Raw genomic sequence first — 545,903 nt, forward strand, 5'->3', positions numbered from 1 at the left:
GATGAGGATTCTAGGCAGACGCTGCTTTCTAGGGCCTGGTGCATTTTCATAGGTGGGAATGTTGCTTTGAGTCCTTGGCATTTTGCTAGGACAGTTTGCTGTGTAGATTTTGAGTGATTTTTTCTTTTTTTTTGCTGCATGACAGAGTGGCTGGTGGTGCAGGGAGTCTGCTTAGCTGTTGCTGAAGTGACACCAGAATTTGAATACCTTTTCTGTAGGGTGACCCTCCTAATTCTGCTCACATTACCACAAACAGTGCTTAGGGCTGGCAAAATCCTAAATGTGATACTAGGGAGTGGGAAGAATGGATTAGGGATCTCTGAAGAGGCTGTATGCAGCACGTTGCAAATTAAAGGGAGGGTGGGGGGGAGGTTTCCACTTTTGCACAGGGCATCCATTGACCCAAAGCCAAGCCTGAGTCGGAGGACAAGTTCCTTGAAGCTAGAGTGAATGCAAATGCAGGCAAAAATCAAACAATTTGTAAATGATAAGATTTGCAAAATACCAGGTTTTCTAGAGTCCGGAAAGGTAGCAATCTTTCACTTCCTTCCGACCCAGTCAATTGCTGTCAGCTTTTGTATGTTTTTTAAGGACCAAACATGTATTTGATGCTACGGTTAATATGCTTTTCCTTTGCGTGCCAGTGGCGTTGTAGTCTCTGCTTAAAAATAAATTGTGCTAACACATTTTTAAAAATTCGTTTCGCATAAGAGAGAATGTGTTCTGGGACCTGTTTTGCCACTGGCGTTGCTTTCAGAATTACATAAATGAATGTGAATATTATTTGAAAATCAACACAATTTTGCGCGTGTAATTTTGAAAAAAAATACAAATCAAGGTAATAGAAGAAATACAACTATCTGTTAAATAAAAATTCGGGGAAAGAAGGTTTGAAATAAAAGCAGAAAACGATGAGGGGGCAGAAGGGCTTCCTGGAGTTCGGTTCAGGTCTACGAGGTTTCCCTAGGGCTGACTCCGCGTGCATTTAACCCTAGACACTCTCTCTCTCTCATTCTCTCTCTCTGTCTATCTGTCTCTCTCTCTCTCTCTCTTTCTCTCTCTCTCCCTCTCTCTGTCTCTCTCTCATTCTCTCTCTCTCCTGTTTCGTTTTGCTTTTCATGCTCTCTCGTTTTCTGTGATGAATAGTTACTGTCTCGGGCACCTTTGAATATTTCATACAATGTTTAAAGCCAGTAGAAGGATTCAGCTATTTTACTGCTTAAAAAAAATAAAAACCTTCCTTTTCTTTTTACATTGTCTATACTCTCCCCCCCACCCTTTACAAATCCGTAACACTGTAATTTATTTTTTTAAGTGAAACTCCGTCCTCAAGATCTAGTTCCTTAATAAAACATACCCTGGCACAACAGCTGCTGTCTGAATTTATGAAAAGCAGCGACAAAAAAAAAAATGAGCCCTCTGAGCTCAATGGCTAAGAGAAAAGCACTGTGCTTTTTATCTGCCCCCAGCATTTCAATAATATAGTGATAATGGCAGCATCCCTTTCTGCAATTGATATACGGTGCTATTTTAACAAGTTTGGCTTTCTCTGTGTTTTTGCACAAATAATATAAAATCATGGTTGCACGTCCAGGGTGCGCATAAGCTTTCATGTTGTCATCCGCTGTACGTCTAAGTCTTTACATATTGGGGGCTGGGAAGGGGATGGGGGGGGGGGGGTAACAGGTTCTGTCCCGGCCTAATCCACCCTAAACTTTTGTTTTCTTGGCATTTCTAATATACTTCAAAGCAGGAGAATTAACTGTAGGGTAACCTGAACCTGCAACCCCCAGTCCACAATGTGAAAGGCCTGATTTCAAAGTCAGATGTCAGGTTGTGGGGGGGGGGGGGGGGGCAGGAAAATAGTTGAAATACCTTAGAATTGACTGACACATGGGCCCTTTACTAAGTGAATGGCAGATATTGTGCTCAGTCGTCCTTCAGTCGGATACAGGATGAGAAGCTTTTAATGCTCATTTTTCCAGATAAAAAAATCCTTCTTTTGCTTACATTGGGGGAAAGCTGTGCTTAGCAAAGGCTCTTCTTCTCAAGGTGGGGGGGGCTTGTTCTTTGTAGCATTTTAGGATGAGACCTTTTCTGCCATGTGTGTAAGGAATTTTCTCCATGTTGGGGGTGCTGGACTCCTGTGTGTACATCTTATCTATACATCTGTTGTGTTTGCGAGAGATTGAAGATTAAATTGAGGTGGCCTTGCTTAGATGTGGGACTCGACTTCCAAGACAGGACACAGTAGAACTATTGTTCTGGAAGGTAATTAGGAAACTGAATTGATAGCCTGAGAGAGACCTGACCTTCTACAGAAAGTACATCCTGCAGGCCTCCAGAGTTTTCACAGCTTCTGATTTTCTGTAATTATTAGTGAAAGTAGCTGCTTTCCCTATATTCAACATTTATGTATTCTAGGTTTGAATATACATTCGCTGCGAATAAACCCAGATACTAACCCTGGTTCAAGATTTCTGCGTTTCTCAGAAGCTGAACCTTTTCTGACAAGCTGTGAGCTCTGTTAATAAAACAGCTCTTAGGGTGCAGAGCAATTTGTAGACCCTGGTCAGTCACCACTGCTGCATTTTCATTCCACTGCCCTTTGTAGTCCTAGACGAGCAGGGACGGCCTTTTCTTCCTGGATCCTGCTTACAATTTCCTACTGAAAAGGGCCTTTTCTAGGTGACTTTACCTGTGCTCTCCCTTCCCAGTCTCCAGTTTCTCCCTCCCCTCTGCCCCGATGGCTGAGGCCGCCCTGGCTCCGGGGAAGGCGAAATGCAAGGCTTTGCCCTGTTAACCCTTCCTTCCTCTGCTGGACGCTGGGATCCAGCCCCTCCTCCGTCCTCCCCGGAGCAGGGTCTAGGAATAGGACGGAGGAGGAGGAGGAGGAGGCCTAGCCCCGAGGCCGAAGAGCCTAGTCGTCTGAATAAGGGATGAAATTCCCAGCCACATGCACGAAATCTATGTGTTGAACCCGGCAATTCACACGTATTGCAGACCTGGCGTTATTCATATGGAAAGGGATAACTTTTCTGTGTCCAAGTTTTGGATAAAACACGCACCTTGCTAAAAAGGTGCAGTGGCTTCCTGGTCATTTTATTCTTTCTGCCCAGTTGCCCCCCGCTGCAAGATCTTTCGTCTCAATATATAGAAATCTTTAATATGCGTATAAATCTATAGAAATATACATATACATGCATGAGGCAGCATATAATGCGTGTCTGCCATTCACACCTAAAATACTTGTTTTCGGCGTGCAAATTTTCAATTGTGTTGCGGGTTTGCAGTGGAAATCACCGGTCCCGGTTTTTAAAGCATTTTTTTTTGTGTGTGAAAGAAAAATATTGCTTGAAATGTTCAGCCATATAAAATTAAATACTTTAAATATTACGCTCATTTTTGCAATACTGCAGGTAAATAAAAATCTTCATTCCACAATATAAGATGAATTGGGCTTTGGAACCCATGTTCAGCCCTTGCTTAAGTCTTACCACTATTTTTCTCACTATTTACCCAGTTTGAGAACACGGGGAACTTCCCTAGATTTAAAAAGTAACCGAGTGTACAAATGCTGATTTCAGAAGCTCCGTCAAGAGCACGAAACAAACAGATGAGATTTTCAGCAATTTTCCTTACCTGCGCTCTTGGTTTAAGATTTTAAAAGGCATCAAGTCTCTGCAGTCAGTTGTGTGCATTTTCTCCTGCTACAGGGTGAAAAAAACAATCAAATATTTGACAGCGAAAATATTAAAATATTGTTTACAAACAAAGCAGGCTGAAGACACAATGTAAGTATTTGTTTAATCAAGGAGAGCTTGGCGTTTGATGTTCAGGAATGTTGCATTCTTCCAAAGCGGATGCACAGATTGTCCGGGTTATGAGTACCAGGGACCTCACAAAAGGCAGGAAAAAAAGCCCCCCTTGCAAAGTAACTTTGGGCTTTTTGTTTCAGTTTTAGGAAAAGACAAAAGGGTTGGCGATCTGGCTGCGAGACCAAAACGGACTTGGAAATATTGATCATTGGAAAGTTTGCAGGAACAGTTTTTCTTAGCGAAATTTTAATTTCTCAGTAAATAAAGGAAGCAGCTAGCGTGGGATGGGATGGGGCACTTGCCTACTCTCTTCACTGTCTGCAGAAACAATTCACTTTTGCAGAGTAAAGTACACCCTGCCAAGGGTTTAAGGTGGCTGAACTGATGTGAATAAAAGCGGTTTTAGGACTTTTCTCCCCTGTCTTTCTTTCAAACTAGTTGATTTCTATTTTCTTCCATCGCTTTTAATTTTCATGCAGTTAATTTAAATGTTGATGTTTGCTGCTCTAGCCGAGTTCAGGTGTTCACCGAGGGTGCAAAGTCCCCCCTGCGGTTTTAGGGCTATCTTTTGGGTTGAACTGGGATGTTTTGTATCTTTATTGCAAGCCTAGAAGAACAACCAGGCTGCAAATTGTGCGCTTGACAGAAACCTGGATTATGCATTCTTCGTACTTGTGTCTAATCGATCATCCACTGAAAGAACGTATCGTTTTTATACGTATATAATTTTATTTTAAATGCACTTTCCAGGGTTGTTGTTTTTTTTTTTTTTTTTACCATGAACTTCACTGAAACTTTTTGTGTTTCCTAAATTGCATTTTCTAACTCCCTCCAGCCCTTTCTTTATTTTTTGCACCAGGATTAAATGCACCCTGTTGCCTGACTCAGCCACAGCTGTGTGTGCCTGTTTGCATCAACTTTTCCCCCCTTTCTGCCGTCTTCTCTCTGCCCTGCTTCTGCTTTCCTCCCCCCTCCTCCTCCTCCTCCACCTCCTCCCCACTTTTTTTTTTCTTTTTTGCTGAATCTTATTGATCCAGAAGGTGGCTAATTAGCCCTTCCCGTCGTGCCTGTGTAATGAAGCACATGCGCACTGAATTAATCACAGCCATTTTTTGCAGGAAACTAATTAGCAGAATAAAGATCCAAAGACTTTTTTTTTTGTGCGCGTAGCAAATCAGCCGCTCTCTCACTTTCAGCTGGTCGCTGCCGTGGCCGGGGGTCTGGGCTGGCCGGCTCGGCTCTCGGACTGACCCGAGCCGCCTCCATGGGCTCTGTGGCCGCAGTGGCTGCTCTCCGGACTCTCGAGGCCGCCCAGCACTGCGTAAGTAGCAACTTGCCCCGTTCGGCTCTTGTGCTGCTCTGGCTTCTTTCCCTTTTCGCCCCCTCCCCCCCTCCTCTATTTTTTTGGCTGCCATCCGCTTTGTTGAAGTTGCCCGGGTACCTGAGTGCAGGTCCCGGAGGGGTTGGGGGGGTTTAAGTGGACTGGGCAGGTTCCTGTGATTGTGCAGTGCTTGTGCTTGCCTGTGCATCCAGCGCTGTCTTCCTGTGAACGTTTAACTTTAAAGGACCCAGGGTTGTCCGTGCCGGTTCCCATTGACATTTCCTGCTTCAGACGGGGCTGTGGGCTGCTGCATACCAGTGACCAGATGGGGTTTTGGGGAGGGGGGGGGGGGTTGGCTGTGATTTCTGTACGAGTTTGTATCATCGGAGGGCTTTTTGCTCCTGTGAAGGCAAAATTGTGATCCTTTCGTTCCTACTTTTCTCTTCTTTTGGGTTTTTTTGTCTGGCTGCGCACGCATACCCCTGGCTATTTTTTTCCCCTGTTTCACATAATGCTCATTTATTTTTATCCACACAACGTGCTGCAAGTCTTGGGTGCTGTGTGTGTTTATGCTATTTGGGGTGGTGGGGAGAACGGACCTTTGCATCCGTCTTCTAGGCATGGAAAACTGTAATTTTAAAATCCCTCTCCAGCACTGATTGCAGCTCCCCCCTCTTTGTTCTGTGTTTTGCTAGGAAAGGATTAGCACTTTGGGACTTCTTGAGATTTGGTCTTTCTGACTTCCTCCAGGCACTTCTAATGTCTTTCTGGTGAACTGATTTTCAAGTGTCTGTTGAATTACTCTGATTTAACAAATACTGTACAATTTAAGAATCTTGGGGGGGGGGGGGGGGAACCCTTCATGTTTTATTTTGCTTTTTTTTGTGTGACATTTCTTCTTTTAAAGGGGGGTGTGTTTAGTCCTGTGAAACTTTTATTTTAAAAGTATGTCATTTTAATGAGGCTGTTTCAAACAATTGATCAAGATGTTGTACATCATTGGTGGCGCTCTGGACACTTGTCATGTCCTTTTGGATTCATTCTGTGGCAGTCAATCGCTAGCCTTCTCCCTGGATGCTTATGCAAAGGGGACTTAACAGGAAGGGATTTTAAAAAAGGCATTTATGCATTCATTTGGGGGGGGGGGGGGTTCTTTTCCTGGATCCCATGCACCGATTGCTACTCAGTGTTTGATCAATTTGCTTAATGCTTGGAGGAAAAATGGAATTAATAAAAAGGGTTAATGGCAGCTCTTTTCTCACAAAGTCAGACTATGGACTTCATTACCTGTTTGGAGCAATTGATGTTTTAAATCAGGATTTAATATTTTGGAAAGAGAAGGGGTGAGCGAGGCCATTATTTTGTTGGCTGTGGTCTGTGACATTGTTATTAAGAGTTTATATGTTTTCTTTAGAAATGGAGATTGATTTGAATAGCGTAAGAGAGTGGTTGTACTTCTTAACAGTTGTTTCAAACAGGTTTGTGTTTAGCAAATGGGAAAGATTAAGGGCACAAATTGACCCCACTTTTGCTATTTTAAAAAAATTATTTAATGTTAAAAATCCTGCCTTTTTATCTATTAAAGGAAGGCCAGTATATTCTACATGGTTTGCAGCCTCTATTTTTCAGTGCAATTTCTCTGTACAATCTTGAGGTTTGTTTGTTTTTTTGAATCGTCAAAAATAGTGTTAACGGGGGGTTAAAATATCATTTTCTTTATTGCTGGTCTGTTCATCAGGCCTGTGGCTTTGTGGACAAGAATTCTGTCTTTCTCCATTATTAAATCTGGAGCAATTTTCTGGAGGCCTGATGCCCCTGACCTTTGTGAGGTGAGGTTCACTTGGAAGCTGACTGAAGAGGAGGGTATGGTCTCCCACACTAGGCAGATTAGGGCTGTTTGTGTGATTGGCAGGCAGAAGCACTGCACAACTGAGGCATTTTTATTCCTCACTGTTACCCAAATGGACTTTGTAATTTGTATTTGCTTTAAAGCTTAGCTGAAAAACAGAACAGAAAAAGGAGTCCTTTTGAGATCAGGCAAATGAGATTGGTTTCTCCATCTCCTGTTACAAAGCAGCTCAGGGTACGCTGTCCTCTCTACAGGACCAGTTATTCCAGTTGTAGCAACTTAAAAAACCCCCACTGTTTTAGTATATTATACAGATGTGTAGTGCCTGGTGTTTTTTATTTCCAAAAACCTTGCCGTATTGAGTGTCTACGAAGCAGGGCAGCCTACAACCCTCTTCTCTCTTCCTGTAGCTGGGACAAAAGTTGGTGGTTTACAGTTGCACGATATCAAATATTTGATTTGCTAAATGGTGGTTGTACTTAAATTTACAGCTTGAAATTCCGCACACAAGAGCCGGGGAGGGTGCACTCATCCCTTCTTCATTTAGCATTGCTCTCCAAATTAGATTGATAGGGTTAAGGAGCCCCCCCCCCTGTACTGTCTGTTAGAGAAGTTAGCCTATGCCAGTGACAGACACAGGCCCTGAGGTCTGGTCAACTGCTTCTCATGCATATGCAGTCTGGAAAATAAATGTCTGTGTATTTTTCACACAACTTGACAGATCTTTCTCCCAGTGAGTTGCTGACTATTTCCTTCTGTACTGTCAGTGAGATTTGTTTTTGGAGATGAGCTGGGAAGTTGGGGGGGGGGGGGGGCTGTTTTTTTTTTTTTTTTTCATATGTCAGTGACCCACGGCATGGTGCTGCAAGCTTGCTTTCCCCTTCTGTGTTTTTTTTTTTTTAATATCATTATGTTACAGAATCCTAAGCAGCATTAAAAATTCAGCATTACAACCTGATTCGGATGCTTGCTCATTAGGGAGCATTGTCTGTTCCGATATGAAGTGAAGCTCAAAGAAGTCTTTCAAAATATAAACAATAAATATGAAGTATTAGAAGAAAGTATCTTGCTTTTTGCTGTCTCCACCCTGTTCTCTGTTAAATCTGTCATCTGTTGTGTAGCAGAAATGGTAACTTGAAGTTCCAGGCATTTTCTGGAGGCCTTCATTTTCTTCAGGTTTTGGCTGTTTCTCGACTAAATAGGTTTGTTTGTTTTTTTTTCATCTGCGAGTGTCTGTTTCTTTAATACAGTCAAGCTTTCTGGTCATTTTTTCCAGGGGGGGGGGGGGGGGGGAGACATCCTCTGGCTGTATTTAATGTATTTTAATACTCCATCTAGCAAAAACAAACTTCATTCACTTGCAAATCTGAAGCTGGTGTTAGTGACTTTCCAGCTGAGGTGACAAGGGCAGGAAGGAGGCTGTATTTTTTTTTTTCCCCTTCCTTGTCTTCCTCTGGAGGTGAATGTTTACGAGGGAAGGCGCTGCTTTTCTTCGCTGTTTTAGAGTGGTTTTCTAATATTCATCGACTTTCCATTTGCAGAATCTGTCAGCAGATAAAGATAGTAAGGCCCATCTAATCTACTTGCCGCCCCCCTGGTTAATCTTGGTCTGTTATGATGAGGTAGAAGTGAAAGTACAGGGTCCTGCTGCTGGAAAGGAGCTGGGTTTTCCCAAGGAGTCTCCCAGACTAAGTGGCCTTTTGACATTTTTAGCCCAGCTTTTCTGCTGCTTGAAAGGGGCTGAGAAAAGGATCCAGGGCTGGCTGTGGGCTTGATGTGCAAATTCTGAGTAACCTCTATCCCTTTGTAGGCTGCTGGTTCTTTGTTCCTTGATAACTGAGCTAAGGTGCTTTGTCACGCCCAGAAAGGCAGGAGAAAAAGGCTTGGCTTTGCTTTGTGGCCGATGATGACCTCCCACTTCTACTGTCAGCACCCAGGAGAGAGAAGCATCATCGCTTTTGGGGAAAGAATTGTATGTGAGAACATGCATTTTTTTGTTTTGTTTTTGACAAATAAAATGCATACCACTTTACCTAGTGGCTAACACTAATCACTTGGGCTTTTCCTGCTGAAGTTGTTACCCCGGTCTTCCACATACAAGCATTCCGTTGTGTTATGCAGATTGTGTGTCTGTGCAATACATGTAAACCCAAACTTCAATTCCATTAAGCCTAAAATACTGAAGCCTACACTTCTTTTTAGGAGCTGTATAAACCACTTTTAATAAGGTGTAAAAAAAAAGATTTTTATAAGCTTTCTATGCCACTATCTATATTCCTAATGTTAATGTGTTCTGCAACACCACTATCTTTTATATTTCATGACCACGTAACCCAAAATCCTTCTGTAAAACCAAATGTATATCCTCTTCTCATTTCCAGTATCCATGATATATTGTAAGCCACATTGAGCCTGCAAAGAGGTGGGAAAACGTGGGATACAAATGCAATAAATAAATAAATGAAATTCACCCTGTCATATGGTGGTGGCTATTTTAGAATCCTCTTCATTGTGCCTGCAATTGCAAGGTAAACCCGATGCGCGCACACGCACCTTGCAGAAATCTGGCACAAAAATGTCTGCATTTTAAAATTAGACGGTTGCAGTTCTTTGAACTTTTTGAAGCCGTGAACAAACTATTCTGAGGATTCTGAAGAAAAATTCTGCTCACATCGTCCCTAAAACACTCCGTTTTAATTTTATTTATTAATTACATTTGTATCTCACATTTTCCCACCTATTTGCAGGCTGGCTGGGATGGCACTGGAGGAACAACTGTAGTGATGGTTCGTAAATTCATTGTAGAAAACTTCGAGACTTGAAGCAGAGGATAGAATCTGCAAGTATGGTTTAGAGTCACCGTTACAGGCTGAGGAGCTGGGATGCTCATTGAACAGAAATGGGTTCCTCACAATTCGTCTGCTATAACCAATAATGTATATAAGTTACTCGGCTAGAAAAGCCCTCTGAATAATTGTTTAACGTTATCTCTCTTTGTCTCCTGTACACCAAGTTCACTCTTAAAAATGAAGCTTGATATTATAATCCTCCTTGATTGTATATAATCTTATAGCTAGTGAATCAAATTTGAAATCCTAAACTCGCAAACAAACATTCACGAAAGCTGAAAGGCTGACTTTGTGAGCCAGTGACTGGATTTGGGTGCGGAAAGGCCTAATAGCCAGAGCTGCACGGCCCTCAGACTGGGGCAATTTCTGCAATGCACATGCCGGTCAGCTTTTGCAAGACTGTCCGAGGTGAGAGCTGAAGAATATATGTTTTCAGAATTGGGTTTAGCCACAGTTCCGGGGAGATAATTTGTCCATTTTGGTCTGTGTAAAGGGCGTAAGGAGTGTTGCTGATTTTGTACTGTATAAACACAACATGGATGTGTTTGAGGTGCTCAGTTTTGCAAAGGCTTTTTCCCATTCTGTCAAATGAAACTTTTAAGATATAAAATACATTAGGGACAGCGGTAGATTTCTACACATGGTTGATTTTTTTTTTATCTGTCTGAACTGATGTATCCACAGTGTGGAATTTAAAGATTTTTATATTAATAAAGTGTGCATTCAAAATCTCTATTCACTTGAATTCTTCTAAATATAGAGCTGTAATTGAAGCTGCCCCTCCATGTCATTATTTTTTTTTCCCCCTCAACGGCATCTTATCATAGGGGAAAGGTTGTATTGTGTGGGTTTTAATTTTTGGTGTGATCCATATTGACATTGCTGTACAATGAAAGCTGTTTGTGTTAGGTGCATGGCCTAGTGCTGTGGGGGGCTGACTCAGTCCTTAATTTCCAGTATGATATTGGTGGTCTGGGAGGGGGGAAGAGTACAGTAGCTCAAGCCCTCTGCTGTGCCGTTGGGGTGGGGGGAGACAGGTGGTATTGTAGTATGTATATGTTGAATGGCTTTTTCTGCAAAGCTAGAGGGCTTTCAAAGTAGCTTGTTCCAAAATTTTCCCGGTGTTTTTTTTTTTTTTTGCGGGGGCTTCTCTACATGTTGGCCTATATTACCTTGATTTGCAATGAAATTCCTTAACAGACATTAACCAGTCAAACCTTGGGTTGCTCTAAAGCACTGTTCTTCATTGCAAAGCCTGGGAGACAGCGGTGGCCTCCGTCCTTTCTCGATACTCGCACGCTCCCAATCCTTGTCTTGAGATTTTCTGTTGGCACTACATCCATAATTCCTGTTAGAATATAAGAACATAGGAATAGTGATACTAGGTCAGACCAATGGTCCGTCCAGTCCAGTATCTTGCTTCAACAGTGGCAGAAACGCAGTGTAACAAGATTCCATGTTACCAATCCCAGGGTAATTCTTCATGTCTGTCTAGTGGGATGTAGGTCTCTAATGCTCTGCTTTACTAAGCAGCGTTAGCGGCTGTCCATGTGCTAGTCGGCATTAGCGCATGGACAGCTGCTAGCGCTGTTTGAACTATATAGTTATAAGGAATTTCAAGACTGATAGAGCAGCGAAGGAATCTGGGCACAGTGCACATTTGAAGAGTCCTATGGTCCTGGAAGAAAATAGAATAGCTATTACAGAGGCCAAGAAGCCTCTGCAGAAAATATAGGGGGGGGGGGGGGGGAGACTAAAAACAACTGGAATGAGGGCCAATTTGAAGGGGGATGAGGGTAGAAACAGGGTGGCAAAGGCTGGTGGTAATGATGGTTGAAATTGACTGGTAGGGTTAAGTTGAAGAGTGTATAGAGAATATGGGCTGGGGGGTGATGGGCTGGGGGACATGGATAGAGAATGTTTGGAGGAGATATGGACTTGGGGGGGGGGATATGGGGGAATAGTTGCATGTGCCTAAGCAGCTAAGCTGACCATATCAGAAGGGGAAGTCATCAGGCTGGCTGGGATTTTTTTTTGAGGAGGAATCCTTTCCACCATTTGCCTAGTGTGCTGTTCATTTTGCCTGATAACAATCTACCCACCCACCCCCCCCCCCCCCGGAGGGTTTTACTAAGACCATTCACTTTTAATGGTCCATGTTGGCATTGCCCTGCGGCTTAGTAAATAGCCGGGCTAGTGGCCTCCACTTGAAAAATAGTGAAATCACTGCTTTTTTTTTTTACTTCTGTACTGACGTTTAGTAATTTGTCATTTTATCTTTGAAGACTATATGTATGTTCCTTGATATTGGTTAAGATCTTTTTATCAGTTTCTCCCACTTCTTTGTGTATTTCATGCTCACTCAGAAGTGAATGAAAGTGCATGGCATCAGATCCAGATCCTATCTGCACATCTGGTTGGGGAATTCTCTTCTTCTATATCCCCTTCTCTTCCTTAACCTAGATCTATTCATTGCAGTGATGGCTCTGGGCTGGGGAACTTGTGTCGGGATTCCACCTAGAACCGTCCCATCATAAACCCTGAATTGATCACTGTAACCCTTGTTTAAGTCATAACCATGGCTTCTCTAATACCCTTCTCCCCCCCCCCCCCCCCCCCCCGCAACATCCCCTGCTGACCTGGAGAGAAGACCCAACTTGATGACCTGCAAAGTATCTCTAGTTATGGGCACGCCAACCTTGTACCCTTAATCTCAGGTGGCAGAGAACAGCTATCTGCTTACTTGTGATGGGTTATGCTAGCGGTTATACAAGTCTTTGTGATCTCTCAAAGAACTGGAGGGTGTACCTGGGTAGAATACATCACTTCCTGTTGTTGCTGTGCTGGAAAATAGTTGTTGAGACAGTTTAAGTATCCTGGGAGTGCTTAACTACATTACATGTGGTCACAAGTAAATTAGCAATGGAATGTGGAGGAGTGGCCTAGTGGTTAGGGTGGTGGACTCTGGTCCTGAGGAACTGAGTTTGATTCCCACTTCAGGCACAGGCAGCTCCTTGTGACTCTGGGCAAGTCACTTAACCCTCCATTGCCCCATGTACAAATAAGTACCTGTATATGTAAGCCGCATTGAGCCTGCCATGAGTGGGAAAGTGCGGGGTACAAATGTAACTGAAATAAATGTCACACATTTGATTTGGGTTCAACTATCACTGAGTTTGGCAGGGGCCTTGTGCTACACATTTTAAGCGTTTTGGGGCCAGTGGTGGAGTTATGAAATTGCAATTGACTTGGATAAACAGGAATTGTGCCTGCCGTTCTCCTGGCATAAAAGCACATGAGCTGTATGAAACCCTAAACTTTTGAGAGCAATACAGATAACAAGTAGTGAACAAAATCCTGGGCGCTTGTGAAAATTAGTTTGTTCAAGAAACAAATGTAACTTTGGAGAGGTACGGCCTGAATAACAGGCTGCATGAATCTTTTGACAAACATCTAACAGAAATTAAGTTTATCGTGTGATCAGGGAGATCTAGAAGACTCTTTCATACGGGATAGACTTGTTATGGACATCGGGGATAACTACTTGGCAGAAGCTTCTCTAGACAAAAAGGCTAACCCAGAATGATACCCCCACAATATGCCACAGGAAAGTGCTTACCTCTAAACACATGAAGGAGATAAGCTGGGACAGCCACTGGATATTTTCCTTGCTGAAGTTGAGGACGGATTTGAGTTTGTCATCTATTTGCCACTAATGCTGCCAAGCCATGCAGTGTTTGTACCTGTCTGTGAGTGTCGTCGCACTTACCCAGTTCCATCGAGGTGTGGGACTTCGACTCTGCCCGGAAGTGACTTCAGATGCTCTTGCTACATAACCGCAGTCCTCCTTAATGCAGTGCTAGTGTTTGTTGGCAATGTTTTGGATTATTTAGTGGATTTTCTTTGGATTATAGCGTTTTACAGATATCTGTTTAGTGAAAGGTTGATACTTGATATTAGTTTTATGCAAAAATGTCTTCAATATAGTTTTTAAAAATTATTTTTACTTTATTTCACTTTGGGTTTATTGGGAGGGTCTAGGCTTAATGTCGTCATTGCACATTATTTCTAATGCGTTAACTAGACTTAATCATCATAGGACCAATACCGATAATGTTTGGAATATAAATAATTTATTTGACTGTTTTTTTTTTTCTACTTTTACAAATTCCTGAGGTGATAACTGGAAACAGACCTAAGTATAGAAAGAATAAGTTGGTAGAAATGAAAAAAAAGTAAGATTACGAAGCTCACCTTCAAATTTCTGTATCTCCAAGGGAAAGGATTATACACCAATTGGATGTTGGTACCTGAACACAAGGTCAGTATGTAATAAATCTTTTAAGAATTTAATAGGGGATTCACAAGCAGATTCGACCTATTACAGAGACATGGGTCCCTGATTTGAATTCTCCATATGTTCTTGAAATTTGCCCTCCTGGTTATATGGTTTTGCATTGTCCTAGACTTGATAGAAAAGGTGGTGGCATTGCATTAATTTATAAGGATTTTTGTATTCTTAAAATAATAGTTTGGGTGATTTGAGATTAGAATATATGGTATTAATTTAGGTTTTATTACCTTATAGACTACCAGGTAATTGGAAATCTGTTCAATAGATGTATTGTGTATTGTTTTTTAAAAATTGTATTTAAATTGGATGATCTCAATTTACATTCTGAGGATAACAATTCAGATACTATTCAATTTTTAGAATTTTTGGCACAAATAGATCTTCATATTCATATGTCCTCTCTTGTGAGTAGAATCTACTATATGTTAGACTTTATTTCCTTTACCAAACGGGAAAGTGGTCTCTTATTGATCATCAATTTTGGGAGCCCGTAGTCTGGTCAGATTTTTTCGCAAATTTTTATTTAAAATTTTTTTTTTTAATTTTAAAAAGGCCAATGTTAATGGCCTAATATGGATTCAGAATAGTTTTGGAGTAGACTTGAGAATATTGATTATGAAAATCATTCTGATCAGTTATTGCAATCTTGGAATACTACAGTAACAAACTCTTGAGTTGGCTCCCATGAAAAAGGGCGTACTAAGAGTAAGACATAACCCTTGGTTTACTGCTGTGCTGTTGACTTTGAAGAGGAATCGTAGGAGATTAGAAAGATATTGGAGGATGTCAAGAGGAATTGTAGGATATTAGAGATACTGGAGGAAGTCAAAAGATCAAGATGCTTTTGTAAAATGAAGGATGTGAAGGATCCCTCCGCTCCTCTCAGGAAAACTCTGGCCTCCGGCCCAAGTTTTCTATATGATATTCCACTTAGGTACAACTTCCTGTAATCCTCCAGGTGTACCTTCCGACCTGAGGTATGTCAGCAGTACTATTCCCAAGCTGATCCTGCTCCCCCTGATTAGCTCTGCTTAGAGGCTCCCCCTTCATTCCTGGCTTCCCCTCCGTGTCTTGGGTTTCACTTTTTACCTGCCTTTCCCTTGGGCTCCACTGGGGACTGCTGGGATAGGAAGTCTTTGATTCTGTTGTAAGACTTCCTCAAGGGCTGCTGGGAATTGTAGTTTACCCTGCCTCCAGCCCTCTGGGGAAAATCTATGCTTTCTCGTGACATGTGGAACTCTCTGTGCTAAGAATCTGGGTTGGCCCCTTGTCTGGGCCTCATCTTCTTCTCTGCCGGTACCCCCCCCCCCCCCCCCCTCTGTTCCCTTATCCCCTTCTTCACAAGGGATGAAATTAAGCGATATAGACTTGCTGTGCTCGAAGCTAGAATGGGTTATTTTAAACATGAGATTGAGGCCGATAACTTATCCAAGCTCTCTTTCAAATTTTTTATTCCTTGACTTCAACTATTCCAATACTTTTTCTATTTTGCCTATTCTACAACCTAGCGGTTTACTTTTTTTTTTTTTTTTTTTTTTCAAATTAAGATGAATATTCCACCGAGTCTTATTTCTTTTGGATTGTGCAATTTGTGAATGTCTTACAAGAGGGCCTTTATCCTGTCGACTTGGATTCCCATCCCTAAATCATTTAAGAACAGAATCCTCAATCTTCACTTCCCCGACTGCAAAGGTCTAAAATACAAACTAACGCATGCGTCAAACTTTTCCTACTTGAGCACACAGATATGGAACGCACTGCCGCTCAACTTAAAAACGATCTACGAACTGACTAACTTCCGTAAACTACTGAAGACCCATCTCTTTAACAAGGCATACCACAAAGATCAACAAATGTGTGAATATACAGAACTCCTCCACATATATTCAATATTGCCTTATAATATCTGCTTGTTATATTACCATGTTTTCTTACTATAATGCTACCCAAGATCCTTCTGCAACACTAAATGTCTATTTCTACCATTCATGGTATATTGTAAGCCACTCTGAACCTGCAAAGAGGTGGGAAAATGTGCGATACAAATGCAATAAATAAATCTTAAACTGATATTGTAAATTGTGTATGTTTAAAAAGGGGTTGGACGGTTTCCTAAAGGACAAGTCCATAAACCGCTACTAAACGGACTTGGAAAAATCCAAAAATCCAGGAATAACATGTATAGAATGTTTGTACGTTAGGGAAGCTTGCCAGGTGCCCTTGGCCTGGATTGGCCGCTGTCGTGGACAGGATGCTGGGCTCGATGGACCCTTGGTCTTTTCCCAGTGTGGCATTACTTATGTACTTATGTCCTCTACTTGGCTCACTTTTATTACATAGAGCAGTGATTTAACCTATTGTGATGTCATAGTGGCTCATTCCACCAATAAGAGCCAACGTCATTAGTGATGTCACAATGGCTTGATTGTATAGAATGTTTGTACATTTGGGAAGCTTGCCAGGTGCCCTTGGCCTGGATTGGCCGCTGTCGTGGACAGGATGCTGGGCTCGATGGACCCTTGGTCTTTTCCCAGTATGGCATTACTTATGTACTTATGTAAAGTGTGGAATAGAAATTTTGAAAATCTTACTGAACTGGATAATTACAAACCTGTAGTTAGCATGCCTAGGTTTATGAAACTTAGAGCTGCTAGTAAATAAGCAACTCGTTAATTTTCTTGCACAACCTGTCTTGCTTCACTTTACACACCATGCATAGTACTGAGGCCTTGTTATTGGAAATTTTTATTTTTGTTACATTTGTACCCCGCACTTTTTCCCACTCATGGCAGGCTCAATGCGGCAGGCAATGGAGGGTTAAGTGACTTGCCCAGAGTCACAAGGAGCTGCCTGTGCCGGGAATCGAACTCAGTTCCTCAGTTCCCCAGGACCAAAGTCCACCACCCTAACCACTAGGCCACTCCTCCACTCCATGATCTCGGATGTTGGAGTTCTATTGAGTAAAGGTAAACAAGAAATGATTCTTCAGTTTGATGTATCTGTGGCCTTCGCTGTTGACCATTCACTGCTGTTACATAAATTGAGTGAATCGGGAATTTGTGGCAATGTTTTAAATTGGATAGAAGGCTTTTATGGTCTAGATCTTACAAGATTTGTAAGGACCTAGTGTGTAAAATTCTTGGAATTCGGTCTGTGCCATACCATAACAGTCACCATTGTCCACTTTATTTAATATTTACTCGAGCCTTGGGTTTTGCCTTTTCAGGTGTAGATATGTCTTTTTTTTTTTTTTTTTTTTTTCATATGCAGATGATATATTTCTGTTATTCCCTGTTAGAAGAAATGTAACGATTCATTGACCTACTTGGAACAAACTGTTGCAGGAATAGATACTTGGTCCCTCTAACAACCTTCTAAAACTCAATAGATGTCGACAAACATTATCTGGTTTGGAAATAATGGATGTCCTGCTAAGTAATTAAAATTTGGTAATGGGCGAGGTTCTAAGGATTAAAAAGAACTCCAGGATCCCTGAGGTTGGAGTGGCCTAGTGGTTAGAGCACCGGTCTTCCAATCCAGAGGTGGCCGGTTCAAATCTCACTGCTGCTCCTTGTGATCTTGGGCAAGTCACTTAACCCTCCGTTGCCTCAGGTACAAACTTAAATGGTGAGTCCTCCTGGGACAGAGAAATATCCAGAGTACCTGAATGTAACTTACCTTGAGCTACTACTGAAAAAGGTGTGAGTAAATTCTAAATAAATATATGGAATGTTGCTACTATTGAAGATCTACATGGAATGTTGCCACTTTTTGAGATTCTGGAATGTTGCTACTATTTGAAATTGTAGATGGAATGTTGCTAGTGGAGGAGTGGCCTAGTGGTTAGAGCACTGGTCTTGCGATCCCGAGGTGGCCAGTTCAAATCCCACTGCTGCTCCTTGTGATCTTGGCCAAGTCACTTAACCCTCCAATGCCTCAGGTACAAACTTAGATTGTGAGCCCTCCTGGGACAGAGAAATATCCAGAGTACCTGAATGTAACTCACCTTGAGCTACTGCTGAAAAAGGTGTGAGCAAAATCTAAATAAATAAGATAAAGGCTCTGTCGAGGACGATCTTTAGGTTTAGACAGCTGAGAGCTGTGTGAACCTATATTTAAGTTCTTGCAGTTTTGGAGCTCTTTCTCAATCCATTTTACTGCCTTATCTTGATTTAATGTACCTCTATTTATTATTATTATTAGCATTTGTATAGCGCTACCAGACACGCGCAGTGCTGAACACGACACAGAGAGACAGTCCCTGCTCAATAGAGCTTACAATCTAAAAATACAGACGACAATTAAGGGCGAGGGAAGTATTTATAGTGGGATTTTGGTAAAATACTTTGACAAGATTTTTTTTTTATTTCATACAAAGAAATGAATGCAACTCCTTTATTGAGAATTATATCAGTTACCTATATAATCTAGGATTACATTTTTAAAATAGCTTGTCTGGTTTTTAAATATATGGCATTTGATCAGATCGTTTAGTATAGTGTTTACATGTTCCTAAGAAACTTTCCTCATCTCGTAGTCCACATTTTAATTTTAAATTTTCCTTCTGTAAAGATATTTCTAGGAAGAAACCATTTCTGCTTACCAGGGTGCTAAGGTGTCTAATCGGCTGCCCCTTAGTTTACAACAAATAGAATCCTGTTCCTTTCGGAGAGCTCTTGAAACATATATCTGTTTACTGCTAGTTATAATGTTCCTGTTTGACTTATAGTAAATTATATTCTATCATACGACATGTAATGATAGTAATTCTTCCCGATTTAGGGTTTATTTCTTTTGTGATCTGTGCTGAATCTAATTGAAAGGCAGCAGAATATAAGAACATGGAATGAAATAGAATAGTGGCCCGCAAAGGAGGAAGAATGCCTCGTGTATGGCGAGCTCTGCATGAAAAAAAATTTCTAATGCATGCAGAAGCCAGCTTAAATGTTCTCTCTGTCTCTGTCTGTCTCTCTCTCTCTCTCTCTCTGTCTCTGCCTCTCTCTCTCTGTCTCTCTCGTGACATTGATAAAAAGTAGTAAAAACAAAAATATGAAATCATATATACGCTTGGAGGTTGGGCATAAGCTGGTGAGGTTCCAGTTGGATACAGGGACTGTGATAAGTCTTGCCAGAAGTGACGGCCAAAGAAAGAAGCTCTTGCAGCTATTTTAGATCTAGTCCTTGGTGGAATGCAGGGCATAGTACGGGAGGTAAGTGTTGTGTCTGCTGTGGAAACAGTGATCATAACATAATCAAATTTGAGCTGATATTTGGAGTGAAGTCACTAAAGAAATCTACTGTAGCAGCATTTAATTTTTGAAAGGGCAACTACGAAAAACTGAGGAAAATGGTTAAAATTACCTACATTGGCACACAGATGTGGAATGCATTGCCACTTGATCTGAAGTCTATTCTCGACCCAATCAACGTTCGAAAATCATTAAAGACTTACGTAACAATCAATAACACATCACTAGTCACTTGATATTCTGTTTTCTTGTTTACTGAATTGATTATATCTATTGTTACGCTGGCTACGTATGTAATTCACTGTGTATCTACTGACGCTTAACATGATGTAATAATGTTAGCCACATTGAGCCTGCAAATAGGTGGGAAAATGTGGGATACAAATGCAACAAATAAAATGAAGCTAAAATTATCAGCTGCAAAGGTTAGCACTTAACTCTCCCCCCCCACCCCCAAAACACCCAACATCCATTCCTGATTTTAAATATTTTTAGTAGTCAAATATAAGAACAAAAGGGCATAATTTTGAAACATCCAATTAACCTTAACAGAGCTGTAAAGGGCCATTTTTCAGCAGCTAGAAATACTCTCCCCAAACCACCCCATCCCTCTCTCCCTCCCTCCCAGCTATGCATTAAGAATTCAGCTAGGAGCCCTTGGAGTCGATGTCCAAAAGGGATTCCATGTCAGACATGTCAGAAAAGGGTACTCGGGGAAGACAAAGCCATAGCGGAGAGGTAATGAATTCTTTGGTTTCTACAGAACAAGAAGTAGGATCTACAACCAATCAAAAACCGCACAAGCCAGACATTCACATATGAAACTCACTACAAATATTTCTCTAACAAAAGCACACACAAGCTTCACTCATCCCGATAAACCTTAGTCTTCCTCTACTTAACAAACTGCTAGAGAAAAACCGACCTCGGCATATAAATATAGCTCAAAGCAGTGGGAGCCAAGGGTGGGCCCAGGCCCAACCAGTAGCAGGCAGGGGTTCCCAAGCCCCACCAGCCGAAAACTGCCAACAACTGGCCCTCCTGCATACCTTGTAAATAGCAGATCTCAGCGGCCGATACATGCTGTGGGGACAACATGAGCAGTGTGTATTAGTTGCTGCTTGCTGCCGGTGAAAATCTGCTATGTAAAAGGTATGCCGGGGGGGGTGGGGTGGGGTGGTTTTTGAGAGACCATATGGTATGCAGGAGAGAGAGGGACAGATCAAATCAAGGCAGAGTTCTTCTGCCCACCCAAAATTGGGTGTCTGGCTACGCCCTTGGCTCAAAGGAAAATCACTCAAGCACGCTAGGGCCCAGATGCACAAAGGTCCCATTAAGAATCCGTCCGTATGTCCAAATCGGTAACAATGTACCCATTTTAGAAACACAGAGGGATTCAGAAAGAGAATCGTATGCAAATGAGCCGGCCGTTGCTTTGCAACCCAGCTCATTTGCATGCGATATGGAGGAAGCCACTCAGTGAGCTGAACATGCACAGAACAGTCAGTCGCTATGTGTGGCTGCTCTGCGCATGCTACAGACGGCTCTCATACATTCAGACAAGCTGTGTATATGAAAGCAGTAGATATAGCCCCCTATTTATTTATTTTTTTGATGGACAGACCTGTGTTGGGGCTCCCTGCCTCCCCGCTGCTAGGAAAAAGTGGGAAAAGCCTAGAATATGCTGTCTGCTGCTCTCTGCTCTGAGGAATCAGCATCAGGGCTTGGATCCACCCCCAGCTGTTCCTGCTGCTTTCTCCTATTGGCTGGCTGACATACTGGAACGCCCATCTCCCTGAGGATGGATTCTCATTGGCTGGCTGCTGTCCCAATTCCTCCTCCCTGCAGGGCTTCCTTGATGACATCACTCTAGAGCTATGAGCTAATTGAATCCGAACTTCCTGGTGTTTCCTCCAGTAGTGAGTGGGTGGGACACCCAGGCTGACACTGTCCAATTGGTTTAGCCCCTCTGTTGTGTTCTAAGCATGGGGGATGCTGTTTCCCAGCAGAGGCTGTTTGACCCTTGCCTTCCTTCCATTTTTGGTAAGTCACCATTACTTTTATGCTTTACATTTACTGCTCCTCCCCCTCCCATTTCTTGCCAGTAAAACGTCATTTGAAAAAAAGAATCATGGCAGGGCTTTTATACACATCTTTAATACAAGCAAAGAAGCTGCGTGTAAACCGGTGTACTTTTTTTTTTTTTTTTTTTTTTTCCTTGTGCTCCATCTTCCCTGCCTTGTTTCTCACCTTCTCTTGTGACAATGAAGAACTGACAGCTCCAGACCTCCCGTTAAAATTTCCACGGTAAAGGTGGGGACTGCTTTTGTGCATGGGATTGGAAACGGCTGTGCATCGCATTGCATTAACATTTCTAATAGTAATTAGCTCATTATAATAGCTTTGCATTCCGTTTTCGTTAGCTGCTACTATGACAGGAAAATGGCCCGGAGAACCCTTTTGTGCATGACTCATTTTACTACTTGCTCACAAAACCAGCTAGATCTAGTTTAAGAACCACGTTGCTGGCTCGTTAAGTTTAGTTAATCTGGCCCTAGGAAAAAATCACAAGGTACTAATGCTAAAGTATTAGTAACACCAACATTGTACGCATGCAAGGCCAATCTGGTATCTCTCCCTACCCTCTCGGACTGCGGGTGGCTTTCTCCCCCTCCCCTCCCAGTTTACCTTTTTTTTTTTTTTTTTCTTTCCAGTAAATCTTCGCTCTGCAGCATTATTGAAACACTGCCCAGGCCTGCATCTTGTCTTTTCCCTCTGACCTGGCCCACTCCTTCTGATGCAGCTTCCTGTTTTCAGAAGGGGGTGGGACAAGTCAGAAGGAAAGGCCCAATGCAGGCTGAGGCAGCGTTTCAATGCCGCTGGCGGTCTGAGGCAAAGGAGAGATGCGCGGGCATTGAGAGTAACCATGGGGGAGACACGACACAGCACATTTGAGATAATAGAGAGAGACTGGGTGAAGGCATAGGGGGGCATGTGTGAGAGAGGGAGAGAATGGGTAAAGGCCCCCCTCCAAAGCTGCAGTACATGTTCAGTGGCTGGGTGGGGTAGCCAAAGCCCCGCCAGCTGAAGAAATCTGCTGCCTGTCGCCCCCTTCCTCCTTGTAGTGCCTTAAGAGCGAGGAAGTCAGCGGGGTGGTGGCAGTGGATTTCTTCAACCAGCAAAGGTATAATATCTAATTGGGAGGGGGGAGATGAAAAGCATGGTCTCCTCCATGGACTGCCAGCTCGAAGTGCGCAATGAAAAATTTTAATCGCAATGTGGTCTTTAAAAGAAAGTGTTTGACCATCATACATAACCTTAAGTCACACCGGATACAGCTGGGCTCTGGAAATCTTCCATACGTGGAGCTTAGTACACAAAGGAGCAAACACTTTTCGCTGAGTAAGCACTTTCCAATTGTCGTCATCCAAACGCTTCCCAGCACACAGGGCCTGCATGATAACTTGCTTATGTGCCAGATGCAAAACACAAAATATAACCATCAGGTCTAGAGCCCATTCTACAGGCCCACTCAATTTTAAAGGGATCCTCAAAAGATTTCAAGTTCCAAGGACTGTGAGAGTCAACTCTCCAAAATCTTCACAAGATCTGCATCCTTCACGTACTTGGAAAATCTTATTGTAGAAAATCTTTAGCATCGTATCTGTTAGTTTAATGTTCTAATGCATGTTATTAGATGTATCATTAGTATTATGCTAACATTGTATTATATCTCTGGTATTTGAATTCCACTGCTGTTAAATATGTATATTTTTTGATACTGTTTCATGCTAGTTCTATTATTAGGTTTCAGTTTGCCGTCTTCAAGTTCACCTCATTTATAATATTTAGTTTATTCTTGGTTATTTTACTATTGTTATGCAGTTAACAAAATTGTAAGATTATGTTAAACTATATCTGTTGTACACTGCCTTGGGTGAATCTCTTCATAAAGGCGGTTCATAAATCCCAATAAATTAATAGAATCCCACCAGACTTAATTACATCTAGTTCTGTCCTTCATATCATCAAATTTACTACTACTACTACTTAACATTTCTAAAGCGCTACTAGGGTTACGCAGCGCTGTACAGTTTAACATAGAAGGACAGTCCCTGCTCAAGGAGCTTACAATCTAAAAGACAGGTGTACAATCTAAAGACAAGTGTAGAGTTTGTGTTCCAGCTGTTGGACATGGAGTCTAAATTGCTTCATGTCTCAAATAACACTTTGATCCCTGTCCTCCAGTGCTCCATCCCGAAGTTGCTGAGCGTCTAACTCCAATTCCATGCTTTCGAAATGTTCATGCGCCACCTTTGTTCTATCACATAACTTCTTCTATTTTGTATCTACTGCTGGTTTTACCGCTGCCCTTACCTCTATCACAATCTGTAAAGTCCATGCAGATCTTACCGAGGGGGGGTCGGCTGGGTCAATTGAGTCACCATCTTAGCTGCAGCTCGACACCATGGCATAAAAATATCCTCAAAACTGTTCCCCATTGCAATCCAACAGGTACTACTAAAGGTAGGTAAACTTTAAAGGGCAGTTCTTGCAAAAGGGTATTTTGGTGAGGAGACGGAGGAGCCGAGCAAGCAGCCTCTTCTCCTGTTCTAGGCATCATGTGATCTCTGTTCGGAGGATTATTACGGAATCACTCTGGTTTCACAGATGAGGCTGATTTCTTCCCATGTTAACTTCACTTCAAAGTTTACAGTTGCAATCTTAGAGTTCGATCAACAATGGAGCCTTCAAGGCTTTTGCTAGACTGGAATCTGTAGTTAACTTTGAAGGGCATGTTGACGATTGCATTGTTTCTACTGTTTTGCCAGTTTTCAGAGGAGTTACCATTATCTTCAGCTTCTAATGTTATACATTGAAGATATGGAAATAGTGGTAATAAGAACTTTAAAATTTAGTTTTCCTAAACTTGTAAATGTTTTGGGGTGAATACTTTTTTAGCCTTTTAAACTGGAGATTTTGGTGATATTTGCTTATTTAGTCTGGAGCTTAAAAATGTACCTGAAAGACTTGGCTCTAAATTAGGAGATACATATGTTGGTTGGTTCCATGTTCTCGATGAAAACTTCTTTATTTCCAAATTTGTAGAAAATGTCACTTCACTTAGTTTTTAAATAAGAATGTAAGAATAGTTTGGGTCAGACCAAAGATCCATGAAGGCAAGTATTCTGTTTTAAATGGTGGCCAATCCAGATCAAATATCTGGCAGAATCCCAAAAGGTCGCTGGATTATATTCTACTTAGCCCCAGTGATGAGAGGTGACTTTTCCCAGAGACAGTATACCTTAAGTCCAGGAACTTGTCCAGACCTTTCTTTAAACTCTGGCTACCCCAGTTGCTTTTACCACATCCTTTGGAAAAATTCCAGAGCTTAACTGGGTCCATTGATTTGCTTTTCTAAAGGGATGTGACTTTTTTAAAACATAGAATATATCTAGGCAAATGAGGAGACACTCTGGCACTTAACAGGCTTTTATAGGCCACCTTTATTCTTTAACACCATGTGTTTGGCAGTCATGGTAGTTTATAGGGCAAGAAGTCTTATGCAAGTGAACTTGCTTTTTGCTTTTCTCAAAGGCCAACAGAGGCATCTGTTAGGAACTATTTTAATAATGATGGTGCATACATGTTACCAAAACAATGACTGGCACTTCAGAAGAGGTAAGAAAGCATTGAGTGTCCCTATCCTCTGCCCATAAATTTTAAAACAAAGTGGGACGGTACAGAAATGTACAAGAACTGTCAATGGAGCAGTGTTCAAAAGACTTCTGAAGTGATTGGATGTGCCTGTTTTCATAGTAGGAGACAAAGGAGCCAGAAAACAAGAAATTGAAGGAAGAGTGGGGGGAAGGGGATGGAATAGGGTAAAATGGAGGGTGAGCTTGGAAAAGAGTGCTCTTTCATTGCTCTAATCCTGCTGTCCCGCCCCACACTACCAAATTTAAGTGATGTTGTTTTATATCGAGGCATGCACAGAACAGTTTTGTCCTTCCTGCTTTTACCCTTGAATCTCCCCCGTCATTTCCATAGTTTCTGTTCAGGGCTGACTCGAGGGTTATGCCCTGAGCCAACTTTAGCTCTTGCTCCCACATCTTGAGGTCACTCAGGGTATGAACCACATAGATGTCAGGGCTCATATCTTGAGAGTGGCCCTGGTTTCTTTACTTTCTCTTGTTGGTTCTCTCAAGTAGTTTTCTAGCAGACCTTATTTCTATTTTGTTTCTTCATGCTCTTTCCCTTCCCCACCTATGTCTGTCACTGATATTGATCTCTTTCTCCAGTTCCCTCATCTCTGTCTACCTAGACTTAATTCTTCCTTATCCCCTCTATAGTCTTCCTCCTTTCACCTTTCATCTACTTAACCAGCTTTCCATTTCCTATTGTTTCCTATTCCCCGCTTCTGTCTCTGTCAATCCTTCCCTAGTCTTCTGTCCCCCATTTCTACTCTCTGTCCATACTTGTGTGCCTTCCTTTGTCTTTTGACCTGTCTGCTTTCCTGTCACTCGACCTCCTTCCATTTCCAGTCTCTTGTTCTCATGTCTTACCCCCTACTCCATCCAGACTCCAATTTCTACCCTCACCTTCTTCATACTTGTCTCTTATCCTTTCTGTTAGCCAACTACCTCCTAATCCCTTCCAGGTCTTTCATACCGTCTCCCTTCCCCATTTTCTGCACTTAGTCTTACAGTCTTATTAATTCCTTCACCCAATCACATAGTCCCCATTGTCCTTATTAATCCCTGATCAGTTTTCTAGTTCCCTCAATCCATCCACCTAATCCCTATTCCCACTCTTCCATCCTACCCAATACCCGAGTCTTCACTTATTTTCACACCTAACACACAACCAGTCCTACCCAGTCCTAGAGTGTCCGCCTGAGTCCCTTCTGTCTCACATCCCTCTTGTCTAAGATTTGCCATCCAGCATTTTTACCCCTTTCCTAGGCATCCATTGCCCCTGCCTTTTCCACCATAATTTCTGTCCTTCCTTAGTATCTTCTACTTTCCCAAGCAGTACTATTGTGGGTACAGTGGCAGGAACATGTTTTTCTCTCCTGCAGCTGTCTGTTGCTCTGCTTGTTTAAAAGGCAAAATGGGATACTTCTGCTTTTTTTTTTTGCATTTCAAGTCAATAAAGCAGTTGTGGGAACCTGCCACTGTGAGGGAGGAATCATCTGTTGAGGTAGGCTTTGGGTGCCCCACTGGCTTGCCCCTTAAGCTGTCACTGGAGGGTGAAGTCCAAAGTTGCTGAAGCTGCTGATAACCCAGAATTGAATGTTCAGTAACACTTCCTAGGGCTTTGGCCTGTTCCAGGCTGCACTCTCAGTTAGCTGTATATAGTTTCAGGTTAACCTATGTTATGTCCTCACCGTTGCGAGGCCCAATTGACCAATGTTTATTGTTTTGAGTGAGCCTTGATGCTAGGGATATGCCACTTGTGAGATCAAGCAGCCTGCTTGTCCTCGGAGAATACCTGCTACAGGTTAGTATCTTCGCTTTCCAGTACCATCTTCAGTCTACAGATAACTTGGTAACACCAAATTTATTTTGCTGTTCAGCAATAGTAGAAACATGTCTTGAAAGTGTTCTGGCAGAGGGGGAATATCTGGTCTGCAGAAAGCTGGAGATATTTTGTACCAATTGAAGTCAACTTCTCAGTAAGGCAAGTGAAGCCAATTCCTTTGACTGTAGAGAAGGGCCTGATATCCATGGTGCACATCAAGGCTACCGTATCGATCACTTTCACTATTTATTTATTAGGATTTATTTTACTGCCTTTTTGAAGGAATTCACTCAAGGCAGTGTAAAGTCAGAATAATCAAACATAAACAATAGACCATTACATCAGTAATCGCAGGCACGGTAATCATTCCGGGTTCATCCTTCTAAATCGCTTTATGGAAGAAGACATTTGCTCACAGATTCTTGTGTATGCTTTCAATCCACTGGTACTGTCATGTGATTTCTATTTCAAGTCTTGCACACGATGAAACTGCAGCTTTCATCATCCATAAGGATGATAACCAATGTGTTCCACACCACTAGTTCTATCATTTTCAAAAAGGCAGTCGCCTGTTTTTTGTATGAATGAGACTCTTTTTTTCTTACTGTTTTTTTTTTTTTTATCCATGACTAGAAATAAATTCTGATATTTGACATGCCATAACCAGAAGGAATGAATGACTGACTGGAAATAACGTAGAACACACTACCACTGAAGACTATAAATCGCTCAAAATAAACAATTGTTCTTAGTAAGTATGTTAATTATAAACAGATGCTGTTTAATTTGCTTGATATTAAACTTCATAGCCTGTGGACTTTTGCCCTCACTACATGTTGACTCATCTTCTCTTTATCCCAGGGGTGGGCGAACATAGTCCTCTAGGGCCACAACCCGATTGAGTTTTCAAGATTTCCACGTTGAGTATGCATGAGATCTTGGGTATCGTGCATATTCATTGTAGAAATCTTGAAAACCCAACTAGATTATTTCAACTGCCCCTACTGTGAACCTTCAGGGCAGTTTACAGCAATTGAAATCAAAAGGAGAAACTAAAATTAAATGCAAAATTTGGACAGGACAGAATAGAGTAAGGGAGGCAGTTGGTTGCAGATCAATCAGATATGCTTTGTTGAATGTCTTGATTAGTTTTGGGGAAAATCAATATAGGGAAGATCCCCTAAAGACTATGGAGGAAAAGCTGCTTTGAGCAAATGAGTCTTTAGATCAGATTTAAACCTGCCAATGGAGATGGAGAGTAAGGGAATTCCACAACTTGGAGGCAGTCATACAAGTATTTTTACAAATGGTATCATAAGATACATGCTGATAGGAAAGGACTATGAGACAACTTTGTGGGACCATGGTTGCCTACCCTTTTTATCCTGCCTACCCTTTTTATCCTTAGTTTGAATGAATGTATATCTGATTGCTGTTATTTGTGTCTCCAGTGAGTTGTGGTGGTCCTGTGTGTGATCAGTTAGTCTGGGGGTGAAGTTTGCTCATCTAAGAATGTAGCCCCAAATGTCACATGTTAATATTTTTTAGTATCGATTTTTGATTTTGTTAATTGCACTTTTTTACAGTATTAATATCTGATGCAACTACCTACTAGATAAATGCCCCAACCAGTTGATGAAAAACACACCTGACTGGTTCACAGAGTGTTTTACCGAAGAGATCACATACGTGCTTTTGAATGGTCAGTTCCCATTGGACAAGGGAGACATCGTAGTCAGTACCTAAAAACACCACCAGCAAGATCAGCGACCTTACGGACTACAGACCAGTGGCTTCAATTCCACTACTGACCAAACCAATGGAGGGTCTGGTAGCACCACTAATGGAATATCTGAGACAATTCTCAGTCCTTCACAATGTGCTATCAGGTTTCAGACCACTGCATAGTATTGATGGTCATTACAACTCTGAGGACAGAAAATCTTACTATTGCAATTTGATATGTCAAATGCATTCAACCAAGTAGACCACATAGTACTAATGACCCTGCTTGACAACATGGGAATTGAGGTGCCGTAGCGGCATGGTTCAGTGGTTTTCTACTGACCAGATCGTATATTGTAAAAATGGCGAACCAGCTTTCAGACTCCTGGATCACTGGGTGTGGAGTGCCACAAGGGTCCCCATTATCACCCATACTATTCAGTGTCATGATGGCTCTACTTGGCAAAAAACGGAATTAATGGAACTCAATCCATGAGTCACCATTTACATACCTTTCAACAGCAGCATCACAGAAATACCGGATAAGGTTACAGGCCTTAACCTTATGGAAAACTGGGCCACAACCTTCAAACTGTTTGTTAGCTGCCACTTTGTGTCTACTGCTGTTTCCCGTTGAAGATGTCTGCGAGTGTGTGGGTCATTGCGCCAGTTGCCCTGGGAGCAGGAGTGGACGCTCGAGGAGCAACATTGTGCAAGGTCATGTTGGTGTGTCTGGTTGTCTGTTCAGCCAACTGCAAGGATTCAACGTATTACCTGCAGTCCTTTCTATCAACACGTACCTATGGACCATTTTAGACTCTCTTCTTCCCTATTTTCCTCTTTCCCGTTCCTCCTATTCTAACTAATTTTATTGTATTTGAATTTAATTGCATTGTAAGCCACTTTGAGCCTGCACAACTGTGGGGGAAAACGTGGGGGTATAAATGTACAATAAATAAAACTTGAGCTCAATAAAGAAAAAAAAAAAATCCTAGTGCTATCCAGTCCACATAATCCCAATAGCAATTCACAATCAACCAACAAACATACCAAATGAAACCATAACTAACGTTACCGGGAATCATTCTAGATAAACATATATCTCTGGAAAGCCCAAGTATCAGCAGTCGCATCAAAATGCTTCAAAACTCTACGGAAACTGAGAAGGATCGGAGACTACTTTCCCCAGTCAATCATTCCAACTAACAGTACAATTATTGATAGTCACAACTAGACTATTGCAATGCAACATATGTAAGGTGTAAAGAAAACACACTAAAATCTTTGTAAACTGTTCAAAGTACAGCAGCAAGATTGATATTAAACAAAATCGAAATTCAAAAGAGTAACTCCATTACTTTATACTCTAAACTGGCTTCCAATCAAGGCAAGACTGTTTTTCAAAACTAGCACACTAATTTTCAAAATACTATTTGGAATGGCTCCTGAATACATGTCATCTCGTTGATACATTGTTCCCAAACCTGTATTACCTCCATGATACGCTGTACCACTCTTTCTAAGCCGCACTGAACCTGCTATGAAGAGGGGTATAAATGCCACAAATAAATAAAAATAAATAAATACATGATAAATCTGATCGAACTATCCCCAGGAAACACAAGCCCTGAAACCAGAAGTTACTTCTCCATCTGCAGATGGGTAGACAGCAGGGTTTAGTTATCTGGGCTCCAAATGGTGGAACTCAATACCCAAGGCCACAAGAAGCATTACTATCTTCAGTTCAGAAAACAGCTGAAGCAGTGGCGTAGTTATGGGGTGCCATGGGGGTCCCCGACCCCAACCCCCGCCAGCTAAAGCGTTTACCTGTCCCACACTGGTCTCGCACTTGCCTTCTCTCCTGTTTCCAGTCGTGCCGTCCATGCTCTCATTGTAATGAAACTGAGCGCGCCGTGCAAAACAAGTGCGAGACCAGAGTGGGACAGATAAACGCTTCAGCTGGCGGGGATTGGGGACCCCCACCAACAAAGGTACCTTGTAGCGGCGGGGGGGGGGGGTAGCTGGGGGAGGTGGCCTAAAATGTGTCCCCCACTTTAAGCTCTGGATCCCCCTCCTTCAGAGATCTGGCTATGCCCCTGAGCTGAAGACCGGTCTTTTCAAAAAATTCTATAGCTAAATCCATAGGCTGGTACGTTCCACTTTGTAACTCCAAAACACTTCTGCAATCTCGCTCCTGTGACTGCATTATAATGTTGTAACTTTGCCTAACTGTATATTGTAAACCACATTGTTTTTGGATAATAGTGGGACACAAAAATCCATAAATAAAATAAATCAGTCATTGATTCTAATGGAATTGATTAATGTAAGTTACTTTACTGCACTTCTTTGAAGGGGTGAACAAACGTGGATAAAGGTAAGCCAGTCAATATTTTCTATCTGGATTTTCAAAAAGCATTTGACAGAGTATCTCATGAAAGACTCTTGAGGAAATTAGAAAGTCATGGGATAGGAGGTAATTTAAACTTGTTGATGACACTTATTCAAAGTTGTTAAATTGGGATTGTGAAAAATTGCAAGAGGACCTTACGAGACTGGGCATTCAAATGGCAGATGGTGTTTAATGTGAGCAAGTGCAAAGTGATGCATGTGAGAAAGAAGGAACCCAAACTATAGATATGTGATGCAAAGCTCTACATTAGGAGTCACCGACCAGGAAAAGGATCTAGGTATCATCGTTGATACATTGAAATCCTCTGCTCAGTGGAAAACAAACCAGCAGATCAGTATAACATTAAAAAAAAAAAACTTTATTGAAGATACCGTGTATGAAACACATGCCCGACACAGGCCATGTTTCGCCCAACAATAGGGCTGCGTCAGGGGCTATAATGAATGACAAACATATAAAATTAGAAACATATGAAATTATAAAACATAAAATTCCATAAAATATATGTATATCTATAAAATATAAAACATGAATTATACTGTACATGTAAAAAATAGACATGAATTATAAACAGTCCTTTTTAATTCAAAAACATTAAAACATTTCATAAAATGAGACATTATCTCAAAGAAAATTTTGATAATATAAAAGTACATATGCATACAATATGTACAGTGAACATCTAAAATAACATTAGACATCAAATATTTGAAAATATAAGAATTTGTCAACCAACAAAATAAGAACATATATACTACATATACATTACAAATTATATTGTAAAATACCAGCAAAAGAAGGGCACGAACATAAAAATTGGTTAATAATAAAATAACCCATTAAAAAATCCATTAGAAAAAAAACAAAAATTGAGGACACCTACCTAGTCTGTATCTTTCTTAAATAAGATTGGCTGGAAAAGGAACAAATATATAGAGCACCCATAATTATCTCAAATATTTTGGAATAGTAAAACAATAGTTAAAAAAAATCAGAATAATTAAAAAAAAAAATAAAAATAATATAATAAAAAATGCCAAACAAATAAGTGTAAAATGCTTACTATCAAATTATATATCAGAACAAGGATATAAGGAACCTTCTTCATAAAAAAAACCCCCCAGCCTGAGCAGCATAAAATAGAATATCCCTGGATAAGTAAAAAATGAAGAGATGAATAATAAAAAAATCATGAAAATAAAAAAAAATGTAAAATTAAAAAATTAAATAAAAAAAAATGACAAAATAGTGATAATGAAAAAGTAATAAAACAATAATATAAATAAATAAATAATGAAATGAAAGCGAATGTATGAGGAAAATAAGTACCTGAATATATGTAAACCGCTTTGAATGTAGTTGTAAAATACCACAGAGAGGCAGTATATCAAGTCCCATTTCCCTTTCCCTTTCCTTAGTATGGCAGTGTTTATGTTCTTTATGTTCTTATCTTAAAGTGGCCAAAGAGGTAGAACAGTTGACAGCCAAAGCAAGAAGAATGCTTGGGCTGACAGGAAGAGAAATGGCCAGCAGGAAAAAGGCCTCTGTATAAGTCTGACATGAGACTTCATCTGGAGTACTTGCGTGCAGCTCTGGAGACCACACCTTCAAAAGGATAGAAGCATGATAATCCATACTAAAATTGACAGTAGTCTGTTATAAAGGATATAGAGGGAGATTCTGTATATGGCGCCTTAAAAAAAAAAGTGTTGAAATCATTGCCAACTAAGTTTATTCCATAATCAGTGCCTACATTTAAGCACCGATTTATAGAATCTGCTTAGTCAATATTTCAGCGCCTAAATCTGCGTTCATCCATTTACACCAACAAAAATGTGGCATAAACACAACGCATAGATTTAGGCATGTAAATTTTTTGGAACGCCCACGAAGTACCCATTTCCCTGCATATAACCACACCCCTTTTTGCCTGCGTGCGTTAGAAGTTCAGTGCAGATCATTACAGAGTACGCTTAGCGACTTGTGTGGCTAAATTCTAATCGGTGCTCATTATTTTTGTGCTGTGATCAGTTCCGATTAGCTTGTTAAGCCTCTTAAGTTATGTGCGTTGTTATAGAATCTGCGCCAATTTTGGCGTGGATCTCTAAGCATGCTACATAGAATCCGGGAGATAGGGACATACTTAAATCTAAATGTATTAATTGGAAGAAGGATAAGAGGGGTCATATGGTAGACAAATATCTCCATGACTCGTATGACAATACGACAATGGCCTAATCCACTTCTCCCATCCCCCTTCCGCCTCCTCTACCCCTCCTCCAGTGTTCACCTACCCTTGCTCATACCCCTTCTACTCCCTTCATTCTTGCCATTCTCTACCTACTTATTTCTTTTATTATTCTGATATACTTAACTTACATTTTGTTTCTTCATCAGTACTCTGTAATCCCTGTTACTATGTAAGCTGCATTGAACCTGCTCTGAGTGGGAAAGCGCGGGGTACAAATGTAGTAATAAATATGCACAGGAGTTGGCCTCTCAAGTAAGTAAAAGGAAGCTCTGGAAGGAGGGGTCATAGGATGAAGGTGAAAAGTGGTGGAATAGACTAACGAATGTAATATAAGGAAAGGGTGGTTTTCCAAGTGGAGGTGAGATTCCCACACAGGATCTTAGAGGAGAGGGAAGGATTATGGAGTTGAGTAGCTGGCATGGATGGACAGACTGGATAGGCTGTCTTGATTTGTCTTGATATTCTGTTTGTTAAAGTGAATCTCTTTAAGCACAATTTGTGTGGATTGTGAAGTCAAAATAACACAACCAGCCATCTGGTAGGCAGAGTTACTGAATAAAACAGACTATGGTAGGCCCTAAACCAGCTTGAAAGAGGTTCGGTAGGAAGAAATGCTGGAAGTGATTAAAATGCCACTTACAAGTTCAAAGTTGCCAGTCTTGGTAGCTTTGAAACCAGTAGCAACTAGTTCAAACTACTGTAAATTAAAATTTCCTGTTTTTTTTCCCTGATAACTTATCATAGGTGGCTTTATTTTGTGTGAAAAAGTTTTGTATTTGGCACCAAAATAGTTAAGCCTTTAAAGAAGTTTATCAATAGAAATCAAACAAAATAAAACATGGAAAAGAAAATAAGATACCTTTTTTATTGGACATAACTTAATACATTTCTTGATTAGCTTTTGAAGGTTGCCCTTCTTCGTCAGATCGGAAATAAGCAAATGTGCTAGCTGACAGTGTATATAAGTGAAAACATTCAAGCATTACTATGACAGTCTGACAGGGTGGGAGGATGGGGGTGGGTAGGAGGTATGCATGGGGACATCAAAGCATATCATTGATATTCTAACAGGATGGGTGTGGATAGGTGAGGGGTGGGGTGATCAACAGAGAAATACAGCTTTATGGTTTATAATGGGCTAGGAACCCCAGATCCTTAAGTCCTTTCTGTTGGGTGTTAAAATATTCAATCATTCTGACTTCAAAGGTCTTACGTTCTTGTATGGTTTTAAAGTTACCTTTCAGGATTCTCACTGTGAAGTTACTGGTACAGTGTCCTGGTCCTGTAAAATGCTGACCAACAGGCGTGGGAACCCTGCTGGCACCAGTATTGTTCATATGATGTCTATGTAAATTGAATCTTGTCTTAAGCATCTGGCCTGTTTCTCCAATATAGCATCCAATATAGCATAACTTAACAAGGATCTGGCGTTCCTAGCCCATTGTAAACCATAAAGCTGTATGTCTCTGTTGATCACCCCACCCCTCACCTATCCACACCCATCCTGTTAGAATATCAATGATATGCTTTGATGTCCCCATGCATACCTCCTACCCACCCCCATCCTCCCACCCTGTCAGACTGTCATAGTAATGCTTGAATGTTTTCACTTATATACACTGTCAGCTAGTATATTTGCTTATTTCCGATCTGAGGAAGAAGGGCAACCTTCGAAAGCTAATCAAGAAATGTATTAAGTTATGTCCAATAAAAAAGGTATCATCTTATTTTCTTTTCCATGTTTGATTTTGTTTGATTTCTATTGATAACCTTAAGAGTGGACTAACACGGCTACCACACTCCTCGCCTTTAAAGAAGAAAGCATGGCAAAGTGTAGACATGTGAAAGCATATTTTTCTAGGCAGAGCTACAGCTTTTGTGCTGTCTTCAGAGATGGCTTTAATATGTTAGGTTCTTCTGTCAGTCACAAGTCTTTGTAACTTTAAGAAATTTAAAGAGTTGATGTACAAAACATTATCTATGAAGGTGTGTCATATGCAATCCTATCTGTCAGCATCTAATCTGAGATACACTCCCATAATGGACAGTGAGTATTGAGGGCAAAGAAATATGTACATAAGTAATGCCTCACTGGAAAAAGACCAAAGGCCCATCGAGCCCAGCATCCTGTCCACGACAGCGGCCAATCCAGGCCAAGGGCACCTGGCAAGCTTCCCAAAGGTACAAACATTCTATACATGTTATTCCCGGAATTGTGGATTTTTCCCATTTAGTAGTGGTTTATGGACTTGTTCTTTAGGAAACCGTCTAACCCCTTTTTAACTCTACCAAGCTAACCGCCTTCACCACGTTCTCCGGCAATGAATTTCAGAGTTTAATTACGCGTTGGGTGAGAAACATTTTCTCCGATTTGTTTTAAATTTTACTACACTGTAGTTTCATCGCATGCCCCCTAGTCCTAGTATTTTTGGAAAGCGTGAACAGACGCTTCACATCCACCTGTTCCACTCCACTCATTATTTTATATACCTCTATCATGTCTCCCCTCAGCCGTCTCTTCTCCAAGCTGTATAGCCCTAGCCTCCTTAGTCTTTCTTCATAGGGAAGTCGTCCCATCCCCACTATCATTTCAGTCGCCCTTCGCTGCACCTTTTCCAATTCCATTATATCTTTCTTGAGATGCGGCGACCAGAATTGAACACAATACTCAAGGTGCGGTCGCACCATGGAGCGATATAACGGCATTATAACATCCTCACACCTGTTTTCCATACCTTTCCTAATAATACCCCCCACTGATTTTTCTTTTATTGGGATTATTCAGACTCAGATTCACTGAAGGTAGTGTCTCACAGGGGTAGCTTGATATAAACAAAAGTTATGCTTACTGGTCATTTTACTACTGTTACGATGTTAACAACATAAAATCAATAAAGTAAAATAGGCAAATTTAAATCATAGTAACACCAATAACATGATACACTATTATATACACATATTAAAACAGCACAGTAAAACATTCATTTAACAAATACAATATATAATTTGTATTTTACTACATTTGTTTTATGAATCATTATATGTGTGTGTATGTATGTAAGATTTGCAGATAGACAATGTTAATTGTAGGATTCTTTGCCAAATGACCCTGCAGAAATCTCCTCAAAATACTTCATAACCTCAAATCCACTAGTCAATTTTATCTTGCCATCAATATCTAATTTTCTAAAAACCTGGATGTTATAGTTCAAATTTTGTTAGTGGTAATAACATTTATAGAATATACAAACTTTTATTCATATTGCTATAAACATTTACATTTAAAATCCACTCTCAAACTAAAGAGATGACATGAAGGAAATCCTATTAATCAATCCCTGAAACCTAACCACAGTCTTTAACTTCAGATGTTAAAGTCCACAAATACGTTCCTGAATCAGTGAAAATCAAGCTTTTAATGCTTCCAGTGTCAATAAAGTGGTTTAAAGCGTGTCAAAATATCATTTGTTCAGGGATATCCAGAAGCGAACATCCTTGATCAGGGCTGTATGAAAAAAGCCCAAAAGGGAATTCACCCTCTCCTCTTTCACACTCCAAAGAATGATTCCTCTAAATCTTCTTTTATCAGCAATAAAATCCACAGATCAAAATCTGTCCTCTATATAGATCCATATTTCGTCACCTGGCTTCCTCAGGAGGAACAGAGTTCACCCTGAAATATATATGTAAAACACCATCGCCAGCAGCACCAAACATATTAAAACCTACACATCAAAGTATAGATAAACATCTGTGTAACGTAAAAATAGCATTAAAAAAAATCAATATAAACCTATAAATGATAGCTTACCTTAGTTTGAGTGTGGATTTTAAATGTATATGTTTATAGCAATATGAACAAAAGTTTGTGTATTTTACAAATGTATTACTAGTGACAGATTTTTTGAGTTATAGTGTATGGCTCTGGTATTTGTATTTTAACTTACCCCTGTATTTCTAGAATATTTAGCAGCGACACTCTGTGTCAGGACTGAAAGGGGATAATATTCAAAGAATTTAAACAGCAGCTTCTTTAGGGCTAACCAGGCATATTCAGCGTTACTTAACCAGATAGGGCTGCCCAATATACCCAGTTTGTGCTGCTTTGTGGTTATTCAAGGGGCACAGTTAGCACTTAGCTGGTTAAGATAACCTACATCTCTATCATCCTACAAAACACAGTCCTGTTTTTGTGGTTCATTGTAGCTGAATATTGTACTTAACTGGCCTTTATATGGCCAATGCTGGTGTTTGGACATGGCGTGGTGTAATGGAAGTGAATTTTAAAGACCGACCAGTGCACTCGGGGTCTGTATTGTTGATTAGAAGTAATTCTGTTTAAAAATAATTTTAACTTTGTGTGAAAATAAGTTGGAATGCAGAAGATAAGACACAGCTCCAATTAATTTGGTATGTGAAGGGGAGGATGGTGCTTGCTTTCCGGCTCCAGCCTAGCCACCTGGAGTTGGGGAGCATGTAACATAGTAACATAGTAGATGATGGCAGAAAAAGACCTGCATGGTCCATCCAGTCTGCCCAACAAGATAAACTCATATGTGCTACTTTTTGTGTATACCTTACCTTGATTTGTATCTGCCATTTTCAGGGCACAGACCGTAGAAGTCTGCCCAGCACTAGCCCCGCCTCCCACCACCGGCTCTGCCACCCAATCTCGGCTAAGATGCCGAGGATCCATTCCTTCTGAACAGGATTCCTTTATGTTTATCCCACGCATGTTTGAATTCCGTTACCGTTTTCATCTCCACCACCTCCTACGGGAGGGCATTCCAAGTATCCATCACTCTCTCCGTGAAAAAATACTTCCTGACATTTTTCTTAAGGTGTAGAAGCCTTGTCACTAAACATTGCTCCTTTCATAATAATTATCCAGAGATTCTCTCCTACTGTATGTTACAGGACCCTGCCGATAACATCAGAAATTGGTTTACTGCACTATGGCATGTTCATGCAAGAGACTGAACTGCATACAGTTAGAGAGAGCTCTTACCTTGCACATCATCGGAAAGCGAGACAGACTGCTGTGACTCACACTCCTGCACGGAGGCCTCATCCTCCAGCTCTGCAAAAGATGAATTCCTGCATTGCGCCGGGCACGACTCGGAGCTCACCGATTCTGAGGGGGCCACGTTGTTGCCAGCGTTCTCACAGGTATTCACTGCTGACGGCACAGGCTGGGGCTCTATCCCAGAAGAAGGGTCAGCTCCAATGCTGTCCACAATCTCATCTCTGTCAGTCAGAACCTGGGCCGTGCTATTGTTCCACGCCCATTTAACGGACAAAGCGTTCTCAATAAGAAACGTACTGCAGTCGGAATCGGTGGCCATGACATAGTCGTGTCCATCGCCACATCCCCACACGGCTCGAATGATCCCGCAGTACTGGGAGGATAAGACGCTCTGCAAATCTGGCACAGACTGACAGTTCCCTAGAGCATGTGACCACGTTCCCACAATATGGCTTGTTTACCTAAACAGAGACGTATTCTGTAATTTTCCTTAGAAGCATTCTGTAAATTCCCTAGCTCTGAACATGAGCTCAGAGCCTAATAAAAAGGAGGGCTTGTCACAGTAGAGTGGGAGCTCATCTGTGAGTAACATATGTACTGTGCAGAGGATCTGTTCCTGGTCTAAAAAGCTCCTGGCTTTCGCTGTAACGGGTCCCCCCCCAGCTGATAAGAGCCTGGATGATGTAAGGACCAGTGATGATTGTATGTATAGTGTATTATTACTTCTTTTCCTGGTCTAAGAACTCTTGGCATTACTTAGATGTAGAGATCAGTGATGTAATGATTGTTTATACAGCTACTCATTGTGTTTTTATATAGCTAATCATTGTATATACCTTAATCATTGTAGAATTTAGCTCCTCTAATAAAGGTTTCATTTACTCAATACGAATCCAAAAGAATCCACGGTAATTGAGTAGCCTGTGTCAGTGAGACAGGCTGTAAATCCATAGCAGTTCACGTGGCATTGAATATCCATTAATAAAGATGGCAGCAGTTGGTAAAATGCTGAGTGCTGCTGGCTGAAAATTGACCCCGAAGTGCGTGTGGTGGTGGTGGTGGTGGTGGTTCTCTTTTTTTAGTCTGAATATATCTGTGGTTCATTTAGAGGCATATTTTCAAAGCACTTAGCCTTCCAAAGTTCCATAGAAACCAGACCAGTTCAGACGTTTGGTTTTATGCTGTCCTGCCAGCAGGTGGAGACAGAACTAATCAGCTGTGATTCTGTGCAACCCCCTGGCCAGCCACTATTGCTCTCCAGCAGGTTGTAGGCATCCTGTGCTGAATGGTAGGACTTTATTTCCATTTCCTTGGTCAGTCATATTAACAAAAGAAAAGAGAAGGCAGCAGCAGCTTGGGAAATTGGGGGGTGTAACCCCTGGAGGTCCCTTCCTCTCATCTCCCTGACCAACCTATTTTTAAGGTGGTGTTAGGTTTTTCTTGTGCCTCGGACCTTTTCCCTTTGGGAGGGAAACCTGAGTACCTAAACTTTAATTGCTGTTTAACAGACAGTTTGACTAGCAGTTGCCCGTATCAGTGCTGCTTTGGTTTTTATTTACCCACTATTCTTTACAAAGAAAAAAAAGTGCTCCGTAAAGGCTGTTTTAGACTCCATTAATATATTTTTTCCGTGTCAGACTAGCCTCTGTGCAGGGTCGCTGGTGTGTTCACTGAGGCGCTGTTCTGTTTGTGGGGCACCAAGGTTGGTTGCCACAGTGTTTTCCTCGGTGCCAAAGGACTGCCAGATGAGCACTGCTCTGGTTCCTCTGGCTGAGCACAGCGGGCAGTTAATGTGGCTGAAGCAGTGGCAGATGCCATTTTGGAGGGTTGTCATGGTAGTTGCTGCCAGAAATGAGCCTCATCAGTTGTCTTCCTCACTGTTGGCAGTGGTAGCTCCTTCTCTTATGACTAGGTTGCGAGACGCATAAGAACAGGACATAATAGCCATACTGGGTCAGACCAATGGTCCATCTAGCCCAGTATCCTGTTTTCAACAGTGGCCACTCTAGGTCACAAGCACCTGGCAGAAACCTAAATAGTAGGAACGTTCCATGCTAGCAATCCCAGGGCCAGCAGTGGCTTCCCCATGTCTATCTCAATAGCAGACTGTGGACTTTTCCTCCGGGAACTTGTCCAAACCTTTTTTAAAACATGATACGCTAGCTGCTGTTTAACCACATCCCCTGGCACAGGTTCCAGAGCTTAACTATTCGTCGTTGAGTGAAAAAATATTTCCTCCTATTTGTTTTAAAAGCATTGCCATGTAACTTCATTGAGAAAGGGGATAGTCACTGTACTCGGTAACTGATAAAGGTGAGTCAGGATCACTCGTATGGTTTGGGAAGGTAGGTTTCTGTCTTTGAGTTTCCTATCTGCTGGTAGTATCTGAATAATTACTTTGTGTTAATAAATAGTGCCTAATCAGGAATCATTCGTGCAACAGTTCAGTTCTTTATTTGGATTGTAACCAAATACACACTTTTTTTTTGCAAACTAGCTTTATTTTGTCCTAAACAGATTTATTTTCCATCTGTGCCAGCGCTGCAGTAGTCTAGTCATCATCTGAAACCCTACAAGGAACTCTCTTATTTTTACTAACCCACCCCTAGACATTCCTTGGGGCTCATTTTCAAAGCACTTAGACTTAAAAAGTTCCATAGATTACTATGGGACTTTAAGTGCTTATTGCTCCTTAGGGTAATTCCACCCCCACCGTTGTGTTACTACAGAACCGGAAAAAGGAATTGCAATGGAAACACAAGCACAGGGTAAGACAGGAGTAAGGTCGAGGTCCAGCAGAACTGAAGCAGGATCAGGAAGTGTCTGAGACAAGTAGGATCTTACAAGAACACCAAGCACAAGATACTAAGTAAACCAGACCAAATTCTGGCAAGGATGTGAGTGACACGATTATACAGGAGTAGAGACAGAAACAAAGCAGCAGCACCTGCAAGGTAACAACACTCATGGTGTTTAATAGATATTACTAGCCTGCCTAGTGAGACATACTGACGCCTAGTGGTAGGAAGTCAGAAGTTCATTTCCAGCAAAGCTCCCAGGAAGTGAGTGCCCTCTAGGCAGGCAGCAGAAGCTCACAAGGGATACGACAGGGGAAAAACCTAGTTGAGATTGAGAGTTTATGGCATCATCATTTCCCTTCCCCCTCCCCCAAGATCGCAGTTTTGATTAAGCTGGAAGGCCAAGGAGGCAAGAGTAGTACATTTACTGAATGAATTACAAAAGGGTAAATTAGTTTTTACTTGATGATTTTCTTTCCTTCAGTCCCTCCAGTCCAGCTCGGATGCTTGAGATTTTTTAAGTTAAAACAAATTTGCTCCATCAGAAATCTTCTTGATCAAACTGCAGTAGAACTAGAGGATAGGAATTGAGGTTATTGGGGGAGGGGGCAAATTCAGGAAGATAATTTTAATATTTCTAACCCACAATTAGCCCCAAAGGGTTCAATGCAGTTTACAAAATTGGGCATAACATCAAGAAGTACTTTTTTCATGGAAAGGGTGGTAGATAACCTGGAATGCCCTCCCACAGGAGGTGGTGGAGGAGATAAAAACAGTAACAGTGAAAAAAAAAAGTGAGAATAGCATAAATAATCCTTTCAGTTACAGATTGGATTGGAAGTGAAAGCTAAAGATGCCTTAATTCAACAGTGACCTTTATAGGTAGTCATTCAAAGGACAGAGCAGCACCAGGGTCTAGTAATGTTGGTTGCTTAAGATTTGGTCAGGAAGGCCATATTATGGTGACAATTCTTTGGAAAAGTAGAGGATTCTCTCGTACTCGCGCGCTCTCGCAAGCAGTGAGCATCTGGTTCAAGGCCTGATCAACATAGAATGGAGGTGGTGAATGCAAATTTTTATCTCATGCATATTCATTGTGGATATCCTGAAAACCTGAGTGGCTAGGTGTGTCCCAAGGACTGGATGGAGAGCCCCTTCTCTCATGGTTGCTAATCTCCCTCTCTTCCCATAGCCACATAGTGAGCAATGGGGCCCCCAATTTTTGAGGGGGATTTTAGTACATGCCTTGGCTTCACCAACTACTTCATGGCTCCATCCCCTACTGTGCTGTTTGAGCAATGTGGAAGAAAGTGATACATAGTAACATAGTAGATGACGGCAGAAAAAGACTTGCATGGTCCATCCAGTCTGCCCAACAAGAAACTCATATGTACTAATTTTGTGTATACCCTACTTTGATTTGTACCTGTGTTCTTCAGGGCACAGACCGTATAAGTCTGCCCAGCACTATCCCCTCCTCCCACCACCGGCTCTGGCACAGACTGTATATGTCTGCCCAGCACTATCCCCGCCTCCCAACCACCAGTCCCGATTCCCACCACCGGCTCTGGCACAGACCGTATAAGTCTGCCCAGCACTATCCCCTCCTCCCAACCACTGGCTCTGGCACAGACCGTACAAGTCTGCCCAGCACTATCCCCTCCTCCCAACCACTGGCTCTGGCACAGACCGTACAAGTCTGCCCAGCACTATCCCCGCCTCCCAACCACCAGCCCCGCCTCCCGATCTTGACTAAGCTCCTGAGGATCCATTTCTTCGGCACAGGATTCCTTTATGCTTATCCCAAGCATGTTTGAATTCCGTGATGCCGGCACTCCCATTCATGCTCAGTTCAGGCACTTGGAATATAAGATGATCCTTTTTTATTAAAGTAGCCTAATATACTTTTAGATTAGCTTTCAGAGGCCAAAACCACCTGCATCAAGTCAGGACAGTATACTGCTGTTATGGTATCCTCTCCTTACCTGAGGTAGGAAGAGCTAGTCAAAAATATATTAAAATTGGTCCAATATAAAGGTATCACCTTATTTTCCATTTTGTGTATTTGTATTTAGCAACCTTTATTAACCTAAACTAAAAATAACTTCTTTCTTTTTAATTGTGTTGGTCCCAGTCGCTGGTTTCTGCTTTCCTTTGTCTTCTCTTTATTCTCTTACCAGGGCTTCCTTATCATGTTTCTCTTCTCTTTATTTTTCTCCCTATCATCTGTCCAGGTTTAATTTAATTCTTACTATCCAGTCTTTAATATCCCTCTTTTTACTTTATCTACGTACAGCCTTTCATTTTTCCCTCACCCTTTTTCTCCACTGTGCCCCTTCCTCTTATTCTCTAGTATTTCACTAACTGTATCCTTTCATCCCCATCTTTACATCCAGTGTCTACCCTCCTTCTACCCAGCATCTTCTCTCTCTCCTTTTCCATTCAGTGTATCTTCTCTCCCCATTTTTTTTCTCTTCCTACCCTTCCATCCAGCGTCTCCTGCCTTTCTCTCCATGCAGTGTCTTCTGTTACAAGCCATCCGCTCCTGTTTCTCCCAATGAGCAGCAACAGCAGTGATAAAGCAATGAAAGCAGGTACAGGGCCACAGTCTTCAGGCATGTGTTGTCTGCTCTGCTAGTCCCCTGTCCCAGAACAGGAAGTTGACAGAGTGGAGCAGGGGACCGGCCTGAAGACTGTGGCCCCATGGTTGATTTTTTTTTGGTGTTGCCATGGCTGCTTGGGACAAAGCAACAGCGGTGATGACTGCTCAGTGGGAGAATTTCTTCTATGGCGGGACTGTGGGTCACTTGGCAGGTCTGCTATGGACACAGATGGTATTAAGTCTTAAGCAGTGCATCCTTGATAGTTCAAATTGGGGAATCTTCAAACCATGACTATACATCTCAGAGCATACATCTTAGGCATAAGTTAGGCCTCGGGCCCACAAAGGTGACCCAGGAAACACACCTACAGTTCTTTCCTCAGGTTTGGGGGTTCATGCAGTGAAGACCTAGCAGATACCAGCACCAGGGTGCTAATCTCAGAGGCAGAAGATCTCACCCTATCTTACCCTGGACCTGGGGGGAGGTGGGGAGCAGACCCTGTGGGAAACCTGTTGTGGCCATAGTCGTCTCACAACTTCTGGTTTTCTGTACTAACTAGAACGGCCATATCCCCCTCTCAAGTCACTTAATCTGCTCCTTACAATTGCAGTCCTCAGTTGGGGCACAAACCTAGGGCTCATTCCAGAGTCTTCAACCTGGCCATTAAGTGTTAACCATTTCCAAGCCAGGGACTAGAAAATCTGGCCCTGAAATCCAACCCTGTGTCCTCTACTGTTGAGCCACTGGGTCAGCCCAGTCACTTTAAAGAAATGAACACTATTTTATACACCATTTGAAAAAATATTTTGTAATTAACTTCAAAACACTCATAACTACATTGTAACAACAAAATGGCAGTCAATGACAATAGGGCTCCATCTTAACCAGAGTGGGACCAGGCTGCTGGCATCGGCGTTTAAGAAGGAGATAGAGCAGCTTTTAAACTAGAAATGGGGGGAAGGCCGACAGTCGCTCAAAAGAGCATGGTTCGGGATAAGGTATCTTTCAAAGATACCACCATAACAGGGAAGATAGAGTATCCTGATAGTGAGGTTGCAAAAGAGATTGTAGTAGATCGGGTATCTTTAAATAACAATAAAAATCAGACAAAAGATTGCCAATTAATACTGTCAAGTACTAAGCATGATGTACTTAGGAACAACAAACATAGTTTGAAATGTCTATATGCGAATGCCAGGAGCCTAAGAAATAAGATGGGGGAGTTGGAATATATTGCACTAAATGAAAAATTAGATATAATAGGCATCTCTGAGACCTGGTGGAAGGAGGATAACCAGTGGGACACTGTCATACCGGGGTACAAATTATATCGTAGTGATAGGGTGAATCGGATTGGTGGAGGGGTAGCATTGTATATTAACGAGAGCCTTGAATCAAATAGATTGAAAATTCTGCAGGAAACAAAACACTCCTTGGAATCACTGTGGATTGAAATTCCATGTGCAAAGGGGAAAAGGATAGTGATAGGAGTGTACTACCGTCCGCCTGGCCAGGACGAACAGACGGATGCGGAAATGTTAAAGGAAATCAGGGACGCAAACAAACTGGGCAACACAATAATAATGGGGGATTTCAATTACCCGCATATAGACTGGGTTAATGTAACATCTGTACACGCAAGGGACATAGGATTTCTTGATGAAATCAAGGACAGCTTCATGGAACAGCTAGTTCAGGAGCCGACAAGAGAAGGAAAAATACTAGACTTAGTCCTTAGTGGTGCTCATGATCTAGTGCAGGGGGTAACGATACGAGGGCCGCTTGATAACAGTGATCATAATATGATCGGTTTTGATATTGGCATTGAAGGAAGTGAAACTAGGAAATCAAGTACGCTAGCGTTTAACTATAGAAAAGGTGATTACGACAAAATGAGAAAAATGGTGAAAAAAAGACTGAAAGGAGCAGCTCGCAGAGTAAAAAACTTGCATCAGGCGTGGATGCTGTTTAAAAACACCATCCTGGAGGTTCAGGACAAATATATTCCACGTATTAGAAAAAAGGGAAAAAAGACTAAACGTCAGCCGGCGTGGCTAAACAGTAAGATAAAGGAAATCATTAGAGCCAAAAAACAATCCTTCAGAAAGTGGAGAAGAGAACCAACTGAAAGTAACAGGATAGATCATAAGGAATGCCAAGCCAAATGCAAAGCGGAGATAAGGAGGGCAAAAAAGGACTTTGAGAAGAAATTAGCGTTGGAAGCAAAAATACATAGTAAAAATTTTTTTAGATACATTAAAAGCAGGAAACCGGCCAAAGAGTCGGTTGGGCCGCTGGACGAAAATGGTGTTAAAGGGGCGATCAAGGAGGACAAAGCCGTAGCGGAGAAATTAAATGAATTCTTTGCTTCGGTCTTCACCGAGGAGGATTTGGGGGGGACACCGGTGCCGGAAAGAATATTTGAAGCGGGGGAGTCGGAGAAACTAAACAAATTCTCTGTAACCTTGGAGGATGTAATGGGTCAGTTCAGCAAGCTGAAGAGTAGTAAATCACCGGGACCTGATGGTATTCATCCCAGAGTATAATAGAACTAAAAAATGAACTTGCGGAGCTACTGTTAGAAATATGCAATCTGTCCCTAAAATCGAGTGTAGTACCGGAAGACTGGAGGGTAGCCAATGTTACTCCGATTTTTAAGAAGGGTTCCAGAGGAGATCCGGGAAATTATAGACCGGTGAGTCTGACGTCGGTGCCGGGCAAGATGGTGGAGGCTATTATTAAGAATAAAATTGCAGAGCATATACAAAAACATGGACTGATGAGACAAAGTCAGCACGGATTTAGTGAAGGGAAGTCTTGCCTCACCAATCTAATGCATTTTTTTGAGGGGGTAAGCAAACATGTGGACAATGGGGAGCCGGTTGATATTGTATATCTGGATTTTCAGAAGGCGTTTGACAAAGTGCCGCACGAAAGACTCCTGAAGAAATTGCAGAGTCATGGAATCGGAGGTAGGGTATTATTATGGATTAAGAACTGGTTGAAAGATAGGAAGCAGAGAGTAGGATTGCGTGGCCAGTATTCTCAGTGGAGGAGGGTAGTTAGTGGGGTCCCGCAGGGGTCTGTGCTGGGTCTGTTGCTTTTTAATGTATTTATAAATGACCTAGAGATGGGAATAACTAGTGAGGTAATTAAATTCGCCGATGACACAAAATTATTCAGGGTCGTCAAGTCGCAGGAGGAATGTGAACGATTACAGGAGGACCTTGCGAGACTGGGAGAATGGGCGTGCAAGTGGCAGATGAAGTTCAATGTTGACAAGTGCAAAGTGATGCATGAGGGTAAGAGGAACCCGAATTATAGCTACGTCTTGCAAGGTTCCGCGTTAGGAGTTACGGATCAAGAAAGGGATCTGGGTGTCGTCGTCGATGATACGCTGAAACCTTCTGCTCAGTGTGCTGCTGCGGCTAGGAAAGCGAATAGAATGTTGGGTGTTATTAGGAAGGGTATGGAGTCCAGGTGTGCGGATGTTATAATGCCGTTGTATCGCTCCATGGTGCGACCGCACCTGGAGTATTGTGTTCAGTACTGGTCTCCGTATCTCAAAAAAGATATAGTAGAATTGGAAAAGGTACAGCGAAGGGCGACGAAAATGATAGTGGGGATGGGACGACTTTCCTATGAAGAGAGGCTGAGAAGGCTAGAGCTTTTCAGCTTGGAGAAGAGACGGCTGAGGGGAGATATGATAGAAGTGTATAAAATAATGAGTGGAATGGATCGGGTGGATGTGAAGCGACTGTTCACGCTATCCAAAAATACTAGGACTAGAGGGCATGAGTTGAAGCTACAGTGTGGTAAATTTAAAACGAATCGGAGAAAATTTTCTTCACCCAACGTGTAATTAGACTCTGGAATTCGTTGCCGGAGAACGTGGTACGGGCGGTTAGCTTGACGGAGTTTAAAAAGGGGTTAGATAGATTCCTAAAGGACAAGTCCATAGACCGCTATTAAATGGACTTGGAAAAATTCCGCATTTTTAGGTATAACTTGTCTGGAATGTTTTTACGTTTGGGGAGCGTGCCAGGTGCCCTTGACCTGGATTGGCCACTGTCGGTGACAGGATGCTGGGCTAGATGGACCTTTGGTCTTTCCCAGTATGGCACTACTTATGTACTTATGTACTTATCCCCCCCCCCCCCCAAAAAAAAAAAGGGCAGTTGCATACAGGTAGAGAATGACACGGGGATGGGTAGACATGATTAACAGTGGGGACAGGGACAAACTTTGTCCCTGTGTCATTCTCTTAAAGCTTGAGACTAGCCTTAAACAGGCTATTCCCTAGTATCAATATGTAAATAAGTACATCTGACAACTGGTAACTGAATTCAATGATAAACTGCTTGGATTTAAAGGCAGCCCTGTTAAATGACATGTGCGTCTTGTCTGCTGATCAGACTCCTATCATGTGCAACATCCTTCCACCATGTGCCCAGTTGCTTAAGCATCCTTCTGTGCAGCAGGTTCATCCATTGTTGCTGGCATCAAGGAGCATTTCCAACACTTATTTTCATGTTCATCCACTACACAGTGTTGGTTTTCTCCTACACCCATGTCTGAATGACAATCCAATTATCTTCTCAGATGATATAAAACACAGGCAGCCAAATCTTTTGAAAAGACTGTACAAAAACCAGATTGAAATGGAAGGCTCCAGTCCATCAATATCAACAAATCGGGATCCTCCACAATCCACATTTCCAGAAAGCATCACATCTCTCTTCAAAAGAATGAAAATGGATGTTAGCAGTTTTCTGAATGACTTTTATGGACTAATGCCTCCTTTGAAGGTTGTTAATGAATTAGACATTTATGTTCAATGATGCAAATGATTTCATTTTTTTGGAAAAATAAGCAAAAGTGCTGGCCAAAACTTGCATGGGGGATCCTGTGCATTCCTATTACCAGCACATCTTGAGGACATTTTCAATTACGAGAAGGAGTGTGGAAAACAAGAGAACTAAACTGAATCCTGAGATGATAGATGATTGAGGAACCCCACTGCTCACCATCCTTTCATCCGAGCGGATTCCATTTACCACCACCCTCTGCCATCTGTCAGTCAACCAGTTTTCTATCCAGTTCACCACTTTCGGTCCCAAGTTCAGCCCTTTCAGCTTATTCACGAGTCTTCTGTGGGGGACAGTATCAAAGGCTTTGCGGAAATCCAAGTAGATTACATCTAGCACACGGCCTTTATCCATTTCTTTTGTCACCCAGTCAAAGGTCCTGTAACCCGTTGTCTTCTAGAAAGTTATCTATCCTTTCTTTCAGCAGCGACTCCATTATTTTTCCTACCACCGACCTGAGACTTACCAGTCTGTAGTTTGCCACTTCTTCCCTGTCTCCACTTTTGTGAAGAGGGACCACATCTGCTCATCTCCAATCTTGCGGAACCTCTCCCGTCTCTAAAGATCTATTCAATAAATCTTTGAGGTCCCACCAGGACCTCCCTGAGCTCCCTCAGTATCCTGGGATGTATCCCATCTGGCCCCATAGCTTTGTCCACCTTCAGATTCTCAAGCTGTTTATAAACTCTTTCTTCCGTAAACGGCGCAGTATCCACTCCATTCCCAGATATTCCTTTGGAAGCCAACCACGGTCCTTCACCAGGATTTGCCTCTGTGAACACTGAAGAGAAGTAATTATTTAGAACATTCGCTTTATCCTCCTCACTTTGCCATTCTTATTATGTCTCGCAATTCCATTCCTATCTTTTCTCCTTTTCCAATATATCTGAAAAAGGTCTTGTCACCTCTTTACATCTTTAGCCATTTTTTTCTTCTGCTCTCGCTTTCGCTAGCCGTATTTCCCTCTTCACTTCTTTGAGTTTAATCCGATAATCTTTTCTGTGATCCTCTCGTTGCGTTCTTTTGTATTTCTTGAACAAAGCCTCTTTTGCTCTTATTTTTTCAGCTACTTGGTTGGCGAACCATATAGTCTTAATGTTTCTCTTGGTTTTGTTTACTTCCCTGACGTAAAGATCAGTCGCCATATTTATAGCAGCCTTCAGCTTTGACCACTGATGTTCCACTTTTCCTATGTCTTCCCCAGCTCCTTTTTCAGGTATTCCCCCATTTTATCAAAATCAGTACATCTGAAATCCAGTACTTTGAGTTTTGTGTGTCCACACTCCGCCTTCGCCCTTTTATCAAACCATATCGTGTGATGATCACTATTACATAGGTGGGCACCAACCCAGATATTAGAAACACTTCCTCCATTCGTGAACACTAGATCCAGCATTGACCCTTCCCTCGTGGGTTCAGTCACCATTTGTCTGAGCGAGGCACTTTGGCAGGTGTCCACAATCTCCCTACTTCTTTCCGATTCTGCAGTCGGGACGTTCCAGTCCACATCAGACAAGTTGAAATCTCCCTACAGTAGCACCTCCCATTTCTTGCCATTCTTTTGAATATCCTCTATCAGATCCTTGTCTAGCTTCTCCATTTGTGCCGGAGGTCTGTAGATAACCCCCGTGTGGATACAGGTTCCATCTTCTCTTTCCAGGACGATCCATAAAGGTTCTTCCTTTCCCCAGGTGCCCCGTATTTCAGCCACTCTGATATTGTCTCACAGCGCTACTCCTCCACCCCTTTGGCCCTCTCTATCCTTTCTAATAGCCTGGTATAGTCATATCCCATCCATCGGAATCATTGAACCATGTCTCTGTGATAGCAACAATTTCCAAGTTTTCTTCAACATTGGGGGTTGCAAGTCTTGAACCTTTTTACCTAGACTGAGCATTTGTGCATGACTCATTTTACTACTTGCTCACAAAACCAGCTAGATCTAGTTTAAGAACCACGTTGCTGGCTCATTAGGTTTAGTTAATCTGGCCCTAGGAAAAAATCACAAGGTAGTAATGCTAAAGTATTAGTAACACCAACATTGTATGCATGCAAGGCCAATCTGGTATCTCTCCCTACCCTCTCGGACTGCGGGTGGCTTTCTCCCCCTCCCCTCCCAGTTTACCTTTTTTTTTTTTTTTTCTTTCCAGTAAATCTTCGCTCTGCAGCATTATTGAAACACTGCCCAGGCCTGCATCCTGTCTTTTTCCCTCTGACCTGGCCCACTCCTTCTGATGCAGCTTCCTGTTTTCAGAAGGGGGTGGGACAAGTCAAAAGGAAAGGCGTGCAGGTGTAGAGTAGCCCTGTTGGACTTGGCGGGAATTGGCACTGTTAATTCTGTATCCATTCAGGAAGCCTTAAGAGTTGCTCCAGAGGTGTCCAACATTACCTGCTATATTATATTAGATGTCAGTTGGTTCTGTATGAAGACTTGCCGGAGCTGCCCGAGGGATTTTTATTTATTTTATTTTTGTTACATTTGTACCCTGCACTTTCCCACTCATGGCAGGCTCAATGCGGCAGGCAATGGAGGGTTAAGTGACTTGCCCAGAGTCACAAGGACCTGCCTGTGCCTGAAGTGGGAATCGAACTCAGTTCCCCAGGACCAAAGTCCACCACCCTAACCACTAGGCCAGTCCTCATCTTGATATACCCCTCAACGGCAACTAATGAACATTGAGTATCTACTAAATTTAGGGGTGCTTTTACTAAGACGCGCTGAAAAATGGCTAGCAGTAGTGTAGACGGGGGTTTTGGGCGCACGCCGCTCCATTTTTTTAGCACGCCTGTAAAAAAAAAAAAAAAAAGCCCCTCCTTTTTTTTTTTTTTTTAAATGGATGTGCGGCAAAATCAAAATTGCCGCATGTCCATTTTGGGTCTGAGACCTTACCGCCAGCCATTGACCTAGTGGTAATGACCTACGCGTGTCAAATGCCACTTGGACACATGCCTGAAAGTAAAAATATTTTTCAGACGCGCGTATCGGATGTGAGCCAAAAATGAAATTACCGGAAGAGCCATACGGTAGCCGGGTAGTAACTCCATTTTGGCGCCTGCATTCACGCTTAGGTGCCTTAGTTAAAGGGCCCCTTAGTTAATTATTACAGGTTAAGGGGAATGAATTTGGTATTTCACCTTTCTGTTGTATAACCAAAGTGGTTTGCTTATTATATGCAGGTACTTTCTTTGACCCTAGTGGATTCATAATAATAAGTATTGTACCTGGGGAATAGAGGGTTAAGTGACTTGTCCAGGGCCATAAGGAACTGCAGGAAGAAATGAATCCTGTTTCCCTGATTCTCAGGCCACTGCACTGACCACTAGGCAGTTATATCATGTAACATATGTAAGGTATCTCTTGCATTTGTTTCCTTACTCTCCTTTACCCTCCTGTGCTCAATGTAAATGGTAAAAACACCAAGAAATACTTGATTCAGAATAAACGTCCTTTTTCTAAAGGAGCACCACTCAGGGAAAACATCTAGGGTCATTATGGACAGTACATTTAAATCCTCCTGCCTAGTGTACGGTGACAGCCAAAAAAATAAAATAGAATGTTAGGAATTTATTAGGAAAGGAATGAGTAATAAAACAGAATATCTGTGGTACGACGTTCTCTTGATCATCGTGTGCTGCACCTTTTTCCTGAAACCATCTGCTCAGAAAAAGGAACAGGCTCTGGGTTTTTTTATTACATGAAAACCGTGCAGCTTCATTGTCAAGTCATGCAACTCCTCGTATCCTTTTGATCTTAACAGATTACAAATTGCGGTACCATATGAGTCTATTAGACAACATATTAGTACTTTCTGGCAGCTCTGCCGTAAATGTACAGTGAAGGCAGAAAATCAGATGGCATTTTGTCTGTTACCTGTCTCTGCTCCTTTTCTATTGTTTAAATCATGCAGACTAGAAACGTGGTGTATAGTCTGGAGAACTTGTCTGACACAGGCCTTTCAGAATTGCTTGTTTTTATACATTATTTATTAGACACCCTCCCCTTGCTATCTGTCCAGGTTGCATCTCGCTTTAAAACTAAAGCACGATGATAGGGCAGTTGTCATAGAAACAATAAAAGATGGCAGATAAAGACCAGAGTGCTCTATGCCGTCTGACCAACAGAGTTTTTTGGCTGTTACTGCCGTTCTCTGAGGATAAGCAGAATAGCATGTCATCACAGATGGATGACCTCCAACGGAGCCTGCAAGGAGAAGCTTCTTAGACCTTCTCGAGCAATTTTTCTCTTCATGCATTTTCCTGCTTGTTGCTGTTGTAGGGGACCATCCTTGGTCTTTTCTTTGGAGCCTGACAGAAATCTACCGTAATAATTTCTAAAAAAAAATTTCTTGCTGTCATGCGAACCTCCTTAAAGGTCATAATTTTCCTTTTACTTGCCCTGGTTTAGGGTTTTTGCATGTTACCTCAGTCAAGCTTTATTTTTCCATTTGTGTGGAGGCCATGCAGTGATTTGCTGTGACTGTTGTTTTCATAGCTGTAAAAACGAACAAAAAGCCCCACACAACAAAAACCAGAGATTTAAAAAAAAAAAAAAAAAAATGCAGATGGGTAAGGCAAGACTGTATCTGGACCTGGCACACACAATTGGGGCCTGATCCTGAAATCTGTCTCATCTATGTTCCCAGATAACAGGATTTTTGGTTATGAAGAAAATTATAAAAGAATTTTAGGTGCTTTCAAACTGGTATATTGGTATTGGCCTCAAGGGGTCCAGGAGCTGCACAGGATGTAGAGATGCATACTCATCAGGACTGTACATACATAAGTATTACCATACTGGGAAAGGCCAAAGGTCCATCGAGCCCAGCATCCTGTTTCCAACAGTGGCCAATCCAGGTCGCAAATACCTGGCAAGATCCCAAAAAAGTACAAAACATTTTATACTGCTTATCCCAGAAATAGTGGATTTTCCCCAAGTCCATTTAATAATGATCTATGGACTTTTCCTTTAGGAAGCTGTCCAAACCTTTTTTTAAACTCCGCTAAGCTAACCGCCTTTACCACATTCTCTGGCAACGAATTCCAAAGTTTAATTACATGTTGAGTGAAGAAAAAATGCTCTCTGATTCGTTTTAAATTTACTACATTTTAGCTTCATCGCATGCCCCCTACTCCTAGTATTTTTCGAAAGCATAAACAGACGCATCACATCTACCTGTTCAACTCCTCATTTTATACACCTCTATCATATCTCCCCTCAGCCATCTTTTCTCCAAGTTGTTCTTTGCATCCCGCATAGATTCAGTTGCAGTAGTCTGCGTGTCTTAGGACCATTGATTTGTACTAGTTTACGAAAGGTATCTCTCGGGAAGAAAGGTTTTATCCGTTTGAGTTTCCACATTGAGTAGAACATTTTCTGTATTACCGTTTTTACTTGGGTCTCGAGAGTGAGGTTGCGGTTGATAGTTACTCCAAGTATTTTTAGGCTATCTAAGCTAGGGAGTATGTATCCTGGGGTGTTTTAGGTTGCAGGTTTGAAGTTGTTGAGAAGAGAGGATAAGGCAGTGAGTTTTTTTTTTTTTTTTTTTTTCAGTGTTCAGCTTCAGTTGGAATGAGTTTGCCCAGGAGTTCATGATGTTCAGGCTATCATTGATTTAATTGGTGATTTCTGTCAGATCATGTCTGAAGGGAATGCATATTGTGACATCATCTGTGTAGATGAACGGGTTGAGGCCTTGATTGGATAAGGACTTGGCTAGTGGGGCCATCATTAGGTTGAATAGTATTGGTGATAGTGGTGATCCTTGGGGTACTCCAAGGGCTGCTTTCCATGGTGGTGATATGTTTGAATTTGATTTTACTTGGTATGTTCTAGTGGTTAGAAAGCCCTTGATCCAATTGTGTACGTGGCCAAGGAGTCTTAGTAGTATACTATGGTTTACCATGTCGAATGCGCTCGACATATCGAATTGAAGGAGAAGTATACTTTTACCTACGGCTATTTCTTTTTTGAATTTGGCCAGGAGAGTGACTAGGACAGTTTCGGTACTATGTTGGGGGTGTAATCCTTATTGTGAGTCGTGTAGTATTGAGTGCTTGTCCCGGTATTCCTTAAGCTGTTTGGTTACCAAACCCTACAGCAGTTTTACTACTAGAGAGATGGACGCAATTGGACGGCAGTTGGTGAGGTCGTTTCTTTTTCTTAGTGTGTTTCAGTATAGGGGTAAGTAGTATGTTACCATATTCCTCGGGGAAGAGACCTTGTTGTAGCGTGAAATTTAGGTGGAGTGTGAGGTCTTCTATGAATCAGCTTGGAGCAGATTTAAGGTAGATGACTGGGACATGTGTCCAGTTTGCAGTGGATGTTGGCGAATCTGTGAGTCGCTTGTGTAACTGATTCAATGGTGAGTGGATTGAATGTAGACCAGATTCGGTCGGCTAGGTATCCACCCGGGATTAGGTCTAGGTCGTCAAAGAAGTTTTCGATGTCAGTGTTGTGATGGGGGGAGTGCTGCGTAGTTTTATTTTGTCCTTGAAGTAGGCAGCCAGTTTGTCTGTGGGTGGGACGTCTGTGTTGGATGTAGTGATTGGAGTGATGTCTAGTAACTTTATTTACAAGTTTAAATAATTTCTTAAGATCTTTGTTATCCGGTCCAAGTTTAGTCTTGTAGTAGGACCTTTTGGTCTGTCTGATTGCGTATTTGTATTTTCTTTGTATTTGTTTCCATGCATTGAGTGTATTTTCATTTTTTGTTGTTTGTTTTTTTCCACGCTGGTTCGAGTTTTTTCTGGATTGTGTGTTTGTTTGTTTGTTTTTTTAGTTCGTCATTGAACCATGGTACCCGTGCAAGGAGGGTTTATTGAAGGTTAGGGATGTAGTTTGGGGGTCGTGGGGGGATGGGACATATTTTAAGTAATTTGGTATGTGTTTCTTATATTGTCCTGTTCTGTAACTGAAATCTAGAGAGTGATTTCAATCACAATTTTTGTACAGATTGGCTCTCAGGTTATTTGTTAATAAAAATGATTCAAACATAAAATCTACCAAAAAAAAAGCCCCAAAAGAAAACACAACAAAAACAAGCAAAAGATACCTGCTTAGTGTAGTTTTAAACAAATAGAATCTTATTGCAAAATTGATAGAAGCATAAACTGTATGATAAATATAATCGATTCCACCACCGACTAAAGGCTCTGAATTCTTAGTGGCAATATAGCTTACGTCCATTGATGGAACAAGGACTTGGCAGCTTGCACAAAGAAATTTAGACTAGATATGTACCATAATTCTCTGATTTGAGAGCAGCAGGATGATTTGTATATCAAAAACAGAAAATGGTGACTTGCTCAGAAATATTTTAAAATAAAGATACACCAAGAGAAGGTGTCTATAATAGGTAAAACTTGATTCCAAAAAAAACCAAGCACCAATGGGGTGATATGTACAGAAGAATCTACAAGTAGACATGTTGGGGGGAAAAATAAGGATGTAATTGGACTTCTAAATGTGTTCTGTTATGAAAAAAATGCATCTACACAGACTATGTATATTGAAATAGGTTAAAAAAAAAAGTTGGTCTACAATGCAAAAATCTATGGGCCAAACTACAGTTTCATTCCAAAATGATTACTGCACTGAAAAAAATAACAAATCCATCTAATTTTTATGATGTATCACAAAGAGAACCACTAGATTGAATAGTGGTCTATAGAGCTGGAATAATGATGAGATCCCACCAGTTTAGCTGCTCATTTTTACGCTCTTTATATCGTGTGCAGGGGCATTTTCGATATGACATCTAAATCCAATTTTGGATGTTTTAGGAAAATTGTCCAAAAATCCTTAACAAACCTGGGCATTTTGAAACCAGAAAAACATCCAACTTTTTGTTTCGAAAATGGCTGTTTTAGATGTTTTTGCGCTCGGTGTGTCTTTAATCTTTTAGGATCGTTTTCAAGAAGCCTCCAAGGGGAAAACTCCCAAAAACAAGTCTGGGGGGGAGGGGCAGCATTTTTAGTAGACTGGCACCACAAACATCCCAGCAGAGCACCCTAGGGGGCACTGCAGTTGACCTCGTATAAACAGTCCCAGGTACACATTTCACTGTTACCCCCTTATATGTATGGGGAGCCCTATATTATTATTATTATTTGTAGCATTTGTAAGCCACATTTTCCCACCAATTTGCAGGCTCAATGTGGCTTACATTTGCCATAATGGTGGTTGCCATTTCCGGGTAACAGAATTGCAAATGGTATTGTGTTAAGGTGCTTACATACATGGTAGCAAACATGAAACATAACTTTTATAGTAAAGAAGAATAAATTTATGGTAGTGCATGAAGGTTCCTGAGTAGTAAATTGGATAGTAACATACATTAGGTTATCGACTAAAGAGAGACCCTATTCAGCATAAGGTTTAAAGTGGTATTGCTATATCATTAATATCACAGAGGTTAATCAGTTATGTGATAAGAGTTCGGTTTTGTATAGGTCGTGTATAGTTGTGTTATTTAGTATTAAGACGGATGCTTATGGTATGCCTTGAAAAGATCTGTTTTCAATAGCCTTCGGAAGATAGGTCTTGCGTAGTTTTTATGTCCTTCGGTAGTGCGTTCCATAGCTGCGTGCAAAAGTATGAGAAACTGGTCGCGTATGTGGATTTATATTTTAGCCCTTTACAGTTAGGATAGTGGAGATCGAGGAATGTGCGTGATGATCTTTTTGCGTTCCTAGTAGGCAGGTCTATAAGGTCTGACGTACCCAACTGGAGGAGGAGTAGCCTAGCAGTTAGTGCAGTGGGCTTTGATCCTGGCAACCTGGGTTCGATTCCCACTGCAGCTCATTGTGACCTTGGGCAAGTCACCTAACCTTTCATCGCCCCAGGTACCAAAACTTAGATTGTGAGCCCTCTAGGGACAGAGAAAGTACCTATATATGTGTACAGTGCTGTGTACATCTAGTAGTGCTATAGAGATGGTTATTAGAGTACACCACTATAGCCCTTATGTCTGCAGGTGTCACCTATATGTGGGTACAGTACGTTTTTGGTGGGTTTTCATCCATTTTGATACAGAAAGTGAAAGTGCCTTGGTGCTTTGTAGTTTTTACTACATGAGACGTGGGGTAAGGAATAATATATTGTAGAGGAATATATTCGAGTTATTCCCCAAGTTTTCCACGTCATCACTGTGACCCCTGACGCAGGTGCTAGTCACCGAAACACGGCCCGTGTCGGGTCTTTTTGTCAAGGCTCATTCATTAAAGAACTTTGTTCCATTTTTAAAGGCCCGTGGTGCTGTTTTTTTTGTTTCAACTTTTAGCCCTGGACATTTTTGCTTCTATTATGGCAGAAAAATGTCCAAATTTTGGGAATGCCCAAATCCTGCCTCCAACACACTCTCTTCTGATTTGCACACACCGCAGAAAAAAAAAGTCTCAAACCTAAATTTTGAAAAACGTGATTTGGACATTTTTCAGAGAGAAAAAATGCCTCTCTGTCCAGGGCACTACGCCTCTCTCTCTGGGCAGCAGAGCATAGAGCTCTGCTTGCACTTATCTCTCTTTCTTACTACTACTACTACTTAACATTTCTAGAGTGCTACTAGGGTTACGCAGCGCTGTACAATTTAACAAAGAGAGACAGTCCCTGCTCAAAGAGCTTACAATCTAATAGACAAGTGAACGGTCGGTCCGAGAGGGGCAGTCAAATTGGGGCAGTCTAGATTACCTGAAAGGTAAGAGTTAGGTGCCGAACGCAGCATTGAAGAGGTGGGCTTTAAGCAAAGACTTGAAGATGGGCAGGGAGGGGGCTTGGCGTAAGGGCTCAGGAAGGTTGTTCCAAGCATAGGGTGAGGCGAGGCAGAATGAGCGGAGCCTGGAGTTTGGCGGTGGTGGAGAAGGGTACTGAGAGGAGGGATTTATCCTGTGAACGGAGGTTACGGGCGGGAACGTAAGGGGAGATGAGGGTAGAGAGGTAGTGAGGGGCAGCAGACTGAGTGCATTTGTAGGTAAGAAGGAGAAGCTTGAATTGAATGTGGTATCTGATCGGAAGCCAGTGAAGTGACCTGAGGAGAGGGGTGATATGAGTATATCGGTTCTGGCGGAATATGAGACATGCAGCAGAGTTCTGAACAGATTGAAGGGGGGATAGATGGCTAAGTGGGAGGCCGGTGAGGAGTAAGTTGCAGTAGTCAAGGCGAGAGGTAATGAGAGCGTGGACGAGAGTTCGGGTGGTGTGTTCAGAGAGGAAAGGGCGAATTTTGCTTATGTTAAAGAGGAAGAAGCGACAGGTCTTGGCTATCTGCCCACCACCATCTTGAGCCCCAGAGCACAGGGCTCTGGGGGCTGGCAGTTTCTCTCTCTTCCTTTCTCTCTGCACACATATATACCTCTTGCAGCCCAACCCCAAGGCTTCTCTCTTCCTCTGAACAAACACCCTATCCTTTCTTTCTCTCCCTAAACACACACAGATACAGCCCTGTACCATTTACCTGTACTAAGTGCTGTGAGCCTATACATATCTGCAAATATAATATACTTTATATATCCACTCTCGTGTGGATTGTGTATTCTTTGGGAACCTACTGTCTCTACTAACTCACTGCCTCTGTGAACTGGACCCCGGGACCAACCCTAGACGATTGCTGACGTGCCATTTTTAGACTTTTTTTTTTCTCTCTTAAAAATGAGCCCCATAATATCCCAAAATAGTTAATGTGAATGTACAATTTCTAAGTACCGAATCAATAATGTTAAAAGTTCCAAAACCTTAACTGTAGATAAGGTGTGTGCAGCGAAAATTGTAAAACGCCAAATCCTCTGTTCCATATTCTTTATGTATCCTATACTGTTTGTTGTAAGCCACATTGAACTCAAACTTGTTTGGGATAATGTGGGATATAAATGTCACAAATAAATGATCCTATTGGAATCCTCCTTGACAATATTAGAGATCACGTTAGACACAAATCTATCAGTGATGGATCAAATTAATATGCAGGTAAAGATGATTATTTTTAAAATTAAGATTATTGCATTGGTTGCATCAATATTTAATCATTTTAGAAAGATACTGCGGGCATTGGTGATAATGTTGCATTAATCCAACTGTTTTATATATGGGATGTATGGATTTTTTGTGGAAAAGATCGGAAACTTTGCACACTATTGTTGTTTGGTCCGTAATGCTCATAAGTTTGAAAGCGCTTGTCCACTTTAATTAGACTCCATTTGGCTTCCAATAGAGGCCAGATTTATGTTCAAATTTTATTTTGTTTTTTGAATATTTCATGATCTGGTGGTATTAGGCTTAAAAAGATGTTATCTTCCATAATCTTACCAAGCAGCTATAAAAGAGAATTCTCTACCTTTCACTGTGAGACTTGTAACAAATTGTATGAGGTTTTGTAGAAAGTTTAAAATCTTTCTTTTTTTTTTTTTAAGTTGTTCATTGGACAGGTTTGGTTTTTAGAGTGTTTTGGTTTTGTTTTAATGTCTTATTCCTAGTTTATAAGGTATGGCCCTGCATTGAACCAAAACGTTGGTAATTTCTGTATATAAAACTTTAATTGTATTTGTCACGAAAAGCCTAACCACCCACCTGGGGTTATCCCGTGGCCACTTAGAGGGTATTTCCCCCAACACAGCTCAGTTCCACCTGCACCTTATGCTTGTGCTCTACACTAGCACCCTCCTCCCACCAACTGGGTGACAACCACCTCTGGGCAAGTCTACCTCTCTCAAATTATTCCCAGTGATTTCTGGCTCCCAGTGGTCCCACAGTTACGTAAGTACATAAATATTGCCATACTGGGAAAGACCAAAGGTCCATCGAGCCCAGCATCCTGTTCCAACAGTGGCCAATCCGGGTCACAAATACCCGGCAAGATCCCAAAAATGTACAAAACATTTTATACTGCTTATCCCAGAAATAGTGTTGTTTTTTTTCCCCCCAAGTCCATTTTTTTGTTACATTTGTACCCTGTGCTTTCCCACTCATGGCAGGCTCAATGCGGCTTACATGGGGCAATGGAGGGTTAAGTGACATGCCCAGAGTCACAAGGAGCTGCCTGTGCCTGAACGGTCTATGGACTTTTCCTTTAGGAAGCCGTCCAAACCTTTTTTAAAACTCCACTAAGCTAACCGCCTTTACCACATTCTCTGGCAACGAATTCCAGAGTTTAATTACATGTTGAGTGAAGAAACATTTTCTCAGATTCATTTTAAATTTACTACATTGTAGCTTCATCGCATGCCCCTACTCCTAGTATTTTTAGAAAGCGTGAACAGATGCTTCACATCTACCCGTTCAACTACACTCATTATTCCCAGAAAGCACTCATAGACCTAACACACAAACCACCAGGATTTTTTATCAGTCCAGACAGGCAAAGTCAACAAACTAAACAGGTTTATTGTCACAATGGTACAATGAACAACAACAACAAAAAATGTGCAATAAGCAGGTAACCGAAATACCCACACCCAGCAACACAGCATAACCAATGATCATACTGAACAATTTACAATCTTCATTCCCTTCGACCCCATGACGCCTGATCAAACGAATTGCCAAATGCCTTTACGGTACTATGTAAGCCACATTGAGCCTGCAAATAGGTGGGAAAATGTGGGGTACAAATGTAATAAATATGGATCGATTATAACACTAAACATTTGCTTACTTCTTAGAAAGTACATGGGGAAAACAGGGTATATAACTGTTCACAGAGCCTTAGCAAAGAGATCTGTCTCTCTCTTCTCTTGGGCTAAGACTGAAGTAACAACCAGTACACTGGGTAATTTTTCAAACTCCAGTCCAGGCTGATCGGAGCCCAGTCAACAAGATTTAAAAGTATACTCCTGCTTGTGTTAAACGAAAAGAACATTGTTCCTTGTAACAGCTTTACAGAGAACCAGGCCAAGGTATCGGCCTGCCTGTCCGACATTACTGCCTGGATGTCCAACCGCCACCTGAAGCTGAACATGTCCAAGACCGAGCTCCTCATCTTTCCACCTAAGCCCACTTCTCCTCTTCCCCCACTCTCTATCTCAGTTGATGGCACCCTCATCCTCCCCGTCTCATCTGCCCGCAACCTCGGGGTCATCTTCGACTCCTCCCTCTCCTTCTCTGCGCATATCCAGCAGACTGCCAAAACCTGTCGCTTCTTCCTTTTCAACATCAACAAAATTCGCCCTTTCCTCACTGAGCACACCACCCGAACTCTCGTCCACGCTCTCATTACCTCTCGCCTCGACTACTGCAACTTGCTCCTCGCTGGCCTCCCACTCAGCCATCTATCCCCCCTTCAATCCATTCAGAACTCTGCCGCACGTCTTATATTCTGCCAGAACCGATGTACTCGTATCACCCCTCTCCTCAAGTCACTTCACTGGCTTCCGATCAGATACCGCATCCAATTCAAGCTTCTCCTCCTTACTTACAAGTGCACCCGGTCTGCTGCTCCTCACTACCTCTCTACCCTCATCTCCCCCTACCTACGTTCCTGCCCGTAACCTCCGCTCACACGACAAATCCCTCCTCTCAGTACCCTTCTCCACCATTGCCAACTCCAGGCTCCGCTCATTTTGCCTTGCCTCACCCTATGCTTGGAACAATCTTCCTGAATCCCTATGCCAAGCCCCCTCCCTACCCATCTTCAAATCCTTGCTTAAAGCTCACCTCTTCAATGCTGCATTCGGAGCCTAACCTTTCGAACATATAGGTTGCCCCAATCTGTCTGACCTTTCAGATTATCTGTACATTTGTCTTTTAGATTGTAAGTTCTTCGAGCAGGGATTGTCCTTCCATGTTAAATTGTACAGCGCTGCGTAACCCTAGTAGCGCTTTAGAAATGTTTAGTAGTAGTAGTAAAGAAACGCCACCTGCTGGCCAAATAGGAGAAATATACTTCAGGGCATAATTAAAATAGGAAAATATCTAGTACATTTTACGGCTTAAAACACAGTTTCTTTACAGTATTGTACTATTTGCTGAAGAATTAAATAAATGAAACAGAGATGGCAAGACAACATATGAACTGTCACTGCATGGAGTACAACTATTAGGAAAAAGTCTCTGTGGGGGGAAAAAGTGTGAATATGTGCTTAAAAAGTGAAGAACTGCTTAAACAAGTCTAAAAATATCCATATTACTGTTTTTATGAAATGCAAAATGACCGGCAATGCTTCACTTAACGAACCAAAAACAGAGTATATACAATGTTAGTGTGCATAATGGCAGTATCTGGAAGAAAAATGTCTGTGTATATGTGTAAGAGGGATGCTACGGAGAACAACCAGGGAGAAATAAGGGAGGGGTTGGGATGGAGGGGAGGTGCTACTTAAATTACATAGAAATGAATTTTTTTTTTCATGCACTTGCTTTACAGAATACATGTAAAGTTTGCCTGTAGGTGTTTGGTTTCATAAAAGCAGGAAGCCGGCAAAAGAATCGGTTGGGCCGCTGGATGACCGAGGGGTACATAAGTAATGCCACACTGGGAAAAGACCAAGGGTCCATCAAGCCCAGCATCCTGTCCACGACAGCGGCCAATCCAGGCCAAGGGCACCTGGCAAGCTTCCCAAACGTACAAGCATTCTATACATGTTATTCCTGGAATTGTGGATTTTTCCCAAGTCCATTTAGTAGTGGTTTATGGACTTGTCCTTTAGGAAACAGTCTAACCCCTTTTTAAACTCTGCCAAGCTAACCACCTTCACCACGTTCTCCGGCAACGAATTCCAGAGTTTAATTACGCGTTGGGTGAAGAAATTTTTTCTCTTATTTGTTTTAAATTTACTACACTGTAGTTTCATCGCATGCCCCCTAGTCCTAGTATTTTTGGAAAGCGTGAACAGACGCTTCACATCCACCTGTTCCATTCCACTCATTATTTTATATACCTCTATCATGTCTCCCCCTCAGCCGTCTCTTCTCCAAGCTGAAAAGCCCTAGCCTCCTTAGTCTTTCTTCATAGGGAAGCTATGCACCTGGGAGCTTTTTCTGAAGTCCACTGCAGTGCCCCCTAGGGTGCCTGGTTGGTGTCCTGGCATGGCAGGGGGACCAGTGCACTATGAATGCTGGCTCCTCCCAAAACCAAAGGGTTTGGATTTGGTTGTTTCTGAGATGGGCGTCTTCGGGTTCCATTATCTCCGAAAATCGGAGACGACCGTCTCTAAGGTCGACCTAAATGTGGAGATTTGGGCGTCCCTGACCGTATTATCGAAACGAAAGATGGCTGCCCATCCCTTCGTGGGGACATCCTGCGAGGACGCCCTCAGGAAAATTGGGCGCCTCGTTCAATTATGCCCCTCCATGTGACTTCTCTTGAAAGACCAACTTTGGCTTCTTATCTGCCAATGGATTAAGTTTCAGATTTTGAAGAAGGCTCATCATACCTTTTACTCAGAGATGCCAGTATATTTGTCTTCTACTTCTAATAACTTACTACCCAGCTGAAACTCTGCAGTCATTTCAGACGTACTACTGAAATATCCCTTCACTTACTAAACTAAGGCTGGATTCCTAATACAATGCTGCTTTTAGGTACTTGGCACCCATGCCGTGGAACTCTGTTCCTTTCCTTTAGACCTTCATTTAGAGCAGAGGTTTTCAGCCCAGCCAGTCAGGTTTTCAGGATATTCACAATGGATGTGCATGAGAGAACTTTGCTGTTATTACTTCTCTTACTGACCTATAAGTGCATTCACTCTGCCACTCCCCAGTATCTCTCCACACTTGTCTCTCCCTACGCCCCCCCTTGGATACTCCACTCTGTAGATAAATCTCTCTTGTCTGTCCCCTTCTCCTCTACTGCTAATTCCAGCCTCCATTCCTTTTATCTCGCTGCACGATACGCCTGGAATAGACTTCCCAAGCCTGTACGTCTAGCCCCGACTTTGGCCGTTTTCAGGTCCAGGCTAAAAGCCCACCTCTTTGACACTGCTTTTGACTCCTAACCTTTACTCACTTGCCCTGTACCCCACCTCTTTAATTCCCTTACCTCTTAGTTTACCTGTCTGTTTACCTGTCTTATTTAGATTATGAGCTCTTTGAGCAGGGACTGTCTTTTCGTGTATGATGTGCAGCGCTGCGTATGCCTTGTAGCGCTATAGAAGTGATTAGTAGTAGTAGTAGTATTACATGTAAATCTCTGTCATGCATATTCATTGTGGATATCCTGAAAATCTGGCTGGATGTGTCTCGAGGACCTGGTTTAGAGTTCTTATTTAAAATGAGTGGAAAATTGGCTTTTTAAACAATACCAGATTCCTCAATAACTAAGCAGTTGTTATATATTTTTTCTGTCTTAACTGGTTTTGCTTTGAGGTTTGAACACCAAAAACAAGGCACTTGGTCATGGGTAATGAGGATGAACCACAAAAATATCCATGGATGAACTATAATGAATTTATTGAACCAACTTCACCCCCATATTGTTCCTTTGTGATTTTTGCTGACATATTCTTTTAAAAAATCCTACTTTTTTTTTGCCCTTTTCAATCGGAGACTTTTTACTCCAGTCTCTAGCTAAACTGCTATAAGATATAAACTATTGTCTCAAGCAGTCATTCCGGATAATGGTACAAATGATACTATCACAGTTAGACTACTGTAACACAGTGTACGTAGGGCGTAAGGAAAACACACTAAAATTATTACAAACTGTATCATATCTCCCCTCTCCTCCTGGGCTTCATTTTGTTCAATATATACTACTACTTAACATTTCTAAAGCGCTACTAGGGTTACGCAGCGCTGTGCAATTTAACATAGAGGGACTGTCCCTGCTCGAGGAGCTTACAATCTAAGAGACAAGTGAACGGACAGTCCGATAGGGGCGGTCAAATTGGGGCAGTCTGGATTTAGTGAACGGTAAGAGTTAGGTGCCGAATGCAGCATTGAAGAGGTGGGTTTTAAGCAAAGACTTGAAGATGGGTATGGAGGGGGCTTGGCATAGGGGTTGAGGAAGATTGTTCCAAGCATAGGGTGAGGCGAGGCAGAATGAGCGGAGCCTGGAGTTGGCAGTGTTGGAGAAGGGTACAGAGAGGAGGGATTTGTCCTGTGAACGGAGGTTACGGGCGGGAACATAGGGGGAGATGAGGGAGGAGAGGTAGTGAGGGGCAGCAGACTGAATGCATTTGTAGGTAAGAAGGAGAAGCTTGAATTGAATGCGGTGTATGTGTAAGCAATATTATCAAAGAGTTAGAAGTAAGCTTTTTGCGGAATGTCGTAAAGATTGGTAGCAGGGTAGGATGGCATTTATGGATTGTTAATGTTTTAACTTTGATTTTATTTTTTTTTCCTTCTACTATTTTCTTTGTATGGTGGTGGGGAAGAGTTGTGTTGGGTTTTTTTTTTTTCTCATGAAAATGCAGACCTGAATTTTAATTATTTTTGGCACAGTTAAACTGGAAGTCATAGAAACTGAGCTTGTACCAGTAACATCATTAATAAAGAAGGGTCCTCTGGTAGCTGGAATGTTTAATAAAATGGAACACAATTTAGTAGCCAAAGAACAGAACAGATCCCAGATGTCACACAGCAAATATTTATTTAAAAATAACCCGACATGGCCATGTTTTGCTCGAAGGCTACATCGCGGGTAACGCTATAAAACATATAAAAATAAAAAAAAATCAATACATAAAGAAAACAAATATATATCTACTGTAGAATTTGTACCTCAACGTTCTACGGCTGGCTGGCTGGGTTCATAACATCCTGACGCCAGCAAGCCTCCAGCGTTCCCTTCCCTCTCACTGTCCCACCCTCGTGTAAAGACGTAATAAGCACATAAGCACTGCCACTCTGGGAAAAGACCAAAGGTCCATCAAGCCCAGCACTCTGTCTCCGACAGCGGCCAATCCAGGCCCCAAGAACCTGGCAAAAAACCCGAAATTTAATAACGATCAATGGACTTTTCCTTCAGAAATCTGTCCAGACCCCCTTTAAACTCAGCAAGGCCAGCTGCCGTCACTACCTTCTCTTGCAATGAGTTCGAGTCTAACCACGTGCTGAGTAAAGAAAAACTTTCTCCGATTTGTTTTAAACCTACCACATTCTAATTTCATCTTGTGTCCCCTGGTTCTATTATTGTTAGAGGGCGGAACAGTGAGAGGGAAGGGAATGCTGGAGTTGAGCTGACATCAGGATGTTACAAATGGATGGGAGGGCAGGGAACAGGACAATCGCTGGACATAGAGGGGAGAACAGAATTGCAGGACACCGAGGGGAGGGCAGGGCAGAGGAGAATCACTGGGAAGGGCAGAATCGTGAGACATAGATGGGAGGGCAGGGCACAGGATAATCGCTGGATATGGAGGGGAGGACAATTGAGGGCAGAGGAGAATCGATGGACATGGATGGGATGGGAGGAAAGGAGAGAATTGCGGGACACGGATGGGAGGGCAGGGCAAGGAGAATCGCTGTGGAGGGCAGAATTGCGGGACATGGGTGGGAGGGCAGGGCACAGGACAACCACTAAACATGGAGGGGAGGACAGAATCACGGGACATAGAGGGGAGGGCAGAGGAGAATCGATGGACATGGATGGGAGGAGAGGAGAAATCACTGGACAAGGATAGGAGGGGAGGGGAGAATTGCTGAACATGGAGGTAATGAGAGGCGAGGGGAGAATCGCGGGACACAGAAGGGAGGGCAGGGCAGAGGATAAGCGCTGGACATGGAGGGGAGGTCAGAATTGGAGGACATGGAGGGGAGGGAAGAATTGCAGAACATGGAGGGGAGAGGAGAAATCGCTTAGACGAGAGCCTTCCTAGGGCCCGTTTCATTTTTGACGAAACGGGCTTGGTTGCACTAGTATATACATAAAAGTGAAAAAAAACTAAGGGCTTCCTTTTCAAAGCTGCACCAGCAATTCCCATCAGTAAATGAAGAAGGCCGTTCAATTCCTATGGGCTTTCTCTCATTTACTGCACAGGAATTGCTAGTCTGGCTTTGTAAATGAGGCCCCAAAACAATAAAAACATAGTCAAAATATGATATGAGTAGGGCATGTCATAAATAAAGGATACGAGATATATATCCAAGTCTAAGAACATGCAATTGGGATAAAGAACAGGTGAACAGTAACACATAACAAGGCATCAATATTGGTGCACTGTGGATTTCAGTACAGCTAAGATCATTTATACAAGAAAAAAAATGAGTGCAAACCTAAAACACACTTGTGTGGTGCAGACAAAAATACAACTGTGCCATCATGATATCAAAAAGGACACATACCCAATAGGGATTAAGAAACAAACTTGCCCCTATTAGCCATCAAAGTTAAACATTAACATAGTAGATGACAGCAGAAAAAGACCCGCACGGTCCATCCAGTCTGCCCAACAAGACAAACTCATATGTGTATACCTTACTTTGATTTGTACCTGTCTTTTTCAGGGCACAGACCGTATAAGTCTGGCCAGCACTATCCCCCCCCCTCCCAACCACCAGTCCCGCCTCCCACCACCAGATCTGGCAGACTGTATAAGTCTGCCCACCACCATCTTCGCCTCCCCACCACCAACCCCTCTTCCCCCCACCGGCTCCACCACCCAATTTCGGCTAAGCTTCTGAGGATCCATTCCTTCTGCACAGGATTCCATAGATGCCATCCTACCCTGTAAATATTTTGGCATGAATTCTAAATTAACACACACCGTCCAACACACACATACAAATCTGTGGCTAATAGGGACAAGTTTGTTTGTTAATCCCTATTGGGTATGTGTCCTTTTTGACATCATGATGGCATAGCTGTATTTTTTGTCTGCACCATATTCAAGTGTGTTTTTGGTTGGGATATATAAAGTGCTATTTTTGTGCCGGTACGCACCTTTTTTCCCTAGGGCCAGCTCACCTGCCCTGCTTTCTGTTCCTGCCTCCTGCGACGCGTTTAAATATTTTATTTATTTTTTTACCTGAAGTCGCAGCGCCAGCATTAGTGAAAGGAACCAGGCTTGCCTCCTCCTGCCTTCCTTTCGTTCCCTCTGTTTTCTGCCTTCCTCTGATGTAGTTTCCTGTTTCCACGGGGGTGGGACACTGAAGGAACGAAGGGAAGGCAGGAGGAAGCGAGCCTGGTCCTTTCACGAATGCCGGCACTGCAACTTCAGGTAAAAAAAAAAAAAAACACGTCATGGGGCGGCAGGAACAGAAAGCAGGGGTGTTAGGAAGCTAAGGGCGGGCAGGTGGGGCTAGGCTACTGGAACTCGATGGGGGCTTAAAAGGGGGGGGGCAGGTGGAGGCTGGGGCGAGTTACTGGACATGGAGAAGAGGATAAGGGGGCAAAGGAGAATGGACTTGGGGAAAATCCACTGCTTATTTATAGAATAAGCAGCATAAAATGTACTGTTTTGGGATCTTGCCAGGTACTTGTGACCTGGATTGGCCACTGTTGGAAACGGGCTTTTGGGCTTGATCAACCTTCGTTGTGTCCCAGTATGGGGATACTTATGCACTTAAGTATTCATGTCTTACATTGCATGCAAATCTCTCCTGCATATATTCATTGTGAGTATCCTGAAAACCAGACTGGCCAGGTGGACCCTGAGAACTGGGTTGAAAACCACTATTTTGTACCACATTCATTGTCTGTTTAATCGTGAATTAATGATGCGTGTGACTGTTAGGCAAACCAGGTGGACTGTTCAGGTCTTTATCTGCCGTCATCTGCCATGTTACTATGAGGAAAGCTTTTAATACATTACTTTTTGAGCTAAAAAATGTAGTAGGTTTACTCATTATTACTTCTCTATTTTAGATGGGTGTTTACACTTTTTTATTTTTTTTAAAGAAAAACAGCTTTCTTCATGATTTGATTTTGCTTTTTAGGTCTCCCAGGATGGTGACAGATCTCTGGAATGAGTGACTATAATGTTTTTCTATCAACGAGCAGGGTTGTGAGGCCTGCAGCTGGGTAGTGACATGTGATAAGGCCAGGATAGAATAGCTCTCCCACAGCCCAGAACTGTCAATAAATTTGAGCGTATATGCCTTTTCTGCATGCAGCGGTCTCCGTCCTCAGTACCTCTGTGTTGCTTTATCGGCTCTGTTGAATGGACATGAAAACAAAGCTTGTCTACCTGCTTTATTTCTTCGTCGAAATGTTCCAGATCAAGTTGGACTTCTGCCTCTTCCCACCCACTCAGTCCACAAGCAGACTGATTGCAAACATTCAGACGAATGGCACCCATGAGTGTAAAAAAACATCTGAATTGGCTATGCAGTCATTATGAAGCAGTGAAGAGACAATTTCTCACTCAGAAGGATGGGAGAAGTCTGTGCAGAGATTGGTGGACTCTACCCATTCTAGCCTATCCTTTTCAATTCCATGTACCTCCTTGCACTATATCTTCAGTCCAGCTGCAAAGGAGCAGTACCAAGGATCCTATACATGAAACTCAGATATCCAGGCCTAAAGTGTAGCTGTCTTTCTGAAAACTTGCATTGGGCTTAGGTGAAGGCATCCTTGAAGGTTCCTTCTAAAGAACCTTTCCTGCAAGGATCTTCTGTTAAGTGCAGACCTGTGTATCCTTCAGTGTTATCTGCACCAGGGTCATAGTGCTGACAAATCTTGTCCTGTGTCAGTGCAATTCATTCCCACAGCCTCTCAGCATAGTGGTCTAGCACACATCATACACAGATTGCTTCAGCACAAAACTCATGTCATACAGTGCATAGATTCATTGCAGGGGTCCTCTTAATGCCTGATTTGAGAGCCATAGTCCTGTGGAGTGATGGTACAACCTCAGATAACATCAATACCAGTCCTGGTAGCAACAGCTGTTTAATCTTCGTCTTTTTTTACTGTCTCTTCCAGAACTGCTCCATTCATTTCTCTAAAATGTTAATGAATTTGTTGACTACTGTAAGAACCTGCTATCTATCCAGTAATCTCTCAGTTCAACACTCTCTGTCCACAGGCAATACGCCTACACAGAGACTCGCCTGTTCATCTCAAGTCTGATGGTTTATTTCTCTACTTTGCATTTTGAGTTTCAAGGAGGCCATTCATTAACTTCTCACCAGGCCAGGAACTTTAGCAACATGTACCCTACAGGATCTGGATTATGTTTTGGAATCTTTCTCCTTAGGAGTGGCGTCATCTACAAGAATTTCCTATGATCTAATGCTGCCTCCTGTGCAATATCTCCTTATTAAAAGATACCTATTACCCAAGATTAATTCAGTGCAAGGTAAGAAGTTATTTTCTTGCTACAGCTGGAAACGGAAATACGTCCTGATGCTTTAGTACTCTTAAAGTTCATAGAGCCCCCTCCCCCCCCCCCCCCGACCACTGTACCTGTCCTAATCCATGGTTGCCTACAGAAGCAATAGAATAAGGTACTGCCAACACATGCTCTCAATAGTCGAGCTTTTTCATGCTATGGTGGTTGTGTTGGCTTGGGTTTGAAGAAAGTGTTAATTCATAGTTTTCTCAACATACCACCTGATAAAGACCATGGGTATTGGAACATTTGGCAAGAAAGCATTATATAGTACAGTGCTCTCTACTTGTATTGCAATTCATCATCTGCTATTTGGATGTCCAGTCTTCCTGTCTCGTAAGGTCCTTCAATTTTTCACAGTCCTCTTGGATTTAATAACTTTGTGTCAAAAGCAAATTTAATTACTTTACTAGTTATTCCCATCTCTAGATCATTTATAAATATGTTAAAAAGCAGTGGTCCCACTATCTACCCTTCTCCATTGAGAATACTGACCATTTAAACCCTACTCTCTGTTTTCTAGCCTTTAACCAGTTTTTAATCCGCAATAGAACCCTACCTCCTATCCCATGATGCTCAATTTCTACTGGAGTCTTTCATGAGGTACTTATGTATCTTTGAAAATCCAGATACACAATATCAACCGGCTCACCTTTATCCACGTGTTCAAAGAAATGTAGTAGATTGGTGAGACAAGATTTCCCTTGACTAAATTCATGTTAGCTTTGTCTCATTAATCCATGCTTATTTATATGCTCTGTAATTTTGTTCATTATAGTCTCTACCATTTTGCCTGGCACCGACATCTATAATTTCCGGATCACCTCAAGAACCCTTTTTAAAATCGGTGCTACATTGGCCACTCTCCAATCTTCCGGTACCATCCTTGATTTTAAAGATAAATTCCGTATTACTAACAATAGTTTAGTAAGTTCAGTTTTCAATTCTGTCAGTACTCTGGATCCAGGCGATTTGCTACTCTTCAATTTGTGAAATTGCCCCATTGCATCTTCCAGGTTTACAGAGATGTGGTTCAATTTCTGTGACTCGTCAGCACTGAATACCATTTCTGGCATTGGCATCTCTCTTCCACATCTTCCTCAGTGAAGACTGAAGCAAAGAATTAATTTAATTTCTCCACTTTGACCTTGTCTTTCCTGAGTAACCCCTTGGTCATCAACTGTCCAACTGATTCTTTTACTGGCTTCTTGCTTCTAATATACCTAAAAGTTTTTACTATGTGCTTTTGCCTCCAAAACAATCTTCTTTTTAAAGTCTCTCTCTGCCTTCCTGATCAGCACTTTGCATTTGACTTGCCATTCCTTATGTGGTTTATTTTCAGTCGGATCCTTCTTCCATTTTCTGAAGGATGTTCTTTTAGCTCTAATAGCGTCCCTCACCTCACTTTTTAACTATGCCGGCTGTTGTTTGACCTACCATCCTCCTTTTTTAATACATGGAATATATCTGGCTTGGGCTTCCAGGATGGTGGTTTTTTTGAACAGTATCTACGCCTGATGTAAATTTTTTACCTTTGCAGCTCTCTTCAAACGTGGTGGTTGTTTTTTGGGGGGTTTTTTTAACCTCATTTTTCATAGTTTCCTTTTTGAAAGTTAAATACTAATGTTTTGGATTTTGTCTGTATACTTCAGAGCTTAAATCTGATCATGTTATGATCACTGTTATTAAGCAGCCCCCGACATCCTTACCTCCTGCATCAGATCATGCACGCCACTAAAGATTAGGTCTAGAATTGTTCCCCCTCTTGTTGGTTCCTGAACCAGCTGCTTTATATTGTTTGGGAATAAATTTAATATGGGAACGAGGTTAGCTTATGTTTTGACAATGTTAACTTCGCATTGGACCTCCTACTAAAATCTTGGGAAAGGTTTTGATAATATCTTTCATTTGAAACGCAAATTCAAGCTGTAGCTAATAAGGTATTTAAAGTATTGTGGAAATCACATCATGTAGGGTCTGCTTTTAGTCCTGAAGTGATCGACTCTGTAATTTTATTTACAGTGGATGCAAGGATGTAGTAACTAACTTCAAACTCTGTTAAATACCACCGCTCGATTTTTAGTTCTTCTAAAATTTGATTCTCCATTGCTGGTGCAACTGCATGGTTGCGAAAGCAAGCTCGAGTTTTGTGAATAATCTGCTTATATGTCTGATTTAATTAGATTGTTTACTAGGGATATTGCTCTGGGATCTAGATATTTTTTTAATATTACAATTTCCAAATCTTAGGTGGTTTATGGAAATTTTTCTAGTACATTGGCATTTTTGGCAGCTACATACATAAAGACTGAAAGGAGCAGCTCGCAGAGTAAAAACTTGCATCAGGCGTGGATGCTGTTTAAAAACACATCCTGGAGGTTCAGGACAAATATATTCCACGTATTAGAAAAAAGGGAAAAAAAGACTAAACGTCAGCCGGCGTGGCTAAACAGTAAGATAAGGAAATCATTAGAGCCAAAAAACAATCCTTCAGAAAGTGGAGAAGAGAACCAACTGAAAGTAACAGGATAGATCATAAGGAATGCCAAGCCAAATGCAAAGCGGAGATAAGGAGGGCAAAAAAAGGACTTTGAGAAGAAATTAGCGTTGGAAGCAAAAATACATAGTAAAAACCTTTTTTAGATACATTAAAAGCAGGAAAACCGGCAAAGAGTCGGTTGGGCCGCTGGACGAAAATGGTGTTAAAGGGGCGATCAAGGAGGACAAAGCCGTAGCGGAGAAATTAAATGAATCTTTGCTCTCGGTCTTCACCGAGGAGGAATTTGGGGGGGACACCGGTGCCGGAAAGAATATTTGAAGCGGGGGAGTCGGAGAAACTAAACAAATTCTCTGTAACCTTGGAGGATGTATGGGTCAGTTCAGCAAGCTGAAGAGTTAGTAAATCACTGGGACCTGATGGTATTCATCCCAGAGTATTAATAGAACTAAAAAATGAACTTGCGGAGCTACTGTTAGAAATATGCAATCTGTCCCCTAAACTCAAGTGTAATACCGGAAGACTGGAGGGTAGCCAATGTTTACTCCGATTTTTAAGAAAGGTTCCAGAGGAGATCCGGGAAATTATAGACCGGTGAGTCTGACGTCGGTGCCGGGCAAGATGGTGGAGGCTATTATTCAGAATAAAATTGCAGAGCATATACAAAAACATGGACTGATGAGACAAAGTCAGCACGGATTTAGTGAAGGGAAGTCTTGCCTCACCAATCTAATGCATTTTTTTGAGGGGGTAAGCAAACATGTGGACAATGGGGAGCCGGTTGATATTGTAGATCTGGATTTTCAGAAGGCGTTTGACAAAGTGCCGCACGAAAGACTCCTGAAGAAATTGCAGAGTCATGGAATCGGAGGTAGGGTATTATTATGGATTAAGAACTGGTTGAAAGATAGGAAGCAGAGAGTAGGGATTGCGTGGCCAGTATTCTCAGTGGAGGAGGGTAGTTAGTGGGGTCCCGGCAGGGTCCTGTGCTGGGTCCGTTGCTTTTAATGTATTTATAAATGACCTAGAGATGGAATAACTAGTGAGGTAATTAAATTCGCCGAATGACACAAAAGTATTCAGGGCGTCAAGTCGCAGGAGGAATGTGAACGATTAAAGGAGGACCTTGCGAGACTGGGAGAATGGGCGTGCAAGTGGCAGATGAAGTTCAATGTTGACAAGTGCAAAGTGATGCATGTGGGTAAGAGGAACCCGAATTATAGCTACGTCTTGCAAGGTTCCGCGTTAGGAGTTACGGATCAAGAAAGGGATCTGGGTGTCGTCGTCGATGATACGCTGAAACCTTCTGCTCAGTGTGCTGCTGCGGCTAGGAAAGCGAATAGAATGTTGGGTGTTATTAGGAAGGGTATGGAGTCCAGGTGTGCGGATGTTATAATGCCGTTGTATCGCTCCATGGTGCGACCGCACCTGGAGTATTGTGTTCAGTACTGGTCTCCGTATCTCAAAAAAGATATAGTAGAATTGGAAAAGGTACAGCGAAGGGCGACGAAAATGATAGTGGGGATGGGACGACTTTCCTATGAGAGAGGCTGAGAAGGCTAGGGCTTTCAGCTTGGAGAAGAGACGGCTGAGGGGAGATATGATAGAAGTGTATAAAATAATGAGTGGAATGGATCGGGTGGATGTGAAGCGACTGTTCACAAGCTATCCAAAAATACTAGGACTAGAGGGCATGAGTTGAAGCTACAGGGTGGTAAATTTAAAACGAATCGAGAAAATTTTCTTCACCCAACGTGTAATTAGACTCTGGAATTCATTGCCGGAGAACGTGTACGGGCGGTTAGCTTGACGGAGTTTAAAAAGGGGTTAGATAGATTCCTAAGGACAAGTCCATAGACCGCTATTAATGGACTTGGAAAAATTCACGCATTTTAGGTATAACTTGTCTGGAATGTTTTTACGTTTGGGAGCGTGCCAGGTGCCCTTGACCTGGATTGGCCACTGTCGGTGACAGGATGCTGGGCTAGATGCCCTTTGGTCTTTCCCAGTATGGCACTACTTATGTACTTATGTCTTATACTGTCGGCTAACATGATTTGCTAAATCATTCCAACCTAATTATGACTTTTTGAAGGTTGTTGAAAACATTTTTCTTTAGAAAATTTTTAGGAGGTTAGGGTGCATAAATATGGTCTTTTTAAAGAAATTGTGTAATTCCTGGAGATGTTTGTGAACCACCACTGAACTTCAAAGGTATGTGTGGGGGATATGTGTCATGTAATAAAGCGTCCTTGTTTTCGTAAAGGAATTTAACCTCCCTGGCTTGCCCTGATGTTATGTTTACCCAGTCAATATTGGGGGTAGTTGAAATCACACGTTATTATTGTGTTCCCCAGTTTGTTTGCGTCACTAATTTCCAATAACATTTCTGCATCCGTCTGTTCATCCTGGCCAGGCGGACGGTAATACACTCCACTCCTATCGTTATCCTTTTCCCCCTTTACATATGGAATTTCAATCCACAGTGATTCCAAGAAGTGTTTGTTTCCTGCGAATTTGCAATCTATTGATTCAAGGCTCTCCTTGATATACAATGCTACCCCTCCACCCTATCACTGCGATATAATTTGTACTCCGGTATGACAGTGTCCCACTGGTTATCCTCCTTCCACCAGGTCTCAGAGATGCCTAATATATCTAATTTAATTTAGTGCAATATATTCTAATTTTCCCATTTTATTCCTAACGCTTCTGGGATTTTTTGCATATTGACATTTCAAACTGTTGTTCCTATTTACTACTTGCTCAGCAGTTGACAGCGACAATGTACAATCTTGAAATTGTCTACTTTTTATTGTCATGAGTCTGCCCACAAATTGGTTTCCTGACAAAATAGCCCCGACATAAGGGCCTGACAGGGGTAGAAACAAACTGTGAGGAAAGGTTATTGCTCCTGTGTTCGATGAATACTAATTCCTGGCTGACTATGGAAGCATAGGTATCATAGGCGTCACTGCAGAGGGGGACATGGGGGCGTGAATGCCCCAGCCCAATATGACCACCTTCTTACTTATTCGGGCTGGCGGCAGCATGAAAATCAAACTGGGGGAGCTTTTTTTTTTTTGTTACATTTGTACCCCACGCTTTCCCACTCATGGCAGGCTCAATGCGGCAGGCAATGGAGGGTTAAGTGACTTGCCTAGAGTCACAAGGAGCTGCCTGTGCTGGGAATCGAACTGAGTTCCTCAGTTCCCCAGGACCAAAGTCCACCACCCTAACCACTAGGCCTCACTCCTCCCCTCCCTGCTTCCTATCTGCGTGAGCTTGCTGTCTCCCCCGATTTGGTGGTTGTCAGAGAAACTCTTGCATGGGGCCCATAGAGCTCTGTACACCACTGACAGCGCTAACGTTCCCACCCCTTATGATGCAACTTCGTGTTTGGGAAGGAACAGCAACGCTGTCAGCGTACAAAGTTCTATGGAAAAAGAGAGAGTAATGTTGATGGGAGGAAAGAGCAGTGGGGGAGAGATTGAGGGGCAGAGCTTGATAGTGGAGGGAGAGAACTGGCAATACTGAATGGTGGGGGAAGAGGCTGAAGGGTGATGGTAGAGGGAGAGAGAGAGGGGCAGTGCTGGATGGTGGGGGGAGACAGAGGGGTATCATTGGTGGAAAAGAGCGACATCTGAAGGGGGGATTGCTGCATTTGAAGGGATGGGAAGGAGGGAAGGCTGCATTGGAAGGCATGGAAGAGAGGAGAAATGTTAATTCATGGCACTTGTTTTAATCTCCCTCTCATTTTCATTAAGGATTTGCTCCATTTGGGATAGCTTATAATTTTTTTATTTTTGAGAAGAGCTATTTTGTGGGAGGGGCTATTTTGTTAGGGCCAATCTGTCAAGGTCTCGGAAAGAGGAAGACGGGGAGAAATATCTGGAAAAACTAAGAGAAGGCAAAAAGGCAAATGGAAGAAAAAAATAGCTGATATGTTAAAACTGGGGGGGGGGGGAGACATTTTTAGATATATGTGACAGGAGGAAGTGCCATAATAGCATTGTGAGGCTCAAAGCTGAGGGGGAGGAACACGTAGAAGATAAGGATAAACTGAACTGTTTAACAATTATTCTGTTCTGTGTTCATGGATGAAAGGCCAGGGGTAGAACCACAGAAAAGATGCTAATGGGAATGCCACCATTCATGATGTATTGTAAGCCATATTGAGCCTGCAAAGAGGTGGGAAAATGTGGGAAACAAATATAATAAATGGTAGACCAGGACCGATTCTCAGAAGACTGTGTTATCTAAACTAAAATAGACAAAATGATGGGTTACATCTGAGGGTACTCAAGGAACTCTGAGAAGTTCTGGTGGCCCCGCTGTCGATCTCTTCTCTGGAGTGGTCGCAGAGGACTGGACTGATGTGGTCCTCTGCACAAGTGTGGAAGTAAGGAGGAGGCAGGAGAGAGGGTATATGATAGAGATGTTTAAATATCTCAGAGGCATTAATGTACAGGAGATGAGCCTTTTCAAATGAAGAGCATAGGATGAAGTTGAGAGGAGAAATGCTTAGGAAAAATCTAAGATATCCAGTAGATATTTACTTGGTACATAAATGAGCCTTCTTAACAAAAGACAACATTTTTTTACACTTTTTCACTTATCAGCTGATAAGTGAAAAGTGTAAAAAAAAATGTTGTCTTTTGTTAAGAAGGCTCATTTATGTACCAAGTAAATATCTACTGGATATCTAAAATTTATTTTGATGCTATTCTGAGGTTCCAGTTTGAACAATTTTATATACTGCCTGAATATTTAGTGCAAATACTAGGAAAAATCTAAGACATTACTGTTTCACGGAAAGAGTGGTGGAAGCATGGAATGGTCTCCCAGTGGAGGTCATGAAGACAAGGAACTGTCAGAATTTAGGAAAGCGTGGGACAAGCATGTAGGATCTCTTTGGAAAAGGAGGAGTTAGTGGTTACTGAGGATTGGGCAGACTGGATGGGCCATTGGGCCCTTATCTGCCATCATGTTTCTATGTTACGGGCTATTATGTCAGGGTGCCAAATGGTATGTGAATGGTTCAATTGAGAAATGTTTCCCTAACTCTGAGAATGCTACAGAGAACTAGACATCTGTTCCTTTCCTAACATTTTCGACTACTGATTCAATCATTAAGGCAGCTGGACTATAACATTGTCTACAGCAGCTGTTCAAGTGCTGTGATGATAAAATTGCAAACTTTGCAAAGCAACAGAGAGAAATGTAGTAGGGGTTTTTCCTTTTGTTTTATAAACATGACTGGCTTCCAATTTGGAACCTGGGACTTTTGCAGTAGAATTTTAAACTTTTACATATGCAAGCACCGTGTATGTGATTTCAATTACTCCAACCATCGTTGGGTAGTCTGGGTAGGGCATCAAAGAATCTCTATAAATTTCAATTCCGGGACCCAAAGTTCAGTAGTTTATACCCCTATGTGTTTCCATCCCAAATTACTAAGATATGGAAGTTCTTACCACTTAGTCTAAAATGATGTTGGAACTATATGATTTTTCGGCAACAATTGAAAAGCTACCTTATTTCATATGGTTTTGAGAAGTTTTGGGTTTTTTTTTAGAAGATTTTATTCTAGAAGTTTCTATTATGTTGGTATTGTAATTCCTAGTGATAACTAGTCATTTTTTGTTAATCTTCAGTGAACTTCAAGGTATCCTGTAGAATGTTTTACTGTTGTACTGTAAATCTTTCCACACTGAGCCATGACACCGACTGTCCAGTGACTTTATAGTCCCAACAGAGTTCTGTTTGAACCCTCTGCCCCTCCCCCCCAATCATATGTCCCTGAACCACAGTTAAACCATTTTCCTGGCAACTTCCTCCCCAACTACCTATGAACTGTCTAACTTTCGTAAACTTCTGAAGACCCACCTCTTCGAAAAGGCATACCATAAACATCAAGTGTAAATGTGACACATCTACACCTTACCTATAACCAAACTGTTTTTCACTTATCTGCTTGGTGCAAATTGTCTGTTTACATTAACTACGGGTCTTTATGTACACTAATGATATACTTTTCTAATCTATTCTCCAGCAAGCACGATACATTGTAAGCCACATTGAGCCTGCAAAAAGGTGGGAAATGTGGGATACAAAGCAATAAATAATAAATAGAGCAGACCAGTTCAGGGCTCAAAGGGGAAGCAGCCAATAGAGTGGATCATATACTCCTCCCCCATGGCGCATCATCCTAGGAGCATGTGTTCCCCCCTCCCCAGTGAAGTTGCATTTCAGACCAGTAGGGCTAGGCACAAATGTGATTTGCACCACTACTTGAAGTCAGCGTAACCTGTTCTGATCAGTGGCGTAGCCAAGGGTGACCATTGGTGGACCTAGGCCCACTCAGTAGCAGCACACCTATGATGTGGCTGGCAGGGATCCCAATCCCCACCAGCCGAAAACTCCCAACAATTGTCCTTCCTGCATACCTTATGAATAGCAGATCTTCGCCTGCAGTGAGCAGCGACTGATATATATACTGCTCGTACCAGCCCCACAGCCTTCCCTCTGAGATATACCCACCTATGCGGAAACAGGAAGTTGCATCATCAGAAAGATCTCAGACCTGGGGGGGAGGGCGGGAGGGAGATGTCAAACGGGGAGGTGGAAGAGAGGGAAGGAGAGATGTCTGACTCAGGAGGAGAGGCGGAAGGGCAGGAAGGAGAGATGTTAGATTCAGGGAGGGAAGGCAGGAGGGAGAGATTAGGCTTCAAGCATGTGCAGGGGAGAGAGAGAGAGGGAGGAAATGTGTTACAAGACTGGAGCAAGGGATAGGGAGGGGAGATGCTAGGAATGATGGATCCATGTGGGAGAGACCATAGGAGGGTTGTCAAGGAGATAAGTAACAGGAGGACGGTGAATGCAGAGGATATAAATGTGGTAATGGGAAGCAGATGAAAGATAAAAGAGAATAGGAGGATGGGGAATGAGAGAAGGCGATAGAAAGTTGATAAGTAGATGAAAAGTGAAAAGGGTAAGATGGTGAAATTTGAGTGGAAGGAAGCAGAAAAGAAAAAAAAAACAGGAGAGAGCAATATGTCAGAGACAGGTGTAGTAAGGGAATGGAACAAGTCTGGAGAGAGGATAAATTAATGAATGAACAGTGGCCCGCGGAAACAAAATTAGCAGAAGATGGGAAAGCAGAGAAGAGAAACTGGGATCAATGTGATCAATAAAATGCCCAGACACACAAAGGTAGAAAGTGTGTTTTGTTTTATTTTTAATTTATTAATTGGATATGTTAGCTTTGGGAAATTACGTTGCAGATGTCTATTGTGTTCAGTTGAAAAGGAAAGGCATTTGTTTTTGTTTCTCTAGTATATGCCGAGTTTAACTTCTTGGGGTTCCCAGTTCAATTTTTGCTAATGTTTTCTATCTCTAATTTGGGATCCCTTGTTCTTTCATTTGGGGTCTATCTGTGTTTTGCATGTAACGTCAAGAAAGACGGGAGAGGGGGAATATGATAGACATTTTAAAAAATCTCTGTGCCATTAATATTAGGAGGTGTTTATTTCAGTTGCAAAAGACTCTGGAATTGGAGGGCATAGGCTGTAGGCTCAGGAGTAATTCTAATGAAATACTTATTTACAGAAAGGGTAGTTGATACATGGAATGGCCACTTTGTGGAAATGGTGGACAGACTGTATTTGAATTCAAGGAAGCAGTGGGATTTCTTAGGGAGAGGAGGAGACAGTGGATGGGCCATTGGACCTTTGTCTGCCATCATGTTCTGTATTTTTAATCATATATGTAAGAAGCCTGATAGCCCATATCTTGCTGCTGGATTGCTACCTACATCTTTGATGATGGGCTGTTTTTTAGGGAGTACGCTCTCATTACCTCTCGCTGGACTACTGCAACTTTACTCCTCACCGGCCTCCCACTTAGCCATCTATCCCCCCTTCAGTCTGTTCAGAACTCTGCTGCACGTCTCATATTCCGCCAGAACCGATATACTCATATCCCCCTCTCCTCAGGTCACTTCACTGGCTTCCGATCAGATACCGCATTCATTCAGCTTCTCCTTCTTACCTACAAATGCACTCAGTCTGCTGCCCCTCACTATCTTTCTACCCTCATCTCCCCTTACGTTCCCGCCCGTAACCTCCGTTCACAGGATAAATCCCTCCTCTCAGTACCCTTCTCCACCACCGCCAACTCCAGCTCCGCTCATTCTGCCTCGCCTCACCCTAGGCTTGGAACAACCTTCCTGAGCCCTTACGCCAAGCCCCCTCCCTGCCCGTCTTCAGTCTTGCTTAAGCCCACCTCTTCATGCTGCGTTCGGCACCTAACCCTTACCGTTCAGGTGAATCCAGACTGCCCCAATTTGACTGCCCCTATCGGACCGACCGGACACACCTATCGGACACAACCCAAATCTATTAGATTGTAAGCTCTTTGAGCAGGGACTGTCTCTCTTTGTTAAATTGTACAGCGCTGCGTAACCCTAGTAGCGCTCTAGAAATTTTTAGTAGTAGAGTAAGGATATATAATCTTAGTTACTTAAGTTTTTATTAGTTATGTTATGCTATTCTAGACCTCAAAAGACCTAGAAATACTATTTAAGAGCTAATTATTACCTGATATATTCGCATCATCAATTAAAACTTCTAATTGGGTGAAAAGCTTCTAAAACAGATTAAACCTGGGGTGAGTGGGACTGAAACACTGAACTTTAATAACTGCTTTAAATTGTGACTTAAACTGCTTTTATTAGATAAGCAGATAGATAAAAAGTACACTGTAAGTTACCTATTTAACTCCATTTCTAACTTATCCCGAGTTTGAGCTCAGCTTCCCAGATATGGTAATGCCAGCGCAGTTTTCCTTGCTGCAGCTCTCCAGAACTATGGGGACATTGATCTAGATATTTTTGACCCCTTATTCTGGTCTGAAGCGCTGTGTGTTATTTTTACCTTAAAGACGATGGATGAGTTCACTGATGTAGTTATATCCCCTCCCCCTTTCAGTTTGCCTAGTTCAGGCCAGTGTGTCATGTAAGGTCAGGGGCTTTTGTAAAGTGGATAAGATGCAAACGTTCTGCCTGAGGAAATGTGTGTTTACCTATTTGGGTTCCTTCCAAAACATCGAACCATTGTTCATATCTTTACCGCACAGATACAATCTGACTTCAGTCTACATTAAAGAAATGTAGTATTTGAGCATATATTACAGAAGAGTTTTCTGATGTTAACTATTGAAGCAGATTAATTCTTTCATCATATTCGCATTTCCCTTATTATTTTGGTTGGTTAGTTTATCCCCTGTTTGGTATAATTAGCCACCAGAGAATAGAATTGGGTTAGTTTTGCTACTGATTCTTGGATTTGTATAAAATGTGCACTGGTAATTAAAAGTAAATTTGATAGAAACCTAACTCATCAGAAAATATTTCCAGCAACACAACTTAAGACATATGGTCAGAGGGCTATTGTTTTATGCACTAACCTTTCAGCAGAGCTTCAAGGGTAGGAGGGGAATAGCCTGGGCGCTTGTAGGGTGGTGAGAGGGTAAATGTCACACAAAAAAGAATTCTAAACTTTAGTGATGGGAGCAGGGGAGGAGTGATGTGGGGTACGTTAAGCACCAAAAATGTGTCTGGAATGATGGGTTAAGGGGAACAACCAGGGCAGAGAAATGAGGAGAATGGAGGGAAGGGGAAGAAGTCTGATCCAGTGAGGATGAAGAAGGGGTGATGTCTTTTAACACTGAGCTTGAGGGGTTTGAAAGGTGTCTGAAGGTGACTGGCAGCTTTGGTCGCTGTCTCCTATCATATTAGCATGGCTTCCATTTATCTGCCGCAATGACCCTTTCCAGGGGGGGAGGGATGTTTCAAACTATCTTGTGACTTCCAGATTCCTGATAAATTGATAAGAGGAATTGAAAGAGTCAATAAAGATGTGGACACTTTGCCAATAGAAACCTGAGTTATTGATTTGGCAGTAAATTAAAGGCTTACTTAGAAGCTGCCGATTGTTCGTAATCTACTCCCTCCCCTATTATTACTTTGTGGCCATCTGCATGAGAAGCAAATACTGCAAAGGGAACTTGAGTAAGATGGGACAGAAGACAGAGGATTTAGGATATCTCACTTTTATTAGAGATATAAACAAACGTAAGACAGGAAGGCAAGGGAAGAGGAGAGCTTTGGAATGAGGTACCACTGCTTTTTCCTCTTCCTTCCCTATTATATTAAACCATAATTCATTCGTCTACCACTAAACTGCACATCCAGACTGAATTTTGTCCTCCATAGTGACATACTTTAATCTCTCTATGTTGCTTTTCCCACCACATCCATTCCAGCTAGGCAGCATGAGGAAAAGGCCTCTCCTGTGTAGCAGAGTGTGTGACTAGGGGTCCGAATGTTAAAATCTACCCAGCACTGGACACGTGATACTCCGCTGGTGTGAAGACAGCCCATACTTAAGTGCTTTGACATCATTTCATAAGCTCTTTCACCATCTGATTTGAGGCTAATGTTATCCCTGGCAGAAAGCGTGGGTAGTAGAATCTTTGCAAAAGTGAGGGACCAAAGCCACAGATGTGTGTGGGGGGGGGGGGGGGGGCTCCTCTCTTATATATCATAGTATTTATTTTCTTTATCTCCTCTGCTGAAGTTTCATATATTCTCTCTGTTCTTTGAACCTCATCCACATAGTGGAGGAGTTGCCTAGTGGTTAGTGCAGTGGACTTTGATCCTGGGGAACTGGGTTCAATTCCCACTGCAGCTCCTTGTGACTCTGGGCAAGTCACTTAACCCTCCATTGCCCCAGGTACAAACAAGTACCTGTATATACTATGTAAACCACTTTCAATGTAACTGGAAAAACCACAGAAAGACAGTAGAGTAGCAACATTCCATGTAGAACCCCAAAGAATAGGAAGATTCCGGAATCCCAAGGAGTGGAAGAGTAGTCTAGTGGTTGCTACTATTTCAGATTCTACAGGGAATGTTGCAAGTGGAGGAGAAGCCTAGTGGTTAGTGCAGCGGACTCTGATCCTGAGGATCTGAGTTCGATTCCCACTGCAGCTCCTTGTGACTCTGGGCAAGTCACTTAACCCTCCATTGCCCCTGGTACAAAATAAGTACCTGAATATATGTAAACCGCATTGAAAGTAGTTGCAAAAACCTCAGAAAGGCAGTACCAAGTCCCATTTTCCCCTCTTTCCACCAGAGCTTATTGCCAAGCAATTTGGCAACTATGGCCAAGTGAAAAGTGCTCCCCATCCTGTGCACATACATTGCAATTGATGATTAACTGCCCCACCCTCCCCCCCCACCGCATGCACACGCAGTCAGTTAAGCATCTCTCCCTCCCCCCCCTCCTGGTTTACCTTACCCCCCTCCTCCAGTAAGTCTTTGCCCTGCAACGGCAGCTGTATTGAAACACTGCCTCGTTCTGCATCAGGCTTTTCCATGTGACCCGTTCGGCACCCTTCTGATGCAGAAACGATTTGCTGAAAAAAAAAGTTAATGAAGGGAGTGGAGTGGAGGGCATCGAGAGAGACTGTGGGAGGGGAGGCGTGGCACACTTGATGAGAAAAATGGGTGAAAGCTAAGAGGACACATTTGAGACAGAATGGGCTCATGCCCCCTCCAAAGCTGCAGTACCTGTTCAGTGGTGGTTGGGGTAGCTGAAGCCTCGCCAGCTGAGGAAGTCAGCAGGGTACCTCCAGTCACCACTTGTAATCCCAAGTGCACTGAGCATGCCTGGGGAGTGCTGGCATCAGCAGCTAGAGGCACTCCACTGATTTCCTCTCTCCCGATGCAGCACATGGAGGAAGGGGGCTACTTTGGCAGTGGATTTCCTTGACTGGTTGGGCTTCGGCATCAAAATCAGCAATATATATTTAATGTAGGGGGGGGGAGGGAGAGGTATGCCCCCCCCCCAATGGATTGCTGGCTATGACTTGCCTTTAATTGTGCGATTAATCATGATTAAATTAAAAATTTTACTCAAAATGCAACCCTAACAATTTTGAATAGTTTTTGTCATCTGCAAATGTAATCACCTCACTCATCGTCCTGATTTCCAGATCATTTATAAATGTTAAATAACATTGATCCCAGTACACATCCCTGCAGCTCTCCACTATTCACCCCATTGATCAAAATGGCAGCAGGCAAGAGAGTGATCCAGTTACAGGCAAAGTCAGCAACGAGGGACAAGAAGATAAGGAGCAAACTACTGAGCCAAGTAACACCTACCAAAGTAGAAGCCAAAGCATGGAGTCCATTAGATTGTAAGCTCCTTTGAGCAGGGACTGTCCTTTTTTTGTTAAACTGTACAGCGCTGCGTAACCCTAGTAGCGCTCTAGAAATGTTAAGTAGTAGTATTCCAGGAAGAGCTCAGCTGATAAAGTTCTGGCGTCTGACATCAGCAGGAACCAGCAGGGAGAAGGAGCATAGCCATATGACAAGAGCAGGGGAAGGAGGAACCGGAAGACCAATAGGAAGAAGCAAGGGAAGCCAGGCAGAGGGAGAGCGGACACAGGTGCATGGAAGCAAAGCAATCAAGGAGCCTGCAACCATAGTCTCGCTGAGCAAACCCAGAGAAGAACTACACACACATGGCTCAGGGCAGTGCCAGTCAAGTGTGCATGTTGACGGGACGCTGCTTGCGTTGAGTTAGGGGACATGATAGATGAAGGGGAAACAGTACAAGACCAATACCAAGTGCCTATACTATGTACAAATTTAGTTTATTTGCACATGGTACCACCTGTCAAAACACAAATCAAAGCAGTTTGCAGGAAAGAGAAAAGAACTACAATAACTTATAGGATAGTTAAAGGAAGGAAATTGTGTTTTTTGAAAGGGAGATCGGATGCAAAAATCTTTTCAAAATCTCGATTTCTCTAGAGCAATGCAGGTGGGAGTGCCTTCATTCCCTGTTAATCAGCTTTGATGCAGAGGTGTTCGACTGTGTGTACTGGGACTTTATATATGGGACCCTCGACAGCTATGGGTTTTCGGGAAGATTTGTGCTTGCAGTCAAAGCTTTATATTTGTCTCCTGCACAAACGTTTTAGTTAATGGTTTGGAATCGGATATCATTCCTGTCCAACCCGACATGAGACAGGGCTGTCCCCTTTTGCCTCTACTCTTTATATTGACCTTAGACCACCTACTCCTGGGTATTCATGATCTCCAGGTATTCAGGGAGTATGGATTGGTCCACACTGCTTCAAGGTGACCACATTTGTAGATGACATCTTAGTACACCTTACCAATCCCAAGCACTCATTAGGTGCTTTGCTGAGACTTTTGACAAATATGGGAATTATGCTGGGTTCGTTTGAAGCTATACCCTCCTCTATGTAGCTGCGACAGACTCGGATCCAATTTCCCTCTTAAGTGGGCAGACACCTCCTTTAAATATTTAGGGATACACCTGACCATGGATGTGTTGTACTTGTATGCATTAAATTCTCCAAATTTGTGGCAGATACTAAACGATGTTTGGAGGGATCTGCCTGTCTCCGTGATTGGGAGAATGTTTGATACGAATGGTACTATTGCCTTGGTGACTCTTAACTCCTCCAAACAGTTCTGCTTCCTTTATTGAGAATAGATCTGAGAAGACTTAATCAGTTCTTTTCGATTTTTGCTGGGCTGCTAGAAACAAAACTAAAATTTAATTGGTTAGTTGGGAATTGGAGTCTGTGTGGATTGGGTTTACCAAATTTGTGTCTCTATAATCGGATCTGCTTATTACACCATATTCATGATTGGGTCTTCTTAAAGTGCCATTTTACCCCTTTGGAGATGCATGGAAATCCCTTTATTTTATTTTTGTTACATTTGTATCCCACATTTTCCCACATATTTGCAGGCTCAATGTGGGTCCATTGAAAAATTTGCAAGGCTGTGACGTGGTCTTCTGTCCACACATTTCACATTACGCTACTGCCGTGAGCAGATACCCGACGTGACAGTCGGTTTGGGCAGTCAGTGTTGCAGAATCTAGTTGGGTCTAGAATCCAACTCCACCCTCCTAGGCCCATTTTATTCTGTTTCCAGGCTGCACTCTCTCTCATTCAGACTATATATAGTCAGGTTAATCTGTATTACGTCCTCACATTTGCAAGGCCCAATTGACCAGTGTTTTTGTTTTGAGTGAACCTGGATACTAGGATTCCCCGTTTTTGAGAATATTGGAGCCTGCTTGTCCTCTGAGAAAGCGAAGATATTACCTGTAGCAGGTATTCTCTGAACAGCAGAATTCATATTCTCACAATCCTGGCCACCTCCCCTTGGAGTTTGTCTCCTTGGTTATTTTTTGCTTTAGTGTTCAACTGATGAGACCGCGTTCACGTGACAGGCATGAAGGTACTTGCCCATGTACAAGCTCTACTTTTCACTCTGGCAAAATTCCAGACCGTGTGACGTGGATCGGGATCGCCGACTTGTTAGACTATAAAGCCTGCTGTCCTCAGAGAATACCTGCTACAGGTAAATATCTTCGCTGTACCCCGGCTCCCTTTCTTAATCTATTACTGGCAACAGGCTGAACAGTAACCCCAAAAACAATGTCCCTGAAACAAATTCTGAACTGCTAAGCCATTAATAACTGGTGATACTACCAGGGTTCAATGTGTAATCGTCATTGCTGTATCTCGTTCGTTCTTCTGCCTTTCTTGGTTGTGTGCATGCATGCTTTCTTTTATGGTAGACCAGGGCTATAAGAATGAGTTGAGACAGAACAAGCCACTCTGGCAGTGTATTAAACAGAGTTGAGTACAGGAGAGCAGTATATCACAGGAGAAAGATAAGCAAAGTTCTTTGACGGTGGATCAATAGAGGTTAGTGACATCATATCTCAAAGTGAGAGAATCTGTTTTGCAGCAGAGCCATTTATCAGATCTAGGGTTTGAAGGAAGTTAATCCTCTCCTCATCTCTGTACCCTAGCTGCTGCTTGGCGGGGGGGGGGGGGGGGGGGGGGGGGGGGGGGGGGGGGGGGGGAATAGTTAGTTTGGGTAGTTCTGGCAGTTGTGTCTGGGGCAGTGGGTTACACATCTGAAATGACAGCTGGTGATGTAAGTGCTGAAGAGAATAACTCAGGATTTTATTGCTATGTATTAGTCATATATGGCAATATAGGGAAGTCTATAGTGAATTTCTTTGCTGATGTAATGTAGTAAATTCAAAGAGATGTATTGGATTCATAGGCGTAGTTGACTGTTTCATTTGGGGGGGGCAAAGAATGGGCGGAGCATATTAGCATATCATTTGCATATATACATATGCAAATGAATATGCTAATGTGGAGGAAGGAATTGAATTTACAGGCAAAATATCACAGATGCACATTTCAAAAAGCGACACATTTCAATTAATAAATTATGAATAAAATACTTTTATCTACCTTTGTTGCTATCATTTAGTTTTCTATTCGCTTTGGTCCCAGTGTCTTCTGTTTTATTCAGTGCTTCTTTCCAGTAGGCTTCCCTCTGCTCCCCCCCTCGCAGTCCCATCCATCTCTTCTCCTTCCCCTTCTGCTCCCCACCCCTCGCAGTCCCATCCATCTCTTGCTCATTCCCTGCTCCCCACCCCTCGCAGTCACCATCCATCTCTGCTCCTTCCTTCCTTCTGCTCCCCACCCCTCGCAGTCCCATCCATCTCTTGCTCCTTCCCTCGCTCCCCCCCCCCCGCGAGGTCCAAGATGGTGACTCCGTTTACCCCCTCTCCTCCCCCTCCCTCCCTCCGGTGCAGGCAACAGTCTTCAGCTTTTCAGCGTTCCTGGCAGCGGTAGCGATGTACACGCTGCCTTCGGTCTGCCCCGGAAGCCTTCTCTTCAAGTTCCTGTTCCCACCTATGCTGCCAGGAACGCGGAAAAGACTGCTGCCTGCGGCGGAGGGAGGGAGGGAGGAAGAGAGAGGGGTAGACAGACACGCTCCTCTCTGTGTCCGCTACTCCGCTTGGCTTCCCTGCCCTCTCTGTCTGCGTCCCGCCTTCCTCTGACGTCAGAGGAAGGCGGGACGCAGACAGAGAGGGCAGGGCCAAGCGGATGGAGAGGAGTGCATGCATGTGTTTTTTTTTTTTTTTTAACTAATGGCGCGGTGGCGCCTCATCGTCTGGGGGGCATTGCCCCCCCTCGCCCCCCCCAGTCTACGCCTATGATTGGATTTATCTTATACATTTTGTTGCAGTTTTGTATAGTATTTTTTGTAATCCTCTTGAGTAGAGAGGTGTGGTAGCCGTTAGTCCACTTTTAAAGGTAATCAATAGAAATCAAAACGTGGAAAAGAAAATGATACCCTTTTTATTGGACATAACTTAATACATTTCTTGATTAGCTTCGAAGGTTGCCCTTCTTCGTCAGATTGGAAATAAACAAGTGTTGGTGACCAGATTTGTCTTGTAGAGACTGTCCTTCGAAATTTCTCTGCCATTACAAAAATGCCTACTGTATCTGAACGTAACTCACCTTGAAATTCTGAGAACAGTGCGAGCTAAATCCAATTTTAAAAAACCTACATATGCAGACAAAAAATGAGATGGAGAACTCAAAAACATAGACTTGATGAGCATGGAATACTGAAGAAAGAGAAACAGAAATGTGTTCCCCCCCCTCCCCCCGTACTGAACAAAATACAAGAAAAGAATAAGTGCGTTAGCGTTCCATGCATTCATCATTACTAAAAAATCACGGAAACATATGGTGGACATATCTCTTTAATCCTCCCATTCCAACCAATTTCTTAGTCAGCCTCCTAGTCCCATGTCTCTGTTTTGATTCCTAACTCACTTGCCCTGTCCTTTATCCTCACCCTTTTTCCCTTGGCCTTAATTGTTCTTTCTATTTACCTGTCTTATCTAGATTGTAAGCTCTTTGAGCAGGGACTGTCTTTTATGTATGGTGTACAGCGCTGCGGATGCCTTGTAGTGCTATAGAAGATAAGTAGTAGATGACAGTATATAAAGTGAAACATCAAAGCATTTCAGTGACAGTCTAACAGGATGGGGTGGAGCCTCTTGGAACTTTTGGGGAATGGCAGAAATAAATGCTGAAATTAAATTAAAACTTAACATTGCAGTTTGAAACACTGAAACAAGCAGAATTGAATCGGGCACATGTGACATTGCACTGCCTCAAGAAGGAACAGTTTTCCTAGAGCTGAGACACAGTAAGCACTCCTGAGCTTCTGTGGCCCTTACCGTATTCACAGGCCCTTCAGTTCTGTGTTTTCTGCTGGCTAAATGGACACACAACACAAGCCCTTCCAAAAGAGTTTAAGGTTGTCATTTAGTTTTCATGATCTTTTATTTCATATTTTTTGAAATAAAAAATTGTATTATGTATTTTCTTCACTGAGAAACCATGGGCCGTGGCACAGACGGTGCAATATTTTGGTCCTGCCCAACCTCAGAAATGAGGATCACAAATATTTATAAATTATCTGGAAATGGGAATGACAAGTGAGGTGAGCAGAAGAGTAAATTACATTTAAAGTGGACATTGCGATATGATGCACTTGGGACAAATAACCCAAGTTATATCTACTTGATGCTAGAGTCCATATTAGGAATCGTCACAAGGAAAAGTTCTAGGTGTCATTGTGGATAAATGTTGACATTTTCTTTTCAGTGTACATTGGTATTAGCCAAAATTAGTGCATTAAGAAAGGAAATGGAAAGAAAAACAACATATAATGCTTCTGAATCACTCCATGGTGTGACCTCACTTTGAGTATTGTTTGCAATTTTGGGTGCTGCCTCTCAAAATAAATAAACAAATTAAAAAAAAACAGTTAAATCCAAAAGGCAGGCAGAGCTCTGTAGTCTCAATGCATGGATGAGACGATGGTACAGGGATGCGGGATTTAAGATTGTTAGGAACTGGGCAACATTCTTGGAAACGAGGAGACTGTCCCAAAGGATGGGTCCACCTTATCTGGGATGGAGCCAGACTGCTGGTGCTAACTTTTAAAAAGGAGATTGAGCAGCTTTTAAACTAGAATGGGGGGGGGGGGGGGGGGGGGAAGCTGACAGTCGCCCAACGCATGGTTTGGTGTGGAGTATCCTTGAAGGGATACTATTGAAGCAGGACATTTAGGGAATCCCAGTAGAGAGTTTCAGTGCTGAAAGTAAGCCAGGTGTGTTTAATAAGAGAGCAGGATAAAGGATGCACATTAACCCCTTCAACTTCTAAGCAGCTTGTAGATCAAAGGAAAAAACACAATTTGAAGTGCCTGTATACAAATGCTGGAAACCTAAAAAATAAGATGAGAGAGTTAGAATATATAGCACTAAATGATGAGGTAGATATAATAGGAAGCTCAGATACTGGGTAGAATGAGACAATCAATGGGACACTGTATTAACAGGGTACAAATTGTATCGCAATGATAGGATCAAATTGGGTGGGGGGGGGGGGGTTGCGCTATATGTTAAAGAGGGAATTGAGTCAAATAGAATAAACAATCCACATGACACAGATAGCAGCATGGAATCATTATGGATAGAAATTCCATGTGTGAAGGGAAGGAGTATACTTATAGAGCTGTAACACCCTCCACCGGGACAGAACGCACAGACAAAGAAATGTTTACAGAGATTAGGAAAGCTGGCAAATTGAGCAACAGTATAATAATGGGTGATTTCAATTGCCTATTATCACAAAAAATTCTACCCTATGAAACCCAGTATTGGAGATGTAAAGTCACAATTCTACATGAATATAAATGCGGAGAAAAAAGACGTCGGAAACCATGGAATCGTCTCTTTAAAGGAAAACCTTTCAATATCTAGAGGTCTCCTCTTCAATCACTAGTCTTCACAAAAAAAACTCCACTCTTCTTATTCATGAATTATATGTAAATACACCTTTCACAATACCTTATGGTAAAGGCTCATTAAAACGCCATTCCTCCGGTGAAATAAACATTAACTCATTACTTAACTTGGATAGTAGTGCTGCAACCAATCTGCATAATCTTCAACAGCATACGTTAACCAAAAAGCCCAACAGGAGAACCCTGTTTCGCTACTATCGGGCTGTTTCAAGGGCTAAACACTGCATCCATAATTTCTATCCCAAGTTTCTCGCAATCATCACGCTAGTAGTCTCTTCTTGGCGTCTTTCAATTACTTCAATATGACTGGATAAATGTTAAAATAGGGAGATAAAAGTTTTAGTTCTAATAAACGACTGGTTCTTGGAGCAACTGGTACCAGGAACTGACGAGAAGGGAAGCCATTTTGGATCTGGTCCTTGGTGGCGTGCAGGGCATAGTGCAAGAGGTTGCGGTGTTGGGTCCCCTGGGAAACAGTGATCATAACGTGATCAAGTTTGAGCTACTATCTGGGATGAACCCGCAAAGGAAATCTACTGTAGCTGCATTTAATTTTCGAAATAAAATGAGGAAAATGGTATTTTTGAATAATGTCCACGCCTGATTTAGAGGCATATTTTCAAAGCACTTTGGGAGGCTAAGTTCCATAGGTTTCTATGGAACTTTGGGAGGCTAAGTGCTTGAAAATGAGCCTCTTAGTGTCCTAACCTTTGCAGCTGATTGATTAGCTTCTTTTAATCATCTTGGAAGTCCAGTCCAGATGCATTCCATGTATTTCAAAGGTGGAAAGAAGAGAAAATGACAGCCTGCATGGTTAAAAGGTAAAGTGAAAGAGGCTATTACAGCCAAAAGAATGTCCATCAAAGAATGGAAAAAGGACCCACGTGAAGAAAACAAGAAGCAACATAAGCACTGGAAAGCAGATGCAACGCATTAATAAAGAAGGCTAAACAACATGAAGAAATATTGCTGCAAAGACGAAAAACTCATAGTAACACGTTTCAGGTACATCAGAAGCAGAAAGCCTGGTAGGGAAGCCGTGAGACCGTTAGATCACAAAGGTGCAAAAGACTCGGGGACAAGGCCATAGCGGAGAAAGTGAATGAATTCTTTACTTGTCTTTATGGAAGAAGAAAGAGATCTGCCTGTACCAAAAATGGTTTTCATGAGTGATGGTGCTGCAGAGGAACCAAAAAATCTCCGTGAACCTGGAGGATGTATTGAGCCAAATTAACAAATTAAAGAATAGTAAATCTCCTGGACCGGATGGAATACATCCAAGGGTACTCAAAGAACTCGAGTATGAAATTGCTGATCTGCTCTTAGTAATGTAACCTGTCAAAATCATCTTAAGTACCTGAAGATTGGAGAGTGGCCATTGTAACGCCAATTTTTAAAAAGGGTTTCAGGGGTGATCCAGTAAGCCTGACATCAGTGACAGGCAAAATAGTGGAAACTATTATAAAGAATAAAATTATGGATCACATAGACAAACATGGTTTAAATGGACAGAGTTAGCATGGGTTCAGCCGAGGGAAATCTTGCCTTACCAGTTTGTACATGTGGATAATGGTGAGCCCTTTGATGTAGTGTGTCTAGATTTTCAGAAAGCTTTTAATAAAGTTCCTCATGAGAGACTCCTGAGAAAATTAGAGTCATGGGATAAGTTCTGGTATGGATTAGGAATTGGTTATTGGACAGAAAACAGAGGGTAGGTTTAAATGGTCATTTTTCTCAATGGAGGAGTGTGAACAGTGGAGTACTGCAAAGATCAGTATTGGGACCGGTGCTATTTAACATATTTATAAATGATATGGAAATCGGAATGAGAAGTGAGGTGATTAAATTTGCAGATGACACAAAAACTATTCAAGGTTGTTAAAACTTGTGCAGTCTGTGACATTGCAGGAATTCCTTAGGAAATTGGAAGACTGGGCATCCAAATGGCAGATGAAATTTAATGTGGACAAATGCAAGGTGATGCACATTGGAAAGAATATTTTGAATCATAGTTACCTGATGCTACTGTCTACCTGCGGATCAGCAACCAAGAAAAAGATCTAGGTGTCGTCGTAGATAATACGCTGAAATCTTCTGCTCAGTGTGCAGCGGCAGCCAAAAAAGCAAACAGGTGCTAAGAATTATTAGGAAAGGGATGTTGAATAAGACCGAAAATACTATAATGCCTCTGTATTGCTCCATGGTGCAACCTCACCTTGAGTACTACGTTCAGTTCTGGTCACCGTATCTCAAAAAAAGAAATGTGGAATTAGAAAAGGTTCAAAGAGGAATGACCATAATGATAAAGGAGATGGGACTCCTCTGTATGAGGAAAGGCTAAAGAGGTTAGGGCTCTTCAGCTTGGAAAAGAGATGGATGAGGGGAGATATGATTGAGGTCTACAAAATCCTGAGTAGTGTAGAACATGTAGAGTAAATTGATTTTTTTTTCACTCATTTGAAAAGTACAAAGACTAGGGGACATTCAAGTAAGTTACATGGAAATACTTTTAAAATAGGAGGAAATGTTTTTTCACGCAACAAATAGGTAAGCTCTGGGACTCTTTGCTGGAGGATGTAGTAACAGTGGTTAGCATATCTGGGTTTAAAAAAGGTTTGGACAATTTATAGTCTGCTTTTGAGAGAGACATGGGGAAGCAACTACTTGCCCTGGGATTGGTATCATGGAGTGTTGCCACGCTTTGGATTTCTGCCAGGCGCTTTTGACCTTGCTTGGCTACTGTTAGAAACAGGATACTGGACTAGATGGACTATTGGTCTGACCCAGTATAGCTACTCTTACGTTCTTGTTAATGTACTCTTCTATCCTGCTAAATCCCAGTGTTATGGTCCAGAGCGGCTTACAAAAAGAATAGAGGGGAAAAAAAAATTAGCATGAATTTGAATAAATTCCATCAAGAGAGAAAATTATCCAGTTATGTCAGGTTTTTCACAAAAGTTGGGTCTTCAAGGAATGCCAGAATAAGCTAGATGACCGGGATTTTATCTGAGTTGGTAAAGCATTCCAGAGAGATTACTGCTTGATTAAAAAATATCTATATATCAAGAGCCCTTGTAGAGAAGGTATAAAGAGAAGTGATCAAAATGATTAAAGGGATGGACCTCCTCTCATATGAGGAAAGGCTGAAGAGGTTAGGGCTCTTCAGTTTGGAGAAGACAGCTGAGGGGATATGAAGAAGTCTACAAATTCCTGAGTGGAATGAATAAATGCAAACCAATTTTTTTACTCATTCTAAAAATATAAAGACTTGGAGATGCCATGAAGTTGCATAGTAATATTTTTAAAACAAAGGATGGGGATCTCCTGCCCCAAAATACCATATGGAGATTGATTCTGCCCTTATTAGATCAGAGATAATTTGTGGCTATGATCCAACAGGTGGATCAGGTTTCTCATAATCCTGCAGACAACCTTCAATATCTTTGAGTAAAATTAGCTTTGCTAGCTTTCTGCATAAACATATTTCAGAGGAACTTCAGTGTTGGGAGACTTGGGTTGTTGAGCAGGAGATTCAGCATAAATGCATGGGTACACAATGGGTATCACGACAATTGTTTGGCCAGGAGTCAGATTTGGGAGCTAGTTATGGGTAAGATTGAATGTTCATAGTGCCTAGCTACTCTTCAATTTGTCAAATTTCCCCATTACATCTTTCAGTTTTACAGAGATTTGATTCTTTGACTCGCCAGCGCTGAATACCATTTCTGGCATTGGCATCTCTCTCCACATCTTCAGTGAAAACTGAAGCAAAGATTCATTTAGAGGCTCATTTTCAAAGCACATAGATTACAAAGTTAAGTAAAGCAGTCCTTGATTTCAGTAAGGAATTTTACCTCCCCAGTATGCCCTGATGTTACATTTACCCAGTCAGTATTGGGGTAATTGAAATCACCAGTTGTTTGTGTTCTCCAGCTTATTAGGTTTCCTATTTTCTGGTAACATTTTTGCATCTCTGTTCATCCTGGCCAGGTGGATGGTACCCAGCAAGGTTGTCCTCTCAATCTGATCTTACTATGGAGTCTCTGGCCCAGGCCATTCGTGAGTTCCAATACTGGAGAAGGAGGTAGGTGGACGAATGCTAGAGAAGGGAGAAGGAAGTATGAGAAGAGGCAGGCCAAAGGATGATGAGGAAAGGGGGGGAAACATGGAGGATTGTGAAGTGGGTGAGGGACAAAGGAAGGGATAGATCTTTGAAGCAGATAATAAAGGGTGGCAAAAGGGGAAATGGGATCCTGAATAAGGAAATAACACTTAAAGGATTGGAGCTCTCTGAGGAGGTATGTCAAGTTTTCATAAACCTGAGCTGGAGAGGGAATGAGTGACAGAGAAGGAGCTGGAATTGGAAAGGGGTGATAGGCTGGGGAGGCGATGAATACTTTGGCATCAAAGCTTTTTTTTTGGAGATTTTGGGGGGAATTTCGGATAAAGGATGTGTACCTGTAATCTCCCGATGCAGGAGAAGGGGAGGAAATGAAACAAAATGCAGGTGAGAGAAACCTTCCATGTATTATGAAAAGCTAAAGAGCTGATTGTTTAAATTGAAAGAGTAAAGATCGAGCTAAGAACAGGTACAGATATCCATATAAGTTCCAGTATGGCAGGCAGATCAAAGCAGTTTACAAATAATCAATAGTATATAAAAGAATGCGAGCAATTGAACAAAAAACAAAACAAAACCGCTCATTCAAGGCAACAATCAAAATGCAAACTCAGTAACAACAAGCACTGGATCATGCCACCAGACTCAAAATTATTTTCCAAAAGCAGTTCCAAAAAAAGTGTCTTAAGTAAAATCTTAAATTTCCCATATACCTATGGGATCATCCCACAGCTTAGCGGTTAAAAAAAAATAGGAAGCTGAATGATGGGTTGACTCGAATTAGGCCTGATGAAACTGAAGGAGACATAGCCTTCAGGCAGGCTTTGGTGGACCCCTTTCAGTTTCTGATTTCGACCCCAGAAAGCTTGCTACTGGGCCTGGCTGACAGACAGGAGAGAACCAAGAGACAGGAAACAGGAGTGTAGATGAGAAGACTTATATATGTGGGCAGGCTCTCAGAAAAGATGATATGAATTTTTCTTAGTCTTGTAACAGGCAGATTCATAGGCAGCGAATCTAAGCTGAATATTGAGATGTGTAGTGTCTGTATTTCAAATATGCTTACTGTACTTGTGGTATGAGTTTATAGTTTGCCAAGTTGACTTGGCTGTCTAGGAACTAACTTGGGAGCTCTCCAGCTTGTGTCATCATTCTTCAAGTACTGGACAAGTTCATGCAACTGCATGATCAGAAGGTGGAAAAGGCAAAGGCTGGAACAGAGGAAACTAGAGACTTGGTTTATGGGAAGGGAATAGAATTTGAGTTAAGCTCACACGTAAAGGTTATCAATAGAAATCAAACAAAATAAAACATGGAAAAGAAAATATGAGACCTTTTTATTGGACATAACTTAATACCTTGATAAACATACACAAAATACGTTTTTAAAAATTAGACAAGTAATAGTGCTTTAGTTATGCACTGGTTATGTATTCCTTGAGTGAGGGAGAGAGGTCTGTTAAATGGGGGGGAGGGGGAGTGCTTTAGTAGTGATGATGACAATGACATTAGGTTTAAAGCCACCCGTCTAATATTTCAAATTCTGCAAGGCGCTACTCTGAGCTATTGATCAACATCTCATCTGTTTGCATCGTCCACTCAAACAGACTGAAAGAACAATTGATCTTATCCCCACGTTCTACAAAGGAATTCAATTTTGGAAGATTTTTAATTCACTCTTCCTGGTTCCAGGAATCTCATTATGGAACTCACTCCCTCTGGCCATGAGATTAGAGACTAACTACCTCAGCTTCGGGAAGAGGCTAAAAACTTACCTCTTCCCAAAGACTGCTATATAACAATCACGGCTCCTAGTCCCTGATGAACTATAGAAATATTATATGAAACTACTCTCTCATACTCTATAGTGTTAAAGCGTAGGTTAGATAACATGGTATCTAACCAACAAGACTGTGTTCACCCAGTGTCCTACTCACAGTATTGTACCAACCTCTGACCCACTGATGTAAACTGCATTGAACCCTAAACGGGATATTAGCGGTATATAAGACCTGAATTGAATAGATACAACACATGGATCAATGCAGTATAACACCCTCTGCATTCCATTACCCAAACTGCCCCTGCTCTATCACCAAGAAGTCGCTGTCATCTGACTCCTGGTGACTAAGCTCTTTTCTTCTTTTCTGGAAATTAACCCAGATACAATGTTATAAACCTCAGTCTTGCCCCCAGTGAGTATGCCAGCTTTACTATTAAATGCAATCTCAAACATATGCCCAGCTCAATAAGCCACCATGAGTCCCCTCCCGAAATGTCCACACCTATACCAGACCGTGTCAATCACGTGATTTGCCAGTTCCTTCTCCTTGGCAGGAAAATTCCCCACCCTCCAATGTTCAGGCAGACAAATTATTGTGGTCAGTTCCAGTGCCTTACTAAGGGGAAGCCAAATCTCCTCTTGTCACTCCCCAAACTGGTGAAGTCTTGGACATGTCAAACCACATATGAACATGGGCCTCCCCCCCTCCCCCAAATCCTCACCATGATGGAGACCCTCAGCCTAGCATATGAGTATAAAACAAGGGATATCAGTTGGAGTGGAGGAGTGGCCTAACGGTTAGTGCAGCGGGCTTTGATCCTGGTAACCTGGGTTCAATTCCCACTGCAGCGCCTTGTGACCTTGGGCAAGTCACTTAACCCTCCATTGCCCCAAGTACAAAAGATTTTGAGCCATCTGGAAACAGTGAAAGTACTTGCATATAATTGTACAGTGCTATACATATAATTAGTAGTGTGGTGGAGCACATGAACCATCATTTTTTCCTTTAGGAAGCCGTCAAAACCTTTTTTAAGCCCCGCTAAGCTAACCGCCTTTACCACATTCTCTGGCAATGAATTCCAGAGTTTAACTACATGTTGAGTAAAGACAAATTTTCTCTGATTCGTTTTAAATTTACTACTTGTAGCTTTATTGCATGCCCCCTACTACTAGTATTTTTAGAAAGAGTAAACAAACGATTCACTTCTACATGTTCCTCTCCACTCATTATATCTCCCCTCAGCCATCTTTCTCCAAGCTGAAGAGCCCTAGCCACGTTAGCCTTTCCTCATAGGGAAGTCGTCCCATCCCCTTTATCATTTTCGTCGCCCTTCTCTGCACCTTTTTTAATTCCACTATATCTTTTTTGAGATACGGCGACCAGAATTGAACACAATATTTGAGGTGCGGTCGCACCATGGACCGATTTGCTGCAGGTCACACATTGTCCTGCCCTCCCTGTTGAGGACTACCTTCAGTTACTTTGGAGGGTTACTCCCCCCCCCAATCACCAGGATGCAGTATTTCCCTACTTCCGTGGCATAACAGCGGTGCTAGGGTGAAAACTTTATGCTGGAAATAGAGACTATGGGAGACCAGGTGATGTGTTGCACCTAGAATATAAACCACTGTGAAGCTGGAAAGGGGATATTAGCGGTATACAAGAATTGATTGGATTTGACCACATCATATAATCCCCTAACGCCCCCATCTTTTCAGTAGTAGCTCAAGGGGATTGTTTGTGTACAGATTAATAGGAAACTCTGTTCTGTGTTTTTTATGTCTTTTGATACGCTTTCTTTCTGGTCTGTGGTAAAATACTAGTGGTTAAGCTATTTTCTGTGTTAGCTTTTTGGTAGTTTTGATGCTGAATTCACACATAAAGTCTATACTCACTGTTCACTAATGCATCACACATCCAATTCTACAATCCTCTCCCCGTAATCTCACACAATCATACCTCCACTCAGAGAAATATGTATTACCATATGTCTTCATGCCTTAATATTGCCCTTTAAGCCTCCCATTGTCCCCTTCCAATGTTTCAATGTCTGTGTTCCATTGTTATATTTCCTTAACGTTACTTGACTGTCTCGCTAAATCTACACAATGTAATCCATAACCAAGTTGTAACAAATTGGATTTCCATCCATTTATATCATATTGTAAGCCACACTGAACCCGCAAAAAGGTGCGGAAAATGTGGGATTACAAATGCAATAAATAAATAAAAATAAATTTTCGACATACTGCCTCCTCTACCTTGGATTAAAGATGGGTTGATAGCCCCTGTGCTTTCTGCTGGTTTAGATGGAAGCATGACGCTTAATGTCCTTCCTTCCCCCATCCAGTTTTGTACGCAGGACAGATGACTCCTTTTTGTTTTTTTACTAGATTGACTGTTAAGACTCTCTCATGAAACCCACCACTACCACATTTGTTGATATTGATTGCAGACCCCCATCATCAATTTTCCCACCCATCCATGTTTTTGTGGTTTGCTGTTTATAAAGCTTCCCTCAATAGTTGGGTAACTGGTGATTGAAAACAAAAATAAGGATATTGTTCTGCCATTGTATCGCTCCATGGTGCGACCGCACCTCGAGTATTGTGTTCAATTCTGGTCGCCACACCTCAAAAAAGACATAGGTGAATTGGAAAAGGTGCAGAGAAGGGCGACAAAGATGATACAGGGGATGGGACGACTTCCCTATGAGGAAAGGCTGAAGAGGCTGGGGCTCTTCAGCTTGGAGAAAAAGCGGCTGAGGGGAGATATTATAGAGGTCTATAAGATAATGAGTGGAATGGAACGGGTTGATGTGGAGCGTCTGTATACGCTTTCCAAAATGCTAGGACAAGGGGGCATGCGATGAAGCTGCAGTGTGGTAAATTTAAAACGAATCGGAGGAAATTTTTCTTCACTCAACATGTAGTTAAACTCTGGAATTCGCTGCCGGAAAAGGTGGTTATAGCAGTTAACTTAGCGGACTTCAAAAAATGAGTTGGACGGATTCCTGGAGGAAAAAGCCATAGAATGTTCTTGAATGGATGAAGGAATAATACAGTATTTCTAGGATAGGCGGGACAAATTGCTTGTTCTTTTGGCCACTGTTGGTGACAGGGTGCTGGGTTCGATGGACCCTTGGTCTGTCCCAGCATGACGATGCTTTTGTACTTATGATAGATTATATTCAAGCTTCTACAAGGTCGTCTGACCAAGTATATCCTGACAGGTAAACCTGTGGCTGTACAGAAACTGTTTTCTACCAAACAAGGGAGACACCAAATCCTTCATCCAGATTCACATCCTATATAATAAGTTGCGCCTCCGTCTGGATGCCTGGGTTCGTAAACCACTTCCCATTGGTCCACCCTGGGGATGATGTCACAGAGCGGACCAATGGGAAGTGAGAGGGAAGGGAAGCCAGCACCAGCCACCGGAGGTCTGCACAGAATCGCCCCCCCCCCCCCCCCCCCCGAGTTCACAACGACCTGGGAAGGAAAGCCAGGCCCAGTTCCATGCCACCCTACCTCCCTCCCTCCCTCCTTCCACTCCTGTCCCAGTTCCACGCCCCCCTTTCCTCCGAGTTCCCGTGCCCTCCGAGTGGAAGCAGGACATGTGCGGCTGTCCCTACCCTTCGTAAGTGCCGGCTGTTATTTAAAACTTCTTAACCTCGTGGTCCGCCGGCAACAGTGAAGTTGAGCAGGCACGGCAATTCACACTGCCTTCGCTTCTGTTTCAGCTCTGCCTCTGGTCCCGCCCTTCCGCAAACAGGAAATGAGGGCGGGACCAGAGGCCAGAGCTGAAACAGAAGTGAAGGCAGTGTGAAGTGCCGTGCAGTGCCTGCTCGACTTCACTGTTGCCGGTGGACCACGAGGTAAGAAGGGGAGGGCCAGCCGCGCACGTCCTGCTTCCACTCGGAGGGCACAGAGAGAGAGGGAGGTAGGCGCGGTGGTATGGAACTCGAGGGGGAGGGGGATCTTGGAACTCGAAAGGGAGGGAGGGAGGGAGGCAGGTAGGGGGGCATGGAACCTTGCTAGCGCCCGTTTCATTTCTGTTGGAAACGGGCCTCTTTTACTAGTTTAATATAATTGGTGACAAATGAATAAACAAATGGAACACTTGTAATAGAATTAATCTGGATTAGGACTCTGTCAATACAGAAGGAGTGTATGTCTGTAACTTAATCCTCTCCTAGAGAGGAGAATTGTCCCTGACTGATAAATGATGGTACTCACAAAGCAGCATCGGCAAACAACATTGGCAGAAGCTACCAGTCAACAGGTGAAAAATCACTGTGGCTTTCAGTTTGAAAGGGATACTAAGCACCAGGAGTGTTCAGGCACATTGAGGGACATTTTGAACAGCCAGCTGCCATGTCCTTTCACTATTCTCTTTAGAGAGGGCTAACTTGCTCCTCCCAGCATGCCCAGAGGCAGACAGCAACAAAACGCATCAAGTACTAAAAATAGCACCAGAATAGCAAGGCGAATTAACTCCCCAATGATCAACGCTAATAACATGCAAATTTAGGGGTGTTATTAGCATTGATCACTGGGGAAAAGTGCGGGATGATTGTGCCTGGGCATGCGCTCAGCTACAATCCTCCTACACTTGTTTGACAGGTCCGGCCTGTTAAACACAGGAGCTGGCGGTCCGGGGGATCTCCCTGGACCCCCCAAAAGCAAGGCCCTGGTTGTCTAGTGCCCCTCCCAAGCCCCACCTCCAGGACAGCAACACAGGGAAGGCTTCCAAAACCACCCCCCCCCCAAGACACAAAAAGTAATTCCCTTGTGGCCCAGTGGGCTACATTCCTCCACACCAAAACAGGGACCTGGTCTGTTGTACACAAATCAAATGCACAGACATGAAATCTAGGACCTTGTATACAGCAAAGGCTGTCCCATTCAATGGGGCCAGCATAGATTGAGATACTACTACTACTACTACTACTTGACATTTCTAAAGCGCTACTAGGGTTACGCAGCGCTGTACAATTTAACATACAAGGACAGTCCCTGCTCACAGGAGCTTACAATCTAAAGGACAAATGTACAGTCAGTCAAATAGGGGCAGTCTAGATTTCCTGAAAGGTATAAAGGTTAGGTGCCGAAAGCAACATTGAAGAGGTGGGCTTTGAGCAAGGATTTGAAGATGGGTAGGGAGGGGGCTTGGCGTAAGGGCTCAGGAAGTTGATTCCAAGCATAGGGTGAGGCGAGGCAGAATGAGCGGAGCCTGGAGTTGGCGGTGGTGGAGAAGGGTACTGAGAGGAGGGATTTGTCCTGTGGATACCTGATTAATAACTATGAACGAAAGGCAGAACTGTTTCTTTGATCTCAAGGGTACGGTCACCTCCTCCTCAACCAGGATCAGCTTTTCCAAAGGCGAGTGTGTCTATAGCCCAAGTTGGTATAAACTCCTCTACAGGACACGTAAGTGTTTTTGGGTGTGGCCTCTGTGATGCCATTATCCTCTCCTTCCTTGATCCCCTATTAATTCTGAAAGTTTATACCTGGCTCTCCGCTCACCATAGTTTAATATCCCACATTTTCCCACCTATTTGTAGGCTCAATGTGGCTTACATAGTACCGGAGATGCCTTTGCAGGCTCCGGTGTGAACAAATACAGGGTGGTGATGTGGTAAGATCAAGTTCATGTGGCACAGCCACATTAGGGAATCGGAGAATGGAAGAGTTGTGTTATGTGCATTACGTGCTTTAGTTTGGTTGTGTTGCAGAGATTAGGCATTTAAGTTGGATCGGTAGGGTATGCCTTTTTAAACAGGTTGGTTTTTAGTGATTTCCGGAAGTTTAGGTGGTCGTATGTCATTTTCAAGGCTTTTGGTAATGCGTTCCACAGTTGTGTGCTTATGCAGGAAAAACTAGATGCGTAAGTTGTTTTGTATTTAAGGCCTTTGCAGCTTGGGTAGTGCAGATTTAGATAAGATCGTGTTGATTCGGATGTATTTCTAATTGGTAAGTCGATCAAGTCTGTCATGTAACTCGGGGCTTCTCCGTAGATGATTTTGTGAACCAGGGTGCAGATTTTGAAGGCGATGCGTTCTTTGGGAGCCAGTGTAGTGTTTTGCGGAGGGGTTTGCGCTCTCAAATCGCGTTTTACCAAATATAAGCCTAGCTGCTGTGTTTTGAGCAGTCTGAAGGTTCTTTAAGGTTTGTTCTTTACATCCCGCATAAATTCCATTGCAGTAATCTAAGTGGCATAGTACCATTGATTGTATCAGGTTGCGAAATGTTTCACTTGGGAAGAATTGCTTCACGCGTTTGAGTTTCCACATTGAGTGGAACATTTTCTTTGTTGTGGATGCCACTTGGCGCTCTAGTGTTAAGTTACGGTCCATTGTAACGCCGAGGATATTCAAGCTGTCTGAGATAGGAAGGGTGTGATCTGGGGTGTTGATACTTGAGGGGATGTCCACGCTGTGTTGGGATGAGACAATGAGTTTTTTTTCTTTATTGAGAGAATGTGGCTCTTCCTCCCATCCACGTCCCCCCCCCCCTTCTGCCATGAGCTTGGGTAGAGAGGCAGAGAATAGCAGGAAAAAAGCCAGAATGATGATGAGGGTTGTCCCTGGGCCTTACATTGAAGACTACTACTACTACTAAACATTTCTAAAGCGCTACTAGGGTTACGCAGCGCTGTACAATTTAACATAGAGGGACGGTCCCTGCTCAAGGAGCTTATAATCTAAGAGACAAGTGAACGGACACTGACATATTCCCTTTTGACTGGCTCTGCAACTTTCACACCTCCCTCCTACTTCCTGTGAAAGCAGAAGGACAAAGTAGGAATGGACCAATACAAAATTGAATTGGAGACTGTACCTTCTGAATTTCCACTGTCTTTTGGGGGGGGGGGGGGGGGGGTTGTTTTATGTAGACCTATGGTCCTTTTTTTTTTCTTATAATTATCAGTTTTTACTCCGATTCTGATTCATTTTTCATCGGTCCACCTCCTGGTTCCTTCTCCTCTGGCATTTCTTTTGTAGGGGACCTTTTCTTATTTTGTTTTGTTTCTTTTCCTATGAAAGCAGGGACATTGTAGTGCTCTTATTCCACTGTCCCTTCTCCCCTGCCCCCCCCCCCTCCCCACTAAACACGCAGCCACACAGTTTTGTCTGGAAACTGGCACATGGTTTTCTCCTTTTGTTGCTGGGATTCTGATAAATGTGAATTATCCGCAGTGCACGATATTCTGTCCTGGAAAGATGAGCATGCACGGACCTGAAACATAGAGCAGGCTGCCTGCCAGCTTCTGCTGGTGTTGGCAGCATGGATTACTGAGATTGGCAGAGAACTGGAAGCCTGCGGCTATTGCAAGAAGGAGGCAGTTTACTATAGTCATTCAGTGGTTTCCTTTTTCTGTCACAATACAGGCAGGTACAATGCAGCAGCTTCTGTTCTGATTGACATTTTTGCACAGAGAATTTTGAAATGTATTCCTTTTACCGGTGGAATTTCTGAATGTGGCTTCCTGAGTGTGTGAGACAGTGAGCTTTCAATTGCAATGCACATCTGGACGCCAGGCAGGACAAATGCCCAAAAGTAACCAGGAATGAAACTGTGATGGTATTGTGAAAGTAACTTTATTAGATGTTAATATTGGGTAACTAGCAACAGTGACCCCACCAAATATTCCTCACACAACCTGATTGCACACTTCACCAAAAAGCTCAGTGTTACAAAATAAAAATAGAAATTTTACAGTATGACATTTTCACCCTCCTGTGCCAAGTCCTTATATCCCAAATCTCCACGGCTAAAAATACTCCGCTCAACTACTAAATGCCTGGTTTAAAAAAATTATTAGCATTCTTTAAGCTTCGTCTTAAATCCGGGTAATGTTTCTTAGATCAGTCCTACTGACATTGAGTTCCATAGTGTGGGGCCAGGGACTGCAATTAAGAATGAAATTTGAATAGTTGCAGCTGCCTCCCAATTTGCTACCACACGTACACATACCCTTTGCATTCAATTCATTTCCTTTCCCAAACCACCCTACTTGCTTTGGCTCTCCACTGCTCTTTGCACTCACAGCCATACGGTTTATTCCTAGGGGAATTTGCACAGAAGTTCATTTTCAGCAGCACTTTTAGAATGCAGGCAACGTCCTGCTGATATTTGCCTGCATGGTCCGTGTTTCGGCCAAAAGGCCTTCTTCAGGGGTATCACAAAGAGTTCTTACTCCGCTGGGACCTACGGTCTACTCTACACAGTGGCCTAGTGGTTAGGGTGGTGGACTTTGGTCCTGGGGAACTGAAGAACTGAGTTGGATTCCCACTTCAGGCACAGGCAGCTCCTTGTGACTCTGGGCAAGTCACTTAACCCTCCATTGCCCCATGTAAGCCGCATTGAGCCTGCCATGAGTGGGAAAGCGCAGGGTACAAATGTAACAAAATAAAATAGATACTATTGGAGATTCTACATGGAATGTTGCTACTATTGGAGATTCTACATGGAATGTTGCTACTATTGGAGATTCTACGTGGAATGTTGCTATTCCACTAGCAACATTCCACATAGAAGCCTGCGCGGCCACACTGGTGATCTGCAAGGGCCGATGTCTACATGGAATGTTGCTACTATTGGAGATTCTACATGGAATGTTGCTATTCCACTAGCAACATTCCATGTAGAAGGCTGCGCAGGCTTCTGTTTCTGTGAGTCTGACGTCCTGCACGTACGTGCAGGACGTCAGACTCACAGAAGCAGAAGCCTGCGCGGCCACATTGGTGATCTGCAAGGGCCGACTTCTACATGGAATGTTGCTAGTGGAATAGCAACATTCCATGTAGAATCTCAAATAGTAGCAACAGTGGAGGAGTGGCCTAGTGGTTATGGTGGCGGACTTTGGTCCTGAGGAACTGTGTTTGATTCCCACTTCAGGCACAGGCAGCTCCTTGTGACTCTGGGCAAGTCACTTAACCCTCCATTGCCCCATGTAAGCCGCATTGAGCCTGCCATGAGTGGGAAAGCGCAGGGTACAAATGTAACAAAAATAAAATAGATACTATTGGAGATTCTACATGGAATGTTGCTACTATTGGAGATTCTACATGGAATGTTGCTACTATTGGAGATTCTACGTGGAATGTTGCTATTCCACTAGCAACATTCCACATAGAAGCCTGCGCGGCCACACTGGTGATCTGCAAGGGCCGATGTCTACATGGAATGTTGCTACTATTGGAGATTCTACATGGAATGTTGCTATTCCACTAGCAACATTCCATGTAGAAGGCTGCGCAGGCTTCTGTTTCTGTGAGTCTGACGTCCTGCACGTACGTGCAGGACGTCAGACTCACAGAAGCAGAAGCCTGCGCGGCCACATTGGTGATCTGCAAGGGCCGACTTCTACATGGAATGTTGCTAGTGGAATAGCAACATTCCATGTAGAATCTCAAATAGTAGCAACAGTGGAGGAGTGGCCTAGTGGTTATGGTGGCGGACTTTGGTCCTGAGGAACTGTGTTTGATTCCCACTTCAGGCACAGGCAGCTCCTTGTGACTCTGGGCAAGTCACTTAACCCTCCATTGCCCCATGTAAGCCGCATTGAGCCTGCCATGAGTGGGAAAGCGCAGGGTACAAATGTAACAAAAATAAAATAGATACTATTGGAGATTCTACTCTGCGCATATCCAGCAGATAGCCAAGACCTGTCGCTTCTTCCTCTTTAACATCAGCAAAATTCGCCCTTTCCTCTCTGAACACACCACCCGAACTCTCGTCCACGCTCTCATTACCTCTCGCCTGGACTACTGCAACTTACTCCTCACCGGCCTCCCACTTAGCCATCTATCCCCCCTTCAGTCTGTTCAGAACTCTGCTGCACGTCTCATATTCCGCCAGAACCGATATACTCATATCACCCCTCTCCTCAGGTCACTTCACTGGCTTCCGATCAGATACCGCATTCAATTCAAGCTTCTCCTTCTTACCTACAAATGCACTCAGTCTGCTGCCCCTCACTACCTCTCTACCCTCATCTCCCCTTACGTTCCCACCCGTAACCTCCGTTCACAGGATAAATCCCTCCTCTCAGTACCCTTCTCCACCACCGCCAACTCCAGGCTCCGCTCATTCTGCCTCGCCTCACCCTATGCTTGGAACAACCTTCCTGAACCCTTACGCCAAGCCCCCTCCCTGCCCATCTTCAAGTCTTTGCTTAAAGCCCACCTCTTCAATGCTGCGTTCGGCACCTAACCCTTACCGTTCAGTGAATCCAGACTGCCCCAATTTGACTGCCCCTATCGGACCGACCGTTCACTTGTCTATTAGATTGTAAGCTCTTTGAGCAGGGACTGTCTCTCTTTGTTAAATTGTACAGCGCTGCGTAACCCTAGTAGCGCTCTAGAAATGTTAAGTAGTAGTAGTAGTAGATTCTACATGGAATGTTGCTACTATTGGAGATTCTACATGGAATGTTGCTATTCCACTAGCAACATTCCACGTAGAAGCCTGCGCGGCCACACTGGTGATCTGCAAGGGCCGATGTCTACATGGAATGTTGCTACTATTGGAGATTCTACATGGAATGTTGCTACTGTTGGAGATTCTACATGGAATGTTGCTATTCCACTAGCAACATTCCATGTAGAAGCCTGCGCAGGCTTCTGTTTCTGTGAGTCTGATGTGCAGGATGTCAGACTCACAGAAGCAGAAGCCTGCGCGGCCACATTGGTGATCTGCAAGGGCCGACTTCTACATGGAATGTTGCTAGTGGAATAGCAACATTCCATGTAGAATCTCAAATAGTAGCAACAGTGGAGGAGTGGCCTAGTGGTTAGGGTGGTGGACTTTGGTCCTGAGGAACTGAGTTCAATTCCCACTTCAGGCACAGGCAGCTCCTTGTGACTCTGGGCAAGTCACTTAACCCTCCATTGCCCCATGTAAGCCCCATTGAGCCTGCCATGAGTGGGAAAGCGCAGGGTACAAATGTAACAAAAAAAAATATGGTAACCCTACTTCTGCCCCTGTACTGTTGTAGGCAAAGTATAGTGTAGCTTAAACAGCCATCACAAAACCCTTCCCAAGCAGAAGCTTCACCAGTAGACTTTCAGTTCTTAAGCAAATCTTCTTTATTGTAGTACTCAGAAAAACAAAGAAATTCCTACTTTATTTGTTACATTTGTATCCCACATTTTCCCACCTATTTGCAGGCTCAATCTGGCTTACATAGTACCATAAGGCGTTCGCCAATTCCGGTATAAGTCACACAGTGATGTTGTGGTAGAATACAGACATATTAGGGAATCGTATAGAGGAAGAGTTACGTTATGTCCATTACGTGCTTTGGTTTCGTAGTGTTGCAGGGTTCAGGCATTTAAGTTGGGTTGGTAGGGTATGCCTTTTCGAACAAGTAAGTTTAGTGATTTCCGGAAGTTTAGGTGGTTATACGTTGTTTTTCACGGCTTTTGGTAATGCGTTCCACAGTTGTGTGCTCATGTAGGAAAAGCTGGATGCATAAGTTGATTTGTATTGAGTCCTTTGCAGCTTGGGTAGTGGAGATTTAGGTATGTTTGTGTTGATCTTTTTGTGTTTCTGGTTGGTAGGTCTATGAGGTCGGTCATCTATCCTGGGGCCTCGCCGTAGATAATTTTATGAACCAGGGTGCAGATTTTGAAAGCAAATACGTTCTTTGGGAGCCAGTGCAATTTTTCTCTGAGGGGTTTGGCGCTTTTTTTAATCGCGTTTTTCCAAATAGAAGCCTGCCTGCCGTGTTACAGTTCAGTTGCTTGTAAAAGAATTGTGGCCTTTTGCCCGTAGTCTGTAGCTAGCCACCTGAGAGGCACGGAGATGGCCAGAACCTCAGCCCAGCTGACAGGAAAAGCTGTAACACTCAAGGAAAATAAGGGGAGAACTCAGAGAAAATAAACGGGGACTGACTTGAGTAAGTCAGAGGAAAGGTGAAAAATCTTGGTGGAAAGGGATCAACCCCTAGAACAGCTGCTGATCATAAAGGCATGCTAGGAAAAGGCTGGGCGCTCTCACAGCCCCCAGAAGCAGAGAGGGAGGGCTGACCCTAGCTGAGAGCTGACAACCAATAGGGAAATCACAGAAGGAGGCAATCACAGGAACTGCAAACTATAGGAAAGGCAGGTCCTAATACACAGTGCTACCTATTACACAAACAATGCAATTAAATTCATCACAATATACCCTGCCTCCATGAATATGAGGGCAGAACAGCCCCCCTACTAGCTCCAGCTTTTTCTCCAGTCCCCTGTAAGACCCTCTCTTCTCTCCCTCCCTCCCCACTCTCAGCCACTTACCTGTTGCTCTCCAGCCTCCTCTTTTTCTAGTTGTTTCTGAGGCCCAGTAGCTGAGACAGAAACAGCTGCATGTTGGCATTTAGGTACAGACTGGCCAATGAATCAGCCTGCTGTGCCTTAATGCCAGGATGGTGTGGGGTCACTGAGCGTGATGTACTGTTGTTTACTTCCTAGCCATTAAACTTTGTCAACAGTCTTGACTGGAAGTAGAACAAGCTATGCACACAGGACAGGTGCTTGGCCCATGTCTCTCTCACTCCTCATTTGGCTGCATAAGTTGGTAACTGCTGTAGCAGCCTGTTTTCCAGCCAGTGCAGCTGGGAATACGAAAAGCCATGCAGTACAGCCACTGACCACACAGCTTCTGTTGTGAGCTTTCTGCAAAAAATGACCCACACGATGCATTATTTAATGAGCATGCAAATTACTTCTGCATTAAAATCGTACCAGTAATCCACAGCTTATTCAAAAATGTCACCCTACCTATTGGAGCATGATTGACTCAGGCACTGACAAACAGGGTGACATTTAAAAAAACAAAACAAAAAAGCAGTAAACCCCCAGCCTGACCCAGTCTGACCTGACCCCAGCCCTTCATTCTACCTGCTACTTAAAATAGACATGTCCCAGTGTCCAAATCATGCACTACCCCCTCCCTCCTCCTCCAAGGTGGCCTTTTAAAGGCAGGTTTGTTGACAACTCACTTCTGCTTCTGGCCCCGACAGCTTGAAGAATGGCAGCATCCAACCCTGCATGGTACAGAACGGGGTCAGTCTTCCATATTATGGGGGGGGGGGGGGGGGGGGGGGGGATCCAGCGGACTCTGATCCTGGGAAATTGGGTTTAATTCCCACTGCAGCTCCTTGTGACTCTGGGTAAGTCACTTAACCCTCCATTGCCCCAGGTACAAATAAGTACCACTTTGAATGTAGTTGCAAAAACCACAGAAAGGCAGTATATCAAGTCCCATTAACAAGATTACATACACAACCTCAAAGAGTAGCAACATTCCATGTAGAACCCCAAAGAATAGCAAGATTCCGGAATCCCATGGAGTGGAAGAGTAGCTAGTGGTTGCTACTATTTGAGATTCTACATGGAATGTTGCTACTATTTGAGATTCTACATGGAATGTTGCTACTATTTGAGATTCTACAGGGAATGTTGCTAGTGGAGGAGAAGCCTAGTGGTTAGTGCAGGCGCCAGGGAGGGACGGGTTTCAGTGACGAGCAGGCAGATGCCAGGACACCACAGAGGACGAGAGATGTTGATGTGGGGTGCCGCCACTGGGTGGGCCTGAGCCAAGAATGGGTGGGCCTATGCCCACCTGTAGCTACACCACTGACTATCCCTAAACGGGTAGATATATCTGAATAGTAGGTGAACCGCTCTATCATCTGGATATTGATTTGAACTTTCTATCATCACCCTTCATCCTTATCATTTTGGCCTTTTCTAACCGTAACCAGCTAATATTTATTTATTTGTTGCATTTGTACCGCACATTTTCCCACCTATTTGCAGGCTCAATGTGGCTTACATAGTACCGTAAAGGTGTTTGCCAAGTCCGGTAAAGAACAGATACAAGGTTATGTTGTGTTCGAATAGGTAGGTGTATTCCAGGCTCCTTTAGGGTGGAAAGGAGAGAAGTTTATATTGTCCAGTATGATCATTGGTTTAGTTGTGTAGCCAGATGTGGGGATTTATGTTGGATCTGTAGGGTAGGCGATTTTGAAGAGGTTTTTAGTGATTTTCTGAAGTTTAGGTGGCCTTGGATTGTTTTCACAACTTTTGGGAGTGCGTTCCATATTCGTGCGTTTATGTAGGAGAAAATTGATGCATAGGTTGTTTTGTATTTGAGTCCTTTGCAAGTTGGGTAGTGGAGGTTTAGGTATGTACGAGATGATCTGAATCAGTTTCTGGTTGGTAGGTCAATAAGGTCTGTCATGTATCCTGGGACTACACCGTAGATAATTTTGTGGACCAGGGTGGAGATTTTGAAGGTGATCCGTTCTTTGACTGGAAACCAGTGTAGCTTTTCTCGGAGGGGTTTGGCACTTTCGAAACGTGTTTTACCAGTTTGTATCCAGAGAAGACATGACTATTGAGTAGCAGATAGTACAGGGAAAATGGACTAAATCAGCCACATAACATTACCAAATTCACAACCATGTATTTTGAACATGAGACAACCAGAGAAGTAGGGAAAAGGACGTAGGTCAACCAAACAAAGGCAACTCCAGAGGTCGATTGTGGTAAAAAGCATTGGCGCATGGCAACTGGCTTGCTGCGCATCAATCCGGAACCTACCACTGGAGCCCGGCATTAGTTCCCCTGTGAACGCCATTTCCAGCACTACAGTAATTTTTGAGATTTTTGTAGCGCCAAAACTTAACCGTCAGTAATCGAGCAGCGCTGCCGGGTTACTACTGGGTGGGGCCTCCCCACCGAAATGGCCAGCCTTTTACTGGCTGCAATTAAAAAGGGGTCTCAGTGCTGATGCTAGCGCAGGCCCCCTTTTACCGCAGCTTAGTAAAAGAAACCCCAAAGTGGTGAACTGGATTAGAAACTGACTGACTGACAGCGGTTCTCAACCCAATCCTTGAGACACACTTAACCAGTCAGGTTTTTCAGGATATCCACAGTGAATATGCATGAGATAAATTTGCATGCCCTACCCCCATGCAAATCTATCTCATACTTATTCATGTGGATTAATCCTGAAAATCCGACTGGCTGAGTGTGTCCCGAGGTCTTGATTGAGAACACCTGCCCTAGAGGTGTTCCATTTAACCCCACCCTCTGTTTTCTGTCCAATAACCAATTCCTAATCCACACCAGAACCTTGCCTCCTATCCCATGGCTCTTTATTTTCTCAGGAGTATCTCATGAGGAACTTTATCAAAAGCTTTCTGAAAATCTAGATACATTACATCAACCGGCTCACCTTTATCCACATGTTTGTTCACGCCTTCAAAGAAATGAAGGAAGTTGGTGAGGTAAGACTTTCCCTCAGATGAACCCATGCTGACTCTGTCCCATTCCATGTTTGTCTACGTGTTCTATAATTTTATTCTTTATAATAGTTTCCATTTCGTGCTTGAATTCTTTGAGTACCCTTGGATGTATTTCAGCCAGTCCAGGTGATTTACTACTCTTTAATTTGTCAATTTGGCTCAGTACATCTTTATTTATTTATTGCATTTGTATCCCACATTTTCCCACCTCTTTGCAGGCTCAATGTGGCTTACAATACGTCATGAGTATATACATTTAGTAATAACAGAAGGATTTTGGGTAACATGATAATGATAGAACATGATAGTATTTTTCAGCAAACATAATAAGAGATATATAAGAAATATTTGTGATCTGCAAGGGCCGACTTCTACATGGAATGTTGCTAGTGGAATCATGTAGAATCTCAAATAGTAGCAAGAGTGGAGGAGTGGCCTAGTGGTTAGGGTGGTGGACCTTGGTCCTGAGGAACTGAGTTCGATTCCCACTTCAGGCACAGGTAGCTCCTTGTGACTTTGGGCAAGTCACTTAACCCTCCATAGCCCCATGTAAGCCGCATTGAGCCTGCCATGAGTGGGAAAGCGCAGCGTACAAATCTAACAAAAATAAAATAGATACTATTGGAGATTCTACATGGAATGTTGCTATTCCACTAGCAACATTCCATGTAGAAGCCTGCGCGGCCACATTGGTGATCTGCAAGGGCCGACTTCTACATGGAATGTTGCTAGTGGAATCATGTAGAATCTCAAATAGTAGGAGGAGTGGCCTAGTGGTTAGGGTGGTGGACCTTGGTCCTGAGGAACTGAGTTCGATTCCCACTTCAGGCACAGGTAGCTCCTTGTGACTCTGGGCAAGTCACTTAACCCTCCATTGCCCCATGTAAGCCGCATTGAGCCTGCCATGAGTGGGAAAGCGCGGGGTACAAATGTAACTAAAATAAATTTAGTACTAGATTTAGATCTTGGGTAGCGTGATGATGAGATTCTTCCAGGTTCACTGAGATTTCTTTCAATTCCTCCAAATCGTCATGCTTGAAAACCATTTCCGGCACAGGTAGATCTCGTACATCTTCTTCCATAAAGACAGAATTCATTCAGTTTCTCTGCTATGGCCTTGTCCTCAATGAGCGCCCCTTTCGGTCCTTCGTGATCTAACAGTCCACGGATTTCCTCGCGTCTTTTCTGCTTCTGATGTACCTGAAAAGTTATTGCTATGAGGTTTTTAGCCTCTGCGGCAAGTTTCTCTTCATATTCTTTTAGCCTTCTTTATTAATGCTTTGCATCTGACTTGCCAGTGCTTATGTTGCTTCTTGTTTTCTCATTTGGGTCCCTTTTTCCATTCTTTGAAGGATAATCTTTTGGCTGTAGTGGCCTCTGTACTTCATTCACCTTGTAACCATCCTGGCTGATGTTTTCTCTTCTTTCCATCTTTGCAAATGTGTGGAACACACCTGGACTGGACTTCCAAGATGGTCTTTATCTGTTGTCAGTATTTATTTATTTACATTATTTACTGCCCGTATAATCCAGAAAGTTCATGGCGGCTTACAGTATTAAAACAAAGCATAAAATAGACAAAGTACAAAGAAAACAGTAAAAAAAAAAAAACCCACATACAAAAAAAATCGGTCAAAACCATCCCAAACAACATCCCCAATAGAGTCAGGGTAGAGAAAAGCCAAGTCTTCCAATACTGTTAATGTTGTACACTAGAAACATTTCATGTGGTTGCCTTGTTTATAGAAAGCAGCAGGGAGACCTAATGTTAGATTCTCTCTACACCAGTAGACACACATAGAGGGGCATAATCGAACCAAAACGTCTATCTCCATGGGCGTTTATCTCCGAGAACGGGTCCGTGAAGGGGCGGACCGAACCGTATTTTGGGGAAAAATAGACGTCCATGTTTTATTCGACAATTTGTGAGCTGGGCATTTTTGTTTTTCAGCGATAATGGAAAATGAAAGCGCCCAGCTCAAAAATGAATAAATCCAAGGCATTTGTTCGTGGGAGGGGCCAGGAGTCGTAGTGCACAGGTCCCCCTCACATGCCAGAACACCAACTGGGCACCCTAGGGGGCACTTTTACAAAAAAACCAAAAGTTAAAAGAGCTCCAGGTGCATAGCACCCTTCCGTGGGTGTTGAGCCCCCCAAATCCCCCTCAAAACCCACCACCCACAAGTCTACACCATTACTATAGCCCTAAGGGGTGAAGGGGGGTACCTACATGTGGGTACAGTGGGTTTGGGGGGCGGTGTGGAGGGCTCCCATTTACCAGCACAAGTGTAACAGGTGGGGGGGGGGGGGTTGGGCCTGGGTCTACCTGCCTGATGTCCACTGCACCCCCTAATAACTGCTCCAGTGACCTGCATACTGCTGCCAGGGAGGTGGGTATGACATTTGAGGGTGAACATAAAAAGTTGTGAAACGGCATATTTTTGTGGTGGGAGGGGATTTGTGACCACTGGGGGAGTGTCAGGGGAGGTCATCCCCGACTCCCTCCAGTGGTCATTGGTCATTTAGGGCACTTTTTGGGGCCCTGTTCGTGGAAAAACAGGGTCCAGGAAAAGTGCCCTAAATTCTCGCTAAAAACGCATATTTTTTTTCCATTATCGGCGAAAGGCGCCTATCTCTGATTGGCCGATAACCACGCCCCAGTTCCGCCTTCACCGCGCCTTTGACACGCCCCCATCAACTTTGTCCGCATCCGCGACGGAGTGCAGTTGAAAACGTCCAAATTCGGCTTTCGATTATACCGCTTTATTCGTTTTTGTGAGATAAACGTCTATCTCCCGATTTAGGTCGCAATATAGGCGTTTTTCTTTTTTTCAATTATAAGCTGGATAGCTAGTTACCCATAATGATAAGTAACATAGTAGATGACGGCAGAAAAAAGACCTGCACGGTCCATCCAGTCTTGTGTAATGAATATGCATGAGATACATTGGAAGTGATGTCTCCATTATATGCAAATCCTATCCAAGGCATATTTGTTGTGGAAATTCTAAAACCCTGACTGGCTATGTGTGTCCCAAGGATTAGATTGAGAACTCCTGGCGTAGGGTGTATAGCAAAGGTGCTATAGATTTCAGGCTGGACAGAATATATATTAAGCTAGAATTATAAGACTAAGTTTGCAAGATGTCTTGGAATGTGTGGTCCACTTGCACTTTAATCCTCTCCGTAACTTATTTTATTAAAAGGTTCTGCATTCAGTGAGCCTTTTCTAAAATGCTTTGTTTTTTTTTTTTGTTTTTTTTAAAATGCATGGCCCCTAAACATCTGTAGTCCAACCTGATCACTTTATGCAAAGCTTTATCAGAAATTCTTTAGCAACCAAATTCAACCATTTCAGAAAACAAATGAAGGCACTCGTATTTTTCCCCCCTCAGGCTTTTGATAAAAATTATTTTTTCCATTTTATATGGTTTTTATTTGACGTTTCCTCTTGATTAAAAATGTCTAGTTTTGTTTTATCTCTTAATTTCTGTGTAGTTCTTGTTAGATATTGTAATTGGCAAAGAAGAAATTATTTTATATTGGCAGAATGTACATTTCTTTTTGTTTTTATTTGCATTTAAGTCCTTCTGGTGTGTTAAATTTAGCACAAATACTTGATAGGTATATCTGGTATAATAAAAACTATATATTAGAAGAATCTATATAGGTCTGCTGCTTCTATCTATGCCGAAAGATGACCACAGTTCTGTGACATGTGCAGATCAGTGTTTTCCTACCATTTCAAGCTCAACGCACATTGGTATGAAGAGAAATCTCCATGGAGTAGGCAGCAGACACACAGGACTGCTATGGACAAATGTTAGGAAGTATTTAATGTCTCTTGTCTCTTCTGAATTTTAAAACACATGGAGATAGGTAACAAACATTCTTGGACCTGTAACAATGTAGTAGGGCTTCAGAGGGTTTTGAAGTAGGCCCATTAGGCCTCTGCATCATATCAGTTAAACTCAGTGTGTTTTTTTCTCGCAAAAAAGGTGCCGATACTCAAATGCTAGGCCACCCTTCAGGAGTGGAGTGATCACTGAGGGACCCATCCTATAATAGCCAGGCCCCCTTCAACCACTCAGAATCTATGACAAGACAGAATTCCTGTGTAGAGCCTGAGCTCTATCGTTAAAACCTGGGTTCCATTATCCCTGAAAGGGAGAGTCGCAATGTATAATATGTTCATCTTCCCGAGGTGGACGTACATCTTCCAGATGATCCCTGCCATACTGGGATATAAAGAGGAGAGATGGCTCAATAAAACCCTCACTGTATTCTTGTGGCAGGGTAAACGGGCACGCACAGGTTTGAAAAATCTTATGAAGGCCCTGTTCGGGAGGGGGATTAGGACTGCTCGATTTAAAACTTATAACGATAGCATGTGGCCTGCGGCACCTATCAGATTGGTTTCGAGCAAAAGAGTTCTTCTCTTGCACAAGTGTGGAAACCACATTGATAGCCCCAATGGACTTTGCTTATTGGCTCCATGCTCCAGCAAGGGAACTCCTACCGCTGGGACAGTACGGGTACATTTTAAATCCCCTGCGTAAAACATGGAAATGGCTGGGTAGGATGTACAAATGGAATAAAGCAGTAACTCCACTGCTCCCTATTAAAGGTAATTTAGCATTCCCAGAGGGGGGAGGATCCGCTTTGTTTAAAAAATGGGAGATTTGTGGCATTAAATATTTGTTTCAGGTGGTGTCTGAGACGGGGAATATTAAACCCTTTAGAGTCCTGTGTGAAGAATTTGGACTGGGACAGAAAGACCACTTTCAGTATCTACAGCTTAAACACTATGTTAGTTCATTACTTGCAACAGACCTTACACAGCAAATATGGGACTCCATGAATGATCTACTAGGCCTAGAGGCCCAATTAAAAGTACCACTCCGTTATTTCCATCGCCACCTTCGAGACCTACAGGGGACTTCAGATTACACAAGTGTATCACAGCAGTGGCACCAAGAACTGAGATGGAAACCCAACTCTGAGCAAATAAAACTGTGTCTGACAGGTGTAAAGCAGACGACAGAGAACGTGGCATGGCAGGAAATGCAATACAAATTTATTTTACGGCTCTATATTTCACCACATAGAGCCTTTAAAGCGACCATCAGAGCTACAGATGACTGCCCAAAGTGCGGACATGTGGGAGCCTCCTTGGGACATATGTTTTGGTTCTGCACAATGGTATTTCAATTCTGGATAATGCTGGGACACCATGTGTCTCAGATGTGGAAAGTACAATGGCACCCATCACCAGGCCAACTCTTTGAGGTTTACAACATCCGAGGAAAGTCACCCGAGGGACTAAAAGCTTTTTTGAAAAGGGCGACCTTGATGGGCAAACGAACAATCACACAATTATGGTTACAACCAGAGCCACCTGGAGTCCCGCAATGGAGAGGAGCTATGATGCAATGTTGCATGCTGGAAAAGAAAAGAGTGGGAGACTTGGCTTCAAAAAGGGGAGACCAATTTTGTAAAACATGGTCTCCGTTTTGGGACACCCTCACATCAGTTGGGAGAAGCAGGATTTTGAACTGTTAATAGGTCCAGTAGGGGAGGGTAGAGGGAGGGAGGATAAGGGGGGGAGTGGGAATATAAAGGAAAATGCATATGTTCACTGTATGATATTTAACATGAAGAGTTTACTATGTATGGTTATAAGTTGACCACTGTAATGGGGTCCCTTTTCTTCTGTGTCACCAATAAAATTGTTATAATTGAAACAGTGGGAAAGACTAGACACCATGAAGTAAGAAGATTAATGTGATGATGCTAACGGGGGAGGGGGGGGGGAGAAAAAGGGTGTTAGAAAATATTGATGATGCAGTTACAATGTATACATGCAACTGTGACCTGTTCTTATGTTTACGAAGTGTTTGAATATATGGATTATGTTCACAATGTTTATTATCATCAATAAAAACTGTTGATATATAAAAAAAAAAACCCTGGGTTCCATAGGTCAATTTTAGCAGACAGTGGAAAAGGTGCCGGTACTCAGTACACTCAAGTACCCCCTCAAAAAAAGCCCTGGTTTAACTAGTTGGCTGAGACAGGAAAGCCAGAATTCACATACTCCTCCCTCCGATGCACCTTGTGACCTCAGGCAAGTCACTTCACCCTCCGTTGCTTCATGTACAATGAACTTCATGTTGTAAACCCCCTTTGGGTCCGGAAATATCTACTGTATCTGAATAGAACCAGACAAGCCCAGGTTTGTGAAGGCAAGTAATTAAATCCAAAATCCAGACATGCCTGAGTTCGAGCAGGAGCCTCTGGCAGCTCCCTTACCACTCGCTTTAAGTGGATGTAGTTAGACAAATTATGGGGGTAACTTTATAAGCACCTTGATCATGTAGAACAATGTTTTTATGTGCTGAAATGAGTGATTATGGAATTGCCCGGGGCTGTATGTGTATAAAAGCAGACATTCAATACAGACTTTTATGTAATATGTGTGTAGCTGCTCTTGGGTTGGAAAATGTGGAGCAGATGCTTTATGCATATATCATAAAAAAAACGTATGCCAATTGTTACTAGCACAAACTTTCAGTGAAGCAGCTTTTATAAAGGCTCATTGCAATGAAACTGATCAATTTGAAAATGTTAGTGATTCTTAGACACAACCCTTTCATAATCAGATGCCTTTCCCCTTCTCCAAATTGCAGATAGGGTAATGATTGTGGATACAGTGATAGGCTTGGTGCTGCTTCTATCTGTGCATGGGACGTTTCATTAGTTGTGTGTTACAGGAGGATTTCTCTTTCCAGGATGCTAATGGGACTATATTCATATGGATAGTCAAATACTGTAATCCTTGGGGGTATTAACGGTGTTATGAGTTTCAGATATCTATACGGAAGCTTGGTGGATTATCTCAGACTTGTGAATTTTTTTTATTTTTTATTTATTGCTCTTGCATCCCACATTTTCCCAGCTCTTTGCAGGCTCAATGTGGCTTACAAAAAATCCTGTCATGGCATCACCATTACAGGGTACAGAGATACATTTGGAGATATGAAGGTCCTTCCAATGTTCTCGTTTCCAGCAGCGATCTTCCTTATGCAATGTCAAGCGAGCGTCAGGAGCCCCTGCTCATCAGGGAACGGTGCCTCAGTCTTCCCAATGATGGGACGCTGGCCCATTCTGTGGGGGAGCAGATCAGGGGTCAGCTCTCCCTGTTTCTCCCGTGGGTCAAGTTCACTTCAGACCAGTGAGTCCTCGATGTGGTGCAGGAAGGTTACAAACTCAAATTTGACTCTCCTGTCACTGACATTTTTTTGGAGTCCCACTGTGCCATGTGCTCCAAACAGGCAGCCGTTCTAAGCACTTTGCAAGACCTCCTTCAGTTGGGGGCCATCGTTCCCATGCCTCCTCTTGAAGTTTGCAAGGGCCGCTTTTCCATTTATTTTGTAGTTCCCAAAAAGGGAGGAACCTTTCAACCTATTTTTGATCTAAGGAATGTGAAGAAGCTTTTGCGGGTCCGACGCTTTTGTATGGAGATGTCGCAAGTTGTTATTGTGGCAGTTCAACCTGGCGAGTTCTTGACAGCTCTAGACCTGCGGGAAGCTTACTTGTACATCCCAATTTGGCAACTTCATCAGAGGTTCCTCAGGTTTGCAGTCTTTGGGTGGCACTTCCAGTTTCGAGCTCTTCCCTTTGGGCTGGCCACTGCCCTGCACACTTTCTCAAAGGTCATGGTGGCGGTGGCAGCTTCTTTGTGGAAGAAAGGGATTCGGGTACATCCCTATCTCGACGATTTGGTTGATCTGAGCGGCATCAGCACAGGAGAGTCGTGTAGCCACTGACTGAATATTGTGGTCCTCCAGTCCCTGAGCTGAGTCAACAGAGCCACCTTCTGCCGACTCAGACCTTGGAATACCTCAGAGTGTGTTTAGACACGCGGCAAGGGAAGGTGTTTCTGCTGGATGGTTGGCGGCTCAAGTTGATTTCCCAGGTTCAGACCTTGCATCACATGCCCTGTCCCCACGTTTGGGACTATTTTCAGGTCTTGAGTTCCATGACAGTCACCCTGGAAGTGGTACCATGGGCGGGGGCTCACATGCGTCCCCGCCAGCGCTTCCTGTTGAGCAGGTGGTCGCCAACTTCTCTGGATTATCAACGGTGTCTGCCCTGATCAGACAGGGCCAGGAACAGCTTTGCAGGGTGGCTCCTCCTGCAAATTTGCAGAGGGGCATGTTATTGGCCTCTCTGCAGTGGTTGTTGGTCGTGACGGATGCCAGTCTCTTAGAGTGGGTAGCCCATTGTCTAGATTGAGTTGCTCAGGGGTTGGACTTCGCTTGAGGTGGTTTGACCCATAAATCGTTTGGAATTGAGAGCGGTGGTGAATGCCTTGATGAGCTTTCAGGATCTGCTGGAAGGCAAGGCGGTCCGAGTCTTGTCAGACAACACTTTGGCAGTGGCCTACATCAGTTGGCAGGGTAGCACCCGCAGTTTACCTCTAGCGGTAGAGGCATTCCATCTGCTGGATTGGACGGAGACTTGTGTTCTTTGCCTGTCAGAGGCCCACATTGCGGGACAGAGCAATACTTAGGTGGATTTTCTCAGCCAGATTCTTTTGAATGCAGCAGAATGGGAGTTGTCCTCAGAAGTTTCAGCTGATTTGTCGACACCGGTGATAGATCTCATGGCCACACGACAGAATGCCAAGGTCCCCAAATTCTTCAGCCGGAAAAGACAGCCCAGATCCGCAGGCTTGGACACCTTGTTGCAGCCATGGTTGGAGATGGGACTTCTCTGTCTTTCCCCCATGGCCGTGCGGAGATGGGGCTTCTCTGTCTTTCCCCTGTGTGCGCTGATAGGGAGAGTCCTGTACCGAATCGGTCTTCACCAGGGGCCAGTGGTGGTAGTGGTGCAGGATTGAGCCCAGCGACCTTGGTATGCAGATCTGATTCGGTTGCTCAACGGCCGCTGTTGCGACTACCAGTGACTCTGGATCTTCTCCATCAGGGTCCAGTTCTGATGGAAGATCCCTCCCGCTTTGGTCTTACAGCCTAGCTCTTGAGAGGAACAAGTTGAGGAAGAAGGGTTATTCGGAACCGGTTATTGTCACTCTCTTACAGTCTCGGAAGTGGTCTACTTCTTCTGCTTATGCTCAAATGTGGAGAACCTTTTCAGTGTGATCAGTGCGCTGGGTCTTCCTTCTAGGCTTCGATTTCTGTGATCTTGGCCTTTTGTGCAGGATGGACTTCAAAAGGGACTGACCTATAATTCTCTTCAGGTTCAGGTAGCTGCCCTCACGTGTTTTAGGGGACAAGTGGCCGGTTCGTCCCTGGCGGTTCACCCGGATGTGGTTCGTTTTCTGCAGTGGCTCTTCACCTTTGTCTGCCTCTTCAGCAGCCGTGTCCTTCTTGTCGTTTAAATCTGGTGCTCCGTGCTCTACAGGCACCACCATTTGAGCCCTTATGCAAGGCATTAGAAAAAGCTCTTACTCTTAAGACTGTGTTTTTGATAGCCATTGTGTTGGCTCAACAGATTTCAGAACTTCAGGCTTTGTCATGCCCAGATCCTTTTTTGCAGTTTTCTGAAGTGGGGGGTTCTATTCGGATGGTTCCTTCCTTTTTGCCAAAGGTGGTGTCAGCTTCCACCTCAATCAAACTCTCTTTTTGCCTTTGTTTTGGAAAGAGGACTATCCGTGGAAATTAATCTCTCTTGTCTTTTGGATGTGCAGGGGGGTGCTTCTCCGGTATTTGCAAGTCTCTAATGAATTTTGCTGCTCTGAGCACCTCTTTGTGCTTTTTTCTGAGGCATGGAGGGGTGAGGCCGCCTCCAAGGCATATATTGCTCAATGGATTAAGGAGGCATTGAGTCGACGTACATTTTACACAGACTGACCCTGCCCTGAGCGCTAATAGCTCATTCTACTTGGGTGCAGGCAACTTCATGGACAGAAACGTCTGTTCTGCCATTGGATGAAATGTGTCAGGCAGCTACTTGGGCTTCCCGGCATACTTCCAAGCACTACAGATTGGATGTGGCTGCATGGGAATATGCATGTTTTGGGCAGAAGTGTTTGGCGCGGGGGTGTCTGCTTCCCACCAGCTCCAGGATTCATCTGCTGCAGATGCTAAGGAAGGATTATTTTTTTCTTAAGTGATATATCTTTTTTTTTTTTTTTCCCAGTCATATGTATGTAACTGTTTTCAAATGTAATTTTTTATGGGTTACTATTTATTTGCATTGTGCCAAAAAGACCTTTCCTCTGGCGTACCTAAGATATAACATGTATACACAGGAGCTGTGTTTGATGTTCTAGGGCCTGGTGCAATGTTGTAGTGTTGCCTTTTCACACCAGGCTGTTGCTTTTTGAATTGTGGGAGTTGGGTCTGTTTTGGCATGGTAGGTTCCAAGTGTCTTTTTGCAGGGTTTTGTATTACTTTGCAAAGTGTTTCCAGTAGAAAATGAGTGTGTTCCCAAAATGACACAACAATTTTAATATACACTGTGTCTGGGGAAAAAGGCAGCCCCCTAAACATTTGGAATAACCTCAAACCTGTACTGAATTAATTTGAATTTTTAAGTGTACCAAGTGACATCTATTTGCATCACCAGCACCAAATTACATAGGAGTCCCTTGTCCCACTTAAAAAAACTTTTAATTTTTACAAGCTGCTGTCTAAAAGCTCAGTTTTTGACTTGACTGACCGACTTATTCAGTGAGTTATCCCTAATGTCATTGCGCGTTGATAAAGTGTTGTCAAAAGAAGATCGCGTGGAGGAGTGGCCTAGTGGTTAGGGTGGTGGACTTTGGTCCTGGGGAACTGAGGAACTGAGTTGGATTCCCACTTCAGGCACAGGCAGCTCCTTGTGACTCTGGGCAAGTCACTTAACCCTCCATTGCCCCATGTAAGCCGCATTGAGCCTGCCATGAGTGGGAAAGCGCAGGGTACAAATGTAACAAAAATAAAATAGATACTATTGGAGATTCTACATGGAATGTTGCTATTCCACTAGCAACATTCCATGCAACATTCCATGTAGAAGGCTGCGCAGGCTTCTGCTTCTGTGAGTCTGACGTCCTGCACGTATGTGCAGGACGTCAGACTCACAGAAGCAGAAGCCTGCGCGGCCACATTGGTGATCTGCAAGGGCCGACTTCTACATGGAATGTTGCTAGTGGAATAGCAACATTCCATGTAGAATCTCAAATAGTAGCAACAGTGGAGGAGTGGCCTAGTGGTTAGGGTGGTGGACTTTGGTCCTGAGGAACTGAGTTTGATTCCCACTTCAGGCACAGGCAGCTCCTTGTGACTCTGGGCAAGTCACTTAACCCTCCATTGCCCCATGTAGAGCCTGCCATGAGTGGGAAAGCGTGGGGTACAAATGTAACAAAAAAAATTAAAATAACTCAAGAGTTGAAAAAGGATATGGCGCTAAAAGATCAGATTTAGACCGTTCAGGTTGACATTAACTGTGTTAGAAACTCTAACTTTTGGGTAGTGTTGTTTAAAATTTGACATCTCAGTAACATTAAGGTGGCTTTCTGTGAAATCACACAACATTGTTTGAAATAGATGTCACTTCCTGCATGTAAATATTAATTCAATTCAGTTTTGCGATGGTTGTTGCAAAATATCTAGGTTGCTCACTGTTTTCTGGACACACTGTATATTTTTGTATGCTTGAATTAGAAAGGTCTATAGGGGAGTGAAGGAGTGGCCTAGTGGTTAGAGCACTGGTCTTGATGTTCAGAGGTGGTTGGTTCAAATCCCACCGCTGCTCCTTGTGATCTTGGGCAAGTCACTTAACCCTCCATTGCCTCAGGTACAAACTTAAATTGTGAGCCCTGAATGTATCTCACCTTGAGCTACTGCTGAAAAAGGTGTGAGCAAAATCTAAATAAATAAAGATTCTAGAATTCTAAAGAACAACAAGATTCCATGTAGAACCCCCAAAGAGTAACAAGATTCTTTGGGGTGGAGGAGTGGCCTAGTGGTTACAGCACCAGTCTTGCAATCCGGAGGTGGCCAGTTCAAATCCCACTGCTGCTCCTTGTGATCTTGGGCAAGTCACTTAACCCTCCATTGCCTCAGGTACAAACTTAGATTGTGAGCCCTCCTGGGACAGAGAAATATCCAGAGTACCTGAATGTAACTCACCTTGAGCTACTACTGAGAAAAGTCTGAGCAAAATCTAAATAAATAAATAATCCATTCAGAATCTCAAAGAATAGCAACATTCCATGTAGAACCCCAAAGAATATCAAGATTCTGGAATCCTAAAGAGTGACAAGATTCCATGCAACATTCCATGTAGAACCCTAAAGAGTAGCAGTAGTGGAGGAGTGGCCTAGTGGTTACAGCACCAGAGGTGGCCGGTTCAAATCCCACTGCTGCTCCTGTGATCTTGGGCAAGTCACTTAACCCTCCATTGCCTCAGGTACAAACTTAGATTGTGAGCCCTCCTGGGACAGAGAAATATCCAGAGTACCTGAATGTAACTCACCTTGAGCTACCACTGAAAAAGGCACAAGCAAAATCTAAATAAATAAATAAAGATTCCATGTAGAACCCCAAAGAATATCAAGATTCTGGAATCCTAAAGAGTGACAAGATTCCATGCAACATTCCATGTAGAACCCTAAAGAACATCAAGATTCTGGAATCCTAAAGAGTGACAAGATTCCATGCAACATTCCATGTAGAACCCTAAAGAGTAACAGTAGTGGAGTGGCCTAGTGGTTAGAGCACTGGTCTTGCAATCCAGAGGTGGCTGGTTCAAATCCCACTGCTGCTCCTTGTGATCTTGGGCAAGTTACTTAACCCTCCATTGCCTCAGGTACAAACTTAGATTGTGAGCCCTCCTGGGACAGAGAAATATCCAGAGTACCTGAATGTACCTCACCTTGAGCCACTACTGAAAAAGGTGTGAGCAAATCTAAATAAATAAAATATCCTAACTTCATTGTTGGGGAATGTGGAATGTGTTGCACATCAGGGAGTGATGGATTTATACTGACTTTCTATCCAGTACTCTTTAGTTTCCAGACTTCACTCCCATATGGAAGAATTCATTGAATGATGCAATCAAATGATACTTGTTTTATTGGATGACTGGAAATAACTAAATGAGGTTCTAAGGCCTTTCAGACTTCTTGTAGTATATATCTTTTATAGACCATTTAAAAGTGTGTGTGGAGTGGTGATGTGTAGAATTTACTTTGGCTTGCCTCCCCAATACCTGGGGTGCCTCTCCTGCCCCCCCCCCCCCCCCCATGTACGTTTGACGCCACTGTGTATAATCCAACACCTGGAAATAGAAGCTGTTGTGTACAGCGGTGTGTCTGCTGTGGTAAATATGGATGCCAAAATTTATAGATCTAGACACTTAACACACCTTTACATTCATACGCTCAGGTGACACATTGAAACTAGCACAGTAGAGTTAATATAAAGAACTGAAATGACATTAAAAAAACATCTTAGAACCCAAAATACTTCTACAGGGAATTGGGGTAGGAGAATAGTGTAGTTAATTGCACTGTCCAGAGGTGTGAAAGAAGAGAAGCCCCGTCAATTTTTGAGGATTCCTCAGAGAAGTAGAGTGGCCAACTAGCATACAGAGTATGGAAAAGGCAAATGTCAGAACTATGAAGTGGCCTGCGAGTAAGAAGAAAATAGCTAGAAGCCAGACTGAGCCCCCAAATTGGAACGCCTCTGACTGCTGTACCTGCCCAACTTGTTAAATATTTTAAAATCTCCCCATTACTGCCTGGCAAACAGCAAAAATCAATTGATCAGGCATCCAGAACTAAAACCACAGTGCTTAATAACCAGAACATGTCTCCAAAGGAAGGTCCAAATAAAATCTCAAAAGTATTTGTGTAAGTGGCCTACCTGTTTACTCTCAACACTATAATTATGTAACTTTGCTTAAGCTGTCAGTGAGACCATTTAATCATGGATTTCAACTCATAAGTACATACATAAGTGTTGCCATACTGGGATAAACCGAAGGTCCATCAAACCCAGTATCCTGTTTCCAGTAGTGGTCAATCCAGGTTACAAGTACCTGCCAAGATCCCAAAACAGTACAATACATTTTGTGCTGCTCATTCCAGAAATAAGTAGTGGATTTTCACAAGTCAATTTAATAATGGTCTATGGACTTTTCTTTTAGGAAGCTATCCAAGCCTTTTTAAAAAATCCTGCTAAGCTAACTGCTTTTACCACATTCTCTGGCAACAAAATTCCGGAGTTTAATTACACGTTGAGTGAAGAAATATTTTCCATGATGTGTTTTAAATTTACTACTTTGTAGCTTAATTGCGTGCCCCCTAGTCCTAGTATTTTTGGAAGGAGTAAACAAGCGATTCACGTCTACCCGTTCTACCCCACTCATATATATACCTCTATCATATCTCCCCTCAGCCGTCTTTTCTCCAAGCTGAAGAGCCCCAGCCGCTTTAGCCTTTCCTCATAGGGAAGTCATCCCATCCCCTTTATCATTTTTGTCGCCCTTCTGTGTATCTTTTCTAATTCCACTATATCTTTTTTGATATGCAGCAACCAGAATTGAACATAATATTCGCGGTGCGGTCGCACCATGGAGCGATGCAAAGGCATTATAACATCCTCATTTATGTTTTCCATTCCTTCCCTAATAATACCTAACGTTCTATTTGCTTTCTTAGCTGTTGTCGCACACTGAGTAGAAGGTTTCAAAGTATCATCAACAAAACGCCTAGATCCCATTCCTGGTCGGTGACTCCTAATGTGGAACCTTGCATTACGTAGCTTTAATTTGGGTTCACATTAAACGTCACCTGACATTTAATGCCCAGTCGCCCAGTCTTGTAAGATCCTGTTTTATTTACCCCTCTCTAGACCCCCGTTGGACCCTTGCCCACGGAGGTGAAGAGAGGGTTTCAGAAGGCACAAAATAAGTCTGTCAAATAGGACCTCAGCTTTCTGACTCCTAACATCTAAGAGCATCTTTGTGTATCTACTCTCCCACATAATGTGTAAATGGGTAGGAGTTTCCTCAATTATGTGGATATTACAGAGAATAATTTGTCTGTGTAGGTGTATTAAGAGAAATAAGTATGTAGCCAAGAAATGGATACAGACAAGAGAGATAAGTGGCAATATTGATTTTAATTCTTACCCAATGCAACTTCAATCAATCTGGCTCGCTGATCAGTCAAAGTCTCAGGTTAACCGACCGTAGTTCTGCCCTCTGGGTAGAGTTGGGGAATTCTCCAAACTCCTCCCAGATTGGCATTTCTTATATACAGTTTTTCACTCCTTGAACCCACTAGGAGTGGCCTAGTGGTTAGGGTGGTGGACTTTGGTCCTGAGGAACTGAGTTCGATTCCCGGCACAGGTAGCTGCTTGTGACTCTGGGCAAGTCACTTAACCCTCCATTGCCTGCCTCATTGAGCCTGCCATGAGTGGGAAAGCGCGGGGTACAAATATAACACAAAAAAATGGGCATACATAAATTAATATGAGAATCATATCTTTCTAACAGTTAGCTTAACCGCAGATCGGAAGCCCATCTCCCCCCTCTACCTATTTCTCAATAACTGTCACATTCCGAGTTGTAAACAACCCTTCTAAAATGCAGAGACAAGAATTCCATATTTCATGAAAAGGACTCCATCGTGTAAAAAGGGACTCCATTTTCTTGACCTAACTCTTTACTATTCCAGTCATTTATTCCTTCATCTTGGCCCTTACACTGTATTTGGATGTCACACCAGATCCTGATAAGGCTTGCCAGCTGGGCCCTGCTTCAGCAAATACTCAGCTGCAAAGCCATCATTAGATTTTCTGGCCTGGTCAGTGCTTCTTAGCAGCCTAGGCTATAGGGCTCGGCCCACCACTATTCCAGTGGAGGGGTCTCTAGTTGTAACACATATTAACAATCCTCTTGTAATTTTTCACAATCCTCCCATGATTTAACAATTTTGAATAACTTTGTGTCCTCGGCAAATTTAATTACTTCACTAGTTACTCCCATCTCTAGATCATTTATAAATGTTATAACCCTACTCTCTGTTTTCCATCTTTTAACCACTTTTTAATCCACAATAGAACACTACCTCCTATCCCGTTACTTTCCTATTTTCTCAGGAGTTTTTCATAAGGTAGTTTGTCAAATGTCTTTTGAAAATCCAAATACACAATGTTGACCAGCTCACTTTTATCCATGTTGGCTTTGACTCATTAATCCATGCTTATGAATATGCTCTGTAATTTTGTTCTTTATAATAGTCTCTAGCATTTTCCCGACCACTAACGTCTGGCTCACCGGTCTGTAATTTTCCTGGATCACCTCTGGAACCCTTTTTAAAAATCAGTGTTACTTTGGAGACTCTCCAATCTTCCGGAATCATGCTTGATTTGAAGGATAAATTACATATTACTAACAATAGTTCTGCAAGTTAATTTTTCTATTCTATCAATACTCTGGGATGTATACCATCCAGTCCTGGTGATTTGCTACTCTTCTGTTTGTCAAATTTCCCCATGACATCTTCCAGGTTTACAGAGATTTGATTCAGTTTTTCTGACTCATCAGCACTGAATACTATTTCTGGCACCGGTATCTCTTCCACATCTTCCTCATTGAACAATTCAAATAATCTCTCCACTATGGCCTTGTCTTTCCTGAATGCCCCCTTTACCCCTCATCATCTTGCTTCAGGAATGTGTTGGCCTCTGTCTTCATTTTAGTACACAGGAAAATAAAGGGTGGAGAAAAACCGAGGAGGATGCTTTTGGAACTTGTGGTGGTGTGTCTCAGAATCTGAACCATAGAAAATGGTGGCAGATAAAGACCATATGCCCATCCATATTACATACGTAGTTCTACAATCCCTCTATACTTGAGGACTGCATTTTGTTTTTGTTACATTTGTACCCCGCGCTTTTCCCACTCATGGCAGGCTCAATGTGGTTTACACGGGGCAATGGAGGGTTAAGTGACTTGCCTAGAGTCACAAGGAGCTGCCTGTGCCTGAAGTGGGAATCCAACTCAGTTCCCCAGGACCAAAGTCCACCACCCTAACCACTAGGCCACTCCTCCACTCACCTCTCCACAACATCTTCACCAACTCCAGTGGGAGACACTGCCACATATCCATCTTGGGACCTGGCAAAATGTCTTCATCTGATTAACGTTGCTTGTTTTATAGACATCAAGAAAGCTGCAACTGTTGGAGATTGGTATGGTATGGAAAACTCTGAATATAAAAGCACAAAATTTCCCAGCTGCTGTGTTTTTCTGCTAGAAGTGGTTATCAATAGAAATCAAACAAAATAAAACATGGAAAAGAAAATAAGATGATACCTTTTTTTTATTGGACATAACTTAATACGTTTCTTGATTAGCTTTCGAAGGTTGCCCTTCTTCGTCAGATCGGAAATAAGCAAATGTGCTAGCTGACAGTGTATATAAGTGAAAACATTCAAGCATTACTATGACAGTCTGACAGGGTGGGAGGACTGTCATAGTAATGCTTGAATGTGTTCACTTATACACTGTCAGCTAGCACATTTGCTTATTTCCGATCTGACGAAGAAGGGCAACCTTCGAAAGCTAATCAAGAAACGTATTAAGTTATGTCCAATAAAAAAAAGGTATCATCTTATTTTCTTTTGCATGTTTTATTTTGTTTGATTTCTATTGATAACCTTAAGAGTGGACTAACACGGCTACCACACTCCTCTGCTAGAAGTGGAAATGCTCCATGAAGATCACTTTTGTGCATTTGGCATACACCTCTTTTTAGTTTTACGGGTCGTATTTTTTTCACTCAATGAATAGTTAAGCTCTGGAACTTTTTGCTGGAGCATGTGGTAACAGCGGTTAGCATCTCTGGTTTAACCCATTAGTGCCCAACATGCCCATATGGGATTTTATTATGGGAACATTGGGCACTAATGAGTTAAAAAAAAGGTTTGGACAAGTCCTTGGAGGAAAAGTCCATAGTTTGCTATTGAGACAGCAACTGCTTGCCCTGGACTTTGTGGTATGGAGTGTTGCCACAATTTGGGTCTCTGCCAGGTACTTGTGACCTGACTTGGCCACTGTTTGGAAAACAGGATACTGGGCTAGATGGACCATTGGTCTGGCCCAGTATGGCTACTCTTCTTAAGAGGAGATGAGGCATGGGATATGTGCTTAGAATTGGTTCAGTTATATGTCTGGAATAAAGAAGCAGGTATGTTGGCTGGAGGAAAGATGAGGCTCATAGTTTAATGCATACTGGTTTGCCATCAAGTATGTGGCCCTTTGAGACCATGGGAGTTGCCAGAGCAGGTGTGCTATTTGCTTTATTCGATGATGGTTTGTGGAAGGGAGAATATTAGTTCTTTCTCTGTAGTGTACCTAAGAAATCTGAGTCATGCAATAGACATTAAGATGACAAGCAGTTTTCTGGGGTCTGAAAGAGGAGCTTCAGTATTTAGGTGGCGGATGCATTTTACGTATTCCTGAAAGTTTTAGGAAAGAGTACTGTTTTTGCTAGAATGGTTCTATTTGGGATTTTTAAGGGTCCTGAAGATTAGAGCAGGATTAATGAGGCAGGTGCCTTGGCCCTGTGAGTGTTGTAATGGAAATTCCCCTCACTTTCTGCTCTGCTGATTTCTGATCAATGAGAATGAAATTGTGTTACTTTGTCAGAAGCTGTGCGGATTAATGCTCCTTTCAATTGTTAGTTCCGGTAAAATATCATTGCCAGCATGAATGGAGAAAATGAAATAACACATACACACAAAATTAGGAGGAGTCCTGCAATGGACTTAACCCGTTTTCTGCTGTGGGCAAGCAGACTACGGGTCAATGTGTCTGGGGAAACCTAATAAAACTTAATATAGACGATTCCTTGAATAGGCAGTTAACACAAAGCCTTTACATGGCAAGGTTCAAAAGAGGTTTGGATAAGTTCCTGGAGGAAACATCCATAACAAACAAATTATGCCGTCGAGTTGGTGGCAACCCCTCTGGATGATTATCCTGAGCTGCATTTGGTCTTCAGTGAAACAACTAATCGTTTACAGGGTGGTATCCATAGCTTGTATTGTATTGATACATTGAATTTCTCGTCTTCCTCTTTTTTTGTGCTGACCTTCAATCTGCCAAGCATGTTATCTTTTTTTCTTTGTGTGATGTATCCAAATTATTAACCAGGAAAGAAGAATTGTAGGATAGTAACATAGTAGATGACGGCAAAAAAAAAGACCTGCACGGTCCATCCAGTCTGACCAACAAGATAAACTCATATGTGCCACTTTTTGTGTACACCTTACCTTGATTTGTATCTGTCATTTTCAGGGCACAGACCGTATAAGTCTGCCCAGCACTATCCCTGCCTCCCAACCAGCCCCCCTCCCACTACCAGCTCTGCCACCCAATCTCGGCTAAGCTTCTGAGGATCCATTCCCTTGGAACAGGATTTTTTTATGTTTATCCCACGCACGTTTGAATTCTGTTACCCTTTTCCTCTCCACCACCTCCTGTGGGAGAGCATTCCAAGTATCTACCACTCTCTCCGTGAAAAAATACTTCCTGACATTTTTCTTGAATCTGCCCCCCTTCAATCTCATTTCATGTCCTCTAGTTCTACCGCCTTCCCATCTCCGGAAAAGGTTCGTTTGCGGATTAATACCTTTCAAATATTTGAACGTCTGTATCATATCACCCCTGTTTCTCCTTTCCTCCAGGGTATACATGTTCAGGTTAGCAAGTCTCTCCTCATATGTCTTGTAACGCAAATCCCATACCATTCTCGTAGCTTTTCTTTGCACCAATTCAATTCTTTTTACATCTTTAGCAAGATACGGCCTCCAGAACTGAACACAACACTCCAGGTGGGGCCTCACCAATGACTTATACAGGGGCATTAAAACCTCTTTTCTTCTGCTGGTCACTCCCCTCTCTATACAGCCTAGCAACCTTCTCGCTACGGCCACCGCCTTGTCACACTGTTTCGTCGCCTTCAGATCCTCGGATACTATCACCCCAAGATCCCTCTCCCCGTCAGTACCTATCAGACTCTCGTATTGATTTTTTTTTTTTTTTTTTTTTTTTTAAAAGCAAACTTTATTAGCTAGTCTCCATACCCTTTTCCCCAAAGTTTTAAAACTTGAATTTTCTGCCACAGCATTAACAGTCTGTAGAAGGCACAGTAGGGCCTAGTTCAGTCTTAGAAAAAAAAATAAAAATAAGAGTGAGAAGCAGCATTATTAACTAGTGGATTGCCTGGATTGGAGCTCACCAATGTTGGCAGAATCAATCGGATATTCACTATCTTGTGGAAATCAGATGTACATCGTCTTCAGTGTAGAGAGGAAACACAGCTAAAGACTACAAAAGTCTCAAAGATGGAGGGAAATAAATGAAAACAAGGTTTTCTTACATATAGATTAGAAGAAGCCTTTTCAGCAGTTTCACCCTGTAAACAGCAGGAGTTAATACAGGTGTCCTTCATATATTTATTTATTTCCACTTGATATAGTTCCATATGGCCTGTACTAGGCTTCACACGGTTTATAATGCAATAAAAGAAAAGGAGAGAGATGGAGTGTAATGTCCAAGCCCAGAGTGCTTTGGTTCTGGCATCTGAGGTCAGGCTGGTCACCTACAAGCCTATGATGTAACGTGAATGGTGGGGGAGAGGGAAGAAGAGTGTTTTCTACCATTCTGTCCTTTCTTCTTTATAAGCTCTTGCTGCTGCTGCTGCTTCGTAGGTTATTGATGCAGAAATATTATTTCACTCTTCCTTCCTTCTCCTTTTCTTTTACTTCCATCCTTAATGCCAGAAGCTTTGGTTTTCTGCCAGACCTCTTGTGAAAGTCTGCCTAATGAACCCTGTGCTAATTAACCATTTAAACTGACAGTCCTCCGAGACTTAATTCTCAGGCAGTCTGTTGCATAGTCCCAGAATGTGGCTGATCACCTGGCTGTGGCTTCTAGATATAGGATGAGATTGATGAAAAGTGAAGCTAAGGATTCTAGGGGACCGATAAGCAAAGGGTTGTCGTTGATAGAGGCATACTTCTCTGTACAGAGTCGTTTATCATTTATTGAGTTTGCTATTCCGCTTACTTGTGACTAAATCCAAGCGTTCTGAGGCTTGCTGTTTTTGAAAGCGTAAGTGTCTATACATCTGTCTGACCCTGCTTCATGAAGTCTCTATTTTCTTGCTGGATTTTAGACAGAATGAAGACATTGATTTGGGCGCTACCTTCTGATCATAGTTTGACATGTCTTGCTTTTATAATTAAACTGCAAACATGGTTATGTGCAGTCATTGTTCAGACACTGGTACCATTTGCTTCCATCAGAGTGACAGTTTTTCCATTTATTTATTTATTGCATTTGTATCCCACATTTTCCCACCTTTTTGCAGTCTCAATGTGGCTTACATTTTGCCGTAATGGCGATCGCCATTTCCAGAATGAGAAATACAAAAGTGGTATTGCATTAAAGTTCATAAATGATAGAGTAAGTTAGATAATCAGTTCATTTCCGGCGTGACAAATAAGGTGGTAGTGCATTTACGTTCATTAGTGACAGAGTGATTGAAGCAGTCAGGTATAGAGTTCGGTTTTGTCTGGTTCTGGTAGAGTTTCGTTGTCTGGTATTTAGGATGGATCATTGTGGTGTGTCTATGTGAACAGGTTGGTTTTTAGTAATTTTCGGAAGATTGTTAGGTCATGCATTGTTTTTATGGTGTTTGGTAGTGTGTTCCATAGTTGCGTGCTGGATGCATATATTGATTTATATTTAAGACCTTTGCAACTGGGGTAGTGGAGATTCAGGAATGTGCGTGATGATCTTTTTGTGTTCCTGGTTGGTAAGTCTATGAGGTCTGACATATATGCCGGGGCCTCGCCGTGAATGATTTTATGGACCAGGATACAGATTGTGAACGTAATTCGTTCTTTTAGTGGAAGCCAGTGTAGTTTTTCTCTTAGGGGTTTGGCGCTTTCGTATTTCGCTTTTCCAAATTTGAGTCTGGCTGCTGTGCTGATCCTTTCTTTAGGCAAAAATATTATTTATTTCTAAATTTCACACCCATTTTAGACATTTCAGTGTGTACACATTTACCCACAAACAATTTCTGTACTGTATGTAAAGCATGAATACAAGCAGGGCCAATATTTACAGTGCTTGGGATTTATTAACTTCTCGGATTTATAATGAACCATCAGATTTTAAATATATTATAGAAAATGGTAGGTAAATAATACCTGTCCATATCAGTATTAAGCAACTAGTCTCTCCTTCCTCAGAGATCCCTGCTTTCTTAATTCAGTTTATCCCTCTGTTGTTTCAGAGCTTCCTTTCAACTGAAAGACACCTGCCTTCTGTGCATTTATACTATGGAGGTATTTAAGGATTTTAGTGAAAACGTTTATAAAATTAGCCAAGGACTTATGCACAGTACCAAGAAAGCACATAGAAGCAAATTCCAGGGCAGAGTTAGGCTAAAGCACAAACAGTCACAATTTATGTGCATAATTTGCGAGTTAACATACTGGCAGCTCCCAAGTAGGTAAAATTTGTATGGCTTGTATCTACAACAATAACCCAGAAACGAGTCTGTTCACACTATATATGTTCAGCAGGGAAAAAAGGAAAAACGGGGGGAAAAGACCTCAGAAAAGATGACACACAGCAAGACTGCTTTAATTTTTCAAAAAAGGAACGTCGCATAGCTTCTTTTATCATCGGTCTCAAAAACCCCCGGTCCACCTTGTGCGTGGATTTCCCAAAATTTCTATATTTGTTTATTTTTTCAAGTTTGCTAAAGTATGCTTCAACAGGGTTGCAAAGTCTTTAAAAAAAAAAAAAAACACTTAGCTGGCTGCAGCAGAGCTTTGAGCCTTGAGCTAGGCAGACCTATTGAGTCTTTTTGTAGAGATTCACTGGAGCAGTGACTGCTAGCCTAGAGTTGGTGCCCTTATCCCCTGAAGAAGCCCCTGGGTGAAACGGGTCCGTCGGGTGTGGATGCCTGCCCAAGACGCTGCAGCTAGCTAAGTGGCTTCTTCCTTTCTTTTTTTCTTTCTTTCTTTCTTTCTTTTTTAAGACTTTGCAGGCTTGTTGTTGAAGCACACTTTAGCAAACTTCAAAAAATAAACAAATATAGGCATGTTGGGACCAATGATTAAGGAAGCTATGGCGATGTTCCTATTTTGAAAAATTCCAGCAGTCCTGCTGTGTCATCTTTTCTGAGGTCTTTTCCCCCGTTTTTCCTTTTTCCCTATTCCCCTGCTGTATGTATGTATTTATGTTCGTTTATTTGTTTACATTTTCCCACCTATTTGCAGGCTCAATGTGGCTTACATTATTCCGTAATGGCGATCTCCATTTCTGGAATGAGAAATAGTTTGATATTGCATTAAGGTTCGTAGGTGACTGAGGGATAATCAAATGGGGGCGCCCATAAGGATGGCCCCGTAAAGGGGCGGGGCAACCTGTATTATCGAAACAAGATGGGTGTCCCTCTTTCATTTCGATAATACAGCCGGAGACATTCAAATCATAAAATTTAGGTCGACCTTAGAGATGGTCGTCCCCGGTTTTCAGCGACAATGGAAACCGAGGACGCCCATCTCAGAAACGACCAAATCCAAGCATAGGAGCCAACTTTTCAAAATTATTGGGGGTGCTAAGCCCAATGGAAATAACCCTTCCTTGGATACATACAAGAAATTTTCTCAATATTAGGGGTGCTCAAGCACCCACAGAGTCGGCTCTTATGAATCCAAGCCATTTGGTTGTGGGAGGAGCCAGCATTCGTAGTGCACTGGTCCCACTATCTGAATGGAAAAAGCCCTTTCCTTACCGATCCGGAAGGAACGGACATGCATGAAGGAAATTGCATGCAAATGAGCTGCTCGCTGTTAGCTTATTTGCACACGATTTCCCTCCTACGGAGTGAACAGACTCGTTTCTGGGTTATTGTTGTGGTATACAGGCTTGAAGCTAGTCCCCCTTTTTTTTCTGTTACTATGGCTTGTATCTGCCCATAAGTTTTGGTTCTTTACCCCTAGCACTTTATGAGAGACATAGGTTACTATTTCCCTTCTAAATCTAGACAACTTGATGGCTCAGCTGTTTGGGGAGACTAAAGTGGGTCTATAAATTATGTATCAAATGCCAAAGAATGGAGTGGAGGAGTGGCCTAGTGGTTAGGGTGGTGGACTTTGGTCCTGGGGAACTGAGGAACTGAGTTTGATTCCCATTTCAGGCACAGGCAGCTCCTTGTGACTCTGGGCAAGTCACTTAACCCTCCATTGCCCCATGTAAGCCGCATTGAGCCTGCCATGAGTGGGAAAGCGCAGGGTACAAATGTAACAAAAATAAAATAGATACTATTGGAGATTCTACATGGAATGTTGCTACTATTGGAGATTCTACATGGAATGTTGCTAGTGGAATAGCAACATTCCATGTAGAATCTCAAATAGTAGCAACAGTGGAGGAGTGGCCTAGTGGTTAGAGTGGTGGACTTTGGACTGAGGAACTGAGTTCGATTCCCACTTCAGGCACAGGCAGCTCCTTGTGACTCTGGGCAAGTCACTTAACCCTCCATTGCACCATGTAAGCCGCATTGAGCCTGCCATGAGTGGGAAAGCGCAGGGTACAAATGTAACAAAAATAAAATAGATACTATTGGAGATTCTACATGGAATGTTGCTACTATTGGAGATTCTACATGGAATGTTGCTATTCCACTAGCAACATTCCATGTAGAAGGCTGCGCAGGCTTCTGTTTCTGTGAGTCTGACGTCCTGTACGTACGTGCAGGACGTCAGACTCACAGAAGCCTGCGCGGCCACATTGAGTGGCCTAGTGGTTAGAGTGATGGACTTTGGTCCTGGTGAACTCGGTTCGATTCCCACTGCAGGCACAGGCAGCTCCTAGTGACTCTGGGCAAGTCACTTAACCCTCCATTGTCCCAGGTACAAATAAGTACCTGTATATAATATGTAAGCCGCATTGAGCCTGCCATGAGTGGGAAAGCGCGGGGTACAAATGTAACATAAAATAAAAAATTTAAGTGGCAACAATAAAAAGTGTAAATGTCAATTGAAGTAAAGCAGATTAAAAAAAAATTCATAGATGATGCCTACGCCTCCATAGAGGCCTGCAGCCCAGTTGCGATCCTAGGTCGGCTTTCACCCAGGGCGGATCGCCGCTGCGCATCCCCCTCCCCGGGGCATCAAGCCCCCCCAGGTGCATTCTTGGCTGCTGGAGGGTACAGAGAGCAGCCGCGTGCCTGTCTGCTCCACGGGCTCCCTGCTCCTTCTGCCCCGGAACAGGAAGTAACCCGTTCTGAAGCAGAGGGAGCAGGGAGTCAGCAGAGCCGACAGGCGCGCGGCTGCTCTGTTCACCCGTGGTGGACCACAGCCCCGCCGTTCCTACGTCACAGCTGTATCCAGTCTGCCTCTCTTCTCTTTTACGTGTTCCACTTGCCCTCAGCCAACATACATCCCTCAACAGGCAGTGTCTCATAATTTAAACCCTAAAACCCTGTCTGATGTTATGACAAACTAAAATTATATTAAAGTTTTGATGTCACTTCAGTAAGTCCAATACACAGTCCTTCTACTGCAAAACACTATTGAGCAAAAAGACATTCCGAAACTTACCACTGACTCCCAGGACACAGAGCTACAACCTCATATGTGAAAAAGGTAGCACTGTCCATATTATACTGGGCCCTACAAAACCAGTACACTTCACTGGATTGGAAACCAGTTGACCAACAGACAGAGGGTGGTGGTGGTACTAATAATTTCCATAGCGCTACTAGACACATGCAGAACTGTGGAGGAGTGGCCTAGTGGTTAGGGTGATGAACTTTGGTCCTGAGGAACTGAGTTCGATTCCCACTTCAGGCACAGGCAGCTCCTTGTGACTCTGGGCAAGTCACTTAACCCTCCATTGCCCCATGTAAGCCGCATTGAGCCTGCCATGAGTGGGAAAGCGCGGGGTACAAATGTAACAAAAAAAAAAAACCTGTACGCATTATATGCAGGTACTTTCTCTGTACCTCTATATCTGGGGCAATGGAGGTTAAGTGACTTGCTCAAGGTCACAAGGAGCTACAGTGGGAATTGAACCCAGGTTTCTAGGAGCAAAGTCCGCTAAAGTAACCATTAGGCTACTTCTCCTCCTCCTTCCTTCCTCTCCTGTGTGCTCGTAGCATGGGCCTACACTGAAAGAGAAGGATCTCTTTTGTATTTGAAGTAGCAGATCACCAGAAGAAGTCATTCTCGGAGGTCACTGACTGGTCCTGACAGCAATCAGGACTCTAGCTCTGCTACTCCATCAGGAATCTTATCATTTTTTGCCATTCCCTCTCTGCAGGACATAGGTAGATACATTCGGTCCCTGAGACCAACTACAATGCCCCATGACCCTCTCACTTCCTACCAGCATTTCTCCTCTATATCCATTCTGTGGTCTCCCTTTTCTCTCTACAGGAGCAGTCCCAGATGCCTGGTGATCTGCAGTCGTGTGTCCTAAACTCAAAGATCCAGCCCATTCACTCAGTGATCCCACAAACTACTGCCCCGTAGCTAAACTCACCAGAACTATAGTTGACCAGCAAATCACAACATTCATTTCCGGTACTCAGATTTTACATTCCCACCAAACCTTCACCAAAATCACAATACAGAAACCTCCTTGCTAGGCCTGATGACAATTCTTTCCCACCATGACCAGCTTAACTCAGTCCTCCTTATTTAGTTGGAAACTTACTCCAACATTCAGTTTGGTCGACCATTCCATTCTCCTTTCTCGGCCTATGCCTGGTTTGCTTCATACCTCACTCATCGCTCCTACGTAGTAAAATCTTCCTCATCTGACTGCCCATTTTTCTTTAGATTCCGGTGTACCGCAAGGATCAGTTCTATCACCTCAACTGTTTAATATTTTTCCTTGCTCCCTTTTTGTGCCTTGCACATTCCCTCGGCTTCATTACGTTCGTTTACACGGATGATACTGAGCTGCTTTATGGCCTTGACCCCCTTAGTTCTGAAGACATCTCTGTTCTTAACACCAGACTTACTCAGCTTACCAATTGGCTCCATAGGAATAAGTTGGAGCTAAATCCTAAAAAAATCGAACCTTCTCCACTTCAGCAGAAGTAGAGACGTTCCTCTCATGTCACCCATTCTTCTGTGCGATATTCCTATTACACTGGCTTCCACTGTGCACATTCTTGCAGTTAATCTGGATATCAACCTGTCATGTCATCCGTCGTTCATTCTATAAATTGAAGCTGATCCACTGCATCCGTACCCTACTTCTGCCATCAGCGCTTAATATCCTCATTCACTCCCTAGTCATTTCACAATTGGACTATTCTAATTTGCTTTACAAATCCCTTACGCTTGCAGCGTATCCAGAATACGGCTATAAAGGTTATACATGGGGCCTGGGAAGATGATCATGTAACTCCCCTTCTGAAATCTCACTGGCTACCGCTCCCTCAATGTATTGCCTCCAAAATTTTAGTTTTGGTGTTCAAAGTTAAGACCACTGGAGAGCCTGCCTTCCAAGCACATGTGCTGTCCCCTTATATCTCTGCACGCTGTCTTTAGACACAACAACCGCCTGATCATTCCCTCACATGAAGATATTGTTCATGCTAAAATAAGGTGCTGCAATTTTTCACTACAAGGCCTTGGAACCATCTCCCAGAACATCTACCTACTCCGTCATCCCTGGACAGATTTAAAACTGATTTGAAGACCTACCTCTTTCAGAAAGCATTCCTATAGTGACTGCTGCCGGTTTTGACCGCTCTTATCCTGTCGAGGGTTACCATATTTTGTCTCCCAAAAAGGAGGATACATGCTCCGCCCCCTTTCACGCCCCCACCTCCCCGTGATCCCTCCTCCCCTTACCTTACTACTGCCCTGGTGGTCTAGTGACCTCTTCGGGGCAGGAAAGAGCCCCCTCTTTCCTGCCCGGAGCGCTGCCCTGCATGCATCCTTCCTGTTGGTGATCTCGGTTCCGATTCAAAATGGCAGATTCAAAATGGCCGCCGAGAGTTGAAGTCTCACAAGGTCACTTCAACTCTCGGTGGCCATTTTGAATCGGCACCGAGATCACCAACAGGGAAGGATACATGCAGGGCAGTGCTCTGGGCAGGAAAGAGGGGGCTCTTTCCTGCCCCGAAGAGGTCACTAGACCACCAGGGCAGTAGTAAGGGGAGGGGGGAGGGGAGTGACGGGGTGTGTGACGGGGGAGGGGAAAATGTGATGGGGGGGCAAAATATGGTAACCCTGAGTCTGACAGCCTATACCTTTTTTTTTTTTTTTTTTTTTTTTTAAATATCTTCCAGTACTGGTAGAAGACTAAAGTGTGGAAAAATGTCCAAATCAGTCTATGGCAGAGATTCCCAGATGCTTGCGACCCCCAAATGCAGTTGCAAAATCCACATTTGGGGTCATGACCTCGGCAGGAATGCTTGGCAACCCTGTAGCTGTGCTCTCCCATTTGATGAATTATATTTTGATTAAGATATACTGTGTTTCCCTGAAAATAAGACACTGTCTAATATTAATTTTTGCCCCCCAAAATGTGCTAGGTCTTATTTTCAGGGGAGGCCTTATATCTACTAATTCAGGAAAACCTCTACTAGGTCTTATTTTTGGGGGATGTCTTACTTTCGGGGAAACAGGGTACCTACAACAATAAACTTAGCATAAACTTCTAAACTTCAACATGTCTCTCCTGCAACAGTTCTGACACACACGGTAAGGAGGGGGCACGTGATTATGTCAAAATGTTGGATTTAGAAGTCAGGGGATGTCTGAGTCAGGGGGTGGAGAGAGTTGAAATGTCAGAAGCTTGTGTGGTTAAGAGGGAACAAGTTGGAGGGGTGGAGAATATTTGGATGGCAGGCACTACTTTGGTACTTTTTTGGAAAAACGATTAGTTTATGTTTGCAGGTGTGGGATGCTTATGGAAGGAGAAGGTGGGAATAGTAGTTATTTGTGTTAATTCCACCAGATGAAATCCCACCAATTAAGGGGGTCTTTTACTAAAGATCATTCCTACGGGTCCTGCTGCAGATAACATGTGCTAATCTTTAGTTAAGACCCCTTTAATTGGCAAACCTTCTTATTTTCTGGCCTAGTTTGGCCTGAGGAGCAAAATGACTTTTCTGTCCAACAGGTCCCCAGTGCAGTGTCAGCACAGTTTGTGTTGTGTTATCAATCATGGATTCCTGGAACTTACCAACCATTTCTGACATTTTACAGTCAGGCTGTTAACCCTCCTGCCCTGCAGGGTTCACCCTCATTCAGACATTTTCTGGAACGCCAGTGGCTCTGTTTAGATACATTCTAGAACATGATTTTTAATTTTATGTAAGATTTTTCAAACTTAAATTTTGCTTTGCTCAGTTAACTGTTGGCTGGGTAGGTGTGTGCTGATTGCTGATTCTGCTGTGCTTATTGAATGTATTCAAGATATAAAAATTTAGTAATGCAGCTTAAAATCTGTACTGTTTAGCAGTTGGGTTCTGAATCTTATACTCAACAGCCTTTCAACCTGATTTACTGGTTAATGTCTGTTTAATTGGTGGTTTTTTGTAGCTGCCTTTCTTTTCGCACAGGCATTACGTCTGAGAGATATTGGCAGGGCTTGAGAATTGACCATTAACATCACTTTTTGCATAGTGTATGTAACGGGCTGCCAAAATGTGCCTTCCTATACAGCCACAGGAAGAAAATTCTAGGCCTTAGCTCCAGAATGTTGCCAATCAAATCTGTACAGGGGGTGGTGTGTTCCAGGAAAATAGCCCAGTTGAACTGAAGTCGGCTTTTGAAGAGAAGTATAAATCCTAGAGTCTTGTCTTCCTCCCTTAGAAGGTGTCCAGCAAAAGTAGTAGGCCCCACTCTGAGCTTTGGCTTCCTGCTCTAGGGAAGGAAAAGCACACACCTGTCCTCTGGTGATACTGAAATGAGAAGAGTGTCAGGTACAGGCCTAACCTAATCAGAGTGGCCAAGTGTCATCCACAGCTGTCCCCTGAGGCACAGTGTGCCAGAGAGAAAAGAGATTTGGGGGGGGGGGGGTGGATCTGAACTTGGTCCTCAGAAGAGAGAAACACAGTGAAACTGCTGCTAGCCTGCAGTCCTTATTAGGGAAAGGATTGGATGCTGGTGAGTGCTGAGACCCTGAAAGGACATAAGCGACACCCGAGACTCAGGTCTACTTACCTGAAGTATGAGAAAGTGAGCAGAGAGAACGGAGAGATATGCAGTTGGAGTACAGAAAACCTGTTTGCCAACTAAAGGAAGATGTGAGGCTTAACATGTGCCCAGGAGCTAAGGTTTAACTGGGAAGAATGGATGAAGTAAGGCTGTTAACCAACTTGAAAGAGACAAACAGACTAGTAAGGGGTGTAGCAACCATCCAGTCTGTCGAGAGGTGTGAAAACAGAGAGACCAAGAGTTATAAATCCTTTGAAACTTTTTGGCATTTTTTTGCAACTATTTACCTTTGTTCTTAAGGACTATCTGCCTAATTGTTTTCCTATACCTTGTTTTGTATGTACATAGTAACATAGTAGATGACGGCAGAAAAAGACCTGCACGGTCCATCCAGTCTGCCCAACAAGATAAACTCATATGTGCTACTTTTTGTGTATACCTTACCTTGATTAGTATCTGCCATTTTCACGGTACAGACCGTATAAGTCTACCCAGCACTAGCCCCGCCTCCCAACCACCGACTCTGCCACCCAATCTCCGCTAAGCTTCTGAGGATCCATTCCTTCTGAACAGGATTCCTTTATGTTTATCCCACGTGTGTTTGAATTCCGTTACCGTTTTCATCTCCACCACCTCCCGCGGGAGGGCATTCCAAGCATCCACCACTCTCTCCGTGAAAAAATACTTCCTGACATTTTTCTTGAGTCTGCCCCCCTTCAATCTCATTTCATGTCCTCTAGTTCTACCACCTTCCCATCTACGGGAAAGGTTCATTTGTATTTTTGAAAGTCCAATAAATGGGAATTTTATTTGGAACTGTCTCCCTGCTACTTGTTTCCTGACTTTCCTGTGGTATCTAGCATTGGGAGAGGATTTTGGGGTCTCATCTGAGAGGTCGTTTCATGTCTATAATACATGGAGACTACAGGAAGTGTTTTTCTTCTGGAAGTGAAGTGTTGTGATAAAGGTGAAATAAAGAGAGAAATATTTGTATTACGGGAATTCATTCAGCCTTCTGGTGCTTCAGTGTGGGCTGAAGTTGAATTTATGTTTCATAAGGCAGGGGAGTCACCCTACAACCTCTTTCTTATGCTCTTTATTTGAGGGGGGTTTTCGTAGTGATTGCTGATGCCTCCTTCAAAGCTTGAGCTGGATTCCTAGACCTACTTCTATTCTGCCTTTGTTTTCCCTCCAGTGACAATCAAGTTGAACTTAGAGGACAGATATTTTCATCCAAACAAGATGCAATAACATTTTACAGTGTTCTAGCTAATACTACTACTACTACTAATAGCATTTGTATAGCGCTACCAGACGCACACAGCGCTGGACACTTGAAACTTGCAACCACGTTTGCATTGGCTGTTCTGGCAGCTGCTTCTGAAATTCTTATGCCGACCAGGTTTTGTTCATGTGTGTACCAAGGGATTTGGATGTATGGAAGACTGAATGTATGTAACATGTTTCTTCATAGAAGCCTGGTGTTGCTACTTAAGTTGTAGTATGCAGGACACCAGCTCGGCGCTTAGATCTTTGATATGTAATGCTATACTGAAGCTCTGTAAGGACTTTTTGCAGTTTGTTTTTATTCATTTTTAGTATTTTAATGTATGTTTTTTATTGTTCACTACCTGTATTTGGAGATACTGCAGGATATAAGACACTAAAAGCAATATACGTAATATTTTAATACATATATTTCTATGGGGTGGAGGGGGTGAAAGTGAGATGAGCTGAGGTTTTCCTTGTGAAAAGTCATAGAACAGCATCAGGTGAGCTCTGAAGGCAGCACATTATTGCTTTCTTGGTTGCAAAATTTCCCAAGTACACAAAATGAAATTAAGTGTTGAGATGGTATGAGATAATTAAGTGTTGAGACTCATTTGTGTTTTTGTTCCTTTCAGGTCCATGCTGTACTGGGTAGAATGAAAGCTCCATGCAGACCTCATCATGGAAGGCTGTGACTCCCCTGTCATCTCTGGGAAGGACAATGGGTGTAGCATCTCTCAGCACCATCAGTGGACTGAACTTAACAGCACCCTTCTCTCTGACCAATCTAGTACGATGGAACGGTCCACTGCAAAAAATCATGGGCATATTGAGAGCTTGAAGGGCTCATTCAGTGAAGGCATACCAGATAGTGGCAGCTCAGCCAACTTCATCCATGAGCTCTCGGGCAAAGAAGTCTGCTGTAATGAATGCTCAGTCTCCTTCAAAAGTTTACAGAGTTACATGGAGCATCGTTGCTCAGGCATCGGGAAAGGTCCAAGGGAGGAGAGTGGGAGTGACATGAGCGATGAGGGGAATGAAGAGAGTGATATAGAAAACCTCACTGGAGAAATTGTTTACCAGCCAGACGGCTCAGCCTACATTGTTGATAGTGTCAACCAACTGATCCAAAGTGGAGGAGTCTGCCACAGCAGCACTAGTGAGACGCTTCCTTTGTTCAAGAGTTCTTCACCCAGTGGTGGGAGTAAAGCAGGAGAATCCTCTATTTCCCCTTTCTATCCACAGATAATCAATACTTTCCACATAGCCTCATCCTTCGGGAAATGGTTTGATGACTCCAACCAATCATTCCCGAATACCTCAGCTCTGACAGGCATCAGTCCTGTACTGCACAGTTTTCGCGTGTTTGATGTGCGACACACAAATAGTAAGGATTACCTGAACAATGATGGCTCTGCTAAAAGCTCCTGTGTATCCAAAGATGTTCCTAACAATGTAGACCTGTCCAAATTTGATGGCTTTGTACTCTATGGGAAAAGAAAACCTATTCTGATGTGTTTTTTGTGCAAGCTTTCCTTTGGATATGTCCGGTCGTTTGTGACACATGCAGTACATGACCACCGAATGACCCTCAGTGAGGCTGAGCGGAAAATTCTTAGCAATAAGAACATATCCGCTATTATACAAGGGATAGGTAAAGACAAAGAACCCCTTGTAAGTTTTCTGGAACCAAAAAGCAAATCAGTTCAGCACCCTTTAGTTTCTACTGGTAACCTCATTGGCCCTGGACACAGTTTTTTTGGGAAATTCAGTGGTATTCGAATGGAAGGGGATGAGGCTCTCCAGGCTAGTCTGTCTATTCTCAAAGATTCTGAAGGTATTGCAGGTAGATCAGAGCAACCACAGGCTGGAATTTTGTCACCTGATGCCCTCTTGAATCTTGGTGGGTTAACCAGCTCTGCTCTGAAGACCCCAATTACCTCAGTTCCCTTGGGCTCACTTGTTTATAGTCCCACCAGACCCTCAGAGGAAAATAACTTAGATAAAGCGCAAGACCAGAGCAGCCTGTTGGAAAAAGCAGAACTGGCCGATGAGGATTTGGAAGAAGATGGTGATGAGGGTTGTAGAGGACTGTTTCCAAGCGAGTTTGAGGATGAATTGGAGGATAGGCCCGAAGATATATGTGAGACTTTGGCAGGTAGCAGCAGTAAAAAGGACCTGAATCTCTCAAACCAAAGCATTTCTAACTCTTTGATGCCTAACGTGCCCCAGCCTTTGTTGAGGAGCACGCCATCTTCTAGTTCTAATTCTGCTTCTTCCTTTGTGTTTGATGGTGCAAACAGGAAGAATCATTTAAGCTTTAGCAGTGATGGTGTTGGGACCTTCATGGTAGAAGATGGGAGGAGTTTGGACTTCGAGGATGAAAGTGCCAATAAAGAGAATGCCACAACACCAGAACCAAATGAAAGTTCCGAGGGTGATGATGGGAGTTTCATTTCTCATCACCAGCATGGTAGCACCCCCTGTGAGTTTGGGCTTGGAGAGTGTTTGTCGAGTAGTGGTGTGGAATGCCCAAAGTGTGACACAGTCCTGGGCTCTTCACGCTCATTAGGAGGCCACATGACCATGATGCATTCTCGCAATTCCTGTAAGACACTCAAGTGTCCAAATTGCAATTGGCATTACAAATACCAACAGACACTTGAGGCACATATGAAGGAAAAACACCCTGAACCTGGAGGCTCTTGTGTTTACTGTAAATCTGCTCAACCTCATCCTCGGTTGGCCCGGGGTGAGAGTTACACTTGTGGTTACAAGCCTTTCCGCTGTGAGGTTTGTAACTACTCCACTACTACCAAAGGAAATCTCAGTATTCATATGCAGTCAGATAAGCATCTCAACAACATGCAAAACCTGCAGAATGGAGGGGGAGAGCAAGTCTTCAGTCACACTGCTGGGGCTGCAGTTGCGGCAGCTGCGGCTGCAGCCGCAGCATCAAACAGCAACACCTGTGGGACCCCTGGGACCCCTTCTCCCACAAAGCCAAAAACCAAACCTACCTGGCGGTGTGAAGTATGCGACTATGAAACCAATGTAGCAAGGAACTTGCGCATTCACATGACCAGTGAAAAGCACATGCACAATATGATGTTACTTCAGCAGAACATGACCCAAATACAACAGAACCGGCATTTGGGTCTTAGCAATTTTCCCTCAGCAGCTGAGGCTGAGCTTTACCAGTACTACCTGGCCCAAAACATGAACATTTCCAATCTAAAGGTGGACAGCTCTGCCTCAGATTCACAGTACGTGATGGGTGGATTCCAACTTGACCCTGTTAATCCAGTGGTAACAATGGCTTCAACACTAGGTAAGAGTCACTTGGGTTGTTTGTTAAATTTCGGGTTGTGTATTGACTTCTCCTTGGCAGTTTGTTTTAACTGTGTCAGAACTAATCATTTTCTTAGTCTTTACATAGAAAGAGAATGATACAGGAGCAGATGCACTGAATTAGGAATCGGTTGAATGTTAAATGGGGTCTTTCTTTGAGAGAGACAACAGTTGGCTAAGTGGGGAACAAATCAAAATCATAGATTGAAATGGAAAACAGGGCAAAGATTTGTTGCATCAGTCTTGAGTAATCAAGACTCACTTTTTTTTTTTTTTTCCAACACTCTTCTCTCCTGGTTCTTTTTCATTTCTGTTGTAGTTTCCTTTATTGTTGTGAACCAACCAGAAGGTTTACCGTTGGTGCAGTATATCAAATTTAAGTAAACTTGAAACTTCAACTTGATGTTAGTATGTAATTTTGATTTGTTTGCATTTTAAGAAGGTCCTTCAATAAGGCTCTTAAGTGTAAATCGGATTTTTGTTATAGGAGTTTGGGTAGATGACACAGCACATAATTTTAAGGGCCATCTAGTCTGCCCACTTTTATTCATGGTGCAGTGCCATAGAACCATGTTAATCTTTGCTTCTTGTGTTTCCCCCTCGCTTCACAACTAGAGATCCTCTGTTCTTATCTCATCTCATGCTTTCTTGAATTCTGTTTTTGTTTAGTATCGCCTACAGTAGGAAAGCCTGCCCTTACCCTTTGGAGTCTCATACTGTGACCTCCTGATCTAAAGCATTATTTCTGTGAAAAAGTTTGTCTTTGTTTGTCTTTGTCTCTCATATTTCCCCTTCCTCTCCTCTCCTCCAGGGTAGATATGTTTGGGTTCTTTAGTCACACCTCATAGGATAGACCTTGCATCATTTTAGTAGTCATTCTCTGAATCATTTCCATTATGTCTTTATTCTTTTGGAGGTTTGCCCTCCAGAATTGGGCACATTGTAGATAACCTCTCACTGGGAGACATGTACACAAGCAACATCACACCTTTTTTCTTTGTTATGCTTCTCCTGCTACACCTTAGCATACCTCCTAGTTCTGGGCACTACCTTACACTGTTTAGCTACTTTGAGGTCAATTAGCCTCAAGCCTGTCTCCAGCTTACGATACATCAGTATTCTATTTAGCCAAATCATGTACTGATTCCATATCATTTGGCTCCTCAAATACATGAGTCTGAAATTTCTTTGGACTTGGTCATAACGGTCAAGCACTCAGCTACTCCTCAACCTTCTTAGATCACTTCTCATTCTTATTCCCTTCAGGTGTGTTCACTCTGTTGTGGATCTACTACTACTACTTAACATTTCTAGAGCGCTACTAGGGTTACGCAGCGCTGTACAAAATAAACAAAGAAGGACGGTCCCTGCTCAAAGGAGCTTACAATCTAAAGAACGAAATGTCAAGTTGGGCAGTCTAGATTTTCTGGGCAGAGGTGAAGAGGTTAGGTGCCGAAGGCGACATTGAAGAGGTGGGCTTTAAGCAGAGATTTGAAGATGGGTAGGGAGGGGGCCTGGCGTATGGATCTTAGTCTCCTCTGTAAAAAGGCAGACATTTATGCTAAGCTCTCTCTAATGTTCTCATAGATATGAAACTGAATTGGTTCCAGGACAGATTCTGAGGCACTCTAATCACTTGCCATTCCTCAAAGTAAATTTTATCATTCAGTTTCCAATCTATACTACCAACTTACTCTCATCCCCAGGCAATTCAGTTTATTTATTTATTGCGTTTGTATCCCACATTATCCCACCTCTTTGCAGGCTCAATGTGGCTTACAATACATCATGGGTACTGGAAATAGGAGTGAATATACATTAGGTTTACAGAAGATTTGTGTTACATGGTGGTGAATTATATTATGGTGTTAAAGCAAAAGACATTATAAGACAGTGTTTATGCAGGACAGTATCAAAAACTTTAGTAAAATTAAAGGACCTACTTCTGATCTAATTCCATGATCAAGCAATCCAGTGAATCAGAAGTTTAACACAATCACGTTTTGCTAAACTCGTATTGTCTTGAATCCTGCTAGATTCAAAGAAATTTTTCTTTCCTTCACTATTGTCTCTATTAATTTATCCTCCACTGAAGCAACACTAACTGGCCCTTAATTTCTAACTCCTGTCCTTGACCAGCCTTTTGAAGGTTGGTAATGGCCCATCCCAATCTTGTAGGACCACTCCTGGATCCAAAGATTGACTTGAAGAGAGCATCTGTGGAACCTGCAGAACAGTGGCGTAGCTAGACATGATATTTTGGGTGGGCCCAGAGCTAATATGGGTGGGCACCATGGAGTTGATATTGAGCCACTGGCAGGCTGCGCAGTTAAAGCCTGCTGCCAGTGCTGAACCTGGAAATTCAATGCTGTACCGTATCCAGCGATCGGCATTGAATTTCTGGTTTCATTTATGGCCACTGGAACTTAAACCGGTTAACAGATATTCAGCGTTAACTGGTTAAGTTCCTAGTGGTTAAAGATAAACTGCTATTTATGCAGTACTATTTAACTGCTTAACTCAGCATTGACCATCAACACTAACTGGCTAGATCAGACTATTTTAAGCGGTCAGTGGCCATTGATAACCAGTTAAATAGCGCTGAAAAACTTCCTGGGCCGATTTTGCTAGAAGTGCTGCTGGCAATAGAGCAGCAGCAGGCCACTCCGAGGGAACCTGGCCGCAAAGGTAAGCTTGTAGGAGGTCCTCCCCTGAAGCCTGACTCTAGGACAGCCCGAAAAACAAAGTCCTGATTGGTGCACAGGCTGAGACAGGGTGGGCCTGAGCTGAGATTAGGTGGGCCTAGGCCCACCCAGGCCCACCCGTAGCTACGCCCCTGCTGCAGAACATCTGAACATCCTTAATATTCTAACTACATACCATTAAACTTGCTAATTCCATATAAGCCTGTTTGATATCTAGATATCACTATCACTACCATATGTATTACTTTCAGCTATCTGGAGTTCTTCTCCTTTCCTTTTTTGAACCCTAGACAAAAGTGCATTTGTTAGCGAATGTACTTTCTTTTTCTCTCTGTTTCTCTCTCTCTTTCTCTTTTTTTCTCTTTCTTTTTCTCTTTCTTTTTATTATTAATCTTTACTAAAGGAACACTTAACACAACATGAACAAGTATACATAAAACATACATTATAACATCTCACCTGCTAACAAATACATACCCTTAGGCACTTCCAGAACTTCCATTACTGCATGTGCTCTATACTTGTTGCAATGCATTCCTCCTCAACCTGACCCCCTTCCCCTCTCTCTCCTGCTCCTGAAGCAGCCCCTCTTCCTTAGCTTCATCCATAACTGTTTCTTTAACCCACATACACCCAAACCATCCCTGCTTCTCCAATGTCAGGGACCCACACCCATCTCACTTAGCAACCTATTCCAGCCCCTATTGACACCTTCCCTCACTCATTAGACTATCGCGCATCCCTCTCCAAACCTCTGTCCTTTCTCTTTAGCTAACTACAGAAGGACAATACAGGAAAGAGTAGCCTAATGGTTAGAGCAGCTATCTGAGAACCAGCCTAGGGAATTGGAGATTGCTGGTTCAAATCCCACTGCAGCTTTGTAGTATGGAATGTTGCTACTATTTGGGTTTCTGTCAGGTGCTTGTGACCTGGATTGGCCACTGTTGGAACAAGATTCTGGGCTAGATGGACTATTGGTCTGACCCAGTATGGCTACTCTTATGTTCTTAGGATGGAGCTTAAAGAACAAGAAAAATAAATATGCTGATTTTCAAAGGTCTTGCCCCCCTATAATGGTTCCACCTTAGCTTTAAAAAAAATTGCCAGAACGTTGGAAACTTTAATTTGAATATGTAGAGGTAGCTTAATCATCTCAGTTGATGAAAATCACAAATTTATTAACAAAAATGCAGAAACACAAATTTGTTTGATGTATCAGTTATGCAAGATACTCAAACATTTTGCCACAGACAAGTCTAAAATGCAGCAATGCTGTGGAAAAGCAACAAAATTCCCTGCCAACGTTAGTTTCTTGCTATCTGGAGTAAAAGTCTTGTGGTAGCCATGTTAGTCCACTATTAATAGTAATAAATAGAAATAAAATAAAGCAAAGAAAAGATAATGCTTTTTTTATTGGACTAATTCAATACATGTTTTGATTAGCTTTCAAAGACAATATTTTCTTCAGATCAGAAGTGAGCAAGTGATGACATCAGTGAAATAAAATATTTTATCTCTTTTAATTATTTTAATGCACTCCGCCGAGATTTGATATCAACTGCAGAGATACCAAATCTACAAGGATCATTTAAACTTGTACATTTTTGTCCTATTTCTGGAATTGCTATCTCAAAGTTTCGGCCTGCTTATCCGACATTGCTGCATGGATGTCCAACCGCCACCTGAAACTGAATATGGCCAAGACCGAACTTCTTGTCTTCCCACCCAAACCCACTTCCCCTCTACCTCCACTCTCTATTTCGGTTGATAACACCCTCATCGTTCCCGTCTCATCTGCCCGCAACCTCGGTGTCATCTTCGACTCCTCCCTCTCCTTCTCTGCGCATATCCAACAGATAGCCAAGACCTGTCGCTTCTTCCTCTATAACATTAGCAAAATCCGCCCTTTCCTCTCTGAGCACACCACCCGAACTCTCATCCACGCTCTTGTTACCTCTCACCTTGACTACTGCAACCTACTCCTCACTGGTCTCCCACTTAGCCACCTATCCCCCCTTCAATCCGTTCAGATCTCTGCTGCACGTCTGATCTTCCGCCTGAACCGATACACTGATATCACCCCTCTCCTCAAGTCACTTCATTGGCTTCCGATCAGGTACCGCATTCAATTCAAGCTTCTGCTACTAACCTACAAATGTACTCGATCTGCAGCCCCTCCTTACCTCTCAACCCTCATCTCCCCTTACATTCCTACCCGTAACCTCCGCTCTCAAGACAAATCCCTCCTTTCAGTACCCTTCTCCACCACCGCCAACTCCAGGCTCCGCCCTTTCTGTCTCGCCTCACCCAACGCGTGAAACAGACTCCCCGAGGCCATACGCCAGGCCCCCTCCCTGCCCATCTTCAAATCTCTGCTTAAAGCCCACCTCTTCAACGTCGCCTTCGGCACCTAACCTCTACACCTCTACCCAGGAAATCTAGACTGCCTAACTTGACATTTCGTTCTTTAGATTGTAAGCTCCTTTGAGCAGGGACCACCCTTCTTTGTTTATTTTGTACAGCGCTGCGTAACCCTAGTAGCGCTCTAGAAATGTTAAGTAGTAGTGGTATAAGTCAATGAGAGTCTTGTGGGGAAAGGTACGAGTGGGGGGAGGGGGGAGAGATGAATGGGTGATTGAAACCTGACAACTGCTTTCTTCAAAGTCTTGGGGACAATAGACTTAGCCAAAATCCAATTAATAACCAAAACCATAGAATATGCAATATCTGATCTAAAAGCTTTAAATATCACAGTAGAACACGAATCCAGCACACAAGAAGAATTAAGTGCCTGAATTATCCTGATTACTTGCGGAAATTCCACAGATTGGAACTTGGTCCAGAGTTCAACTCCCTCTATGTTAGAGCTAGAATCTGTCGCATTAGATGGAATCATTGCTCATATTCTGGACTGGAAAAAGTCAGCTAAAACCTGATTTGAAGGAAAACAGTCCTCATTGACAAGCGGAACTACTAATGACAAGGAAAAAAAGCTGTTTCATTTGAGAAGGTGCCTGCTCAACCCGACTGTCGAAAAAAGAACACTTAGCCAAGACAGAACTGCAGTTAAACAATACAATTACTACTGTGCATATTGATAATCTTTTCTAAGAATTAATGTTCAAGTGTACAGCACTGCGTACGTCTAGTAGTGCTTTAGAAATAAGTAGTAGTAGTAATTTGTATTTGTTGTAGTGGTCCTGAAAAGGGTCATTTGAACAGTTTGGGCTTGTAATACTTATTTGCCCAGCCTTTGTTCATTTATCTGTCAGTGTCTCCTGAGGAGTTCCTGGATGATAACATGGTTCCAGGCAGCCATAAGGGACGGCAAGTTCCCTTTTCTTCACCGGTTGTCTCTTAGCTATTTCCAGTGACATCTTGCCATACATTTTCAACTGGATTGAGATCTGGAGACTGTGCTGGCCATTCAGTTGTCTTCACCTGGCTCGTTTTTGTCATCTGCCACTGGTTTTGCTTGATGGCATGAAGCGTTGTCATTCTGGAAGAACTAATCTCTGGGAAGCAACTGCTAAGCTGATGTTAACATGCATTTGGTGAAGATTTCCATTTTTTGCATGCATTGACATCTTATCAACAATGTGAAATCTGCCAACTTTGCTGGCTGTCGTGAATCCCCAGATCATTACTTTTGTTGAATATTTAGTTGAGAGGTTCAGGCACTCTGGTATATATTCTTCTCCCTTGAACTTTTTCACAATTGTTTTACCATGATGTCCAAAGATATTGTGATTGGCCCCTTGTGGCCAAGGGCCCTCTCTGCCTGATGTACTCTGGATTCCAGCAGCTGATATCTTTGGAGGCTTATGTAGTATTGACTGAAACCAATTATTGACATGTGGCCCTTAAGGTTCCACCTGGGGTACCGATTATGTGATGGTACCTCTGTGACCCACAGCTTAAACTCTGTTATAGCACCTAGTATGCTCAGTGTCAGTTTGGGGTCCTATTTAAATTTAGGGTGACTTCGCTCAACACCCTCTTTCTGGTCGCTTCTTAGGGAAAGATCCTCCTTTTCCATCCGGTAATCAATGCCTCTGTGTTTCTTTCATCATTCAGGCTTATTTGGGTGGAAAACATTCTGATTTGGAGGGTTCCAGGGCATATGCAAATTAGCACATTTTCATTCTCAGCCTTATGCAAATCCCTTACAAACAGCCTTGGCTAAACACAAATGTAGAATCTTCCATCATCTCTTTTCAAGGTCTCTCACTCCTGGTCACTGGTTGGACTGAGCCCCTCTTCATAGAGCATGGGGGTCTCAGTCTAACAGCCTCCTCCCCTCGGACAGGACTTTTTCTCACAGTCACCTTACGGTCCTGTCCTCCATCCCACGGCTATTAGTTTAAATCTTAGCTCTAAGGATACAGTGTTGTCTCTACACCATGATCCATTCTGTATTCAAAATAGGCAGAATCATTATATTAAGGTAAGTACCTTATCTGTTCTTTAGGGATCCTTTCCTTCGGGGACCAGGCACTGGGGTTTCCAGCCCGACTTGATCCTCTCTCTCTCTCTGGCGTCCTACCTTCTCTTTGGGGTCAGATCCCCGGGGTTTCAGCCCACCTTGGTCCGGCTCCTGGGAGTCTGCTCACGAGTCGCCCAGCATCCTTCCTTCCTTACTTCCTGGAGGTCCCCTTCTCTTCTCTTTAGCTCCTCCTGGAAGGTGTTCTTTATAGGGGTTCTAATAACCCACCACACCCCTTCTGGGCCCTCCTCCTCAGGGCCATGCTGACACGGTAAGTGAGGTAAGCATGGCAGGGGGGCGCCGTCCTCTGGGGGGCGCCGCCGCACCATGCTTACCTCGCCCTCCCGCTCCCATGTCAATGACGTCAGAAGAAGGCAGAACACTGAGCGAAGGGAAGGCTGGCTGGAGACGTCAGGAGCGCCGCCTCCTTCACTGACGCTGCGCTGCCGGACCGAGGTAAATTTAAAAGAAAAAAAAAGGAAAGGGATTTTGGGGGGGGGGGGAGAAGAGGGCGCCGGTAGGCAGTTGGGACATGGGAGTGGGAGGGCAGGGGGGAGAGAGGAGCATGGATAGGAGGGGAGAGAGGGGAATTGCTGGATAGAGATGAATGGGAGGGGGCAGGGGACAGATGGGCATGGATGGATATGGATTGCAGGGCTCAGGGAGAGAGGGTAATTGCTGGATAGGGATGAATGGAGGGGGCAGGGGACAGATGGGCATGGATGGATATGGATTGCAGGGCTCAGGGAGAGAGGGGAATTACTGGATAGGGATGAATGGAGGGGGCAGGGGATATAGAGCAAGAAATGAAGAAGAAAGGAGGAAAGGAAAGAAATAAATGGAAAGGAAGCCCTGGAAACGGAGTTAAGAGGACAGATAGCAGCAGAATCAGATACTGGGCTATCATGATCAGAAAAAGAAAGTCACCAGACAACAAAGGTAGAAAAAAAATCATTTTATTTTCATTTTAGTGTTTGGAATATGTCCATTTTGAGAATTTACATCTGCTATCTTATTTTGCAATGTATAGCAATTTGTTTCTAAGAATATTGCTGACAATTCCTGTCAGTGTGGCAAGTGGTGAGCGATCATTTTCACAGGGTGAGGGGGGGGGGGGGGCGCGCCAACTGATAGTCTGCAGGGGGGCGCCAGAGACCTTAGGCACGGCCCTGCTCCTCCTAGCTCTGGAAGGGTCCAGAACCTTCTCCTGGGTGTTTTTTCTTAAAGGGGAATCCTCTGTTAGGGCCCTCCCCTTCTTAGGAATGGGTAACACTTGCCCCCCATCCCACCCAACTATGTCTGGGCTGTCTTTGAAGCAGCCCACCCTCCCACCCCTAGACTTCTACAAAAATCACACCAGCCCTTCCACTATTAGAACGCCCTTTAGTGGCTGCTTCTAGACTAGCAGGTCACGTTTACCTTTGAGCACCCTCTAGTGGCCTCCTTCAGGTCATTACCCTGGCATCCCCGTTAGAGCTCCCTCTAGTGAGCCTTTCTGGTAATTATGCCAACCTTTTTACCATGAGGTGCTCCCCTGGTGTCCTCTTCAGGGTGGGGCATATTAAAAGGAATATTGGCCCTCTCCAGCCCCTAAGTTTCTGGCTTTTGCTGGAGCTCCCTCCAGTGACCAGATCGTGGAAGGGCATATCCTATACTTACCACAATATATAAAGTTCTTTTGTCACTAAACACTTCTATAACTTCATGCTCCAACTGGAGTATTTCTTTGCCCATGCAGTATTCCTCTTTCTGTGATCAGCAGTGGTTTTGTCCTCGCTCTGCAACCCCTCAATCCAAATTCCAAGCATCATTTTCTTTAAGTTGAAGTGCAAACATCAATTGAGCATTTCTCTTTCTCTGAGCAGTTGAGGAGTGGGCTTCCTGTTGCTCAAGGATATCCTGAGCAGCGCACAATTCTTTTTGTCGACGACTTAGGCCACCCACCTCGATACCTGTCCTTTGTGCTGTCAATCTCCTTATGCTTTTGTTTGATTCCTAAAGCTGTACTTTGATTACATCCAACCTTTGCAGCGGTCTCCCACCTGGAGTACCCCTCCTCATGTAATACTACCACTTAAACCCAGTCTTCCTGAGACAAATGCAGCCTGCACTTTGAATTTGTTTTCATCTTAAAGCACTTTCCAGACTGGCCAACAAGCATTAAATGTTTTGGTAATTCCTGCCAAAATTTATACTGTTTGAGCTGGGCTTCTAGCTGCAGTGTGATGGGCTAAACGTTCTGCATTTCTGTTGGAAGATAATCCTATTTGATAGGTCTGTTTTAATACATATTTGGCTCAAAATTCATGCATTCTACAATTCATCTGGTATAATGAAGTACCATAAAATTTCATAAAACCACTCAAAATGTATGTCATAATAATTTCTGAATGAAATGATGTATGTTATGTTACATATATGTTTTTGTGATACTTTGACGGTGAGACAACTAAACATGTAAATGTGAAGTTTTGTTTAGGTGATGCAAAACGTTTTCACAGCACTGCATCACTGTTACAAGAATATGGACAGGATGTAATTCGCATACAGCATTAGCTATTGTTCCCTATTTGAGCTGGTCAAATGCTGTCATTCTGCTTTATGTGCCCGGCCAAAGGTTCTGTGGCCAGAAGAAACAATATTGGGGATAAGGGCATCCTTGCTGGGTACCTCAGTGTAATGCAAATTCCCCCAACCTACCATGTGGGAGCCAGGCCCCCAAATACACTGCTTTAACCCATTCCAGAAAATGCCTTCCCCAATCATTCCCATTACCAAATTTAGAAAATCCCATTCAGCTCTGTTGTGCCTAAAGCCATAAGTTTGGGACCTTCTCCTGTTTGTCCACTGTATGAGGTTCACCATGCACCAAACATTGTGTGTCTTTTATGAATTCCATTTGGTCCAGGTGGACCGTTTCTGGGGAGAACTTTTCCAACCTTCCTGCAAACCCTGTTTACTCCCATTACTCATGGAGGCATATTTTCAAAGCACACAGACTTACAAAGTTACATAGGTTACTGTGGAGGGGCATTTTTGATATGACGTCTAAGTCTGATTTTAAACGTTTTGCACAAAAGGTCCAACATCCGAATAGGAAAGAAGGTAATTTTCAAAAAGGAAAAACTATCTTTAAAAAAAAAAAAATTAAATACTGTTTTGAACAAGGTTTTGTGATTTGGACATTTTGTTTTTTTTTGGTTCATTTTTGAAAAAACAAAAAGACAAGTAGGTGCAAAACATAGAGATTCATGCCATTGGGATGTAGCAGGAGCCAGCATTTTTAGTGGACTGGTGCCCTAGACATCCCAGGAGATCAATGGGGCACCCTAGAGGACACTTCTGTGCACTCCCAGGTACACATCTCACCTTTGCTCCCTTATCTTGTCCCCCTGAGCCCTCCAAAATCCACTGTTCCATTACAATAGCCCTTATGAATGAAGAGGGCGCCTATATGTGGGTACAGGAGGGTTTTGGTGACTTTGGAAGGGGTCACAGTTTCCACCACAAGTGTGACAGGTAGAGGGAGATAGGGACCTGGGTCCCCCACTGTGTACTGCACCAGATAATTAGCAGCAAAAGCTAAGTATCTATGGAGAAAATTAAATTCTAAATATAGTAAAGAATTGCTTGAGGAAAAATATTAGGATTAATGATGAATAAGCATCGTTACACTACTCAAGGGACCTGCATGCTGCTCTAATAGACCTGACTTTAACATCTACAGCTGCCATAGAGACCGGTAAGACATTTTTATTGACATTTTTGTGGGCTGGGAGGGGGTCACTCTGATTCCCTCCCGTGGTCATCTGGTCACCTTTTCTGAAAACAGATCTAGACCAAACATCTTTGTTTTAGTCCTGGATATTTTTGTTTTGTTCCACTATGGCTGTAAAACATCCAAGTGCTAAGCACACCCTAATCATACCTTCGAACACTCTCCCTTGTGATTTGAATGCACTTCTGATGGACGTCATAGAAAAACATCTAAATAGGTTTTGAAATTACTGATTTGGACGTTTTTGTGAGAAAAGCACATCCAAATGCTGCTTTATGCCACTTTTTGGATATTTTTCTCTTTCGAAAATGAGCCCCTATATAACTTTGTTAATGTTATTTGAAAATGAGCACCATAGTAACCTATGGATCTTTGTAAGTCTGATTTGGAAATGAGTCCCAGAGATTGTCTCCCATCAACCAGTTATGTTCCCTTGCCTTGAAAAAGGGCTATGGTCAAACCCATTATTTATTTTTATTTTATTTTTTGTTACATTTGTACCCCGCGCTTTCCCACTCATGGCAGGCTCAATGCGGCTTAATGCGGCTTACATGGGGCAATGGAGGGTTAAGTGACTTGCCCAGAGTCACAAGGAGCTGCCTGTGCCTGAAGTGGGAATCCAACTCAGTTCCTCAGGACCAAAGTCCACCACCCTAACCACTAGGCCACTCCTCCACTGTTACTACTATTTGAGATTCTACATGGAATGTTGCTATTCCACTAGCAACATTCCATGCAGAAGTCGGCCCTTGCAGATCATCAATGTGGCCGCGCAGGCTTCTACATTAAATGTTGCTAGTGGAATAGCAACATTCCATGTAGACTCTCCAATAGTAGCAACATTCCATCTAGAACCTCCAATACTAGCAAGATTCCATGTAGAATCTCCACTAGTAGCAAGATTCCATGTAGAATCTCCAATAGTATCTATTTTATTTTTGTTACATTTGTACCCTGCGCTTTCCCACTCATGGCAGGCTCAATGTGGCTTACATGGGGCAATGGAGGGTTAAGTGACTTGCCCAGAGTCACAAGGAGCTGCCTGTGCCTGAAGTGGGAATCGAACTCAGTTCCTCAGTTCCCCAGGACCAAAGTCCACCACCCTAACCACTAGGCCACTCCTCCACTCCAAATTTAAAAAGCTTCTCTTGATCCTGCTCTTCCAGAATGCTATCGCCCAATTTCCTATCAACATTGTTTATAAATAACTGAAAAAATTGTCTCTGATCAGCTTCTCGATAGTATTGAACGACTCTCCGTGCTCCATCCCCGTCGGACTGGCTTTTGTTCTAATCACAGTACTAAAGCCACCATCACATCTCCTGTTAATAATCTCCATTCTTCCTTGGATGCAGTGAACATTATTCTTCTGGTCTCTCCAGATCTTTCTTCTGGTCTTTCCAGATCTTTCTTCTGCATTTGATCTGGTAGACCACTCACTTCTCCTTGCCTGTCTTCAGTGTATTATCTTGTCTGGATCGGTTTTAAATTGGTTTTCCTCATATCATAAGTGTTGCCATACTGGGACAGACTGAAAGCCCATTGAGCTCAGCATCCTGTTTCCAACAGTGGCCAATCCAGGTTACGAGTACCTGGCAAGATCCCAAAACAATACAATGCACTTTATGCTGCTTATCTTAGAAATAAGCAGTGGATTCTCTCCTAGTTTATTTATTTATTTTTGTTACATTTGTACCCCGCGCTTTCCCACTCATGGCAGGCTCAATGCGGCAGGCAATGGAGGGTTAAGTGACTTGCCCAGAATCACAAGGAGCTGCCTGTGCCGGGAATCGAACTCAGTTCCTCAGTTTCCCAGGACCAAAGTCCACCACCCTAACCACTAGGCCACTCCTCCACTGTTGCTACTATTTGACATTCTACATGGAATGTTGCTATTCCACTAGCAACATTCCATGTAGAAGTCGGCCCTTGCAGATCACCAATGTGGCCGCGCAGGCTTCTGCTTCTGTGAGTCTGACGTCCTGCACGTACGTGCAGGACGTCAGACTCACAGAAACAGAAGCCTGCGCAGCCTTCTACATGGAATGTTGCTAGTGGAATAGCAAGATTCCATGTAGAATCTCCAATACTAGCAAGATTCCATGTAGAATCTCCAGTAGTAGCAAGATTCCATGTAGAATCTCCAATAGTAGCAACATTCCATGTAGAATCTCCAATAGTATCTATTTTATTTTTGTTACATTTGTACCCTGCGCTTTCCCACTCATGGCAGGCTCAATGCGGCTTACATGGGGCAATGGAGGGTTAAGTGACTTGCCCAGAGTCACAAGGAGCTGCCTGTGCCGGGAATCGAACTCAGTTCCTCAGTTCCCCAGGACCAAAGTCCACCACCCTAACCACTAGGCCACTCCTCCACATCTTAATAATGGCTTATGTTCTTTCCTTTTAGGAAGCTATCCAAACCTTTTCTAAACCTCACTAAGCTAACTGCTTTTACTACATTCTCTGCCAACGAATTCCAGAGTTTAATTACACGTTATCTAACTGTCCATAACTTTTCAGTATCTACTGTGACCTCCACATCTGCTGAAATCCCTTTAAAGTGTGATGTTCCACAGCACTCTTCTTTCCCCATTTCTTTTTAACATTTTTATGAGTCCCCTGCCTTACTCTTATAATACTTACATATGAGGTTTTTTTTCCTATGTGCTGATGACATTTTATTGATTTTTTTTTCCAGTATTTCCTGTTTCTCTTGATTTAACTCCCCTTCAGTCCTGCCTCTTTTCTTTCCAGCTGGCTTGCTAATCATAAACTAGTCTTAAATCCAGCAAAAATGACTCCCTGCTGGGTCACTGGTCTCCATCCTATACCTACCATGACACCAATACTTTTCAACATGCCAATTGTTCCCACTTATTCATGCTATTACCTTGGAGTAATCTACTTAAGTGGGCACTATTTTAAGTTGCAGGAATAAATGTCCAATAATGCACAATATTCCCAGCAAAAACATACTTAATAGAACATTTCAAATATCACTACGTATATTATCTACTATAATAAAACTCACCCTCAACGTTCTGAAGACAACGTTCTGAAGTCACTCAGTCACTCACTGAAGGGTTCATGGATTCATGGTGGTGAAGCCACAACACTGACCATGTCTCTCTGCCCCGCCCTCGCATGACGGACCAATCAGAAAAAACACCCTCAACATTCTGAAACACAAAGGACCATCACAACACCGTTCCCAGGCAACACTAGGCAACATAAGACGGACCAATCAGAGGAAACTACGTGACAATAAGGGAGGAGCATTCCCCAGCCGAAAGGCTCAATATCTGTGCAGCACGGAGAGCACAGAACCACCGCTGGAACGAGAGAAGAATATTCCTGCTATGGGTATGTGCAAAAATAGACCGGGGGGGGGGGGGAGGAGATATGTTTAAATGCCTAATGCCAGTACTGAAGAGTGCCAGAGGGCCCATAGCACAGACTATATTTGGGATCGCTTGACATGGAGTCAGAGGAGCCGGAAAACAACATGCCCGTCACCATCTGGGACGTGGGCGAACAGGACAAGCTGCGGCCCAGCTGGAAGGATTACCCGCGACCCAGCCAGCAGCAAACAGCGACCAAGGAAGGGGGAGGAGTACTCCTTCCCTGCCTAGGAATCGCTGGAGACTGGCTGCCAAACTAACGAAACAACCGCACACCGACGTACCACCTCCATCATCAACAACCTGCACACACACCGCACCCTCACACACACACACACACACAAAAAATAACTCTGTGACACATAAACACACACACAAAAAAAAACCACATGCTAGCGCCCGTTTCATTGGTTTCGGAAATGGGCCTTTTTTACTAGTTGACAATGTTTCTTAATATAAAGTAGGTGTTTTTTTGGACAGTTAGAAAATATAGCAATTAGGATTTTAGATAGTGCTGGGGAGGAGCCGGCTGTCTTGGTACATGTGGGTACCAATGACATAGGAAAATGTGGGAGAGAGGTTCTGGAAGCCAAATTCAAGCTCTTAGGTAAAAAGCTCAAATCCAGATCCTCTAGGGTAGCCTTTTCTGAAATGCTACCTGTTGCACGCGCAGGGCCGAAGAGACAGGCAGAGCTCCAGAATCTCAATGCGTGGATGAGACGATGGTGCAGGGAGGAGGGTTTTAGAATTGTTAGGAACTCGGCAACATTCTGGGGAAGGGGGAGCCTATTCCGAAAGGATGGGCTCCACCTTAACCATGGTGGGACCAGGCTGCTGGCATCGGGATTTAAAAAGGAGATAGAGCAGCTTTTAAACTAGAAACGGGAGGAAGGCCGACAGTCGCTCAAAAACACATGGTTCGGGATAAGGTATTTTTCAAAGATATCTCCAAAACAGGGAAGATAGGGTATCCTGATAGTGAGGTTGCAAAAGAGACCATAGTAGATCAGGTGTCCTTAAATAAAAATCAGACAAAAGATTGCAAATTAGTACTGTCAAGTACTAAGCATGATATAAATAGGAACAACAAACATAGTTTGAAATGTCTATATGCGAATGCCAGGAGCCTAAGAAATAAGATGGGAGAGTTAGAATATATTGCACTAGATGAAAAATTAGATATAATAGGCATCTCTGAGACCTGGTGGAAGGAGGATAACCAGTGAGACACTGTCATACCGGGGTACAAATTGTATCGTAGTGATAGGGTGGGTTGAATTGGTGGAGGGGTAGCATTGTATATTAAGGAGAGCCTTGAATCAAATAGATGGGACGCAAACGAACTGGGCAACACAATAATAATGGATGATTTCAATTACCCCGATTATTGACTGGGTAAATGTAACATCGGGGCATGCTAAGGAGGTAAAATTCATTGACAAAATCAAGGACTTCTTTATAGAGCAGCTGGTACAGGAGCCCACGAGAGAAGGAAAAATTCTAGACCTAGTCCTTAGTGGAGTGCATGATCTGGTGCGGGAGGTAATGGTGCTGGGGCTGCTTGATAACGGATCATAATATGATCGGATTTGATATTAGCTTTTGAAGTAAGTAGTCATAGGAAATCAAATACGTTAGCGTTTAACTTTAAAAAAGGAGACTATGATAAAATGAGAAGAACGGTGAAAAGAAAACTTAGAGGAGCGGCTGTGAGGGTCAAAAATTTACATCAGGCGTGGATGCTGTTCAAAAACACCATCCTGGAAGCCCAGGCCATATATATTCCACGTATTAAAAAAGGAGGATGGAAGACCAAACAGCCGGCGTGGTTAAAAAGTGAGGTGAAGAAAGCTATTAGAGCTATTAGAGTGGAGGAGTGGTTAGGGTGGTGGACTTTGGTCCTGGGGAACTAAGGAACTGAGTTCGATTCCCGGCACAGGCAGCTCCTTGTGACTCTGGGCAAGTCACTTAACCCTCCATTGCCTGCCGCATAGAGCCTGCCATGAGTGGGAAAGCGCGGGGTACAAATGTAACAAAAAATAAAAGAAAATCCTTCAGAAAATGGAAGAAGGAACCGACTGAAAATAATAAGAAACAGCATAAGGAATGTCAGGTCAAATGCAAAGCGCTGATAAGGAAGGCTAAGAGGGACTTAGAAAAAAAGATTGCGTTGGAGGCAAAAACATATAGTAAAAATTTTTTTTAGGTATATTAAAAGCAGGAAGTCAGCAAAAGAATCGATTGGACCGCTAGATGACCGAGAAGTAAAAGGGGTTATCAGGGAAGACAAAGCCGTAGCGGAGAGATTAAATAAATTCTTTGCTTCGGTCTTCACCGAGGAAGATTTGGGTGGAATACCGGTGCCAGAAATGGTATTTGAAACTGACGAGTCGGAGAAACTTAATGAATTCTCTGTAAACCTGGAGGATGTAATGGGGCAGTTCTACAAACTGAAGAGTACCAAATCTCCTGGACCGGATGGTATTCATCCCCGAGTACTGATAGAACTGAAAAATGAACTTGTGGAGCTATTAGTAATATGTAATTTATCCTTAAAATCGAGCGTGGTACGGGAAGATTGGAGGATGGCCAATGTAACGCCGATTTTTTTAAAAGGTTGCAGAGGAGATCCGGGAAATTATAGACCAGTGAGTCTGACGTCAGTGTCGGGCAAAATGGTAGAGACTATTATTAAGAACAAAATTACAGAGCATATTCAAAAGCATGGATTAATGAGACAGTCAACATGGATTTAGTGAAAGGAAATCTTGCCTCACCAATCTACTACATTTCTTTGAAGGGGTGACCAAAAATGTGGATAAAGGTGAGCCGGTTGATATTGTGTATCTGGATTTTCAGAAGGCGTTTGACAAAGTACCTCATGAAAGACTCCAGAGGAAATTGGAGAGTCATGGGATTGGAGGCAGTGTCCTACAGTGGATAAAAAACTAGTTAAAAGATAGAAAACAGAGAGTAGGGTTAAATGGTCAGTATTCTCAATAGAGAAGGGTAGTTAGTGGGGTTCACCAGGGGTCTGTGCTGGGACAGCTGCTTTTTAACATATTTATAAATGACCTAGAGATGGGAGTAACTAGTTGTTAAATTGCAAGAGGATTGTGAATTACAAGAGGACCTTACGAGATTGGGAGTCTGGGTGTCTAAATGGCAGATGACGTTTAATGTGAGTAAGTGCAAAGTGATGCATGTGGGAAAGAGGATTAAATTGCGTGAGGATTGTGAAAAATTACAAGAGGACCTTATGAGTCTGAGAGACTGGCAGGCTTACTTTCAAAAGAGAAGAGCGCCCATCTTTCGACACAAATTGGGAGATAGGCGTCCTTCTCTCAGGGTCTCCCAAATCGGCATAATCGAAAGCCGATTTTGGACGTCCCCAACTGCTTCCCGTCGCGGGGACGACCAAAGTTCACGGGAGTGTGTCAGAGGCGTAGCGAAGGCGGGACTGGGACGTGCCTAACAGATGGGCGTCCTCGAGCGATAATGGAAAAAAGTAGGGCATCCCTGACGACCACTTGGGTGCAGAGGCGTATCTGGTCTCCGGCGGTAGGGGGGGCCAGAGCCAGAGGGAGGGGGCACATTTTAGCCCCCCCCCCGCCGCCACCAACCACTGGACCCCCCCCCCCACCGCCACCAACGACTCTCTCCACCCCCCTCCCGTCGCCAGCCCTCCCCCGCTGCCATTTCTTACTTTTGCGCCGAGGTCCGCTTCCTCCTGTGCCTTTAAAAATATTTCTTCAGCTGGCGGGGGACCCCAACCCCCGCCAGCCAACCCGAGGTGATGTCTTTCAAGTTCTTCGCCGTGGCCAACGTGCTGGAGTTGAGCGGCTGAATCACATCAGACTCCGAACTGGATTCAGCCCCTGTAGCCCCACGCAGATACGCCCCTGCTTGGGTGACTTGGTCCATTTTTTTCTTACGACCAAGCCTCAAAAAGGTGCTCGAACTGACCAGATGACCACCGGAGGGAATCGGGGATGACCTCTCCCTACTCCCCCAGTCGTCACTAACCCCCTCCCACCCTGAAAAAAAGAACTTTAAAAACTTTTTTTGCCAGCATCAAATATCATATTCGGGTCCATCGCAGCAGGATGCAGGTCCCGGGGGGAGGGGGGAGATGTGTGTGTGTGTCAGCGGAGGCATAGCGAATGCGTGGATGTCCTTCTTTCAAACATTTTGGACGTCCTGAACTGCCCCCTCCCCCCACAGGGATGGCCAAATTTCAAGGGAGTGGAGTAGAGTGGAGGGGTGACCTAGTGGTTAGAGCATTGGTCGTGCAATCCAGAGGTGGCCGGTTCAAATCCCACTGCTGCTACTTGTGATCCAAATAAATAAAGGGGGTGTCGGAGGCATAGCAAAGGCATGGACGTTCTTCTCTCAGAAACATCCACATTTTGGACGTCCTCAAACTGCCGTCGCAGGGGCGGAGGCATGGCGAAGGACGTCCACCCATACTATTAAAAAAAAATCCCTTACGAGAACTTTGTTTTCACCTGGACTTGTGTTTTTTTTAAGGTTGTAGACGGCTATTATACACGCAGCTTGACTGCTCTGCACTGGCTTCCCCTCCTTAAGAAGGAAATCGTGTGCAAATGAGCTAACAGCGAGCAGCTCATTTGCATGCGATTTCCTTCATGCATGCCCGTTCCTTTCTGAATCGCTAAGGGATCGGTAAGGGAAGGGCTTTTTCTGTTCAGTTAGTGCATCAGTTAGTCTACTGCAGTGCTCCCTAGGGTGCCCGGTTGGTGTCCTGGCATGTCAGGGGGACCAGTGCACTATGAGAGCTGGCTCCTCCCACGACCAAATGAGTTGGATTTGATCATTTTTGAAATGGCGTCCCGGTTTCCATTATCACTGAAAACCGGGGACGACCATCTCTAAGGTCGACCAGCTCAACATTTATGTCGACCATCTCTAAAGTCGACCTAAATGTTGAGATTTAGGCATCCCCGACCGTATTATCGAAATGAAAGATGGCCGTCCATCTTGTTTTGATAATACGGGTTTCCCCACCCCTTTACAGAGTCATCCTGCAAGGATGGCCCCAGGAAAACTTGGGCACCCCATTCCATTATGCCCCTCCACGTGTCTAAATGGTAGATGATGTTTAATGTGAACAAGTGCAGTGATGCATGTGGGGAAAAAGGAACCCAAATTATAGCTACTTCATGCAAGGTTCCACATTAGGAGTCAGACCAAGAAAGGGATCTAGGTGTCTTTGTTGATGATACATTTGAAACCTGCTGCTGCGGCTAAGAAAGCAAATAGAATGTTAGGTATTATTAGGAAAGGAATGGAAAACAAAAATGAGGACCACACCTCGAATATTGTGTTCAATTCTGGTTGCCGCATCTCAAAAAAGATATAGTGGAATTGGAAAAGGTGCAGAGAAGGGTGACGAAAATGATAAAGGGGATGGGACGACTTCCCTATGAGGAAAGGCTAAAGCGGCTAGGGCTCGTCAGCTTTGAGAAAAGTGGCTGAGGGGAGATATGATAGAGGTCTGTAAAATAATGAGTGGAGTTGAACGGGTAGACGGGAAGCGTCTGTTTACGCTTTCCAAAAATACTAGGACTAGGGGGCATGCGATGAAGCTACAAACGAATCTGAGAGAAATTTTCTTCACTCAACGTGTAATTAAACTCTGGAATTTGTTGCTAGAGAATATGGTAAAGGCGGTTAGCATAGCAGAGTTTAAAAAAGGTTTGGCTGGCTTCCTAAAGGAAAAGCCCATAGACTATTATTAAATTGGACTTGGGGAAAAGCCACTATTTCTGGGATAAGCAGTATAAAATGTTTTGTACTTTTTTGGGATCTTGCCAGGTATTTGTGACCTGGATTGGGCACTGTTGGAAACAGGATGCTGGGCTTGATGGACCTTTGGTCTGTCCTAGTATGGCAATACTTAACGTACTTATGACTAGCGTCGGATGCCTTCCTCCTACATTGGGAGTCAGGTCTTCTGTATGCATATCCTTCCATACCTCTCATAGAGAATACTTTGCTGAAACTCAAGCAGGACTGCAGGAACATGATTCTGATAGCTCTTTATTGGCCCCGACAGATCTGGTTCCCTTTTTTTTTTCTGGAGTTGTCCGCAGAAGCCTTGCAAGGTCATTGCTTGAACTCTCGGCAGCCATTTTGAATCGGCGCAGGGAGAAAGATAGTCTGCAGACGCACTCGGCAGGAAAGAGGGGCTCTTTCCTGTCCTGAAGAGGTCATTAGACCACCAGGGCACCACACTAAAGTAAAGGAGGGAGGGGATAGTGAATGGAGTTCTTGTGGGTGGAAGGAGGCTGGAAAATTGGGGAAAGGATCTACATGGGGGGGGGGGGGAGAGGAAATCTGTCTTTCTTTGGGGGGGGTCAAAATGACAGGGGACAGGGTGGGGTGTGATGGGGATGGGGCAGGGTGCAGTGGGGGGGCGTGTCCGCCTTTTTTTTTTTTTGTTTTTTTAGGGCAAATATGGTAACCCTAACCAGTTCACCACTTTGAGTCCTAACTTCAGCCTGTCAAGTTTATTCAAGAGCATCCTATGAGGAACTGTGTCAAAGACTTTGCTGAAATCTAAGTAGAATACATCTAGCGCACGTCCTCGAGCCAATTCTCTGTGGTCACCTAGTCAAAGAATTCAATCAGATTCATTTGGCATGATTTACCTTTGATAAAACCATGTTGTTTCAGATCTTGTAACCTATTAGATTCCAGGAAATTCATTATCCTTTCCTTCAGAGTCGCTTCCATTACTTTTCCAATAATCAAAATGAGGCTTACCGGCCTGAGGTTTCCAGCTTCTTCTCTGTTACCAGTTTTGGGAAGATGGACCACATCTGTTCTTCTTCAATCCCAAGGAACCTCCCTGATCTCCAAGGATTTAGTAACCAAATCTTTAAGAGGACCCGCCAGAACCTCTCTGAACTCCCTCAGTATCCTGGGATGGATCCCATCTGGTCCCATGGCTTTGTCCACCTTTAGATTTTCAAGTTGTTCATAAATATTTTCTTCCGTAAATGGTGCTATATCCACTCCATTCTCATATGTACTTTTGCCAGTCAATCATGGTCCTTCTCCAGGATTTTCTTCCATGAAAGCAGAAGTATTTGTTTAGCACATTTGCTTTTTCCTCATTCTCCTCATAGTGGTTCACAGCATCTTTGTCTCACAATTCTACATTGTCTTCCTCCTTTCACTAATATACCTGAAAAAATTCTTATCACCACTCCTTACATTTCTAGCCATTTATACTACTGCTTGCACTTTTGCCAGACATCTCTCTCTCTTGGCTTCTTTCAGTTTCATATAGTATTCCTCTCTGTGTTCCTCTTCTTGAGTTTTTGTGTATTCCATGAATGCCAGCAATTATTTGCTCAACCACTTCCTTGGAGAACCATATCGGTTTCCTTTTTCTCTTGCTTTTATTTACTCTCCTTACATAAAGGTTAGTAGCCATATTTATAGCTCCTTTCAGCTTGGACTACTTCCTTTCCACTTCTTGTATGTCCTCCCATCCCATCAGCTTTTTCTTCAGGTATTCCCGTATTTTGCTAAAGTCAGCATGTTTGAAATCCAAGACTTGAGTGGCCTGCCCTCCACTTTACCTTTTATATCAAACCAAACTGTTTGATCACTGCTGCCCACTAGGACATTAAACAAACTTTTCCCATTTGTGAGCACCAGATCCAGTGTCGCTCCTTCCCTCATGAGTTCTATCATTTGAGCTGAGCACTTTGTAAGGCATCCACGATCTCTCTACTTCTTTCCAATCCTGGCAGGTTGAAATCTCCCAACAACGGCATTTCTCTTTTCTTTCCCAGCTTTTGGATATCTGTAACCAGATCTTTATCTAGTTCCTCCGATTGTGTCAGAGGTCTGCGATATCATTTCTTACATACAGATCATCTCTTCCTTCCTAAATAGATTGTAGTGTGGTATATTTGCATCCCATTCATGGGAATCCTTTAACCATGTCTCCGTGATTGCAACAATGTCCAAGTCTGCCTCTAACATCAGGGCTTGCAGATCTCATGAACTTTGTTGCTTAGACTGCGAGTATTTGTGGTCATCACTTTCCAGCTACATTTCAATGGTGGTCTCATCTTCTGTTTAGTTCTTTTCTTTAGTCTCACTTCCTGCTGTGTTGGTAAGAAGTGATTTGCTAAGATAGTTGTCTTCTTTACTACTGACACACCTTAGCTGTCTTTCACTGAGAGTTGACCACTGGAAGTGACTTGCCTCCATATGCTACTCCAGCCTTCTAGTTCAATGAAATAAATATTTGCTTACCTTTAACCAATAGTCAGTTTAAAATGTAAAATGAATACAGAATGTGCCAAATTTAAAAGGTTTAAAGTTAAATGCTAGAGGAAGCTTCAGAAACATGATAGGTGTGAGCTGAAACTATAGATCCCACCCACTGGTGGAAAGGTACATATGGTCAAATTGATTTGATTTATGCTCCTGAAAAATCGTGGCTTTCTAGTACCTTGGAGCTGTGAATCCTCATACAATCCCAGATCAGTGATGGAAAGCAGGAACAAAGGAAACAGATTGAGAAGAAACTTTTTATTTATTTATTACATTTGTACCCCGCACTTTCCCACTCATAGCAGGTTCAATGCGGCTTACATAGTAGTAAGATTAAAACGTATAATTGAGAGAATACAGTCTAAGCTTAACAGAGTAAAGGAGATGTACAGATAGGTAACATTATAAGGGAGAAGGGTATAAGAGGTAGGAGGAGGACCTAGTTTTAGGCTAGATTGAAATAATCAGGTGATAGGGTTGGGTAAACATAGGGAAAATTGGAGGAGGTGTGGTCTAAGACGTTAACATTGCCACATGGTCAGGTGAAGAATAGGTGGGTGCATAAAGTTAGGTCGTGGCGTCCTGACTCTCAATTATACTATAGATTTTTTGTTTTCCTTTAACACTTCTATCCCGTTCTCTCAGGCTTTTATTTGGGTATAGTATCAAAGTTTTTGAGTAATTGTTTCCTGCTTCCCAACCACTTTGTGGGAGAAATGATAGATAAATGTCTTTAATTCTCTAAATGTTTTCTGAGATTTTATTTTAGTGCCTGTTTAACGTTTTCTACTTGTGGCTTACTCTTTCCAATGTACATATCCAAAGACAACTCTTTCAGCAAAGCTTTGACATTCTCTCTCCTTTGTGCCCCCCTTTTGTGCAGTTGGTGGTGAGATTCCCCTGGACATGCGGCTGGGGGGTGGGCAGCTAGTTTCAGAGGAGCTGACGAACCTGGGAGAGAGTTTCACCCAGACCAATGACCCTTCTCTGAAGCTCTTCCAATGTGCTGTGTGCAACAAATTCACCACGGATAACCTGGACTTACTGGGACTGCACATGAGCGTGGAACGCAGCCTACCCGAGGAAGAATGGAAGGCTCTGGCAGGGGATTCGTATCAGTGTAAACTCTGCCGCTATAACACACAGCTGAAAGCCAACTTCCAACTCCACTGCAAGACCGACAAACATGTGCAAAAGTACCAGATGGTGGCACACATCAAGGAAGGTGGCAAGGCCAATGAATGGCGTCTGAAATGTGTTGCCATTGGAAATCCTATTCACCTGAAGTGTAATGCCTGTGATTACTACACTAATAGTCTGGAGAAACTGCGACTGCATACAGTAAACTCGAGGCATGAGGCTAGCCTAAAACTCTACAAGGTAAGAACCTGTTTTCCTTGGCGTTTGTACATGGCTGTGTTGATGGGAGTAGAGATGTTTTATAGTGTCCTGTGGTCTGCACTGAGGTCTTGTAGCTGCTGATCTGCTTTCAGGTTGTGATTTTTCAGTGTTTTGATGTTCAAGTGTATGTCTAGTAGCGCTATAGAAATAAGTAGTAGCAGTCATTTTTAACCTCACTTCTGCATAGGCTCTTTCCATGGTGGTAATTTTGTATTGAAGTCTTGGATTGACAATTGCTTTATTTTAGTAGAATCTTCATCTGTAGTCAAAGGTAAAATACTGTCTTGTAACTCAGTTATAGGGTCATTTTTAAACATGTAGGTTCAGGCAGCAGTTCAGATTGTCATATGTTCATAGATCTAGGTTTGGTGAAGTTGACTCCCTTAAATAAGGGTGGTGTATCATATGAGGACAACTAAACTACATGTATTTTTCTCTTTCTGTCTGACCTTGGCAGTCACCCCAGAGTTTCAGTAGCTATCTTTTCAGGTGGCATGGAGGAGGAGAAAGGCATGGTTGTGAGAGGTTAAGCTGCCGCACCTGATTTTCTAGCGTGGAGGTATTTGCTATTTTGGCTCTGTGATGAGAGAGTGTAGGTAGTGCGCAAAAAGCCTTTGTCAAAGGGTTATTAAAGAAAAATAAAATGTGCTCACTGACTTTGACATAAAGTGTCTGACATATGCACATGTGAAAAATCACACATCAAATCTTTCCTCTTTTCCCCCACAACCCCATCCCTTCCTGTTCAGTCTTTCCCTGCTGTCCACTTTAAGTCAAATTTGGTCTTATCCTTTCTCTCTCACTTCAGTCAGAATCCTGTAAATCTTTGTTCATACTAACGCCATTATGGAATGGAAAATAAGGTACAAATTAGTATAAATCAGAAGTTCTCAACTCAATCATTGGGACACAACCAAACCAGTCTGGTTTTCAAGATATCCACGATGACCAGTGGCATAGGAAGGGGGGGGGGGGCGGGAGGGGCGATCCGCCCCGGGTGCACGCGCTTGGCGGGGGGGGGGCCGGCCCCGCTGGTTCCCTGCTCTCTCTGCCCCGGAACAGATTACTTCCTGTTCTGGGGCAGAGAGAGCAGGGAACCAGCGGGGCCGACGCAGCTCCGAGTGACGTGCACTCGGGGCGGATCGGCCCTCCCGCAGGTAAGAATGCGGTCCGGGGCGGGTTGCGGTCCGGGGGGGTGCGCTGCAGAGGGGGGGGGTCGCGCCGTGCTGCACCCGGGGGGGGGGTGCGCAGCAGCGACCCGCCTCGGGTGCCATTAGCCCTCGCTACGGCACTGACGATGACTATGCATGAAATACATTTGCATACACTGCCTCCATCGCATGCAAATCTATCTTGTATCCTGAAAGCCTGACCGGCTGGGTATGACCTGAGGACTGGGTTGAGAACCCCAGCTATAAACTGAATCAGTTTAATTTCTATTTATTTCACACTCTTACCCTGTCATTCTCCATTTTATTAATGTAATCTAATTCAACACTCAGACCCTCAATCCCCCACCATGGGTCCAAAGTAGTTTACAATAAGATTAAAACAATACATGTTGAACAAAAACGTTAGGCAAGTCCGAAAAGTCATGTAAGAAGATAGTGATTTTTGTTTTTGTTTTTTAATATCCGTAGAGGCAGCTCATTCCAGGTCTGGACTGTTTTATATGAGAAGGACAGTTCCAACATTCCATCTTTCGAGTCTGTTTGTAATAAGAAAAAGAACAAAATGTAACGGTCTCTTGACCTGGAAGAACCCCTACTAGAAGAATGCCATTAAACAAGTTAAATCTTCAGGGGGTCAAAGCATTTGAAGAAATACTTCTTTGTAGAAGTTGTTAATTTGAGCTTTGAAGGTTAAGAATGTATCTAGAATGAATCCCAGTACTTTGGATGTAATCTAAAATGAATCCTAATATTTTAGAAGTACTATCAGTTGAAAGATTAAGGTAATTGTCATTATTTAAACAAACAGTAGAAGGAACAGATGAAAGATGATTCCTTACAATAAGAGTTTCCTTGGCGTCAGCAGCAGATGAATCCAACTAGCAGGGGAAGATAAAGATCACTGACTTTCATCCCAGTGATATAGGATGGATAGCTCCTCCCAAAGCCAGTATATATCTATCTCCAGCAGGTGGCTGGATGGATATCCTCTAGCTCCTGGATTACTCTGTTAGAGTGCTCCTGGCCTGGGTCTCCTGGGTAGTTGAGCATGGGTGTGCTCAGGCTATTCAGTGCCAGCTGTAGGGGGCATACCTGTTCACCCCAGGTCCTTCCCTCACCCCAGGTTTCTCTGTGGTCCTCCTCTCCCTTGAGCCTGTTCCACTCGTTCAATTGATTTCCCTCCAGAGAAATACCGAGAAAAAGAGAAGAAAGAACAACTAATTAATTAAGAGGGCCTTTTACTAAGGTACACTAGTGTTTTTAGCTCACACTAAATGCTGAGTCACCCATAGGAATATAATGGGTGTCTCAGCGTTTAGTGCCAGCTGATTTTGTTAATGCGAACTAGAAACGCTAGCGTACCTCAGTAAAAGACTCTCTAAATAATGCAAGGGGCTCGTTTCCCCTGTTCATTGCATTGTGATAACCTGTGGAACAAGAAAGCTCTTTGGATGGAAAAAAAATGATGCTACAGGGCTGTTCTGGAACAGACCTCAGGAGACGTTGAGAACTGCAGGTGCTGCTTTTGGCTGCATGGAGGTTACCTGTTTGGTGGGTGATTATTGCTTGGCGTTCAGGTGATAGCGTTTTAGGGAGATGGCATTGGGGAAAGTGGTGAGCAGCGTCTGGTCTCTGCATGGGGGGGGGGGGTGAACTGATGCTACTGCAGAAGAATCTGTGGTGCTGGCCGACAATATGGCGCCTACGTGTACCCGCTTTCCTTCTCCCTGTGATGCAACGGCATCTTCAGCCATTTTGAGAATCAAAGTGGCCTTCTTTCCTCTTACTTTCTCAATTTCTTTTGTATAAGCAAAAAGCTTGTTAATTTTGAAGATTTATTTAACCAGGCTTTTGTTAAAGCAATTCTAGAATCTCTAGCTACTCTTCAAAATATCTAGCTAGTAGCGGAGGAGTAGCCTAGTGGTTAGTGCAGTGGACTTTGATCCTGGGGAACTGAGTTCGATTCCCACAGCAGCTCCTTCTGACTCTGGGCAAGTCACTTAACCCTCCATTGCCCCTGGTACAAATAAGTACCTGAATATATGTAAACCGCTTTGAATATAGTTGCAAAAACCTCAGAAAGGCAGTATATCAAGTCCCATTAACAAGATTCCATTCACAATCTCAAAGAGTAGCAACATTTCATATAGAACCCCAAAGAATAGCAAGATTCCGGAATCCCAAGGAGTGGAAGAGTAGCCTAGTGGTTGCTACTATTTGAGATTCTACATGGAATGTTGCTATTCCACTAGCAACATTCCATGTAGAACCCCAAAGAATACAAGATTCCGGAATCCCAAGGAGTGGAAGAGTAGCCTAGTGGTTGCTACCATTTGAGATTCTACATGGAATGTTGCTAGTGGAGGAGTAGCCTAGAGGTTAGTGCAGTGGACTTTGATCCTGGGGAACTGAGTTCAATTCCCACTGCAGCTCCTTCTGACTCTGGGTAAGTCACTTAACCCTCCATTGCCCCAGGTACAAAATAAGCACCTGTATATACCATGTAAACCACTTTGAATGTAGTTGCAAAAAAAAGCCACAGAAAGGCAGTATATCAAGTCCCAGTTCCCTTTCCCTTCAGATACTGCTCCTGAATTTTTTTCCTGCTTATTTCAAATTTTCTTTCAGGTAAACTCAAGCTTCTTTTTCCTTTAGAATCCTCAATGAGAATCCTAATAAGTCAAGATCCTTTCACGTCACTTAAAAACTGTCAGAATAAATTTAACCCAAAACTGACAGCCATTTCTCTAAATTATCATAGATCGTTATATTTAGAATACATTGTAGTAACTACCTACTGTAAATATTTCATTAACTCTTAAATTGGTTTATCCAAATTAGTCACTTGAATCCCTAGTCACAAAAATCCGTTGTTACCCAAAAACATTTCACTTTCCCACCTTCTACTCAATTTACATTCACTCAATTTTAATTCTTTTCAAAATGTTTTTCAATCATTTATTTCCTCTCTACTCCCTGACAGACCCGGCAGCACCACCTCCTCTACAACTGTTCCTCTCCCAACTGCTGTTTCTCAACAAGTTCCTTTCTAGAGCACTGCAGCCAATCAGCTGCCAGCTTGCATTTGCTTCTAAACACATTCATTTTCCGTATCACTAAATAAAATTAAAATCATTATTTAAAAGTTTTATTTTTGATTCAAACTTAAAGAATTCAGGTGTACCGACTCTCAGCTTTGTTTTTATCCAAAATGGCAACATTTTAAGCATTTAATTTTATTTTTGACTCTGACCAATTTCCATAAAATAACATGCTTAAACTTTCTGCAGTGCTGCACTAACATAGCCTGCCTTGGACCCTCACAGCATATTCACTAGCCCTTTAAATATATACATACAGCAAATTCCACAAACTCCCCCACGAGGTTTGGTGCACATAACACAATAAGATGCCAGGCAAACCTAGGAAGTTAACATTAATTGTGTTACATCATGAGATTTCAAATAAGATGTTTTTATTGGTATTTATAATTTTTCAAATAGATCCAAGACAATATCTTGTACAGAAACAAAGAAATAATAAGAGGAAACAAGATTTAGTTATCCTAAAAGAAAAATCACTAAATATATAGCCCACAACACTGTGGGGGAGAAGAGACAATTGAAAATGAGCACAACAGAACAGAAAGACAACTTAGTACTCCAACTATTACTTTTACCTTAATAGACTTAAACTGTAACTATTTGGAGAACTAAATATTACTCACCTACCACTGATGAGAGCAGTTAACTCTGAAAGATCAAGAAATATATATTTGACCGACTGATAATTATGCATTTACAAGGATATTTAAGAAAAAAAAGAGTGCTCCCATTTGGAGAACTCCAGATTTCAACAAAGGAACGTTTTTCTTCCTCCTCTGAGTCTCTTTACACAGGTTAGGAAAAATCCTGATTGTGAACCCAGGAAAGGAATATCACCATATGCCTGGAATAGACTTCCTGAGCCGGTACGTCAAGCTCCATCTCTGGCCGTCTTCAAATCTAGACTAAAAGCCCACCTTTTTGATGCTGCTTTTAACTCCTAACCCTTATTCACTTGTTCAGAACCCTTATTTTATCATCCTCACTTTAATATTCCCTTATCTCTTGTTTGTCCTGTTTGTCTGTCCTAATTAGATTGTAAGCTCTGTCGAGCAGGGACTGTCTCTTCATGTTCAAGTGTACAGTGCTGTGTACGTCTAGTAGCGCTATAGAAATGATAAGTAGTAGTAGTCTTTGGGATTCCAGAATCTTGCTGCTCTTTGGGATTCCGGAATCTTGCTACTCTTTGTCCTTATCCCTTATTTGTCCTGTTTGTCTGTCCTAATTAGATTGTAAGCTCTGTCGAGCAGGGACTGTCTCTTCATGTTCAAGTGTACAGTGCTGCATACGTCTAGTAGCGCTTTAGAAATAAGTAGTAGTAGTAGTATTTTCCTGGGTTCACTGAAACAGCCAGTCACGATCAGAAATCAGTGTCAAAGATAATACCAAGGTAGCCAAAGATACTGCTTCCATTCCGGACATCTCCAGTATTTCAGAAATTTTTAAGACTTCCTCTTCTGGAGCTTGCTGTCCTTGAGTTGCAAGCGTCTCTTTTATTGTAGAGGACAAATAATAAATGCGAGATGTTGGGGGCACCTCAGGAACCTGTAAAATCTTTCATATAACTTTTAAACATATCTTTAGGCAAAATTAAAGGTATCTTTGTAAAATGTATTATCTGAAGATTACAGGATAGTTTTCTAAACTCTCGATTTTCCTCTTCGTGATGATATTTTCATTGATAATAGAAACATTAACTGGTTGAAGCATTTGAATTAGAGCTGTATTTTCAATACTCGTTCAGCTTGTTTCAACTGTGATTGCAAAAGAGTCGTCAACAAGGAGGATTTCATTTAAATATTAGTATTTACAGTTGCAATTTGTGCCGAGAGGGCCTTACCCGTTTCTGCCTCTGTCATCCTAATAGTCTGCAAAGAAAACACAGGAGGCCTCTGGAGTGAAATCTCAGCAAGTTCTGTGACCTTTGGCCTGCTTCCAACAGCGGTAGAGGCCACATCAGTATCCAACGCTGCAGCTCCACCCGATGCCGTTGCTAATGAAGGTTGACCTGGAGAAACGAAAAATCCTACTGCGTTGTTGAGTCCATCCTTCCACAGATTGGAAGCAACAACATCTTGGGTTCAGTTCCGAACTCTAGAGCCAGCGACTCATCCAAGAGTGGTTGTGGCGGGGTGTTCGTAGGTCAGGAGTCAGATGTCTACCTGAAGTCCGGCGACGCATCACCTGGTTGTGACATCGGTTCGGCCAGAAGTTTTGAATAAAATAAAATCATTGCAAACTGTCCAAAATATGGCCTTGAGCAAGGCTGATATTTTAAAAATCGAAATAGAGAAAGCAACTCCAGTACTTGTAATGTTACACTGGCTGCTACTACTACTACTCTTCAAAATAAGTACCCTGATCTTCAAAATATTATTTGCAATGTCCCCTGAATATATACTAGACCTAATTGAAATGCAAGCCTAGGAACTAGAGGCTACCTGGTCCTCCACTTACCTAACCGCAGAAACATAATATACAAAACTATCTACACAGCCAGATTTACTTTCCTGGGCTCCAAATAGTAGAACTCAATACCCAAAGCCATAAGTATTGCATACTGGGACAGACTGGAGGTCCATCAAGCCCAGCATCCTGTTTCCAACAGTGGTCAATCCATGTCACAAGTACCTGGTAAGATCACAAAAAAGTACAATACATTTTATGCTGCTTATCCTATAAATAAGCAGTGCATTTTTTCCAAAGTCCGTTTTAATAATGGTCTATGGACTTTCCTTTAGGAAGCCAAACCTTTTTTTTAAATCCCGCTAAGCTAACTGCATTTACTACATTCTTTGGCAACAAATTCCAGAGCTTAATTACACGTTGAGTGAAGAAAATTTCTCTGATTTATTTTAAATGTACTACTTTGTAGTTTCATTGCATGCCCCCTAGTCCTAGTATTTTTGGAAAGAATAAACAAGCGATTCACATCTACCAATTCCACGCCACTCATTATGTTATGTATCTCTATCAGCCGCCTTTTCTCCAAGCTAAAGAGCCCTAGCCACTTTAGCCTTTCCTCGTAGGGAAGTTGTCCCATCCCCTTTATCATTTTCGTCGCCCTTCTCTGCACCTTTTCTAATTCCACTATATCTTTTTTGAGATGCGGTGACCAGAGTTGAAAATAATATTTGAGGTGCGGTTGCACCATGGAGCGATACAAAGGCATTATAACGTCCTCATATTTGTTTTCTATTCCTTTCCTAACATTCTATTTGCTTTCTTAGCCGCCACAGCACACTGAGCAGAGGGTTTCATGGGCCCTTTTGTAAAAGGGCCCCTTAATGTTTCATCAGCGGCCTAGATCCCTTTCCTGGTCTGTGGAACCTTGCATGATGTAGCTATAATTCGGGTTCCTCTTTTCCACATGCATCACTTTGCACTTGCTCACATTAAACTTAATCTGCCATTTGGATGCCCAGTCTTTGCTCTTAAGGTCCTCTTGTAATTTCTCACAATCCTCTTGCAATTTAACGTCTTTGAATAACTTTGTGTCATCAGCAAATTTAATTACCTCACTAGTTATTCCCATCTCTAGATCACCTATAAATATGTTAAAAAGCAGCGGTCCCAGCACAGAGCCCTGGGGAACTAAGCAGGGCTGTCCATTCTTCCCCCTATTCTAAGCTAGCCCTGGAGCCCTTAGCATTGTCCATCAGGGTGAATCCTTCTATACATGGAGTCCATCTAAGAAATGCAGACTTTAAGCTTTATGTTAAAAAGCAGCGGTCCTAGCACTATCTACCCTTCTCCATTGAAAATACTGACCATTTAACCCTACTCTCTGTTTTCTATCTTTTAACCAGTTTTTAATCCACTGTAGGACACTACCTCCTATCCCATGACTCTCCAATTTCTTCTGGAGTCTTTCATGAGGTACTTTGTCAAACACTTTTTGAAAATCCAGATACACAACATGAACTGGCTCCCCTTTATCCACATGTTTGTTCACCCCTTCAAAGAAATGTAGTAGATTGGTGAGGCAACATTTCCCTTCACTAAATCCATGTTGACTTTCTCATTAATCCATGCTTTTGAATATGAGCTGTAATTTTGTTCTTTATAATAGTCGCTACCGTTTTGCCCGGCACCGACGCCAGGTTCACTGGTCTATAATTACCTCCAGTCCAGAAAAGACCTGAAAACCTACCTTTTCAAAACATTCTATAACTAAATAGATAAACTACAGGTGCTGTACAATAGTTTCTAACAGATAAATACTACTGTAATTTCATCTAACTTTAAAATTGTGAGCTACTTTGAACCGAAAATAGTGGGGAAACAAGAATGCATAAATAAATAAATAAATAGATCTTACTACATATGAAAGTTTATTTTAGGCTTCCGCTGGCTGGAAGTTAAAACCCAAGGTAAGATAAGTCTTAGAACGTTGTCCTTTAGGAACATTATTTTTTTTATTGAGAAATATAATAAGCTCAGCCAACTATGGAAGAGCCATTTCATATAAAATCTTAGTCTGGAAGCCTGGAACGCAAACCTTGTACTGAATGCGTGCCTCCGTTGGCAGCCAGTGGAGGCATGGGTTAGATCTCCTATTTAGGGGCAGAAAAATATAAGTCAAGTTGCCATATTCTGGATAGTTTGGAGCTTTTTGAAAGGGATACTTTTGGCATCAGAATCAAGAATTTATTTTGACACCTTACGGAATTCTCCAATTCCCCTATATTTAGTTCCCATTATTTCTCCTTCTATAATTTGCTTTGAAACAGTAAATCTCGCTATAACCCACCGGTACGCAAACCACTTCTAATGCAATATATAACCCGGGGTACTGTTGTCCAGAAAAAAACAGGTGGAGGACATATGTCAAAAAGATTGAAAAAGTTTTTCAGTTGTATATGATACTGTCCGTGGTATCGAGAGAAAACTAATTCGGATCAGAAGCACCTTATAACCGGCAACATTTGGCCTTCATATGCCTGGTGATCTGAACATTTCTACTGCACATTGGAACAGTTGATTGCAAGAGAAGCACCAAACTTGCCATGCCACTAACTCTAGTCTTTTGTTGTCAGCTGGAATCGAAATACAGAGTGTATGGAAGGGAGAAAAGAGATGGTGCCTATATGAGCACTGGGCTAAGGCATTAATAGATACTTAACAGAATCAGAGCCCAGGCTTAGAGCCCCCCATCTGATTTTGGTGGTTAAAGCAATAACCATGATCGCCCATCCCTGTAAAAAAAAAAAAAAAAAGCACTTAATTTGATATGCTTTTATAGAAAATTATGTTTATTACGCCAGATACACAAATCTCCAGCAAACTGGCATACATTTCTTTACTATTTATATATTTTATTTTTATAGGTTACATTTGTATCCCACATTTTCCCACCTATTTGCAGGCTCAATTGTACCGTAAAGGCGTTTGCCAATTCCGGTATGAACAAATACAGTAATGTTATGGTACAATAAGGTTCGTGTGTACAGACACATTAGGGAATCGTAGAGAGGAAGAGTTGTTATATGTCCATTATATGACCTTCATAAGGAGAGTATTGCGGCTCCCTATAGATGAAATACTTCAAGACCTGTACATATCCATTTGGTCAACTCCTAATTCAGTCAGACCAACTAAACAAAATTCAGATAATAAATATTGAGTGTAGGAATTGTGGCAAGCAACAATTGTCTCATGTTTCTTTGATAGTCAAATCTGCAATGAGGAAGAACAAAACATCTAAAGACCGTATGCCTTATTCTCCAAACAAGGACCTTAAATCTATAGACTTAATGGGTACAAGAATGCACCAAAATTCCATGCTTGCTGCTCACATTGCCGTGCATAATTATCATGTACAATATTTACATATCAAACAGTAAAGAAGACGGTATGAAAGTGACTTAGGAGTCCTTTTACTTAAGCCATGTGTCTACGTGCGCCCAATGGAGTTACCGCCTGACTACTGCGTGGCTCTTGGGGTAATTTCATTTTTGGCACACATCTGAAAAATATTTTTTATTTTCGGGCGTGCATAACGGACGCCCTCCAAGTGGCATTTGGCGTGCATAGGTCATTACCGCTCAGTTACTGCGGGAGTCTTTACCACTAGGTGAATGGCTGGTGGACGTGCAGCAAGTTTCATTTTCGGCAAAAATTTTTAAAAGGCCTTTTTTACAGGCGTGCTAAAAAATAGATTGGTGTGCATTACCGCAAGCCATTTTTCAGAGCACCTTGGTAAAAGGACCCCTTAACTTTTTAACTATGAATCCCTTCCCAATCAAATAGAAACACTCCTGGTTCAAAACAGTGATGTTTTTCTCCGTTTTCCTGTAAAATGTTTAGATAAGTTAAATAATGTGAGACACATTTTCTATGATCCTGCCCAACATAAACAGTTTCTGGATAATAAATTTCCATTGCAGATAGGTGATAGACCTTCAGGATAGGGTATAGAATGTGATTACTTGCTAATTAGAACATAAATTTGTTAACATTGGGTGTAGTATTAGATGTGTTTTTCTAGGCCATATTTTTGGTGCTTATGTCTCTGCAGTTACTGTAGGATTCTGGTACTGAGGACTAAGAGCATTTCTATTTTATTTGTATTGAATTATTTCCTTTGATTAATATTGTCTACTATTTGCATCCTGTTATGTTCAGGTATTATTTGCTTATAAAGTTTTATTTATTTGTACAATTAAAAAAAACCACTCCTTTTCAGAAGACCAGTAAAGATCCTGTCTCAGATTTGAAAAGAATTAGCAGTTCTTTAATATTAGAGTACACCTTCATCGAGAAGGTATTCAAGTGTGGGTCCCAGATCTTCAAAAAACGTTTTTTGGAATATAAACTTGCTGTATCCTCTCTCTCCATGCTTCATGCATTTGGATGCGCCATTACCATAGAATTGGGGGAGAGTCCTTTTTCCACTTTCAACAAAATGCAACACTTAGCTATTAGTCAGGCTTTACAGATAAGGAGGCCACATGAACACCCTCAGCGATATCATCTGTTATATCCAATAAACTTTGTTGAGGCATAACTGTAAAGGTTCCGCCATACATATGAGATAAGATGCCATTTAAAAGATTATTGAAGACCCACCTTTTTGTGCAAAGCCTTTTTCTAAATAAAAAAAGCATGGTTTTTGTAATGGACTTTTGCAGAGGCTGTTTACAATATGGAGAGAAGTGGAAAGTGGTTCAGCAGTATTTTAATGTTTCTACGGAATTGTCTTTGTGGATTTCTGCATAAAGCTTAAAGTCTGAGGATTCACCCTGATGGACAATGCTAAGGGCTCCAGGGCTAGCTTAGAATAGGGGGAAGAATGGACAGCCCTGCTTAGTTCCCCAGGGGTCTGTGCTGGGACCACTGCTGTTTTAACATATTTATAGGTGATCTAGAGATGGGAGTGTAACTAGTGAGGTAATTAAATTTGCTGATGACACAAAGTTATTCAAAGTTGTTAAATCGCAAGAGGATTGTGAAAAATTACAAGAGGACCTTGGAGACTGGCCATCCAAATGGCAGATGACGTTCAATGTGAGCAAGTGCAAAGTGATGCATGTGGAAAAGAGGAACCCGAATTATAGCTACATAATGCAAGGTTCCATATTAGGAGTCACAGATCAGGAAAGGGATCTAGGCGTCATCGTTGATGATAACGTTGAAACCCTCTGCTCAGTGTGCGACAGCAGCTAAGAAAGCAAATAGAATGTTAGGTATTATTAGAAAAGGAATGGAAAACAGAAGTGAGGACATTTTAATGCCTTTGTATCGCTCCATGGTGCAACCACACCTCGAATATCGTGTTCAATTCTGGTCACTGCATCTCAAAAAAAGATATAGTGGAATTAGAAAAGGTAGAGAGAAGGGCAATGAAAATGATAAAGGGGATGGGACGACTTCCCTATGAGGAAAGGCTAAAGTAGCTAGGGCTTTTCAGCTTGGAGAAAAGGCGGCTGAGGGGAGATATGATAGAGGTCTATAAAATAATGAGTAGAGTTGAATGGGTAGATGTGAAGCGTCTGTTCACGCTTTCCAAAAATACTAGGACTAGAGGGCATGCGATGAAACTACAAAGTAGTAAATTTAAAGCAAATGTGAGAAAATATTTCTTCACGCAATGTGTAATTAAACTCTGGAATTTGTTGCCAGAGAATGTAGTAAAAACAGTTAGCTTAGTGGGGTTTTAACAAGGTTTGGATGGCTTCCTGAAGGAAAAGTCCATAGACCATTATTAAAATGGACTTGGGGAAAATCCACTGCTTATTTCTAGGATAAGGGGGGGGGGGGGCATTTTGGTCTCTATGCACTAGAAGACGTAACTTTTTTTTTTTTTTTTTTTTTTTTAACCTGGAGGCAAGGATTTCAGAATAAATTTCGTTATCAGTGTTTATTAATGAGATGGGCCCATAGTTTTCTACTTTGCTGTGATCTTTAGGAGGCAAAGGCGTAGCTACTATATTGGATTCCATGAAGATCCTTTTGTAAGAGGAGTCATTATCATTAAGGTATATAGTTGCAGTAGCTTGGAAATTAGTAAATCAGAAAAGGCTAAATAAAATTCGACATTAAAACCATTGGTACTGGGAGCTTTGCCATTTGAAAGAGCTTGAATAATATTCCAGATTTCTTTTTCAGTGATGTCTTTATCTACATTTGTGAGGAAGTACTTCTGGGTGAGAGATATCTTTGGTGAATTGTTGGAATAAGGATGATAAATTAATCTCAGGACTGTACAATTTTGTATAAGACTGTTGGAATTGCTTACTAATGTCAGTGTTTGAAGTATGCTAGGAAGTGACTAGGTTATTCTCTGCATAGTATCTAGATTTTTGAGAATGGATTAAGGAAATGGCTTCTTTCGATAACATTGAGCTGAATTAATTTTTTTGTTGTTGAAACTCGGTGTATGTAGCAGGAGTTTGGTTAGTAAGATACTGACCTTCTAAAAAAAACTTGATCTTAGATTGAAGGTCAGTTAATTCTTTTTTACGTTCTTTGTTTTTTCCAGTAGTATAATTTATAATATGTCCTCTAACCATAGCCTTAAGATCCCACCAGCTACTGATCTTAACATCTAATATGAGGTTATTATAAGATTAATCAGTAACTGTTTGTTTTATACATTAATTAAAATAATCTTGTACTAAATGGGTTTGAAATCTCCAGGTTGATTTTGGAGGTCTAGAAGGGACAAGGGGAGAGGTGTAGAGATGTGGCAGAGTGATCAGATATAGAGGAACTATGGATGGTGGCATTTAAAAATTGTGGTAAAATACTACTACTACTACTTAACATTTCTAGAGCGCTACTAGGGTTACGCAGCGCTGTACAAATTAACAAAGAAGGACGGTCCCTGCTCGAAGGAGCTTACAATCTAAATGACGAAATGTCAAGTTGGGGTAGTCTAGATTTCCTGAGTAGAGGTGTAGTGGTTAGGTGCCGAAGGCGACATTGAAGAGGTGGGCTTTGAGCAATGATTTGAAGATGGGCAGGGAGGGGGCCTGGCGTATGGGCTCAGGGAGTTTGTTCCAAGCATGGGGTGAGGTGAGGCAGAAAGGGCGGAGCCTGGAGTTGGCGGTGGTGGAGAAGGGTACTAAAAGGAGGGATTTGTCTTGAGAGCGGAGGTTACGGATAGGAACGTAAGGGGAGATGAGGGTAGAGAGGTAAGGAGGGGCTGCAGATTGAGTGCATTTGTAGGTTAGTAGGAGAAGCTTGAACTGTATGTGGTACCTGATTGGAAGCCAGTGAAGTGACTTGAGGAGAGGGGTGATATGAGTATATCGGTCGAGGCGGAAGATAAGACGTGCAGCAGAGTTCTGAACGGACTGAAGGGGGGATAGATGGCTAAGTGGGAGGCCGGTGAGGAGTAGGTTGCAGTAGTCAAGGCGAGAGGTAATGAGAGAGTGGATGAGAGTTTGGGTGGTGTGCTCAGAGAGGAAGGGGCAAATTTTGCTAATGTTATAGAGGAAGAAGCGACAGGTCTTGGCTATCTGCTGGATATGCGCAGAGGAAGATATTAAGAAAAAATCAATATGGGAATAGCTGGAATGAGGGGGAGGAAAAAAAGTATAATCTCTAACCGTGGGATGCCAGATACACCATGGATCAACATAGCCAAGCGTCTTTTTTATTTTTTTTTTTTTAAATGATCCAAGGTATCCAGTGATTTGGAGTAGTGTAAAGGGTTTTCTGATTATCTAAAATGTCCTGAATTTGGTTAAAATCACCTCCAATAATAATGTTTGAGGAACCAAATTGAACAAGCATGTTTGCGAGGGTCCTGAAAGAAGGAAGGGACATCTAAGATAGGACCGTAAACATTTAACAAAGTATAAATAGTATTAGAAGAACTTAAGTTCCAATAATATCTCTGAGGCTTGTTTAAGAATGGTAACCGGATGATTTCTGTAGGTGAGAAGTTAAACCCCATTATGTTTGTGGGAAGCAGCAGAATATTCAATAAAATTAAAAAAAAAATTATCAAGTCTTTTGATATCATTTTCATGAAGTTGTCTCTTGTAGGTGAACTAAATCAACATTCAAACTTTTGAGATATAAGGAGAGGTTTTTTTTAATGCTTAATAGGGTTATTTAACCCTCAAACTTTAAGGTTAAAAGAAACAAGAAGGGTAGAAGTGAAATGTTCCAAGATGGGTCGGACAAAAATAAAGTCCAAGTGTTATTTACGCCATTGAAGAATAAAGAGTTTTGACACTTGGACTTTATGTTTTCGTCTGACTCATCTTGGAACATTTCACTTCCACCCTTCTTCTTTCTCTTGTCATTGTGGAAGTTTTGTGTGCCCCTGTTTTTTGCATTAGAAGTAAAAACCTGCAGTAAAAGTAATTACGCACAGAGAGGAACTGAGAAGGCATACAATTAAATAACAAATATTTGTAAATGTAGTAAAGAAAAAACATGTGAGCATAAGCTGTGTTGCTAAGTGAAGCAAATAGAGGGAATTTTTTTTTTTTTAAACTTTAAAAGAAGTTCAGCAAGGACATAGTTCAGTAATTTGATGTGTCCAGAAAAGATTGTAGGGTTCAGGATCTGCAAAGGACTGGGTAGTGTTGTTGAGGGTGACCCACATCCTCACGAGATAAAAGAAGCCAAATTGTGCTTCTGCACGTTTCAGATGGTCTCTCAATGAGAGAAGCTTTTTACGTTTTTGCATGGTTGTTGTAAGATCTGGGAAAATCACCTTCATTCCATTGTGCAGAAGTGGTAACTTTTGATTGTTTTGGCAGGTTGATGGGATATGATGAGCTTGCTCAATTTCAAAGGGTTGGTCGAGTGAAAGGTTGAGAAGCTTTGAGAGTAAGGTTTCCATAAAAACAATCACATCTTTACCTTCCGAACCTTCTAGAATGCACAGGTTGTTTCTATGGGACCTGTTAAGTTCCTCGGTTTCTTTTTCGAGCAGATCTAGTTCTTGGGATCTTGCAATGCAAGGATGTAATGGCAGCCTCATTAGTGCTACACATGGTCTCTACGATGACTAAGTGGGATCTGGACTCTGTAAGACGAGCTTTCAGTTCCGGTATCGCTTGTTTCATTTCGGCAAGACAAATATGGTTATCATGCATCATTTCCTTCAGCAAGAGAATCTTGCCCATTATTGTATGCAGGGTTGACAGTAGATTTCACCGGTGAAGGAGCCTGCTTTGGTCACTTCGAAGCAGGTAGCAGTACACTGCTAGGGTCCAGTTTTGTTTTTTTCCCTGACATGGCATATTCCGTATAGGCATTGAGAATAAAATAGGTCAAACTTTGTAGTTAGAAGCTTGCTAGCACAGGATTATCTGAGATAGGAATCAGGAGCATAGGATTCAGGTGTTCACATTACACAGCGCTCACATGTGCCTCCCCCATGACCATATACTTTTTAATAACTGATGTACAGTTTCTCTTTAGCAACTCACACTGGCCTCAAGGAGCCCAGTGCAGGCAACCTTTTATATACATGGAGGGGCATTTTCGAAAGTAACGTCTAAATCAGAATTTGGACGTTTTACAAAGACATTCAAAACAGGAAAGGTCATTTTCGAAAAAGTTGGACGTCTGTCTTTTGTTTTCGAAAGTACTATGGACATCCTGTGATTTGGACATGCTTTTTTTTTTTCGTCCATTTTCGAACAAAAGATGTCCAAATGCAAGATGTCCAAAACAGAGAAGGAGTGGCTTAATGGTTAGTGCAGCGGGCTTTGATCCTGTCAACATGGGTTCAATTCCCATTGCTGCTCCTTGTGACTTTGGGCAAGTCAAATGCACAAGGTGCATTTTTGGATATGACATCTAAGTTTGAATTTGGATGTTTTTTGAAAAACGTCCAAAATCAGAACAGGAAAGGTCATTTTCTACCAAAAATGTCCCCTTTTCTTTTTGACAATGCCGTTTGGAAAAATGTTTTGTGATTTGGATGTTTTATTTTTTGGTCCATTTTCAAACTAATGCATCCAAATGCAAAACGTACAAAATCCACAATAAAGTGAAACATTCACATGTTCTAAGTGTGGTAAAAGCTTTGGTTGTAATGTAAATCTCAAAGTGCATCAGAAAGTCCACACGGGAGAGAAACCATTTGCATGTATAGAATCTGGTAAAAGCTTTGGTCACAATGCACCAGAGAATACACACAGGAGTGAAACCATTTACATGTCCTGAGTGTGGTAAAAGCTTTGGTTGGAAAGAAGCCTCACATAGCATCAGAGAATCTACATAGGGATGAAACCATTTACATGCACGGAGGAGGTAAAAGCTTCAGTTGCATTGGGACAGGTAATTAGGGAATGTACACTCTTGCTAAGTTTTAGTCTTAGATGTCTTTGTTTTGTTCCATTATTGCTGAAAGATGTCCATCTCTTAGGGACGCCCAAGTCCCGCCTTGAACATGCCCCTGGCACACCCCCTTGATATTTGGACGTCCTTGTGACAGACTTCAGAGAGAGACTTCCAAAAAAGAGGTTTCGCTAATAACTGATTTGGACGTTTCTGTGAGATAAACGTCCAAATGCTGACTTATGTCACTTTTTGGATGTCTATCTCTTTTGAAAATGAGCCTGTTAGTATTTTATTTCAAGGTAATCTCCATCTCTGTATCCTTTTCACACTATTTGCTTGTTCTTATGTATTAGATGTGTCACCTTTTAATGTGCATGTGTCCACTCTCTGTACAAAGAATTTTATTTTAATTTGTTTTTATTATAAATTGCTTAGCTCTAATTATAGCTATGATTGTTTTTGTTATATATGTGTTCTGATTGATTTGTAACCATCATTATTTATAGGTTCGTATGCTCCTATTACACAGACTAAATGTGCCCTGATGCAGGTAGTTTTGCTGCCGAAACATGTTGGGCGATGAATGAAACACCCTTATGGTTCGACAGTATATATTGCCCCTTACCACCAAAGATTGCTTTATGTAATAAATTTTATATTTGTTTTCAACTAGTTGGTTCCTTTTGCTGTTTCTTTTCTGACATTTGGACCTTTCCTGCAGCTTCTTTGTGCTGCTTGGTTTTTCTGAAAACTTTTGCATTTCCCATATTTACAGTTTTCTTATTTTGAATCTGTAAAAAGATAACTGCATTAAAATTTGTAAAAAGATATTTAACTTTGTGTATCCATGGAACTTTACTATTCTACCCTATTGAAGAAGTAGTTCATGTGGCAGTAAAAGTACTGGAAAAACAACTAGGCCACCCAACCAGAACAGATTCCAGTGGAACTGATGAAGTTTGGTGATAGTGGGAAGGTAAAAGAACGAATAGGACTATTTTTTTTTTTTTGTTACATTTGTACCCCGCGCTTTCCCACTCATGGCAGGCTCAATGCGGCAGGCAATGGAGGGTTAAGTGACTTGCCCAGAGTCACAAGGAGCTGCCTGAGCCAGGAATCGAACTCAGTTCCCCAGGACCAAAGTCCACCACCCTAACCACTAGGCCACTCCTCCACTCGAACTTGTTATGCAGAACACATCCCAGAAGAATGGAAGTGAGGGGTGACTTCCAAGTTACCAAAGAGTGCTATCATGGAGCGTGACAACTGGAGAGGCATTACACATCTGTTTAAATGGTTGTGGAATTCAAGAGTGCATGGGATAAACACTTGAGCTACTACTGAAAAAGGTGTGAGCAAATCTAAATAAATATAGAAAAGGATGGAATCCAATTAATGCAAAACTTAAATGACCTCATAACTGGCGTGAGCTTTGATGGCAGCTTCAGAGATTGAGAAGTAAGACCAATGCTGGGTAGGCTTCTACTGCATAAGGTCCCGTAAATGGCAAAAAAACAGATCAGGGCTGGAGTGGGCTTGGGAAGGAGGGACTGGTGCTGGGCAGACTTTGTCTGTGCCCCAAAGTTGGCAGGGAGAGACAGATTAAGTATACCAGTATTTAATTATGAAGACGTGGAGCATGTGTAGCGTGCCAGATTCAACTCTGGTCACCTCATTGGGCAAACTGGATGGACGGTACAGGTCTTCATCTGCCGCCATTTTCTGTTTTACTAAGTTGATCTTTGGCAGTCTTCTGTACTTTGCTGTTTAATCAGTTAAACATCTGTTGTCATCCTTCCCCTCAATGTGCGCAACTGGCAAAAAAAAAAAAAAAAGCAAAGAGAATATTAGGAATTAAGAAAAGAGAGACCTGGGAACCGGGTTTCATTCCCTCTGTGGTAGTAGTATTTGAAATTTCATAAATAAAAATTTTTTCTAAAAATTGAATATTATCAATGGGGTGGGGGCGGGGCTAGGATGGGGCCCCACCAAATTGGTCTGCATAGGGCCCCGCACTTGCTAAGACCGGCCCTGCACAGAGAATCAATCTGGGACACTGCAAGAATATTTGGAATTCCCCCAACAGTACATCAACATACTTAAGAACATGTATCCAAACTCTGTTTGCTGGGTAAAGACAGACACCAGCCTAGTGTGTGATAAAAACATAAGAATACGTGTACTGGGTCAGACCAATGATTCATCAAGCCCAGTACCTTGCTTCCAATTCAGGTCACAAATACCTGGCAGAATCCCAAAATAGTAGGAAGTTTCCATGCTACCGATCCCAGGGCAAGCAATGGCTTCCCCCATGTCTATTTCAATAGCAGATTATGGACTTTTCCTCCAGTAACTTGTCCAAATATTTTTTAAACCTAGGTATGCTAACTGCTGTAGCCTCATCCTCTGGCAATGAGTTCAGAGCTTAACTTTGGTTGAGTGAAGAAATTTTTCCTCCTTTTCATTTAAAAAGTATTACCATGTAACTTCAATGAGTGTCCCCTAGTTTATGTACTTTTTGAAAAAGTAAAAAAATTGATTCACTTTTACCCATTGTACACCACTCAGGATTTTGTAGACCTCAATCATATCTCCCCTCAGCCACCTGTTTTCCAAGCTGAAGAGTGGAGTGGAGGAGTAGCCTAGTGGCTAGTGCAGTGAACTTTGGTCCTGAGGAACTGGGCCCGATTCCCACTGTAGCTCCTTGTGACTCTGGGCAAGTCACTTAACCCTCCATTGCCCCAGGTACAAAATAAGTACCTGAATATATGTAAACCGCTTTGAATGTAGTTGCAAAAACCTCAGAGAAGCGGTATATCAAGTCCCAGTTCCCTTTCCCTTATGACATCACAGTATCAGAAGTGAGCCAAGTATCGGGCAATCAAGCCATTGTGACATCACTGATGAGGTTGGCTCTTATTGGTGGAATGAATGGAGGCGTGGCCTATTGGTTAGTGCAGTGGACTTTGATCCTGGGGAACTGAGTTCGATTCCCACTGCAGCTCCTTGTGACTCTGGGCAAGTCACTTAACCCTCCATTGCCCCTGGTACAAAATAAGTACCTGAATATATGTAAACCGCTTTGAATGTAGTTGCAAAAACTTCAGAAAGGCGGTATATGAAGTCCCATTTCTCTTTCCCTAACCTCTTTTAGCCTTTGCTTATATGAAAGGAGTTCCATTCCCTTTATCATTTTGGTCCCTGTTCTTTGAACCTTTTCTAATTCTGCTATATCTGATATGGTGACCAGAATTGAACACAGTTCAACATTAGAGAAATGTTTCCACTGTAATATGTAGTTCTCACTCAACTTATTCATAAGTGAAACACTTTGGATTCCTCACAGTGAGAAACCGTTATTCATTGTATATATACATTTCTAATTTGTTGGACGTGCTCATTTCAAAATCTGGGACCTTATTTCATTGTTCCAGCAACACCAGTGTTTTTTCTATCATTGGCCAGAAAAACCTCCTAAAAATCAATCTTTTAATTCTCTTTTTAAAATATATTTATTCACATGTGGAAAGAAAAGAAGCGCAACTTCATATAAAAAATCCCGATGGGGACCCGTTTCACCCTCGCTTGATCAGGGGATGATGTCTCTCTGTGCTTCTATTTCTGAAAAATAAATGTTGCACATTTCCAATCTCACGGTGAAGAAATCTCAGTCCAAAGTCTTGGTGCAAACTACAGCTCGCTCATTATGCTTTTCTCTTCAACTCAAACACCACTTCCTCAGTTCAAGCGTGGCCCCTCTAAATAAATGGAGTGCCAGAGCATGCTCAGTATAGTATGGAATAATTAAAGGAACACTGTCCATTCAATCATATTATTAGATCCTTAAAGGCTCAACGGCTTGTAGCCAGAATATCCATCACTGTTCTCTTTGCGTCAGTTGTTTGTCACTCTCCCGCTCTAAATTTAGGGGGAAGTCTGGTTATGACAACACAGGATAATTCTTCAAAACTGTGACACAATGTGCTACCAATGGGGCTCCCTGCTTGCTTTGTTACATATTCAATCTGTGCTCATTCATTCATTATATGAAAAAGTCGCACTGTCTTTCTCACGTATATCTTCTCACATAGACATTTAAGAACAGAGATGGCATAATTAGATATTCAATCTGTTTGATGCCACAAAGCATGTGTTTTCTCATCCATAGGGTTAATATACTGAGTACATTGAAACATGATTTACAGTGGCCACCTTTGTGAATACCTTGCTTGTCTTCTGTCTGTAACATTGCTGGACTCAATATTTCTTTCAAATTAAATCCTCTAGAATATGCAATATACAATGACCGGTCTTCAAATACAGGATTCGTCTATATGAAGTTAAGTACTTCTTTTCTTCCCGCATGTGAATAAATGTTACGTTATAGATGGAGGAATTTATTCATTTTATTTTATTGCATTTGTATCCCACATTTTCCCACCTATTTCCAGGCTCAATGTGGCTTACAGAGATTTGTTATGAAATAGTCATTCCAGGATATCAGATACAATTGGTAGTGTACAAAAATTGAGTAAAGGAAGAGAAGAAGGAAGGTGTTAGGCAGGATAGTATAGAAGGTGGACTTTCGTAGCTGGGTGGATTAGTGAGGTAGTTTTGTCAGGCTATGGGTTCTCTTTGTAGGCCTTGTTGAAGAGATGCATCTTCAAAGATTTGCGAAAGTTAGTTATTTCGTCAATAGTTTTCAGGGCTGCAGGCAGTGCATTCCACAACTGCATGCTCATGTAAGAGAAGTTGGTGGCGTGTGTCAGCTTGTATTTTTGTCCTTTACAGCTGAGGAAGTGCAGATTGAGAAATTTGCAGGATGATCTTCTGGGAGACAGGTCCACAAGGTTTACCATGTAGATTGGGGCGTCTGCGTGAATGATTTTGTGTACAATCGTGCAGCTCTTGAACGCAATGCGTTCCTTGAGTGGGAGCCAGTGAAGTTTCTCTCTTAGAGGTTTTGCACTTTCATATTTAGTTTTTCCAAATATGAGTCTAGCGGCGGTGTTCTGGGCTGTTTGGAGTTTTTTGATAGTCTGTTCTTTGCAGCCAGCGTACAGTGCGTTGCAGTAGTCCAGATGACTTATTACCATTGACTGTACCAGGGTACGGAAGATGTATCTCGGGAAGAAAGGTTTTACTCTTTTGAGTTTCAACATAGAGTGGAACATCTTGTTCGTCGTATTCTTCACGTGGGCATCGAGTGTTAGGTTTCGATCAATGGTAAGTAACTCCAAGAATTTTCAGATTTTGTGAGACGGGAAGAGAACAGTATGGTGTGGAATCTTGATGGTATAAATTTTATTACATACAGTGATTGAATTTATTGGATATTTTGTTAGGAGGTTTTCTGGCCAATGATAGAAAAAACGCTGGTGTTGCTGGGACGTGGAATAATTTCCCAGATTTTGAAATGAGCAAGTCCAGCTGAAACTGAGGCCTTTTCCACCAACAAATTAGAGATGTGTATATACATTGGGTTCCTCATTGTGAAGAATACAAAGTGTTCCACTATTGAATAAGTTGACCAGAATCAAAAACAGTACTCAAGGAGAGGTTGCACCACGGAGCGATAGAGGTATTATAATGGCCTTATTTTCCATGTCTTTCCTAATAATTCCTGTTTGCATTTTTGGACGCCATCACCGTACACTGGGCAGAAGATTTATTGTCTACAATGATAGCTAGATGAAATGAGTTCAAGAGTGTGTGGGATAAACACAGAGGAACACTATGTAGAAAAAGGAAGGAAATCAATTAAAATAAAATTTAAATGACCTGATAACTGTAGTGAGCTTTGTGGTTAGAAGTAAGACCAATGCCGGGCAGACTTCTACAGTCTGGGTCCTGTAAATGCAAGAAAAGATCAGGATCAAGGCTGAAGTGGGCTTCAGCAACCCCAGTAGACGGGAAGGAGGACCAGTGCAGAACAGACTTCCACAATCTGTGCCCCATAATTGGCAGAGGGAGATGGATATACAGTATACCAGTATTTAATCGTGAAGAAGTGTAACCAGAGTGCCAAAATCAACTCTGGCCTTCTTGATGGCCTTCAGACTGGATGAACTGTGCAGGTCTGCCAACATTTACTATGTTAGATGTTTTTCTTGGGTGCCGATTGCTAAGGTGGACCTGAGCATCAAATAACTATGATTTTGATTATTCTTCCCAAAGCATCACTTTATATTTGTCCACATTAAATTTCCTGTGCCAGCTGGATACCCAGCCTTCCAACTTCCTAAGGACTTCCTAAAACTTGTCACAGTCTGCATGTGTTTTAATAACTTTGAATTCTTTTGTGTCATCTGCAAATTTAATCACCTTGCTTGTTCTAATTTCCAGATCATTTATAAATATGTTAAATAGTATTGATCCCTGCGACAGCCAGAATTCTCCTTCCTCTGTTTTTCTGTCCATTAACCAGTTCCTAATCCATAACAGAACATTATTATTGCATCTTATCCCATGGCTTTTTAATTTTCTCGGAAGTCTCTCATGGGGAACTTTATCAAAAGCTTTCTGAAAATCTAGATTCACCTTTATCCACATGTTTGTTCACGCCGTCAAAGAAATGAAGCAAATTAGTGAGGCAAGGCTTCCCTTAGCTGAATCCATGCTAAGTCTGTCCCATGAAACCATGTTTGTCTATGTGCTTAGTAATTTTACTCTTATGGTTGCCACTATTTTGCCCGACACTGAAGTCGGGCTAACTGGTCTGTAATTTCACAGATCACCCCGGAACTATTTTTAAAAATTGGCATTGCATTGGCCAATCTTCAAGGCAATTTTAACAACCGGTTACAGATCAGTTATAGCCAAGCAGCAATTTCATGTTTGAGTTTTCAGTACCTTGGGGTGCATACCATCCAGGCTAGGTGATTTACTACTGTTTAATTTGTCGATTTGGCTCAATATGTCTTCCAGGTTCACTGAGATTTTTTTCAGTTCCTGCACGTCGTTACTCTTGAAAAACATTTCTGGTATAGGTAGATCACTTACAACTTCAGATAAGCCTGTGTACTCACCATTTCTGTTTCTTCTGACTTTAGATTGTCATGCAGAACATACTGAACAGTCCAAATGTTGGCATTCAGTGGAACAGTCGGAACTGCCTTATGGATTTGGTCTTTGCTGGTAATAGAACACTGCTGGGAGAAATGAAGAGCCTACAGGAACTCACCACCAGCTTCGAGAAGTCTGCTGGGGGAGACTGGACTGAGAATTAGCAATGAAAAGAGCAAGCTTGTGTAAGTTGGGGCCAAAACTGTACACAAATAATATTCCTTAGCATCCACACCAGCCCAGTCCAGAACTAGTGGTTACATCTGTCAACCAGTAGATAGAGACAGAGAAAGTTCTGTATGATTTGCTTCTAAGGATACCATGCAGCCTTAGAATGCTCAATATTTCTCTGTCTCCAGTGGATGATCACAAACAGACTATGAGCTTCTGATCTGTTTACTGTAAGAAATCCAATACCAGTTGGCAACTGAGTTTCATTGAGCACAGCGGATATCTTTCCTAATAGGTTTGAGCTCCTTATGGATTTGAAGAAGTTTGTCTGGAGCAGGAGTGTAACTTGTAGTCCTCTGATTTCCCCCCCCCCCCCCCCCACAACCCTGTCCCCATCCCCTTCTCTTTTCATGAAGGAAAAAGACTGGTGTGTCAGGAGAAGAAGCTTTGGTGATTGATTGGACCTCTGAATCCCCTTCTTCTAGTTCCCTTAATCCTCAGGCAGGGGTTTTAATGGAGGTGCAGCTGAAGTCTGGACAAGATATCATTTCTTCAATGCTCAAACCAAGCACACACAGAGGAGCCCACTTGGATGCTGTTTCTGGAGTTTACGCAGAGTCCACAGAGTCCTCTTCCCTTCCTTCTCTGGTACCTCCTTCCTTCTTTGGCTGCAGAAAGATGCTTTTTTATTACTCCTTTATTCAGCTTTGCAGTATTAGGTGAGTGCATGGAATTCTCGAATTCCATGATGATAGTTAACTGTATATTAGCTTAGAGTGCGTTGCATATGGAGTTAACATACCGTGTCTTTTAGTAATATGGAGTAACTTAGCCATGGTGGTATTCTGCTCTCTGGACACTGAAAATCAGGGTGTCTTGAATGCTTTAAGAGCAGTTAAATTGGGGGCGGGGGAGGAGGCAAATAGGTCCTCGTGGACAATCTGATAGTCATGGGTTCAGTACTAGCTTGAGCATGATAGTGATTAATGCTATGGGGAGGGGGGAAAATGTCTACCATGGGCAGACTGTGCCTTGGAGACTGTGGCATCAGAAGAGCAGGTGTCTTTCACTCACCGCTGAAATCTTATATCTTGGCAGCATTCATTCTGCTCTCCTTGTATCAGCAGCTGCCAAGAAGTACCATATCTGTTTCCCAGGGGAGCTACTAGTTAGTATTTGGTGCCATCGCCTTCAGTTTCAGTCAGCCAGAAAACTTCCTTCCCCTTGGGCTGGAAGCAAGTCTCTGTCTCTCTTCTGGTATGGTTAGTATGTGTTGGAGCTATTCCACAGTGCTGGTAAAATCTGGATTCATCAGGGTTCCTTGTTCTCCACCTTACTAGGATTATAAAGGTGGTAAATCAGCTCATTGGGTGGGGGGGGGGGGGGGGGGGCTCAAAGCTTTGTGAACCCAGTCAATTTGCACATCAATCCTTCTACTAAGATTGCTTTAAACATGTGCTGAACAGCTCCCACCTGACTGTTTTAAAAAAGGGTCCATCTGTGTATTTCTCTCTAGGAGAATTTGTCACCATGTGCTTGTGGACCAAGTCAATGAGTTGACATAAGGGTGACATCCACATGCCCTAGGTAATTGATGGAGTATTTCTCTGTTCATGCCCTAGAAGTGTGTTCCATTCATGGACTTTAAGTGCAGGCTGTTAAATTTTGCAGACAGGAGAGACCTTGGTGGTGCTAAGCACTCACTGTCCTGGAATCACCCATAGCCCATATTTATTCAGTTATTGTAATTCAAGTGCTTTCACGGTAGTATTAACAGACCCACAGCTTGAGTAGTTTATGCAGGAACAGCATTTTGCTTCTTAAGTTTACTTGGCTTGCACCATTGTCAGCCTTATTTCCACTGGTCACCAGTACCATGCAGTTTTTGAGGTAAATTGTCCTAAGGGAGTTCTGCCTGCAATCCCCCCCCCCCCCCCCCCCCCCCCACCACCACACACACTCACCTTGTATTAATTTCAATTGGTCCTTTTTTGGGCAATGCTAGGGTGTGGTTTGCCATTTTCCAGACTTAATTTACAGGTTGGGTAATAATTTTGGTTGCCTATTTATTCTTCTCGGAGGGTTCCTTTCTGGTCAGGTTTCCACTCTGTTTTCAATAAGTACCGCACTGTTGGCCCGGTAGGGCCTGGTGCTGTGGCCATTGGAACTTTCAGTCCTAAGGCTTCATTTTGCCTTTTCTACTGACTAGGCTCAGGAACACTCTGTATGGAGTCAGATTTTGGAGAGCAATCAAGTTCAGATGTACTGTAATGATCCTTTCCTGTGAATAGTCCTAAGTTTTACTTTTTACTTTTAACAAAGGAAAAGGGAGGAAAGAAAATGTTCTCCCAATTCAGTTTTTCTTGATGCATCTGGCTGAGCATAGAGCTAGCTAGGTTACTAGACATGACAGCGTTCTGTTTTCCCTTCTTCCAGAGTGCCTGCGAGTAGAAGTTGTTGCGCTGAAACTAAATCTTCTCAGTAGATTGGGGAATATTCCATTTAGTGTAGCCTGAGTGCAGACAGACAGCTGCAGGTTGCAATCTTGGTTTTGTTACATCCTCCATTTTGCCTGATCACCACAAGATTGTGGAAACACTTCACTGCAGTTGTAGTGCAGAGTAGTGGGCATCGCGATCTTGCATAGAGTACTCCTTTTTCATCAATTGCAAGAGGAATTGTCTGTTAGGAAGTCTGAAGAGCTTTAAAGGTCAAATTTATTCCCTAAGCCACACCTGTTGCAGGCAAGTTTATTTCTTCATGTTCACTTTTCCTAAGATGGAGAATTTTGATGCCATGGAATTCACTTCCATCATGAATTGTCAGAGAACCTTTCTCTGCCATGGAAGCCATGGATTCCATGAATGGGGGTTCTGGATTATTTCAGAAGGGCTTAATAAGACATCTTATAAGCAGAGCCAAAGTTAGTGTAGTTCAGATAAAATCACCTGGACCACACAACCCTGCCACAGCCCTCTCAAACATGTGACCAAGTAGGAAGTACACATTGTCTTGGTCTAGCAACTGCTGTGCCTTGCCTTCACTTCTTCGATAGATGTGCTGGAAAGAGGTCAACATAGAGGCATTCTTGGCACCACTTGACATGATGTGAGGCTATTCCAGCTACACAAGTTGGCATACTTAAGGACTAATGAATTCGAGAATGTCTTAAGTACCTGAACTTAAACTTGGTGTCATCAAGCCTTGAAGCTGTAGTTCTTGGTAGCGACCATTCAGTTTGCGCAGTCAGTTTCACTAAACTCGGAAAGCCTGAATTAAGGAGGCCAAGCAAGACTAAGAATTCTTGTTTAGGGGGCTACAACAAAGAGCCAATGTTGGGAGAACGAGTATCTATTCATTTTCCCAGGGTGTACAGATTCCCTCTACAAGAGAAACTCTATCGTCAGTACTTACTCAAAAAGCTATCAGTTTAGTCACATGCAGGATAAGATGTATGTTATCTAGCAATGGACTTGCCTGGGCTTAAGAATCTACAGTTTGCATTGGCTATTTGCAATATTATTCCATGTATTTGTTCTTTGACCCTCTGCATACCCTGAGACTCATACTGGCTCTTCGGGTAATTCGTCTCTTTCACCACCCACATTGAGCACTGGTTCTGGACTGGAATAGTATGGACAGTAAGGAAGAAGTTTGTTTCCTTTAGTCCTACCAGACCAATCCAGAAACACACCCTACTTAAATATTAATGAACATGACTCCATTTTGAATTGTTCTCCTATTTTTGTATAATTTCTTAGTTTAAAGTACAGTACTTCTATTTTACAGTTCCGCAAACAACTGACGAGGTTGTCCTCTTTCTCCATATTTGTTTAATATTGCTCTGGAACCATTATTAATAGCTATTAAGGAGAACCCAAATAGTCTTGGTTTGTCAGACAAATCAAGTTCTAGTGTATCTCCTTTAATGTAGAAGGTTTCTGCTTATGCTGATGATATTTTATTATATATTCAAAACCCAACCATGTCTCTACCTCATTTGTTTATCTCTTCTCTACTCTTTCTGGCTATAAAATCAATCAGTCTAAGACTGAAGTTTTGCCATTAAATGTTCATGCTCACTCTGATATGGTTAAACCTTTCGGACTCATTTGGTCTCCCACTAAATTAAAATATCTTGGTATATCCCTCTTTGCAAGAGTGGAAGACACTATTCTCCATAATGGTAATCATATTATCCATTTTGTTGGTTCTTTATTATCTACCTGGCACCCGTTGCACTTATCCTGATGGGGTAGATTGGAAACTGTCAAAATGATGATTTCTCCAAAAATTAACTTTATACTTAGCATGATTCCAGTGTTATTCTCAGCTATCTTTTACAAAAAATTGGAAAGATTACCACCATCTTTTCTTTGGAACTCAAAACCTCCAAAAATTTCACTTATAAAATTAAAGGCCCCTAGAGACGAACATATGGGAGTTTTTTTTCCCCCCCTGATTTCTTTCTTTTATACTTCATAAGGACTGAAGTGGTTGATTCCAGATTTGCCTGATTATATTTCCCAGTGGTTCACTTTAGAAACCTTGTTTCATCCAATACCTCTTCCATTAATTATCACTACTAAATTGTCAACTCTTAACATGGCAAAGTTAATGCTTATCAATACACATTGATTTTGATTGTACATTAGATTCTCCGCACTTTCTCTTTTTATACTTCTCTATGGTACAACCCTAAACTTCTTATTAATGTAACTTTTTTGTTTTGAAAAATTGGGCTGATAGGAACATATGCAGGCTTATTTTCGAAAGAGAAGGGCGCCCATCTTCTGACACAAATCGGGAGATGGACATCCTTCTCTCAGGGTCACCCAAACCGGCATAATTGAAAGCCGATTTTGGGCGCCCTCAACTGCTTTCCGTCGTGGGGTTGACCAAAGTTCACGGGGGCATGTCGGCAGCGTAGCGAAGGCGGGAATGGGGTGTGCTTAAGAGATGGGTGTCCTCGGCCGATAATAGAAAAAAGAAGGGCGTCCGTGACGAGCACTTGGCCAACTTTACTTGGTCTTTTTTTTTTCTTACGACCAAGCCACAAAAATGTGCCTGAACTGACCAGATAACCACCGGAGGGCATCGGGGATGACCTCCCCTTACTCCCCCAGTGGTCACCAACCCCTTTCCACCCTAAAAAGAAACTTTAAAATTTTTTTTGCCAGCCTCTATGCCAGCTTCAAATGTCATACCCAGCTCCATGACAGCAGTATGCAGGTTCCTAGAGCAGTTTTAGTGGATGCAGTGCACTTCAGGCAGGCGGACCCAGGCCCATCCCCCACTACCTGTGGTGGTAAATGTGAGCCCTTCAAAACCCACTGTACCCACATATAGGTGCTCCCCTTCACCCCGTAGGGCTATGGTAGTGGTGTACAGTTGTGGGGAGTGGGTTTGGGGGGGGTTGGGGGGCTCAGCACACAAGGTAAGGGAAGTATGCACCTTGGAGCAATTTCTGAAGTCCACCTGAGTGCTCCATATGGTGCCCGGTTGGTGTCCTGGCATGTGAGGGGGACCAGTGCACTTGTTTCTGAGATGGGCGTCCTCGGTTTCCATTATCGCTGAAAACCGGGGATGACCATCCCTTAGGAAAACTTGGGCGCCCCGTTCGATTATGCCCCTCATGGATATATGTGACAAATCTTCTGGGAAATTAACCTTTGATAAGGTACAAGAGATATTTGCTGTCCCTCCTGCATGTTACTATCAATGGCTTCAATTACACCATTGTATTGTCTCTACTAAGTTTCTCTCTCATATTACCAATACTTCTCCTTCTTGTCCAGAATTGGCATCTATGCTATATGATAAAAAGGTCATATGGCTTCCTCGATATATAAGATGCTTTTGAAACCTTTTCAACTAGTAAATAAATCTATTGTTCAATTTTGGGAATCTGAAACAGGATTTGCAATAAATGATACTTCATTTTACTCATTTGCTCAAGCTGTGCTTAGACCTCTTTCTTCAGCTAGCATACTACAATCAATGTTTTTCTTATATCACAAGTCTAATTGGACCCCAAGGAAACTCCATACTGCTGGACTATTGCCTTCTAATCTTTGTTGGTATTGTAAACTTCAACCTGGTACGTTACTTCATATGATTTATGAATGTACTTTGATACAACCATTCTGGCTTATCGGTTTGGAACATCATTTCTGCAGTTTTTCATTTTGATATGCCACTCTCGAACCATCTAATTGTTTTCAAATCAGCTGCTGTTACAATAACTATACCGGTCCATCAAAAAAGATTGCTAGATATTTTAATCACGATTGTGCAAAAACTGATTTTAAACAACTGGAAAGATGTCTCATTACTTAATCCTCACTTTTGGTGGCATTCTGTGTTTTATTACTATACATTGGAATCTACTGCAGCTACATTGGTTGTTCTAGAAGAAAGTTGCAAATCTGGTCCTCTTCAGACCAGTATCTTCAATCTTTTATTTAAATATAAACTATTTCATATTGATGTTTGGGTGAGCAGATATTGTATTTCGTTATTTCAATTGTAATTTCTTAGTAATTATTTTTCTCCGTCGTTTTCTTTCTTTTTTCTCTATATTCTTTTTCTTTTCTCTTCTCATCTATGGATTCTCTGAAAGGCTGATCATTTTTTTTCAATTGTATTCTTCCCTGGTTTGCTTATTTGTAGTCTTTTGATTACATGAGAATATGTTTTTCTCGTATTTTGTTATTTCCCTGTTGCTATGAAATACTAATAAAATTTCTGGAACGGAACAATCGATTTTTTTTTGACATTGCCTGACCCAGTTGGCCTAATAATCGTTTCACCAACTACTACAGCTGTCCCAACCCTTCCCTCCTGGACAGTAGCCCTGGTGGGCTGGTCCTGTCTACAGGATTACTTCCAACTGCACCAGGGTGATGCTCGCCTTTTAGAGGACCTCCCTTCTCCAAGGCAGCACATGGGCTGCCAGACTGGAGGTGGGACTTCTCTACAATGTCCCTGTAGGCCTATGCGCCTCTCTTTCTCTCTCAGCTCAAGAGAACAGACTCATTCTCAGAGAGCTGGGGGCTCTTTGCATCGAGCACACACATATGACCTCTCACCGACTGAGAGATAACCTTGCATGTGACACTCAATGCATAAGACTGGATAGTACCCCTCTCACTGCTGGACTGCTGTCTGCATGTTTGTATCATTGAGTTGTTTAATTAAAACTTAAGGTACTAGGGATATCAGATGAATATAAAGAGCCTTAAGATTATATGGTGTAATTTGTAATTTATTTAGTGCTGGCTTCTTAGAAACTAATTAAATGTAATTAAAACTCTCCTCTTGTTGTCCTAATTAAATGAAGAGTTGGGCTAGGGGTGTCAGGATTCTGGTACCTGCAGAGCTACAGCACACCACCTGTATGAGAGAGCAGTTACAAAGTAGTATATCTAGATTTTCAGAAAGCTTTTGACAGTCCCTCATGAGGCTGTTGTGAAAAATTAAAAAGCCATGGGATTGGGAGCTACTTAAGATAGAAACAAAGGGTAAATGGCCATTTCTATCAATGGAGGAAGGTGAATAGTGGAGTGAGGCTGGTGCTTTTTAAGAAATTAGAATGACGGGTAGGGTGATTAAATTTGCAGATGATACAAAACTATTCAAAGCGGTGCTAGATTCTTGATATACCACCTTTCTGTAGTATAACAAATGTGATGGACATACATGTACTGTTAAATTGCATGTGAGCTGTGAGATGTTAAGAAATTGGAAGGCTGGGCATCCAAATGATAGATGAAATTTAGTGTGGACCATTGCAAGGTGATGCACATTGGGAAGAATATTTCAAATCAAAGCTACTTGATCCTAAATTCTACATTGGGCACCACCCAATAAAAGAGATCCAGGTGTCATCGTGGACAGTATGTTGAAATCTTTTGCTCACTGCGCAGCAGTGGCCAAAAAAGCAAGCAGAATGCTAGGAATTATTAGGAAAGGGATAGAAAATAACCCAAAGACTATTATACTGCCTCTGTATTTCTCCATGATGCGACCACACCTTGAGCTGGTTTCCATATCCTAACAAAATATAATGGAATTAAAGATTCAAAGAAAAGGAATCAAAATGAAGTGGATGGAACCCCTTTCATAGAGGAAAGGCTTTAAAAGGCTTGGAGAAGAGATAGCTAAGGGGGGGGGGGGGGGGGGGGGAAATCTATGACAAGAGGTCTACAAAATCCTGAGTAGAGTAGAGGGGTGGATGTGAATCAATTGTTTGTTCTTTCAAAAAGTACACAGCCCTTCCCTTGCACACCAGCAACTCAGTTTTGCCTCTCCTTTTGAAGGCTGATGGGGCAAATTTTGCCCCTAAAGGATATGCTCTGGTATTTGAGTTTTGGTTGAATATTATTATTTGCCTCATTTAATGACTGTCTTTGCTCCTATCTGACACATGCTTTAGTTATGTTAATCCAGGTAGAAGGTAATTGTGAGGCTACTAAAGCATGATCTTTAAAGACTGTCTTAGGCTGATTCTGAAATGTATGCATTACTACTACTAAACATTTCTAGAGCGCTACTAGGGTTACGCAGCGCTGTACAGTTTAACAACATAGGACAGTCCCTGCTCAAAAGAACTTACAATCTAATGGGCGAAGTGTCAAGTTGAGGCAGTCAAGATTTCCTGATTAGAGGTATGGTGGTTAGATGCCGAAGGCGACATTGAAGAGGTGGGCTTTGAGCAAGGATTTGAAGATGGGCAGGGAGGGGGCCTGGCGTATGGGCTCAGGGAGTTTATTCCAAGCATGGGGTGAGGCGAGGCAGAAAGGGCGGAGTCTGGAGTTGGCGGTGGTGGAGAAGGGTACTGAAAGGAGGGATTTGTCTTGAGAGCGGAGGTTACATGTAGGAACGTAAGGGAGATGAGGGTAGAGAGGTAGGGAGGGGCTGCAGATCGAGTGCATTTGTGGGTTAATAGGAGAAGCTTGAACTGTATGCGGTACCTATATCCCAAAAGATCCCATATGATAAAGGTACCTGCTTATTATATTCCTCTCCATCTCTGCAACCCTCTGCTTCAGATTCCTGATGGAACTAAATTGGTTTGCCATGAGCAGAACATTTTTCTATGTAGGTCCAACTCTGTGACCTGCTCTACCACCAGACCTGGAAGTAATGTGTCTTATTTTGTAAACTGTATAAAGCCTGGCTCTTTGAGAAGGTGTTTAGTTGTATATAAATGCTCATTTTTATGTTGTGTTGTGTATGCTTGTATTTAAATATTTTGATTTCTGTAAACTGTCTCAGTGTCTAGGAATGGCACAATATAAATTTGATAGATAATATATACAAGGGCAGATCATCTTTTGCACTCAAGAGATTCACTCCAAAAACAAAAAAGCTGACGACATAAGTTAGGATAGCAAAAGTTAACAAGAACGCCCCCCCCCCCCCCCCCCCCCCCCAAGCACTCAGTTTCAAAAACAATCCAAAAACCACTTCTCCTTTCTGGAGTCCTCTACTTGCCTGTCTCTACCCTGTATAGACAAAGCAATTCCTGTGAAACTTTTTTTTTTTATATGTGAGTATGGTGTACAGCGCTGCGTATGCCTTGTAGCGCTATCGAAATGATAAATAGTAGTAGTAGAAAAGCCTATCCCAGGTAGTTTGTTTTCCCTTAGCTTTTTTTTCTCCCAGAAATAGAATGACAGGAAAGATTAGCTTTTTTTTTTTTTTTTTTTTAATGTGAAAGTAAATTTTTACCGGTTTCAATGGGTAACTCATTTCATTGCTTTAACACTGTTTTTAGGACTAGCTTAGGTTTGTTTTAATATTGGGCTTATTTCTGTACAATGGGCTTAATAAATACTCTAATAAGCTGATTTTTAGCTCCCATGTTTAAAAAAAAAAATCTATTTTACTCCCAAAGTCATTACACATGGCCAGATGAGCCATTTAAGGATATTGTGTCCTGTGGAAAGGAGTTGAGACTTTTTCTTTGCTTCTCAAAGCTGTTAGTAAATTGCTTATCTTTAGCATAATTGATGCAACCTCATTTCCCACAGCTGATGAAGATTATAGCAGCTTAGTTTAACAGTCTCATTTTCTGCTCCCAGGGCGCAGTTGTTGTAATGTGTTTCACTTAATGAGGGAGAAGAAAGAAGGAAGTGTTGCTATGGGTTTGCTCAGGAAGCAAGTGCTGACTAGCTGATAGTTGGAGATCTGAAATAGCTGCAAGTTGATTTGAAGATGGTGATCACACAAAATGCAGGATTAGTGCTTAGTCTCGAAATATTCGTCCCTGATCCAGCCAATACTTCAGTTAAGCAGCCAGTGTGGTGACTGAACCCTCTATGTCACAGGCCTGATCTAAATGGATAACTTATTTTCCTCTTTAAATTTGTATTGAAATTTAAATAATATCAACTCACAACACCATAAGTCCCGTCAAATGCCTTCCATATAACACCATACAAAATTTGTGTCCCCAGAATAACACTTCACAAAACAATTGGTTCAGGAGCTGAAAATGTTGCTGGTAAACGGATTATTTATAGGGCCACCATCTGGCCCTCAATTCCTAACTAATAGAGAGAGATCTGTCCATTTAACAATTTAACCCCCCCCCCCCACCCCCACCCTCTTTTTATAAACCTGTGCGGCAATGCCAACACAGCCCATTCATTTTGAATGGGCTGTGTTGGGATTACCGCACAGCTTCATAAAATGGAGGGGGAGGGGAAAATTAATTACCTGATACTGTCTGTATTATTTTTAACAGCAAAGGGCCCTGTTTATGAAAGTGAACTAGCATTTTTAGTGCTTGCTAAAAATTAGTGCACGCTAACGCTAGAGACACCCAGCAATATATGGGCTTCTCTAGTGTTAGTGCACGCTAAAAACACTGGCATGCCTACAGCACGGTTTGGTAAACAGGGCCCAAAGACAACAGGAACAGCACAGAAAAAAAAAACCAAAAACAAAGCAACAAGGTGTTAGCAAAATATACATATAAAAAAAGTTAAAAGTGGTCATGATAATAAAAACCTGATATGACCATGCTTCACCCTGGGGTTATATCAGGAGAAGTCTGAAAACAAAACAAAAGACAAATATAAATTACATTTCATCAAGAATCGATATATCAATATTGTATATTATATGTTACCTGAGTTCTAAGCAAGGAGTTGTGTAAAAAAGCAAGTTAGAAGATTTCAATTTCCGTTCAAAAGAACTAAGAGATCTAATTAATGTATAATTTATAACCATATTTATGTAAAAAAAAAAAATCTTTTTATCCCCTTTGTATTTTACAACCTTTAATTGAAAATTCTGAATGGAAAAAAAATTGTTAGTAAAAATGTATTTATTTATTGCATTTGTATCCCACATTATCCCACCTCTTTGCAGGCTCAATGTGGCTTACAATACATCATGGGTACTGGAAATAGAAGTGAATATACATTAGGTTTACAGAAGGTTTGTGTTACATGGTGGTGAATTATATAATGGTGTTAAAGCCATTAATGAGAAATGAATATGATAAAACAATTTGGTAATTTAACAAATATTTAAAAATGTAAATAAATTAGTAAGGTGAAGACCAAATCAGTTTTATTACATAAATATATTTATACATTTGTGCATTAATTAGATCTCATCAGTTCTTTTGAACAGAAACTGAAATAAAATAGACATTAACAAACAGTAAAGCGGTGACGTCGTACTTGCTTCAGGATAGGGCGAAAAAGAGGTTGTGTTCACATTTCCTGCAACTTAGGTAAAATAATGTACCTTTTGTTTATTTTCAGCTCAGATTTTTCCGTACTTCTGTTTAGTCTGTGTTGCTAACCCACAGACTCTTTCAGGCCTGTGGTTCAACCTAGTGAAATTTTCCTTAAATAGCATCCACCAGGAAACATTAAGAATTTTCCCTGGACCAGTAGACCAAGAAACCTCAGGGATTCCAGTCGAGTGTGTTATCAATAGAAATCAAACAAAATAAAACATGGAAAAGAAAATAAGATGATACCTTTTTTATTGGACATAACTTAATACATTTCTTGATTAGCTTTCGAAGGTTGCCCTTCTTCGTCAGATCGGAAATAAGCAAATGTGCTAGCTGACAGTGTATATAAGTGAAAAACATTCAAGCATTGCTATGACAGTCTGACAGGGTGGGAGGATGGGGGTGGGTAGGAAGTATGCATGGGGACATCAAAGTATATCTTTGGTATTCTAACAGGGTGGGTGTGGACAGGTGAGGGGAGGGTGATCAACAGAGACATACAGCTTTATGGTTTATAATGGGCTAGGAACCCCAGGTCCTTGTTAAGTCCTTTCTGTTGGGTGTTAAAATATTCAATCATTCTGACTTCAAAGGTCTTACGTTCTTGTATGGTTTTAAAGTTACCTTTGAGGATTCTCACTGTGAAGTCACTGGTGCAGTGTCCTGGTCTTGTAAAATGTTGCCCAACAGGCGTGGGAACCCTGCTGGCACCAGCATTGTTTATATGATGTCTATGTAAATTGAATCTTGTCTTAAGCATCTGGCCTGTTTCTCCAATATAGCATCCTTCATTACATTTTTTACACTGAATGATATATACCACATTGGAAGATGAGCAAGTGAAAGATCCCTTTATGTTGAATGTCTTTCCTTTGTGGATGACTTTGGGGTCCTGTGAAATATTTTGGCATAGTTTGCAACTGGATAAATTACAGGGAAGTGTGCCCTTCTGTTCCTTTTCAGTCTGTGAAGGAAGTTTACTTCTGATTAGCTTGTGTTTTAAATTGGGTGGCTGTCGGAAGGCCAGTACTGGTGGGGATGGGAATATCTCTTTCAGTAATTCATCCTCCTGGAGTATAGGTTGTAGATCTCTTATGATTTTCCTCAGTTTTTCCAGCTCTGGATTGTATGTCACTACAAGCGGGATTCTGTCTGTGGATTTTTTCTTTTTGTACTGTAGCAGATTCTCCCTGGGTGTTTTGAGGGAGGAGGCAATATTCTTGGAGATTATTTTGGGGTTGTAGCCCTTCTGTTTGAAGGATTCAGTCAGGGTTTTAAGGTGTCTGTCTCTGTCCCCTGGGTCAGAGCAGATACGGTGGTATCTTGTGGCTTGGCTGTAAATGATGGATCTTTTTGTATGTGAAGGATGGAAGCTGGAGTTGTGGAGATAGCTACATCTGTCTGTGGGTTTCTTGTATACAGATGTTTGTATACAGCCATCACTGATTGAGACTGTGGTGTCCAAAAAATTGACTTTTTCTGGAGAGTAGTCAATTTTGAATCTGATTGTAGGATGGTATGTATTGAATGCAGAATAAAACCAGTCGAGTGTGGAAATGGAAACCTTCATCCCTAGTAACCAAAGAGAAGGCAAGGTGCAAGAGGTCAAAAGTATCCAAATAATCACTTCATTGCCATTCCTAAGATACTTACAGTGCCCCATCATCCTTTAGAATCATAGGCCTGGTGAATGGTAGATGAACTACTAAAAGTCCCTAGAAATCCAGATGTCATATCTGAAGAGCATTGGACATCTTATGAATAACTTAAACCTGTTTAGATCAAACTGGAGAATTGCCATTGTCTGTACTATGCCCAACAGGTGTCAATATCCAAAATTAACCAAGACCAAGGACACGGGGAGGAGGGGTTGAAGGCCTGACTCAGGATAGAATCAAACTGCATTTATCATTTCTATAGCACTACTAGACGTACACAAAACACATAGAGCGTTCCTGCTCAACAATCTATTCAAGACAAACAGGACAAATAAGGAATTAAAGAGTTATTGTGGGAATAATTAAACAGACATGGGTACAGAACAGATTAATATGGTTTAAGAGTTAAAAGCAGCCTCAAAAAGGTGAATAAGGTTACCGACAGAGCTTGACGTACTAACTCAGGAAGTCTGTTCCAGGCATACAGAGCAACTTTTGGACATCCGCAACCAGATCTTTATATAGTTGTTCCGTTTGTGTCAGAGGTCTGTAGACAACACCCTTGTGGATAGAGGTTCCGTCTAAATCGCTTCTTTTCCCCAGACCCCCCTGCATTTCAGTCCCTTAAATATTGTTTCTGAAATACAGAGCTACTCCCCCACCTTTTCTACCATCTCTATCCTTCCTAAATAGATTATAGCCCAGTATGTTTGCGTCCCATTCATGGAAGTCATCGAACCATGTCTCCATGATAGCGACTACATCTAAATATGCCTCTATCATCAGGCTTGCATATTATGAACTTTGTTGCTTAGACTGCGAGCATTTGTGGTCATCGCTTTCCAGCTACATTTCAGTGTTGGTCTCATCTTCTGTATAATTTTTTGTTTAGTCTCACCTACTGTAGTATTGTTAAGAAGTGAATTGCTAAGATTGTCGAAGATTGTCGGAGCTTGTCTATTGCTGGGACACAGTTACCTGAATTGATCTGCTCCCAACTGCCACCCCCAGCTTCTAGTTTGTGCTTAGACACACATTGTCCAAATCTGTCACCAAGGATTCTTTCTCCTGCCATGGTGAGATGCAGCCCATCATTGCAATATAGTCTCTTGTTTTTCCATGTATTGCCCCATCCTCCAATGTACTTAAATCCTTCTTGGTAACACCAGGCTTTGAGTCACTTATTGAAGTTCTCAGTATTTTGTAGCTCCCTTTCCATAAATATGTAGAACTTTAGAAAAAGCTACAGTCTGTACCAAAGGTTTTAACTCTTCTCCACCCCACTCCTGAAAAGCTCTCTGTGCTAAGCAGGGTATTATTGACTGCATCATTTGTGCCCAGGTGGATAACAACATCAGTGTTAGTCTCTTCTGTCATTATAGTTGGTATTTTGCCTGGTATTTCTGCTTGCTGAGGATCCAGGAAGGCATTTTACTTTGCTAGGCCCCTTGAGCTGTGTTCCAGAGTTAATGTGTCTGATAACAGAATCCCCGAACAGTTTTCAAAGTGTCTTTTCTCTTGAGCTATCTTCATTGGTATAAGACCTACAGTGATTCAGCCAAGTACTACAATGAAAATGTTCTCTGGGAGGGGCAAGCACTGAGAAATGTGCAACAAGTGCAGGCATCACTAGAAATTTAACTTTTTCTCCTTTAAACCAAATAATCCCAATAAATATTGGTTTCTTTAATCCCAATGTGCAGGATCCCAATAAGTATTGCTGTTTTTTTAATGTAATCTCTAATTACAAAATTAGACCAGTTGAAGATTAAAGCTACTCTTTATCTAGGCCTGGCAATGGAAAATAAAACCTTGCAGAGCCAAAATTTGGAAGCTTCAGCAAGAGTTAACAAAGTGATAGACCAGAGACAGTTTGAAATGCCTTTCCCTCTATCAGAGTTAGGGTGCCAGGCAGAGGAAGAGATGGCGTTCTTGCACAGATAAAAACATAAGAGTAGCCATACTAGGTCAGACCAAGGGTCCATTTAGCCCAGTATCCTGCTTCCAACATTGGCCAATTCAAGTCACAAATACCTGACAGAATCCCAAATAGTAGCAAAATTCATGCTACTGATCCCACTGACAAGCACGTATGGCCTTTTCCCACCAGGAATTTGTCCAAACCTTTTTAAAACCCAGGTACGCTAACCACTGATACCATGAGTTACAGATCTTAACTACTTGTTGAGTGAACAAATATTTCCTTCCAAGTAACTTGTGTCCCCTAGACTTTGAGTATTTTGTAAATCTCTATCATATTCTCCCTCAGCTGTCTTTTTTCCAAGCTGAAAAGTTCTAACCTCTTAAGCCTTTCCTCATATGTGAGGCGGTCCATCCCCTTAATCATTTTGGTCGCCCTCAAGGTATGGTTGCACCATGAAGTGACACAGAGGCATTATGATATTCTTTGCCTTATTTTCTATCCCTTAATTCCTAGCATTCCTTTTGCTCTTTTGACCACAGTCACACACTGGGCAGAAGATTTTAGCATATTGTCCACAATGACGCCTAGATCTTTTTCTTGGGTGCTGACTCCTAGGGTGGACCATAGCATCAAATAACTATGATTTGGATTATTCTTCCCAATGTGCCTCACTTTACATTTGTCCATATTAAATCTCATCTACCATTTGGATGCCCATCCTTCCAACATACTAAGGACTTCCTACAATTTTTCACAATCTGCATGTGTTTGAACAACTTGAATAGCTTTGTGTCATCTGCAAATTGAATCGCCTTTCTCGTTCCCTTTTCCAGATTATTAATAAATATGTTAAATAGCACCAGTCCCAGTGCAGATCCATGGAGTACTCCACTATTCACCCTTCTCCACTGAGAGAATTGGCCATTTAACCCTAGTTTTCTATTCATCAACCTATTCCTAATTTGCAACAGAACATTGCCTCCTATCCCATGGGGTTGTGATTTTCTCAGGAGTCTCTCATGAGGAACTTTGTCCAAAGCTTTTGAAAATCTAGATAAACTATATCAACTGTCTCACCTTCATCCACATGTTTATTCACACCTTCAAAGAAACGAACCAAATTGGTGAGTTAAGACTTCTCTTGGCTGAATCCATGTTGACTCTGTCCCATTAAACCATGTTTGTCTATGTTCAGTGATTTTATTCTTCATAATAGTTTCCACTATTTTGCCCGACACTGATGTCAGGCTTACTGGTCTGTAATTTCTCAGATCACCCTAGATCCCTTTTTAAAAATATGCGTTATATTGGTCACCCTCCAATATTCAGGTACTATGGATGATTTTAACAGGTGTAAAGATCACTAATAGCAGATTTGCAATTTCATATTTGAGTTCTTTGATTACCCTGGGGTGCATACCATCTGATCTGGGTGATTTGCTTCTCTTTAATTTGTCAATTTAACTTAGTACATCTTCCAGGTTCACCAAATTTCTTTCAGCTTCTCCATTATCATCCTTGAAAACCACATCTGGTACAGGTAGATCTCTTACATCATAAGAATAGCCATGCGGGGTTAGACCAGTGGTCCATCTAGTCCAGTATCCTGTTTCCAGCAGTGGCCAATCCAGTGCACAGGTACCTGACAGAAACCCAGTTAGTAGCAACAATCCATGCTACTAATCCTGAGCAAGCAGTGGCTTCCCCCATAGCAATCTGAATAACAGACTATGGACTTGTCCAAACTTTTTTTTAAACCCACATATGCTAACCACCGCTACCACATCCTTCAACAACAAGTTCCAGAACTTAACAATTCTTTGAGTAAAAAAATATTTCCTTCTATTTGTTTTAAACGTATTTCCATATAATTTCATCGAATGTCTCCTGGTCTTTGTCTTTCTTGAAAGAGTTAAAAATTGATTTACTTTTACCTGTTCTACACCTCTCAGGATTTTATAGACCTCAATCATATTCCCCTCAGCTGTCTGTTTTCCAAGCTGAATGAACCCTAAACTCTTTAGTTTTTCCTCATACAGGAGGCGTTCCATCCCCTTTATCATTTTGGTTGCTCTTCTTTGAACCTTTTCTAATTCCATTATATCTTGAGATATGGCGACCAGAATTGAATGCAATACTGAAGGTGAGGTCACACCATGGAATGATACAGAGGCATTATAATATTCTTGGTCTTATTTTGCATCCCTCTCCTAATAATTCTTAGCATCCTGTTCACGGTTTTTGGCTGCCACCACATACTGGGCAGCAGATTTCAGCATATTGTCTACAGTGACACCTAGATCTTCTTTTTCTTAAGTGCTGATTCTTAAAGTGGACTCTAGCATCAGGTAACTGATTTGGATTATTCTCAATGTGCATCACTTTGCATTTGTCCACATTTATTTATTTTTTTGTTACATTTGTACCCTGCGCTTTCCCACTCATGGCAGGCTCAGTGCGGCTTACATGGGGCAATGGAGGGTTAAGTGACTTGCCCAGAGTCACAAGGAGCTGCCTGTGCCTGAAGTGGGAATTAAACTCAGTTCCTCAGTTCCCCAGGACCGAAGTCCACCACCCTAACCACTAGGCCACTCCTCCACTGTTGCTACTATTTGAGATTCTACATAGCAACATTCCATGTAGAAGTCGGCCCTTGCAGATCACCAATGTGGCCGCGCAGGCTTCTGCTTCTGTGAGTCTGACATCCTGCACATACGTGCAGGACGTCAGACTCACAGAAACAGAAGCCTGCGCAGCCTTCTACATGGAATGTTGCTAGTGGAATAGCAACATTCCATGTAGAATCTCCAATAGTAGCAACATTCCATGTAGAATCTCCAACAGTAGCAACATTCTATGTAGAATCTCCAATAGTATCTATTTTATTTTTGTTACATTTGTACCCTGCGCTTTCCCACTCATGGCAGGCTCAGTGCGGCTTACATGGGGCAATGGAGGGTTAAGTGACTTGCCCAGAGTCACAAGGAGCTGCCTGTGCCTGAAGTGGGAATTGAACTCAGTTCCTCAGTTCCCCAGGACCGAAGTCCACCACCCTAACCACTAGGCCACTCCTCCACTGTTGCTACTATTTGAGATTCTACATAGCAACATTCCATGTAGAAGTCGGCCCTTGCAGATCACCAATGTGGCCGCGCAGGCTTCTGCTTCTGTGAGTCTGACATCCTGCACATACGTGCAGGACGTCAGACTCACAGAAACAGAAGCCTGCGCAGCCTTCTACATGGAATGTTGCTAGTGGAATAGCAACATTCCATGTAGAATCTCCAATAGTAGCAACATTCCATGTAGAATCTCCAACAGTAGCAACATTCTATGTAGAATCTCCAATAGTATCTATTTTATTTTTGTTACATTTGTACCCTGCGCTTTCCCACTCATGGCAGGCTCAATGCGGCTTACATGGGGCAATGGAGGGTTAAGTGACTTGCCCAGAGTCACAAGGAGCTGCCTGTGCCTGAGGTGGGAATCGAACTCAGTTCCTCAGGACCAAAGTCCACCACCCTAACCACTAGGCCACTCCTCCACTTTTCATCTTCAGTAAAGACCGAAGCGAAGAATTCATTCAGCCTCTCTGCTATAACCCTGTCCTCCCTGAGTGCCCCTTTTACTCCTTGATGATCTAATGGCCCCACAGATGCGCTCACATGCTTTATACTTCTGATGTAGCTGAAAACGTTACTATGAGTTTTTGCCTCCAAAGCAAGTTTCTCTTCGTAATTTCTGATGACCTTCTTTATCAGTACTTTGCATCTAACTTGCCAGTGCTTATGTTACTTCTTGTTTTCTTCATTGGGATCTTATATCCCTATTCTCTTGGCTCTAACCCATAACCAAGTTATAACAAATGTATTTTCGTTATTCTTATCTTATTGTAAGCCACACTGAGCCCGCAAAGAGGTGGGAAAATGTGGGATACAAATGCAAACAATAAATAAATAAATAAACCCAGCGCTCAATCTGAATGCTTAGATTTTAAAGTTCCAAGTATGTGGTTAGATCAACTTCTATAAATCATGAAAGAGCCTCGCCAGCGACACATTTCACACAAGGAATGTAATCTTGTGACTCGCCATAGTCATCATTGACTCCAACCTATCATGACTTTTAAAATCCACTTTCATTGTCCAATGCTTATCAAAATTGCATAAGTTTTTTATGAATTTTACAAGTTTCTGATCTGTTTCGTATTCATTAAGACTGGACCCGTGCCAAGATGGGCCATGTTTCACCAAGCTGCTTCTGGGCAATAATATATTAAGAATCCACTCCCATATATTCAAATCCTCATAATATTCATTATAACTCACATACCTTAATATGACACCACTTCATTTTGGCATCTGCATTACTTATTCAACACAACGGCTCCATGACATCACTCCGTTATAGATCTCTCCATTGGCTGTAACCCCCCATCACCTGACACTCGTCCACCAATCCTGGATTCTGGATCAGGAACCTTTCAGTAGGTTGGGTGCAGAAAATGTTTGTTACATTAAAGTAGGAATTTTTACAGAGTAGGAATATGCATTTGAAATGACATGGAAAATGTCATGAATGTTTTCTGTCAGGTTTTTTCCTCCTAAATGAGTTATTTTTCCTGTCATTAATAGTGCACACATGCACGCCAAAAGACTGTGGGAGTGCACCCTAGTCTTAATGATAAGGACTTGGTGGCAGCAGTAGCCTCCCCCTAAGTCTTATAAGCCTCCTTGTCTGCCAAATTTGTCTTGGGTTTCATCTCCCACCTTTTACCCATGCCAAAAGGGAGATCCCTCCTGTCCAGCCTGATGCAGTAATCCTGATTACAGAGTTACCCTTCTATACGCCCACATTTCCAAATGCACATTTCCAAAAAACTAACACAGAAAACCAGATTGCCCTCAAAAGAATGAGCAGGAAAATCTGTGGATAATCTGGTGGAAACAGAAGGAATTGCAGCTACGGCATCAAAATATAAGTTATATCCTAGTACCAGGCCAGAAACAATCTGACCAGTGACAACATGGACCAGAACCAGAACCTGGGAATTACTGCCTTCCCTGTATCCCATAATTTCACTGTTATTTTTGTAAGGTGTGCAAAATTTTTAATTTCATCTTTTGTGTTCATATACAGGAATTTTCATCATGGTTGTGGGCTTTTTTTTTTTTTGGTAACTCCCTGCCTTAAGATGGCCTAGGCAAATGCCTAGTCTATGTCTGGGATAGTTGGACAAGAGGGGTGCACACTATTATTTATTGGTCGGGAGGCCAAGCAAGCTCTGCATCAGACTTCACAAAATCATTCGAAATCAATTTATGAAGGATCTCTTCCATTTTATGGGGAAGGGTGTGGAATTTGTTGCCTTTAAATATGAAAAATCTGCCCTCTTACTCATCTCTTAGGACACCTTTGAAAACTCATTTTAAACAGTAATCAGAGTCTGTTTTTAATTATATTATGATAATGCTATATGTTGTTCTACTGTACTGTACACTCTTTTCCTTATTGTTAACCGCTCTGAATCCTTTGGGAAATTAGCGGTATATACAACTCATAGAATAGTTCTTTTGCTGAAATTAGAATTTACTGTCCTTCAGTTGATGAGGCTACAGCTTCAAACATTTCACACAGGTGGCCAACTATACACAATAGCTTTTCTCCTCTCCTCCAAATTATACACAAAAATAAAAACAGATTGTCCTCCTTGGTATTCAAACATGCTCACCAGATAGTTCCTATCTTTTGTGCCCGGTGTTTCTTTTAGGGCCATTTTCAAACAAAAAGAGTGTCCAAGGGAAAAAAAACGTAAATAAACAAGCCATTGGGATGTCTGGGGGCCAGCAGTAGGATAGCCTAGGGGGCGCTGCAGTTAAACATCACATAAAAGGTCCAAGTTACACATCACATCATAACTGCCTTATATTGTAAGGTGAGCCCTCCAAAGAATAGCAAAAAAAAAAAAAGTACTGTACTCAACTGTTCATTACTACAATAGTGTTACCTATGTGTGGGTACAGTAGGTTTTTTTTTTCTTTTTGGGGTGCTCCCACATTCCACTACAAGTGTAACAGAGTGGGATATGGGTCTGGATCCCCTTCTCTACAGTCCACTGCACTGACCCCTAGGCTACTTCAAAAGACGACTGGCCATTACATCTGCAGCTGTCATAAAACCTGGTATGTAGTGTCGCTTTCACTTAGGGAGGTGGGAGGGGTCAGTGGTCACTGGGGGATTAAAGGGGGGGGGGTCATGCCTAAATTATCCCGCTAATGGTCATCTGGTCAGTTTGGGCACCTTTTTGGCACTTAGTCATTATTTATTTATTATTACATTTCTACCTCTTGCTTTCCCACTCAGAGCAGGTTCAACGTGGCTTACATAGTAACAGGGATTACAGAGTATTGATGAAGAAAAATAAGTTAAGTATATCAGAATAAAAAGAAGTGAGGAGGTAGAGATGGGCAAGATTGAAGGGAGTAGGAGAGGTATGAGCAAGGGTAGGTGAGCATTGGGGGAGGGGTAGAGGAGGCGGAAGGGGATGGGACATGAGGTAAGAATAGGGAAATTAGGTGAGAGAAGTGGTCTAGGTCATTATCGTCTTCTGAATATGTGATGGGTAGATGGGTTCATAGGATTAGTCTTGGTCATTTGGGTAGATGGGTTCATAGGATTAGTAGGCTTGCTTGAATAGATGAGTTTTTAGTGATTTCCAGAAGGGTAGATAGTCACTAATTGATCGGATAGGTCTGGGGAGGGCATTCCAGAGTTGGCTGCCTAAGAAGGAGAAGTTGGATCCATAGTAGGTTTTGTACTTGAGACCTTTGCAATTGGATTAATGTAGGTTGAGGTAAGTTCATGAAGTTAACATGTTTCTGGTAGGAAGGTCAATCAGATTGAGCATATAGTCCGGAGATTCACCATGGATAATCTTGTGGATTAATGTATGGACCTTGAAGTTGATTTGTTCTCTGATAGGGAGCCAGTGAAGTTTTTTACGAAGAGGTGTTGCACTTTCAAATTGTGATTTGCCAAAAATGAGTCTTGCTGCTGTATTTTGTGCAGTATGAAGTTTTTTCAGGATTTGGGTCTTACAGCCTAAGAAGATACTGTTACAATAGTCGGCGTGGGTAAGTACTGTGGATTGCACCAAGTTCTGGAATGTTTTCAGGGGGAGATATGGTTTTACGCGTTTCAGTATCCACATCATGTTGAACATTTTCTTTGTAGTGGATTTTGCGTGATTTTCGAGCGAGAGATGGTTATCTAATGTCACTCCAAGGATTTTTAAGTTATCAGCACTTGTTTCTCTCCCCCTGAAGTTCAGTGTTAGGTTTGGGCTGCTCAGACTCCTTGCAAGCCAGTCTCTCGGATACTGTATGTTTTAGGGATTCAGATAGATCTTGAAGAAGCAGATAAATTCAAAATTTGTGCATCCCTTGTGACACCTCTCTGATCACATGTTAGGTCTTTGGTTTGTTGTGAGGGGTATGGAGGCTCTGCATTCTGTTCTGAAAGTTTAATTGGCAGCCTCTGAGAAAAGAGAAACCTGCCTGGCACTGCTTGGCTTGACAGCTGGGAAACACATGCTGCTGTTCTAGGAAAGCCACCCTGGGTTTAAGTAGGAATTAAAAACAATTACTTGATCTTGGTTCTCCCTGTCTTCTGTGGATTGACTGTATAAATTATCAGCCTGCTGACATGTTAATGCGAATTATATCATGTGGTGTCCCCTTTGATTTCAACAATCCTCAGTTTGTAAATACATGAGCTGTGGTTAGTTTACACACAGGAGGCCTCCAGCTTTTTGGTGGGGAAAGATTCTCAAACACTCATATGATAGTAATCAGACAGCCAGGAAAAGCAAGCTACCAAAATGTGTCCCCTGCACAACTTCCCAACTTGGGCAACAAATATAATGTTAAGAGTAGTGGTCTAGACTGGGTTTTTTTTTTTGAGCAACACAAATAGAAACTATATGGGATCATTCTCAGAACATAAGTTAATATCACTGTGAGCTGCAAACCCAGCTTCTTTTAATCCAAGCAGGCAGGAAACAGAAGACAAATTTACTTGGGTTTTTAATAGGCCTGGGCTGACTATTTCTCTGTCCTTGAGATACTCTATATCCCTGGTTACCCACTGCACATGTATTAATTTGCTTCTTGAATTTATTGTAATTTGTGTTTATATTCTGTACATTATTATGTTTTATTCACTTTATTGTTTCTTTGTAAGCCACATTGAACATGAATCTATTTCAGGCTAACGTGGGGTATAAATGTCATGAATGAATAGATAAATAAATATTCGTATTTGATTTGGCCCCAAATAGTTCCCTGAATCCATTATTCATATTCGGCCAAATAGTTATTTAAATTCGAATACAAATAATCTAGGGCTGTACTGTGCTAAATCCTACTGAAAAAAAAAACACTTGATCTCTGATGTCATATTGCTTCTTTTATTACTTGTTACGTTAAAGGTCAATGCCCATTATTTGTATTCGGCTGAACAGTAAAATATGCTCTTCGGTACAGCTTTAATTCTAATCTGGCTGCAAAGTTTACAAGATAAACATAGGAACATTAATTGCATGTATGTTATGTTGGAATTTATTTTAAGCATACAACACATTTGGTACTTATAGGCAATAATACTCCAGTCATGTGAAACAGAGTAATTTATGCTGGATTAAAGATGCATTAAATATTAAAATAAATTTCATAAAATCAGTTTAAATTGTTCAGATTAAATTTTATTCCTAAATTTTGGTTCTCTAAGGCAGGCGCATAGCCACGGTTGGGCATGGACAGAAAAATTTCATTGGCTAAATTAAACAACTCGATGGTGCATGAAAAGGGGCAAGGCACAGAAAAAAAGAAAAGGAAAGACCAATCCAAAGTCAGGGCCTAAAAACAGCCCGCTGATGACGGCAAAATATGGTTTTGAAATAAGCCTAAATAAAGGAGCCACAAGAGAAGGCAGAAAAAATAGCCGGAAGGCACTAAACAGCTCTAAAAAAAAAACAGGTGAATGAGGAGAGGACAAAAAAAAAATGCACCTTCTCATGCGGGAAAAAAAGAATTGAGAAGACTGCTTTCGCACGACAGATGGGAAAGCACTCGCATGCGCGGTGGAGCACGCCTCATGCTCCAGAAAGCTCTCTTTTTTAGCATAGGTAAAATGCCTGATCGGGCGACACGGATCAGCGTCACCCACTTGTGAGAAGATAGAAGCCTGCTTGTCCTCTGAGAAAATATTTATGCAATTGGAGTATCTCGGGGAAACGATAACCCATTTCTGGTGTCTACAGTGTCTTGGGCCCGACCATAGCCCTGCTAACTGTGTTCTGTGTCTTCGTATGAAGAAGAGGACCCAGGTTTCCTGAGAGGCTCAACGAGAGACTATTTTTGGAGCCAAGTCCGGTTCCTCGCATCAGAATTGAGGTTGGAGGTGTCGATGTAGAGCATCACACCAGTATTGGGAGCATCAGTAAGCATGGCTGCTTCTAGACCCTTAGATACTGGGAGCAGTGAGGCATCAAGTGGGTCTCCACCTGTCTCAAGGCTTCCTGCTGCTCAGGCCCCCCTGGACCGTCCATCTTCGGACCTGACCCCGAGATGATGTAAGCATTCGATGGCACCAAGGAGCCTTTGTGACACACTTCAGGCGAAGGCCAAGAACCATCTTCATCGGTCACCCTCGGCACATGGTGCTGGGAGCTCCGTGATGTCGAAGGATCACTCCCCCTCTATACAGGAGGTGCCAATGTGCCTGTCTCTAAGCAGCTGAGATCCCACTCCCTTGTCGACCCCAGAAGTTCTGCAACCTCAGCCGGCACCCCAGTTTTTCCCCACCTGTCACGCATAAGGTCATCCAGCAGCTCAGGGAGCAAGGCCCGGATATGCTCATCGAGGGCCTTGCTCCCTGAGCTGCTGGATGGCTTTATGCAATGATGTGCATTGGTACCGGGAGTGCTTGCGCCTACCCTACCTCCCGTTGCAGCCCCACCTGGCCCTCTGCCTGCTGTGAGGCCCCTTGACACCTTTGCCACTTGTGGCCCCAGTGTTGATTGCCACCCAGGCTGGCACACCTTTGAAACCAGTGGCGGAAGCTTTGCTGGAGTCAAGATGGGAGTCGACTGCTCGACGCTGCTCTCAAGGACATGGCTCCTCAGCACCGAGGCAGGTTTGTACTCTGCAGTCCCATAGGGAGATACTATCAGACACTGAGGAGGAGTACTCATGGCATTCAGAGGAGGATCCTAGATACTTTTCCTCAGATGAGTCTTATGGGATTTCTTCTGAACCCTCTTCTCCACCTGAAAGGAGACTGTCTCCACCATCTTTTGTTAAGGAAATGGCTGAGGCCATTCCTTTTCTTTTGGAAGTGGAGGATGAGCCCGGGGCCAAGTTGCTCGCGGTCCTAGACTATATGTCTCTACCCAAGGAGGCTGTGACTGCACCTGTCCACAAGGTACTCAAGTCCTCGTTAGGAACTGGAAGTTCCCTCTGTCGGTCCCTGTTATGCCCAAGAAGATTGACACCCAGTATCGGATCCACGGTACATCTAGTTTTTATAGGCCTCAGTTGCCTTACAATTCCATGGTGGTGAAATCCATTCTCAAAAGAGCCAGGAATAATAGGGACTATGCCTCGGTGCCCTCAGGCAGAGAATCTAGAAACCTGGACTCTTTTGGGAGTAAGATGTACTAGGCTTCAATGCTTATCTCCCGTATATAATCCTACCAGCTCTTTATGTGCGTCTGCTTGCAAAACTCAGTGCAACAGTGTCAGCTCCCAGGGTCTTCACCAAGTGTCTAGCAGCAGTTGCAGCATTGCTATGCAGCCTGGGAGTCCATGTGTTCCTGTATCTCGACAATTGGCTGGTGAAGAGCACCTCGGAGAACGGGGCTTGGGACTCTATTCGGAAGACTATTCGGTTGCTAGATCTACTAGGATTAGTTTTAAACTACCCCAAGTCCCATCTACACCCTGTCCAGCGATTGGAGTTCATAGGAGCCCTGCTCGACACACAGAGGGTTTGAGACTACCTCCCAGAGATGAGATCAGACAATCTTGTCTCACTGGCGGCCAAGGATTTTTGCCACTCAGCAGGTGATAGCATGGCAGATGTTGAGCTTGCTGGGCCACATGGCTTCCACAGTGTACATTACACCCAGGCATGTCTTCACATGAGATCAGCTCTATGAACCCTGGTTTCTCAGTTGTATCAAACCATAGGGAGTCTAGAAGATGGAATTCAGGTGTCCCCAGAGCTTGTACGCTCTCTTCAGTGGTGGACAATTTGATCCAATTTGACTCTGGGACTTCCATAGGTGCCCGGTATAAGAGGCTTGGGGAGGCTAAGCCTCCCCAGCCACAGCAGGAACGAGTTAGGCATCGGGCGAGTGGCGCCGTGAGTCTCCCTGTTCCCTCCCCTCATTTACTAATTGCCCCGCGCCATCTTTAATTTACCTGCATCCCAGCGTCAGCCCGCCGCGTCATTTCAAAGCCCGCCCTGCTGCCTGTCTCTATTCTTCCCTCCCTTCGCGACGTGTTCGTTCGGCAGAGTCCCGCCCTCGAGGAAATGATGTCAGAAGGCGGGACTCTGCCGAACGAATCACATCGCGAACGGAGGGACGAATAGAGACAGGCAGCAGGGCGGGCTTTGAAATGACGCGGCGGGCCGACGCTGGGACGCAGGTAGATTAAAGATGGCGCAGGGCAGATAGTAAACTAGGGGAGGGAAAGGGGAGAGGAGAATCACGCTGGCGCTGGGTATGGATGGAGGGGGGGCAGGGGACAGAATGGAATTCAATTGCTGGATATGCATGGAGGGTAGGGGAGAGGAGGGTTGCTGGAATGGGTGGATAGAGGGGATGGCAGAGGAGAGAGGAGGATTGCTGGAATGGGTGGAGGGGAGGTCAGGGGAGAGGAGATTTGCTGGACATGGGTGGGTGGCTAGAGGGGAGAGGAGGGTTGCTGGACATGGGTGAATGGAGGGGAGGGCAGGGAAGAGAGAGGAGGGTTGCTGGACATGGGTGGCTAGAGGGAAGAAGAGGGTTGCTGGACATGGATGGCGAGACGGGAAGACAGGAAGGAGATGCACATGAATGAAGGGGAGAAATTCTGGACATGCATGGAGAGGAGGGAAGACAGAGGAAGGAGATGAGATGAGGGAAAAGGGAGAAAACCTGCACATCGATGGAGAAAATAGGCAGAAGCTGGATCCACTGGATAGTCAAGTCTGCAGAGGACCCAGCTTTTACTTACGGATGTAAGGCAAGGAGTGTGGTAGCCGTGTCAGGGGAGAAATGAAGAAGAAAGGCAGAAAGTAAAGAAATAAATGGAAAGGAAGCCCTGGAACAGGAGTTAAGAGGACAGATAGCAGCAGAATCGGATACTTGGCCAGCATGATCAGAAAAACAAAATCACCAGACAACAAAGGTAGAAAAGATTATTTTATTTTCATTATAGTGTTTGGAATATGTCCACTTTGAGAATCAGGTGCTCAACATTAAAAGTTTATATTTATTTACTTATTTATGGCATTTTATCCCACATTAAACATGAATTAGGGTGTTTTGTGGCTCAACATGAGAATTGTGATATTATGATCCCTTGTTTCATATTGTTGACGGTCTGCATTTTCCGTATGGGTGGTATATTGGTGTATTAGGTTCTGCCCAGTGTAATATTTATGGTACAGTAAGGTTCTGAGTGTGTTTTTGCACAAAGTTGTGCATAGTGTTTTGCAGTTGAGCGATTGTGGTTAGTATATGCTTTGAGCAACCACTTTATTCTTTGACATATGATACATAGCTAATATCTAAATTTAATAAAAGGTATTAATTGTGACTTTTATTTTTATTTATTTATTTTTTCTGTGTGTTATCAGACAATTATGGATTTAAGCTCCACCCCTGGCCACACCCCTAACCCCGCCCCCTTTAGCCTCCCCAAACAGTTGGGCCACCGACCGCCTATGGGGACTTCCATTCCAAATTCCTCAGCCACAAAAAGTGCTGACGACAGATGCATCTCTCCTGGGATGAGGAACTCATGTAGATAAGCTTTACACTCAAGGAGCTTGGTCCTCCCAGGAAACTAATCTTCAGATCAACCTCCTGGAGTTTTGGGCGATCTGGAACACTCTAAAGGCTTTCAGAGATTGGCTATCATCAAATTGTTCTCATTCAAACAGACAGGTTGCAATTTTTTACACCAACAAGCAAGGGGGCACTGGATCACCCTCTCTGTTGAGCTTCCCAACATGAAAGTGATCTCTTACATCATCATCTTCCATAAAGACTGAAGCAAAGAATTCATTATTTTCTCTGCTATCACTGATCTTGGCACTGTTTATAACCAGGCTTGATTATTGCAATAGTGTTTATCTAGGTGTGTCTGACATTGCTTAAACGACTTCAGACATTACAAAATACGGCCATTTGTCTTCTCTGCCATCTTCAGAAGTCAGATCGTCACATGTATGGTAAAGTCACATTATTGGTTGCCAGTACAGTTCAGTCTAAAATCACTTTACTGGGTTTCTGAGCTTTTCTCCAGAGCACTTCATCTTACTTGTCTACCCTATTCCCTATTTGCCAGCATGAGTTTTGAGGTCTTTGAACGACCATCGTATGGTCTTGTCTGGTCCTTGGTTGGCACAGATGGAGAGACAAGACGCAGTGCTTTCTTTTTCATGGTACCGTTTTTGTGGAAGCTATGCTGCTGTTGTGCAGTGAACTTTCCTTAAGAAAATTTAAAATCTTTCCAAAACTTGGTTCTTTAAACAGGCTTACTCGTCTGTGTCTCCGTAAGTTCTGGTGGAACTTGTCCGGCATGAATTAAGTAGAGACTCTACCTTTTATCTTCTCTAAGCTGTATGTTTGAATGCATGTGTTGTTGTGGTTCTTTTCTTCTTGTGTAACTTTAGTTTTGTAAACCACTTAGCCCTGCCTGTCAGTTCAAGAGATATAGAAAGTCTGGAATAATAAAAAAAAAAAGATAAACTTTTGTTTCTCAGGAAGAGGGGTACATTTGCAAGTTGTTTTTGATACCTTTGCCACATGACTTTATGAATTAAGTAAATGTTTCAGAGCAACCTATTTGGAGTCAGTTGAGTTATTGAATGGATTTGAATAAACGTCTGAACTGCTTATTTGGCCTCCTGGATTTATCCAGTCTCAGTAATAAATAAATTCATTTGTGTTGGTTCCTACTCTAAAGGCACACAGTAGGCAAGTACCTAGGCAAACACCAACCTGGGTTACAGGTTAATATCCACAGATACAGATAGGAAGTTGGCACTCACCAATATAGAAACATAGAAACATGACGGCAGATAAAGGCCATATGACCCATCCAGTCTGCCCATCCTCTGTAACCCCTAATTCTTCCTGTTCCTAAGCGATCCCGCATGCTTATCCCATGCCTATTTAAATTCTAGAACAGTCCTCGACTCCACCACCTCCACCGGGAGGCCATTCACTGCTTACCACCTTTAACCCCATTCCTAAAAATGTCAGTTGTTTTATAATGTGCTTAATATGCCACTTAGGGGGCAGTCAAAGTGGTTTACAAACTAAGTAATTAGAAAAGAAAAGGAACTCCATCGATAGTTCAGAGGAGAAGGGGTAAGAGGAACCAAGTCATTGCAATGTGCTGCTGCGAGGATAGGGAAGGGAAAGTAGGACAAGTGGGTTATAAGATTGTGCTGCAGAAATAGCTCTTTGAGCAGGGACTGTCATTTGTGTATGGTGTACAGTGTAGCGCTATAGAAATGATAAGCAGTAGTAGAAATACAATCAGGAATCGGGGCAAGGCAAAAGCTAACTGAAAATATGTCTTTAGAGCAGATCTAAATTTTAAATAAGAAGGCTCTTTCTGAAGACTGGGGGGGTGGGGGGGGGGGGGCAGGGAATTCCATAATGCAGGCGCCACATAAAAGAAAGCTGAGTAAAGCAGCTACAACCTTTGCTTTTCTCTGACTAAGGTTTAGAATCCAGGCTCTTCATGACCAGACCGTCTGCCTTATGACACTCGATGCTTCAGAAGGACAGCTGTGGGTGAGACTGACCTCTGAACAGATTACTGCAAACAGAAAAAATTCAATTGCTTTCTTCAGGATCCAGGAGAGAGCTGATTAACAGGCAATTACTGCTGCTATTCCTCCCTTATTACTTTTGATGGGCCCCTGGGGTTACCTAATTACTGCCTCTTAGTTGGGCTCCTGTCTGGATACCCTTTTGGGGAGGAAGACTTTGGCTTTTCTAGCAACTGGATTTTATACTTCCCTAGTGGACTTTGATCCTGGGGAACTGAGTTTGATTCCCAATGCAGCTCCTTGTGACTCTGGGCAAGTCACTTAACCCTCCATTGCCCAAAGTATAAATAAGTACCTGAATATACTATGTAAACTGCTTTGAATGTAGAGAGGCAGTATATCAAGTCCCATTAACAAGATTCCATTCACAATCTCAAAGAGTAGCAACATTCCATGTAGAACCCCAAAGAATAGCAAGATTCCGGAATCCCAAGGAGTGGAAGAGTAGCCTAGTGGTTGCTACTATTTGAGATTCTACAGGGAATGTTGCTAGTGGAGGAGTAGCCTAGTGGTTAGTGCAGTGGACTTTGATCCTGGGGAACTGGGTTCGGTTCCCACTGCAGCTCCTTGTGACTCTGGGCAAGTCACTTAACCCTCCATTGCCCAAAGTATAAATAAGTACCTGAATATACTATGTAAACTGCTTTGAATATAGAAAGGCAGTATATCAAGTCCCATTAACAAGATTCCATTCACAATCTCAGAGTAGCAACATTTCATGTAGAACCCCAAGTCACTTAACCCTCCATTGCCCCAGGTACAAATTTATATGTAAACCGCTTTGAATGTAGTTGCAAAAACCACAGAAAGGCAGTATGTCAAGTCCCATTAACAAGATTCCATTCACAACCTCAAAGAGTAGCAACATTCCATGTAGAACCCCAAAGAATAGCAAGATTCAGGAATCCCAAGGAGTAGAAGAGTAGCCTAGTGGTTGCTACTATTTGAGATTCTACAGGGACTGTTGCTAGTGGAGGAGTAGCCTAGTGGTTAGTGCAGTGGACTTTGATCCTGGTGAAACTGGGTTCAATTCCCAGTGCAGCTCCTTATGACTCTGGGCAAGTCACTTAACCCTCCATTGCCCCTGGTACAAAATAAGTACCTGAATATATGTAAACCGCTTTGAATGTAGTTGCAAAAACCTCAGAAAGGCGGTATATCAAGTCCCAGTTCCCTTTCCCTTCCAAAACTCCTATTGGAATCTTATTGAATCAGTCCGAGTGTACCACCTACTTTTACCCTTTGATTAACATCTGATTCCTGGCTCAGGGACCGGAATGTTCTGTCTGCAACTACATAAGTACATAAGTAGTGCCATACTGGGAAAGACCAAAGGTCCATCTAGCCCAGCATCCTGTCACCGACAGTGGCCAATCCAGGTCAAGGGCACCTGGCACGCTCCCCAAACGTAAAAACATTCCAGACAAGTTATACCTAAAAATGAGGAATTTTTCCAGTCCATTTAATAGCGGTCTATGGACTTGTCCTTTAGGAATCTATCTAACCCCTTTTTAAACTCCGTCAAGCTAACCGCCCGTACCACGTTCTCCGGCAATGAATTCCAGAGTCTAATTACACGTTGGGTGAAGAAAAATTTTCTCCGATTCGTTTTAAATTTACCACACTGTAGCTTCAACTCATGCCCTCTAGTCCTAGTATTTTGGATAGCGTGAACAGTCGCTTCACATCCACCCGATCCATTCCACTCATTATTTTATACACTTCTATCATATCTCCCCTCAGCCGTCTCTTCTCCAAGCTGAAAAGCCCTAGCCTTCTCAGCCTCTCTTCATAGGAAAGTCGTCCCATCCCCACTATCATTTTCGTCGCCCTTCGCTGTACCTTTTCCAATTCTACTATATCTTTTTTGAGATACGGAGACCAGTACTGAACACAATACTCCAGGTGCGGTCGCACCATGGAGCGATACAACGGCATTATAACATCCGCACACCTGGACTCCATACCCTTCTTAATAACACCCAACATTCTATTCGCTTTCCTAGCCGCAGCAGCACACTGAGCAGAAGGTTTCAGCGTATCATCGACGACGACACCCAGATCCCTTTCTTGATCCGTAACTCCTAACGCGGAACCTTGCAAGACGTAGCTATAATTCGGGTTCCTCTTACCCACATGCATCACTTTGCATAGCATTTTGGCAGCCTGCACAGGCTTCAGAGCAAATATTTACATGTAATATATTTTCTAGGTAGATATTAATGAGTCAAATAGTAGCATTTAAATTTCTATCAGTCGCTTCTTTGGTGTTGCTTTCCCCAGAGGGATATCTGGTAGTGTAAATCTTTACTTTGGCTGATTTTAGTCAGTCTTCTTATCTCTTGGATCCTTGTATAGTAGCACCTCTGCCTCAGGATGTAATGGTAGCCTAGTTCAATACTATATTCTCCAACAATGGAGCTTATCCCTCTTACAAAATGTCATACAAAAATATTCAAATTGTGGCTATCACATCAGGAGCAGCACACGCTCCTTTCACTGCCAGATACTGTTTAATCAAATGGGTTTTATTTATTTATTAGGATTTATTTACTGCCTTTTTGAAGGAATTCGCTCAAGGCTGTGTACAGTAAGAATAAATCAAACATGAGCAATAGGCAATTACAGCAGTAAAAATATTCAAATATCAATAGAAAGTATGGCTTAGTATACTACTTACAATGTCAACACAATACATAATAGAACATTTTAATTGATAGTGAAGGGTAAAGCAAAGATGTAACATATAAATAGGTAAGAGAGTAAGAAGAGTTAGAATGTAAGGTGACTGATTTAAAGAAAGTTGCATGTGAGGTCAGAGAGATGGTTAAATATTATCTCAGCTAGGGTAGGAGTGATTATACATGTCCTGCTGCAGTATGTGCAGCTCGTGTCATAAGTACATAAGTAATGCCATACTGGGAAAAGACCAAGGGTCCATTGAGCCCAGCATCCTGTCCATGACAGCGGCCAATCCAGGCCAAGGGCACCTGGCAAGCTTCCCAACGTACAAACAGTCTATACATGTTATTCCCGGAATTGTGGATTTTTCCCAAGTCCATTTAGTAGCGGTTTATGGACTTGTCCTTTAGGAAACCGTCCAACCCCTTTTTAAACTTTGCTAAGCTAACCGCCTTCACCACTTTCTTCAGCAACGAATTCCAGAGTTTAATTATACGTTGGGTGAAGAAATATTTTCTCCGATTTGTTTTAAATTTACTGCACTGTAGTTTCATCGCATGCCCCCTAGTCCTAGTATTTTTGGAAAGCGTGAACAGACGCTTCACATCCACCTGTTCCACTCCACTCATTATTTTATATACCTCTATATACCTTATATACACTCCTTGTGTGACTAACAAGTTAGTTAGTTCTTCCATTAAAGGCCTGGTTGAAGAGCCAAGCTTTCACCTGCTTCCTGAAGTAGAGATAGTCTTGCGTGAAGTGCATTCCAGAGTGTGGGGGCTACTCCAGAGAAGGCTCGCTTGCGGGTATCACATCGTGTAATGTCTTTTGGAGAGGTTAGTGAAGATCCTTGAGAGGACCTGTGTCCTTGGAGGTGTGTAGAGGATCATCCTATTCTTCAGGTACTCGGGGCCATTTCCTTTAAGGGCCTTGAAGATCAGAAATAGATGTTTTTGTTTGGTGACTTTACAGGATGTGTAGACCACTAGTCTTGAACATTTTTATTTTTGGTACTAAGTGCTTTTAAATAGAGCCAGACAGTTTACAAAACCTATATAGCAAACCTACTAAACCATAATAGTCCTACATAACTAACATAAGTTAGTTCATAAGTAGTTTTTAAGTTGCGCGGCAATGCGTTCCATACCTGAGTACACAGTTATGGAACGCATTGCCGCACAACTTAAAAACTACTTATGAACTAACTAACTTTCGCAAATCACTGAAGACCCACCTATTCAACAAGGCATACCAATAAGATCAACAACTATAAATGTAATACATCGCAACCTTATCTGTTATCAGCAATGTTTTTGCTTATATCTGCTTGTTTGAATTTCGATTGTTATTTTCTATGGCATCTCCACCTTAACTATTATCAGTACTGCTTTCTACTTATACTTATTTAAATTTCGATTATGCTATTCTTTATGTAACTAACTGCTATCTCCCAATCTACTATCTACCAATAACGACACATTGTAAGCCACATTGAGCCTGCAAAGAGGTGGGAAAATGTGGGATACAAATGCAATAAATAAATTGTGATACTGGGAAACAGAGTGAAGGTCCATCAAGCCCAGTATCCTGTTTCGAACAGTGGTCAATCCAGGTTACAAGTACCTGGCAAGATTCCAAAACAGTCAGACTTACTGACTTGTAGTTCCCAACCTCTCTCTTCTGTGTTTGTGGAGTGGAGACCACATCTTCTCTTCTTTAGTTCTCCGAGACCAATGCTGACTCTAGAGAAGCATTGCAAAGGTAACCCAGTTGAGCTGCTAGAACTTCCCTAAGTTCCTTTCAGTACCCTCGGAGGTATGCCATCCAGCCCCATCGCTTTATCCACCTTTAGTGTAGTCAGCTCCTCACAGAGTCTTCTGAAAATTGTTTAGGGACCACCAGCATCCATTCCTATTTGTTTGTCTTCTGCTCTCCTGCTCCCAGCCCTTCAGCTATGAACACAGAACAGAAATATTTGTTAACAATTCCGCCTTATCTTTGTCAGCTTCTACATATTCCTCCCCTTCACCTTTAGTCTCACAATGTCACGTTTGCATGTCCTCCTATCGCTAACATGTGGAAATTATTATAAAGAATAACATTTACAGAACTAGAAAAGGTGCAGCGAAGGGCGACGAAAATGATAGCGGGGATGGGACGACTTCCCTATGAAGAAAGACTAAGGAGGCTAGGGCTTTTCAGCTTGGAGAAGAGACGGCTGAGGGGGGAGACATGATAGAGGTATATAAAATGAGTGGAGTGGAACAGGTGGATGTGAAGCGTCTGTTCATGCTTTCCAAAAATACTAGGACTAGGGGGCATGCGATGAAACTACAGTGTAGTAAATTTAAAACAAATCGGAGAAAATATTTCTTCACCCAACGCGTAATTAAACTCTGGAATTCATTGCTGGAGAAAGTGGTGAAGGCGGTTGGCTTAGCAAAGTTTAAAAAGGGGTTGGACGGTTTCCTAAAGGACAAGTCCATAAACTGCTACTAAATGGACTTGGGAAAAATCCACAATTCCAGGAATAACATGTATAGAATGTTTGTACGTTTGAGAAGCTTGCCAGGTGCCCTTGGCCTGGATTGGCCGCTGTTGTGAATAGGATGCTGGGCTCGATGGACCCTTGGTCTTTTCCCAGTGTGGCATTACTTATGTACTTATGTACATAGACAAACATGGTTTTATGGGACAGAGTCAGCATGGGTTCTGCCGAGGGAAGTCTTGCCTCACCAATTTCTTTCATTTCTTTAAAGGTGTGAATAAACATATGGATAAAGGTGAGCCGGTTGATGTAGTGTATCTAGATTTTCAGAAAGCTTTTGATAAAAGTTCCTCATGAGATACTCCTGAGAATATTAGTCACGGGATAGGAGTCCAGGTTCTGTTGTGGATTAGGAATTGGTTATTGGACAGAAAACAGACGGTAGGGTTAAATGGTCATTTCTCTCAATAGAGGAGGGTGAACAGTGGAGTGCTGCAGGGATCTGTACTGGGACCGGTACTATCTAACATATTTATAAATATTATGGAAATGAGAACGACGAGTGAGGTGATCAAATTTGCAGATGATACAAAACTATTCAAGGTTGTTAAAACACATGCGGGCTGTGAAATATTGCAGGAAGACCTTAGGAAATGGAAAACTGGGCGTCCAGATGGCAGATGAAATTTAATGTGGAAAAATGCAAAGTGATGCAGATTGGAAAGAATAATCCGAATCATAGTTACCTGATACTAGGGTCCACCTTGGGGGTTAGTGCTCAAGAAGAAGATCTCAGTGTTGTTATAGATAACATGCTGAAATCTTCTGCTCAGTGTGCAGTAGCGGCCAAAAAAGTAAATAGAATGCTAGGAATTATTAGGAAAGGGATGGTGAATAAGACTGAAAACACTATAATGCCTTTCTATCGCTCCATGGTGTATCCGCACCTTGAGTATTGCGTTCAGTTCTGGTCGCCGCATCTCAAAGATATAGCGCAATTAGAAAAGGTTCAAAGAAGAGTGATGAAAATGATAAAGGGGGATGGAACTCCTCTCGTATGAGGAAAGGCTAAAGTGGTTAGGGCTCTTCAGTTTGGAAAAGAGACGGATGAGGGGAGAGATGATTGAGGTCTATAAAATCCTGAGTGGTGTAGAACAAGTAGAAGTAAATCGATTTTTTTTTTACTCATTCCAAAAGTACAGAGACTAGGGGACACTCAAGGAAGTTACATGAAAATACTTTAAAATCAAATAGGAGGAAATATTTTTTCACTCAACAAATAGCTAAGCTCTGGACCTCTTTGCCAGAGTGGTTAGCGAATCTGGGTTCAAAAAAAGTTTGTACAAATTCCTAGAGGAAAAGTCCATAGTCTGCTATTGAGGCAGACATGGGAAACAACTGCTTGGTCTGAGATTTGCAGTATGGAGTGCTATCACGATTTGGGTTTCTGCCAGGTACTTGTGACCTGACTTGGCCACTGTTAAAACAGGATACTGGGCTAGATGGACCATTGGTCTGACCCAGTATGGTACTCTTATGTTCTTATGTCTAAAAAATGTCTTGTTCTCCCCACCCTGTCCTCCCGTGTTACCATGTTGACTATTTTTCTTCCATTTACAGCTTTGCTTACCTGACCACTGTACTAGCTTCTCTTCGCTTTTCCAGATATTGTTGCCTGCCTTCCTCTGTCTGTGATTTCTTGTAGTTTATGAAGATTAACCTCTTTTTCCTTCCCTTTTCAGCTACTCCTTCTCCTCTTACATTTATTTACTTTCTTTACAAAATGGTTTGTTGTCCTTACAATAGCTCCTTTCAGTTATGCCCACTGCTTTCCAGCTTCTTCCAGATGTTCCCATCCAGACAGCAGTTACTTGAGGTAATCCCCTCCCCCCATCTGAATAAAGTCTTGAACCTTCACTTTTGAATGAACCCTTTCCACACCTATCTTAGGGTCCTGCGTTTTTAACGCTTGTTGTCCATGTACTCACCTTAACTGTGTACACACCTACAATATACCTATAGGCACCTACATGGTTATCGCACGCTAATTGTAGGCGTGTTGAAAACACTAACGCACCTTAGTAAACTAGGCCCTTAGTATTAAACCACACCGTCTGGTGATCACTGGGTGTCAGATGATCACATTGGAAATACTCTCCATTAGTAAGTATTAAGGGGTATGTTTACTAAGGTGCGTTAGCATTTTTAATGCACCTATAAAGTTGACACGTTAAACACTAATGCGCCGTGATGATGACTGTCTGCACATGACTGTAATCAGTTACATTTGATGTGACTATTTTTGCTGATTGTCAATGTGTCTGTTATATTAGAATGTCATCAATAAAAAATTGTTGAAACTAAACACTAATGCGCCGATGCGTCTGGTAGCGCTATACAAATGCTAATAATAATAATAATAATAATTTAACACGTGTTAAAAACACTAAGGCACCTATAGTGCGCCTTTGTAAACATGGGCGTAAGTCCATTACAAACTGCTTGGAGTAGTTCGCCCTATAGAGAATCCAGGATATTCCTGCTTTTAAAAGACCTTGCAATAGGGATAACACAATTAACATCTGGCATATTAAAAATCACCTATTAGTAGTACTTCCTCTTTCACAGCTATATTTGGAATGTCTTCAATTAAATCTCTGTCCATTTCTTCTGTTTGTGAAAGAGGCCTATATACAACACCAGTGTAAATAAATTTGCCATTCCCTCATTCCAGATTGACTCAGTCTCTTTGTTACCCTGTAGGTCCTGCAAGTGGGTTAAAATAGTTTCCCCCCTAGAAGGTGAAAAATAACCTGAATTTAAAATATTATTAATTAAAAAAAAACACACACACAAGACTACCTTTACTTCAGGAAGCAGGTGAAAGCTTGGCTCTTCAACCAAGCCTTTAATGGAAGAAGTAACTAACCTGTTAGTCTCACTCACACACACAAGGAGTGACTCGGGCTGCACATACTGCAGCGGGACATGCTTATCCACTCTTAGCCTAACTGAGATAATATTTAACCATCTCTCTGACCTCATGTGGAACTTTCTTCAAATCAATCACCTTACTTTCTAACTCTTCCTACTTTCTTACTCATCTATTTGTTACAACTTTTCCTTGCCCTTCACTACCAATTATAATGTTCTATTACGTATCATTGCAAGTAGTATACTATGAAATCTCAAAAATTCAGAAAATCTGCCCAGAGCAATTTAGAAACTACTAAATGTATACATATAAAGTATTACATACCATGTAAAATGAGTTTATCTTGTTGGGCAGACTGGATGGACCGTTCAAGTCTTTATCTGCCGTCATTTACTATGTTACTGTGACATGTGTATATGCCCTGATTATAAGGTATTGGTTTAGCACTTATATCTAAAGTCACTTTTTTAATATATAATTATAAATAATGTAGCCTCATAAGTCCAGAGTACCATGTGCTTGGACACCAACTGAAATGGCTATCATCATTGGCTCCACCACCCTCCGAAAACACCTGTAGAGCAAAAGAACTCCAAAAAACCTCAAAACAGGAGAAAACAGGTCTGCAGTGAAAAAACGGAGGAGGTTTTAATTGTGACAAATTTTAATCTAAGTGTTTAAGCAATAACCCGTTGTGTAAAGTTGGAAAACTCAGAAGTCTAAATATCACAAAAAAACAGGAAAAATAGTAGTACTTAGCTTGACCATGGTAATGCCATCAAAGCAACAATCATAGGACCACTCTTGATTTTGTTCAAACCGAATGTTCTAAATGTGGTATCTTGGGTCAAAATGATTTTCAGTCCGATGTATCCATCTTCTATTTCTCGACAGGTACAGGAATCCCTCTGTTTCACTACTTCATCAGCGACTTTAGATATAACTGATAAATACCTTATAATCAGGGCATATATACATTCAGTAGTTTCTAAGTAGTATACTAAGCCATACTTTGTATTGTTGAATATTTTGCCTGTTGCTCATGTTTGATCTATTCTTACTGTACACCGCCTTGAGTGAATTCCTTCAAAAAGGTGGTAAATAAATCCAAATAAATAAATCACCAAGAGAGGGTTTCTTGAGGTACAGAATGAAACTAAAAAGCTGGACAACTATCCAACTGACTATGCGATTTTGACAAATTATGAAGTAAAGGTTTTATCTTTTCAACTATAAAAATTAAATAATAAATAGGGACCAACCCTATTTGCTGGGCTACCATCCTCAACATTGCTACATTTAAATCAAATGAATTTTGAGATGAATAATCTTGTATTAAAGCCTGTCTCAAACAGTTTACTTTATCTTTGGCCGCAGCTTGGTAAAATGGGCCCTTAATTTCCTAACTCTCACTTTGAAACTGGTGGAGTAGAAGGAGACAAAGGGTATTGGTAAATGGACTTCACTCTGAAGAAAGGGACAGTATCATTTATTTATTTGTTGCATTTATACCCCGCTCTTTCCCACTCGGTAGCAGGTTCAGTGCGGCTTACATAGTATGGATTACATAGTATCACAGAAAGAACACAGCTGTAGCTATAGTAGAGGTAAGATGTGGTTGTTAAGAAATAGGTTGAGATAGGCAGGGGATGTAGAGGTAGGAGTGGTGTAGAGTGGGTTCATAGGTTAAAGTCTGGTTATTTGGGTAGGCTTGCTTGAAGAGGTAAGTTTTTAGCAACTTCCGGAAGGGTAGATGGTCGCTTACTGTTCGAATGGGTCTTGGTAAGGCATTCCAGAGTTGGCTGCCTATAACGGAGAAGTTGGGTGCATAGTACATTTTGTACTTGAGACCTTTGCAGTTGGGAAGGTGTAGATTGAGAGATGTTCAAGAGGATTTTGATCAGTTTCTAGCTGGTAAGTCAATCAGGTTGGTCATGTAGCTTGGAGATTCTCCGTACATAAGCACCACCATACTGGGAAAGACCAAGGGTCCATCAAGCCCAGCATCCTGTCTCCGACAGCGGCCAATCCAGGCTTCAAAAACCCGGCAACCCCCCCAACCCCCCCCCCCCCCCCCCCCCCACAAAAAAAAAAAAAATTAATAATGTTCAATGGACTTTTCTATCAGGAATCTGTCCAAACACCCTTTAAATTCCGTAGATAATCTTGTGAATCAGTGATTGGACTTTGAAGTTTATTCGTTCGTTGACAGGGAGCCAATGGAGTTTTTCATGAAGAGGTGTTGCGCTTTCAAATAGTGATTTACCAAAAATGAATCTGGCTGCCGTGTTCTGGGCGGTCTGGAGTTTTTTCAGGCTTCTTCATCATGGCTTTTGTGTGAGTTTCCAGGGTTAGGTGATTGTCTAATGTTACTCCTAGGATTTTTAGATTGTCGGATATGGGGATTGAGACATCAGGGGTAATCAGGGTAGTTGGGAAGAGTGTAAAGTATTGGGATGAGAGGATTAGGCATTGTGTTTTCTCCTTATTCATTTTCAACTTAAAAGCTTTAGCCCAGGAGGCTAAGATGTTCATGCCAGTCATTATTTTATCGGAGATTTCTGCTAGGTTGGATTGGAAAGGGATGAATATGGTAACGTCATCTGCATAAATGAAGGGGTTTAGTCCATGTTTAGATAGGGTCTTGGCCAGGGGGATCATCATAAGGTTGAAGAGGATCGGGGATAGAGACGATCCTTGGGGAACTCCGTATTTTGATGACCATGCTATCGAGATTGTTGTGGTTGATTTGACTTGGTAAAGTGTCATGAAAATTGCTTCTTAACATTTTTATAAGTGATATTGCAGAAGGGCTTTCTGAAATCTTTAATAGTGTAGACGCACCTGAAGGTGTGGATAATATGAGGAGGGATCTAGTGAAACTTTAAGAGCTGTTTACAATTTGGTAACTATGATTTAATGTTAAAAATGCAGGATCATGCATTTGGGTTGCAAAAACCCAAAAGGACAATACATTGTTGGTGATGAAGTACTTCTGTGCATGAAAGAAGAGTTGGACTCACAATTGAGCACAGAAGATCAGCAGATACAATTAAGGTGGGCAAGCAGGTACAACAAAAAAAACAGGTGACAGTAAAAGCCAGAAGGATGCTTGGGTGCATAAGGAGAGGAATGGCCAGGAGTAAAAAGATGGTGATGAGCCTCACCAGAGGCACATGCAGAAGCTCTCATTCAGCGAACATTTCTGGAGACCACATTTTCAAAAAGATATAAACAGATGGAATCAGTCCAGAGGGCAGCTACTAAATGATCACTAGTCTTTGTCATGAAGCATGAAGAATTTTGGATTTGCCAATTGAAGTTGATCGCCCCCCCCCCCCCCCAAGGTTTAAATGACAGCATCGAATGGAATGCCACAATCGGATAGGCGTTCACTGATGACAAGACATCTCACGTTTATACGTAATTCCGCATGATCTTAAAAGGAACTCTTGTCACGGCTGGATTCAGTTTGAAATGGAGGATTCTTGAAAATGTCACCCCTGGCGTCCCTGAGGAAGATTCTTTGAAACGGAAATTTCTGTTGGATGTTGGGGAACTCACACTGAATGAGCGGGGTCTGGTTACAGAATCCAGATAAGTTGGCTCCTGTTTGTTTGTTCAGTTTGCAGTGGATTAGAGTTAATTAAGTAACCAAAAGTTTTGCTTCACTCGTTATCAGAAGTTTGATTTACCCCTCCTTGAGGGTTTTGTTTGACACCAGAACAGTGGTAGAATATCCCACAGGGAACTTTTGTAGTTGGTTTGATATTGGCATTTCTTCACTTTTTTGAAAAATTGGGGTGGAAAGTTTAGGTGAGTGTGCTATGATGTATAGAGCTTCTCATGTGAACTGCTTTTGCAGTGGTGTGATTCACTGAAGTAGTGCTTGGCTGATGGTTCAGCCTATATTGAACTCCCCTTTTCAGCCCTTACAAATGACAAATTATAAATGATAAAATTATAAAACAAAATTGAGCTTCTACTACTGTTCTGTTTGGAGTCGGTCATCGAGGCATTAACATTTTGAGATTGACTTCTTTGCTAGTCTTAAGCTGTTAGAAAGGCACATCTCTTATCTTACATTTCAGTTTTTGTTCTGTAATTGCTGGATTTGATTTCTTGAGGTTTTCAGTTCAGTGTTTTGCATTCTTATCTGTGTTACTGATCTGTGGTCCCTTGTTTCATATTTGTTGAGGGTTTGTGTCTTGCACACGTAGTTTCTGTGTCGAGATCTTGTAGCTGTCCCATTTGACCTCTTTTCTCACTAGGTGGTGTGTGTATTGGTGTTTTAGGGCTGCTTTTTCACAGGTAAGGTTGTTGCTGAGTCCAGGGAGTTATTGCCGTTATGGTAAGGTTCTGAGTGTGTTTTTACACAAGTTTCTGCATAATGTTTTACAGTGGAGAGATTGTGACATCACAGCTATAATATAATTTTAGTGTGTCTGTCATAAGGTACCACCTGCCTCTGTGCACAGTTTTCTCAAGAAAAACTTGCCGCAGGGAAAGCAGCCACAGTTATATATATTTTTAAAACTGCAGATTAGACACAGAATTTCACAAAGTTGTCTGTTTTCTAATTTTTTATTTTTTACTAATAATAAGCTGAAATGAGCTTAACTAACCCAATCACTTAGAAGCATGTGGTAACAAGTTAGAGGCTTTCTTTTTTTCGGTTTAAAGTGGCGAAAAAGACCTCAGTAGTCACCGTGTAGCAGCAGTGTAATAAATGCACTCAATGGCCGCGTTACTTTGACTCCGTTTTTATCACCGGTCAAACAAACTCCACTCGTGTGTAAATAAGGGCTATGCGTGGGGTTGACTATACCCCATAAAAAATAGTCTGAATCGTGATCCTTGACAGTTGCTTAAACAAGTAATGTTACTTAGCTTTTTCAATTTTGCCCAACGGGGCTCACTGTTTCACTCTGCAATTTAGCTTCCACAGGGGGCCAAGTAACTGGTGGCAAATCACGATGCCTAAGATCCAAAATAGTACCACAAAATAATCACTAACGTTTATGGTGTAAGCAATGAAAATAAGATAAAATGAAGTGAAAAAGCCACAGACACTAACCTTGTACAATGGCGTCCACTACTCATGTGACACCAGCAGTGAAAGCACCGACCGGAAGAGGTGCTAAAGTATTTAAAGCATAGGATTGATTGACAACACCTACGCTTAATTGTAGAAGTGTATATGCATAATGAGAGATTTTTTTTAAAACGCAGACCATTCTATTTGTGAGTTTATTTGTGGTAACCAGTGCTGTTGCAATTCCAGGCAAAGTGCACTTTGCTACTAGTCTTGCCTGCCGCTGTATCCTTTTTGAAAGCAAAAATTGAGAGTAACTGAAGGAAGGCAAAGAGAGACAGAAGCTGGAAGTGAAAAGGGGGGAAGTACAGAAAGCGATTGAAGGGAATGGGAAAGAAGCTAGAAGGAAAGATATCGAAGTGGAAAAGAGAAAGCTATAAGAGCAGTATCAGTTACCACCTTTTAAAAGCGGGATTCAGTCCTGATAGATGTTGGGGTTCAGTTCAGAATCCTGCAGCAACAACGTTCACTGGCTGTAGTATATGGTTTGTGGTGGAACCCACAGTAGAAGGGAGACCATAGTTTAGGAGGTCCCTCACTGAAAAAAATAGTCCATACTCCAGGATTTGGTAACTAAAGTACAGAACGAAAAAAGGAAACATTCAACATATGTGGAGGTAGTCCATTCCTAGGGCATTTCTTTACTCATTTAGTATTTCAGTTGTGAGAGATAGCATGAAGCAACCGAGCAAGTTCAACAGAAGGCAACAAGCAAGTGACTATGAAACCGAACATAAAGGCTCTTCAGCAAAAGCACCAAGAAAGAGAACCAGAAAACGAATCTGCCTATTTCAATGGCTCAAGAACCCAAAGTACAGTGACTGGCCAGCTAAACATGATGATCAAAACTAGGCACGATGTGTTTGTCGGTCTGTGATTAGTGTTTAAATTTGGTGTTAAAGCTCTAAATCATCTTTGTGAATCACAGATGCATACATCATTTTTGTAGGCTTGTAGACAATCTAAAGTAATTCAGCATTGTTTTGTTATCCACATGAGATCTCGTTGCATGACAAGGTTGCATCAGTGGAATTACCAACAACATTCCATGGTGTAGAACATAATTACAGTTATCTGTCAATGGCTAAATGCATGTATTCTGATTCAGAAATCGCCTCAAAAATACAACTGGGACAGAGTGAAACTTTAGTTTAAAAAAAAAAGTCATTGGACCATATTCCATTAAAATGGCGGTCAACAAACTAAGACTTGGAGATGGCTCTCCTCTCCTATATTATGTTTCCATTGCTGCCTCCAATAGAGGAAACAAAGGTTGTTTTTTTTCTTCTAGCAGTGAGAAGTTTTGATGCGAAAGAAAGTGTGCAAGACTATTATGAGGAACCTGATGAAACATCCAGCTTAATAGTGAAGACTGTCATCGAAGCAGTTGAGTCTCTCTAGAACTGACTCTCTCCAGAGCCTGGTCGTATATGGAATTGACAATGTGTCGGTGAATTATGGCACACACTGCTCTGTCTTTCAAAAGCTGTCAAATCTAAATGGAAACATTATCAAAGCAAATTGTAACTGCCACATCTTGCACAATACTGCTAAATTCAGCTTCAAGAAAATTAGCAATGATATTTTATTTATTTATTGCATTTGTATCCCACCTTTTCCCACCTATTTGCAGGCTCAAAGTAGCTTACAGTGTGTGGTTATGACATAGTCATTTCGTGATAGCAGGTACAATTCTTATAGTTTGAATGATGGTAAGAGAAGATAGGCATAGTCGTTTCATGATAACAAGTACAATTATTACTGTGTAAAGATTAGGTAAGGGAGAATAGACGGAAAGTGTTAAGTAGGTTAGAGGTGAACTGCGGTAACTGTGATATTGAAACATTAGTCATCAAGGTCTTCAACCATTTTTCTACACATGCAAAGAAGCTAACTGAATTAAAAGAAGGTTTTGATTCTGTAGAAGGCGGCTACTATTTTTATTTTGTTTTTTTATTACATTTGTACCCCACGCTTTCCCACTCATGGCAGGCTCAATGCGGCAGGCAATGGAGGGTTAAGTGACTTGCCCAGAATCACAAGGAGCTGTTCCCCAGGACCAAAGTCCACCACCCTAACCACTAGGCCACTCCTCCAAAGTCTTGTGCCACATCCCTACAAGATGGCTCAGTTTATTCTCAGCAGTTGATCGGAATGCTGTAAAAACCTGTTTCCTGTGAATGGGTCCTAGAGATTGTGATAAGTTAATTTGGTTGTTCATATCAGTCCAAGAAGATGGAATAAGCAGAATACCAATAACGGCACAGTGTTATATATTCTTCTATCACTCTCTTTTGTCAGTTTTCAAAGCAGCAATACTGACATTAGAAAAGAACAATATTCAAGCCACTGTCTTCAACATTATGGATATATTGAGGGTTGAGCTGGAGAATAGAGAGAGAGATGATTCTTTTGGATTCAAGGCTGGACAAGTAACAATGAGGCATATTTTCAAAGCACTTAGCCTTCCAAAGTTCCATAGGTTTCTATGGAACTTTGGAAGGCTAAGTGCTTTGAAAATATGCCTCTATGTAACTTGAAATCTGAATAAATGCTGTCAAAATCACAAGCCAAGTTTAAAAAAAGCCCTTTTGGTACCTCTGGAGGGCTTTTTTTAAAACTTGGCTTGTCATATTGACAGTGAGATTTCAAGTTACATGGAGGGGCATAATCGAAAGGGGCGCCCACATTTTCCTGAGGACGTCCTCGCAGAACGTCCCAGTGAAGCGGCGGGGAAACCTGTATTATCGAAACAAGATGGGTGTCCATCTTTCATTTCGATAATACGATCAGGGATGCCCAAATCTTGACATTTAGGTCGTCCCTAGAGATGGTCGTCCTTAGACTTGGTCGTTTCTGATTTTCGACGATAATGGAAACTAAGGACGCCCATCTCAGAAATGACCAAATGCAAGCCCTTTGGTCATGGGAGAAGCCAGCATTCTTAGTGCAATGGTCCCCCTCACATGCCAGGACACCAACTGGGCAGTGGACTTTATAAAAAGCTCCCAGGTACATAGCTCCCTTACCTTGTGTGCTGAGCCCCCCAAAACCCACTACCCACAACTGTACAACACTACCATAGCCCTAAGGGGTGAAGGGGGGCACCTAGATGTGGGTGCAGTGGGTTTCTGGTGGGTTTTGAAGGGCTCACATTTACCACCACAAGTGTAACAGGTGGGAGGGGGGGTGGGCCTGGGGTCCGCCTGCCTGAAGTGCACTGCACCCACTAAAACTGCTCCAGGGACCTGCATACTGCTGTGATGGAGCTGGGTATGATATTTGAGGCTGGCATAGAGGCTGGAAAAATATGTTAAAAAATTCTTTTGGGAGGGGGTTAGTGACCACTGGGGGAGTAAGGGGAGGTCATCCCTGATTCCCTCCAGTGGTCATCTGGTCAGTTCAGGCACCTTTTTGTGGCTTGGTTGTAAGAAAATAAAGGACCAGGTAAAGTCGTCCAAGTGTTCGTCAGGGAAGCCCTTTTTTTCCCATTATGGGTCGAGGACGCTCATGTCTTAGGCACACCCAAGTCCCGCCTTCGCTATGCCTCCAACACGCCCCTGGGAACTTTGGTCGTCCCCGCAACAGAAAGCAGTTGGGGACACCAAAATCGACTTTCCATTATACCGATTTGGGCGACCCTGTGAAAAGGACGCAAGATGGGCGTCCTTCTCTTTCGAAAATAAGCCTGATAGTTGCTTACATCTAGCATACATCTAATTTTAAGGCTCCTGAGGCAGATGCTTTAGTGCCAAAACACCATGCCGTGTCAAATCTTTAGGTGTAGGTATATTTGAATAAAAACGTTGTACAAGGATTTTCTAGTCTCCCTCGTGTTTTTGGAAGGACCCTTCTTTTCTACCCTACTCCTTTGGTTTTCTTCTGATTTGTTCTTCTACCATTTGCAAAGCATCATGATTTGTAAACCACTTAACAGTTTATCAAATAAAGTGAAAACTGGAAATGACCTTTATCATCAGCAGCTTATGAATGTCTTGTCTTGGCATCTAGACGCAAGAGGCAGTTAAAAGTTTAGAATAAATCTCCAGCCATCTGAAGATGCGTCCTGACTTTGATCCTTGGTGTTCATGTCTGTTGATTTTAATCTCTTCTTTTGTTTTATTTAATTTTATTTATTAATTATAAACTATCTTGCTAGTTTTACAAACTGTTCAAAGTAGGATATATACAGTAATACAAAATTATACTGTTAAAATCCACTATCTTGTGGTGGAATCGAGGCCCACTCTGTGCAACATATCACAGGAGCACAGCTGTGTGTGCAAATGACATTCTTATAGAGCGGGATGTTCTTGAAATGATTAAAAAGGCTGATGGCTTTAGTAAGTTTCTAAGATTGTTTAGGAGTGTGGTAGCCGTGTTAGTCCACTCTTAAGGTTATCAATAGAAATCAAACAAAATAAAACGTGGAAAAGAAAATAAGATGATACCTTTTTTATTGGACATAACTTAATACATTTCTTGATTAGCTTTATTAAGTTATGTCCAATAAAAAAGGTATCATCTTATTTTCTTTTCCACATTTTATTTTGTTTGATTTCTATTGATAAGATTGTTTAAAAATGTGGTGGTCATCTCTTCTCTGGCTTTGTATGGAACCAGCCAGTTGCTCCGCAGAAGGCGAGAGACTGGATGCTGTGCTTGCATGGCTGCTTCACCAGGCATTGTAGCAACATGTCTCCCTGTGCGAGCTTCAGCTTTGTTTTCTTTCTAACAATATCTGCAGGGTAAAAATGTGAGAGGCTGGCTGGATAACTTAAGAGGATTTCTCCGACAATGAAATAATTAACTCTTTCTGTATGTTGGCACACACAGGAAATCTGTGACAGAATTAATCAAACACAAACACACTGACAGCAAGATTAATGTAGTATGCAAATTGACTTTGTCAGCTTTGGCATTAACAGTGTTTTAATTTCAGGTCATTTGCATTTTAAGGGGTGAATTCCTGTAAGGGGCTGTGAACTCCATGATTGACATAGTGTTGTAATGTCTCATTCTTTACCCCTCTCCCCCAATCACACACAAATATAAACCTACTTCCATTTAGAAATATGTTAAATATTTACCTTGGCACAGAGCCCCCTGCTCCATCTTATAATTAAAGTGATAATGAGAAAAGTGGGAGGTGGGAGGGAGATTTCTGTCACTGCTGTCTCTTTATTCCTCTGTCTCCTTTAGTCATTTAATCCTGTCTTGCTCTCCAGTCACTAGGGATGGGGGAGGGGGGGGGACAGAAAATTTAATTCTGGGAATGTTCATTTTATTTATTTTGTCACAATGGAAGCCATTGAATGTGTGTACGTTAGAAAGAAGTTCACACTGTTTGCAAAGAGGGGTTTTGCACCCTTTTCCCAACAGGGACTCGTGCACAATGGTTCCAACGGGCACATTATCAGGACAAGACTCTGCCTCTTTCGAAAGAAGAAAAACACAAAATGCTTTCTTCTGTTTATTTTTGTTTAACAGCTCATCCCTACCGGTCACCTCAGTAATTGACAAGTATGCCTTCAGGATACTCTTTCATATTTTGTTGTGTTCTTATGTTATAATTGAAGGTCTGTTGAGGGAAAGGCATCTTAGGAAACTGGAAGACTGGGCATCCAAATAGCAGGTGAAATTTAATGTAGACAAACACAAGAATAATCTGACTCATAATTACCTGATGCTAGGGTCCACTTTAGGTGTTAACACTCAAGAAAAAGATATAGGTGTTATTACTACTACTACTACTTATCATTTTTATAGCGCTACTGGACATGAAGAGACAGTCCTTGCTCAACAGAGCTTACAATCTAATTAGGACAGACAAACATGACAAATAAGGATAGGAACGATAAAACATGGGTACTGAACAAGTGAGTAAGGGTTAGGAGTTAAAAGTTGCATCAAAAAGGTAGTCTTTTAGACTAGATTTGAAGATGACCAGAGATGGAGCTTGACGTACCAGCTTAGGAAATCTATCCCAGGCATATGGTGCGGCAAGATAAAAGGAATGAAGTCTGGACTTAGCAGTGGAGGAGAAGGGTGCAGATAAGAGAGATTTACGCAGTGAATGGCGTTCCCAGGGAGGAGTGTAGGTAGAGATAAGAGTGGAGAGGTACTGAGGAGCTGCAGAGTGAATGCACTTGTAAGTCTATGAGAGGAGTTTGAACTGTGTGTAGAAACAAATAGGGAGCCAATGAAGTGACTTGAGGAGAGGGCTAATATGAGCATAATGACACTGGTGGAATATAAGTTGTGCAGCAGAATTTTGAACAGATTGAAGGAGAGAGAGATGGCTTAGTGGGAGACCTGTGGAGAAGCAGGTTGGAATAGTCTTAAGCTAGAGGTGGTAAGAGTGTGGATAAGGGGTTGTGATAGTGTGCTCAGAAAGGAAGGGACAGGTTTTAGCAGTTTGTTGAATATGTGCAGCGAAGGAGAGAGAGGAGTCAAAGATGACCCTAAGGTAACTAGCTGATGAGACAGGGAGGTTGAGAGTGTTATCCACAGAGATAGAGAATGGGGGAAGAGGAGACGTTGGTTTAGGGGGAAAGATGAGAAGCTCAGTCTTGGTTATGTTTGTTTCAGATGGCGGTGAGACATCAGGCAGCAATGGCAGGCTGATACTTGGGCCTGGGTTCCTGCTGAAATTTCTGGTGTGGAGAGGTAGATCCTGGGAGTCATCAGCATAAAGGTGATACCGAAAACCATGGCATGAGATCAGAGTACCAAGGGAAGAAGTATAGATGGAGAAGAGAAGAGATCCCAGGATAGATCCCTGAGGTACACCAACTGATAGTAGGATAGAAGTGGAGGAGGATCCACCAGAGTATACGCTAAAAGTACGATGGGAGAGATGAGAAGAAAACCAGGAAAGAACAGATCCCTGAAATTCAAGTGAGGACAGCGTTATCAAGGAGTAGACAGTGATCAACAGTGTCAAAAGCAGCAGATAGTTCGAGAAGGATGAAGATAGAATAGAGACCTTTGGATCTAGCCAGGAACAGGTCATTGGAAACTTTAGCAAGCGCCGTTTCAGTTGAATGAAGAGGGTGAAAGCCAGATTGAAGTGGATCAAGAATAGCTTGAGATGAAAGAAAGTCAAGACAATGGCAATGAACAGGATGTTCGAGTATATTGGATAGGAAAGGGAGGAGGGAGATGGGGCTATAGTTGGAAGGACAGGTTGGGTCCAATGAAGGTTTTTTTGAGGAGTGATGTGACTATGGCATGTTTGAATGCATCAGGAGCAGTTGCAGTGGAAATTGAAAGATGAGGATGAGACAGATGAAAGGGATGACAGTAGTAGAGAGAGAGTGCTAAGTACATTGGGTGGGAACTGTAGGATCGTTATCACAGGTAATAAATTATCCGTGACTCAGGTTCTCCAAACAGAACTATCTGCAGACAAATTATTCTGTACTAGGTCTAGGGGAGGGAACCTTGGAACCTATACAGTTACTTCCGAGAGAGAAGAATGTGACTGGAAAAGCAAGCTGGAATATATTAGTTTTATTGTAGATATCATGGATAAGAAAATATAGAATATATGCAAAATATATATAAACTCTGGCAAAGCTTTGGCTGAATACAAAATTACTGGCTGATAAAAATTACAATCATACGTCATGCTACTAAACACTAATTCTTACTGGTTACCAGATAAAATTACACAACTGATTGGTCAGGTTACACTATGTTACGAGGTAGTACAGTTATTAGCAACTTATCTCCTGATCACGGTATGACTTTAACCCGTCTCTTGCTCAGGTAATTACCACTCACTAAACCCAGACTATAATAAACCCGCGGGAGGTGGTAGAGAGGAAAACGGTAACGGAATTCAAACATGCGTGGGATAAACATAAAGGAATCCTGTTCAGAAGGAAGGGATCCTCAGGAGCTTAGCCTTGAATGGGTGGCAGAGACGGTTGGGAGGCGGGGCTAGTGCTGGGCAGACTTGTACGGTCTGTGCCAGGGCTGGTGGTTGGGAGGCGGGGATAGTGCTGGGTAGACTTATACGGTCTGTGCCAGAGCCGGTGGTGGGAGGCGGGGGATAGTACTGGGCGGACTTATACGGTCTGTGCTCTGAAAAAGACAGGTACAAATCAAGGTAAGGTATACACAAAAAACTAGCACATATGAGTTTATCTTGTTGGGCAGACTGCATGGACCGTGCAGGTCTTTTTCTGCCGTCATCTACTATGTTACTATGTAATAGGAAATAGATCACCAGGCTGACCTTTGTGGCAGTCTCTTGGGAGTTGCACAGGATACTTCCCAGACTCAAGCTGAGATTGCAGTGAGTCTTAGAGCCAGGACAGGCACTCTGCAGCAGACAGGGAGGGCCCAGGTCACTCCTTACAGGTAGCTGAACCACACGGTACTTTCCTCCAGATACACAGTTCATCAGTTGGTGGACCTTATTAGGTCCCACTGGTCTTCCTCCTGTATGAGGAAATGCTAAAGAGGTTAGAGCTTTTCAGCTCTTGGAAAAGAGACAGCTGAGGAGGGATATGATTGAGGTCTACAAACTCCTGAGTGGTGTGGAACAGGTGGAGATGAATCGATTTTTCACTCTTTCAAAAAGTACAAAGACCAGGGGACACTCAATGAAATTAATGGAAATACTTTTAAAACAAATAGGAGGAAATATTTTTTCACGCAAAGAATAGTTAAGCTCTGGAACTTGTTGCCAGAGGATGTGATGATGGTGGTTAGCATATCTGGGTTTAAAAAGGTTTGGACAAGTTCCTGGAGGAAAGTCCATAGTCTGTTATTGAGATGGACTTGGGCAAGCCACTGCTTGTCCCAGGATTAATAGCATGGATTGTTGCTACTAATTGGGTTTCTGTCAGGTACTTGTGACCTGGATTGGCCACTGTTGGAAGCAGGATACTGGGCTAGATGGACCATTGGTGTGACCCAGTATAGCTATTCTTATGTTTAATATTGGGGGTCAAAATAGGAAAGGAAGTGGTGGTTTCTGGCTCAAAACAATGATCTATGAGGGACATGAGAAAAATTGGTTTTGTTGTTCAGAGAATGTAGAGTGGAAGGAATTAGTGGGGTTCAGTAAATCCATAATGTTGCATAGTAACATAGTAAATGACGGCAGATAAAGACCTGTACGGTGCATCCAGTCTGCCCAACAAGATAAACTAATTTTACATGGTATGCAATACTAATTTAAACACCCCAGACTTACACCCTCCATATCTCAGCTTGAAAATCCTCGGGGTCACAATCAACCGTAACCTTACACTCAAGAGCCAAATGAACTCTACAACCAACAAAATGTTCCACTCTATGTGGTAACTCAAATGCGTGAAACCATTCCCCGAGGGAAACATTTTGCAACCTGATACAATCAATGGTATTAAGCCATGCTGACTATTGCAATGGAATCTATGCGGGATGCAAAGAGCAACTCGTAACGAAACTTCAGACCACTCAAAACACAGCAGCCAGACTTATATTCAGAAAAATGCGATTTGAAAGCACCAAACCTCTCCGAGAAAAATTGCACTGGCTTTCAAAATCTGCACCCTGGTGCATAAAATTATCTACTTCCAACTGAACTGAATGCATATCAGTTCAGTTGGAAGTAGCAGATAAATGGAACTAGATTTTTGGAATAACGGTTCTCATCCCACTATTAGTATATATGATATATTTATATACACTTTTGATAGTTTGTACCCCTGACGCAGCCTGAGGGCGAAGCGTGGCCACGTCGGGTATTCCAATAAATGCATTTGATTCCACTGCTTTGTTGTTTTTTTATTTACCAAAAGCTGTGAAAATAACGTACGACCATCTTAACTTCCGGAAGATAAAGACCAACCTTGTCAATAAGGCATGCCCTACCGACCCAACTTAAGTGCCTGAACCCTGCAACATAACGTAACCAAAGCTCGTAATGAACACTATATAACTCTCCTTCCCTACGATTCCCACTGTGTCTGTAACATATGAACATTATTCGATTATAACACCACTTATTTGATTACAACATCACTTTGTATTTGTTTCTCTACCGGAGTTATATATGTATGTGTGTGTATGTATATATACCCAAGTTTGATTTGTCCTTGCCTTTCTCAGGGCACAGACCTTAGAAGTCTGCCCAGCACTGTTCCTGTACTAAGTTCTGAAGCTAATGTTGAAGCCCCTTAAAATTTACACTCCAGCCATATCTATTCAGTCACGATCAGGGCGTAGACTTTAGAAGTCTGCCCAGTACTGGTTTTACTTCCCATTCACCGGTGTTGTCACCCAATCTCCCGAAACGCAAATCCCAAACCATTTTTGTAGCTTTTCTTTGTACCACTTCCTGTCTTTTTACATTTTTAGCAAGGTACAGCCTCCAAAGCTGAACAATACTCCAAGTGGGGCCTCACCAACAACTTGTAGAGGGGCATCAACACCTCCTTTCTTCTGCTGGTTATAACCCTCTCTATGCAGTCTAACATCCTTCTGGCCAAGGCCGTCACCTTGTCACATTGTTTCTTCACCTTCAGATCCTCCAACACCCGAAGGTCTCTGTCTTGAGCTGAGCTTACTAATCTCTCCCCTCCTATTTGGTAGCTCTCTCTTGGGTTTCTGCACCCCAAATGCATCACTCTGCACTTCTTGGCTTTACATTTTAACTATGTTAAAGAAACCCTTGTCACTTTTTTCTAAAAGATAATGTGTAAGAGATTAAAATATTTTAAATATGCGAATACTGCTCAGTGCATTACAATTGACCACAGTCAGTATCTGAGTAATGACACTGTCCAGACATCATAGCACAGGGAATGCCCCTGCCTGCCTTAATGCTGTTTAAATTAAATTGCTCAATGTTCAATGTAAATGAATACAGAAAAGCACTTAGCTTGTTGGGCATCAGCAACTTGCTCCCGTGGTGGAGGTGGGGTTCTCTGTGAGTGTCCTGGTCAATGCAATGTCAACATATTTGTGAAACCCACCTTCACCGTGTATTAAAAAGTTGAATCATCTTAATAAAAAAAAAGCTATCTGATCTTCTTTGTCCCTTAAACGGACCATGTTTCACTGGCCATCTTCAGGAGGACGGTAGCTGGAAAATAATAAGAAAATTTGTATATTTGACCACAAAACTCAGCAATATGCTTAGCGAAGTCTGTTTTAAAGTTTCTACAAGCAATATTAAGCCAAACACGAACAAACATCCTTGCTTTTGCTTCATCGATTTTAGAACCTGTTCAAGATGCGTCATCTGTTCCCAGTGCTCAACCAAAGGAGCATCTTTTCTTGTGAACTCTCAAATTTACAGCCACAACACTAGTGCGCATGGAGTCTCTCTGAAAGGGTGTGGGTACCATAGGACCTTGGTGCTTCTACAGCTAGATTAAGCTGCCAAACATCTTGCCCTTCTCTTCCTGGAGGCTGACCCTTTGACTGACATTAGCTGCTGAAGCATGTGCCATGTCTGTTATATGTGACCATCTCTGAGAAAAGGTGACTAAAGTCTCTAGAAACAAACAATTATTATTAGCATTTGTATAGCGCTACCAGACGCACGGAGCGCTGAACACCTGACACAGAGTCAGTCCCTGCTCAATAGAGCTTACAATCTAAAAATACAGACAAGACAATTAAGGGTGAGGAAAGTACAGGGTGAGAAGGAACAAGGAAAGGGGAATTGAGTAGTGGTTAGGAGCCAAAAGCAGTGGTGAAAAGGTGGGTTTTCAGCATAGATTTGAAAACGGGTAGAGATGGAGCTAGACGTACAGGCTCAGGAAGTCTATTCCAGGCATAAGACAAAAAAAAGGTTTTAATGAATTCTTTTAGAGCAAATAATTTGTTATACAACAGTTAACAATTTATCTTATATTCCGCAGTACAAAACCCTGGCTAAATCCAGGAATTACAAAATCTCCTAAAAGAAATACATTCTACATAATCTAGATACAGTATATAGAATCTAAATTACACTGACCTACAATAACAACAGATCTAACCCTTCTCCAATTCAAATTTTCAAAACAAATATGTCTTAAATGTCTAAAAGTCCCTTGTCCAATTTTGTAGCCTGAAAGGAAAACACATTTTCCATTTGTTTCTTTTCCTGCCCCTTAAGGAAGGAAAAGCAAACAAATTAGTGTTCCTAAAAAAAAACCCATCTGGTGGGTACTGCGAAAATAATAGTTAATCAAATAATAGGTGCCAACCTGAATAATATCTTGTATAATAAACAAGAAAAATTCTTGTTGCCAGTATAGGAAGCCAATGAGTTTTAACATTAAAATACTGAAAGGCGGTCAGGTTTTTTTTTTTTCAGTGAATAAATCAAGCGTAAAGCTGTATTTGGACTGCTTGTAGGTTGTTTTTTTTTCAACAATTGAGAGAGGCAGCCCAGGTAAATTACATTACAGTAACCTCATCCTTTTTATGTGAAAAATTAAAAAAGTTACAGAAATTCAAACATGTAACTATTAGAGACTGCTTATGGACCCATGATGTGAATAATCGGCCATTCTCAACACTTTGGATTTGCTACTTTAGTCACCTTTTCCTAGAGACAGTCATATATAGGCTCTACTGCTGAAGCTGTTCAAATAGATAGGGTGGGAGACCTAGGGGAATAGTGTAATGGAAGATCATGCAAAGGGTGTCAAGCTGCCCAACCCCATGCAGGACCTTCTCCTCCAATGTCTGCAGCACCTGTTGCTCCTGGGCTATTAGTGAATCCTTTCTGTAAGAATTTCCCCTGAGCTCCCTCCACTTACGATTTCAGGTCCTCTGCATCCACTTTGTTTTGGAAGATGAAATTCACCAGGTGGTAGATCCCAACCCATGCTTTCTGCCTTCTGCTTGAGCATTTCTGTCACCAGCACCATCCACCTCAACCCCATTGACCTACTCCATTTTGGTGAGGATTTGCTGTTTGCTAGCCATGTTTTTGTTAGGTCCATTACTGGTAACAAGGTTTCTAAAATGGGAAAATAGCCAAGCTGACCACATGCAAGTGACAGCAGCTCCACTTGATAATTTGTCTTATTTATTGTAATGTTCTGGTTTTAGTTATGTATTTCTGTGCCTAGAACTGTAGATAGTACAGGTTAACAGACAAAAACAAGCAACACTGGGCCTTCAAGACTAGGACAACAGGTCACCTGCTAATAAAGTACTCCTGTTGTCCTAGTCTTGAAGGCCCAGTGTTGCTTGTTTTTGTCTGTATACTTTGGTTGTATGCTGGCCCAGTGTTGCTTGTTTTTGTCTGTATACTTTGGTTGTCTGTTGTTTTACCCTCTCTATCTGTACTACTAGTACAGATTTAAAAAATGTTAAATAAGATAACCACCAGCTGGCCATGTATAAAGCTCCTACCCATATATGTCAGCCAGTTTGCATTTGGGTGGTACATGTGGAAATAACCTATACATGGTTAGGGGTAAATTCAGATTGATAATGCATATTGCATATTTCCCTTAATAGCTTTTCTGAAGCTCTGTGATCTATGAAGTAGCTGTTTCATCACAGCTCTAATGAAATGTCAGCTGTGAGTTGTCAGGACCTGATGGTTTTGCATTACCATATCTCTACTTATCTTGCCAGACAAGGGGAAAATGCTAGCAAACACTGTAGGCTCTGGCCAGGGATGAAGTGTTACTACCCAGGGGGGAGAGGCACAGGGGGGTGTTTGATGGTGTCAGTGTGGTTCTGATAATCTTTTTACTTTCTGTCTGTTAGACTGCACAGCAAGCCGCTCAGCGGAGCATCTCAAAAAGCACTTTGGATGTCTGCCCAGCACTGCTTTTTATCATTTATGTATTGGGGACAAGGCTGGCTTTAAGCGAGGGAGACAGGGGCACCTGCACAGGACCCCGTGCTCTTATGAGCCCTTCGCTTAACCCGGTCAGCACCTCTGTTTCCCTTCCCTCCCCTCTCACCCACAGTCCTATGTCTGCCCCTCTCTTTGAATCCTTTCCCCCTGCAGTCCAGCATCCCCCTTCTCTATGACCCCACCACCACCGCATTCTACTTTAAATAGTATCGCTCCCTGAGTCTAAAGCTTTGCTAACAGCAGCAATTCACCTGCTGCTGCTAAGGGCTGGTCTCAGAGCCTCCTTCCCTCTGAGGCACCCCGCCCCCTCTGATGTAACTTCCTGTTTCCTCAGGGATGAGACACGGCAAAAGGAAGGTTCCAGGATTAGCCCCTGCAGTTCAAGTGAATTGCTGCTACCGTCGGTGAGCTGTAGTATCAGGGAAGAAACACTGTTTAAAGTACAATATGGGGGGGGGGGGTGGGGAGGGAGATGCCAGAATGTGTGAGAAGGTATCAGAAAGAGGGGGAGATACTGGAATGGAGATGGGGGGACAGAGAGGAGCAGATGGGGAAGAAGTTCAGAGAGAATAGCAGATGCTGGACCATGGTAGTTTACTTAAAATCCGAATTCGAGGAGGGAGGTAGAGAAATATATGAACATTTTTTAATGTAATTTAATTTAATTCTGGCATTTATAATCCACTTAACCCTAGAGGGCTCACAACCTCTGTTTTTGTATCTGAGGTATTGGAGGGTTAAGTGACTTGCCCAAGATCACAAGGAGGTGTAGTGGGACTAAAAACACAGGATGCCAGGATCAACCATTAGGCCACTCCTCCACTCTTATGCATAGAGAAATTCTTACAGAAAGGTAAATGGCAGATCCTAACCTGGCCAGAAAGCCCAGGAGCAGCAGGTGCTGCAGACATTGGAGGAGGAGGTGGTGTTTTAACCAATGTATGTAGGCTGCTGTTTTAAGATGAGCTGGGGCCCCAAACAATGGTTTACAGCATGCCATTGAGAGAAGGGGATGAACAGTGTTTCTACCTGCATATAACTGAGCCAATGTCCGTTTCTCCATATACAAGGCAAATGAGGTGGGAAATTAGCCTTGCGCTGTTGCTTGAATATTGGGGTGTGTTGGCGATGTAATGGATCAAAGAAGCAGGAGACCTTGGTAGCAGATCTTGGAGATATACTTGAATTAACAAAATAGGTTTTGAATACTGTTCATTTCTGGATATCAGACAGAAAAATTGAGAGAAATAGAGTGTGTGTGTGAATAATTGTGCACTAATGTGGAGCAATGGCCTATTTCCCAATATCTATGGGGCTTGTTTGGGGCTAGTGGTTGGTGCAGCGGGGAGAGGGGGGAACAGCTGTGCCCTAATGGCCTCCATCTGGGTCACTATGAGGCCCATGACCTGGTTTAGGTCCTTGAGGGCCAGCAGCAGGCCCATCTGAGGGACTGGAGTTGCTAGACTTCACAGAGCAACCTTGGTAGATGGGCCTCATGGACACCCACATGGGAACACCCTGGAGCAATGTGAGACAGAACAAGAGGGGTCCTCAAGGGTCGGGAGAATGTTTTCTTCATGCTGTAGCTGCTGGCCTCCAGGCTGCCCTTCTGCTCTATCTCCAGAGGGATTGCCTTCAGAGAAGGATACCCCGATAGGTTCTCCGCCTCTTCTCCCTGCAGTGCAACTTCCAGAGGTGGGGTCCCTGCTGCTCCTTTCTTCTCCAGGGGGACTGGCTCAAGTCTGAGGAGGCCTGGACTGCTTCACTGCCTTCCACCTCCTGTTGCCGCTACGTCTTCATCTGCTGCTCCTCATTACTCCTCCAACTCCTTCTCCTCTTTATCACCATCTTCTGTCTCCTCTTCCTCCTCCTCTTCATTATCTACCTCTTTCTTCTGAGCTGTGAGAATGAGTGGCACATGTTTATATAACAGTTGCAAGGACAGTAAGTGTTACAGGGAACCCATCTTGATTTCCACTTCCACAGCCCATATGGGACTTTACTCCATCTCTCCCTCCCCTCCCCCTCCACCAACCAATAAGACATCTCTGCAACTGTCTCTGGCAGCGCTCGCAGAATGGTCTGTATGTCACATAACCGTCCTTTAAGGAGACACAGTAAATGTATACCTGTAGATTGGTGGCACAATCTATGACTGTAACTCATTTGGATTAGGCAACAGGATCTATTTGTGTTGCAAACAGGTTGTTATACAGAAGTTTCAAATGCTATTAAATACTAAGACTCGTTTGATTTTTAAGTGTTCAAAATTTGAAAGAGCTACACCTCTTCTGACATGCAAAATATAACCAACCACGTTAAATATAATTCAAAGAATTTTTTTCAAAAAAAAAAAAATATATATATACACACACACACTATCGCCCAAGCATACAAACATATAGAGAAATATTATTGACTAGTAAAAAAAGGCCCGTTTCGGTATGAAAGGAAACGGGCGCTAGCAAGGTTTTCCTCCCCCCTCCCTCGCTCTCTCCCTCTGCCCCCCCCCAAGTCCCACGGCCCCCTTTCCTCCCCTCCATTTTCCATGGCTTCCTCCCTCCGTCACTCTGCTTCACTCTGTTCTCCCTCTGAGTTGCAGGCCCCCCTCCCCTCTAAAATCGCCAACCCCCCTCTCTTACCGGGGTCCCTTTGGCAGCATTGAAGAGCGAACAAACTCAGCAAGTGTACTGCCTTTCCTGCTCTGAGCTCTGACTTTTGTCCCGCCCTCATTTCCGTTTGCGCAAGGTCGGGACCAGAGTCAGAGCGAAGAGAAGGGAAAGCAGCATACTCGAAGGGATGTATGATGTCAGTGTTATCTACTGCACGTAGCAGACCACATCCGAGGGAGCCACGGTCCCAGGCAGTGTCAGAACGTTGGAGGTGAGAATTATTATATAGGAAGAGTGCTCAGTTCACACTTCAGTCAGTTAACCAAGAGACTGTGTGAGTCGAGAACTATTGCACCAGTTATGTTCTCTCTCTGTGTATCAAATGTTACCACCCTTCAAGTGGTTTATACACATCCCTCAGTGATCCCAAAGTTGCAATTCCACCATGCAAAACATAAGTTTCATAAGTTGAGTAATTATTAAACCTCATAGACCTACCAACCAGAAAAACAACAAGATCAACACGCTTATACCTAAACCTTCACCATCCAAGCTGCAAAGGACTCGAATACAAATCAACCTATGCATCCAGCTTCTCCTATATAAGCACGCAACTTTGGAATTACAAACGGCCCAAAATACTGCGGCAAGATTGATATTTGGAAAATCTAAATTTGAAACTGCAAAACCACTCAGAGAAATTCTGCATTGGCTCCCTATAAAAGAACGAATAGCCTTTAAAATATGTACATTAATCCACAGAATAATCTACGGTGAGGTACCAGAATACATGCTTGAACTGGTTGATTTACCACCTAGAAACAGAACCAGTTCATCGCGATCTTATCTGAACTCACATTACCCAGACTGCAATGGCTTAAAGTATAAATCAATTTACGCCTCAAACTTCACTTACATTGGCACTCAACTGTGGAACGCCTTACCCAAATTAACAAAAACTACCCAGAACTACCTAAACTTTAGGAAATCATTGAAAACAGTATTGTTCAAGAAGGCTTATTCCCCAGGTTCAACATAATCAGAATTATCCCTTACTATTAATAAGATCCAATAGACTCTAATTACATCTTATCTTTCATATTTACTACTGATTAATTGTTATTTATATCCTACCCATCGTTGCCCAGAGTCACAAGGAGCTGCAGTGGGAATCGAACTCAGTTCCCCAGGATCAAAGTCCACTGCACTAACCACTAGGCTACTCCTCCACTCATTCCACCAATAAGAGCCAACCTCATCAGTGATGTCACAATGGCTTGATTGCCTGATACTTGGCTCACTTCTGATATTGTGATGTCATAAGGGAAAGGGGGAAAGGGAAACAGGACTTGATATACCGCCTTTCTGAGGTTTTTGCAACTACATTCAAAGCAGTTTACATATATTCAGGTCCTTATTTGTACCTGGGGCAATGGAGGGTTAAGTGACTTGCCCAGAGTCACAAGGAGCTGCAGTGGGAATCGAACTCAGTTCCCCAGGATCAAAGTCCACTGCACTAACCACTAGGCTACTCCTCCACTCATTCCACCAATAAGAGCCAACCTCATCAGTGATGTCACAATGGCTTGATTGCCCGATACAGTTCCCCAGGATCAAATCCACTGCACTAACCACTAGGCTACTCCTCCACTCATTCCACCAATAAAAGCCAACCTCATCAGTGATGTCACAATGGCTTGATTGCCCAATACTTGGCTCACTTCTGATATTGTGATGTCATAAGGGAAATGGGACTTGATATACCGCCTTTCTGAGGTTTTTGCAACTACATTCAAAGCGGTTTACATATATTCAGGTACTTATTTTGTACCTGGGGCAATGGAGGGTTAAGTGACTTGCCCAGAGTCACAAGGAGTTGCAGTGGGAATCAAACTCAGTTCCCCAGGATCAAAGTCCACTGCACTAACCACTAGGCTACTCCTCCACTCATTCCACCAATAAGAGCCAACCTCATCAGTGATGTCACAATGGCTTGATTGCCCGATACAGTTCCCCAGGATCAAATCCACTGCACTAACCACTAGGCTACTCCTCCACTCATTCCACCAATAAAAGCCAACCTCATCAGTGATGTCACAATGGCTTGATTGCCCAATACTTGGCTCACTTCTGATATTGTGATGTCATAAGGGAAATGGGACTTGATATACCGCCTTTCTGAGGTTTTTGCAACTACATTCAAAGCGGTTTACATATATTCAGGTACTTATTTTGTACCAGGGGCAATGGAGGGTTAAGTGACTTGCCCAGAGTCACAAGGAGTTGCAGTGGGAATCAAACTCAGTTCCCCAGGATCAAAGTCCACTGCACTAACCACTAGGCTACTCCTCCACTCATTCCACCAATAAGAGCCAACCTCATCAGTGATGTCACAATGGCTTGATTGCCCGATACAGTTCCCCAGGATCAAATCCACTGCACTAACCACTAGGCTACTCCTCCACTCATTCCACCAATAAAAGCCAACCTCATCAGTGATGTCACAATGGCTTGATTGCCCAATACTTGGCTCACTTCTGATATTGTGATGTCATAAGGGAAATGGGACTTGATATACCGCCTTTCTGAGGTTTTTGCAACTACATTCAAAGCGGTTTACATATATTCAGGTACTTATTTTGTACCAGGGGCAATGGAGGGTTAAGTGACTTGCCCAGAGTCACAAGGAGTTGCAGTGGGAATCAAACTCAGTTCCCCAGGATCAAAGTCCACTGCACTAACCACTAGGCTACTCCTCCACTCATTCCACCAATAAGAGCCAACCTCATCAGTGATGTCACAATGGCTTGATTGCCCGATACAGTTCCCCAGGATCAAATCCACTGCACTAACCACTAGGCTACTCCTCCACTCATTCCACCAATAAAAGCCAACCTCATCAGTGATGTCACAATGGCTTGATTGCCCAATACTTGGCTCACTTCTGATATTGTGATGTCATAAGGGAAAGGGGGAAAGGGAAACAGGACTTGATATACTGCCTTTCTGAGGTTTTTGCAACTACATTCAAAGCAGTTTACATATATTCAGGTACTTATTTTGTACCAGGGGCAATGGAGAGTTAAGTGACTTGCCCAGAGTCACAAGGAGCTGCAGTGGGAATCAAACTCAGTTCCCCAGGATCAAAGTCCACTGCACTAACCACTAGGCTACTCCTCCACTCCTCCACTGAATTCTAAGCTCTGAATGAGGCTTGCTGAAGGTGTTAGTTATAAATAGAATACAATTGGAAGAAGGATGTTTTCTTGAGGGTCAGTGTTGCTGTAGTGTGGAAATCTGGGATCTCTTATTGGACACTGTCAGCCTCATGGAGCGTTTAAAAGAGGGAGAGAAAGACAACAATCCTTTTTTCAGGGGGAATAGCTTTTCTGTTTCGTAGTTAGCTGCGTGAGACTGTAGACAGGTCCATGTTGGTTCTAATTTTGTTTTCCTTTCTTTCCCTAGGTAAGTGTAAGAATGGAAGGTGAAGTGAGTGCTGGGACCTCTGTGTACTGAGCTGTGCGTGAATTGCTTCTTTCTTAGTACCCAATTTATGTATCAACCAGTCGTATAAGCACAGCCTGCTCTTTGATGTTGCCTCTCCCCTGGGCTTTAGCCCCTCCTCATTAAGCTGGTACTAGCTATTGATTAGGAGCGTGTGTTGGAAAGAGTCTTACTTACTCCATGCATTATCTTGACAGATTGATCAGACCTGATTGAGAACCTCTTAAAAGAACGAACAGCTGTAATGGGGAAGTTGGACTCTGTCATCTGTTAGGGTGATTCTGGGAGCGAGAAGAACAAGGCTGACATCTTGGAGCAATTGTATTTACAATTAACATGGCTGAAAACGATTGCCTCTATTGATCCACCTTCCTGCAATTACATAGCCATTGTTTACATTCCAGTACTTCAGTTATAAAAAGGAAATCCAATAATTATTGCATTATTTAAAGTTAAAGTGCCATGGAGTTTGCTAGCTCCACTTGCTGCTTGATTTAACATAAAGTATAATTGGTGTGGAGTTCACAATTTTTAGATTTAAAATCCAACTCTATCTTCTCTTGCCCCTATCAAGTTACTTTCCAAAGTGTCCTCAGCCTTTCTCCATTTTGTTACATAGAAACTGAGAAAAATATAGGCAGATAAAGACCATATGGCCTCTGCAGTCTGCCCATCTATGCTATCTACTCCCTCTATCACTCCCTTAGAGATCCTTTCTACTTATCCCAAGCTCTCTCGAATTCCGATACTGTTTTCATCTCCACCACTTAGACTGGGAGCCGTTCCATGCATTCGCCACCCTTTCCAGGAAGACGTATTTCTTCAGGTTACCTTCTAGTTCTATCCACCACCAACTCCACATTCAACTCCTACAGCTTCATCCAGTTACTCACTGCAGCAATCCTTTCCTATTCCATCCTCACCCGTACTCCTGGTCAACCTCATGTGTTATACTCTGCATCTATGCCTTTAATCTGTCCTTCCCTTTTCCCTTGTCTCTCGTAAGCTTTCCTACTTGGGGAACTTGCTTTTGCTTCCTACTCTTTGGAACTTGCTCCGTGTGGATATTTGTTGCAAAACTTCTCACACAAAATTTAAAACTCTCTTGAAAACGTGGTTGTTTCAAACTGCCTTCCCTGACATGGTTTCTTTTTTATTTTATTATTTGAATATTTCCTCACATTTTGTTTTATGGTTTTTATTTCCTTGTGTACTGTTTTTTTTTCGTATATAATGGATAAGTATTATTCTATGAATCATTCCCTTCCTGTCTCTGACTAATGGTTTATGGGATTTTTAAATGTCTGTTTTTATGTTCACCACCATCACTGCTTCTCTTTGATGATCTCAAATGGTGGTATACCAAATTTTCAAAATAAATAAATGCTTAATCTTGCCTTTGCTTATCCAGTTCATCATTCTGAACAGAGTATGTGAAGGATAAAGGGGAAGAGAAAAGCCAAAAAACCAGGAAAGGAATTCACAAATGTTAAACACTCAAAGAAAAAAAAGCATGGGAGGGAGGGACTCGAAGATTGGAGTGTGGTGAATGATATAGGTAAGGTAACAGAGTAGATGATGGTAGATAAAGACCTGCATGGTCCAACCAGTTTGCCCAAAAAGATAAATTCGTAGCAAAAGGTAGACGTTTATTCTATAGGTATGGAGCAAAAGGTCGCAATATTTAGATCTGTAGGACTGAACATGCAGAATAGGACCAAATAGATGAGAATGTATAAATCAAAGTCCATGGAATTAATAATACCTTGGCAGAAGGCTGTGAGGGAGAGGAAATAAAATAGTTTGTTGTGAATAAATGTAAAGTTTGTGTATATTGGTGTAGGATCCCTAGCAAGTGTAGATGGTGAAATACAAGAAAGTACACAAACATGGCAGGTAACATGGAAGATGAATTATACCATTGAAATAAGCATTAGAGGGAAACTGTGGAGTGTAGAAGTAGATCAGTGAGAGCTGGGGTTATCATGGGGAAACTGAGTGAACATGAATGCATTGCAAGTATGCAGAAGAGAAGAAATTTCCAAATATAAATGAAATGTGCAGAAAGTACATTTTAACGTGGGAAGCTAAAAACCTAATGTAGTGCCCATAATGAAGCGATATTTCAAGCTAACACTGAGTTATTGGAGTGGCCTTTCTTCCATTAGTGCTGTGTTCTGAGGAAGCTAGAAGAATGGTCTAAGGTTTGGCAAAATTCAATGCGAAGAAATGCAAAGTGATGCATTTAGGGAGTAGAAACCCACGAGAGACTTGTGTTAGGCGGTGAGAGTCTGATAGGTACGGACGGGGAGAGGGATCTTGGGGTGATAGTATCCGAGGATCTGAAGGCGACGAAACAGTGTGACAAGGCGGTGGCCGTAGCGAGAAGGTTGCTAGACTGTATAGAGAGAGGTGTGATCAGCAGAAGAAAGGAAGTGTCGATGCCCCTGTACAAGTCGTTGGTGAGGCCCCACCTGGAGTATTGTGTTCAGTTTTGGAGGCCTTACCTTGCAAAGGATGTTAAAAAAAATGGAAGCGGTGCAAAGAAAAGCTACGAGAATGGTATGGGATTTGCGTTCCAACATGTATACCCTGGCGGAAAGGAGAAACAGGGGTGATATGATACAGACGTTCAAATACTTGAAAGGTATTAATCCGCAAAAAAATCTTTTCCAGAGATGGGAAGGCGGTAGAACAAGAGGACATGAAATGAGATTGAAGGGGGGCAGACTCAAAAAAGATGTCAGGAAGTATTTTTTCATGGAGAGGATGGTGGATGCTTGGAATGCCCTCCTGCGGGAGGTGGTGGAGATGAAAACGGTAACAGAATTCAAACATGCGTGGGATGTGCATAAAGGAATCCTGTGCAGTAGGAATGGATCCTCAGAAGCTTAGCCAAAATTGGGTGGCAGAGCAGGTGGGGGAAGAGAGGTTGGTGGTTGGGAGGCGAGGATAGTGGAGGGCAGACTTATACGGTCTGTTCCAGAGCCGGTGATGGGAGGCGGGACTGGTGGTTGGGAGGTGGGAAATACTGCTGGGCAGACTTGTACGGTCTGTGCCCTGAAAAAGGCAGGTACAAATCAAGGTAAGGTATACACATATGAGTTTATCTTGTTGGGCAGACTGGATGGACCATGCAGGTCTTTTTCTGCCGTCATCTACTATGTTACTATGTTCTGCCATACAGGAGAGTGGGGCTTGATTTCTGTTCTTTGGATTGTCAAAGGTCCGAAATTCAGGGGAGGCAGCATAACTAGTGAAGGTGAAGAGGGTTTTTCAGCATTGCACATTTGTTCCTGGTTCAGTGGCCAACCGGGCAGGCTCCATTGGTCTCTGAATGCTTGACACCTACTGCCTCCAGCTGAGGAAAAAGGGTGGTAGTTCCCTCTCCATTTTCCTGGGGAAAAAAACACCAAAATAAGTGTGGTTCTGAACAAGGCTGGCAGTATTCCAAAGTTTAAGTACCAGCAATGTATTAAGAGTGGGGATATTAACGTCTTTTAAGCATAACCCTTCAAAGAATCTTATACAGTACATTCCTATAAACCATCATATAACAATTCAGATAGAGAAACCAATCCCAACACATTAGTACCAGCTTGAAAAGGCACTCTGATATGTTGCCCATTTCCAGTTGTTTCCCCCATTCTCCTTCCCACTGTACCAGGGGCATAGCCAGACAGCAGATTTTGGGTGGGCCTAGGCAAGAAGTGGGTGAGCACCAAGTGTTCTCCCCCCCCCCCCCAACCACCAAAAATATATCTCAGCTGGCAGGAAAATGCTTCTTTCCACCTTGGCAGTCTTAAGTAGGCATGCGCTGAAAACTGAGCATGCGCAGGTGCCGGTATCATGGAGAGTAGCGTTTTCGTTACCATTAGGGGGAAGTCTTCAACTGGCAGAGCTTGAGATCCCCACCAGCTATCGTTAAACGTGTGCTACTGTTGGGTGGGCCTGAGCTCTAAGTGGGTGGGCCACAGCCCACCCAGGCCCACCTGTGGCTACGCCACTGCACTGTACAGCAGGTTTTGTCCACAGGCAGGAGTACAATTGGACTGGTGACTTTTGAAAGTCCCAGAAGGATGTATAATGCCTGACCTGACTTGTCTCGGCTGATGTGTCACAGAGCTCCACCCCCTCCACCTCCCTCCTTTTGAGAGGGGTCTCTGCACTTCAGACCACTCTCTTGCCTGAGCTGCCTAGGGTTGTCCAATGTCTGCCTCCTCTGGCCTATCTGCCTCAACTGCAGCTCATACTTGCTGCTTTTGGCTCCTAGCCACTACTCATTTGCCTCCCCCCTTGTTCCTTCTCACCCAGTACTTCCCTCGCCCTTAATTGTCTTGTCTGTCTGTATTATTTTTGATTGTAAGCTGTATTGAGCAGGGACTGTCTTTCTGTGTCAGGTGTTCAGCGCTGCGTGTGTCTGGTAGCGCTATATAAATGCTAATAATAATACTTGAGGCTCAAAGTCAAGCAGGGCTGCTTTATTTAATTTTATTTATTTATTTATTGCATTTGTACCCCACATTTCCCCACCTATTTGCAGGCTCAATGTGGCTACATAGTATCGTCAGAGGCGTTTGCCCAGTCGGTGGATAACAAATAGTGACCGTATGAGGTATAAGTGGGGGATTGGAATGGATGAAGATTGCATGTTGTCCTGTTCGATCATAGTCATACTGTGTTGGTAGGTGAAGGGGGTTACGTGGGGTCGTTGGGGTAGGCCTTTTTGAATGGAGAGTAAAGAAGCCCTTGTAGTCTGGGCATGCACTTCTGACTGATAGATGAATAAACATGTCATTTAGCCTGGAGCAGCACCATAAACAATTAGGAAGACCAACGAGCATAACTTAAAAACAGTACATGCCTGTACCAGCAACCAACGCAATTTCTCCAACAGGGCTGTGGCTGTATCAAACTTTGGTACCTTAAAAAATTAAGCAGGTTGTAGTATTTAATAAAGTTTGACGTTTCTGTAAACCTATATCTTTACAGCCCATATAAACAATATTTCAGTAGTCGATATGAGGCAACACCAACGTTTGTGCAATCATTCTAGACAACTCTGGCTTAGCGTTGGGCCTGGTGCTTATGCAGCTCAAATGCTTCCATGCCAGGGGAATGGCAGTGTGTTTGTTCATTGGCTCTTCCCCTGCCAAACTCGGTGGTATCGGAATTAATGTGGAACCTTCCTTCACTAATTTACTTCTGACACCATGTAATGTTGTAAAATGCTCCATTTCAACAACTCGCTTTATTTTTCTAGCACAGCAACAGCAAGAAGTGCGGAACTGTCCCGCGACACACCCTCCAGCACTTTGAGAGCTCATAGAGACGTGTATAACTCTTTCCCCAGTGCTCTCTATTTGTCTGTCAGATTATTGCACATAATTGAAGTTTTTAAAGTACTGTGTTCCCTCTTCCTTTTCATTAGCTTTGCTTACAATTATTTTCATTATATTTGTTTTAATTATTATTGAAGTTGTTCTAAGGTGGAGTGTTCATCAGGTATCGTCTTATCTGTATGCGTCTTCCTAATTTTAATTGCACATACTATATGGATAATTACGTATCTATTTTTATGATAATTGATGTACTTTTGATGTTCTTCAAAATTAAACATCTCACGATTTGGACATTTTTTTCTACATGTGTAAATACCTATATATGCACGTGACAATATGGTATTCATCATTTATTCCTTTAATTTGAAAGGCAGTTATATCAAATTTGAATATAAACATATCTTATGTTTATTATGCATTTCTACTATCAATTTATAGATTTATAATTTTTACCTTTATGCTATATCAAATACAAATGAAGAACAAAATCACTGAATAAAGTTTCCACTCAGTCTATAGATAGTGATCAATCCAAATAAACTTGTCTGTTCAGGGAATCTTCATCATACAAATCACTCTTACATTTTAGTTAACGGAAGGAAAAGAGCCTCCATTATTGCTGAGACCTTCAATAGCATTCACGGGAACTTCATATTATAGCTGCATTCAATCATCTGCTCAAAAACCTCCGTATTGATTATATATTTCTTTTTCTTCAAAATGATTTATCATTTCCACAGGTCCAACTGAAAACCCTTGTATTCAAAACACTGAACGTAGGAAAGAGACTTATCTTTTAATTGGACAGTTGTCAAGTCCTTGGAATCTGTTTCTTGGACATAGAATGAAGGGTTTCTACTTATAATGGAGTCCTTGGAAATTGTATTTACTGCAGTATAGTAATTTCATCTGGAACCAGGTTCCACTGATCCTTGGACATCCCTACATTCCACCCCTCCCCCTCCCCAAAACAAACAAAAAAAATTGTAAGTATTATGTGTAGAGCTTTTGCTCTGATTCTGGACAATAACTAGGCAGCCACCTATGCAACACTAATGAAAGACTAAGTACCTGACTGAAAATAAAACTTGCCCTTTTGGCTTTAATAGGAACTCTTACCTCACATTTAATCATGCTGGCATTGTTTGTTTTCCATCAACCTTTTCTAAAACATTTGGTGTAGACTTCTAAAACTGATTATGTTGAGTGTTCACATAATATACAAACTTTTAACCTTCGCAAGCCCATTTTTAATTTATGTAATTTACTCGCTTTCCCATTTTATTTATTTATTTACTTGTAACATTTGTATCCCACATTTTCCCACCCATTAGCAGGCTCAATGTGGCTTGCATAATACCGTAAAGGTGATCGCCAGGTCCGATAGATGTTAAATACAGTATATAGTAAGTGTCAGGTAAGGTAAAGGTATACAAGTACAATAAGGCGCAAGGAAATAAGGAATATATGATGTAAGGTTTTGATGCATTGCAGAGTTGAGGCATTTACGTTGGGTCAGTAGGGTAGACCTTGCAGAACAGGTCTTTAATAATCGCCTGAAGTTTAGATGGTCATGGATCGTTTTCACACTCTTTGGTAGTGCATTCCACGTTTGTGTACCTAAGTAGGAGAAATTGGATGCATAGGTTGATTTGTATCTGAGTCCAATGCAGCTTGGATAGTGGAGGTTCAAATAGGTACGTGACGCTCTGGTTCTGTTTCTGGTCGGAAGATCTATCAAGTCAACCATGTATCCTGGGGTTTCACCGTAGATAATCTTGTGGGCTGAAGAGCAAATTTTAAAGGTAATGCGTTCCTTGATTGGGAGCCAGTGAAGTTTTAATCGGAGATGTTTAGCGCTATCGAATCGTGTTTTGCCGAATATCAGCCTGGCAACTTTTTTTTAAAGTAAAATGCTACAGTAGTTCTCCAAAGTACCCTCCCACTAGTAATTAGATGAAATTTGATTGTGTTGTGATTGCTATTGCCAAGCTGTGACAACAGATCCAGCATCAGTTAAAGGATACTTTGATGAAACTGCACTGCAGACATTTGGTACATGCCCTTTTTACCTCTTGGTTGGACTATGAATATAAGAATAGCCATACTGGGTCAGACTAGTGGTCCATCTGGCCCAGTATCCTGTTTCCAACCGTGGCCAATCCAGGTCACAAGTACCTGACAGAAAACCAAGTGTGGTATATGCTGACTTGCCAAATTCTCAGCTTATACACTTTGAAAAATTACAAAATACATTAGAATTTTAAGAAATGCTCAAATATACATAGGCGCCCCGTATAAGAGGCTTGGGGAGGCTAAGCCTCCCCAGCCCAGCTGTGACCTACCCCGCCTGCCTCGTCTTCCTCCAAATGTCCCGAGACTCCTGTCCCGCTAAATTCTGCCTCTGCTTCTGTTGAGCAGCGACAGGAACAAGCACAGATCGTTAGGCTGCGAGCATTGAAAGGGGGCAGAAGGAGGCAAATACAGCCTGGCGAGGTTCCCTCTCCTCTGAAACCAGTACAAAAGCTGCTGGTGACTGGCAGCTGAGGGTTTTCAGGGAGAAGAGCTATGAACCAGACGCCACAGCACAAGTGCTTATGTTTGCTCACATTTAAGTCTGTTGCAGGGAACAAAGGCTTTTAATATCAGAAGAGAGCTGTGCAAACTCCATCCTGGGCTGTGCTAATGAATTGGAGCCCCACCCCCTTTTCCCTCTCAAAAATGATTGCCCTTGGAGACAAAGATTTATTATGAATGGATCTATTAACACCTCCTGGGTCCGGGGAAAGATACACCAACCTTTTTTTTCTCAGTGGTTACAAGTGGCCTGGCAGCAGCTAAACTGCTTTTATGTAAGTGTTTCTCCCCCCCCCCCCCCCCCAAAAATAAGTAAGTGGCTCTTAAAGCACTCTGACGCAGCCTCTGTAAAATTATGCTCCCTGTAAAAAGTGACTTTTTAATCCTAATGTTTACTGATTCTCTTTAGGCTAATTCCTGCTGAAAAGTGGAGATGAACAAGTGAATAGGAGTTACAAGCAGGCTGTAGCTTGACGTACTGATTCAGGAACACTATAAGGAAGTGACGTGAGGATGCTGGAGGAGAGAGAGAAAAAGTGGAAACGTGTAGGGGAGAGCCAGGCGGGACATGCAAAAGAGCAGGGGAGAGCCAGAGAGAGATGGGGAGAGAAAGAGGGGCCATGGAAGAGAGCAGGGGAGAGCCAGGGACATGGAATAGTGCAGGAAAGAGCCAGAGATGAATGGGGAGAGAAAGAGGGGGCCATGGAAAAGAGCAGGGAAGAGCCAGAGAGAAGATGCTGGATGGAAGAGGGGTACAGAGAGAGAGAGAGGGGACATGGGCAGGAGAGAGAGAGAGAAGCTGCTAGGGAGAAACTGGGGGAGACCCTAGCTGTCAGACGGAGAAATGCTGAATGAAAGGAGGGAGAAAGAGGGAAAATGCTGGAAGGAGGGGGCAGAAAGAGGGAAGACACTAGAAGGAAGGGTAGGAAGGGAAAGAGGAAAGATACTGGAAGAATGGGGAGAGACAGGACATGCTGAATGGAAAAGGGTCGAGAGTGAGAACTGTCTAGAAGGAAGCGAGACAGAGGGAGACAATGGACGGAAGGATTGGGAGAGGGTAATGGGTAGAAGGATGGAGAGAGAAAGAGGGATGACACTGGATGGAAGGGTAGGAGAGAAAGAGGGAAGGTGCTGGACATGGATGGATGAAGGGGAGGGAAGACTGGAAGCAGATGCAAATGGATGGAGGGCAGGGAAGAGAGGAGAAGTCTCCAATGACCTATTACTGGCTAAATCCAGAGGTCTCTATTCCATCCTCATTCTTCTTCATCTTTCCGCTGCTTTTGACACTGTCAATCACAGCATACTCCTCGATATCCTGTCCTCACTTGGATTCCAGGGCTCTGTCCTTTCCTGGTTCTCTTCCTACCTCTCCCTCCGTACCTTCAGTGTTCACTCTGGTGGATCCTCTTCTACTTCTATCCCTCTGCCTGTCGGCGTACCTCAGGGTTCTGTTCTTGGTCCCCTCCTCTTTTCTATCTACACTACTTCCCTTGGTTCATTAATCTTATCCCATGGCGTTTCCTACCATCTCTATGCTGATGACTCCCAAATCTACCTTTCTACCCCTGATATCTCACCTTGCATCCAAACCAAAGTTTCAGCGTTTGTCTGACATTGCTGTCTGGATGTCTCAACGCCACCTGAAATTAAACATGACCAAAACCGAGCTTCTCATTTTTTTCCCCCAAACCCACCTCCCCACTCCCCCGTTTTCTATTTCTGTTGATGGCTCTCTCATTCTCCCTGTCTCCTCAGCTCGAAACCTTGGGGTCATCTTTGACTCTTCTCTCTCCTTCTCTGCTCATATCCAGCAGATCACCAAGACCTGTCGTTTCTTTCTTTACAACATCCGTAAAATCCGCCCCTTTCTTTCCAAGCACTAAACCAAAACCCTCATCCACACCCTTGTCACCTCTTGTTTAGACAACTGCAATCTGCTTCGTGCACATGGATGGAGTGGAAGGGAGAGAGGAGAAATGCTGGACATGGATGGAGGGGAGGGAAGACAGAGGAAGTACATGCACATGGATGGAGGGGAGGGGAGTGAGGAGAAATGCTAGATATGGATGGAGGGAAAATTGCTGAATTTAAGGGCTGGATCGGAACACTTTGAGGGCAGATGTTGAAACTGGAGAAAGGATAGGGACAGGGCTAAAGGTGGTAGACAGGATGTATAAGGACACAGGAGGATGGTGGACATGGTGAAAGAAAAAATATCAAATGGAACGAAGACACTGCATAAAACAGAAGACACTGGGACCAAAGCAAATAGAAAAACTAAATGATCAGACGACAAAGGTAGAAAAAAGTATTTTATTCAGAATTTATTAACTGGAATATGCCAGCTTTTGGAAATGTGCATCTGTGATATTTTGCATGTAAGTTTCAATTTTTCTAGTATTGCTGCATGCTGAGTCTGACTTCTTGAGGTAACTTTCCAGTTCAGTATTTTGCCTTCATATCTGTTGTGTCATGTGTTTTTCACGTGTGATCAAGGTGCAGTATCCTGCTAGTGTGTAGTATTTGCAGCCCTTTTTGTTTTGTTTTTTTCACTACTACTATTTAGCATTTCTATAGCGCTACAAAGCGTACACAGCGCTGCACAAACATAGAAGAAAGACAGTCCCTGCTCAAAGAGCTTACAATGTAGTAGACAAAAAATAAAGCAAACAAATCAATTAATGTGTAGAGGAAAGAGGAGGGTAGGTGGAGGCGAGTGGATACAAGTGGTTACGAGTCAAAAGCAATGTTAGAGGTGGGCTTTCAATCTAGATTTAAAGATGGTCAAGGATGGGGCAAGACGTAGGGGCTCAGGAAGTCTATTCCAGGCATAGGGTGCAGCAAGACAGAAGGAGCAAAGTCTGGAGTTGGCAGTAGCGGAGAAGGGAGCAGATAAGAAGGATTTATCCAGGGAACGGAGTGCACGGGAAGGGGTGTAGGGAAGGATGAGTGTGGAGAGATACTGGGGAGCAGCAGAGTGAGTACATTTATTGGTTAGTAGAAGTTTGAACAGGATGCGAAAACGGATAGGGAGCCAGTGAAGCGACTTGAGGAGAGGGGTAGTATGAGTAAAGCGACCCTGGCGGAAGACGAGACGGGCAGCAGAGTTTTGAATCGACTGGAGAGGGGAGAGGTGACTAAGTGGGAGGCCAGCACGAAGCAGATTGCAGTAGTCCAAACGAGAGCATGGTTTTCTCTTTGCAGTGTACAGGAACAGTTACCTGTGTTTTCTTATTGAGAAGGCGGACAATTGCTTCAGGTGCAGCTATGGATTTTGCTACATCTAGCACCATCTGTCCAGCCTGGGGAGAAAGGTTCTGTCAGAACCAGGAGAACAGCAAACATTCCACTGTCCGAGGTAATGTAATGGTGTTTTAGAGCCTGGTGTAATTACAGTACTGCCTTTCCACGCATAAGGTCGTAGCTCGTCCTTGGAATTAGTGCTGTTATGGTTTGGCAAGGTTATGAGTGTGTTTTTGCACAAGTTTGTGTATAGTGTTTTGCAGTGGAGAGATTGTGTATTGGCCTTACTGAGGTGGCACCAAAACATCAGAAAGGGTTTTAGAGCCTAAATCATGACACACTACCTTTTGAAGGATCTACATATGGTCGTTAATAAAAGGAGCTCATTGTGAACACTATCCACCCTAAAAGGGTGTTTTGTGGCTCTACATGAGAATTGTGATGATATGATCCCTTGTTTCATATTGTTGACGGTCTGCATTTTCCGTATGGGTGGTATATTGGTTTATTAGAGTCTGCCCAGTGTTATGATACAGTAAGGTCCTGAGTTTGTTTTTGCACAAAGTTGTGCATAGTGTTTTGCAGTTGAGCAATTGTGGTTAGTATGTGCTTTGAGCAACCACTTTATTCTTTGACATATGATACATATCTAATATCTAAATTTAATAAAAGGTATTGTGACTCTTTTATTTTTACTTATTTTTTTTCTGTGTTGTCAGACAATTATGGATATAAGCCCCGCCCCCGGCTCCACCCCTAACCCCACCCCCTTTAGCTTCCTCAAACAGTTGGGCCACCGACCGCCTATGCTCAGATATTTGATCATGTGACCCCCTTGTTTATAAAGTATCATTGGTTACCCATATTTTTCAGAATCAAATTTACATTTTTATCTATATCACAGTCCCCTGTGGGAACAACCACCTTTGTACTTGAGTTGGTGAACAATAATTTATATCTCCTTACAGGATCACAGAATGTCGCTACCACATTTCTTGAGGACACATTGATCAGCAATGAGGGAAAGGACGATATAATGATTAAGTTTTAATTAGATATGTTTATCCTGCCTTGAATCTCAAACTGAGGGAGTTGACGGGTGAATAAGCCTTCTATAACATAACATAATTAAAAGATGTTTAGTTACCACTGTACCGGCTGCAATTACAGATTAACCTTCCTCCCTCAGAAAATGTGAATTGTAAGATTAACTATTTTGAGTTTTTCTTATTTTCTTTGAGATTTGTTTTCCTGATCTTGGATCTCCCAATTGTGGACAATTATATAATATATATTGATGAGAGAAAATGTTTTCTGTTTCCTTTATATTAATTTCTGTTTTTCCTTACATTTATGTGATAAATGTGAATGTAATTAAGTAAATGATAAATAAAATAATTTAAAAAAAGGAGAAAAGGCGGCTGAGGGGAGATATGATAGAGGTCTATAAAATAATGAGTGGAGTTGAACGGGTAGACGTGAAGCGTCTCCTAGAACGAAAGCATCACCCTGGTGAGGTAGGAAGTACTCCTGTAGCCAGGACCTGCCCACCAGGGGATGTACTATCCTCTCGTACCGAGGATATGTCTCCAAGTGCTGCCCGGGAGGGAAAGGTTAGGACAGCCGTTGTAGTTGGTGATTCGATCATTAGGCATATAGATAGCTGGGTGGCTGGTGGATGTGAGGATCGCCTGATGACTTGCCTGCCTGGTGCGAAGGTGGCGGACCTCATGCGTCACCTAGATAGGATTTTAGATAGTGCTGGGGAGAAGTCGGCTGTCTTGGTACTTGTGGGTACCAATTACATAGGAAAATGTGGGAGAGAGGTTCTGTAAGCCAAATTTAGGCTCTTAGGTAGAAAGCTCAAATCCAGATCCTCTAGGGTAGCATTTTCTGAAATGCTACCTGTTCCACGCACAGGGCCAAAGAGACAGGCAGAGCTCCGGAGTCTCAATGCATGGCTGAGACGATGGTGCAGGGAGGAGGGTTTTAGATTTGTTAGGAACTGGGCAACATTCTGGGGAAGGGGGAGCCTATTCCGAAACGATGGGCTCCACCTTAACCAGGGTGGGACCAGGCTGCTGGCATTGGCATTTAAAAAGGAGATAGAGCAGCTTTTAAACTAGAAATGGGGGGCAGGCCGACAGTCGGTCAAAAGCACACGGTTCAGGATAAGGTATCTTGCAAGGATACCTCACAAGCAGGGAAGATAGGGTTTCTGGGTAGTGAGGTTGCACAACAGACCATGGTAGGCCAGGTGCCCTTAAACACAACTAAAGATCAGACAAAAGATGGCAAATCAGTAGTGTCAAGTACTAAGCATCGTGCAAATAGGAACAACAAACATACTCTGAAATGTCTATATGCCAATGCTAGGAGTCTAAGAAATAAGATGGGAGAGTTGGAATATATTGCACTAAATGAAAAATTGGATATAATAGGCATTACTGAGACCTGGTGGAAGGAGGATAACCAGTGGGACACTGTCATACCGGGGTACAAAGTATATAGTAGTGATAGGGTGGACCGGACTAGTGGAGGGGTAGCATTGTATATTAACGAGAGCCTTGACTCAGATAGATTACAAATTCAGCAGGACACAAATCACACCTTTGAATCATTGTGGGTTGAAATTCCATGTATAAAAGGGAAAAGGACGGTGATAGGAGTGTACTACCGTCCGCCTCGCCAGGATGAGCTGGTAGACTCAGAAATGATGAAAGAAATCAGAGACGCAAACAAAATGGGCAGTGCGATAATAATGGGTGACTTCAATTACCCAAATATAGACTGGGTAAATGTAACATCGGGACACGCTAGAGAGGTACAATTCCTTGATGAAATCAAGGACAGCTTTATGGAGCAGCTGGTGCAGGAGCCGATGAGAGAAGGAAAAATTCTAGACTTGGTCCTTAGTGGAGCGCATGATCTGGTGAGGGACGTTATGGTACTGGGGCTGCTTGATAACAGTGATCATATGATCAGTTTTAATATTGACCTTGTATTTGACTTCCTGTGTATAGATACTTCGTTAGCGTTTAACTTTAAAAAAAGAGACTGATAAAATTACTACTACTACTACTACTATTTAGCATTTCTATAGCGCTACAAGGCGTACGCAGCGCTGCACAAACATAGAAGAAAGACAGTCCCTGCTCAAAGAGCTTACAATCTAATAGACAAAAAATAAATAAAGTAATCAAATCAATTAATGTGGACGGGAAGGAAGAGAGGAGGGTAGGTGGAGGCGAGTGGTTACAAGTGGTTACGAGTCAAAAGCAATGTTAAAGAGGTGGGCTTTCAGTCTAGATTTAAAGGTTGCCAAGGATGGGGCAAGACGTAGGGGCTCAGGAAGTTTATTCCAGGCGTAGGGTGCAGCGAGACAGAAGGCGCGAAGTCTGGAGTTGGCAGTAGTGGAGAAGGGAACAGATAAGAAGGATTTATCCATGGAGCGGAGTGCATGGGAAGGGGTGTAGGGAAGGACGAGTGTGGAGAGATACTGGGGAGCAGCAGAGTGAGTACATTTATAGGTTAGTAGAAGAAGTTTGAACAGGATGCGAAAACGGATAGGGAGCCAGTGAAGGGTCTTGAGGAGAGGGGTAGTATGAGTAAAGCGACCCTGGCGGAAGATGAGACGGGCAGCAGAGTTTTGAACCGACTGGAGAGGGGAGAGGTGACTAAGTGGGAGGCCAGCAAGAAGCAGATTGCAGTAGTCTAAACGAGAGGTGACAAGGGTGTGGATGAGGGTTTTGGTAGAGTGCTCGGAAAGAAAGGGGCAGATTTTACGGATGTTGTAAAGAAAGAAAGGACAGGTCTTGGCAATCTGATGGATATGAGCAGAGAAGGAGAGAGAAGAGTCAAAGATGACCCCAAGGTTTCGAGCTGAGGAGACAGGGAGAATGAGAGAGCCATCAACAGAAATAGAAAACGGGGGGAGCGGGGAGGTGGGTTTGGGGGGGGGGGGGGGGAATGAGAAGAACGGTTAAAAAAAAACCTAGGGGAGCAACTGAGAGGGTAAAAACTGTACAACAGGCATGGACGCTGTTCAAAAATACCATCCTGGAAGAAGGATGAACCGGAAGAAGGAACCGTCTGAAAATAACAAGAAGCAGCATAAGGAGTGTCAAAGCAAATGCAAGGTGCAGATAAAGAAGGTCAAGAATTCATTCAATCTCTCCGCTACGTCTTTGTCTTCCTTGATCACCCATTTTACCCCTCGGTCATCTAGCGGCCCAACCGATTCTTTTGCCAGCTTCCTGCTTTTAATATACCGAAAAAAATTTTTGCTATGTTTTTTTGCCTCTAATGCTATCTTTTTTTTGTAATCCCTCTTGGCCTTCTTTATCTGTGCCTTGCATTTGCTTTGACACTCCATATGCTGCTGCTTGTTATTTTCAGACGGTTCCTTCTTCCATTTTCTGAAGGCATTTCTTTTAGCCCTAATAGCTTCCTTCACCTCACTTTTCAACCAGGCCGGCTGTCTTTTGGAGTTCCGTCTTTTCTAATTAGTGGAATATGTTTGGCCTGGGCCTCCAGAATGGTATTTTTGAACAGCGTCCACGCCTGTTGTACAGTTTTTACCCTCTCAGTTGTCCCCCTAAGTTTTTTTTTTTTTTTTTCCCACCGTTCTTCTCATTTTATCATAGTCTCTTTTTTTAAAGTTAAACGCTAACGTATTTGACTTCCTGTGTATAGTTACTTCAAGGTTGATATTAAAACTGATCCTATTATGATCACTGTTATCAAGTGGCCCCAGTACCATAACGTCCCTCACCAGATCATGCGCTCCACTAAGGACCAAGTCTAGAATTTTTCCTTCTCTCGTCGGCTCCTGCACCAGCTGCTCCATAAAGCTGTCCTTGATTTCATCAAGGAATTGTACCTCTCTAGCGTGTCCCGATGTTTTGTTTGTATTCAGTTTTAGAAAATTAGTCTTCATCCACTTACCTACCTGATGGAAACATTTTTGAACAAATATTATATTTAGTAACTATTGAATCTGAAATTGGAAAAATAAGCTGAATGTCATCAGCATAAATAAAATAGGGGCTTCCCAAGTGAACCAAACTAAAATTAAATAAAATAGGTGAAAGTGGGGATCTCTAGGGTAGACTCCCCATAGTAGCTAGAAAACTGACCCCATGTCAGTTTTTTTTCATGGAAGGCAAAACATGACAATTTCAGGAAACATCTACTGGTCAAGGCTGCCTGAAGTCCACTTTTGCTTCTAGTTGTAGTTAAGACAATTGGCTATTTTCTAAACTTGTACAATTCTTTCATTCATCCAATTTGTGAGCTGTTAGTACCTTTTTGGATTTTTTCTAAACGACATTAGATGAATTTAGTAAATGAAATGTTCTCCGTTATACTGATGGGGTTTATTTTTATTATTTTGGATTTAGCTCGCACCTTCTCAGTAGTAGTTGAGTTCCATTCAGGAACGTTAGATATTTGTTTGTCCTCTGGAGGGCTTAAAATATAAGGAGCCCTTTTGCTAAAGGCTTAACGCATGGTAACAGATATTAACATGTGCTAAGTGCCATATGGCCCACAGATATAAACATTTAGTGTGTGCTAATGTCCATTAGCACATGCTAACCTTTAGTAAAAGGGTCCCTAGGTTTGTATCCGAGGCAATGGAGGGTTAAGTGACTTGACCAAGATTTGAACCCCGCTTCCTGTTCTAATCTCTAAACTACACTTAAACTCCATCTGAATGGGAGGTGCCATATTAATATTAATGCTGGTATATCATACTGTTAATTTCTAGAATTTGTGGAGCCTGCTGAGCGTTGTGCTTTGTTTTACTGTCTTCCAGCATTTACAGCAGCATGAAAGCAGTATGGAGGGAGAAACGTGTTACTATCATTGTGTCCTGTGCAATTACTCTACCAAGGCCAAACTGAATTTAATCCAGCACGTGCGTTCGATGAAACACCAACGCAGCGAGAGTCTATGCAAGCTCCAGTGCCTCCAGAAAGGACTGCCTGAAGAAGACGACAACTTCAGACAAATGTTCACCATCCAAAAGTGTTCTTCTGTTGATGCCGGTCAGTGTCCTGTTTCTTATATACAGGGTTGGTTTGTGTGAATTAGAGCTAACAGTCCATGGAATTTGGCTTCTAGCATCTCTCATTTCCCCTCCCTCCAGGGCCAGTTTATCCCCTTTTTTTTCTCATCTCCTCCTTCCCCTACATAGCATCACCTTTTTCTCTGCCAGAGGTACCAATACTGCATCTTGTGATGCCACCTGCATTTGACAGTAGCAGTGCTAAAAACAAAAATAAGAATGAGGTTTTTAAGTAATTCGCTTGTGTTCATGACTATCATGTCCTCACTCTCTATAGTTACAGCTTTCTATTTCCAAGAAGTGGGGATGCAACAGGGCTTTGAACATGGGCATAGTTTGGGGTGGGGGGTGAGGGGCATTGATGCCTCATTTTCTTTATACTGTAGCTATCCAGCATCTCCCTCTCTCCTTCCACCCCCTCCCTCTTGAACAATTAGTGTCCTATGTTGGAAGACCCTTCCACTATTCTCCGTCTTTTCCCTATTTTGTTTCACAAGATGGCCTGTAGTGGGGCATCGCTGCTTCTCTGTGTGACAACCCACTGCAGATGCCTTCACCCTGAAGCTGAGAACCTGCAACCACTATGTTCAGTGTCATTGAACTGAATTCACAGATTTCTTATCTTTATAATTTAAGAGTTCTTCAATCTCAGAGACCCCTGATGCAGGTGTTTGGTCGCTGAAACACGGCCCGTGTTGGGTCTTTCCAGTAAAGAACTCTTCGTTGTCCTGTTTCTGGAGGTCAATGTGTGCTGCTGTTTTTTGTATTCATATTTAACAATGGGCATACACACGTAATCCCCCATTATAATGCGGATTACTGAGTGGTGTTGGGTTTCTCCCTGGAGTCACTTAGGGGAAGGAGACCGCACCTGGAGTATTGTGTTCAGTACTGGTCTCCGTATCTCAAAAAAGATATAGTAGAATTGGAAAAGGTACAGCGAAGGGCGACGAAAATGATAGTGGGGATGGGACGACTTTCCTATGAAGAGAGGCTGAGAAGGCTAGGGCTTTTCAGCTTGGAGAAGAGACGGCTGAGGGGAGATATGATAGAAGTGTATAAAATAATGAGTGGAATGGATCGGGTGGATGTGAAGCGACTGTTCACGCTATCCAAAAATACTAGGACTAGAGGGCATGAGTTGAAGCTACAGTGTGGTAAATTTAAAACGAATCGGAGAAAATTTTTCTTCACCCACTACTACTACTACTACTACTTAACATTTCTAGAGCGCTACTAGGGTTACGCAGCGCTGTACAATTTAACAAAGAGAGACAGTCCCTGCTCAAAGAGCTTACAATCTAATAGACAAGTGAACGGTCGGTCCGATAGGGGCAGTCAAATTGGGGCAGTCTGGATTCACTGAACGGTAAGGGTTAGGTGCCGAACGCAGCATTGAAGAGGTGGGCTTTAAGCAAAGACTTGAAGACGGGCAGGGAGGGGGCTTGGCGTAAGGGTTCAGGAAGGTTGTTCCAAGCATAGGGTGAGGCGAGGCAGAATGAGCGGAGCCTGGAGTTGGCGGTGGTGGAGAAGGGTACTGAGAGGAGGGATTTATCCTGTGAACCCAACGTGTAATTAGACTCTGGAATTCATTGCCGGAGAACGTGGTACGGGCGGTTAGCTTGACGGAGTTTAAAAAGGGGTTAGATAGATTCCTAAAGGACAAGTCCATAGACCGCTATTAAATGGACTGGAAAAATTCCTCATTTTTAGGTATAACTTGTCTGGAATGTTTTTACGTTTGGGGAGCGTGCCAGGTGCCCTTGACCTGGATTGGCCACTGTCGGTGACAGGATGCTGGGCTAGATGGACCTTTGGTCTTTCCCAGTATGGCACTACTTATGTACTTATGTACTTATGTCCCTAGATGGAGGGGGAAGCCCAACCCAGCCCAAGGGGGAGTGTTGTGGAATAAGTTGCAGAGGGAAATGTTTCTAGCAAATGATTGACAGTGGAGGTGGAGTTTGAAGGTACATAAGTAAGGCCATACTGGGAAAAAACCAAGGGTCCATCGAGCCCAGCATCCTGTCCACGACAGCGGCCAATCCAGGCCAAGGGCACCTGGCAAGCTTCCCAAACGTACAAGCATTCTATACATGTTATTCCTGGAATTGTAGATGTTTCCCAAGTCCATTTAGTAGCGGTTTATGGACTTGTCCTTTAGGAAACCGTCCAACCCCTTTTTAAACTCTGCTAAGCTAACCGCCTTCACCACTTTCTCCGGCAACGAATTCCAGAGTTTAATTATACGTTGGGTGAAGAAAACTTTTCTCCGATTTGTTTTAAATTTACTACACTGTAGTTTCATCGCATGCCCCCTAGTCCTAGTATTTTTGGAAAGCGTGAACAGACGCTTCACATCCACCTGTTCCACTCCACTCATTATTTTATATACCTCTATCATGTCTCCCCTCAGCCGTCTCTTCTCCAAGCTGAATAGCCCTAGCCTCCTTAGTCTTTCTTCATAGGGAAGTCGTCCCATCCCCGCTATCATTTTAGTCGCCCTTCGCTGCACCTTTTCCAATTCTACTGTATCTTTCTTGAGATGCGGCAACCAGAATTGAACACAATACTCAAGGTGCGGTCACACCATGGAGCGATACAACGGCATTATAACATCCTCACACCTGTTTTCCATACCTTTCCTAATAATACCCAACATTCTATTCGCTTTCCTATTCGCAGCAGCACACTGAGCAGAAGGTTTCAGCGTATTATCGACGACGACACCCAGATCCCTTTCTTGGTCCGTAACTCCTAACGTGGAACTTTGCATGACGTAGCTATAATTCGGGTTCTTTTTTCCCACATGCATCACCTTGCACTTGATCACATTAAACGTCATCTGCCATTTAGCCGCCCAGTCTCGTAAGATCCTCTTGTAATTTTTCACAATCCTGTCGCGATTTAACAACTTTGAATAACTTTGTGTCATCAGCAAATTTAATTACCTCGCTAGTTACTCCCATCTCTAATTTATAAATATATTAAAAAGCAGCGGTCCTAGCACAGACCCCTGAGGAACCCCACTAACTACCCTTCTCCATTGTGAATACTGACCACTCTGTTTCCTATCCTTCAACCAGTTTTTAATCCACAATAGGACATTTCCTCCTATCCTATGACCCTCCAATTTCCTCTGTAGCCTTTCATATGAGGTACCTTGTCAAACGCTTTTTGAAAATCCAGATAATAATCCAGATAAATGCAGGTAATAAAAGTTCCTGTTTGAGTACATGGTCTTTGGTTGCCTTCACCGCACCAGGACCCTAGGAGGAAAGGGGGTTTCCTTGAAAGGCAAGATAACCTAAGGCTGAATTAATGGGGACTTATTTTCAGCCTGTTCAAGACCCGAGAGTGCAGCTCTGGAGGAGAGGACAGACAAGCAGGTCTAATCCTGGAGGAGTTGCTGGTGACAACCAACGCTGTCAGCTCAACCTTCGATTATATAACTCAAAGGGATGGATGATGGACTGGAGGAGTTGTACATATTTTGCGATTGTTATAAGAAACTGTTCAATTAGTGGATAAGATTGTACCAAACAGTCTTGGATGGACTGAAAACCTCTTAAACCAAATGCTGACACTACATAAGGATTTATTGCCTGTTGCCGAGTTCAGTAAAGTTTTGTATAAAATACAATTCCTTGGAGTGGTGAGTATTCCTTGAGAGAGAGAGAGAGAGAGAGTGAAGAGCCCAGTTTAACATCCTATGCCTTCTGGATTTTTATCTGGCCCCAGCCCGCACATAAGCTTGAATGAGAAAGAGTGAGTTGTGGAAAGTGAAATGATAAAAGGATTTCTGTTTATGGTCCAGGTCGGTATCAGAGTGAGAACTGAGCTGGTCGGTGAGACCTGAGCTACACACGCATAATTTAAATACTTTCCCTGTCAGTTTTTCCATCTCTTCTGAAGTGAGCACAGCTGTTATAAGTGTTTGTTTCAACTGGGACTTAACATGAGAAACTGAGGGGGTTAATGCTCTTAAACCATGTATATTTTTGCCTTCTAAGTGGGGGGAAACATTTCAGCAGCTATGTGGCTTGATTGCTGCCACTTATCTATAGCTTTTTGAAATGTAGTCACTCTGGGCCTTTTGGGCCTGCACTGGTGTCGGCCTGTGTTTTTTCACACGTGTTGAGGCCCCCTTTTACAGCAGAGGGTAAAAGGGAAGTGTCCCTCTCCTGCAGGAAATGGCCATGCGGCAAGTAAAGCACTTGCCACGCAGCCAATTTGGGGGGGGGGGGGGGGGAGCTCTTAACACCACCCAGGCATCTATACCTTTTTTGGCAAAATTATTAGAAGGATTAGTCACACTACAACAATGAATATCTTGACTACCCCACAATACAATCAGGTTTAGATCTTCATACAGTACTGAAACTGTTGTGGTTCCCTTTCAGATAAAGCACGCCAAGTCTTTAGTGAAGGCATTTGATTTTGTAGATTGACATTTTACTATACGCTTTCGAGAAAATAGGAATAACAGGTCATTTATACAGTTGGTTACATGGATTTCTTACAAGATGCTCATATAAGGTCAAAATGAGAGGGTGTCTCTTTCTGATCAATGATGTAATAATCCCTGTGGAGTACCACAGGGCTCACCCATTGTCACTTATATTATTCAACGTGTTCATACACTCTTGACTAACATGTCATGATCCAGGTCTTGGATTTTCTTGATTCCCTTTTCATACTCAATTCAGTCAGAGACTTCTATTATTAAAAGTGCCATCAGTTTGGTGGAAGATTGGATGCTTGCGTATAAACTGAAATTAAATACGGAGAAAAGTACATTTTTACATCTTGATTATAAACCAGTCTCTATCTTTTCCTCAACTTGTATTGAACAATCAAAGCTTAAGATTTCACATATCATAAAAAAGTTTAGGGATTTATCTGGATAGTACTCTGTTGTTAGAATTTCAGGTTAGTTTTTTTAATTGTCATTTTTTTTATTACTGAGAAAACTTTGATACACAAATATTTTGCAGAGAATCAATTTTGTATGTTAGTGCAGGGTCTTTTACTTAGCTAGATTATCGTAACATAATTTATTTGGGTGGTAGTAAAAATACATTTTTAAAAAACTTCAGTCCATTCAAATACTGCAATAAGACTTTTCTTTAAAAAAGGTTCTATAGAATCTCCCACTATTATATCAAACTTGTGGAAGCAAGGATTTTATTTAATTTGGCTTGTTTTTTATTGAAAGTTCTCAATGGAAAAGCTCCTTGCTACTGGTATGATCACTTTGGGCCCTGTTTACTAAGGTGCGCTAGCATTTTTAACGCACGCTAATGCTAGACACCCATACATTCCTATGGGTGTCTGTAGCATCTATAGTACGGCTTAGTAAACAGAGTCCTTTGTTTACTAATTCATGTAAATCACACAGGAATCCCTATTTCTTTCCTCCTCCTTCATTGAGAGACATAAGGAGATTAAAAGTTGTTGGCCTTCCAAGCTGCAAAATTTGGGGAAGAGATTCTCTTTATTTAAGATTCTTCACTTACATATTAATTCTATAGACAAAATGTTGAGACTTTTTTTTTTCAACGAGCTCTGTTAGGTAATGAGAACTGACTTCATCTTTGATCAATTGTAATTTTATTTTCCAGTAATGCGTTTTCTTTGTTAATTTAGAGTTAATTATGACAATGTTATTATTTCCATCTACTTAATTGTATTTCCTAGTAATTTCCAGCTGACAACTGAGAGGTATAGCAGAATATGTTTGTAAGTTGTATTATATTACATGATTCCACATAATTTAAAAAGGATTACATATGTAACCAGGTTCTATGAATTAGGCAAGACCTGGCCTTTTCAGTTTGATTTTACTTAATGATTTGATGTTTGTTCTGATATGTTTAATTTTATGACAGAATTGTTTTTATTTTGTTTTGCTAAATGCGATAGATGTTTTTATTGTTTTAATTCATATTGTTGTAAACTGCTTTGGAGCTTTAACAGGAGGGGCAGTATATAAATCCAGAAATAAATACATGTTTACATTCGGCCCATTTCCTACCATTATCTCCCTGTCAGTCTCAAGGATGCTCAGAATATACTGGCTTTGAGCACCTGCACTGCTATCCATTTCATGTCATGTCATCTTCATTTGAGTCTTTTAAGACCAACACTATATCTAGGACTCTGTTTCCTTTCCATATTGTATTCCTTACTAGTATGAAAAGTAGTGAAGCCGTTGTATAAAACTATCTGGTCTTCTCATGCTCATTGAAGTTCGGGTTTTAACCACGGTCAATACATGCAGATTCCCCAGTGCTGCTGTTTGGACTATAATCTTCTCTCCATGCATGTTACTCCTTGAATTTTAGGTTTATTTAGCCCTTTCTAAAGTTGTATGGACCAGCCACCTCCTAATAGGTGGAATAAATAAACCAAGGCTACGTTTAGAATGAGAAAAGTGATCGTTTATTTACTCAGCAAGAGATCAAGCACAGATAACAAATTGGAATTTCTCATGAGAGTACAGACTTTGCTTATACAAAAGCATTGGCTACATCTGATACTGTGCCTCTAGCTTCCTGGTACAATCACTTTTATACAGATAATTTCAGTTACATATTGTAATATTGTGGTTACAGGTAATTGGCTACATGTTAATTGGTTACATATGACAGGTTCATGGTAGTTACAGGTAATTGGTTGTATGATAATGAAGAGGCCTACACTTTTCGGCAGCACTGTCATCTTCCTGAGGAACTACATTGTTCCCTCTTTCTCCTGAACATCTGTTAACTGTCACTAACTGTCATATTTCTAAACCCCTGTGGTCAGCTATTTTGCACCTGCACCCCTTCCTCATATAGCTTGTGACATTGTGTCTCAATAGATCATGAGCTGTTGACTCACACAGTAGTTCAACTGGAAGTCACATAGAAATGGGCCTTGTCAGTTTTACTGTCATTTCAGAGCCTGAACCAAAGTATGATTTCAGGCTTGCATAGTACCCATAATAGACTATCTGTCTTGCCTGTAATACCACTAGGTTAGTATCCTCTTCATCTGGTAGCCATTTCTTAGCTTTCACTTCCTGTACCAAGATGGCATGAGTGATCCTCTTGAAACTTCATATCACGACACATAATTCTACAACTTCCTTTGCACTGAAAAAAAGTTGTTTATTTGTATATTAATACCTCTTAGGTGTTTAAATGCCTGTATCATACACCCCCTCCCCTTATGACATCTCACATCTCCTTTCTATATACACATGTTGGTCTTTATGTTTTTGGTGTAGCTAGTTTCTGAAGCAGCTTGTGAACTTGGATCTCTGGGTTCTAAGAACAGTAATGTATTGAAAACCTGTCAGATAGATAAGTTAACACTTAGTGCTCTTTTCAAGTCTTATGTTGTCTTCATTTTGTTTTGCTGTTCATGATGTGGTACTAGATGTAATCTGCCACATTGCTAGAGTAAATTAGGTATTCACCTGGTGCTTACTGAGGAATACAATTCGAAATACTAATAAAGCAAGCTGAACAAAGTGCCGTTGTACTGCGTTATATTGCATTATAGCTGCAGAGGAAAAGACTTCAGAGCTCCGCATTCACTTTTGATTTTAGCAGTGTGAAAGCTTCGCTATCCAGAATTCACAGCTTGAAAGCAAGTTTCTGAAATATGAACTTCTGGTGAGCTGCTTCATAAGTCGAAGAACCTCTGGCTTACTTACATATTTTTCCATTTTCAAATATCTTATCAAATCTATTCTGTTGTAATTTATCCTTGATCCAACTCAAGGTTCTTATCTTTTTACTAGCTTGAACTGTTGGGTATGCTCTACAGTGAGCCCCTGTTTCGCCAGTGTTTCCTTAGGAGCGTTACCCCCCCCCCCCCCTGTGTTTCTCTGCAAGTACCTATAAGAAAATACAACAAAATAATCTTAAGTAATAAACAGGAGAGATAGGAAAGTCGATGGAAAAGCTTTAAACTCTATTTTTTTCCTACCTGATGTTGTGCTCAGTCAGATTTCTACAAGGACTGATATTAACAAAATGGCGCTCTGTTTTTAAACGGACGCCGTCAAGCGCCTCCAATCATTGTCCCATCTAAGACTTAAAGGGACCTACTCCTCTGGTCTATTATCTGTTCTACATTAATTTTACAATGAAAAAGTTACCTGAAGTCTTTTTCCTCTGCAGCTATAACGCAATGTAATGCAGTACAACTGCATTTTGGAGAGTTCAGCTTGCTTTATGTGTAGGAGTAGCCTAGTGGTTAGTGCAGTGGACTTTGATCCTGGGGAACTGAGTTCGATTCTCACTGCAGCTCCTTGTGACTCTGGGCAAGTCACTTAACCCTCCATTGCCCCTGGTACAAAATAAGTACCTGTATATACTATGTAAACCACTTTGAATGTAGTTGCAAAAACCTCAGAAAGGCGGTATATCAAGTCCCCTTTCCCTTTATTAGTATGTAGATTAAATTAGAACAGACTGTCTTTTGTGTATGGTGTACAGCGCTGCGTATGCCTTGCATCGCTATAGAAATAAGTAGTAGTAGTAGGACAAGTCTTATAAGTTTTGAGTGATTTTGGGCAAGTCTCTTTCCTTCTGCCTGCAGATTAGGAATTTATGGCATTGATATCGCCTTACCCATCTCGTAGACCCTGCATTCTTATTTAGATCTGTGCTTAAAACCTACAGCAACAATAATGTTTCTAGGCTGTTCTATGGAACATGCATTGCCAATAGACTCTTGGTAGTGTCCCAGTATTTTCCGTGATTTCATTCTTCTCTGTGAAATGTTTTCTTTTTGGTATCTTTGGAGGTCCTTCCAAGATCAGCGAGATCTCGGAATAAAAGAAAAATAAGTTCTCTGCTTTAGTTAGAAAGTCTGGCTAATTGTAAATCAATGAGTCTTAAAGTGCTGCATTGATCTGCAGGTAGGAGTCTGAAAGGAGAAGCAGTAATTAGCCCTCATGGATGCAGTGTTTTCCTCCGAAGCTACGGGCAAAAAGAAAAAAAAAAACTACTACTTTAAGATAACACTGGGGAATCTGAATAATTAGTGTGAAAAGTAGTTCTGTTGATGTTGACTTCTTAGCTGAATTTTATCAGTGAACCCATATTTTTGTCTCTTAGTTCTGTGCTAGTCATTTATTTTATTTAAAAAAAAAACAAACCAAAACTTTTATTTCACGCTACCCAAATGTCCTTGGCGGATAACAACATATACATAATATAAAACCAACAATATACAGTGATTTCATACGTAAGTCTCATCTATATTCTTCACAATACATTAATGCCTCATCACCTACCAATGCATTTAATACTCTGGATACATATTTTCTATCCACTTAACTAAGTTCTCTCATCTCACCATATGCTTGTATCTTACTGTGCTTGGGCTGCACAAACACACAGGATGAATCAGCCAAACAAGTGAGTGACGTCATCTGACAATACTAACTTTGAGCTTGATTTAGTGAACCATTTATTTTGGTATACCTGGGGCCTTCAGAAGCTCTCCCTCCCCCCTTATTGGTAAAATATGTCTGGCACAGACACCACCAGAAATGTTGGTGCTTCAGGGACTAAGCCAAAATGTCCCTCTGCACCAAAATATACCAAAAAGCAAACCATATCAAAGGCTATAAGGTGAAGTATTTTCAGTTCTTGCCATCAAACTGCTGTCCACCTCCTAAGTCATGGGAGAAAAATAAGAAAAGTGCCCTGCAAAAAAAAGAAGGGAAATGCCACTCGACCCTATAAAATGATTAATTCTCAAGAAGAACTGGGGCATTGCACAGGCTACCTCTTTCGAAGGATGAATGCCTCAAAGAAAAGAAAAGGTCACAGGTTTAGGTACAGAAGGCAGTCATTACACAGCTTACGCTTCTGGCTCACAACCAACCGCCTACAATGTACAAAGCTACGCAGAAAGACTACACAGAAGATAGCTTTAAAGACCAGAACAATTCGGCACAGAAAGATACAACATAACAGCTGCATACAGGGCACGGATCCCATCCTCCCTAAGCCTTCCTAATTTTACCTCTCAAAGGAGGCAATGAGTTAAATGCTTTGAAGAATTCGACAGAACGATTTTTGTTGATATACCAAACCACCTTAATTTACTGAAAGTGGTAGAATCAGTGTTGGAGGTGTTTCAGTAACAGCCTATATCAAAACCTAAGGGAGGTACCTTGTGTTAAAGTAAAAGTGCCTCAGTGAGTCTTAAAGTGGGCTTTGCTTGATTCATAACTGCAATCTGCTCCTTAGCTGGCACCCAAGCTTTTTCTGCTTTTGGCCCTCGATGACCGCATCTGGGCCTTCCTCTCTGAGCTGCTGGATGGCCTTATGCAATGGTGTGCATCAGTACCAGGGGAAGATGAGACGGGCAGCAGAGTTTTGAACCGATTGGAGAAGGGAGAGGTGACTAAGTGGGAGGCCAGCAAGAAGCAGATTGCAGTAGTCTAAACGAGAGGTGACAAGGGTGTGGATGAGGGTTTTGGTAGAGTGCTCTGAAAGAAAGGGGCGGATTTTACGGATGTTGTAAAGAAAGAAACAACAGGTCTTGGCAATCTGCTGGATATGAGCAGAGAAGGAGAGAGAAGAGTCAAAGATGACCCCAAGGTTTCGAGCTGAGGAGAAAGGGAGAATGAGAGAGCCATCAACAGAAATAGAAAACAGGGGGAGCGGGGAGGTGGGTTTGGGGGGGAAAATGAGAAGCTCGGTTTTGGTCATATTTAATTTCAGGTGGCGTTGAGACATCCAGACAGCAATGTCAGACAAGCACGCTGAAACTTTGGTTTGGATGCAAGGTGAGATATCAGGGGTAGAAAGGTAGATTTGGGAGTCATCAGCATAGAGATGGTAGGAAAAGCCATGGGATGAGATTAATGAGCCAAGGGAAGAAGTGTAGATAAAAAAGAGGAGGGGACCAAGAACAGAACCCTGAGGTACGCCGACAGGCAGAGGGATAGAAGTAGAAGAGGATCCACCAGAGTGAACACTAAAGGTGCGGAGGGAGAGGTAGGAAGAGAACCAGGAAAGGACAGAGCCCTGGAATCCAAGTGAGGACAGGGTATCGAGAAGTATGCTGTGATCGACAGTGTCAAAAGCAGCGGAAAGATCAAGAAGAATGAGGATGGAATATTGACCTCTGGATTTAGCCAGTAATAGGTCATTGGAGACTTTAGTAAGCGCAGTTTCGGTTGAGTGGAGAGGGCGAAAACCAGATTGTAATGGGTCAAGAATAGCATGTGAGGAGAGAAAATCAAGGCAGCGGCGGTGAACAGCACGCTCAAGTAATTTGGAGAGAAAAGGAAGGAGGGAGATGGCTCATGTTTGATCTGTGCTTACTGTACACCGCCTTGAGTGAATTCCTTCAAAAAGGTGGTAAATAAATCCTAATAAATAAAAGGGTTATATTTAGCAACAAAATTCAAACACAATAATTTCTCTGTTTTTTAGCATTATGAGCTCTGCATCTCCTCTGGTTGAATTCTTTTCCAGAAGAAATTTCACTGTTTGCCATCTCTGCTGCTTCCCCCCTTCCCCTTCTCCCCCCACATATGATCAACTGTTTCATTCTCTCATGCATCATACCCCCTTCCAAAGGAGTTGAGGAGTGGCCTAGTGGTTAGAGTGGTGGACTTTGGTCCTGGGGAACTGGGTCCGATTCCCACTGTAGGCACAGGCAGCTCCTTGTGACTCTGGGCAAGTCACTTAACCCTCCATTGCCCCAGGTACAAATAAGTGCCTATATATAATATGTAAGCCGCATTGAACCTGCTATGAGTGGGAAAGCGCGGGGTACAAATGTAATAAAAATAAAATACTAACCACCTTCACATCCTTACTCCCACACTAATCTTCCCACAATATATATCACTCCATCTCCATTTCTGTCATCTTTTTAGCAGACCTCTATAAAAATTAGGACCATAAGGTTTTATTCACACACGTAAAGAAAAAAAAAAAGAAAAGCAAGTTGGTAAGGCAAGACTTCTCTTGGCTGAATCCATGTTGACTCTGTCCCATTAAGCCATGTTGTCTATGTGGTCAGTGATTTTATTCTTTAAAATAGTTTCCACTATTTTGCCCGGCACTAACGTCAGGCTTACTGGTCTGTAATTTCCCAGATCACACCTGGATACAATAGGTGCTACATTGTCACCCTCCAATCTTCATTGCTTTTAACGACAGGTTACACATCACTAACAGCAGGTCTGCAATTTCATATTTGTTCTTCCAGTACCCTGGGGTGTATACCATCCAGTCCAGGTGATTTACTACTCTTTAATTTGTTGATCTGGCTCACTACACCTTCCAGGCTCTCTGAGACTTTTCAGTTCCTCTGCATGTCACTCTTGAAAACCATCTCTGGTACAGGCAGATCTTTTACATCTTCTTTAGTAAAGACCAAGGCAAATAATTAATTCAGTCTCTTCTATGGCCCTCTCTTCCATGAGTGCCCTTCACTCCTTGATGACCTAACGGTCCCACACAGCTTTCTGCTTCTGCTAAACCTGAAAAATTACCTCTGAGACAAGTTTCTCTTCGTATTCTCTTGTGGCCTTCTTTATCAATGCTTTGCATCTAACTTGCCAGTGCTTATGTTGCTGCTTGTTTTCTTCATTGGGATCTTTTTTCCATATTCTGAAAGATGTTCTTTTATACCCTCTCTCATTTTTCCCTTTAACCATGCTGGCTGCTGTTAGCTCTTCTTTCCACCTTTATTAATACGTTGCATACCTCTGGTCTCGACTTCCAAAATGGTATTTTTTAACAACGGCCTTGCCCAATTTAAAGTTCTAACCTTTGCACCTGACCATTTTGTTTCTAACCATTGTCTTCATTTCTTCATAGTTACCCTTTAGAAAATTAAATGCTGTTACAGTAGATTTCTTTAGAGACTGCACTCAAGTCAAATTTGATCATGTTATGATCACCGTTTCCCAGTAGAACCAACACCATTACATCTTCCTGCATTCCACTAAGAACTAGATCTAAAAAAGCTCTCCCTCTTGTTGGTTCCTGGACCAGTTGCTCCAATAAGCAGTCATTTATTACATCTAGGAATTTTACCTCCCTAGCATTCCCTGATGTGGCATTTAATCAGTCAATATTGGGATAATTGGAATTGCCCATTATTATACTGTTGTCAAATTTGCTAGCTTTTCCAATTTCAGTTAGCATATTTTCATCTGTTGGATCGTTCTGGCCTGGTGGACTGTAGTTATAGCCGTATGTGTATATTCTTTCCCTTCACACACCTGCATAAGGATTCCACGTTGCTGTCTCATGCAGAATTATTATTTTGTTTGACCCAATTCCCTCTTTAACATACAGTGCAACTCCTCCCCACCCCCACCCCTGTCCAGTTTTAGCCACCTTATCTATTAAATATAATTTATGCCCTGGTAATAGTGTCTCTTTGATTGTCCTCCTTCCACCACGTCTCTGAGATACCTCTTATATCTACCTCTTCATTTAGAGCTTTATACTCTGTCTCCCATCTTATTGTTTAGGCTTCTAGTATTTGTATACAGACACTTCAAAGTATGCTTCTTCCTTGCATTTCCAAGCTGCTTAGAAGTTGACTGGGATAATTTGCAACCTTTGCTCAGTTCTCCCTCCTGGCTTTCTTTCACCTTTGTTGAATCTTCTCTATTGGGATTCCCTAAATGTCCTGTTATAATGGTATCCTTCAAGAATACCTCACTCCGAACCATCTGCGCCTAAGCAAACTGTCGTGCTCCCCCCCCCCCCCCCCAGTTCTAATTTAAAAGCTGCTCTATCTCCTTTTTAAATTTTAGTGCTAGCATCCTGGTTCCATCCCAGTTAAGGTGAAGTCCATCCTTTTGAAATAGACTCCCCCTTCCGCAGAATGTTGCCCAGTTCCTAACATTTAAATTCTTCCTCCTGCAGCATCATCTCATCCATGCATTGAAACTCTGGCGCTCTGCCTACCTCATGGGTCTTGCACGTGGAACGGGGTTTACTTCTGAAAATGGTACCCTGGAGGTTTTTATTTATTTATTTATTGCATTTGTATCCCACAATTTCCCACCTTTTTGCAGGCTCAATGTAGCTTACAATGTATCATTCTTGGTCGTATATAGATTAGAAAATAGACACTTGGTGTTACATAAAGACCTTGAGTATCATAGTAGAAGTTTAAAACAAGCAGATATTATGAAAACAATTCTTGAGTAGGAGGAGATGTGTACAATTACATTTGTTGATCTTTGTGGTATGCCTTGTTAAAGAGATGGGTCTTCAGAAATTTACGAAAGTTAGTTAGTTCATATATCGTTTTTAGGTTGCGCGGCAATGCGTTCCATAGCTGGGCACTCAGGTAGGAAAAGTTTGCTGCATGCATTGTCTTGTATTTTAGACCTTTACAGCTGGGGAAATGAAGATTAAGGAATGTACGGGATGATCTTTTGGCATTCCTGGTCGGTAAGTCTATAAGGTCTGACATGTAGGCTGGGGCATCTCCGTGGATGATTTTATGAACTAAGGTACATATCTTGAACATGATGCGTTATTTAAGTGGGAGCCAATGTAACTTTTCACGTAGGTTCTGGATTTTAGCTTTCTACCCAAGAGCCTACATTTGTTATCAAGAACCTCCCTCCCGCACTTTTCCTATGCTCTTGGTACCCACATTGTACCAAGATGACATGCTCCTCCCATCACTTTATCTAGGTGATGCATGAGTTTCTGCGACCTTCACATCAAGCAGGCAAGTAACCAAGCAATGTACATGTCTAATGATTGAATCTCCAATTAATATGGCCGTTCTAACCCTTCCCTCCTGGTAGAAGCTCCTGGAGACAAATCCTTGATGTGAGAGGATATTGCATTCCGGGGGGGGGGGGGGGGGGGGGGCAGGTCAGGTCTTGGCTACAGGATCACTTCCTTCCTCTACAAGGTGATGCTGTCCCTTCAGGTGACCTTTCTTCTCCATGGTAGCAGACATTGCCAGACTGGAGGTGAGACTTCTCTACTATGTCCCTGTAGGCCTTGTCTTATAATTATATGCCCTGTCTGCCTCAGCTCCTCCAAGTCTACTACTGCAGCCTCCAGGGATTGTACCCATTCTCTGAGTGCTAGTAGCTCCGAATACCAAGTACACACATATGACCTCACAACTGGGTGATAATCAAACATAAGACACTTGGTGCACAAAAACTGGATAGCCCCACCTCGCTGCTGGACTGCTGTCTGCATCTTATAACTGATAATTTCATAACTAAGTTGCTAATGGAGTAGGAATTTGTAGACTGAAATCTCTTACAATTAGTTATATTCTAAACTACGCTAACATTTAGGTTTGTTTGTTTTTTTAAATTATTTGTATTGTTGTTAGTATGTTCTCCTCTATTGGCCAAAATAGACTATTTCTGAGCTAATTACTGGCTGATAGAGATGCCATAATTAACTTTCTAGTCTTCTAATTGGTTCAAGCGCCTTTAAATCAGAGATCAGGCCAAGGGTGGGTGGGAGAGAATTGAACTCTAAACTGAGGTTTCCTGTGACTGTCAGCTCAGCTCTAAACTGATGCAATGATAAACTCAAGAATAGTCTCTTAGAGACTTTACATGCTAAACAAGCAAGCAAACAAAAAAAAAAACAATAGTCCTTAAACTGCCTTTATGAAATAAGCACAGTAACGTAAAAATAAAGACACGTTGATTATTTAACTCTTAAGTCTACCTCCCCCCAAGTTTAAAAGCAATTTCCCAGCAAATAACTTATTAATGAAGTTCTGTCCTGCTCTGGAAGTCCTCTCACAGCACTTGGGGATCACTCCTGCCACGACTATGTCCCTAGACTGCCAGGAATTATAGGCTTGAGGGGTAAAGCAACTCTTGGTCAGAGTGGGGGAGGGAGACAGGACAAAACACTAATTTTCAGCTTATACCAAAAACACACAGTCAGTTTGGATCAAAACTGGAACTCATCACCAAAACTGAAATTCAGTTGGCCTCTAGTAAAAGGTGATGGTAATTATGAGTAATGGCCACAGTTTTTAATTTTCTGTTTTTGTTTTTAATGTATTTTCTTCTGTTGTGGATTTATATATTTTGTGATATTTGTTACCTATTTTTTAAAATTTATGTATTATTTAGTTTAGGATTTTATTTTGTGTTTAGTTTGTAGTCATTTGGAGTGGAGGAGTGGCCTAGTGGTTAGGGTGGCGGACTTTGGTCCTGGGGAACTAAGGAACTGAGTTTGATTCCCACTTCAGGCACAGGCAGCACCTTGTGACTCTGGGCAAGTCACTTAACCCTCCATTGCCCCATGTAAGCCCCGTTGAGCCTGCCATGAGTGGGAAAGCGTGGGGTACAAATGTAACAAAAATAAAATAAATAAAAAATATTATGTTTTGATTATGTATTATGTTACCTGTATTAAATTGTAGAAATATCAGGCACTAAGTTTTTTTTTAATAAATAAAGAATGGAGAATGTTGTAACATAGTGAAATTGTGGAGAATTCTGTTTTCTTTTTCTTTAAACAGGATTCTCCAAAAAATATCTACTTCAGATAGATAAATAATACACTTAGTTCATTCACTCCCCCTAACACAAAGAAAAATAGTGCACCCCCTCAGCACAGAGACAGATTTAAGTAAACTCCTCTGTCAACTACATTTGTCATGCTCTTGAACTATGCCTGCTTTAACCTGCCTAGGTAAAGTCACCAAGTACTTTGCACCTGCTTTTTGCTGACTATAGTGTGTAAAATAGCGTAATAAGATTTCAAAAGCCCAGGTATGTGCTGAATATCAAGATGACTTCAGAGTGTAATGGAAGCCTGCACATAGAAGGACAATTCACAGAGACTTTGGAAATTGCCCATAATATATATTTTTAAAAACCCCAGGCAGAATAATTGTTGGGGTTTTTCTTTTTCATTTTTGATAGCTTAAAGATATATATAAAATTTTCAAAGGGGAACCTAAGATCCCCAAACATTCTTGGAAATCAGTCTGTCTGTCTTTTCAAGCATTTCACCGCTTTCTTGACATGACTTGTCTCACAGTTTCGAAACAGCAAACAGTAGCTACTAGCCATGAATTGATTGAACTAATTGGTATGCCAATAAGAAAGCTTGTTACATGTGCTATTGGTTAGGAGGCCGCCTAACAAGTCCCGCTGATCAATGCAAGCAATAAAGATTTCATCCATTAATGAGCAACAAGTAATTAACATTATCAACCAATTAGTCTCTGTAGCTAGCGTGCTGGTTAGAGCTGTTCATGGGAAGACCTTTAACATATGATAAGAGAGCAGAGATACAGAGCACTGACTCATTAGAATTTTTAACTATGCTGAAATAGTTAATTCAAACTACAAATTCTCCTTAAAAGCACCAATTCAAACACTACTTTTAAAGATGATAGCTATAAAGCAAAATCTTCTGTGCTTTCACTAACACTATAATAATAGCCATGTTGGGTCAGACGAAAGCTCCATCAAGCCCAGTATCTTATTACACAGTAGCCAAATCCAGGATACCAAAAGGTAGCAAAATTCCATGCTGCTTATCTCCAGGGATCAGCAGTAGCGTCTAACAAAACAAGTAGAATGTTAGGTATTATTAGTAAAGGAATGGAAAACAAAAATAAGGACATTATAATGCCTTTGTATCGTTCCTTGGTGCAACCACACCTCGAATACTGTGTGCAATTCTGGTCATCGCATCTCAAAAAAGATATAGTGGAATTAGAAAAGGTACAGAGAAGAGCGATGAAAATGATAAAGGGGATGGGATGACTTCCCAATGAGGAAAGACTAATGTGGCTACGGTTCTTCAGCTTGGAGAAAAAGACAGCTGAGAGGAGATATGATAGAGGTCTATAAAATAATGAGTGGAGTGGAACAGGTAGATGTGAATCACTTATTTACTCTTAGGGCAAGTGATGAAGCTACAAAACAAAGTAGTAAATTTAAAACCGAATATTTCTTCACTGAACATGTAATTACACTAGAATTCATTGCCAGAGAATGTAGTAAAAGTAGTTAGTTTTGCGGGGTTTAAAAAAGGTTTTGATAACTTCCTAAAAGAAAAGTCCATAAGCCATTGTTAAGATGGACTTGTGAAAAAAATCCACTGTTTATTTCTAGGATAAGCAGTATAATGTATTGTACTACTTTGGGATCTTGCCCAGGTACTTGTAACCTGGATTGGCCACTGTAGGAAACAAGATGCGGGGCTTGATGGACCTTCAGTCTCTCCCAGTATGGCAATGCTTATGTTCTTATAGTTTTGTCATCTGCAAATTTAATCACCTCACTCGTTCCGATTCCATGTCATTTATAAATACGTTAAATAGCACTGGTCCCAGTACTGATCCCTGCAGCCCTCCACTGTTCACCCTCTATTGAGAGAAATGACCATTTAACCCTACCCTCTGTTTTCTGTCCAATAACTAATTCCTAATCCACACGAGAACCTTGCCTCCTATCCCATATCTTTAAATTTCTCAGGAGTCTCTCATGAGGAACTTTATTATAAGCTTTCTGAAAATCTAGATACACCACATCAACCGGCTCACCATTATCCACATGTTTATTCACACCTTCAAAGAAATGAAGCACATTGGTAAGGCAACACTTCCCTTGGCTAAACTCATGCTGACTCTGTCCCATTAAACCATGTTTGTCTACATGTTCTGTAATTTTATTCTTTATAATATTTTCTACTATTCTGCCTGGCACTGATGGGCTTACCAGTCTGTAATTTCCCGGATCACCCCTGGAACCTTTTTTAAAAATCGGCATCACATTGGCCACCCTTCAATCTTCAGGTACTATGGACGATTTTAAAGACAGGTTACATATTACTAACAGCAGATCAGCAATTTCAGGCATGAGTTCTTTGAGTACCCTTAGATGTATGCCATCCAGACCAGGTGATTTACTGCTCCTTAATTTGTCAGTTTGGCTCAGTACATCTTCAAAGTTCATCAAGATTTCTTTCAGTTCCTCTGCATCATCACCCTTAAAAACCATTTGCAGTACAGGCAAATCTCTTGATTTTCTTCCGTAAAACCAGAAGCAAAGAATTCATTCACTTTCTCCGCTTTGGCTTTGACCCTCCCTGAGTGCCCCCTTTGCTCCTTCTTGATCTAATGGTCTCACAGATTCCCTTGCAGGTTTTCTGCTTCTGATATAGCTGAAAAAGTTGTTACTGTGAGTTTTAGCCTGTGTGGCAAGTTTCTCTTCATATTCTCTTCTAGCCTTCTTTATTAATGCTTTGCATCTGACTTGCCAGTGTTTTTTTTTTTTTTTTAATTTTCTTCATTTGGGTCTTTTTTCCATTCTTTGAAGGACAATCTTTTGGCTGTAATGGCCTCTTTTACTTCACCTTTTAACCATGCTGGTTGTCATTTTCTCTTCTTTCCACCTTAGCAAATATGTGGCATACATCTGGTCTGGGCTTCCAGGATGATATTTTTGAATAACGTCCATTCCTGATTTGGTGTGGTAGACTCTGGTCCTGGGGAGCTGAGGAACAGAGTTCGATTCCCACTTCAGGCACAGGCAGCTCCTTGTGACTCTGGGCAAGTCACTTAACCCTCCATTGCCCCATGTAAGCCGCATTGAGCCTGCCATGAGTGGGAAAGCGCGGGGTACAAATGTAACAAAAAATAAAAAGTGTCCTAACTTTAGCAGCCGATTCTTTTAGCTCCTATTTAACCATTTTCCTCATTTTATTATAGTCACCCTTTCGAAAATTAAATCTAGCTACAATAGATTTCCTTTGCGGGTTCATCCCAGATAGTAACTCAAACTTGATCATGTTATGATCACTGTTCCTAGGGAACCCAACACCACAACTTCTCGCACTATGCCCTGCATGCCACGAAGGACCAGATCTAAAATGGCTCCCCCTCTCATCTGTTCCTGGACTAGTTGCTCCAAGAAGTAGTCGTTTAGTACATCTAGAAACTTTATCTCCCTGGCAGTCCCTGATGTAACATTTATCCAGTCAACACTGGGGTAATTGAAATCACCCATTATTATAGTGTTGCCCAATTTGCCAGCTTTCCTAATCTCTGTAAACATATCTTCATCTGTAGGTTCACTCTGTCCCGGTGGACAGTAGTACAGCCCTACAAGAGTACGCCTTCCCTTCACACATGGAATTTCTACCCATAATGATTCCACGCTGCTATCAGTTTCATGTGGAATGTTAATTTGGCTCAATTTCTTCTTTAAAATATAGCACAACCCCCCTCCAGTTTAATCCTCTCATCATTGTAATACAATTTGTACCCTGTTAACACAATGTCCCATTGATTGTCCTCTTTCCAATAAAAAAGTTATCTTATTTTCTTTTCCATGTTTTATTTTGTTTTAGTTCTATTGATTACCTTTAAAAGTGGACTAACATGGCTACCACACCTCTCTACACCAAGTCCCTGAAATGTCTACCTCATTTAGTGCTTTCTGTTCCTATGAAGCCTCTTCCCTCCCCGTGACCCTGATCCTTCCTCCCTCCCACCCCATATGTCAGGGCCAACTGAGGTCCCCCTCCCCAGGCCTAATTTGTATGTACCTTGTGCTCTAGTGGTGTCATATGGGCAGTAGCAATGCCCACACACTGCTGCCCATTGTGGCAGCCAGTGTAAAATGGCTGCCATGACCTCTAGCAGCAGTCTTACTGCTTTAACTGCCAAATAGTGGACATCAAACTTTTACGGGCTGGAGAAAATTGGAGATTTGGTTCCAGGGACTGCTCCTGAAGAAGGTGCTATCGAAACGGAGACTCTGTTGAGCTGTGGATATTTAAGATAAGTATCAGTCCTTGTTGTGGAAAAGCTGTTTAAATATCAATTAAGTGGCATCCCCTTGAGGGATAAAACATTGAGACTATTTTCAATTGTTACAGGATTGTTGGAACTTTATAATTTATTTCTTCATTTCTGTGTCTGTGGGGTGATTTTTGGCCATTTTTAGCCTCACCCCCATTTTCTTATTGGGTTTTTCAGCATTCTTCTCCTTTCCCTCGCAGCACCTTATGCCTGGAATGGACTTCCTGAGCCTGTACGCCTAGCTCCATCTCTACCTGTTTTCAAATCTATGCTGCTTTTGGCTCCTAACCACTACTCAATTCCCCTTTCCTTGTTCCTTCTCACCCAGTACTTTCCTCGCCCTTAATTGTCTTGTCTGTCTGTATTTTTACATTGTAAGCTCTATCGAGCAGGGACTGTCTCTTTGTGTCAGGTGTTCAGCGCTGCGTGCGTCTGGTAGCACTATACAAATGTTAATAATAATACATACCCAAGCATCCTTCTATCTTTCGCTGTCACTTTTTCTGCCTGTTTGGCCACCTTAAAATCATCACATACGGTCACACCCAAGCCCCACTCCTATGTCATACAGCATCCCACCATGCATGCACAGGTGCCTTCCCTCCCAACGTGCATGCATGGAACCAGCATTTCTTTATTTTTCCACAGAGGAGAGGTGTCATGTTTGTGGTTTCTCCTCAGCGTGGGTAACTTTGACTTTCTTGTGCCTTCCTTTGTTTGTTTTCTTTTACCCTATTTACTTATTTTTGTTTTTTAATCCCCTTAGTGTCCCTAGTGCTTTTTTGCTTAGGTTTGTTTTCTTCATTTTTGTCTCCAGAGGGGGCTCCCTTAGGCCTGAGCTCCAGCCGGGTTGCATCGAACGTTTTAGGGGGTGAGTGGCCTTTTTTTCTCCCTCACCATTAAGCCATTTGATTTGGCATCAGCTTGTTTTCCCTTCCATATCCCAGAAGGTTCCCAGTGGATTCAAATGCTGTTCCCAATGCAAGTGGGTAATCTCTGGGGAATAATCCCCATAACTGGTGTCTCCAGTGCTTGGGACCAGACCATGATGCTCATTCCTGTGTCTTTTGCCTGCACATGCAAGAGAGGAGCCAGAAAGATCCAATAAAAGTGTATTTTTGGTATCAAGACTGGTCCATCGACGTCGGCATCAGAAGTGTCGGCCCTGATAACTGCAGTGGCTCATTTCGACACTGGGCATGCACCGGCATCAAGGTGGTCTCCCCCTGCCTTAATGTTGTCCACTTTGTTAGGGCTCCAGGACCAATCTGTATCAGAGCTGACACTGAGGCAAGCAGTAAGGATTCAATGTCATCCTCATCGGTACCACTGGACTCTAATGTTCAACACTGAGGAGCTACTAGCGTTCATAATCAACTATCCCACCTACAACCTGTACAGCAATTAGAATTTATTGAAGCCCTGCTTTACATGGTACAGGCTCGGGGCTACCTCCCGCAGGTACGGGCAGATGCTCTAGTTGCCATTGCCAATCAGATCTGCGGCAGCCAGCAGGTTACAGCTCAGCAGATATTGAGGCTGCTAGGCGATATGGCGACAGTTCACATGACACTCATGGCACACCTGCATTTGAAAGCAGCCCAGTGGACCCTAGCTTCCCAGTGGTCTCAGGCCAGAGGGAACCTGGTGGATATCATCCACATCCCTCTCAAATTGACTTGATCGCTCCTCTGGTGGACCATTCACTCCAATTTGACCCTGGAAATACCATTCCAAATTCTTCCAGCTCAGAAGGTTGTAACCACGGTTGCATCAACCTGAAGTAGGGAGCCCATGTAAATGGAATTCACACCTAGGGGATTTGGTCTGCCTAGGAAACCTCATTGCATATCAATTTCCTGGAGCTTCGGGCAATTTAAAATGTTCTAAAGGCTTTCAGAGGTTGTCTGATGAGCCAAATCCTAATTCAAACAGACAACCGGGTTACTATGTATTATGTGAAAAAGCAGGGGGGGGGGGGGGGGGGTAAGGGATCCTACCCCTTATGTCAGGAAGCAGAATGTGGACTTGGGCCACCAGTTATGGCATGGTGCTCCAGGACACGTATCTGTTGGGGAAATGGAAGAGTCGGGTAGACAGGCTGAACAGGGTAATGCCAACCGCATGAGTAATCTCTCAACACGGGCATTGCCCACAAGATCTTCCAAGAGTGGGACACTCCCTTGGTAGATCTTTTTACCACTCATCTCAGCCACAAGGTCACTCAGTACTGCTCCAAACTCAGATCACATGGCAGGCTAGCAGCAGATGCCTTTCTCCATCATTGTGGAACAGTTCCTCTATATGTGTATTCTCCTATTCCTCTGGTAGGAAGACTTTGCTGAAACTCAGGCGAGACAAGGGCACCGTGATCCTCATTGCCCCATTCTGGATGAAGGCAGGTGTAGTTCCCTCTTCTTCTGGAGTTATTCTCCGAAGGAGAATGGAGTGTCTTCCGACCCTCCTCACTCAGAACAAGGGGTTTCTTTTTTTGTCCCTGGTCTTCATGGCCTGGATGTTGAGAGCCTAAAATTTTCCTCCTTGAACCTGCCAGAGGGTGTTTCCAGGATCTGGCTTGCTTCCAGGAAAGATTACACTAAGAGGAGTTACTCCCTTTAAATGGAAAAGGTTTGGTGTGAGAGCAAGGCCCTAGATCCTCTCACTTGCCCTATACAAAAACTTGATTGAGTACCTCCTGTACCTCTGAGTCTGGTTTTAAAAACCAGCTCTGTAAGGGTTCGCCTCAGTGCAGTCTGGGCTTTCCATCACGGTGTGGGAGGTAAGCACATAGCTGGATAGCCTCTAGTTGCTTGCTTCATGCAAGGCTTGCTATTGACAAAGCCCCCTATCAAATCTACTATGTCATGTGACCTCAATGTTGTCTTCATCCAGCTGATGAAAGCTCCTTTTGAGCCACTAGATTCCTTTCATCTGAAGTACCTGACCTTGGAAGGTTTTGTTTTTGGTGGTGGTCGGTTTAGATCACAGGGCCAATGAGCTTTAGGCTGTAGTAGCGGATCCAACTTATGTGAAGTTTCGTCATAACAGAGTGGATCTCCGCACACATCCTAAGTTCTTTCCTAAGGTGCTGTCGGAGTTCCATCTTAACCAGTCAATCATTCTGCCAACCTTCTTCCCAAGACTGCATGCCCATTCTGGCAAACGTGCACTGCACACCTTGGACTGCAAGTGAGCCTTAGCCTTCTATCTGGAGTGGAGTTCCCCATGTCTGTCTCAATAACAGACTATGGACTCTTCCTCCAGGAACTTGTTGAATCTTCTTTAAACCCAGATACGTTAACCGCTGTTACTACATCCTCTGGCAACAAGTTCCAGAGCTTAACTATTCGTTGAGTGAAAAAATATTTCCTGCTCTTTGTTTTAAAAGTAGTACCATGTAACTACAAACCAACAGAGCTTGAAGTTTGATTTCCAGTACAAATACAACGAGCTACAACATAGTTCATATTGTTTTACTGAGATAATATTTAATTATATGCTCTTGCTGATTAAATATATCCCCTTTTGTTTCACAGGTACCTGAAAATTTTAGGTGAATAACAGTGCCCTTCTCCAAAGCTAGTTTGCTTCCAGAGAAGGTTTAAGGACAAACTGAGCAAAAACCAAAAAGATAACGATATGTAGATAATCTCCTAGAAATGAGCATTGAAATAACAATACATTTTTAAAATGTTTAGCCCTTTTATAAACAAAGCGTATTGTAACTTCAAATTCAAAATAGATTTGTGTAATGGACCAGTGTTGTAAAATAATGATTCATTGCTGCTGCTGCTTCTACATTAAGGGAGGGGGGGAGAGTAGTTAAAGTATATTATGGCAAAAATGCACATTATTTGCCTCTTAACTTGCATTAAAAAACATTAATGTATTATATTACCATAATGCTCATAATAGTTAGATGCAAATGCATGCAAAACACCTCATCATGTAAATTGAATAACACCAGTTCAAAGCTGACATTATTTTCCTACTCAGGAGCACTAGACTGCTGTCTTAATGATGCCAAAGCAAATGTCCCCCCCCCCCCCCCCCCAACCTCTCCCTGAACACAGCTCTCGTGACTAATAGGTTCTGATATGGTAGCTTGAACCTTATTGGTGGTACTGTGAGACTTGCCACTATGGATTTTCAGAGCTATTTTCAATCTAGCCCCAGCAGGGGCAAAAGGGATCAGTCGCTCCTATTTCCGATCCTCTAGGCACTAGGAATTTTGGAGAGGTAGGACCAGGTCTTGGGTGGGGAGGACTCTCAGAGGAGGAGGTATCTTTGGGGTGAGAAGGAAGCAGTGTCCACTCAACCCCTGTAAGATACTGCCTGGTGCATTGGACCATGGGTTAGTGGCCCAATGCTCTCGGGCAGTATGAACATCACAGCTTGCAAAGTCAGTTGTAAGCTTGTATACTCATGTACCACAGGAAACACTAATGTGTTGTTATGAGATATCAAAGGTTAGTGACTCCTATGGTAATTTAAGATTCAGTAAAAGGCTAGTCTTTATCACCCCCCCCCCCCCCCCAGTAACTTACCCCCTTAAATGGCATAACACAAACCAACAGGAGAAAGCAACAGTTCTCAGAACCCCTTTGCAAGATTTTTTAATATCCTGCTTAACAAATCAAGCTGCCACATCTTGTGATCAAAATGTAAAATCATTAATATCAGAACAGACATCACAATTGTAAAAACTGTCCAACTAGCAAATTAGCTCTAAGATGATAATGATGACAAATAGAAAATGTAATATCCAGAAAGGCCACTCGCTGTTTATTTGGTATATATGTGAATTTAAAATTAGGATCACATAGGTTCAATAAAGGGAAAAAAATTGTCAATTCATCAGAAGAACCATACCAGATCATCACATTATCAGTGAAGCAGTTCCAAAGTAAAATATGTGATTCCCATGGTGTTAACAGAAAAAATATTTTCAAAATGTCTAACATTTATTTCCCAAATCAGGGACCATAGTGGCCCGTATCTCTGCTTCCTTAATCTGAGGGTAAAATTCTCCATTGAAAGCAAAAAAAAAAATTTGTAATGCCACAGATATAATTCCACATAAGAGATGTTGGAACTCTACAAGGAAGTTTAGCTGAGATGGTGTTGAAAGACTTGGTGAGTGAAGTTCTGATTACTTTTTCTTCTTTTTTTAAAATAAAAGAAAAAGAGGAGTGTGTAAGGGTGCTAAGAAATAACTGATTGTGTGGTAGAGCTGAAAAATACTGATTGCTGAATAAAATATTCTCCTTGGATAGGAAGGATTTGTGAAAATTCATTTTAGTTTAGTGAACTTGCCAAAGTTTAGAGTTTATTTTTCTTTTTATATATTACACAGACTTGATATACCACTAAGGCCTATAGCATAGACATAAAAGCGGTTTACAGGATTTAAAAAAAAAGGCATATAAACCACAGGCATAAAAACATAGGTGTAAAATAGATAGTAATAAAACATGAGAAAAAGCAGTCTCTCTTTAAAAAAAAAAAAAAAAAAGAGCTGGGAAAGGAGATAGAGGTAAGTTTTAAGGGACTGTTTGAATTTGAGTAGTGAGGATTAATTTCTACTAGGGGCAAATCATTCCATAACTTAGGTCCTGGATAGCAGAAGGCAGAGTCACAGGTGGAGGACAGTCTGATGCAGGATGGAGGTGGGAGGGCTAGAAGATTATCAGCTGAGTGCAAAAAGTGAAGGGGAGTGTAGTGTATGAGAAGGTTATTGAAGTATGCAAAAGTAGATAGGAGTCTTGATTTGTATAAAGTGTGATGGAAGATGAGACAGGGAGCCAGAGTTCAGAAGTGGGGTGACGTGATCGAAGCAGCGGGCGTTATGAAGAAGCTTGATTGCGGTGGATTGGAAACAGTTTAGTGATTGGAGAGGGAGACCAGTGTCGAGAGAGTTACAGTAATTCACGTGTGAGATAACAAGACCCAACATAACAGGATGGAGGAGTACAAGAGAGAGAACCAAATGGCTGGAGCGAACACGATGAAGGGCAAAGAAGGCTGAATGCAAAACAGCACTAATCTGAGGCTTGAACATGAGACAGGAATCGAAGATAACCCCTAAGGTTTTGATGGATTCACAGAATGGTATAGGTTGATCAGCCAGAGGGGGGGGGGGGGGGGGGGGGCACAGCAGACTGTGAGGTGGGGAAGAAAATTGCCTCACATTTGGAAGAGTTCAGAAACAGGAAGTTGGACTTGAGCCAAAAAGAAACCTGTGGTAAGCAAGTGTTTAGACGTTGAAGACCAGAAGAGTCCGAAGGTTTGCAATCAATCTGAATATCATCCGCATAGCAGAAGGGTATACAAGAGTGATCCTGCATGACCATAAGAAGAGGGGCTAGAAAGATATTAAAACAGTGTGGGTGAAAGAATAGAACCCTGAGGAACACCCAAAAGAAGAGGGAGAGCAGAAGAGAAGGAAGTACCAGAGGAAAGCTGAAATGTGCGATTTATTAAGATAGCTAGAAAACCAAGGAAGGACAGTTCCGGTGATGCCAATTGACTGAAGACAATGAATGAGTAAAAAGTGGTCAACACCACCAAATGCGGACGATAAGTCCAGGGAGATTAGGATGACTGAGCAGCGCTGATCCAGAGATGTGCAAATGAAGTTGTGAAGAGCTAGAAGGAGGGTTTCTGTGCTGTGAAAAAGCCAAAATCTGGATTGATAAGAGTAAAGAATATTGACGTTCTCTACATGTTGAACAAGTTTTTGATTAACTAGTTTTTCAAGTAGTTTAGACAAGAATGGAAGATTTGAAATAGAGGGAGGGAAGCTAGAGGGGAGGGATTGGCCACTGTTAAAAACAGGATGCTGGGCTTGATGGACCTTTGGTCTGTCCCAGTGTGGCAATACTTATGTACTTATGAGGGGTCTAGGTAAGGTTTTTTTATTTTAAAGCGGGCGCACATGGTGAAGGTACAGAACCAGTAGTGTGGGAGCAATTCATAAGAGGGGGAAGGAGTTGAGAGGAAAGATGTTTGTAGGAGGGTGGGCCAGAGGTCAGCCAAGGAGGAGGAAGGATTGAGAGAGCTCAAAGTCTTAAAACTCATGATTGCCATGACCGAGTTGAATGAAGAACAAACAGAGGAAGGGCACGAAGTTGAGGGGCAGCAAAATTGGTGGAAGGTGAACGAGACAGTAAAGACAGCGGGGGAGAAGAGGTAGAGGAAGAATGATTGAGATTCGTAAGAGACAGAAGTGGCTATAGGGGAAGACGGGGGAGGGGGCAACTGAACAGAACTAAGTGATGAATGAAAAGAAGCAGTCTTTGTTTGCCAAGCAGCTGAAAGGGTATCAAGAGGCAAAATAGAGGGGTCAAATAGAGGTACTTATCAGTGAAGGATAAATACAGTATATCATCCTCATATACTGAAATCTGATGCTTTTAAGTCTGTTCTGACCCTGTTGATATCTGTGAAGCTGTGGGCTGGGAAGGGGGGAGTGGATTTGGGAAAGGCAAGGCAGTGGAGATGCTGGAGAGGAGGAAGAGAGAGGAAACCGTGTTTGGCCTGGAGGTTGGGGGGGGGGGGGGGGGGGACACAGCATTGAGGGACCCAGTCTTGACTTATACACTGGTCACAGCAGTTTTGGCCATTTGTAGTCCTAAAACTGCCCTAAAGGCCAGAGATACATGTATAACTTATACTCATCTATAAGTTATGGGCATAAGTGTGAGCCCTGGCCATGCTTTGTCTGTTTTTACCTACTTATAAAATAACACATTATGTAAGATATGTGCATATTTACAGAATAGCAAGTAGGTGGATTTTTGTATTTACAAACAAATGTGCACATATAAATGTTATATAGAATTACTCCCCTTATGTGCAAACAGACGTAAAAAAAACCCCAGTTACAGTATAAGTAACATTCCGAGGTGTATTGACATTTCTAGATGGTTCTTCTATCAAAGTGGAAATTGTATCCAAAGTGTTGAGAGTTCAATTGGATGCAACTTTGTCCTTTGAACCATAAATAAACCATGTTGTTAGTACAGTATTTTTCAAATTACATCAATTATGTAATGTTTTTTTTGAGGAACACTTTCAAAAGTTTGGTCTAGTCTTAATTTATCATGTCTAGACTATTGCAATAGTTTATACTCAGGTATTTCAACGAAACTCCATTTCAAACTGCAGCTTCTTCAGAATATGACTGCAAAAATGATTTTTTGATTGATGGAATTTGATGAAGTTTCCCCTTCCTTGATACGGCTACATTGGTTGCCTATCAAGGCTAGGGTTGCTTTTTAAACTAGCGTATATGATTTTTAATGCTTTTGAGGGAACAAGCCCAGAATATCTGATAAACCTATTTACTTTTCCAAATAGAGTGTGTTCTACTCGTACTGTAGAATTGGATTTACTCTTCTTCTTTCCTTCTGTACTAGGTGTAAGATATAAAAGAGAACTAAATAACTCCGTTTGTTTTCAGGCAGTACAGATCTAGTCTGCTCTTCCTATGGTTTTAGATGGATCAGTAGATACTTCCTTTTCCGACAGAAACTAAAAACCTATCTATTTAGAAAATGCCTACTATAGTTTTTATTGCTGTGATGTAGCTGTTTAACTATGTTTTTACTTTATTTAGGAAATAACTGTTATCTATAGCTGCCTCACAGCTATGGATTGTGATCACTTTGAGCCTTTTTAAGGGAGCTGGCAGATAACTGCTATTTAACATATTACACACATATATAGGGAGACAGAGAGAGATTAGTATGGCAAAGCAATAAGCAAAACCTTAGCAGCTGTCATGTTCCTCACCTGGTTGCGCTTTGGAGGCTGATTTGGCTGGAGACTTGGTGTTCCCATGCCAGGCAGGGCAGCGTGGCGCTGTGCATGCAGGTGCGGCTTTGGGGCACATCTGCACACCCTCCTTGGCATGTTTTGGTATCGGCTGCGTGCCTTTCGCCACACCCCTGATGTCCTCGTGGCCCTTTAATTCTCGGCATCTTGGGGCACTGGGTGCTTCGGCAACACTTCTGTTGCGAGTTTGTGTTTCTGCATTGCCTGTTGTTGTGAGTTTCTGATTGAGACCGGAGTTTCTGCTTGAGACAACTACATCTCTACTGTGAGTTCCTGCTTGAGACCAGTGTCTCTCTACTGTGAATTCCTGCTTGAGACCAGTGCATCTGTACTGTGAGTTCCTGCATGAGACCGGAGTTCCTACTTGAGTTCAGAGCCCTCTCTGGACCGAGTCCACGGCAAGCGAAGTTCTGTGCCTACTTCTTATCGGCTTATTCTGCTACCTGGTTCAGCCTGTTCCAGTTCCCTTGTACTTGGCTTCCTCCCTGGTGGTGATGTCCTGCTGGCTGCCTGCACCTGGGAGCTCAACCCCCGGCAAATGGCAGTTAGTCAAGGTGAAAAGATCGAGGGTTGGTTGGCCATCCATAGTCCTCAGGAGATAGAACTCAGTCTCTTTCAGATGGGTGGTCCTCACATAGACCGTAACAGCACAAGACTTATCATTACATGGTAGAACAGTGAGATAGCAATATCAGTGCAATGAATAATTTATTCTTAAGACATAGCTAACAGTTCTAACCTAAGAAACCACATGCCAAAAGGTACTGACTCACTTGGAACTTGGCAATGCTTTCTGTCTAGTCCCTGGACCATAGGAAGGATAACTGTCCTCACTCTGTAGACTGCCTGGAAAAGTCCTTTGACTTACTCTGTGTGGCAAGCCTTTCCTTTCCTTCTCAGATTCCAAGTTGACATTTCACTGCTGGTTCCTGGACAAGGCTGTGCAGATAGACTGCCTGCTCCACTGTGTCTTCAGTCTGTTTGTTGTGAGAGGCTATCAGCAATGAAGCTGTTCTCTGGAACTATCTCAGTTGAAGTTAAGATGCTACCCAGTACAGGTTCTTATTCAGTACGGCACATATTCGTACTTCAGTTGCTTTAGGAGCACTGAGGGCTTTAACCCCTTAGCGATACTCAAAGGGAATGACATCTTGGATGGCAATGTAACAGGTATGAAGAGCTGGCAGTCTGAAGCCTTACAAGATGATCAACAAAGATAGCCACATACCAGTGTCAGCTTCTTACAGCTTCACACCAGAGAGAGAAAGTGCAGATGTCCCTTGGAATGTCCGTGTCCAGTGCTGTAGAAAGTCTTGTAACAGCCATGATAGCAGGTTCCTGGCCTAGTCAGAGTTTGGTTCATAGGCCTCAGTAAGGCAATGCAGGCCTTATAAATACAAACAGGTGTGGGCAGTATTAGGATGTCCAGGAGGGGATCGTAAGCATGTATGTATTTAAGATGGAAAGTGAAAAATTGGTACTTTTAAATGCTTTACTCTTAAGGTTGCTTCCTTAGCCCTGTTTAATTGCTCTAGATAGAATTTCTTCAGTTTGCTGTTAAAGGGTCTTTAAGTATTTTGAAATAGACTCATCAGACAATTGATGATTCACTTCAGATGTGTTCATAATTACAATAGAGCCTCCCTTATCTGCTGGTGTTATAATAAGTGAAGCAACTTTTGCCAAAGTTCCTTCAAAGCCTTCCACTCAGAATGCAATAATAAGCAGGAATACGACAGCTGAAAATTGGACTTTAGGAGATTTGTAAAAATGGGGTGTGACCTTAAAGGTGCAGGTCATTTATTCAGAAAGTTACACTAACAATACGTTAATCCACATACATATTTTGATTAAAATTATGATATAAGAGAACAAAAGATACAGCAACAAAACAACGGCAGAGGCAAACGTACGTGTAGTCATTACCGAATGCTGTACTGTTTTCCTATTCTTCAGTCCCAGCCACAATCAGACACCCATCCATTGTCTTTCTTTCACTTTCAGCTACTCAAACTGATTTGATCTCAGTTTTCATTCAAATTTCTGTTGTCAAGTAGGACTGAGTCAGGAACACAGGTGGGTGACAGGAGAAAACAGCTCTTCCAGAAGAAAATGTAAATAGGTTTGCGCATAGGTGGCCAATCTAGTTTTTTCTACTCTGCTAAGCAGACAAAAAAAACCAAAGCTCTCATTTGTACATGAGGTTTACCTCTGTACATGTAGTTCTTTGTTGTTTCATTACTAATTAAAAGCAATTTACGGTTAGCTCATTTTGTTGTTCCTGAGCATGCCCCAAATGAAATCAAGGTTTTACCCCTGCCCACAGTATAGAAAAAAGATTGAAAACTTTGGTACTCAGTCCAAGTGTGGAATCTTTTGGGATCAGACTGTAGCCAAGCTGAATGCAAGCATTGTGGTTGTATGTGTCCATGCCTGAAATCATTACAAAACAGGGAAGGGGGCTCCTGCTTGCCCAGAAAGAAGAGAGGGCTTTGTCTGTGCAAAGAGAATTGACTCTGTACATTCCAGCAGGTCCTTCACGCAGAAGTCACATCCACCTCTTCGCACAGTGACTTTCAAAATCGAAACACAAAGGAACTTCTCCAGCATCTATGAAAGTGGCATAAGACTCCTATGGAAACATGAACAAGGGCTGGCAAGGAGCTTGAATAAAACGGAATCACACAACTGGTTAAGATGAACAAAAATAATATTTGTTAAAGATGTCGGGTAGGAGGTCCTGTTTGGTTCACCGGTTAGGGGGAAACTAATCATAAAAAGCTAGTCCTTGGATGTAGAAGTCTCCTCTTGTGGCCCCCTCCTTACGGGGCCACTCAGCAAGGCAGCACACTCCACTTGACACTGGCCTGGGTGACCAGAAATACTAGTTCTGTCTTTAGCAAATAACATTTATCGTCCAGCCTCCTGCTGGTTCAAGGATACAGTTCTGTAAGGTCCTAAGTTGAACTTGGCCTACCTGACTCTCATGGCTGTAGTTCACATGTACGTGGTAGGGGAGTATGACTTGGAGTTTTGCTGCTTCCCCAGCCTTTATATTCCTGGACTGTACCTCTTGGTTCTGCTCCTCCCATATTACATCCCCCTTTGGTGAGAATGTGAGGGAGTTTAATGTGGATCTGCCATTGTCAGGGAGTGTCATTAAGGGGGGAGCAGAACTTCCTATAGATTCCCTCACAGCTGCTCAGAAGTGCAGGGAATGCTTGCACAGGCCTGAGGTGAAGGCACCCCCTCCATATCTCCTTCAGATGAAATGCAAGACCACTACCAAGGGATGTCCCCCAAGCACAAGCCTGTGCAGCCATCTCCCGCACACTTGATGCCATCAAAAAGACAGCGGGCCCTGTTTACGAAGGTGCGCTAATGCTAGAGACACCCATATGTTCCTATGGGTGTCTCTAAAAATGCTAGTGCGGCTTAGTAAACAGGGCCCAGAATGTCCAAAATACATTATTTCCCAGCAATAATAATGTCTCTATAAACTTATAACTGTAGAATCGCAATTTCTGACATCACTTCCTCCTCAATGGAGTTCATTCTAAGGAACGTGCATTACCAGTGCTGTGCTGCAAGGATTGGCCCTTGATATGGTTCTTTTCAGTATTTTTTAAAGTGACCTTATAAGTGGGGATGTTGAGAAAAGTTTGCCTTTTTGTTGATGATACTAAAATCTGCAACAGAATAGGCATCCTTGAAGGTAGAAAGGTTCTCTAGTCTAGGGCAACCTGGCTGCCCTGTCTCTGCTGTGATCTGTTCATTCAGTTCTTAGATATTGATTCTGCAAGACCCCTTGAGTGTTCCTAATTGAAAGTTAATACTAGATCAATATCCTAGCCAATTTGCATGTTGATCATAAGTAACATTGACAGCAGCAGATTTCTGTTACTGGTTAACAGATGATCTGCACAGCCATGAGAAAATCCCCTGATCTGTGTAGAAGAGCTGGACACAGGAATTGCTTTGAAGTACGCAGACACTATTTTCCTCTTACACACACCTTGGTGACATCCTTCAGAAAGCAGAGCAATCTAATTTAATAACTGAGAATCGGGAGAACTCCTAGGACTCATGTACCCTGCATGAAATGCAGTAAACTCAAAAGCTAACACACAATCTGCAAACTACATCAATTCAAGAATGAGCTAAAAACATCAAACCTTGCCTGAACTCAAGTAAAACTGAGCTTCTATGGGTCCCTAACACAAGTGGAGACATACCTGACATCAGAATCTCTTTTGGGAAATATGAACTCCCCCTCAAATCACAAGTCAGAAACCTTGGAATACAGCTCGATTCAAAACTTACTCTGATCCCCCAAATCCAAGCAACCTTCAAGAGCAGCTTCTAGCACTTGTCACAATTACATTGCCTGTCTCCTTACATTTGAGAAGGCAAGCCTTGTCTCAGTTCTACATGCCATGATAACATCAAGACTGGATTATTGTAATCCACTCTACACTGGTCTGGCTACAAAGGGTTTGCACCAGCTCCATTTGATTCAGAATATTACAGCAAGATTAATAGAAGGATGTAAGCGATATGACCACATCACACCATTTTTAGATGAACTTCGCTGGCTACCAGTAGAATACAAAGCCAAATTTAAAACTCTCTGTTTGACCTTCAAGGCCCTTAAAGGAAATGGCCCAGAGTACTTGATCTCCCTCTACACACCTTCAAGGTCACTAAGGTCCTCCCAAGGATTTTCCCCAACCACACCCTCTCCAAAGGACATCACACAATGCGGGCCTTCTCCAGAGTGGCCCCCACGCTCTAAAAGGCTTTGCTTAACACAAGACTATCTCTACTTCAGGAAGCAGATGAAAGCTTGGCCCTCCAACCAGGCATTTAACGGAAGAAGTAAATGACACCAGCTGCACGTATTATAGCAGAACATGTTCATCCACTCCTACCCTAGCCAAGATAATGTTCAAGCACCTTTCTAACCTCATTTGCAACTCTTTAACTAGTCACTTATTTTCTTACTCCTGTAACTCTATCTTATCTATTTTATATGTTCCATCTTTGCTTACACCCTATGCTCTCTATTAAAACGTATTGTGTTGGCATTATAATGTAGCATACTATGCCATACTTTGTATTGTTTGAATATTTTTACTGCTGTAACTGTCTATTGCTTATGTGTGTCTTATTCTTGCCATACACCACCTTGAGTGAATTCCTTCAAAAAGGCAGTAAATAAATCCTAATAAATAAAATAAATATCTTGCGCGGGGGGGGGGGGGAGGGTGCTGTACGACTTAAGGTGAAGGGGAAGACATCTTAAATAGTATGGAATCTTGCTACTAGTTGGGTTTCTGTCAAGTACTTGTGACCTGAATTGGCCACTGCTGGAAGCAGGATACTGGGCTAGATGGACCATTGGTCTGACCCAGTATGGCTACTCTTATGATGTTATCATATACTATTAGGAGATACAAATCTATAGTGAAGATAAAAACCATTCTGGCATAACAAGCTTCACTACATTTCTAGATTCATTGCCTTAGTCCAGATATTTGCAACCTCCATCCTCGAGGGCCGCAACCCAGTTGGGTTTTCAGGATTTCCCTAATGAATATGCATGAGATCTATTTGCAATATAATAAAATTACAAACTGGCAGAATATATATTGTGGTCGACAGTCACAAATATTCACTTAAATAAAAACAATAGTTTTAAATATTTTTATTTTATTTTTGTTACATTTGTATCCCACACATTCCCACCTATTTCAGGCTCAATGTGGCTTACATGGTACCGTAATGGCGCTCGCCATTTCCGGCATGAACAAATACAAGGTGTTATTATATTAGAATAGGGTTCATGTGTGGTTTACTTATTTTTTTGTTACATTTGTACCCCACATTTTCCCACATATTTGCAGGCTCAATGTTGTTTACATAGTACCGTAGAGGCGTTTGCCAATTCGGTTGAATAGCAGATACAAAGTTATATTGTGGTCAGATGAGGTAGGTGTGGATCAGGCGTCATGGGGTCGAAGGAAGTGAAGATTATAAATTATCCAGTACGGTCATTAGTTATGCTGTGTTGCTGGGTGCTGGGATTTATGTTGGATCGGTGGGATAGGCCTTTTTGAAGAGGTGAGTTTTGAGTGATTTCCTGAAGTTTAAGTGGTCACGGATTGTTCTCACAGCATTTGGGAGTCCGTTCCATAGTTGTGCGCTTATGTAGGAAAAGCTGGATGCGTAAGTTGTTTTGTATCTTAGTCAACTAGTTAATATATTGAGGAACTTAGGGAGGAAGGGGGAAGTTGAGTGTGTCCATTACAAACTTTGGTTTTGTTGTGTTGCAGGAACTCAGTCTTTTGTGTTGGATCAGTGGGATATGCCTTCCCGAACAGGATTGTTTTTAGTTCTTACTGGAAATTTAGGTGGTTGTTCGTTGTTTTTACTATTTTTGGCAGAGCGTTCCATAGTTGTGCACTTAAATAGGAAAAGCTGGATGCATACGTTGATTTGTATTTGAGACCTTTTGTGCTTGGATAGTGAAGATTTAGGTATGTTCGTGCTGATCTTGTATTTCTGGTTGGTAGGTCTATGAGGTCTACCATGTAGCCCGGGGCATTGCCGTAGATAATTTTATGAACCAGGGTGCAGATTTTGAAAGTAATACGTTCTTTTATTGGGAGCCAATGCAGATTTTCTCGGAGGGGTTTGGCACTTTTAAAACGCGTTTTTCCACATATGATCCTAGCTGCTATATTTTGAGCAGTCTTCATTTTCTTTGATTTGTTCTTTGCAACCCGCATAGATTCCATTGCAGTAATCTGCATGGCCTAGTACCATTGATTATATCAACCTTCGGAATGTTTCCCTCGGGAAGAATGGTTTCACACGTTTAAGTTTCCACATTGAGTGGAACATTTTCTTTACAGTAGATTTTGCTTGATTCTCTAGTGAGAGGTTCCGGTCGATTGTTACTCCGAGAATTTTCAGGCTGTCTGCGATAGGAAGGGAATAACCTGGGATATTTGTTTGTGGGTTTATATGTGTTGTATTGGGAGGAGATGATAAGGCAGTGTGTTTTTTGTGTGTTGAGTTTTAATTGGAATGCGTTTGCCCATGAGTTCATGATGTTTAAGCTGAGCTTGGTTTCGTTGGTGATTTCTGCCAGGTCGTTTGTAGGGGATATATATCCTGAAGTCATCAGCATAAATGAATGGGTTAAGGCCTTGAGTGGATGAGGACTTAGCTAGTGGGGTCATCATGAGGCTGAAGAGGATCGGTGATAGTGGTGATCCTTGTGACACTCCGCAGTCTGGTTTCCACGGTGATGATATGTTTTTGTTAGCTTTCACTTGATATGTTCTTGTAGTTAGGAAACCCTTGATCCAATTGAGTGTGTTTCCGCTGATTCCAAAGTTATCTAGGAGTCTTAGTAATATATTATGATTGACCATGTCGAATGCACTGGACATGTCAAATTGTAGGAGATGTATGCTTTTGCCTATTTCTATTTCCTGCTTGAATTTATTTAAGAGAGTAAGTAATACTGTTTCGGTGCTGTGTAGGGGGCGGAATCCTGATTGTGATTCGTGTAGTATTGTGAATTTGTCTATGTAATCATTAAGTTGTTTGGTTACCAAGCCTTCCATTAATTTGACTACCAGTGGGATGGATGCTACTGGACGGTAGTTGGTAATGTCATTTGTTTTTCTGACTTCAATAATAGGTTTCATTTGTAATTATACTAATAGCAGGAACCTCGGCAGTGGCACTTGACAAATACTTTTTTTTGTCAAGCTGCATCCCCCAACCTCTTCATTGGCTCCTTCAACCTGCTTTATCTTTTAAAGATCTCTCAATGTTTAATAGCTTATTAAACTGAAAGTATTTTATAGCATTTATCTGAAAGGATGGTGGATGCAGCTTGATGAAAATGTAGTATTTGTCAAATACCACCGCCGAGGTTCCTGCTATTATTATAATTATAAGTGAAACCTATTATTGAAGTCATATTTAAAACTATTGTGGTATTTAATCAAATATTAGAGATCTACTTGCATGCACTGCCTCCATTAGAACATTCCTTTAGGCATTCAGGTGAAATGGTTATAAAGTTGACTTGGGAAAGTTCCATTAACTTATATAAAGCTTTTTTGGTTAAGGCAAGAAAATCTTATTATTCGGGTCTTGTAGGACATTCTGTACTAGATCAGAAAACATTTTTTAGTTTTTAACTGATATCATCTTCTCATTTGATATCCGTCAATCAGTTTTTATATCCTTCTGCAGAGGATTTCATCTCTTATCAGAAAAATAAGATTAAGAAAATTTGGCAGGTTGTGTTGTCCATTGCAAAGCATAATACTCGTAGCCTTAATCATATCGATGACCCTTATAAAGGAATAGCATCTGATAGGTAATGGCAACATTTCTTTCTGTTCAACTCAAATCAGGTCTCATTATTAATACAAAAGATTTATATCATTCTAGATTTTTGTACCTCAATTTTATTGGCTAATCCACCTTCAGAAATAAATGGACTCACTTTATATGTTAGAAGATTACTAAGCACTGGTTTTTATCCAGCAGGGCCTTTTTATTAAAATGCACTAAAATATGGGCATGGGACTTCCCTGTGCACTAAGCTGATATAGAACGTGGCAGCATATTAAGGATTTTTCTGTTTTGTTTGCAGGTAATGTGCTGATTTTTCCTTTAGTGCATGGGACTTGTAAAAAAAGAATGTCACCCAGAGTAGTAAATTAGTAGGTTAAAGAAGTGAAACACAAGAGTGCAGATGTCGGGATTGCTAGAGAGTTGGAGGTGCCTGTGCATTCCTTCTAATCATAAGAAAGGAGACGGGGAATCTGAGTTACTTTGTATGTTCCAGCAAGGCACCCTGGTCACAATTCTTTGTGTGCCAGGAACATCTCAAGGCTGAAGGATTAAAGTATTTATCACCTTTGCAGGACTATAGTGTGGGTCCAGCTACAGCTAAAAGGATCCAAATCAGAAAGTCACCGTTTGGAGCTCAGTCTCCCTGGGTTTCATCAAGAGTGTCCACATAACTGTAAGTGATAACTAACTGATAACAGCACGGATAACCTTGTTAGAGAGAACTGTTAATCCTGTTAATCCTATCAACGCACTGCTGTAGGAATTATGCTAAGGAGAACTGTGTTTGACCCCTACCACCCCCAGTCATAGGAATTAGGAGTTTGAAAAACAGGAGAGACTTTAAGTTCTGTTGGATACACGTTGAATGACTTTAAAAGACTTTAGTAAATTGTGATTCGGAACAAGCTTGCTGAGTTGATTGAGTAAAAGTCTCAACTGCTTATTTGGCCTCCTAGATATTTATCCAGTTCGGAAATACACAAATTTTGGTTGTGTACCCAGTTCCTGAACCCGGAGTTATATAAACAAGATCCATGGAAGCAATCTGAGAAGACAAGGGAGGGTGGAAGGGAAGAGAAGACACGGGAGGGCGAGAGGGTATTATGATGTTAACAGTTAAAACTCATAATCTGGTTTTCTGACTGAAGAAAATATGTAAAGATGTTTGTCAGATTGTTTAATAAAGATTAAAGTTAAAGCAAGTGTTATTACTCTTATGCGGATGACATGCTATTGTTAGTTCCAGTAACTGACGATTCCTATAGAGCAATTTCTAACATTGATTGTGTAGAGATTGTTGAAAACTGAAGTCTGACTCATGGCTTGAAATTAAATAAGGAAAAAGCAAGTTAGTAATTCTCTAAGCCTAAAACCAGAAGCTATTACTTTGTGCTGGGAATTTTGCTGGACTCTGTGCTTACTTTAGAGTCTGTTTAATCAGATTGTTAAAACCTCCTCTCGGTACCCTTCTCCACCACCGCCAACTCCAGGCTCCGCTCATTCTGCCTCGCCTCACCCTATGCTTGGAACAACCTTCCTGAACCCTTACGCCAAGCCCCCTCCCTGCCCATCTTCAAGTCTTTGCTTAAAGCCCACCTCTTCAATGCTGCGTTCGGCACCTAACCCTTACCGTTCAGTGAATCCAGACTGCCCCAATTTGACTGCCCCTATCGGACCGACCATTCACTTGTCTATTAGAATGTAAGGTCTTTGAGCAGGGACTGTCTCTCTTTGTTAAATTGTACAGCGCTGCGTAACCCTAGTAGCGCTCTAGAAATGTTAAGTAGTAGTAGATTGTGTCAGTTGTGAGCAATACACTCATTTTTTTTTTAATGAAAAACATTTGTCTTTATTGGTTCAAGCTTTAATATGCTACTTTGGTGGAGGAGAAGCCTAATGGTTAGTGCAATGGCCTTGGAACCAGGGGAACCTGGTTTGATTCCCACTGCAGCTCCTTGTGACTCTGGGAAAGTGACCCTGGTACAAAACTTGGATTTCAGGGACAGAGAAAGTACCTCTATATAACAGATGTAAAGTGCTTTACTTATACCACAGAAAGGCAGTATATCAAATGCATTACCCATACCCCCCATATAGTTGAACTATTGCAACAGTTTATGCTCTGTTATTTCAAAACAATTGAGGTTTAAGCTTCAGATGTTACAAAATATAGCTGCTATGCTGATATTTTGTTTGCCTAATTATGATACAGCTTCTCTGTTAATGATTCATTTAGTTTAGTTGCCCCTATGAGCACGAATTATATTCAAATTAGCTTGCTTGATTTATGAACTATTTGAAGATTCTGGCTCTGAGTGCATAGTCCACTTGTTCTCTTTCGCAAAGTTTCTCAAAAATGTCTTCAGCAAAGAAGAATTTGATTTTATACTTCCCTTCTGTGTCTGGAGTGCATTATAAAAGGCTATTGGAAAATTCTTTTGGTTGTCGGGTGGTATCAGTTTGGAATATTCTACCAATAAATATAAGATCTCAGAGTTATTTCTTGATTTTTCCATGTTCTCTTGAGACATTTTTATTTAATAGATTTTTCTCTTGAATTTTTTTTTTTATTTTTGGTTTTATGTGTGATAATGCATAAATGTTTTAATTCTGTTGCTTCTGGATACTGTTCCCGTCTTCTTTATAGGAATCCATTTTGGAATATAAAAGGACAAATTAGTCTAATTAGATAAGATCACACTGCCTGTCCTACATCCATCTCTCTCTCTTTTTTTTTTTTTTTTTTAATAATTATTTTTGCAATGAAAATGCAATACAATAGTCAAACAATAATAAGCAAGTGATTAACATCAAAAAGCTTTAGTATTTGCATTCCAGTGTTTTGTTTTTTTTAACTGAACTTGAAAAAAAAAACATCCCCCCCCTCCCTACCCACCCCCTGTTTTAATTATGATATGCAGCAAAATTGATGGAGTAGGCAGTATACGACAGAGACAGTATTAATAATGATCTTAGGGGACATAAAGAGACGACCTTCAAGTTTTAGAAATGTCCCATACTTTACAATGTGGGATAATGCGCCCGTGCTTTTGTTCTGTCAATTTGGACATCAAACAGTGATAGTCTACTTTCTGAAAAGCTTTCTCTAAAGGTGGTACCGCTGATTGTTTCCATAATTGAGCCAGATCCTGATCTCACCCTTTCAGCTTTGTTCCATATGTTTTTCTGCATCTCTATCAAGATCTCACACCCACTTCATACCAATCTGTCCCTTTTTACTTTCCAACGCTTTCCCTCACCCCATCCCTCCCATTCCCCAGTCATAAGAACATAAGAATAGCCATACTAGGTCAGACCGATGATCCGTCTAGCCCAGAATCCTGTTTGCAGCAATGGCCAATGCAGGTCACAAGTACCTGGCAGAATCCCAGAGAGCTGCAAGATTCCATATCCAGTGTACCTGAATGTAACTCACCTTGAGCTACTACTGAGAAAGGTGTGAGCAAAATCTAAATAAATAAAGATTCTAGAATTCTAAAGAATAACAAGATTCCATGCAGAATCTCAAACAGTAGCAACATTCCATGTAGAACTCTAAAGAATAACAAGTGGAGGAGTGGCCTAGTGGTTAGAGCACCAGTCTTGCAATCCAGAGGTGGCCGGTTCAAATCCCACTGCTGCTCCTTGTGATCTTGGGCAAGTCACTTAACCCTCCATTGGCTCAGGTACAAACTTAGATTGTGAGCCCTCCTGGGACAGAGAAATATCCAGAGTACCTGAATGTAACTCACTTTGAGCAACTACTGAAAAAGGTGTGAGCAAAATCTAAATAAAGATTCTAGAATTCTAAAGAATAACAAGATTCCATACAGAAGTTCAAAGTGTAGCAACATTCCATGTAGAACCCCAAAGAGTAACAAGATTCTTTGGGGTGGAGGAGTGGCCTAGTGGTTAGAGCACCCAGGTGGCCGGTTCAAATGCACTTTGTGATCTTGGGCAAGTCACTTAACCCTCCATTGCCTCAGGTACAAACTTACATTGTGAGTCCTCCTGGGACAGAGAAATATCCAGAGTACCTGAATGTAACTCACCTTGAGCTACTACTGAAAAAGGTGTGAGCAAAATCTAAATTAATAAATAAATACTGCCAGCATCAGGGCCACTGCTGCCACTGCTGTTCCGGGCCCGCGGTATCCATCAAACAGCAGCACTAGTAAATGCGAGGAAGCCTTCAAGCCCTGTTGCTCGTGAAAGCCCTGTCAATCCAGCCCCCTCTAACCCATTCTGTATTTATCAGAGGGTGCTGGACTAGCAGGGCCTCCGCAAGCATATGGCCTAAAGGACATCCCTGCACTTAATTATTGATGCTGTGGAACTAGTGCAATAGGTAGCAGTGTGGTGTTCATGTCAGCTTTGGGTGCCCCTCAAACATCCGTGCCTCCTGCAGTGCAAACTGCACTTGGCGGGTTGTGCTGTGCAAATACCCAAAGCAGGTACTTAGTCCAGCTACCACGTAGGCCAGCCCTTCTATAAAGCTAATGGTTAGTGCAGTGGACTTTGATTCCTGGCAACCTGGGTTCAATTCCCACTGCACCTCCAAGTCACTTAACCTTCCATTGCCCCAGGTACAAAAACTTAGATTGTGAGCCCGCTAGGGACAGAGAATGTGTACAGCGCTGCGTACGTCTAATAGCACTATAGAAATGATTAGCAGTAGTAGCAATAGTCACATTTCCCTTCTCTAATACCGCTTGTAAGGATGAAATTATGAACAGGATCTTGGGGGACAAAATATCTTCCTAAACCCTGCCAAACATGATATATGTGACCTGCTAAGTTTAAAGGTACCAAAGTGGGGTTACAAATAACAGAGAGAGAGGCTATAAAAGTTTGGAGGGGCAACTTTCATTTTGATAGTCTTGTGTATTATAGGGTCAATAGAATAGGACCATGCAAATTTTTTTCACAACTTTGATGTATTTCATGTTCTACAGCCTAAAAAGTGTGTGTGTGTGTGGGGGGGGGGGGGGGGGGGGGGGGGGGGGGGGGGGGGTGATTTCTGAGGTTAATTACTTTTTTATATAGTTTATTAAAACTTGCTATAACCACCTAAGCTAACTTGCAGATCTAGGCAGTTTTACAAAACTAGAAATGCCAAAAGATCAGCTTAAAAATTTTTGAATCTATACTGCCCCAACTGTAAAGGACTAAAATACAAGCTTATACATGCGACTTACTTCTCCTACATGAGTATGCAGCTATGGAACACATTACCAGCTGACCTGAAAACAATCGAACTACCTAACTTTCGAAAATCCTTGAAAACGTATCTCTTCAACAAAGCCTACAAAGAGGACCCATAGCTTAACTCTACAACCACACCAATCCTCACTAGTCTGAAACTCATCTCTCAATATCTATTTTCTTAGAACTTTTTTCCCTTTCTCAATCTCTTTCTCAATCTATATCACCAATTGTATCTGACTCCCTGGAATGGCAATGCCTTAACAGATCTCTGTAAGCCACATTGAGCCTGCAAATAGGTGGGAAAATGTGGGATACAAATGCAATAAATAAATAAATTACAAAGTAAAAAAATAACTACAGTAAAAGACAGGAAAGGATCTTACGTACATTCCAGAGAAACCAGACTCATCCAAAGCAATAAAAGAGGGAGAAAAGCAGTAGAAGGATCAGGGAAAACAGTGAATCTGAGTTGCACTAATTCCTGCATAAATCAAGTAGTATCGAATACTTGCTGTAAAGCATAATTCATGTAATATTGACAGCTTGGTGAAAAAGTCATGGTTTTATAGTGATTTTGAAGTTTTTAAAAGACAGTTCATCACAAGTGAATTTCTAAAGAAAGGGGCAGAAAAGAAAAAAGAGTGGCACCTAGTGAATTCCAATTGGGCAGATTTTGGGCCACGAAGGACCAAACAATGGTCATTAATAGAGGGGGAGTATGGAATGATTAAAGTTGCCAAATAGTGGGGAAGGCCAAGTCTATTGGCCTTGAAAGTTAAGTATGAGTAATTTGAATATCCACTTCTCAGTAGGAAGCCAGTGATACTTGTGGAAAAATGGAGACACGTGGTCAAACTTCCAAGCATGGCATATTAATTTAATAGCTGTATTTTGTATTGATTGAAGTTTTTTATTAAGTGTGCATGATTCTATCCCAAGTATATGATGCTACAGTAATCTAGTCTGGTAAGTGGTAACCAATAGCAAGAGAACAAGGAAGTGGAACGTATTATCAAAATATCACTGAACCAGTCGGATTTGGCAAAGGAAAAGAAAACTGGTCTTGCATAAATTAGAAATCTGAGGAGAGAAAGTAAGATCGGAATCTAGAATCTATCTGTACCATCAACGGCCTTCTGCCCTTCAGAAAAGTACTGAAGACCCATCTTTTCAAGATAGCCTACCCTAACGATCCAACCTAACCAAAACTTGCCCATACGATTCTTATTGACAGTAGTTATATTCTGACCATGTTCCCTAGTACCCTATCTGCTACCCCATATCCATTCCTTTCCATCTTTCTACGCCTACCTCCCAACGCTCTTTTCCTTCTGAACCCAATTCCTCCTATGTTTAACTTACTTTCCGTTAACCCCATTAGTTTTGCGTTTACCACAAACTGTATATTCTTCTTACGACTTTGTAATTATTTATATTGTTACTTTGTAAGCCGCATTGAGCCTGCCATGTGTGGGAAAGCGCGGAGTACAAATGTAATAAAATAACTCCCAAATAATGAAAGGAATCAACTGGACAGATAGGGGAACCAAAAAGCTGCAAAGTGATGGAAGGAATAGAGAAACTTCTAGTGAACCAATGGGCTGCTGTCTTTTGTTTGTTCAATACCAGTTTGTGTTCAGAGAGCCAGGTGGAGATTAGATCAAGACAATCTTGAAGTGGACCAATAAGTAGATTAAATGGATTCGTGGGAAAAAGTAGTAGAATATCAGCATAAAAATGAAAAGAGATGCCAGTCGATTGTATAAGTGTTGTGAGAGGACTTAAGAAATAAAAGAGGAGACAGCACTAAATCCTGTGGGTGAAGGGATGGGGAGGGGCAGTTGTAGCTAGAATAACCTTGTAGGAATGGTTGGAGAGAAAAGAAGGGAACCAGGCAAAAACCGGGCCAGTGAAGCCAATGAAAGATAGATGAGATAACAAGCACGGTTAACCAGATCAAATGTTGTGGAGAGATCAAGGAATATGGCAAGAACAATATCAAGTTGAGAATAAATCTCATCTAGGAGGGATGTTAAAACTGTTTCTATGCCAAAATGTTGCCTAAAACCAGATTGGGATGGAGGACATCTGAACGTACACAATATTTTCCAATATTTTAGAGAGAAAGCACAAATTAGACATCAGTCAATAGTGGGCCAGAATTTGGGGATCGAGCAAGGATTTCTTCAGGAGAACGGTACTTGCCTGGATGAGAAACTAGTATTTATTATTGATAGAATCTTGGGTAATAACAGTTCAGGAATTTTTTACCAAGAGGATGGAATTGGGTCAAGAGAACAAAAAGTAGACTGCATTCCTGAGATTGTTTCAGATAGCGAGTGTGGAGCCTGAAGCTGGAAAGAGGACCATGAAGACAGGCCTGGACAAGAAGAATCTGAAGCACTCGCGGAGGAATCTGATAATAAAGGTACCAGGGCAGTACGTAAGGAATTCACTAAATCTTGAACTTTAGAGGAGAAGTACTGAGAGAGAACTTCAGCAGAGGGGCAGAGGGTGCTATTAGGATTCCTATTATTAGGGAAAGATGTCAAATTATGAAAAATGGGAACAAAGTTCTCTGGATAGATTAGGGGCCACCTTAATATGATTTTTAAAATAGTTATTTGGCTTTCCTCAGATGAAAATTATAATCTTTGAGTTTGTCTGAAAGCTGATAGATCCTCTTCAGCTCTCGTTTTTAACTACCTACGCACAGCTTTACATAATTGTCTCTTTAGTAAGTGCAGGCCACTGATACCATAGTGTTTTTTTATTAGAGGAGAGGGGCTTTAATCTGTTTCAGAGGAGCAATCTAGTCCAATGCAAAAGACAACACTGACTGAAGACTACAGGCCTGTTCATCAAGACTCAAAGAATCAAATTCTATGAGAAAAGAAAAAAGAGCCGGGGAGAGCTTATGGAGGTCAACCTGAGCAAGGTGTCTGGACCATTTTGGAGGGATCTCTACTAACGGCTGGGCAAGAGAAGTGGAATAGCAAAATGAATTATTAAATGATCAGGCCAAGGAATTTGAGTACAGGAGACCAAGGATGAAGAAAGGGTGAAATCAGATTGTGAAATAACCAAGGCTAGTGTATGATCATGGAAAAGTAACCCACTGGCACAGATTAAGATCTGATAGGAGTGATAGAAAAGACCATGAGGGTGAGATGGGGTGTCAATATGAATATTAAAATCTCCCAAAATTAGAATATTATGGCAATGAGCAGTTGTATCTATCAATACTTGAAAGCAAGAGCCCTATTGAACTTGGGACAATGATGGGAGACCGTAAAATAATAAAAGGAGTGGGGGTACAAATACGAAGTGTGAGTACTTTTGGATAAAAATGAGGAGCAGAGAGCTCAATGACCTGTAGGTCCATCAAGAAGAAGACAGCAAGACCATGATTCTTGGAGGGCCTAGCTAAAGAAACAACATCAAAGCCTTCTGGAAGGCATTCAAACAAATAATTCTACCCCTTTCCTGATCCATGTCTCTGTAAAACAGAAAATTCTAAAACCTGAAGATTCAATAAGATCATGAATTAACTCAGTTTTAGAATGTAAGGATCTACATTTTAGTAGGCCTAGCAGCAGTATCGTCTCCTCAACAAATGGGGTATCTGAATCAGTGAAAGACAACGTACCTGGGAAGCCAGGTGTAGCTTGGAGGAAAAAAAACTGCAGTGGTTTCCAATGATCAGTTGGATTGGAAACTGTTACAGAGCATAATGTGACCCGTGTGGGGTACTGCAATATCCTGGCAGTAATCAGTAAAGCAGCAGAAATCTGGAAAAGAAAGTTGCTCTATGAGAGAACACTTCAATCTAGGGTAGCAAACTACCAAAAAGTGGTAGATCTTTCAAGGGTAAAAACATATATCGGGTCCCCACTCTTAACAACCCTAGAAAGTGAGCAGATACAGATTGAGAGAAGACTTCCAGATCCACTCTTCTCCAGTTCTGTGATACCACTCCTGTCTCCAAGAATCTATTAAATCATTAAGAGGTCCCTCCAGGATTTCTCCCCCCCACACTCCCCTTCCATCCCAGCAGGCCAAGGTCACATGCATGAAATGTATAGCATCTTCTGGGGTCTTATTAACTGGAAAAAGTTACAGATAAGCTTTTTCTTCTTTAAACAAAAATAGTTACAGAACAATTCCTTATTCAGAGGATGAGATTGCTTTGCTCTAACAGTGTTAACCTAAGACACAGTGTGTAAAAATAAAAATTATGAATACAATTCAAAATAAGCACAAAGTAAACCACATGCAAAGATATTTTTGAGTACATTGCACAAGATGTGTGGACATAATTAGAAACCATATGACAGTTTGCTAAAAATTTGAATCAAAACCCATTTATCATATACGACCCTTTGGATTTTGTTTTAAGCAAATGACTCTCTATGAGCCATTGGGCTTTGTTCCTGACAATCCCTTATTCATGGATGGATATTTTTGTTCACCCACTGGCACCCTTGGATTGTAATCAATAACTAGCTCCTTTAGACTGCAAAAATGTATTTTCTCGCTCTTTTCAGTGTTGAGTGTGATTCCTTTTTCCTTCAGGCGGGTCTCCCTGCTGGATAACCTACACCTGTATATTTTGGGGCTGGCTGAGACAAACTGTGTGATATACTCTCCTTTAGGGATCTCGCTCATTAATTCACCTAAATAATCTCCCAACGGAGGATTCCACTCACCCTTCTTGCTCACAGAAATCGCAGAGTCCGTGTTGTGATAGCGTTCATGTAGCACATCAAGAACCCTGTACAGCTCTAGGCAGGCATGGACAGTTATAAAGAAGCTATGAAGATCTTTGTGTTACCTGGTACTGCACAAAGTTCCTTCGTGCGCTTCCAGGTGACACAAGCCATGTTATCGTCTAAGATCATACGATGACATGGCATATTTGAGGGAAAACAGGTACATGTACAGCTCATCGGGATATCTCACAATGCTTGTGGTTGGTAAATTTCTTCTTTGACCAAACTTCCCCTTCAAAGAGTTTAAGAACAGTTTTGCAATTTGTCGTTTTGCAGGGTTCATGCTTATCTGATCAGTGCGTAAAAGCATGCCTTCTTTCTTGTAGAAATAATCAATGCACCTGCTTTGTTGTTCAATATCAGTATATAATTGAGGTAACCCCAATGCTTTCTGCTTTTTACGCAGATGCATGTTATGTATTCTGCAAAGAGGTGAGTAGATGTCCGTTCAAAATGCCAAACTTGTAGACTTCTCCTGCCCTGTACCCTGTAGTGAAGGCCACTTCCAAATCTACGGTACACCATGTTGCCATCAGAAATCTCTCATCGTCATCGTGGGCACATTTCTCCCACTGACCCATCTCTGCGCACATGCGATACAAAGTAAACCTGAGCTTACTATGCAGCCTAACAGGTTGTATGGGGGAAAAGAGACCACACAGTGGGAACACCTTGACTTTCACAAGCCCAAAATAATCAGAGAGGGATCCAAAATTTTCATAGATGATTTGGGGGTGACCAATCGGATATTCTATAGTTTTATTGACAAAAGGGAATAGGCTGGTAAAATCATAACATTTTCTTACCCTGTTTAACCTGATAGTACAGGCAGATGTCATTCGTTCTGACCGGCGATCTTTGATTAATGTCCCCACTTCTGTACCTTGTCCTGAAGTCACTTGGGCACCACAGCCTTGGGGGGGGGGGGGGGGGGGGGGCGGGCGGCACCAGCATAGAAATGGCTGCCTGGATTTTGACAGGGTCAAAGATAGTCTGAAGGTCGGGGCTCTCTTCGGCAACCTCCAGGGATTGGAAGATGGCATCTCATCCAGATGGAAGACTACCTTAAAGTCGAACCGGGAAAAGAATGGAGACCAGCAGGCCTGGTAGGGGTTGAGTCTTCGGACCTCCTATAAGTACAGAAGGTTCTTGGATCCATAGTCACAGTGAATAGATGTTTAGCTCCCTCAAGGTGATGATGCCACTCCTCCAGTGCCATCTTGATGGCCAATAGTTCCCGATTACTAATGGTGTAATTTTTCTCAGTGGACAAGAATTTCGTAGAGAAGAAACCACAAGGTAACAATTTACCTTTAGTGTTCCCCCTATAGAAGATGCATCAACTTCCACGAAGAAGGGCTTCTCCGGATCAGGATTGCAGAATACCAGGGCTGACATGAAGACTTGTTTCAGGATATCAAAGGCCAATATTGCTTCCTCTGGCCAATCATGGGTATTAGCTTCTCTTCAAGTCACAGCAATAAGGGGCAAGACTATAGAAGAATAGTCCTAGATATATTGGCGATAGTAATTCGCAAAGCCCAGGAACCACTGTAGGGCTTGTTGCCCCTGGGGGCGAGGCTAGTCACGAATGGCAAAGGGCTTAGCAGCATCCATCCTCAGGCCATGGTTGTGAATATAATATAGCCCAAGAAAGGTAGTTCATTTTCCTCAAAGATGCACTTTTTTTCTAATTTGGTGTATAGGTAATTATCATTTAGGCATTGCAGAACCTGTTTGACATGTTCCCGGTGTTGGGCAAGCATCTTGGAGAATATCAAGATGTCATCTAAATACAGCAGGACACAATTTTGTAACAGATACTGGAAGATGTCGTTCACAAAACATCTGAAAACCGCTGGGGCGTTAGAGTCCAAACTGCATATCAAGATATTGGCCATCCCTGGTGTTAAAAGCCATTTTCCATTTGTCTCCCTCTCAAATGTGGATCAGTTTGTAGGTTCCCGTCATGTCCAGTTTGGTGAAGATGCAGGCTCCTTGTAGGCAATCAAACAGTTCAGAGATCAGAGGGCGCTTGTATTTATTTTTGATCATGATGGCATTCAATCCACGATAGTCGATGCAGGGACACAGAGTGCCATCCTTCTTTCCAACAAAAAAAAGCCCTTTCTGGCCGGGGAAGCGAATGAATGAAAATCCTCGGCATTATTATTGACAACAACCTAACGCAAAAGAACCAAGCCACCGCCATTACAAAGAAAATGTTCCACACAATGTGGAAACTCAAACGGGTAAAACAATTGTTCCCGAGGAAAACTTTTCGCAACATGATTCAAACAATGGTATTAACACATGTTGATTACTTCAATGGAGTATATGCGGGTTGTAGGGAACAAATCCTAAGGAAACTACAGACTGCTCAGAATATGGCAGCCAGGCTTATCTATGGAAAATCTAAATTTGAAAGCGCAAAACCCCTCCGGGAAAAACTACCCTGGCTACCAATCAAGGAACGTATCGCTTTCAAGATTTGTACCTTTGTTCACAGAATAATACATGGTCTAGCTCCGTGCTATATGTCTGAACTAATCAACTTACCAATTAGAAACACAATTGAATCAGCCAGAACATACTTAACTCTTCACTTCCCAAGTTGTAAAAGCCTGAAGTATAAATCAACATAAGCGTCAAGTTTCTCTTACATATACATACAGCTCTGGAATTCTCTACCAAAACGCCTGAAATCTACAAATAATCTAGAATTTTGAAAAAACCTAAAACTCACCTGTTCAAGAAGGCATACCCCACAGTATCTGGCATAAACACTGAATAATGAAATATGGCATTTTAATCAGGAAACGGACAGTTTTCAACCCCGACGCATGATCACACCCTAACATTTTGTCTGAATCACCCCAACCTATTTACCGATACTTCTTTACTGTATTTGTTCACTCTGGAGTCTGTAACCACCTCTCCGGAACTATGTAAGCCACTTTGAGCCTACTAATAAGTGGGAAAAGGTGGTATATAAATGTAACAAATTACTTGCAGAGAAGTTTCATTTATTTATTTATCAGCAATATAAGCAGACATGGCTTGGGTCGCCGGAACAGAGAGCGGGTAAACCCATCCCCAGGGCGGCATCTTGCCTGGATGAAGCTTGATAGGACAGTCAAACTCCCAGTGTGGGTGAAGGACTTTGGAAAATGCCGGAAATAGTCCCTCCAGTGCCTCTATCTCTGTGATGGATGTGGTCATGGCTGGAAGCAAGGGGCCAAGACAGCGGGTGCTATAACAATGCTTGCTTCATGCTGTGAACTAGGACTATTGCTTCCCTGTGGAGAGCTCCAATTCTCAGGCGTAGGGGAACCATCTTGGCTTTAATATGCCCCTGAGACGACCACGATAGCCTTAGGGGAGATCCTGAGTAAAGATGTTGTAGTGCCAGACAAGGGCCTCATCAGTGAAATTGCCTCCTGCTTCAGAATTGATGAAGGCTTCTAGTTCTAGAGTAGCCGAAATGAAGAATTACGTGCGGGGAATATGGTTACAGGAATCCCAGGGATAGGCCTGTGAAAGTATCCTGATTTGTTAGGGCATTTGAGTGCATAGTACTCCTTTTCCCCACAGTACAGACAGAGATTCAGTTACCAACATCTCTCCTTTTCCGATTCCGAAAGGGATGACTGGTCCACTTGCATGGGTTCTTCTACATTGGATGGAGTGGTGTCCCTGACGGGCCAGCGCTGGGCATGCTGGAAGTTAGATGCCAGTCGCACTGTCCTGCGGGTGGATTGCCACTCCCGAGTCTGCTCTTGAAACCAGATGTCCACCCGATTACAGAGATGGATGAGCTCATCCAATGATGAAGGGAGGTCCCGTCCAGCCAGTTCATCTTTTATGTGGGGCACCAATCCCTGCCAAAAGACTGCTGTCAGGCTATCATTATTCCAATTTAGCTCAGCCACTAGAATGGATGGCATACTTTTGCCAGGGTTTGGGACCCTTGTCTCAGGAGCTCAGAAGCCATGGAGGAAGCCCAGGTTCTTCAAAGATTCTCTGGAATTGCTCCAGGAAACCCTCCAAGCTGTTGAGCACTGGATCATTTCACTTCCTGACAGCAGGGATATAATATAGGTAGCACGGGTCCTGTTGGAGATGGTCTCTGGCCTGAAGTTGAAAGATTATCAGGCACTGGTTGATGAAACATCTGCAGGCTTTAGGACTTCCATCATAGCGAGGTGGGGAGGGTGCAGAGCCGCTGAGAGGAGGGGCAAGATTCCCCCAGGCCCAGCCTTCAAGGGGGCCTGGCACCAGGGTCTCTTTCTCTCTCCTGCTCCTGACAGGCCCCGGGTGATCGCGTCCCAACAAGAGCAGGAGAGAGAACACTCCGGCGCTGGATCCCTCCCCCCCCTTAGAGGCTGGGGAGGAGCAGACAGAGGGCTTCATGCTGAGGCCTCTGGTTTGGCTGGCAGGAGTCCCCAGGCCCCGCCAACAGAAGAAGCCTTCCTCCAGCACTGTACTTCACTCTGCTGCATTGCCTGCCATGTGGTTGCTTTTCCCTTCACGTCACACATGCTCAGTTTTGATGGAATTCAGCGACATGAGGGGAAAAGCAGGGGCAGGGCAGGAAATGCAGTGGAGTGAAGAACAGTGCTGGAGGAACGCTTCTGCTGGTGGGGCTTTGGGACCCCCGCCAGCCAAGGTATGTGGAGTTGCAGGGGGGGGAGCAGCAGTGGCAATCCTGGGGGGGGGGGGGGGTGGCAGCAACAGCCCTACCCTGGGCCCGACTCACTGTTTCGGCAGCCCAGGGGGGGAGGAGCTACAAGTCTGATTCCTGGTGCGGTGAATGTGGCTACTGGAGTTGGGCTGGCAGCCATTAGAGGAGGGGCAGTGGCCTGTGGGGTTGTAGTCATCTGGAGATCATTCATATAGGTAGTCAGATCTCATACTGAGCCAGAGAGTTGTTGAAGCTGGAGGGCCAACTCTTGAAGTAGCTGCAAGGCCGGTAACAGAAGAAGAATCTTAAACTGAATTCTACTGGCCACAGGGAGCCAGTGTTGTTCAATTAACAGAGGAGTAACGGATCAGATCATTTAGCTTTATAAAGAAGTGCTATATTTTGAATCAGTTGTAGTTGTTGAATAGAATACCGAGGCATTCCAGAGAAAAGTGAGTTACGATAATCCAAACGGTCGATAACAAAGTTTGAATGAGAGTCTTGAGAACAGAGCTCTCTAAATAATGACTAATAGATCAAATCATCTGCAACACAAGAAGACCTGAGTCAAAAAAGAGATATACAGACTAAAGGATATAAAGCATTGTCAAAGATTATACCATTAACAAGTGAACGGACAATTGTACTAAATTTGATGGGAAAGTTATCTACATTTGTAAAAACTGGCAGTGAAGAATTTGATCGTTTAAACCAAATTGCTTCAGTTTTTTCAAGATTAACTGTGATCCACGAAATCTGCAGTGAAAATGGCTGCTGCAAGTTTCAGCGGCATTGCTGTGGGAACTCACAGCAGCCATTTTTACTATGGCGACTAGAGCATAGGAGGATCACTCCTGCCTTAGCTAACCACTGGACCACTAGGGCTGTAAGGAAGAGGGGGAGGAGGAGCCTACAGTAGGTTTGGGAGGGGAATGTTCTCTTTACAATGGAGTGGAGTGAGTGAGTGGGAGTTTCCAGTTGGGGGAAAGGGGGCTGGAAGCAGACCTGGCCACAGCAGGACACCTCAGAGAAGGGAGGGTACAATAGTGGCAGTTATCGGGTGGGGAGGGGACAACAAAAGCGCCAGTCATGGGTGGGGACTCGAATATAAACAGATACTCCCATTTTGGGGTCATTTTATTTGGCCCAACAGTCTCGGTTTATATTAGAGTATATATAGTAATTTACTTACCACAGAAGTCAGATTTACCAGCCTGTAGTTCCCAACCGCTTCTTTAAATCCAACCTTTTGCTACCATTACAGCTTATGCACCTCGAATATTGTGTTCAATTCTGGTCGCCGCATCTCAAAAAAGATATAGTGGAATTAGAAAAGGTGAGAGTTCCAAGATGGCCGCTGACTGAGACAGATGTGTTTTAGAGCTCCTCCAGATTTTACTGTTATTACCTTGTAATGCCGAAGAGAAGGGGCAGAGCTGCTGCTACTGCAGCCCAGCAGCAAAGACCTTTGATATCTTCTGGCTTGACTGAATCTTTTCTGCAACGAGCTCAGGTTTCGACAGCAGCGTCGGTGAGCGGTTCGCTGGAACAGCCCAGGATAGGAGACCAGGAGCTGAACCTTGAACTGGAAGTTTCTTTGAGCCCTGAGGCAAGGGCCCTCCTCCCCAGCCTATGAGAAGTAGTTCTCCGGTGGCGGAGTCCTTAGCCCTGAATACCGAGGTGTTACAGGGTGGAACTGGACGGGAGGCAGTGTTAGCCTTAATGGAGAACGTGGGAGATTTGTCAGCTTCTTCCCTGTTATCTCACACTGCCGGAAAAACACAGGAGGAGTTGCGAGGGACATTGGAAGGTGAGAAACATGTTTCACAGGAAGAGAGTGAGAGCATTGCATTTGCTAAACTTTTTCAGAAACCAGATGAAGTGACATTGGACAATCTATGGCAGTTGATTGCAGAAATGGGGAAGTTTTTGTGCCCCCAGATGAGGAAAATAAGAAATGAAGTTGTGATATTAGATGGGAAGGTAACAGAAATTGAGAATGAGGTGAAAATAGTTAAAGCAGATTTGGCTAAACAGGAAAAGGATGTTTGAGTTGAAATCACAGCAAACAACAATGCTTAAAGACTTGGTTAATTTAAGGAGAAAATCAGAAATGCTGGAAAATACTTCAAAATCTATTCTGCGTTTTATAAATTTTCCGCGACAACCACTTATCTCCCCTCAGGAGATACTAAAAAATTACCTCAGAGAAATTCTAGTGATAGATGATAAAGATATGCCACCCTTTTCACAGGTTTTTTATATACCTGTGAAGGGTTTGGATCCTTTACAAAGGAATAATATTCAGAATGCGCAACCATTGGATGTTTCTGCCCTTCTTGAAATGTCGGATTCAGAACAGATAACACCAACTACTATGTTGGCCACAGTAGTGTTACCTTCGGACAAGATCTGGATTTTAAAGAAGTTTTTTCAGAATAAAGAAAAAACCTTTTGTGGTTTGCAAACTCGTGTTTTTTCCAGATCTAGCGAGGGAAACGCAAAGGCGACGACAAAAGTTTTTACAGATGAGACAGGAGACACTTCCACTTGGCGCAACTTTTTACCTTAAATATCCTTGTAAATGTTTAATCTCCTATCAAGCAGTGAAATATGTTTATTTTGATCCTGACCAAGTGTCATCTTTTTTAACATCTAAGAGAGCTCCTAGTTAAGTAAAGTTGAATAGAAACTCGTCTGTATCTCAAAATTTGATTTATAAAGTTTATTACCTGTTTTCTCCTATTTAGGAATCTTGGACTCCTGTTGTGGACTTTAAATGAAATTATAATATTTAATTTGTGTTATGAATAATATATTTAGATTTAATTGTAATAGTGGATTTTTCTTTACAAGTTTATACTTGTTTACTATGTATAAAAATGATAAATAAAATATTTAAAAAAAAAAGGAATTAGAAAAGGTGCAGAGAAAGGCGACGAAAATGATAAAGGGGAGATAAAGGGGATGGGATGACTTCCCTATAAGGAAAGCCTAAAGCGGCTAGGACTCTTCAGCTTGGAGAAAAGGTGTCTGAGGGGAGATATGATAGAGGTCTATAAATAAATGAGTGGAGTTGAACGGGTAGATGTGAAGCGTCTGTTTACGCTTTCCAAAAATACTAGGACTAGGGGGCATGCGATGAAGCTACAATGTAGTAAATTTTTAAAAATTGGAGAAAAGTTTCTTCACGCAACATGTAATTAAACTCTGGAATTCGTTGCCAGAGAATGTGGTAAAGGTGGTTAGCTTAACGGAGTTTAAAAAAGGTTTAGATGGCTTCCTAAAGGAAAAGTCCATAGACCATTATTAAATGGACTTGGGCAAAATCCACTATTTCTGGGATAAGCAGTATAAAATGTTTTGTACTTTTTGGGGATCTTACCAGGTATTTGTGACCTGGATTGGCCACTGTTGGAAACAGGCTGCTGGGCTTGATGGACCATTGGTCTGTCCCAGTATGGCAACACTTATGTACTGATGGGAGCAAGTTTAATAGAGGAGAAAAAGTACATGGAGGAAACAGCATCCTTGTGTACTTCTTATGGGTATCATTTTATAAACCATTTTCCAAGTATAACATGTTTTAAATGTGGAAAGCATTTTTGTTGTAAAATTGTGGGAAGGTATTCATGTGTTAAAGATGGGCACCTGCTTTTACATGCTCTATACCAGGTATCTCCAGGTAGTTTGGTTGGAGAAGGGGCGGAATGTGAATATGAAGGTACAGACATACATGTGTACATTTGTATCTCCTTAAGAGGTTCTTTTGCCAATATCATTATTTGATTTAGGGTTATATTAAGGGTGTAATGTGCATATCTGTTCTCCTATGTTATTTGTTTGTTTCAGTGGTGGAGGATTCTGTTGATGATGTGGAGGGACCCAGTGAAACAATTGCTGATCCTGAGGAGGTGGTCAAAGACCAGGATGCCCTGAGTGATGGAGAATCAGGCAAATGGCCAGGTAAGGCTGCACTCACCTTTACACCCATCTCGCTCCTCTTCCACAAACCACTACCCCATTGCTAGAACTGACACTGTGGCAGAATTAATTATACACTCACCTTGCTTAGCTTAGGTTTGACAGTTGGGAGATTGGTCTCTTACTAGAAGATCAGTTTAATATAAAAATCACCAATATAGGACAAAATGTCCAAGTGAGATGTTGGATGAAGCAGCATAGAGTCCAAAGTGCTTCATAAATAATTGAAATGAGAGCTTTTTAAGAACTGTTTGGCTTGCATTCCATTTTTAACATATGGTGCTTAACTTAATGAAATGGTGTGCCCCTGCTAAATATATGACTAGGTTGGTGAGATTCAAGGTACAAGTATGTGTATTCGGAGTCTGCTGCATGCCGATGTTCTGTCTATTTTGATGCACCACATTGAAACCAAAAGATTGAAATAAAAAAAATCAAAAAGTAGTATCAAATATGATAGAGGCCTTAGAAGCCATATCAAATACATGAGGATGTTATAATGCCGTTATATCGCTCCATGGTGCAACCGCACCTGGAGTATTGTGTTCAGTTCTGGTCGCCTCATCTCAAAAAAGATATAAAGGAATTGGAGAAGGTGCAGAGAAGGGCGACGAAAATGATAAAAGGGATGGGACGACTACCTTATGAGGAGAGGTTAAGACGGCTGGGACTCTTTAGCCTGGAGAAAAGGCGGCTGAGGGGTGATATGATAGAGGTCTACAAAATAGTGAGTGGGGTAGAGCGGACAGATGTGAAGCGTTTGTTTACAGTTTCTAACAATAATAGAACCAGGGGACACAAGATGAAATTAGAATGTGGTAGGTTTAAAACAAATTGGAGAAAGTTTTTCTTTACTCAGCGTGTGGTTAGACTCTGGAACTCATTGCCGGAGAAGGTAGTGACGGCAGCTGGCCTTGCTGAGTTTAAAGGGGGTCTGGACAGATTCCTGAAGGAAAAGTCCATTAATCGTTATTAAATTCTGGGTTTTTGCCAGGTTCCTGGGGCCTGGAATGGCCGCTATCGGAGACAAGTGCTGGGCTTGATGGACCTTTGGTCTTTTCCCAGCGTGGCAGTGCTTATGTACTTATGTACTATGGAAAAACACTTGGAATCACTTAAAATTGAAGGGTAACACTCTGCTAGTTGCAAAAGGCATCTTTATTTGTAACTTTATTTATACTTATATGCTACCTCTACAATCCTTAAGCCTTTGGTTAGGGCTTAAATTGCCAGTGCATAAAACCAGTCAAAGACTGAGAAAATAACTTGTTTGGATGAATATGTATGTATTTATTGCACTCGGAATAAGCTGTAAGCTTGGGTACTTGATCTAACATTTTAATTTCAAACTGATGATTGAGTATACACTGGGCTTCCAGTAGTTATGTATAAGTTACAGGTGAGAACTGGGCTCAGATCTATGGACTAGGTAAATCAAGAGTCCTTCAATTGATGACAATAAAGCAAAATGGGTGGGGGAAGCCAACAGTTGATCAGGAGCGCATGGTTCAGAGTGAGGCATCCTTGAAGGATACTATTATAACAGAACATTTAGGGAATCCCAACAGAGAGGTTTCAAGAAAGGTTTAAGGGTAGAACAGAGCAAAGGTTGTAAATTATCCCTGTCAACTTCTAAGCAGCTTGGAAATGCAAGAAAAAACACACTGAGCACAAATGGTAGAAGCCTAAAAAAATAAGATGAGAGAATATATAGTATTAAATTAAGAGGTAGGTATCTGAGACCTGGTGGAAGGAGGAGAATCAATGGGACACTTACCAGGGTATAAATTATATCGCAATGGTAGGGTGGATCAAACTGGAGGGGGAGAGGTTGCGCTATATGTTAGAGGGAATTGAGTCAAAATAAAAATTCTGCAGAAAACAGACAGCAACTTGGAATCCTTATGGATAGAAATTCCATGTGTGAAAGAAAGGAATATACATGTAGGGCTATATATTACCGTCCAATAGGACAGAACGTCTAGGGCTATATATTACCGTCCCAATAGGACAGAACGAACAGACAGATGAAGATATGTTAACAGAAATTAGAAAAGCTAGCAAATTTGAAAACAGTATAATGGTGATTTCAATTATTCCAATATTAACTGGTTATTTGACACAGGGAGTACTAGGGAGGTAAAATTCCTAGATTTAATAAATGACTGCTTCATGGAGTACTTGGTCCAAAGCCCAACAAGAAGGGGAGCTATTTTAGATCTAGTACTTAGTGAAAAGCAGGACTTAGTACAAGATGTAATGGTATTGGGCCCGCTGGCAAAATAGTGCAAAGTATTATGAAGAATAAAATCACAGAACACATAGACAAATTCAATTCAATTTGGGTCTTATATACCTCTAATATCTCCTGTTTAGGGTTCAGTGCAGTTTACAAAATGAGTGGCTTAACAGTTAAAATATTATTAGAATGATTTTAGGTTAGTACATTCTTGTTGTATAGATATAGTTTTATAGAGCGTTATAAAGTATGTTTATAGTCTGTTAGAATTGGTATTTCTATATTCTCTTGGGGGAAACAATGATCGTTGAGTGTTAAGTGATAGTCTTTCGGAAGAAGTAGGTTTTTAGCTTCTTCCGGAAGGTGAGGTATTTTTCTTCAGGTTTGTTGACCAGGGGGAGTGAGTTCCATAGTGTGATTCCCAAATACTGGTAGAGCGAGTTGAAGATCTTCTGAGATCGTATTCTCTTGTGAAACGGTGTGGCTAAGATCAGTTGTTCCTTTAGTCTGTTTGATTGCACTATGCAAATAGATGAGGTGCGAATTAGGAGTTCAGAGGTGATACCCTGAAGAATCTGAAAGAGTAGGCATGCATCTTTAAACTTAGATCTTTCAGTTGTTGGTAACCAGTGTAGTTTTGTGAGGTATGGTGAGACACTTGTGTATCTATTCAGTTTGAAGGTTAATCTTGCCGCTGTGTTCTGTATGATTTGTAGGGTTTTTTTGTGTGTTTGCTTTTAATGCCCAGAAATAGGGCGTTGCAGTAGTCCAAGCGGAGTAGGATAAGCATCTGTACCAGTAGTGTGAAGGCTTTTTGATCAGAGTGACCTGATCTGGCGAAGTTGCCTCATTTTGAACATGGTTTTCTTCCATAGTTGGTTGATTTGGGATGTGAATGATGATGAGGAGTCAAGGATGACTGAGAGCTCTAGTTTCTGATTCGACTGGGAAGATGATGATGTTGGGGAGTATTAATGAGCCTGGAGCCTCAATTCCTTGATTCTGGAACCAGAGGATCTTAGTTTTTTTGGTGTTCAATTTTAGTTTGTTAGGTCCCAGGTCTGAATAGTGTTCATCCCAATCGTTACCGATCAGATTGGATCTTGGTGTGAGAAAGTCAGAGGTAGAAGGAGCATGATGTCATCCGCTTATGATAGAAGTAGTTCTCCTAATCCCAAATGTATTGAGCCAAGGGAGGTCATGAAGAAGTTGAACAGGAGAGTGGGGAGCCCTGAGGGACCCCACATTGTGGAATCCAGTATTTGGAAAGGTTATTGTTTCACAGAGTAACTATGATTTGAGAGGAATTCCTTGAACCAATTGAGAACTTGTCTGGTTATTCCAGTCTGGTTCAGTCGCTCCGTTAGGAGTACGTGATCCACCGTGTCAAATGCTGTGCTATACAAGTATACTTGGTTTGTTGATTTCTATAAATGTAACAAAATAATTTACATGCTAAAATTGTCACATCTGAAAACACATACAGTAGGCACACATACAGTAGGCACACACCCAGGGGCAGAGGTTAAGAACATAAACGTCGCCATACTGGGGGACAGACCGAAGGTCCATCAAGCCCAGCATCCTCTTTCCAACAGTGGCCGATCCAGGTTACAAGTACCTGGCAAGATCCCAAAACAGTAAAATAGGTTTTATGCTGCTTATCCTAGAAATAAGCAGTGCATTTTCCCCAAGTCCATCTTAATAATAGCTTATGGACTTTTCTTGTAGGAAGTTATCTAAACCTTTTTTAAACCCTGCTAAGCTAACTGCTTTTACCACATTCTCTGGCAGCGAATTACAGAATTTAATTACACTTTGAGTGAAGAAATATTTTCTCTAATTTGTTTTAAATTTACTACTTTATAGCGTCTTCTCTTTCCCCCTAATCCTAGTATTTTTGGAAAGAGTAAACAAGCGATTCACGTCTTACCTGTTCAAGTCATTTTATAGAACTCTATCATATCTCCCCTCAGCCATCTTTTCTCCAAGCTGAAGAGCCCTAGCTGCTTTAGCCTTTCCTCATAGGGAAGTCTTCCCATCCCCTTTATCATTTTTGTTGCCTTTCTCTGTACCTTTTAATTCCATTATGTATTTTTTGAGATGTGGTGACCAGAACTAAACAGTATTCAAGGTGAGGTCGCACCTTAGAGCGATACAAAGACATAACATTCTCAGGCCCAGATGCACAAAACCTAACGAGCCCACAACTTGCGTTTTAAACTGGTTCCAGCCAGTTTAAAACGCAAGTAGTTCACCCCGGGCATGCACTAAGGGCATTTTCCCTGCCACGGTAGCAGGCAACGAAAACGGAATGCAAATGTTTGAAAAGCTATTATAATGAGCTGCAGTACCGTTGCAGCCCATTATAATCAAATGCACTACCGTTTTTCCGATTCCCTTACAGTAGGAACCCTAACGAGATGTCTGACCTCTTGTTAGGGCTCCTGTGAGGGAATCGGAAAGGAAAAGGGCCCCCAAAAAAAGTAAAAAAGGAAAAAAAAAAAAGCAGGGAGCGCATGTGAGGGGCGTCCTTTAAGAACGTACTCTCCCTGCGCTTCTGAGAGACGTCTTTTTTTTTTTTGCAGTTTTTTGTTCTGCCGGCGCTCGTGTTTTTTTCCCCCTTCTTGAGAGTCTTCGCCGCGCCACTTACCCCTCCACAGCGAAATTTTTCTATTTTCCTGGTTGCCGGAGAATCGGGATGTCCCTTTACATTAGGCTCCTCTTCCTGGTCTCTTCAGCCAATCAGAGCACGTTTCGCTGACAACAGCCAGCTAAGCCCGCTTTGATTGGCTGAAGAGACCAGGAAGAGGAGCCTAATCTAAAGGGACGTCCCGATTCTCCGACTCAGGTACCGAAGGACTAGAGAATGCAAGTGAGCTACAACGAGTAGCTCATTTGCATTCCCTATCGTTGATGCATTCCCGTTCCCTACCGATTCGCTATGGAATCGGTAGGGAACGGGAATTACCAATGTCTTTCATGCATCTGGGCCTCAGTTTTGTTTTCCATTCCTTTCCAAATAATTCCTAACATTCTATTTGCTTTCTTAGCCACCACTGCACATTGAGCAGAGGGTTTCAATGAATCATCAACAATGACACTTAGATCCTTTTCCTGGGTAGTGACTCCTAACGTGGAACCTTGCATAACATAGCAATAATTCGGGTTCCTCTTTCCTACATGCATCACTTTACACTTGCTCATATTAAACGTCATCTGCCATTTAGACACCCAGTCTCCTAGTCTCGTAAGGTCCTCTTGTAATTTTTCACAATCCTCTTGCGATTTAACAACTTTGAAAAACTTTGTGTCATCAGCAAGTTTAATTACCTCACTAGTTACTCCCATCTCTAGATCATTTATAAATATGTTAAAAAGCAGCGGTCCCAGCACAGACCCCTTGGGAACCCCACTAACCTACCCTTCTCCATTGAGAATACTGACCATTTAATCCTACTCTCTGTTTTCTATCGTTTAACCAGTTTTAATCCACAATAGGACATTGCCTCCTATCCCATGACTTTCTGATTTCCTCAGGAGTTTTTCATGAGCTACTTTGTCAAATGCCTTTTAAAAATCCAGATCACAATATTGTTTGGCTCGCCTTTATCCACATGTTAATTCACCCCTTCAAAGAAATGTAGTAGATTGGTGAGGCAAGATTTCCCTTGACTAAATCCATGTTGGGTTTGTCTCACTAATCCATACTTATGTATATGCTTTGTATTTTTGTTCTTTATAATAGTCTCTACCATTTTGCCTGGCACCGACTTCAGGCTCACCAGTCTATATTTTCCCGGATCACCTCTGGAACTCTTTTCAAAAATTGGTGTTGCATTGGCCACCCTCCAATCTTCTGGTACCATGCTTGATTTTAAAGATAAATTACATATTACTAACAATAGTTCTGCAAGTTCTATCAGTTCTTTCATCTATATGGATGACATCACAATTTAGACCCCGTTTAAAGAGGATATTTCTAACATATTATCAAGAGTTGATCAAGTATTGAATTCCCTGGGAATCGGGCCGGGTTGTCCAAATTTGAAATTGAAGGCAGAAAAAACACATTTTTAGTAATTCGTTATACATGTTAGCCGATCATGGTTGATGAGGTGGTAGTTAAGGAATATAGATACAAACTGGAGCCTCATTTGAAAATTCTTGGGATTTTTTTGTACAAACGTCTTACTCTCAAATATCATGTGAATTTGCTGGTTGCTAAGGCTTTCAGACGTCTCTGGAAATTAAGATGTATTAGGTCTTACTTTGAAGGTAATGTTTTTCAGCTAATTGTGTAGACACTAGTGTTAAGACAACTAGATTACTGTAACATCATTTATGCTGGCTGTGGTGCGGTTATTTGCCAAAAATTACAGTTGCTGCAAAACAAAGCAGCCAGACTTATATTGAAAGTGCTAGACCTCTGTTAGGAAAATTGCATTGGTTACCTGTGGAAGCTCGCTCAGTGTATGGTCAGGTGCCCAAATATATGACATCATTACTTGTCATTTATAGGAAAGAATTATGTCATCAAGGCATTACCTCACCCTTCAATTTTCTTCCCCTCAGGGCCTGACCTTTAAAGTCAAATTTGCCCAGTGCTTTACTTTTTAACAATTTTATTGATGACACAGCACAAACAATACAATATTCACAAGTCATTCACAGAATACAACATGAACAAATGAAGGACTTATAATCATGACAAAAGTATTGGTCATCACATTTTCCCCCATTGGCTCCCAACCTACCCTCCCCTACCCGGACCTCGGTTTCCCCTCCCCCAATCCTCCCTCCCTACCCTTCCTTACCCCTCTAATGTTCTCCCCCCCCCCCCCCCGTACCTCCCTCCCCTTTTTATTCCCCATTCCAGGCAGCAACATGTCTCCAATAACCCATGGAGATTGACCTCTTTATTAATCAAGTTCCTTAGCTATCTTCGCTGGGTCCGGGCTTAGTCGATTTAGAATGGAACTTCGGGCCCTAGGGGCCAAAGTATTAATATACGGTTCCCATATTAAGTGGAATTTACGTTGTGTTTTAGGTTTGTAGTATGAATCTCTCAGCTCCAGTAGCAGCAGCGCATGCCACCTATTGCGCCATTGCCAAAACGATGGTGCTTCCAAATGTATCCAGTTAACTAAAATGCACTTCTTTCCCACTATGCACGCTTTATAAATTAGCAGATTATGGCAGACAGTACTTTTCCCCTTCAGCAGGTCGACCCCCAGAAGGGCTGTCTCCGGCGTCAATGTCACCCTCCGCCCCAGGATGTCCCCTAAGAACTTCGCTATCCGCTCCCAGTATTTGTAGATTGCTGCGCAGGCCCACATTGCATGATAATAAGTATAATAGGGATCCCCACACCTGCTACAGGTAGACGAATCCGCCCTGCCCATGTGATATAATCTCGACAGCGATGTGTACGCCCTGTATATACTTCGTCCTTGGCATTACTGCAATTCCGCACTACTAATCCTTTCTTTTTTGCCTCAAGCTACTCAGCAATAAGCCTATACTAATTTGTTTCTGTATGTCTACTGTCCACTTGCTGGCCAACTTTTCTAGGTTCTTTTTTGGTCGACTTACTAACAGCCTTTTGTGCAACACTGAGATAGAAGCTGGATCTGTCGTTGGCATTTCATAAAGTTCATTAAATTTGGAGGCCACGTCAACTTCCAAGAGTTGTGTAGGCAATGTATGAATGTAGTGGGAAACCTGTTTAAAGGCATATGTATCTGCCCATGTATTAGAATCTAGGTTCAAGGAGTCCATTGACTTAAGGCACCCTTCCTTGTCTACAAAGTCATCTACCATGTGAAGTCCTTTATCACCCCAACTCCTGATACGCTTATTCTCTAGCCCTGGTTTAAAGGCTCCGTTACCTCTTATGGGTAAAAGTCTACTAACATCAAAGGACCAGAGCCCTGCCATCTCTCCCCATATCACCCGCATCGGTCTCACCAAAGTACTTCTGCGAATATAGATAGGCAAATCTGAAGCTTCAGCCTGCAAGACGTAATTAAAATGCAAAGGACGCAGCCAATCTCCCTCCATCTGCAGTGGAGTATAACGTGAATCTCCCTTCAACCAGTCTCCCAGGTGTCTTAACATACAGGCTCTATTATACCACCATAAATTCAATATTCCAAATCCTCCTCTATTCCACCATACTTTCCATACTAATCTGCGGCCTTTTCCTATGCCAAAAAAATTTTGATAACAGGCCAAGCAATTTATTCCAATCACCTTTAGTGAGGCATATTGGCAAAGTCTGAAAGTAATAAGTACATAAGTACATAAGTAGTGCCATACTGGGAAAGACCAAAGGTCCATCTAGCCCAGCATCCTGTCACCGACAGTGGCCAATCCAGGTCAAGGGCACCTGGCACGCTCCCCAAACGTAAAAACATTCCAGACAAGTTATACCTAAAAATGCGGAATTTTTCCAAGTCCATTTAATAGCGGTCTATGGACTTGTCCTTTAGGAATCTATCTAACCCCTTTTTAAACTCCGTCAAGCTAACCGCCCGTACCACGTTCTCCGGCAACGAATTCCAGAGTCTAATTACACGTTGGGTGAAGAAAAATTTTCTCCGATTCGTTTTAAATTTACCACACTGTAGCTTCAACTCATGCCCTCTAGTCCTAGTATTTTTGGATAGCGTGAACAGTCGCTTCACATCCACCCGATCCATTCCACTCATTATTTTATACACTTCTATCATATCTCCCCTCAGCCGTCTCTTCTCCAAGCTGAAAAAGCCCTAGCCTTCTCAGCCTCTCTTCATAGGAAAGTCGTCCCATCCCCACTATCATTTTCGTCGCCCTTCGCTGTACCTTTTCCAATTCTACTATATCTTTTTTGAGATACGGAGACCAGTACTGAACACAATACTCCAGGTGCGGTCGCACCATGGAGCGATACAACGGCATTATAACATCCGCACACCTGGACTCCATACCCTTCCTAATAACACCCAACATTCTATTCGCTTTCCTAGCCGCAGCAGCACACTGAGCAGAAGGTTTCAGCGTATCATCGACGACGACAAGCCATTTGGGAAAGATGATCATATTGAACAGTGATATTCTGCCCAAGAGCGACACCGGCAGCCCTCCCCATCTTTCCAGAAGTAATTTGGTAGCTGAAAACAACTTGTTAATGTTCAATTTATACAGCCTCCTCAGATCACCCGGCAATTGTATACCTAGATATTTAAATACTACTTCCGTTCGTTTCAATGGACAATTAAGCTGAGACCACTCTGCGTCAGACATATGTAAGGTCTGAGCCTCGGACTTATCTAAATCGAGACGAAAGCCTGAGTAATCCCCAAATTCTGCGAATATCTCCAAGAGCGCTGCCAGGGATGTCCGAGGCTCCTGCAATACCACCAATAAGTCATCTGCAAAGGCTGCCAGTTTAAATTGTTCCAGACCCACCTCTACCCCCCTCACCTCCGACATATTCACAATGTCTCTAATCAGTGGATCCATTACCAAAACAATAGGAGAGGCGAAAGGGGGCAGCCCTGTCGTGTACCTCTCTCTATCGGAAACAAGTCCGAAACTATTCCGTTAACCACTATTGCCCAGTGCTTTATAGAAACAAACTATTTTAAGTTTTTCTTAAGATGTGTCCTGGGGTATCTGCAATATAAGCTTTGCAAAGTCCCAGTTCAACACTCCGGTTGCTGTTTTCCAGTTCTTGCACATTCTTCCATGAGGAAAACACCACTGCAGTTGCCAAAACTACCCCAATGACACAGGCAGTCAAAAAGAAAGAAGCAAATTCCCCAAAACACATATCTGCCTCATCTTCAGCAGCTATTTATTCATGCAGTACTCAGTTCAATTATTTCACCACTAGGGTGTCCCCTATCACCATCCACCCCTCCTTTTCTCCATTCCAGTTCCCTAGGAGTCTTTTGATGGAGAAACAGAACATACAATGTCTTTCTCTTGTCGTTTTTGTTTAAACCCCAAATTGTAAAGGCACCTTGTTCAACAAAAATACAGCCTTGGCTTTTCTGGTTGTTGCCAGCCCTCTTCCCTCCCAGTGTTGGAAATCACTGTGGAATCACCTGCAGCTGCTGTTGACCCTTTCAAACTAAAACCTTCCAGCCCCGTTTTCTTTACAAAAATAAAGATAGCAAGATAATGCTCACAAACTTAACTCCATAGGTTCAGTGGGCTTGAGGTCTCCTGCCCCTTCAGTCTCCTCCACCTCTACTGAGCTTTCATCTGGCTTACAAGGTGTCTGTGCACAGCCCATGGACTCAAGATCCTCCCCTTTCTTTCTCAACATCCTCCCTTCTACTTCCGCCCCTCTATTGGGCTGGGGGGGGGGGGGGGTATACCCCTATCTCCCAGGATCCTCTTTCCCTTGAGGGTTGTTCCTAGGCTGAGGATTACTCTGCCCTCCTCTTTTCTTGTTTCTTAGGCTAAGCTTAGGGGTCTTCCAGGGATACCTTTTGCTATTCTTCCCCACAGATGCTAAAATCGTGGTTGTTCCACAAATGTATTAGTGATTAATGTTAGCTATGAATATTTATTGTTTGCCTGTATTTTTGTGGCTCTGGTGTTTGTCCTATTCCGGTACTGTAAGCCTTCTCTGATCTAAGTTTTTGGTATGAGCGGCCTATAAAAGGCATTTTTAATGTAATGTAAGACAAGGTATGGAGGCTTTGCAACCACTGCAGAAGCCATTGTAAATTGCTGAAAATCCTCCCAATAGGCCTCCCTTTAAGTAAGGTTTCTTCCACTACCTTATTCTATAAACGCCATCACTTCCTTTCTGTTTTCTTCACATAGAAAACCGCCTTCAACTACAGTTTCTCTAATCTCCTCAGGATTCTTCAAAACAGGCACCTCAGGGAAGGGAAAACTCACCTCCCTCGCTAACCTGTTAAGTTCAAATTTATAAGGAAATCTTCAGCCTCTCCCTCAGCACCTTTCCCCCAACATGCTGCTGAGTCACTGCTCCTTTGGGATTTCTTCTCCCATTCCCTGCAACTAGGGGATTAAGGCTTGGTTCCTGCTTCTGCCTCTGAGGTCTGGAGGGATCATCTGTAAAATGTCCAAATATTGGGCAGTTTCCACTGGCTACCTCTCTAAACCCTCATCCCTGCCACAGATGCTGATGTGCAGTTTTATAAATCCCTTTTCCACATGTAAAATAGGCTTTATGGAATTAGCCCCTGTATGTGTGTTGAACGCCCCTTTGCCTGGGCGCTTTTGGGTTCAGGGTCTGAGTGAGCTAGAGCCCCCGCAATGGTCAGACTCCTTCGGACCCCTCATTCATTCACTCACTCGGCATGCGGTGCCTCCACCTGGGGAAAGAAGTGTTAGCAGGTGGAATGACCCTCTTCTCCCCCAGGAAACTCAAAGTCAAGGTCCAACAAAGCTGGCAGTTAAGATAGGCTGTCTGTGGGGAAACGGCTACCTTTTACTCCAAATGACCACTCCATAGTCAGTAGATTAAAAGTCAAACAGTTTATTCTTCAACTTCAAACCACAGGAACATCCAGCTGTATGAACTCTCCATCAAATAGTAAAATCCTTAAGTAAATGTTCCTGTGTTATTACCCCAGCAGAACGCCTAGATCTCCTTCTCTAATGGGGTATATCTTACAAGGCTCTCTTAAACAGGGTTATTTCCACTTTGTAGAGCGCCAGTCCATGCCTAACCCCCAAAGGCTGTGTTCCTCTCTTTCTCAGGTTCAGACCCTCTTGGTGTAACCTTACACCCAAGGTGACATTCACGTTGGCTCACCCTGGCTACGGGATGGGCGCTCCCGGGCTGGGTTTTCCACGGCCCACCCAGAGCTCTCCTTCGCAGTCACTGTTTTTCTTAGCAATGACTCTTCTTGTCAACCAATGAGTTCATGTATTTTCAATGGGATCCCCCTTCTCCTCCTTTGGGTCACTTGGCAGATGCTTGCAGGCAACCAAAGACCCACAGCTACAACTAGAAACCAAAACCAAAAAGCCCCCCCCCCCCCCTAAAAGGGCAACTAACTCTTTTATTAACAACTAACTCCGCCTCCCTTTTCATTCTTCCTTTCAGTGCACACTCTCTGCATTTTATTCCAAAGCTACTCCCCTCGGGCTGGGCTTCCTCCCACCCCGGGATCTCCCAGTCAGTGCCGTAGTGAGGGCAGCTGACGCTGTGCACCCCCCCCCCCCCCAGAGTGCGTACTTACGAGGGAAGGCGTCAGGCGACGAGGGAAAGCGGCGAGGGATAGGCGGGAGTGCCGAACCACCCCGAGTGCACGTTGCTGGGAGCTGCGTCAGCTCCACTGGTTCCCTGCTCTCTCTGCCCCAGAACAGGAAGTAACCTGTTCCGGGGCAGAGGGCAGGAAACCAGCGGAGCTGACCCCCCCCCCCCCAGCGGCGTACACCTGGGGCAGACCGCCCCCCTTCCTACGCCACTGCTCCCAGTCACTCCCCTCAGTGACTCTGTACAGGGGCACTCTCTCTCAGTAATCCCCATTTAATGGGGAATGGTTACATAGAAAAATGGATTTCACCTTCAAAAGAGTAATATGTACTTTCAGCTTTAAAATCACACCAGTCATTTGTCACAGGACATAGGAATAAGAAAATAAGTAAAGGGCACATAGGTTGTAAAAACTCTATCCTCAAGCATGAACAAGTAGAATAAAAACTTCATCTAGCTGAGAGATGGTCTCAAGCTATGGGGGTTAAGGATTACTCAGGCTCGAAAATTATTAATTGATTGGCATCTACTCACGTGATTGCTTGATACTATCTCTATTCAAATGTTCAGGGCCTCCCTCTATGTTTGCAGAGAGAGAACAGTGACTATAAAGAGTAGCAGAATTAGAAAAGGTACAGAGATGGCGACCAAAATGATTAGGGCAGAGCTTGCCAAACTGTGGGTCAGGACCCCAAATGGTACATCATTATTCTGCACCTCCAGGGGGTCCCAGTTTTGTTTGCCAATCATGGGGTCACAGGGACAAAGAGATTAAGGGGATAGAACGAGACTCATATGAGGAAAGGCTAAAGAAGTTAGGGCTGTTCATCTTGGAAAAGGGACAGCTAAGGGGAGATATGATAGAGGTCTATAAAATCCTGAATTGATTGCTTACCCTTTCAAAAAGGGCAAAGACTAGGGTACACTCCATGAAGTTACATAGTAGCACATTGAAAACAAAGAAGAGAAAATAATTTTTTACTCAATGCATAATTAAACTCTGGAACTCGGTAATGTAAGAACATTATGGATTTGGTGTACTGCCTTTATTTAGTACTACCAAAGCGGTTAATATGTAATATATGCAGGTTCTTTCTCTGTCTCTAGTGGGCTCACAATCTAAGTTTTGTACCTGCGACAATGGAGGGTTAAGTGACTTCCTCAGGGTCACAAGCAGGTGCAGTAGAAATTGATCCTAGGTCTCCAGAATCGCAGCCCCAATGCAGCAACCATTAGACGACAACTCCACTAGTAAAAGCAGTTTGCATAGCTGGGTTTAAAGGAGGTTTGGACAAACTCCTACAAGTAAAGCTCCTAATCCATTGAGGAAGACCTGGGGGGAAAGCCACTTCTTATATCTGAGGGATTTTGCTACTTTTTGTGACCCTGCCAGGAACGGATTCTGGGCTAGATGGACCTTCAGTCTGTTCCAGTATGGCAATCCTTAGATATATAAAGTGTATATAAAAAATTGCATGCATAATAAAGATTTTATTCTTTATGTGGGCTCAGTTATCATGTAAAAACCTTTTTCCCCCTTCATTAGCCACTAAGTAAATGACTTGAAATGAGAGTATAAGGATACAAGAGATCAGAGAAGATAATCTAATCTGGGGTTTTACATGCCACTTTCCTGGTCCACAAAGAACTACCAAATATGGTTTGCAAACGTGCAAAAAATACATAATCATATAGAAATCATTCAATAAAAAATACAAGTATGTGCATTAATAACAATTCATACATAATAATACGTAGAAATATAAACAACTAACCAACCACAGAAATTCTTGCGTCCTCTTTGAACTAACTTCTTCTAGTAAATGTAATAAATGATTGCTTCTTGGAGCAGCTGGTCCAGGAACCAACAAGAGGGGGAGCTATTTTAGATCTCGTCCTTAGTGGAATGCAGGGCATAGTACGAGAGGTAACAGTGTTAGATCCACAGGGAAATAGTGATCATAACATGATCAAATTTGAGGTGATATCTGGAGTGAAGTCACTAAAGAAATCTACTATAGCAGCATTCAATTTTTGAATGGGTGACTATGACAAAATGAGTAAAATGGTTATAAAGAAGCTGAAAAAGTTGGCCACAAAGGTTAGGACTTTAAATCAGTTGTGGACGTTGTTTAAAAATACCATTGTGGAAGCCCAGATCTGATGTATTCCATATATTAACAAAGGTGGAAAGAAGAGCAAACGACAGCTAATGTGGTTAAAAGGTGAAATGAAAGAGGCTATTAGAGCCAAAAGAGAATGCTTCAAAGAATGGAAGCCACACTGAGCCTGCTTTCGAGCGGGAAAGAGCGGGGTAGAAATGCTATAAATAAATAAAATAAGAAACAAGCAGCATCAAGCTAGTTGCAAAGGACTGATAAAGAAAGCTAAAGAGAATATGAAGAAAAACTTACTATGGAAACAAAAACTCATAGCACCACCTTTTTCAGATACATCATAAGCAGATAACCTGTGAGGGAATCCATGGGATCATTAGATCATGAAGGAGCAAAAGGGGCACTCAGGGAGGACAAGGCCATAGCGGAGAGATTGAATGAATTCTTTGCTTCGGTCTTTACAGAAGAAGATGTAAGAGATCGACATGTACTGGAAATGGTTTTCAAGGGTGGCGATGCAGAGGAACTGAAAGGAATCTCGTTGAACCTGAAAGATGTATTCAGCCACATTGGCAAGTTAAATTGTAATAAATCACCTGGACCAGATGGCATACACCCCAGGGTACTGAAAAAAAGAACGCAAACATGAAATTGCTGATATGCTGCTAGTAATCTGTAATCTGTTGTTAAAATCAACTGTTTATTCAGAATATATCTGCCTGATATACTTTTTGAAAAAGTATGATAGTGTATCTCAGCATTTCATAAAGAGTCACTGGCTTCTGGTCTATGCTAGAGTTTTATTTAAATTTTACTGCCTTATTTATAAAGCATTTTATGGGTTAGTCCCACTGTATTGGTTAACTCATTTTGTTTTCTTCCAAAAATCTAGGGCTACTTTAAATCAACATTCCTATTTACTTTTCCTTCTTTAAAAATCATGAAAAGAACTAGGTTATTAGATGACCTTCTTTCATTCTAAGCAGTTCATCTTAGTAAAGATGGTCAGATCCTTCAGCTCACCACCTCAAGCTACTTTCAGTTTCAAAAATATATTAAAACATATACCTATTTAGAAAATTTGTTTTGCAGTCTAATAACTATCTTGGATTAGGTTTTTTTAAAATGTTTTTTTTCCTAGATTTGATATGTATGTAAATTTGCTGTTCATAGTCTGTAATTCCTGGAAACGTCCAGCTTCTTTTATATTGGGATCCGCTTTGAACCGTGAGGTATTAGAATACAAGCCATATAGTTAATGTTAAGACCAGCAACAAGATGGATTGATTCAGTTATATGAACTATGAATCTGTCATTCAGTAGCCATTAGAGACAAACAGAAGATGGAGGACACTGGAGAAAGTCGATCTGTATGGTCACCAGAGTTGTCCTTGACTTGATGTTATTTAAACAACACAGAACTCTGAACTGCAGACCGCCTTCATGAGTTTTAGGGACCCTCCTAACTTACAAGGGAAGAAAATAATGCGGCATGATATTCAAAGGATTTATACTCCTGAGAGTTTTGCTCCTGAATTGGCTTCTCTGAAAATTTACAAGGACTGAGTGCATAACTTTATACCTAAACTTTCATTAAACTCTTAAATTTAGGAGCATAAAAAGTGGGTAGTAACAGGGGCGTAGGGCAGGGGAAAAGGTTAGGAGCTTGGTACTGATTTTCAACCCCTAGGTTAGTAAGTCTAGGCAAATGAATGGCAGGCCTACATTTAGAAGTTCCTAAGTTAAGATCAGTTTTATCTGAAAACATATGCTTATAAGTTTGGCATAAAATAGGGGACAAATTTTAGAGCATAAATTTGGGAGCTCAGCTTTTTTGAATATTGGGTCCATAGTTTTTCATTTCTTATGAAGAGCCAATGCATTTGTCTCAGAATTATGGAACAATGGCAAAAGTTCTAGAACGTCAATGGATTTCACAGATCAAAGCAATTTGTAGTGATGGTCAACAAACGGCCCAGACAAGGAATTATCATGAAGGAATATACTAACTAAGCAGATTAGTGAGGTAAGGCTACGTACCCCAATAATATTTGTATATAGTGTAAACAAAACATAGAAACACAGAAAATGATGGCACATAAAGGCCATTTGCCCATCCACTATCTCTCATCCACTCTCTCTCCCTCCCCACAGGCCTGTCCCACCCTTTCTTGAATTCAGATACTTTCCTCATCTCCACCACCTCCACCGAGAGGTGGTTCTACGCATCCACCACCCTTTCCTTAAAGAATTATTTCCTTAGATTACTTCTGAGTCTACCTCTTTTAACTTCATCTTCTTCCCTCTCATTCCAGAGCTTTCTTTCAGGTGAAAGAGACCGGCTCCCTGTGTATTTATGCTGTGTAGATATTTAAATGTCTCAATCATATCTCTTCTCTCTTGTCTTTCTTCCAAAGTATATATATTGAGATCTATGCGTCTGTCTCTGCATGCTTTATGATGACCACTGACCATTTTAGTAGCAGCTCTCTGGACCGACTCCATCCTGTTTATATCTTTTTGAAGGTGTGGTCTCCCGAATTGTACATAGTACTCTAAATGGGGCCTTGCAGAGACTTGTACAGAGCCACTACCTTTTTTCCTGCTGGCCATTCCTCTTCCTATTCACCCATCATCCTTCTGGCTTTGGCCATCTCCCTTTTCACCTGTTTGACTACCTTAAAATAATCAGAAATGATCACCCCATGTCCCACTCTTCTTTCAAGAACAAAAGTATTGCCGCCCCCCCCCCCCCCAAATGGTACTGCTCCAAATTGGGTTTCTATACTTTTAAGAGGCTGCTTAAAATGCATTTTTTCAGGAGGCCTTCCCTGAGGTCCTGAGGTGAGTCGTCTTTTCTTCTGTTTCTTCCTTTCCCCCCCCCCCCCCCCCCCCCCCAAACACACTTTTGTCCAGCAAAAAGTTAGGGCGTTATATGCAGGGCACTGGAGCCCTGGTAACTCAGCAGGTTATAGATTTGTTTTGTTTTGTTATTTTTTATTTTAAATGCTGTATTACTCTGTCACTTTACTCTTTTCTTTCGTATGGTTGGCATTCCTTTTCTAATTATTCTGGTTTCATTGCTATTTTAGCTTTTATGTACCCTACTTCAATGGTTGTCCTGAAGTGCTTTATCAAATAAAATAAATTTGAACCTTGTACCCTAAGTGCATCATGACCCCTTTTTTTTTGTTTTGTTTAGCATTAAATCTTAGTTGCCAATTTCTGGATCATTCTTTAGCTTTTCTAAATCCCTTCTCATTGTTCTCCATACCTCAGAGTGAACCCCATTTACTACCACCCTCTGTGTCCTTCCACTTAACCAGTAGTTAACCCAGTTAGTCGCTTTTTGGTGCAGACCAAAGGCACTCAGTTTCAGTCGCCTATGTGTAACTGTGTCAAAATCTTTGCTAAAATACACCCCCTCCCCTTCTTAAATCCAACTGTTTGGTCACCCAGCTAAAGAAGTTACTCAGATTAGTCTGACAAGACCTTCCTGTAGTAAAACCATGTTGCCTCTTTTCCTGCAATCCATTTGATTCCAGAAACCTCTCTATCCTCTGTTTTAGAAGCATTTCCATTAACTGGCCTGTAGTTCCCAACCGTTTTCCTTATCCTGTCTTTCCTGAAAAGAGTATAGCCCAGTATAACAATATCCTAGTCATGTTTTTCCTTGAACTATGTCTCTGTGACCACCTGTAGGTCCATGTCAGCCTCTTTCCTCACAGCCTCTAGATCTAGAATCTTGTTCCCCATACTTTGGGCATTACTATGAAATAAAAGATGGAAAAGAAAATAAGATACCTTTTTTTTTGGACATAACTTAATACATTTCTTGATTAGTTTTCAAAGGTTGCCCTTCTTCGTCAGATCGGATATAAGCAAATGTTGGTAGATGACAGTATATATGAGCAAAATATCAAAGCATTTCACTGACAGTCTATATGCATGGAGACAGGGGATGAGTGAAACATCAAAGCATTTCATTGACAGTCTACAGGATGGGGGTGGATAGGTGAGAGGGAGACAGGAGAGCAATACAATTTATAAAGCAATACAACTTTATGCCTTGTAATGGGCTAGAAAACCCAGATCTTTAAGTCCTGTCTGGTGGGTGTCAAAATATTTAATCACTTTGACTTCAAAGGTCTTATGTTCCTGTATTGTTTTAAAGTTCCCTTTCAGGATCCTTACCATGAAATCACCGATAGTGTTCTGGTTTTGTAAAGTGCTGTCCCACAGGCGTGGCATCCTGGCTGGCATTGGCATTTTTCATGTGATGTCTATGTAAATTAAATCTCTTCTTTAGCATCTGACTTGTTTCTCCAATGTAGCAGCCTTCATCACACTTTTTACACTGAATGATATATACCACATTGGAAGATGAGCATGTGAAAGGTTCCTTAATGTTGAATATTTTTCCTTTGTGAATGATCGTGGGGTCCTCTGAGATATTTTGGCATAGTTTGCAGCTGGATATATTGCAAGGATGTGTGCCCTTCTCTTCTTTTTGAATCTGTGTTGGGAGCTTACTTCTAATTAGCTTGTGTTGTAAGTTGGGTGGCTGTCGGAAGGCCAGCATTGGTGGGGCTGGGAATATCTCTTTCATTAATTCATCCTCCTGGAATAGAGGCTGCAGATCTCTTATGAATTTTACAATTCCTTCAATACATACCATCCTACAATCTGATTCAAAATTGACTACTCCCCAGAAAAAGTCAATTTTTTGGACATCACGGTCTCAATCAGCGATAGCTATATTCAAACATCTATATACAAGAAACCCACAGACAGATGCAGCTACCTCCACAACTCCAGCTTCCATCCTTCACATACAAAGAGATCCATTATTTACAGCCAATCCACAAGATACCACCATATCTGCTCTGACCCAGGGGACAGAGACAGACACCTTAAAAGCCTGACTGAATCCTTCAAACAGAAAGGCTACAACCCCAAAATAATCTCCAAGAATATTGCCGCCTCCCTCAAAACACCCAGGGAAAATCTGCTACAGTACAAAGAAAAAAAAGCCACAGACAGAATCCCCCTTGTAGTGACATACAACCCATAGCTGGAAAAATTAAGAAAAATCCTAAATTAATTTTTGTAGCGTGCTAGGGGTGGAAAACACTGCTGGGCTGTTAGCGGTACCCGGCAGTACGTCCTGTATAGCGAGCGGACTTACCGCCATTTAGTAAAAGCAGCCCTAAGTTCTTACTCCTTTATCAATACACTGAAATCTTTTGCCCAGTGTTGCAGTGGCAGCCAAGAAAGCAAACAGGATCTAGAAATTATTAGAAAAGGGATGATAAATAACACTGAGAATACTATAATGCCTCTGTATCCTTCTATGGTGCGATCAGTGGCGTAGCTAGGGGGGGGGGGCCAGGGGAGCGGCCGCTCCCTCAAATGGAGTTCTGCCGGTGCTGGCACCTATTTTTTTCTCAATGTGTTGCATTGAAAACCTGCGCCAGTGCTGTTGGAAGTCCACTCTCGCTCCCCCCGCGCCATCAACCTGGCTCCGCTTCTGGGTGCGATGTCACCTTGAGTATTGCATTCAGTTCTAGTCGCCGTATCTCCAGAGTCTTTCACCTCCCATCTTGTACATCTCTCTTGACTCCCAGACCTTAGACCATTCTTCAAATTTTTGGTGATCTCTTCTCATGTTTTTTTTACACCCTCTGAGATGTCTATTCTGTTGGCAATCTTCATGCCATCCACAAAAAGGCAAACTTTTCCTTCTAACCCTTTGGCAATGTCGCTCACAAATATATTAAGTAGAATCAACCCCAGAACCGATCTCGGAGGTTCTCCATGACTCATCTTCCCTCCAAGCAGATTATATTTAGCACCACCTGCCGTCATCTGTCAGTCCTCCAGTTTCCAATCCAGTTCATCATTTTGGTTCTTAATTTAAACCCATAAGAACATAAGCATTGCCACACTGGGATAGACCTGTTTCCAACAGTGGCCAATCCAGGTTACAAGTACCTGGCAAGATCTCAAAACAGTACAATACATTTTATGCTTCTTATCTAAGCAGAGGATTTTCCCCAAGTCCATCTTAATAATGACTTATGGATTTTTCTTTTAGGAAGTTATCCAAACCTTTTTAAACCCTGCTGGCAATGAATTCCAGAGTTTAATTACATGTTGAGTGGAAATTGGATATAACTTAGTACATTTCTTGATTAGCTTTCGAAGGTTGCCCTTCTTCGTCAGATTGGAAATAATATTTCCGATCTGACGAAGAAGGGCAACCTTCGAAAGCTAATCAAGAAATGTACTAAGTTATGTCCAATAAAAAAGGTATCATCTTATTTTTTTTCATGTTTTATTTTGTTTTATTTCTGTTGATTACCTTTAAAAGTGGACTAACACGGCTACCACACCTCTCTACTCATGTTGAGTGGAGAAATATTTTTTCTGATTTGTTTTAAATTTACTACATTGTAGCTTCTTCGCATGCCCCCTAGTCCTAGTATTTCTGGAAAGAGTAAACAAAGATTCACATCTACCCATTCCACTCCACTCATTATTTTATAGACCTCTATCATATCTCCCCTCAGCCGTCTGTTCTCCAAGCTGAACAGCCCTAGCCGCTTTAGCCTTTCTTCATAGGGAAGTTGTCCCATCCCTTTTATCACTTTCATCACCTTTCTCTGTATGTTTTCTACTTCCACTTTATCTTTTTTGAGATGCGGTGACCAGAATTGCACACAGTATTCAAGGTGCAGTCACACCAAGGAGCAATACAAAGGCATTATAACATTCTCGTTTTTATTATCCATTCCTTTCCTAATACCTAACGTTCTATTTGCTTTTTTTGCTGCTGCAGCAAACTGAACAGAGGGTTTCAAAGTATTGTCAACGATGACTCCTACATCCTTTTCCTGGTCGGTGATTCCCAACGTGGAACCTTGCATCACATAACTATAGTTCGAGTTGCTCTTTCCCACATGAATCACTTTGCACTTGCTCACATTAAACATCATCTGCCATTTGGATACCCAGTCTCCTAGTCTCGTAAGGTCGTCTTGTAATTTTTCACAATCCTTTTGCAATTTAACAACCTTGAATAACTTTGTGTTGTCAGCAAATTTAATTACCTTACTAGTTACATCTCTAGATCATTTATAAATGGGTTTAAAAGCAGCGGTCCCAGTACAGACCCCTGGGGAATCCCACTATCTACCTTTCTTAATTGAGAATACTGACCATTTAACCCTGCTTTTCTCAATCTTTTAACCAGTTTTTAATCCACATTAGAACACTACCTCCTATTTTATGACTCTCCAATTTCTTCTGGAGTTTTTCATGAGGTACTTTGTCCAATGCCTTTTGACAATCCAGATACACAATATTGACCGGCTCACCTTTATCCACATGTTTGTTCACCCCTTCAAAAAAATATAATAGATTGGTGAGGCAAGATTTCCCTTCACTAAATCCATGTTGACTTTGTCTCATGAATCCACGCTTTTGAATATGCTCTGTAATTTTGTTCTTTATAATAGTCTTTACCATTTTGCCCAGCACCAATGTCAGGCTCACTGGTCTGTAATTTCCCAGATCACCTCTGGAACCCTTTTAAAAAATCAGTGTTACGTTAGCCACCCTCCAATCTTCTAGTACCATGCTTGATTTTAAACATAAATTACATATTACTAACAATAGTTCTGCAAGTTCATTTTTCAATTCTGTCAGTACTCTGGAATGTATACCATCCGGTCCTGGCGTTTTGCTACTCTTCAATTTGTCAAATTGCCCCATTACATCTTCCAGGCTTACGGAGATTAGATTCAGTTTCTCTGACTCATCAGCACTGAGTACCATTTCTGGTACCGGTATCTCTCCCACATCTTCCTCGGTGAAGTCCAAAGCAAAGAATGTAATCTCTCCACTATGGCCTTGTCTTCCGAGTGCCCCTTTTTACCCCTTAGTCATCTAGCAATCCATCCGATTCTTTTGCCGGCTTCTTGCTTTTAATATACCTAAAAAAAAATGTACTATGCACTTTTGCATCCAACGCAATCTTCTTTTCAAAGTCTCTCTCTGCCTTCCTTATCAATGCTTTGTGTTTGATTTGTCATTCTTTATGTAGTTTCCTATTATTGTCAGTTTAGATTTTCTTTTAGCTCTAATAGCTTCCTTCACCTCACTTTTTAACCATGCCAGTTATCATTTGGTCTTCCTTCCTCCTTTTTTAATAGATGGAATATATTTGGTCTGGGCTTCCAGGATGGTATTTTTGAACAGCATCCACACCTGATGTAAATTTGTGACCTTTGCAACTGCTCCTCCTTTTTTTCACCATTCTTCTCATTTTATCATAATCTCCTTTTTGAAAACTAAATGCTAACGTATTGGATTTCCTGTATGTAGTTACTCCAGAGCTTATATCAAATCTGATCATGCTATGATCACTGTTATCAAGAGGCCCCCGCACCATTATCTCCTGCACCAGATCATGCGCTCCACTAAGGACTAGGTCTAGAATTGTTCCTCCTCTTGGCTCCTGAACCAGCTGCCCCATAAAGCAGTCCTTGATTCCATCAAGGAATTTCACCTCTCTAGCATGCAATGTTGTTACATTTATCCAGTCAATATCGGGGTAATTGAAATCACCCATTTTTATCGTGTTCCCAGTTTGTTGGCCTCCCTAATTTCTGATAACATTTCTACATCCATCTGTTCATCCTGGCCAGGTGGACGTTAGTACACTCCTGTCACTATCCTTTTCCCCTTTACACATGGAATTTCAATCCATAGGGATTCCAAGAGTTGTTTCATGTCCTGTAGAATTTTTAGTCTATTCGATTCAAGGCCCTCCTTTACATACAATGCTACCCCTCCACCAATTCGATCAACTCTATCATTGCGATATAATTTGTATCCTGGTATGACAGATTATCCTCCTTCCACTAGGTCTCAGAAATGCCTATTGTATATATTTTTTATTTAGTACAATATATTCTAATTCTTCCATTTTATTTCTTAGGCTTCTGTCATTTGCATGTAGACATTTCAGACTGACTGTTGTTCCTATCTACATCTTGCTCAGCAGTTGACAGTGATAATGTGCAATCTTGAAAATCTATCTATAGCCCGGTCAAGATTTTCTTTTCCAACCAACATTTGAGCCTGGTGCATTTTCATACACTGGCATGCAGAGCACCCACTTTCTTTAGGGTTAGTTCCTTCTGGGTGCTGGCAGCCTCTGGGCTGGAAAATATTCACAAGGCAGCAATGTGGTTATCCCTTGGAAACACTATAAGATTGATGTTCTTGCAACAGCTTAGCCAAGCTTTGGTGGAGCAGTTATTCATGAGTCCTTGTCGTCCCCCTCTTTGCTATCAATTGTGTGGATGGTCTAGCATGGTTGAAAAGGAAATGAAACTTATCAGAAAAAGGGTGGGATTTGATATACTGCCTTTCTGTGGTTACAGTCACAGCAGTTTACATGTTATATACAGGTACTTATTTTATTCCTGGGGAAGTTGAGGGTTCAGTGACTTGTCCAGAGCCACAAAGAGCTGCAGTAGAAACTGAACCCAGTTCCCTAGGTTCTTAAGCCATTAGATGACTACCTCACTCTTAATTTCAGATTCAGTCTTCTCTCTCCCTCTCTCTGTTATATAGTTCCTTGATATTCAGAAGTAATCAGTATAAGCTGCAAAGGGTAGGTGGGTCCAGATTGGTGTGCATGGAATTCAACCTAATCTGCTTTGAAAGTGGCAGACTGGAGAATCCCAGAGTTCACAGCCCGATGAAGTGACTGGAATAGTTCTGTTTATCTACCTCCATCTGCTGGTAGGAAAGGGACATAATCCTATTGTTTGGGCTGGTCTAGCAGGACTTAAGGAAATTAATAGGTATGAATAAATTTCACTGTATTCAATCCACAGAAGATGACCACAAAGTGGAGGAATGTAGAATACTACGAAAGGTAGATGCTGTAAGGGCAGAGTGGTGTAGTCAACAGGACACTTCCAGAGAGGACCACGTAGACAATGGAAATATCAAAACCACATTTATTGCATAAAATTACTCAAAGGGCTTGACACAGCACTGTTTCAGCTATGTCTTGCCCCATCCTTGGCCACTTTTAAATCTAGACTGAAAGCCCACCTCTTTAACATTGCTTTTGACTCGTAACCACAGGTAACCACTCGCCTCCACCTACCCTCCTCTCTTCCTTCCTGTACACATTAATTGATTTGATTTGCTTACTTTATTTTTTGTCTATTAGATTGTAAGCTCTTTGAGCAGGGACTGTCTTCTATGTTTGTGCAGCGCTGCGTACGCCTTGTAGCGCTATAGAAATGCTAAATAGTAGTAGTAGTAATGTGCCTGCATCAGGAGTCTAAAAAGGAACATATTTATAAATAAAAACAAAATACAATGAAACATGTACAGTAATAAGAAAATATGCAGAAGAATATATATAAGGCGGACAGATAAATGGTGTTCACACAGTGTACAATAATAAGGAAACTATATACTATACAAATATTTATATAAATCATGAATAAAACTAATAATGTATTGGAATAGACAAACTTTATGCTATCTACTTAACAGCAAAAAGACAACAGATGTTATATATGAAAAATGTCACATTAAAAATTCACATGATATACAGAGAAGCAAAATGTTTGTTTTATATGCATTGATGGCAATACATTAGTGTAATGGTAGGATATGGACACAATCCATTGTATGAGAAATGTATAAGGAGAAAGGAAAAAACTGACCTCAGTGAATCAAACATGGTAAATAAGTTTGTGACTCTGACTCTGAACATAAAAAAGGCGACAGCAGTCTGGAAGGTGAGAAGAAAGATATCTCATGGAACCAAAATAAATAAATATAAAAAAGAAGACACTGAGGTGAAAGAAACTAAGAAATGATGTGAAAAGACTGAAAAGAACCATACCGAAGAGAAGACGTGAGTGTTTGTACAGATGGTGATAAAAATAGGCAAAGCATGCAAAGAAAAAAAGATAAGTAACTGATCCTGGGTGGATTGTGTAGCCTATAAGGAAAAAAATGCTCTTTGAAAAGAAGAGACAGCACAGAAGAAACCAAACCCTTCGTGCAGGTCACACCAAGCAGGCAAAACAGCGAAGGAGACACAAAAGATGATGAAAAACAAGCAACGGACTCTAAGAGTTCACATCAGAAGTTTATTCCACAATAAGTACTGGACTGGACACGAATCGTGTTTCGGCCGCAGAACAGTCCCTGTGGTTTACAAGTGTTGGAATGACAAAACGATATGTCAAACAGAGGCCAAGAGATATAGACATATATCGTTTTGTCATTTGCTTGCTGTTTCTGCATATGTGAGGTAGTTCAGTTTTCTGTTTGGTTCACCATATGCAGATGTTCCAACACTTTAAGAAATTTCAACATCTGTGAAAAGAAGAACCATTTAGCTGAGTGAATAAATGGGAAAACTGTTGCCAGTGCATTTTTTCTAGCGAAAAGGTGCCAGTACTCAAATGTCTGGCCACCCTTCAGGGGTGGAGTAATCGCTGAGGAAGCCCCACGCTAGCCAGGCCCCCTGCAACCAGTCACAGAATCTATGACAAGGCAGAATTGGTGTGTAGAGCCTGAGCTCATTCATTAAATCTTGGGGACCATGGATCAACTTTAGCAGACAATAGAAAAGGTGCCGGTACTCAGTACCCCCAAGTACCTCCTCAAAAAAAGCCCTGGCTGTTGCGGACTGAATGAATACGGAGATCAATGCTTATTGCTCTATATCTGTTGTTGTATTTTGTTTTTAAGCATTTATAAATATGTTCCTTTTTAGACTCCTGATGCAGGCAGCCACATTAGCTGAAACACAGTGCTCTGTCGAGTCCTTTGAGTAATTTTATGCAATAAATGTAGATTTGACATTTCTATCGTCTACGTGATTCTCTCTGGAAGTGTCCTGTTGACTGCACTACTCTGCCCTTACAGCACTGTATTCAATCCCACATCATATTTAGCAAATTACTTACTTCAATATGCACCCACTCATTCTCTTTGTTCCTCACAGGCAGACCCTCTCACCCTTCCATCTTCACCTGGATGTTTTTAAGGATACTGCTGTTTACTTGGCCCTCATTTTTGGAACTCTCTTCCCCCATACATTCACATGAAAACCTCTCTCCATAAATTCAAAAGTATTTGAATCTTGGCTGCTCCAAGGAGTCTTTGGTACTGGCAACCCTTAAGTCCCAAGTTGGTGTGATATGCCTCCCCCCCCCCCTAAGATAACTTAACAACCCCTTTCCACCCTCTTTCCTTCCTTCCTTCCCAGTTCATCTCTCCCTTCCTTCCCCTTTGCACCATGCTCTTGCCTCCTCCTCATCACACTCTTTTCTTCTTCTCCTCTCTCTTGCTTTTATCATTGTAAACTGTATTACTGCTATGGACATGCTAAACGTAGTATGTCAAGCTCATGTAATACATAAATAAATAAATATAAGAATAGACAAGTTGCCATATTGAGTCCTGCTGAAGGTCTATCTTACTCAGTATCCTGTTATTAGGAAAGGGATGGTGAATAAGATGGAAAATACTATAATGCCTTTGCATCATTCCATGGTGCATCCACACCTTGAGTATTGCATTCAGTTCTGGTCGCCGTATCTCAAAAAAGATATAGTGGAATTAGAAAAGGTTCAAAGTAGAGTGACCAAAATGATAAAGGGGATGGAGTTCCTCTCATATGAGGAAAAGCTAAGGAAGTTAGGGCTCTTGAGCTTGGAAAAGGCTGAAGAGAGATAAGATTGAGGTCTACAAAATACTGAATGGTGTAGATTGGGTACAAGTGAATTGATTTTTTATGCTTTCAAAAAGTACAACGACTAGGGGGACACTCAATAAAGCTACATGGAGATAATTTTAAAACAAATAGGAGGAAATATTTTTTAACTCAACAAATAGTTAAGCTCTGGAACTCTTTGCCAGAGGAGGTGGTAACAACGGTTAGCATATCTGGGTTTAAAAAAGGTTTGGACAAATTCCTGGAGGAAAAGTCCATAGCTTGCTATTGAGACAGACATGGAAAGCAACTGCTTGCCCTGGGATTGGTAGCATGGAATGTTGCCACGATTTGGATTTCTGCCAGGTAGTTGTGACCTGGCTTGGCCACTGTTTGGAAAATAGGATACTGGGCTAGATGGACCATTATGGCCATCTGACCCAGTATGGCTACTCTTATGTTCTGTTCACAAAAATGGCAGAATCCCAAAGAATAGGTTAATTTCAAATTGCTTACCCCCAGGGATAAGCAGTGGGTTTCCCCAAGCCTACTTTCCTCCAGGAACTTGTCCAAACTTTGCTAATTGCTGGTACACAGGCTCCAACAATGAGTTCAAATTTTATTTATGCGTTTAGTGAAAACCTGTTTCTTGCGGTTTGTTTTAAATGTGCTACATAGTAACTTTGTGGTCTGTCACCTGATGATTTTGAAAGAGTAAACGACCAGTTTGAATTTAACTTGTTCCGTTCCACTAATGATTTTGTAGACTTGTATCATATCGTCCGAATTTGGAACCTTAATTCTGTGGCTATAGTTGGGTTATTTTCCCCTATCTACACTGCTTCTGCCGTTTGGATACCGAGGCTTCCAATGTTCTCCTGTAATTCCTCACAGCTTTGATCAATTCTGTGTTATCTGCAAATTTGATCACCTCACTTTTCCCCTATGCCAGATCATTTTTTTTTGAATGTCAAAAAGCACAAATCCTTCCTTGAGAGTTTGCCAATATTTGCATTTCTGCATCGAAAGAAATGACCATCCAGTCCCACTTTGTTTCCTACTTTTAAACCAGCTTGTCTCCTGTGCCATGACTTTTTCATGTTCTCTCATATGTTGCACAACCCCATGGAGAAATGCTGTGTAAGCCACTACAGTTCCAACTGGCTGGTGACCAGCAAGGGGGAGGGTTTTTTTCTCCATTTAATTAATGAAGAAAAAGCAGTGTCAAGTCCTGGAGCAGCTGACGGGATGGTTTACGGAACATAGGGTGATGGGAACCTCAGGCTTACGGAAAATAGCATGAATTAATAATAATTTAATTGGCTTGTCCATTATGTTGCAGGGTTTGGAAATGGAAGTTTAGACAGAAGGGCCCTGTTAATGCTACTTTAGCTAAAAGATTCTGATGGGTAAGAACGGGGGATGGGAGGTTACCTCCAGTCTTTCCAGAAGAATCAGACAAGAGCCCTTGCATCTTACAAAAGAAAGCAAATGATCATAAAGAATTCGGAATAAAACTGTGTCTGAATGATCCTGGTGCAAAATCTCAGCACAGTGAGCGGACTATAGAGTGTCCATATATTCATGAAGGGTATGTTGAAGCTGAAATCTTGCAAATGTTCTATATACATCTTGATTCAAATCTCTCTCTGCTTCACCTGCATTCGACTGATTTTAGTGTAGCAGGAAACCGTGGTTTTCTGACTATGCTTTTCATATATTCTTTGTATATCTTCCATATGTTACACAGAAACATTCATTGCAGGAAAGGGCACTACAGAGCTTACAGCTGTGTGACTGTGTTGAGAAGTCAAAAGTCACCAAGCCCTGCAACTAATATATAGTAACATAGTAGATGACGGCAGAAAAAGATCTGCACAGTCCATCCAGTCTGCCCAACAAGATGAACTCATGTGTATACCTTACCTTGATTTGTACCTGTCCTTTTCCGGGCACAGACTGTATAAGTCTGCCCAGCACTATCCCCGCCTCCCCCCGGCTCTGGCACAGACCATATAAGTCTGCCCAGCACCATCTCCGCCTCCCGCCACCGGCTCTGCCACCCAATCTCGGCTAAGCTCCTTAGGATCCAATCCTTCTGAACAGGATTCCTTTATGTTTGTCCCACGCGTGTTTGAATTCTGTTACCGTTTTCATTTCCACCACCTCCCGCGGGAGGGCATTCCAAGCATCCACTACTCTCTCTGTGAAAAAATACTTCCTGACATTTTTCTTGAGTCTGCCCCCCTTCAATCTCATTTCATGTCCTCTCATTCTACTGCCTTCGCATCTCCGGAAAAGGTTCGTTTGCAGATTAATACCTCTCTTCCAAATACTTATTGTATGAGAGAACTGTTACCTGAAGAAAACGTGTCTCTTCAGTCGCTGTTGCATTTTTATTGTGAGGGGCGCAGAACCCATTTATTTCATTCAGTGTTTTCCCCCTTTATTTTCTTACTTCCCTTGTGGCCCTTGTAAGTTTTCTTTATTTTTCCATGGCTCACAGCCTCCTTAGGCCTGAGCTCTCAGCCAGGTCTTTGTTTTAAAAAGGTAATAATGACTTAGTTGTTAAAACAAACAAAAAAAAATATTAATTCACTGCAGCTATCTTCCCTACGATGTCCCAGAAGCCTTCCAGTGGGTTTAAGTGGTGCATGTCTGTGACTGACCCACATGACATGTGCCTAACCTGTCTGGACCATGGCAATAAGTCCACTCACTACTCTCTCTGCTCAAATTCAAAAAACATCCCAGAAAAGCTGAGGCCCTGCGAGCAAGACTTTTTGGCACACAAAAGCCCAGTCCATCGACATTGGCATCAGGAACGGCACATGGGGGAAAGACATATTAGCTTCGAGGAGGTCTCCCGCTACGTCAACATTGGGCTCCAGTAGCACCTATTTGAGCTGAGCATCATCATACCTGTTACCGAGGACTGGTGAGGATTCCGCCTCATCCTTGTTGGCACTGAGGGACACTGATGCTGAGCAATCGAGCAAAGGCAAAGAAGAATCAACATCAGTCCTCTTTGAAGCATGGGACCAGCAGTGCCAGGGCACTGGCATTGCTGGTACCTGAAAAGTGTTGGTGCCGTGAGGACTGCTTTCCCTCTGTGCCAACGTGCCAGTGTCCCTGAAGCTGGGACCCCACCTCCAATTTGACTCCAACATCTTTGCAGGCTATAGCTGCACTAGCCCAACCTTTACTGATGGCTGCCTTTGAGGAATGGCTCCTAGTCGTATTACAGGAGGAGCTGAGGTGCATCCTAGTTCGGCACAACGCTGAGGCATCATGGATACTGGCACCAACCCATCCTGGAGACCATGCCCTATCTGTCAGGTGTTCAACGTCAGTGCCTTGTTGGGCATCAGAGCTGGTACTGACCGTTGCAGTGCTTCTGTTCAGCCTGTTGGGGGAGAAAGCGACCCTGGAGTTTAGGAAGGGACCCGTACCTCGGCAGTGTTGCCTAGAGCTTGGTCGCGTGTCCAGTTGCCCAAGACAGTGGTCACTGTCTCTCTCTCTCCCCCCCTCCCCGTCCAACGTTGCCCCTCTATCTCTCTCTTTCCACCATCCAGTATTGTCTCATTTCTCTTTTCCCTCCCGATTATCTTGTCTCTCTCTTTCGTCCCATTCCCCATCCAACATTGTCCCTCTATTTCTGTCCTACCACCATCTAGCATTGCCTCATTTCTCTTTCCCCTCCCGATTATCCTGTCTCTTTCCTCCCATTCCCCATCACTCTATCTCTTGCCTTCACCCCAGCAGCAGCCCATCTCTCTCGCTCTATTTTCCCCCATCAATCACTACCATTGCCCATCGCTCGCTTCTTCTTCCTCCAGTACCAACATCCAGCCTCACTCCAACTCTTTCTTCCTCCCTCCCTCACCAGTAACTCTGCCCACCTGATTGCTCACCTGCCTCCTCCCCAACTCTGTGGCTGCAAAGAAACACAAACCAGGCACGGAGCCAAAGCCGTGTGCATGCCACTGGCAGCTGATAGCACTCCTGCCCTCCCTCTCACCACGAAACAGGAAGCTATGATGTAACTTACTGTTTTCGAGGGGCAGGACCAGTGTGAACCGACTGCTGCATAAACAGGGCCATAGCCCTGTAGCCCATTTCTGTTATTTTTGTAGCCTCAAATCAGGGAGGCAGCGTGCGAAGGGGTAAGTGAAACTGAAGGTTGCATTTAGACACCAGGTGCTGTGTACCCCTTGCTTAATGTCTCATGTGCCCCTTAGGGTACAAGTACCATGTGTTGGGAACCACTGATCTACACCATTGTACAAAGGTTTCTCTCTGAATAAATATTGCTTTTATCTAAGGCTACTGGTTGCTACTGTGTTGCTCTTATTAGATGGCCTATAAATTAACCTAGATGAGCAGGTGCAAATGCAGAAATTCTCTAGGGTAGTTTTCGTTTTGCAAAACTTCTGGTAGCCATATAGGGAAAAGAATGCATCTACTATTTACACATGCAACTCAGTCATAAAATGACCCCATTGGAAAGGCCTTTGTACAGGAGGATTTTCAGTTTGTAGAATATAAAAGTAAAAATGTGGCACAAGCCCTTCACACATACACATTTATCTAAGAGGGTGGGATCTGGGTAGCTCAGATTCTGAAAAAGTATACGTATATGTTTTTTTCATATGAAAATTACCCACACCAAATAGGTTGAAAATTGCTCTGCAACTTACATGTATGGAATTCAGCTGAAAAAAAGAGAGGCAATAGTCTACTGAGTTGCTTTTTTGCTTGTTTTGACCTTCTGCTGCAGTTAGCAGCAGGCACAATAAATAATTTATTAAGACAGGAACTATAAACAATGGTGGAGTTCTTAATGTCCAGTCAATTAAAACATTGCATCATACCTTATGCTATGAGTTTCTCTTGTTGGGTAAACTGGAAGGACCGTACAGGTCTTTTATCTGCCATCATCTACTATGTTACTATGGAGCTCATTTTCAAAAGAGAAAAAAGTCCAAAAAGTGGCATAAATCTGCATTTGGATGTTTCTCCCACAAAAACGTCCAAACTGTTATTTTCAAAACCAATTTTTAGACATTTTTCTATGAAGTCCGTCAGAAGTGCGTTCAAATCACAAGGGGGAGTGTCAGGGGCAAATTATGAGTGTGATCTGGGCGTTCCTAACACTTGGACATTTTTCAGCCATAATGGAACAAAACAAAAACGTCCAGGACTAAAACTTAGACGTTTTGAACTAGACCTGTTTTTATAACGAATAAGGCACAAAAAGGTGCCCTAAATAACCAGATGACCATTGAAGGGAATCAGGAATGACCTCTCCTTATTCCCCCAGTGCTCACTAACCCCCTCCCACCCCCCCCCAAAAATGTGATGAAAAACATTACTTGCCAGTCTCAGATGTTGTTCTCTGATTTGTTAGAATAGCATGCAGGTCCCTGGAGTAGTCTAGTGGTGGGTGCAGTGCACTGCAGATAGGTGGGCCCAGGCTTCTACCTCCCCCTACCTGTTACACTTGTGGAGAAAATTGTGAGTCCTCCAAAACTCACCAGAAACCCACTGTACCCACATATATAGGTGTCCCCTTCAACCTTAAGGGCTATGGTAGTGGCGTACAGTTGGGGGTAGTGGGTTTTGGGTGGGTTTTAGGGGGCTCAGCAGACAAGGGTAAGGGAGCAATGGTGAAATGTGTAGCTGGGAGCATTTTATGAAGTCCACTGCAGTGCCCCCTAGGGTGCCCTATCTCTTTCCTGGGAATCTACTAAAAATGCTGGCTCTTCCTACATCCTAATGGCTTGATTTTAAGTACATAAGTATTGCCATACTGGGACAGACCATCATCCTGTTTCCAACAGTGGCCAATCCAGGTCACAAATACCTGGCAAGATCCCAAAAAAGTACAAAACATTTTATGCTGCTTAACCAAGAAATAAGCAGTGGATTATCCCCAAGTCCATTTTAATAGTGATCTATGGACTTTTCCTTTAGGAAGCCGTTCAAACCTTTTTTTAAACCCCGCTAAGCTAACCGTCTTTTACCACATTCTCTGGCAATGAATGCCAGAATTTAATTACACGTTGAGTGAAGAAACTTTTTCTCCAATTTGTTTTAACATTACTACATTGTAGCTTCATCACATGCCCCCCCCCCCCCCTAGTCCTAGTATTTCTGGAAAGAGTAAACAGATGCTTCACGTCTACTCTTTCCACTCCATTCATTATTTTATAGACCTCTATCATATCTCCCCTCAGCCGTCTCTTCTCCAAGCTGAAGAGCCCTAGCTGCTTTAGCCTTCCCTATAAAGATATAGTGGAATTAGAAAACGTGCAGAGAAGGGCGACAAAAATGATAAAGGGGATGGGATGACTTCCCTCTTTATCATTTTTGTCGCCCTTCTCTGCACGTTTTCTAATTCCACTATATCTTTTTTGAGATGCAGTGACCAGAATTGAACACAATATTCAAGGTGCGGTCGCACCATGGAGCGAAACAAAGGCATTATAACGTCCTCATATTTGCTTTCCATTCCTTTCCAAATAATACCTAATATTCTAATTGCTTGCTTAGCTGCCGCAGTACACTGAGCAGACGGTTTCAATGTATCATTAATGACGGCTAATAGATTCCTTTCTTGGTCAGTGACTCCTAACGTGGAACCTTGCATGACGTAGCTATAATTCGGGTTCCTGTTTTCCACATGCATCACTTTGCACTTGCTCACATTAAACGTCATCTGCCATTTAGACGCCCAGTCTCCCAATCTCGTAAGGTCCTCTTGTAATTCACAATCCGCTTGCAATTTAACAACTTTGAATTATTGTGTCTTCAGTAAATTTAATTACCTCACTAGTTACTCCCATCTCTAGGGCATTTATAATTATGTTAAAAAGCAGTGGTCCCAGCACAGACCCCTGGAAAACCCCACTAACTACCTTTCTCCATTGAGAATACTGACCATTTAACCCTACTCTCTGTTTTCTATCTTTTAACCAGTTTTTAATCCACAATAGAACACTACCTCCTATCCCATGACTCACCAATTTCCTCTGGAGTCTTTCATGAGGTACTTTGTCAAATGCCTTTTGAAAATCCAGATACACAATATCAACCGGCTCACCTTTATCCACATGTTTGTTCACCCCTTCAAAGAAATGTAATGGATTGGTGAGGCACGATTTCCCTTCTCTAAATCCATGTTGGCTTTGTCTCATTAATCCATGCTTTTGAATATGCTCTGTAATTTTGTTCTTTATAATCAGTTTCTACCATTTTGCCCGGCACCGACGTCAGGCTCACCGGTCTATAATTTCCCGGATCTCCTCTGGAACATATTTTAAAAATCGTCGTTACGTTGGCCACCCTCCAATCTTCCGGTAACACGCTTGATTTTAAAGATAAATTACATATTACTAACAATAGTTCCGCCAGTTCATTTTTCAGTTCTATCAGTACTCTGGGATGAATACTATCCGGTCCAGGAGATTTGCTACTCTTCAATTTGTCAAATTGCCCCATTACATCCTCCAGGTTTATAGAGATTTCTTTCAGTTTCATTCAGTTTCTCCAACTCGATTTTGTGCGTTTTGCACTTGGATATTTTTGGGTTTTTGTTTTTTTTGCCAAAAATGGACCACAAAACAAAACCTCCAAATCACAAAACCTTGTTCAAAACAGTATTTTTGAAAAAAATAAAATAAAAAAGATAGACGTTTTTCTTTTTTGAAAATGACCTTCTTTGCTATTCAGATTTTGGACGTGTTTTGCAAAATGTCCACAATCGGACTTAGACATCATATCGAAAATGCCCCATCATGTATTTCATGTATCCAATATCTACCTGCATCAGGGGCAAAAATGATACTTTTTGTAGGATGTAGAACTCCATCTAAAATAAAAGGGGACATATAAACCAAAGAAACTAAAAAAAAAACTTTTAAAAAGATACGTAGGACAGAAACCAAAACCAAAAAATATTGTATTCAGATCGTAGTAAAAGAAGAAAGATTGAAAAGGCAAAAAAGAAATAACAGAAGAAAGACAAAAATCAAAACTTACTATTAAAGTTCTATTGCAGCACTTAAAAATCACAGTAAAGACCTATATCTTCTGCTCCTAAAACTTGTGTGTTACATAGTACTGACATACACCCAAAAATTAATTATGGCTTCTTATAGTGAGCTCCCTGAGCTCATTATATACACTGTTTAGAGAAAAAAAGACAACAATAAATACTACCCATAATCATATAAACAAATTATATATTAAAAGGGTCGGCTGGTACCAAGCTCAAAATGTCAAATAGCAAAAACGTATGTCTGCTTCCTAAAATATAAGGTTCTAAAAATACATAAGGAATAAGTCATATAAAAAGTTAGTCAATAGAAAGCCAGAAAACAATCAACCTGCTTTCTAAGGACATAGTAACATAACATAGTAGATGACGGCAGAAAAAGACCTGCCCGGTCCATCTAGTCTGCCCACAATAAATTCATATGTGTATACCTTACCTTGATTTGTACCTGTCTTTTTCAGGGCACAGACCGTATAAGTCTGTCCAGCAGTATTTCCCGCCTCCCAACCACCAGTCCCGCCTCCCATCACCGGCTTCGGCACAGACCCTGTATAAGTCTGCCCTCCCCAATCCTAGCCTCTCAACCACCAACCCCTCTTCACCCCACCACCCAATTTCAGCTAAGCTTCTGTGGATCCATTCCTTCTGCACAGGATTCCTTTATGCTTATCCCACGCATGTTTGAATTCCGTTACCATTTTCATCTCCACCACCTCCCGCGGGAGGGCATTCCAAGCATTCACCACCCTCTCTGTGAAGAAATACTTCCTGACATCTTTCCTGAGTCTGCCCCCCTTCAATCTCATTTCATGTCCTTTCGTTCTACTGCCTTCCCATCTCCGGAAAAGATTCGTTTGCGGATTAATACCTTTCAAATATTTGAACGTCTGTATCATATCACCCCTGTTCCTCCTTTCCTCCAGAGTATTCATGTTCAGGTCAGCAAGTCTCTCATCATAGTAGATGATAGTAGATGATGGTAGATGATGGCAGATAAAGACCTGTTCGGTCCATCCAGTCTGCCCAAGAAAAACTTATAGCATAAGGTATGATGCGATACTACATATGTATACTTGATCTTGATTTGTTCTTGCCATTTTCAGGGCACAGATTCTAGAAGTCTGCCAAGCACTGGCCTTGTTGTCCAACTCCTGAAGCAGTCATCGAAGCTCCACTCCAGCCCATCCAAATCTGTCCAGCCACAATCAGGGCAGAGACTGTAGAAGTCTGCCCAGCACTGGCCTCATTCTCCAGCTACTGAGCTGAATCTGTCCAGCCACAATCAGGAGCATCTCGAACCAGTCTTATTAATAAATCACAGCTGTTACAAATTGCCTCTTAAAATACATGGAAGTAAGAATCAAGTTGTAGATGATACCTTTTTACTGAACTATCTTAATGAATCTTTGACTATCTTTCATCAGCTCAGTGATAAAATAATGCTGTTACACTGGGTTTAAATAGTTCAAACTCATCTAAGTTTTAGGTTGATTAGTACAGATCAGTGAAAGTGGGGACGGGATGAGAAGGTGAGTTTGTAGGTTCTATTTTTATTGTGTAAGATTGGCTGCTGCTTTGTGTGAAGTGAGTTCTTTTCTTTCATTTATTGAAGTTGTTTGAGATTGTAGATCACTTAGACTTGGCTTGTCTAAAGTTTGGCGATTAAACGCTTCACAGATCAAAGGCCCTAGATCTGATAATGGATGAGAAAACCAGTGTCTCTATTGAATGTTTTTGCTCAATCTCAAATTTTTTGATCATTTTAATTTGAAACGTTTTCTGTTCTGTGTGCTTCTGAAGTTTCCTTTGAGCACCTTTATTGTAAGGTTATTAAGGGAGTGATCTTTATTTATTTCATTTTATTTTCTAGGATTTATTTACTGCATTAAGGAAGAAATTCACCCAAGGGTGGTAGACAGCACGAATAAGCCAAACATAGGCAATTACAGCAGTAAATACATTCAAATAACAAAACACAGAATGTTACTGACAATGTCGACACAACAGACCTTAAAATCTCTTAATAGACAGCATAGGTCAACGTAGAGATGGAGAAGATAGAGTAGCAGGAGTTAGATGCAGTGTCACTTCCTCTTAAACTGAGACTGACCTTCATGTTGTTTGAAGTTGCTAAAAATACATCTATTCTTCTTATATCTGAATTAATGTTGGAAGTATTTTAATTTGGGTTGACTGGGTACTTTTAGAGTTAGCTGAGTTAATGTATGAGGCATTTTAGTGTTTATTCAAAATGGTGTTGCTGCCTAGGCTTGGCCTAGTCTCTTTTTATATATTGTAATCTGTACTGGTCCAGGATATGGTTTGTAGCAGAATCTATCTTTTATTGTCATTGTAGATAGGAATGAGAGTGATCAACAATTTAAAATTGGGGTCATCTTTGACTCCAACCTCTCCTTCTGTGCACATATTCAGTAGACTGCTAAAACCTGTCTTTTCTTTATCACCAAAATTCACCCTTTCCTTTCTGAGCACACTACCAGAACCCTCATCCACACTCTTATCACTTCTCACTTAGACTATTGCAACTTGCTTCTCACAGGTCTTCCACTTAGCCATCGCTCTCCTCTTCAATCTGTTCAAAATTCTGCTGCACGACTAATATTCCGCCAGTGTCGTTATGCTCATATTAGCCCTCTCAAGTCATTTCACTGGCTTCCTATCCATTTCCGCATACAGTTCAAACTCCTCTTATTGACCTATAAGTGCATTCACTCTGCAGCTCCTCAGTACCTCTCCACTCTCATCTCTCCCTACATTCCTCCCTGGGAACTCCGTTCACTGGGTAAATCTCTCTTATCTGCACCCTTCTCCTCCGCTGCTAACTCCAGACTCTGTTCCTTTTATCTTGCTGTACCATATGCCTGGAATAGACTTCTTGAGCCGGTACGTCAAGCTCCATCTCTGGCCATCTTCAAATCTAAGCTAAAAGCCCACCTTTTTGAAGCTGCTTTTAACTCCTAACCCTTATTCACTTGTTCAGAACCCTTATTTTGTCACCCTCACTTTAATATTCCCTTATCTCTTGTTTGTCCTGTTTGTCTGTTCTGATTAGATTGTAAGCTCTGTCGAGCAGGGACTGTCTCTTCATGTTCAAGTGTACAGTGCTGCGTACATCTAGTAGCGCTTTAGAAATGATTAGTAGTAGTAAAATTGCACATGAGGTCAGCAAATGTACAGGAAATTATTTCAGCTAGAGTAGAACTGGATAAGCAAGTCCTGTTCCAGTATGTGCATCCATTGTTAGGGACTATGTGTGACTAGCTAGTTAGTATAATATACCAGGGATGAGCATCATTCTCCACTAGAGTAGGAGAAGATAAGCAGATCCTGCTACAGGAGGTGCAGCTGCTGTTAGTCCCTGTGTGTGTGACTAGCTAGTTAGTTGCTTCTTCCAGTAAAGGCTTTGGAGAAGAGCCTGAAGCACAGCTAGTCTTGTGTTGAGTTAGTACAGTAAAAAGGAATCACCTACAATGTGGTGGTAGTCCTTATTTCCATCCACTGAAGTGGACTAACATAGAAATCACAATTCCCCTTAAATGCCTGTGCTTTTTTCTCTGCTCATGAGTGATAAAGGTGTCCCATGAATGGTGAAGTCTTAGGGTAGTTAGAAACCTCATTTACTCATGACTGAAGTGACACTAATACCTGTTTGCAAAAGGGCAAATGTTTTGTAATGTATGTTGCCTTCATAAAAAAGGCACAATATCTGCACCCAGATACTTTGATAAAAAATAATTATCTTCTAAACGTTCCTAGCTCCATTATTCTTGCTGAATCATTTTGTTTTTTCAGAAGACAATCAGGAAGGCCAGATCAGTCATTTTTTCAACACTAAGAAACTTTAATTTGGTGGATGCTCTCTTATCCTTCTAAGCAGTGAAGTTGGACAAAGAGAGATGGAACTTTTTGCTTTCTGCTACTAGTTATATTCATTTTAGGACTGCTTAGAAAATGTTTTAAATGTGAACTATTAAGATGGGGCTATTGTGTGTTAAATATTACTGCTAATGTCTTTCCTGGTGATGTCATCTGCATTAAAGCGTAAGGTAAATAGTGGACTGTAAATTATATTGTTGTGTTATTCTTGGCCGACGGTGCATTGGGCCCATCAGTATCAGAATTTTTTTTTGTCATGCCAACAGGTTCTAGCACGGAAGATTACTGGTTTGATTTTCGGGAATTTAAAGGGATTTGTTGGGTATTCTTAAGAAGGAAACTCTTGGCACAAAGATTCCAAACAATTTTTTATTAGATCGCTCCACATAGTTCAGGGTTTGTGATTACATGCTGGTTTCAGTAGGCGGGAATTAAACCGATTTAAGAATTTAAAATTCAACATAAATGCATCTGTGCACTGGGGGAACCTAAAATCACCTTTCCATTTTCTTCCAGTGCTCTGTAACCGGTTGGACAAGACAGAAGCAGAGTTGCAGACAGGCCTCAAAGGTGCATCGTTAATCTGTAGCTCAGAGTCCTCGGTCTCCTCCAGCTGGCTAAAAAATTCAAAGGACATGAAAGTGGAGCAGGTGATTCTCAATGCCTATCCCAGGTCTTTTCCGTCATTGCCTCGTGTACTGCCCCCCCCCCCCCCTTCCTTCCTGTCCCCTGTGGGCATATGTTTCTCCTGCTTTCAGCCACAAACCCTGATGATGCCACTGTCTTGCTGTTGTCTGATTGTCTCCTTTATCTTGTTTCTTGCAGATGTATCAGTGTCCTTACTGCAAATATAGTAACCCAGATGTGAACCGCTTGCGAATACATGTCATGGCGCAGCACTCGGTGCAGCCTATGCTACACTGCCCTCTCTGCCAGGACTTGCTAAACAACAAGATCCACCTCCAGCTGCATCTCACGCACTTGCACAGTGTGGCACCTGATTGTGTGGAGAAGCTGATCATGACGGTGAGTCTCCAGAATAGCTCTTACTGGTCTATATTAATAATTCACATGGACGTTTCCATAGCTCATTTTCTCCCTACCGACATCTTTCCCTTGCAGTTTCTTGACTACAACTGTTTGGTCTTCACCGTGCCCCTTTCTCTTTCTACTAACTTTTCTCTCAACATCACTACTAGTGCATTTCTGCCTTCTCTACAGTCCTGACTGATGACTTCCTCCAGGGGAGTCCGTCCATTTTCCCAATCCATCATATTCTAGTGTTTCTGTATAATCCTCAGCCACTGCACATTGTTTCATCTTTTCTGAGTAGAACTGCTTCAGCTTCCCTTTCTTGTTTGTTCCTATCTTCATCTTCCTTTTTCACCTGATGTATTATTGTCACCCACTCAAATTTTTCTGCCTTTATTTCCAAAGTAGCTGTCATTTTCCTGGGCAAATTCTCCCAAGATGAGCTCGGCCAGTCTTTCTTGAACCTGCAGATTCTTCTTCTTAATGTCACCATGAGTTATAATTCACAGCTACCTGAGGATTTTTCCTCTAACATTTTGTTTTATTTATTAGGGTTTATTTATCACCTTTTGAAGAAATTAACTCAAAGTGTATAGCAAAAATAAGTCAAACATAATCAGTAGATAATTACAGCAGTAAGACTATTCAAATAACAGTACAAAGTATGGCATAGTATACTACTTACAATATCAACACAATATAAAATAAAGCATTTAATAGGATAGGGTGTAAGCGAAGATGAAACATATAGATAGATGAACAGGAGTTAGAAAATAAGGGGACTAATTTAGGGGCCCTTTTACTAAGCTGCGATGAAAGGGGTCTTCTGCTAACGGTAGCATGTGTTTTTGCTGCATGCCGAGGCCCCTTTTACCGCAGAGGGTAAAAAGGACAAAAAAAAGAAATGGCCGTGCAGTAAGTTAGCACTTGCCATGCGGCCATTTTTTTTTGGGGGGGGGGGTGGAGCACTTTCTGCCACTCATTGAGGTAAAGGCTCCTACGCTAACCCAGCAGTAACTGTGCAGTCTGTAAAAATATTCCCCTAGGGCCGGAATTACCACCATGCTGCTGCGGTAGCCCAGTTGTAGTTCCGGATTGGCACACGGCAGTCCTTTAGTAAAAGGGCCTCTTAACCCATTAGTTCCCAATGTTCCCATAATAAGCCGTTATTTATTTTATTTATTTTACATTTGTATCCCACTTTTTTCCACCTATTTGCAGGCTCAATGTGGCTTTACATAGTACCTAAAGGAGTTTGCCCTTGTCCGGTAGAGAAACAAGTACAAGGTGATATTGTAGTCATAGGAAGGTACATGTGTTACAGGTACAATGGGGGTCGGGATAAGGGAAGGTTATGTAGTGTCCATTACGAGCTTTGGTTTTGCAGTGTTGCCGAGTGTAGGTATTTATGTTGGGTCGGTGGGGTATGCCCTTTTGAACAAGTTGGTTTTTAGTGCTTTCCTGAAGTTTAGGTGGTCGTAGGTTGTTATGGGAACATTGGGTACTAATGAGTTAAAGAAAGTTACACATGAGGTCAGAACGCTGCATGAATATAATGTCAGCTAGGGTAAGAGTGCATATTATGCGAACATTTCTGGGAAAACATGACTAAAGTCACAGATCCAAAATGCTGAGCCTGAGCAATTTTCATGTCATGGGTCTAGAAGAAGTCACATCTTTGAACTTTTTTTATTTTTCCACATAAAAGGATAGGGTTTGGGCTGTTGTATTACAAACTGTTTGCTCTAATAGGATTAATTAAAATCTCACTTTTTTCTTTCTGGTGACTTTAGTTTTGTTTTTCCAGACACAGTCACATATATCTCTTGCTAAGTTAATCCAATTAATGCCGTTACTGTCGTCACACAGGCCGTGCTGCAGGTCCGTGTTTGGAACCCTGCTATTTGGGGTATCACCATTGCACAATGACTTACTCCCTTTTCTCAGGTGCTATGAATACTTCATCAAGAACGTCCTCATCACCTGCTGACCTAGGCATCAGAATCATACCCAGGTGCCTCTGCATGGCAATATACAGCATACTTTTATTTTCTAAACCTGTTGAATCTATAGTCCACTGTTAGGTACATTCCTTTCTGACCTGCTCTTAGAGAGCTTTATTTGAGACTTCCTTCCATCACCTGAGCAGCTTCTCTCATCTTCTAGATTAAGGTTAGGTTGCTCCAGTCCTTCAGTGCCACAAGCCAGTTGGGTTTTCAGGATATCCACAATGAATATGCATGAGATATATATTTACATAGAAACAAAGAATAATGAAGGCCTATCCAGTCTGCCCGTCCATGCCATCTATTTATCCGTTCCTGCCCCTTAGATATCCTATTTACTTGTTCTTGAATTCAGATAGTTTTAGTCTGTACCACCTCCACTTTCCACAAATTCACCACCTTTTCCATGAAGAAGTATTTCCTCGGGTTACTTGGTTACTTCTGAGTCTATCCCCTTTCACTTTCATCCTATGCCCCCTTATTCCAGAGCTTTCCTTCAATTAAAAGGGACTTCGCTCCCTATGTGGAATTTATGCCACATAGGTATTTAAATGTCTCTCTTATATCTCCCCTCTCCCACCTTTCTTCTAAAGTATACATATTGAGATCTTTGTCTGTCCCCATGCGCTTTGACCAAGACCACTAACCATTTCAGTAGCCGTCCTCGGGACGGACTCCATCTTGTTTATGTTTTTGAAGGTGCGGTCTCCAGAATTGTGCATAATATTCTACTTGAGGTCTTGCCAGAGTCTTATATGGGGTATCATCACCTCCTTTTGTCCTGCTGGCCATTCTCCTTGCTTTGCGCCTATAGGGGTAAAACCCCTGCCACTATACCTAGTGCATTGCAGAGGTTTTCCATGCTATGCCTGTGAAGCTGCCTTTCCAGAGCACAGAGGCAGTACTTTATGCTCAAAGAAAGTAAAGATTTTGGCTATGCTTAAAACCTGTGCCTTAAGTATTCTGAATACCTCTCATCAATTTGGCAGTGCCTGGTGCTTCACAAACAGAGACCTTTGCTGTGAATTGGAACTCTGCTGAGTCGTGCATGTTCCAATTAGACATTTACATGACCAAACAGGTCCATATTCCTGTTGGTCAATCCAGCTGATGAAATGCTGTCAAGACTGTTTGGAGCAGGAGTTCCAGGAAAGCATCTAGAGTGATGTCAGAAGAAATTCTTGTGGTTTTCCAAGCCATAACATAAAGGGCACATCCAGTGATCTTCTGCAAAGCTGTCAGATCCTCAGAGCCATTCCTGATGGCACAGTGACATAAAAAGGGCACCATCCTTTAACTTGGTCTCTCTAGGCTCTCATGGACTTAACATAACTCTTCCGCTCTACGATTCCCTACTGTGTCTGTTGCACATGAACCTTATTTTACCACAGCATCACTTTGTATTTGTTCATACCAGAGTCGGCGAATGCCTCTCCAGTACTATATAAGCTACATTGAGCCTGCAAATAGGTGGGAAACTGTGGGATACAAATATAACAAATAAATAAATAAATCTGATCTTATATCAACTCCTTTGTTCATACACCAGACCACACCAGAACTAGCACTGCTATCTACTACTGCGGACATCCTGAAGAGTGAGACTGGCCTAAACTATACCATTCCGTCTGGCTTTTGCAGCCCAAATGCATGACCTTGCATTTTTTAGCATTAAATCTTAGCTGCCAAATCCCAAACCATTCTTCAAGCTTTGCAAGGCGTCTTTCCTCTTGTTATCCACACCATCAGGGGTATGTATTTTATTGCAAATTTTAGTATCATCTGCAAAGAGTCAAAACTTGCCAGACAGCCCTTCAGCAATATTCCTTACAAAAATGTTATAAAGAACTGGCCCTAGAACTGAATCTTGCGGCACTGAGCTCCATTTACCACTACCCTCTGTCGCCTTCCACGCAACCAGTTCCTAACGCAGTTGCTCACTTTAGGACCCATGCAGAGAACACTCAGTTTTTTAGTCATCTATTTGGAACCGTATCCAAGGCTTAGATGAAATCTAAATACACCATATCTAATTCTCTCCCTCGATCCAACTCTCTTGTCACCCACTCAAAGAAATTAATCAGGTTTGTCTGATGAGACCTGCCTCTAGTGAATCCATGTTACCATTGGATTCTAGAAACTTCACTGTTCTATGTTTTAAACATGCTTCCATTAATTTATTTATTGCAGAAGTAGGCTTAACGACCTGGAGTTCCCAACTTCTTCCTTACTTCCAGTTTTATGGAGAGACTACATCTGCCATTCTCCAATTCTCTGGGACCACTCCCGACTAGAGAAGCATTGAAAAGGTCAGCCAGTGGAGTTCCCCAACTTCAAGTACCCTCTGATGTATGCCATCTGGCCCCATCGCTTTGCCCACCTTTAGTTTAGCCAGCTCCTCACAATAGGAGGAATGCTCTTTTTCTTATTTTCCCTTTTCTTATCTGCTGTTTTTCTCTTATCATGTTTTGTTGTACACCACGTAAGTCACCTTCATTGGCTCTTTTGCAGTGTATCAAATGCTGTGAAATAAATAAATAAATGCAAGTTCCTAACTGGTTTGCAATACTTAAAAGCCATTGTTGTTTACTCCTGTTCTAGAGCATAGGTCATTTAAACTTCTGGACCAAGTCCTCAAAAAAGGATAATAATGCTAAAAGTGATGATGATGTGGCATAGTGAAGATCTTACCGTGAACAAGCTGAACCCATTCTCAGACCACTTTACTGTGCTGCATGGAAGAACATAAGAATGGCCATACTGGGTCAGACCAGTGGTCCATTTGGCCCAGTATCTTGTTTCCAACAGTGGCCAATCCAGGTCACAAATATCTGGCAGAAACCCAAATAGTAGCAACATTCCATGCTACCAGTCCTAGGGACTGGATATTCACAAAATAGAATCCCACAGTCTTTGGTAAATGATAAAAATGTATTAAACTAGAACCAAGACTATTACTGCTACACTAAGATAGCTAACAACAATATAACCACACATATATAACCTTATATTTATTTTTTCTGGTTTATTTTTGTTGCTTTTTTACTTTTTTCTTTTTCTTAAGAGTGCCCTCAGCAAAAACCACTCATTTCAGGCAATTGCATTTCTTTTGCCAGGTGGCATAGCACTTCTTTCATCGGGCTGCTCTTTTTTGTTTTGTGTGTGTGCTATTACCTATCTAAGTAGTGCTACAACTTAAAATAATAAATCAAAAAACGTGAACTTATCTCTAAACGTTTTTTTTTTTTGGCATTCACACTAAATCCTCGCTTCACTCTCTCCAGATGCCACAGCCGCTATTGTCTCTGACTGACTTCCCCTGAAAACGCCCAACTCAATGGGTTTCAGTAGTCTTTCCCAGTGGCGTTCCTAGAGGGGCTGACACCCGGGGCAGATCGCCGGTGCAGCACGACCCTCCCCCCCCCCCCCGGCAAAAGTACACCCCCCCACCCCAGCGAAGGACCCCCCCCCCAGGTGCATGCCGGTGGGGGGTGCCGCGCATCGGTCAGCGTCATTCATTTCCATGCTCCCTCTGCCCCGGAACAGGTTACTTCCTGTTCCTGGGCAGAGGGAGCATGGAAACGAACGATGTTGACCGGCGCGCAGCACCCCCCCCAGCGGCGTGCACCCGGGGCGGACCGCCCCCCCCCCCCCCTTGGTACGCCACTGGTCTTTCCTCAGGGACTTGGGTTAAAGCCATCCAGGAACTTGAGTTAAAGCCATCCTCTCTTGACTGAACAATGTGTGCGACATTCACCAAGTGCACTATTACAGCTTATAAAGGCGCCCATCATGACATGAACCAGAAATGATTCTCTTGACGCCACTGCAAAATAAACAAGATTTCTAATCATCTGTTTAGATGTTGAATAGCCCATATAATATTAGTGCACAGATAGACGGTAACTTCATACTCCTTTTATCAATGGAACCAAGGCAAAAAAAAACTATTGAGTAATTCCCACCAAATTGAAATGTCAAATGATGGTATTCCACTCAGTGTTCTCATTCAAGCCTGATGGACTAATGGTCGGTAATTTATAGATCCACCTTTGCTCTCGGCGGGTTAACACTGAAACTTGATCACCGCCGAACAAAGTTGCCGGTACATGGTCTATAATAAACCATTGCAGTTCTGAAAACTTGTGCTTAAGTTGTAAACAATAGCTGTAAGATTTTTTTGTTGTCAGACAACTTTTATGTTCTGTCAAGCGAATTCTCATCTTTCTTATAGTGCAACCCACATAATATAATAGGCACGGACATTGAATTATACACACCACAAATGATGATTGACATGTAGTCAGATAGCCCAGAGTAAATGTCTGCTGTGTCCTCACATGTGTCCATTGTTGCATAACCCTAGTTTGAGGGCAAAACTGACACTCACCGCAAGGTTTACGTTGTCCTTGCTTAATCTGCTGGTTGTACTGGGTGAAAGAAGTATGAACCAAATTGTCTTTTTGAAATTGCGACCACGAATATACGCAATGCATAGATGTTGCGTAAAGGTAGGATGAAATGAAAGGACCTGCCAGTGTTTATGCAGTAAATGGACTATTTTTGGAGCCAAAGTGGAAAATCCAAGTACACATACTATTTTATCCATCCGTTCTTTTGGTTTGTCCAGCAATAATAAAGAACGTTGTGCGAACCACGCTCTTTTATACGCTTGGTGTATGCAACCGTATGAATAGCCCCCTTCCTGAAGTTTAGATGTCAACTCCTTTGCCTGTTGTTTAAATGCCTCATCTGTGGTGCATATTCTGCGCAAACATAGAAACTGCCCCACAGGTAGGCACCATTTTAATCTGTGGGGATGATGACTGTTGAATGACAATAAAGTATTACGGTCTGTCGATTTGTGATAAACCATAGTGTGTAATTGTCCTTGTGCTTTATAGATCCACGTTTCCAAAAAAGCAATATTCATGTCATTTTTGGTCATGGTAAATTTCAAACAAGGATCCACTCTATTTAGCCAACCCAAGAATAAATCCAACTGCTGTTCCGTTGAGTGCCAAATAAAAAATATATCGTCTATAAAACGATACCAGTGTGAGATGTTAATGAACCAGTCAGTATTATATAGATGGCGCTCCTCAAAATTACTGATGTACAAATTTGCCACACTGGGGGCTGCTGCTGTGCCCATGGCAACACCTTTGGTCTGAAGAAAAAACTGAGCCAGGGACAATAACAATGTAGTAGGAATTCTCTCTCCCTGCGGTCTTGTACCCCAATGTACGTTCTACAATAGTTAAAGCTGCCTCTTGGGGGATATTAGAATACAAAGATTCAATATCCATCGTCACAAGAAGCACTTTTGCAATCACATCCTCAATATTCAAAAGACATCTCAAAAATTGAGCCATATCTTGGATGTATGATTTAGCTTTTTTGACATGCGGTTGCAAAAAAATGATCCAAAAATGTGGATAATGGCTCCAAAATAGTGCCTGTTAGTGGCACTATGGGGTGCCCAGGTGGATTAGAAAGATCTTTATGAATTTTGGGCACTGTATAAAAAACTGGCGTGCGTGGATGTGATAATTTCAAGAACTGAGATTCTGCCTTAGTAAAAAAAAAAAAAAACAACAACCCGCATTTACTACTTCATCTACTATACCTGTAATAGTAGCTTGTAACTGTTGCATGGGATCTTCAGATAATAATTGATAACACTGAGTGGCCATGATTTGCCGTTGTACTTCCCTAATATACCCCTGTTTATTCTGAACAACTATGGAACCTCCCTTGTCGGCTGGACAAATGATAATATTAGGGTCATTTGACAGTTCTCGTACAGCTGTTTGTTCCTTTTTAGTAAAATTAACAAATCGTTTTTTACCATATAGGATTGTTCAAGGTCCTTCAAAACTAGAGCTTTAAACATGGCTATATGAGGGTCCAAAGGACCCGGGGGGGATCCATCTTGACTTTGGAGGAAAAATGGAATTATCCCACGTGGTGCTTCTTTGTTGCAAAAAATACAATCTCACTTGTAAATTACGAAAAATCCGAGCCAGATCAATGCGTGTATGAAATGAATTATGTCGCACTGTAGGTACGAATGACAGTCCACATTCCAACACTTGTAATTGTGTAGACGTTAATTGCTTATGTGAGATGTTAATTACGTTTCATTGCGGAAATGGCTGGATCTGGTTACTGGTCCTATTCCTCCTCAAAAAGCTGGTACAGGTATAGATGTGGATAAAATTCCTTAAGGCGCCATCGGATTCAGTTGTAACGGTTGAAAGGTGATATGGGGGACTGGCCCTTGTTGTCTGTCCATCCACACCATCTATCATCTCTTCCTCTACCTAAAAGATCACATGTGCTTGTCCCATGCTTCAATCTTGTTGGGTTACTATATGGCTCCAGAAAAACCCAGACTGGCTCAATCTGTCCTCCATTTTCTGGAGCCATATGGTAACCCTACTTTTGCCAACCTCCTTGTTTCATCAGTTCTCCTTACCAATATTTAAGTCTGAACTTAAGACGTTTCTCTTTCAAGATGCCTTTTGTTAGCTCTTGCCCCTCTGCCAAGCACCCAACCCTTATTCTTGAATGACTAAGAGCACCCCTACTGTTTGCTCCCTTCCCTACTTTTTCCCTCCCTTTTTCCCTCACTTTCTGATTATATTGCCAATGGTACACACTATCATCCTTTCTATATAAAATGGTATTGTAAGCCCACCTAGATGATATTCCCAGCAGGCGGATTAGTGGAATGGGGAGCATTTCCGAAAATACTACTCTGGAGGATCTGGATTTTAGCTTTCAACCTAGGAACCTAAATTTGGCTTCCACATCCTCCCTGCCACATTTTCCTATGATATTGGTACCCACGTGTACCAAGGCAGCAAGTTCCTCCCCAGCATTATCTAAATGATTCTGTCTAGGTGACGCGTGAGGTCCGCCACCTTTGCACCAGGAAGGCAAGTGACCAGGCGATCCTCACATCCACCAGCCTAATAATCGAATCCAACTAGGACAGCCATACTTTCCCTCCAGGAAAAAAAGCTGGTGGAGACACATCCTTGGTGCAAGAGGATATTGCATCCCCTGGTGGGCTGGTCCTGGCTACAGGATTACTTCCAACTTCTCCAGGGTGATGCTGCCCTGTTAGGTGCCAGTTGTTTTCTTCAGCAGCCCCTTCACACTTTCCCCCATTCTTCTGTCATCCTCCTTATCAATCTTTTTTTTTTTTTTGTTACATTTGTACCCCGCGCTTTCCCACTCATGGCAGGCTCAATGCGGCTTACATGGGGCAATGGAGGGTTAAGTGACTTGCCCAGAGTCACAAGGAGCTGCCTGTGCCTGAAGTGGGAATCGAACTCAGTTCCTCAGTTCCCCAGGGCCAAAGTCCACCACCCTAACCACTAGGCTACTCCTCATCCCCCCCCCCCCCCCCCAAGAACACTCACTAGTTCCACTGATTCTCTCGAAAGACCCTGCACAGAACTCAACTTCCTCCACAGCCCTTGCAGCTTAACCCCACCTTCCTGTGACTAGAAGCCTTACCATTGGCTGGATCCCACTTCACTGTTCTGGAGGAGGGGAGCATTGGACATCTGTAGGGGCTAAACTCTGAGAAATATCCACACACTTAGCCATCCATCTGAATTTGAGACAGGTAAGTTGCAAATGTTTAGAATCCTGAAAAAGTTGGAATCCTGAGCACGTCTGACAGGGCCCTTCCTAAAGTTCTGGGCCATAGGCACATGCCTAGTTTGCCTATGTCTTAATTTTGTTCTGAGCACAAAGCATGTCTTTGAGAGAGTTGGTATTTGAATCCTGGCTTATCCAACCATTTAAGGTACTTTCCGAGTAGCCTGTCCTTTGGAGAGAAAGAGGAGGATTGAGCTTGTGAGTTTCAGACAAAGGGGTGGAACTGAGCTTTATTGAACTAGGATCAGGGAAACCCTTATTATTGTATTCCACTTGGTGAAAATTGGAGGCTTTGAAGGTTTTAACACTTTTCAGTGGTATACAGTAATAGGGTTTTCCCTGATCCTAGTTCACAGGTTCCTTCTTCAAATGGAAAGCAGGGACAGAGCTGGGCTTCACTTGGTTATCTCACTGTCATTTTGGATGAAGGGTTGAAGTTAGTTATTTCCTGAGTTTGCGCTTGAATCTGAGAATGGTGTTTCAGTCCTATAAAGAATAATTGTAGGCTTTATGCACCCTTTGTTCATGTAAATGTCTAGAATACTATCACTTACGTGTGTATGTGGCCACTGACCCTCCCAATTGCCGGCAGGGTGCCTAAGCACTACTCTGCAAATAACCATGGAACGTCCATAGCGCATATTTGACAGGGGACATACGCATAGTCGGGACAGCCTACTGCTTGTGTAACTTACAGAATACCGTAGGTTATGCGTGTCCTTATGGCATCCGCACTTAATGCCAGCTCTCTGGCTGTGTAACTGTGCCTGCCTAAATGGATAGGTGCACCAATGCCAAGTGAGGCCCTGGATGCCCTGGTTCAGAATCTGCTCCTACCACATGGCCAATAAGTGGAGGAGAAGCCTAGTGGTTAGTGTAGCGACTTTGATCCTGGGGAACTGGGTTCGATTCCCACTGTAGCTCCTTGTGACTCTGGGCAAGTCACTTAACCCTCCATTGCCCCAGGTACAAATAAGTACCTGAATATACTGTGTAAACCGCTTTGAATGTAGTTGCAAAAACCACAGAAAGGCGGTATATCAAGTCCCATTTCCCTTTCCCCCTAATTGGAGGCTCCCAGTTGTAGAATTTCCCCATTTACTTATATTTGAACGTTACTGTTTTAGATTACTTTTTCATGGAAAGAATGGTGAATTTGTGGAACGGCCTCCCAGTAGGAGTGGTGGAGATGAAAACAGTTTCTGAATTCAAGAGAGCTTGGGATAAGCACAAAGGATCTCTAAGGGAGTGATAGGAAAAGTAGATGGCATTGATTGGCAGACTGGATAGGCTCTTTATCTGCCTTCCTTTTTTTATGTTTCTGGAGGGCTTCAGCCAGTAGTGGCCCTACCATTAGGCCAACTGAGGCAGGAGGCCTCAGGCAGCACTCTTCTGAGGCGGCATCATCTCCCGCCCTTCCTTCCCCAATCCCCTTTCTCAATCTTACCTTTTCTTGTTTTTTTTTTTTTAAAGTCAGAGGTGACAGCAATTCCCATAGGCTGCCCTGCTGCCGGTCACGGCTCCTTCTCTCTACTGCAGCCCGCCTCTCTGACATAACTTCCTGTTTCCTTGGAGGCAGGCCTCTGCCTTTTGAAAAACAAGAAAAGAAAAAGGTAAATTTGGGGAAGGGGGTTGGGGAAGGAAAGGGGGAGATGTCAGATCGTGGCAGATTGTCTTGGGCTACCCCTGGCTTCAGCTAATATTTTCTCAGAGATCTCCAATGTGTAATCCGTCTGTTCTCATGGTAACTGCTTTTTGCTTTACTCACATCTCATTTCTGGAGCTTTTGTTGCCGTCTCGTACCCAGTGACGGAGGGCTGCATTACTGTTCTGCATTCTTCTTTTCTTGTTTCTAGATCTATGCAAGGGGCAGATTGGCAGGATCAGACCTGTAAGCCAGCTTTGCTTCTGCTACATTTTTCCTCTTAGAGCACATAAGTGTTGCCATACTGGGATAGACAGACAATCCATCAAGCCCAGAATCCTGTTTCCAACAGTGGCCAATTCAGGTTACAAGTACCTGGCAAGATCCTAAAACTGTATAATACATTTTTTGCTGCTTATCCTAAAAATAAGCAGTGGATTTTCCCCAAGTCCATCTTAATAATAGTGTATGGACTTTTCTTTTAGGAAGCTATCCAAACCTTTTTTAAACCCCGCTAAGCTAACTGCTTTTACCACATTCTCTGGCAATGAATTCCAGAGTTTTACATGTTGCGTGAAGAAATATTTTCTCCGATTTGTTTTAAATTTACTACTTGGCAAGTCACTTAACCCTCCATTGCCACAGTACAAACTTAGATTGTGAGCCCTCCTGGGACAGAGAAATATCTAGAGTACCTGAATGTAACTCACCTTGAGCTACTACTGAAAAAGGTGTGAGAAAAATCTAAATAAATAGCTTCATTGCGTACCCCCTAGTCCTAGTATTTTTGGAAAGCGTAAACAAGCGATTCACATCTACCCGTTCCACGCCACTCTTTATTTTATAGCACAACACAACAACTTTCCTGATGAGATTTTCTGACATACCTACATCTCTTTTCCTCAGTCCTCATACCCTTCTCCAGTAGTGTGTCTCTTTTTCTCTTTCTTTCTATCTCGTATCCCCTCTCTCTCCCTTGGTCAGTCTAGCAGGGCTATTCTTCTGTTCTCTCTCCCTCTCAGATGTGCTAATAAAAATAAGGGAGCTTCATTAATTCTGAACTCAGCACCATGATCACATTTGGAGTCATGTTTGCCAATTTAGACTGTCTGAATTAGTTGTGACCTTGGTTTGCCAGTCTTGCTTGCCTCTGTGCTGTAATGAAGCACTTCGCTCCAGGCCCTCTCTTTGTAATGGAAATGATCTCCTTTCTCTGCACTGCAGTGTCTGTTGCCCTGATTTACATTTGTCCCATTTTTGCCAAGATAGATTTGATATTCCTTCTCTTATCACCTCCTTTTTAGACATTTTTCTTCAGTATGTTATTTTAGTACGTTGTGGTACATTTGACATATAACTTTTTAATTATCTTTCAATTTTCTGTTTATTCCTTCTCGCCTACTTTATCAAGTGTTTTGTACTATGTGTAATTTATTGCTACGGGTATACAAAATAACAATAATTAGTCTGTTTATAACTTCAGTTGTTCCTCTGTTTCAACAAAGAGACAGAGAGAGGTTTGTTAAAATGGAATTTGATCAGGGTATCAAGTACTGCCCAATATTGTATTTTGGGAGGGATGGACAATTTTTAAGGTATTTTGGATATATCTCATGTTCCTCACACTGGAGTGGACTGGGTTGGGTATTTTGTTTTGGGGAGGGGGGGGGGAGGAATTTTTTCTACATTTTTCTCTGTTTCTGTGAGTTGAGTGGGTGGGATACTTCATGCTCTTCATTTTCATGGGAGAAGGAGGAGATGAAAATCATCTTTTGCTGAGCTTTCAAAGACCTTGTTTATAATGGTAAAATGAAGACTATTTGCATTGAAAAATATGTGTCTTTATCTACAGTAGTTGTTTTCCACAAGATCTAAACCCTATTTTAGAGCAAAGCCATGTGAAATGGTATCGGAGCTTTATTTCAATATGGAGGTCTGTTTTATTGAGATTTTGTTTTACTCATTCCACAGCATTTATGGACATCACTTATATGTCATCTTCCAAATTCAGTACCGTGCAGTTTTTCTTTGCATTTTATCAGAAACTGCCGCCTTGTAGAACTCTTAAGCAACATAGGGTTATATCACAGCTTTTGGGGGGGGGGGGGGGGTTAACTATTTGCTGTCGTAATACTCTGTCATGGATTCAAACAGTGGTGAATAAACGGTATTGAAATTTCCCAGTTTAGAGGCACTTTGTGTGACTCTCTCTTACTGTCCAACAAGTATGTTGTTGACTGAATGGGAAACTGTTCTGCAACCATGGCAAAGTTGGCTGTTTCCTTTCCTAATATTGTGTTTTTAGGGGATTTCATATACATATGGATGAGGTTTGGGGTGTGCAGGTTCAGGAACTTATATCATTTGTAAATTATTTATACTTGATTCAATGGGTTTGTGAGTCATCCCATGGGGGTGGGATGTCATATTTTAGATTTCATTTTCTCCAACCTTTTTGGAAGCATTATCATATATGAAGTTACCTGTTGATGGCTCTCATGGACAGATCATGTGGCAGTTGTATTTAGGGTAATGGGTGGCCCTTGTATTGCTGGTCAAACTCAACAGGGGGAGATTTTTTCTCGTTGCCTAGGTGGCTTGGGATCCACAAGTCTTACCTCCATTGTCTCAACATTCTCCTCCAGCTTCTACCACTGGAGGATAAAGTTAATGTATGACAGACTACGTTGTCAGAGGTATTAGAGCTAGTGATCCCACTAAGTTGGGTGAAAGCTTTCACTAGAAGAAGGGACCACTGGCATCATGTTGTCCTGCAAATTTAGAAGCATCAGGTATGGTGTAGTGAACGGTTGTGGCAGAAGCGTAGGTCACCGTTGTTCCTGAATCATTGTAAGGAGTGACAAACATTCTGTAGGAGGGCTGTGCAAAAGGCCAGACAAGCAGGATCAGTGTCTGTCTAGGAAATTGTTTTCGATAGTTGATGATTTCTTTGGAGCTGCAACGAATAGATGTTTACAGCCACCTGTGAAAAAGTTGTTGTGCCCGGTCTTAGGGCAAACCAATCCAGTGATAATTTAGATCCATTATCTGTGATGCTGGGGGCATCTTGGAAGGATTTTTCAATGTTAACTGTGATATCTTTGCAAATAATGGTGCGGCAGGTGAGGAAAATTGTGATTAGTATGGAGGTTGTTCCTCCGGGGTGGTTGTTGCTACCTAAACATGGGTTATTACCATTTGTGTGGGATATGGTGACCCAGAGTCTTTAACAGGGTGTGCTGCCAAATGAACGGAAACTTGCGCTGTTAAAGCCAGTACTCAAAAGTATTACTTTACATTCACTTTGCTTTTTTGCAAAAGTAGTGGAGTGGATAGTATTGACCCAGTGGTGGAGTATATTGAATCTGCTAATGTGTTATATCTTAGACAAATGGCTCTTAGACAGGGCTATAGTACTGAAACTGTGTTGGTGGAGCTTCTTAGTAGGCTTAGGGCAATCTTGGATGGAGGTGAGGTGGCTTTAATGATACCTTTGGACTTGGCTTCTGCCTTTGACGTAGTGGACCATGGTTGTCTTCTTCGTTGGCTGAAAGATATAGGAATTCAGGGCACGGTATTTTCTTGGTTTGAAAGTTTTTTGATAAGTTGTTCCTTTTCAGTGTATGAGGGGCAGTTCGAGAGGTATCTGAAGGATAGGAAACAGAGAGTGGGGTTAAATGGGCAGTATTCACAATGGAGAAGGGTAATTAGTGGGGTTCCTCAGGGGTCAGTGCTAGGACCGCTGCTTTTTAATATATTTATAAATGATTTAGAGATGGGAGTAACTAGCGAAGTAATTAAATTTGCTGATGACACAGTTATTCAAAGTCGTTAACTCGCGACAGGATTGTGAAAAATTACAGAAGGACCTTACGAGACTGGGAGACTGGGCGGCTAAATGGCAGATGACGTTTAATGTGAGCAAGTGCAAGGTGATGCATGTGGGAAAAAAGAACCCGAATTATAGCTAAGTCATGCAAGGTTCCACGTTAGGAGTTACGGACCAAGAAAGGGATCTGGGTGTCGTCGTCGATAATACGCTGAAACCTTCTGCTCAGTGTGCTGCTGCGACTAGGAAAGCGAATAGAATGTTGGGTATTATTAGGAAAGGTATGGAAAACAGGTGTGAGGATGTTATAATGCCGTTGTATCGCTCCATGGTGCGACCATGAGTGGAGTGGAACAGGTGGATGTGAAGCGTCTGTTCACGCTTTCCAAAAATACTAGGACTAGGGGGCATGCGATGAAACTACAGTGTAGTAAATTTAAAACAAATAGGAGAAAATTTTTCTTCACCCAACGCATAATTAAACTCTGGAATTTGTTGCCGGAGAACGTAGTGAAGGCGGCAGAGTTTAAAAAGGGGTTGGACGGTTTCCTAAAGGACAAGTCCGTAGACCGCTACTAAATGGACTGGGGAAAAATCCACAATTTCAGGAATAACTTGAATAAAATGTTTGTACGTTTGGGTAGCTTGCCAGGTGCCCTTGACCTGGATTGGTCGCTGTCGGGGACAGGATGCTGGGCTCGATGGACCTTTGGTCTTTTCCTAGTCTGGCATTACTTATGTACCCCAAGGTTCAGCATTATCACCAATATTATTTAACATGCTGCTGAATCCATGACTTGACATAGTGCAGTCCTAAGGGATTAGCCCTTATATTTATGCCAAAGACTTGCTTTTGATTGTCTGTTTCAGACATAGGTAAAAGCTCTGGTGCAGGCTCAGGAGTATGTGAGTGCAGTGGCTGGGTGGCTACATCAGTTGGTCCTAAATAAGATTAATACTGAAGTATGCTGGGTACCTGCACAGAGAGATCTTCCCTGCCTCTCAGTAGATTTATTGTGTGAGAAGATTCAATTAGTGGATTGTTTTATTCTGTTTGATTTCAAGTTGAGTTTTAATAATCATGTAGGTGCTTTGGGTCTGCGGGAGTGTAAGCAACCTTGTGTAAAGTTAGAACGGTTTGGAATTAAATGGATTTTATTATATGCAACTTTTATGTCTCAGTTGGATTTTGCAAACGTGGTGTTGGTGGGAATTTCACAGTTGAACTCGTGAAAGTTGCAGACCCTGGAAAATACCGCCTTGCGTTTATTGGGAAGAATTTGGGAATTTGATCATATTACCCCATTATAAATATTCATTATCATTGGCTGCTGGTGTCTTTTAGGGTTGTGTTTAAGCTTATGATACATAAGGCATATTATGACAACGTTTCCCAGCTGCTTGTTAAGCTAGTACAGCCGTATAATCCAGTTCGATCTTTGCGATCACAGGATGGGTTGTTACTGGTGACTCTCCCAGCGACTCATACCCGTCTTGTAATTACTAGAAAGAGCACTTAATTTCTATTTGGCGCCATCCATGTGGAATGAGGGTCCACAGGGAATAGTCATTGAGACATTTTAAGCGATTGTTGAAAGCACATGATTTTATCCTTGCTTTTGGTGTATCTTTTCCTGAGGGGTAATGAGGAATATGCTTGGGTTATTGTGGTGGAGTAACAGTTTTACTTTGTTCTGTGGGTGAAAGGATTGTTTGTATCTTTCCTATTTTCATATTGTAGTTCTTTGTATGTGGATTTATGTTTTGTGTTATTTTTAATGTTGTACATCGCTGTGATCCTTTTGCTGTAAAAAGCTTAGCGGTTTAGCAAATTGTATATCAAGGTGTGCTTAGAAATTCTTCAGTCAAGACATCTGGTTGCATCTCTTGTACTTAATAATTTTGTGTATCTCTACATGCAGTACGGAATAATTACTTAATAGTCATAATGTCATTAGCTGTGTTGTGCTTGATTTTCTTCTTTACCATTAATGTTGGTTTTTTAGCACTGAGGTTTTTTTTAATCTGTTGAAATGGGAATATCCCAGGTGATCACAGCTTCTTCATTCTCTAAAATTTTTCTGGCTGTGGATGAGCTGTGCTACCTTGTCATGCCTTTCTGTTACCAGCACATTGCAGCAAGATATATGCTTGTTTGCAATTCTGTGCTGCTGAATCTACATTTATCTGTTGTGCTGGCTGTAAGCCATTTTGATTATAGTTCATAGTCCTGTAGTGCAATTATCAGTCTCTCATCTTTAGGTTTAAGCCTTCTTTATTCAGCAAGTCCTGTGACAGGTTTTGATCTACATATAGAGGCCCCTTTACTAAACCGCGTTAAGATTTGAGTTAACATGGCTTAATGCGGGATTTTACTGCGCATTAGCTGGGTAATGTGCCAATTTTTTATTCCAGTGGAGAAGGAGTTAGTTAGTGTAGTTGCCTGAGATCCTGGGGAACTGGGTTCAATTCCCAGTGCAGCTTCTTGTGACTCTGGGCAAGTCAACCTTCCAGGTACAACCCCCCCCCCCAGATTGTGAGCCCAGTAGGGACAGAGAAAGTGCCTGCACAGAGTATGTAAACTGCTTTGGTTGTAGGGGGGAGTGGGGGAAGGAATGGGACTTATATACTGCCTTTCTGTGGTTTTTGCAACTACATTCAAAGCGATTTACATATATTCAGGTACTTATTTTGTACCTGGGGCAATGGAGGGTTAAGTGACCTGCCCAGAGTCACAAGGAGCCACAGTGGGAATCAACCCATTTCTCCAGGATCAAAGTCCACTGCACTAACCACTAGGCTACTCCTCCACTAGCAACATTCCCTGTAGAATCTGAAAAAGTAGCAACCACTAGGCTACTCTTCCACTCCTTGGGATTCCGGAATCTTCCTATTCTTTGGGGTTCTACATGGAATGTTGCTACTCTTTGAGATTGTGCCTGGAATCTTGTTAATGGGACTTGATATACTGCCTTTCTGTGGTTTTTGCAGCTACATTCAAAGCAGTTTGTACCTGGGGCAATGGAGGGTTAAGTGACTTGCCCAGAGTCACAAGGAGCTGCAGTGGGAATTGAACCCAGTTCCCCAGGATCAAAGTCTGATGCACTAACCACTAGGCTACTCCTCCACTCACAGAAAGGTGGTGTATCAAGTTAATGACCCATTAATGTTCCCATTAGCATGTGGTACCTGCTCACAGTTAATGCTGGGCTAACTGGATAACAGTTCTATACCCATTCCCCACCCATGCCACACCCCCTGAGAAGTTCATTAACATGTAGTTTACCACACGATAACAGGCAAAGCTCTTTTCCTGAGGTTGCACATTAACCACACAAGATTCACGCTAAGATATTATTCTTCGCAGAGCGCTCTTTACAGAATACTAGCTTGGCACACGTCTTACACCTACCAAAAGCTGGTATAAATGCTGGTGCCTGGGTGATCTACTAAAAAATATATACTGAGGAGAAAGTCCCTAAGAATACTTGCAGTTAACAACCAGTTGGAGTCTCATATCACTTAGCACGGATAAGCGTGCATAGGTTTAATCATCGACTAAAAACCACCTCCACCCTAATGTTGTAATTGCAATAATGATAACTTGTGTTCTCACACCATCATGTGCAAATATATAGATATTCAAAAAGACATTTAGCTTAAAGAGCATGTATACTCCACAATTCAGACTGGCGTGTGTAGAAGCCCCGACAGTGCCTGTTTCACTATGCTTCTTCTGGGGGAAACTCACACCATTTAGCCTGATAAAACAAATCACAAAGTGTCACATATATTTTAAACCCAACTACAGGTATTCCAACAACATTCATGTTCACTAACGCGGACTTACTGTATTGTGTCTGGATTATGGCAGGGCACAGTATAACAAGGAATGCTCTTGACCCGCCCATGACCACACCCCCTTTTCAGTTGCAGACTAAGAAATTTAGGCAGATTCTAATTAGCGCCAGTAATTAACACTTAATTGACTAACTAGTTTACATATGGATATGTGCTCAAATTTATACAGAATCTGGGGTAAGTACCTAAAGGGGCTTTGAAAGCAACAGTTTATTTCCAGCTGTATTTATACATTTCCCATGTGTTTTTATCATGTTATGCTTTCCCTCTTGTTTTGTAAGTTCTTTTTCTTCTTTACGTTTTAAGTTTTCCGAATGTAATCTGTAAGCTACTTTGAACAGAAACTTGTTTTTGGATAACAGCAGGATACAAGAATGCATAAATAAAATAAATAATAAACATGATTCAAGATGGCGGATTGAACCTGAGGTAGTCGAGATCTCTGCTCTCCTGTTCTTGGCTTCGCAATGCCAAAGCGAAGGTGGAAATCGACCTCCGTGGTGACCTCAGGTCGACAAACCGTTCCAACGATCGGACCCATGGACTCGTTTGTGCAGAGCTCGGAAGAGAGAAATAAGCGGCACGCTAGCATCAACCTGTGCAAGTGGAGGCCTGGGTATGATGCCGGTGCTGGAAGTTTCTTTGAGCCCAGACCAAAGGCCACCTTCACCGTAGCCACAGAAAGCGAGCACTCCCATCAACGGTGCCACCCATAGTAGAATTGGGTCGACACGAGGTACAGGAACAACTAGGAGATGACTCAAGAAGTTCCAAGGTTTTGGACATGGATGGTGCTGTGAGACAAACAACCTTGCCTACGGGAGATCTCTCGGCTATGGACAGTGAGATAAGTACTCTTTTTCAAAAGAATCAACCTATACAAGCTTTTTTCTATTTAGAAAAACCATCTGAGGTTACATTAGACTCTCTTTGGGCCTTAATTGCCAATCTTGGGAAGGTCCTATGTCCACAAATTCAACAATTGGAAAAACGGACTCAAACATTAACAGATAACTTGATAAAGGTTACAGATGTTAAAAAATTAAGTGAAAAAATACAAATACAAGACCAGAAAGAGAAAAAAATGCAAGAAACATAAGTTGTAATGATTAAAGATTTAATGAATATGAGTAGAAAAATTGAAGCCCTGGAGAATAACCAGAGAAGTAACAACTTAATTTTATTAATTTCCCTAAAGTGAAGTCAGTTTCACTAAAAGAAATGTTGAAAAGGTATATAAAGGAGATACTTCAGATTCCTAAAGAGTCAATACCTCTGTTTTCACAGATATATTATTTACCGGTTAAATCGACAGGAGGCCAAGAGATTTTAGACTCTCCTCTAGATGTATCTGCAATTCTGGAATCATCTGATTCAGAAATGGTTATTTCTTCTACTTTAATGGCTACTGTCGTTTTTAACAAGGTATGGATGATGAGACTTTTCTTCAAAAATAGAAATAAGGAATTTTTTGGTTTAAAAATAACTCTTTCCAGATCTGACAAAAGAGACTCAAAAGAGAAGATGTCAACTTTTATTAAGTAGACCAGGAATGTTGCAGATGGGAACTACATTTTTTTCTTCATTATCCATGTAAATGTATAGTTAGATTTCATTCAGCAAAATATGTTGTTGTTTTTTAAACCTATACAGCTCACTGAGCTTTTGATGACCGAGAACTGAAGGAGGGAATTAAAAAAAAATTAAAAGCCGTAGAAATCAATAATCTCTTCTAACTACACAGGTTTATTTCTATTACCTTTAGCTTATATCCCATTATGGGTAATTACTTTATTATAACTTCATTTTTGTATCTTGAATCAGAAAGTGGACTCGAGTATGTTAATAGTAAGTTTAAGATCTTTAAGAATGATGCTTTTCTTCTTCTTTATAGAAGTAATATTCTATTTAACTACTTTTCTGTACAAGCGTTGCTTGATATTTAAATTGAAATTAATAAATAATAAAAAATAATAATAAGCATGCCAGTGGATTTTCACGCATTCCTTTCTTCTTCAGATTAAGAATGAAGACAGGTTGTGGCCATTTACTTTTTGAGTATTGGGGCTCATTGATGTTATTAACTATGCCTGAAGGCTTTTGTAAAATCTATTTAATATCGAGAAGATGTTAAAATGTAAAAGCTGTCTCAGAAAAGTGAGGTTATAGACTGGCTTGAATATAGCTAGAGAGGGACCATAACCCACAAACTGAAGAAGTCTCTTCCAGGCACAAAAAAGAAACATAAAAAGAGCAGAATTGCAATGGAAGCAAAGGACACACATAAGAGCAGATGAACAGAGGAGAAAAGAGAAGAGTGAATACATTTAGAAGTGTGTAAGAGAATTTTTAACTGAGTCATAATTCCTCTCTATCATTGCATAATGTGACTGAATGTTGAGTATAATGTGCAGTTCTAGTCACCTCATCCATGTAACTTCCTTGAGTGTCCCCTAGTCTTTCTACTTTTGCAACAAGTAAAAAATTCATTTACTTCTACTTGTTCTACACCACTCAGGATGTTGTGGACCTCAGTCATGTCTCCCCTCATCCGTCTCTTTTCCAAACTGAATAGCCCTAATCTCTTTAGCCTTTCCATGTTTGTTGAAATTGGCGCAAGACCCTTGGAGAGCCAAACTTGGCATACAACTTTTCCAGTTTCAATAGATAAAATAGTTATTCCTCCAGAAAGTCATTGAAGGTGGATCTTGTTGTTGTCAATGAAACAAAAGACACCTCCAGCCACAAAAAATGCCTTATACATAGTAACATAGTAGATGATGGCAGAAAAAGACCTGCATGGTCCATCCAGTCTGCCCAACAAGATAAACTCATATGTGTATACCTTACCTTGATTTGTACCTGTCTCTTTCAGGGCACAGACCGTATAAGTCTGCCCAGCACTATTCCCCGCCTCCCCACCACCAGTCCCGCCTACCACCATTGGCTCTGGCACAGACCGTATAAGTCTGCCCACCACTATCCTCGCCTCGCAACCACCAACCCCTCTTCCCCACCGGCTCCGCCACAGAATTTCGGCTAAGATCCTGAGGATCCATTCCTTCTGCACAGGATTCCTTTATGTATATCCCACGCATGTTTGAATTCCGTTACTGTTTTCATCTCCACCACCTCCCGCGGGAGGACATTCCAAGCATCCACCACTCTCTCTGTGAAAAAATACTTCCTGACATCTTTTTTGAGTCTGCCCCCCTTCAATCTCATTTCATGTCCTCTCGTTCTTCTGCCTTCCCATCTCCAGAAAAGATTTGTTTGCGGATTAATACCTTTCAAATATTTGAACGTCTGTATCATATCACCCCTGTACCTCCTTTCCTCCAGGGTATACATGTTCAGGTCAGCAAGTCTCTCCTCATACGTCTTGGAACGCAAATCCCATACCAATCTCCTAACTTTTCTTTGTACCGCTTCAATTTTTTTTACATCCTTAGCAAGGTACGGCCTCCAAAACTGAACACAATACTCCAGTTGGGGCCTCACCAACGACTTGTACAGGGGCATCAACACTTCCTTTCTTCTGCTGGTCACACCTCTCTCTATACAGCCTAGCAACCTTCTCGCTACGGCCACCGCCTTGTCACACTGTTTCGTCGCCTTCAGATCCTCGGATACTATCACCCCAAGATCCCTCTCCCCCTCAGTACCTATCAGACTCTCACCGCCTAACACATACATCTCGCGTGGATTTCTACTCTCTAAGTGCATCACTTTGCATTTCTTCGCATTGAATTTTAATTGCCAAACCTTAGACCATTCTTCTAGCTTCCGCAGATCCTTTTTCATGTTTTCCACTCCCTCCCGGGTGTCCACTCTGTTACAAATCTTAGTATCATCCGCAAATAGGCAAACTTTGCCTTCTAACCCTTCGGCAATGTCACTCACAAATATATTGAACAGAATCGGCCCCAGCACTGATCCCTGAGGCACTCCACTACTCACCTTTCCCTCCTCCGAGCGAACTCCATTTACCACCACCCTCTCTCGTCTGTCCGTCAACCAGTTCCTAATCCAGTTCACCACTTCGGGACCTATCTTCAGCCCATCGAGTTTATTTAAAAGCCTCTTGTGGGGAATCGTGTCAAAAGCTTTGCTAAAATCTAAGTAGATTACATCTATAGCATGTCGATGATTCAATTCTCCAGTTACCCAATCAAAGAATTCAATGAGATTCGTTTGGCATGATTTCCCTCTGGTAAAACCATGCTGTCTCGGATCTTGCAACTTATTGGCTTCCAGGAAAGTCACTATCCTTTCCTTCAGCATCGCTTCCGTTACTTTTCCAATAACCGAAGTGAGGCTTACCGGCCTGTAGTTTCCAGCTTCTTCCCTTTCACCACTTTTGTGAAGAGGGACCACATCCGCCGTTCTCCAATCCCTCGGAACGTCTCCCTTCTCCCGTCTCCAAGGATTTATTAAACAAATCTTTAAGAGGACCCGCCAGAACCTCTCTGAGCTCCCTCAGTATTCTGGGGTGGATCCCGTCCGGTCCCATGGCTTTGTCCACATTTAGCTTTCCAAGTTGTTCATACACACTCTCTTCTGTGAACGGTGCTATATCCACTCCATTCTCAAATGTACTTTTGCCAGTCCCTCGTGGTTCTTCTCCAGGATTTTCTTCAGTGAAAACAGAACAGAAGTATCTATTTAGCAAATTGGCTTTTTCTTCATCATTATCTACATAGCGGTTTCCTGTATCTTTTAGTCTCACAATTCCCTTTTTAGTCATTCTCCTTTCACTAATAAACCTGAAGAAAGTTTTGTCGCCCCTCTTTACATTTCGAGCCATTTGTTCTGCTTGCGCCTTCGCCAGACGTACCTCTCTCTTGGCTTCTTTCAGTTTCATCCGGTATTCCTCCCTGTGTTCCTCTTCTTGAGTTTTTCTATATTTCAGGAACGCCAACTCTTTAGCCTTTATTTTCTCAGCCACTTGTTTGGAGAACCATATCAGTTTCCTTTTTCTCTTGCTTTTATTTACTCTCCTTACATAAAGGTCTGTGGCCCTATTTATTACTTCTTTCAGCCTGGACCACTGTCCTTCCACTTCTTGTACGTCCTCCCAGCCCATCAGCTCCTTCCTCAGGTATCCCCCCATTTTACTAAAGTCAGCACGCTTGAAATCCAGGACTTTGAGTTTTGAGTGGCCGCTCTCCACTTTAGCTGTTATATCAAACCAAACCGTTTGATGGCCACTACTTCCCAGGTGTGCACCCATTCGGACATTTGACACACTATCCCCGTTTGTGAGCACCAGATCCAGCGTCGCTCCCTCCCTCGTGGGTTCCGTCACCATTTGTCTGAGGAGAGCACTTGGAAAGCATCCACGATCTCTCTACTTCTTTCCGATTCCGCAGATAGAACCTTCCAATCTACATCCGGCAGATTGAAATCTCCCAGCAACAGCACCTCTCTCTTTGTTTCCCAACCTTTGAATATCTGCGATCAGGTTTTTATCTAATTTCTCTAATTGTGTCAGAGGTCTGTAAACAACACCCATGTGGACAGAATGTTCTATCATCTCTCTTTAAGGTGATCCATATCGCTTCATCCTTTCCCCAGGACCCTGTCATTTCAGTCGCTGCGATCTCATTTCTCACATATAGAGCTACTCCTCCACCTTTACGGCCCTCTCTATCGTTCCTAAATAGATTATAGCCTTGTATCATGGGAACCATTGAGCCACGTCTCTGTGATTGCAACAACATCTAAGTCTGCCTCCAACATCAGGGCTTGAAGGTCATGAACTTTATTGCTTAGACCACGAGCATTTGTGGCCATCGCTTTCCATCTATATTTCCTGGTATGTGTTTCAACATTAGTGATTTGGGGGTGTCTTTTCACTTTGGGTACCTTCACATCTTTTTGTTCCAACTTCATTGCTTTTTCCTCTGCCTCAGTTCTATTTTCAGGAACATCATAGTGCTGTAATGGAGCAAAAGAATTCTTTAGGGGCAACACTTGTGGGGGCGGATGCTTCTGTGTCACATGACAGTCTGCCTGAGCCTACCGTGAACTATCTATTGTTAGGTGGTTTTATTCTTTGAGGCAGTGGTGAGAAGTTATGATTCTGTGCAGTCCTAGAAGCTGCTTTAAGTGCATCCAATTCTTGCATTACTTTACTTAGCTCCTGTTTTAAACTAGATAGCTGAAGACAGATAGTACAAGCCTTAAGTCTCCAGATGATTGGCCTTGAAACTAAGGCACCACAATTATTGCAGAGAATAAAAGTCACCCTGATTGGTTGAAATGGGTATGAACAGGTGTACTATGTTGGGGTTAACAGTCTGCAAGACTGCCTGTGTATGATTGAGGAGTAAAGTTAATGAGGTTTGGTTTGTCTATAAATGAGTGGAAAACCCTGGGGTGGGTGGGATTGTAAGTCCCAGTGTGTGTCAGCTAAATGCTGTATCAAGGAAATTCTCTAGATGGGACCAGAAATGGTACAGTCTGATCAAAGAATTTTCAATTGATTTAACTTTCAAATTGCCCTAGAATATAACTTTCCTTTTGTAAATAAATCTAAATATTCCCAATAATTATAGCAGTTTCAGCAATGTAAAATGCAACTTTATAGCCACAGTGCAATGTAGTTTGAACAGCCTATCCTCTCTATCAGAGCTTGGCAGGAAAAGAAAGAAAGAAAGAGGGTTCACAGGGCAAATTAATTAAGCAATAAGCATTAAATTAAAGAGAATATCAGGTATTTCACCTATAGCCAGAAAGTTGAGAAGTTTGGAATTTGAATAGTCAGAATTTACTTTACTTTGCAGGAGTTTGGTTCAGGTCCAGCACCTGGAATGTTACAAACAAGTGGTTTGTCTCTCTATTCAGAGCCCAACCCACCTCCTGCTGTGCAGTGATTTCCTCCCAGTGTGTGTCAGCTAAATGCTGTATCAAGGAAATGTAGCAATAGATTGGGTCCCTTGCGCAATCCCAGAGAAACAAGGTTAGAAAATAATATATCTGCTCACAGGGAATGCGCTTACCAATAATGGGGCAAAAATATATCAAAATGTTCCCCCAAAAGGAACAAACTTGCTCACAAGTCCAGAACATATGCACCTCTTGTTGGAGCTCTGCGAAAGATTTTAGTGTACCTTCCTCAGTCACCACATCATGGACATAAAACACGCTGCTTGCCTTCCACTGTTTTAGATATGATTTGGAGAGATTCAGGTCCAAATCCCTATTCCCCCACAAAGGGAGTAGCAAGGTAGATGAAGAAGAAGAAAAGTGCAATTGCTTACACATCCATCTCCAACTTTGCCTCATGCAACGCAATAGAGGATGAGATTTTGTGACCACAATCTGTGTAGGTGCACTCGTATGAAGAAAATGCCAATGGAGTAAAAAAAAAAAGGTAGTGCCATTAATCAAATCAACCAGATGATGCATAATACATACCACATTATATCTCCGCAGATCAGGTAGGGCTAGACCCCCTTGACCAAAAGACGGAGACAGTTGCTGCAATGGAAGTCTAGGATTTTTGTTGTTCTATAGATCTAAATGCCCCCACATCTCTATTGGTCAAATACATGGGAAAGGTTTGTAACGCATAGAGCCATTGTCACAAAGGACCATTGTATATAGTGCAATCCGACCCTGAAGTGTCAGAGGTAAGGAGGACCACAGTTGTGGAACATCAATTTATTTCTTAAGTAACACATTCACCTTTTCAGCATACACATCACCAACGTTTCTAGTGATATTTTGGTGATGTGTATGCTGATTTTTGTATCCACCCTCTTAAGGGGAAACAGTTCAGATCAATCCTCATAAGAATAATCTCCCAAGGGCAAATTTCCGATGTATCCAAATTAAGCACTAATCCAGACACCCTTCTTATGAAATTGTACCAATTGCAATAGGCAAAGCAACGATGACCTTGGCTGAGTCTGGACAAAAAGCATGTTATCAGCAAAGGCCGTACATTTTACACATTGCCGACCCAGCTGCAGATCTTGAATATCTGGATCCGCCTGAATGGCTATTATCAAGGGCTCTAAGGCAAGGACAAACAGGAGGGGTGACAGAGGACACCCCTGCCGCGTACCCCTAGCCAATGGGAAAAAGTATGAGATAGTAATAAGACAGGTTGGTATATAAATTTTTTTATAATGTCCTCAAAGGGGCCCCCCATGCCAAATTTCTCCAATATTGAAAACAAACAATCCCAGTTGACAGTCAAAAGCCTTTTGGGCATCCAAACTGACTAATAATGCAGGAACCTTTCTGGTGACACGATACCCAACATTGCCGCCACACAGCAAACATTTCACATGACCTATGGTGCACAAACCCTACTTTGGTCACCATGAATCAATTCAAGCAACAAGCCTGTCAACCTATTTGCCAATATTTTGGCCATCAGTTTCAGTTCAAAATTAAGTAGAGATATGGGGCGGTATGAATCCAGTTGTAAAGGATCCAATCTAAGTTTGGATAAAACCACAATAACTGAACGATTGGCATGCACGGGAAAGGGATGGCTTTGACAAATTCCTCCATAATAGGCCTCCAATGGCAAAGAAACATGCTCCTGTAACAAGTGTCATCTGCAGATTTAATCACTTTTACTCATCGTTCCCGTTTCCAGATCATTAATAAATATGTTAAATAGCACTGGTCCCACTACATATCACTGGGGCACACCACTATTCACCCTCCTCCAATGAGAGAAGTAGCCATTTAGCTCGACCCTCTGACCCTCTGTTTTCTATCCATCAACCAATTCCTTCACAATAGAACACTATCCCTTGGGTTTTTTTTATTTTCTCAGGAGTCTGTCATAAGGGTCTTTGTCAAATGCTTTCTGAAAATCTAGGTACACTCCATCAACTGGCTCAAATTTATCCACATGTTTATTCATGCATTCAAATAAATAAAGCAAATGGTGAGGCAAGACTTCCCTTGGCTGAATCCATGTACACTCTGTCCCATTAAACCATGTTTGTCTATGTGTTCAGTGATTTTATTCTTTATAATAGTTTCCACTATTTTGCCCGGCACTGACATCAGGCTTACCAATCTGTAATTTCCCAGATCACCCCTGGAACCTTTAAAAATCAGCATTGCATTGGCCAACCTTCAATCTTCAGGTACTACAGACTATTTTAACGACAGGTTACAGCTCACTAACAGCAGATCTGCAATTTCATATTTGAGATATTTCAATACCCTGGGGTGTTGATTTGGCTCAGTATATCTTCCAGGTTCGCTGAGTTTCCTTTCAGTTCCTCTGCATTGTCACCCTTGAAACCCATCTCTGGTACAGGTAGATCTTACATATTCGGTAAAGACCAAAGCAAAGAATGTATTCAGTCTCTCTGCTATGGCCTTGCTACTTCTATCATTTCTTATGCACCTGCTAGACTTCTATAATCTCTCATGACCACTGATTACACATTCCCTCTGTGCCTAATGCTAGGATAGACACATCTAGGCACTGTGCATTTTACTACACTGCACCTTCCATAGCCTGGAATTATCCTATCCTAAATTTCGGACAGCTCTGAAAACTTTTTTGTTTCTGAAAGCCTTTAGGGATCTACTTATTTTCAGCGGCATGGTACTTTCACTGATCCACACTAGTTTTATGTATATGTATGCAAGTTTGGCTTTTTTGGGGGGAAAGGGGGGTTACTGTTATTTTACCTTGCTTTTATTAGAACATGCCGAATGATTGTCTTTGCTTTCCAATGGTGTTCCATTTCCTACATTTTGTTGTATTTTAAGATGTAAACCACCTCGTTATCTGTTAGTCACCATCCAATTCTTAACTTCTTTTCCAAGCAATTCTGCAATTTGCCCATCTGATTATCGCAACATGTACCCAAATAAATATATAGTTATATATCATCAGCAAAGAAGTGAATATTCACTCCATACCTAGCCACAACTGCCACAACAGGGCTAGCATAAATGCTTAATAGCAGAAGTGACAAAAGGACAAAGCCTTTGTCTTAGAATTCTCCTTCAGGGTCCAGCAAGGATGTCTGTAGTATTATCACTGATGGGAGATGTTATCTGATGGGGCCTGGTTCAGTAAGCACTCCTCGGTGATCTTCTAGAAGCCTGTGAAAGCAGCTGACAGTTCATGCATTCATTCTTCTGCCCACCGTCATCATGTGGCACCAGCTCAGTCCTTTATTTTCTGCAGCGTGGTGAAAATATGCTTTATCTGTCTCTCTCCTTAGCTCATGTCTTTGGTGCTTCTTGCTGTGGTATGCAGCCTTTTTATTATTTGGGGGCCAGTCCTCTCTCTTCTCCCCCTTTTATTTCTTTAGTTAGGCTTTTTGGAATTTTTACGTTTTCTTTCCGTGGCTCATTAGACCCACTTAGGCCTCGAGCACCCATTTGGGAACACATTTCACCATCAAGCCATTTGATTTCACCTCAGCTATTTTTCCTGATATGTCTCAGTGGTTTTAAGAAGTGCACCTGACTCCCATAATTGGTGCCTTCAGTGCCTGGGACCCAATCATAATTCCTCTTTTTGTAAACTCTGTTCACAGATGTCTAGAGGTCAATAAAAGCAGCGCAAACAGATTTTCAATGTTGAAATGACCAGTCCATCAACTTCAGGTTCATAGGCATCAGTTTCAATGGCTCCAAGAGCTGCATCCAACATTAGGGACACATTAACATCAAGAGGGCCTCCATTTTTCTTGAGGAAGCCTTGATAGTAGCTGCTGGGATCAGGCATCCTCCAATCCCCTCCTGAGGGCAAGGAAGGATTTGTCATCATCATAGATGCTGAAGAACTCTGATGCCATGAATCAGGCAGAGGCTAAGAAGCATTGGCATCAATCCCCTTCAAGACATGGCATCAGGATTAGCAATACCCTCGCATCGTCCCCAGCATGAGGGTCACTCATCCTTCCAGGAACTGTATAAGGTGCATAGTTCTCCATCAGGCTGAGATTAGGTCACTGATGGCTTTGAAGGATGTGACTATTCCAGCTGAGCCCCAGTCTTCATCAAAGGCAGTCCTAGAAGAATGGATCAGAGCCTTATGATGTGTGATGAGGCTATAGCATTGAAGGTATCAATATCTGCCTGCAGGCAGCACATTGACACAAAGGCCTTGAGGAGCCTTGGAGCCAATGTGCACCAAATCGGTGTTGATCTCCAGCCCCTAGTGGGGAGGGGAAGCCTTCTTGAGGAAACTGAGATCCCCAGTGCCTCGCTGCCCTCAGCCTGGGTCTGAACCACCTGTCAAACATGCAAGGCAGGTAGAAATTCAGATGCCTCCTAGTGAGTACTTTTATGAGTCTGATTCTGACCACTCCTGAGTGTCTGAGAAGGCAACTTAGGTCCTCTTGGAGGATGTGTCCTTCAGACTCCTTCCCCCAATGAAAGGAGAAAGTCTTCAGAAGAGCTTTCTTTTTTTGATTATGAAGTATATCCCATTTGATTTGGAGATGGAGGGTGAGTGCTAGGGCCAAGACATGGGAGCATCCTTCAGTTTTACTCCCCTCTAGAGGAAGCTGTGACCATGCCCAAGCACAGAATCCTTAAGCTTGTACTGATGAAGCAGTGGAAGATCCCTCTCCCTGTACAGCAGGTAAATAAGAAGGTCAACTCTCTGGGATTTGAGGAGCTCCAGCTTCCTCACCATTCCAGGGTGGTGGAATCCAATCTCAACTCTCTGGGATTTGAGGAGCTCCAGCTTCCTCACCATTCCAGGGTGGTGGAATCCAATCTCAAAAGAGCCAAGAGAACCAAAACTCACTCCGTGGTGCATCCAGGAAGGGAAGCCCAAAACATGGCGTCTTATCTGATGCTAGGATCCAACTTAGGGTCAGTACTTAAGAAAAAGATCTATGTGTCGTTGTAGATAATATGCTGAAATATTCTGCTCAGTGTACGGTGGCGGCAGCCAAAAAAGCAAACAGGATGCTAGGAATTATTAAGAAAGGGATGGTGAATAAGACCGAAAATACTATAATGCGTCTATCGCTCCATGGTGCGACCGCACTTTGAGTATTGCATTCAGTTCTGGTTGCCATATCTCAAAAATGATATAGCAGAATTAGAAAAGGTTCAAAGAAGAGTGATGAAAATGATTAAGGGGATGGAACGTCTCTCGTATAAGAAAAGGCTAAAGAGTTTAGGGCTCTTCAGCTTCAAAAAGAGACGGATGAGGGGGAGATATAATTGAGGTCTACAAAATCCTGAGTGGGGTAGAACGAGTAGAAGTAAATTGATTTTTTTACTCATACCAAAAGTACGAAGACTAGGGGACACTCAAGGAAGTTACATAGAAAAACTTTTAAAACAAATATGAGGAAATATTTTTTCACTCAAAGAATAGTTAAACTTTGGAACTCTTTACCGGAGGATGTGGTAACAGCAGTTAGCGTATCTAGTTTAAAATAGGTTTGGACAAGTTCTGGAGGAAAAGTCCTGCTATTGAGACAGACATGAGGAAGCAACTGCTTACCCTGGGATTGGTAGCATGGAATGTTGCCACAATTTGGGTTTTTGCCGGGTACTTGTGACCTGGCTTGGCCATTGTTGGAAACAGGATACTGGGCTAGATGGACCATTGGTCTGACCCACTATGGCTATTCTTACGTTCTTATGTTTTTCAGAACATGCTTGGCTCTTACATATCTTATTTCTCGCTCCTAATCAGCATGCACTTGTGGAACATTGTGCTCAGTGCGGAGGAGTTAGGAGACACTGTCCCTTGAGAGAATACCAAAGAACTCCATCAGCTTGTAACCAAACAGTGGAAGTGTGGAAAGTACATAGAGGGGGCAACCTATGATGCTTTTGATACAGCATCCAGAACTGCATTGGGTTGTGCAGACTTGCCTGGCTGCACACGTCAGACCTAGAACTAGCAGTTCAGGAGAAGCTGGCAAATATTCTGTGCCAGGGAGACCACCTTTTTGGTGACAAGGTGGAGGAGGTTGATGACCTCATCAAGAAACATTCTGAAACCATCAAGTCCACTGTCCCAACCCACTCCTGACCCAGTCTCTTCATCCAGGAGGCATTCAAATGGAGGGACTATTACTCTTAAAGGTGTAGTTTCCCCTACCTTGACCATCCCTCTGAAAAAAAATTAACAGGGTTCTCGCTTCTGCTAAAGACAGTAGAGCCCCCAAAAGTCCCATAGTATGAGATGAGCTTTTGACTAGTTCCAGGAGAACATAGCTGCACTTCATATATCTGTTTCTTATGATCTTCCGATAGGGAGACTCAATTTTTTCCATACAAAATGGCCCCTTGTAACCTCAAACTGGTAAGTTCTTAAAATAGTCTGGACAGGATACACACAGCAACTGGAATGCACCCCTCCAAATTACCCACTGAGAGCATCAATTTTAAGGAATTGCTTATAGAGAACCTCTCTTCCCTTTTGCAGACCAGAGCAGCTGAACGTGTTCCACCAGGAGAAAAAGGGAAGGGATTTTATTCAAAGTACTTCTTGAGCACAAAGATGGCAGGGAGATTTTGTCCCATCCTAGACTTAAGGACCCTGAACAAATACCTGGCTAACAAAAGGTCAGGATGGTTTCCCTGGGCACCATACTCCCAGTGATTCAGGCTCAAGATTGGCTATGCTTTCTGGACTTCAAGGTTGCCTGTATCCACATACAGATAGATCTCAGTCACAGGAAGTATCTGAGGTTTCGTATAGGTAAACACTGCCAGTACCATGTACTGTCATTTGCAGGGTCCTTACCAAATTTCTAGCCATAGTCACATCATCACTATGCAGACTGAGAGTATGCATGTTTCGCTACTTGGACATTTGGCTAGTGAAGAACACAACTCAGAAAGGGAAATATGTATCATTGCACACAACCACTCGGGTGCTGGAGCTACTAGGGTTCATCATCAATTTTCCCAAGTCTTACCTCGGTCATAACCAACAATTGGAATTCATAGGTGCCCTGCTAGACATGACTGAGATCACATGACAGACTAGCCTCAGATGTCTGTCATTGGGGAAGAGGACTTCTGTATGCATTCCTCCAGCTCCTCTCATGATGAAAACTCTCCTGAAACTTAAACAGTATAGGGGATCCATGATACTCATCATTCCATACTGGCCAAGATAGCTCTGGTTCCCTCTACGTTTGGAGCTCACCTCCAAATACCTGTGGAGATTGAAATGCTTTCCAACCCTCATTCAGAATGATGGGTCCCTCTTACATCCCAACTTCCAGTCCTTGGACCTCACGGCTGAATGTTGAGAGGTTAAGGATGTAAATTCCTTTCTTCTGCCAGAGGGTGTCTCCTGAGTTCTGCTTGCAACCAGGAGAGATTCCACTAGGTGCTTATATGATTTCAAGTGGAAGAGGTTTGCCATCTGGTGTGAGGGCAAGACCCTAGATCCCTTTTCATGTCCTACACAAAAACTGCTTAAATACCTTCTACATCTGTTAGAGTCAGGTCTCAAAACCAACTCCATAAGGGTTCACCTTAGTGTGATTGCAGCTTATCATTTAGTAGAAGGTAAGCCCATCTCTGCTAGCCTTTATTTGTTTGCTTCATGAGTGGCTTTCACTAAAACCTCCTATCAAGCCCACACAAGTGTCATGGGTTTTCAAAGTTGTTCTTATCCAGCTGATGAAAGCTCCTTTTGAACCACTTAATACCTGTCACCTGAAGTACCTGGCCTGGAAGGTCTTGTTTTTGGTAGCAGTTATTCAGCCAATAGGATCAGCGAGCTTCAGGCTTTAGTAGTGTCAGGTTCTCAGGTTCAGAGCCCGCGGGGCCGGGCTCTGGAGCAAACGTGAGCTCTTGGGCTGCTGCCGAGGAGCGGCAGCAGCAGGCAAAACCCCCCAACCAACACTGGGCAAGCGCACCGGCAAGGACTGCAGGCACCGCCCAGCGAGCCGGAACACAAGGACTAAAATTCCCCGGACTGGAGGACACAGGACTGGAACACTGGACTGGAGCACACACCGGACTGGAGCACACCGGACTGGAACACACTGGACTGGTCCGTACAGCTTCACCTGCACTTAGCCACTGCCCCCCCAAAGGGTTGAGCCCTTGGGTTCAAGTGGCCGGCAGGACTTTCCGGATACTGGGTGACACAGGGACCAGGATTGGAAACAGAAGTACTCCTAAATCCTAAACTGACCTAAGTGCTCCAACAGAAGTGTTCCTAACAGTAAACTAACAAAAGGACTTCTTAAGCCCTATACTAACAGGAGTGCCCCTAGGCAATGACCTAACAGGAGTGATTCTCACAGCACCAAAAGGAAAAGCAGGGGAGTTACAAGGGAAAGGCAGGGAAGCTAAACACATAAGCTAATAAAGGTGCTTCCTAAGCACCAAACTTCAGCAGACCTAACACAGGTGCTCTGAGCACCAAGCTACAGAAGCTCTACAACTCTAAACTAACTAAGGTGCTCCCACGCACCAAACAACCAGAAGAGCTCCTAGCACTAAAAGGGAAGACAGGGGAGCCACAAGGGAAAAAAGACAGGGAAGCTAAACATGTAAGCCAAAAGTGCTTCCAAAGCACCAAACACAAACAGCAAAGACAGCAATGCTCCCGACAGCAAAAACACCAGAAGTACTTCCAACAGCAAAATCTGTAGTGTTCCTAACACCAAACCCTGAAGTACTTCTATCAGCAATAGAGCTTCCAAAGCCCTACGCACAGCAGTGCTACCCAAGCACCAAACACTAACAGCAAAGACAGCAATGCTCCCAACAGCACAAACACCAGAAGTACTTCTAACAGCAAACTCTGCAGTGTTCCTAACACCACCAAACCCTGAAGTACTTCTATCAGCAACAGAGCTTCCAAAGCCCTACACACAGCAGTGCTTCCAAAGCACCAAGAGGGAAAAGCAGGGGAACCACAAGGGAAAAGCAGGAAAGCTAAACACACAGTCACCAGTGCACACTGCACTAACACTAACCTGGACCTTTAGCAAAAGCAAGCAGGGAAACTAGACACAAAGTCAGAAGTGCACACTGCACCACCCTACCTAAAGCAAACGTTGCAAAGGCCCTGAAGGGAAGAACACCACTTTCTTATCAAGGCCCTCCCAGATGATGTCACACTCCCTAGAGCCAGGCAGACAGCACACTGAAACCCTGAGAGGCCCAACCCACACCAATGCAGCACCGTGAAGCTCTTGAAGCCAGTACACCCAAAGAGAGGTAGAGCTAACTCAGTCCACACACACAGCTGTAGTAAAGTGAAACAATTAGTCATGCTACTGGAATCTGCCAGCATAGAGAGAGAGAGCTAGCTCAGAAAGGACAGACAAAAGAAACAGAAGTCAGCTAAGAAGCTGACCCCCAGGAAAAAGGTAAGTTTGAGAGGGGGTCTGACCATGATCATAACAAGTAGCTGATCTACTTTATATGAAATTCTATAACAGAGTGGTTCTGAACACCCATCCTAAGTTCTTTTCTAAAGTGTTTTTTGGAATTTCATCTTAACAAGACCGCATGCCCATAAAGTTGAAACTACACTGCACACTCTACACTACAAGAGAGCCTTGGCCTTCGGTCTGGAGCAGACTAAAGCCCATGGAAAGTGTACCAAACCTTTTGGGTTTTTTGACCCCAACAGGATGGGAACTGCCATCAGTAAATGCACTGTCTAATTGACTTGCAGATTACATTTCCTTTTGCCCAAGCTGGGATGACTCTAGAAGGTCATGTCATGGCCCCCAATGTCAGAGCCGTGGCCATATCGATAGCCCACTTTGGGTCAACCTCCATTAAGGAGATTTGCAGAGCTGCAGTGTGGGCTGCAGTCTACACATTCACATCTGTTTACTCCCTAGAGTATGACGCCCAATGCAACAGTTAGTTTGATCAGATGGTCCTTTAGCACATACTTAGGGTCTAAAATCCAACTCCACCATTCAGGCCCATTTGATTTCAGTTTCAAGCTCTCTCTTAAACAAAAATAAAAGCAGTTATTATTCTGGACTGAGCTGGTTGAGGAGCAATGGCAGGTGGGAAGATGCGCCCATGTATGGTCAGCTGCTTCCAAAGGCTTATGGAAGAACACTGGGGAGTGCTTGCCATGTCAGGCTCTGTCAGATGATGTCATCCATTAGTGAGAATACTCATGCTCCTGTCCATGGAGAACATCTGCTACAGGTGAGTAACTTTGCTATATTTATCCTCCAAAAATGACAAACGTAGACTAAGCCACACTATCTAGCCTGATTTCTGACGGCCTTCTCAACAGGATATCACAATCTAACATATCAAAAGCTGCACTAAAAGAACATCAGTGCCTTTGTGCAGATATTTTCATTACTTTTGTCACTTACCATATGGTAACTGCAGAACCTTAGCACAGCTTTGTAAAGAAGCCTTTCGCATTCTTTAAGCATCTTTCCCTAGGGTTAATGTTACAAGTTCTGTACAATTTTCACAGCCTTTCTCTGAACTATTTGCATCCATTAACGTGTATCTTTTTATGAACGTTACACTAGTGATGATTCTCTGTCAGGTCACTGATCTGAAATCCTTTGTTATCAATCTGCAGCCTTTTAGAATTGGCTTCTTTTTTGTTGCTGCTGGGCTGACCTGCTACATAAGTACATAAGTAATGCCATACTGGGAAAAGACCAAGGGTCCATCAAGCCCAGCATCCTGTCCACGACAGCGGCCAATCCAGGCCAAGGGCACCTGGCAAGCTTCCCAAACGTACAAACATTCTATACATGTTATTCCTGGAATTGTGGATTTTTCCAAGTCCGTTTAGTAGCGGTTTATGGACTTGTCCTTTAGGAAACCGTCCAACCCCTTTTTAAACTCTGCCAAGCTAACTGCCTTCACCACTTTCTCCGGCAACGACTTCCAGAGTTGGGTGAAGAATACTTTTCTCCGATTTGTTTTAAATTTACTACACTGTAGTTTCATCGCATGCCCCCTAGTCCTAGTATTTTTGGAAAGCGTGAACAGACGCTTCATATCCACCTGTTCCACTCCACTCATTATTTTATATACCTCTATCATGTCTCCCCTCAGCCGTCTCTTCTCCAGGCTGAGTAGCCCTAGCCTCCTTAGTCTTTCTTCATAGGGAAGTCGTCCCATCCCCGCTATCATTATAGTCGCCCTTCGCTGCACCTTTTCCAATTCCTACTATATCTTTCTTGAGATGTGGCGACCAGAATTGAACACAATACTCAAGGTGCGGTCGCACCATGGAGCAATACAACGGCATTATAACATCCTCACACCTGTTTTCCATACCTTTCCTAATAATACCCAACATTCTATTCGCTTTCCTAGCCGCAGCAGCACACTGAGCAGAAGCTTTCAGTGTATTATCGACGACGACACCCAGATCCCTTTCTTGGTCCGTAACTCCTAACGTGGAACCTTGCATGACGTAGCTATAATTCGGGTTCTTTTTTCCCACATGCATCACCTTGCACTTGCTCACATTAAACGTCATCTGCCATTTAGCCGCCCAGTCTCCCAGTCTCGTAAGGTCCTCTTGTAATTTTTCACAATCCTGTCGCGATTTAACGACTTTGAATAACTTTGTGTCATCAGCAAATTTAATTACCTCGCTAGTTACTTCCATCTCTAAATCATTTATAAATATATTAAAAAGCAGCGGTCCTAGCACAGACCCCTGAGGAACCCCACTAACTACCCTTCTCCATTGTGAATACTGCCCATTTAACCCCACTCTCTGTTTCCTATCCTTCAACCAGTTTTTAATCCACAATAGGACATTTCCTCCTATCCCATGACCCTCCAATTTCCTCTGTAGCCTTTCATTAGGTACCTTGTCAAACGCCTTTTGAAAATCCAGATACACAATATCAACCGGCTCCCCTTTGTCCACATGTTTGTTTACTCCTTCAAAGAATTGAAGTAAATTGGTCAGGCAAGATTTCCCCACACAAAAGCCGTGCTGACTCGGTCTCAGTAATCCATGTCCTCGGATGTGCTCTGTAATTTTGTTTTTAATAATAGCCTCTACCATTTTCCCCGGCACCGACATCAGACTCACCGGTCTATAATTTCCCGGATCTCCCCTGGAGCCTTTTTAAAAAATGAGCGTTACATTGGCTACCCTCCAATCTTCCGGTACCACTCTCGATTTTAAGGAAAAGTTGCATATCACTAACAGTAGCTCCGCAAGCTCATTTTTCAGTTCTATCAGTACTCTAGGATGAATACCATCCGGTCCAGGAGATTTGCTACTCTTCAGTTTGCCGAACTGCCCCATTACGTCCAGGTTTACCGTGAAGTCAGTAAGTTTCTCCGACTTGCCCGCTTGAATTACCATTTCCGACACCGGTATCCCACCCAAATCTTCCTCGGTGAAGACCGAAGCAAAGAATTCATTCATTCTCTCTGCTACATCTTTGTCTTCCTTGATCGCCCCTTTTACCCCTCGGTCATCCAGCGGCCCAACCGATTCTTTTGCTGGCTTCCTGCTTTTAATATACCGAAAAAAATTTTTTACTATGCTTTTTGCCTCTAACGCTATCTTTTTTTTTTCGTAATCCCTCTTGGCCTTCTTTATCTGCGCCTTGCATTTGCTTTGACACTCCTTATGCTGCTTCTTGTTATTTTCAGACGGTTCCTTCTTCTTCCTCCTGCTAGTTCATTTTTAAATTACCGCTAGGGGTTACTAATGGCATTGGCCATCTGTCATAAAGGGACAATATGACGTACTTTTTCTTCTTGGTGATACATAATGTACTGGCTGTATTCTGTTACCTAGCAATTCTTGCTAGATGGGTGGGGTTTTTTCCCCTGGATTTAAATATTTATTTACAGAAGATGAATCTTTTAAATGGCATTGTAGTGAACACAAAAGCTGTGCCATGCTGGGACAGATGAAAGGTCTTGATCAAAGTTAGATTCAGTAGATGGCGCTATTCTCTAAATGGTACTCTGCTGTTTAACACACAGCGCTGGGATCCGTGCCCAAACTGAAACCTGGTGTAAATCCTCGTGCGTACGTTAGGTGCAGATTCCCCGAATTCTATAATAGCTTGTGCATCTTTAGTAATGCCTCTGACACACCCATAGCCATGCCCCCTTTCAGTTGCACGCTAAAATATGCATCTTTATAGAATGGCTGCTAGCAAGATGCATGTGTAAATCTAAGTTGTTGCCAAATAGCTCCAATTATTGATAGCACCCAGTTACGTGCACAATTTTGAGCGCCATATCCTCTAACGTTCTGAAGCTGACTGCATGGCTGAGGCATTCCTGCTCTCTGTATCCATCTCCTGAATTGACATCACGTACTTCCGGGTTCGTCACAAGCAGAAGTGACCAACCACACAAGGTTTCTCGGCTTCAGAATGTTGGAAGTGCATTCCATTAAATAGGATTGGTCAGTTCCTTGAAGCACAGCCAGAGCTCAGCGTCCTGCACAGTAACGCTCAGCTGCCTCTCCGTGGGGTCTCCTTTTTCGCTGCCCACCTGCAACTTGCTCTCCACGGCGCTGATCAGCTGATCGTTGCGGCACTGAGGCAGACTCTTCACGCCGCCAGTGCCACTCTCCATGGGTCCAGCACTCATTCTCTCGCCAAGCCCATGCGAGACACCACAACAACACACAACGCGCGCGCGGAGCCAAGTACACCCTCGCAACTCACTCTCCATGGCACTGATCAGCTGATCAATGCGGCACTGAGGCAGACTCTTCCCGCCACCAGCAGCACTCTCCACGGGTCCAGCGCTCATTCTCTCGCCATGCCCACGCGAGACACCACAACAACGCACACGCGCAGAGCCAAGTACACCCTCGCACCCAGACTGACTCTCTCTCTCTCACACGCACGCACTCGCACATTCACTCTCTCAAACATACACACTCCGAGGAAAACCTTGCTAGCGCCCGTTTCATTTGTGTCAGAAACCGGCCTTTTTTACTAGTATATTATATAGGAGTCAATGCTGTATTTTCCAAACACCTGGAGTCTACTTAAATCCCTTCTGAAATTGCCCCCGTTATGTTGACTAGCTGATGAATAAGTACGTTTCTCTCAGGCTTTCTTCTATTTTTAAGTCCGTGTTTGGAGGTTCCTACTTACCCAGTTTTTTCTGTCTGGGTTGAGGAGACGGAAGGGAGAAAGAAGGTTTTCCTATCTAGTGAAAGAGTTAATTGCGTAAGCGCATGTAGGGCAGAGAAAGCATTACCATGCAGCACAGCACATAAACTGAGTGATTATGTTTTGGAGAGAGTTAATTGAAAGACGGTGAAGGCAGACAGAGAGTTGCTTGCCTTCTTGAATCCCAGTCAGGAATTATGATTTAAGAGGGTGCTAAAGAACAAAGCTTTGATGAATTGCTATCTTTTTACCCTTTTTTTTCCCTTAGACTTCAGACTTCATTGACTTCAACCTTCCAAATGAAATAGTCTCTGTTTTGCATTATTATTCTGATGTATCACACTTTATCTAATTAAAGTGTACAAAAACAATTACACGTCTCCTTGAGCTGGGCAGGAGCAGTAACTGGCGAGAAAAGCCCGATGCTTCTAGAAGTTGGCAAAGACTAGAGTTTATTTCATTATTTATTCGTTTTAAAGTCTGCTATTTTTAATCAGTGGGGATTCTGGAAAAGCATCTGAATTATCTTATGGTTAGAGCCAATCAGGTTTTCAGGATACCCACAATGAATGTGTATGAGATAAATTTGTATGCACTACCCCCCCCATTGTATGTAAATGTATCTCATACATATTCATTTTGGATATTCTAAAAACCTGACTGGCAAGATGTGTCCTGAAGGCTGGGTTGAGAATCACTTGTCTTAGAGAGATTTATTTATCTAGCAAATATTTATAACCTCCTCCCCCTCCAACTTTTCAGTGGTGAACATCACAACACATATCAAACAATTTAAATAATGGGCACAAAAAAAACACATTCACAAAAATAAGAATCAAAGTCGACATACCTCAATAGACAGACAAGCTTCCTGAAACAAAAAAAACCCATTAAACTTCCTACAGAAGGACACAGATACCCTCAACCTGCAGTTCCAAGGGTGAAACACTGCAGAGGGTTAGCCCATGTACTGAGAAAGCTCTGGTCCTGGATATAAGTAACTGGACCTCTGATGTCTAGAGGACAAATAGCTTCATGTTAGCTGATTACAGAGCCCTGATCAGTCAATACGTCGACGTCAGCTTACCTAAGTAACAGGGACCTTTCCTTCAAGGCGGAAAACATCAACAGGAGTGTTTTAAAGCATACCCTATACGGTAACTGCAACCATTGCAGCACTGTCATGGGAATTGACATGTTCTGGTATCAACGTCCCATAATCCAACAGGCAGGTGCAAAACCTGCAGCACGGAATAGGGCAACCCTACAAATGGAATGCTGCTATAATCTAGCCCAGATATCATCAAAGCTTGTATTGTAGACCTCAAATCAGATTGGTAGCTGGCCCTGCTTTCTTTGGTGGTCTGTGGTGGGGGCCCACAAGAGATGCCAACATCATAGATAGTGGCTGACCAGTGGCTGTGCCTACTGGTTGGATTATACTGTTGCTCCAGTTGTGTGAGCCATTTCTTCCAACTGGGCACTTTGGCCTGTTGGGACTGTGTGTCTGGCCCCACCCCTTATGATGACATCTGTGGTGGGGATTCACAAGAGATGTCAATGTCCTGGCAGCTGTGCCTGATTGTTAGATTATGCTGTTTGTCCTCATGCTGGTCATTTTATTTGGTCAACTGGGATTGCAGTTTACTAGCATTTCTAGCATTTCTGCAACTGGCCTCACCCCCTTTGATGTCTGTAGTGGGAGCCCACAAGTGACAATGATATTCTGAGGCATCACACTTGAAAGAGCACACCCCTTAGAGTGTCCCTTTGTGGGACCTTTACAGGACATTTTGTTTATACTTTTTTTTTTTTTTTATTATGGGAGGTTTGTTTGTTTTATTGTTAGGTCAGGTGGTTGGAGATTAAATGCTAGGGTGGAGGGTAGAGGGGGAAGGTGAGGTGGATGATATTAGAAGTATCCCAGTTTCTGTAGGGATGGAGAGAGATGATGGTGGTGGGGTGATGCAGGATTGACAACAGGTTTTGCATGCGGTTTTGCTTCATAAGGGGCTGGGAGTAAGATGGAAGGGGAAAGTACTAGATGTTCAATTTGATTTTGTTCATGGTCCATCGATGGTACATAAATATTCATTGCTGTTGGAGCTGCTCACTGAACATCATATAGAAGTTTTATTGATTGCAGAAACATGGCTACTGGATATACCTGGGTAATGGACCAGAGCGATATTGTTTATATCATACTAGGGAGAGTAAAAGGGGTTGAATGTGATGAAAAATATCTGATATGGGGCATTTTTTGGGGGGAGGGGGTTGGGGACTGTATCCTTTAACATTTATGGTGGTCTACTGTTCCTCTGGGCAGCACCTAGAACATTGAGATGTTTTGTTGGATTATGTCTCCTAGAATTCCTGGAGACTATTTTTGTCTGACATTTTAATTGTGGGATGGATGGGGATGAATGTTGATTGCAATTGAATATTCTTTTCTATCTTCTTTTCATTTAGTTAATTAGGTGTCAGGGCCAACTAATTTAAAGGGGTGACTATTGGATTTAATTTAGTCCCTGAATATTTAGGGGGGGGGGGGCTTTCTGATAGGAGATGTTTAAGTCTTTTCCTTTGGTTTGGTCGGAACATTGTCTTTAACTTTAAAGTGCAGGTTAGAGCACAAATAACAGTTGAGAGTTAGAGTTTAGAGTTCAAATCCTTCTCTCTCTCTCTCCCTCCCACCCCATCACCCACCCCAAGGCTGATCTTTGATTTACAGGGTCTCCAGCCAGTTAGGAGGTAGACATTGTAGACTGAAGTAGTTTGTTTGGGTTTTTTGCAACAAGTGCTACGTCTGATTTATTTATTTTAGGAACAGGTTTATTTAAATTATAATTTTATATTGCTGGGAAAACTGTTTGGGAGCAGCACTCGAGAGTGGAATGTATGTGATGATCTTAAGGTGGCAAAACAGGTAGAAAAGACAACGGGAAAGGCTAGAAGAATGCTTAGATACTTAACGAGAGGAATGACCAGTAGTAAAAAGGAAGTGATGATGCCACTGTATAAGACTCTGGTGAGACCTCATTTAGAATATTGTGTAGAGTTCTGGAGCCCGCACCTTTAAAAAGATATAAACAGGATGGAGTCAGTCCAGAGGGCAGCTACTAAAATGGTCAGTGGTCTTCATCATAAAGTGTAGTGGGACAGATTAAAGATCTCATTATGTATACCTTGGAAGAAAGGCAGGAGAGGGGAGATATGATAGAGACATTGACATACCTATGCATCATAAATGTACAGGGGGCAAGGCTCTTTCAGTTGAAAGGAAGCTCTGGAATGAGGGGGGCATAAGGATGAAGGGGAAAGGGGACAGACTCGGAAGTAATGAGGAAATACTTCTTCACGGAAAGGGTGGTGAATTCATGGAACAGCCTCCCAGTGGAAGTGGTGGAGACAAAACAGTATCTGAATTCAAGAGAGCATGGGACTAATGCACAGGATCTCTAAGGGAGTGTGAGAGTAGATGGTGTCGATGGGCAGTCTGGATAGGCCATATGGTCTTTATCTGCCTACATTTTTCTATGTTTCTGTGTTTTTGAGGAGAATGATCCAGGGCAGGGGGAAAGACTGTTATGAAGAGAAGTAAAGTGGATGAGAAGGGGGTTTTATTTTTTGGATCAAGTAACACCATCTCTTTTAGAAGATATGTCCCGACCAATTAATGTTTTAGTCAGAGGATAGTATTTGATAAGTTATGTCTAGGACATCCTTGTTCTGGCCTTTTTCAGAGGAATTATGGGTTAAAAAAAGAGCTACGATGACTGGAGCATGTCTGGTGCAGGCTGGATAGTGAGGAACTCTGCCTGCAATGGAGGCAGGCTTTTTGGGTTTTCCACAAACTTGCATGGACTCATAAATGGAAGCATTAAGTGAATCATATTTTGAAGGCACCAAATGGTGGTCAAGGATTTGAGAGGAGAGCATTGGGAGTTGCTGAGGGAAGGTTGGTCAGCCACCTTAGGTCAATTTTCAAAGCTTGTGCAGGGGTATCCATTGATATTCAGCAGCACTTAAGCAGTTAACTTTTAAACTGAAAAACAGCCATTTTGTGGGTGGTCCGAGGATGGCAAAGTTGCGGCTTTTGTGGCTAAGTGCCAATATTCAGCACAACTACCTAAGGGGCCCTTTTACTAAGCCGCGTAAGCATCTGTGAATGCCCAATGCGTGCCAAAATGGAGTTACCACCCAACTACCGCGTGGCTCTTGCGGTAATTTCATTTTTGGCACGCGTCCAATACGTGCGTCTGAAAAATATTTTTTATTCTTGGGTGCATGTAACGGATGCGGGTAGGTCATTACCGCACGGATTCTTTACCGCTAGGTCAATGGCTGGCAGTAAGGTCTCAAACCCAAAATGGACGCGCAACAATTTTCATTTTTCCGCATGTCCGTTTTTGGCAAAAAAGAAAAGGGCATTTTCTGTAGGTGCACTGAAAAATAATTCTGCGGATGCCCAAAACACGCATCTACACTACCGCAGGCCATTTTTTCAGCGCACCTTAGTAAAAGGACCCCTAAGTTAACCAGATAAATTGGACCTCATAAAACAGTCTTATCTTAATCTGGTTTTGCTGAGGCATTTAAGTGCTAAATATCGCACTTAACTGGATAAGAGATAGCAGCCCACATAAACCTGAATATTCAGTGTCCGAGACTGGACATGGTCCAGCATTGAATATTCAGGCACACCACTGACCATGCCAGCTGAATATTTACCCGTTTTTGTACAAGATCAGTTTAATTAAGGAGGGATTGGTTAATGATAAAAGGAGGGGAGACATGAATGGTTGGGGAGAGGTAAGAAAAAGCACTGGGACAGTTGGTGGAGGAGTTGAGGATTGTTGAGTTGATAAGCACTTAGTGCAGTTCTATGTTCCTTCTGAGGTGGTGTTGCTTTGCTTGGTCTCTAAATTGGTGAAAGGAGGAAGTCCTGCTGATCCATCTCCTGCCTGGTTATTTTATTCAGGTTTTGAAGGGGTTTCTGTGTCTTTTTCTACAGGTATATTTCTGGGACCACTCGCATGGGCTGTAGCGTGACCAGTTTTAAGGTAGGGGCAACTTTTACAGCTGCTGTTGGGAGTTATAGACCCATTTCGAATCTTCCTTTTTAGAGAAAATGGTGGAATCTTGGGTGGCAATACAATTGCAGGAGCTTTTGGAGGAAATGCATGCTTTTGAGGGAGGACAGTTGGGGTTTCAGGTCAGTTTTAGTAGAAAGACAGTGTTGATGACTTTAGTAAATGAGATGCATCATTATGTGGAAAAGAGGAGTTGTGGATTGTTGGTGTTTCTAGATATTTCTGCCACATTTGGTATAATGGACCATGCCCATTTATTGTAAAGGTTTCAGGATGTAAGGGTTGGTGTAATTGTTGTTTGAGTCTTTTTTTACAGGACCGTAGTTTCCAGGTTTTGTGCTGGGATGGTTTTTCACTGTTGATGTGTTTGATAGGGTAGCACAAGGTTCCCCTCTTTCCTCAACTCTGTTAAATTTGTATTTTGAACTTTTGGCAGATGTGATTCCAGCATTTGGTTTTAGTCCACTTCTCTATGCTGATGTGCAGTTTTTTTTGTTCCCCAGCAGACTACAATAGATGTTATGAAATCTTCTTTTCAGAAGTGTCTTCTAGCTATGAATGATTGGCTAGTGCTGAATTCAATGTGATTAAGTGTGAAGAATACAGAAATTTTGTGGTGAGTTCTTCTGGTCTACCAGAGGGCCTTTTCTCCAATTCATTTTGCTTCTGACATTCAGATAATGGAGGAGGTAAAATCAGTAGGGGTATTTTTGGACTCTGTCTTAACATTGGAATCATATGGATTGAGTGGTGAATGCTCTTTGTATAGGAGGTCTCAAATATGCGTTACAGAAGTTACAAGATATCCAGAATGTGGCAGCATGTATAATTACTTTTAGGAAAATCTGGGATCATATTACACCTTTGCTTTATGCTCCACATTGGTTACCATTTGAGATTTGTGTTTATTTTAAGTGGTGTTTAGTGTTTCAAATGCTTCATTGGTATGGGGTCTCAGTATTTGAGAGCTGTCTTGCAATACTATCAGCTGGAGTGCAGTCTGAGCTCTAGTGATTCTAATAATTTGGCATTACCCTCTGATAAGGAGTTTTGCTTTCAGCATGCACAGGCTGCTTGTTTTTCCAGCGTTGTGCCAGGGTTTTGGGATAACCATCCTGAGGTGCTTAAGGAGGTTAAAGATTATGCAGCTTTTTGGAAACAACCAAAGACATGGTTTGCTGCATGATATTTTTCATCTTACCCTGTGGGTTGATGTTGGAGATGGGATGAAGGGGATACATTGTTGATGTGATTTGATTATTATATATTGTGATTGTGGTATTGTTTGTACTCCACACTCTACGGTCTATTGACCGAAAGTTGCAGAATAAGCTGCTTAAGTAACCTTAAGTGCATGTGCTTTTCTAGACCAACTAAAATCTAATTGTACAGTGGTGTTGCATAAGTCTTGCATCACCTGCATAAAGTACCACTTCTTGATGTAATTTATCGTTTATATCTATAACCTGAGGAAATATATGCTAGTTGTCGTATATCATTTTATTGCAGATATCATCCTGCATTCATACCAATTCAATCTATATTCATTTAAGTCATCATCTTGCACTGTTTGGGTAAACTTCTAGGTAAGTACATGATGTTATTGGCAAATGTGGAATTGTGTCAAATATAAAGATCTAAATCAGCCAATCAGCACCTGATGTTTCTGACCAATCAGAAGTAACCTTTACAATACATACTGTGTCAGACCGATGGTCCATCTAGCCCAGTATCCTTCTTCCAAGAGTGGCCAATCCAAGTCTCAAGTGTCCTAGCGGAATCCCAAATATTTATTGATTTATTTTAAGCATTACTTAATATACTGCAGTTAACTGACATGCAGGGCACAGAGGTTTACAGGCTAATACATAAAAACAGAAAGGAACTACAGTTGTAAAATAGGAAAGAGGTGTTCATTCTAAGCAAAACCATAGTCAAAAATAATAAAGAAACAATAGCCATTCAGTGTGGTCTCAAAACCTACTGAAAAAATAGTCTTCAATCAGCTCTTGTCCTGTGTCGAACATAGTAAAGTGTTGCACCGTAGCAGACTGGATTTAGAGCCAGTCATGGTACAGAAACAACTATTACTACTTTGATTAGCAACCTGTATTCTGTCTTGGAAAAAGGGGAAATTGTCCTTCTTCTTTCGCTCGATCTATCAGTGGCCTTCGACCTGGTAGACCACACTCTACTAATTTCTTACCTTCGGTCGATCAGTCTATCTAATGGAATGCTTGCCTGGTTCAAGTCAATTCTCCAACTAGTGTGGGGTTTTTTTTTCAGTAGCCACACCAACTTTCATATCTCCAGAGGTGCCCCTTAGTTGTGGGATTACCTCAAGGATCAATCCTCTCTCTGTTGCTGTTCAATATTTTTATTAGTCCCCTAACCACTCTTTTGCTGGACCACAACATCAGATTTTTCGTATATGCAGATGACATTCTTTTAATGTACTTCACATCTCATATCCCTGGATCTGACCGTACTTCAGATAGCCCTTCAATCACTTTCATATTGGTTGACTTCTCACAAGTCGTTTTGAATCCATTAAAAACTACTGCGTGCTGGATCTCAGGGCCGCTAAGCAAACCATCCAAACCACTTACTTTTTTTTTTCAATCTCCCCATCCACCAAGTAGATAATTCCATTACCTTGGTGTAATCATTGATTCTAAACTCACGCTTCATTGACAAATTTTCAAGCAGTAAAGAAAGGTTTGTACTGGTTGCATCGCTTGCATTCTATAAGGTATTACAATGATTTTTCATCATCACACACACTCGTCCACACTTTTATCATATTTCGTTTGGACTACTGTAACAGTTTACACTGGCTTAACACAATTTCAACTCCGCTATCTTCAAACATTGCAAAACTCAGCGATCAGTGTGCTCTTTACGGCTAAACATTACAATCCTGTCACTCCCTTGTTCATCAAACTTCACTGATTACCAATCTTCCACAACATCTAATTTAAAATCTTGCTTCTCACTCGCAAAACATTGCACCTCGGTAGCCCCTCCTACATGGCTTCCTGGGTTATTCCTTACAGCCCATCTCGCATGCTTGGATCAGTTGATGCAAACCGCTTGGTACTACCCTCTCCAAGACATGCACACTATGAGTCCACATGCAATTCTCCCTTTTTCTTTTTGCCATCTCGTCTATGAAATAGTCTTCCTTCTGATATCAGATCTGAATATTCATTAACCAGATTTAAGACAAAACTTAAACTTCTTTTTCTTTTGAGATAGTTTTCAGAATTATTCCTTGCTGTATACAAATCCTGAGAGGGATCATTGAAATATTTTACCCTATACCCCCCCCCTTCCCTCTCCTTCCCTCTTGTTCTTGCCTGCCTGAATTCCTTTATTTTGTCTGGATCTTTACTTTCATATTTTTAATTGGAGTTCCTTTCTTATATGTTTTATGTAAATTTTACTTATTGTTAACTGCTTTGACATTTTTTTTTCTTAAACTAAGGCAGTATACCAAAATAAAAATAAACATTTAGACTTTAGCCTGATGCAGAAACTATATAAATATCCTATATCAGATGCTGACATATTTTATACTGGTCGGTCAGCATTCCAAAAAGCCATGAAATGCAATGTTCAGTACTTGTTACAGTAGAACCAAGTCAGATTGTCATTCTTCATGAAGAGGGATATTCAAGCAGAGAGACTGCATCAAGTAGGGTACAATGAGGGTACCATAATTTAAGTGTTGCTGAAGAAGATGGAGACTGGAGATACAAAAGACAGGTAGTGCTGTGGGCGACCATCTTATTTTGAGAAGGATATTTCTCACAAATAGAAAGTTTATATTGCCTCAGCTGTTAAGAGAATAGCGGTTACAGTGAGTTTACGCACTGTAAGAATATACCTCAATTAGCTCATAACGGCATGCTTGGTAGTTGAGTGACTGGTCTCTACTTGATCCCTTTTCCTTTCTCTTTCTCATTTCCCTTCTCTGATGGGTGTGTGTATTACCTTTTCTGTTATTATATTGGCATTCTATTTCCTTAAACTTTTGGGTTTTTTTACTGATTGTAAACTGCCTTGACCATATTTTGAAAAGACAGTATTTCACAGACATTAAATATACCTAGAATTTGGTTTGAGAAGGTGCAAAGCCAGGATGAAACCACTACTGACATTGAGCAAAGGAAAAGACGGTTGGCTTGGGCTGTGAAATGACAAAAGAATGTTTTGCGTCTTTGGAAATCAGGTGAAGGCATATGTAAGACAAGTATCCCACGAAAGTGATGATCAGAGATTGTATGGCAGCAACTGGTATTGGAAGTCTACATATTGTGGAAGGGATGGTGAATGCAAAGAATTATGTAGAAATGCACGTTACCATCAGCTGAGCATTTGTTCTCTAGTAATGACAGTACTCCATGTCATAGACCAAAACCATTGTTGAATAGAAGAACAAGGTGAGAATTCACTGGCCTGCTCAATCCCATCAAGAATCTGTGGCACAAAGGTACCAGTGGAAATATCCAAATGACAGCCAGTGAAAAAACGTGAGCTTATAGAGTCACTGATTGCAACTGGAACAGGATTATCACACATGACCGCCTTGGTGAAGCTTGTCCATTCCATACCAGAGCAATGCCAACTTCTCGGCAAGACCAATCAAGTATTAAATACAATAAATAAAGCATGAACAGTGTTTTTCAGGGCTAAATTTTAAAACAAAAGCAAAACTTGTGTGGATAATAAAAATATAGTGGTTACAATAAGACAACTCTGTCAATGGAATTGATAATGTGGAAACTCAAAATAGCAACTAAAAATGAGTTCCATGCTTATAATTAGAGCAATAAGCATTCCAGCAGTAATGTATTTTGCATGTGATGGTATAAATAACCTAGAATGAAAACTAGAACAAAACAATATAAAATTAGTTACACAGATTCAAGTGATGCAGGACTATAACACCACAGTACCCCTATCGTAGATTACAACTCCTTGATATATGGCTATCTCAAAGGATCAGAATCAGTAAAGATAACAAGAAAGATCCAAAACAACAAATTGAGGCATGCTGCATTAACAGAAGACCTTAAATTTGTATTCTCCAATAATAAATTAGCAGCAGAAGCACAAAAATTAGAGAGAGATGAAGAGGCCAGAAAAGAGAGAGAGAAAAATAAACTGTTTAGAGAGAACCAAAAAGAATTTTACAGGGGATTGGGCAAAGCTTATATGGGGACCCTGTTGAGCACAACTGAGAAGCAGAGTGACTGCCCTGCATACAGGAAAATCTGGAGAGGGCAAACATCAAAGCTGCCACCCTTTCTGCCTCGCCTCACCCCATGCTTGGAATAAACTCCCTGAGCCCATACGCCAGGCCCCCCTCCCTGCCCATCTTCAAATCCTTACTCAAAGCCCACCTCTTCAATGTCGCCTTCAGCACCTAACCACTACACCTCTATTCAGGAAATCTTGACTGCCCCAACTTGACATTTCGTCCTTTAGATTGTAAGCTCCTTTGAGCAGGGACGGTCCTTCTTTGTTAAACTGTACAGCGCTCTGTAACCCTAGTAGCGCTCCAGAAATGTTAAGTAGTAGTAGTAGTAGTGCATTGGCCAAATATAACACTAGAAGAACTGGAAAATAGGTTATGAAGAGCCCTGGTCTTGGGATTCTACCAGGTACTTGTGACCTAGATTGGCCACTGTTGGAAGCAAGATACTGGACTAGATGGACCATGGGTTTTCTCCATTATAGCTGTTCTTATTTTCAGATGGAGTGACCTTTGACTCAAACAATTAAGATTGCTTCACCAAGACCTGATGAATTGTAAAAATCAGTTGGTCAGACAGCCATAATTAACATTACATGGCTAAAAACAGGCTGTTGGGTCCTATGTGATTACTACAATAAAGGTCCTTGAATATTGGACATCCTCTTAGTATTCTTAGCCTCACTCATTTGTTTGGTGTTTACTCTTCTGTGAGGATTGTTTCCTTCCTTCTCCTTTTTTCTCCTAAAAACAGGCTGAACATTTCTTCTTACAAAGGGAAATCCAAGGAACTTTTCTAAAAATTATAGACCCATTACTTGTCTACCTATAATTTATAAACTGTTCACTACACTAGATGTGGATAGAATATACGATCATATCAACTCTAATAACATCATGGCAATAGAACAGAAGGACACTAAGAAGGGAGCATATGGACCCAAGGACCAGTTAATGTTGAAGCCATTATGGCCAGTGCTAAGAAAAATAGAAATCTCAGTATACTACAGTGTGAGGGAGTGGGTGGTATAAAGCAGGGTTTCCTTAAGGTCAGTCCCTCACTGAAGTTGGAACTGAGCTACCTTAAGGCATAGAATAGCTGAGTTAACCTGCCTGGCCGGGAGGGTGATGCTCAACCAGACAGCAGGGAGTTAAAAGTTCTGTGGCAGAACAGAGGGCCCTGGGTGAAGAAGTCTCCAAAGGGGAGGCCTAAGTCAAGAAGCTTCCAAAGAAGCAGTCTTGAGTAAGGACCTACCAGCATACGCAGAGAAAAGGATATAGTACCTGAGGGAAATGCCAGGGAAGAGGAGCAGCTATTCTATTCTGACTTACAAACCGCTTGTTTCCTTAACAGATTCAAGGCAGAGTACAATCAAGAAATCTACAAACAGAAGAGATACAACAATAATCAAACGACATCATTTTAAAAAATCAATTATTAATCCATTCAGAGAAAAGATAAGTTTTTTATGCTTTCCAAAAAAGGAAGCAAGATTGACTATGCCTAATCTGAATAGGAATATTGTTCCAAACTCTAGAAGGAAAAAAAATGCTCTAGCACTGATTTTGAATGAAAATTCTTTGTTGTAGTCCTAATCGTAAAGTTGCTTTAAAATGAGAATTACAGTACTACAATTTCCCCCCAAAAATACATATCTACGAGAGAGCAAGGAAAACAAATTTAAATAATAAAGGAAGCCCACAGATGTCATATCAAATTCTTCTACACATGTCCAAAATTCAGTACTGTGTTTCTGTTGTGGAGGACTGGGCAATCTCTGACTATCTTAAATTATAGATAAAACCAAGGTCATGTCTTTTTGGCCTCCCTCTTTCTCCTCTTTTAACTACTATTGTAATTAATGGGGTTACATTTTCTCTTGAACCTTCTATGCGTATACTGGGGATTATCCTAGATTCCAATTTAACAATGAAACCTGAACTGAATATGATGATGATGGGAATTTTTTACAAGCAGAGGGTAATTAAGTGGGTAAAGCATTTTTCTCCATGCTCACCATGTCATAATCACTCAGACAATTATACTTTTCTTCACTTGATTATTGTAACCTTTCATACATAGGCTGCACGGAGAATTTCCTTATCCTTTTACAAGTTTTGCAAAATGTTGCTACTAAATTACTTTCATTGGCTACCGGTATATGATATTTAAACTTTGTATGATTGCTTTCAGTATATTACATGTTCAGCTCCTGTTTATCTACTTACTGCTTTCGACTCCTAACCATGACTCTCTTATTCATCACCCCTACCACTGCAATTTCCCCACCCCTAGCTGTCTGTTCGTCTGTCCAATTTAGATTGTAAGCTCTGTTGAGCAGGGACTGTCTTTTCATGTTCATTTGTACAGCGCTGCGTAAGTCTAGTAGCGCTATAGAAATGTTTAATAGTAGTAGTAGTAGTACTTTACATCTGCCTTGGAATTTCAAAAGATGTTCCTGTTCTGCTTTATTTTCCTTGAATGTTTAATCTACGATATAAATGAATGTTTACTGTTTATCAGATAATTATGGAATTTCTTACCACTGAAGTAAAGACTGGAAACTTCTTACCTTAAATTTTGTAAATTTCTGAAAACTTGGATATAAACCATTAAATTTGTTTTAAATGTTTGCCTTTTTATCATAGTTTCTGAAAATGTATGGTTTTCCATTAGATTTATCTTATTATACAATACGAGGATTTCAAGAAGGTAAGTCGAGGAACGGAAGTCCTTGTAACATTGTAACATAGTAGATTGACAGCAGAAAAAGACCTGCACGGTCCATCCAGTCCGCCCAACAAGATGAACTCATGTGTATACCTTACCTTGATTTGTACCTGTCTTTTTCAGGGCACAGACCGTATGTCTGTCCAGCACTATCCCCTCCTCCCAACCACCAGCCCCGCCTCCCACCACCGGCTCTGGCACAGACCGTATAAGTCTGCCCAGCACTATTCCCCGCCTCCCAACCACCAACCCCTCTTCCCCCCATCAGCTCCGCCACCCAATTTCGGCTACGCTTCTGAGGATCCATTCCTTCTGCACAGGATTCCTTTATGTATATCCCACGCATGTTTGAATTCCGTTACCGTTTTCATCTCCACCACCTCCTGCGGGAGGGCATTCCAAGCATCCACCACTCTCTCTCTCTGTGAAAAAATACTTTCTGACATCTTTTTTGAGTCTGCCACCCTTCAATCTCATTTCATGTCCTCTCGTTCTACCGCCTTCCCATCTCTGGAAAAGATTTGTTTGTGGATTAATACCTTTCAAATATTTGAAAGTCTGTATCATATCACCCCTGTTCTGCTTTCCTCCAGGTGTACATGTTCAGGTCATCAAGTCTCTTCTCATACGTCTTGGAACGCAAATCCCATACCATTCTCGTAGCTTTTCTTTGCACCTCTTCCATTTTTTTTTACATCCTTGGCAAGGTACGGCCTCCAAAACTGAACACAGTACTCCAGGTGGGGCCTCACCAATGACTTGTACACTGTTTCGTCGCCTTCAGATCCTCAGATACTATCACCCCAAGATCTCTCCCCCCGTCCGTACCTATCAGATTCTCCCTGCCTAACACATACATCTCCTGAGGATTTATATTCCCTAAATGCATCACTTTGCATTTCTTCGCATTGAATTTTAATTGCCAAACCTTAGACCATTCTTCTAGCTTCCTCAGATCCTTTTTCATGTTTTCCACTCCCTCCTGGGTGTCCACTCTGTTACAGATCTTAGTGTCATCCGCAAATAGGCAAACTTTACCTTCTAACCCTTCAGCAATGTCACTCACAAATATATTGAACAGAATTGGTCCCAGCACCAATCCTTGAGGCACTCCACTACTCACCTTCCCCTCCTCTGAGCGAATTCCATTCACCACCACCCTCTGGCTTCTGTCCATCAACCAGTTCCTAATCCAGTTCACCACTTCGGGTCCTATCTTCAGCCCATCGAGTTTATTTAAGAGCATCCTGTGGGGAACCGTGTCAAAAGCTTTGCTGAATTCTAAGTAGATTACGTCTATAGCTCGTCCCTGATTCAATTTTCCTGTCACCAAATCAAAGAATTCAATGAGATTCGTTTGGCACGATTTCCCTTTGGTAAAACCATGTTGTCTCGGATCTTGCAACTTATTGGCTTCCAGGAAATTCACTATCCTTTCCTTCAGCATCGCTTCCATTACTTTTCCAATAATCGAAGTGAGGCTTACCGGGCTGTAGTTTCCAGCTTCTTCCCTATCACCACTCTTGTGAAGAGGGACCACCTCCGCCATTCTCCAATCCCTCGGAACCTCTCCCGTCTGCAAGGATATATTAAACAAATCTTTAAGAGGACCTGCCAGAACCTCTCTGAGCTCCCTCAATATCCTGGGGTGGATCCCATTTAGTCCCATGGCTTTGTCCACCTTTAGCTTTTCAAGCTGTTCATACACACTCTTCCGTGAACGGTGCTCTATCCACTTCAATCTCATTTGTACTTTTTGCAGTCCATCGCGGTCTATTTAGCAAATTTGCTTTTTCTTCATCATTATCCACATAGCGGTTCACAGTATCTTTAGTCTCACAATTCCCTTTTTAGTCATTCTCCTTTCACTTATATACCTGAAGAAATTTTTGTCACCCCTCCTTACATTTCTAGCCATTTGTTCTTCCGCTTGCGCTTTCGCCAGACGTATCTCTCTCTTGGCTTCTTTCAGTTTCATCCGGTATTCCTCCTCGTGTTCCTTTTCTTGAGTTTTTCTGTATTTCTGGAACGCCAACTCTTTAGCCTTTATTTTCTCAGCCACTTGCATGGAGAACTATATCGGTTTCCTTTTTCTCTTGCTTTTATTTACTTTCCTTACATAAAGGTTCGTGGCCCTATTTATAGCTTCTTTCAGCCTGGACCACTGTCCTTCCACTTCTTGTACTTCCTCCAAGCCCATCATCTCCTTCCTCAGGTATTCCCCCATTTTACTAAAGTCAGCACGCTTGAAATCCAGAACTTTGAGTTTTGAGTGGCCGCTCTCCACTTTAGCTGTATTATCAAACCAAACCGTTTGATGGTCACTGCTGCCCAGGTGGGCACCCACTCGGATATTTGACACGCTATCCCCATTTGTGAGCACCAGATCCAGCGTCGCTCCCTCCCTCGTGGGTTCCGTCATCATTTGTCTGAGCAAACCGTTTTGTAAAGCATCCACGATCTCTCTACTTCTCTCCGATTCCGCAGACGGAACCTTCCAGTCTACATCCGGCAGATTGAAATCTCCCAGCAACAGCACCTCTCTCTTGTCCATCTTAATAACAGACTGTGGATGTTTCCTCCAGGAACTTGTCCAAACCACCATTACCACCTCCTAAAGCTGCCCAGGTGGGCACCCACTCGGATATTTAACACGCTATCCCCATTTGTGAGCACCAGATCCAGCGTTGCTCCCTCCCTCGTGGGTTCCGTCACCATTTGTCTGAGCAAACCGGTTTGTAAAGCATCCTCGATCTCTCTACTTCTTTCCGATTCCGCAGACGGAACCTTCCAATCTATATCCGGCAGATTGAAATCTCCCAGCAACAGCACCTCTCTCATGTCCATCTTAATAACAGACTGTGGACCTTTCCTCCAGGAACTTGTCCAAACCACCATTACCACCTCCTACAGCAACGAGTTCCAGAGTTTAACTATTCATTGAGTGAAAAATATTTCCTCCTATTTATTTTTAAAGTATTTACTTGTAATTTCATTGAGTGTCCCTGGTTTTTGTGCTTTTTGAAAGAGTGAAAAATTGGTGAGTGTACAGTTTTCTCATTTTGTCTCTTTGGGACTGAGGAAAGGAACTAATTTTCTACTGAAAAAGCCTTAATTCTGGCTAGGAAATGCATATTGTGGAATTGGAGGCAGACCCAATCTCAATCCTTGACTGAGTAGAGAAATGAAATGCATCAGTTATTCAAACTGGAACACTGGATGCTAAGAAGGGATCAGCGAAAGCATGGAGGATTTTTCAACAAACGGGGAGGGGCATTCTCAAACAGGGCGCCCAAGTTTTCCTGAGGGCGTCTTCGCAGGACGTCCCGGCGAAGGGGCGGGGAAACCCATATCATTGAAACAAGATGGGCATCCATCTTTCTTTTCAATAACTCAGTCGTGGACGCCCACAACTCAACATATAGAGATGGTCTTCCCCGATTTTCGGCGATAATGGAAACCGAGGACGTCCATCTCAGAAACGACCAAATGCAAGCCATTTGGTCATGGGAGGAGCCAGCATTTGTAGTGCACTGGTCTCCCTGACATGCCAGAACTCCAACCGGGCACCCTAGGGGGCACTGCAGTGGACTTCAGAAAAAGCTCCCTGGTGCATAGCTCCCTTACCTTGTGTTCTGAGCCCGCAAAACCCACTCCGCACAACTGTACACCACTACCATAGCCCTTAGGGATGATGGGGGGCACCTAGATGTGGGTACAGTGGGTTTGTGGTGGGGTTTGGAGGGCTCACCTTTACCACCACAAGTTTAACAGGTGGGGGGGATGGGCCTGGGTCCGCCTGCCTGAAGTGCACTGCAGTACCCACTAAAACTGCTCCAGGGACCTGCATACTGCTGTCATGGAGCTGGGTATGATAATTGAGGCTGGAAAAAATATTTAAATTTTTTTTTTTAGGGTGAGAGGGGGTTAGTAACCACTGGGGGAGTAGGAAGAGGTCATCCCCGATTCCCTCCGGTGATCATCTGGTCATTTAGGGCACATTTGTGTGGCTTGGTCGTAAAAAAAAAAGGACCAAGTAAAGTCGGCCAAGTGTTCGTCAGGGACGCCCTTCTTTTTTCCATTATCGGTCGATGACGCCCATGTGTTAAGCACTTCCGCCTTCGCTATGCTTCCAACACGCCCCCGTGAACTTTGGTCGTCCCCGCAACAGAAAGCAGTTGAAGATGCCCAAAATCGGCTTTCGATTATGCCGATTTGGACGACCCTGGGAGAAGGACGCTCATCTCCCGATTTGTGTCGAAAGATGGGCGCCCTTCTCTTTCGAAAATAAGCCTGTTAGTCTCCTGTGTGGGAGGGTCATAGTTACCTTTTGAATAGGTAAGGCTCTGTCCTGGTGTGTCAACGTTAGAAATATTTTGGGGGGATTGGAGTTTGGGCGGGCACTGGTAAGGATTCGGGGGAACCTGATATAAGGGAATTGGGTGTTAGGGTGGGTAGGTGTATTGTTGCTATGGGCAGGTATCACCATGAAGAGCACACATAGGTGATCCCATTTATATTCTCTTGTTTTGTTTGATTTTCTGTATGTTGGGTTTTATGGTTGGAGGTGGGGAGATGGTTTGTATCTATTTCTCTTGTATTTTCGTCTATTATGCAGAGCCATGCCAACACGGTAAGCGAGGTAAGCATGGCAGGAGGGCGCCATCCTCTGGGGGGCGCCCCGCCGCACCATGCTTACCTCGCCCTCTTCTCCCCAGATCCTTTTCCTTTTTATTTTTTGTTTAAATTTACCTCTGTCCGGCGGCAGCGTAGCGTTAGTGAGGAGGCGGCGCTCCCCCGCCCCGACGTGTCAGTCTTCCCTACGCTCAGTTTCGCCTTATTCTGACATCAGAAATGACATCAGAAGAAGGCGGGACACTGAGCGAAGGGAAGACTGACACGTCGGGGCGTGGGAGCGCCGCCTCCTTCTCACTAACGCTACGCTGCCGCCGGACAGAGGTAAATTTAAACAAACAAAAAAAAGGAAAAGGATCTGGGGAGAAGAGGGTGGGTAGTGTAGCGATTGTTTTCAGGGGGCGGGGCCAACTGCAGGGGGGCGCCGGAGACCCTAGGCACAGCCCTGCTATTATGGTTGGTTCCATCTTTCTAATAAAAAGGATATTTAAAAACACAAAAATAGTGAAAAATCAATTCACTTTTATCTGATCTACACCATTCAGGATTTTATAGACATCAATCATATCCCCCCTCAGCCGTCTCTTTTCCAACCTGAAGAACCCTAACCACTTTAGCCTTTCCTCATATGAGAGGAATTTCATCCCCTTTATTATTTTGGTCACTTGGGCAGAAGATTTCAGCGTATTGCCTACAATGACACCTAAATCTTTTTCTTGAGTGCTGGCTCCTAAGGCGGACCTTAGCATCAGATAACTATGATTCGGATTATTCTTCCCAATATGCATCACTTTGCATTCGTCCACATTAAATTTCATCTGCCATTTTGATGCCCAGCTTTCCATTTTCCTAAGGTCTTCCTACAATTTGTCATCTGCAAATGTAATCACCTCACTAGTTTCGATTTCCAGATCATTTATAAATATGTTAAATAGCACCGGCCCCATCCCCTTTATGATTTTTGTCGCCCTTCTCTGCACCTTTTCTAATTCCACTGTCTTTTTTCAGATATGGCGACCAGAATTGAACACAATATTTGAGGTGCAGTCGCACCATGGAGCGATACAAGGGCATTATAACATCCTCATTTTTGTTTTCCATTCCTTTCCTAATAATACCTAACATTCTATTTGCTTTCTTAGCCGCAGCAGCACACTGAGCAGAAGGTTTCAACGTATCATCAACGACGACACCTAGATCCCTTTCTTGGTCCGTGACTCCTAATGTGGAACCTTGCATGACGTAGCTATAATGTGGGTTCCTCTTTCTCACATGCATCACTTTGCAGTTGCTCACATTAAACATCTGCCATTTAGACGCCCAGTCTCGTAAGGTCCTCTTGTAATTTTTACAATCCTCCCGCGATTTAGCGACTTTGAATAACTTTGTGTCATCAGCAAATTTAATTACCTCATTAGTTACTCCCATCTCTAGGTCATTTATAAACATGTTAAAAAGCAGTGGGCAAAAGCAATGGCCCCAGCACAAACCCCTGGGGAACCCCACTAGCTACCCTTCTCCATTGAGAATACTGACCATTTAACCCTACTCTCGTTTTTTTTACCCAGTTTTTAATCCACAATAGGACACTACCTCCTATCCCATGACTCTCCAATTTCCTCTGGAGTCTTTCATGAGGTACTTTGTCAAACGCCTTCTGAAAATCCAGATACACAATATCAACCAGCTCACCTTTATCCACATGTTTGTTCACCCCTTCAAAGAAATGTAGTAGATTGGTGAGGCAAGATTTCCCTTCACTAAATCCATGTTGACTTTCCTCATTAATCCATGCTTACTCGTTCCAGTCTCAAAGCAAAGTTACATTGATGATGCACCATAGACACTTAAGAGACCGGCAGCCAGGGATAGATTTTTGTACATTAGCTCAATCATGGAGTATGGAGCTGGACATTACAGTGTCACCACAGTTATTACAGGAATACATATTATCGATCTAAAGGTCATCAAAGATGGTCACGTATAGTGAAGTGGAATACAAGTTCGCACTGAGGGCATATATTTCACCCCAGAGAGTGTTCCAAATGGGGGTTTCCCCGGACGGTGCTTGTCCCAAGTGCACAGCGCAGGGTGCGCATCTGGGCCACATGTTTTGGGCTTGCCCTGCGATCCAAAGATTCTGGAAGATTTTGCTAAAAGCGGTGACAAATATGTGGAGCTCGACATGGAAGAGTGGCCCTCTTTTGCTGTTCAGTCAAGCGACACTGGTCTGCCCAGCTCCGGCAGGGCTCAAAGGTTTTGCCTGGAGAACTACAATGATAGCAAAAAAATTGATCCTTAAGGTATGGATTACAAATAAAACACCTACTTTACAGCAGTGGCGCAGCAGCACGATAGATTACATGAGATTCGAGAGGAAAATAGCAGATTTCAAGCAAGACTCACGGTTCACCGAGAAGGACTTTTATCGAATTTGGACCCCATTTTGGCAGACAATGCCCCGAGGGGGTAGAAATCGCATTTTAAATATGTGACCAGATAAGAGGAAGGTTATTTTAAGACCGACTGGCTGAGGAGAAAAAAGGGAGGGGGAGGGGGGGTGTTTAAAATACAGGGGGGGTAGTTAGGCAAATAGGGAGATGGGGGTTTTGGGGAATTGGGTGGGGGTTTGTTAAATATGTATAACGCTAAGATGCTAAGGGAATGAGAAGGGGATTTGTTAGTAAAAAGAAAGTTGTGATATAATAAAAAAGGGATACATGTAAAAGGAATTAGGGCATCATTTGACAGAACAAGAAGGCAACGAGGAAGATGAAAGTAAATGCGGACAATTAACAAGTAAACCCAAGATTTGAGTTATTGACAAATGTTTGCTTTATTCTGACACCCAATAAAAAGATTTCAAAATAAATAATAGTCTCTACCATTTTGCCCAGCACCAACGTCAGACTTGCTGGTCTATAATTTCCCAGATCTCCTCTGGAACCTTTTTTAAAAATTGGCGTTACATTGGCCACCTTCCAATCTTCTAGTACCACGCTCGATTTTAAGGATAAATAACATATTACTAACAATAGCTCCGCAAGCTCATTTTTCAGTTCTATCAGTACTCTGGGATGAATACCATCCGGTCCAGAGGATTTGCTACTCTTCAGTTTGTAGAACTGCCCCATTACATCCTTCAGGTTTACAGAGAATTCATTAATTTTCTTCAACTCATCAGCTTCGAATACCATTTCTGGCACCAGTATCTCACCCAAATCTTCCTCGGTGAAGACTGAAACAAAGAATTCATTTAATCTCTCTGCTGCGGCTTTGTCTTCCCTGATCACCCCTTTTACTCCTCGGTCATCTAGTGGTCCAACCAATTCTTTTGCTGGCTTCCTGCTTTTAATATACCTAAAAAAAATTTTTACTATGTGTTTTGACCTTCAATGCAATCTTTTTTTCGAAGTCCCTCTTAGCCTTCCTTATCAGCGCTTTGCATTTCACTTGACATTCCTTATGCTGTTTCTTATTATTTTCAGTTGGTTCCTTCTTCCATTTTCTGAAGGATTTTCTTTTAGCTCTAATAGCTTCCTTTACCTCACTTTTTAACAATGCTGGCTGTCGTTTGGTCTTCCGTCCTCCTTTTTTAATACACAGAATATATTTGACCTGGGCTTCCAGGATGATGGTTTTGAACAGCATCCATGCCTGATGTAAATTTTTGACCCTCGCAGCCGCTCCTCTAAGTTTTTTTTTTCACCATTCTTCTCATTTTATCATAGTCTCCTTTTTTAAAGTTAAACGCTAACGTATTTGATTTCCTGTGTATACTTCAAAGCTAATATCAAATCCAATCATATTATGATCACTGTTATCAAGCGACCCCCAGCACCATTACCTCCCATACCAGATCATGCGCTCCACTAAGGACTACGTCTAGAATTTTTCCGTCTCTCGTCGGCTCCTGTACCAACTGCTCCATAAAGCTGTCCTTGATTTTTGTCAAGGAATTTTACCTCCCTAGCTTGCCCCAATGTTACATTTACCCAGTCAATATCAGGGTAATTGAAATCACCCATTATTATTGTGTTGCCTAGTTTGTTTGCGTTCCTAATTTCCTTTAACATTTCTGCATCCGTCTGTTCATCCTGGCAAGGCGAACGGTAGTACACTCCTATCGCTATCCTTTTCCCCTTTACACATGTAATTTCAATCCATAGTGATTCCAAGAAGTGTTTTGTTTCCTGCAGAATTTTCAATCTATTTGATTCAAGGCTCTCGTTAATATACAATGCTACCCTTCCACCAATTTGATCCACCCTATCACTATGATATAATTTGTACCCCAGTATGACCCTGGTTATCCTCCTTCCACCAGGTCTCAGAGTTGCCTATTATATCTAATTTTTCATTTAGTGCAATATATTCTAACTCTCCCATCTTATTTCTTAGGCTCCTGGCATTCGCATATAGACATTTCAAACTGTTGTTCCTATTTACGTCATGCTTAGTACTTGACAGTATTCATTTGCAATCTTTTGTCTGTTTTTTATTTTTATTTATGGACCCTGATCTACTATGGTCTCTTTTGCAACCTCACTATCAGGATACCCTATCTTCCCTGTTTTGGTGATATCTTTAAAAGATACCTTATCCCAAACCATGCGCTTTTGAGCGACTATTGGCCTTCTCCCCGTTTCTAGTTTAAATGCTGCTCTATCTCCTTTTTAAATGCCGATGCCAGAAGCCTGGTCCCACCCTGGTTAAGGTGGAGCCCATCCTTTCGGAATAGGCTCCCCCTTCCCCAGAATGTTGCCCAGTTCTTAACAAATCTAAAACCCTCCTCCCTGCACCATCGTCTCATCCACGCATTGAGACTCCGGAGCTCTGTCTGTCTCTTGGACCCTGCAGGTGGAACAGGTAGCATTTCAGAAAATGCTACCCTAGAGGTTCTAGATTTGATCTTTCTACCTAAGAGTCTAAATTTGGCTTCCAGAACCTCTCTCCCACATTTTCCTATGTCATTGGTACCCACATGTACCAAGACAGCCAACTCCTCCCCAGCACTATCTAAAATCCTGTCTAGGTGACGCGTGAGGTCTGCCACCTTTGCACCAGGCAGGCAAGTCACTAGGCGATCCTTACGTCCACCAGCCACCCAGCTATCTATATGCATAATGATCGAATCACCAACTACAACAGCAGTCCTAACCCTTCCCTCCCAGGCAGCATTTGGAAACACATCCTCGGTGTGAGAGGATATTGCATTCCTTGGTGGGCAGGTCCTGGCTACAGGAGTACTTTCTACTTCACCAGGGTGATGCTGTCCTTCTAGGAGACCTCCCTCCTCCAAGGTAGCACAGGGGCTAGCAGACTGGAGTTTTTACCATAACTATCATTCTTTTATTAATGCAGATCAAATTGGAGGAAATTAAGTCAAATATAATAAGCATGGAATCTTTATGGATAGAAATTTCATGTGTGAAGGGAAGGAGTATACTGGTAGGGCTATAATGCTGTCCGCCAGGACAGAAGGAACAGACAAATGAAGAAATGTATACAGAAATTAGGAACGCTGGCAAATTGGGCAACAGTATAATAATGGGTGATTTCAGTTACCAAGAAGCATCAACTACCCCAATATTGACTGGATAAATGTTACATCAGGGAGCGTTAGGGAGGTAAAATTCCTAGATGTAATAAATGACTGCTGCTTGGAACAACTGGTCCAGGAGCTGACAAGAGGGGAAGCTATTTCAGGTGTAGTCCTTAGTGGAATGCAGAGCAGAATACCGAGAGGTAAAGGTGTTGGGTCTGCTGGGAAACAGTGATCATGACATAATCAAATTTGAGCTAATACCTGGAGTTAAATCATAATAGAAATCTACCGTAGCAGCATTTAATTTTCAAAAGGATGACTATGATAAAATGAGGGAAATGGTTAAAAAGAAGTTAAAAGAATCAGCTGCAAAGGTTAGGACTTTAAATCATGCATGGATGTTGTTTAAAAATACCACCTTGGAAGCCCAGACCAGGTGTATTCCACTAAAGAAGAGCAAACAACAGCCAGCATGGTTAAAAGGTGAAGTGAAAGATACTATTAGAACCAAAAGAACACCCTTCAAAGAATAGAAACAGAACCTGATTGAAGAAAATAAAAGGCAGTATAAGCACTGGCAAGTTAGATGCAAAGCATTGATAAAGAATTCTAAAAGAGAAGCTTGCCACAGAGGCAAAAACTCACAATAACAACTTTTTCAGGTACATCAGAAGCAGAAAGTGTGTGAGGGCATCATGGGACCGTTAGATCATGATGGAGCAAAATGGGGGGGTGTGCGCTCAGGGAGGACAAGGCTAAAGCAGAGAAACTGAATGAATTATTTGCTTCCGTCTTTACAGAAGAAGATGTAAGAGATCTACCTGTACTGGAAATGGTCTTCAAGGGTGACAATGTGGAAGCTCTGAAAGAAATCTCAGTGAATCTGGAAGATATACTGAGCTAAATTGACGTTAGAGTGATAAACCACCTGGACCTGATGGCATGCACCCTAGGGTAATGAGTGAGCTCAAACATGAAATTGCTGATCATATGTTAGTGATCTGTGACCTGTCATTAGTCCGTAGTACCTGAAGATTGGAGGGTGGCCAATATAATACTGATTTTTAAAAAAGGTTCCGAAAAGTCTTGTTTCACCAATGTGCTTCATTTCTTTGAAAGTGTGAATAAAGGTGAGCAGGTTGATGTAGTGTATCTATATTGTCAGAAAGCTTTTGACAAAGTTCCTCATGAGAGACTTCTGAGAAAATTCAAGGGTCATGGGGTAAGAGGAATTAGTCATTGGACAGAAAACAGAGGGTAAGGTTAAATTTATCTCAATAGAGGATGGTGAATCGTGGAGTGCCACAGGGATCTGTACCATATTTAACATATTAATAAATGATCTGGAAATCAGAATGGCAAGTGAGGTGATTAAATTTCCAGATGACACAAAACTATTTAAAGTTGCAGGAAGACCCTAGGAAACTGGAAGACTGGGCATCCAAAAGGTAAATGAAATTTAATGTGGGCATATGCAAAGTGATGCACATTGGGAAGAATAATCCAAACCATAGTTACCTGATGCTGGGGTCCACCTTGGGAGTCAGCATCCAAGAAAAAGATCTAGATGACGTGGAGGGGCATTTTCGAAAGGGACGTCCAAGTTTTGATTTGGACGTCCTCTCAAAACATCCTGATCCAGGGGCGGGGAAACCCATATTTTTGAAACAAGATGGATGTCCATCTTTCATTTCAAAAATACCATCAGGGACGTCCAAATCCTTAAATTTGGTCGTCCCTAGACATGGACGTTTCTGATTTTCGGCGATAATTGAAACCAAGCCAGCATTTCTAGTGCACTGGTCCCTCTAACATGCCAGGACAACAACCGGGTACCCTAGGGGGCACTGCAGTGGACTTCCTAAATTGCTCCCGGGTACATAGCCACCTTACCTCATGTGCTGAGCTCCCCAAATCCCACTACCCACAACTGTACACCACTACCATAGCCCTTACGGGTGAAGGGGGGCACCTAGATGTGGGTACAGTGGGTTTTGGAGGGCTCGCTGTTTCCTCCACAAACGTAACAGGTAGGGGGGATGGGGATGGGTACGCCTGTCTGAAGTGCACTGCACCCACTAAAACTGTTCCAGGGACCTGCATACTGCTGTCACGGACCTGAGTATGACATCTGAGGCTGGCACAAAATATTTTTAATGATGTTTTTTGAGGGTGGCAGGGGGTTATTTACCACTGGGGGAGTAACAGGAGGTCATCCCCGATTCTCTCCGGTGGTCATCTGGTCATTTCGGGCACCTTTTGTGCCTTAGTTGTAAGAAAAACAGGTCCAGGTGAAAACGTCCAAGTGCTCGTCAGGGCATCCTTCTTTTTTTCCATTATGGGTCAAGGACGTCCAAGTGTTAGGCACGCCCAAGTCCTGCCTTCGCTGCACCTCCGACACGCCCCCTTGAACTTTGGCTGTCTCTGCAACAGAGTGCAGTTAGGGACATCCAAAATTGGTTTTCAATTATACCGATTTGGACGTTTCTGTGAGAAGGACGTCCATCTTCTGATTTGTGTCGAAAGAGGGGCATCCTTCTTTTTCGAAAATGAGCCCGATTGTAGACAGTATGCTGAATCTTCTGCCCAGTATGCAACGGTGGCCAAAAAAGCAACAGGATGGTAAATAAAACCAATAATACTGTAATGTATTCAATTCTGGTCTCTCAAAAAAGATATAGCGGAATTAGAAAAGGTTCTAAAAAGAGTGACCAAAATGATAAAGGGGATGGAATTCTTCTCGTATGAAGAAAGGCTAAAGAGGTTATGGCTCTTCAGCTTGGAAAAGAGATGGCTGAAGAGAGATAACATTGAGGTCTAGAAAATACTGAATTGTGTAGATGGGGTAAAAGTGAATTGATTTTCTATTCGTTCAAAAAGTAGAAAGACTAGGGGGACACTCAATAAAGCTACATGGAAATAATTTTAAAACAAATAAGAGGAAATATTTTTCCCTCAATGAATTGTTAAGCTCTAGAACTTCATTGCCATTGGTTGTTGTAACAGCGGTTAGCATATCTGGGTTTTGAAAAACATTTGGACAAGTTTCTGGAGGAAAAGTCCATAGTCTGCTATTGAAATAGACATGGGAAAACAACTGCTTGTCTTGGGATTGGTAGCATGGAATGTTGCTACTATTTGGGTTTGTGCCAGGCCCTTGTGACCTGGATTGGCCACTGTTGGAAACAAGATAGTGGGCTGGATGGACCATTGGTCTGACCCAGTACGGCTATTCTTGTTTTCTTATATATATATATATAGATGGGGACATGATGGGTAGTATAGAGTCAACTGGGATAAATAGATGGGCGGCTAAACTCCAGGCAAGTTTTTTGTGCAGTTAAACAAGATATGAGGAACTGGTCTAAGGTACAGTGTGTGCAGCAAGCTGGTTCAGGTGTGGAATGAGTGTATAGTTAGTCAACGTATGTATTAAAGGTTTGAGAGAATAGCCAGGCTTCATGAAGTGGAGGAGTGGCGTAATGGTTAGTGCAGCGGGCTTTGATCCTGGCAAGCTAGGTTCGATTCCCACTGCAGCTCCTTGTGACTTTGGGCGAGTCACTTAACCCTCCATTGCCCCAGGTACAAAAAACTTAGATTGTAAGCCCTCAAGGGATAGAAAAAAGTACCTGTATATAATGTGTACAGCGCTACGTACATCTAGTAGCGCTATAGAAATGAGTAGTAGTATGAAGTAGAGATAGTATTGAGTTAGACATAGCCCCTCTGGGCGTAAGTTCCAGAGCATGGAGGCTACTCTTGAGAAGGTTGCTGGTATCATATTGTACAATTTCTTTTGATGAGGGTATGAATAGTGATGCTCCTTGAGATCTCAAAGGTATGTAGAAGTTTAACCTATTCTTTAAGTACTTTGGCCCATTTTCTCTGAGAATTTTGAAAATCAAACAGAGTTTACATTTAACCCTGTAAGGTTCTGGTAGCCAGTGTAGTTTTCACAGGAAGGGTGTGATGTCATACTGCTTTCAGCCTTCTATCAGCTGCTGCACTTTGAATTAGTTGGCGCTGATGATGCAGTCTTTGGTTTGACCAATGTGCAGGGAATTACAGTAGTCTAGTCATGGTGTTATGGTATGCACCACTGTGGTCAGACTCGTGTTTTCAATATAGGGAGAGAGATTTCATAGTTGCCACAGGTGATAGACACTTTTTAAAGGTTGCTTGAATTTGCGGGATCAGAGTGAGTGATGTCTAGCTGTATCCCAAGATTCCTGACCTGTCAATTTATGGGTAGTTTATATCTCTCAAAGGTATTTTTAAGTCAGGTATTTGTTCACTTGTGTTAGGAACCCAAAGAATCTCTGTTTTGCTTGGGTTCGGGCAAAGTTGTTTGTTTTTTCCCATTCTTGAGTTGTGAGGAGACAGGCAGGCGGTTTATTCAAAGCTGTGGGTAGATCTGGTTCAGTGGGTATGAGTAGTTGCACTTCATCAGCATAAATGTAGAATTTTGTGTCCATCAACAGAAGCAGCTCAGCCAGAGATTTGAGGTACATATTAAATAAAATGGGAGACAGTGTGGATCCCTGTGGCATCCCACAGTTCGGTACCAAAAGTGATGATGTGCTGTTCATTAAAAGAACTGATTGTTGTCTGTTTGAGAAATAGGATTTGAACCATGTAAATACTGTGCCACTGATAATTGTTCCTGCCAACCTTATACGCATGATGATATGCTCCACAGTGTCAAAGGCTGCTGAGAAATCCAGCAACACTAGTATCAAGGCAGATCCCTGTCACGGTTTCTGTGCAGATCATCAAGAAGGGACGAGAACTGTCTCCGTTCCATACCCAGGTCTGAAGCCAGATTGACATAGGTCTAGCCAATTACTTTCATTTAGCCAGTCTTCAAATTGAATGCAGACCATCTGTTCTGTAAGTTTTGCCAGGAGAGGAATGTTAGAGACTGGTCAGTAGTTTTCAAGCTTGCCATGATCAAGGGAGCTCTTTTTCAGTAGGGGGCGCTCTACAGCTCTTTTTAGTGTTGTTGGCAGCTGCCCTTCCACAAGAGAGGTGTTAACAATTTTAGTGGCCCCTTCAATGAGGCCTTCACTCACTTGCTGTACTATCTTTGCTGGTCAGGGTTCAAGAGGGCAGGAAGATATCATCTATGTATCCCTAATATCTGAAAGGTTTGTAAACTATTTAGGGGTGCCTCCTTCAATTCTGACATGAAAACAGGGGCATACTGTGGTGCCGTAGCAGTTCCCATAATCTGGAAATATATGCCATCATTGAAGCTGAAATAATGGTGGATTAGGATGAATTCAGTTAGATTGCAAGTTTTATTTTAAATATTTCATCCTCCAAAAAAGGAGAAGGAGGGAGATTTCAGGACGATAGTGTCTGAGGATCTCAAGATGACAAAAACAATACGAGAAGGCAGTAACCATGGAGATTACGTAGGGTTTGTAATATGACCATAGAAATAGTTGTGGACCCAGTAAACGAGATACTTTGGTGGAATGATGCAGGGCTGCTTTTGCTTCTTCATTTCTTTAGATATTTACAGATGTTTTCCTTCCTCCACAGGTGACTACACCAGAGATAATGATGCCCTGCACCATGTTTCTTCCTGCATCCATTCCAGACCTAGAGGATGCAGCAATGAGCTCCAGATTTGAGGAGGCTGGAAAGCAGCCTGGTCAGTCCTGCACTTGTTACTCTTAATATAATTGGAATAAATGATGGAGGAGAAGGAAAATTCTAATTGGTGGTGTTTCTCACATCTTTCAGATCTGTTTTCATGGAAACCTCATGCCATAATATTCCAGCTCTCAGTGTGTGGTATATTATGCAATTTCCTACTTTTCACAATGGTTCCAGAGCTTTATTTTTTTCCCTTCTGCACTAGCTCCTGAATGTCTTGTTCCACCTTACCCCAATGGCTTTTGGGTTTCTTCTCGCCCAACATTTTTTAGTTTTCAACATTTTTATTGATGATGTCAAAATAACACATCCAACTATAGAGATGTAAAGAGATTCAAATGCAGTACTTCCACAATAAAGACCAAAGATAAAAACTGTCATCAAACGTTTAACAATTTTAACTCCCCCCAACCCCAGCCCTCACCCCCTACCCTCCAACTTAATACGAAAACTGAGTATAGGTGTTATACAGTATAACAGTTGTTACCGAAACAGGCTATATACATATTGAAACCATACAATAAGAGAATTAAAAACACGCAAGATACAATTTGCACCACCCGATTTCCCCCCCCCCCCCCAAAAAAAAAAAAAAACATCTGGACCAATGAAATATAAATGAATAGAGTGAAAAAAAATCAGTACAGCCTTGGGAAAGTACTGAAGTCAAGATCCTCTGTGCAAAACACTCTACAGGCAGTTTAAGATGAAACTACGTACCTTAGGAGACAAGAAAAATATATATGATTCCCAAATTGACAAAAAATCCTTCCAGCGTCTAGGGGATGCATCTAACATTCTACATTCCAATAACATATGTTTGTGTAACGAGTTCCGCCAGCCCCAAAAGGCTGGGGGATCAGATGTGGTCCAGATCTTGAGAATTGCTTTCCTGCCCAGGAGTGTCGCCTTGCAGAAAAATTTCCGCCATCCTCCCCCTTGAAACTGAACCATCTCACATTTGTCCAATAGGAAATCAACTGCCAAAAGGGGAAGTATTGAATTTAGTATCCGTCCCAAATATCTAGTAATTTGAACCCAGAATTTATTAGCCATCTCACAACCCCAGAAGGCATAAAAGAAAGACTTGAGCTGGGACCTGCACTTCAACAAAGAGGAGCATCAATGCCGCCCATTTGAAACAACTAGGTCTGAGAGATATAAGCGCAGTATAATATTCTAAATTGACATTCCTGTAGTTCTGCTATTGGTGTTATCTGTGGGATATGAGCTACCGAAGTCGCTAAATCCAATGACTCCGGCGACCTCTGTAAATCAGTTGCCCGCCTGTCCCGCACCTGAATGTGAGGGGCAGCGGGAAACAAACGCAACAATTCCCTACGGAGGAAGGATACCGTAAGGCGATCCTGATCTTTCATGACAAAAAAGGAATGTAAATGGTCCAAAAGTGTTGCCAAGAAAGCCCCCCCATCCAAAGAACGCACATAATGAACCAGTTGATGCTAAGCAAATCTATTCACCAAGGTTATAGACATCTCCTCTCCCAACGACCCTAAGGGAAGTAAAGAGCCATCCAGATTGAGGACATGCTCTAAGCGTGAGATCCCAAACGCTGCCCATCACCAAACAGTAATATTCTCTTGGCCAGGGATAAATTGCATGTTTCCCTGAAGCTGTAAAAGAGGGGAAGTGAGTGGAGAAGCACCCCAAGCTTTCGTAAGAATTCTCCATATGTCTCAAGGGGTTTTAACAGGATACCATTCCACACTAGGGGCGGCAAAACTTCGGTTGGGGCATGAAGTAAATAATTAAGGTGATATGAGTGAAAGAATTCTTGTTCTGCCACAAGAGGAGTATAATCATCTCGTTCCAGAAGCCAATCTCCCAAATGTCTAGCAATACAGATTAAATTATATTTATATATTTGTCTTGAAGACCCATGCCTCCCACCAGCCAGTGGCCCAACAGATATATTAACGGGATCCTGGGCCTCTTCCTCCCCAACAAAACTGAAACACACACCGGTTTAAAGCATGGATGTCTTTCCTCTTCAGTTTAAGAGGTAGTAGTTGCATCATATATAGCCATTTCAGAAATTCCACCATTTTGAACCTGGATCCACCCATGCAATCCAAGACGTAAAGACTGCCAACCCTTCAATGTATTGAATGTAGCTTCCAATAAACGACATACATTAAGTTCATATAATTCTATGGGCCGCATGAAAAGCTGAATCCCCAAGTATCGAAAAGAATGGAGTGTCCACTTCAAAGGAAATGGTCCTCGCCAGGTTCTGCGGACTTGTTCAGAAGATGCAAGTGCTAATGATTTATGTAAATTGAGATGGAAACCTGAATAATCCCTGTATTCCTGAAACAGTTCAAGCAAAACCTCCAGTGAATGTTGCAGATCAGTCAAATGTACTAAAAGATTCCTCTCCCTACATTTTATAGCTCCTGGGCTGCTTCCATAGGCATAGTTTGACTGTTTTATTTGGGGAGGTGCCAACGGGTGTGACTTGGACATTAGCATATTCATTTGCATACATATATTTCATACATATTCATTATGGTTATTTTTTAAAGCAACAACAAACACACATGCACCAGATTAAAATGCTGAATATAAAGCCAGCATATCAAAACAATGAAGATATATTATTATTATTTTGTTGCATTTGTATCCCACATTTTCCCAACTTTTGCAGGCTCAATGTGGCTTACATATAACCATTGACGGCGTTAGCCGATTACGATCTGAACAAATACATGGTATGAATGGATACAAAGTGATAATGTGGTAGAATGAGGTACATGTATGCTAGGTACAGTTGGGGGGGGGGGGACTTTGAGAGGAAAAGGGGGAAGAACTACTACTACTACTACTTAACATTTCTATAGCGCTGCCAGGGTTACGCAGCGCTGTACAAGTTTAAACATGGGGAAGGACAGTCCCTGCTCAAGAGAGCTTACAATCTAAAGGTAAAAACTATGTAGTCAGTGTAGGTATCAGGAATTGGAAGGTGGTTAGGCACCAAAAGCAAGGGAGAAAAGATGGGCCTTGAGTAAGGACTTGAAAATGGGCAGGGAGGGCGCATGGCGTATGGGCTCAGGAAGTCTGTTCCAGGCATAAGGTGATGCGAGGAAGAAGGGGCGGAGTCTGGAGTTAGCGGTGGTGGAGAAGGGTACAGAAAGGAGTGATTTGTCCTGAGAGCGGAGGTTACGGGTGGGAACATATGGGGAGAGGAGGGTAGAGAGGTAATGGGGGGGCTGCAGATTGAGTGCACTTGAAGGAAAATAGGAGAAGCTTGAACTGTATACGGTAGCGGATCGGGAGCCAGTGAAGCGACTTGAGGAGAGGGGTGATATGAGAGTATCGGTTCACGCGGTAGATAAGACGTGCGGCGGAATTTTGGACAGATTGAAGGGGGGGGGATAGGTGGCTAAGCGGGAGGCCAGCGAGGAGAAGGTTGCAATAGTCAAGACGAGAGGTAACGAGTGAGTGGACGAGGGTTCGGGTGGTCTGTTCAGAGAGGAATGGGCGAATTTTGCTAATATTATAGAGGAAGAAGCGACAGGTCTTAGCTGTCTGCTGGATATGGGCAGAGAAGGAGAGGGAGGAGTCAAAAATGACTCCGAGATTGCGGGCTGAAGAGACGGGGAGGATGAGGGTGTTGTCAACAGAGACAGAAAGTGGGGGAAGAGGAGAAGAGGGTTTGGGTGGAAAGACAAGGAGCTCAGTCTTTGCCATGTTCAGTTTCAGATGCCGGTTGGACATCCAGGCAGCGATGTCTGAAAGGCAGGCCGAAACTTTGACCTGGGTTTCAACTGTGATGTCGGGAGTGGAGAGGTAAAGCTGGGTATCATCAGCATAGAGATGGTACTGGAAACCATGTGATGAGATCAACGAGCCCAGGGAAGAGGTGTATATCGAGAAAAGAAGCGGTCCAAGGACAGATCCTTGAGGGACCCCAACAGAGAGCGGGACGGGGGTGGAAGAAGACCCATTAGAAAATACTCTGAAGGTGCGTTGGGAAAGATACGAGGAGAACCAGGAGAGGACGGAGCCCTGGAACCCAAATGAGGACAGTGTGTCAAGAAGTAAATTATGATTGACGGTGTCAAAGGCGGCAGATAGGTCGATGAGGATGGAATAGTGACCTTTGGATTTGGCAAGGAACAGGTCATTGCAGACTTTAGAGAGTGCTGTTTCTGTTGAGTGTAGTGGGCGAAAGCCGGATTGAAGCGGGTCGAGGACGGCCTGAGAGGAGAGGAAGTCAAGGCAGCGGCTGTGGACAGCACGTTCAAGTAATTTGGAGAGGAAGGGTAGAAGAGAGATGGGGCGGTAGTTGGAGGGACAGGTGGGGTCAAGTGATGGTTTTTTGAGAAGTGGTGTGACTACAGCATGCTTGAAGGTGTCAGGTAATGTTCCTTACGGTCTTTGGTTACATTGTGTCGCAAGGGACCAGGTATTTTTGTGTTGGGTCGGTGGGGTATGCTCTTCTGAACAGGTCTGTCTTTAGTGCTTTCTGAAAATTTAGGTGGTCGATCGTGGTTTTTACTGCTTTTTGAAATGCGTTCCAAAGTTGTGCGCTTAGGAACGAAAAGCTGGTTGCATAGGTGGATTTGTATTTGAGTCCTTTGCTGCTTGGGTACTGGAGGTTTAGATATGATCATGCAGATTTTGTGGAGTTTCTGGTTGGCAGGTCGATGAGGTCTCTCATTTATCCCAGTGCCTTGCTGTAAATAATTTTATGAACAGTCATGCAGATTTTGATAGTGATGCGTTCTTTGATTGGTAGCCAGTGCAATTTTTCTCTGAGTGGTTTGGCGCTGTCAAAATGTGTTTTTCCAAATATAAGCCTGGCTGCTGTGTTTTGGGCGGTCTGAAGTTTCTTTATGATTTGATCCTTGCATCCCGCATAGATTCCAGTACAGTGAACTCTCTATACCTGACTGCTTAATTTACTCTGTCACTTATGAACTTTAATGCAATACCACTTTGTATTTCTCATTCTGGAAACGGCGATCACCATTACAGCATAATGTAAGCCACATTGAGCCTGCAAATAGGTGGGAAAATGTGGGATACAAATGCAACAAATAAATAATCAGCGTGGCTTAGTACCATGGACTGTACCAGGTTACAAAATATTTCCCTCTGGAAGAATGGTTTTATGCGTTTGAGTTTCCACATTGAGAAAATCAATTTCTTTATGGTGGATTTCGCTTGGGTCTCTAGTGATAGGTTACGGTCGATTGTTACTCCGAGAATTTTCAGGCTGTCTGAGACAGGGAGGGTGTATCCTGGGGTGTTAATATTTGTGGGTTTGTATGTATTGTATTGGGATGAGATGATGAGACAGTGTGTTTTTTCTGTATTGAGTTTTAGTTGGAATGTATTTATATATTTATATTAACTGAAATGAGCAGCATCATGGGAATTAACACACGAATTAACAAGAGGAGAGCGCATTTTCCCTCTCCCCCTTCCCTAGGTCTGATACCAGCACCCTCCCTTTTTTTCCTCCAAATCCCAGCCTTTTCTCCCTCCTTAAAATACTCCCCCCTCCCTAAACAGGCAGCAGGCAGCACTTTTTTCCTGTAGCCATCCACAGGCAGCACCTTTTCCTCTTCCCCTCCCTTACAGGCAGCACTTACCCCCAGAGGTCACTCACGGCAGTCTGCTGCCTGAAGCGAGGGATGAGAGGCACCCTCCCAAGGCAACCAAAAGAAAGGGTCCCCTGAAAACTCTGATCAGAAAGGAGAGTGAGGAGGTCCCCTCACTCTATACCAGTGGTTCTCAACCCAGTCATGTTTTCAGGATATCCAGAATAAATATGCATATGAGAGATTTTCATGCACTACCTCCATTCTATGCAATTCTATCACCTACATATTCACTGTGAGTATCCTGAAAACCTGACTGGCTAGGTGTGTCCCGAAGGCTGGGGTTGAGAACTCCTGCTCTAAACACTAGTCAGGCCTCAGGAAAAAAGAATGCAATTTATATTTCCAAGCTAAACAAAACAAAAAAAACCTACCGATATTGATTATACGCAATAAAAATTATTTGAGTTATGTTTCCTAGAACTCGAATATAAATAAAATACTGACACCTGACTCTGCATCGTCACAGTGTCAAATGCAAGCATATATTCTGCATTCACAGAATCCTTCCTCATGCAACAGTGGATGCAGAGCTGAACCTAGAGCATTTCACCATAGAATTCACCACCATTCTGGAGAATCATGTGGCACCATGCCCAAGGGAGGCCGCAAGTGTGAGCTTCTCTGGACCCCCAGCAGTTCTCCCCATGCTTTCAAGTAGAATCAGATCACACAAAATACTTTTTTTTTTTTTTTCAAGTTCTATAATAGGTAACGGGAACTTGGCGATGGTGGCAAGATCATCTCATAAGGAAAAATCCTGCAGCAGAACTGCGGAAGACAAGATGGTGGCGCCCCCGGGTCTGGCTGGCCCCACTGTGTCATCGGCATGGGTCACAGAAATGTCCACGGTTCTGGAGGACTTACTGGAGTGGCATTTGACACCCATTGATTCAAAGTTGGAGCGTTTACAAACCCAGTTGGAAGAACTGACTCGGGATGTGTGGCCTTTTAAACACTCACGAGTGTGGTGGAGGCTTGGGTCACCGCCATAGAGGAGGACTTGATACAGAAAAAGCTGCTCTGGAAGACCTGGAAAAACAGGTCCAGGAGAAATCTTTGTCTGGTAGGATTGCCAGAATCCATAGCGGACAAAGAGCTCAGCGGCTTTTTGGAACGTTGGCTTACCAAAGAACTACACCTCCCAGAATGCTGTGGCCCATTGCAAATGGAGTGTGCTCACCGGGTAGGGCCTCGACAACCTACTCCGCGTGCTAAACTTTGCCCATAAACAGGCTGTTATTCAAGCGATATGCTCGAGCACAGTTCTGTCTTATGAGAACCAGCGAATTCTATAGTTCCAAGATTATTTGGATGGCTAGCGGCAAAGCAAAGGGCCTTCGCTCTTCTTTTCTCCGAGCTATTCTCTTTGAAAATAAGATTTGCCCTGCTATATCCTACCACGCTGAAGGTTACCTACAATGGATCCACTTGTGTGCTTTTGTCACAGATTGAAAGAGCGATCACTAAGGAGGCCACAACCATGGCTGCGGTACGTTGACTGACACTTTGCTATACGCCCCTTATCGCATCCAGATGAGAACGCAGGTTTTGATTCTGTTTGGGGCAAGGATTGGTCTTACTGGGACGACTGTGGTTTAATTCCATGGAGGAGCTCTGGAAGCATTGGAGAGAAGTTCCAGGGCTCCTGTCTGGAGGGCTAATGCAGGAGTCATCGGGGTTCTGGGGATTGTGGTCCCGAGGGCTGCTTGGAAGCCATACTACTGCAGTGGACCTGATGTTTAGACTGGTGCAATGCCTTTGGATTAGTTGGACTGGTAATCCTCCAGACAGGAATTCGTTGAACTGTACAACAACTCAAAAATTCATTTTTTTCCTTCTCTTTTTAACCTAAAGGCAGGGTCTGATGTCTTCATAACAATTACCCACTGCTGTAATGGGGGGGAGCAATGGGGAGGTATTAGATGTGCAAGTTCCCATGGAGGGAACTCTCTTAAGGTATAGGGGCAGGCAGGGTTGGGGGGAATTGAGGAGTTAGGGTGCTAGGGGGTGGGGTTTATTGGGTTTCCAGCTGTCTGGACTTTTAAAGATTGGTCTTGGTTTATGGATGAAGGGAAGGGGTTCAGTGGAGGGTTGCAATCTTGAGCTATAGCAATCTCAAGGCAGTGTTCACCTGGGGGGGGATGCTGGCTGGGATATCCCTCCTGGTTCTTAGGTATGATATTTGCTTATGTATGCACCTTTTTAGCTCATTTTTAATGGTGAAAATAGTGACCTGTAATATGGGAGGGTCTTACTCGCCTATAAAGAAGTCCAAAATTTTACACCACCTACATAGACACAAAATTGATATTGCCTTGCTACAAGAAACACACCTTAATGTATCGGAACATGTTAACTAAAAACCTGGTGGGTGGGGGGATGTGTGGTGGCTGCGGCCCAGGGGGAAGAAAGGTGGGGTTGCAGTTTTAGTTAAAAAAGGATTAGCAGAGGTAGTAAAACCCTTTCAGTACACCTGGTGAGTAGGTATCTTCTTATAAAGGCAGTCGTCAACCATCAGAAACTACTCATTTGCAACTTATATGCCCCTAATCATTATGACAAAAAATCTATCGAACTGTGATTAATCTTCTCATACAACACCAACACAATGCACTAGTGATGGGAGGGGACTTCAACATGGTTTGGAACCCTCTTCTTGATAGAGCCTTTTCAGGACGCACCACTTTATGTCATACTAATAAAGGCTTGCTCCATATGAGTCAACTGTTGGACCTAATAGATGTCTGGAGGGTGTTGCATCCCTTGGAAAGAGATTACATCCATCTCTTGCGAGTGCACTCTACCCAGGCCCGAATAGACTATCTTTAGTCTCAAGGCAGGTGTTTGGGGCTGTCAGTAAGACAGATATAGGACCCTACATCATATTGGAACTTGCATGGGTATGAGTGGACTGGACACTAGGCCCTGCCGATGCCCGGAGTAGATGTTGGATGTTTTCCACTTGATTTGTACAAAGACCCTACCTTTTGAGAAAAGCTTTTAAGTTGTTGGTCATATGCAACTCAAAATGCTGTGCATGCAGTGGATCCTATATTATACTGGGACGCAGCGAAGGCAGTATTACGGGGGGAAATTATAAGCTATTCTCACTTCGTTAAAGCCGCATGGGACAGAGAGATTTTACTGTTGGGCTTGCAGCTTTGTCAAGCCCAGCAACAATTTGGTATGACCCATGCAGAGGTGCATAAACAGCGTATGTTAGATCTTCAGGTGGAGCTGAATGAGCTCCTGCATCGGCGAGCCCTTAAATCTCAGACATATTACCGTTATATGCTGTACCGACATGGTAATAAGGTGAGGCGATTACTAGCTAGATTAATTCGACCTGGGGGGGGGAGCAACCAAAGAATTTTAACATTTCGGGATGACCAGGGGCATACACTCACTTGGACGCGGCCATATACAATATTTTTCATAATTATTATAAACACCTTTATGCCTCGCCTCCGCATATGGGACTTTCTGGGGAGTTGTACGTAGACAATGTGTCTCCGCCCTCTATCAGGCATTTTAAATTTACCAATGCAGGAGGATTGCATTGGCGATAGCCAGCAGTCCCTTACTTAAGACCCAAGGACCAGATGGCTTCCGGGCTGTGATTTATAAAATCATGGGTACAGAAGTTATATCCCAGATTACCAACTTCCTTAATAAAATTGCTGACACTGAATCTCTACCCCGTACACGTGCATTGGCACAAATCATCATTTTACCAAAGCCAGGAAGAGACCCCCACGGTGCCAGAATCTTATCGCCCTATATCTCTTCTGAACTATGAAGCCAAATTGTTTCTGAAAATGTTGGCTAATTGGTTGGCTCGGCTCTTGCCTGGCCTTCTCCATGACTCACAGGTGGGCTTTGTCGGGGGCCGTTCAGTGGCAAAAAATCTAAGGAAAATCCTGGCTACTCTGGAATTTGGCCACCAACATAACCTACAGTCGTTGCTCATTAGCTTCAACGCTGAGAAGGCCTTTGACCGAGTTCACTAGGATTTTCTGTTTGCCTCCTTGGAGGCATATGGGTTCTCGGGGCATTTTCTTTCGGCTATTAGGGCACTCTATTCAACCCCTTGTACTAAGGTACTGGTCAATGGGATGGAATCTCAGGTTTTTCCTATTCAAGGGATGAGGTGGGGATGCCCCTTTTCACCCCTTCTTTTTGTGTTCTCATTGGACCCCCTCATTCGAGATACTGTGGCAAACCCCTTGATCCATGGAGTTCAGATTGGCCCCCACTGCTTCAAGGTTGCAGCTTTTGCTGACGACCTTTTAGTACACCTCACGAATCCACAGGAATCCCTCCCAGCGCTGCTTGACATGTTTCAGGAATATGGGAACTATGCAGGGTTCTGACTAAACTTAGATAAATTGGAGGCATTACCATCATCCCCACAGATACAACATTCTTGGGGACCAGACTTTCCTTTACGTTGCGTGGATAGCTCTTTCGAATATTTGGGTATTCAGCTTACAATGGATGTTTTCGTCCATGCATCATCTTAACATCCCAGTCCTTCTGGAGGATTCTAGGAGGCAGTTGGAGAGTTGGAAAGACCTTCCTCTATCTTTGATGGGCAGGGTGAGTCTTTTGAAAATGGTCCTGTTCCTCCGGTGGTTATATGTTCTGCAGTCTTTACCCCTACGCTTATTGCAGAAGAATCTGAAAGTCATTTATAGATTATTCAGTCAATTCTGTTGGGCTCGCAAAAAAACAAAGATTAGTCTGGCTTTTATGTTGGGGAGCTGGAAACAGGGGGACCTGGGGGGTTTCCCAATCTGCGATTATATAACCAGGCGTGTCTTCTGCATCATTTGGGGGACTGGTTTGGTTACTCTCAAACACATACGCCTATAGAGTTAGAGCGGTCGTACTTTGCTCCTCATAACTTTTTCTCCTTGTTACACCTTACACCAAGCCAGATACCTCAACACTTAAGAGGATGTGTGTTGCTCAGACCTATGCAGGAGGTGTAGAAGAGGGCTTGTGAGGAAATTGGGTTGGAACCCACTCATTTCTGATTAACTATCCATCCAGGGAAATGCTGCCTTTGACCCAGGGTTGGATAACTCTACCTTTGTTACCTGGGAGCAAAAGGGGTCATAATCCTGGAACACTTATTGGTAGGGGAGGGTGACTTAATTTCGTTTGAAGAATTACAAAACCTGGTAGGGGTCACTTGGGGGAATCGGTTTGCTTATGCACAAATTAAACTCTACATAACATCTTTGGATAAGTCACTCGGGAGTGTCACTTGGGGTCCCGAGTACGAGATTTTTTCCAGGAGATCTTGGATGGAGATCTTTCAGTATTGGGGCTTCACAAATCTCTCGTCAAAAGGGAACCCCACAAAGACTATATGGTTTTGAAGGGCAGATGGGCAGCAGGCTCGAGGGCATCTTTGGAGGATTGGGATGTCGCAGCTACACTGTGGGGCATCCTGGCCATAACAACAGATGAGAGACTTAGGGAATGTGGTTATAGGGTGGTATTACGAGCATACATGACTAAAGCACAGTTGACCCATGTGGTGGTGGGGGGGGGGGGCATGGGAATCCCACCTGTTCCAAATGTGGTTACCTACCCCACTCATTTTACCATTCTTTTTGGTCATGTCCTCATATTCGGAACTTCTGAGCGCACATTAGGAGATTTTTGACTAGATTACTGGGGTGTGATATACAAGGGACAATGGAACAACTTTTACTTGACAAACCCAGAGCCTTTCAACCCCTACCCAGATATGCTAGCCTCTTATGCTGCAAATTGTCTAGTGGCCCAGAAAAGTATATTGCAATATTGGACATCACTGGAGCCACCTGCTTTCTGGCACTGGAGAAACCAGGTGCATCTTGTGACCACTTGAGAGGATAGGGAGGTGAGGGGATCCCCTAAGCTTAAGAAGCGCTTTATACAGATTTGGAATCCTTACCTACAGAGTCCTCGAGGTCGTTGCCTGATTGTCAACACATTATAAAGTTGACTATAACATCCACTAATACATCTACTATCCAGCCCATTATGGGGAAGGGGAGAGGCTTTTTCTATTTTAGGCTGGAAGGAATGGGGGGTCCTTAGGGGTTGGGGACCTAAGCGCTGGAGTTTCTTTAGGATAGGTGGGTAGGAGGGGGGCTAGGGGGGTTAGTTGATGGGTAGTTTATGTTCATGTTGGTCTGCTGGTTACCTCGTCTTTTCTCTGCGAGTGAGTGTTTGTGTAGATACCAGGTTTAAGGGAAGTGATGGGGTGGGAGGGGGTCTATATTACAAAGAGTTGATGATGTTTTGATGGTCTGTTATATTAGAATATTAAGTTACTTCTGCATTGGAATGTAGATGTTTGCTTATATTTTACTTAAATGTCATCAATGACATTGTTGAAAACTAAAATCTGATTCTGGTATCATCTCAGTATCAACAACATAACCCCTTTCTAACAGACATATTTGGCCCAATATTCAGCTGACGACAATTAGTGTTTTGCTGACCACTTTATTCCCAGATATTTAATGCTAAGCTGTGTCCATCTACCTGCAATGAATATCCAGACATATGAGGCTGGATAAAACGTAGCTTGTGTGATATTCAGCACTTGTCCAGCTAGGATGAACCGCATTAAGATAATACTGTGTTTGATGCAGTAATCCTACCTGCTTAAGTGCTTTATCCCCCTTATAGTTCACCATACCATAATATTCAAATTGTGATCACCTCCTCAGGAACAGCAGTAATTTCCATTACGTTGGTTGGATTGTGCTTTTAAGTATTTGGGCATCAAATTAGCTATGGATGTTTCTGTGTTATCAGCTGAATGTCCCTGTTCTGCTGGCAAACACCAGACGACACTTAGAGAGTTGGAGAGACCTTCCATTGATGCTGTTCGGCAGGATTAGTTGGTGAAAATGGTGCTATTCCCGAAATGGCTGTATCTCTTTCACACCGTACCCCTACACCTCTTACACAAAGATCTCAAGTGGCTTGATTGGCTCATTTCCCAGTTTTGTTGGGCCCACAGGAAACTGAAGGTGAGATTTTTGTTGAGGGGGGGTGGCGACGCGGGGGGATTAGGTCTGCCTAATATGAAGCTGTACAACCAAGACTGCTTATTGCATCATCTTGGGGACTGGTTTTGTCATACTTCCGACTGTACCCCCTTGGAGTTCAAGAGAGCATAGTATGCACATTATTCTTCAGTAAAAATTGTTTAAACATAAATAGTGCCCCATGCACTTACTACCTACTTTTTACCCTAATGCTTGATTTACTATACGTAAGTTGATAGAACAATTTTGTTATCCCTGCTAAGCTTCAAATGGGGATAAATTCCAAAAACAATGTACAATAGCAACGCTTCTATGGCCATTTTTTCCCCGAGAAAACATGACCATTTCCAGGTCATTTAGCTAAGACTGTTTTAGTGATGTGTGAAACTTGAATTATGTTGACTAAATGTAAAATTATGCTGCTTTCATAGAACACACAGAAATCCTGTCCTTTAAAAATTATTTTCCTGAAAACTTCCTAAAGAACCCCTACTACTACTACTACTACTATTTAGCATTTCTATAGCGCTACAAGGCGTACGCAGCGCTGCACAAACATAGAAGAAAGACAGTCCCTGCTCAAAGAGCTTACAATCTAATAGACAAGAAATAAAGTAAGCAAATTAAATCAATTAATTTGTACAGGAAGGAGGAGAGGACGGTAGGTGGAGGCGAGTGGTTACGAGTCAAAAACAATGTTAAACAGGTGGACTTTCAGTCTAGATTTAAAGGTGGCCAAGGATGGGGCAAGACGTAGGGGCTCAGGAAGTTTATTCCAGGCGTAGGGTGCAGCGAGACAGAAGGCGCGAAGTCTGGAGTTGGCAGTAGTGGAGAAGGGAACAGATAAAGGAGTGCACAGGAAGGGGTGTAGGGAAGGACGAGTGTGGAGAGATACTGGGGAGCAGCACAGTAGAAACCATGAGAAGTGACTCCAAACATTAGAAGAATGGTCGAGGGTATGGCAGTTAACATTTAATGCCAAGAAGTGCAGTGTGATGCACTTGGGGTGCAGAAATGCAAAAGAGATGTACCGGATAGGAGGGGAGAGATTGGTAATCTCTGCTCAGGAGAGGGACCGTGGGGTGATGGTGTCTGAAGATCTCAAGGTGATGAAACAGTTCAACAAGGCAGTAGCTGTGGCCAGAAGGATGCTAGGCTGCATAGAGAAGGGGTATAACCAGCAGAAGAAAGGAGGTGTTGATGCCCCTGTACAAGTTGCTGATGAAGCCCCACTTGGAGTATTCTGTTAAGTTTTGGAGGCCTTATCTTGCTAAGGATGTAAAAAGACTTGAAGCGGTTCAGAGAAAAGTGATGAAAATATTAGGGGGTATAGGCAGCAAGACGTATGGGGAGAGACTTGTTGAACTAAACATGTATACACTGGAAGAAAGGAGAAATAGAGGTGATATGATACAGATGTTCAAATATTTGAAAGGTATTAATTTGCAAACAAACATTTTCCAGATATGGGGAAGAGGTAGAACTAGAGTGCATGAATTGAAATTGAAAGGTGGCGGAATCAGGAATAATGTCAGCAGCGGCGTAGCTAGGTGGGTCACCAGGGGAGCAGCCGCTCCTCCAAATGGAGTTCCAACGGCGCCAACATCTATTTTTCACGTGATCTGTCGTGTTTAAAATACGCACCGGTGCACTGCACTCACTAAAACTGTTCCAGGGACCTGCATACTGCTGCGAGGGACCTGAGTATGACATTTGAGGCTGGCATAGAGGCTGGCAAAAAATATTTTTAAAGTTGTTTTTGAGGGTGGGAGGAGATTAGTGACCCTTGGGGGGACTAAGGGGAGGTCATCCCTGATTTCCCTCCGGTGGTCATCTGGTCAGTTCGGGCAACTTTTTGAGGCTTGGTCATAAGAGAAAAGGACCAAGTAAAGTCGGCCAAGTGCTCATCAGGGACGCCCTTCTTTTTTCCATTGTGGGTTGAGGACGCCCATGTGTAAGGCACGCTTAAGTCCCGCCTTCGCTATGCCTCCAACACGCCCCTGGGAACTTTGTCATCCCCACGATGGAAAGCAGTTGGGGACGCCCAAAATCAGCTTTCGATTTATGCCGATTTGGGCGACCCTGGGAGAAGGATGCCATCTCCCGATTTGTGTTGAAAGATGGGCACCCTTCTCTTTCGAAAATAAGCCTGCTAGTAGACTATAATTTGTTATTATACGTCTTAAACACCATAGGTATAACTGGTATTGTGCTACAATGGTTCAAGGGTTTTCTTACAACCAGTTCCTATAAGGTCAGCTCTTCTGTCGCCCGTTTTGATCAATGTGTTAATGATTTCACTTGAATCTACAGGCTTTAAAATCTTTGTTTACACAGATGACATTTCTATTTTAATTCCATGCCAGTCATCTATAGATAAGATCAAGTCTAAGTTACAATTTTGTATTTCTTTGATTGAGAAATGGATGTCAAATACTTACTTAAAATTAACCAAAGAAAAGGCCACATTTTTGTTGATAGGACCTAAATGTTTGTCAAATTTATTACTATAGACAAAACGTTTTTCAGAGTAGAAACTACCCTAAAGATACCTGGTGTGAGCCTCGATTGCAATTTAATATTAGAACCATAAGTAAATTTATTTACTAAAACTTGTTTTTTGTTACTTCACAAGTTAAGGCTTATCCGGAGCCTTATATTAATAGATAAATTCAGTTTAGTTGTCCAATCTCTTATTATCCAAACTCTATTATTGCAACATAATATACATGGGATGCTGAAAGTATATCAACAAAAGACTGTAAACAGCACAAAATATTGCTTTGAGGTTACTCTATTCCTCCAGTTAACATGAGAGGGTAACACCGCTATACTTTCAATTTCCCTGGTTACCTATGGAAGCTAGAATTTTGTGCAAGCTGTATTGTATATTTTTTACAGTTACTCAAGGCTTAGCACCCTCTTCCATGTATACTTTAATTTCTTGTGCTTGCTCATTTTCAAAATACCAGATTCAAAATCAATTTATACTGTCTTTTCCGAACCCAAGAAGTGTAAAATCTATTAAACGCTTCACTGCATCATTTTTTTTGTCAAGCAGGAAAATCATGGAATCCACTTCCAATTGAGAGATGCTGCGAGACCAATTATGTTCGTTTCAATAGTGCCATAAAAACGATTTTGTTCCAAGACCATATTATTGCTAAAATGAAAATTATATCATGTTATTTTACTGGAATTCTCTAATCTGTGGCATTGCACATCATTGTTTTATTGTATAGTCCTAGGTTTTATACCCTAGTTTTTCTTTTTGTAATCTGCCTTGATCCCTATGTGGATATATGCAGAATATAATGTTTTAAACCCTTCACACAGGGTTAGAGCAGGAAAATATGCTGCAGAAATAAATGTTTTTCAATATTTTGCCTGTCAGCGTTCAGTAACCTGCATGTTACTTCCTAAATAGCTCCCCCTTATTTTGAAGAATGGGGACATACAGAAATGGAACAAAATGTTAAGCAGATTCTTGATGCAAGGCAAGACACCCTGTATACATTTTGTATTACTACATGTTCCAAAAGTAAGGGATGGTTTAGGGCAGCCAGAAATCCGCATTTATCAAGTAGCCTGCCTCCTGTGCCAGGCTCGAGATTGAAAAGAAGATACCAATCTGTTTTGTAATATTGAACTGGAAAAGCAATTAACCAGGCCCTATAGCTTGGCATATGTCTTACACACCAGGCATTGGTGGTTGTTGATGTCAACAAAGCACGATTCTCTCCTTCAATCCGTGCAGTGAGCGTGGAAACAATTGTGTTGACACTTCACGAGGAAAGAAATGTATACATCATATTTCCTATCATTGGGAAATAGAATGTTCCTCCGAGGTTAGTAGTGCAGGATTAAGAGAATGGCATATGAAAGGCATAAGGCAAGCGAAACATTTGCTTGATGAGGGAGGCGCTTGGATCTTACCCTTTGACATACTAAAGGGATGTTATAAGTTGGGAAATATCTGATATTTTTTGGTATTTTCAAGTATTTCATTATGTAACTGATTTGCTGAGTTACTTCAGGCACCTTCTTGGGATTCACTATGGGAGCAATCTAGAGTTCAGAAAGTAATGATTGGGAGATTTTATAAATATCTTATGAATAAATCTCGGGGAACTCTTTCAGGCCACCGTAACTAAATGGGCATGGGATTTGGGACAACAGCAAATGAATGAGGACTTTTCAGAGAGGGTTTTGGGAGGTTCTGTATTGGTAGAATCTGTGCTGCAAAGGAAGATGCATTTCTAACTAATGTACAGATTATATATGTCCCTGAACGGGGTAGCTAAAGTGTTGACAGGGAGGTCAGCAACTTGTGTTAAGTCCCCTTGTAAAGGGTACATATATCTCCATTGTCTCTGGAGGTGTGATCAGATTAAAAAGTTTGGGGAGGAGCTATGGACCCATTTGCAAAGTCTAATAGGTGAAAATATGGAGGTGTGTCTTGGATAACCTAGATTTATATCTAGCTGCAAATCAGTGATCATGAATTATTTCTCTACAAGGCCTGTTTAATAGCCAAAAAATGCATTTTGATTCAGTGGATACACCTAGAACCACCAACAGTCTCATTATGGCGAAATCGCATGCATAAATTATTGAGAATGGAAAATGTTTTTCTCTCAGGCTGGGAAAAATATAATTAATAAATTCTTAAACATTTTGTGATTCCTTTTTGAGTTCATTGACTATTTGATTGCATAGTCCTGAATTCTCTTAGAGTGGGACAGTCTTGAGGATGTGACCTTATAGATTGTAGGTGGAAGGGTGGGATGCTGAGATAATAGGTTGGGTATGTTGTAAAGGGAGTTCACATACTTAAAATTATTCTTGAAGTTTTTCTTATCATAGCCAACTGTAATTTAAAATGTAAATTCTATGATGCCATGGCTGTTACTTATAATTTCAATAAAGATGATTTTTCAATAAAATACATGTTTTCTATCTGTTTTTAGCATTTTATTTTTCTAACTGGGTTGGTTCCAATATCTCTCTTCCACTTTGGTTGCGTGCTTCTTCTTCTAAATCCTTTTTTCAGTGTCTCCTTTCTATCTCTCTTCTCCTTCTTGTCCCATGGCCTCTGTCTCTCTTTTCCCAGCCTATTCTTTCTTTATCTTTCATTCACTACCTAGTCTGTCATGTCCATCCTCCCAAGCCTCATCTACCTTTGTCTGACTCATCAGCCCCAGCTCCTCCTCTAACTCAACCCTTCTTGACATCTAGTCCATTTCTTCTTTCTCTTACCTCCTACCAGTTTCCCATTCTTCTTCCTCAACTTCTCTCCAATCCCAGTTCCATATCTTTATTGTCCTTCACACTGCTTTCTAGGCACCCCACCCCCAATCTTTCACACCATGCCCCCTCTGGACTTTCCATCTAGAGAGTTGCACGGGGACAGAAATCTTACCCATCCCCGCCCGTCCCTGCTAGAATCTCGCCCATCCCCACTGGAATCTTACCCATCCCCACAAAAAATTTAATCCATCCCAACATGTCCCCACCCGTCCCCGCAAGAATTTAATGGTACATAAAAGAAAATTCTGGTCAGCTCCCTCAGTCTCTCTCTGGATTTGAGCCACATCACTGTAGGCAAGGAAGGAATGGAAGCTGAAACTTAGAACACTCTGATGTGCACATGTAAGATTTGTCTCTGATTTCTGGCACTGTGTGCTGAGAGGTCACCATATGCATGCGCCAGTAGGTCAGGTGACATCCAATGCTCTTGCCTGTGTCAGAGCTGAGGTCTGCGCATCAGCCCGGGAGCAAAGAGGATTAATTGTAACATAGTAAGTGACAGCAAATAAAGACCTGAATGGTCCATCCAGTCTGCCCAATAGTCACACCCATTATCAATTCATGATTAAATCAACGACTGTGATATTATATACTTTCTTTCGTGTTTCTGGAACATAGACCATAGAAGTCTATCTGGCCGTATACTTATGTTCCAGATGCTGGAGTTCTCGCTGAAGCCCACTCCAGTCTATTCGTCTTCTCATTTGTGGGATACAGACCGTAAAAATCTGTCCAGCACTGTCCTTATGTTCTAGCCACTGAAGTTGCTGTCTAAGCCCTTTCTAGCCCATCCTAAATCAGACTGCCATATATTAGACACAGACCATACAAGTCTGCCCGGTATCGGCCCTAGTTAACCACAGCCAGAGTCACCGCAGAACTGTTTCCGTCCCCACGGGAACCCCGTAGGACCTGCTTCCGTCCCTGCGGGAATCCCGTTCCCGTGCAGCTCTCTCTTTCCATCTTCTTACTCCTTCCTACTTGTCCCTCTCTGTCACTGTAGAGATGCTTCTTTTTCTCTGTTCACCTTTTTCTCTCCATCTAGAGGCTCTTCCTTCCTTCCCTTCTTTTCTTGCACTCTTCCCTCCCTAGAGACTACCTTCCTCCCACTAGAGACTACCTACCCATTTATTTGATGCTCTCTCCATTCTCACCCCTTCCCACCCATCCTTTCACACTCTCACTCCCCACCAAGCCACTAGAGATATCTCCCCCCTCCCTCCAGAGGGGTTATCTCTTCTCAAACATAAATTCTTGGTGATGCCATCTCACCCCCAGCCAGCAGCAGGAGATGCATTAATAAGATGTCATCTCTAGCTGTCGCAGGACTAGTCTTGCAATACAAGCTGTGAGATTTTGTAGCTTGTATTGCAAGACTTGCAGTTAAAAAAGACTGTTCCCATGGCTGCAGGAAATGATATCGTAACACATCTCCTGCAGCCAATTGGGGGGGGGGGGGGGGAACGGGTTGCCATACTACACTGGACCTGCTGAACATCGGCAGGAGTGTATTGTTTATGCTTGGATTTGTTTCTAAAATAATGGCCTGTATCGCTGAAAGAAAGTAGACTTAAGCCCCTTTGTTTGTTGAGACACTAAAAATGAAAGGGCTGTTATCCAAAATATATACTGCCCTGTTACAACACTTGAGTAAGCCCCAGCACATTTCGTGGCATAGGAGAGAGATTTGGCCCAGAATAACTGGAGAAGAAACTTTCCATTTCAGCAAATTCACTGGAAAATCGGTATAAGGTGCTCTACAGAGCATAAATGATGTAATGGTATCAGGGATGGGATGTGGAGATTTTTCCTACATGTGATGGGGTTGTGGAGGGGAAGCTGGGGCACAGTTGTATTGGGTGGGCAGGTTGTTGTTTTGTATAGTTTAGTTTGTGATTGTCATTGTCTGTTCCTACTATATTTCTGCTTTTTATATAGCATCTTTTATTCCCGCTGTGATTCTCATATTTTTTTTCTTTTGTAAACAGCTCTGTTGTTAGTTAGAAAGGCAGTATAGTACATAAATAAATGCAAAAATTACAGAAAGAGGTTGGTAAATTGTTAACTGACATGCCGAAGGAGGTGTATCTCAGTCCTGGAAACTCATTATCAAATATTACAATGCAGAAGTTGAGCCAGCTGAAGGGAACTTTATTTCCATGTTCATGTTAGCAAATAAGATGTAAAATTGCTGCTTTCTGGAAAGAACATTCTTTACCATCTATATTGATATGTATAAATGTTTGAGATATTTATCATATGAATAAGACAATGACGTTTACGGACCAAGTAGAAAAAAAACAGAAATGAGTAAATTGAGTGAATTTAAGTAATGTTTATCTGCTCTTGTCTCTGAGTAAGAGTAATCATACAGCTGCCTTTTTTTCCCCACTAGTAATGAACAAGGGTAATGCATTTAATATCCCATCTTTCTGTGGCACAACCAAAATGGTTTACATATATTACATATAGAGGGGCATAATCGAAAGGGACGCCCAAGTTTTCCCATGAAGGGGCGGGGAAAGCGAAGATACATACCTGTAGCAGGTATTCTCTGAGGACAGCAGGCTGATTGTTCTCACATGTGGGTCAACATCAGCATCGGCCCAAGAATCAGCATTTTGCAAGCAAAATATTTTTTTAAAGTTTTGCCAGTCTTCTGGCGCGTATGCAGCGCGCACGCGTTCCTCAGTTAAATCAAAAGCATAAAAAGAAACAAATCAACTCCAAAGGGGGAGGTGGGCGGGTTTGTGAGAACAATCAGCCTGCTGTCCTCAGAAAATACCTGCTACAGGTATGTATCTTCGCTTTCTCCGAGGACAAGGAGGCTGCTTGTTCTCACATGTGGGGTATCCCTAGCAACCCGGCTCACTCAAAACAATGAATATTGGTCAATTGGGCCTCGCAATGGCGAGGACATAACAGAGATTGACCTGAAACCGTAAACAACTAACTGAGAGTGCAGCCTGGAACAGAGCAAAAATGGGTCTAGGGGGCTGGAGTTGGATTCTAAACCCTGAACAGATTCTGCAACACTGACTGCCCAAACCAACTGTCGCGTCGGGCATCCTGCTGAAGGCAGTAGTGAGATGTGAATGTGTGGACTGATGACCACATTGCAGCCTTGCAAATCTCCTCAATGGAGGCTGACTAAGTGAGCCACTGACGCTGCCATGGCTCTAACATTGTGAGCCATGACATGGTCCTCCAGAGTCAGCCCAGCTTGGGTGTAAGTGAAGGAAATGCAATCTGCTAGCCAATTGGAGATTGTGCGTTTTCTGATGGCGACTCCCCTCCTGTTGGGATCAAAAGAAACAAACAACTGGGCGGACTGCCTAAAGGGCTTTGTCCGCTCCATGTAAAAGGCCAATGCTCTCTTGCAGTCCAAGGTGTGCAAACTGCTTTCACCAGGGCGGGTATGAGGACGGGGAAAGAATGTTGGCAAGGTAATTGACTGGTTCAGATGGAACTTCCGACGCCACCTTCGGCAGGAACTTAGGGTGCGTGCGGAGGACTACTCTGTTGTGATGAAATTTAATATAAGGTGCATGTACTACTAAGGCCTGAAGCTCACTGACCCTACAAGCTAAAGTAACAGCCACCAAGAAAACGACCTTCCAGGTCAAGTACTTCAGATGGCAGGAATTCAGTGGTTCAAAAGGAGCTTTCATTAGCTGAGTGAGAATGACGTTAGATCCCATGACACTGGTGGAGGTTTGACAGGGGGCTTTGACAAAAGCAAACCTCTCATGGAACGAACAACTAAAGGCTGTCCAGAGAGAGGCTTACCCTCTACACGGCGATGATAGGCACTAATCGCACTAAGATGAACCCTTTCTGAGTTGGTTTTGAGGCCAGACTCTGATGTGTAGAAGGTATTCAAGCAGGGTCCATGTAGGACAAGAAAGAGGATCTAGGGCCTTGCTTCCAGACAGCAAATCTCCTCCATTTGAAAGAATAACACTTTTTCGTGGAATCTTTTCTGGAAGCAAGCAAGACTTGGGAGACACCCTCTGAAAGACCCAAGGTGGCAAATTCTAAGCTGTCAACATCCATGCCATAAGAGCCAGAGACTGGAGGTTGGTATGTAGAAGCGACCCCTCGTTCTGAGTGATGAGGGTTGGAAAACAGTCCAATCTCCACGGTTCTTTGCAGGACAACTCCAGAAGAAGAGGGAACCAAATCTGACGGGGCCAGAAGGGTGCAGTCAGGATCATGGTTCCGCAGTCTTACTTGAGTTTCAGCAGTCTTTCCTACTAGAGGTATGGCCGACTGGTAGGACGCACTGTGGGGAGCTCTGCTGTGGACCGATCCAGGGATCGGTTCCCCAGTGCTTCCCGCTCCAGTGCGATCCCTCCCCCCAGAAGAGCCAGAAGCACGGGTCGACGCGGTTACCACTGCTGCCCAGGGTTTGCTGACTCCGGGAGCCGCGTCGTGGATGGGTCCGGGTTCAGCTGTCCATCGCTGCGAGGGCCCAGGCTGTGAGACGACCGCGTGCTGTTGGCCGCCTGGATGTCCAACCAGCACCTGAAGCTGAACATGTCAAAAACCGAGCTCCTCGTCTTTCCACCTAAACCCACTTCTCCTCTTCCTCCACTCTCTATCTCAGTAGATAACACCCTCATCCTCCCCATCCCATCTGCCCGCAACCTCGGAGTCATCTTCTACTCCTCCCTCTCCTTCTCTGCGCATATCCAACAGACTGCCAAGACCTGTCGCTTCTTCCTCTTCAACATCAGCAAAATTCGCCCTTTCCTCTCTGAGCACACCACACAAACTCTCGTCCACGCTCTCATTACCTCTCGCCTTGACTACTGCAACTTACTCCTCACCGGCCTCCCACTTAGCCATCTATCCCCCCTTCAATCCGTTCAGAACGCTGCCGCACGTCTTATATTCCGCCAGAACCGATATACTCATATCACCCCTGTCCTCAAGTCACTTCACTGGCTTCCGATCAGATACCGCATACAATTCAAGCTTCTCCTCCTTACCTACAAATGCACCCGGTCTGCGGCTCCTCACTACCTCTCTACCCTCAACTCCCCCTATGTTCCCGCCCGTAACCTCCGCTCACAGGACAAATCCTTCCTTTCAGTACCCTTCTCCACCACTGCCAACTCCAGGCTCCGCTCATTCTGCCTTGCCTCACCCTATGCCTGGAACAATCTTCCTCAACCCCTATGCCAAGCCCCCTCCATACCCATCTTCAAATCTGTGCTTAAAACTCACCTCTTCAATGCTGCTTTCGGCACCTAACCTTTTGAGAAATATAGTATGCCCCCCCCCAATCTATCTGCCCTATCAGATTGACTCTACACTTGTCTTTTAGATTGTACACTTGTCTTTAGATTGTACACTTGTCTTTAGATTGTACACCTGTCTTTTAGATTGTAAGCTCCTTGAGCAGGGACTGTCCTTCCATGTTAAATTGTACAGCGCTGCGTAACCCTAGTAGCGCTTTAGAAATGTTAAGTAGTAGTAGTAGGTATGGGAGGATATGCATACAGAAGGCCTGTCCCCCAATGTAGGAGAAAGGCTTCTGACACTAGTCTGTCATGGGCCTGAAGTCTGGAATAGAACTGAGGGACCTTGTGATTGATCTGAGTGGCAAAAAGATCCACCAAGGGGGTGCTCCACGCTCAGAAGATCTTTCGGACTACGCCCATGTTCACTGACCACTCGTGAGGTTGCATTATCCTACTCAACCTGTCGGCCAGACTGTTGTTTACGCCTGCCAGATAAGTGGCTTGGAGAAACATGCCGTGACGGCAAGCCCAAAGCCACATCTAGACGGCTTCCTGACACAGAGGGTGAGATCCAGTGCGCCCCTGCTTGTTGGTGTAAAACGTGGCAACCTGATTGTCTGTCTGAATTAAGATTACTTGGTTGGACAACCGATCTCTAAAAGCCTTTAGAGCGTTCCAGATCGCTCTTAATTCCAGGAGGTTGATCTGCAGACCTCTTTCCTGAAAGGACCAGGCTCCATGAGTGTGGAGCCCATTTACATGAGCTTCCCACCGCAGGAGAGATGCATCCGTCGTCAGCACTTTTCGTGGCTGAGGAACTTAGAATGGTCCTCCTATGGTCAAATTGGATCAAATCATCCACCACTGAAGAGAATTCCAAAAGCTGGTGGACAGTTGGATTGCATCCTCTAGATCCCCTGCAGCTTGAAACCACTGGGAAGCTAGGGTCCATTGAGCTGATCTCGTATGTAGATGTGCCATGGGCGTGACATGAACCGTGGAGGCCGTGTGCCCCAGAAGTCTCCATCTGCCGAGACGTGGCCTGCTCAGACTTTCAAACCAAGGACACAAGGGACAGAAGGTTGTCCACCCTTGCCTCAGGAAGGAAGCTCGAGCTGTCTGAGTGTTCAACAGAGCTCCAATGAATTCCAATTTTTGGACTGGGGTGAGATGGGACTTGGGATAATTTATGTCGAACCTCAGTAGCGCTAGCACCTGAATAGTCATTCACATGGACTCCAGAACACCTTCCTTCGCGGTGCTCTTCACCAGCCAATCGTCGAGATAAGGAAACACATGTACTCCCAGTCTGCGTAGCGACATTGACTACAGCTAGGCATTTGGTAAACACTCTGGCACAGATGCCAGGCCAAAAGGCAGTACACGGTACTGAAAGTGCTGTGTTCCCAGCCGAAATTGAAGATATTTCCTGTGAGCTGGAAGTATCGAGATGTGTGTGTAAGCATCCTTTAAGTCCAGAGAGCATAGCCAATCATTTTCCTGAATCATGGGAAGAAGGTTGCCTAGGGAAACCATCCTGAACTTTTCTTGGACAAGAAATTTGTTCAGGGCCCTTAGGTCTAGGATGGGACGCATCCCCCCTGTTTTCTTTTGCACAAGGAAGTACCTGGAATAGAATCCCAGCCCTTCTTCCCCTGGTGAAACGGGTTCGACCGCTTGGGCCTGTAGAAGGGCAGAGAGTTCCTCTGCAAGTACCTGCTTGTGCTGGGAGCTGTAGGACTGAGCTCCCGGTGAGCAATTTGGAGGCTTGGATTTCAGACTGATTGTGTATCCTAACCGGACAATTTGAAGAACCCACCGGTCGGAGGTTATAAGAGGCCACCTTTGGTGAAAAAACATTAACCTCCCCCCAACCGGCAAGTCGTCCAGTACGGACACGTTTACTGAGGCTATGCTGAACTGGAGCCAGTCAAAAGCCCATCCCTTGCTTTTGCTGGGGAGCCGCAGTGGCCTTAGGTGCACGCTGTTGACGAGAATGAGTGTGCTGGCACTGAGCCTGGGCAGGCTGCCGAGAAGCAGGAGTGTACCTACGCCTAGCATAGGGAGCACTCCTCTTCCCTCCAAAAAACCTCCTAGATGAGGAGGTAGTAGCAGAAGACGCCCGGCGGGAAAGAGAATCCATAGCATCATTATGCTTCTTGATCTGGTCAACTAGATTCTCTACTTTCTCACCAAAAAGGATATCCCCCCCCCCCCCCCCCCCCCGGGCAAGGAACATCCACCATCCGCTGCTGGACCGAATGATCCAGGTCAGAGACACGCAGCCATGAGAGTCTGTGTATCACTATACCTTGGGTAGTGATACTGGATGCTACATCAAAAGTGTCGAACGTACCCCTGGCCATGAATTTTCAACACGCCTTCTGCTGCCTGACCACCTGGCGAAAAGGCTCGGCCTGCTCCGGAGGGAGCGCATCAACCAAGCTAGACAGTTGCCTCATCGAGTTCCACAAGTGGATGCTCGTGAAGAGCTGGTATGTCTTGATTTTGGCAGCGAGCATAGCGGCCTGATACACCTTCTTCCCAAAGGAGTCCAAGGTTCTAGAATCTCTGCCTGGGGGCTCCGAGGCATAGTCCCTAGTGCTCTTGGCTCTTTTGAGAGCGGAGTCCACCAACATGGAATTGTGAGGTAGCTGAGACCTCATCAATCCAGGTTCCCCGTGGATCCAATATTGGGATTGTCTTTTTCGGGATCACGGGATTAGACAGAGGGAACAACCAGTTTCGCATAAGAACTTCCTTCAGTACATTATGCAAAGGAGCCATTGCAGCCTCTCTAGGCGGAGAAGGATAATCCAGGACCTCAAGCATCTCAGCCCTGGGCTCAACCTCCTTAGGGGCAGGGAATAGCTGCAGCTATTTCCCGGACAAATGAGGTAAAGGATAGACTCTCTGGTGGAGAAAGTCTCCTTTCTAGTGGAGTGGAAGGTTCAGAGGGAATCCCATAGGACTCGTCAGAAAAAAAATACCTGGGATCCTCCTCTTTCTCCCACAAACGCTCACCTTCAGTATTGGACAAAACATCCCTCAGAGCAGTCCGAAACTGAGCCTGTCTCGACGCCGAGGAACGATGTCCTCGATGGCGGTGCCGAGAAGACGCCCGCCTAGACTCTGGCGAAGCTTCCTCCACCGACGTCAAATGGGAGTCGACCTGGGTGGCAGCCGACACTGATTCCACAGGCGGCACCGAGGTCGGGGACCTCACCACAGGCGAAGGGCCAGATGCCGCTGCAGCAGATGGTACGGAAGGCACAAGCACCCCCGACACTGAAGCAGACTGGCGTAGCAATCCTTCCAGAAGCTCTGGAATAAGGGCCCTGATGCGCTCGTCGAGAGCCGCCGTCGGACAAGGCTGCGGGGTCGGTAAAGGAGCCGGTGGCAGAATCTGTTAAGGCTCGGGAGCAGGTACTGGGCTGCCAGAAGGCCAACGCATCGACACCTCCTGAATAGAGGGGGAGTGATCCTCTCGGTGCCAATGCTTCTTGGGTGACGATTCCCTTGACGCCCTGGAGCTCCCGGCACCATGTGTCGAAGGAGAACGATGACAGTGCTTCTTCGCCTTTGCTCGATGCCCGTCATTGAGACTTCTCGGTACCGATGAGGAGGACGTGGAATCCTCACACCTCCTCGGGGCCGAGTCTGACAAAGGTCGGTCCCGGGGGGCCTGAATAACAGGAGGCCTCGAAGCAGGGGAGACCCACTCGATGCCTCACTGCTCCCAGCACGAATAGGTCTTTCAGCAGCCATTGCCTTCTCCTGACGTTGATGTTTCCCTCGAAGTCGATGTCGACACTGCCGACCTGGGTACCAATGTCGAAGGACCGGACCGAGCCCCAAAAAGCTTTTCTCACTGGGCTTCTCGAGACTCTTGGGCCCATTTCTTCATACGAAGATACAGACTACAAGCGGCTGGGCTATGGTCGGGCCCAAGGCACTGGATACAGCAAGCGTGGGTATCGGTACCTGAGATGGTCCGGTTGCACTGAGTACAATGTTTGAAGCCGCTGGATGTCTTCGATGACATGGAAGGAAAAACGGCTTTGACAAAATCAAAAGACACGATTGTGCCTGTTAGAAGAAAAAAGGGCACAAAAAGAAGGGAGCAACCTGACCGCGCGGCAACAAAGGAAACTTTAAAGGGCAAAAATAAAGAAACTACAGGATGTGGGTTTTTTTTTTTTAACTGTAGAATTTGTGAAGAGAGAAAATAAGGCAAAAAGGCACAAAATGAATGAAGACTCTTTCCCGGGCTTGAGAGGAATGGAGAAAAGAAAACTGAGGAACGCGTTTGCATGACTGGCGGGAAATCAGTCCACACATGCGCGGTGCGTGCTGCACACGCACCAGAAGACATGGCAAAACTTTTTTATATATATTTTGCTTGCAAAATGCCGATTCCTGGGCTGACGCGGACGTTGACCCACATGTGAGAAACTGCCTGCTTGTCCTCGGAGAAACCCGTATTATCAAAACAAGATGGGCGTCCATCTTTCATTTCGATAATACGGTCAGGGACACCCAAATCCTGAAATTTAGGTTAACCTTAGAGATGGTTGTCCTTAGACTTGGTCGTTTCTGATTTTCGGCGATAATGGAAACCGAGGATGCCCATCTCAGAAATTACCAAATCCAAGCCATTTGGTCGTGGGAGGAGCCAGCATTCGTACTGAACTGGTCCCCCTGACATGCCAGGACATCAACCAGGCACGCTAGGGGGCACTGCAGTGGACTTCAGAAAAAGCTCCCAGGTACATAGCTCCCTTACCTTGTGTGCTGAGCCCCCCCCCCCCCCAAAACCCACTACCCACAACTGTAAACCACCAGTACCATAGCCCTTAGTGGTGAAGGGAGGCACCTAGATGTGGGTACAGTGGGTTTTGAAGGGCTCATATTTACTACCACAAGTTTAACAGGTAGGGGGCATGGCCCTGGGTCCGCCTGCCTGCAGTGCACTGCACCCACTAAAACTGCTCCAGGGACCTGCATACTGCTGCGAGGGACCTGAGTATGACATTTGAGGCTGGCACAAAATATTTTTAAAGTTGTTTTTTTGAGGGTGGGAGGGGGTTAGTGACCATTGGGGGAGTAAGGGGAGGTCATCCCTGATTCCCTCCGGTGGTCATCTGGTCAGTTCGGGCACCTTTTTGAGGCTTGGTCATAAGAAAAAAGGGACCAAGTAAAATCGGCCAAGTGCTTGTCAGGGACACCCTTCTTTTTTCCATTATGGGTCGAGGACGCCCATGTGTTAGGCACGCCCAAGTCCTGCCTTCGCTACGCCTCTGACACCCCCCGGGAATTTTGGTTGTCCCCGCGATAGAAAGCAGTTGGGGACACCCAAAATGGCTTTCGATTATGCCGATTTGGGCAACCCTGGGAGAAGGCCGCCCATTTCTCGATTTCTGTCGAAAGATGGGCGCCCTTCCCTTTCAAAACCAAGCCTGATAGATAACTTTCTCTGTCCCTAGTGAGCTACAATACCTGGAGCTATGGAGAGTTAAGTGATTTGTCCAGGCTCATAAGGAGCAGCAGTGGGAATCAAAGCTGGTTCCCCTGTTTCTAAGCCCACTGCACTAACCATTAGGCTACGCCTCCACTCTAAATAGATATGTACAAAGAAATGGAAATACAGCTCATGCTTACGTTTATTACATTTGCTATACCACTTATCCAGTACAAAGCGGTTTATAATACAAATTTAGAAATAAAGAAAAAGAACGTAATTTCTTTGATAGGAAAGCCTAATCAAGCATCAAGGAGGAACACTCAAAAGACTTAAGACGAGTGAACACCATATTGCATGCGTTGCGCAGAATCGCAAAAGTCACCCCCTTCTTAGTAGCTCAGTATCCAAAAGCCTGTATAAATAAAGTTTTTAATAAAGCTTTAAATTTACAAAAAAAAATCTGCCTCACTTCTAATCACTTTAGGGAGATCATTCCACAAATATGGTGCTAAATTAAAGAAAACTGAAAATACTATGGACCTGATATTCAAAGAGGAATATCTAGATAATTCTCACATTTATCTACTATCCGGATAATTCTGCTCATTACGGTTTGCCTCAGTGCTATCCCGTTATATCACTACAGACTGCCTCATCACTACTGGGGCAGAGTGAAGGCGAGGCCAGAAGTTATCAGGTTAGCCACAATATTCATTTGACTGATGATGAAGTTAGGACAGCACAAAGGTTAGATGTTATCACTATCTGGATAGTGGAACCAGTCACAACTGAGAAGGGAAGTTATAATTAAGACGGGTCATTTTACCACAGACCCCGTTTTATGCAGTGATACCTAATTATGCAGGTTAACAGTAAAATAATCTGTTTTAACAGTAGCCCACTTTGATAACTCCCCCCACCCGAATCCAAATATTCAGTGCTGACTATTATAAAGATACTAGTACTGGATATCCAGATTTATTTTGGTTGCAGTGGCCAGTCCTTTAGAAAGACACCAACTACCGAGGTTATGATGATGGATGTGCTGTTTATTATTGAACAATGTGTTTGAATGGTAGTTAAGCAAATCTTAATAATAAACTAAACTAAAGAAGAAATGTTCAGAAAATAATTCATGACAATTTTACTTTCACAGAAACTTCTGAGGAGCTGGGCAGAAACGGATCAGACCACACTGGAGACTCGAAATCCAGCCTTACAGACCCAGGAGGCTCAATTAGAGAGGACTCTGGCTTCCTTTGCTGGAAGAAAGGGTGCAACCAGATCTTTAAGACATCTGCGGCCCTCCAGGTACACGTCAATGAGGTCCACACAAAACGGCCTCAACTTCCAGTGTCGGATCGTCATGTGTACAAGTACCGTTGTCATCAGTGCAGCCTGGCCTTCAAAACCATTGAGAAACTTCAGCTCCACTCTCAATACCATGTCATCCGAGCTGCCACTATGTGCTCTCTGTGCCAGCGTAGTTTCCGCACCTTCCAAGCACTGAAAAAACACCTAGAAGCCAGTCACCTGGAACTGACTGAAGCTGATATTCAGCAACTGTATGGTGGGCTTTTGGTAAATGGGGATCTCCTAGCCATGGGAGATACTTCGTTGGCTGAAGAACCTAACATTACAGAGGAGAAGGAGGAGGAAAGTGACTTGGAGGATAAACAAAGTCCTACAGGAAGTGATTCTGGCTCTGTACAGGAAGATTCAGGGTCTGAGCCAAAAAGAGCTCTGCCATTTAGAAAAGGTCCTAACTTTACTATGGAGAAATTCTTAGATCCGTCTCGGCCCTACAAGTGTACTGTATGCAAGGAATCTTTCACTCAAAAAAATATTCTGTTAGTTCATTATAACTCTGTATCACACTTACATAAATTGAAAAGAGCTCTGCAAGAATCGGCATCAGGACAACCAGAACCCACTAGTAGCCCAGACAGCAAACCATTTAAATGCAGCATCTGTAGTGTGGCATACAGTCAGAGTTCTACACTGGAGATTCATATGCGTTCTGTCTTACATCAAACTAAGGCTCGAGCAGCAAAGTTGGAGGCAGCCGGTGGAAATGGAGGTGGCAATAGCAATGTTACTAATAGCAGTATTTCTCTGAGGTCCTCTACTCCCAGTCCAGGCACTTCCAGTAATGCCAACACTACCAATAATGTGAGCAGTGCTAATTCAGTCACTTGCACCAGTTTACCAAGCCAATCCTCAAGTGAGACTATGGGAATTACATGTTTTAGCAACCCTATTAGAGCTAATCTCCCCTCCCCTTCTGAGCCAAAGGAAGTCAATCAGAAAAAAACGGTAGATACAATTACTTCAAGGCAACAGCAGCAACAAGCGCAAACTTTAACTCAAGCCCAGGTGCAGGCCCACCTACAACAAGAACTTCAACAGCAAGCTGTCCTGCTGCAGTCTCAGCTGTTCAATCCAGCTCTCATACCTCACTTCCCAATGACAACTGAGACCCTTTTCCAACTTCAGCAGCAGCAGCAGCATTTACTTTTCCCCTTTTACATCCCCAGCACAGACTTTCAACTAAGCTCAGAAGTTAGTCTGCCTATTACCAGTGGAACGTTGACTCTGACTGGTCCTAGCTCAACTTTGCTGGAAGATCTGAAGGCCCAGGCTCAGTTCTCACAGCAGGGCCATCAACAGCATCAACAGATCTTACAGCAACAGCAAAGCCAGAGCTCTCTGCCACAAGCACATGCCACAGTTTTACAACCATCTCAGATTCCTGAGAAAAAGAAATCAATTAAAGAGAACTGTAAAGAAGTTCATAGGGAAAGAGAATATGCAGAAAGAGGGGATGACAGCTGTTTGGGCAGGGAAGCTTTCTCTGATACTTTAAAGACCAAAGATAAGAGAGATTCTGCACCAATGAATGGTTCAGAAATTGTACTACTTCCTCCTCGTATTGCATCAGATGCAAGAGGTAGTGCTACCAAAGCCTTGTTGGAGAATTTTGGCTTTGAGCTTGTTGTTCAGTATAATGAGAACAAGCAGAAGGTGCAAAGAAAAAATGGTAAAAATGAGCAAAGCAACTATTTGGAGAAGCTTGAATGCAGTTCATGTGGAAAGCTTTTCTCCAACATTCTGATTTTGAAGAGCCATCAGGAACATGTCCATCAGAACTTCTTCCCCTTTGAGCACTTGGAAAGTTTTGCCAAACAGTATCGAGAGCACTATGATAAACTATATCCACTAAGGCCTCAGACCCCAGAGGCGCCACCACCACCTCCACCTCCACCTCTTCCTCCGCCACCTCCTCCTCCTCCTCCTCCTGCTCCATCATTACCTCCATTACCTGCACCTCCTCAGCCTGCTTCCACTCCCACCATTCCTACTTCTGCACCACCTATTCCTTCTCCTACAGTTTCACCTGCCCAATCTTCTGTACCACTAACCCAAATCTCTATGCCAATGGAACTGCCCATTTTTTCTCCACTTATGATGCAAACTATGCCACTTCAAACCTTCCCTGCTCAGTTGCCACCTCAACTTGGGCCCATAGAATCACTACCTGCTGACTTGGCCCAACTATATCAACATCAACTCAACCCTAATATGCTTCAACAGCAGCAGCATAAGAGGCCAAGAACGCGTATCACCGATGACCAGCTCAGAGTTCTTAGGCAATATTTTGATATTAATAATTCGCCCAGTGAAGAGCACATCAAAGAAATGGCAGAGAAATCTGGCTTGCCTCAGAAAGTGATTAAGCACTGGTTCCGAAACACACTATTCAAGGAACGACAGCGCAACAAAGATTCACCTTATAACTTTAGTAATCCTCCCATTACCAGCTTGGAGGAACTGAGTACTGATTCCAAGCCACCTTCCCCAGAACCTCAGAAATATGAATACTGGGGAAGCAAGAGATCCTCACGAACGCGATTTACTGACTACCAGCTCAGAGTCTTGCAGGATTTCTTTGATGCCAATGCTTACCCAAAGGATGATGAATTTGAGCAGCTTTCTAACCTTCTAAATCTCCCAACACGTGTTATTGTTGTATGGTTCCAGAATGCCCGTCAGAAGGCCAGAAAGAACTATGAGAACCAGGGTGATGGGAAAGAAGGGGAGAGGCGTGAGCTTACAAATGACAGATACATCCGAACTAGTAACTTAAGTTATCAGTGCAAAAAGTGCAGCTTAGTCTTTCAGCGCATTTTTGATCTCATTAAGCACCAGAAAAAGTTGTGTTACAAAGATGAAGATGAAGATTTGCAGATTGATAGCCAAAATGAAGATTCTATGGATGCCACTGAAGTTCTGACCCCATCAAGTTCTTCATGCAGCACTTCAATGCTTTCTCAATCTATCAGCACCCCTGCTTCATCTTCAGCTAATGCATCTTGTACAGCTTACCTCCAGCACATGGTTGATAAAGATGAAGCCTTGGCATACAATTCCAAAACAGAAACTAAAGAAGAAAAACCAAAGCATTCTGAACCTCCAAGAATACAACCAAACCAAACTGAGGAACAGCAAGCACAACCAAAGCAAGAGTCTCATCAACTGTCATTGCATCAACATCTAGATCAATCCGAAGAGAAAATGAGTACAGGACAGCAAGACTCACAACTGTCTCTTTCAGCTTCAATACAACAGCAATCGCTACAATGTTCCTTGCCTCAGTCAAGCCTTAACCCATCTGAACTCTCCCATCTTCCCCTTAAACCCCTTCACACATCATCTCCCCAGCAACTAGGAAACCTCCCCCCACAATTACTTCCCTACCAATGTGACCAATGTAAATTGGCATTTTCTGCATTTGAACATTGGCAGGAACATCAGCAACTTCACTTCTTAAGCGCACAGAATCAGCTTATCCACCATCAGTTTTTGGACAGGCCATTGGACATGTCTTTCATGCTTTTTGACCCCAGTAATCCACTGCTGGCAAATCAACTACTATCTGGGGCTCTACCTCAGATTGCATCAAGCTCTGCTACTTCACCCCCTATGCCAACATCCACAATGAACACACTAAAGAGAAAGTTGGAAGAAAAAGTCAATGCTAGTCCTGGAGAAAATGATAGTGGGACTGGTGGAGAAGAACATCAAAGAGACAAACGCCTGAGAACAACCATTACCCCAGAACAGCTGGAAATTCTGTATCAGAAATACTTGTTGGACTCCAATCCAACACGAAAAATGTTAGATCATATTGCTCATGAGGTAGGCTTGAAAAAACGAGTGGTACAGGTTTGGTTTCAGAACACTCGAGCACGTGAAAGGAAAGGGCAGTTTAGGGCAGTTGGGCCAACGCAAGCCCACAGACGATGTCCTTTCTGTAGAGCTCTGTTCAAAGCCAAGACAGCCTTGGAAGCCCATATCCGATCACGCCACTGGCATGAGGCCAAGAGGGCTGGATACAACTTGACCCTGTCTGCTATGATGTTAGACTATGATGGTGGAATCCAGATGAAAGGTGATTTCATTGATGGATCTAGTTTTCAGCACTTACCCTCAACAAGTATTGACAACCAGAATATTTCTCTTTCACCAGTGAGCAAATCATTGGACCTGTCACCTCAAACTCTACTCAGTCCTTCCTCCATCAAAGTTGAAGGGTTGGAAGATTTTGAAATCCCTTCCATATCCACGGTTAATCTGAGTTTTGACCAAACAAAACTGGACAATGATGACTGTTCTTCAGTTAATACTGCAATTACAGACACTACGACAGGAGATGAAGGCAACGCAGACAATGACAGTGCAACAGGCAAATCCATATTGACAGGCTGTGATGGTCTTCCAAAGTCTTCTATGATTGCAGTTTTCTGAATATGAAGATCATATGTCTTCTGACATAGTAAGTCCAGCACCTAGTTATTATAGCAAGGAGTTTGAAAATGAAGGTATTGTGGACTATAGTGAGACTTCCAGCCTTGCAGACCCTTGCTCACCTAGTCCTGGTGCTGGTGGTTCAGCAGGTAAGTCTGGAGACTATGGGGAACGACCAGGCCTAAAACGCTATCGCACTCAGATGAGTAATCTGCAATTGAAAGTTTTAAAGTCCTGCTTTAATGATTACCGGACACCTACCATGCTGGAGTGTGAGGTCTTGGGTAATGACATAGGACTGCCAAAGAGAGTTGTTCAGGTGTGGTTTCAGAATGCCAGAGCAAAGGAGAAAAAGTCAAAACTGAGTATGGCCAAGCACTTTGGAATAAACCAAACAAGCTACGAGGGACCCAGGACAGAGTGCACTTTGTGTGGCATGAAATACGGCGCACGGCTATCTGTGCGTGACCATATCTTCTCTCAACAGCATATCTCCAAAGTTAAAGATGCCATTGGAAGCCAGTTGGATAAAGAGAAGGAATATTTTGATCCAGCTACTGTTCGTCAACTGATGGCTCAACAGGAACTGGATCGTATCAAAAAAGCCAATGAGGTTCTGGGTCTGGCAACCCAGCAACAAAGCATTTTTGATAATGCACCTCTTCAAGCTCTTAATCTCCCCACTGCATATTCAGCACTACCAGGCATCTCGCCGGTCCTACTGCCAGGCCTAAACAGCCCATCCTTACCAGGATTCACACCCTCTAACACAGGTGAGTTTTGTAGCCAGCATATCTGTCTGAATATGCTTGCAAATGATATGAAATTATTGTGATAGTAAATTTATCAGATCTTATATAAAGGAGAGCTTACAGTGAGGTTAAAAGTTGGGGGGGGGGGAACTTGGGGAATGAGTCTCCTAGTTCCTGAATCTTGTTGTCATTCCTTTCTTGGAAAGCACGCCCAAACATAATTTGTAACATGGATAGTGATGCTGGGCTACTCAGATGTTTATCACATTAATTTATCGTATTTCAATACCACCTATCCAAAGACAATTTTGGGTGATGTGTTGCAGTTTATGCAGGTCTATTTTGTACATCAATAAAACAAGCCCAAGATCTAAGTAGGATGCCCAGCCCAGCTGTCTTCTCCCAGTGCCCCAAAAGATCTCACAACTTCATGGCTCCATCAGATAAACTCTGTTGGAAAGAAGGCCTTAACCCCCTTCCAAAAGCTGAGAAAGTTAGGGGGGTAGTTATCAAAGTGTGTTAATGATAATTGCCTCTAAAAACACATTAAATAGCAAAATTGTGTTTTCATTTTTTCATAACGTGCGCTACATAATAATCAGGTGCAAAGCACCTCACTATTATGCAAATTGAAAAACGTTATGCAGTGTTGAGTTTTACCTTGAAGGGGTAATTTCCTGATATCATGCTCTGATACCACTACTACCACTATTACATTTTAATAGCAAAACTGTTCTATATCAGTCTAAAGTGTTTATGCTAATTTATGGGGAAGGGTGGGATAATTTACTTCTTCCTTGTATATGAAGAGAGTATTAATGAAACAGTCATACGTGGGTGATGTCCTCCACCAGAACCTGCTCTAACTCTCCTAGAAAAGGTATTTTCACAGGTGTGCTCAGTACCTCCTATGAACAAGCACTGCAAGTTCACCTCGGTCTTTTCCATGGAATGAGTCAGATTTGTCCTCAGGACCAAGTTAACACTATATTGGGCTGTAGGCAAACATATACATGTGGATCCTTACCATGGACCCCCATTTATTTCCTTATCAAACCCCTCCCCACACCACATTCAGTTTTTCACTGCCCTTCTACCCCACCACCATGAGATCTTTGTTCACAGTCTTTTCTCTATGTTTCCAGGTAGGGCTTCTAACTGGGGCCTACTTCTGAGTGTGGCAGCAGTAACATGTGAGTGAACATGGCATGACTTAGTGGTTAGAGCAGTGGGCTCAGAACAAGTAATTTTCACTCGCCATTGCTCTTGGTAAAAACCATTGATGCTCCAAAAAGTGATATTGATGGGCAATGTCTGAAGTATACATGGGCACAAAATGACCTCTGTTTAGGTACATTTGTACCTGTAGACTTCTGCAATCCAACCTGTTTTCAAAGGGTAATGTCACCTTTTTCCAAGGTGAGTAATAATCAGGTATTAAACCTAAAGATATCAGGGTTAATGTTCAGCCGGCAGTGGGCAGGAGTTTTTGGCCACCGCCAGGAGTATCTGGGCACCGGCATTAAATATTTGCTTGTATAGAGCCAGATAACACTTAAGAACTTAAGCAGATAAGTTAAACTGTCTTTTATGGAGTCTGAACAGGGACGGACTGAGAGTACTCAGGGCCCCCCCCCCCCCCCCCCACACACACACATGCTACCGCCACCCCCGCAGCCCTTACTTTGAAGGGCCCTGGTGGTCTAATGGCTTCTTCAGGGGCAGGAAAGAACCCCACTCTTTCCTGCCCAGTACTAAGACTTTCCACTGTAGTCTCACGGGTCTCAACAGTCACGCAAGACTTAAGCAAGAAGTCTCAGCATCCATTTTTAAAACATCGGCAAAGATGCCAAGGGTGACCCATCCCAATGCTGGAGATTTACCACCGCAATGCTAGAGATTTGAAGGCCAAATGAGTGAGATTTTTCTCGCGGGTCCCTGCCAAGTCTTAAACCAGCTCTAGCATGTGTACATTCTTAAAACTGACATTCTAATTAATAAATAGTACTACTACTACTACTATTTAGCATTTCTATAGCGCTACAAGGTGTACGCAGCGCTGCACAAACACAGAAGAAAGACAGTCCCTGCTCAAAGAGCTTACAATCTAATAGACAAAAAATAAAGTAATCAAATCAATTAATGTGTACAGGAAGGAGGAGAGGAGGGTAGGTGGAGGCAAGTGGTTAAGAGTCAAAAGCAATGTTAAAGAGGTGGGCTTTGTCTAGATTTAAAGGTGGCCAAGGATGGGGCAAGACGTAGGTGCTCAGGAAGTTTATTCCAGGCGTAGGGTGCAGTGAGACAGAAGGCGCGAAGTCTGGAGTTGGCAGTAAATAGAAAATCATTGTTTTTTATTTGAAAATTTACTACACAGTACTTAAAAAGAGATTGGCAAACAAACATCACAAAATCTACATCAATGAGGAGAAGAGAAAACCAAACATTAATCTAAGGAACACAACAACATAACCTCTCTCCAGTAGCAGGCATATTATGAATTTATACAAAACCCTACAAGATAGCTGACGTCAGAGGAGGGCGGATACAGGAAGAAAAAGGAGACAACGGAGGAGACAGAAGAGCTAAAGAATAGCTGATCCATCCTGTGCAGCGCCTTCAAACATAGGTGAGAGGCGCTGCACCGGCCATTATGGTGGAGGGGGGGGTCCGGTGGGGGGGGGAGCGGCGGGGATGAAATCGGAGGTGGAGGAGGGCAGGAGGCGGAGCATTGCCGACTAAAGAAGAGAGAGACAGGAAGGGAGGGGGAGCCCAGCAACTGCAAAGGTTTCATTTTTAAAAGCTTTTATTTCACAAACGGAGCAGCGGGGACTTCGGGGGGGGGGGGCAAGGCAAGGCCGTCCATACAGGACGCTGCTGATGAGCGCCTTTGCCCCCTCCCGATCCTTTAATGTTTGTGGAGAGTAGACATGCAGGGGAAAGTTTCTGGCATGCACAGAGCAGCCAGCATAACGCTTGGCTGCTTTGCGCATGCTTTACGAGCCGATTACCGACTGGGATTAGTGCATCGTTCTTTCCAATACCGCACCAAACTTTTTGGGGCTGTGTTTTTGGAGCATGCTTCGTTATTTGAGATTCGGTAAAGGTTTTTACGTTTCTGATTTTTTTACGTTTGCTTGATGCATCTACCCCTTAGTTCGCTGTCCAGGGCCTCCTGTCCATTTGCCATGTTTTCCTTTCCTCCTATCTTCTTAATTTCTTCCACTCAGACATTGATTTTTTTCATTCTCAGCTTGCCTCAAATTTTATCCCTTTTTCTCATCCTCCAGTGCAGTCTTCCTCTTTTTACTGCTTCTGTTTAGCTCTCCATCTATTTCCCCCACCCATTTCTAACATTTTCCCTCTCCTCTCTTCCCATCGCATACAGTGCTGCGTATGTCTAGTAGCACTATAGACATAAGTAGCAGTAGTAGTTTGCTAGGCATCTCTCCCTGGTTTTCCCTTCCACCTTCCTTCCTTCCTTCCTATCCAGCATCTCCTTGATCTCTCTTTCCACCTTCCCTCCTCTCCAGCACCATCCCCTGATCTTTCATTCCACCTTCACTCCTCTGTGTCCAGCATCTCATCCCAACCTCCCTTTTCACCCTCCACCATGACCAGCATGACCTCCCATTCCCTCCCCCCACATTCCTCCATGCCCAGCATGTCCCACAATCGATATCCACTTCCACCATGTTCCATAAATCTCCCTTTCCACCCCCTCCGTACCCAGAATGTTCCCCACTCTCTCCTCCCCATTCCTCTATGCAAAGCATGCCCTCAAACTCCCCCTTTCACCATATTCAACATGTTCCCTCAATCTCCATTTCCACCTTCCGTCTCCCCACTCTCCCACCTTCTTCTGTATCCAGAATGTCACCCTGATCTGATCTCCCATTCCCACCTTCTTCCTTGTCCAGCTTGTCCCACCTCCGATCACCCCTTCTACCCTCCTCATGCCCGTGTGTCCCTCCAGTGATCCGATCTCCCCTACCCACCTTCTTCCAGTACTGCTCACAATGGCTCCACAGTTTAAAATGGCATCTGTGAACTCTCGTGGTAGTCTCGCAAGAGTTCGCAACCACCTGTGGAGCTGGCACTGTACGCAGGTGGTGCTGGGGAGAATAGCAGCGGTGGCAAGTAAGGGCAACTAGGTAGAGCCCATCTGTTAGGCATGCCCCAGTCCTGCCTTCGCTACGCCTCCGACACACCCCTGGGAACTTTGGTTGACCCTGCGATGGGAAGCAGTTCGGGACGCCCAAAATCGGCTTTCGATTATGCCGATTTGGGCAACCCTGAGAGAAGGACGCCCATCTCCCAATTTGTGTCGAAAGATGGGCGCCCTTCTCTTTCGAAAATAAGCTTGTTAATGTGCTATGATGATTCCATCTGTGACACTGCCACATATTCCTTTGGGGATATAATGGTTAGAATGAGTACGGAGTGAGCACATTATTACCATTATCACTTTGAGTGGTTAATTTAATTAATTTTGTAATTGGGTAAGGGCTGAGTTATAGTATTGATATAGAAGGTAGACTCGGGTAGTTATTTGAGATTTTCTTCCAGAAATTTATATAATTAAATTTTAACTGCCAGACCCTCGTCCATATCCTGCACCATCACTTCAACCATTCATTGAAACTTTGGAGCTCTGCCTTTGGGTCTTGCGTGAGGAATGGGGAGCATTTCCGAAAATGCTACCCTGGAGGATCTGGATTTTCACTTTGTACCTAAGATTTTAAATTTGGCTTCCAAAACCTCTCTCCCACATTTTCCTATGTCATTGGTACCCACATATACTAAGACAGCTGGCTCCTCCCCAGTGTCCTCTCATGGGCCAACTTCATGCTGCTTAACCCAAAGAGAGGCTGGAGTTGTTCACCTGTAATTTCTGTTCCCTATAGACAGAAGTGTCAGCCATTCACACACATTTTCACCTCTCCTTGGATTTAGTTTCCTCTTTAGCTAGAAGACTAAAGGGCTTTGCAGCATACACTCATAGGAGGTAATGATCATTCTTTTGCAAAAGGTTTTTTTATCCTTTTCTAGCAGAGCTAGAGCACGTTTCCACCCTCAGCACAGTTGAATAATGTCACCAGATATGTGTCTGACTTGTCGTGCAATCTTTGGAGAACATCAATTACTGGTAAGCATCTCTCCTGTATTTGAATTCTGTCCTTTTGTAGCCATTTGAACATACAAAATTTTGTGGGATGGCAGAAGCAGTGCTGAGGAAAGGGGGAGATTCCCAAAGTTAGTCTCAGGCCCCGAAGAATCTGGGAGCAAGGGCTGACGATTAGTTCAAGAAGAAAGAAAAAAAACTTAGAAATGCCCTCACTTTTTTCAAATTTGCCAGCTTTTACTTGATGACAATAACTGCTACTAAAGCCTTGTAGTCTCTGTATAATCAAAGGTAGCGGCTGGGCTTTCTTGTGCCATGGGTGAGGCAAGCCAAAGTCCAAATCCCCAAAGCACTGTGCCCTGTGCCCGGGCATCACCCATACTATTAGCCTTAATCTCTCCAGTGGATATTCACTGAAGTTGATTTCTACTGTGTTCCACTAATGGAGCCTCCATTTCAATAGCCCACGCTAGGATACTGGCAAAACCTGGTACTGGCTCACATTTATATCAACCATAGAGCTGGCATTAAGTCAGGTGCCTAAATGAGTTCTGTAAAGTATGTGTAGAAGTGGGATCTCCCTTGCAGATAGTGGTGTATTTAGAGACCAACACATAGGTGGCACACTGGCATAAATGCACTTAAGTATGCATCTATGCTCAGAGCTCCAGAATCGGACAAAACCAGAACTCTTGCAACGGATGTTTATGGGGGGAATTTGCTTACAACTATTTTGATCTAGAAATAGGAGTAAAGGGGGCCTCATAAATCCATCTAATGCTTTCACTGATACTGAGACCCAGCATGTTGTTCTGTTTGTTCTGTTTTAGCTTTAAATTCTCCCAAACCTAATATGATGGGTATGCCCTGCACAAGCGTCCCTTCACCTGGCCTTCCAGCCTCTGGACAACCAAATAAAGCATCCTCCGTATCTGTCAGCTCTTCAAGCCCTGCACAGGCCACTCCGTTACCAGTCTCACAGCACGAACAAAGCAAGGACAAGGAAAGTGAGAGGCTGAAAGAGAAGGGGAAGAAAGGGGACTCTGGGGTGCGCCCCAAGAAAGAGAAACTGGAGCCTCTTGCAGGAAGCTCAGCCCCTCTGCCTAGCATGGAATATGTAATAGACCCTGCCCAGCTGCACGCTCTACAGGGTGCTTTCACGTCAGACTCTACAACCCTGCTTACCAGCCACTTCCTTCCTTACTTTCTTCCTGGTTTCTCTCCCTATTACACTCACCAGCTTTCTGGAGCCCTACAGAGTGGATATCTACAGCCAATGTATGGCTTGGAAAGTCTGTTTCCTTACAGTCCTGCGTTGTCACAGGCTCTGATGGGCTTAACTCCCAACTCCCTGATACAGCAGTACCAGCAGTACCAACAGAGTTTGCAGGAGGCTTTGCAGCAACAGCAGAGACAACAGCAGAAACTACAGCAACAGCAGCAGCCACTCACAAACCAAACCATGGGTCCCCAAGGGGTTGCCTCCCCAGACAAAAACCCTGCCAAAGAATCCCCCAAAGTAGACCAGCAGAAAACTGCACCCCAGGATGAACCAGCCCTCCCCAAAACCCAAGAGCAGCAAGAAGCAGAAAGCAAAAGTGCAGATACCTTCTTTGAGCCCTTCATTGTCCCAAAGGTGCAATCCAGGTTCGTCTGCCGCAAGTGTCAGATGGGTTTTAGCACTGAGCAAGCAGCCATGAACCACCTCAAGTCTGTCTGCTTTTTGGGCCAATCTGTGGTGAACATACAGGAGCTGGTGCTCCGCATCCCTGCTGGTGGTGGTGATGGGAGCTCCTATCACTGCCTGGCATGCGAGAGCACAATGTGTGGGGATGAAGCGCTCATGCAACACCTTGAGTCCAGCTTGCACAAAGAGCGAACAGCAAGAAAAGCCAAAGAGCACCCGAGTCTATTACCTCACTCCGCCTGCTTCCCTCCCCCTGACACCGCATCTACCTCGCAGTCCAACGCCACCACAGCCACACGCCCCCCACGTAGTTCCCTGCTTACCTCAGGGGCTCCGGCCTCAAGAGCAAGGGACAACTCAGAGCTCAGCCCCAAGGCCAAGCACCCAGGGACCATAGTCCAACTAGAATAGAAATGGACTCCTTCAGACTGTAAGCTTGGAAGATGGACAATTAGTATACAAAAGATAAATTTGCATAAAATTAATAAACCAAGTTTCAAAAATAGACTAACGCAAATTCCAAAGCTTCTAACCAAAAAAGAGAGAGAGAAAGTACAGATTGCTTCCCCATATCCCTGGGGATATGATCCTTGGGAAGGTGTTCTTTGCTGGGAGTTCCAAGCCCAGTATGGCTCCCTAAGGCCTGCTTTAAATTGGTACACAGCATATGGGGAAGCAATCTACCCACTTTTCATTCAGATACCAATGGCTTGCTACAAAAAAAAAGAAATGTAATATGTCTTTTTATCCTCAGGTCAATTGCTCACACTTTGGTCTGGTTCCAGAGTTACATATATATATATATATATATATATATATATATATATATATATATATATACATACATATATGTCTAATAGATACAGGTGTGTGTATTTATGTGTACATATATACACATACACAGACTATATATATACACACACACGCATACATATATACATAATATCGCCCAAAAATGGATTCTTTTAATTTAAATGGACAGAAAGTATTTCTAAAGAAAATAATGTGAGAGTCTTTGCTTTCAGGGGTCGGTAGCTTTTCTGCTGAAGCTGGTTTTTTGAGGAACATGAGGTTTACTCAGTTTTTGCAAACCTGAAAAAAAAAACACACAAAAAGTGTTGAGGACTTGTAGGTAAAAGTAATATGTTTTAAAATGAAAATGGACTTTCTGTATTTATGATAGATATATGACCATTTTTTGGTGTTAAGTAGATTGTTGCATTGGAAATGAACTTAAATTGTATGGTAGATTTAAAACCAACCAACCAACCAACCAACATTTTAGCTTTTGTATTGTTCTGCTGAAAAAAGCACCACATTTCAGTGTTGTATTGTTCACTCCTAGCAGATAGATTTGCAATTCATTCACTTTTTCCTCCCAACTTGCCTCCCACTGCAGTGTCCTCTTGCTCCCTGCAAGTGGGAGATGAAATATAACAAAAGGTGTTCAGAATCTTTTGGGGTAGGGGTTATGCGGCATCCTGAGAATCCTTGGCACTGTTGTTTTGGGTTTTTTTTTTTTTTAAGGACCCATGGTCATCTTCTCCTTGTGCACTTCTCCCCCCCCCCCCCCCCCCCCACACATTTCATGTTTGCTCTTTTTGTTGTTTTTGAAGAATTTTCCCAAATTTTGTTTCTCCTTGTTACGGGTGTTTGTTACTGTTTGTGTATTAGGGTTACAGTCTAGTCTTGAAAACAAACCCTTAAAAATATTTGTTTTAACATTTTTTTTTTGTTTGGAACGAAATCTCATGCTTTAAATAAGAATCCAAAGATGTCCCCTTTTGCCACATGTGCATCGAGAGGGGAGGAAATGTCCTTTTACTTGAGCATTTGTTTCTAACTTAAGCAAGATTAATGGAAATAAAGGCTAATAGAAGCAAAGGAGCAGGCTGTCATCTGTGCTAAGACGAGTTGCCTTACCAAAGGAAGGTCTGGGCTTTGTCCCCACCTGCAGCAGTGAGCCCTAAGTTGAGGGCAAACTCCATTGGCTGCTCTTGTGATCATATTCACAGCAGGGCCACTACCACAGATCGCTCGGGCTCTTGTTCCATGACTTCTCGTGCTTTTACATTTTTCGTTTTATACATGGAGCTTCTGCTGACACACTGCCTGACCGGAGAATGCTCTGGAATGTGGTTAAATACGAAAAGCACCACTGTAAACCAAAATGTGTGATCATCCTGAAACACTCAGCTAGGGGAAGGGGATGGTGTGGGTATTGGGTCCCACAGGAGAGCAGAGGCAGGGGATGGAGACTTAGGCACACTGCAGGTGATGGCTTGGATGGAGGCTGTGAGTTACTTAGTGGTAAAACACAGATGATAGGGTTTGGCTCAGGCCACCAGTGCATGGGGTAGGACATGATGCAGGCCACATGTTACAAGGTGCAAGGTATCACGTGGGTTCGAACTTTTCCCCTAGAGCATTCCAGAATATTTCATTTTTTTAAAGTTTTTTCTAATTGAATGTTTAGGTTCATGAAGGGTTGTGATTATGTATATATAATATTTCTAACTGGGCAGTCACTTTGTCCTGTTACTAAAGCTTTAAGTAGAGTTAAGAGTACCATCGAACTATTCAGAGCACTATCTAATTGTAGCATAAGATGTTGGATGGGCACATATGGTCTCTGCTTTACACAAGAGAAGATCTTGTATCTCTTCCCCTGTCAAGATGAACAGTTTTTAAATTGGATCGTTGTACAGTTTTCTCATTCTTTGATCTTGTTTGTAATTGGATGAAATATATATTTTTTGCCATTTAACTGTTGTATGTTACTATGTGTCTGTATCCTATATGAGTTTTTGTTTTGTTTCTCCTCTGTGTGGTACCAATGAACAATATAAGTTGGTCACTAGATTTCTGTGAGGTTCCTCCTTTTAGCTGATTAATTCATACATCTGTCTGTTTATTTATTTGGAGGGAGCTTGCAGTTCTTCTGATATTGCCTCTTATAGGATGTGTTTTGGAGTTGGGTTGGGGACATGCAGGAGAGGCATACTCTGATTTTCTTCTGTCTTTGCACATTTCTCCACATCAGACTCCTAAAGGACAAGGATATCAGCAACAAGTTGTGAAGAAATCTGTGTTGCATGTTTTTAACAGATTTGTTATTTGCAGAGCTGGAGGTGAGCATCAGCGAAGTGCAAAGCAGATAGCTGCAGCAAAACCAGTAAATGGATTCAGGAGCTCCTGGGATGAGTACCAGCAATGACAGTTTGCAAACTCGATGGGTCTTACAAAATATAGTCTTGCTATATCTGTGCAGAGATCCGTATTCTGAAATGCTGCCTTTATGTTGTTTTTATTTATTTATTTGGGAAATCTTGATACAGTGCTAGAATGCACAGTGTGCTACTAAGTAGTTTACAATATAAAGTCAAGGAGTGTGGTAGCTGTGTTAGTCCACTCTTAAGGTTATCAATAGAAATCAGACAAAATAAAACATGGAAAAGAAAATAAGATGATACCTTTTTTATTGGACATAACTTAATACATTTCTTGATTAGCTTTCCAAGGTTGCCCTTCTTCCTCAGATCGGAAATAAGCAAATGTGCTAGCTGACAGTGTATATAAGTGAAAACATTCAAGCATTACTATGACAGTCTGACAGGGTGGGAGGAGGGGGGTGGGTAGGAAGTATGCATGGGGACATCAAAGCATATCATTGATATTCTAACAGGGTGGGTGTGGATAGGTGAGGGGAGGGTGATCAACAGAGACATACAGCTTTATGGTTTATAATGGGCTAGGAACCCCAGGTCCTTGTTAAGTCCTTTCTGTTGGGTGTTAAAATATTCAATCATTCTGACTTCAAAGGTCTTACTTTCTTGTATGGTTTTAAAGTTACCTTTCAGTATTCTCACTGTGAAATCACTGGTACAGTGTCCTGGTTCTGTAAAATGCTGACCAACAGGGGTGGGAGCCCTACTGGCACCAGTATTGTTCATGTGATGTCTATGTAAATTGAATCTTCTCTGTTGATCACCCCACCCCTTACCTATCCACACCCATCCTGTTAGACTATCAATGATATGCTTTGATGTTCCCATGTATACCTCCTACCCACCCCCATCCTCCCACCCTGTCAGTCATAGTAATGCTTGAATGTTTTCACTTATATACACTGTTAGCTAGCACATTTGCTTATTTCCGATCTGACGAAGAAGGGCAACCTTCGAAAGCTAATCAAGAAATGTATTAAGTTATGTCCAATAAAAAAGATGATATCTTATTTTCTTTTCCATGTTTTATTTTGTCTGATTTCTATTGATAACAATAAAAAGTCAAAAAGACATGCAGCAAACAAAATTGCAATCTTAAACAGGAAAGAGAGAAAAAGATCACTGAATGCTTCAAAGCAAAGAAACAAGCTGACCAGAGGGAATAGAGGATATTAATCAAAAGTTGAACAGAACAACCAAGTCTAGGTCAGCCTTTTACATTTTGCGTTATGAATTTGGAGAAGAGAGTTCCACAGGGTTTAAAAAAAAAATCTTTATTAGATTTTGATATGTCGCCTTTCTGTGGTGCAACTAAAGTAGTTTACATATTATATACAGAAACTCTCTCTGACACTACTGGGCACACAGTGTGACTTGCCCAGAATCACAAGGCGCCACACTGGGAATTGAATCTGGTTCTCAGCTCACTGCGCTAACCATTAGTGGGATCCTAAGTAGTAAAATGTAGTCTTGGGTCATATCTAGCCACAACCAAGAGTGGGCTGGAAGGGTGAGCAGGGAGGCTTGGGAGAGGTCTAATGTGTCCAAGTATTTTAGGTCTGTGCTACTGGCAACACACCAGAAAGCTGAGTTCACTTTTATTTGATGTACCGCCCAAAGAATTGCTTATCTAAGATAACTGAAATGGGGAATAAAGAAGGGAGGCCTAGGTTACAATCAAACCATTGTTAAATGTACAACTATAAGTTTCAAGGTTTATGGGAATGCTGGTCTATGCAAACACTTTTCCAACTCATGCACAGAATAGTATCTCAGCACACGCACAGTGACAACATATGCTGTTGCATTTCCTTATTCCACCGTACCTCCACCTTCAACTCCTGCTCTTCTAGGAAGCTAGAGAACGTTGCAGGCCTTAAACTCTCATAGTAAACACAAAAAATGGCCATCAAATCCACAGACCGCAGAACAGTGAGCTATAACACCCTTATCCTCGGGGTTTGTGCTAAAACCCCAGCATTAGAAAACCCTGTGCTTTGTCTTCAGATCTTTTAGGATAATAGTGTCGTCAATATGGATTTAAAATGGGTTTTGTCTGTCCAAGGCTATGCACAAAACCTGAATTTCTATTGTGCACAAAGCCTAGTACACGTTATGCATTGGGAAGAGAGAAATGTGACAAATCGTCAGTTCTTTTTTACAGGTGTGTGAGACAGGACAGAGACAGTATGTATCTCTGTCCATTTAACTGCTGTTTTTAAATAAGAGACTGAAAATTGTAATGAGCTAGATTACACTGCTAGCCAGTAAACGACAATAAACCATTTCCCCCCCCAGGATTTTAATTGGATTTCGTACTAGGGTATTCTCTAAGAATTTAAGCAATCCTTTGAAAACCTTTCATCTAGTACGTTTTGTTTTTGCTAACTAAGAAATCTCTTGTCTCTAATGTCACCAACTCTGAGGGCAGACTGTCCTGATATGTACCGGAATTAAGCAATAGTTTTCATATGTTCAAAGTCATGCAAAACAAGTTGGTGCAGCTGGGGCAAATGATGCAACTGGGTAACAGAACAGAAGTTGTTTCAGTTCTTAAAATAAACCTTTGACATTTCTGACTTAGGGTCACTATTGGGCTCGTTTTCGAACGAGAAGAACGTCCATCTTTCAACATAAATTGGAAGATGGACATCCTTCTCCCAGAGACGTCCAAATCGGTATAATCAAAACCCGATTTTGGACGTATCCGACTGCAGTCCGTCACAAGGATGTCCAAATTTCAAGGGGGCGTGTTGGAGGCATAGCGAAGGCGGGATTTGGGCATGCCTAACACTTGGATGTCTTTGACCCATAATCGAAAAAAGCAAGGACGTCCCTGATGAACACTTGGATGTTTTCACCCGGATGTGTTTTTATTACGAATAAGGCACAAAAAGGTGCCTGAAATGACCAGATGACCACCGGAGAGAATCGGGGATGACCTCCCGTTACTCCTCCAGTGGTTACTAACCCTCTCCCACCCTCAAAAATATCTTTAATAATATGTCGTGCCAGCCTCAGATGTCATACTCGGATCCATGACAGCGCATGAAGGTCCCTGGAGCAGTTTTAGTGGGTACTGCGGTGCACTTCAGACAGGCAGACCCAGGCCCATACCCCCCCCCCCCCTATTTGTTACATTTGTGCAGTATGTTTTCTAGCAGAAAAGGTGCTGGTACTCAAATGCCAGGGGCGGGGTAATCACTGAGGGACCCCACCCTACAATAGCCAGGCCCCCTACAACCAGTCACAGAATCTATGACAAGGCAGAATTGGTGTGTAGAGCCTGAGTTCTTTCATTAAAACTTTGGGTCCATGGGTCAATTTTAGCAGACAATGGAAAACTGAGGAACTGAGTTCGATTCCCACTTCAGGCACAGGCAGCTCCTTGTGACTCTGGGCAAGTCACTTAACCCTCCATTGTCCCATGTAAGCTGCATTGAGCCTGCCATGAGTGGGAAAGTGCGGGGTACAAATGTAACAAAACTACTACTACTACTTGACATTTCTAAAGCGCTACTAGGGTTACGCAGCGCTGTACAATTTAACATAGAAGGACAGTCCCTGCTCAAAGGAGCTTACAATCTAAAGGACAAATGTACAGTCAGTCAAATAGGGGCAGTCTAGATTTCCTGAAAGGTATAAAGGTTAGGTGCTGAAAGCAACATTGAAGAGGTGGGCTTTGAACAAGGATTTGAAGATGGGTAGGGAGGGGGCTTGGCGTAAGGGCTCAGGAAGTTTATTCCAAGCATAGGGTAACAAAACAAAAGGTGCCGGTACTGAGTACCCCAATAAAAGCCCTGCATTTGAGGAGGAAACAGCGAGCTCTCCAAAACCCACCACAAACCCACTGTACCCATATATAGTTGCCCCCCTTCACCCGTAAGGGCTATGGAAGTGGTGTACAGTTGTGGGTAGTGGGTTTTGGGAGGGCTCAGCACACAAGGTAAGGGAGCTGTGTTCCTGGGAACATTTTATGAAGTCCACTGCAGTGCCCCCCTAGAGTACCCGGTTGGTGTCCTGGCATGTCAGGGGGACCAGTGCACTACAAATGCTGGCTCCTCCCATGTCCAAATGGCTTCCATTAGAATGTTTTATACATGGACGTCTTTGGTTTTGAAAATCGCCGAAAATCAGAAACATCCATGTCTAGGGATGTCCAAATTTTGGGATTTCCAAATTTAAGGATTTGGAAGTCTCTGATGGTATTTTCAAAACGAAAGCTGGACATTCCTCTGTTTTTGAAAATACGGTTTTCCCCGCCCCTGGATTTGGACATTTCTTTCGAAAATGCCCCTCTTTGTGAAGTGCTTGTGAGCTATGCACTAGTCCAGTGCTTGTCAGTCTTTCTGTGGCCTTGACCTGTGACAGTGGTATCATGGGGTTATGACCACAAATAGAGGAGAGCCCACCCAGGTTGTGACCCACAGTTTGGAAAGCTCTGCTGTAATCTGTATAGTAAAACCATGTTTCCCTTTTCAGCTTACTCTCTGCAGTTCAGCCCCCCATTGAATGTGATAATTCACTTATGATCATCTCTGAGAAGTTAAAGAGGGAGCGCATGATGAACAGACTGTATAATTTACTTATCATTTTTGAGAAGTTAGAGGGAGAGCAGAAAGACACTCGGCTATAAACTGAGCATACTGTGAATTATAACGTTATGATTTGGAATAGAAAGCATCTAACCTTGCATTATAGAGTACATTTTGGCCCAATCTCTTCCTACACTAAATCCGAGAGTATGTAGAAGAAAAGGGATATTGGGGGGGGGGGGGGGGGGGGGGGGAGGGCAGTGCAAATTGATTCAAGGAATAGCTACATTATATTTGTTTGATATTAGATATGCTGGCTTTCCAGGTTGCAGCTAAAGCAGTTCATGCATTATACAAATTAAGAAAAGCAGAAAAAAATGTAAGAAGCAAAAATAATCATGAGAAATATGGTACAAGAGAAAGGTAGTGAAAGAGAGGACCCTACCAGTGGTCCAAGGTCCGCATAAGCCAGGTCAAAACATCAGGTTCCATGTTGGGTAGAAAGAGAATTCCAGAGAAGGAGCTAGAAACTGTTTTAAAACCCAGCCTGCTGTAGCGCTTCATGTTCCACCAGAAACTGAGATGGAAGAACCAATTGATGATGAGACTGTGAGCGAGGTACCCTAGTGGGATGGTAAGAAATTAACAGTTTAGATAAATGTAAAGGTAGGCCTGAGCAGTGGATGGAATGACCTAAACACAAAAAGAGACTGGTAGTCAGTGGGAGTCTTTAAGAAGCAGAATGACCGAATCATATTTGCGAGCTCTCTTCAGAAGCTTCACCGTAGCATTCTGTATGAGTTGGTAACCGAGGAGCCCATTATAAAGTTGTATGGAAACACACTGTGGGAACTGTGCCTCAAAGTTTCAGAACTGAATGTTGGGCTCTCACCAAGCACTAGGAATGCCCTCTCTTGATCATTCTTATATAACAATGAGAGACAGATCTATTAGCAAATGAATCAGAATTCACCTCACCTTCACCTTGTGGGTATCTGGTTTAGCAGGGTTAGACCTGGCTAGTACTTGGATGGAAGATACTACTACTACTTATTTCTATAGTGCTACAAGATGTATGCATAATAAGAAATACCAGATTACCACATAGAAAAGCTAATAATTCAACCATGGAAGAGAGTGACATCTGTGTTTTTTCTTTCTTTCTTTCTTTATTTTTTTTCCATGAGTGGGGCTGAGGTGTTTTGGCTGAGAAGCATCTTCCTGCTGCTTAATCAGAACCATGCTCCATTGTGCTAGGAACCATGAACTTTCATTTGCAAACATCTGGGGTTTCTCTTCCTCTCTATCCCTTACTTAAGGTTAAGACTTGGGAAATCTATGGTTGAAGTCCTACTTCTCCCACTGCCTCTCCTTGGGCAAGTCCTTGGTATAAATTTTGATGGTAAGCCCTCTCAAGCAGGAACCTATCAACTGTACCTGAAACTTTAACTCACCATGAGCCCAGATTTAGAAACAGGCAAGAAATTAAATATCCAATGAGAGGTAAAAAGTTCCAATAGTTATAGATAGCATAAGTTTTAAAAAAAATGTATGTGATCAAAATTGTTCTCGGAGGACAAGCAGGATAAAGTATTTTCACTGATGCATGATGTAATCTGACAGAACCCGGTGCGGGGACACTCCCCAGTGTCCTTTCCAGAGGACTTTGAAAGTGACTCACCATCATTGTGGGATCAGCTCCATCTTCATTTTTCCACAGAGCAGTGAATATATAATTTTGTTCTGTCCCACACAACTCATGTCTTTGCCTTTCTGGTCATGGTACAGTGATGTGTTTCCAGTGCTATTTCATGTGTAAGTTGGTCACGTGGAGCCACTTCCCTTTTAGTTATCCTTAGGATTTTGGCACTTTTAAGTTTTCTGTGTCTCACTAGGCAGAGGCACCCTTAGGCCTCAGGCACCCAACTGGATATAGTTTTCACCATCAATCTATTTAATTTCACTGCTGCTATTTTTCCTGATATGTCCCACAAAATTCCCAGTAGTTTCTAAAAGTGCACCCGATAAAACAGGACCATGTCCATGATAGACACACATAACTGGTACCTGAATTACCCGGGGCCTGATTAAGATGCCTCCTCTTGTAAACTCTGCAGATGTCAAGAAGAGGCATCAAAGGGTGTGAAGAGGTGCAAAAGAAAGTTTGGCACCGAGAAGTCCAGTCCATGAACGTTAGCATCGTAAGCATCAGTCTCTATGGCTCCAGGAGCAGCATCAAACACTGGAGATGCACTGATATCAAGAGGGCCTCTCCTTCCTCAAAATCAAGGATCAATAGCAGTGACCAGGTGTTATGACCCGGTAGTAGTGAGCCCCTGTGCCCCAACTGAGCACGGCAGAGATGGAGTGACACCGCACTCGGTCAGGCAGCCAGACAACCTCTAGCTTCACCTGGGAAGCGACCACCGTTCACCGGGAGTTGAGCTCCCAGCTGCAGGTAGCCACCAGAACTTCTGGAACCGGCGGGGTTGCACGGCCACTGACCAGAATAGCAAGAAACAGACACAGTCCAGAACCAGAACTCCAACAGGCAAAGAATAGTCAATTCAGTCCAGGGTCAAGGCAGGCTGCAAACAAGCGTAATCCGAGAAGACTAGCCAAGGTCCAGTACACAGGAAATCAGGAACAGAAGACAGTCGGTGAACAGCACTCCGACAGCAACTCCTCAGAATAAATGAGGCCGAAGCAATGAAGGACTGAAGGTAGGGCTTTAAGTAGTGGAGGAATTAGGCTCAAGTATGTGCAGCTGATTCAAGATGGCTGCCCCCATCAGCAGAGGTGCCTTCGTCCAAATATGGGCTTCCTTCCTGACCTCGTTACTCCAAGATGGCTGCCCCCTCCTGAGCTAGCCAAGATGGCTGCTGTCCTTGATCCAACCCGGATGACGGCTGCCAGACATAGGAAACTGAAACTGACCCTCCTAAGACTGAACCTTGTCCCTCTTGAACGAAGCTGAGGAATGACTTAGCCGGGAGGAGCGTCGAACAGGTGAGGGACGTAACACCAGGCCTGGGTATCTTCCAATCCCTTCCTTTGGGGAAAGAAGAATTCATCGTCGTTCTCATCAATGTCATAGGATTCCAATGCAATGCATCAAGCAGAGGCCAGGAAGCATCAACATTGATCCCCCTCAAAACAGTGTCAAGACTACTGAGGCACTGAAGTCACCAATGTCCTTGAAGTGCCCAAAACGTGAGGGTAGTTTGCTCTTCTGGGAGCCAGATTGGGTATGACAACCCCCACTGAGCTGAGTCATTGATACAACCCAAATATCTTCAAAGTACTTGACCATTCTGGCTGACCCCAGCATTCATCAATGTTAGCCCTCGAGGAGCAGCTCAGGACCATGCTGCAAAAGCAAATAGAATGTCTATCTTCTCGGGAAGAGGCTGTGGCATCAAATGCATCAGTGCCATAATCTCTGGTGATCCAGCCTACTGTGGAGGCCCATGTACTGCCTGTGGGAAGCACATCCATATTGAGACCTTGAAGTGCATCAGAGCCAGTGTGCACTGAGTCTATGTCAATCTCTAGTCCCTCGGGAGAGGGGGGTAGCCTCCTTGGAGCACTGGAGGTCCCTGTTACCTTGATGCCCCAGCCCCAGGCCTGACCATACTGTCAGTCGCTCGAGGCAGGCAGAGATTCAGATGTCGCCAGGGGAATATTTCAAGTCAGGTTCTGCCCACTCCTGGGTGTTTGAGAAGGCACCAGAGGTTCTCGAAGAAGGGGTCCATTGGTATTCTCTCAGACCTTCCCTCCACCTGAGAAGACAGTCTCCCCCAGAAGTACTCTCTGATTTTGTATGAGAGATGGCTACATCTGTCCCATTTGATTTTAACACTGAGGATGAGCCATTAGACATCCTTCAGTTTGACAACCTCCCTAAAAGAAGCCACAACTGTGCTGGTACACAGAATCCTGAAGTTGGTACAAATGAAGCAGTGGGAAACCCCTTCTCTCTCTACAACAAGTGAATAAGAAGGTCCATATATAGAGAGTCCAAAAGGCTTTGGGATTCAAGAAGCTTCAGCTTCCTGACCATTCCATGATGATTGAATCTGCTTTGAAAAAAGCCAAGATTTCCAGGACTCACTCTTTGGTGCCCTGGGGAGGGAGACTAGGACATTGGAGTATTTTGGGAAGAATCTATATATACAATTTGCACCTCCAACGTTCTGAAACTGACTGCCAGGAAGCCCGGTTCGTAATGTCTGAAGCCTTCTGGTGACGTCAACCTGTTGTCTGGGAAACCGTGATGCATCTCAACGGGATGAGAAAGGGGGGGGGAGGGGGCATGGGATGAGAGAGGGGGAGGGGGGAAATGAAGGCCTGCAGCTCCTGCAACTGCTGGGGGTCCATGCCGCCTACTGCTACAGTGCTACCGCACGTGATTCACGCTCTGTTTTGCTCCTCTTCTTTGCCTCTCGCATGCCTGCTTACACAAGCACCTGCATTCCCGTCCCGACACCCAATGGGCCCGCATGACAAACCGATCTGATGAGCGCATGCGCTACTTCCGCAATTTCCCAACCCCGGAGCAAAGCCTAACCAAAACACTCCTGCCACTGCGCGAGCACGAAGAGGTGGAGTCGCAAGTTGCAACACTCGACTGCGCGGAGAAACTAAAGCCTGCGGCTGAGGGGGCTTTCCTCACAGTCCTTGGTCCTTACGTTCCCATCTCCAGTAAGAACCTTCCAGAAGCGGTTTGTCTGCTTCTTTTGTATTTCTTTCAGAAAATTCTCTCTCTAATCGTGGCCTCTCGCCCATCTTCCTCTAAATATTTCAGCTGCAGTTAACTGAGTTACTACTACTACTATTTAACATTTCTAAAATGCTACCAGGGTTACGCAGCGCTGTACAATCTAACAAAGAAGGACAGTCCCTGCTCAAAGGAGCTTACAATCTAAAGGACAAAAAAGTGCAGTCAATCAAATTGGGGGCAGTCTAGATTTCCTGGATAGAGGTACAATGGTTAGGTGCCGAAAGCGACATTGAAGATGGGCAGGGAGGGGGCTTGGCATGTATGGACTCAGGGAGTTTATTCCAAGCATAGGATGAGGCGAGGCAGAAAGGGCGGAGCCTGGAGTTGGCAGTGGTGGAGAAGGGTACTGAGAGGAGGGATTTGTCCTGTGAGCGGAGGTTATGGGTAGGAGTGTAAGGGGAGATGAGGGTAGAGAGGTAATGAGGGGATGCAGATTGAGTGCATTTGTAGGTTAGTAGGAGAAGCTTGAACTGCATGCGGTACCTGATCGGAAGCCAGTGAAGTGAGGAGAGGGGTGATATGAGCATATCGGTCTAGACGGAAGATAAGACGGGCAGCAGAGTTCTGAACGGATTGAAGGGGGGATAGATGGTTCAGTGGAAGGCCAGTGAGGAGTAGGTTGCGGTAGTCAAGGCGAGAGGTGATGAGAGAGTGGATGAGAGTTTGGGTGGTGTGCTCGGAGAGGAAGGGGCGAATTTTGCTGATGTTATAGAGGAAGAAGCGACAGGTCTTGGCTGTCTGCTGGATATGGGCAGAGAAGGAGAGGGAGGAGTCGAAGATGACTCCGAGGTTGCGGGCAGATGAGACGGGGAGGATGAGGGTGTTGTCGACTGAAATAGAGAGTGGAGGGAGAGGAGAAGTGGGTTTGGGTGGAAAGACAATGAGCTCGGTCTTGGCCATGTTCAGTTTCAGGTGGCGGTTGGACATCCAGGCAGCAATGTCGGATAAGCAGGCTGATACTTTGGCCTGGGTTTCCGCAGTGATTTCTGGTGTGGAGAGGTAAAGCTGGGTGTCGTCAGCATAAAGATGGTATTGGAAACCATGAGATGAGATCAGCGAGCCCAGTGAAGAGGTGTAGATTGAAAAAGGAAGGGGTCCAAGGACAGATCCCTGAGGAACTCCAACAGAGAGCGGGATGGGGGTGGAGGAAGATCCATGAGAATGAAGGTACGGTGGGAGAGATAAGAGGAGAACCAGGAGAGGACAGAGCCCTGGAACCCAAATGAGGATAGTGCAGCAAGAAGTAAATTATGATTGACAGTGTCAAAAGTGGCGGATAGGTCGAGGAGGATGAGGATGGAGTAGTGACCTTTTGGATTTGGCAAGGAACAGGTCATTACAGACTTTAGTGAGTGCCGTTTCTGTCGAGTATAGAGGGCGAAAACAGGATTGAAGCGGATCGAGGATGGCATGAGAGGAGAGAAAATCAAGGCTGCGGCTGTGAACGGCGCGTTCAAGTATCTTGAAGAGGAAGAGTAGGAGGGAGATGGGGCGGTAGTTGGAAGGACAGGTAGTGTCTGGTGATGGTTTTTTGAGAAGTGGTGTGACTACAGCATGCTTGAAGGTGTCAGGGACAATTGCAGTGGAGAAAGAGAGAAGTATATTAGTATATTAGTGAAAGGAGAATGACTAAAAAGGGAATTGTGAGACTAAAAGATACTGCAAACCGCTATGTAGATAATGATGAAAAAAAGGCAAATTTGCAAAATAGATACTTTTGTTCTGTTTTTACTGAAGAAAATCCGGGAGAAGGACCACGATGGACTGGCAAAAGTTCATTTGAGAATGGAGTGGATATAGCACCGTTCATGGAAGAGAGTGTGTATCAACAGCTAGAAAAACTAAAGGTGGAAAAAGCCATGGGACCGGATGGGATCCACCCCAGGATATTGAGGGAGCTCAGAGAGGTTCTGGCGGGTCCTCTTAAAGTTTTGTTTAATAAATCCTTAGAAATGGGAGAGGTTCCGAGGGATTGGAGAATGGCGGAGGTGGTCCCTCTTCACAAAAGTGGTGATAGGGAAGAAGCTGGAAACTACAGGCCGGTAAGCCTCACTTCGATTATTGGAAAAGTAATAGAAGCGATGCTGAAGGAAAGGATAGTGAATTTCCTGGAAGAAAATGAGTTGCAAGATCCGAGACAACATGGTTTTACCAAAGCGAAATCGTGCCAAACGAATCTCATTGAATTCTTTGATTGGGTGACCGGAGAATTGAACTGGGGACGTGCTATAGACATAATCTACTTAGATTTCAGCAAGGCTTATGACATGGTTCCCCACAGGAGGCTCTTAAATAAACTGGATGGGCTGAAGATAGGACCCAAAGTGGTGAACTGGATTAGGAACTGGTTGACGGACAGGCGCCAGAGGGTGGTGGTGAATGGAGTTCGCTCGGAGGAGGGAAAGGTGAGTAGTGGAGTGCCTCAGGGATCGGTGCTGGGGCCGATTCTGTTCAATATATTTGTGAGTGACATTGCCGAAGGGTTAGAAGGTAAAGTTTGCCTATTTGAGGATGATACTAAGATTTGTAACACAGCGGACACCCCGGAGGGAGTGGAAAACATGAAAAGGATCTGAAAAAGCTAGAAGAATGGTCTAAGGTTTGGCAATTAAAATTCAATGTGAAGAAATGCAAAGTGATGCACTTAGGCGTATGTGTTAGGCGGGGAGAGTCTACTAGGTACGGATGGGGAGAGGGATCTTGGGGTCATAGTATCTGAGGATCTGAAGGCGATGAAACAGTGTGACAAGGCGGTGGCCGTAGCTAGAAGGTTACTAGGCTGTATAGAGAGAGGTGTGACCAGCAGAAGAAAAGAGGTGTTGATGCCCCTGTACAAGTCATTGGTGAGGCCCCACCTGGAGTATTGTGTTCAGTTTTGAAGGCCGTATCTTGCTAAGGATGTAAAAAGAATTGAAGCGGTGCAAAGAAAAGCTACGATGGTATGGGATTTGTGTTACAAGACGTATGAGGACAGACTTGCGGACCTGAACATGTATACCCTGGAGGAAAGAAGAAACAGGGGTGATATGATACAGACGTTCAAATATTTGAAAGGTATTAATCCGCAAACAAACCTTTTCTGGAGATGGGAAGGCGGTAGAACGAGAGGGCATGAAATGAGATTGAAGGGGGGCAGACTCAAGAAGAATGTCAGGAAGTATTTTTTCATGGAGGGTGGTGGATGCTTGGAATGCCCTCCCGCGGGAGGTGGTGGAGATGAAAACGGTAACGGAATTCAAACATGCGTGGGATAAACATAAAGAAATCCTGTGCAGAAGGAAGGGATCCTCAGGAGCTTAGCCTAGAATGGGTGGCAGAGCTGGTGGTTGGGAGGCGGGGATAGTGCAGGGCAGACTTATACAGTCTGTGCCAGAGCTGGTGGAGGGAGGCAGGGATAGTGCTGGGCAGACTTATACGGTCTGTGCACTGAAGAGGACAGTACAAATAAAAAAGTAGCACATATGAATTTATCTTCTTCGGCAGACTGGATGGACCGTGCAGGTCTTTTTCTGCCGTCATCTACTACGTTTAATATGTTTACTATGACAGATGGGGGAGTGACAGTAGGAGAGATGGTGTTTAGTAAGTTAGTGGGGATGGGATCAGAGGAACAGGTGGTGTATTTCGAGGAGGAAAGAAGGTGGGCGGTTTCCTCCTCGGTAATATCAGGAAAAGAGGAGAAGGAGGCCTGGGTTGGTTGGTTGAGGGATTGGGTTAAAGGGTGAAGAGCAGGAGGTGGCTTGGTAGTGAATTCGAGGTTGATCTTCTGCACCGTGTCACGGAAGTAGTCGGCTAGTGATTGAGGAGAGAGTGAGGGGGGTGGGAGCAGAGGGGACTTTGAGGAGGGAGTTAAGGGTGGCGAAGAGACGACGAGGGTTGGAACTGAGAGAATTAGTCAATTGGGTGTAATAGTCCTGTTTGGCAAGGGAGGACTGGAAGGAGGATAGCATGAATTTGTAATGAATGAAGTCGGTATGGGTGCGAGATTTCCTCCAGAGGCATTCGGCAGATTGGGCGCAGGAGCGAAGGTATCAGATGCAAGGGGTCAGCCAGGGCTGGGGATTAGTACGCCTTGTGGGACGGGAGATGGATGGTGCAAGTGTGTCCAGAGCAGTGGAGAGAGTGGCATTGTAAGCAGAGACAGCCTTGTTGACAGACTCAGAGGACATGATGGAAGGGAGGAGATTAGAGATACAAGAGGATAAAGTGGGAGGGTCGACAGCCTGGAGATTCCTGAAAGTAGTGGTTAGTGTTGGGCGGGACTGAGGGGGAGGGTGATGAAATGTGAAGGTGATCAGGTGATGATCTGAGAGAGGAAGAGCAGAGGCGCAGAAATTGGAGGGTGAGTAGGTAGAGGAGAGGACGAGGTCAAGACAATGGCCAGTTTGGTGAGTAGGGGTGGTGGAGCTCAGCTGGAGGTTGAAGGAGGATGTCAGAGTGAGGAACTGAGAAGCGAATGGGTCATCAGCATGTATGTTAAAGTCTCCAAGAATGAGGGACGGAGATGAGGGTTCAAGAAAAACAGAGAGCCAGGCATCGAAGTCGGTAAGGAAGGAAGGGAGGGACTTATCGGGGGGGGGGGGGGCGGTAAATGACTGCAACTCTGAGTGGCAGCGGGTAGAATAGACGGATGGAGTGAACTTCAAAGGATGAGAAGCAGTGAGACTGCGGTAGGAGGAGGGGTTGAAAACTACAGGAGGGCGAAAGTAGAAACCCAACTCCTCTGCGGCCAACTGGGCGGGGAGTGTGGGAGAAAAGATAACCTCCATGGCACAGGGTCATGACTGAGGCGTTTCTTTTAAGAGTGAAGTCCATTTTTTTCCAGGCAACCAGTGGACTGTGTAAATGTGAATCCACAGGCAGATGATGTCATCAAGAAGCGCTGATGCTAAAGCAAAGCTCTCTTTAGGTCTTCACGTGTGTAAGTGTGGTGTGTTCTCGGGGTTGTGCAACTCGGACGACAGTGGGTGCATAGAACTCAGAGGGCACATGAGGGGGGGATGGGGGCACGGGACGAGAGAGGGGGGAGGGGGGCCTGGAACTCGACCGGAGGGAGGGGGCCTGGAACTTCACCAGAAGGGGAGGGCCGATCCTAGAACTGGAAGGGGAGGGCAGGAACTGGAGGGGAAGGGGAGGAGGGGGAGGGGTTCCTGGAACTTGGAGGGGAGGGAGGGAAGGCAGGTAGGGGGGCATGGAACTCGGGGGGGGGGGTAGGGGTCTGGAACTCGGAGGAGGGAGGTAGGGAGGGGGCCCTGGAACCTTGCTAGCGCCCGTTTCCTTTCTGTTGGAAACGGGCCTCTTTTACTAGTTTCTCCCAGAATGCTCTTCTCACTTCCCGCATATCTTCTTACCAGCTTTTGATACACTTGTGGAACAGTGTGACATAGTTTGTGCACTCTTCCCACTGGAAGAAAGATGTGGAGCTCTGTCAGCTAGTAGCCGAAGTGTGGGAGTGCGGAAAATACGTGGTCTGCGCAACCTATGATGCTTTCAATACGGCATTTATTATGTATGTTTATTAGTTTTATCCTATTTTACTTGCACATTGTAAATTGCCCTGAAGGTCCCCCACCCTAGCGCGGTATATCAAATTTTTACTAAACATGGAAACTTTGCATCCAGGAACTCTGCCATGGGGATTGGGATATGCAGACTAACCTGGCTGTAAGCCTCAGACCTTGAATTAGTGGTTCAGGAGAAGCTGGCAGACATTCTATTCCAAGGACAAAATCTTTTTGATGATGAGGTGGAAGAGGAAGCAGACCTTATCAAAAAGCATTTTGAAATCAACTCTCCCAGCCTGCTTCTAGCTTGGCTTCCACATCCAGGTGGTATTTTGGTGGTGGGCAATGGAGGTCCTACTACTCTCAAAGGCAAAGGTATCCCCCCCCCCCCCCCACCTGTTGACCCTCTCAGACAAATCAGGGATCTCTCCCCCACCCATGGGAGCAGAGGACCCATAAATCCCAACCAGCAGTCAAAACAAGGGGCAAATTTATGACTGGCTCCAGGAAAGCATAGTTGTAATGCCAGTAACCGCCCCAATGACCTTTTAGTAGGAATGGCTGAAGTTTTTCTAGAAAAAGCAGCCCAAAGTTTACCTATAAATCACCCACTGAGAGCATTCAAGTTAAGCTCTCAGCATGAGGAATTGCTTTCAAAGGAACCCTCTTCCCTTTTGCAGGCCTATGCAGTCAAGCCCATTCCACCAAGGGAAAAAAGGAAAGGATTTTACTCCCAAGTTTTTCCTGGTCTCCAAAAAAAAAAAAAAACAGGGGCATTGCATTCCATCCTATACCTAAGGGTCTGAACAACTATCTGGCACAGCAAAAGTCCCTAATCCCCATGATTCAGAAAGGAAATTGGCTATGTTCTCTGGACTTAAAGGATGCCTATACCTACACAGAGAACCATCCCAGTCACAAGAAGTATCTGAGATTGAGAGAAGGGAAACACCACTACCAGTACTATGTACTGCCATTCAACCTTGTATCAGCATGTATTATATTCACAAAATACCTAGCAGTAGTCACAGTGTCTCTGTGCAGACTGGGGGGGTGTTCACAGGTTTTCCTATTTGGACAATTGGCTGGTCAAGAGCACATCAAAGGAAGGTACAAGAGAATCAACTCACAAGACCATTCAGGTGCTGGAGCTACTTGGGATCTCCATACATTACCCCAAGCAAGTTATATCCACATGATAAATTGGAATTTAATTGGATCCCTTCTAAACATGACTCAGCTGAGCAGCTGTCACATCGGTAACATAGGCAGTGTACCAGAGTCAGCAGGCATCAGCTCAGCACATGTTGATAGAGTTGCACCACATGGCTTCCATTGTCCATGTAACTCCTATGGCATGCCTCAATGTGAGGCAGGTTCAATGGATCCTGTCTTCCCAATGGTCTCAGGCCAAGATGAACCTTCAGGATGTCCTTCAAAGGAGTCTCTTTCTTGGTGGCTAATTAGCACAAATATAGAGAAGGAACTACCATTCCAAATCCACAAGATAGTTATGACAGATGCATGCAACATAGGGTGGTGAGGGGGGCTCATGTAGATGGTGGCATTGGTCTGCTCAGGAAAAACACCAAATAAATCTCCTTGAGCTAAGAGCTATTTGGAATACTCTAAAGGCCTTCAGAGTTGGGCTGGCAAACTGGAATCATTGGAGCAGGGTGATCAAAGCCCCCAGGTAAGTGAAGCATTAAATACCTTTACACAAATGGGGGAAAAGAGGCAACGTCAGGAAAGCAGTATATACTAATGCCCAAAGTATGGGAAATAAGGTTTTAGATCTTGAGGCTGTGATAGAAGAGGCTGGTCCACAGAGAACCATGATTGGGATATAGTTATGCCGGGCTATAATCTGTTCAGGAAAAACAGTAAGAAAGGGAGGAAGAGTTCCATTATATGTTAAAGATAGTATTAAAGGCATACAATTGCAGGACCTACAGAGTAAGAAAGAAGCACTGTGGGTCAATCGGGAATGGCAAATATATTTACATTGATGTGATATATAGGCCTCCTTCACAGACAGAAGAAATAGAGATTTAATTGAAGACATTCAAAGTATAGCTGTGAAAGGGGAAGTACTACTGACAGGTGATTTTAATATGATAGATGTTGATTGGGGTATCCCTATTCCTGGGAGATCCTGGATTCTGTACAGGGGGGACTAATTCAGCAATTGGTAATAGAACCCACAAGGGATGGGGTCATACTGGACTTAGTGCTTACTAATGGGGACAGTGTTTCTGATAATATAAGAATAGCCATACTGGGTTAGACCAATGATCCATCTAACCCAGTATCCTCTTTCCAACAGTAGCAAATCCAGGTCACAAGTACCTGGCAGAAACCCAAATAGGAACAAAATTCCATGCTACCAATCCCAGGACAAGTAGTGGCTTCCCTAGGTCTGTCTCAGTAGCAGATTATGAACTTTTTCTCTTGGAACTTGTCCAAAACTTTTTAAAACCCAGATATGCTAACTGCTGTTACAAAGCCCTCTGGCAAAGAGTTCCAGGGCTTAACTGTTCATTGAGTGAAAAATATTCCCCCCTATTTGTTATGAAAGTATTTCCACGTAACTTCAAGTGTCCTCTAGTCTTTGTACTTTATGAAAGTCTAAAAAATCAATTCACTTCTACTTGTTCTACACCACTCAGGATTATGTAGACCTCACTCATATTTCACCTTAGCCATCTCTTTTCCACGCTGAAGAGCCCTGACCTCTTTAGCCTTTCCTCATAACAGAGGAGTTCCATCGCATTTTTTATTTTGGTCGCTCTTCTTTGAACCTCTTCTAATTCCGCTGTATTTTTCTTGAGATGCAGTGACCAGAACCGAAAGCAGTACTCAAGGTGAGGTTGCACCATGGAATGATAGAGGCATTATAGTATTTTAAGTCTTATTTACCAACCCTTTCCTAATAATTCCTAGCATACTGTTTTCTTTTTTGCCTGCTACCACACACTGGGCAGAAGATTTCAGCATATTGTCTACAATAAAATCTAAATCTTTTTCTTGGATGCTGACCCCCAAAGTGGGCCCTAGCATCAGATAACTGTAGTTTGGATTGTTCTTCCCAATGTGCATCACTTTGTATTTGTCCATATTAAATTTCATCTGCCATTTGGATGCCCAGTCTTCAGTTTCTTAAGGTCTTCCTGCAATATTTTACAATCCACATGTGTTTTAATAGCCTTGAATAAGAACATAAGAGTAGCCATTAGGATATTGATAAACACAGTTAGAATTTTTATAATAAAAAAAGCAAGCAAACTTTATTAGCTAGTCTCCCTACCCTTTTCCCCAAAGTTTTAAAACTTGAATTTTCTGCCACAGCATTAACAGACAGTCTCTAGAAGGCACAGAAAGGCCCACTTCAATCCTCATTCCCACCCAACTCCCACCCACCCCTAGCTCAACTCTTCATTTATAGTCAATTATTCTAATTAGGACAACAAGAGGGGAATTTTCAATAGAGTTTTAATTACATTTAATTAGTTTCCAAGAAGCAAACTCTAAATAAATTACAAATTACACCAGTCATAAGGATCATTACATTAATTTAATATCCCTAGTACCTTAAGAAGTTTTAATTAAACCACTCTATAATACTAAGATGCAGACAGTAGTCTAGCAGCGAGAGGGGTACTATTCAGTCTTTTGCATTGAGTCAAATGTATGATTATCTCCCATTTGGTGAGATGTCATGAGTGTGTCCTCGATCCAAAGAGCTCCTAGCTCTCAGAGAACGAGTCTGTTCACTTAAGGCTAGAGTAGCAGACTTGGAGGCGCTGAGGGGGGGACAGAAAGGTACACAGAGGAGGCCTACAGGGACGTTGTAGAGAAGTCCCACCTCCAATCTGGCAGCCCCTGTGCTGCCTTGGAGGAGGGAGGCCTTCTAAAAGGAGAGCATCACCCTGGTGAGGCTGGAAGTAATCCTGTAGACAGGACCAGCAAGACGAACAGCAAAAGTAGAGGCTGACAAATGGACAAATCAGCTTGGGAGATGATATGAAAAAGAGTTTATTGAGCCAATTTACATAAGGGACCCGACACGGTCCCTGTTTCAGTGCCAGAAGCGCCTGCCTCGGGTCACAAATAAAATTCAACAAAAAACACACAAAAGTGAAAAATAAAATAAATTATGTGACTACATACAATGCATCTGAACAGCTAAAAAGGGACTGTCAAAAGCTATATCATATCTGCATGTTTTAAAAATGTAACCATATATAATCATTATTGAAAATAAATACATAAATATAAAACCACAATGTGTTTTTACACATAAAATAGTATAAAAATATAGCGGAAAGATTTTTGTACATTACAGATTAAAAAAACAAAAATAATAATAAATCGTAGTAATGAAATAACACACTAGAGTAATCTTCACACTAGCAGACCATAACGATCATTAGTATTTAAAAGACTATATATGTTATGTAACATTTAACAGGATCAGCACACCAGGGAATGCAATATCCTCTCGCACTGAGGATGTGTCTCCAGGAGCTACTGCCCAGGTGGGAAGGGTTAGGACAGCTGTTGTAGTTGGTGATTCGATTATTAGGCATGTAGATAGCTGGGTGGCTGGTGGACATGAGGATCGCCTGGTCACTTACCTGCCTGGTGTAAAGGTGACGGACCTCACACATCACCTAGATAGGATTTTAGATAGTGCTGGGGAAGAGCCAGCTGTCTTGGTACATGTGGGTACCAATGACATAGGAAAATGTGGAAGAGAGGTTCTGGAAGCCAAATTTAGGCTCTTAGGTAGAAATCTCAAATCCAGAACCTCTAGGGTATCATTTTCTAAAGTGCTACCCGTTCCATGCGCAGGGCCCAAGAGACCGGCAGAGCTCCGGTGTCTCAATGCGTGGATGAGACGATGGTGCAGGGAGAAGGGGTTTAGATTTGTTTGGAACTGGGCAACATTCTAGGGAAGAGGGAGCCTATTCCTAAAGGATGGGCTCCACCTTAACCAGGATGGAACCAGTCTGATGGCATCGGCGTTTAAAAAGGAGATAGAGCAGCTTTTAAACTAGAGACTGGGGGATGTCTGATAGTCGCTCAAAAGCACATGGTTCGGAATAAGGTATCTTTTAAAGATATCACCAAAACAGGGAAGATAGGGTATCCCGATAGTGAGGTTGCAAAAGAGACCATAGTAGACAAACCAGCTTATAATCGAACGAGAAAAACGCCCAAGTTCCGACCTAAATCGGGAGATGGGCGTTTATCTCACAAAAACGAATAACGCGGTATAATCAAAAGCCGAATTTGGGACGCTTTCAACTGCACTCCGTCGTGGATGCGGACAAAGTGGACGGGGGCGTGTCGAAGGCGTGTCGAAGGCGGAACTGGGGCGTGGTTATCACCCGAACAGAGATGGGCGCCCTTCGCCGATAATGGATGCGTTTGTAGCTAGAATTTAGGGCACTTTTCCTGGACCCTGTTTTTTCACGAATAAGGCCCCAAAAAGTGCCCTAAATGACCAGATTACCCCCAGAGGGAATCGGGGATGACCTCCCCTGACTCCCCCAGTGGTCACTAACCCCCTCCCACCACAAAAAAATGATGTTTCACAACTTTTTATTTTCACCCTCAAATGTCATACCCTCCTCCCAGGCAGCAGTATGCAGGTCCCTGGAGCAGTTGTTAGGGGGTGCAGTGGACGTCAGGCAGGTGGACCCAGGCCCATCCCCCCTACCTGTTACAATTGTGCTGCTTAATGCTTATTAGTCGTCCAACCCCCCCAAACCCACTGTACCCACATGTAGGTGCCCCTCTTCACCCCTTAGGGCTATAGTAATGGTGTAGACTTGTGGGCAGTGGGTTTTGAGGGGGATTTGGGGGGCTCAACACACAATGGAAGGGTGCTATGCACCTGGGAGCTCTTTTACCTGTTTTTTTGTTTTTGTAAAAGTGCCCCCTAGGGTGCCCAGTTGGTGTCCTGGCATGTGAGGGGGACCAGTGCACTACGAATCCTGGCCCCTCCCACGAACAAATGCCTTGGATTTATTCGTTTTTGAGCTGGGCACTTTCCTTTTCCATTATCGCTGAAAAGCAAAAACGCCCAGCTCACACATTGGCGAATAAAACATGGGCGTCTATTTTTTATCGATAATACGGTTCGGTCCGCCCCTTCACGGACCCGTTCTCGGAGATTAACGCCCATGGAGATAGGCGTTTCTGTTCCATTATGCCCCTCAAAGAGGCTTATTTTCAAAGCACTTAGCCTCCCAAAGTTCCATAGAAACCTATGGTACTTTGGAAGGCTAAGTGCTTTGAAAATATGCCTCCAGGTGTCCTTAAATAAAAATAAAAAATCAGACAAAAGATTGCAAATTAATACTGTCAAGTACTGAGCATGATGTAAATAGGAACAAACATAGTTTGAAATGTCTATATGTGAATGCCAGAAGCCTAAGAAATAAGAGGAGCGTTAGAATATATTGCACTAAATGAAAAATTAGATATAATAGACATCTCTGAGACCTGGTGGAAGGAGGATAACCAGTGGGTACAAATTATATGATAGTGAAAGGGTGGATCAAATTGGTGGAGAGGTAGCATTGTATGTTAAGGAGGGCCTTGAATTAAATAGATTGAAAATTCTGTAGGAAACAAAACACATCTTGAAATCCCTATGGATTGAAATTCCATGTATAAAGGGGAAAAGGTGTGTGTACTACCGTCCGTCTGACCAGGATAACAAACAGATGTAGAAATGTTATTGGAAATTAGGGAGGCTAACAAACTAGGCAACACAATAATAATGGGTGATTTCAATTACCCCGATATTGACTGGGTAAATGTAACATCAGGGTATGCTACAGACTTAAACTTCCTTGACGAAATCAAGGTTTGCTTTATGGAGCAGTTGGTACAGGAGCCAACCCTAGTCTGTTGTAGAGCACATAATCTGGTGTGGGAGGTAATGGTGATGGGGGTCGCTTGATAACAGTGATCATGAAATGATCAGATTTGATATTAGCTTTGGAGTAAGTATAAAATCCAATACGTTAGCGTTTAACTTTCTAAAAGGAGGCTATGATAAAATGAGAACAATGGTGACAAAAAAAACTTGGGCATCTGTGAGGGTCAAAACTTTACATCAGGCGTGGATGCTGTTCAAAAATACCATCCTGGAAGCCCAAGCCTAATGTATTCCGCGTATTAAAAAAGGAGGAAGGAAGACCAAACAACAGCCGGCATGGTTAAAAAATGAGGTGAAGGAAGCTATTAGAGCTAAAAGAAAATCCTTCAGAAAATGGAAGAAGGAACCGACTCAAAATAATATGAAACAGCATAAGGAATGGCAAGTAAAATGCAAAGCACTGATATGGAAGGCAAAGAGAAACTTTGAAAAAAAGATTGCGTTGGAGGCAAAAACACATAGTAAAATTTTTTTTAGGTATATTAAAAGCAGGAAGCTGGCAAATGAATCGGTTGGACCACTAGATGACCGAGGGGTAAAAGGGGCGATCAGGGAAGACAAAGCCATAGCGGAGAGATTAAATTAATTCTTTGCTTCGGTCTTCACCGAGGAAGATTTGGGAGAGATACCGGTGCCAGAAATGGTATTCAAAACTGAGGAGTAGGAGAAACTGAATGAATTCTCTATAAACCTGGAGGATGTAATGGGGCAGTTTTACAAATTGAAGAGTAGCAAATCTCCTGGACTGGATGGTATTCATTCCAGAGTACTGATAAAATTGAAAAATGAACTTACAGAACTATTGTTAGTAATACATAATTTTTCTTAAAAATCAAGTGTGGTACCGGAAGATTGGAGGGCAGCCCATGTAATACCAATATTTAAAAAAGGTTCCAGAGGGGATCCGGGAAATTACAGACCGGTGAGCCTGATGTCAATGCCAGGCAAAATGGTAGAGACTATTATAAAGAACAAAATTACTGAGCATATCAACAATCTATTACATTTCTTTGAAGGGGTGAACAAACGTGGATAAAGGTAAACCGGTTGATATTGTGTATCTGAATTTTCAAAAGATGTGTGACAAAGTACCTCATGAAAGACTCCAGAGAAAATTAGAGAGTCGTGGGATAAGAGGTAAGTGTCCTATTGTGGATTAAAAACTGGTTAAAAGATAGAAAACAGAGAGTAGGGTTAAATGGTCAGTATTCTCAATGGAGAAGGGTAGTTGGGTTCCACAGGGATCTGTGCTGGGACCGCTGCTTTTTAACATATTTATAAATGACCTAGAGATGGGAGTAACTAGTGAGATAATTAAATGTGCTGATGACACAAAGTTGTTAAATTGCAAGAGGACTGTGAAAAATTACAAGGGGACCTTAGGAGACTAGGCGTCTAAATGGCAGATGACGTTTAATGTGAGCCAAGTGCAAAGTGATGCATGTAGGAAAGAGGAACCCGAACTATAGCTACATAATGCAAGGTTCCACATTAGGAGTCACCGACCAAGAAAGGGATCTAGTTGTCGTTGTTGATGATTCGTTGAAACCTTCTGCTCAGTGTGCTGCTGCGGCTAAGAAAGCAAATAGAATGTTAGGTATTATTAGGAAAGGAATGGAAAACAAGGACATTATAATACCTTTGTATTGCTCCATGGTGTGACTTCACCTCGAATATTGTGTGCCCATAACTGATGGCCTGACTTATTCAATTGTAATTTTTAAGTCCGTTCATGCAACTTTTGATTTGACCTCCCCGCAATCAAAACTATTGGACATTCTCCTCACTATTGCTCAACGGCATATTTTGCAAAACTGGAAAAACGCACAGTTGCTGAATATTCATTTCTGGTGGAATACAGTCCTGCAGCATCAGAAGTTTGAGCTCGCCATGGCTGCGAAAAGTCGGATGATAGTATCTAAGAAAAAAATGTGGTCTATTTTGGACAACTACCTCCAAACTATTCAGGCCACACCTTAAACCAGTACAAAGGACTTATTTGTTAAACACCTGGATGCTTTCCCCTCCTTTTTTCTCTTCTTTCCTTTCCCACCTGTTGTGTTTCTTGCTTCCTATGTTTTTCCATCATTGTTTTCCTGTTATTTGTATTCTTGGAAATTAATAAAATATTTGGAAATATAACCAAAAAAAAAAAAAAAAAGAAAGCAAATAGAATGTTAGGTATTATTAGGAAAGGAATGGAAAACAAAAATGAGGACGTTATGCCTTTGTATCACTCCATGGTGCAACCACAACTTGAATATTGTGTTCAGTTCTGGTCACCGCATCTCAAAAAAGGTATAGTGGAATTAGAAGAGGTGCAGAGAATGGTGACAAAAATGATAAAGGGGATGGGACGACTTCCCTATGAGGAAAGGCTAAAGTGGCTAGGGAGCTTCAGCTTGGAGAAGAGACGGCTGAGGGGAGATATGATAGAGGTCTATAAAATAATGAGTGGAGTGGAAAGAGTAGACGTGAAGCGTCTGATTACTCCTTCCAAAAATACTAGGACTAGGGGGCATGCAATGAAGCTACAAAGTAGTAAATTTAAAATGAATCAGAGAAAATATTTCCTCACTCAACATATAATTAAACTCTGGAATTTGTTGCCAGAGAATGTGGTAAAGGCGGTTAGCTTAGCGAGGTTTAAAAAAGGTTTGAAAATGGACTTGGGGAAAATCCACTGCTTTTTTCTGGGATAAGCAGCATAAAATGTTTTGTACGTTTTGGGGATTTTGCCAGGTATTTGTGACCTGGATTGGCCACTGTTGGAAACAGGATGCTGGGCTTGATGGACCTTTGGTCTGTCCTAGTATGGCAATATTTATGAACTTATGAGAAATTCACACAGTGCGAAAATTAATAAGATTTGAAGTAACAGTAAGAATCCCCTGTGGCCTGGCACCACTGGGAAGCTAGAGTCCATTGAGCTGATCTCATATGTAGGCGTGCCATGGGAGTTACATGAACTGTGGAAGCCATGTGTTCTAACAGTCTCAAAATCTGCCGAACTGTGGAGACGCTCAAACCATGGACATTAGGGCCAGGACATTGTCTGCCATTTCTTGGGGAAGATAAGCTCGAGACGTCCGTGTGTCCAACAGAGCTCCAATGAACTCCAATTTTTGAACCGGGACAAGATGGGATAACTGATCACAAAGCCCAGAGGTTCTAGCACCCGAATAGTCATTCGCATGGACTGTAGAGCGTCTGCCTCTGAAGTGCTCTTCACCAGTCAGTTGTCGAGATAAGGGAACACATGCACTCCCAGTCTGCATAGTGACGCTGAGACAACTGCCAGGCACTTTGTGAAAACCCTGGGCGCAGACGCGAGACCAAAGGGCAGTACACAGTACTAAAAGTGCTGACTTCCCAACCGAAATTGAAGATACTTCCTGTCAGCTGGGAGTATCGAGATGTGGGTATAGGCATCCTTTAAGTCCAGAGAGCATAGTCAATTTTTTTCTTGAATCATGGGAAGAAGGGTGTCTCGGGAAACCATCCTGAACTTTTCTCGGACTAGGAATTTGTTCAGGGCCCTTAGGTCTAGGATGGGACGCATCCCCCCTGTTTTCTTTTGCACAAGGAAGTACCTTGAATAGAATACCAGCCCTTCATCCCATGGTGGAACGGGTTCGACCGCATTGGCCTTTAGAAGGGCAGAGTTCCTCTGCAAGTACCTGCCTATGCTCGGAGCTGTAAGAATGAGCTCCCGGTGGGCAATTTGGAGGTTTGGATATCAGATTGAGGGTGTATCCTAACCGGGCTATTTGAAGAACCCACCGGTCAGAGGTTATGAGAGGCCACCTTTGGTGAAAAAATATCAACCTCCTTCCATCCGGCAAGCCGTCCAGCATGGACACTTTTTCTGAGGCTATGCTGCACTGGAGCCAGTCAAAAGCCCGTCCCTTGCTTTTGCTCGGGAGCCGCAAGGGCCTTAGGTGCATGCCGTTGACGGGAATGAGCGTGCTGGGAGTGAGCCTGGACAGGCTGCCGAGAAGCAGGAGTGTGCCTACGCCTATTATAGGAATAGGGAGCACTCCTCTTCCCTCCAAAAAACCTCCTAGATGAGGAGGTAGTAGCAGAAGACGCCCGGCGGGAGAGAGAATCCATAGCATTATGGTGTTTCTTGATCTGATTGACCATATCCTCTATTTTTTCGCCAAAAAGGTTATCCCCCTGGCAAGGAACATCCGCCATTCGCTGCTGGGTCTTATGATCCAGGTCAGAGACGTGCAGCCATGAGAGTCTGCGCATCACTATACCTTGAGCAGCTACTCGGGATGCCACATCAAAAGTGTTGTAAGTACCCCTGGCTAGGAATTTTCGACATGCCTTCTGCTGCCTGACCACCTGGTGAAAAGGTTCGGCGAGCTCCGGAGAAAGTGCTTCGACCAAACTGGACAGTTGCCTCACCGAGTTCCGCAAGTGGATGCTCGTGTAGAGCTGGTATGTTTGAATCTTGGCTGCGAGCATAGCGACCTGATACATCTTTCTCCCAAAAGAATCCAAGGTCCTAGATCTCTGCTTGGGGGCACCGAGGCATAGTCCCTAGTACTCTTGGCTCTTCTGAGAGCAGAATCCACCACCATGGAATCGTGAGGTAGTTGAGACTTCACCATTACCGGCTCTCCATGGACTCTGTACTGGGACTCAGCTTTTCTGGGGACCACTGGATTAGAGAGAGGGAACAACCAGTTTCGCAGAACGTCCCTGAGTGTGTTATGCAAGGGAGCCATTGCAACCTCTAGGTGGAGAAGGATAATCTAAGATCTCGAGCATCTCGGCCCTGGGCTCATCCACAACCTCCATAGGGAAGGGAATATCCTTAGACATTTTCCGAACAAGGGAGGAAAAAGAAAGACTCTCAGGCGGAGACATCCTTCTTTCAATTGGCAGAGTAGGATCAGAGGGGACCCCATATGACTCTTCTTCAGAAAAGTATCTGGGATCTTCCACTTCCTCTCATGAGCGCTCATCATTGGTATCGGACAAAAACTCTCTAAGAGCAGCCCGAACCCGAGCTTCTCTCGACATCGAGGAACGATGACCTCGAGGGGGTGTCGAGAAGTCGACCCTTGCCTGGACAGCGGTGAAGCTTCCTCCACCGACGTCGAAGGAGAGTCGACCCGGTTGGCAGTCGACGCCGATGCCGCAAGCGGCACCGGGGGGGGGACCTCACCACAGGCAAAGGACCAGATGCCGCTTCGACAGTCGGTGCAGAAGACTGGCGCAGCAATCCCTCCAGAAGCTCTGGAAGAAGGGCCCTGATGTACTCGTCGAGCTGCTATTGGAAAAGGCTGAGGGGCCAGCGCAGGAGTCGGTGGCAGAATCTGAGGGGGCTCGAGAGCCGGTACCAGGCTGCCAGAAGACCGACGCATCGGCACATCCTGTATAGAGGGTGAGCGGTCCTCTTGGCGCCGATGCTTCTCGGGTGCCAAATCCCTCGGCTCCCCGGAGCTCTCAGTACCGTGCATGGAAGGAGATTGATGACGGTGCATCTTAGCCTTCGCTCGACGCCCGTCATTGAGACTCCTCGATACCGAAGAGGAGGATGTGGAATCCTCATGCCTCCTCGAGGCCGGGTCCGATGAAGGTCGGACCCGGGGGACCTTTATAGCAGTAGGCCTCGAGACAGGTGGAGACCCACTCGATGCCTTGCTGCTCCCAGCGCGATATGGTTGTTCGGCAGCCATTACCTGCACTCTCAGTCGATGCTTCCCTCGACGTTGACGTCGATGCCACCAACCTTGGTACTGATGCCGATGTCGAAGGACTGGCCCGATCCGCAAAATGTTTTTCACATTGAGCCTCCCGAGACACTTGGGTCCGTTTTTTCATTAAAGAGCACAGCTTACAAGTAAATGGCAAATGATCGGCCCAAGGCACTGGAGACACCACGCATGGGAATCTGTACCCGAGATGGTCCGGTTGCACCGAGTATAACGCTTGAAGCCGCTTGGGTGTCCTCGATGACATGGACAGAAAAACGGCGGCTGCGAAATTAAAGGATGCGATTGTGCCAATTAAAAAGGCACAAAAAAGGAAAATAAAACCCGGCCGAGCAGCCTAAAAGCCGTCCGTAATGAAAAAAGAAGGAAACTTGAACTTTAGTGGAAAAAATGAAAGAAATAAAGGGAAAAATAAACTTTTTTTTGTTGTTTTAATTTTGTGAAAACACAAAAATCGAAGAAGAAAAAATAAGAGGCATAACGCACAAAAAGTCTCCTGGGCCAAAATGATCACAGCAGAACACCGTGTCACTCCAGATGCGGATGAAAATAAACTGACAATGTCACGCTCGTCCCGCGGGCAGAAAGCTGTTCGCACATGTGCGGTTCGCTCTGCCCGCGCGCCAGAGCATTCTAGAAAGTTTTTGTTTTGCTTTAGAGATTTGCCGGTCTCCTCGGCCGTCGCGGATGATGGCCCAATGATGAAAACAAGCAGCCTGCTTGTCCTCTGAGAATTATATATATATATATATATATATATATATATATATATATATATATATAATACACATTCACACGTTCATATCTGTCATCAGAGAACTACTAGCTCAAAGCTATAAAGCACATCTATACACCCATAGCAATAAAAGAATATATAGATGCATATTATGCAGGCACACACTCACACATAACTGCACATATTCACACACACCTGCACAGACATATCATTGGAGAGCTACCACTAGGAGCTGTAGAGTAAATATACACTCACCCAGCAAGAGAAAGTAAGATATTTTATATATATGTTATGCAAGCACACAAAAATACTCGCACATACCTGTAGCCATGTAAACGGGGAAGTTATGGTAGGAGATACTGATGCAATAGCAATGGCACAGTTCTGTATGAGTAAAGTCTCTCTATACTTTATCAGTCTCCAGCCTCATGTGGATTAGCGTCAAAGTAAATTATACTGTAGCATCACTACTTAAGAGGTAAATGATATTAGAGAAAATGTGGTCTACTCAGCTCTGCACCCGATTCTGAAGAGAGGCAGCATGCTTGTCATTAAGTACCCCTCTCAGAGGATTGAGGCATGCTGCCTGTTGGAAAATCCACAATTGAGAATGGTAAGTAAAAAAAAAGAAAAAAGGAGGGGGGGAATACTTTAGGGACCTCCTCACACCCAAGGGATTTCAGCCTGCTTCAGTACTTTAGGGACCTCTCTTGCCCAAGGATTTTCAGCCTGCAACTGCTTCTCTCCTCCTGAACTGAACTCCTCTGGGACTCCTTCCCACCTGCCTAATCAATCCCTGGCTTCTGCTCTCACAACCAATCATTCTCCTTCCATAGCTTCCCCCACACCCATAGCAGCTGAGTTAAGCATTAGACTAATGAGGAGCTCCTGCACCCAGGGTTTCCTATCTCTCTTTCCCCCTAGTGGCAGCCACTCTACACATCCTGCTAGCTTACACCCATGTCTTCACCGACTGCAGCTAGGAGTCCAGTCCGGGTTCTTCATCTCACCCCCCCTGGCTCCTTGCCTGCAATGCCTTCTGGGACTTGTATTTCAGACTGAAACTGCCTTAACCCAACTATCCTGGATGTGACTCCATCACAATATATGATACTTTTTTGTATTTTTATATGTTTATTATATAATTTTTATATTACTTTATTATTTATTGTTTTGTTTGATATCTATGTTCATTGATTTGTATGTGCTTTATCAATAGACCCCTGAGGCAGGCGTTGTATACGCCGAAACATGGCCCGTGTCGGGTCATTTACTAATAAAGGACTTCTGTTGTCTCAGTCTTGAAGGCCCAGTTGTGCTTTTTTCTGTTTGATTACATTGAACAACACAATTTTTCTTTAACTCTCCTTCCCCCCTCCCCTTTTTTATATCAGGCAACATACCCTGACTGTTTGTGTTTTTTACAACTTTCTGTGGTTATATCCACAAGGACGTTTTTGTAAGATTATTTTATTGATCTTTATTTATTTGTCTTTGATATAGTAGTTGTCCACCTCTGTATGGTATTACATTTCCTTTTTGATCACTCTATATGGCAGTCTTTCAATTTAGAATGTCCAAAAATTTTTTACATTTATTTTTTCCAAAAATGTTTTCCTCTTAAATCATTTGGTCCTCATTTGTCCAAAATCTTTTCTTGTTTTGCAAGATTTGTATTTTATGTTCATAAATGTTTATTAATTTTTTATATATAGTTTCAAGAGATGTTCTTTATATATGTAATGTCTGTTTTTTTTTATTAATAATGATTTATGATTTATATTTGTATGTTTTTAATTTAGACCCCTGAGGCAGGCGCTTGTACGCAGAAACACGGCCCATGTCGGGTCATTTTCTGAATAAAAAGATATGCATTTATCTCAATCTTGAAGGCCCATTGTTGCGTTTTTTTTCTATTTCTCTTAACATTTTTGTAAGCAATATTGCTGAAGGGCTGTCTGGTAAGATTTGCCTCTGTGGATGGTTTGGATAATATGAGGAAGGACTTAGCAAAGCTAGAAGAATGGTGTGGAATTTAGGTGCTTAGATTTAATGCTAAAAAATGAAGGGTCATGCACTTGGGATTGAGCCTGCCATGAGTGGGAAAGCGCGGGGTACAAATGTAACAAAAAAATAAAAAATAAAAAAAAAATTAAAAAAGCCTAAGAGAACAGTACAGTTTAGGGGATGAAGAACTTTTGTGCACAAAAGAGGAGTGGGAGTTGGGTGTGATCGTATGTGGTGATCTTAAAGGTGGCAAAACAGGAAGAAAATTTGCTGTCGAAAGCTAGACGGATGCTTGGGTGCATAGGGAGAGGAATGGACAGTAGGAAAAAAGAGGTGATGATGCCCCTGTATAAGGTGAGACCTCATTTAGAATATTTTGTACAGTTCTGGAGATCACATCTTCAAAAAGATATAAGCAGGATGGAGTTGTTCCAGAGGGCAGCTACTAAATTGGTCAGTGGTCTTTGTCATAAAACATATAGGGACAGATCTCAATATGTATTCTTAGGAAGAAACAACAGTTTCATAGAGCCCAGTGACTTATGATTCCAAAAGAACCCAGAAGTAGAGCAGGTTTTCAAGCCAAAAAGTCATAGACCTCAGTGGTGACTCGTTTCATAAGAGCTAGATCAACTCTTAGTTCACCTTGCCTCCTGAGTGGTCTATAATGACTTAGTGCTATAAATTTAACCTTGCTTTACTGCTTTAATATATATTTATTTTTTTGTATTCTCCATATTCCATTTTCATTACTTTTAAATTTCAAAGCAACATAACTTAATATTATAACTTAATGCCACTTAGCTTTATATTTCACATAAGGACTACTGGCCAGGCGAGCTAAGAGTTGATGTAGCTCTTATGAAACGAGTCACCAGTAAGGTCTTTGACTTTTTTGTTTGAAACCCTGCTCTACTTCTGGGTTCTTTTGGAATCATGAGACACTGGGCTCTATGAGACTGTTATTTGGTTGTTCTGCCCCCGTCTACTGTATTGGAAATATTTATGTGGGCCTTTTGAAGTTGATTCTCTGGAAGAAAGGCAAGAAGGGAAATATGATAGAGACATTTAAATACCTATGCAGCATAAATGCACAGGAGGCTAGTTTCTTTCAAGTGAAAGTAAGCTGTGGAATGAGTGGGCATAGGATGAAGGTGAAAGGCGATAGACTCAGAAGGTAACCCAAGGAACTACTTCTTCATGAAAAGGGTGTGGAATTTGTGAAATGGCGTCCTGGTGGTGGTGGTGGAAGTGCTAGAGATAAAACCAGTATGTGAATTCAAGAGAGCTTTGGACAAGTACATAGGATCTGTAAGTGAGTGTTAGGGAAAATAGATGGCATGGATGGGTAGACTAGATAGGCCATACAGGAAAGGCTAAAGCGGCTAGGGCTCTTCAGCTTGGAGAAAAGGCGGCTAAGGGGAGGTATGATAGAGGTCTATAAAATAATGAGTGGAGTGGAACGGGTAGATGTGAAGTGTCTGTTTACACTTTCCAAAAATACTAGGACTAGGGGGCATGCGATGAAGCTACAATGTAGTAAATTTAAAACGAATCGGAGAAATTTTTCTTCACTTGTGTAATTAAACTCTGGAATTCGTTGCCAGAGAATGTGGTAAAGGCAGTTAGTTTAGCGGAGTTTTAAAAAGGTTTGGACGGCTTCCTACAGAAAAAGTCCATAGACCATTATTAAATGGACTTGGGGAAAATCCACTATTTCTGGGATAAGCAGTATAGAATGTTTTGTACTTTTGGGGGATCCTGTCAGGTATTTGTGAACTGGATTGGGCACTGTCGGAAACAGGATGCTGGGCTAGATGGACTTTTGGTCTTTCCCAGTATGGCAATACTTATGTACTTTTTCTGCCTACATTGTTCTATGTTTCAAAAGCTTAATCTCAAAGCCTAAACTCTCAGGTAAATGTTGTAAATCCAAACACTCGTGAAACAGCAGTGAGGAGGTGGGGGGGAATGACAGCCTCTCCCTGCAGTTTATAAAATTCTGCCCGGAAACCATCTGCGCCTGGAGCCTTAAGTAATGGACTTTGCTTTATAGCTCATTCCACCTCTCCCTGCTCTATAGGAGAATTCAAAAGATTCTTTTCTATTTCCTTTAAGTGAGATAAATCTAAATTCTCCAAGTACAGGGATCCCTGTAGGCCATCTTTTGAGGATTTACCATACAAATGTGCATATTGTTCCTGAAACATATGACAGGCAGCCTTATCTATCTCTTCATTTCCTTACTGTCTTTTAAACCCAGTACTTTCTTGGGCCCTTCCTGAGATGAAACCAATCTAGCCAACATTTTCCCTCTGTGCTACCATATCTATGAAGGTGATATTTATAATATGCAAAGGATGACTTAGTAGTTTGATGCAGGAGCTCATTCAAAGCCACATGAAGAGCCAAGGGATATTGCTTGTTACTTTTGCCCCATCTAGCCTCATAATGTTGGTGTGCCTTACAAACCTGCTGCTTGAGCCATAACATTTCTCTGTGTTTTTTTCTTGAAAATAGAATTGTTCAAAATTTCCATGGTAAGCATTTCCTTCACTGTGTCCCAGAAGAGAGAGAGAGTGTGTGTGTGGTTGTGGTGGTGGTGGTGTTTCATGCGCGTCATTGTTCAGTTTGTACTTGGGCCAATATTGCAGGAAATGTGTTCTGAATTTCTCTTCTCCACACAAATCCAAAGGAAACTTCCAACTGAATTCTGTGTGGTAATTTGACTTTGCCATTACAGCCAGACCAAAGTGTGATCAGAAATATCACAAGGCCCAATTTCTGCTGATTGAACTCAGTATGTAATCTATATGTGATTGGAAGGAATGTGCCTGGGACAAGTGAGTGTAATCCCTCTTGAAAGAATGTAAGATCCTACAGAGATCCAAAAGATCCAGGAGATGACAGAGATGTGAAATTCACCTTTTTTTTTTTTAATTTGAGGGTTATTAGATTTGTCTAGGTTTAGGTCCCAAACTGAGTTAGTCCCCACCTATTACTACTACTACTATTTAGCATTTCTATAGCGCTACAAGGCATACGCAGCGCTGCACAAACATAGAAGAAAGACAGTCCCTGCTCAAAGAGCTTACAATCTAATAGACATAAAATAAAGTAAGCCAATCAAATCAATTAATGTGTACAGGACGGAGGAGAGGAGGGTAGGTGGAGGCGAGTGGTTACGAGTACTGGTAACTCTGAATATTGCAGTAAGGCATCCCTCAACCTCTAGTAGAATAATTTCTCTTAATGGTTAGGGGCAAAAACATTGCACAATATAATTGGATGCCTCTCTAAGATAATATAGCATTGTACAAACCACCCCTCGGTATCCTCCAGGACCCTCTGGATAATTATTCTGTTACGCCATTAGGACTGTCACACCTCCCTTTTTGGCCTTTGCTGCTGTTGCCACACAATCCTCCACCCACAATTTCTTGAGCTTTGTGTGTTCAATGGCTGATAGGTGGGTCTCCTGCAAAAAGGCTTTATCAGCCCTATGCCTTGAATAATTTGGACCATTGAATAAGGGTGGAGATCCCTCCCACATTCCACAATATTAACTTAACTATTTGAACAGACTCTTCACCACGTCGGCCCACTCAAAACAAGGGGTCTAAGTAGCATGATGAGAAAAGCAGATAAGCTCAGGAGTAACCTGAAGAAATACTTTGTCACAGAAAGGGTGGTGAATTCACAGAAAAGCCTCCAGGTGGAGGTGATGGAGATGAAAACTGTATCTGAATTCAGGAAAGCTTGAGACAAGTACATAGGATCTCTAAGAGAGAGGAAGAGATAATAGATAGCACAGATGGGCTATATGGTCCTTATCTGCCTTCATTTTTCTCTGTTTCTATATCTCCTCTCTCCCGCCTTTCTTCTAAAGTATACATATTGAGATCTTTAAGTCTGTCCCCATATGTTTTATGACAAAAACCACTGATCATTTAGTAGCCACCCTCTGGACCAACTCCATCCTGTTTTTATCTTTTTGAAGGTACGGTCTCCAGAATTGTACACAATATTCTAAATGAGGTCTCACCAGAGTCTTTTACAGGGGCATCATCACCTTCTGGCCATTCATCTCCCTAAGCACATAAGCATCTTTCTAGCATTCACCATTGCCTTTTATACATGTTTGGCCACCTTAAGATATCACATACGATCACTCCCAAGTTCCGCTCCTTTTTCGTGCACAAAAGATCTTCATCTCCTAAACAGTACTGTTCCCTCAGGGTTTGGCAGCCCAAATTCATGATCCTATATTTTTTAGCATTAAATGTAAGCTGCCAAATTCCAGACCATTCCTCTAGCTTTGCTAAGTCTTACAATAGGATAGATCCCTCTGATGGTATGAATAACATGAGGAATGTTATTCACACCATCAGAGGGGTCTATCCTATTGTAAGTTTTGGTATCATCTGCAAAGAAAATCTTACCAGACAGCACTTCAGTAATATTGCTTACAAAGATGTTAAAAAGAACTGGCCCAAGACCTGAACCTTGTGGCACATCACTGGTATATTCTTGTTTTATAAATTTAAATACTAATGTATTAGATCTCCTGTATTTATTCCAGTTATTAAATTTGATCGTGTTATGATCACTGCTGGCAAGTGGCCCAGCACCGTTACCTCTTGTGTTCAAGTCTTGCCTCCCCTCAGCCCCTGATTGCCTACCTTGCCATCTCATTTCTTACATCCCACCCCGCTCACTCCATTGAACTACCGCTGGCCTTCTACAACTTCCTCCCCCTTCTGATGTTTGCCTCTGTCATTAGTTACGCTGGTCTGGAACACTTTGCCTGCTCACCTCCAGTCAGAAGCCTTTTATGTTCAGTTTAAAGCAGCTTTAAAAACTCATTTTAAAATCTGTTCCTCTTTCCCTGGCAGCTTTTATTTCATGTAAATCACTTTGAAGCCAGTTTCTGGCATATGCAGTATATCAAGCTTTTTAAAATAAAAATAAAACAAATAAGACTAAAGACTAGCTCTAGAATTACTCCAAGCAGCTACTCCATAAATCAATCCTTGATTTAATCTAGGAACTTTAGCTCTCTAGCATGCCCTGATGTTAACTTTTATCCAGTCAATATTGGGGTAATTGAAATCACCCATTACTATTGTATTGCTCAGTTTGTTAGCCTCCCTAATTTCTGATAACATTTCTATATCTGTCTGTTCATTTTGGCCAAGTGGACACTAGTACAATCCTACCACTATCTTTTTCCCCTTTACACATGGAATTTCTATCCATATGGATTCCAAGAAGTGTTTTGTGTCCTGCAGAATTTTTAATCTATTCAAGCAGGGCTGTGCCTAGGGTCTCTGGTGCCCCCCTGCAGACTATCAGTTGGCGCCCCCCCCCCTCCGTCTAGCAGAGCAGGAACAGAAGGGCGCAGGCAAGTAAGCCAGACCTCAGGAAAAAATAGCACTGTATGTATCCCTCATTGATAAGTCTCTGACTCTAAAGTTTAGCAATTTCATTAAAGCAAAATGTATTTTCATAATACTTCAAAGATTTCCAACTCAAAATAGGAATGCTAATTTAAAATGTGAGCAAAGTCCTGTTAGTTTCCAAAGATTCTTTTTCTAATCTCCTTTGCACCAAAGGATATAATTCAGATCAAACATTTATCTCTGATCAACTATCTCAGATCAAATATTTACTTCAGATTTACTTCAGATTTGGGTGGGTTACCGGTGTCGGAAATGGTATTTCAAGCGGACGAGTCGGAGAAACTTACTGACTTCACGGTAAACCTGGAGGACGTAATGGGGCACTTCGGCAAACTGAAGAGTAGCAAATCTCCTGGACCGGATGGTATTCATCCTAGAGTACTGATAGAACTGAAAAACGAGCTTGCGGAGCTACTGCTAGTGATATGCAACTTATCCTTAAAATCGAGCGTGGTACCGGAAGATTGGAGGGTGGCCAATGTAACGCCCATTTTTTAAAAAGGCTCCAGGGGAGATCCGGGAAATTATAGACCGGTGAGTCTGACGTCGATGCCTGGGAAAATGGTAGAGGCTATTATTAAAAACAAAATTACAGAGCACATCCAAGGACATGGATTACTGAGACCAAGTCAGCATGGCTTTTGTGTGGGGAAATCTTGCCTGACCAATTTACTTCAATTCTTTGAAGGAGTGAACAAACATGTGGACAAAGGGGAGTCGGTTGATATTGTGTATCTGGATTTTCAAAAGGCGTTTGACAAGGTACCTCATGAAAGGCTACAGAGGAAATTGGAGGGTCATGGGATAGGAGGAAATGTCCTATTGTGGATTAAAAACTGGTTGAAGGATAGGAAACAGAGAGTGGGGTTAAATGGGCAGTATTCACAATGGAGAAGGGTAGTTAGTGGGGTTCCTCAGGGGTCCGTGCTAGGACCGCTGCTTTTTAATATATTTATAAATGATTTAGAGATGGGAGTAACTAGCGAGGTAATTAAATTTGCTGATGACACAAAGTTATTCAAAGTCGTTAAATCACGACAGGATTGTGAAAAATTACAAGAGGACCTTACGAGACTGGGAGACTGGGCGGCTAAATGGCAGATGACGTTTAATGTGAGCAAGTGCAAGGTGATGCATGTGGGAAAAAAGAACCCGAATTATAGCTACGTCATGCAAGGTTCCACGTTAGGAGTTACGGACCAAGAAAGGGATCTGGGTGTCGTCGTCGATAACACACTGAAACCTTCTCAGTGTGCTGCTGCGGCTAAGAAAGCGAATAGAATGTTGGGTATTATTAGGAAAGGTATGGAAAACAGGTGTGAGGATGTTATAATGCCGATGTATCGCTCCATGGTGCGACCGCACCTTGAGTATTGTGTTCAATTCTGGTCGCCGCATCTCAAGAAAGATATAGTAGAATTGGAAAAGGTGCAGCGAAGGGCGACTAAAATGATAGCGGGGATGGGACGACTTCCCTATGAAGAAAGACTAAGGAGGCTAGGGCTATACAGCTTGGAGAAGAGACAGCTGAGGGGAGACATGATAGAGGTATATAAAATAATGAGTGGAGTGGAACAGGTGGATGTGAAGCTTCTGTTCACGCTTTCCAAAAATACTAGGACTAGGGGGCATGCGATGAAACTACAGTGTAGTAAATTTAAAACAAATCGGAGAAAATGTTTCTTCACCCAACGTGTAATTAAACTCTGGAATTCGTTGCCGGAGAAAGTGGTGAAGGCAGTTAGCTTAGCAGAGTTTAAAAAGGGGTTGGACGGTTTCCTAAAGGACAAGTCCATAAACCGCTACTAAACGGACTTGGAAAAATCCAAAATTCCAGGAATAACATGTATAGAATGTTTGTACGTTTGGGAAGCTTGCCAGGTGCCCTTGGCCTGGATTGGCCGCTGTCGTGGACAGGATGCTGGGCTTGATGGACCCTTGGTCTTTTCCCAGTATGGCATTACTTATGTACTTATGTGTACTTATGTAGATCAAATATTAAGGTTTCCTTGCTTACAGTCACTTAAATCTACCTAGCCTTTATATAGCTTATAGGATTTAAACACTCTTAAACTGAAATTCACCCTTTTCTATGCTTCATAAACTTCAAGTAATCCTGAAATATTCAGATCCTTTTCTCACTAGCGATACCTCAAACTTCAATCTCCACCAACCTCTTTTCATTCATATTTTCTCATTTACCACATAATCAGGCACTCTTTTATAATTTCAGTCAACACTCACAGCTGCATGTCTCTCTTGGCCAAACCGACGGTCAGTTACTGTCTCACTCTGTTCCCTTCCCCGGCAGATTGCTAACAGAAGCTGATCATCCAATCAGTGAGCTCTATTTGAATGCAGATTAACATACAGACACTGTAATGGGAAGTTTTAGTCAAAAACACTAGATAAACCCTTCGTTTTTGGATAAAACTTCACACTTTTGATCAGAGCCATGACCTAATATTAAGGCTGTAAACATTTCCATCTTTTTTTTTTATCCTTAAATATGCAAATGAGAACTTCCCAAAAACGGACTAATTTGCATATGATTTAAACAAATCTGAGCATATGACAATCAAGTACAGACTCCCAGCACCTGAATTCTGCAATTAGATTTAATGCAAATACTTTTAAAACTTATTTTTAGCACTTTTAAAATTTCAGGTTCTCTTTAATTTGAATGCTGTTCAAGCTCTGAAGCTCACCCTGAGGGCTAGATGCACTAAACCTTAACAACCCTCTAACGAACGAAATTCCCAACCGTTGCATGCATTAAAGGCCTTTTTCCAATGAAGCAAGCAGCTAACGAAAACGGAGTAACTACATTGTAATGTGGGCGATTCGGGATGCACTAACAATACCGACGATTACAAGGAATCATTTTCCGCAACATATTTAACGTGTGGTCAGACCAGTCATAAAGGCCTGAGCTGTCATCTCCCCGCTGCCCCCTGTACCAGAAAAATCAAAGCTGGTTTGTTTAAACATGAAAAGTGAGAAAAAAAAATAAAAACACCACAAACACTGGCTCCCCGCTTTCCCCTGCATTACTAAAAAAATTAACATACCTTAAAAAAGGATCGGGAGGGGGCAAAGGCGCTCATCAGAAGCGTCCTGTAAGGACGGCCTTGCCCCCCCCCCCCAGATCGCCGCTGTTCCACACTTCCGCCCTTCACTAAATTAAAAACTGAAAATAAAAAGTTAAACTTTAGCAGCGCCGGGCCCCCCTCCCTTCCTGTCTTGATCTTCTTCTTTTCCCAACACTGCTCCGCCTCCCGCCATCCTCCGCCCCTTGCTCCACCCCCCCCCCGAGTTCATCGTTGCCGTTCCCCCCCCTCCAAAGGACCCCCCTCCGCCTTACCGGCCGTGCAGCGCCTCTCACCTTTGTGTGAAGGCGCTGCACGAGATGAAACAATGGATCGTCGCTCCCTTCTGTCTCCACTGACGTCTCTCTCCTTCTTCCTCATGTGCACGCCCTCCTCTGACGTAAGTTTCCTACATCAGAGGAGGGCGTGCACATGAGGAAGAAGGAGACGTCAGTAGAGGCAGAAGGGAGCGACGATCCGTTGTTTCATCTCGTGCAGCACCTTCACACAAAGGTGAGAGGCGCTGCACGGCCGGTAAGGCGGAGGGGGGGAACGGCGGCAATGAACTTGGGGGGGGGGGGGCTGAGCAAGGGGCGGAGGATGGCGGGAGGCAGAGCAGTGTTGGGAAAAGAAGAAGATCAAGACAGGAAGGGAGGGGGGCCCGGCGCTGCTAAAGTTTAACTTTTTATTTTCAGTTTTTAATTTAGTGAAGGGCGGAAGCGTGGAACAGCAACGATCTGGGGGGGGGGGGGGGCAAGGCCGTCCATACAGGACGCTTCTGAAGAGCGCCTTTGCCCCCTCCCGATCCTTTTTTAAGGTATGTTTATTTTTCAGGGATGCAGCGGGGAGCGGGGAGCTACGTGTTTGTGGGGGTTTTGTTGTTGTTGTTCTGACGGTTCTGGCATGCGCAGAGCAGCCAGCATAACGCTTGGCTGCTCTGCGCATGATTTAAGGGCCGATTACCGAACAGCATTGATACATTGTACTTTTTAAATCCGCACCGAACTTGTGCAAATTGTTTTTTTTGAGCATTGTTCGTTTTTTAAAATTCGATTCAGACTTTAACTTTTGTAATTTTTTTACGTATGGTTGATGCATCTGGGCCTGAGTGAGGAGTTATCCCCAAACCAAAGCATATATAGCAATCTGGTTGCATTCTCTCAAATAACTTGAAGAGCCTGCCTACCTCAGTGAATTCTGCTGTGTTGCTTTCACTTCCGGGATCGCAACTTCAGGTGAAAGATTTTGCAAGTGAGCGGAAGGCAGGGACGGCAGGGCAGCAGCACCCCTCAAAGGCAGGCGCCCCCCTGCCTTGCTTACCCCGCTTACCGCATCGGCACGGCCCTGTATTCAAGGCCCTCCTTGGCATATAATGCTAGCCACCAATTCGATCCACCCTATTACTGCAATATAATTTGTACCCTTGTATGACAGTGTCCCATTGGTTATCTTCCTTCCTCTAGGTCTCAGAGATGCCTATTATATCTATCTTTTCATTTAGTGCAATATATTCTAACTCTCCAATCATATTTCTTAGGCTTCTGGCATTTGCATACTGACACTTCATACAGTGTTTTTTGTTTCTATTTACAACTTGCCCAGCAGTTGACAGTGATAATTTGCAATCTTTCAAGAATGTCTGCCCTTTATTTAAGGATACCTGGTCTTCTATGGTCTTTATTGCAACTCCACTATTGGAATGCCCTATCTTTCCTGTTTTAGTGATATCCTTAAAAGAAATCTGCATCCGATCCATACGATTGTTGGTCTTCCCCCAGTTTCTAGTTTAAAAGCTGCTCTATCTCATTTTAAATCTTGATGCCAGTAGCCTGGTTCCACCCTGGTTAAGGTGGAGCCCATCTTTCCAGAATACATCTTATATATACTGTGATACTTGTATCTGTGGGAAGACAAGCCTTGTATAAAATCTATATCTGATGGAAAGCAGACTTTATGTAAAACCTGTATTCGGGGAAGACAGACTTCAAATGAAACTAGGTTTGAAGACACAAAGAACTTGTAAGCAGGGAAAATAAACCCTCGGATAAAATCAGTTATTTAGGAGAAGCTTGGTCTTCTCAAAAAACACAAACAAAAAAACAGCAGTCTCCTAGGGGAAGAAAGGCCTTGTAAAATGATAATCTTGTGGGAGTTCAAGGACTGTTGTTGCCCATTTGAAATTCCCTCTTCTCTAGTCCAGTATTTGGTTCATTTTCCCTGATACACTAAATAAGTAAACAGAGATTCTCTGTGCATGAAATGAGAAGTGACGAGATATTGACTGGAGCATTGGAAATCAATCCAAACTAAATGTACTTCTTAACTATAAGTGAACTGCTGAACCCAGGCCCCCTTTTATAGCCGTGGAGATAAATACTCTGTTTTTATTAAGAAAAAAATTGCTTTTGACTAAACAAAGCTGTTAGATTAAGAAGTGGAAGATGTGGCATACTGATTAGGTCAGCTCATTGCCAGTAGCTCTTTTTTGTCCCAACATCTTTTATTATGATAAAATAGCAAAGTATCCTGTTCTTATCATTACTTCAAACTTTATTGACTCTTCACATATAGTATAGGTGCTTTTAGCAGTATGTCTCAATCTGTTTGACATCAGAGATTACTAATACTACTTATCATTTCTATAGCACTCATAGATGCACATAGCACTGTACATTTGAACATGAAGCGACAGTCCCTGTTTGAAAGAGCTTACAATCTAATCAGGACAGACAAACAGGACAAATAAGGAATAAGAGCATTACTTAAGGTGGGAATGATAAAATAGACATGGGTACTGAACAAGTGAATAGGAGTTAGGAGTTAAAAGCAGCCTCAAAAGGTGGGCTTTTAGCCTAGAACTGAAGATGGCTAGAAATGGAGCTTGACATACTGACTCAGGAAGTCTATTCCAGGCATATGGTGCAGCAAGATAAAAGGAACGGAGTCTGGAGCTGGCAGTGGAGGAGAAGGGTGCAGATAAGAGAGATTTACCCAGTGAACGGAGTTCCCGGGGAGGAGTGTAGGGAGAGATAAGAGTGAAGCGGTGCTGAGGAGCTGCAGTAAGAGGAGTTTGAACTATATGCAAAAAGGGATAGGGAGCTAATGAAGTGACTTGAGTAGAGGGCTTATATGTGCATAGCGACACTGGCGGAATATAAGTCATGCAGCAGAATTTTGAACACATTGAAGGGGAGAGAGATGTCTTAGTGGGAGACCTGTGAGAAACAAGTTGCAATAGTCTAAGCGAGAGGTGATAAGAGTGTGGATAAGGATTTTGGTAGTGTCTACTACTACTACTTAACATTTTTAAAGCGCTACCAGGGTTACGCAGCGCTGTACAATTTAAACACAGAAGGACAGTCCCTGCTCAAAGGAGCTTACAATCTAAAGGACAAGTATAGGTTTCCTGAATAGAGGTAATTGGTTATGTGCCGAAAGCTATAGTGAAGAGGTGGGCTCAGAAAGGAAGGGACAAATTTTAGTGATATTATAGAGAAAGAAGCAACAAGTTTTAGCAGTCGTTTGGATATGTGCAGAGAAAGAGTGAGGATCAAAAATGACCCCCAAAGTTACGAGCTGATGAGGCAGGGAGGATGAGAGTGTTATCCTCAGAGACAGAGAATGGGTGAAGAGGAGAGGTGGGTTTAGGAGTAAAGATAAGAAGCTAGGTCTTGTTCATGTTTAGTTTCAGATGGTGATGAGACATCCAAGCAGCAATGTCAGACAGGCAGGCTGATACTTGGGCCTGGATTCCTGCCGAAATTTCTGGTGTGGGGAGTTAGATATGGGAGTCATTAGCATAAAGGTGATACTGAAAACCATGGGATGAGATCAGAGCACCAAGGGAAGAAGTATAGATGGTGAAAAGAAGGTCCCAAGATAGAGACCTGAGGTACACCAATTGATAGTGAGATAGAAGTGGAGAAGGGTCTACCAGAGTACAATACAAGTAAGATGGGAGAGATAAGAAGAAAACTAGGAAAGAACAGAGCCCTGAAATCCAAGTGAGGACAGCATATCAAGGAGTAGTCAAAAGCAGCAGCTAGATTGAGAAGGATGAGGATAGAATAGAGACCTTTGGATATGGCCAGGAACAGGTTGTTGGAGACTGTTTCAGTTGAAAGAAGAGGTTGAAAGCCAGACTGAAGTGGATTAAGAACTGCTTGAGATGAAAGAAAGTCAAGATAACAGTAGTGAACAAGCACGTTCAAGTATCTTGGATAGGAAAGGGAGGCGGGAGATGGGGTGATAGTAGGAAGGACAGGTAGGGTCCAATGAAGGTTTTTTGAGGACTGGTGTAACTACGGCATGTTTTGAAGGCATCAGGAACAGTTGTAGTGGAAAGTGAAAGATTAAGGATATGACAGATAAAAGGGTTGACAGTAGGTGAGATAGTGCTAAGTAGATGGCTGGGGATAGGATCAGAGGAACAGGTAGGTTGGAGGAGGAAAAAAAATGTGTGATGTTTTCCTCTTCAGTGATTTCAGCAAAGGAAGAAAAGGAGGCAGGGGTTGAAGGAGGATTGAGAGAATGGACTGGGGGAAGGAGAGGTGGAGGTGACTTGGTTGAGAACTCAAGGTTCAATCTTGTGAACATTTTCATGACAGTACTCAGCCGGAGTCTGGGGAGAAAATAAAGGGGGGGGGGGGGGGTTGGAGGTGAAGACACTTTGAGGAGAGAGTTCAGTGTAGCAAAGAGACGTTGATCAGAGAGCCAAGAGAGTTTGTTAACTGGATGTAGTAGTCCTGTTTGGCAAGTGAAAGAGCAGACTGGAAGGAGGTCAGCAAGAATTTGAAATATATGACGTCAGCATGGGCATGGGATTTCAGCCAAAGGCATTTGGCAAATTGGACACAGGAACGTAGGTAGCAGATTCTAGAGGTCAGTCAAGGCTGGGATTTGGTACGCCTTACAGAAAGGGGAATGGGAGGAGCAAGAGTATCTAGAGCAGAGGAGAGAATAGTATTATAGGAAGAGACAGCCTCATTGCCAGACTTGGATAACATAGTGGTAGAGAAGAGGTTTGAAACAATGGAGGAGAGAGTGGAAAAGTCAATAGCCTGAAGATTCCTAAATGTATTGGTGGAGATTGGGAGAGGGGAGGGTGTTTGTGTGAAAGTAAACACATGATGGTCAGAGAGGGGAAGAGCTAAGGCACAGAAACTGGAGAGGAGCAGTTGAAGAAAATAAGATCAAGACAGTGGCCATTCTGGTGAGTAGGGTGTACTGGAGCATAATTGAAGATTGAAAGAGGATGTTAAACAAGAAACTGAGAAGCATAAGGGTCTTAGGAGTTCAGTGGAGTGGAGAAGCATCCTAGTGGTTAGTGTAGCAGACTTTGATCCTAGGGAACTGGGTTCAATTCCCACTGTGGCTCCTTGTGACTCTGGGCAAGTCACTTAACCCTCCATTGCCCCAGGTACAAAAATGTACCTGTATATACTATGTAAACCACTTTGAATGTAGTTGCAAAAAGCATGAATATTAAAAACCCCAAATTGAGGTTCAAGAAAGAAGGAAATCCAGGAAGAAAAGGAATTATCAGGGGGTTGATAAATAACTGCTACTCAAAGAGGTAAAAGAGTGAATGGATGCATGTAATGGACTTTGAAGGAAGAAAAGCAGTGAGACTGAGGTGGAAGAAAAGGTTGAAATCTACAAGAGAGTGAGAGCAGTAGCCAGACACCACCTCTGCAGCCAACCTGGCAAGGTGTATGAGAGGAAAGGTAACCTCCATGACAGAGGGTCGCAGCCAGGGGTGTGCTGGTAAATTTTTAACTACGGGCTCTCTCTCTGGGCATAGCCGGCCCTGAAATTTGGGGGTGGGGTGTGGGAATACATGCCTCTCTCTCTTGTCCCTTGTGCGGGCACACTAGGCATACCTTTGCCTAGCCCCACCAGACAATAAATGGACTGCCACTATTCTCTGCTGCTTGTTTCTGGCTCTGAGCAACATGATGGAACCTTCTTGCACTTGCATGAAAAGTCTCAGCCTGATGATCAGAGTCAGAAACAAGGAGCAGGGAGCAGCAGCAGTCTATTTACTTGGCTGGTGGGGCCAGCATCACTGCCAGCAAAGTAAAAGAGAATTCAGGAGGGGGCCCAAGCCCACATTTTGGGAGTCAGTTGTTAAAGTAGCCATGGTGAGGCCTACTTTAACAACCAGCTCCCAAAATTCTTAAAAACTTAACAAATGGCTCTCGCGAGCCCGTGAGAGCCCGCTCCAGCACACCACTGGCCGCAGCTGAAGCAGAGTCTTCAGGGCAAAGCCAAGTCTCAGGGTACGCAGATGGGGAGAGTACAAGAGATAGAGGTCATGGATGTAGGAAAGTTTGTTGCAGACAGAGCGGGCATTCCACAGAGCACATGAGAAGGCAGAGAAGAAGGGGAGAGGAGAGGAATAGAAATTAGATTGGCGACATCACAGTGTGACCTGCACGTATAGGATGACAGCTGATGTGGAAGATCAGAATTGGGATTAATATCCCCAACAGAGAACAGGAGAAGGATTAAGAGAGTACGGAGAGGCATGACAGCGACAAAGACAAGATGTACTCAGACAGAATGGAGATGGTTGAATGAAAGGAAGGAAATGTTGAAGTTTGAGAGCTGAGAAGACAAAAGCGATGGTGAGATGATGAAACAGAAGGTGGGTAATGTATTCCTGTGGTATACAGTAGTTTCAGATGGAGAAAGAGATTGGAAAGGGACAGTACCAAGATGAGAAACTGTACTGGAGCCATTGGGAATAGCAGAGAGAAAAAAAAACTGTATAGAGAAAATGTTTCGGCGTGTAGCACGTGGAACGGAGACCCTGGGTGGACCAGGGACTCACCCCGGAGTAGGCTGGGAGGATCAGAAGGGGGGGGGGTGAAGGGTTGAAGAGCTATCTCCATGGATCAAGAGCAATGGTGGAGGTGCTTGCTTCAGACGTGTTTCCCCAGGCTCAGCCCCAGTCCACTGATGGCAGCAGAGTCTGGAGCAACCTGTGCATTTAGCCAGCCATTGGTTTTTGTTTTTCTTAGTTTAATACTTGATATATCTCCTTTTATACCATTGGACAAAGCAAAGTGGTTTACTTATTAAATCTGTGGGGAGATAGATCATGTGATGTGCTGAGCAGGGAGAGCTTCATTTTTCATCTTTCTTCAGGCCAGGCCAGGCCAGCCTTCCATTCAACACTATTGAGGTGATTTTGCCATACCTAATTAGCTGATTTCAAATGGCAACTGTTGTTGGTGAGATGGGGGAGCACCAAATGGAGCACAATCATGCAAGAGGGCTGCCCAGTCCAGCAGTCAGCAAGAAGTCTCACAGGCGGTAGTGAAGGCACTTGAAACTAAATTCAAAAAGAACTATGAGAATTTGAGAAAAATGAACTCTACCTTGAAAGTAACATTTCAGAAATTTAACAAAGCAGTACATGTAGAGAATGATAGAGGGATGGTAAGCTTGGTTCAAGCAGACTATTAAAGATCTAGAGCAGGGATGCTCAACCCAGGTTCTTGGGGCACACCAAACAGTCTGGTTTTCAGGACATCCATTTTATCAATTTATTTATTAGGATTTATTAACCACCTTATTTAAAAAAAAAAAATCACCCAAAGTAGCGTACAGCGAGTATAACCCAGATATAAGCGTAGGCAATAAGCAATTACAATTCAAATAAGTGTAAATTATAGTACAGTACGCTGCTTATAATATAAACACAGTACACATTAAAAGATATGAATGGGCAGCAAAGGGGCAAGTGGAGGAGCATTTTAGAAAGGGCTGAGATGTTCAGGTCAGGATGTCTCAATTTTTGCTGGTATTTTAGAACAGGGATCTGCATATGTTGAGCCTGTTCTAAAATACATGGAGAAATGGATATTTACGAACATCTACAATATCAACAGGAAAAAATGAGCACATAAACAATTGTGTGCCAGCACATAAACGTTCATGTTGCAGAACAGTAGCATAAATGTTTATTTTACTGAGTATTAACATATATATTAGCTATTTTTGAAACACATTTATTTTTCCCCAAACTGTCACAGTACTCAGTATCCCTTGCCAGTTTTGCTTTCAGGAGGAGGGGGCATCAACCATTTTTCTGAAACCTAGACGTCCTAGGTAGCAGGCGTTAATCTCAACGTCGACCTGTTAGGACATTAGACATTCAATCCCCCCTCAGAAATTGGTAATAAATACCCATTTTTCAGGCCCAACCCAGACCTGCCCAGACCATGTCCCCTTGTTATTTTCTTGTTCTTCACTTTTAGATGTGTATATCCTGTAGGGTAAAATTAGGACTTAGGGAACGGTACAGTATAGGGGGTGAAGTGCTTCAGTGTACGAAGGAAGAGCAGGACTTGATGACCTTAAAGCTTCCAAACAGGTAGAAAAAGCGACGGTCAAAGCCAGAAGGATGCTTGAGTGCATAAAGGTAGGCATGACCAGCAGGAAAAAGGAGCTGATAGTGCCGTTGTATAAGTCTCTAGTGAGACCCCATTTGGAGTACTGCATGCAGTTCTGGAGACCACACCTATGGAAAGATATAAACAGGATGGAGTCGGTTCAGAGGGCGGCTACAAAATTAGTAAGCAGTCTTGAACGCAAAAATTATAGGGACAGGCTTATGAACCTCAACATGTATACGCTGGAAGACAGGAGGGAGAGAGGAGACATGATAGAAACATTTAAATATCTCAAGGGCATTTATGTACAGGAAGAGAGCCTTTTTGAACTGAAGTAGAACTCTGGAATGAGAGGGCATATGACATCACAAGATACAAACAATAGATATGTATTGGTTGAGATTATATTCAGCTTTATCAGCATTCTAGAGAGCAAAGGTCAGATAGCCGCTAGCTATTTCAGTAAAACTCATTACTATACTGGGAACATGAAACTCTAAAGCAACAAGTATATATATTTATATATACAGTGCAATCCGCTTAAGTGCAAGGGTCTGGGACCAAAGAAATACATGCAGTTAACCGGAGCGTTCACTTAACCGTTGTGACACAAAGAAGCTTGACATCTGATAAACATATGTACAGTATACAGTCTCCGTTAACTGACGTTAGGCTTACTTGAAGTAATCATAGTCCTCTGTATACTCTTGTGTCTGTGAGTTCCATAGACTACGTCTGCCAGACAGTAAAAACTGTCATAGCACTGACATCCAGTGACCTCCAGATAGGCCCGCACGGTGTTGAGACTCTCCAGGACAGAACAATGTCCACTCCAGAATTAAAAAACCATAAAATTTGGATTTTGCTAGAATTTAACTTTATTAGCCTGTGCCCAATCCTGAATCTTCGTAATCCCAACTTCTACTCGAATCAAATCCTGATGTAGGTGTGGGACAGATATTAACAAAAAAAATCTGCATATGGTGATAACGCTCCTAGACCTATTCTATTTTACCAAGTGTGGATATAAAAAAGTTAAAAAGGATCGGGGAAAGTGGGGAGCCTCCGCAACCTGAAGCCCAGAACTTAGGTGATCATTTTGCTGCACTGTATAACTATGCTCTAACAATAAACCATGATTGACTGCATCAAATGCAGCCATTGGGTCAAATTGAAGTAAAATGTACTTGCTTGCCTTTACATAGTCGTACCCCTTACAAAAGAAGTCAATGCTAATAAGTATCTCTGTACTCTAAATCCAAACTCTGTAAAGTGCAAGCAAGAAACCTTTTCCAGATAGCAAGAAAAACTGCTGACCAATATATGTTTTGATCAATTGGTGTAAAAGGTATACTAGCTACCTCATGGTAGCTAGCAGGTAGTATAAGATCTAAACCTGTTCCCTTAGGTATGGGGATTAGAACAATATGTCCCATGTCTAATGGTAATGAACTGAGATGTAACAGTTCATTAACCCATTGAAGAGCTAGTAGTGAAATAGGCAAATGTCCCATTTCATTATTATTTTCTAAGAACAAGAAAATTTTTAAAAACGGTGAACAAAAATCATTAATTTTAATGGGAGAAAATGATTCTCAAACCTGGTCCACAGGAATGGTCTCAATAGAATGATTCATACTGTGAGATGATAATCTGTAAATCAGTGGTTCCCAAACTTGGTCCTGGAGGCATCCCAGCAAATCAGGTTTTCAGGATATCCACAATGAATATTCATGAGATTTGCATGAAGTAAAGGCAGTGCATGCAAATCTCTCTCATGAATATTCATTGTGGATATCTTGCAAACCTGACTGGCTGGGGTGCCTCCAGGAGCAGGTTTGGGAACAACTGGTCTAGATCAGTGTTCCTAAGTCTGGTCCTGGAGTACCCCTTGCCAGTCAGGTTCTCAGGATATCCACACTGGATATGCATGAAAGAGATTTGGATATACTGGAAGCAGCGTGTGCAAATCAAGTTCATGCATATTCATTGTGGATATCCTAAAACCTGACTGGCAAGGGGTACTCCAGGACTGGAATTGGGAAGTACTGCTCTGGATGATCTATGTCCAGTAACAGCCTTTTGACACACCGAAAGTGGGGGGTTAATTCCACCTTGCTTCCTGAATGGAATTAAATGTTCTAGTTGCTGAGTAAAGAGAAGACCCTCTTATGGAGATAGTTGCTTATCCAAACAAATTTTTGGAAATAAACATAATTTGCTGTTTAAATATTTTTTATCACTGTAATTGTCTAATGTATATGTTTTGACTTATTCTTGCTGTGCACTGCCATGAGTGAATTCCTTGAAAAAGTTGGTAAATAAATCCTAATAACTAAAGCAATAGCTTAAAAACAACACACGACATACAATCCATAAAAACAACACATCCTATATAATAAAAGGCACCTCCAACATTCTGAAGCTGACTGCATGGCTGAGGCATTCCTGCTCTCTGTATCCATCTCCTGAATTGACATCACGTACTTCCGGGTTCGTCACAAGCAGAAGTGACCAACCACACGAGGTTTCTCGGCTTCAGAATGTTGGAGGTGCATTCTATTAAATAGGATCAGTTCCTTGAAGCACAGCCAGAGCTCAGTGTCCTGCACAGTAACGCTCAGACACCAGAGAGAGAGGGGGGGGGCCTGACACCAGCGAGAGGGAGGGAGGGGTGCCTGACACCAGAGAGGGAGGGAGGTATCTCTGTCACACACACACACACACTCTCTCTCACAGTCAATGTCTTTCTCTCTCTCACTCTCACTCTCTCTATGTCTCACACTGTATCACACTCACTCTTTGTCACACAGTCACTCACACACACTCTTGGTCTCATACACTCAGTCTCACAGAGAGTCTGTGTCTCACACACACTCTCTCTCTCGCACACACTGTATCTGTGTGAAACACACTCTCTCTCTCACACTGTATCTCACACACTCTCATTCTCACACATACACTCTCTCACAGACACACTCGCACCCAGACTCACTCTCTGTCTCTCTCTCACACACACACTCGCACATTCACTCTCTCTCTCACACACACAGTCACTCTCACATATACTCTCTCAAACATACACACTCCGAGGAAAATCTTGCTAGCACCCGTTTCATTTGTGTCAGAAACGGGCCTTTTTTACTAGTGACATAAATAATTTCTGAAAATTACTGAAAACCAACCTATTCAAAAAGGCCTTCCAAAAAGATCCATCCTAAACACAAGTAATAAAATTTCCACCAGAACTACACAAAATGTAACCATTAATTTTCTGATTGTTTAATCTAATCTATCACGATTGACGTTTAATCCTATACCTTTTATTTCTCATCACGAAAATGAACTTTCTTCACCTGAATATCTAATCCATTCTGTCACCTCTATCTTAACTATGTATTTCTCTTTTCCGGAATTGGTCATCTCCAATATGGAACAAGGTAAGCCACATTGAGCCTGCAAATAGGTGGGGAAATGTGGGATACAAATGCTACAAATAAATAAATAAATTGAAATCTCACCTGGACTGCCTAGCAGCCAGTGCAATTTAATCAAAAGTGGGGTGGCATCATTTTTTTGTTACATTTGTACCCCGCACTTTGAGGCTTACATATTGTATACAGGTACTTTTTGTTGTACTGGGGCAATGGAGGGTTAAGTGACTTGCCCAGAGTCACAAGGAGCTGCCTGTGCCTGAAGTGGGAATCGAACTCAGTTCCTCAGTTCCCCAGGACCAAAGTCCACCACCTTAACCACTAGGCCACTCAACAAAATGTTTAGTAGCTGCATATTACAGAAGGGCTGTCTGGTAAGGTTTATCTCTTTTGAGTATGGTACCAAACTCTGTAATAGGTTGGATAGTATGAGGAAGGATCTGGCGGAGCTTGAAGAATGGTCTGAAAATTGGCAACTCAGATTTAATGCTAAAAAATGCAGGGTCATGCATTTCGGTTAGAAAAACTAGAGTGAAAAGTACAGTAGAGAGAATGATGAGTTTCTCTGTATGAAAGAAGAGCGGAACTTGGGGTTGATTTTGTCTGATGACCTTAATGAGGCCAAAGAGGTACAAAAGGTGACACTTGAAGCCAGAAGGATGGTTGGGCGCCTAAGGAGAGGGATGACGAGCAGGAATAAAGAAGTGATAGTACAAGTCTCAGGTGAGGCCCCAGTTAGAATACTGTGTGCAATTCTGGAGACCACACTTATGGAAAGATATAAATAGGATGGAGTCGAGCCAGAGGGAGGCTACAAAATTGGTTGGCGGTCTTTGTCAGAAAACATATAGGGACAGGCTCATGAACCTCAACATGTATATGCTGGAAGAGGGACAGGAGAGAGGGGGTTATGATTGAGATGGTTAAAAACCTCAGTGGAATAGCAACATTCCATGTAGAATCTCAAATCGTAGCAACAGTGGAGGAGTGGCCTAGTGGTTAGGGTGGTGGACTTTGGTCCTGGGGAACTGAGGAACTGAGTTCGATTCCCACTTCAGGCACAGGCAGCTCCTTGTGACTCTGGGCAAGTCACTTAACCCTCCATTGCCCCATGTAAGCCGCATTGAGCCTGTCATGAGTGGGAAAGCACAGGGTACAAATGTAACAAAAATAAAATAGATACTATTGGAGATTCTACATGGAATGTTGCTACTATTGGAGATTCTACATCAGTGGCGTAGCCAGAAAACCAATTTTGGGTGGGCCTGAGCCCAAAGTGGGTGGCACTAAAGTTTCTCTTCCTCGCCCTACCTTCACCTCAAAATATAAATACTTTAGCTGATGAGGATCCTCAAACTCTGTCAGCTGAAGACTTCCTCTGAAAATGGCCAGAACTTCCTTTTACCAAGCTTGGCAGGCAGTAGCAACATCCCTAAGTGACCGAAGCTGGCACCTTTCATCCTTAGTTGTCAGTAACTCAAAAGATGCTGTTGCCAACTGCAGAGCTTGGTAGAAGCAAGTTCTGACTGCCTTTGGAGGAGGTCCTCAGCTGGGATGCTTGGGGAGCCCCACCAGCTATAAAGCAAGGGTAAGTGCCAGTGTTAGACATGCTCTGGCCCAGGTCAGAAAATAAAGGAGGGCACTCTCTCCAATCCCCTCTCTTCCCTGCCTCCCTTCCGATTTCTGTACCTGCCATTACTATCACACTGACAGACCCTCATCAAAAACAGAACAAGGGATCACAAGTTAGAAATAAAAATATTTACACAAAAATTGAAGTGAGAACCCCAAGAAGTTAACATGTACTACAACCCTGGAGAAATAAAAACCAAAAGTGCATTTCCTTTGTACTGAACACAATGCAAAGACATTTGCTATGCACTTTTCACAAAGCTAACATATTCCATTTAAACATTCAAAATAAAATGCTTTTTTCTACCTTTGATGTCTGGACATTTTATTTTTCCATTATGTTGCTTCTAATTTCCTGTCTGTCGTCTACTAATTCTCCTTCAAGTGACTGCTGTCCATTTGTCTTTTCTCCTCTCTACTGTCTATTCCCTCACTACATCTACCTCTGACATACTGATCATTCCTTTTTAGCTCTTTCCTCTTTTTTTTATTTTCTGCCTCTCTTTCAACTCAAATTTTACTCTCTTTCTCCTTCTTTTTACTTTACAGCTGCCTATCAGATCGTCATCTTCTTCTCTCTCCCATTACCCAACTCACTCCTTCTCCAGCCATTCCCTTTCATCTTTAATCTACTCCCCATTACTATATTTCTATCCTCTGTAATCACTATCCTCTCATCCATTTTCTTGCCACCCTCTTCCACATGGTTCCACCATTCCCAGCATCTTCCTCCATCCACCCTTCTAGCTCAGTATCTACTCCCTCTTTCTTCCCTCCCTGCTCTCGTAGCCCAACATCTCCCTGTCCTTTCTCTTCTCTCCTCCCCTGTCCCCCATGGTCCAGCATTTCTCCCTCTCTCTTCCTTCACTCCCATTGTCTGGCATCTCTCCATCATTCTCATTTGCTCCTGGATCCAATATCTCCCTCTCTCCCCTCTCCTATGAATCTCCCCTGCCTCTCACCCAACCCCATGTCCTACATCTCCCCCATTGTCCACATCCTTCTTTCCCCCTCCCTTGTACCCCAGATCCAATATCTGTCTTCCCCCTCCATCCCATGCAGCATTCTCTTCCTTCCTCCACCATGTCCAACATTTCTGCCTCTCTCCCACTGTCCACCATCTCTGTCTCCCCCCCTCCCTTGTGCCCCAGAGGTCAATATCACTTTCTCCTCCTCCAATACAGCATCTTTCCCTTCCTCCCATCCACTGTCATGCCCATCATTTCTCCCTCTCTTCTCTGGACACCATCTCTCCCTCCCCTCTACCCCCATATACAAGATTTCTCCCTTTATTGCCCCCCTCTACCCCTTTGTCTCTCTCTCCCTTCCTCCCCTCCACCCTCATGCACCATCTATCCCTCCCCTTCACCTCTGTGTCCAACATTTCTCCCTGTGTTCTCCCTCCCCCTCCGTGCAACATTTCTCCTTCTCCATCCACCCCATTATCTCTTGTCCCTATTCCCCTCTCCCTCCAGGCAGCATTTCTCCCTCTCCTCCGCTATATACAACTGATTTCTCCCTCTGCTCCGCTGCCTGCCCGGTACCTTGGCTGAGCCCAAACTTTTAGCTATGCGCACTTCTTCCCAGGCTCTGCTTCGCTGCACGATTGTCTCTCCCTGCATTCTTCTTCTCGCAAGTCACGCTGCATGCAGCGCTGCCATTCACACAGGCAGCTGCGCTCTCCTTTGCCGCGTCCAATCCATCCGGTCCTCTGATGCACTTCCTGTTAGGACCGGATAGACGCGGTAGGGGGGAGTGCAGCTGCCTATGTGAATGGCAGCACTGGGTGCAGCATGACAGTCGAGAAGAAGAATGCAGAGCACTGCAGCGAAGCGGAGCTGGGGAGAAAAGGCAGCCAGCGACGAAGAGGGTGGATGGGCGGGCCTGGAGGCAAAGTGGGTGGGCCCATCCAGGCCAATGCGTGGCTATGCCCCTGTTCTACATGGAATGTCGCTATTCCACTAGCAACATTCCATGTCGAAAGCTGCGCAGGCTTCTGTTTCTGTGAGTGTGGGACGTCAGACTCACAGAAGCAGAAGCCTGCGCGGCCACGTTGGTGATCTGCAAGGGCCGACTTCTACGTGGAATGTTGCTAGTGGAATAGCAACATTCCATGTAGAATCTCCAATAGTAGCAACAGTGGAGGAGTGGCCTAGTGGTTAGAGTGATGGACTTTGGTCCTGGTGAACTCGGTTCGATTCCCACTGCAGGCACAGGCAGCTCCTTGTGACTCTGGGCAAGTCACTTAACCCTCCATTGCCCCATGTAAGCCGCATTGAGCCTGCCATGAGTGGGAAAGTGCAGGGTACAAATGTAACAAAAATAAAATAGATACTATTGGAGATTCTACATGGAATGTTGCTACTATTGGAGATTCTACATGGAATGTTGCTATTCCACTAGCAACATTCCATGTAGAAGGCTGTGCAGGCTTCTGTTTCTGTGAGTCTGACGTCCTGCACGTACATCAGACTCACAGAAGCAGAAGCCTGCGCGGCCACATTGGTGATCTGCAAGGGCCGACTTCTACATGGAATGTTGCTAGTGGAATAGCAACATTCCATGTAGAATCTCAAATAGTAGCAACAGTGGAGGAGTGGCCTAGTGGTTAGGGTGGTGGACTTTGGTCCTGGGGAACTGAGGAACTGAGTTTGATTCCCACTTCAGGCACAGGCAGCTCCTTGTGACTCTGGGCAAGTCACTTAACCCTCCATTGAGCTTGCCATGAGTGGGAAAGCGCAGGGTACAAATGTAACAAAAATAAATAAATAGTTGTCTGAGCAGGTGGCTGTTGGGAGCAATCATTTCCATTGAATTTGGCAAAAGCTGGCTCCTGGAGAAACTGTCATACTTTCCCACCTTTAATCCTAGACAATAGGCCTAAAGTCATTCAATGACTTTCCTTCTATTTCTCCTCCCACGAAGCTTTTGCACTTCTGGCCCCGGTGCTGCGCTTCATGTCATAGCTCTATAAAACGCGAATCCGTTACCCACCTGCAGCTATTTAACATTTCTGTTCTGTATTTATGATTAACTGTAACCGAGGGAGAAGCTAGCGAAGGTCCTGTCAGAGTGGAAACCAACGGTTCACATCACCAGCAACAACCCCAGCCATAACCATGACAACAGCACGTCATACGCGTCCTTGAAGGCGGGAACACCGTTGTCCCTAGTGCGTTATTGGACAACGCACTAGGGACATCCAGGATGTTTCGCAGCCACTTCCACTGTTGAACCAATCGGATGGGAGAGTGGAGGCCGCCTGGGGGATGAGTCCGCCTAGAAGAATGCTGGTTGGTGGAGCTGACTGTCAGTCTGGCGGAGCGCGACACTTTGCGGGAGATTTGACTTCCCAGAATGTTGACCGTACGTGGTACGAGCGGATCAGTCAGACTGCAGAGCTCCGTGAAGACACCGCTGCCACCAGAGACACTCAGTCGCTGACACTGGCGCAGGTAAGGGGAAAACGGAACACTCACTCCAACTCCCCCCCTCGCCGTTATTGCCCCCGACCCATTCACCCTCAACAACGTTCCTTTTCCCCAACTCACCTGACGTCCATCCCTTACACATTCACTCTCAACAGTATCCCTTCCCCCACCCCTTCAACCCCAACATCTCTTCCCCCACCCATTCACCCTCAACAAGATCCCTTCCCCCAACCCCCACTCACCTCACGCCCATCCCTTACTCATTCACTCTCAACAGTATCCCTTCCCCCACCCCCTTCAACCCAACATCTCTTCCCCCACCCATTCACCCTCAACAACATCCCTTCCCCCAACCCCCATTCACCTGACGCCAATCCCTTACACATTCACCCTCAACAACGTTCCTTTTCCCCAACTCACCTGACGTCCATCCCTTACACATTCACTCTCAACAGTATCCCTTCCCCACCCCTTCAACCCCAACATCTCTTCCCCCACCCATTCACCCTCAACAAGATCCCTTCCCCCAACCCCCACTCACCTCACGCCCATCCCTTACTCATTCACTCTCAACAGTATCCCTTCCCCCACCCCCTTCAACCCCAACATCTCTTCCCCCACCCATTCACCCTCAACAACATCCCTTCCCCAACCCCCACTCACCTGACGCCAATCCCTTACACATTCACCCTCAACAACGTTCCTTTTCCCCAACTCACCTGACGTCCATCCCTTACACATTCACTCTCAACAGTATCCCTTCCCCCACCCCTTCAACCCCAACATCTCTTCCCCCACCCATTCACCCTCAACAACGTCCCTTCCCCCAACTCACCTGACGCCCATCCCTTACACATTCACCCTCAACAACGTCCCTTCCCCCAACCCCCACTCACCTGACGTCCATCCCTTACACATTCACCCTCAACAACGTCCCTTCCCCCAACCCCCACTCAACTGACGCCCATCCCTTACACATTCACTCTCAACAGTATCTCTTCCCCCACCCCTTCAACCCCAACATCTCTTCCCCCACCCATTCACCCTCAACAACGTCCCTTCCCTCAACCCCCACTCACCTGATGCCCATCCCTTACACATTCACTCTCAACAGTATCCCTTCCCCCATCCCTTCAACCCCAACATCTCTTCCCCCCACCCATTCACCCTCAACATCGTCCCTTCCCCCAACCCCCACTCACCTGATGCCCACCCCTTACACATTCACCCTCAACAGTATCCCTTCCCCCACCCTTCAACCCCAACATCTCTTCCCCCACCCATTCACCCTCAACAACGTCCCTTCCCCCAACCCCCACTCACCTGACGCCCATCCCTTACACATTCACCCTCAACAACGTCCCTTCCCCAACGTTCCTTCCTCCAACCCCCACTCACCTGACGCCCACCCCTTACACATTCACCCTCA

General features: G+C 42.7%; 1 protein-coding gene and 1 long non-coding RNA gene across 2 annotated transcripts; both read left to right on the plus strand.

Annotated features, from left to right (window-relative positions):
• Window positions 1-5,000: 5,000 nt before the first annotated feature.
• On the plus strand, window positions 5,001-486,419 carry ZFHX3 (zinc finger homeobox 3). Its single transcript, XM_030204671.1, is given in 11 exon segments — window positions 5,001-5,139; window positions 145,519-148,214; window positions 171,810-172,306; window positions 277,174-277,405; window positions 333,982-334,095; window positions 373,939-374,072; window positions 374,248-374,448; window positions 443,346-443,457; window positions 473,333-477,978; window positions 477,980-478,757; window positions 484,689-486,419. Coding segments are annotated over 10 exon segments (10,632 nt in total). The 5' UTR covers window positions 5,001-5,139; window positions 145,519-145,564; the 3' UTR covers window positions 485,957-486,419.
• LOC115471002 lies at window positions 266,043-267,556 on the plus strand. Its single transcript, XR_003942266.1, has 3 exons — window positions 266,043-266,120; window positions 266,933-266,938; window positions 267,543-267,556. It is a non-coding gene; the product is annotated as an uncharacterized LOC115471002 (long non-coding RNA).
• Window positions 486,420-545,903: the final 59,484 nt, after the last annotated feature.

This window comes from Microcaecilia unicolor, chromosome 5 (genome assembly GCF_901765095.1).
Source record: "Microcaecilia unicolor chromosome 5, aMicUni1.1, whole genome shotgun sequence".
NCBI classification, from domain to species: domain Eukaryota; kingdom Metazoa; phylum Chordata; class Amphibia; order Gymnophiona; family Siphonopidae; genus Microcaecilia; species Microcaecilia unicolor.